Source organism: Stenella coeruleoalba, assembly GCF_951394435.1.
Source record: "Stenella coeruleoalba genome assembly, chromosome: 12".
NCBI lineage: Eukaryota > Metazoa > Chordata > Mammalia > Artiodactyla > Delphinidae > Stenella > Stenella coeruleoalba.
Genome location: NC_137158.1, coordinates 35,289,726 through 35,834,808, shown reverse-complemented (window position 1 = coordinate 35,834,808; position 545,083 = coordinate 35,289,726). Strand labels below are relative to the sequence as shown.

Here is a 545,083-nt window from a genome sequence, read left to right as displayed (position 1 = left end):
CAACTAGAGAAAATGCTTAATTACAGTTATTTAGGTGACAAATTGTAGTACTGGCATTGAAAGTGTAAGAGGATGCCTGGATTAACATTTGCAATATGTAAGAGGGTATGAAAACACATCAGTATCAATAAAGGTGTCTCATTATATGACTTTATATTAATTTGTCTTATTCTGAAAATTCCAAATTCAATCCTCACTATTACTTGCCTAAACATTTCTGAGAACAGTATTTTGTATGAGAAATAAAATCCTATTTGCTAAAGGAAGCTTACTTTATTTCATTTTGTGTAATTTATTTTATTTTAATAACTTGTCAAGTGTTTAGTCATTACAAAATAACATTGGGACTTCCCTGGTGGTCCAGTAGTTAAGACTTCGCCTTTCAATGTAGGGGGTGAGGGTTCAATCCCTGGTTGGGGAGCTAAGATCCCACATGCCTTGCAGCCAAAAAACCAAAACGTGAAACAGGCAATATTGTAACAAATTCATAAAGGCTTAAAAAAATATAACATTGATTTGACTACCACCTTACTTCAAATTTGTGGTAGTATATGAAACATGCAATTATTTCTAATTTATTAAAGAAAACTTAATTATAACCTATTTGTTTAAAAGATCTCTTTAAAGTTCTCACTTATCATTCATATTGTTTAAAAATAATTAAACTTGAAAAAAGCACCTCTTAAATAGTGTTGTATTAGTTTCTTATGGCTGCTGTAACAAATGACTTCAAACTGTGATGCTGAAAACAACAGATGTTTATTCTCTTGCAATTCTGGGGGTCAAAAACCTGAAATCATAATGTTGACAGGGCCTGATTCCCTTCAAAGACTCTAGGAGAGGTTCCATTCATTGCTGCTTCCGTTTTCTGGTCTTGTAGCTGTATCGCTCCGATCTCTTTGTGCTTACACTGCCTCCTCCTTCTCTGTGCATCTATCTTAGACCCTGTGTCTCTTATAGGACACTTGGCATTGAACTTAGGGCTCACCAGATAATCAAGGGTGATTTCTCCATCTTTGTCAATACTCCTTTTTTCCAGTAAGTTAACATTCATAGGTTCCAGGGATTAGGAAATGGATATCTTTTGGGGGGCTATCATTCAGCCCACTACAGCTGGCTTATTTTATCATCGTATAATCACTATTATATTTCCTACTAGGAACAACACCGTTTTTGAAAGCAGATTCTAATAAGACATGACAGATTAAGTGACTATGATGTATATTTGAAGACTGTATAATAATGCCACATGTTTTAATATTGAGGATGAATGCAATATGAAGTATGTTACTGGGTTACATTAAATTCCTTGAATGCTGTTTTATTTTTACAGAATATTGCTTGATAAAATAAAATCATTTTGTTGTCTTTAATGTTTATGAGGTACATTGAAATACTTCGTCTTTACTGATATTAAAATGACTGTTAAAAAATGACTGTTTATTTCAATTTTGCTAAGAGGGCATATAGTTATTTTGCCTTCTGTGAGTCAGGCACAGTGTTGAGAAAGAAAATAAAAGCTCTTCAAGTGTTTAGATCTCTAGTAAATTAAACATAATAGAACACAACAATGTAATTAAAATATGATACTATATTGCAAAGTTATTATATATATAGCAAGTATATATATAATATATATGTAACAAAATAGAAGACAGAAAATTATAATTAAGCCTGATTTAGTGGGAATAGTAGGTAAAGTTTTAAGGAGTATGCGGTTTCTGAAAAAGGTTTTCACAAGATAAATAACAGTTTGACAAACATCTAGGAAGAAAGAAATGGTGAAAGTAATGGAGTCATAATGATATCCGGTTGTATTACAGTAAATGAGGTTGTATTACAGTAAAAGGTATACATATATACCCTCTTTTTTGGATTTCCTTCCCATTTAGGTCACCACAGAGCATTGAGTAGAGTTCCCTGCGCTATACAGTAGGTTCTCATTAGTTATCTATTTTATACATTGTATCAATAGTGTATATATGACAATCCCAATCTCCCAATTCATCCCACCTCCCCTTTCCCCCCTTGGTGTCCATACGTTTGTTCTCTATGCCTGTGTCTCTATTTCCGCTTTGCAAATGAGATCATCTATACCATTTTTCTAGATTCCACATATATATGTTAATATACGATATTTATTTTTCTTTCTGACTTACTTCACTCTGTATGACAGTCTCTAGGTCCATCCATGTCTCTACAAATGACCCAATTTTGTTCCTCTTTATGGCTGAGTAATATTCCATTGTATATATGGACCACATCTTCTTTACCCATTCCTCTGTTGATGGACATTTAGGTTGCTTCCATGTCCTAGCTATTGTAAATAGTGCTGCAATGAACATTGGGGTGTATGTGTCTTTTTGAATTATGGTTTTCTCTGGGTATATGCCCAGTAGTGGGATTGCTGGGTCATACAGTATTTCTATTTTTAGGTTTTTAAGGAACCTCCATACTGTTCTCCATAGTGGCTGTATCAATTTACATTCCCACCAACAGTGCAGGAGGGTTCCCTTTTCTCCACACCCTCTCCAGCCTTTATTGTTTGTAGATTTTTTAGTGATGGTCGTTCTGACTGGTGTGAGGTTATTGGATAAACAAATTCAGGATACAAACATTAGAGTACTATTAAGCAGTGCAAAGGAATAATAAAGTCAACAATATACATGAATCTCAAAGGCAGTATACTAAGTGACAAAGATCCAGATACTAAAGGCTATGTACTGTAGATGCTCCATTGTAGGAAATTGTAGAAAACACTAAAACTATAGTGACAGAAAGCAGGTCAGTGGTTAATTTTAAGATGAAATCAAAGATATAATATGAAGAGCAATAATTATAAAACTATAAGGTATGTTTAATACATCCCCATAGATATGTTCTAAAGAAGTCAATGACTCCTTTCAAACTTTATCCAGAATTGTGGAACTCATTAGCTGAAATTCCTGCTGTGGGTAAGTTTGACAATACAGTCTTCACTCTGCTCTGACTTTCATATTCAAAGACTAAACCATGGCAGTAAATGAGAAGCATTGTTCCCCACTACCTTTTTTTTTTTTTGTGGCACGCAGGCCTCTCACTGCTGTGGCCTCTCCCGTTGCGGAGCACAGGCTCCGGACACGCAGGCTCAGCGGCCATGGCTCATGGGCCCAGCCGCTCCGCAGCATGTGGGATCTTCCCGGACCGGGGCACGAACCTGTGTCCCCTGCATCAGCAGGCGGACTCTCAACAACTGTGCCACCAGGGAAGCCCCCCACTACTTATTTTATCAAAGAAGAATGAGTAGTCAGAAGAGTCAAATATTTGTATGCCTTGAGGTAGACATTGATGGCATGAATTTAAGAAACATAAATTCTTAGTTCTCTGTCAATAATGGAATGGACCTACCATCCATTTAGCTATTCAGTGATTTAGGTTATCAGATCATCATTTTCAATAAAACTACTTAATTCTTTTTTTAATAGATCTTTATTGGAGTATAATTGTTTCACAATACTGTGTGAGTTTCTGTTGTACAACACAGTGAATCAGCCATATGCATACATAAATCCTCATATCCCCTCCCTCTTGAGCCTCCCTCCCATCCTCCCTATCCCATCCCTCTAGGTCATTGCAAAGCACCGAGCTGATCTCCATGTGTGATGCAGCTGCTTCCCACTAGCTATCTATTTTACATTTGGTAGTGTATATATGTCACTGCCACTCTCTCACTTCATCCCAGCTTGCCCTTCCCCCCCCATATCCTCAAGTCCATTCTCTACATCTGCATCTTTATTCTTGTCCTGCCCCTAGGTTCTTCAGAAACTTTTTTTTTTTTAGATTCCATATATATGTGTTAGCATATGGTATTTGTTTTTCTTTTTCTGACTTGCTTCACTCTGTATGACAGACTCTAGGTCCATCCACCTCACTACAAATAACTCAATTTCGTTTCTTTTTATGGCTGAGTAATATTCCATTATATATATGTGCCACATCTTCTTTATCCATTCATCTGTCGTTGGACACTTAGGTTGCTTCCATGTCCAGCACTATTGTAAATAGTGCTGCAATGAACATTGTGGTACATGTGTCTTTTTGAATTATGGTTTTCTCTGGGTATATGCCCAGTAGTGGGATTGCTGGGTCATATGATAGTTCTATTTTTAGTTTTTTAAGGAACCTCCATACTGTTTTCCATAGTGGTTTTATCAATTTACATTCCCACCAACGATGCAAGAGGGTTTCCTTTTCACCACACCCTTTCCAGCATTTATTGTTTCCAGATTTTTTGGTAATGGTCATTTTGACTGGTGTGAGGTGATACCTCATTGCAGTTTTGATTTGCATTTCATGATGTTGAGCATCTTTTCATGTGCCTCTTGGCCATCTGTATATCTTCCTTGGTGAAATGTCTATTTACGTCTTCTGCCCATTTTTTAACTGGGTAAACTACAGCAAGATCTTTTTTGACCCACCTCCTAGAGTGATGGAAATAAACCCAAAAATAAACAAATGGGGCTTAATTAAACTTAAAAGCTTTTGCACAGCAAAGGAAACCATAAACAAGACAAAAAGACAATCATCAGAATGGGAGAAAATATTTGTAAATGAAACCACAAGGATTAATCTCTAAAATATACAAACAGCTCATGGAGCTCAATATCAAAAAAATGACTTAATTCTTATCATCATAATATTTTTCTGGGGCTTCCCTGGTGGCACAGTGGTTGAGAGTCTGCCTGCCGATGCAGGGGACACAGGTTCGTGCCCCGGTCTGGGAGGATCCCACATGCTGCGGAGCGGCTGGGCCCGTAAGCCATGGCCGCCGAGCCTGCGTGTCCGGAGCCTGTGCTCCGCAGCGGGAGGGGCCACAACAGTGAGAGGCCCGCGTACTGCAAAAAAAAAATTTCTGGCAATCACTATCTTTTCTCTACCCCAATTGTTTTTCATTATTCCTGGATACATTTCAGAGTGATATGTATTCCAAATGTAGTCTTGGGTGTTTGGGTAGCTAGCTGCTTAAAGGTATGACATTAGATTAAATGGTTAATTGTATTCTTTGTTACTTTCATTATGTAATTAAGCTATTCACTCTATCTACATATTATCAATACTTAAAATGTTCTGATACACCAGCTCCTGCCTCTCTGAGGAAGCTGTGAGTCTCAAGTACTTGTTTAAATCTGTAGAATATACTGGTTTGGGAGAATGAATTGCAATGAAACTTTCTATTTATTACATCACATATTATCTATAACCATTTTAGAAACACCAATCTCAACTGGGGTTTTACCTCCTCAAAAACTACCATCCTGATGCAATAACAATCTTTCTCTTGCAACACACCTGATCATTTAGGAAATATCTGGCTGCAAGAATAGAAGAGCCTGGAGTCTAAGCGTCTTATATAATAAAGCAGTGGTTTCTGTCCCCAGAACAGCACATCAGCATTATCAGAGAACTTATAAAGATGCAAATTTTCTAGCTTCTCCATAAACATACTAACTCAGATATTTAAGGATTGGACCTCAAGATATTTCTGAGAATCTGTAATCAAAATATTATTTTTTATTCCAGTTTTATTGAGATGTAATTGACATACAGCATTGTATAAGCTTAAGGTGTACAACGTAATGATTTGACTTATATATATCGTGAAATAATCACCACGGTAAGTTTAGTGAACATCCATCATCTCATACAGATATAAAATTTTTAAAAAAGAAAAAAATGTTTTTCCTTGTTATGAGAACTTTTAGAATTTACTCTGAACAACTTTCATATACAACACACAGCAATATTAATTGTATTAATCATGTTTTACATTATATCCTAGTACTTACTTACCGTACAACTGTAAGTTTGTACGTTTTGAACACCTTCTTCCTCCAATTTGCCCTCCCATCTCACCTCTGGTAACCACAAATCTGATCTCTTTTTCTATAACTTTGTTTGTTTGCTTCTGAAGTATAATTGACTTACGACACTATGTTAGTTCCAGATGCATAACATAGTGATTCAATATTTCTGTGACAAAATGATGACCACGACAAGTTGAGTTACAATCTGTCACCATGCTAAGATCTTATAATACTATTTACATTTTCCCCAGACTACATTTCTTCCCAGTTACTCATTTATTTCATAACTGGAAGTCTGTACCTCTTAATGTCCCTCATCTATTTCGCTTAGCCTTGAGCGCCCTCCCCTCTTGAGCGCACAGACCTGTTTGTTGTCTGTATCTATAACTTTGTTTCTGTTTGGTTATATTTCTTCATTTGTTTCATTTTTAATAAGAATGATAATAATAATGAAAGGGAAACCATATGGTATTTTTCTCTGTCTCTGGGAGGCTCTCCAAGATCAGCAAGTGGGTCTGACTCAGGCTCCTTTCAAATTACTGCTTCTGCCCCGCTGGGTCCTGGTGCTAATAGTCTAGAGGGAGGACTCCACAATGGTGTTTGCTAGTACCAGTGTCCACATGGTAGAACAAGCTCCCCAAAATGCCTGCTGCCAGTGTCTGCATCCCCTGGGTGAGCTCCCGTTGCCTCCTGCCTCTCGCGGAGACTCTCTGGGATCAGCAGGTGGGTCTGACCCAGGCTCCTTTCAAATTATTGCCTCTGTCCTGTGTCCTGGAGCGTGTGAGATTTTGTGTGAGCCCATTAAGAGTAGAGTGTCTATTTCCCACAGCCCTCTGGGTCTCCTGAAAGTAAGGCCTCACTGGCCTTCAAAGCTATATTTCTTGGGGTTTATCTTCCCAGTGTAGGACCCCCGAGCTGGGGAGCCTGATGTAGGGCTTGGTCTCCTTGTTCCCTTGGGGAGAATCTCTGCAATTGTAATTATCCTCTCCTTTTTGGGTCACCAGCCTGGGGGTATGTGTCTTGACTGTACTATGTCTTTGCCCCTCCCACCCATATCATTGTGGTTCTTTCTTTATATCTTTAGTTTAGAAGTTCTTTTCTGCTAGTTTGTAGGCCATTCTCATTGATAGTTGCTCTGTAAGTAGTTATAATTTTGGTGTGCTCATGGGAGGAGGTGCGGTTAGGGTCTTCCTAGTCTGCCATTCTGGCCACTTCCCTACATGCATTTTTCAACAACAAAACTTGGGTAGGAGAGTTAGAAGGAGCCCCTTAAGATATCAGCAATCAGTTACCAGCATACTAAAGTATAGGTCCTCCAGGTATCTCAAAATATATTATTCAAATAGAACAAACGAATACATGGGGCAGAACCTAGTTTGTGAAATGGTAATTTAGATTTTGTGTACATTGCTTGGCAAAAAGTTTGAATGGAGGTTTGGAAAACAAATTTTAATTTGAAAATGACCTTTTGATTAAGTAAATAAGCTGATATTTTGATACAAAACCAGTTTGCATTTTTAAAAAATTTCTTTAGGAAACTATTGTTTTTGCTGCTGTGGTGGTTGTTTTGTTTCATAGCCCTCTCTTCCTGCTCCCCAAAAGAAAAATCCTGAAACAAATAATTGTCAAGTACTTGACACAAATGATTTTAGGCCCCAGTTTTAACATTTAAATCACACGTGTGGCTTCAATTTCCAATTCTTTCATTATTCTTCAACTCAAACTGGAGGATAGTTTATTAATTCCATCTGAATAGTCCCCTGACACTATGGGATGGATTTTTGTAACTGGTAGAGTTTAAGGTTGATATTGTAGCACCTATCAATCAAAAATAGCAAACCTTTTCTAATATATAGGGAAATTTCTTCTTGGGAGTTAAAGAGGATGAGCAGTTGTTTTCTACTGGAAGCACCTTTATTGTCTATCCACCTTTTTTCCCATCAGTTTCTCAGTTAATGCAGAACAATTATTTTTTTTCCAATATCTTTTTTAACACATTGTATCTACAAGTGTCATTTTTAAGAGGCTCTCTCCAGTGTGTAGGAACATCTAGCTGTTTTATCTGTAAAGCCATCAATTTTTTTCTAGGTATTTTCTGCTTTTTTTCTGAGTTACTTTCTTATTTTTCAATGACGAGCTGGCAATGTGGAAATGGGGCTATTTACTATTCTTGTTTTTGCTATTATATTAAATCCCCTGCTTCTGGCTAAAGGCCATTCACCAAAAATGAGGCGAGAACTAAGGTTTCATTTGTTTCAGGACCTACTCTTGAATGCTTTCTAAAGATTTTATGAAGACTCTTCCTTATATCTGGGAGAGAGAGAACTTCAGGTATTGCATGATCCTATTTTAATTGATCTCTTCCTTTCCAGCCTTGAGTTAAATTCCACAAAAGTCTCTACTGTTGATTTATCTTTGGGAATACCAGGTTTCAAAAAGAGAAATGGGCACACATATTTAATGATATCACCTTTCTTATGTTGTTTTGGTATTTTCTATTTTTATCAATTTCATCTTTAGTGTTAGGAGGTATGATTTATTAATCTAGGACTGGCTACATAATTGGTGGGCTCAGTGCAAAATAAAAATTTGAGGCCCCTTGTTCAAAATTAAGAGCTGCAGTATGAGATCAGCCCCGCTCAGACTTGAATATATATGATAAATTGGCATAAATTTTATAATGCCTAGCAGGCAGCCATTTATTGTGAACTGCTGGACTGACATATATTATTTTTTAAACATCAATTCTTATGATTAAATACAGAAGCAAATCAAGATATTTGTTTTTTTTCAGCAACTTACCATATTGAATCATCAATCCTATATAGATTCAGCTATTAGAGCACTAAAAGAATGTACTCATATCTGTTTTCCATCAAAGATGTAGTTATAGAAATATCGCCTATTAACATATGGAGTTTTCTAGTCTTTAGACGACAGTATTGGAAGAGTTTCATTCTATGTTTTTCTGCTCTTTGTTTTGGTAGAAAAGACATATGATTAACATGAAAACCCTAACATCATGTAACAGCATTTATATATTTCCTCAGTAAAGATAACCTCTCTTTATCTTAACTTTATATCATCTTCATTTTGGATCATGCTAAATACTGTTCTCTAGTTACCATCTGCTCACCAACAAAACAAAATTTGATGACCCATAAGTTATTCTGTCAGAGCTTTCTTTTATCATTATATAGTTTCTCCTTCAGGGATAACTTCCATTAACATAGTTTTTTCAACTATTTCTCCATGAATATGAATGTCAAGATGTAATTTGTACTTTTAATTCAAATGTCATTCTGTCATTTAAAACTCACTATTTTCAATACTGAATGTATTATCTTCTTACACAAAGTGGTTCTCTATCCACATTGTCTGATTATGCTACTCACAAAATTCCTCAAAAACGTACATTGATTTATATGGATACAATTAGAGTCACACATAAACCACACAATTAACATTAGCCCACTTTCACTGAAAGATGAAAAATATTTAATTTAGGAATGGCCTAAGACAAGATATTTCTATTTATTGTTTCTGCATAGTTTAATTCAGATATATTTATTTATAATGGAAGGATAACTTGATATTGCATCAATTTGATTTGAACTGAATTTGGTTGCTTTTACCCTTTGAAGTGTCTGTGCATGTGTGTGTGGTGTGTGTTTACCCTTAGGTAACTTAGAAATGTAAATTATATGTATATGAATTGATATATAAATATTTTTTGGACTGGGTTATAAAAACAACTTTTCTGAATTTCCATTATAGTCTTCATTGTGTGAAGTAAAAAGCATTTCTTAAAACAATGTTAAATTCAATCTCTGAGTAGCATTAAAAAATATGTGTTTAAGACAATCAAAGTTACATTTCTCTCTTTTTAACAATGTGTATGAATCTCTAAATTGATTTATTCATGTTTTGAGACACCTATCTACTCAAACTTCTGATAGTTTTTCTTCAGAAAGTGACATTTATGCTTGGAGAATGTTATTCAAGCAATTTAGATTATTTAAGAAGAAAGCAATATTTTAAATATTGTTTTAAAATTATATTTCAAGTATAATTTCTAATATTTCATTCTACCTTCTTACCCTATAATTTCCATGCCATTATTATATTTTTACATATTTAAAAGATAAAAGGATTAAGAGCTTAGGAAAGTTGTTTATATTTAAGACTTTGAAGGAAAGAATAAAAATCTACATGTATACTACCTTACCTTTGGGATAAACTGTATTACTTTTATCCATAATGTTTATTGCATTGAAAAATAAATTCAGATATTTACAAGGAATTTAAATATAATAATATTGACAGTAGTTATTTTTTGGCTTTTCAATGACATATTATTTAAATATAAACCATTTCAAAACAAAATATTAGCATTTTAGTTAAATATCTTATTATGCTATTTGGCTAAGTATTATTTTCTTCTCTAGAAAAGTCTGTGCAATTATGTAGAAATGTTATTAATTGAACTGTCAGGTTCTCAGGTTTAATTGGAAGGAAGATCATATTACAGTTCTAGATCCTTAGTTTGATATCCATCTGCTACTTTTCAAGAATGTGATATCAAACATATTAATTACATTTTCCAAAACCGTTTGGAACATTCTAAAATATTTATTTAGAATATTTAATTAAAGGTGTTAACTCATTCTCTCCATATATAGATATTCAACAACTACAATGTACTATGTTAAATATGTATTAATTTAAATGCTTGGTTTGCAAAAATGGATCACTTTTAAAATGGAAGAACTCGGAGGGAGAGATAACATGTTTTCTAAATAGGGAACAATACATGGGCATCGCTGATTATATTGTTTATTAGTTAATGTAACTGATTTTTCTAGAGACTAGGAAATAATTCCATGAGGAACTGAATTTTGAACTCTTGAAGGAAAAGGGTGTTTTCTTTATGCTTTAGTATAGCTATATATGTGAAGGCACAGGTTTTTAGATAGAGGGGAAATATTTGCAAAGAAATACAAATACAAAACTGTGCATTATGCTTGGCAAAATATAAAGTGCTATTTAATATGAAGTGTTTCATTCACAATTCAGAAATCAAAAAAGTTTGGGAAAAAAAAGTTTGGGAAACAGCTGTATTGATTTTGTTTGGTGAAAAATGAGATCCTACCTCAACTGACATATTCATTTATAATCTTTATCTACACCACTAAATATTCATAAGATTTTGATACAGTGATTTTAATATACTTGACTGTGATGGTGGCCCAAACCTCTCTGGAAATTATATAATAAAAGCATATGTTAATACATTGTATTATGTTTCCAAAATCTGAAAATTGCTGAATTTTTAAATATATTTGGGCCCAAGATTTTTGAAATTGGAATTATAAGTTTCTGACATATCATACAAATATAATACTAAATATGTACTAAGAAAAATTGTGGTGCGTAAACAGCAATTGCACTTATGCTATAGAAGTAGAATACAGTAGAAATGTAATAATCTTAAAAAATTTATAACAGTAGTGCTTATTTTGTTAAGATGGTCAAAGCTTGGGAGAAATAACAATTAGTCTATACAACACTGTGACATGTGATGAGTGTTTGGGAATTTGAGAAAATCAAAAGTATATTTTAAATTGTAATGACTGAGTAAACAGAAAACCCACAGCCCTGATTTTTGGCAAGACCGTTGGTGAAGGAGATTACCCTGTAATATTTCTTCTGTCCAGAAACCTTCAGTCCTTTGAGACACAGGCACACAGTAGTGCCTGCATAAGACTGAGGTTTAATAAGGCAAATGCCCCTCGTTCCCACCATTAGGTACCTCTGGGAGGACGTGGTGGTCTCTATAGCCATGTCTAATAGAAGGGCAACACAAAAGGAAGACCCATTCCAGGACTTCACCAGAGTATCCTGTCTGAACTATTCATTCCTGAGCCTGGCTCTGTCTGTTACAGGTAAGCAAATGTTTACATCCCATATCTCATAAGGGGCTTACCTCTCCATATATTAATGACTGATTGGTTGTACTGCCACCTCAGCTTGTTGATAGGTTCAAGCAAAGTTGTGAATGTGCTGTTTGCATGGTGCTTTGTTATGGTGGTAAAACTGTGACACTCATTCCAGCTCTTTGTACATCTACATAGAAACGTGCAATCCAATCATATCTAGTTGTTAGGACTAATTTTTGGTGAGTGCGTTTCTATAAGTTGCTTTTTGATAGCGTGAAGCGGAAATCATATAATTTTTCCCCTCACTTATTTTGTTTGATTTTCTGTAGACTCTTTTAACACACACACTAATTTGGTTCTTCAGTTTTAGGCAATCTCATCAATTTAAAAACATTTCCTCCCCTTTGTCTTGTTTGTAGGTTTCTTCTTTGATTCCTCATAAAAGGTTTGGGAGAACTTGAAGATATTTGCTGTTTCATGTGTGTTTCCTCTGACTCCGTCTCCCTCTCTTTGTCCTCTGTCCCTGTGTCCCTGCCTCTCTGTTTCTCTCTCTCTTTGTCTCTGTCCCTCTCCAGTACCTCTCTCTCTCTCTCTCGACCAGGTGAGGACACTATGGGAAGTGATCCTCCAAAAACCATGAAGAGTGACCTCACCAGACACCAGATCTGCTGATGCCTTGACCTTGGACTTCCCAGTCTCCAGAACTGTGAGACATACATTTCTGTTATTTAAGTCATCCGATTTATATTATTTTTGTTATAGCAGCCCAAACTAAGACAATTGGTATATTTTGAATTGTAGCTTGCTCTGTATCAACTTTGTGTTTGCAGTAATCATGGTGTTGAAAAAGTAAAGAGAAAGAAAAACATTCAGAAGATATTTTGGAGGATAATTAAGAAGACTTTTCTTTGACTTTGGGTTATCTCATATACTTAGTTTACAACTCATGAATATAGTGAATGTTGAACCCATTTCTTAGTTCTGCACTTATTATGCTTATATTTCCACTGTCTCCGGATGCAGCAACTTCTTTCTCCAAATAAGAGGTTACAAGGCTGAGCTAAGAACACTATTCTGAAGCCCTACCCTGCCCCTGTAAAGTTGGAGTGAATAAAGTTAGTATTGTTGTTTTTCACGTTCTTATGAAATATTCTAGTGCCTGGGTACATTTCTCAAATTCCAAGGAATCTGGGTCAATATTCTATAGCAGTTTGTGAGATTTTCTGCTTATATCAACATTTTTAATTTCTGAAATTCACCTGTAGGCTTTAGAGTCAAGAAAAATCTTCTTCTTCCCTTCATTTTTACATGTTGATAGATTTTAATTTAACCAGTCTGTGAGGTTGTCATACTTCCTCTAAGATCTCCTTCAATTCTTCATGCCAGTTTGTCAGTTGTTTATTCCAAACTGCTACACTTGGCTTGCAATCTTTAAAATATTACTTGCATGTAGAGTTCTATTTTAACTTTCCATCGTCATTCTTCAGGAAAGCTCTAAATGAAATATTGACACTTTCTATATTCATTTAAAATATTATGTGCTCCTTACGCAGTTCTTCACATTTTTGCATGAAATAATTTCAAACATAGGGATATCTAATTTTATAGATAATTCTTATCAGTTTGAGCTTTCCTTGACAAGCTATTAATCTTTGAAATATTTTGCCCAATGCCATGATGTACTGTCAGAGAAGAAGCGGGATTCAGTGCTTCCAAATTCATTTGGGCAGAAATAGAACATCATTGTAGACATTTATCATTTTTCACACACTCCAAATTTTGGTCATGAAGTGCAACTGGATCTTCTGTTGGGTCATCACAATTAGCACTTAAACAATATAAGTGTGACTAGATAATTAATTAATGCTCTTGTTTTATCTTTATAATATTTGTACCTGTCAAAAACTTTACCAACTTCAGTACTTAAAAAATCTCCTATGAAAATTTGAGACAGCTGATGAGGAGTTAAGTATGTGATTGGGATATTATTGATAGTTTAAATATGTAAGTCATTATTGTTCATTTAGCTTGTTTGCTTTAAATAAAACAGTCATCATTTAAAAATGTACTCATTAATTTATAAAAAGTAAGTTACATGTTTATAGGAACATTTCAATTTTCTTACTTCTATATTACTTGCACCTGGTAGTGTTTTATATACAGAGGGGGCTTGATAGATATTGACGAAGTAAAATTTGAATAAACGATTGCATTTGGTTCATATTATTTGAAAGATTATTTAAGTTGTAGGTCTTAAAAAAAGCAATAAATTGTTTTCTCGTATTGAATACAGTTATTATATTGGCACATTTGAATACTAATATTAAAATAGACTAGTTTTTGTTTTGAAGTAGTCTGAAACTGTAAACTGCTAGGAGAAAACATAGAGGATAAGTTTCACGACATTGTTCTTGGAAATGATTTCTTGTATATGACACCAAAACACAAGCAACAGAAGTAAAAATAGACAAGGGGACTACATCAAACTAAAATGCTTCTGCTCAGCAAAAGAAACAATAGTGTGAAAAGGCAATCTATGGACTAGAAGAAAATATTTGCAAACCATATATCCAGTAAGGGGTTAGTATCCCAAATATATAAGAAACTCATACAACTCAATAACAAAAAACAACCTAATTTAAAAAAAAGAAGTATAATTGATATGCTAAGAAAGAAAACAGAACCATATAAAATGATCAATTAAAACCAAATGGCAAAAAGGAGTGGAATGCAAAAATAGGAACACAGAACAAAGGCAACAAACAGAAAACAGTAACAAATTTGGTAGATATGAATCCAAATATATCAATAATCAATTTAAACATTATGATCTGAAGACAGTAATTAAAAGATATTGTCAAGATGGATCAAAAAACATGACCTAACTATATATTGTCTACAACAAAACATAAAGAAATATATAGATTAAGAGCAAAATGGTAGATAGAGCTATACCAAGCTGACACTAATCAAAAGCACTGGAGTAACTATAGTAATTTCAGACAGATCAGATTTCACAGCAAGGAAAATGATCAGGGATAGAGGGGGCTTAACATAATTAATAAGGATTTATTTTTCAAAAAAAGCATTACAATCCTTACTGTGCATGCTCTTAACAACAGATCATCTGTATCACACTTAGCCTATAGTTAACAATACTATATGATTGTTATATATGTGTACTTAAAAATTTGTTAAGAGTGTAGATCTCATATTTAGTGTTCTTACTACAATAAAAAAGAAATACTTTCTTTAGAAAAAATTTATAATACTGGCATTAGTTTTGTAATACATGCATGTAAATATGCATACATAAATTAAAACAATATCTGTCAGTGTTGCCTACTGGTTATTTAAAATTTGAAGTTCGGTAGGAAAAAATGGTACTACTTTTGTTGCTTATGTACTTTGATGAAATAATAGTTGTAAAGTATTAAAAATTATCTTTTTCCTCAAACATGAAAACCCAAAGAATCAATATTATATGAAATGGAAAAGCAAAATTATGAAAGTTTCTGAAAAATGTTCTTATTTCCTAATATAGAGACGAGTTTTGAGCTTGTCTTAACTGAATGTTCTGCTCAACACATTGTCATTCCAATCTTTAGAAGTAATATCTCTCCTCATAAATTTTAGCTATAATAATCACACTGTACTTAGTCCAAGATTGTGGCTGTGGAGTTATTTTCCTTCATTTTCTAGATCTATATTATAACTACAAGTTCCACTTTTTGCTGAAATAATCTCATGTGATTTTCCCTATTTTCCTACTAGTGATATAATATGGAACTTTAAGTTGGAATATGTACTAACAGTGAGTCACTATTTGCTCACTCCCTGTAGAATCAGTCTTACTGAGTACCAGAATGATGATATAAAGAATGGTGAAGATCCTAGAGTGTATTCCCAAAATATTGTTGGCTAAGAGAGTAGCCATCTTCCTAAATTCTTAGGTGAATATTGAACCACTTGGGGTGAGCATATTACTAAGAAGGTCTCTCTATCACAAAAGCTATTCATCAGTGATGACGTTTTAGGTAATATGATAATGTACCATTTGAAGATATGTCCAGTGCAACTTTTAGAATGCTTTTAATGGCTTCCTTGATGTTTCTTTTCTAATAAGTCAATATTAAACTTTTTTCACAAGTTAATTGTAACTTATGACCTGGACAATTTTAGCTGAACTTTCCCTGTGAATTTTCTTTGTGTTTGGTTATAAGAAAAAAACAAAGGATGCTTTGATCTTCCAGGCTCATTACACAGAAGAATCTGTGCTATATGTCACTCCAATTTCTCTCTCTTTCTCTCTCTTTTTAGAGCCTTAATGCCTTTATTTAGGCACGATTTTTTGCAGTGATATGGTTTGAAATCATTTACAAAAAGATAAAAAATCATGTAACGTGAAAGACAAATTTAGATGAAGTTTAAAGTTACCTTTAATTTTAAGTTTTAATTAGCATTTAGTAAGGACAGAGCATGATGATTTATATCAAAGGATATAATTAGTCATCTACATTGTTTTAATGTCAAAGCCAAAACATATTCCGAAATTAATAATTTATGAGAAAGATAAGTTATTATGGAGTATAAGAGGAGAGGAAGAGAGGGAAAATGAATATTTACTGCATATTCATGAAATGTCTTACTTAATTGTGCCAACTTCTATCAGACACTGATTTTGAATTTTTGCAAATATGGGAAATCAGAAAATGAGAGTTTTTATTATTTGCTCAGGCATTCAGCTAGTTATTCCAAAGTCTGATTCTTAATCCCTGATTTTTTTCTCCAGTTTAGTTCTTTAGTTTTATAAATATAATAAAAAATGCAGTAAAGAATAGCATGTTGGAAATGGCTTCCTTGAGCTGGCATGCATTTTAGATAGATAAATTTAACTTCTCCATCTTTTTCCTTTGAAACCCAGGACAAATTATTTCTCTATCTTATCTGTAAAATGAGGTTGAATGTGGCAATAATAACACACAGCAATGCTACTGGGAGAAAATACATGATCCATTTAAATCACTTAGCATATCTCCTGACTATTAATGTTAGATATTAATATTCTTATTGTTGCAATTTATTATTATATAATTATTATTGTTACTAGAATTAATGTTTGACAAACTGCATAAAAATGATAAGTAGAAAGAAGTTCTGGAATATAGCTCCAGTGCTTTGAATCACTTTTTCTCAGCTTCATTTATTATTTCATGCATTCGCTTCTTCCTTGCTTTATGCAATTGGAAAGTATATATTAAAAACCAATTTTGTGTCAGGCAGTATGCTACAAATTTGAAGAAGCAGAAGAAATTTGAGATTTTCTTCATTCAAAGGTTTTATTTTCAACTGAAAGATAAATAAGAAAAAATAATACTACTTTGGGGAAATATGTAATAACAGATTAATTTTTAAATAGTAAGAGGGGAGCTCAGAGCAAAGCCTTTACTTCAGGGTAAAGGGTTTGGGGAAAGTCTCTCAGAAGTGACCAATTTGGAATTGGGTTAACATGTGAGTAGGCAAGCACTGAATGGAACAATGATGGTAAGGGTGGTCTAAATAGAAGCATCAGAGTACTCAAATTCTCCCAAATGAGAGAAAGCATGAGACGTGCTGAGAAAGGCAAGTTGAGTGTGGCAGGATGTGTATGAAACAAGTGGGAGGTGAGGCTGTGAAGCTAAACTGGAGTCACTTAATGGTCAGAACATTGATTAAAAAGTGCTCTTGGAAGTGTGCCTACAGAAGGGGAGAGAAAGTAGCAAGCACTGGCAATCGAGCTGCAGGGCAATCTCAGTGAAGGCTCAGCCAACTTCACTGGGAGTACGGAGTTAAGATAGCCCTTTAAAATTATCGTGAGTTAAGGAGGCAGACTGTGCCTTTATATCCCCCATATTGATTAGTCATTAGATGCAGGCTACCCTGGAAGCAGTTGTGATCATGATCATTTTCTTTAGCAGAGAACTGACAGTTGAGGGCTGTCTTCTGGAAGCTCTCTGAGCAGCTGGCTAAATAAACCCTTTATTCCTGAAGGGAAATATAGGTGGAGCATCACAGTGTCACTACAATCATCCTAAGAAGTTACCGTCATTACTGAAAAATTTTAATCAGTACAGTGAGTGTATTTGTGTCTTGCACTCTCTTCCTGTTGTGTTCTGAATTTAATGGAGGAGTGTGAAGCTTGCTTGCTGCAGGGAACATTCAGACTGCACTTAATGGTTATCCATCCTTCACTATATATTAATCTGCCTACTCATAACTATCTATACTACTAAATTATACTAACCACCTATACTACTGCTTAACTGTAACTACCGATACTACTACAAAAGGCCTATACCACTGTGTTCATTTCTTGCCTCGGTTCCCACAATTGCCCCTGAACCATCCCTCTTGCCTCTCTAAAATCTCTTCCCCACCTGGCAGCCAGCTTAGAGCTGTTCCACCATGGATGACACAATGCAGTGCCCTTGCTTGAAGTCTTCCAATGGTTCCCCAATCTACTTAGAATAAAATCCAAAATCACAGTCCCACCTCTGTATTTGTTGAAGTAATCACCCCTAAAGTCTGCTTTTGAGCCAACTTATTGCTTTTTTTTTTTTTTCTGGCCATACCTTGTGGCATGCAGGACCTTAGTTCCCCGACCAGGGATCAAACTCGTCGCCCCCTGCATTGGGACTGTGAAGTCTTAACCACTGGACCGCCAGGGAAGTCCCTGAGCCAATTTATATATTTTCTAATAGTGATGTGTGCATTGAACAGGATATTCAGGAAATGTGGGTCATGTGAGTGGGTCAATTTGTCTTTGATGATGAAAATATACTTGAGTAGGTGAATCCATAGATCCCAATTCTTTTTAGGGTTGGCTTGAGAAACAATGTTTCAAAAGCTGTAGTAATATAATGTCCAGAAGTTTATAACTCTTTAATGATATATTTGTTAATTTTATATAAAAATGAGGAAGACATATTCCATCAATACTTATTAGCATATTAAAAGATACATTTTATGAATATTCTAGTATCTTACAAAAGTATAAAGCAAGCTCATATTCACATAGCATGCCACTATTTACAGTTTAGAAAAAAACAAATATTCACTTTAACATAAATTTTATTTAGAACGCTTTTTAAGTGACCTAAAATTTTTATACATAATTAGTGTTTAATATCTTTCTGAAACTGTGCTAAATGCTATGCTAAATGCATAAAATCATTTTCCTCAGAGCAAACCTAGGAGTTAAGTACTAAACTTATTCAGAATTCAGATTTCTCAGCTAATAAGTTACAAAGACAGTACTGAAATAATATCTGTGACTGCCAAGCTCATGCTCTTTTTCTTTATGTAGGTAATTGGACATTATAGCTCATATTTCAGAAATTCAAAGCGTGGCTCATTGTATTGATCTTCTGCTAAACACTAGTCTTATTCCAATGTTTGCTTCAAACACAGAAATTTCAGTAGTAGTCCTTATTGCTTCTTCTATATTCTATTTGTATAAACTTTTAGATTTTTTTATAAATTAAAGACAAGTTTATGGAATTATTAAAACAGTAATACAAATGTGAAGCTTACAATGTTGAAGTGTAAGAAAGAATTAGATGCTATTTCATGTTACTGCTTCACTTATGTATATTGAGGATATAGGCTTGACTATGTCTACTGATGTGAGAATGTGGAATTTTGTCATTATCTATGAATATAGTCAAGAATTTCTATTGAAATGACTTTCATTAAAAATTAACATTTTCAGGGTAGTCTTCATTTAAATCAAATACTATTTGTTTTTAGGAATATTTTTGTATGTAATTAGTTTCAAAATTAGTTATCTTCAAGAACAACAGCATCTTATATTTTGTAGTAGAATCGTAAAAGCACTTGTTTCAGTTCAAATTTATGATACAGTAGTTTCATGAGGATTTGTTTTAGACAATAAAACTGGTATTTCATACTCCCAGTATTATTTTTTAATAAACTGATGAAAACCAAGTATTATTTCTACATAAAAGGACCTAGAATTAGGATGAAAAAAATGAGGTATTTGTTCAACACCTTGACTTATAAAACATATTCACCTTCTTATATTCTTTTTAATTAATCCAACAACTGGATAAGGTACACAGAAAATGGTTTACCTTCTTTTGTACATAAAAACATTCAAGTTCAGAGGAATTAATAGAAATCAAAGGGTTTAAGAAATTTAAGACACAATCAATTTTTAAACAATTTAATGAATAAATCTGAAGGTCACAGCTTGATTCATCAGCCTTTAGAATTAGTTAAATGTATGTTTGAGTCCTGCTTCTGCCAATTACTTTGTGATCTTGAGCAAGTATTTGAACTTCTTGAACTTCAAGTTCAAGAAAATGAGGATGATTTGTATTGACAATTCCTATAAAGAGTACAGATAACATATCTTTCTTGGAATAATGCTTCACATACAGTTGGTATGTGCTGATAATAAGGTCACAAAACTCCTAAGTGAGGGAAAGGAGGGCAGAGACTCAGGGAGAATTCAAGCCCAAAGATCTTCCTACTAAGCATTTTTGAAGATATCTAATTCTCAAACTAATTTCTCTCCTTATAGAAGCATTGGTGTAGATTTAGACATGTATGTTTCAATTAACAAAATACAGGACTACTCATAGGAAGTACATAACATGCAATATTTGTAATGTAGTAAAAGAACTTGTTATCTGAGGGTATCTTGAGAACTTTAACATCTTTGTGTAAGTTCTAATTTTTTTTTTTAATGTCAAGTATCTCAGTGTCTCTCCAGAAGAATTCTTCCATACAAATTGGCTGAGGTTCTTGTACATGTAAACATATTCTAGTTACACAGGTTTGTGGAGTGGTAATAAAATATGCATGACAATTTTTATCTCATGCTTCTACAGGAAAGAACACTAACTGACATATATATTCCAGCTTCTCAAAGTGAATTGTTTTTCATCACACCTTACTTTACTCTAGTGTAGCCCATCTCACTGTCATTTATATACACATATGAGTAGTAGTGACAGTGAAAACCTAAAAAAAACCCAAAAAACAAAAATCAAAAACCCTGCTTTCGGCATAAATTAGACCTGAATTGAAATTTTTGCAAATTATTTTTTCCCAACTTTTAAGCATGAGTTTTCCACTTCTAGTTTTTCTTATATTCATATTACAAGTCAGCAACAATTTCACTGTCATATTTACTGTAATATAAAAAATTAAAATTGCTCCTACCTTCTTAAGGCGTTCAAATCTTTAGTGACAGATTCTTGTGTGAATTACCCTGCAAGTCAGTTCTCTAATACTTCTCTCTTTTGGTTGTTTCAGGATATTGAGCGCTGCCAAGAAAGAAAGCATTTTCTTCTAAATTTTTTAATGTTTTCATATTAATTATTCTGTATTTCCTAGATACAGTATCCCCAAAAGACGCCCATAACATTTACTTTATACATCTTAATTGTTATTTATAAAAGAAAAATTATGAAGTTAGATTCTGAAAAATGTAATATTTTAACTACTTAAATAATTTCCCTCTAGCCTGCAATTCCATGTTTACAATTGGTGTTTCTTTCAAATTTGTCAGCTATTAGAATGTAGGACTTCTTAGTTTATTAGTAATACAAATGTTATGACTGAATTAGAAAAGCTCTTCTAATCACTGAAAGGTCTTTGAAAGCTCCAAAGTAATTATATATTGTAATTATCAGAAAGTAAATTTCCCCAATCAATCCTATAGTCAAGAAGCATTTACTGGTTCTGAGCCTGCAGCTATGTGTGGATAAGATTAGCTGCTAATTATAGGGAGGGAAAATAAAGGTGAAATAAGTTTTTCATTTTAACTTGTATATGATATTTTTAATAAGGTTGTTTTCTGCCCTTATGAAAGCATTTCTAAAAGTCTAGAGGACGGAATGTGATTGCCCTTTAAGAAGCAATGACAAGGAAGATAAAGGACTATATTTCAAATGTTATATAAAATAAATAAATATGCTGAATAGTTATGCTCTAATTAGTAGTTTAGTTTTATTATGCTAACTCATTTATTCAGTGGATTGAATTAAGAAGATGCATAGACTGACAAATAAACAAATGCTAGTATTTAATGACCTAATAATTACTGCCATATTGTCTGTAAGAATGGCTTGTATAATCTGTTTGTTTTGTTTTAAATTATACACTTTTATAAATTCCATTATTAGGAAATCGTTGATCTAGACCATTTTTCCTAAACTATCTTCTACTGAACATCAATTCTACTAATAAAGTATGACATGTAATAGAAACATCAGATATATTTTGAAAATCCTTAGCTAAATGAAATTATGATGTTTATTAACTGAAGTCTTTATCATGTCTTTTTCTACATACTTTAACTCTTTATTTGGGGGTTGCATGATGCAGAATTTCCCAAACTTAGTTAACCAGAGAACCAGAGCTCCTTGGAACATATTTTGGGATATACTAACCTAGATTTCATTCACTTACAGCCTTTTTTTTTTTTTAAACATCTTTATTGGAGTATATTTGCTTTACAATAGTGTGTTAGTTTCTGCTTTATAACAAAGTGAATCAGCTATACATATACATATATCCCCATATCTCCTCCCTCTTGCGTCTCCCTCCCACCCTCCCTATCCCACCCCTCTAGGTGGTCACAAAGTACTGAGCTGATCCCCCTGTGCTATGCGGCTGCTTTCCACTAGCTATCTATTTTACATTTGGAGTATATATAAGTCCATGTCACTCTCTCACTTCGTCCCAGTTTACCCTTCCCCCTCCCTGTGTCGTCAAGTCCATGCTCTACATCTGCGTCTTTATTCCTGTCCTGTCCCTAGTTTCTTCATAACCTTCTTTTTTTTGATTCCATATATATGTGTTAGCATACGGTATTTGTATTTCTCTTTCTGACTTACTTCACTCTGTTGACAGACTCTAGGTCCATCCACCTCACTACAAATAACTCAATTTCATTTCTTTTTATGGCGAGTAACATTCCATTTTATATATGTGCCACATCTTCTTTATCCATTCATCACTTACAGCCTTTATTGATCAAGTAATCAATCCATGTGATAGTAGTTTCCTCAAATTTCCACCTAGTTAAATTCTTTATACTTTGTAATGGCATTTAAAAATTCTAGGTTATGTCTTTACAGCAATATTTCTCAAATGTGTCATCTTTTAACTACTACAAATCACCATGTTTTTAAAAATATCATGTTATCACTGATCTTATCTAATAATATTTAATTATTATTTTAATTTATTATAATAATTGTATCACATGAATAAAATGGTTGTTGTTTTGTAAACTTCAACAAAGTTATCTATTCAAGTTGATTTACAAAGACCATGAGGTATGGTCGAATTCCACTGTCAGTTTCATCTCCTAAATGTCTTTTCTAAATGTAATTACAAGTCACTGAAAATGCCATTCAGTATTGGAATGAATGTGTCAGATATTTACATATATTCAACAAACAGAACCAGAAATGATAGTGTGTTTTCTTTCCGAAAACTGTTTCCTTTCTCCAGCAGACAAAAAAAAATTGAAATTAAATTTCTTCCAAAAGCTGGAATGTTGAGAACTTTTAACTTGGCAGACAGAATTAGTATTTCCAACCCACTCCTCTTGCCCTGGCTTCTGAAATGTATTTCTTCACAATCTCTGGCAGCCTTTGGAGTGATTTTAAAATATACTTAATACTTCATCAGTTTCTTTTACCAATAAGAGAAGACACGTTGAGAAAGAATAAAACTGTTGGCTATCAATCTGTTTGGACCCCAGTTCAGTCTTTTGAAGATATTATCTTGCTGTCTTATCAACATTAAGAAATCCTGATATCTCAGGCCTGAGAGTTCAGGCAAATACAGATAATGAATGTATCATTGAGCTTTGCCACTCGAGAAACACTTGAACATCATAGAACTGGTTTTCAGTGGCATTACTCATGTCAGGAAGAGATCTTTTCATCTCACTTCTCAATTTCAAATCTCCCATTGAATTTCTCAGAATATTTAGTGAGAAAAAAGTAGTTAGTAGCAGAGAAGTATACACATAACTCAAATTTATGCTCAGAGTGCTGGAACTATGTCCTCAGTGACCAAGAATTGAATTCAGTCACAACATTCTTTATTTTTTTCAACACTGATGAAGAAAGAGGAAGTACATCAGTGATGGCCATTTATTTCTGAGAATAAAACTAGGTATTATTGGAATTCAGATACGATTTCTTTTTCTCATATACAAATGACTTTCTTTATTGTAGACAGAGAGCTGAAACATTATCAGAACTGACACCAGTGCATTTTCTAGTCTATATTATGACCTATAGCATAATCATCACCCAAACCAAAAACATGTACTTTTCTGGTGCATGAATTATTAGGGCAAAATTAAAAGTTGCCTTCCTATTGTCCCATATATGTGTGAATAGTAATACAGTGAGCGTTGATTCAATTCAGCACATTAAATACTTTCTTGAAATGTACAGCAGGGTATGTCAATACATGAGATCATAACTGTTCTGATACTTTTAGCACCAGTGACATATAATGTGGAATAGTCCCTCCATATGGAAGTGTGGATAGAACACATTCCCTCTTATCTACACATTCCCTCTTATCTAAGAGTATAATGATTGCCTCTAAATTTATTGTGATTTTACAATTTTATGTCTAATGTGATATCTTCCTGTTTTTATTGTGAGGACTCCATCAACGTTGAAAGAAACATTTATGTTTTTTCGTTCTCTTCTAAGTCTTTATCTACAAAACTTTTCTATTTCATACTTTCAAACATTAGGTTGAGGTTTTCGTGTTAAAGACTCTATTGGTTTCCCAGAAAAAATCAGTATTGTTCTGGAAAATAAATTGAAAGCTTTTATGGTTTCAGGCTACTATGTGTCAATAACATCTAGAATTGGAGTTCTTTTCATTTTGAAATAATGTGGCATCTTTCTAGATTATATTTGTGTTACTATTTAATATCTAAGTGTTTTCTCAGTCCATGGATCACTTTTCGGACACTCATCGTTTTTATGAATTGAATCTCTCCAAAAGCAGAATAATTGTGTCTATCACCCTCTTTGTTCCCTACCCCCACCCCAGATCCATTACCAGCTTTTCCCTGTCCTGCTTTCTGCCTCTATGGAATGCATCACCTGAGCCATTCTGTTAGGAGGAGGATACTGGTTGAGTTTAGCAAGTAGAAGGCAGCAGGCAGAGATTAAACAGTAAGAGATTAAAGAGCAGAAGAGAGAAAGAGATCAGCATATTCCTTCTTGCTTTCCTTGCAGAAGCTGAGTTCCTCTATACCTCAGATCCAGACTGATGTACATTTTTCTATACTCGCATTGCCCCACTAATACTATGTCCCTATTCTTCTGGAACTTTGTTCCCACTTCCTGACATTGCTAATACTCGAATATTTTATCTTCCTTTATTTGATCTTTTTGGATGCCCATACTTTTATAAGTGATTCTTTACTAGCACTTCTTTAATTAATAATCTGAATGAAATTTCTTCTTGCTAGGACCTAGATTCAAACAGTAGTTCAGCAAATTTAAATATAAATGATAAACTATAAGTGATAATAAGGATAATATACACATTGCATAAATAATAAAATAAAATAAAATGGATAAAATAAGATGCTAATAAGATCTTGTGGTGCATGTGCAGCTTACAAAACATTTACTAGAAAGTAGTGGGATGCTTAAAATTTGTTTTTTAATTAAGAAAAAATCATTGATCATTAATTTTGTATTTAAAGTTCAATTTTAATTAAACAATTTTATTGCTTTATTTTTCACAAAGAACCAATTAAAAAGACAAGTGTAGTCTACAAAATACTTAATAAGAAAAATTCTTTGAAGCTTTAAAATCTTGAGAAAAAAATAACATCTAAATTAACTGGTAACTTTGAGAATAAATACAGGTCTAATTTTAGTTACATAGAAACATGTAAACAAGTAACTTTCAAAGAAGTAAATAAATAAATGAGAAAAAGGCAATGCAACAAAACTCAACTTATTACTTCCAGTTTCAAGTCCAACAGGTAAGGAGCTTAGAATTGGACACTCTGTCCTCACAAGTATAAGGCTTAACATCTGAAAAATCAACATCTCTTTGTAAATACATAAGAGCAGTGATGTCACAACAAACTGCTGGTCCCGAGATTAGAGAGAAAGACAGGCAGATACAGAAAATCACAACTTACTATAGCAGAAATCCCCAAGCATAGATCTTGGGAACCAGTGCCATTGTAGGAAAACCTGAACTGTAACTAAGGAATTGCTGGAAACTCAGTATGGGAAAATATGTGAGTTTAAAACTCCAGGGGAGAAATACAAATGTATGATATCACGTATATGTGGAATCTAAAAAACGGTACACATGAAATTTATTTACAAAACAAAAATAGAGTAACAGATGTAGAAAACAAACTTATGGTTACCAGGGGGAAAGTGCTGAGGGGGATAAATTGGGAGATTGTGATTGACATATATACATTGCTATGTATAAAATAGATAACTAATAAGAACCAGCTGTTTAAAAATAAATTAAATTAAATTTTTAAAAAAGAGTGGATATATGCATATGTATAACTGATTCCCTTTACTGTACAGCAGACATTAACACAATATTGTAAATCAACTATATGCCAAAAAAAACTAATAAACAAAACACTCCAGGGGAACCAGTCATAGGGAACCCCTACACTTTTGTGAGTTTTATCTCCTGGAGTTCTACAAGGTTCTCACAGTGAGTATCAGATAAAAATCCTGTGGGGTTTCTGGCAGAAGGGGAAAAGTAACCATTTTGCAATATATGAGAGCATTCTGTTCTTAATAAATCCTGCTCTCCAGAGTAAATGTTTATCAAAGCCTAACCTGTTGGAATTTTAACAGAGCCTAACTGACCTGGGGGGAAAGAAATACCCAGTTTCATCCCACTCTAGCCTTCCCTGGAAGCAAAGGAAAACACCCAACTCCAGACACCTCCAGCCATCCTGTCCTACCTAAAGCAGGAAAAAAACCCTGAGTGGCATTTGTGAAGTTCACAACCTAGGGGCATAGGCTTACTAAAAGATTGAGACCTAAAAATAGGTCTATATACTCTTCCGCTCACTCCACACTTTACCACCACATTACAAAAAGCCTGTTTACAGCAGTGTTTTTACCAAGTACACCATGCCCGGCTATCAAGAAAAAATTACAAGACATACCAAAAAGTGAAAAACACAGTTAGAAGAAACAGAGCAAACCAAGCATCAGAAGCAGACTCATATAAGGAAGTGATGTTGGAATTATCAGACTGGGAATTTGAAAAAAAGTATGATTAGTATGCGAAGAGCTCTAATGGAAGAAGTAGACAGCATGCAAGAACAGATGGGTAATGTAAGTAGAGAGATGGAAATTCTAAGAAAGAATTAGAAAGAAATGTTGGTGATTAAAACCACTGTTACAGAAATAAAGAATGCTTTTGATGGGCTTACTCGCACACTGGACATGGATGAGGAAAAATATCCATGAGATTGAGGACATGTTAATGGAAACTTCCAAAATAGGACACAAAGAGAAAAAAAGGATGTAAAAAATGAAATAGAATATACAAGAACTGTGGAACAAGTACAGCTGTATTACATACATGTAACGAGAATACCAGGAGGAGAAGAAAGGGAGAAAGAAAAAGAAGCAATATTGAAGCAATAATGATGGAGAATTTCCCCAAATTAATACTGGACACCAAACATAGAAGAGTCTCAGATAACACCAGGAAGGATAAATACCAAAAGAAAATCTACACCAAGGCATGTCATATTCAAAGTGCAAAAGATCAAAGATGAGGAAACAATCTTGGAGAAGACCAAGGAAAAGTAGTTTATTTATAAAGGAGAAAAGAGAAGAATTATATTCGACTTCAGAAATCATGCGAGCAAGAAGAGAGTGGAGTGAAATTTTTAAAGTGTTGAGAGAAAAAAATCCTACCAAGCTTGAATTTTATGTATTGTGAAATTATCCTTCAAAATTGTGGATTAAATAAATATTTTCTAAGACAAACAAAAATTGAGGGAATGTGTGGTCAATAAACCTATCTAGAATGAAATTTTAAAAGAAGTTCTTTAGAAAGAAGGAAAATGATAAGGCCAAAAATTCAGATCTATATAAAGAGAGGAAGGAGACTAGAGAAGGAGTAAGAGAAGGTAAAATAAAAACTTTAGTTTTTCTTATTCTTAATTGATGTAACAGATAAAATCTGTTCAAAATAATAATAACGAAAATGCATTTGATGATTATAGTTATGTGTAAGTGAAATGAATGATGGAAACCTTACAATGAGTGAGAGGGAAGAATTAGGAATATTTTGTTATTATAAGTACTTGAGCTACCTGTGAAGTGAACTTAAATTAGTTTTATATTGCAAATTCTAAGGCAAACTCTAAGGTTAGAAAAAAGAGGTATAATTGAAATGCTAAAAAAGAAGAGAAAACAGAATCATATAAAATGATCAATTAAAATCAAAAATGGCAAAAAAAAGAGTGCAATGCAAAAATAGGAACAAAGAACAATGGCAGCAAATAGAAACAGTAACAAAAATGGTAGATATGAACCCAAATATATCAATAATCAACTTAAACATCATGATATGAAGACACTAACTAAAAGATATTGTCAGGATGGATCAAAAACATGACCTAACTATATATTGTCTATAAGAAAATCAATATAAATGTAAAGAAAAATATAGATTAAGAGCTAAAGGGTAGATAAAGATATATTAAACTAACACTAATCAAAAGGACTGGAATAATCATAGTAATTTCAGACAGAGCAGATTTCAGAGCAAGGAAAATTATCAGGGATAGAGGTGGCATGGCATAATTAATAAGTGGTCATTTCTCCTAAAAGACATTACAATCCTTACTGTGCTCTTAACAACTGTGCTTCAAAATATATGAGACAAAACAGATAGAATTGCAAGGAGAAATAGATGAATCGACTATTATGGTTGGAAACTTCATCAACTCTCTATTAGAAACGGACAGGTCCAGCAGGCAGAAAACCAGTAAGAGCATAGTTAAATTCAACAGCACCATTCATCAAATAGATATGATTTACATCTTCAGACTACTTTGTTCAGATTTCCCCCCAAAATTTGATAACTGAGGTGAAATAGATCAATTCCATGAAAGACACATCTGCCAAATCTCATTCAAGAATAAATAGACAATCTGAATTGACCTATGTTTATTAAAGAAATTGAATCCAGAACGAATAATCTCCAGCAGAATACATATTCTTCCCAAGCTCACATAGATCATATATCAAGATAGACCACATTTTCGGCCAAACAACATGCCTTAACAAAGTGAAAAGGGTAGATAGCATACAATGCCAGCTCTTAGACCACAATGGAGTTAAATAAGAAATTAAAAACTAAAAGATAACTAGGAAATCCCCAAATAGTAGAATACTAAACAACACACTTCTAAATAACATATAGGTCAAAGAGGAAATCTCAAGAACTCTCAAATTTTTAAAGTATTTTAACTATATGGAAATGAAAATACAACATATCAACATTTGTGGGTTTCCCCCAAAACAGTGCTTAGAAAGACATTTATAACATTGAATGCATATATTAGAAAAGAAGAAAGAACTAAAAATCAATAATCTAAGCTTCCACTTTAGGAAACTTGAAAAAAAAGAGCAAATTAAATCCAAACTAAGTAGAAGAAAAAAATAATAATTAAAGCAAAACTCAATGAAATGGAAAACAAGAAATCAATAGAGTGAACAAATAAAACCAAAAGCTAGTTATTTGAAAAGATCAATGAAACTTATAATCCCTAGCCTGGCCAACTAAGAAAAAAAGAGAGAAGACATGCATTACTAATATCATAAATGAAAGAGGAAATGTCACCACAGATCCCAGGGACATTAAGAGGATAATAATGGAATATTATGAACAACTCTATACTCCAAAATTTGATAACCTAGATGAAATAGACCAATTTCTTGAAAGACATCTGCTAAAACAAACACAGGAAGAAATAGACAATCTAAATTGATGTACATTTATTAAAGAAAGTGAATCAATAATTAATAATCTCAAAAACTGAGAGCACCTGGCCCAGATGCATCCACTGGTGAATTCTGTATTTAAGGAAGAATTTGTTATTCTAATTCTCTACAATCTCTTTCAGAAAATAGAAGCCGAGGAAATACTTCTTCACTTATTCTGTGAGGCCAGCATTATCATAATACCAAAACCAGACAAAGACTACAAGAATACTACAGACCAATATCTTTTACGGGCATAGATCTAAAAGCCCTTAACAAAATGTTAGCAAATCAAATCCAGCAATGTATAAAAAAATAATACACCACAACCAAGTGGGATTTATATTTGATATGCAAGGCTGGTTCAACATGAAAAATAAATTAATATAACACATCACATCAATAGACTAAAGAAAAAACATTGTTGTATCAATAGATGAGACAAAAATCAACACCCATTCATGATAAAAACTTCCAGAAAATTAAGAATAGAGGGAAACTTGCTCGACCAATATGAAACATTCACAAAACAATGTAAAGTAAATATTATGCTTATTGATGAGAAACTAGAAGCATTCCTATTAAGATTAGGAAGAGGGCAAGGATATCATCTCTCATCACTGCTTTGCAACATTATACTGCAGGTCCTAGCTAATGCTATAAAGCAAGATAAGTAAATAAAAAGGGAAAAGGGATGCATATGGGAAGAAAGGAATAAAACTGTTTTTGTTTGCAGATTGAATGTGATTATCTATGTAGAACGTGAAAAAGTCCTCAATAAAACTCCTAAACTAATTAGTGATATAGAAAACTTGCAAGATACAAGGTTAATATACAAAAATCAGTTACTTTCCTATATACCATCAGGGAGTAAGCAGAATTTGAAATGAAAAATCAAAATACCATTTACATTAGCACCCAAATAAATGAAACATTTAGGTATAAATCTAACAAAATATATGTTCAAGATCTATATGAGGAAAGCTACAGAACTGATGGCTAAATAAATGGAGGGATATTCCATGTTCCTACATTAAAAAACATTCCATGTTCATACATATAACATACACGTTATATGTATGAACATCACACATTGTCAAGTTGTCATTTCTTCTTAACATGATCTATAGAATCAATGCAATCCCACTCATGATCCGGGCAATTTATTTCACAGATATGAGAAACTGATACTAAAGTTTATATGGAGAGACAAAAGACCCAGACTAACTAACACAATACTGAAGGAGAACCAAGTTGGAGGGCTGACAATACCTGACTTCAAGACTTACTTAAGCTGAAGTAATCAAGACATTGTGATATTGGTGAAAGAGTAGACAAATTAACCAATGGAACAGAATAGAGAACCCAAGGGGCCAGTGGGTATATGGGGACCCCTGGACTTTCTGCTCCTTTACTATGAACCTAAAACTGCTCTAAAAAGTAGTCTATTTAAAACAAATCAAGTTATTAAGAAAAATGGAATTGTTTCCTGGGTACCAATTTTTTTAACCAGCATATCTTAACCATTAAACCATTTACTTAAAAACAAACAAAAATTTAGTGTTTATATTTCTAAAGATAATCTTTAATTTTTGTTCAATATATATATCTTCTTTTTAAATAAATCAATGTGCAGTTACATGTAAGTGGCATGTTCAGTGTTATCCATTACTTTGCAATGAGAGCACACGCCAGTTACGTATTGTAGTGAATTGGACTATACATCCCCAAAAAGACATGTCTAAATCTTAACACTTTATGTGAGCGTAATTTTAATAGGATGATTCATGCTTCTAAGACCTTATTAGTATTAGGAAGCTAAAAGAGTGAGTCTTAGGAATTACATTTCAAATTCCACAAGTTCTAGAAAGTTATCATTTGTTCATCATCTTCCTGTGTAGTTTCAGCTGATCACTCCTTAACAACACACTTCTCTAAATTACAGCATTGTATTCCAAATTCCTAGAGAAGAAACTTGTGAACATTTTGTTTCTTTCAAGTAAGAATCTTTGGGGCTTTGACAGCAATAGATATCAACAATATGAGTAAGATTTTAGTAACTTTCCAGGCTCTTAATTCCTTCAAATGCATTATGAAATTTATAAGCAGGGATAATATGGCAGATTTTTGCTTCAAGAAGCCTTTCAATCTACTTCTGTTGATATATATGAATGCTCTCTGAAAGGCTGATCTTACATTTTATTAAAATTTCTGGGAGTTAAAAAAAATGTAGAATTGACATAAAAAAGTCAATGTCTGCAAGGAGACTTGATTATGTCCCTTACATATATGCTCTTAAAGACTGAGAAAATGGTCTCCAGAATACCTCATCTGAAAATTAAACTTCTGTTAAACAAAGGAGATTGTTCCTGAGGAAATAGCCAGCCTGGTGGACTGGGTAAAAGCCTTTTAGCACTGATACAGCATGGAAATGTATGACTATTTATACAGGTGCAGATGTGTGTATAAAAAGTGATAGTCTATTTGGGTAGGAAACAAGAGCAAAAGTATTATATCAACAAAGCAAAGAAATAAGATGTTATGACTTCTGATACCCTTAGATTTTTTTAAAATACAAAGTTATTTTGCTGTAATATAGATGTCAATATATCCCTAAATCTTTTTAAAAATGTAAAAGAACTCATTTTGATCCATTAGCTATCACATTTTTTCTTACTTTTAGTCCCAAAGCAGATATATCAATAATTATCATATACCAATGTCCAACCTCTACATAGAAGTCTTCCTTTTAGCGCTCCTCATAGAAAGGCAGGGAGAAATTGTAAGAGCTGGAGCCTAAGATAGGAAAGGAGTTAGTCTCAATTGCTGACATCAATGCGCATTCAGAAATATGAATTGCCCTTAGCTCCTGTGAATGGCTACTTGCCATTCCTTAGAGACTGCTACTATAAGACTGCCTATTTCTCCCACTTATTTCCTCTAACATCAATTAGGCTTGATAAAGCAGAAAAAGCCGAATGTCACATTTGGTGTGTTTCTGGATGACTGCATTGATTTTTGGCTCGTGGATAAATTCAATTACATGCAACATTCAGAGGTTTCTGTAATTGTAATTTTGTTGGAACTCCTCACTCAATAACTTCTCAATTTCCTAATCTCCTGTAAGGTCAAAGGTAGCAGAGTGTAGAATAATTTTTTTTAAAGCAGTACATGAGTAAAATTCAATATCTAATAATAAGTAAAGCAAATGTTATTATACACTCAGCATTTGGCTTTTAAAATTCATATAAATTGCAAAGTGCCATCTGCTCGATTTCTGTGGCTCCGTGGTACCTGGAACACTGGACACTTGATTTAGAAAATAAAAGCTGTAATTTCTACCTCAGTGCTCTGGATTTACCAATACCAAAATTTGAAAGAGTTAATTATGAAATCTTGAAGCTTTAGTTTACATTATAAAGTTTGTATAAATATATCACAAACACAAACACCACCAAAAAAAGAATGTGAATAAGGGTAATGTTCCAGGACAAGATATAGGAAGGAGGGTATGAGAGAAGGAGGGGGAGAGAGAAAGAAAGAGATATTACCAGGACATTTGTATAAAGACGTTGATGAGTGAAGTTGTTTCTCTGTCAGACTTTCTTACCACTTACGTTCATATATAGTCACTTGACCTATTACCATGTATTTCTTTTTTTTTTTTACATCTTTATTGGAATATAATTGCTTTACAATGGTGTGTTAGTTTCTGCTTTATAACAAAGTGAATCAGTTATACATATACATATGTTCCCATATCTCTTCCCTCTTGCATCTCCCTCCCTCCCACCCTCCCTATCCCACCACTCCAGGCAGTCACAAAGCACCGAGCTTATCTCCCTGTGCTACGCAGCTGCTTCCCACTAGCTATCTACCTTACGTTTGGTAGTGTATATATGTCCATGCCTCTCTCTCGCTTTGTCACAGCTTACCCTTCCCCCTCCCCATATACTCAAGTCCATTCTCTAGTAGATCTGTGTCTTTATTCCTGTCTTACCCCTAGGTTCTTCATGACATTTTTTCCCTTAAATCCCATATATATGTGTTAGCATATGGTATTTGTTTTTCTCTTTCTGGCTTACTTCACTCTGTATGACAGACTCTAGGTCTATCCACCTCATTACAAATAGCTTAATTTCGTTTCTTTTTATGGCTGAGTAATATTCCATTGTATATATGTGCCACATCTTCTTTATCCATTCATCCGATGATGGACACTTAGGTTGTTTCCATCTCCAGGCTACTGTAAATAGAGCTGGAATGAATATTTTGGTACATGACTCTTTTTGAATTATGGTTTTCTCAGGGTATATGCCCAGTAGTGGGATTGCTGGGTCATATGGTAGTTCTATTTGTACTTTTTTAAGGAACCTCCATACTGTTCTCCACAGTGGCTGTATCAATTTACATTCCCACCAACAGTGCAAGAGGGTTCCCTTTTCTCCACACCCTCTCCAGCATTTATTGTTTCTAGATTTTTTGATGATGGCCATTCTGATGCGTATGAGATGATATCTCATTGTACTTTTGATTTGTATTTCTCTAATGATTAATGAAGTTGAGCATTCTTTCATGTGTTTGTTGGCAGTCCGTATATCTTCTTTGGAGAAATGTCTATTTAGGTCTTCTGCCAGTTTTTGGACTGGGTTGTTTATTTTTTTGTTATTGAGCTGCATGAGATGCTTATAAATTTTGGAGATTAATCCTTTGTCAGTTGCTTCATTTGCAAATATTTTCTCCCATTCTGAGGGTTGTCTTTTGGTTTTGTTTATGGTTTCCTTTGCTGTGCAAAAGCTTTGAAGTTTCATTAGGTCCCATTTATTTTTCTTTTTATTTCCATTTCTCTAGGAGGTGGGTCAAAAAGGATCTTGCTGTGATTTATGTCATAGAGTGTTCTGCCTATGTTTTCCTCTAAGAGTTTGATAGTTTCTGGCCTTACATTTAGGTCTTTAATCCATTTTGAGCTTACTTTTGTGTATGTTGTTTGGGAGTGATCTAATCTCACACTTTTACATGTACCTGTAAAGTTTTCCCAGCACCACTTATTGAAGAGGCTGTCCTTTCTCCACTGTACATTCCTGCCTCCTTTATCAAAGATAAGGTACCATATGTGCGTGGGTTTATCTCTGGGCTTTTTATCCTGTTCCATTGATCTTTCTGTTTTTGTGCCAGTACCATACTGTCTTGATTACTGCAGCTTTGTAGTATAGTCTGAAGTCAGGGAGCCTAATTCCTCCCGCTCCATTTTTTGTTCTAAAGATTGCTTTGGCTATTCGCGGTCTTTTGTGTTTCCATACAAATTGTGAAATTTTTTGTTCTAGTTCTGTGAAAAATGCCAGTGGTAGTTTGATAGGGATTGCATTGAATCTGTAGATTGCTTTGGGTAGCAGAGTCATTTTCACAATGTTGATTCTTCCAATCCAGGAACATGGTATATCTCTCCATCTATTTGTATCATCTTTAATTTCTTTCATCAGTGTCTTATAATTTTCTGCATACAGGTCTTTTGTCTCCTTAGGTAAGTTTATTCCTAGATACTTTATTGTTTTTGTTGCAATGGTAAATGGGAGTGTTTTCTTGATTTCACTTTCAGATTTTTCATCATTAGTGTATAGAAATGCCAGAGATTTCTGTGCATTAATTTTGTATCCTGCTACTTTACCAAATTCATTGATTAGCTCTAGTAGTTTTCTGGTAGCATCTTTAGGATTCTCTATGTATAGTATCATGTCATCTGCAAACAGTGACAGCTTTACTTCTTCTTTTGTGATTTAGATTCCTTTTATTTCCTTTTCTTCTCTGATTGCTGTGGTTAAAACTGCCAAAACTATGTTGAATAAGAGTGGTGAGAGTGGACAACCTTGTCTTTTTCCTGATCTTAGTGGAAATGCTTCCAGTTTTTCACCATTGAGGATGAGGTCGGCTATGGGTTTGTCATATATGACCTTTATTATGTTGAGGAAAGTTCCCTCTCTGCCTGCATTCTGGAGGGTTTTTATCATAAATGGATGTTGAATTTTGTCAAAAGCTTTATCTGCACCTATTGAGATGGTCATATGGTTTTTCTTCTTCAGTTTGTTAATATGGTGTATCACGTTGATTGATTTGCCTATACTGAAGAATCCTTGCATTCCTGGAATAAACCACATTTGATCATGGTGTATGATCCTTTTAATGTGCTGTTGGATTCTGTTTGCTAGTATTTTGTTGAGGGTTTTTGCATCTATGTTCATCAGTGATATTGGCCTGTAGTTTTCTTTCTTTGTGACATCCTTGTCTGGTTTTGGTATCAGGGTGATGGTGGCCTCGTAGAATGAGTTTGGGAGTGTTCCTCCCTCTGCTATATTTTTGAAGAGTTTGAGAAGGATAGGTGTTATCTCTTCTCTAAATGTTTGATAGAATTTGTCTGTGAAGCCATCTGGCCCTGGGCTTTTGTTTGTTGGAAGATTTTTAATCACAGTTTCAATTTCAGTGCTTGTGATTGGTCTGTTCATATTTTCTATTTCTTCCTGATTCAGTCTTAGCAGGTTGTGCATTTCTAAGAATTTGTCCATTTCTTCCAGGTTGCCCATTTTATTGGCATAGAGTTGCTTGTAGTAATCTCTCATGATCTTTTGTATTTCTGCAGTGTCAGTTGTTACTTCCCCTTTTTCATTTCTAATTCTATTGATTTGAGTCTTCTCCCTTCTTTTCTTGATGAGTCTGGCTAATGGTTTATCTATTTTGTTTATCTTCTCAAAGAACCAGCTTTTAGTTTTATTGATCTTTGTTACCGTTTCTTTCATTTCTTTTTCATTTATTTCTGATCTGACTTTTATGATTTCTTTCCTTCTGCTGACTTTGGGGTCTTTTTGTTCTTCTTCCTCTAATTACTTTAGGTGCAAGGTTAGGTTGTTTATTCGAGATGTTTCCTGTTTCTTAAGGTAGGATTGTATTGCTATAAACTTCCCTCTTAGAACTGCCTTTGCTGCATCCCTTAGATTTTGAGTCATCATGTCTCCATTGTCATTTGTTTCTAGGTATTTTTTAATTTCCTCTTTCATTTCTTCAGTGATCACTTCGTTATTAAGTAGTGTATGTTTAGCCTCCATATGTTTGTATTTTTTACAGATCTTTTCCTGTAATTGATATCTAGTCTCATAGCGTTTTGGTCGGAAAAGATACTTGAAACAATTTCAATTTTCTTAAATTTACCAAGGCTTGACTTGTGACCCAAGATATGATCTATCCTGGAGACTGTTTCATGAGCACTTGAGAAAAATGTGTATTCTGTTGTTTTTGGATGGAATATCCTATAAATATCAATTAAGTCCATCTTGTTTAATGTATCATTTAAAGCTTGTGTTTCCTTATTTATTTTCATTTTGGATGATCTGTCCATTGGCGAAAGTGGGGTGTTAAAGTGCCCTACTATGAATGTGTTACTGTCGATTTCCCCTTTTATGGCTGTTAGTATTTGCCTTATGTTTTGAGGTGCTCCTATGTTGGGTGCATAAATATTTACAATTGTTATATCATCTTCTTGTATCAATCCCTTGATCATTATGTAGTGTCCTTCCTTTTCTCTTGTAATGGTCTTTATTTTAAAGTCTATTTTGTCTGATATGAGAATTGCTACTTCAGCTTTCTTTTGGTTTCCATTTGCATGAAATATCTTTTTCTATCCCCTTACTTTCAGTCTGTATGTGTCTCTAGGTCTGATGTGGGTCTCTTGTAGACAGCAAGTATATGGGTCTTGTTTTTGTATCCATTCAGCCAATCTGTGTCTTTCGGTGGGAGCATATAGTTCATTTACATTTAAGGTAATTATCGACATGTATGTTCCTATTCCCATTTTCTTAATTGTTTTGCATTCTTTATTGTAGGTCTTTTCCTTCTCTTGTGCTTCTTGCCTAAAGAAGTTCCTTTAGCAGTTGTTGCAGTTGTTTGGTGGTGCTGAACTCTCTCAGCTTTTGCTTGTCTGTAAAGGTTTTAATTTCTCCATCAAATCTGAATGAGATCCTTGCTGGGTAGAGTAATGTTGTTTGCAGGTTCTTCTCCTTCATCACTTTAAATATGTCCTGCCAGTCCCTTCTGGCTTACGGAGTTTCTGCTGAATGTTCAGCTCTTAATCTTACGGGGATTCCCTTGTGTGTTATTTTTCCCTTGCTGCTTTTAATATGTTTTCTTTGTATTTAATTTTTGACAGTTTGATTAATATGTGCCTTGGTGTATTTCTCCTTGGATTTATCCTTTATGGGACTCTCTGTGCTTACTGGACTTGATTAACTATTTCCTTTCCCATATTAGGGAAGTTTTCAACTACAATCTCTTCAAATATCTTCTGAGTCCCTTTCTTTTTATCTTCCTCTTCTGGAACCCCTATAATTCGAATGTTGGTGCATTTAATGTTGTCCCAGAGGTCTCTGAGACTGTCCTCAGTTCTTTTCATTCTTTTTTCTTTATTCTGCTCTGCAGTAATTATTTCCACTATTTTATCTTCCAGGTCACTTATCCATTCTTCTGCCTCAGTTATTCTGCTATTGATCCCATCTAGAGTATTTTTAATATCATTTATTGTGTTGTTCATTGTTGTTTGTTTGCTCTTTAGTTCTTCTAAGTCCTTGTTAAATGTTTTTTGCATTTTGTCCATTCTATTTCCAAGATTTTGGATATCTTTACTATCATTATTCTGAATTCTTTTTCAGGTAGACTGCCTATTTCCTCTTCATTTGTTAGGTCTGGTGGGTTTTTATCTTGCTCCTTCATCTGCTGTGTGTTTTTCTGTCTTCTCATTTTGCTTATCTTACTGTGTTTGGGGTCTCCTTTTTCCAGGCTGCAGGCTCATAGTTCCCGTTATTTTTGGTATCTGTCCCCAGTGGCTAAGGTTGGTTCAGTGGGTTGTGTAGGCTACCTGGTGGAGGGGACTAGTGCCTGTGTTCTCAGGGATGAGGCTGGATCTTGTCTTTCTGGTGAGCAGGTCCACATCTGGTTGTGTGTTTTGGGGTGTCTGTGGCCTTATTATGATTTTAGGTAGCCTCTCTGCTAATGGGTGGGGTTGTGTTCCTGTCTTGCTCGTTGTTTGGCATAGGATGTCCAGTACTGTAGCTTGCTGGTGTTGAGTGAAGCTGGGTGCTGGTGTTGAGATGGAGATCTCTGGGAGATTTTCGCCGTTTGATATTATGTGGAGCTGGGAGGTCTATTGTGGACCAGTGTCCTGAAGTTGGCTCTCCCACCTCAGAGGCACAGCACTGACTCCTGGCTGCAGCACCAAGAGCCTTTCAGCCACACAGCTCAGAATAAAAGGGAGAACTAGTAGAAAGAAAGAAAGAAAGAAAGAAAGAAAGAAAGAAAGAAAGAAAGAAAGAAAGAAAGAAAGAACGGAGGGAGGGAGGGAGGAAGGAGGGAAGGAGGGAAGGAAGGAAAAAAAGAAAGAAGATAAAGTAAAATAAAATAAAGTAAGATAAAATATAATAAAGTTATTAAAATAAAAAAATAATTATTAAGAGAAAAAAAGAAAAATGAAAAAAACTAAAATAAAACAGACGGATAGAACCCTAGGACAAATGGTGGAAGCAAAGCTATACAGAGAAAATCTCACACAGAAACATACACACACACACAAAAAGAGAAAAAGGGGAAAAAAATCATAAGTCTTGCTCTCAAAGTCCACCTCCTTAATTTGGGATGATTGGTTGTCTATTCATGTATTCCACAGATGCAGGGTACATCAAGTTGATTGTGGAGCTTTAATCCGCTGCTTCTGAGGCTGCTGAGAGAGATTTCCCTTTCTGTTCCTTGTTCTCATAGCTCCTAGGGGCTCAGCTTTGGATTGGGCCCCGCCTCTGTGTGTAGGTCGCCGGAGGGCGTCTGTTGTTCGCTCAGACAGGACGGGGTTAAAGGAGCCGCCGATTCTGAGGCTCTGGCTCACTCAGGCCGGGGCGGGGGGGGGGGGGGGGGGGAGGGGGGCACGTAGTGCGGGGCGAGCCTGCGGCGGCAGAGGCCTGCATGATGTTGCAGCAGCCTGAGGCGTGCCGTGCGTTCTCCCGGAGGAGTTGACCCTGGATCCCGGGACCCTGGCAGTGGCGGGCTGCACAGGCTCCCCGGAAGGGGGGCGTGGATAGTGACCTGTGCTCGCACACAGGCTTCTTGGTGGCGGCAGCAGCAGCCTTAGCGTCTCATGTCCGTCTCTGGGGTCCGTGCTTTTAGCCGCCGCTCGCGCCCGTCTCTGGAGCTCTCTTAAGCAGAGCTCTTAATCCCCTCTCCTCGCGCACCAGGAAACATAGAGGTAAGAAAAAGTCTCTTGCCTCTTCGGCAGGTCCAGACTTTTCCCCGGACTCCCTCCCGGCTAGCCGTGGCGCACTAACCCCCTGCAGGCTGTGTTCAAACCGCCAACCTCAGTCCTCTCCCTGCGCTCCGACCGAAGCCCGAGCCTCAGCTCCCAGCCCCGCCCGCCCCGGCGGCTGAGCAGACAAGCCTCTCGGGTTGGTGCGTGCCGGTCGGCGCCGATCCTCTGTGCGGGAATCTCTCCGCTTTTCCCTCCGCACCCCTGTTGCTGCGCTCTCCTTCGCAGCTCCGAAGCTTTCCCCCTCCGCCACCCGCAGTCTCCACCCGCGAAGGGGCTTCCTAGTGTGTGGAAACTTTTCCTCCTTCACAGCTCCCTCCCACTGGTGCAGGTCCCGTCCCTATCCTTTTGTCTCTGTTTATTCTTTTTTCTTTTGCCCTACCCAGGTACGTGGGGGGGGGGGTTTCTTGCCTTTTGGGAGGTCTGAGGTCTTCTGCCAGTGTTCAGTAGGTGTTCTGTAGGAGTTGTTCCACGTGTAGATGTATTTCTGGTGTATCTGTGGGGAGAAAGGTGATCTCCGCGTCTTACTCTTACGCCATCTTCCCGGAAACCTCTAACGTGATTCCCATGTATTTCTGATTATTGACTCAGACCGGCAATTGGCAATTGCCACATGATGTCACATCCACACATGCACACACACACACGAATTTTATAAAGTACTACAAAAATATAATTTATTTTACTACATTAAGAGTGGTATATTAAACTGTTGATGTTCCATCCTTTGTTTCCAGTGTCATACCATGTGTCAGTGATGTTGTACACTGATTCTTGAGCTCAGCTCTGAACTTCCACTTCCCAATGATCTCATGGCTTATAGTTTTCTTGTTTCTTTCTTTTTTTTTTTTTTTGCCACCACTCCCCTTGCTTTTTGTTATGTATGGAATAGTGCAAAGAATGCTAACCAGTAGTGAGATCCAGAATTTGAATGCTAGCTCAGCTACTTTGAAATTCTGTTACTTTGGGCAAGTCACTTCCCTCATTGAACCTCAAGACACTCATCTGTGGTAGTTATCACACAGGGTTCTTGTGAAAATTAAATAATGAAGTGAATAAATGAATATACGCTTGGAGAAGGTCTGGCCAGAGTGAATGGTCTCTAGAGCATAAGACAATTATCTTAAATGACAATAACAGGACAGAAAAGCATGTATAAAACTTATAATTAAATTTACTCTTAAAATAGGTATTTTAGTAAGCCCTGAAAAGGAACTGATAAAATTGTAAATACCAGTTATTTCTAGGTTGGTAGGGATGCTTATTCATTTTATTTTTTATATGTATCTGTTTTTACAAACTTCTAATAAGTATGTTTTGATAGAAGAAAAAATAAGTATCATAAATCACTAGGGTAAATGAGAAAGAACTCCTCGTACTCTGGGAAAGGAATGAAAAGAGAGTAAGAAAGAAGGTTGAAGGGAAAAGTTTGAAAATAGAGTAAAGCAAAGATTCAATTACTTGCTGTCACTTAACTTCTAACTTCTCTTTTCTCTCTGAAGTAGAAGATAAAATGGCCCACTGAGATCTAAAATGAAACATTTCTCCTATAGGGGAACTTAAAGATATGCTGAGATGAGAAAAAAAAAAAAAATCAAGCAGCTGTTGATGAGGTCAGAAATTGAGATAGAGAATTCAGACTCACTATATTTAAGAAAAAACATAGATGGTAGATTGATATTGATATTGATACATAGATATGGCTAGAAAGCACAGATGTATATAGGGAAGGAAATTTCCTATCATTGAAGGGCAAAAAAAAAAAGAGGAAACAGTGAGGAAATGAAGGGAAAGCATGGTGATGCCAGGTAAACACCAAATCAATGGAAATGACAAGCAAAGAAAATATGAATACAGGGATGCTCATCTAGATCAAATACAGCACTGAAAACTAAGGGCAAAAGCAGATGCAAGGAATAAAGGATGCTGGTGGTCATTGGAAGTAACCCATTCTAACAATTAGAATTTTGAAAAAGAAAAAATGACTGAGATGAGTAAGCACAATCAAGACAGCATTTTCATAAGACCTTGTTTCAGATCTATGAGAATCAAAAACAAAGGAGTCGATGTAAAAGGATTGAAGGTGGAAAAGAATATGACTTTCAGCTACCTAAGGAATAAGAAATTTCTCCATGTGGGGGGAAAGAGGGATTAAAAGGCTACATTCCTTAAAGAAGAGACAGAGATTTTTGAGAACATATAACACTCAGCTGAGTAGTGACCCAGGTTCAGGGACCAAAAGTATGAACAGGTGATACAGCTTTTTAAAATGATTTGCTGTAGAAATAAGGCTGATAGACTGAACATGTAATTAGAAGATATTATGTTGATATGTTTTAGAGGATGTGGAAAATATCAAGGGGATTTAGGATAATTATTCAGCTACACTTGTAATTAGTCTCCTAATGGAAAATTTATTCACTTATTAAGATAGTTGAAATTATGTTTTAAAGATAGTGTGGAAAAGGTAATAGCACAAGCCTACGGCATACCAATGAGAATGCTTGCTATGAAAGACATGATATTTGAAGCTGGGGTGGTCAAGGAACTGAGAGAACAGAGTGTTGATATTTTATGCAGATTTTAAAATCACCAAAAATGATTATAGGAGTCAAGGTAGAAAGAAAAGGAGTACCATTGTTATGGAGATGTTTCTACTGTACAGACAATCTCTGACTAATTTTGGTTCGACTTAAGATTTTCCAACTTTATAATGGTGCAAAAATGACATGCATTCTCTAGAAACTGTACTTCCAATTGTGAATTTTGATTTTTTTCTTGGGCTATCAATATGCAATACAATACTCTTGTGATGCTGGGCAAAGGCAGTGAGCCGAAGCTCCCAGTCAGCTAGGGGATCACGAGGGTAAACAACCAGTACACTTACAACCATTTTGGTCCCATATAACCATTCTGTTTTTCACTTTCAGTACAATATTCAATAAGTTACATGAGATAGTCAACACTTTATTATAAAATAGGCTTTGTGTTAGATGATTTTTCTCAACTGTAGGCTAATGTAAGTGTTCTGAGCATGTTTAAGATAGACCAGGCTAAGCTATGATGTTCAGTACGTAAAATTATGAAACGCATTTTTGACTTACACTATTTTCAACTTATGATGGGTTTATCAGGACAACCACATCATAAGTCAAGGAAGATCTGTACTTGGTTTGGATACTTTTTTCCGTACAAAAAATATACTCACTTCTAATCTGTGCTTTTCATACTTTCTTAATATCTTTATCTTAAGAACTTGTTTGCAGTTTGTTCTTAACCAAATTTATCTGTTAAAATCGAGGTTGCACCAGCTCAGTATGAAATTCCTAATTGTCATTGGCTGATGTTATGAAGCAACATTTACAGATTTCTGAGTTAAAAAGTCTAGCTATGTAGTATAGTCTGAAGTCAGGGAGCCTGATTCTTCCAACTCCATTTTTCTTTCTCAAGATTGCTTTAGCTATTCGGGGTCCTTTGTGTTTCAATACAAATTGTAAAATTTTTTGTTCTAATTCTGTGAAAAATGCCGTTGGTAATTTGATAGGGATTGCATTGAATCTGTAGATACCTTTGGGTAGTATAATTAGGATTCTTCCAATCCAAGAACATTGTATATCCCTCTATCTGTTTGGGTTGTCTTAAAATGGTACAGATGAGCCTATTTGCAAAGCAGAAATAGAGACACAGACGTAGAGAGCAAATGTGTGGACACCAAGGTGGGGAAAGGGGAAGTGGGATGAATTGGGAGATTGGGATTGACATATATATACTATTATGTATAAAATAGATGACTAATGAGAGCTTACTGTATAACACAGGGAACTCTACTCAGTGCTCTGTGGTGACTTAAATGGGAAGGGAATCCATAAAAGAGGGGATATATGTATACGTATAGCTGATTCACTTTGTTGTACAGTAGAAACTAACACAACATTGTAGAGCAACTATACTCCAATAAAAATTAAAAAAAAAAGTCTAGCTAGATGGTGCTCTGTAAATGATGAGAATCACATACAGGCGCACTTTTCTGTCTAGCAATTCCTATGATGCCTTCTGATGTGATTGGTGTATTGATATCCTGCAGAGAAGGTATGTTGCTTAGTTAATTGAATAGCAGTTGATGAGGGAATGTTTATGCTGGGTCATATTTTACAATAGCTTATTCCAAGGACGTCCCATTGTGCACTTTGAAGATACCAATGTCTGTAACGAAGATGCTAAATCTTTCTAAGAGTTCTAAGTGTGCTTCAGACAGGCGTTCTCAAACTTTATGGATGTGGGGTCCTTTAATACTATTAAAAATTATTGAGGAACCTAGAAAGAGTTTGGTTATATGTGTTGTAACTATTAATTTTTCCTGTATTAGAAATTAAATCTAAGAACAGCTTTTAAAATAATTACTGTCCTTTATTTTTATTGAGGTATAATTGACTTATATAGTAGTTTAAAGTGTACAACATAATATTAGATATTTGTATATATTGTGAAATGATCACCATAGTATGCCTAGTTAACAGATTTAAATCTTTATGTACTAATTTTAAAATTATTGCAAAAATCTGCAATAAGCTGTCATAAATATTTTATGAAAAATAATATTTTCAAAAAAATTAATAGAAAAGTCACATTGCTTTAGAGTTTTGCAATACCTTTTAGAGTGTTGCTTAAAGAGGAAAGCTGAATTTTTATTTTTGCCTCTGCATTCAGTCTGATGCAATATGATGTCTTGTTTGAAATACATAGAAGAATTCCACCCTCACACAGGTAATTGTAACTATCATATGTAGTCTGTGGAAGACTCCCCATACATTCACAAGAGAATAAAAAGGAGTAAAGAAAATAATATCTTAATACTATTATAAAAATATTTTTGACCTTCTGGACTTTGAATGTAAATCTCTATACTGTCCTATGTCTAGGGGTTTCACACGCAATACTCAATAAAGTCATGGAGTACAGGAAACAGTTCAGCTGAGGAGGGTATAATCAGGCAGAGAAAGAGAAAATTTAGAGAGGATAGAGTTGGGAAGTATCAGTAGGAAGAAGGAAGCTTTAGTTCGGAAACGCATGGGCTGTAGCTGAGAGAGTTGAGTGTTGTCGACGCGGATGTGTAAGAATCAGAAAGGACCAGCACCTACTAAAGTTATTTACAAATGGCCTCAAAATGAAGATGATGGGGTAAACTCTTTAAGGCATAGTCAGAATACATGACCAAGAAGTTAGCTTTATCCATCTAAAGCTGAAAACTGCAAACTGATTCTACTTGCTCTACAAAGGAATTATTGCGTATCATATACAATGAAGAATAAAGACTATCGGGCTTCCCTGGTGGCGCGGTGGTTGAGAGTCCGCCTGCCGATGCAGGGGACACGGGTTCGTGCCCCGGTCTGGGAAGATCCCACGTGCCGCGGAGCGGCTGGGCCGGTGAGCCATGGCCGCTGAGCCTGCGCGTCCGGATCCTGTGCTCTGCAACGGGAGAGGCCACAACAGTGAGAGGCTTGCGTACCGGAAAAAAAAAAAAAAAGAATAAAGACTATCATAGTTTAATATAGGATAAAGGCAACATAAGGAAGCCTCCAAAGGCTGCATATCCTAGAGTTAGAAACACTGGGACACAGGAAAACTACTTCTTGGAGAATGTTCGGTGAGTGTTACTCCTTCCTCTCACTATGGAAACAAACCAAATCAAAATTTGAAATGAGAAAATAGAGCTCTCAACTTTATTTCTTCTCATTGTTCTTACTGTCACCTAAGTATTATGCTAAAAACTTCCTATTTAATATCAGCACCATAGCCTGCACACCTTCCATCCCTCTTCCAGTCAATCGTCCTTGTGATACTAAAGTTAACATGATAAGATGTTAATCTAATCAAGGCTGTACTGCTTAAAGTGCTTCTCTGACTTATCTCTGATTCCATGATAAATATCAAACTTCTCAGTCTATCATTCTTACCAAGCTCACTTAATACAAGCTCACCTTCACATTTCCCAGAGATATTTTTCTAATTGATTTGTTCAGAATTTGCTCAGTCAGTCTGTCTGTCTGTCTGTCTGTCTCTCTCTCTCTCACACACACACACACACACAGTTGAGACCTCTGGATGCTCATATGTATCTCTGGTACTAGCTACCCTACCCACAAACTGATCAGCTCTTGTTCTACCTCGCAAAAACAAAGAGTAACCAAAGGATCCTCCCAGAGTAAATCAGGAAATGGAAACAGCAATGACAAAGTCTTCCCATGATGATGATAGAAGGAAATGTCTTTTTACATCAACAAAATTGCTTCTAGATAACAAGAGCAGAAAATGAAATGCATGCAAGACTGCTCCACAGGTCATGTGACCAATCAAGTTTCCTTGTTTTAGATGAATGAGCTCTGTTGATGAAACTTTCCTGATAGGACTTTTTGAGGCAGAACACAGCAAGGCCGGTTCTTAGTGTGCAATAGACACTTCCATATACCCAGTGCCAAATTAACCACTTAGGAAAATCAAGAAATGAGCGTACCTACCCTTGGTCCTGGTGATGGAAAATGTAGAGAAAAGGGCAAAAGTCATTTACTTGTTTGATCAATTGTTTATTTTTTTAACAATCTGATCATGAGGAATGTTTAAATCTTCTGGTCCAGCATGTAAATGGGGCATATTGTTGGGACAAGTAAGGTTCCCATGAGTTCCAGGCAAATTTCTGCAATACATCAGGGAAGGTCAGAGCTGCAAAGACTACAAACCCAATTTAAAATAAGTGAGTAAAACATAAGTTCACAGAGAAGATTGTATTAGCATATCTCTATTCTATCTATATTTATATCTATATCATACCTCTATTTATAGCTATGTCTTCATCTACATCTGTATATGCATATATGTTTATATAAATTTATATAGGTGTCAAGTAACTTGCTTAAGGTCATAGTTATTAAGTGACAGAACAATACAGAATTCAGGTTTGTCCTCCCTTTTCGTAATTTTCTAACCTTTTTGAAAGACTGTGATTACTGCTTATTCAAAATATGTAGTATACCATCTATATGTGATTATATTAGAAAGTTGCCAAATGATATATTTACAAATATACATAAATATTATGCATTCCATATGAACAATGAGTTGATGCATAAGAAAATCTTATATAAATTGGAAGAAATAATGGAAATATCTGATATAGGGACTAAGGCATCTAGTTATATAATACATAAAAGTAATTTTTTGTGTCTTCTATACTATAATAGCATTGTCCCTGGAAATGGTTGTGTAAGTTTGCGTATCAGCAGTTTAGTTCTGAAAGTGAAGACTGGCGTTGACATTAATGACATATGATTAATGACAGAGGGAGTTGTGGGACTGTTAATTCCAGTTATGACAAAAGTTAAACTTGGTTCCGTTGATGATTCATTTTGCCCAATCAACGCTTAATAACAGGTGGATACATTAAGAGCAATAAGTAGTCTCAGTCTCATATTGCTGATTGCTGTGATATTTTAAAGATTCAAATCAATAATTAAGATAATTAAGTCATTCAATGTCAACTTTCTATGCAGACATTTAAAACTATTTAAATAAATAGCTGGCATATATCCATATGACATTTGGGTTATTCTGAGATGTTTTGCTCTATACATGATTAGATACAAAAGAGGCCTAATGATATATCTACAAGTATATCAAAGTATAAGAATTTGCAGTAGGACTTCTTAAAGTTAACTTCTAAAGAGGTAGAATAAGGCATTTCTTAAGCTGGATGCACAAAACTCGAACATTTCCATTTTCATGAAACATGTTTTGTCATTTCACTCCATTGTCCATCACCATTCAGAGAACTGCAGACAGCTGATAGGACACCCCATGGTGTACTTGATGCATCTGTTCATCCACCAAACTTATGGTAAATATGCAAAATGAGAGGTTTGCCTTAGGTCATGAAACCAAAGGCAAAATTCAGTCATGGCAGTTAAAAAAAAAAAAGCATACTTTTCTTTTGGCTTAATTTGTACTGAAGTTATTTTCTTGCCTTTATAAAATTATCTGACTTAAATCTGAATGACATCTCAAACAACTGTGTCAAATCCTGTTTTACATTTAACAGTAATTTAATTGAAATGAAAAGAATTCAATAAGTTGAATCTATATAGTAAAAATTTTGTAAGAATAATATTTGTATGTTTTTTTAGTGGGTAACAATGTAAGGCACTCTGTGATTTTATATATATATATATATATATATATTTTTTTTTAGGTGGGGGTAGGGGGATTCACACTATGTTCTGGATAATGGTAACTTAAATCAATCCACCACAAGTGGTCCATCTGGTGTCTCCTTGTAACAGAACACCTCAATATTGCTCTTATAACAATCAGTCCTTAGTAGAGAATAATCTATAAGTTGAAACATGGAATTATGCATGTTAAATTATCAAAAACCTTTACAATATACCGATGTGATTAAAGTTAAAAGTGCATATATATAAAGCAAATACTTAAATTGTCTTGCAATATAATCAGAAAAAGCACACTGTCATGCTTTAATATATAGTCTTATACCTATTGAAGTCTATATGATAAAAATAACCTTGACTTCTAACTTCTATCCCCATTTATTAATATTTTTCTTATTCATTCATTCCTTCAACAAGTATTATGAAACACTAATTATGAATGTTATTTAAAAATATTATGTTGACCGCCTGACGATGCAGGGGACACGGGTTCGTGCCCCGGTCCGGGAAGATCCCACATGCCGCAGAGCGGCTGGGCCCGTGAGCCATGGCCGCTGAGCCTGCGCGTCCGGAGCCTGTGCTCCGCAACGGGAGAGGCCACAACAGTGAGAGCCCCGTGGACCGCAAAAACAAAAAACAAAACAGAAAAATATTAAGAATACTACAAAAAATGAGATAGTATTTGCCCTCAAGTTTCTAATGGGAGAGACAGATAAGTAAATACGCAATTAAAGTGCAATATTATAAGAGCTGTTATGGGCCTTAGGTCAAGAGGATGAAGCAGCCCACAGAAACGGCATATAATCTCTCCTTAAATATCTAGGAAAACTTTATAGTGAAAGTGACCTCTAATATGAAACTAAAAGAATAAGTAAAAGTTCATCAAAGAGCATGCTACATAGAAGGAATTGAATGTGTAAACTTCCAGAGGAGATGATGAGTATGGCATCTTCAAAGAACCACAACCTTCTGAATATGAAGAGGGCAGATTACAAAGCGTGGTGGTATGAGAACGATGCTATGATGGTGGAAACGAGAGAAGTCTAGTAGCTGTGGAATCAATTTAAGTAAGAGAGAATCACTACCTGACCAAAACAGTGACAATAAGAATAAGAAGAAATGAATGGATGTTAAGCATAATAGGCTACTGATTTTCTAGGATATTGAATGGAGTTTTGCATATAATAATTTGATATAAATCATAAACAGTCATCCAATCAATAATATACTGAAAAATGTATGTGGATGTTTGGTAAGCAGTGAGTAGTCTCTTAGGAATGAATTCTGGAACACAGGAAAGGTTTGGGGAAACAATTACATATGACTGTGGGAGAGGAATGATTTTACATTCCTTCTTTTAACATTTTTCTTATTTTTGAGTAGCCAGTGCTCAGTGTTTCATGGAGGTGTATGACAGCTAAATCAGAGATAAGGAAGAGTCACTTACTGACATTTGTACATACCATCTGTGATTCTCAGTCAGAAAATGGAAACGGCTCATGACAGACAGAAAAGTTTTAGGCAAAATATAATGAATAAGAGGTAATTTCCAACTCTCTGTCATGGCAGTAAGAAATTGTTATAACTTTGTGGATGAAGGAAAGCCATTGTTATAGACTGAATGTTTGTGTTCCCTCCAAATTTATATGTTGAAACCTAATCCTTAATGTAGTGGCAGTTGGAGGTGGGGGCTTTGGGAGGTGATTAGAGCATAAGGGTGGAGCCCCCATGAATTGTATTAGTACCCTTATAAAAGAAACCCAGAGAGATCCCTTGTCCCTTCCACCATATGAGGACACAGCTGTTTTTGAGCCAGGAAGTGGGCTCTCATCAGACACTAAATTGGTTGGTGCCTTGATCTTGTACTTTCCAACCTCCAGACTGTGAGAAAAAAATTTCCAGTTTATAAGCCACCCAGTCTATGGTATTTTGTTACAGCAGCCTATGGGTTAAGATAGTCATTATAACTATCTTAAGGAGAACATAAATTTTTGTGTATCTATGTGTGCATGTTTGGGAGAGGGGTGGCTTACAAGGGGAGGAAACATGTAGTCAGCTTCATGATTCATGTTTCAGGGAGGTAGCAGGGTAGGTATGTTTGTTAATCTGTACCCAGAAAAGATATATGCTCAATTTCCTGATAAAAACCTGAAAAAACAAGCAGACCCAGAGGAAAGAAATAGCTGTGTGACATATTTAGAAAAGGAGACTTAGCCTCACAGAAGTTTACAAGACCTAGGATGGCACAGGAAAAGAATAATTGTAGTGCTTCTACAGTAACAAAGAAGCAAAGAAGTAGTGGAAGGGCCTTTGAAACCGGTATAGCGTTTAAACTTTAAATTTTAAATCCAAAATACAGATGAACCTAAGAGAAAGGGAAGGGATGCAGAGTAAATAGATTGATGTCTCTTCTATAAAGGGAACGTTTCTTCTCAAAATAAAAACTAAGAAAATTAGTATATACTTGCATATATGCAGTTAAATTTATACCGTTAACTTTATATAGTATATATGGTTATAATTCTTTTATATGGAGATATAATTTGCACAACGTAAAATATAATGACCTTAATTAATTCATTGAATTTTGAAAATTGCATAAATCCTTGTAACCTGTACACCAAACAGGGTAAAGAACAAATCTATCATCCCAGAAAATTCATTATCGTACCTTCCCATTCAAGTCCCCACCCCGTCCCAAAACAAACCATGGATTTGTTTTGCTTTCAGTGTATTTCATATGATGTTCTGGCTTCTTTTACTACACATAATGTTTTTGAGATTCATTATATTATTGTGTTTATCTGTAATGTCTTTTTTAAATTGTTGAGTAGCATTCTATTGTATAAATATACCAAAATTTCCTTACTGATTTGTTGATGATTATTGGAATTATTTTTAATATTTTGGCTAGCATGAACAAGGTTACTATAAATAATCTTTTTCCGTTTTTATTTTTAGAGACACATGTTTTCCTTCTATTGGGTAAACACCTAATAGTTTATTTAAATGTTGAATCATACAATAGGAGAATGATTAATTTTGAAAGAAATGTCAAATGGTTATCCATAACTGTACCATTTAAAATTATAAATGTATGAATGTTCTGAGTGCTCCATGTCCTCAAAGACATTTTGTATTGTTAGCTTTTTTTTTTTTTAGGACCTTCTCCACCTATACTTTCCCACTTTATAAGTGTTTTTTTTAAAACAGATTTATTGTGGTCTATTTTGTTCTTTTAAAATACTTTATTGGGCTTCCCTGGTGGCGCAGTGGTTGAGAATCTGCCTGCTAATGCAGGGGACACGGGTTCGAGCCCTGGTCTGGGAGGATCCCACGTGCCACGGAGCAACTAGGCCCGTGAGCCACAGCTACTGAGCCTGCGCGTCTGGAGCCTGTGCGCCGCAACAAGAGAGGCCGCGATAGTGAGAGGCCCGCGTACCGCGATGAAGAGTGGCCCCCGCTTGCCACAACTAGAGAAAGCCCTCGCACAGAAACGAAGACCTAATACAGCAAAAACAAAATAAATTAATTAATAAACTCCTACCCCTAATATCTTCTTTAAAAAAACAAAACAAAAAAACACTTTATTGAAGCATGATCAACACCCAAGATACTGCACAGAGTGTAAATTTTCGTACATTTTGATATATTTATAACTTGTGAAACCATCACTAGAATCAAGATAATGAACATACCCATCCACCCAAAGTTTCCTTGTGCCCCTTTGTAATCTCTCATTATTCCTATCCCTTCCTGCCCATTTCAAAGCTATCAGTTATCTATTTCATGGCACTATAAATAAGTTTATATTTTCTAGAGTTTTATGTAAATCGAATCATACAATTTATGGTCCTTTTTGCCTGACTTCTTTCCACCAACACACTATTTTTGAGAGTTATCTGTGTTGTTATGGATATCAAAAGTTCATTCATTTTTGTTGATGAATAGTATTCCACTGTGTGGATATACTACTTTTAATCTATTCATTTGTGGACATTTTAACTTTTTTCTAATTTTTGACTTTTGCAAAAGTACTATAGGCATTTGTGGAAAATTATTTTAAGGACATTTGCTTTCTTCTATCTTTAGCCTATACACATATACTATATGTATGTTTACCATTTAAAAAAACTATTCCAAAGTAGTTGTACCATTTTACATTCCTACCAGCAGTGTGTTAAAGATCAAATTGCTCCACATCGTCTCTAATATTTGGTATGGTCCATCTATTTAATTTTAGTCATTATAATAAGTGTGCAACATTATCTCATTGTGATTTTAATTTGCATTTTCCTAATAACTAGTGATGGTGAGCATATTTTCTCTAAATTTTATTATTAGTTTGAATATACTTTATAGATTCATTAAGATTTTCTGTTTTCAAAGTCATGTAGTCTATGAAAAGAGGTTGCTTTGCTTTTTAAAAAAATAATTTTGATATCTAATTCACATTAAAGAAATTCACCCATTTAAACTGCACAGTTCAGTTTTTTTGTATATTCACACAAATGTCTGACCATCACCACAATATAATTTTAGAACATTTTTATCACCCCCAAAAGAAGCTCTGTACCCATTAAGGAGTTACTCTCGATTCCCTCCTGCCTACCCCTACAAAAAGCACTAGGCAAGAAGTAAATTAATTTCTGTATCTGTAGACTTTTCTATTCTGAACAGTTCATACAAATGGATTAATACAATATGTGGCCATTTGTGGGTGGCTTTTTTTCTGTTTAGCATAAGGCTACAAATTTTCATCAGTATTCATTATTATTTGTCAAATAATATTTCATGTGTTCATAAATCACATGTTGCTTATCTACTCATTAGTTGATGAATATTTGGTTTCCTTACACCTTTTGGCTATTATGGATAATGCCGCTAAAAACATTCGTGTATAAGTGATCCTTTTAATTTTATTTGTGGAAGAGTTTTGGATGGATTTGTATTAATTATTCTTTAAATGTTTGATAGAATTTACCAGTGAGCCATCTGAGTCTGGGCTTCTTTTTTTTTTCAGTTGGACAGTGTAAGAGTAAAGATTTCAAGTAGTCTTGGGCTCAGATCTTCATTTGGGTACGTCATACTATGTGGCCTAGTACTTAGTTTTCCCACTGGTGAAATGTTAATGATGATATTTCTCATTGGTATGGTATGCATGAAATTAATATGAAAAAGAATAAATAACATAGTGGTGGTGGCTGGCATGTATTCAATAAGCATCTAATACATTATAGATATTATTATTACATATTTTACTTAATCAAGAAACAAACTGTTAAGGAATTTTTTTAAGTATGGAAATTTATACAACACAATGCCATATTTAAATGGATTTCCTTGGCCTAGGGATATAAAGAAGGCTTATTTAGCAGGTAAATTTGCAGGTGAAGGGGATATTAGAACACATTTTATATATTGGAATACATTTCAGCAAGCGTATACATGATCTCATTTAAAAGTTATGCAAGATTATAATTTCAGGAAATTTGAGTTTCAAGAAAAGATGCATGTTTCCTTTCTTACTGACTTTTTATCAGAATTTTTCTAGTTCCTACATTAGAGTAGCCCTGGGCTGAACAGAAATCAATAAATAGGTACTCATAACTATTTTCTAAAATTCTATCTGCAGTACTTAAAACTACTATATGAAAAATGCATCTTAGAAAAAAACAGCAGGTGTACATATTAATCTAAATTATTGAAGCTAGTTTTTTCAAGTTCATTTATTTGCCACTGTTTATTGCATTTAATTTATTTAAGCATGCATTATTACTTTATGTTTTATATCCTACCAAAGGGCAAAAAGTGTCTATAGGGAGATTTTCTGGGAGCCTGATATATGAGGAAGTAGCATTAAGAACCATAAACACTTTAGCTCATTCAACTGTGTATGTGACATGACTCGCAATAGTATTGGAACAAAATCAATGTCTGTATTCTCATCTTGTTTGGTGCGATTTTCTTTAACACAAGTTTGCTTTTTGTTCCATATTTCAAAAATCCTAAAGCATAAACAAATACTGGTCTTTAAATTCACCTGTGCAACTACTGAGTTCGTATTTACCATATAAATATATTTTTCTTTGTTCAGTATTATTTAAATGAAATACTTCCAAAAAGATAAATAATGATCTACTCAAATTATGCAGTTGAAATTATTCAGTGTTCACTTTAATTAATTAAACCATTTTACCAATAGGAGACTGACATCTAAATATTTAAAAAACTGAAACCAAAATTAAATGATACAGTAAATTGTTATAGTGGATAGAAAACTTTGTGTGCAGACAAGTTGCCCTGAGGTCAGTGAATAAGGATCTGAATCTCATACTTAGAATATATTTAAATGATTTATTGGACTCACCACTCTGAACCATTACTGATTGCAAATATTTGATAATTTTGAATTAAAACACTATCAAAATTTAACTCCTGCTCCCTCAACTTTAGGTATCCTGACTTTGGGACACTTTACAAACTGTAACTTGACTAATACATACTGGAATTTTTGAATACATACTTTTAACTTTAAATATCTATTTTCTAATCAAGTATTATATTTGTGTATATTTATTTTAATATCAAGTCTATTTAAAATGACCTTTTCTGCTGCATCATTATAATGTAAAATAGTTACATCTTGCCACTTAAATGCAAAATTGTTTAGCCTTTATTTTTTTTAGAGTACAGAACATTGATTTTAAATGGCAGATAGATAAATTATTTACCTTCACAAAAGTGGAAAAATAGAGTTTGATGATTTTTTCCTATCCATAAATAATTTCAATAATGACTAAGTAATTTCCCCTTATAATATACAAAAACAAACAAACCCAGATTAGTTTTAAATACCTGTTTAGTTGCACAATGTTGCACAATTTAAAAGTTTAGGTATTGTTTGTAGATATAGGCACCAACTTGAAATAATAAGGTAAAATATTCAAAACCTTAAATCTTTCATAAACAATATAATGCATAAAATTATGTAATTTAAACCAGATATTTGTGAAAATGAAATAAATATAGGATATTTATTTTGAATGCTAGTACTCTCAATTTTTCTGTTCAAATGCCCAACTTTACCAAGCTTTCTCACATAAAGATAGAGAGTTCATCGTGAATTCCCTTGTCTATGTAATTGTCTGCATATCTTCTTCCTACATGATTTCATCTTTTCTCTTACTCCACCCTGTCTCTGTAAACCTCATTCCTCTATCCATATTCAAGATGCAACCTCTTTTACTTTGCAAACCTTGCACTCATCACTTAATCTTTTAATAATGTAATTTAAGAACAGTTTAGAGTTTACAAAGAAATATCTGATTATTTCTTTTATTATTTTCATGGATGTTTCCCGTGAGAGGCCCTGAAAAGCACCTTCCACTGTAACCCTTGCATGAACTTAACCCCCAACTTTCTTCCAGCTTTCTTGTTAAACAAAAATTGCCTAACAAAATGGCTCCTAAGCCCCAAGAAAAATTTCCTCTTCTGAGAACTGTTTTTGCCCAGCTGTTCATGAAACCAGCTGGATTTTTGTTGCTAAGTCTCTGTCAAAACGTGTCTTTCCTTCCCCAAGGTAGAACACCCCTTGACAAAGACACTTACTTCCCTTGATCAAACTTTAGTTAAGCTCCTCTAAGCCTTCTTTTCAACTAACCTTCAACCTTGGGCTTTGGTGTCCATCTTTGTGGGGTCTGCATTCTATGGTGTTAGCAAGAATTCTACTAAGTCAGTTTAGAAAGAATCCCCCAGCACAGACATCTGATAACCCTCAGTAATTGATCACCCTGTCCTACTTTCAGTAAGAATCCTGTTAAGTCAGTTTAGCAAGAAATATCCCTTCTCTTGATGTCTCTTCTTCAGAATTTTCCATCCACTGATTCTCATCCCTCCAACTGCTCCTTCACTATAAATCCCCACTTGTTCCGGTTGTATTTGAAATTGAGCCAGTTCTATATTGAGGTTTCTTTCCAGTAACTGTAAGTGTTCCTAAATAAAATCTACTTTTACCACTTTAACTTCTATTGAGTTTTAGTTTTTCTTTAACAGCCCCAGAGTTATTCTCATGTTGCATTTTTTAGATTAGAAGTTTATGCTTAACAGTGCTCTGGTTAATATTCTTTTACACTTATGACAGGGTTACTATTGCTCTAAAAATGTTGTCACTCCATTTTCACTGGCTCTTGTATATAACATTCAAAATACCATTCATTATCCCTTGTTACAAAGGTATAGAACAACTACTCTGTAACAAGTTCTGACATTTTCTTAACCTCATTTAGCAATGGACTTTATTTATATATATCATTTGAAAATAAAATTATAAGTGATTTAAATAATGTAAATTTTATATCAAGAGAATACAATGATTCTCTGTGTAAGATAATAGTTTAAAGCTCCTAGGAACACTCTTTTCAATGTGCAAGCATGTACTTTGAGAATTGTATAATGATCTTCAGCAGGAATACAATTTACATAAAAATTAAAATGGTGGACAAGTTCATAAAACTTCTGAATATCTTTTCTTGCTTTTAAGAGTATGGGGAAGGTGAAGGAAATTAAAGTGTAAGAGCAGTTTCCTATTTATTACTTCAGACAGAGAAAAACAATTATTTCTCAGATTTATCAGTGAAATGAATTGAGGAATTAATAAATAAATGATAAACTGTAAAAGATAATACTGAGTTTATTAATTCTATTTTATAAAATAACTGGACTTTACATGTGGTTTCCTTGATTTTAAACCCATCAGATTGCTTTATTGAAAGAACAAAATTACTCATTACACATTGAGACATTAAAAAGAATAAACAAGCAGGGTTATGAAAATTACATGTCTTATATGTTTGCATGTGCTAATCCATAATCTTTTGTCATATCTATTGGAAATGGAAGTAATTTTTCATTATTAAGAAAAATATAAATCTCTATTTATTCCAGCAACACACTGATGAATGTCATCAATCTTAATGGCCCATTGAAGACCACTTACCCTTGTAAATCAATTTTTAGTGCAATTTAAGTATAAAATCAATTCCCCAAAGTACTTATGCTTTGTACATATAAATATAAACTGAGTTCATTTATCATAAAGGACTAAGAATTCAGAGAACTTAAAAGATTATTTTTAAATTTAAAATCATGGAGTTAAACGTTTGTATACTTCCTAAAGTTTCTACAAATGTAAGGCCACCTTAAAAACTGAAGGTTTTATATAAAAATCTATTTAAATGAATACATTTATAATTATATGTTCTGGATTTGGCTAGTTTACTATTTTCATAGGTTGTTCACTAAGGTCAGTTTTTTTGTTGTTCATTTTCCCAAAACCAGCTTATAGTCTCACTTCATCTTTACCTCCAAGCACCCGGTTTGCTTTCTAAAGTAATAGGTATTTAGTAAATATTAAATAAGTAACTGAATAAAGAATCTACCAAAAATTGATAAATTTCATGAATTTACTTTATCAACAAACATGTATTGTACACTTGCCAAATATTAAGTACTATCCTAGGCAACAGGGATTCAATATAAATATAATTTATTTTAAAAATGATACAAATTTAATGGGAATGGTAGGCATAATAATAAATGCATATAACCCAATCTTGTGATTGTGGTGGTAAATGAGAGGTTATTGCTGGATATTAGAAGGGAGGTATGCAATATAACTTGGCATGCAGGTAGCAGGAAGGCTTATCTTTTTACTTTTTTTTTTTTTTGTGGTACGCGGGCCTCTCACTGTTGTGGCCTCTCCCGTTGCAGGGCACAGGCTCCGGATGCGCAGGCTCAGCGGCCATGGCTCACGGGCCCAGCCGCTCCGCGGCATGTGGGATCTTCCCGGACCGGGGCACGAACCCGTGTCCCCTGCATCCGCAGGCGGACTCTCAACCACTGCGCCACCAGGGAAGCCCAGGAAGGCTTATCTTAAGTGGTAAAACAAAAGCCAAATCTCAGAAAAATCTCAGTTTAGACTCCTTTTCACAAAGAAATGAAAACAGAAACATCCTATTTTGTAATGCTTGAAACTCTAAGTCTGCATCATTTCATGGAAGAAAAAGAATATTAGGCACTGATATACCTATGGTATATGCTCTTCATGCTTTAAATTAGAACTGAAACATACAGAATTCCCATTTGTGAAAGAATGGTGAATGTGTCACCATTGCCTACATACAGTGTTATTTATTTTATGGAGAATACCAAGAATGAGATTCAGCACAATAAGGGAAGTGGGATGGGGAAAATGGGGCTTATTTCTACACAGACCATACTGTATAATCCTAGAGCTGGGTGATGCCATGTAAAGCTTACTGAACGCAATATCGGGAGCTCTTTCCTGCTGCTGTGACCATGGATGCAATACTAGTTTTTCTGGTATGCCACTGCATTTTTAGGAAGATGAGAATGCTGAACTAAATGATATGCCCTGGGCAAATTATGTTAACACTTTTGCTTCATATTGTCATCTGAAAAATGGGGATAATTGTAATACCTGCCTCTTAATGTTTTTGTGAGAACTGAGATAGTATTATATAGTATACTTAGTAAAGTGCTAAGCATCTAATAATTTCTCAATAAAACTATTATCATTGACAATTCAAAATTTATGGTACCTATTAATATCCAAAGAACATAAAAATATCTTTCGGTTTCAAATTCTATGTTTGTTAAAATTTTGTTCTGGTGACAACTTTTACTAATAATCTTGGAGGGATTCAGATTGCACGCCCCTGAGAAATTATTTCCTCTGTCAGCATAGTCTGTTCTATCTATGGACTGACTACTATACTTCGGTGATTTTAAGAGTACATTGTGAGAACTGACTCACTATGAAAGAATAAAGGCCATACCTACTTCCACACAAAATGCTCTAAAATGAAAGTAAAATAAATAGTAGCAGCACTGTTAATAAGAAAAGTACCATGCATAGAGCATAAATGTTAGGGAATTATTTTAAAAAGCAGTTGGAATTGAATGTAATCGCTAGAGAAGTAGACTAGAAAAAAATCAGACTTCAAAACATTAGAACAGGGGCTTCCCTTGTGGCGCAGTGGTTGAGAATCTGCCTGCTAATGCAGGGGACGCAGGTTCGAGCCCTGGTCTGGGAGGATCCCACATGACGCAGAGCAACTGAGCCCCTGAGCCACAACTACTGAGCCTGCACGTCTGGAGCCTGTGCTCTGCAACAAGAGAGGCCCCCATAGTGAAAAGGCCCACGCACCGCGACGAAGAGTGGCCCCCGCTTGCCGCAACTAGAGAAAGCCCTTGCACAGAAACGAAGACGCAACACGGCCAAAAATAAATAAATAAATAAATAAAAGATTACTATTAATAATAAAAAAATTACAACAGGACCTCTGTTTAGTTAAGATGTGTGGTCCAAGATCGGAGTCAACTGATACAAGGCCTAAGAAAAGTCCTGGGAAATTGTAAGCACAGATTATTTCTGGCAAAATATTCAGAGATGAAAGATCTCTTCTAGTCTTCTGAAGTTCAGTCAGCTCCAGGATTTCCTTATTGGATAAAACAAGTTCAAGAGTGTGGGAGGCAAAGCTATGTCCCAGGTCCCTAGGAAACTGGGTTGTATGGGGACCACTCTTTAAACAAGCTATTGTACTTCTAATTCAGCCACATAGGGGTTTGGCTCCACCATCAAAATCCTAGCCAGCATGTTAAGTAAAGAAAAGAAAACAGAAATAGTGGAGAAAAAAATTAAATTAGTATTCACAGCTAACAATAATGTAATATTAAAAAATTGAAAGAAAAAAAGTGAATTAGAATTATAATGTTCGTTAGATTTGCTAGACATGCCGTTTAAAAAAGAAAATCAATTGAACTTTACATTTTATTTTTATTCATTTATGTATTCATTCATTAAGACAACATATTACTGCTGGAGAAATGTTACTTAATAAAAAGAGAGAAAGGAAAGAAGAAAGAAAGGAAGGAAGAAAGGGAGGGAGGAATGGAGAAAGCCTCTGATTTCTTGAAGCCAATTTTCTAATGAAGAAAACCAACATTAAACAAATCTCACCTTAATAGTTTAACTTCATAGTATATGAACCTCTGAACCCCTTTATCAAGGAAAAGTGAAAGATAAAGCAGCAGATATAAAATAAGCTGCTACTTTTCCTGAAATATGTGATATTGTTTTTACTTCCTTTAGGATTTTATTATCCATTCAACACATTTATTGCTCTCGAATCTCCTTCATTTCTACTGACCCAATATTGTTATTTTTAGTTATTGCTATTTAATTATTTATAGACAAATAACAATATGCTAGAAATATAGCTGAAGCCTAGGATCAAATCTTCTTACTTTTCATGTTTGAAATCCTAACTAATAACCAGGAGAAAATGTCAAAACAAAAACTTTTCTATGAAATAGTAAACAGCAAAACTCCACAGACTCCAAATTACATCTCACTGTGGACTAAAGCAACTGAGAATATCAGAACATGCCTGAGAAGCCTCAGTGTTGTGGTCCAATGTCAGAGAATTCTGGAGGAAGTGAAGCAGGTCAGATAACGGCAGAGATCTGCTGGACATACCCACTCCCAGAACTGTAGGGTCCACCCTGAGTGCGAGACACTGCAGATAGGACTAAGATCAATCTTGCCTGCTTCAATAGAAAAAGCAGATAGATAAAGCAAGAAAGTATTTGCTGGAGTAGGGTATGGAGCACAAGAGTGACAAATCTCAAAAAAAGCAGCACCTGCCACAAAGGAGGGGCACACTTAGAAAGCAGGAACTCTGTACTGATATAGCAATTTCAGGTGAAGGGACTTTTGGAGCTCAGAGTTGGCTGTAGAAACACTCCTGGAGTGATTATGTTTGAGAGGCAAAAGAGATTAAAAAACAACAGCAACAAAAACTGCCCATCATGTTAGAAATAAAAGGCAGAGTTCTGGAGCAGAGAACCTATAAAATTTTCCTGTCCCTTCTCTCCATTCACCAGGAAAGTTCTATTCATTTTTGCCTAGCTCTATTAAGATATAAGTGACAAATAGCATTTTGTAAGTTAAGGTGTACAACATGATGGTTTGATGTATGTATATACTGTGGAGTGATTACACATCCATCACCTCACGTAGTTACCATTATTTGGAAGAGTGTGAAAACAGTTAAGAGCTACTCTCTTAGCAAATTTCAAGTAAACAATACAGTACTGTTCACTCTAATCACCATGCTATATATTAGATCCCCAGAACGTATTCATCTTATAACTGAAAGTGTATACACTTTGACCAGTATCTCCCCATTTCCTTCAGCTCCCACCCCCTGATATCCACCAATCTACTCTCTATTTCTATGAGTTTGACTTTCTTAGATTCCTCGTTTAAATGAGGTCATACAGTATTTGTTTTTTTCTGTCTCACTTATTTAACTTAGCATAATGCCCTCAAGGTTTATCCATGTTGTCACAAATGGTAGGTTTCCCTCCTTTTTTATGGCTGAATAATGTTCCATTGGATATGTAAGTAGACACCGTATTGTTTTTATCCATTCATCTGTCAACAGACAGTTTGTTTCTATGTCTTGGCTACTGTGAATAATGCAACCATGAACATGGGGGTGCAGATCTCTTTAAGAAAAACTAAAAGATGACATTTCCATCAACAGACTGGCCATTAACATTGAATATAGGTAATTTTAGATGTGAGAAAATTATTTTGGTGAGGATAAGTGTGACAAAAGAGAAAGTAATTGATATAATGTCTGACAATTTAGGAAATAGCCCAACTAAATGAAAACAGGAGAAGATGGAGAAAAGTTGGAAAGAACAATAAGCCTGTTGATTCCTGTTCTGCAAAAACTGGATATCAGAGATGTTATTTAAATGGAAAAATCAATCGAAGTATGTGTATTTAAGGAATACAAATGAATACTATTAAAACAATCCTATGGACAAAATCAAGTTGTGGATAAGGGAAATTCATAGAGAAAGCAGAGGATACAAGCTTATTATTATTTACTGTAGAAAAATCAATAAATAGTGTCTAAAGAAGGAGAGGCCTAAGTATATTGTATTGAGTATATTGTATGTGAGGCCAAGGAAACCACTGGGCATGTAAGGTCTTTCTTAGACTATCAGAAAAGTATAAATCAGGTAAAAAGTAGGGAATTTAAAATACCTTAAAACCTCAGAGAACAAACAAAAACTGGAAAACCCAGAAGCCTAGTGAGCTACTTAAGTAAATGAAGTCAACTATATTCACCTGGTTGGTGTGTGATTCATAACTGACTGTTCTATCAATACCTCTCAAATCTATCTGGGTCTTAATTTTTGTTCAATTGCTGTAATTGAAAAAATACACAATATATGTGTAAATGATAATTCTTTAAACTACAAATGTTCAAATTATCAATAAACATTAGTTGAAGTGATATCTGAAATGAGACATTTAATTAGTTGGAATTCACAGACCTGCTTTGAATGTGGAGACTATATGCAGACACTGTGTAGATCTGATCTAGAGATAGGAAAGGGTGTTGTCATGAATATTTTAGTTCTATATAAAGGCAGTATAAATTGCTTTAAGTTGTAAGCCACTCATAAGCTGGACTATTTTCCACAAAGTACAAAATCATAGGGAAACTCAGAGATTACTTAGAAAAAAAAATTTACTTATACTATAAATATACTGGTTCACCTCATTTAACTTTGCCTTTATGCTATAAAGAATATTGTGAGGGCCATTGTATTTTGATAATTTTTCCAATTTTCAAATTATTTTTTAATGAAATTTATTTTATTTAAAATGAATAATAACACTGCCAGTAAAATTAAATATGCATAAAATAAGTATACTTTTATAAATGTAAATAATTACTGTGGGGTGGGGAATGGGATGAATTGGGAGATTGGGATTGACATATATACACTAATATGTACAAAATAGATTAAAAAAATTACTGTGGGGGACAAAAGATAAAGCAATTAAAAAGTGTAAGAATACTTCATTGGTAACTGCATAAATAATGAAGAGTGGGAATATTAATAATCCCTTTGCCTCATTAGGGATTTTTAATACCATTTAATTTTCAAGAGGAATTATACAGTGTATTATGATTAATATATTCAATATTTAAGAGAGCATTTACATTGGACTTTAAACTTCCTTCAAGTATTATGGGTCAATATACAGTTTGTTGAACTAAAAGAGGTGTCAAATATGCTTACTTCTCTAGAGTAAAAAAATGGAACTGAAAAGTCAAAATGTGTGTAATGAATAATTTTATTCACATTTGGCTTTAGTTACCATAGATGTAAATATAAAGGTTTTAGACTTAACCCACTCTGTAAGGTATGCAGTTTTGTTTTTGTTTAAATAAATGTCTCTGTTTAATAGGTATCTTATTCTTATTGGACTCAACTAGAGGAGAGATGGTTTTCATAAAATGTTTAATTCTTGCTTACTTTTTTAAATTGTTAGTTTCCTTCCACTGTTACATTTTCCCGTAACATTTTACTGTTTAAATGATTTATCAGATAATAAATTATTTATCAGATAATTTATCAGTTTAATGATTTATCAGATAATCAGATATCATTTCCACTTCATAATATTAGCTAGAGTATATTCACTTCTCAACTTTTGTTCCTGTATTTTGGTATCATCCTTATTCAATCTGTTGAGTGTTGGTTATTTCTGCATTTCACCTGCTTACTCTCTCACCATCTGGTGCTCTCCCTTCTCACTCCCTACCTCTCATTCTGCCACTCTTTTCCCTTTGTGTAGATGATGTCCACCCAATTTTCACCTGCTTCTCCTCCAGTTGTATTCTGTTCCTCCTGTGTTCTGCACCTCTTCTTCTCTATCTGTTTTGTGCCTTGAGCCATAACCAAATTATATCAATACATTCTCAAATCCATTAATCTTCCCACATTCCCAGGGTGATGATGGTTTTGGGAATGACATAAGGGAGGAACTTTTCTGATAATTTAAATAAACATGAGTAAATTTAAAAAACTTATTAGGAAACGAGTTCATTATCAATTTCAATAATTACTTTCAAAACAGGGTTTGAATTAAAAGAGTACTAAAGAATTTCAAAAGATATAATTAGGCCTTTGTTTAATTCATAGCACAGACTTCACTGTGTATATTACAATGTTTTCTTTTGATTTAATTTTTTTTAGCTGCTTTGGGTCTTTGTTGTGGTGCACAGGCTTCTCATTGCAGTGGCTTCTCTTGTTGTGGAGCATGGTCTCTAGGCATGCGGGCTTTGGTAGTTGCAGCACACCGGCTCAGTAGTTGCGGCTTGTGGGCTCTAGAGCGCAGGCTCAGTAGTTGTGGTGCATGGGCTTAGTTGCTCCGTGGCATGTGAGATCTTCCTGGACCAGGGATCAAACCGTGTCCCCTGCATTGGCAGGCAGACTCTTAACCACTGCACCACCAAGGAAGTCCCTATTACAAGTGTTTTAATCACTTTCTCTGGGTATTAAACACTGCAAATAATACAATATTCATACTTTGGTAATATTGCCATTTTTCCTTATTTATTGTGTGAAACCATAGGCTCATTAAAGTTCTACCTTTACACAGTTATAGAATAGAGTTGTCAATCAAGGCCATCCTGTCTCTGAACTATCCCTATTTTTTGTCCTTAAAGATTTTAGGAATACCACCACTATATTTTTGTGTGTGAATAATTAGTCACATAATGTTTATAATATTATTAGCATATATCTTAGGATATCATGTTATTTCATGTTAGTAATATGTATTTTAGAAACTTGTTCTGGAATATAAACAAACTTAAGAGTTGCTTTTACCTTACAATCCTCGATAAGATAATCACAAATGTTAAAAATATTTATAAGGTAATTTTTAAATTGAAGTATAGTTGCATTACAATAGTATATTAGTTTCAGGTGTACAGCATAGTGATTTAATATTTTTTATAGATTATATTCCATTTAAAGTTATTATAATATATTGGCTATAATCCCTATGCTGTACATTATATCCCTGTAACTTGTTTATTTTACATTTAGTAGTTTGTACCTCTTAATCCCCTTCACCTATCTGCCCCTACCTCCTCCCCTTTTCCCTCTGGTAACCAAGGTTTGTTCTCTGATTACTACTGCAAAAGAGTTTGCAGACCAGGTGGTAGGGAATGGGAAACCAGGCAGAACCCAGGGGACACCCTGAGCCCAGGGACCAAAGCTTAGAGTCTGAGTAAACCAGGTAGCTGGAGTTTACAGGACAGAGCACCATAAAGGAGAAAGCAAACAATAAGAGAATTCTGGAGGTCTTCAGAGGGTCCCCTTAAGTATTGAGTTTAATACTGATCAGAAAACATAAGTGCAGAATCTAGTGAGGAGCCTGCCAAGAATCTCTGAAAGGATTAGAAGTAACAATACCTGGTGGTCACATAGGACCAGAAATTTTTATTCATAAAAAATAGAAATACAAAAGAGTATAAGATAGATTCTTAACATTAATAAAATATCAATTTTAACCATAAAATAGTAACAGTTTGTCATAAAATGTCAGAAGTGAAATTTTAATATAATATTGTACATAAAAGCAGCAAGGAATATTCAAAAGACTAGGTTTAAATCAAGCATTGAAGGTTCAAGAACTACTGTTTCTGATTTATTTCAAATATCTGGGTTTTATCAAGGTGGCCTTAGTCCATGTGATTCCTCGATATGTAACTACTAGAATAGTGTTTTTTTGGTGAGATGGGGAAAGAGAGATGGTACTATGATCTGTTCTCCTTTTCCAATGTTCAACATGCACCTTCATGTAGATAGGGAAATATCTATATCTGAAGGCCTCATGGGATCTCACTGAAAGGCGTTTTTTTTTTTTTTTTTTTTTTTGCGGTACGCGGGCCTCTCACTGCTGTGGCCTCTCCCGTTGCAGGGCACAGGCTCCGGACGCGCAGGCTCAGCGGCCATGGCTCATGGGCCTAGCCGCTCCGCGGCATGTGGGATCTTCCCGGACCGGGGCACGAACCTGTGTCCCCTGCATCGGCAGGCGAACTCTCAACCACTGCGCCACCAGGGAAGCCCTGCAAGGCCTTTTTAAATGATAAGTCTAGCAAGGTGATAAACAAAACATTTTTTTCATTTTACGTCAAATGAAAGATATAAAAGGCATCTATACAGAGAACAATGAAATATTATAGACATAAGTTATGAATGGTCTAAATTATTCGATATATTTGTATGCATTCATGTACTGAAAGACTTAATACTATAAAAATGTCAATTTCCTCCAAATTTATGCATAGACTAAATGCTATTACAATAAAAATGACAGCATGTTTTTAGTGGAAATAAGACAGCTGACTTTGAAATATATATGGAAATGCAGTTGTCAAGACTAGCTAATAATCTGAAGAAGAGATGGAGGTGCAGGAACATAAGTAAGATAGCAAAACTTAATATAAAACACAAGTATTAAGACACATAAAGAAGTGTGTACCAGAGTGTAATTTATCTTCAAGTAGAAATCTCAGTTATTTAGAAAATTTGTCTGTGTTAAATAATCCTACTGCTTTATAGTGCTTGATACATGCTGTGTTACAGTTCTCCTTTCCTAATGGTCTTTGATATTCGAGACAATCCTGTGACTTTTTTTTTTCTGTGTTGTTAATCATCAATTTTACCTACAGCACAGGATTTCTGTAACTGATGCAGTTTTTGCTGCATGTGCTAGACAAAATAGTACTTTGAAAATAAATAAAACAAAAATGGACATTTAAAGAATAATATTTTATATCTTTTCTCATACTTAAATACAATAGCAAAATGTTGGCTCTACTTCATCTAAGTATTGATATTTTAAAAAGCTTAATAATTACCGTGGCTCGATTTGATGAACTCTACTTCCCCTCCTCTAGTATATTAAGAGATGGTATTGTTCACTTAAAGCTTATTAAACTATGGCTCATGTTATTTCTTCCTCTCCTGGAATGTCAGCCCACATACATTATTCACATGAAGCAAAACGAACTTTAAATAGGGAGATTATACTGGAGGGAAATGAGAAAGCCATCATTCTCAATTTTACCCCATACTGTTATTAAAGGTTACATAGGCAGTGATCTTTCTTTTTCCCACTATTTTTTAGCTCTACTTCCTTTCTTTTTTCTTTCTATCTTATTCCTTTTCATCTCTCATAACATCCACACAATTCTGATTGTTTTCTTTATTGTCTGAAGAAACTGGTTGAGTTATTTTAAATGATATATAATCTTCACGTTGTGAGCTAGACATTTAAGTTACTTAAGATGAATAAGACATTATATGCCATTTTACTTCCTTCTGTTCTTTGTCTAGAATGTGGTGGAGGTGAGCTAAAGTCATTAAATGTGAAAATATTTGCCTGAAGCATTTGAACACCAAGTTTCAGGCTACTGTAAATTAAATTATTAAACAATGACAATTACAAAGAAAATGCTGACAGACCTTTTACTGAAGAGTAAACTATGCAATTTACACACAGTGTTTCCTGACAATCACATGCTTATTTATCAGCAAAATGTTTCCATAACAGCACTTCCATATTAGATGACTGATGCATGCTGAAACACCACAGGGAACATATAAAAGCTTTCTACTTATTTAAACATAAGTTTATAATTTTTGAGGAGATACTTAACTGAAACTTACAAAGCAAAATATTCTATTTTATTTTAAATTTTGTCCATGAAAATAAAAAGTGGAAGTACAATCTAGAATTTTTATAAATTATCAGTGTAATAATTGGTGTTACTAGTAATCACTACATTTATTTGTCCTTGATTGTCTTTAATATATTTCATGGCTAGGAATATTACGAAAATTTAGAAGAAAAAAACAAGAAGTTTCAAAAGTCAACCATTGATATAGCCATCTCGAAACTTTCTATACATACTATAAAGGCAGTGAGTTTTAGTGGAAAGAACAAAGGTTTGGCTATATAACAGGTCTATTTATTCCATTCATTTGTTGTGCAAATAGAGGTAAGTTACTTAACAATCTTAAAATTAGTTCATTATTAGCTTGCAGAGAAAATAAAAGCTAACCTGTAGATTTTTTTACTAAGAGAATGAAATAATAGTGAATACAAATTCATCTACAATTACTCTTACCCTCCTCCCTATTCCATCACTATTTTTTCACAGTTCTCCATTCTGAATTTATTGCAGATAACTATTAGCTTTCTGATTTAAGTCCTTTCACTTCAAGATTTTCAAGTATTGCCTCTATGAAAAAAATATTTTTAGACCTGATCCAGCTGATGAAATCCTGAGACAAATCTCTGGTTATAGAATGGCATCTTTCCTTGGATATCTCATTATTACCTCAATTTTCTAAATATTTCCTAAATTAACTTGAAAATTTATGTCCATGAAAAAGCCTGAACACATACATTTATAGGAAGCAGGCTTTTTCTGAATCAACCAAAGATGGAAGCAACATCATGAAGCTATACTGGTATAAATAAATGATCAAGTGAATAAATAAGTGTATATATATATATATATATATATATATGCAGGGGGGGGGAGAGAGAGAGAGAGAGAGAGAGAGAGAGAGAGAGAGAGAGAGAGAGAAATCTCCTGAGTACAGTATGGAAGGAAGGGGTGGTAATAAATTAATTTTACAGTGCAGAAACCTCACAAACACTAATAATTCCACTGATCAAGGTTAATAACAATAGTGGTAAGTCATGTTCATAGTTTGTACCCTTGATATGAGGTGATGAAAGGCACTTTACCTTGGTGGTAAAGACATAACCCAAGTCTGATTATGAGAAAAAATATTAGATAAATTACAATAGAGGGATATTCTGCAAAATACCTGACCAGTATTCCACAAAACTACCAAGGTCATCAAAACAAGGAAAGTCTGAGAAATTGCACCACAGCCAAGAAGAGACTGAGGAGACATAACGACTAAAAATAATGTAGTGTCCTGGATGGGATACTGCAACAGAAATCTGGCATTAGGTTTAAAAAAATAAGGACTTTAGTTAATAATAATATGAAAAATACAGTTCCTGAAATAGGTATGATCAAAAGAAAATATTGACAAAATTCTCCAAAATTAGGGCAAATATCACTCAGTTGAAACCATGAAAAGATAACATTCATAGATAATACATTCCAGGAATTACATCATATACCTAATAACAGTTTTTGAAAACAAAATAAAGCAAAGTGGAAGTTGAAAAATACATCAACAAGGAAATGACGGATGAGAATAAATCAGAAGATCCCAAGTCTTCATATATAATAGTGTCCCCAAGTGTCCATAAAAAAGTATAAAAAAAGAAAGACAAATAGACACAATTTAATGAAGTTTCAAAAAACCACTGGATAAAAACCACCATCAACAAAATCACATAATTTTGATAAAGAAAAAGTAAACGATTATCCCTAAAGAAAGCAGTCATACTGGCATCAGACTTCATATCCCCAACACTAAAAAACTAGAGGCAATTCAGAAACACCTCAAAATGCTGTGAAAAATAAAAACAATAAAATGCAAAGTCAAGTGGACTTTAGAATAACTAATTTAATATATAATATTAATAATATTAAGTATTATAAATATTAGCATTAATAATATTATAATAGGGTCCATATAAGCAATAAAATGTTGCTGAGAAAAAAAATTATAAAAATAATTAAATTCGTAGTTTAAGGTTTTTATCAATAATTTATCACAAGTAGTGCTACAGATTGATAAGAGAGTTGGCATATGGTTGCTACTTCTCAGGAAGTTTTTAATTCTCTCTTTTTTGGCTCAAGATTGAGGCAAATGTATTTGCATTTATCTGGAGGTCTAGAGGGATGAGGATAGAGCAATTCCTATTTACCTTTATCCTGAGGATATCGCTTTTTTTCAGTCCAATTTTCTAGGGAAGGCTGCTTCTTGACTGCACTGTGGACCCTGGACCTATTTTACTTTACTCCATGCAGCCCTCAACATTCAAGCTTAAGTTCACCTGTATCAATAAAGACCTTTGGGATAAAAGTGGCTTCAGTAATTATTTGTCTTGCTGCTGTGGGCTCCTGCATTTGTTAGTTTGACTTGGTAGGACTTTCTAATTTTTCCAGTTATTTGATATATTTGAGGATTTAAAAAAATATATTTTACTCAGTATTTTTACTTGCTTTTTTGTGGATGGATTGGTTCAAATAACCTAATTTCCAAAAATTAATCTACCCATGTAAAACAGTTTTTTTCCAACTATTATAATTGAAAAATTATTTGGAGAGTTAGAGATGAATGTGTCCTGCACATTGACACCTAGCCTACTTCACCTCCCTCCATCCCATCTCCATTTTTACATTTATATAATCTGCTCTTATAGGAACTTAGGAACCAACTAAAATTATATTCAAATGGTTCAAATAGTGTTTTTAGAAGTACACTTAAGCTATCAAGTGTTATCCTGATTTTGACAAGAAACCAAAAAAAGGGCATTTATAATTATAAATGTAAAAGCAGTGATATAAATAAATTTAGAGGTAGTACAGAAGGAAGTTGAGAGAGTTTTTATCAAACGGGTAAGATTTATTTCAATGATTTCCAACATAAGTTTCTCTTCTTAGATTGAAGAGGATGTAAGCAGTTCAAAGAGAGAGGTGAACTTTAAGTAAAAATTAAGGATAATGGAAGAGAGTTGGCAAGGAGGCATAAAAAATTTATAGGCAACATTTAGGGCCAAGTTAGAATGTAGAGAAGGCAGTTGTAGTGAACCCAATACATAGATTTCTGGGGTGTTTTTGTTTTTGTTTTCTTTTCCAGTGGCTTGAGAAAAGTGCTGGGAATTTATACAGGTTAGATTATTTGTGGCTGTGGTGATTTTGCAGAGCATATGTAATGAAAAAAAACAAGATAGAAAGCCATTTCAGGTAAGGAGAGGGTAAGTAATGTGATGGCACTTGTAATTATGGCTCAGTAGTGAAGAAAATTAGGCCAGAATAGAGGTTATAAATATGAACACATTGCCATGATTTGGGGACTGAAGAGTTGAAAAGTTTTTATACTATGCTTATTGAGTAAGAAAATGAAGGAGCACACAATATACACTTATTAAATATTTGTTGATTGACTTATGAGACAAAGACCCATATCATTAATTGAATTAGTGAGTTTTGATTATCAAAGTTTTAACTAACTTTTATTTTTTGTTTCCCTAAATTTAGATTGCAAACAGTTCATGGTCACTGTTAACTTTTAAGGCAAAGTACTTTCACCCTGTATTTCATTTGATTATCAGCATTTTGGAATTGGTTAGTTAAACATGAAGAAAAATAATCTCACTGATCACATTACTAATTATTTTTCATGTTGTGAAACATATATTAGACCTGAGTTTGTAATCAATTATTGAGAGCATGATTTTGCCCTGTGATTTTTCTTGTATTTGCTTCAAGGGTGGATAAAAGGGATGAATTGGTATTCTTAAGTGGGAAACTCCTTCTAGCATGATTTATTTCTAAAATTTTGAACATCCTCTAGACTAATTTTGTCATTATATCACATTAGTACTAATTGAAGAGATTCAGATTTAAAGTCTTGTTGTTTCTAGATGAAGCATAATTTAAATTCCAAGAAATGCAGGCTGTCATTGCTTCTTATGTTAAATCAAATTGCTAGAAAATCATGCTGCTATATCTTAAAGAAACTGGAATTTTACAACCAAAAACTTTCTCTGAAACTTGAAGGAGTAATCACGATCATAATGCTGCTATTAAGAGCCTGGTTGCCTTAGATACACTGCACTAGAACACATAGAGAAATAATTGCATAATTTTAGTTTTTGCTCCCCAAGAGCCTTCACAGCTAAGCCCAACTTTAGTTCTATATGCTGGACATATATAGAGAAAAAAATATCATTAAAGCAAAATATAATTGCAGCAAGCTATTTAAAAACACACATATATGTATACAATTCACTGTAGCCTCCTACAACAGCACTTCTGTTTCTTTCTTTCCTTCCCTAATTGTCATGCTTCCACGAACTCTGAAACACTCTTCTCAAAAACGTTTACTTAGTTCTTAAGGAACTCTGAGAGCTGAATCAATGCTGTATTTACAAATTAGTTTGCTTTGGGGAGTTATCGGGGGATTTGACTATTTTTATATTTCACTTACTACCTTATAGCAGTTCCCTTCAGAAGTAATTAGATGGGGCCACAAGCCAGGAATAACAACAGACATCATGGACAAGTGGATAGTGGAATATTCAGAGATACCTCTGAAGTCAACTCAATATAAATATGACAAGATAATACATCTTCTAAAAATAAAGATAATGGCTTTCTATACCTTTCTCTTGTTATTCCAGCTTGAATTATTATCGAAAGGACAATTTTCTGCTGTGTTAAAGGAATGTTTAACTAAACAGAGACTTTTAACTAATAATGAATATGATATATATATCTATATATCACTTTTCCAGAAATATTATCTACAGCAGCAGCAAACTTTTATGATCATTTAGACCATTATCTCCAAAAGTCAGTAAGATATGTTTATGTGGGGTATATGATAGGGAAGTTTAAAAGTAATATTTTATCTAAATTCAGTGTAACATATAATTACTTTCTAAATCACACATGAATGACCCTATTAATCTAGATTAAAAGACTTTTACATAATACAGTTCCTTCCCAGAAAACAAAACAGCATGAAAACTCTGCATATAAACTATGCAAATACTAATATAAAATCAAAGTTAATCTGAACGAATCATAATTCTGTCATTATAACACCATTTCTAAAAATAAATTTGTAACATCAGCATCATTTGATTAAAGTTTATTTTAAATTTGTGTTCCATAAGAGCTCTGTAAACCCATGATATTTTAGGTTAGCATTAATAATTTTCTTTGAGAAAGAAGTCTAAAATGGCCTTTAGTTCTTTTTGAGAGTTGAAAATGTTTTGTTTTATGTTTTAGGATTTGAATTACAAGAACTCATCTTTCTATTATTCTCCCTATTAACCTGACAGAAAATAAAATTTCTAAGAAACCCTTTAGCTAGGCCTGCAAAGAAACCAACATTTAAAGATGATTCTAATCTTACTTTTGGTCTATAAATTTTAAGTGTTCTGGATGAAATCGTATTTTAAATACTCTTTGAGATATTTGCCCATGTTGACTGTACGTATTTTGTTCTTCAAAATATCTCTTGGATGTGGATGTGTTTTTTCTGTTTTGGCTACCACCATCTAAATTTGATAACCACTCCTTACCTGGATTTTAATAATGTTCCCCCTTTTTTAATATCCCTAATTCCCATTGCTACTACTTGCCAGACTTAAACACTGTTAACCAATTAGGAAACTGATCACATTTTCTCTATTGTGACTTCTTACTATATCCTTTAGAATTACTTCTATTTCTAGACAACTAAAGCACCCTTGGACAGCTTAAACTATGTTGCTCCAATGTATGAAATTTGTCATTCTATATTATTTCTCTCACAGAATATGTTTTATAGGAGTGCGTTACCAAAAATTTGATTCTTGGTTCAGTCCCATCTTCATATAAAATTAGCTAAATCTTATACCCATAGCAACCTTATTTTGCCTTTAGAGGCTTTTATTTTCTTTCTTTTTAATTTAAAATACAACATAAAAAGGTACTAAAAATTATTTTAACCCAGCTCTTTTTATATTCCCTTTCTCTAGTTGAAGCAATTTTGTGTTAAATATTTTTAGCATGTCAGACAATTACAGAGCAAACAGAAGCACATTACCTATGACAGGGAATTTGGGAAAGGGAGCCCCGTGTTCTTGGCTGGACTAGTGTTTTTATCTCACTGAGCTGGGAGCGGGGTGGGAAGCCATGATTCTTGGTTCAAATATCACAGACTCTAACAGGTCTTAACAAATTTTAGTAGTTTATCTTGAATAAATTTTTTTTTATTTGCTGTATGTCCTCAGGACCATTTCCAGAGACTATTTTTAGTTTTGTAATTTTCACCAGGGTGTGGGTCCATAGAGCTCCTCACACACTCACAGAGAAAGTAGAATTTCTAGACATTTATTTTTATTGTATTGTAGCAAAGAATTGGTTCATGATATACAAAAAAAAAATAACCACCAATACTTTGGGACACATTGAGTGACAGAGTTGTTGAATCCTTAAATAGCTCTTTTAAATTTTGTCTGCAGGCATAATTATTTTGAAATGTGTGACTAAATTGGCTATACCAATCAAAGTAAAGGTCAATTGAATCAAATAGACTTCTTTGACTGCTTTTTTTTTTTAAGGCTGTTCAGACAAAATTCCTGAAAAAGTCTGCTTATAAAGCAATGTGATTATATTAAATTATTTTCCAACTTTTAAATGAAGGAAGGAGAAAGAACTGGACATGACAGATAATCTGGTTTTTAATTGTGGTTTTGTTTTTAACTAAATATATGATCTTCGGGGGAAACAATTACATATTTGTTCATTTTATTCATTTGTAAAATGAGAGGGTGCACAACTCTTAGAGGCCAGTTTTGGGTTCTCCTTATGTGAGTACTATTTACTATGCTAAATGCAGACACCATCTCCTCCTGGTTGATTGTACGTCCCTTGTATGCAGTCCTATTCTGTGAATACTTCTCAAGTAGTACTTACTCTATTACATCAAAATTATTTGTTCACTTGACACTTTCTTCTGTAAACTCCAATCTTGTGAAAAGTGGGATTATGTTTTGTGAAAATCTAAAAGAATATTTTTATATAAGAAACATTCGATTAATTCAACGATGTAAAAACAAATTAAAACTTAACTAAATAGAAATTTTACCAAATATATTCACATTTTCTGAAGTCTACTTCTTATAATAATTTAACATATTTTAGAAATACTTTCATCTATGATATGTCTTTTTAAGTTTTTCAAAAACTGAATAACTTTAATCTTTGCTTTTCTCTTTTACTCTCTTTCAAGTTTTCCTAAGACAAGCAACTAATATCTAATAAAAGCTAACAGCTTTTCTAGTAAGAATTACCATTCAAGCATGCTGTGTATAGAGGCTATATTTTCCCAACTTTCAGGTAAATAGTTAGAAAGGACAAATACACAAAGTTACAAGAAATAGGCCATAAGTTTATTCAGCTAAAACCTCAAGCAAAATTTCATTAGTAGGTCACTATTTTGTAGGATCACAATTGAAGAAGAGTTTGAACTTTGCAGCTCAGGAAACTAAATGCAAATAGTAATCTCTAAGTTGTTCAGACACTCTTATCAGTTTTCACCGACCATACCTAAAAGAAGGTGATATAGTATTAAAAAGTTCATCTTATTAAATTATATAGTGTACAATAAATGAAGAAACAAAATGTACTGGCATGGATAGTAATTTGTAGCACACTGTTTTTCAAAATGTCTAGGCAAAGTTATTCTATTCATGCTTTGATACAAAAGGGTATCTATCTTCCTCTGTGTTGAATTAGATGAACAACTATTTCCCAGCCATGTGTTGTCCTTTCCCACATTATTGTATCTCACAAATTTATGTGAGACGGAGCAGCAGCCATATACTGAGAGAGATGCCCTTAATCCATCTATTTATTTGCATAAAATGACACACCAGCCCTCCCCTGTTAATTGTCAAAACATTTATCTTTCCCTGGTTAATAATGAAAACGATCTCCTCCTCAGGTTCTTCATAGAAATTTTAGACACCTAATACTCCAGTGACCAATTCTTATTATAAGTTTAAGAATCATATTACTGGAATATTTTTTGAAAGATAGTTTAAATTATATCTCACATGCTTATAACTACAGGATTGAAAAAGAAAGCTATGAATTACTTTCTTCCTTTGTGGGATGGATTTGATGGAACTGTACTTGGAAGTTCTATAGTAACTAACTTTGTGACAACTAGTTGAATAAACCATATTGTTTTTAAAGTACATGTGTTACCATGAACATGATACTTTATTTACAAGGTACTGGAAGAAATTGTTCAGTTCTAGTACGAAACAACTTACTTCTGCGCACTTGTTTTTGTTCATCTTATTAACTGAGAATCTTATATCTGATTATGCTTGACTCTGTCTTTGGGAAATCTGCTAAATTGGTGGCCCACTTCTAACTATTATTCATGAGTTTGGGTATTTCATATGACTTTTATTTCTTCTTCTGAAGTTCCTCAGATATTTATTATTTAATATATATTAATGCATTCATTTTACAAGTAATAATTAGGTTGAATTGTATTGAAATGATAATATTGCTTCAAATAGTTTGAGAATTTCCATTCCCTAAAATGCAAATTATGCTCAGAGGTTTACTTGTAAGACAGTAAAAGCAAAAGGAGGAAATTTCTGGTGGGAGTTTAAATTTGACTCTCCCACACATTCTCACTGATAACCAAGTTGCTGTGGAGAAGGAAGAAAATTTCAACTCTTCAATGAGCTTCATGAGAAGGCACATTGGCTGTAGTCAGACCTGCATAATTGGGTGTTTGGCTCTACCAATGGCTCTACCAACCACTAGTTGTGAAGTGGTCAGCAAGTTACATAACTTGTCTGTATCTCAGTTTTTAATTCTATAAAATTAGAATAATAGGGCTTCCCTGGTGGCGCAGTGGTTGAGAGTCCGCCTGCCAATGCAGGGGACACGGGTTCGTGCCCCGGTCCGGGAAGATCCCATATGCCATGGAGCGGCTGGGCCCGTGAGCCATGGCTGCTGAGCCTGCGCGTCCAGAGCCTGTGCTCCGCAACGGGAGAGGCCACAACAGTGAGCGGCCCGCGTATTGAAAAAAAAAAAAAAAAAAAATTAGAATAACAGCAAGACCAAGACCTTCCTTATAAGGTTTTTATGAGGATTAAATGTGCTTAATACACACACATACACACACACTCAAAATGTTGAATAGTGCTTGGTGTGAGGTAAGTGGTCAACATGGGTTAGCTTTTAATATTGTTGTTTAAAAGATGTATAATTAATTAGAGAACCATGTACTTTGGCAGCATACAAGTGCCCGCTGAACTGGTGGTACAAAACATATACAAAATTGATGCCCTAAGCTAGGAATATTCTGAATATATGACATAATATTTAAAATTTGACCTAAGTAAAAAAGGGGTAAAAACAAATATTTTCCTGCCATCTTACATTTGCAAATTTATAACAGGTACACTATATACTAATTAATTTTAAAATTAGTAAAAATATGAAATAATTTTTAATATTGGGAGTTGGAGCCTTATCTTTTAGCTTGCTTCCTGTTTTTTATGTTTCTATAAGTTATACAAGTGAATCCTTAATGAATAGATCAAGTCTGATTATTAATTTTGTTTCAGTGATCTCTGAATAAGAGGCAACATACTATGTCATTACATAAAGTATATGAAATGATATTTTTGTTATATTTCATGTTAAAATAGTTATTAAATCAGCTTGTTTTGAGTTTATGATAATGTCTTTTCCTTCCAAGTGTTGATTAGAAAAATTTTATAATGGTTGCATTAGCAGCTAGTAAAAGTCACAGTGACTGTTTATAGCCACATGATTTGGCTCTCAGCATGTTAATGATACCTTAAAGAAATGCAAACCAATTTAAATATAATACAGAAACTACTTATCATAAAAACCAGTAGTGAAAACTCCATGAAGTTTAATCCTCTACTAATTTTATGTGTTTTATGCTGGAGCTTTTAAGAGACTTGATTAGATTCAGGAGGGGAAAAGTCTTATTGAAATAAAGATGATTCACACTGAATAATTTCTTTTCCTCCAAATAAGCCATGGTAATTGAAAATTGTGACTTTAGGGGTTAAGTTTAACTATCTCTAAAATTATCTTTTAATTTTTGACTATTCAAATGAGCTCTGATTTTCCATTCATCTGTTGATGTTACTTTCATGTCCTGGCTACTGTAAATAGAGCTGCAATGAACATTGTGGTAAATGACTTTTTTTGAATTATGGTTTTGTCAGGGCATATGCCCAGTAGTGGGATTGCTGCATCGTATAGTAGTTCTATTTCTAGTTTTTTAAGGAAAGAAGATGTGGCACATATATACAATGGAATATTACTTAGCCATAAAATGAAATGAAACTGAGTTATTTGTAGTGAGGTGGATGGACCTAGAGACTGTCATATAGAGTGAAGTAAGTCAGAAGGAGAAAAATAAATACCATATGCTAATATGGAATCTTAAAAGAGAAAAAAAAAAGGTTCTGAAGAACCTAGGGGCAGGACAGGAATAAAGATACAGATGTAGAGAATGGACTTGAGGACATGGGGAGGGGGAAGGGTAAGCTGGGATGAAGTGAGAGAGTGGCACGGACTTATATATACTACCAAATGTAAAATAGATAGCTAGTGGGAAGCAGCCGCATAGCACAGGGAGATCAGCTTGGTGCTTTGTGACCACCTAGAGGGGTGGCATAGGGAGGGTGGGAGTGAGACGCAAGAGGGAGGAGATATGGGGATATATGTATATGTATAGCTGATTCACTTTGTTATACAGCAGAAACTAATATACCATTGTAAAGCAATTATACTCCAATAAAGATGTTAAAAAAAATGAGCTCTGATTTGAAACAGTCATCCTTTTAAAGGACTTTGACAAACACTGCTGGATGCCATGTATCCACATCCCCAGTTCAATTATTTGTGCCCACAATTTGGCTGTCAGAATGAAGTGCAGGTTCAGACGAGTCTCTCTGAGACCATTCTGAGTAGGACAAGAAGTTATTATCAGATATCTTTGTGTCTGATTTGCACATGTAACATCTTCAGACTCTGAAAGGAGGTGTGACTATTCCAAATATCTGAAAATTAAGCCAACACTGTCAATCTCCTTTTCCAGATCAAAATATCTTCATTAGATGTTTAAGTGTTGAATAGGAGATCAAAGAGATGCCAGCTCGTGGAACGGTTAAAGCTGGACGTGCATTCCAAGGCACTGCTGCTTTTGCTGAGAGAGCTGTGCTCTACTCTGGAGGCTCCCCTCCATGAGCAAGCTGACAGCTGGCTCAGTTCTGCTTGGTCACATAGCTGCCCAGGAGCCCAGCTGCCTGTTTCTGGGGATGTGGTCAGCGTGAGGACTGATGAGATTCCAGTTAATCAACTTTCACACAGACCAGTAAGTTTGATTCCTCAGCTCCTAAGCAAAATCCTGCCAAGTCCACTTTATGTAAGTCCTAAGCTATGAACTTAAAAGCTGCTGCAGCTGTTTTCTCAGGCAAAGGGTTCTAGTGTTGAGGCCTTACACGTAGAACACTTTGCCATTCACTTTCAAACTCTAGAGAACATATGAGAGGTGGAATTGGCAAAAGGCTAGTGTGGTGTGTTATTTCCAATAAATCAAGAGACTTCTCATCACAGGCAAAAGGTATCAGGAAGAGAACAGCTCAAGTTGCCTGAAATGAGATGGCTGTCTCCTTATTTAACCTCTGTGTCAGATGAAAGTCAACTGATTCTCTAGATATAAGAATCCTCTCTTCACAGGTGGTCTACACTCCAAGGCCGAGTGGTGCATATTTGCATAGATGGCCATGGATGGGGCAATGTGCTGATAATAACTGAAGAGCTCATGGAGAAAACAGTTTCCTTGGAAGCGTATCATGTCTATGTCAAAGCATGTATCTCCCCAAATGATAATCTCTGCTTGATCTATATTTTAGGCACTATGCACAAAAAGCTTAATTAAAACATAATTAAACAATTTTCCTCTTTTCCACTCCCAACACCATCCCCATGGCTTTTTCACTTATCAGCTCTCACTATATTAGCAAAATATAACTGCCCTTATAGACTCCAATGTGTTGCCTCTCCGATCCATCTTCCATATTCTTGCCAGAGTAATCTTTCTAAGACATTCATTTGCATAATGAACTCCCGTCCTGCTTAAAACAATTTGATGGTTCACTATTTCCCTTAGGTTTTCCTAAATATGGCCTTCAATCTATCCACAACTGATTCCACCCTATTTTCCCAGTTTAATTTTAATCACTTACACCTAATCTCCAAAACTGTCTAGTCAGGTGAAAAAAAAAATTAAATAAACAAAATAAAACTTATTAGTTTTCCATTCTCTTCTCTTTCCATTCTTTTTCTCTCATTCATGTTCATTCACTCTTGTTTATGATGCTTTGAGTGAAATTTCCTTCTCCTAATCCTCTTTTCTGCCATTTAAATATCTAGTCAGGATATAAGACTCAATTTCCTAAAAGCCTGAGTTAGTTTCTTCTTCATTTATGCAACTTTGCTGCAATTATTATATTTAACATCTAATAATTGTCTTATACTCAGTTTGAGAGATTCCTGGTTTTAGTATGGCAGGTGATTTCCAATTGAAATTTGTATATTTTTTATATCATGTTGTAAGGCTAGATATTTTTAAAATTTTCATATTAACTGGCTTTTTGTGACATTCCGCTGGCAGGAGAAGAAGGTCTCTACCTCATTATTACCTCATTAAGATAAAGGTCCAGGATCCCCACTTGGCTCCCATTGACACCAGAGCAGGGAGCTCCTCTTTATGTCTGGGTGGAGGTAACAGGTCTGGCTAACCACATGGTCTCTCCACTGATGCCATGAGGGGACTGAACTCCTTACTAACGGGCCAGGGTACAATTCCTGAATTTCCTCCTCTGACACTATCACAGCAGACATAGGGAGGGCAGCCTCTTATTTCTGGGTTTGGGTGGAATTCAGGATCACAGCATGGTCTTTATTGAAGCCATTTTAGGGGATAGTTTCATTAATGGTCATTGGGGATGAAAGGTCCAGCTTCCAAATTGGCCTTTTCTGATACTACCTTGACAAATGTGTTGAGAGACCTCAACACAGCCTTGCTATTTTGGGACTCTAGGCCTCCTACATAGCCTTTTATGGAGTGAGGGGGCACGTGACCACAGTTTTTTTCCATAGTTTTTGGCTGAAATAGAATAGTTGTGTGTGAAAGTTTTCTGTCTTGCCAGCCACCCTTTTCCTGTTCCTTTGGCTAGTGAGACCAGACTTTGGGGAGGGGGTTGCCTACTTTTTGGTTTATTTTGTTTTCCCTTTAAACATTTTAAAGATGTTGTTCAACTTTCTTACAGCTTTCACGGTTGCTTATGAGAATTCAATCATTTGTTTCATCACTACCCTTGTTTGCAGTGAGTTGTTTTTTTTTCTAATCCAACTTTAACAATTTTATTTATCTTTGGCTTTCAATAGTTTGGTTATGATGTATCTCATAGATGTGATATGACCCTTCCAATTTGGGGTCATTTGGCATTCTTTAACACATCCTGGGAGTCAGTTTATCTTTTTTCACTTTTTTTTTTTCTTCTTTTCTCTTTATCTGATTGACTTATTTTCACTGATCTGTCTTCAAATTCACTTATTCATTCCTATGTTATCTCTATTCAGCTATTGAGATTATCTTGTGATTATCTTATTTCAATTATTTTAATTTTCACTTCTAGAATTTCTATTTTTTTGGTAATTTTTATATTTTCTTTAGAATTCCAACATATACAAACATACATAAAATATTATATTTATGAATATATGCATATAATTTCATTACATTCTTACTTTGTTTAACTTAACTGAAGGTAATTGTAAGAGCCTCTTTAAAATACTTTTTTGTTTGTTTGCTGAAGTCAACATTGGGTTCATAGCAGAATCACTCTTGGTTGAGTTTAAAAATTTTTGTTTGAGAATATGTTTTATTTTCTTTGTTCTTCATGGGTTGGTTAACTTGGAATTGTTTCTTGGATATTATGAATGCTAAATTGTGGAGATTCCAGATTCTGTTCTTTTTCTTCTGGTAAGTGTTGACTTTTATCAGGCAATTATCCTAACTGAAAACTGTTTTTCTCGGGCAGCACCTTCATTAACAGTTAGAGCTTCTCTCTTTATCATAGCTTGAGTGTACTTCACACATTAAGCTATCAGTCAGAAATGAGGGTAGGCAGAACATGGGGATCTCATTTCTGGTTCTTTCCTTTATGGACTTTCCCCATTCCCTTTAGTGGCCAATGTTTTCCAACTTCAGTTTCTTGTTTCCTTGTCCAGAAAGATAGTTTTTCTACTATTGGCATCAACATTAATTGCATATAGGCAAGGCTAAAGGCTGCAAAAATGGGAACTTACTTCATACAGCTCTCCCCCTCACATCCTTTGAGTGTGTACTCCTTACCAGAACTTGTCAGTTCATGTTCGCTCTCCTGCAACTTCAGGCACTTGCTTTGTATTCGGATTATATGATTGTTTTATGAGGGTAGTCACCCAATAGGATATTAATCCCTCATTGCCAGAAGTCAAAAATCAGCAATCCAATTTTTAATGAAGTACTAAACATTATGCATTTGTCTCTCATTCTTAAACCTATCCTTTTATATTCTGCTTAGAAATACTGGGGCTGAGACTCTGAAAACCACATTTCTCTTTACCTGTTGATCCTCTGGGTTCAACTAATTGAGGGCAGTAGACGGAGACTGGAGGGTGTGAGTAGGAGAAAAGGAGCTTGATTCTTCTTTTGTGATGTTATTATTGTTTGAGTAATGCATATGACAGTTGATTCTATTCATACTAGTATCTACTTTCCTTTGGCATTCATAGAACCAACTTCATCATGTCCCTTCAGAGATTCCTGCGCCAGTTGGTTAGAAACCCTTTCTCAGATTTCGGCATCCTAGCAACATCTGACACTGACACATTCTAAAAGTTGTTGAGATACTGGCACAATATCATTCTCAGAGTTTGGAATCCCAGATCCCGGGAACTTTATTCTAAGATTTTAAGTTCTAACAACTCCAGTCTTCCTCCTCCTCTTGGTTTCCTACAATCCCAGAGGCAGTAGCTGCTTCTGCAGGTATTATTTTGGCATTTACCTATTCACTACTTATTTTCTATTTTTTAATTGTTTTTTTATATTCACTACTTTTTGATTGTTTATTTCTTCATTGACAGCTTAACAGATGTGTTATATTCAATTCTCTATTTTCAAGGAATGTTTCTCAGATACTTCTGAGATGTTTGATAACTTGTGCTCATCTGGATTATTCAGCATTATGCCATTAATATAGAGTACCATTGTGATATTTTATGTGAGGCATCATGATCTTTTCGACTAGAATGTCAGAGAGCAAAAAGTTGGCATGGAACTGAAACAAAATAAAACAAGTGTATTATTGGCTATATCAAGTAAAAAATTACTTTGTGGTAGTTATTGAAAGTTGTTATATAGAAATAACACCCACAAAAAACACAGTGTTTTCCAGATAAGTAATCTTCTATAAATTGCCATGGACTCTGTTTCTTTGCTCCAGTAAAGATATCACACAGGGAAAAACAGCTTCAGTTGCATTAAGTTTTTAATAGCCTACGAAATCTCTAAAATTCCATCCAATTGTGCCCTACGCCATACAGGCATTATATAATCATCATATTTCTGAAAATTTTCAATCTTTTTTGTTTTTTTAATCTATAAACCAATGGTAAATTAATAAGGAATATGACTTGTTCAAATATCCTTACATACATGCTAATGACAGACCTTCTGACCAACATAGTGATGGTATTTGCCAGCAGGAGAATCCTTTACCATGGAATAACTTTGACCAGATGCATCTGGCTTGGCTAGGCTTGCATATAATAATAATAATATTAATAATAATAATAAAACTAACAGGAATTTATGGATTTGTGGGTTATAGTTTCCTGAAAAATTTATGGATTTGTGGGTTATAGTTTCCTGCATACGTGATAAAATTGCATGCATCACTTCATGATATTATAAGGTAAACCTGGGTGGGAGTGCATCCTAATGCAGTAAGAAAGCGCCTCTGAAGTGATGTTGACAATCTTGAATTAATCTCTGCTTCACCTGTGCCTTGAGATGAATTTCATCCTTGGAATTCTTCATAAAGCTTTATATTGTATAAGATTCTTGTGAATCTGATTTAATGAATGGACCCTTTGTAGTACCTCAAAAATCAGTATCAGTTATGAAGCAGAGCTCTGTGTGATAATATGAAATATCAAGATATAATGATATAAGGAAGTCATCAAAATTTGAAACACCAGGGATTATATGTCCCCCTCTCATCTGAAATAGGATGAATGTAAATTTTATGTAATTGAGTGTCATGAAGTTCCAGCTATCTCATAACATTTAAAGTTACATAGACAGATCAACCTAAGACAATTTAGGAGACAAATTACTTTGTGGTTTATAGCATTTGTTTTGGTGGAATCTTTAAATTATGTTTATAGGCTATCATTATAATTAAATAATAATAATAAAAAGTTCTTAATATATGGTAATGCTTAGACACTATGTGAGACAAAGAAAACACTTCACAGTTTTCTCTGTTCACCTGTGTTTAACTACTAGAGCTAATCTTAATATACAAAAGGTTTCTGGATAACAGTTTATTTTTTCCTTACCTATCACAATATGCCTACAATTTCTGCCAATTTTCCTCCTAAAGATTAAAAACCCTAAAGGCCTCAACACCTTTTGTGTGTCTACTCAATGTCTCAGTATCTATAATAAATAATCAACAATAAATTGTATATGTTGCAGCACAGGAAGAATAGGTACATCCTTTTCCTTTAAGAACACCTTCAGGGCTTCCCTAGTGGCGCAGTGGTTGAGAGTCCGCCTACCGATGCAGGGGACACGGGTTCGTGCCCCGGTCTGGGAAGATCCCACATACCGTGGAGCGGCTGGGCCCGTGAGCCATGGCCGCTGAGCCTGCGTGTCTGGAGCCTGTGCTCTGCAACAGGAGAGGCCACGACAGTGAGAGGCCCGCGTACCACCAAAAAAAAAAAAAAAAAAACCACCTTCATTAATCAGCTGAAATTTAGTATTTTATATCTGTTAAGCTACTAGTCTGGGGTTATTTAATATAAAATATAAAATTACATTTAACTTTAGGACAAAAGAGCATACATAGTGATATATTCTCCCCTATGTCTTATGTATTATAATTACTATATAACTTACTCTGTTAATATAGTAAATATTGCAATTTAGCTCTTCTTTATATCTCCAAAACACTCTTATGCATGTGTGTAACAAAAAGAATAAGGATCAAAATAAAAGATGATGGAGGTTAAACTATATCTCTTAAATAGATATACGAAAAGATTGAAACACCAAATGTTTGAGGCTGTAATATCCAATTAGAGATCCAAATGGAGAGCTGGAATTTCTATACTTTCCCTCTATTACTCAGAACCATGCAGGAGAAAGGATGGTCCTATACATAGAACTGCTATGGAAGTCAATCTCCTCACATCACCCCAGAAGGCTTACTGGTGGGTGAACTCCAGCTGCCAGTTATGTGAAAAATTACTCATCAGTCATTTATAAAACGTAAAATTAGTTTGCTTAAAAAAAAAAAGACATATTAATTCGCATCAACCAATTTTCTATGGCTTCATTTTACTTTGAAAATACATTGAAGGGAGAAGGTGAAATTATTTTATCTTCTATAATAAAAAATAATCTGATCCTAGTGCCAATCTAAATATCAGTACTGGTGTCAAATAGAATCTTCTTTGCATTCTCCATAAATATCATTAAATATGAGAATTGGGGGATGATAATGATGAATGAAATGTTATTACAATAAGAAGACAACTACAGATGAGTAAATGCTGGTATTTTTAAAACCCTAATGGAATTGGCTTTTTATATTCTTTCTGTGTAAGTGAGATCATTATTAAACAAGCAGAACATGCACAGCTTTTATTGTTTAGATGTCTGAGCCAGGTTTAAATATCATTTAGAAATGCTTACAACTTACGGCATTGATAGATGAAAAAGAAAATTGACGTTTCAAGTTGACCTCTTTTATCTAAACCAGGGTTGTCTTAGATAACTACCTAAATTAGTCATCATTAAAGAGTCACAAGCGTTAAAAAATTTGACTTTAAGTTGTCTTATATTTAGAAACTTTGTTTTGTAAGAAAAGGTAATATTCACTAAAATATAGAAAAGTGTTTTTATATATTGTTTCCAATTTTTTTTAGATGTGATTCAAATTTATTCATAAAGCTTCTTTAGATAATATGCTCTATCTAATCACTAATAATAGAAAAGAAAACCTCTCTGGCAGCTTGTATTCATCATTGCTGAAAATCTATAGGAAATATTTAGCAGTGGAATGCTTTTGCGTTTCCCACTATTTCTGAGATGAAATCTACCAAAGCAGAGATTATGGCTGTAATAAGAAAGACCCTATATTTTCATAATATACATACAATTTAGTTTATCAGATTGAACTAAGGGTTTATCCTCAGCTAGACTGGATTCACTTTTGCAAAAATAAAAACAAAGAAACAAATACATATTTCTACTTTAGTCTCTTTCATGTTTAGGCATTTGTTATAGTCGTCAATTCATTTAATTTTGTCAAGTCAATAATTTTCTTTATAATACTGTAACATCTATTACATTTTAAAAAGTTTTGCTTGATATTGAGAAAGATAAGGAGCGGATAGTAGATAAACATATTTATTGAGCATCAACTATGTGCCAGTATCTGCTAGGCATTTAAGATAAGTTATTAAATATATGTAGGACATAACCTCTATTCAAGGTGCTATGGGAGAATTAAAAATATAGTTTGTGGAAAATTAAACACTTTATCTTAAATGAACTTGTCTCAATACATTAAGATAAACCTCACAAAGTTCATAAGAAACATAATCAGCAACCAATCCCTAAAATTATAGTTCATGTATATGTGGAAATGAATGTATGGACATATATATGGAAATGGCAGGTACCAGTGGAGTGCACCAGCTCCTTCCAATAACTAACAAACGCAAAAACGAAACCATTCCTATTATATAATTCTATTTGTTGGCAAATATAGCCTGGCTTAAACAGAAAATGCGTGGCTTTACAAAGGGACTAAATTGTTAAGTTTTTCCAATTTCTAAAAAGGTATTTATTTGTGATTTTGTTAAAATAGGGAGGAAAGAACAAACCTAAACAAATGATTTCATTTGGAATTCTTGATTTTTGCCTCATGTTATACAAGAACTGCATTGTCCAGTATGATAGCCACTGACTACATGTGGCTATTTAAAACTTCAAATTAATTTAAATTAAATATAATTTAAAACTTATCAGAAACAATAGTCACATTTCAAGTGCTCAGCGGTCACATGTGGCAGGTGGCTATCATTTGGGAAAGGTTCAGATCTAGAAAGTTTTTGTCATTGCAGAAAGTCCTATGGGACAGTGCCATTCTTGAATACTTTAGTCTGATATTCTAAAGTTTAAATATAATAGGTAAAACTGGCAAAAGTTTAAAAATGAATTTGAATCTATTAGTATATTGTACATAGTAGTCATTCACTGCTTGATTTATACTTGTATTTATGTTCGTGTTACACTCAGATTTCCCAGATTTGCACACCTGCAGTCATATCAGAGCTACATAAAATTGCTTATTATCTGTTTTCATACATTACAACAGATTCCATACTCATTTACATCCTAACTCATTCTGTAGTGACTCCTAATTTTTTAGTAAGCTTCCTGCATATTTACTTGATTATTTTCTTTTCTGAACTGCTGCTTTATTGTTTCACAGTGTGAAGTTAAATAGCTCTTTCCAAGTACTTTTTACTTATTTGTTTATTTTGGTTTGGGCTTCTACAGATTTCTGTTCTGAGCTCATGGCTTTCTCAGCAGGCCTAATACTGTGAAATTCTTTAAGTTATTTCTTTGAAAAGACTTCACAGAGACATTTCTTTCTTGGAAGCCTGGGTTAATGGTTGCAACAGAGAAGAAGGAACAGTTCATTGAGAGTCAGAGGCCTAGGCTAAATTCCATGTTAAACCAGTTACTACATGAAGGAAGCTGGGCAAGGTGATCTACTTTTCTGGTCTTATTTTACTTATACCTAATTTGGGCATATTTAATATACTATGTTCTCAAAGATCTGTTGGGTGAATAAAGTTATACAATGCATGCCTATGAATAGTTTGGGTATTTGAAAGTTCTCTAAAATATCAGTTGTTTTCATCTACATTTCTTATGCATGTTGGTACCTCTAACTCTATATTTATTTTAGATCTTCAAAAATAACTCATTTTATCTCTCTGTCTAAATAGAAAATAAGAGATATGACAGAAACATGCTCAGGCACTAAGTTTCCAAAATTTTTAATATTTTTTCATATTTCATAAATGTATCTTTTTTATGAATGATTATTCAACTAACAACCTATTTGGTGCTGTTAATGGACTAGTTAGACAATTTGATCAAATGAGTTAAATTAGCTATATATGCAGATAGTTTACCAGTTGTCTTTAACACAATTTCTAAAGACTTAACTTCCAGTTATTTCCTTTATGAAGTCCTATTAATGAAAGAAAATATTGGTTACATGATATAGCAAGTATTTCCTAGTATTGGAAATACTTTTGTTAGCCAAAAATTTCAGAAAAAAAGACTTGATGGAGATAAACAGGTGTTTATTTGGTGATTGTTAGGACTGCAGCCCAGGAAACACAGATTCTAGAAGCACCTGAATAATGTTCCCTTCAGACTACGAAATGGAGTAATCTTATAAAGGCAAAACCTCAAGGCCACAGTTAGTTACATGAGTTATTTGTCAAAAATTATGATTGGAGCTGGCAAGAAGTAAGGGTACTTGTTAAGAAAGGATTGGTTGAGGTCCGAAATGGTTACATAGTTGCAAGGGGGACTTTGAGACCACAAGGTTGCAGCTAGCAGATGTTCTTATAAAAAAATGGCTCACGGTGTTCTTGTGAGGTGGTGGTTTGGTACAGTTCAGAAAGTTCAAGTTCTCATTGGTGCAGGAAGTTGTCTGAGACCAGATCTTCAATGGCTGCCCAACTCCACTTTGGATGCCTGAATTTACGATTATTCCATTATGAGTTTATAACTATAGACTGTTTTAAAAATTATAATATGAATAATTATAATACTTCGGCATATCTACCATTCTTAGACTACAAGGGCCATACTCTTTAAGTGGACTGAATTTTGCTGAGGAATGGTAGTTGACTAGTGTGTTCGCTTTGAGGCTGGTGGACAGGAGTAGATTCTTGCGGTAAGCACTATACATCTAGACTTTGGTTTAAACAAGTGGCCAAAAAATATTATTTAACCGGTAGGGAAAACTAAGAGAAGCAGCTAGTACATAAAATCTTGTGTACATCATAGGTTCATGGCATTTTAACTTCGAAAACCCTAGTAGCTACCAAGTAGAGAGCTTAGTTCAGATCTGCAGTTCAGGGAATGTGTTCAGAGAAATCTGGAATAATTAGACATCTTCAACATGTAAATTATATTAATAGTCTACTTTATAGCAGTGAGGTTATGGGAGAGGAAGGAATAAGGAAGTGACGTTTACCAGAAGCTAGGTGAATTCTCCTCCCTGCAGAAGCACAGTGCCTGAGGGATGTTTGAGTTTAGAAACTCACAGTAGCAAGTAAAGTCCTTGTGACTGTAGCTCATGGTGGCTTATGGTCATGGTATGACAAAACTAAACCCACCAGGAAGCCTGCTTCACTCTACTTCACTGAAGATGTCATTCAGAACAGTAAAAGAAAGCAGCTAGGCTTTACCAAAGTATTTTCATAAGTTAATGTGGAGGATCTTCAGCTGGTTTTAAGTTCTAAGAATCACCTTTTATATATGTAAGGTGGGAAACAAATCTGTTAATGAGCATGGTGTATTATAACATTTTAAAGAAGCTGTAGGATTACAGTAGAATATCTGCAGCAGAAGTAGAGCATAGGAAGTGCCCCCCCATTCATATGTTTCTGTTTATTGACATTATTCTTTGTTCTTATTTCTATCTTCTACTCGTTTTCGACCTTTTATGGTTTTAACTGAGAATTTTATATGATTGCATTTTCTCTCCTTTCTTAGCATATCATTTATACTTCTAAAAAAAATTTTAGTGATGCCTTACAGTTTGCAATATACTGTATATTTAAAAGAAAGCCAAGTCCATTCTCAAATAACACTACACCCCTTCCCTCTAATACCAAGTACCACATAATAAAATAATTCTAATTTCTCCTTCCTGTTCCTTGTATCATTGCTGTCATTTATTCCATTTATTCATAAGCACACATAATTGCATACATCATTGTTGCTATTTTGAATAAATGATTCTCTTATATCAATTAAGACAAATAAAAGTTTTTTAAAAAATTTTATCTCTACTTATTCTTTCTCTTGTACTCTTTCCTTTTTTTATATAGGTTCAAGTTTCTAATGTATATCATTTTCCTTCTCCTTTAAAATCTTATTTAACATTTATTGCAAGGCAGATCTACTGGCAACAAATTCTCTGAAATTTTGAGAAAGCATTTATTTCTCCTTCACTTTTGTAAGATAATTTATTTCACTGAATAAAAATTTGAGGTAGATGGGCTTTTTTCTCTTAAATGATTATTTTAATAATTAAATAATTTAATTATTTCACACTACTCATTTCTTGTTGCATTGTTTCTGAGGTGAAGTTGGATGTAATTTTTATCTTTGCTTACCTATAGGTAATAATAAGCTTAGGCTTAGGTTTTGTTGGGGGGGGGAGTGGGAGAGGGGAATGGGGAGGATTTTATATTGCATTGTGTTCCTGAACTTGAATCCCTTATTTGGTGTTTGACGTTCATTTGGAAAATTTTCACTTACTATTGTTTCAAATATTACTTCTGCTCCTTTCTCTCTTACTTTTCCGTCTGATATTCCCATTATGTGCCTGTTACACTTTTTGCAGAGGTCCCACAATCCTTGTATATTCTTTTTTTTTTTTTTCAGTCTTTTTTATCCTTGTTTTTAAATTTTGGCAGTTTCTATTGAATATACTTCAGCTCAAAGATTCTTTCTTCAGGTAATCCAGTCTACTAATTAGCCCATAGAAGGCACTTTTCACTTCTGTTACAGTGTTTTTGATCTGCAGCATTCCTTTTGGTAGTTCTCAGAGTTTCCATCTCTTTGCTTAAATCTGTTCTTGCATACTGTCTATGAGTATCGATTAGAGTTCCTAGCATATTAATAATAGCTGTTTTAAAATCTCAGGCTGGTAACTCCAACATCCCTGCCATGTCTTGTTGTGATGGCTGCTCTGTCTTTGCAAACTGTTGTTTTTTTTCTGTTTTGTTTTATTTTTTTCACCTTTACAAGTATGCCTTGTGATGTTTGTTGAAAGCTGTACTGGGTACAGCTGGGTACTGGGTAAAAGGAAACTCTGTAAATAGGCTTTAGTAATGTGGTCATAAGGTGAAGAGGGAGGGGAAGCATTCTTTAATCCTCAGATTAGTTCTCAGTCTTTCAGTGATCCTGTGCCTCTGGACTGTGAACTTCACAAGTGTTTCTCAGTTTTTTGCCACCTCCCCTCAAGTGGGACAGGATGACTGGAGTGGGCTGTAGTTAGGTAATTCCCTCCTCTCAGTGGCATAGTGTTATTTGACAGTGGACTTGGATGTGTCTTAAATGTATATTGTAAACTCTAAGGCATCACTAAGAAAGTGAAAAACTAAGTATAAATGATATACTAAGAAAGGAGAGAAAATTGAATCATATAAAATTCTCAATTTAATTGAGAAAAAAGATAGAATATGAGTGAAAGATGAAAATAGGAACAAAGAATAAGAGCAAAATTTAAAAGAGTAATAAAAATGGTTGATATTAGTCAAACTATATTAATAATCATCTAAATATCAGTGGTCTAAATATACCAATTAAAAGACAGATTGTCAGAGCGGATCAAAAAACAAGACCCAAATATATGTTGTCTATAATAAGCCTACTTTAAATATAAAAATACATATAAGCTATAGGTAAAATAATGGAGGAAGTCATACCATGCTAACACAAATCAAAAGAAAGCAGGAATAGCTATATTAATTTCAGGTAGAGAAGACTTCAGAGTGAGAAAAGTTTTCAAGGATAAAGTGGGGCATTCCATAATGATAAAGGAGTCAATTCTTCAAGAAGACATAAAAATCCTTATGTGTATGTGACTAACAACTGAGGATCAAAATATTAGAGGCAAAACTAATATAATGGCAAGAAGAAATAGATGAATCTACTAGTATAGTTGAAGACTCCAGTATCCACTATCAGTAATGGACAGATCTAGCAGGTAAAAAAATCAGTTAAGAACATAGTTGAATTCAACAACACCATCAGTCAACTGCATATAATTGCCACCTAGAGATTACTTCACTCAGCAACACAAAGAGACAATGAGTCCTGAGAAAAAGCACTTTAGTTTAACGATTACATAAAGATCACAGTCACCACAAAGAGTTCTAAATAAGAATATAAGAATTTTCCAAATATTTTGCTTAAAATTTGTACTTGGACCAGAGTTTCTGGACCATTTGGAGTCCTAGCGACAGCTCCTCCTCCTCTTATTATATCATGGACATATATAATTGCCAAACATGCCCAGTAGAAGTTTGGATTACCTCTGTTGGGTGAAGTATATCTGGAGATTTCCTTTAAATTCCTCTAGATCACTGAACAAAATTGTGAGAACTGAGAACACCTGCTTCAACACAACAACTATTGGGCCTGAGAATGAGACCACCTGGGCCAACATAATTTAACTGTTGGCTCCAGGAAATTCTTATCCAGAAGATGAGACACAAAAAACAATAATAACTTTACTTATGGAGAGTCTTTCAAACAAGTTTATCCATGCAAAAATTTGCGCAGCTGGGCAAACAGCTCTTTTATCAGATTACTCATCAAGACCCACATTTTGCCATTCCTAATTATTATATAAACTTTACCCATTCCTAAACCCCTGCTTGAAAGGTTTCTCTTAGTCATGCCCAGATCTCAAAATCTAATGAACACCCTTTCCTAACTCACTTCATTTGAGAACTACTAAGAGTGTTAAGGTGCGTTTTTCACTTCCTGCAGTAATTTTTATAAACTGAACTTTACTGACAGAGGTTTGCCTAATGTCTCTATGTCTCAGTTGACAGGCTTGATGGTATATTACAGAAACCAAAACAATCAAACATAAAAATCTACCTGAAAGTTGGAAAATCACATACAGATACTTTATTTTCCCCCCAAAATAGTATAATTTTAATTTAGAATGCCACAATATAGTTACAGAATATGAATAACTATAGCAAAGCAAATACTTATAGTATATGTGTATGCCCAAAGTTAAAACTAAAATTTAAAATGTTAACATATCCGGATAGTTTCATGATCAGAAAGTTTAAACAACATTTTTCCCAAGTAGGGTATAGAACATTACATATTCATAATGCTGATATGTTTAACAATTTTATTTAGCTTTCTTTGTTGCCATAATTTGTGTGGGGAAATATTATTCCTTATTCCTGATTACTAAAAATGCATAGTCATTTGAGTGCAAACCAAAATGTTAATAATGGAAATAAAAGTGAAAGAGTAGACTTTGAATTATTAGTTATTACCCTGTATCTGGGAAAATTTTATACTGTCCTATTTGTAAAATTAAATATTGAGAGATGTAGTTAGCATTTAAAATAAATGTACATATATACCTATGTATGCATAGAGAAATATTTGTAATTTTGTATATGTGTCCATATGTTGGCATACATATTTTCAATATTTTTCTATCTCAAGCTATGCTTTTTTTTTATATTTGGATATATTAATCCTAAAATGTACAAACTAGCATGAGTATATTTTTATGGTCCAATATGTTATCAAAAAATAAGTGACAAGACAATAAGTGATAAGAAAATTAATTATGCCATAAGATTTTATTTTGTAATATATGCTGATATGACATAGAACTTTCTTTCTGGTATACCACAAAGGCTTAAAGGACCTTGAATGTGAAAAACAAACTGGAAAGTAAATCCTGTCATGTTTAGTTTCACAGCCATATAAAAATGTAATCAAATGTCAGCATTACAGCTTGTACACTAACAATACCCAGTCCCAATAACGTGTTTGCAGTGCTACATTAAATTATTGGATACTGATTTTTATCAGACTTGATTTTTTCCCTTGAGAGATTTGATAGAATCATCAGACTCAATCCTTTTATGAGCCCTAACTCTATTTTCTATCTTATTTCAAAATTTCTACTGATATTATATCTGGCTGTGAAATGTATAAAACCAAGAAAGGGCCAATAATTGGGATATTTTAAGAAGTCTGTTTCGTATAACTGTATTTTCTTCTTTAATAGTAATAAAATACATCACGAGAAAACCCATGATCTGTCCTGGAGAGAACACATTAAAAAAAAAACAAACATTTGTTTGTAACAGAGGCAATTCATTAAGAAAAATACTATAAAAACTTTCAAATAATAAAAATCAGATTTTTCATGTACTAAAAAATCAGAGATATTTTGTTTATATTGTCTCTACTTTGGAAAATTAATATTCAATGTACTTCACAAGCATGAAGATTTATAAATCAAATTATAAACAATTAAATTATAATATCAATAAGAATTAAAATTTTAGAATCCCAGGTCATAATGTTTGCATTTGTTGTATGTTATCTACTCCACATTAACTCTAATTTTAATTTTTCCATAGTAGGCTATTGATAAATACTTGATTAAATTATTAAATTTCACATGTAAAACAAAAGAATAAGAATAGGAAATATTTACTATTTAAAAATAAATCAGTGGCATTCATATTTGCAAACAAAAGAGAAAAATCATACAATTATTTAACTAAGTAGAACAATACTCTGACAAAATGTAGAATCATATCTTGATAAAATCTATTATAATAATTTAGCTTTAAGGGTTTTTTTCCTCCTATTTTCTATATATTCTCTCATTAATTATCAGTAATGCCATTTTGTGTCTTACTTCTTTTTCACAGAGTATAATCTATAAAAAAATTGAGTGATTATGTTGTACACCTAAAACTAATATAATATTGTAAATCAACTGTACTTTAATAAAAATATATATTCTTATTATCCTGACTTATTTCACTTAGCATATCTATTTTCTCTCAAAGACCAGAGAAAAGGCAATATTGTCTCTTCCACAGTAACTGTCTTCCCATTGGTTTGAATCAATTTCTGTCTTCTCTCTGTTCTCTTCACATTTGTCATATGCTTTATTGTATCATTTATTTTTCTGTTTTTACTGCATTTGCTTTTTGTACTTTCCTAATTTCTCTGATAGAATTGAAGTCTCTTGAAGGCAGTTTTTGTTAGGGAAGAGTGTGTGTGTGTGTGTGTGTGTGTGTGTGTGTGTGTGTGTGTGTGTGTGTGTGTGTGTGTGTGTGTGTGTGTGTAGAGCTTCATGAACAGTGTGATTGTTACAACAAAATGAACCTTGCAAAGGTGCATTTACACTTCCAATTTCAACACTCCCACCTTTGTGCTCCCCTTGTCATATATTTTACTTCTCTATAAACTATTACTCCGTATTTCATTTTTATTATTTTAAGTTTAAACAATTAATACTTTTGAAATGGTTTTAATTATAACTACTTAGAAAAGTGCTTTATATTTAGTGACCACTCTTTCTGGAATTTTCCATTCCTTCTTGCAGAGCCAAGCTTCTGTCTTAAATTAATTTTCCTGCAACTCAAATAACTTTTTTGGTAGTGTAGTGAATGTCTGGAAATAAATTTTTGTTTTCACTATTCGTTTTTCAAAGACCAAATTTATTACACTTTCATATTTGAAACATTTTTTTTTCCTAAATAGAGAATTCTAAGTTGATGATTTCCTTTTTCCAGCACATTGAAGGTGTCACTTTCTTGTCTTCTGGTCTTCACTGTGTCTTATGAGAAATCAACCATCTATTGCATTGTTACCTACATGTTTATGTGTCCTCTTTAACTGCCTGCTTTCAAGATGTCTTTGTTTTCTTTGTTTTTCAGTAATTTTACTTTAATATTCTTAAGTATTTTTGTGTGTTTCCTCTTTTTTGGAATATACTGAACTTCTTAGATTTGTTGGTTGATAGTTTCCATTAATATTGGAAAACCTTGGCCATTATCTCTTCAAATATATTTCTTTACTATTATATCTTTTTCCTTCTTAAACTCCCATTTCATGTATGTTACATCATTTGATATTATCCCACAGGTCTCAGAATGTTCTCTTCCATTTTCTTCTTCACATTATCCTCTTGTTTATGTTTTTATAATTCTCTTGTCCTGGTTTCAAGACCAGTAAATGTTTTCATGCTGTCTACAGTCTGCTGTTAAGCCCGTAAGAATTCTTTGTCTCTGATATCATAGTTTTTATTTCTAGAATTCATATCTGGTTCTATATCTTTGCTGAAATTCCCTACATGTTTATATAACTTGTTCACCTTTTCCACTATATTCTTTAACATGTTTATTATAGCCAGAGATAATTTATGTAACACATTTGTTACATTTATTTTATAGTCCTTTTCTGAAAATTAAAGTATCTGGTTAATCTCTTTGGATCTGTTGACTTTTTTCCTCTCTTGACAATAAATCATATTTTCTTGTCTTTTTCACATGTCTGGTGATTTTTTATTGAAATTATATACAGAATTCTAATGAAAGTATTATTTATGTCTGGAAAAGGGTATACCTCTTCTTATGTCACGTCTTCATTTGGGGCAGTTGAGTCAAGGAAGTCTCTAGGGGAATGCTTCTTGGAATTGTTGTGCTTCATTTACATTCAGATCACCACAGGATGAAATTATTTGATGCCAGGGTTACACATTTTCTTTAGCAGTGACTGAGATCTGAATGATGGGAGGATTTGACTCATTTTCTCCACCATCCATCAGGCATCAAGTCGCCAGAGATATCTTTCTCAGGTCTCGTCCACTTCTCCCATGGTATTATAGAAAGGATGACTGCCAGGTACTTGTTATAAGGTCTTAGTACCTGTGGAGTTTCCCTCAGTAATCTTCCCTGATAGCATTGCACCTGAGTCTAAGTCTCTCCCCTCTCCTGTGTCTTTATAAGTAGCGTACACTTGCTGCCTGGTTTCAGTGTATGGCCCAGACTGCCTGTGAATTTAGTTTCAGTTCTCTCTGCCTTCAGACTTGAGTAGGTCACATATGCCTGTGCCTCAAGATGGGTTGCTCAGCCCTCCTGCCTTCTCTGAATGTTAAATACAGAAGGTTGCACTTCATCTGTCACAAATAAACATTGCTAATCCCTGATATATAGTATGACTGCACTGAAAATTTCTATTTGCTTAATATAAGCAAACCTGTGGCTCTGTGTCATTTTTCTTTATAAGTATAAAGTTCATGTTGATATTTGTCACTATAGTGATCTCACAGTGAAAAGGGGTATAATCATTGACAATTACTTTTGGAATTTCTTGAGAGATTGCTTACATATTCCCTAGCCATCTTACTTTATTCTACCTAATAAAACTTCAATAGCAGATAATTTTAAAGTCCTATTTATTGTGTCACACATAATAAGGAAAAAATAAATAAGAAAATGTCAAATTGATTAAAGGACATTGCCTTTAAATATTTAAATAAAATAGAATTGGTAGTTTCAGTTTAAGAAGTTCTATTTTAAAGTTACATAACAATTTAATATTAATATGTTACTAAGTACAATCTACTGGTTTAGTGAGACATGTAGTCCAATCTTACGTTTGATTTCTGTTGGAGAATAATATGAAAACTCAATTTGTATAGATATAGTGTCATAAAGTAAGAAACATTAAATGTTTTTTATTATTATTCATGTGTCCGTGAATTAAACTATTCCAATAGAATTAGTTATTTCACCTTAGATGCCTCTTCCATAAGTTGTTGAAACTGAAAGCTGTGGTTTTCATCATTTTGAGCATTTAAATTTTTTGTTTGTCTGAGTTAGGTAATTCAAGAGCATTTCCATTTAAAACAATTTTTTCTTATGCATAGTGAATTAGCTTGTGTGATAAATAAGATGTTGAAATCTTTTCAGTGTTCTGATCACTTATGTGATTTGGATGTATTACTTAACATCTATAAACCCCATTTCTTACTTGGAAATTTTAAAAATAATTATGCTACTACCTTAGGATTGCTATGAGAATTAAATGAAATAAAGGATATGAAATTATGTAGCTTAATACCTGGACATAATAACCATACAACACGTTAGTATTACCTTTAGTATTATAACTATTATATATCATAAATATGGTAGGCACTACAAATATATGCAGAAATTATTATAGTAATAAAACAACATCTTAGCTCTTATCAATAGACCATATGCTTCAAGGTAGAAGTTTTCTCTGCATGCTGAACACTTACAAATGTGGGCATGAAATGATTTATCATGCACCATATGCTACATGATCTCTAATGAGACTTCCTGGCATTTGAGGATATATGTTCCATTTCCTAAAAACAGATATAGCAGAAACTGAAATTTATGCTCATGGAATACCATTATATATTAAGCATATTATTAGAAATGATGGCACAAAAGAAAGAAGATGAGTTTAGAGTGAAACATGAGTTTGAATTCCCCCCCGCCCCCGCTTTCTTGAGAACTAAATTAAGTGACATATATAAAATGCTTAAGTAATTTTGAGGTATGTAGTGGGTAATCAGTAAGTGGTGCATCCTTTTTCTTTGTTGTATACATATTGCATCATCCCTTGTTAGAGGGCAATCTTTGAAAACAAAGGGACCTTATCTTGTAGACCATAGGACCTCTTCTAATACTTTTCATAGAGTAAATGTTCAATATTATTTTGAAATTCAGATCACTGATAAATAATTTTTCAATAGATTAATCTTCTTATTTAACTATGTGGATGCTCAGAAGAGGTGTCTAATGAAATAAAATTATTTTAGATAGGGATGTTTGTGTGAGGTAGGCTGACAAGTCCTGTAGGCAATCTGAATTTCAGTGGTCCTTTTGTAATATTGTATTGGTCACTGTGCTATTGGGTGGATTTCTCACTAACTCTCATTATTACTTTGAAAGCTTGAGTCATTGATTTTGATTCGGCTATGACTGCTTCCTAGTCAAATCTTCCTCAAGTGTTGTCCATTATTCTCTCTTTTTATATCTTTTCTTCCTTCCTGTTTCTTCTTGCCATCCAAGATAGTCTCTAGAAAAGCTGAGATTGAGTGTTCAGATTAACACTTCTTTAAGTCACAGATAAAGAGTCACAGATAGAGAAACTTAGTCACTTAGTCACTTAGTTTATCCCAGGCAAATATATAAAATCTTGAGGCCAAAGTCACACCTAAAAATGTTAATTTACATCTCTTTATATTCTGGACATTTATTTCCCAGAGAGACCTCATGAAGAACAGTGGTTTGTCCAGAGCAAGAATCTACTACTAATGGGGTTTAAAACCATTCCTTCTCAACACTGTCTAACCAGAAAACTGGAGAATAAACTATGAGAAAATATATTTTGTTTAGGAATCTTAAGCCTTAGGTACTTCCAGTTATTGGCATTGTGGTGTTGCTGTGGTCTGATAGCTATAACTAGATATGATTATCAAGACAGAAAAGTACTAGGAATGCAGTATCTGCCATTAGGAAAATACTAAAAATGATTAAGTCTGAGGTTCATTATTTTGTGAGAAAACGAATACAATTCACGTAATAAAGTTTATTTATCATTATTCAGGAGACATGTAAAACACCCAGATAAGCAGTCATCAATAGTGGGTCTCTTTATACCATCACTGCCTTGATCTTTAATTTTTTCTATATGTAGATGTCATTAACATTCACTACTACAAGCAGCAATTCGGAAATACTCCTATATAATTATCAATTAGAACGTCTTGATCACCCACCAAAAAAAAGGACATCTTATTTCTTAGTAGTCTTGGTATTCTCTCTTAAAAATGGCTTGTATTTAATAAACTATAATGGAAAATAATTGAAAAAAGAATATAGATATATACATATATATGTCTAACTGAATCACTTTGCTGTACACCCAAATCTAACACAATATTGTAAATCAACTATACTTCAATAAAAAATGACATGTATTGCAAAATCTTCCTTTTACTCTAAAAATAAATAAATACATAAAATATATTCCTTTTTTGCCCTCACAAAACATTTAGAATTTAGTGTTAAGCATCTTGGTTTTGTTTTCAGATAAACCCATCTATTATATTGAAATTAATATTAATTAATTGCTTCACATGTTATTCCTATAAATAAAATTCATAACAGGACATATTCCATAGATACGTGATATATTTTTCTTAAACATAACAGGATGTATTCCATAGATACGTGATAAAATGTTTTTTCTTAAACATTGCCATATTCTTGGGAGTTATCTAAACACTAGAATTATTTTTGTCTGAAACAGGATTAAGTAAGGTATCTACAATATATGTAGCTCTGAAAATCCATTTAGACTCCAGATAAACATTTTGTTATATGAACATAAATGGAAAATGGAAAATCTGGGAATATAATGTAGAATTTCACATCTGTATATTTCTGGATTTTAGTCATAATGTGTGATTTTTCTCCTCCTTACTTTTTCCCATTAGCCCACACTTATATTTAAGTCACAGCATGCAGTTGGGCTAGAAAATTATGAAATCATTGCAAACACAGCATGACTCCTCTAAAGAAAATATTTGTGCAAATTGGAGTAATGCACTGTTTTACCCAACAAGACATGATATGGCTCTTTCTATTTTAGAAATGCATAATCAGGTGTTGCCATTCAATTTTAAAGTTCCTGTTGACTAAGAGGCAAGCCATTAATGTATTTCTTTATAGGAGTCACAGTTTGCTTTGATTTCGTTTGTTTCAACTGACATTTTAGAGGTCAACTACATGACTTATTTCATTGCTGACTTACACAGTAAATGTCTCACTTCTACTTACCAAATAGCAATTTAATTCACTTTCTTTTCTTTATTTTGGTTAACAAACATTCAAATCAGACCAGTAAAACAACAACAAAAATCATTAAAATTATCATTAAAAGTAGTTGTGACAGTAGCAGCAAGCTCTAAATGGGATTTATAGATGTCAATTTAGAAATTTTATTATTTAAAGTGTAGTGTTAGCAAACATTTTTGTTATAAAGAAATAACATTTCAGTGGGTAAATAAATTGCAGCAGATAACTTTTTATCCCATTCTTATCCCTACTTAGCTCCCAAATCCTATCATAACCAAAACCCAAAACACAGAAAACATTTTTAAGTATTTTTTAATGCTGTAGCCATTTTTCCCTAGACTTATTTTATACCGTTGGTTATACTGATTATGCAATTGTGATAGTCCATTACATTGGTTACCATCAATGAACCAGAGACATTCACTAGTCATGCTCTTGTGTAGCCTCTTCTAGAATCTGTGATGGGCCAGAGACTTGCTTTAGCCAAACTGAAAGTGACAGATTGTACAGTGTGCCAATACTGGGCCAGAGCCTTAAGAAGGCCAAGCAGCTTCTCTGATTCTTCATGTTCAAAGTTTAGCTATTGTTTTGGAACTTCCAAATGAAAAGACCAGATGGAGAGATTACATTCAGACAGAGATGCCTCAAAACTACTTGGAGTGAGAGAGAAATCCAACCGCTTGAGTGTCCCAGATGAACCAAGATTGCAGACAACTTGCCAGTTAAATGTAGCTGTTCACATAACCATTGGCAAGACATGCAAAAAAACCAGAAAACAAAAAAACAAACTACCAGGTAAGCCCAGTACAGATTAAAGAGTTCTTAGAAATTAAATCTTTGTTTTGTCAAGCTGGGGGCTGGATTATTACAGAGGGAACACTAATTGAAGTAGAAATTGCTAACAAAAAGTAGAGTCCTTTTGCAACAAACCCATGCCATAACTTTGGGATCAGGCACTTAACAAAGATCTGAAGAGGAGATTGTTAGTGAAAGGCTGGAATAGCAGTAGCAAAATTGCTTTGAGAGGCCGGAGGAAAAAGAGCCCAAGTTATATGCTGTTAGTAAATTAATGATATTATCCTCTGTGGTAACATGGACAACAGGATATTTAATTAACTGGTGGACCTGGCTAATTGGATTTCCAAGCAGACTGTGAAAGTACCAAATAGTTTCCTTTAGCTGCCTCTAAATTAAGTATGATTAAGTATGAGAGGAGAGAGATGAGCTTGAGAAGGAAATGTTGCGTTTTCAAACAGAGTATAAAAGAAATATAAAGTAGCCAGGACTTTCTCTGTTGGAAAATAAAATTATTTCTCATCCATGTTGTTTCCCAGAAAAAAATATTCTCAAATAAAAATGGCCTCAGAATAAGGATCAAATTTAGGACACTGACAGTAAAACACAGTGTCATAGTTAAGGTCATAAAAACATTTGTTAAGATCTCAAAAAGGTTTAAGTGGTGCTTCACAGGTCCTCTAAGTGAGAGAAAATCGCTTCAGAGCATCTTCAGAGTATCTTCGGAACATGTCCAGTAATCTCAGAACACTATAACAGAACTTCTAAGAACTACTCTGGTGTTGGCCCATAGTACCCTGACTGACAGACTGAAGTTGAAAGGGGCCTATTCACAAAGATTTGTGACAATGTTTCTCTCTCTCCACCTCCCCATAATGAGTCAGTTTCTATCTAATACATAGGAAGCCCATAATGTTTTAAAAGTAATTGTGCCACTTAGACTAAAAACAATGGATCCATTTCAAAATCAAAAGAAACCATTGCACTTGAAAACAACATGCATATCCTATTCAAACTGCTGAAAACCAAACATGAAAAGAAAATCCTGAAAGAAGCCGGAGGAGAGAGGAGAATATGCCTTACCTACATTAGAAAAAAATATAAGAATTAGAGCCAACTTTTGTCAAAAACCATACAAACAAGAAAAGCAAAGGGAAATGTTTAAAGAAAAAAACCTATAAATCTGGAATTATATATACAGCAAAATTATCTTCCAAAGTGAGGGAGAAATAAAGACTTTATTCGAAAAACTGAAACATAGAGAATTCATCACAGCATACCTGCCCCTCAAGACATTTTGAATAAAGGAAAATAACATAGATCAGAACTCAATATATATTTTAAAAAAGGAAGAAAAAAGAAGAAAAGCACAAGATAAGTAATAAAATGAAGGGATAATAAACTCCTTTCTTTTTCTTATTCTTATTTGATAAAATATATAAATGTTCACAGTAATGATAGAAACAATATATTACATGGTTATAGAAGATAGATAAGTTCAATGAATGTCACAGATTTTATAAAGGCCAGAAGGGAGAAATTGGGAATACTCTGTTATAAGGTACCTGAACTACCCTTGAAGTAGTACATATAGTGTTTCTTGAATAGAGACACGGATTGGCTGTACATGCATATTAATAATACTAGGGCAACTAAAATACTGTAAGGCAACTTACAGTACTAAAAATATTTTTAAAGAAATATAAATGATATGCTAAGGCAGGAGAGAAAACAGAATCTTTTAAATGCTCAATTCAATAAGAGAGGGGAGAATAAGAAAGGAAGAAAAAAACCGAAGAAATAAAATGTTAAGTACAATGGATAGAATCAGTTACAAACATTGTACATTTTAATCCAGCTAATTCAGTGTTCACTTAAATGGGAATGGTCTAAATACACCATTATAGACAGAAATTGTCAGTGGATTAAAAAAGAAAAGCAAGACCTAACTATAAGCTGTCTACCAAAACAAACAGAAGCCAAACAAACAAGTTCACTTTATACAAATACATGCTACATTTTGAGCCAGAATTTGACATTTTTTAAAATTTGACTTTAGAGTATTTTATTAATTTTCTGGTAACTAGTTATTATTTTCTCATCTTTAACAAAGAAAGCTATGCAGAGGTGCACTAATGAAATTCAGGTAATATATGTGAATAATCCTTAACCTCTTGACCAACAAATTAACTGTTTTTAAAACGCAAATTAACATTGTTTAATTCTGCAGAGATGTGTGTTCACAGCTCTTACCTCTGGATGTCAAGCATAAATTTATTAAACGATTGAACTTCTTCAGAATATTTGACTCAATTCTCCACATCAAAACAATGAAATTAAACTGCTTGTTTTTTTAATGTTATTTCCATCATTTTTCCCGTATAAGCAAAGCTGTAATAAACATTTTTGTGTTTAAATATTTGAGAATAATACTGTTTCATTCTGTTTGTTTTCCCCCCACAACTTATTTCTTTTCTTCCTTCCTCTCTCCTCCCTCCCTCCCTCCCTTCCTTCGTTTCTTTGATTCTATATCTGGTGAGACATCATTGCCATACATTAATTCTTTAGACACAGGTACATTTATTTCTTTGAGCGTATTTAAAATCACTATTTTAATGTTTTTGTCTACTTAGTTCAATATCTGTGCCCTCTCAGGGATAGTTTCTATTAATTTTGTTTTTCTCTGTGTATTCGTGTACTGTCCTTTGTATGTCTCATAACTTTTTGCCAAAACTGTTTATTTTAGATAATGTAAGGTGGTAGCTCTGGAAATCATATTTCCCCTACTTAGAACTTGTTGTTGTTGCTATTGTTGTTTGTATTTTGTTTACTGATTTTCCTGGACGGATTCTGTATTTCCTGATGTGTGAGTCACTGAAGTCTGCATTCAGTTAGCTAAATGGAGTCAGAAGATTGGTTAGTTTCTCTTAAATGCCTTAAACAATAAGTTTTCTGCCCTTTGCCAAGTGCTGTGTGTGTGTGTGTGTATGTGTGTGTGTTGGGGCATGCATTCGGTGCTCAGGCACTTCACAAATCTGTTAAGCCTTCACTTCCTGTGCAGGACCTCAAGTTAGACAGCAATGAGAGATTGGTACCCTCTCAGGTCTCTTGACCATGTGTGTAGCTTGGCATATATATTCAGCCTTCTAAATTCCCAGGAATATGTTTTCAGAATTCCCTACGCACATTTCATTCTCCAAATGTTTCTGGCCAAGATCTTGTTTTAACAAATGATATTGTTACTGAAAGTGGGGGTCCAGCTGCTCGAGGCTCAGAAGCTAATAAAGAAGCAAAGTTGGTGGAAAGGAAAGGTTGCTTTATTTTGGAGGCTAGCAACCTAGGGGAGGGAGTGTGGACTCCTGTTCAAAGGCTGACTCCTCCCACTGACGGTCAGAGGGCAAGAGCATTTATAGACCTTTTGTAGAAGGAGGGAGGGGGGCTACATGCCGAAACAGCACAGTCAGCTCTGACACGCATCTTGAAATTGGTCATGCAGTGGTCTGATCAGCGTCATGTTGATTATTTTTAATACAGTTAGTCTTTAGTTGCAGGGTCAGTTTGTTCCCATTTCTTTTTTCTTTTTTTTTTTTTTTTTGCGGTATGCGGGCCTCTAACTGTTGTGGCCTCTCCCGTTGAGGAGCACAGGCTCCGGATGCGCAGGCTCAGCGGCCATGGGTCACGGGCCCAGCCGCTCTGCGGCATGTGGGATCTTCCCGGACCGGGGCACGAACCCGCGTCCCCTGCATCAGCAGGCAGACTCTCAACCACTGCGCCACCAGGGAAGCCCTGTTCCCATTTCTTTGAAGACAGTTCTCAGAACTGTGGCAGCTTATGTCATGGCTCCAGTCTGGTCATCTTGTAGTTAACTTCTTCCACCTGGTGGGGGTTTCAGTATCTATAAGACAGCTCACAGGATATGGCTCAGAATGTTATCTATAGCCCTTGAGGAGGCAGTAAATGTCCTTTACTTTGCTTAATGACTAAACTATTATTAATTGGTCTCTTTTGACTGTTTACCTTTGTTTCTACATTTTCTCACTTCTCTGATTAAACTTATTGTTTGGCTAAAGTTTTTCCACAGACACTATGGTCTGAAAGTTATCAAATGTTTTCCATATAATTTAACATACCAAATAATCCTACTTACTTTAATATTTCTTCTGAGATGCCTAGGGGCCCTTTGGAATACTCAAAGTTAGCTAGAGAAATAAACTTACAATCTGTTATAAAAAGCAGCTTGATATTCCAGAAAAATTTTGTTCTCTTAACAGGGAGAAAGAAAACCAAACTCCAGTCTTGTACCAGCTTACTATTAATAACAAAGCTCATTTACCTAATTAAATCCAATCTAATCATAATCACTCCTGACAACATCCAAAATTTTTTCTCAAAGTTTCCTTTTTTCACAAACATTTTATCCACTTTTTGTATTCACATGATTTATCCCTTATTTTTCCCCATCCAGAAACAACCAGCTCTAGAAAAAAATTATCATTTTTCTTCAATAAAAGTATCTCCACTTTTTATACCTTTTCTCGCTGACAACACATATCCTACTTGTTTTACATACTAAAATGCTTCTCTTATCATTTTTAGTAGCTTTAATTACATATCACAATTTTTAACCCTTAAACACCCTAACAAAACCAAGAAACAAATAATTGAACTGTTCAGCATTTACTGATTGGCACACTTAAGAACATATTTTATAACCTCTGAAAGCTTACATTTTTTTCATAGCATAATTTCTCTTTAATATGGCACAAGTTGTGTGTTTAATAAACCCAAACATATTCTGAACTTCTACTAAGTAACCCAAGGCTGAAGTCTCAGGCACAGTGGGCTATGTTTGTATTTCAAGGACATGATAAGAATTAACTTCAAGCCTTCTCTTAGGCATATATTTGCTCTCTCAGGGTCAGAATTCTGAAAACAGTATTTTATCAAGCTAGCTTTTCTAACTGCATATGTAAAAAGATCCAGTTTTGGAGTTTCAAAAGCGTTTCATCTTAACCAACTTTCTCTGGAGTCTGAAGAATACTTTTGTTATACCTTGTTAAAAAAATTATCTTTTTTTTCGAGTCATAATTTCATCGCTAAAATTTTTCTAATGAATTGAACCTGAATGTCCCATTTTACAAAATACAACAAAAATAGCAGTCACACAAATGGAATATACATTCACACACCAGAAGACAGAACTGTCACAAATTTGCCAAGAGGATGACTCAATGGAGTCCCAAACACTTCCCTAACACAGTCACTGACGTCAGACACACGTCATGACCAATTGGCAAAAATGCTCAATAGTACTTCATGTTCACAAACAGTCCTCAACGTCAGAGCCACATCAGAACCAACTGGCAAAAATGTTCAATAGCACTTCATGCTCACATACGGTCCTTAATATGAGACACACGTCAGAACCAATTGGCAAAAATGTCCAATAGCACTTTGTGTTCACAAACGGTCCTCAACATCAGACCCACGTCAGAACCAATTGGCAAAATGCCCAAATAGCACTTCATGCTCAAAAGAGAAGTTTGCCCTTGTGCCCACCTGCGGACTTTCTCAGTCTTGTAGCTCGTTAGCTCATCCAGATGCATGTTTCCGTTCCACCAAGGAAAAGCGTAAGTTGGCAGCTAGTAGTAGGAGCAGGGGAGAAACAGGGAGGATCCCCGAAACAAATGGTTTCGGCAGCTGCTAGGAACGTCTCCCAAAATCCCCCTCTTGGGGCCAGCTAACCACAAGCACCCGGCTCATCGCAACCACCCCAGGCCATAGCCACGGCCCGCGGCTCTACTCTGGAAAACCCCGGGAGAGCTAGATGTCGCGAGAACGCAGCAGCCTCGCGAGAACGCAGCAGCCTCGCGAGAACGCAGCAGCCTCACGTTGGACGTCAAAAAAACCATTACCGAACGTGGGAATCCGACTGCTCGCTGCTCAGAAGCCAGTAAAGAGGCAAGGTTGGTGGAAAGTTTGTTTTATTTTGGAGGCTAGCAACCTGGGGGTGAGGGGAGGGTGGACTTCTGTTCAAAAGCTGACTCCTCCCGCTGACAATCACTGGGCAAGAGATTTTATAGACCTTTCATAAAAGGAGGGAGGGGGCTACATGCAGAAACAGCATGGTCAGCTCTGACATTTTGAAATTAGTCATGCAGTAGTCTTATCAGCGTCATGTTGATTGTTTTCAGTACAATTAGTCTTTAGTTCCAGGGTCGGTTTGTTCCCATTTCTTTGAAGCCAGAATTGTGGCAGCTTACGTCATGGCTCCAGTTTGGTCATCATGTAGTTAACTTTTTTCACCTGGTGGGGGTTTCAGTCTCTGTAAGACAGCTCACAGGCTATGGCTCAGAATGTTATCTATAGCCCTTGAGGAGGCAATAAAGTCCTTGACCTGGCTTAATGACTAAACTATTATTATTTGGTCTCTTTTGACTGTTTTTCTTTGTTTCTGCATTGTCTTGCTTCTCTCATTAAACTTGTTTGGCTAAAGTTTCCCCCCAGACAGAAGGCAGGCTGAGGACTCCGCGAGGGGGGTGGGGAGGGGGAAGGACCGTAGGGTCCTGCTCCATTTCAATATCACAGCCTCCGTCAACTGTGATGAAAAATAGTTGCCATGGATTATTTTTGATAAGTACTCTGAAAATTTGGTTTTTCCAATGGAGTTGAATTCCACTGGAAATCAATACAATGAAAACATCTTGGAAATGGGCTTTCCCAAAAAGCTGTGAAACAGATCTCTGTAGCGATAATGCTCTGGGGTTTCATGATTTGAAGGATTAAATCCCAGATGGCATCCTCCAAGGCATGCAAGCCTCCTAGTTTTAAAGACTACCACAGAGATATAGATATGGGGATGGGAGTAGGTCTGGTTGTAATGCCACAAATCCTGCTGCTCCAAGTTCAGCATTTTTCTAAAGTAAAATCTTCAGATTACTGAAAGCCTTTGGTTAACTCTGTAGCCTTGAAAATATTGATTTTGACCATTTTTCCAGTGTTTTTGTTATTTTCCTAAAGGAGTAGATTTATGGTGATCCTTACTCTGCTACTCTGGAAGTCCTGCCCAGACTGCTTCATGCTAAGAATAGTTTTCTAGAAGTAATATCATTTGGTATCTTTATGTAGTAACATATCTTTATGTAGTTTGCTTAATTTATTTTCAAAAAGTCTATAACAATATTCCCACCAGAAGAGTATGGAAGTAACTGGCTTGCACCACACAGACAGATTGGAGTAATACTTTATAATGTTTGCCAATATGACAGACCATAAATGAAACTACTTATTTTTTGTTTTTGCTTTTCTTTTTAACTCATAATGTAACACACACACACACACACACACACACACACACACACACAGAGCTTGCTTAGATAATGTAGACATTTAGGTTGTTCATGTCTATAATGAGTTTCTAAGACCATTTCCAGAGAGCAGAAGGACTTGACCAATCAGAAAGGGTGCTCTGCCTCCAAGAATGATGTGAAACCCAGAAGTACCCATCCCTGCAAGATGATCTTTGCGAATCACAGAAAATCAGCCTGACCAAATAATTCAGTCCCATCTAATTTATTTTTGCCTTTATGTGTATCCACACTTAAGGATTTTTTGGTAGTGTCTTGCATGTTTCTATCCTATTTTCTCTTATTTTAAGCTTTTTATTGATTGTCATGGTTTTTATTAAACAGTTTTTAACAAGATCCAATAGATGAATTTATAACAAGGGTATGAAGGGGAACTTGGATAGAGGTAGGCTGTTGGAGAGGGAAAAAATGATGAAAGCTGCAATAAAAACGTTAATAAATAGTTTTCCAAATGAAGTTTCTGTTAATTTTAGGACACCTAAAATTTTCTGGGAAACATATATTTAATTTTTTCATACAGATAAGACATAAATGGACATATAACATTTTCAGTTATATTTCTGGACCTTTTATCAACTTCCTGTGTGATTCTGAGACAGCCTGTATTAGCTCCTCTATATCAGTGGTTTCAGTTGCAAAATTAGAAGTGAATAGCTTGACTCATCATTTATTATATGAATAAATAAAGGTGATTGGACACTTTGAAAATATTGGTTATATAAAAACTAGAGTTTCTGCTCCATAGGTGAAAAGTAGGCCTTTATAACCATTAACCAACATGAAATTTTGATAGGGGAGCAATATATATGTTTACAACTTGTGTTTAGTTGTAACCCTTTTTATATGACATCATTTTGAGTTCACTTTTTAAAAATCTTAAGCTTTTACCTCTCAAAGTTTTTTTTTTAACATCTTTATTGGAGCATAATTGCTTTACAATGGTGTGTTAGTTTCTGCTGTATAACAAAGTGAATCAGCTGTATGCATACGTATATCCCCATATCCCCTCCCTCTTGCATCTCCCTCCCACCCTCCTTATCCCACCCCTCTAGGTGGTCGCAAAGCACCGAGCTGATCTCCCTGTGCCATGCAGCTGCTTCCCACTAGCTATCTATTTTACATTTGGTAGTATATATATGTCACCGCTATTATCTCACTTCATCCCAGCTTACCCTTCCCCGTCCCTGTGTCCTCAAGTCCATTCTCTATGTCTTTATTCGTGTCCTGCCCCTCAATTCATCAGAACCTTTTTTTTTTTTAGATACCATATATATGTGTTAGCATAAGGTATTTGTTTTTCTCTTTCTGTCTTACTTCACTTTTTATGACAGATTCTAGGTCCATCCACCTCACTACGAATACTCAATTTTGTTTCTTTTATGGCTGAGTAATATTCCATTGTATATATGTGCCACATACTCTTTATCCATTAATCTGTCAGTGGACACTTAGGTTGCTTCCACGTCCTGGCTATTGTAAATAGTGCTGCAATGAATATTGGGGTGCATGTGTCTTTTTGAATTACGGTTTTCTCTGGGTATATGCCCAGTAGTGGGATTGCTGGGTCATATGGTGGTTCTATTTTTAGTTTTTTAAGGAACTTCCATACTGTTCTCCATAGTGGCTGTATCAATTTACATTCCCACCAACAATGCAAGAGGGTTCCCTTTACTCCACACCCTCTCCAGCATTTATTGTTTGTAGACTTTTTGATGATGGCCGTTTTGACTAGTGTGAGGTGATACCTCATTGTAGTTTTGATTTACATTTCTCTAATGATTAGTGATGTTGAGCATCTTTTCATGTGTTTGTTGGCAATCAGTATATCTTCTTTGGAGAAATGTCTATTTAGGTCTTCTGCCCATTTTTGGATTGGGTTGTTTGTTTTTTTGATATTGAGCTGCATGAGCTGCTTCTATATTTTGGAGATTAATGCTTTGTCAGTTGCTTCGTTTGCAAATATTTTCTCCCACTCTGAGGGTTGTCTTTTCTTTTTTTATGGTTTCCTTTGCTGTGCTAAAGCTGTTAAGTTTCATTAGGTCCCATTTGTTTATTTTTGTTTTTATTTCCATTTCTCTAGGAGGTGGGTCAAAAATGATCTTGGTGTGATCTGTGTCATAGTGTGTTCTGCCTATGTTTTCCTCTAAGAGTTTTATAGTGTCTGGCCTTACATTTAGGTCTTTAATCCATTTTGAGTTAATTTTTGTGTATGGTGTTAGGGAATGTTCTAATTTCATTCTTTTACATGTAGCTGTCCAGTTTTCCCAGTACCACTTATTGAAGAGGCTCTCTTTTATTCATTGTGTACTCTTGCCTCCTTTATCAAAAATAAGGTGACCATATGTGCGTGGGTTTATTTCTGGGCTTTCTATCCTGTTCTATTTATTTATATTTCTGTTTTTGTGCCAGTACCATACTGTCTTGATTACTGTAGCTTTGTATATGGTGTGAAGTCTGGGAGCCTGATTCCTCCAGCTCTGTTTTTCTTTCTCAAGATTGTTTTGGCCATTCAGGGCCTTTTGTGTTTCCATACAAATTGTGCAATTTTTTGTTCTAGTCCTGTGGAAAATGCCTTTGGTAGTTTGAGTGGGATTGCACTGAATCTGTAGATTGCTTTGGGTAGTATAGTCATTTTCACAATGTTGATTTTCCATTCCAAGAGCATGGTATCTCTCCATCTGTTTGTATCATGGTCTTTTGTCTCTTTAGGTAGGTTTATTCCTAGGTATTTTATTCTTTTTGTTGCAATGGTAAATGGGAACGTTACCTTAATTTCTCTTTCAGATTTTCATCATTAGTGTATAGAAATACAAGATTTCTGTGCATTAATTTTGTATCCTGTTACTCTACCAAATTCATTGATTAGCTTTAGTAGTTTTCTGTTAGTATCTTTAGGATTCTCTATGTATAGTATCATGTAATCTGCAAACAGTAACAGCTTTACTTCTTTCCTGATTTGTATTTCTTTGATTTCTTTTTCTTCTCTGATAGCTGTGGCTAAAACTTCCAAAACTATGTTGAATAATAGTGGTGAGAGTGGGCAACATTGTCTTGTTCCTGATCTTAGTGGAAATGGTTTCAGTTTTTCACCATTGAAAATGATGTTGGCTGGGGGTTTGTCATATATGGCCTTTATTATGGTGAGGTAAATTCCCTCTGTGCCTATTTTCTGGAGAGCTTTTATGATAAATAGGTGTTGAATTTTGTCAGAAGCTTTTTCTGCGTCTATTGAGATGATCATATGGTTTTTCTCCTTCAGTTTGTTAATATGGTGTATCACATTGATTGATTTGCATATATTGAAGAATCCTTGCATTCCTGGAATAAACCCCACTTGATCATGGTGTATGATCCTTTTAAAGTGCTGTTGGATTCTGTTTGCTAGTATTTGGTTGAGGATTTTTGCATCTATGTTCATCAGAGATATTGGCCTGTAGTTTTCATTTTTTGTGACATCTTTGTCTGGTTTTGGTATCAGAGTGACGGTGACCTCGTAAAATGAGTTAGGGAGTGTTCCTCCTTCTGCTATATTGGAAGAGTTTGAGAAGGATAGGTATTATCTCTTCTCTAAATGTTTGATAGAATTCGCCTGTGAAGCCACCTGGTCCTGGGCTTTTGTTTGTTGGAAGATTTTTAATCATAGTTTCAATTTCAGTGCTTCTGATTCATCTGTATATATTTTCTATTTCTTCCTGGTTCAGTCTTGGAAGGTTGTGCTTTTCTAAGAATTTCTCCATTTCTTCCAGGTTGTCCATTTTATTGGCATATAGTTACTTGTAGTAATCTCTCAGGATCCTTCGTATTTCTGCAGTATCAGTTGTTACTTCTTTTTCATTTCTAATTCTGTTGATATGAGTCTTCTCCCTTTTTTTCTTTTTTTTTTTTTTGGCGGTATGCAGGCCTCTCACTGTCGTGGCCTCTCCCGTTGTGGAGCACAGGCTCCGGATGTGCAGACTCAGTGGCCATGGCTCACGGGCCTAGTCGCTCCGCAGCATGTGGGATCTTCCCAGACCGGGGCACGAACCCATGTCCCCTGCATCGGCAGGCGGACTCTCAACCACTGCGCCACCAGGGAAGCCCACTCCTTTTTTTTTCTTGATGAGTCTGGCTAATGGTTTATCAATTTTGTCTGTCTTCTCAAAGAACCAGTTTTTATTTTTATTGATGTTTGCCATTATGTCCTTCATTTCTTTTTCACTTGTTTCTGATCTGATCTTTATGATTTCTTTCCTTCTGCTAACTTTGGGGTTTTTTTTGTTCTTCTTTCTCTAATTGCTTTAGGTGTAAGGTTAGATTGTTTATTTGAAATTTTTCTTGTTTCTTGAGGTAAGATTGTATTCTCTAAATTTCCCTCTTAGAACTGCTTTTGCTGCATGCCATAGGTTTTGGGTTGTCGTTGTTTCATTGTCATTTTTTTCTAGGTATTCTTTGATTTCCTCTGATTTCTTCAGTGATCTCTTGATTATTTAGTAGTGTATTGTTTAGCCACCACTTGTTTCTGCTTTTTACATTTTGTTTCCTGTAATTGATATCTAGTCTCATACCGTTGTGGTCGGAAGATACTTGATACAATTTCAATGTTTTAAAATTTACTGGGGCTTGATTTGTGACCCAAGATATGATCTATCCTGGAGCATGTTCCATGAGCACTTGAGAAGAAAGTGTATTCTGTTGCTTTTGGATGGAATGTCCTATAAATATCAGTTAAGTCCATCTTGTTTAATTTGTCATTTAAAGCTTGTGTTTCCTTATTTATTTTCGTTTTGGATGATCTGTCCATCGGTGGAAGTGGGGTGTTAAAGTCCCCTACTGTTACTGTGTTACTGTTGATTTCCCCTTTTATGGCTGTTAGCACTTGCCTTATGTATTGATATGCTCCTATGTTGGGTGCATAAATATTTACAATTGTTATATCTTCTTCTTGGATTGATCCCTTGATCATTATGTAGTGTTCTTCTTTGTCTCTTGCAATAGTCTTTATATAAAAGTTCATTTTGTCTGATAATGAGAATTGCTTCTCCAGCTTTCTTTTGATTTCCATTTACATGGAATATCTTTTTCCATCCCCTCATTTTCAGTCTATATGTGTCCCTGGGTCTGAAGTAGGTCTCTTGTAGACGCATATGTATAGTTCTTGTTCTTGTATCCATTCAGCCAGTCTATGTCTTTTGGTTGGAGCATTTAATCCGTTTACATTTAAGGTAATTATCAGTATGTATATTCGTATTACCATTTTCTTAATTGTTTTGGGTTTGTTTTTGTAGGTCTTTTCCTTCTCTTGTGTTCCTGCCTAGAGAAGTTCCTTTAGCATTTGTTGTAAAGCTAGTTTAGTGGTGCTGAATTCTCTTAACTTTTGCTTGTCTGTAAAGGTTTTAATTTCTCCATGGACTCTGAATGAGATCCTTGTTGGGTAGAGTAATCTTGGTTGTAGATTTTTCCCTTTCATCACTTTAAATATGTCCTGCCACTCCCTTCTGGCTTTCAGAATTTCTGCTGAAAGATCAGCTGTTAACCTTATGGGGATTCCCTTGTATTTTTTTTTTTCCCTTGTTGTTTTTAATATTTTTTCTTTGTATTTAATTTTTCATAGTTTCATTAATATGTGTCTTGGCATGTTTCTCTTTGGGTTTATCCTTATGGTACTCTCTGTGCTTCCTGGACTTGATTATTTCCTTTCCGACGTTAGGGAAGTTTTTGACTATAATGTCTTCAAATATTTTCACAGTCCCTTTCTTTTTCTCTTCTTCTTCTGGGACCCTTATAAGTCGAATATTGGTGCATTTAATGTTGTCCCAGAGGTCTCTGAGACTGTCCTCAATTCTTTTCATTCTTTTTTCTTTATTCTGCTCCCTGGCAGTTATTTCCACTATTTTATCTTCCAGGTCACTTATTCGTTCTTTTGCCTCAGTTATTGTTATTGATTTCTTCTAGAATATTTTTAATTTCATTGATTGTGTTATTCATCACTGTTTCTTTGCTCTTTAATCTTCTAGATCCTTGTTAAATGTTTCTTGCATTTTCTCCATTCTGTTTCCAAGATTTTGGATCATCTTCACTATCATTACTCTGAATTCTTTTGCAGGTAGTTTGCCAATTTCATCTTCATTTATTTGGTCTTGTAGATGTTTACCTACCTTGCTCCTTTGTCTGTAACATATTTTTTTGTCTTTTTTTTTTTTTTTTTTTTGATGGTTGGTGCTGTATTCCTGGCTTACTGATTGTTTGGCTGAGATGTCCAGCACTGGAGTTTTCAGGCAGTTAGATAGAGCTGGGTCTTAGTGCTGAGATGAGGACCTCCATGAGGCCTTACTCTGATTGATATTCCCTGGAGTCTGACATTCTCTGTTAGTCCTGCAGTTTGGACTCGGAGCTCCCACCACAGGAGCTGGGTCTGACCTCCGGCCTGGGAACCAAGATCTTGCAAGCTTTGTCGTGTAGTAAAAAAAAAAAAAAAAAAGGAAAAAACAAAGAAAAAGAGCAGTACCATATCAAGGAATAAAAAATGAAATAAAAATAGAGAGATAAAAAATATATTAGGAAAATAAAACTAGAATTGGAACAACTGCAATAAGGTAAAATAAAACCATAGCCAAGAACAAAAAAGGGGGGTAGGCAACAAGTCAAAAGGAGAGATCACTAACAAAGTGTAAAGAATAACATAAAATTAGAAAAATAAAATATTTATTAGGAAAAGTAAAAATATAAAAGAATCAACAACAATGAATCAACATGTAAAACAGAACCCCAATCTAAAAGAAGAAAAAAGAAAAGAAAAAAAAAACACAAGCCTTGGCTATGGGGGCGGAGTTTAGGCGGGGGGTGGAACTTAGGCAGGTGCGGGCTTTAGGGTGGGTTGAGACCTAGAGAGGTGGGGTGGTGACGTTTGAACATGGGGCAGGTCCTCTGCTTAGGATCTCTGCCACACATGGAAAGAGGGTCTCTGGAGAGTGGAGTTCTGGAGTTTGTAGGTAGGGCCCTCAGTGAGGGTGTGTGGGTAGGGTTTAGGCCCAGCGTGTTGGAGGAGGTCTCTGAATGTAGAGATAGTGCCCTGGGTGGGGTTTAGGGGCGGGGCTTGGGCTCTGCATGGCAGAAGGGAGGCTAGGAAGGCAGAGGATTAGGCCCAGGAGCCCCACAGGCTTCCCAGTGCCTAAGTGGACAGGGAAATCACTGGCCCCATTCCATTCCGTTCCTTCACGCCCCTCCCCTACCATCTCCCCCACGGTCTCCCCTGTCGCCGTGGGTGGGTCCCATTGGGTTTCGGAACTCCTTCCTTACCCCAGCCATCCCTCAGGGGTGCTGGTCCCGGCGGTCCGGTCTTTACTTTTGCTCCCCCTTTCCTCCCTCCCACTCCCTCAGGACCCGGGTGGCTGGAGGACACCTAGGTGGGCAGAGGATCAGGTCCAGGATCTCAGCAGGTTCCTGGGAGCCCAGGTGGGCAAGGGAAGCCTGGCCAATCTCCCTTTTGATCCTCTGCCTTCCCAGTGGTTCCCCAGTTTCCCCCTCCAGGCTTGGGATCCCTTCCCCTCCCCAAGAGACTCCTCAGGGGCACCAGTCCCGTCCTGCCTCCACTTCTCCTCCCCCTTCACTCCCCCCACCCCCACATCCTACTGGGTCACTGGGGGCTCCTTCCATCCCCTTAGGTGTTCATGGTCCCCCACCGGTGCCTGGTAGGTGCCCTAGTTGTGATTAGACGCGAATTTTGTGTCCTCCTAGTATGCCATCTTGACTCCACCCCCTCCCCAAGTTTTTTGAAGCATAATTTCCTGAGTCCATTTTTTTGCTGCTTTTGAAGAGATTTGGGGGCAATGTATAAAGTAACTTGCTTTTGTCAACATGCTGTAATTAGTCACTTATTTTTAGAGCTGAATGTTAATGAGTCACTTCATATTCTTAATTAAAAATGTTTCAGAATGGCATTGAGCTATAGAAAGAATGGACAAATTAAGCCTATTTTACACAATGGTTCATTTACCCTTTTGTATACATAATATATCTTTTAAATGTTGAAATTAAGCAATAAGGTTAATGCTATAATATAGAAAACTAAACCTACTACTCAAGTACTTATTTTTTTTCAGGACCAACATCACTTTAAGATAAAACTTTTACTCGATGGTCTTTTTTTTTCTGCGGTACAGGGGCCTCTCACTGTTGCGGCCTCTCCCGTTGCGGAGCACAGGCTCCAGATGCGCAAGCTCAGCGGTCATGGCCCACGGGCCCAGCTGCTCCATGGCGTGTGGGATCCTCCCAGACCAGGGCATGAACCCCTGTCCCCTGCATCGGCAGGCGGACTCTCAACCACTGTGCCACCAGGGAAGCCCCTCGATGGTATTTTTAAAAATTGTAGTTAAATAGATCTCAATTATCATTCTCTTTTCATCTCTCATCTACTCTTTTTTTTTTTGTTTGTTTGTTTTGGCGGAACGCGGACCTCTCACTGCTGCGGCCTCTCCCGTCGCGGAGCACAGGCTCCGGACGCGCAGGCCCAGCGGCCATGGCTCACGGGCCCAGCTGCTCCACGGCATGTGGGATCCTCCCGGACCGGGGCACGAATCTGTGTTCCCCGCATCGGCAGGTGGACTCTCAACCACTGCGCCACCAGGGAAGCCCCTCATCTACTCTTTTATTCACCTAGCTACTTAATATTTCTCACTCATCCTACTCAATCTTATGTCACTAAGCAACTTATTTATTACCATTTATTATTTATTTACTGTGCAGTCTAAAATTTAGTATTTTATATCCATTCTAATTCATTTACCAATACACTTTAGTTTTCTACTTATTTTTTTCTTTTCATTTTAAATAAATTATTACTCTTTAAAATTCTATGCAAAAAAATAACAATTTCAGTGATCTTATTTTGGAAAATTTTTAGAAGATGAGCAGTGGTTGGGATCTAAGTTACAGGAAAGACTTAGGAAGAAGCTGTGGTATTACTTCTCAAGCTTTAGGATAAATTTTTGTTGTTTCTAAAATTTTTCTCAGAATGTCAGAAAAGCACATTTATTTTATTATTGATGTCTTAGTTATTATTTTCCTGAAAGCTGAGTTATAATTGGAAGCCCAGTATTTTCAATTATATTTCTGCATGCACCTATTAAAAATATCTGTAATTATCGTGTGTCTAAAATAAAAGACAACACACTGGCAAATGCATTAGTCTTGGTGGTGTGTGTGTTGGTCAGGGGAGCATAGCTGCCAAGGATTACTCAATGTATAGGGGTATGATATTGTTGAGTTTTTTTAATGTTTCTTCTTAAAAATTAATTTTGGGATAATTTTAGATTTACAGAAAAGTTGCAAAGATGGTACAGAGTTTATGTATGCCCTTCACCCAGTTTCTCCTAATGTTAACATCTTACATAACCATGGTACCTGTTTCAAAACTAATAAATTAACATTGGTATGCTGCCATTAACTACTGTACAAACTTTATTTAGATTTCAACAGCTTTTCCGCTAATGTCTGCCTCTTGGTCTGTTTAGACTGCTATAAAGAATACCATAGACAGAGTGGTTTTTAAGAAACAGAAATTTATTTGTCATAGTTCTGGAGGATAGAGAGTCTAAGATCAAGGCTGTGGCAGATTTGGAGTCTAGTAAGGCCTGCTTCCTGGTTAATAAATAGTCATTTTCTCATTATAACCTCATATGGTAGAAGGGAGGAGACCTCTCTGGGATTGTTTATTCTCTTGCGTTTTGATTTGATGACTATCTTTAATGCTATGTTTGGATTTCTTTTTCTTTTATGTGTGTGTATCTACTATAGATTTTTGGTTTGTAGTTATCATGAGGTGTACATATGACAACATATATATATATATTTGTATATATATATATGATTATTTCAAGTTGATGATCTCTTAAGTTTGGAGTTTGAACATGCTCTAACAACCATGCATTTTTACTTCCACTCCCCACATTTAACGTTTTTGACATCCTATTTTATATCATTTTGTTTTGTGTATCCCTTAAATATTTATTGTGGATGTAGATGATTTTACTATTTTTATACTTTAATATTCCTACTAACTTTGTAAGTGGTTAATCAACTACCTTTACTGTATGTTTGCCTTTACCAATGAGATTTTTCCTTTCATAATTTGCGTAGTTCTGGTTGTAGTCTTTCCTTTTCTACTTAGAAAAGCCCCTTTAACATATCCTGTAAACCAGTTTACTGGTGCTGAACTCTTTTAGCTTTGGCTTGTGTGTAAACTCTATCTTACCTTCAAATCTGAATTATAGCCTTGCCAGGTAGTGTATTCTTGGTTATAGGTTTTTTCCTTTCATTACTTTGAATATATCATACCACTCCCTTTTACTGAGTATTTTCTACTGAAAAGTCAGCTGATCATCTTTAGAGAGTTCCTTTGTATGTAACTAGTTGCTTTTCTCTTGCTGCTTTTAAGAATCTCTCTTTATCTTTAATATTTGCCACTTTAATTATAATGTGTCCTGGTGTGGACTTCTTTGGGCTCATTCCTCTTTGGAACTCCCTGTGCATCCTTGATCTGAATGTCTGTTTCCTTTTCCAAGTTAAGAGGTTTCCAGCTATTAATTCTTCAAATAACTTCTCTGCCTCTTTCTTTCTTTTCTCCTTCTGGGACCCCTATAATTCAAATGTTAGTACACTTGACATTGTTCCAGAGGTCTCTTAAACTATCCTGATTTTTTAAAATTAGTTTTTTTTTTCTGTTCAGCTTGGATGATTTCTACTACTCTGTCTTCCAGTTCACTGATCCATTCCTCTGTATCATCTAATCTACTACTGATTTCCTCTAGTGTATTTTTGTTGTTGTTGTTGCTTTTGCGGTACGTGGGCCTCTCACTGTTGTGGCCTCTCCCATTGTGGAGCCTGTGCTCCGGATGCACAGGCTCAGCGGCCATGGCTCACAGACCCAGCCGCTCCGCGGCATGTGGGATCTTCCCGGACCCAGGCATGAACCCGCGTCCCTTGCATCGGCAGGTGGACTCTCAACCACTGCGCCACCAGGGAAGCCCTCTAGTGTATTTTTTATTTCAGTTATTGTGTTCTTCAGATCTGTTTGGTTTTTCTACTCTTTTCTAACTCTTTGTTAAACTTCTCACTGTGTTCATCCATTCTTGTACTAGGTTCATTGAGTATCATTATGATCATTACCTTGAACTCTTTATCAGATAGACTGCTTATCTCCACCTCACTTATTTCTTCCTCTGGGGCTGTATCTTGTTCCTCCTTTGGAATGTATTCTTCTGTCTCCTCATTTTGCTCAATTCTGTGTTTACATCTATGTATTACACAGTTTAGTTCCCAATCTTGGAAAAGTGGCCTTAAGTAGGAGACATCCAGCAGCACACTCTCTTCTGGTCACCAGAGCTATATGATGTAAGCATGCCCCCTATGTGAACTGCATGGGTCCTTCTTTTGTGGTGGGGTTGACTAATAAGCAGGGCAGGCCCCCAAACTGGTTGGCTGCCAAGTCTTGATTTGTATGGTGGCACCAGCCCACTAGTGGGTGTGGCCAGGTCTCTGCATGGCTGGCTTCTTAGCCCTGTGTTCCCAGGGTTAGTGCCAGCCCACAGGTGGGCAAGTAGCCCTCCAGAGCTGATAGGCTAGAGGGAGAACTCAAAATGGTTCTTACCAGCACTAGTGATCTCATAGAATGAGTGCCTAACACAAGCTGCTGCCAATATCTATGTCCCCAGGAGGAGTCCCAGTTGCCTCCTGGCTCTTTATGAAGCTCTGCAAAATCAGTAATTGGGTCTGACCAGTGCTCCTTTCGATTTACTGCCTCTGCACTGGGATCCAGAGCATGTGAGGTTTTGAAAGCACCCTTTAAAAACAGTCTGTTTCCTACAGCTCTTCAGCTCTCCCATATGCAAGCATCACTGACTTTCAAAGCAAGATGTTGGGGTCTCATTTTACCATGGCAAGATCTATGGACTGAGGAGCTTTATGTAGGGCTTGGACTCCTTGCTCCTTAGGGAGAACTTCTGCAGTTGTGATTATTCTCTTGTATGTACGTTGCCTACCTGGGTGTGTGGGTCTTGACTATACCTACTCTCTGCCCCTTTTATCCTTTTCATTGTGGTTCCTTCTTCATGTTTTTAGTTGTGGAAAATCTTTTCTGCTAGTCTTCAGGTTGTTGTCATACAGAGTTGCTCTGTAAATATTTGTTCTTTTGGTGTGCCTTTGATTTTTTCCCTTATATCACAGATATTATGAGGTTTTTATTGGGTGGGGGGTTAATCTGTCTGGGTCTATTGTAAAACATTATAAACATGAGTTTTGGGTAAGTATTTGTCATTTTGTATAAATTTGTGTTTGTAATATGAATTTGTTCCTTTTATATATGCCTGCTCCCCCTGACAAAAATATGTTCCAAGTTCAGTTACTTCTACCTTGGAAGCATTTCTCATATCTTTTCTCTCTTCTGTATGACTACTCTCATTAGTTTTTAGTTCCATCTCTCATCATTTCTAACCTGCCTCATTATTTTAGAAGCCCCTTGAAGATGGATTGTTTATTGCTCTGTGAGTATGTTTCACTCCTGCCTTCAAAGACAGTATCCCAGACACAGATAAGACTCACAGCTGCTCTGTCCACCTCCCAGTCTCCTCAACAGCTTGAAATGAAAAGTGTCACTAAAATCTTTTAACAAGAATATCTCATAACAGTTGAAAAAGTCACCACGGCAGGATCCAACAGAATAGTCCCAGACTGTATGAATCTCAAAAATACTAATTCAGGAAGTGAATTTCACAACCTGCTCCACTTGCATGCTTTGTAGTCTGATCAGGTTGAATTTCTGATGTAGCCTCTCAACTGAAAATGTCTTAGCAAGGGTATGGCCTAGCAAGGGTACGGCGTGTGTTTCTGGGATGTCATGAAATTCATGTTGCATTTCCTTTTTACTGAAGGCACTCTCAAGATTTTCTATTTTTTATATTGAAGTATAATTGACTTAAATATTATATAATTTTCAGGTGTACAGCATAGTGATTTGATATTTTTATACTTTACAATTTTATCAGCATGATAAGTCTAGTTACTATCATCATATAAAGTTACTACGTTTTATTGACTGTGTTCCCTATGCTATACATTACATCCACATGAATTATTTATTTTATCATTGGAAATATGTACCTGTTAATCTGCCTCACATATTTCACTTATCCTCCCAAACCCCTCCCCTCTGGCAGCTACCGGTTTGTTCTCTGTATCTATGCCTCTGTTTCTGTTTTGTTAAGTGTGTTTGTCCTGTTTTTTTGATTACACATGCAAGTGAAATCATACAGAATTTGTCTTTCTCAATTTTACTTATTTCACTTAGCATAATACTCTCCAGGTTTATCTATGTTGTTGCAAATGGCAAGATTTCATTATTTTTTACAGCTGAGTAATACTCCTTTAATATATGTATACCACATCTTTACCCATTCATCTATTGATGGACATTGAAGTTGCTACCATATCTTGGGTATTGTAAATAATGTTGCATTGAACATAGGGGGTCATATATATTCTCTAATTAGTATTTTTGTTTTCTTCAAATACATACCAGAAAAGGAATTGCAGGATTGTGTGGAACTTATACTTTTAATTTTTTGAGTAGTTTCCATACTGTTTTCCATAGCAGCTGTACCAAGTTACAGTCTCATCAACAGTGCACGAGGATCCCCTTTTCTCCACATCCTTGCCAACACTTGTTATTTGTTGTCTTTTTGATAACAGCATTTCTGACATGTGTGAGGTGATATCTCGTTGTTTTGATTTGCATTTCCCTAATGATTAGTGATATTGAGCATCTTTTCATGTGTCCATTGGCCATCTCTGTGTCTTCTTTGGAGAAATGTCTATATAGGTCCTTGCCCAGTATTTAATTGAATTACTTATTTTTTTGATACTGAGTTGTATGACTTCTTTGTACATTTTGGATATTAATCCCTTGTTAGACATATCTATTGCAAATAGTATTGCCCATTTAGTAGGTTGTCTTTTCATTTATGATGATGGTTTTCTTCACTGTGCAAAAGATTTTTAGTCTGATAGTCATATTTGTTTATTTTTGCTTTTGTGGCCTTTGCATAAGGGGGAAGATCCAAAACAGGGTTGCTAACACTGATGTCAAAGAGCATACTGCCTATGTTTTCATCTAGGAATTTTATGGTTTCAAGTCTGACATTTATATCCATTTTGATTTTATTTTTACTTATGTTACAAGAAAATGGTCTAGTTTTAATTTTTTACATGTAGCTGTCCAGTTTCCCCAACATTTATTTATTGAAGGAACTGTTTTCCCCTCATTGTATATTCTTGGCTCCTTTGTCATAGTTTAATTAACCACATAAACAAGATTTTTTAATCTGGGCTGTCTATCTATTTAATTGGTCTATGTGTCTGTTTTTGTGCCAGTACCATAATGACTACTGTAGCTTTGTAGTATATTTTAAAAATCAGAGCTTTGTTCTTCTTTCTCAAAATTACTGTGGTTATTCAGGGTCTTTGAGGTGCCATACAAATTGTAGGATTATATGTTCTTTTTCTTTAAAAAATGCCATTGGTATTTAGATAGGGATTGCATAGAATCTGTACATTGTTTTGGGTAGTTTGGACACTTCAAAATTATTCTTCCAATTCATGAGCACAGTATATATTTCCACTTATTTGTGGTGTCTTCAATTTATTTCATCAATGTCTTTTACAGTTTTCAGAGTACAGATTTTTCTTCCTTGGTTAAATTTATTCCTAGGTATCTTACTCTTTATGATGCAATTTTAAATGGTATTGTCTCCTTAATTTATATTTTTGTTAGTTCTTCAACAAACTAACAAAAATATAAATTAGTTTGTAAAGAAATCAGTTTGTAAAGAAATTAGTTTGTAAAGAAATTAGTTTGTAAAGAAATGAAACACATATCTGTATATTGATTTTGTATCCTGCAACTGTACTGAATTCATTTATTAGTTCTAATAGTTTTTTGGTGGAGTCCTTAGGATTCTCTCTCTATAGTATCATATCATCTGCAAATAGTGACAGCTTCACTGCTTCCCTTTCAATTTGGATGCTTTTTTATTTTTTGTCTGATGGCTTTGGCTAAGAATTCCAATACTATATTGAATACAAGTTGTAAGAGTGGGCATCCTTGTCTTGTTCTTGATTTTAGAGGAAAAGATCTCAGCTTTTTACCATTTAGTATGATGTTAACCATGGGTTTGTTGTATATGGCCTTTATCATATTGAGATACATTCTTTCTATATCCACTTCGTTAAGAATTTTTATCATAAAGGAAGTGTTGAATTTTGTCAAGTGATTTTTCTGCATGTATTGAGATGATAATGTGGTCTTTATCCTTTGTTTTGTTAATGTGTTGTATCACTGTGATTGATTTGCAGGTACTGAACCCTCCTTACATTCCTCAAATAAATCTTATTTGATCATGGTGAATAGTCATTTTCAATGTATTGTTGAACTTGGTTTGTTAATGTTTTGTTGAGGATTTTTGCATTTACATTCATCAGGGATATTGACTGGTAATTTTCTTTTTTTCTAGTGTATTTGTCTGCTTTTTGTATCAGGATAATGCTGGCCTCGTAGAATAAGTTTGGAAGTGTTCTTTCTGTTTCATTTTTTTGGGAATAGTTTGAGAAGAATAGGTATTAACTCTTTAAAATTTTTGGTGGAATCCCCCTGTGAAGCCATGTGGTCCCGTACTTTTGTTTGTTGGAATTTTTATTACTGATTCAATTTCATTGCTGGTAATCAGTCTGTTCAGATTTTCTGTTTCTTCCTGATTCAGTCTTGAAAGATGATATGTTGCTCTGGATTTATCTATTTCCTTTAGGTTGTCTAATATGTTGGCATATAATTGTTCCTAGTTGTCTCATGATTGAATCTCTGGGGTATCTTTTGTAACTTCTCCCCTATCACTTCTGATTTTACTTTGGAGGGCCCATTTTCTTTTTTTCTTGATGAGTCTGGTTAATGGTTTATCAATTTTGTTTATCTTTTCAAAGAACTATCTCTCAATTACATTGATTATTTCTATATTTTTTTTGTTTTTTTAGTTTCTGTTTTATTTATTTCTGCTCGATCTTTATTTCCATTTTCCACTAACACTGTGTTTTGTTTGTTCTTCTTTTCATATGTTCTTTAGGTGTAAGGTTTGATTATTTGTTTGATATTTTTCTTTTTTCTTGATGTAGCCCTGTATCAGTATAAACTTCCCTCTTAGAACTGCTTTTTTTGAGCCTCATGGATTTTGGAATGTTTTGTCTCCATTTTCATTTGCCTCAAGCTGTTTTTAAATTTCCTCTTTAATTTTATTGTTCACCCATTGGTGGTTTAGTAGTATGTTGCTTAGCTTTCTCATGTTTGTGGTTTTCCATTTTCTTTCTGTAATTGATTTCTCGCTTTGTACTGTTGTGATCAAAAGAGATGCTTGATATGACTTCAGTCTTCTGAAATTTATTGAGACATTTAGGAGCCTAACATGTGAGCTATCCTGGAGAATGTTTCATGTGCAATTGAAAAGAATGTATATTCTGCATTTTTTGGATGAAATGTTCTATATATATCTATTAAGTTCATTTGGGCTAATGTATCATTTAAGGCCAATGTTTTCATTGATTTTCTGTCTGCATGATCTTTCCTTTGATGCAAGGGAGGAATTAAAGTCTCCTCCTATTATTGTATTAATGTCAATTTCTCCCTTTATGTCTGTTAATATTTGCTTTATGTATTTATGCGCTTCTGGGCTGTGTGAATAAATATTTATGAATGTAATATACTCTTCTTGTATTGACCCCTTTATCATTATGTAATGCCATTTTTGTCACTTGTTACAGTCTTTGTTTTCAAGTATATTTTGTCTGATATTAGTATTATTTCCCCAGCTTTCTTTTTGATTCCATTTGCATGAAATATCTTTTTCCATCCTTTCACTTTTAGTCTGTGTCCGTCTTTAGATCTGATGTCTTTTGTAAGCTGCATATACATTGGTCTTATTTTTTATCCCTTCATCCACCCTATGTGTTTTGATTACATTACGTATATTCATTCACATGTAAAGTGGTTATTGATTAGTGAGTACTGATTGCCATCTTGTTCATTGTTTTCAGGTTGGTTTTGTTGTTTTCTTTTCCTGTCTTCTTCTTTTAGTCTCTTCCCCTGTAATTTGCTGCTTTTCTTTAGTGTTAGGTTTGGATTTGTTTCTCTTTATTTTTTATCTGTTATAGATTTTTAGTTTGTGGTTACCATGAAATTCATATTCCATATATATAGCAGTTTATTTTAAGCTGTTAGTTGCTTAAGTTTGTATTCTAAAAGCAGTACATTTTCCCACCCTGATGTTTTATATTTTTGATGCCATATTTTACATCTTTCCACTTTGTATATCCATTAACTACTTATTGCAGTTAGAGTTGATTTTATGACTTTTGTCTTCTAACCTCCATACTAGATTTTTAAGTAGTTTATTCACTGTCTTTCCTATATATTCACCTTTACCAGTGATATTTTTTCTTTCATTTATTTTTAGTTCTGGTCCTTTCTTTTCTGCTTAAGGAAGATTCTTTAACATTTCTTTTAAGACCTTTTTAGTGGTGATGAATAGTGTTTGCTTGTCTGGGACACTCTTTATCTCTTCTTCAATTCTGATTGACAACCTTGCTGGGTAAAGTATTCTTGGTTTAAGTTTTTTTCTTCCAGCACTTTAAATATTTCATGCCACTCCCTTCTGGCCTGCAAAGTTTCTGCTGAAAAAATCAGCTAATAGCCCAATGGTGGTTCACTTATAGGTGACTCATTGTTTTTCTTTTTCTGCCTTTAAAATTCTCTGTTTATCTTTATCTTTTGCCATTTTAATAATGATATGTCTTAATGTGGTGCTCCTTCTGTTCATCCTGTTGACTCTCTGTGCGTCCTCAACCTGGATATCTATTTCTTTCCCCAAGTTAGGAAAATTATCCACCATTATTTATTCAAATAACTGTCTGCCCTTTTCTCTGTCTCTTCTCCTTCTGGACCCCTATAATGTGAATGTTAGTATCCTAAGTTGTCCAAGAAGTCTCTTAAACTATTCTCAGTTTTTTAGTTCTTTTTTCTGTTTGCTGTTCTGATTGGGTGATTTCCACTATTCTGTCTTCTAAATAGCCTGTGCATTCTTTTGTATCATCTACTCCACTGTTGATTACTTCTAGTGTTCTTTTCATTTCAATTGTTGTATTCCTCAGCTTTAGTTGATTCTTATATTTTCTAATTCTCTGTTGAAGGAATAATAATGACAAGAACATAAATAAATTTAATAAAGAGAGACACAATAAATAATGTATGCAGTTATTTGTAGCAACATTTCTTATAAAAATGACTAGAGACACCTGAATTGTCCTTCAAAAGAAAAATGAATAAACATATTATGATATATTCGTACAGTAGAAGGTGATTCAGCTATAAAAAATGAAGAATAAACTGCAGATAGATGCAACATGTTTAAATGTCAAAAACACTATGTTGATAAAAAGAAACCAGTTATAAAAGGGTACATTATATATGATACCATTTATATGACAGTCAAGAATTGTCAAAATTGATCCATGGAGGTAAAAATACAGAATTGTCACCTATGGAAGGTTAAAATAACTTTAAGAGGGCACAATGGAAAGTTTGAACTAACGGAAATATACTATACTTTGATAGAAGTGTTTTTTATATATATATATATATATATATATATATATACACACACATATATATGTATGTATATATGTATATATGTTTATGTAAAAATATATATATAAATTTCTTGAACTGCACATTTAAATTGTGGAATTTCAATGTATGTAAATTTTACGAAAATTTCGCTTGAATTCATTTATCATCTCTAATTATTTTCTAATTACATATGAAAAAACCACCATCATAGCATTTGTTTTCCAAGAATATGTCCTTTAACAAACAAATTTAGGGTGTTAATGAAAAGATGGAACACAGACTAGCATCCAGTGATAAAAAAAATATGGACAGTGTAAAAGCCTAAGGAAAATATTTCTCTTCTAAAAAGTTTAAAAATAACTCCTGAGTAGAGACCCCACTATTTTATAAACTATGGGAATTCCCAAGACAAAAGCTACATGGTTAATAATCAGTTAATCACTATTTAATTTTTCTTGTTCCTGGCTACAATTGTGCTATGAATATAATATATATAATTTTAGACTGCCTGTTTTCAGGTGGATATAAGATTTGTATTTGATTTTTAAAGAATTAAAATTAATTTCACTTTATTTTCTATCCTAAAATTACAATTACATTAAAACATTATCTTTTAATTATATTAACACAGTACTTTAGTAGAATAATGTTTTTCTAAAATTTGATTTATAGTTTTATTATATAATATTTTTCTTGGAAGGAAATATGTAAGTTTATAAAGCAAGTACAGTTCATGCTTTTATGAAGTACAAAAACATTTAATCATGTGCAATTTTACCAGGACATTTTCCTGTTTTTCTTGTAGAAGTTGATAAGCTGATTATAAAATTTATTTGTAAAGGTAAAGAACCAAGCTATAAAAATATTTCAGTTTAAAAATTATGCACTCTTCCTTAGTGTGGCTTATATTGTCTTTATTTTCTATGCTCTTTTCCCCTCTTTTTAAAAAAGAACTGTCATTTAAAATTAAGACCGAGAGTGGTAATTTGCTTCACAGGCTTTTAGCACTTATAACCCTATATTAGGAGCTAAAATGATGTTTTTTAAGACTGTAAGCATGCAAAATCTTGGTGTACATTGCAGATAAAATGTGTTATTTGGGTGCACATTGGATATATTTATTCTTAAATAAACACATCTATTTTTTTAACATCTTTATTGAAGTATAATTGCTTTACAATGGTGTGTTAGTTTCTGCTTTATAACAAAGTGAATCAGTTATACATATACATATGTCCCCATATCTCTTGCCTCTTGCGTCTCCCTCTCTCCCACCCTCCCTATCCCACCCCTCTAGGTGGTCACAAACCACTGAACTGATCTCCCTGTGCTATGGGGCTGCTTCCCACTAGCTATCTATTTTACGTTTGGTAGTGTATATATGTCCATGCCACTCTCTCACTTCGTCACAGCTTACCCTTCCCCCTCCCCATATCCTCAGGTCCATTCTCTAGTAGGTCTGAGTCTTTATTTCCGTCTTGCCCCTAGGTTCTTCATGACCATTTTTTTGTTTGTTTTTTAGATTCCATGTATATGTGTTAGCATACGGTATTTGTTTTTCTCTTTCTGACTGACTTCATTCTGTATGACAGACTCTAGATTGTCTGTCATACAGATGGAGATTGGAGATGGGAGATTTTTAAAAAAGTAGATGGGAGATTTTTTAAAAAGTAGAGTCAAATAGTTCATATGAAGTTATAAATAGTTCATATTAACTTCATATGTGTGTATATATATATATATGTGTGTGTGTGTATATATATATATATATATATATATATATATATATAAAACCACTTTAACCTATTAGACTCTGGCTTTATATTTAAATAGAGGTCATGCTAACTTTTGTAATTAGCAAATAGCAATTATCTCAAATATCTTCATAAAACCTTTATAATTTTGTATCTAAATTTTAATTTTATAAAAAAGAAAATAATAAATGTTATCCCATGGTAAAACATCTCATGTTTTTTCAATAATGTATTTAAAGTATACTTCCTACCTTTTATTTTTTTAATCAAAATATTGCCCTTTTCTCAGAACACAGTGAAAATCTAAATATTTTTAAGTAGATCATTGAAATATCTTTTTCAGGACTCAAATATGACTAGTATTGTTAACAGTCATAATAAAACCAGGCCACAATCAAGTTTCTAAGCATGCACCTTTACGTATAGTCAGGCTTTTCTATTGGAGAGCTTCCTTAAAATTTCCAGTTGTTTCAGAATATTATCCCATCATGATAACATAAAAATCTGTAATCTCTTTGCACAAAGATTCTTTTTTTAAAAAAAATTTTATTTTATATTGGAGTACAGTTGATTTACAATATTGTGTTCATCTCATGTGTACAGCAAAGTGATTCAGTTATACATATACATATATCTATTCTTTTTCAAATTCTTTTCCCATTTAGGTTATTACAAAATATTGAGTAGAGTTCCCTGTGCTATACAGTAGTGCACCAAGATGCTTTTGATTTCAGTGTGGTGTATGTTATAATTTTAGTTAATATTATATATTATTAATTCAATATTATTATTATTCACTATTTTTTCAATGTGAAGAAGACAGGAGGAGTTGTTGAAAGGAATACTTTTTATTTCTATATTTTATATTCAAAAGGAAAATTCAGATTGTCACTTGTAATGCAAGATATGTCAAGCAGTGGTAATATTATAATTACTACGTAAAATCTATTTATACCAGAATCTCAAGAACAAAGAGAGTGCTTTCATCTTGAAGTTACAGGTTGACTCCAAACTCATGAGTGCTTTTTGTTATTCTGCAGGGGGCAGCAAAATCTAGACAAAACAAATATTGAAGGATTACTGACAGGAACCATTCAGCAGCGAGCGTGTACTAGGAGCAAGGGGTAGAATGTACCTGAATTGCTGCAAAATTATCATCATGCTAATTAAAATTCTTTACATTAGCAACAGGGGTTGCTGGTATTCCCCTTTATCTAATCTCTTCTTTTATATACACACCTACTGAAGCTGAACAAAACCAGTGAGATAAAATTAAGACACAGATTGTTTTTCCTCCCTTTGGGCTGGAAAAATCCTGTTTACAAGGAAAATTATATGGTACATAAGTATTTATGAAAAACAAGAGAGTCAAAAATCATTGGGTTTTTGTGTAAACTCCCAAAAATAACATGAAGTAGAATAATTGATAATTTATGAACAGTTCTACAATGTCATAATATAAAACCTATTTTGAAAATAGAGCAGTTTCTGCCATTTGCTATTGATAATTAATTTTAGGTTGTGCCAGGTGAGAGAAACTGAAGATTTAATTAACTAATATTGTAAATTAATTCAAGTTTCCTATCCATCATAAAACGCTTTCATTTTAGTATACTGTCAAAAAGTGATCTATTTGCTTCACACTCACAAAAATTTTGTTGGGAAGAAATTAAGAAAGCAAAGGGATGCATTATTTTCATTAGGAATGTATTATTTTCATTAGGATTCTAGATGGAAGATTTAATCTGATCAGAGGTATAAGGGGAATGAATTAAACAGCAACATTTTTCATTTAATGAGACATCTATATCAACCCATAAAATCATGTGATTTTTAAGACTGCAGAATTCATTATCTTTCAGAATTAAATTGGAGTATTTTATAAAAATCTTACAAAAGAAGGCCTTGGATTGTATCCTTATTTATTTATTTATTTATGGCTGCCTTGGGTCTTTGTTGCTGCACATAGGCTTTCTCTAGTTGTGGGGTGAGCGGGGGCTACTCTTCGTTGCAGTGCTCAGGCTTCTCATTGTCATGGCTTCTCCTTGTGGAGCACAGGCTCTAGGCGTGCAGGCTTCAGTAGTTGTGGCATGTGGGCTCAGTAGTTGTGCTTTGTGGGCTCTAGAGCTCAGGCTCAGTAGTTGTGGCACACTTAGTTACTCCACGGCATGTGGGATGTTCCTGGGCCAGGGCTCAAACCCGTGTCCCTTGTATTGGCAGGCAGATTCTTAACACTGCACCACCAGGGAAGCTGTGGATTGTATCCTTATCTCATGTTCTTTGGCTTTACTTTCCAGCTATTGATTTTGTCCTAGGTATAATCTAACAAATAATGTGTGTTAATATCAGACATTGATCACAGTATTTCTTAAGTATGTAATAAACTATGTAGATGTAAATTAAAGAAACACAACAATTTGTGACCAATAGAAGATGTAATCTTAGGATGTTAAAAGGAAAATGAAATGAGATTGTATTAAAATGGCAAAATCTCAAATAATACTAAATAAAAATTTAAATTGTACTTATTTTTTTCTTCTATTTGAAAGCTCATGTTATTATCTTAGTGTCTCTTTCTAAATTTTCAGTACTAATTCATTTTCTTTCTATTTGTTATTCCATATTCAAAATCTTTCTTATTGGGACCTTGTATGAGGAATTTTACCCAGTGTACAGTGTATGATTAAATCCCAAATGCTTATTTTCTAACATTACAAGAAAATGAAAGATTGAGAGATGGATACTATTTTTAAGCTGAGAAAGTGGATTGATTTAGGTTGATTCTCCTACTGTTTAAGATATTTTTCAGGCACAGTGTTAATTCTCATTCTATTAGTTCATCACCATTTCAGTATGATTTATTAATATTACTAATAGTCTTTTCCTTAATATGACAGACCATATTATAGAGACCACACAAAGAAAGCTGTCCTTTATTTCTAAAATACTGTGCACCATTTTGTAAAAATTATATTTTAAGGGAAGGAAAACCTCCTATCATCAAAGGAAATAGAATTTTCCCAGGTTATATCAATATATTTCTATGTATAGGAGTGATTGTAATGGGCCTAAAAAGACTAAAACCATCTGATGTATTTTAACAACGAGTGAACATGGAAGCGGCTCTGTTAAATTATGAAAAATGAATTGACTTTGATATATTTACAGTCCTTCTATTCCTAATATATGTTTAATTTTATTTTATATTATTGCAAATTTGCTTTTCAGGGCCTATTGGTTTATTTAAGTCAGCAATTTATAAACCGTATTTTCTTGGTAATCTATTTCAGCAATCAGATGCTGCTTGCTAATAGCAATAATGCTTCACTGAACTCTTGTCAAATGAGAAAAATAAGGTCATTGTAGGAACTTTTTCATAAAGCCAAATGCCAGATGTCCTTCACTCCCCAGACACTATCTAATCTTCAGAGATGAGGACATGTAGATAAATTGTTGTAATGGAATTGTCTTAAGGAAGTACTCTCTCTGACCTCGCTGTCCTAACTTAGGAGTCAAACAGATTTGTATACTGAGTGATACATGTTTTGATTTGAAATTATATTCTTTCTGTGTTCTTGGTTTTAAAAGTATGTTTTGTTAATTATATGGAAAAATGTTCATATATGAGTGCGTGTGCGTGTGCATTTCTGTGTTTGCTTTTTAGAATTCTTACTAAGCAAGATACATAGTTCACAAGTTTATACTGGTCTCCATTTGACATAGAATTGTATACAACTCATGGTAATGGAATTTAGAACAAAATCTTCATAGAGTTCCCCTGATGTTTACTTCTCCAACTCCCAGAAAAGTATTAGTTTAAAAATAATACCAATTCCTTCTCCCTCAATCTTTCCAAAGATTTTAGAATGATTTCTGTGTGGCAAAATGGATGCCACTTGTTTTCATCTTTACTTACGAAATAAATATTCACGTCTGACTTCCAGACTGGTGTCATTTCTGCTACAAAGCACTTAAGAACCAATTATTCAGAAAGTCATAAAACTCAATATCTCACCTAAAAATCTCAAGGAGAGGCTTAGATAATTCTCAGTCTCATATTCGGAAAGAACACATTACTTAGAATATAAAATATACATTCAGCAATTTGCCATTTGTTTATGAAAGTGCTACTAAAACACCTTTTTTTTTTTTCCCCTCTCTTTCGGTACGCAGGCCTGTCACTGTTGTGGCCTCTCCCGTTGCGGAGCACAGGCTCCGGAGGTGCAGGCTCAGCGGCCATGGCTCACGGGCCCAGCCGCTCCGCGGCATGTGGGATCTTCCCGAACTGGGGCACGAACGCGTGTCCCCTGCATCGGCAGGTGGACTCTCAACCACTGCGCCACCAGGGAAGCCCCTAGTACTTGATTTTTATATCTAAATCTAGAAAATTCTATTTTTCTTATATGTGCATTCTCTTCACTATGGGTATATATGATCTGTATACATGGTTACATAAAATAAGACCACATCAAAATTTTGGGATTAAATTTGTTGTCAGTGTTTTTTTCTTTTTAAACATTCAGCTAAGTTTATCAGTTTCTCTACAGAGTTTCCTGTGAATTCTTGGAATCATTAGTTTAAAATATCTACATTATATGTACTGCCCCTTGAGCTGTCAATTTTGATAGACGACACTTTCTCAAAGGGGGTTCCTATGGGTAGTAATGGTGTGAGAAGAGAAACTTCTATGAGAGGCCTTCAGTGATCATGGGTAAGGTTCAAAGGTTGACAAGTCAGGTAAATGTCACTTATTCTATTTTGAGATCTTTTTCCATCACTGGAATAATTTAGGTTTCTTTATTTTGTGGTCCCCAGAGATCTGTGAAACTCCATTTGAATTAGGTGCTGTCAAAATCATTAAATCTGTCAAAAATTCAAATGCCTTGCAATTCAATATCAAATTTTACTTGTCATTTGAAAAAATACTGAAGACAGCTTTCCCCAAATGGGGGTGGAAATGTCAAAAACTTCTTAGCTTTAACATTTTGAATAGTAGATTAATGAGTGGCAGTCAGTAAACTTATATCAGGTCATCTTTCCTCCATGAAGTGTCATCTAGAAATAAAACTAATCTGCTTCACTCTGAGATTACTTTTGTAAATATTTGCATCTGAGAAAGGATCTACCCTTTGAGTGGGGGACTGAGAACATATTCCTGTTGGACAACTTTGTAGCCACAAAGGAAAAATTATAAGCTGAAAAGAGGAACAGGTGATCATTTATGTAAGAATGCAAGTTGATATTTTAGGAGACTCCAAATAGTATCATTCTAAAAATTTTCTGTAATGGAGATCTAAAAGTATGACAGGAAATTGAAACTTCTAATCTTAGATTCAGAAATCCCACTCCTGTCTTTCAACCTCTCCTACTCCTATTCTCCCGCATACCTTTCTTTCCACCCAGTCAAAAATAGACACACACTTAACTCCAGCCTTATCAACTTTTCCCTCCTAGGTTGTGAGGTCTGACTAGTAAAACACTCACAGTTTTATTTTCTTATCTCAGCTGTGATTCAGGGCTATTGCACATTTCATGTCCTTCCCCCAAGCACATCTCTTTCATTCTTCAGTAGTGCTTATCTGACTGTTTCCTTCTGGATTCAACCTCAGAGTTGGTTTGAAACCTCTTGGCAGACCAGAAGTCTGTGAACTCTTTGCCACTGTGCACCATAACATAAAGGTAGTAATCGAAAGCATTTAGAAACTTCTATAGCAAATTGGCAGAGTAATTTTATGTCAAAATTAAATGTACTATAGAATTGATAGCTTGCATTTTAATCTAATTTTTTAATGATTCACTTTTCATTTTATTTTGTGTAAGTATTAGTTTGCCCACATTATATAGTTTTTCAAAATAAGTAACTGGTTCTTCACCATAGATAGTTCTGAAACTCCATCCTTGTTCATCTCCAGCACTCTGACTCTCAAATAATGACATTGGATGCTTTTGTTTGTTTTGTTTTGTTCTTACTTCACAATAAAATAGAGACCTGAATGTTAAAACTACAATGAAGTATATTAGTAACCTCGGTTGGATTGCACTTTTTCCTGGACTTGAAAGCCTTGAGCCAAATTTGTAAATAAAATTTCTGGTCTTACCATTCTAATTAAAGAAAAGTCTGGTTCAAATTATATGCCTCAGGGCCAGAGAAGAAGGCGGCAAAGCAAATTGAGGTTGAGAGAAACCACAGTTGCTCATAATGTATAGGGTGGAACTGGCTCAAAGCAACTGTCCCAGACCTTCTTGAATTGGTGCAGTGATTCTAGGCTTTTCTTTTGAAAACTCTACCCACCAGTATATGAAGATTAATAGCATGTCCATGTACCCAGTCTAAAACAAGAGGTTTTTTAGCTGCCCTTTATTTCTCCTTTCCATCCCCGATCACAAATAGGTCTCCTGATCCAATCCACTTTTTAATTATTTATTTCACTGATGTATGCACTTTTTCCAACTTAAGTCCAGACTCTCATCATTTCTCACTTAGAGCATTTCCATATGCCCAACTCATCTCATTACTATTACCTTGCACATTTTCTGGGTCAAAGAATCAGAATGCAAATGTCTTTGCCCTGATTCTGTAGCATTAAGGAGCTTACTATAATCACTGATTTCTGTTTGACGTCCAAGATGATTGTATCGAAGGTTGTAAAAGTCAGAACAAGACACCCTGCATATTTTTGGAAGCTTTTAAATGGAGTTTGGTGTCAACATGGCATCAAGCCTTATACCCTAATAATGTGACATCAGTGACAGCTTTAAATCTCATACTAAATGATAAGTTGAGAGGTACCAAGTGCTTTGCGAACCTCTATTTTGCATTGCTGAGGAAAGCAGAATTCAGTGACAGTTTCAGCTCTGTAATCATCCATAGAAACCAGTTTGACTATAGAAAGGGATTCAGTGTCTCTTTCTCTCTAAGAATTGTGTAAGCGAAATGCAAAGGAGTCCTAGGATTTCTTATTCCAGTATAAATTTGGAAGATCCTATGTGCAATTATTATTATGCTTAATGACTCTTAATAATAGATTATCTTATTTTAAATTATCATCTGCTGTTTATCCACACAATAAGAGCCGAAGAGTCCTTCTAAAGAAAGACAAACTATTTTCATATTCTACTAACCTATAATCATCAAGGATCAAAGACTAAAATGACAATGTGGGTGGAGAAGTCGGATGGGAATTTTATTCAGGACATGTAAACCAGTGGTTCGTTCTAGCTAGAGGATATCCTTAGCATTCTCCAAGAGTATGTGCTATGGTGGATTGAATACTGAAAAATACGAAACTATTATTTATGTAGTGTTTATTGGTTTTAAGCCAGAAAGCCTGACAAATTTTCTGACAACATGACAGATATTTTTACTCTAGACTCTTGTGAAAAATGTAGATACCCTAGATCCTGACTTTTCTATTTATGTAAAACTATTTCCAAATTTTTACTTCAAATTTCATTTTCTTCTACTGTTCACCTTTTGGGAAATGGATTAAAGTAAGGGATTAGACAGAATTTCTGAGCTTTTATTGACTAATTTCATTGATACCATGTAGCCAAAACAGTGGCCTGGGATAAAATAAAAGGAGCTTTTTCTGGTCCTGTTATTTTAACTCATATATTATCATATTGTTCTGAATTAAATTATGTACTTTGGCTTAATTTTAAGTATGGAAACATCTTAATACCTTAGACCAAAGAGTGTCTTAAATAGAGTATTTCAATACAGTGTGTAGAATTCCACAATGAAAAGCAGAAAATTGCTAAAGAAACTTTGAAGTAGATGCCTTAAAAAATGACATTTTATACAATAATAATAGCAAACATTTATTGAGTATTATATGCTGACATTATCACATGTGCTTTACGTTCAGTAACATATTTAATCCTCACACCAACCATGAATGATAGGTACAGTTTTATTCCTTATTTTATAGATAAGGACGTTGACACAGTAAGAGAATAAATTATTTCCCAAGGTCTCACAAATGGAAGAAAGCATTATGAAAGGGAACCAAGCTTATTTTGGATTTTTATGTTCTAGTATTCTTCTTCTAATGATCACAATTAGTATCCTATTTTGTGAATATTTACACATCTAAAAAACTACTTTGTTGTTTAACATGGCCTCATTAATTCAAGATTTCCTTATTAAGAGTAAGGAAATGCCTTTACATGATCTGATTAAAACTGTAAGTAAGCCAAACAAGTTCTCTGCTCTTATTAAGTTTGCAGACATATCACAAAGTCAATCCAGTTACAGATTCAGGCTTAAATCAATTCTTTCATGAAATCAATGAACGAGGAGGATTTGGAAAATCAGAATGACGTGTGTCATGGTCCCAAAGTATGCAGAGCATCTGGGGGAGAATAACTTCCTGAGGATAAATGGCCTGGGAAAGTTGACATTGTTTAAAAAAATATTTAATTAATTAATTTATTTATGGCTGTGTCGGGTCTCAGTTGCAGCACACGGGATCTTCGCTGAGGCATGTGGGATGTTGGGGCTCAGGCTTCTCTCTAGTTGTGGCATGCGGGTTTTCTCTCTCTAGTTGTGGTGTGCAGGCTCCAGGGAGAGTGGGCTCTGTAATTTGTGGCATGCAGGCTCTTTCGTTGAGGTGCATGAGCTCAATAGTTGTGGCGCGTGGGCTTAGTTGCCCTGTGGCATGGGGGATCTTAATTCCCCGACCAGGGTTTAAACCCGTGTCCCCTGCATTGGAAGACAGATTCTATACCACTGGGCCACCAGGGAAGTCCCAAAGTTGACATTTTTGAACAGCAGTTAAGCAAACAAATGAGAGGTATAGTGGATTTAAATGGAATGATCTCTATAACACAATTTCAGATGTTTTGACTTTCTTGTCTTGTAGAGATATTGTTAGGCACTGGTAGACTTTGAACACAAGCCTTGCAGCAAATGTTTAGGCGCCAGCTCTTATTTGGCCTGGGAAGCAGTGTGCTGTCTCATCTCATTTAGCATAGGCTTCATTTCCTTTAGCTGGAGATTTCCTCCTGTGGGTACCCACTTGGTACCTCACCATCTTTCCTAAAGAGACCTATTTGTTTTTTCTCACAGAAACCTTTTCTCCCCACTCCTGTTCTCTTACTAAGTTAACGGTATGTCTCAAACTTTAAATATTTAGTGAGCTAGCTACTTCCTTTTGTTAGCTTTCATATCATACAAGTAAACCTTTTAACTTTAGTTAATTTAACTTTTATAATTGTAATTCAGAAGCCCCGAACCTAAATGGTAGAGGAAAAGTTTTTCCTCCCTGACAAGCCCCACACAGCCAAACCAATATAGATCAACTCCCAGAGGCAAATATGTCTGCATATGTATGATTTTATGTGGTACAGCAATGTGGTGTCCATGAGCCCTGCCCAAGATGTTAATTTTCGCTAGGGCTGGAATCCTCATATAGTATTTTATTGGTCTGGGTAAAGCCTGAGCATTAGTACATTTTTCAAAGTTTCCCAGTTAAAACTAATGTTAAGTAGAGTAGAGAATGGGAGTCCTAAAAAATGCCACCTGAAGTTTATCTGTCCTGGAGACTTTAATATCAAGTAATGAGGCTTGGGGCTTCAGAGGTCTTACAATGTGCAGTCTTGGCTCACCTGGACTGAGTGATATTGGTGACAGAGGAAAGACAATAATCTGCCTGGCACCTTGTCAAGTGATAATGATATAACTATGCTTAAATTACAGTCACTGCTCTCATGAAGCTCACAGTCTACTTGGGAATAGTAGTTTTACATATGACAAAGTCAAAATTTGTGAGAAGGGGTATGATAGAGATGTATACAACGTACCAGAGTAATAAATGATTCTGTTACTCTGTCAGGATGGATGAGGTGCATACAGGAAGGAACAGTTGACCGAGGCCTTGAAAAAAAATAGAAACTTGACAGGTAATAAAGGAGAGAAGAGAGTAAAAGTTTCCAGGAAGAAAGGATAGCATGTGCAATAGAGAGACATAAATAAAGTATATTTAGATGACTATGGATTTAGTGTGGATGAAGCATAAAGTGGAATATGGAATAGTGACAGGTGATCAAGTTGGCAAAGCTGACTGAAGCCAGAATGTGGGATTTGGATTCTACTGTAGTAGTTAAACCAGAGTAAGGCAACAATATCTTCTTCCTAGAAGAATCAACATAGAAAAATTTTTATAAAGCTTCCATGCTTTTTAATATTTATTTGAAATGTCAGCAACTTAAAAAAATCCACACGTTTTAATCTTCTTGAATGTGAAATATATTGAATTTACATATATCAAATGTTATTTAATAAAGCAATTTCATTTGAACTTATGGCTCACATTTGTTTCAAGACTTTCAGAAAATTTAAATTATATAGATTGTGTTAAACATTGTAAGATTGGTTATAAATTAATTCTTAGTTTAATAGATAATAGGAATTATCAAAGATGAAAAAATACAACTCTGGCATTGCATAGGGATTCTAATGAATGTTTATCACATTAATTTAATTCAGTGATAATTGTTTACTCTTAAACTTGCTGAATTAATGGAAGAGGCTAAAGGTTACAAAGAAATAATTGAGAAAATGTTAAAGTGAAAATAAAAATGCTTTTTCTCATCATGCATCTGGGAACAAGTTTTCAGCATTTTAAGATGAGGTTTACTAAATTCTGTCAATTTTCACTAGAGTAATACATTGGTGATGACCTTTCGATGCATAAAATACAATTTCTGTATAAATATCTGCTCTGTGCATAAGTGGCTATATGTACATAATAATTAAAAAACCATAAATAACCATATATCAAAAAAAACTACACAATTATTTGAGAGCATCTACAGCCTTGACTTAAAAAGAAACTGAATTGTTAGTTATTTTGCCTTTTCCAGCTGGTAAATTTGAAGTGGTATATACTTCAAAGTGGTAAAGTTAAATTGATAAGGTGAAAGCAGTAATGGTAAATTGAAGGGGGAAGTATTATGTACTGTGGTAGAAGTATCTCACACAAAAGAGGAAAAGACTGTCTCTATTAAGGAACACTTATATGTAGCCCAAGTCTTAGCTCTTGATAGTAAGGAAAGTATCTTCATAATTGTTCTATACACACACCGACACAAATATGAACTTCATCTAGGGGCCTGGTGGTATTTCTCAAATCACATTTTAAAAATGTGAACACTGAAAGATATATATATATATATGTATATGTATATATATATATATATATATATATATATATAAAATTTATTTATTTTTTCTGTATGTGGGCCTCTCACTGTTGTAGCCTCCCCCATTGTGGAGCACAGGCTCCGGACACGCAGGCTCAGCGGCCATGGCTCATGGGCCCAGCTGCTTCGCGGCATGTGGGATCCTCCCAGACCGGGGCACGAACCTGTGTCCCCTGCATCGGCAGGCGGACTCTCAACCACTGCGCCACCAGGGAAGCCAGAAAGATATATTTTAAACAAATCCATGTGGAACCACTTTAGTAATTTTCCCCAAATCATGGAATTCCAGTGTGGGCATTTCTATGATTATCTCTTTTACATTCAAAAAAAGGAAGGGAGGAAGGAAAGAAGGGAGAGAGGAAGGAAGGGAGGGAGGGAGGAAGGGAGGGAGGGAGGAAGAAAAGAGATACATTAGGTTTTTCTCTGCAAAATTCACTCAGCCTGTACTACTTCACTAACCAAAATAGTATTATGTAACAACAGGGAATTCCCTGGCAGTCCAGTTGTTAGGACTCTGTGCGTTCACTGCCAGAGGCATGGGTTCAGTCCCTGGTTGGGGAATTAAGATCCAGCAAGCTGTGCGGGGTGGCCAAAAAAAAAAAAGCATTGTGTAACCACGTTATAGTGTATAAAAAGTTTAAGAAAATTTTCAAAAGGTTTTTTATCTATGATTATCGTAAGATGAATAACTATGCTAGGTGACCATTGAGAGTGGAAATGAGACAGATTGTTCATGTTAGGAAAACTTTGAAATCAAGAGTGAGACTCTGGGATACAACTTGGGTGGAATATTCAACATTACCAAACAGACCATGTTAAGGAGAATATTTCAGACCTAGCACAAAGAACACACACACACAGACACACACACACACACAGCTAAATTGCAGGATGATACTGTGTACTAGGATCAGAGTTTCTTGCTAAATGAGGAAATGATTATCACTATGTTAGATGAAACATCTAGCCCAAGTACTAGCTCTTTAGAGGACAGAAAGGCAAGAGTCGGTAAGCAAAAGTTCTATATTTATTAAATATACATCATAAATAACCATATATACACTTGGATATGTGGAGAAAAAGATTGATATGAGTTGAAATTTAGAACTCTGAACTTCTCTATTATATTAAAAGGAAAGATAGTAATATCTTTCTAGTAGTATATTCTATTTGAAAGAAGACAAGAGAAGCATATCCATTACCACCTATTTCATGTCAATTATTAGCGTATATGTGATCTAATATTCAGCTCAGATGTTTAGAAAAGGACAGATTGGGGGAACAAAACCAAAAATTAAGAAAACTGAGTTCAGTTTTGTACCCATTAGCAAATAATTTTACGTGGAATCTAATGTAAACATAATAGGCTAAAAACAGAGCCAATTCAGAAAAACAACAGTATATTTGGAGACATGGTAAAAGTGTCAGAAAGAAGACAAAAAAAAGCAAGAAAGGTATTTGGAATGCCTGGCTTGAAAAAGGTACTAAGCATTATATTCGCTAAATTGTATTATATAAGTGAATGGAGATGGTGATGTTTCATGCCATTACTTGGTGAAAGGAATCAAATAGCTCAAATGGGTTTTGAAAAATCTGTTCAAACCCTTTGCCGAAAGGCAGATGGGGAGATGAATGTGTAAGGTGCTTTTTTTTTTTTTTGGTTCTTGAATGTTTCCAAAACCTATCTTAATAGCTTATTCCAGTATTTTGTCCTTTTTGTGTTATCTTTTCTTTATATCTACTCAAAAGTCATCCCTATGGAGCAGTAAGCATCAGTATGTTGCAGACACTATGTTAGACACAAACAAAAACAGAAAAAAAGAATAAATAATCTGGCACAACCCTATATTTATAATCTAGTATATTTGTAAATGATGTTTTTACATTTGGAGAAACTAGTACGTAAACCTAATATATATGTGTTTTAGCCTGGTACAGCATAGAAATTCCAAGAACTTACTTATTACTAAGAAGTGAATTTTCCAAATAAAATATTTTATATTTGACAAAATGCATGAGTATTTTATAAGATACATTCTTCACATAGAAGATATAGGATTTTTACTGGATTTTTTTAATATAGATATGTGATTATTTGCCTTTAAATCATATATTGAAAAATTGAAATCTGTAAATAAGACATTTTAGACCACCTAATATATATATATATTTTTTGCGGTACACGGGCCTCTCACTGTTGTGGCCTCTCCCGTTGCGGAGCACAGGGACGCGTAGGCTCAGCGGCTATGGCTCACGGACCCAGCCGCTCTGCGGCATGTGGGATCCTCCCGGACCGGGGCACGAACCTGTGTCCCCTGCATCAGCAGGCGGACTCTCAACCACTGAGCCACCAGGGAAGCCCGACCATCTAATGTTTTTAATATATTGTCTCAAATATCAACTTGCCACTTTTTCTAGAGTATATCATATGTTGTGATACTATATCTGATTTTATATGTAGATTTTATATCTATATATACATAGACTTTATATATGTATATATATATATATATCATATCTAATCATGCATTTAATAAAGCCATGGTAAAAATTGAATTATTCATACTTTCCTAATTTAGTCAACAATTATTTCTAATACTGACTATGTGCCAGGTACTGGATGATCAATGGCTCATGAGACAAAATTACCTGTTTTCCAAATTCATCTTAACTCAGAAGTGTTATAATTTCTCTCTATGAAATAATTGGAAATTTATCTGGCATTGAATTCTGCTGGATAGAAAAATTTCCAGAAATATCCCAGATTCCAAATTTTAAAATATTAGAATTATTGATGATTTGATTTCAGCATTTATACTTTTAAATTTTAGGAAAGAAAAAAAATGCTACTTTAACGCCAATACAAAAATAAAATTTTGAGTTGTTATAAAGGAAATACTCCAACAAAAATATTCCTATATAGTAGTATGTTAAAGCGAATACACATACACAGTCACACATAACTACCTCACAAACAAAAACATTACATTGCTCAGTGTGTGTGTCTGTATATGTGTGTGTAAAACAGAAGGGGGTATGAATTCATTTGAGGATCACTTTTCTATAATATATATATTTTATGAAAACATGGATTTTATAACACACGTAGGCTAGGGATGTGATTTTTCTTCCATCTCTGGAATTCCCTTCCTGCATCTTTCCTCATGGCACGACTGTTTTCATTATTTTTCTCTCTACTCAGATGTTACCTCCTCAGAGAGTCCTTCTTTAAACTAGTGTGCCTATTCATCGACACAGCTTTGTTTCTCTTCATACCACTTACATCCACCTGAATGATGTTTAATTTGTTTTTACTCAATCTTCTCCTCAGTTAAACTGTAAGCTCAATGTAGACAGAGGCTGTCTTTTTATAAAATGTAATGCTAAGAGCCTCACGGGTGGTAGACTCTCAAGTAATGTTAGGTGATGTGTCAAATATTATATTAAATAAGGTATTACTCTGAAAAGAATATACAAGCCAGTATATTGATTTGATTCCAAGACATATTTATCTGGAATGCAAGACACTCCTTTGTTTTTTTATTAGCTATCTATTTAAGCTTTATAAAATTAGTTTCTCAGCCCTAGCTTTGTCATATTGAACAGAAGGATTTAGGTGTATAATTGTGTGCACTCTTTAATAGAATCTCTCTCTAAAATGAATGGGATGTATAAAACCTAGAAAACTGAAAACCTGAATTCTAATCCCAGATTTGCCATTTTCTAAACCCAGTTCTTCCAAGTGTAAAATGAGAATAATTAGACCTACTCAATTGGATTATAAAAGCACATAACTGCAGTGCCTAACTTCTGTATATTCTCTACATATGTTTTTTTTTAAATTTTAAGGTACTTTCCAGCCCCAATATTTAATAACTTAATTAAATAATTCTAGCACTAATGTAAGGATGAGGAAGCTGGGCATTATCAATCCAAGCCATCTTGGAAGCTTTAATCCCTTCTGTTTGGAGACTGTACAATATTCAAGATGCCACAGGACAGATTATAATTGCAAATAATGAAAGTACCATACAAAGATGTACTTCAGGGCAATACTCATTACAACTTCTTAAAATCAAACTTGTTAGTGATGTGCATCTTTGGAGACAACTAATACAGGAAAAATCTGATCCTGTCTTTTAATGCTGAACTTAACTTGGAATGACTAGAAAAAGACAACATTGGATTATATTGGCTGGTAACACGTGGCTTCTGAGCTGTCATTGAGTTAGCAGTGAGGTGCAGTGACAGGTGTACTGGAGCTGTAAGCAGTATCAAATATATCCAGGATATTATGCAATAATAAAGAGGTAGAAAGGTCTTCTCTCTGAATGTAATATTCGCTTCTGCCTAAAATCAGGAAATATACACATGTGGATTTCAGCATACTGACAATGACATGACAGAAGTTGGTTAAATTTGTGCTAAGGCAGCCCCTGGCATGACTCTAAATTTAGTCATCTCTGACTGCAAGACACTGATGAGGAAGCTCTCAACTTAGTTTGCACAGCAATCTAAATATTATCCCAAGGCAACTTCTAAATAGACTTTCAAACCAAGGTTCACCAACATGAACTTTCCTGTTCAACGTCCCTGTTGTCATCAACTTGTAAATGTTGTAACATGGTTAAAATTAATTGGAAGTTCATGTGTGCCTACTTCTAAAACAAAAACACATACACATTCTTATTTTAACAGTGCATTCCATATTGGCATTAAGGATAAAATTCAAATAAATGTAAGGGAATTAACTTTAGTGATAGGTTCCAAAGGAATAATATGCGTAGGGTATCATCCTTTTTTGCACACCACAAGCGTATCTCCTATCTTGTATCCATCAGTTCAATTAAGTGTTCAGCTTTCCTTGCTATTCAATATAAAATATTCCTTTGAGTAAAGTGTGGTAGTTGATAATGTTGTTGACAACTATTTTTGTTTCTCTTCACTTCTGGGCACATGGTTACACCCTCTTGCCCCTTAACATGACATGTGGCCCTATAACTTACTTTAGTGATGAAATGTGAGCAAAAGTAATGTGTTTCATTTCTGGGTTAAATCTTTTAAGAACCAGAGTGCCATTCACCACACACTTTTTTTGTCCTTTTTTAAAAATACTTTGTGTTGCTATAGATTAGTTTATATTTTATAGAAATTAGTATAAGTGAAATATTATGGTATATACTCTTGTCTGGCTTCTTTTATTCTATGTATTTTGATATTCATCCATTTTGTTAAATATCTCAATGTTACTTTTTTTATTTTGATAGTATCCCATAGTATAGATATACCACCATACATTTGCCCATTCATCTGTTTATTGATGTTGACATTGGGTAGTTTCCAATTTTGCCTATTAAAAATAAATGTTTATGTACAAGACTTTGCATGGACATGTGCTTTTATTTGTCTTGGGTAAATACCCAAGAAACTATCAATTTATTTTCCAAAGTGGTTGTGCTATTTTACATTGCAGCCAGCAGTGTGTGAGAATTTTAGTTCTTCCACATCCTCACCAATAGTCACTCTAATAAGTGTTTTTAATTTTCATTTCCCTAATGATAAGTGAAGTTGAGCACATGTCCATGTGCTTATTTGTCATCTGCATATCTCCTCTGGTGAAGTGTCTGTCCGAATTTTCCCCCTATTTTTTATGTTGATTGATTTCTTACAATCAAATTTGTTATTTCCTTGTATATTGTGGGTACAATTTCTTTATTTGATACAAGATTTGCAAATATTACATTCTAGTCTGTAACTTGTCTTTTTAGTCTCATAATTGTGAGTTTTTAAGAGCAGGAATTTTTAAAAAAATTTTGTAGATGTCCAATTTATCAATTTCTTCTTTTATGGATCATGTTTTTGGTGGTGTGTCTATGAAATTTTCCCTTAGCCCAAAGTAACAAAGATTTTAACCTATTTTTCCCAGATATTTTACCTAGGGTATGATCCTTTTGAGTTCATTTTTGTTTACATTCCAAGATATGCATCAAAAATTGATTTTTTGCATACATATATCCAGTTGTTCTAGAATAATTTGTTGAATAGACTATCCTTTCTCCAATGTTATTCCTTTGAACCTATATTAAGAATTAGTTGCTTTTATATGTGTGTGTATTTCTTGACTCTGTTTCATTGATCTGTTTGTGTATCTTTATGAAAATATCACATAGTCTTGATTACTGTAGCTTTATTATATGTTTTAAAGACATTAATCCTGCAGTTTTATTTCTATTTTCAGGGTTGTTTTTATAGTCTCAGCCTTTTGCATTTTCATATGAATTTTAGAATCAGCTTATCAATTTCTACAAGAAATTCTGCTAGGATTCTGAATGGGACTGTATTAAATGTACAGTTCAATGTGGGAAGAACTGACATCTTAAATATATTGAGTTATCCTACTCATTAACTTGGCAAGTCTCTTCATTTATTTTTATTTATTATTTTGATATTATTTTAAAATTTATTATTGAAGTTTCATTTGTGGACTTTTTTATATTTTCAAAATCTCTGCTTTACTTTTAGAACATAAAAAAGTAAACTTATAATGACTATTTTAGAGAACTTTCCCTCTAATTCTAACCACTGTGTCATTTCTGGGTTGCTTTCAGTTGACTGATTTTTCCCCTTATTATTGACCATATTTCCCTGCCTCATTACATGCCTGATAATCTTTGATTTTATGCCAGACATTGTAAATTTTGGTTCATTGTATGTTGGCTTTTTATATTCTTATAAATATTCTGGACATTTGTTCTGGGATTGATTCAGTTAAGTTGCTTAGAAATAACTTGTTCCTTTCAGGTCTTGACTTCAGGTAGTTGCAGAGCAGTGTCCAGGCAGCTAGTTTTTTTTTCCATTACTGAAATATGGCCTTCCTGTGTTTTCAACCCATTACCTCATGAATTATGAATTTTTCCAGTCTTACTGATGGGAACACACACTATTCTGGTCCCTGTGTGAGCACCAGGCATTGTTCTCTCTAATCCTTTTGGCTAGTTCTTTACCCAGTCTCAGGTAATTTTCTCATATGTATACAGTGGTAGTCTGCTGACTATTTGGGATGGCCTTCTGTAGATCTCTGAAATTTTCTCTTTGTGCAGCCTTCTGCTCTGAGGTAATCTGTGCTGTGAAATCTAGCTCCTTAGGTCTCCTGGAACTTTTAGCTCGAGCTCAACTCTTAGAATCTGCCAGGTTCCTCTTTGCATTTTATGAGAATACTCTTTCTAAATTGTAAAAATGATACTGTCATTTCCCCACTTGAAATTTACTTTATATGGCTTGGCATGACTTATAAGAGTCATGATAAGGTTCTTGCCTACTCCTTCAATCTTATACGGTTATAATCTGACACAGAGCAAAGAAATCTAAACTCTGTTCATAAAATCTTCTGGGTGGATTTTTTTTTTCTTTTTGCGGTACGCAGGCCTCTCACTGTTGTGGCCTCTCCCGTTGCGGAGCACAGGCTCCGGACACGGAGGCTCAGCGGCCATGGCTCAAGGGCCCAGCTGCTCCACGGCATGTGGGATCTTCCTGGACCAGGGCACGAATCCATGTCCCCTGCATCGGCAGGCGGACTCTCAACCCCTGTGCCACCAGGGAAGCCTTCCTGTGTGGATTTTTATTATCTTTTTAATTTTTATATGTTTTCATGCTTACAGAAAAGTTACAAAAAATATAGAGGTGTCCCATATTCCCTTTACCAAACTTTCTGTAATGTTAACATCTTACGTAACCATAGAACATAATCAGTACCAGGAAATGAGCATTGGCACAATGCTATTAACTAAGCTCCTGACTTTATTCAGATTTGCCAGGTTTTTCATTAAACATTTGCCTGTTACAAGATCCTAAATTGCATCTAGCTCTTATTCCTCCTTAGTTTTATCCTTTTTTTGATAGTTGCCAGATCTTTACTTTACTTTCATGACCTTGGCACTTTTGAAAAGTAAACTGGAGGAAGTTGAGACACCATCCCCCAATTAGTGACATTAATCAAGAGATCAAAGTATTTACAGCTTTGCTTATTTGTCATTGTACTAGTCACTTCTTGAGTACTTCATAAAGCATCAATTCTATCTTCAAGAAGCAAGAAAATACTTACAACATAGCACTCAGTACCATTTACTTCAGAAGGAAAAATCACGACATTCAAATAGTTCATCTGATAGATTTCCAAATTGGATCAATGTTATTAATTTTCTGCTGTCAAAATAGAAAGTATCACAGGAATGTTTCTCTCTACCCATTAACCCTTTTAATAAAAGCTGGAAAAACAAGATGGAACATAAACGGAGTGTAGCTAGTTATTAGTAAGACTTTTTATAAGGTTGTTTACAGAATTAGTTTCATTGTGGTTATTTACAACAGAAATAAAGACTTGTATAAAAATCTATCCCTTTTTAATATCAGAGTTAAAACTTTACATATCTAACCCAGCCCTTTTGTTGTAACTTTAACTAAATATTTATTTGAGGGAAGTAACTGTAGAAACTTAGGCCAAATTGATGGTTCCTTGGCATATCGCTGGGTAATTGTGGATCTCAAAAGGAGATCTGTTTCTTAAAGAAGGTAAAATTTTCAGTAGTCTATGTCTCTTTGAAAGTGGATCTTAAGTGGCCTCCCATCTTCCTGATTCACTCCAAAGCCAGGGTCTAAACTCTGTATTTCAGAGTGAGGAAAAGGCGCGAGCCCTGTCAGAACCAGGAGAAGGTAATATATCCAATCAAGACATGGCTCATAGTGGACCCCCACATTCCCATTATTTTTGATATTTTTCTACTAAAATGGGACTTGGGGATGGGGCATTATTCTTCTAATCACTAAGTGTGGGAACTGGGATTGGTAGGGCTGAAGAGATTAAGGATGCATTAATTTAAATAGTGTTCTTACCAAAGTAGGGATAAAGAGGGATATTGGTAGACATCTATCAATGAAGTAATTTTTCCTTAAAATTTTTATCCCTTCTGTTTTTTAATTGTCTTATAAAACTAGAGAATGGGGTCAGTAAGTTGGCATTTGTATAATGAATTCTCTCAGAACAAGATATATAAAGTTATACATGAAATATTTTATATCATACAAATATATTCAATGTAAATCCTTATCAATACCTAGGATGGACTGTGCACTAGTTACTGGAATTATAAGAGTAAAGCATCATGGAATCACTCTCACTGTTCATAGTTTAATAGTGAAGAAATAATTGAAACTTTCTAGTTGTATAAATGTATCTTTTCTTTTCTTACCACTGAAAACAAGACTTTATTGCCCAAATTTTATATATTTTATTTTATTATACATTTTATTTATTTATTCATTTTTATTATTTTTATTTAAAAATTTTTTTATTGGAGTATAGTTGATTTATGATGTTGTGTTTGTTTCAGGGGTACAGCAAAGTGAATCAGTTATACCTATACATATATCTACTCTTTTATTTTTTAGATTCTTTTCCCATATAGGCCATTACAGAGTATTAAGTAGAGTTCCCTGTGCTATACAGCAGGTTCTTATTAGTTACCTATTTTATATATAGTAATGTGTATATGTCAGTCCCAATCCCCCAATTTATCCTCCCCTCTCCCCCTATCCCCTGTTAACCATAAGTTTGTTTTCTATATCCATGAGTCTATTTCTGTTTTGTAAATAAGTTCAAAACTACAATGAGTTATCACCTCACACCGGTCAGAATGGCCATCATCAAAAAAATCTACAAATAATAAATTCTGGAGAGGGTATGGAAAAAAGGGAACCCACCTACACTGTTGGTGAGAATGTAAATTGATACAGCCACTATGGAGAACAGTATGGAGGTTCCTTAAAAAGCTAAAAATAGAACTACCATATGACCCAGCAATCCCATTCCTGGTCATATACCTGGAGAAAATCATAATTCAAAAAGGTACATGCACCTCAGTGTTCATTGCAGCACTATATACAATAGCCAGAACATGGAAGCAACCTAAATGTCCATCAACAGAGGAATGGATAAAGAAGATGTGGTACATATATGCAATGGAATATTACTCAGACATAAAATAAAACAAAATAATGCCATTTGCAGCAACATGGATGGACCTAGAAATCGTCATATTGAATAAAGTAAGTCAGACACAGAAAGACACATATCATATGATATGTGGAATTTTAAAAAAAAGGGTACAAATTTTATATATTTTAAATGTCTTCTTAAGAAGTTTAATAAGAATAAAATTAACGTTCAGGGGCTTCCCTGGTGGCACAGTGGTTGAGAGTCCGCCTGCCGATGCAGGGGACACAGGTTCGTGCCCTGGTCCCGGAAGGTCCCACATGCCGTGGAGTGGCTGGGCCTGTGAGCCATGGTCGCTGAGCCTACGCATCCGGAGCCTGTGCTCCGCAATGGGAGAGGCCACAACAGTGAGAGGCCCGCGTACCGCAAAAAAAAAAAAATTCCATTCAGCAATATACCTCTAATGCTGAAGGAAATCAGTTATTAAAGTTACGTATTCATATATGCAACATTAAAATGATTATTTTTCAAAGTTTTAGAACAAATAATACCCACTAAAATCCAAGATTAAGCAGAGTATAAATTACTTATCTCTTCAGTTCATTTAGACACTCAGGCTATTATTTATGACCATCAAGTGGTTTTGTATAATACTTTAGTTATGTATAAAGTAACAGAGTAGGAAGCTTGAGCCTTTCTTATTTTAAAATAAGTGTTATATAGTCAATCAGTTTTTGCTGTAATTTCACAATGAGCCACAAATAAAACTCATTAAAATTTTTTTATTAGATTTTTGTCTGAATTTTCAAGTTCATGTACATATTAAAATATAGTATCACAATACACTTTTCATTTCTGAATGGGCTTTTAAGCTAGTGAGAAAAAATAACTATTAACTCTCATTCGTGATATAATTGGAGATCAGTTATTAACAGAGCTGTTAAGCATTAGATATATGTAACTGTCTTTAAATTTATTCCTTTTTCTAGACTCATTCAAAGGTTTATTATAGAATTTAACTGATTTATCTCTCCCTACTGAGTTTGTCTATTTTTCCCTGACTAATTTTTCAAGATTTTCTCCAATCTTATCCTTAATTCTCACTAAATACCCAGATATTTGAATTATTACCATTTTTTTGAAAAGAATAAGACTCACAATTTTATTTGTGTTAGGCTCTGCAGGTATAAATCAGAGAGGTCTAGGCCAACTTTTTTGCAAAGTACCTAGGGCAATAAATGTATGTGTGCACTTAATGAAAACTTTTTCAGATGATGATGGTGACTTCTGCATGCATAAATACACATAAAATGTAAGTATTTCATAATTTATTTTATGAGGTATTTTATATGAGTGGCTTTTGTTTTTTTGGTTTTAAAATGGTGAGTTCATAACTAAGGCATATAATAACACAGCTGACACTGAATTCCTAAAGTATTTACTCTGCAGTGAAAGCAGCATTTTTACAACAAACCTGCTTGTGAGCGCAGGACACACTGTTGGTTCTACCTTCTGTTCCTAGTGAGAAAAAAAAATGTGATCTTTTGTGGGTTTTTTGCATGACACAGTAGGAAACATGATAGATGGTTCATTTAGTTATGAAACATACTCTTAGAATTTCAGATTTCTGGATCTTGTCAAAGACCTCAGTAATTATTTCTACTTTCCCCCAAAACTGTCAAAACAATTTTAAAAAAATTCATTTAATCTGTATTAACAGTCTTCAGATTTCATTTTATTCAATAGTAGGATAGATCTAGTGACAGATTATATTGTTACATTTTAAGTATTTTATCTCTTCTTTCCTCTTCATGTCTGCTTCTCTTTCATTCCTCATCTTTGTTAATAACACTGCCATTCTTTCTGTAACTAGAGTAAAAACCTTAAAGTCAGGTTTTGACCCCTCACTCACCCTCTAGCCTTTATACAATCGAGTGCTAATTTCTGACAATTCTACTTCTGTACTCTCTTCCAATTTCAACTTCTTACTTCTATCACTACTGCCACACTTCGTCTTCTATACATTTTACCCGGATTGTTCACAATGTCTTAAATAATTTTTATGATTCAAAACTATACTCTCATATGCTGTAGACTGATTTTTCTTCTTAAATTACATTTCTGATCAAGCAATCCTCCTTTTCAAGAATGTAGAATTGCTCTCTACATACTGTGAAATAAAATGCACAGTTTTCAGCTTTTCATTGGAGATAATCAAGATTCTAATTCCAGCCCGTCATTCATTGTTTCTGCTTTTTAAAATTACATTTTCTGGATGTTTTATTGTAATCAAAATACTTGTTAAAGAAATTCGAGGGTATAAAAAGTATAAAAAAGAAAATAACCTTGATTTACAATTTTGCGATAAAGATATACCATAATTCATACTATGTACTTACTAGTACTTTTTGTCTGAACGGTGTAAAATATATCACCATGTAAAGGCACAATTTTTCTGTTCTTTCATTCACATTATATTGTTTTCTTAGAAAGCTTAATTGTAATTGAAGAATATTATAGTCTGTACTGATCATAAATTATCATAAAATAGAAATAGTTAAATGTTTCTTCTTATTCTTACTTTGAAAATCACATTTTCTGAAAATTATATTTTATGTTCAGATTTATTACCATAAGAAAAAAAATAGTTTAGTTACTCTACATTGAATTTTTAGTACTCATGCACCTGACTTCTTATTTCTTGTGTTACTGATCTTGATTTAGTTCTTCAGAGTCGTTTTCGCAGCAATGATCAATACACAGTTTTCAAACAATTCTTTACAGAAAAGCATATATGTTTTTTGTTTTCTAAACTCTTGAATATTTATTTTTATTTTCTGTATAGTTAAACAAAGTCATATTTGTACATAAAAAAAATCTTGGTGTTAAAAAATTGAACCTTAAAATGTTTATTGGCTAAGCTCATTGTGTTTTGTTATTTGTAGATAGGAGTCTAAAGTCCTGCATGATTTCTGAACTGTGTAACATTTTACATCTGTTTGCTTGCTGGCTTTTGTTTGCCTTATTTTTCTTTTTGTTTTCTGATTGCCTAAAAATTTGATAAAGTGTTTGGTCATGTATCACTTTTACTTGAACTTACATGAATCACTAAGAATTTTCAATTTCCTTTCTCTCCTCTCGTTTTTCCTTTTTTCTTCTACCGACTGAGAGATGTCTCACCTTTTCCTCTAAAAAAATAACTGATATGTACTTGAAGTTTAATATGTGAAAGATACCCTAAGTCTGAAATGCATTTATATATAACATGGAAAACAATTTGCTTGCTCACTTTCTATTGCCTGTTATTATAACGAATAACTAGATGCACATAACATAGTACTGTGTTCAGGAAAACTCTCCATAAATATTTATGTAATTTTAACTCCTTTTTATTTGAATAGACTCAGCGTTGTTGTTGTTGTTTTTCAAAATACTAGAGACTTTAAAAGCATTTTTGTACATGTAAATGATTTCCAATTATTAAATGAGAAAATACCTTGGAACTTTCTACATAAAGAAAATGAGGAATACTCCCTTAACTAACCAATATTTTAAAATAATTCCCATAGCAAACTTCCTTAATACAGAGTATGATGAACGGATGTAGAGAGTTTCCACACTAAGAAATTGGTCCATTAATTCTAAAGCTAACTCTGTTACTACTATTACCATGCTGCTATTTAGTCACTCAACATTTCAGAGTTCTCGTCCTTAAAAATGAGAATTGAAGATGTTACAAAGGTGTTCTTGTTCCAACAATTTCAGTTACATTAAAGAATTTCAAACGTTAACATTTAACCAAGCAGTTTCTTTGACTTTTTAAAATTGATTTTAAATTCCTACTACTTTCACTCTTATGTTTTCTGCTATCTGCTATTAAGACATACCATATTTTTTCCTAAGAAAATTAGCCCATTTGGCTCTTCTTTCATTCATCTCACATATGCTGGACATCTGTGAAAAAGAATTGTTTTTAAGTTTGTGTTCTAGAATTGGCTCCATTCACTAAGTAATTAGTTATTCTTCTTGACTTTAACTTAACTTGCAATATTATAAAATGGAAAATGGTATTGGCTAAGATATTTTAGTACACTGAATAAGGGAAAAACAGAGTAAAAGCTCTTAGATTGGGGAAATCATATATTTCTGCAATTTGAATTTGTCTATTTGGTTCTTTGCTCCTGCAAAAATTTACTATAGATTTGGGTTTCATTGGGTCCCTATTTTGACATTTGACTGTTTTATCCAGGTGGTGAAATATTAAGCAAACACTAAATATTTCTCTGTCACTCTATTTTTGTCAAACAAAAGATAGCTACCCTCTCTGTCTTAGTTAAATTTGGTTATGTTCCTTTCTGTAAATACTGCTAAGCCCGATCTAGTTAAGACAACATTGTCATACACTGCAATCACCCATGAGATATTTATGAAGGTTTTATAATAGGAATCGTTTTATGCAATATTTAGATGTAAATTACTCTTTTTTTCTGGCAAGCCAGAATCTTACTGAAAATTGAGTAAGAACTTGTCCCACAACTTTATATCAAGACATTTTATCAATAGAAAATAATGGATACTAAATATATAAAAATTAAGATGTAAACAATAATCATTCGATATCCTTGGTTGACTTGTAAAACAAAACTTTGTCACATAATACTTGGAAAAACCGGGCAAACAGGGTCTCCTTGAGGGACACAAAACTTGGTCAGATCTGCTTATTTTGATTTCCTAATTAAAACTGGTATAAAAATAACACTGACAGTGCTCGCCATTTTTCTATGTGCTTGCATTAAAATCTGCTCTACTTTACACTCATAATGAATCGAAATCTCTGCTGTAGAGAGCGTTCAGCTGGACTCCAGGAAAGGAATTACTGTTAGATATCTGCAAGTCTAACGACTGACGAACCTGACATTCTTCTCTGAACCGCTTTTAGATCTGAGTTGATGGCTCTGCTACTGGGGCAGACACCTCAGGGCATAGATGGCACTTTCTCTCCGAATTTTCTACAATTAGGAGCAAGGTGCAGATCTGTCATTTACAGAAGAGAAAGATTTCCCTATCCTTCCACTTCAGGCTACAGCACTCTCTTTGTAAATTATCAACAGATTATATTCTCATATCTACACTTTTATTATTATGCAGTTCTTTTCATGATATAGTTAATCTCTGATTATACTTTTTGGGAAGGTTGGCCCAAAATGCTTTTTTAAAAAAAGGTTTTTAATGTCATTTCATTACATAATGTGATTCACATGGAATATTTAAGAGCCTAAGATGTAATTCATATACCACACAATTCCTTTAATGTACAAAATTGAGTTTTAATATATTCACAAGTCTGTGCAACTATCACCACAGTCTGAATTTAGAATATTTATTTTGCTCTAGAAGAAAACCCATGTACATTAATGGTCACTTCTTATTCTGCCTGCTCCTCTAGGGCTGAGAAACCACTAGTCTGCTTTCTGTCTCTACAGTTTTGCCTATTCTGGACATCTAATATAAATGGAATCATTCAATATGAAATCTAGTCTTTTGTGACTAGGTTCTTTCATTTAAATAATGTATTCAAGGGATGTCTATTGACACGATCATATGATTTTTATTCTTTAGCCTGTTGATTTTATGGAGTACATGAATTGGTTTTCAAGTGTTGAAGTAGCCTTGCATATGTATTCTATTAGTCATGGTATATAATTGTTATACATTCTTGGAATAAGTTTGCTAACACTATGTTGAGGATTTTTGCATCTATGTTCATGAGAGATATCGATCTGTGGTTTTCCTTTCTCATCATGCCTTTGTTTGGTTTGGGTATTCAGGTGATACTGGCCTCATAGAATGAGTTAGGAAGTTTTCTCTCTGCTTCTATTTTCTGAAAGAGATTGTAGAAAATCAACATAATTTCTAACCCAAGTGTTTGGTAGAATTCATCAACGAACCCATCTGGGCCTAGCGCTTTCTGTTTTATAAAGTAATTAATTATTGATTCAATTTCCTTAATAGGTATAGGCCTATTCAGATAATCTACTTCTTGTGTGAATTTTGGTAGTGTGTCTTTCAAGGAATTGGTCCATTTCATCTAGCTGATCAAATTTTGGGGCATAAATTTCTTCCTAATATTTGGTATTATCCTTTTAATATCCATGAGATTGATAGTAATGGTCCCTCTTTTTTTTTCTGATATTGCTAATTTGTGTCTTTCCTCTTGTTCTCTTAGTTAAACTGGCTTAATGATTTTACTGATCTTTTCAAAGAACCAGCTTTTGGATTCATTGAATTTCTCTACTGATTTTCTGTCTTTAGTTTCCTTGATCTGCTCTAGTTGTTATTATTTATTTTCTTCCTTTTACTTTAGATTTAATTTGTTCTTCTTTTTCTAGTATCCTAAGTGGAAGCTATTTATTTTTATGTCTTCTTCTATTCTAATACATGAATTCAGTGATTGATATAAATTTTCCTTTAACCACTGCTTTTGCTACATCTGGCAGATTTTGATAAGTTGTATTTTCATCTTTATTTAGTTCAAACTTTTTTATTTATCTTTAAACTTCTTTGATTCCATTATACTCTGTATGTATGTATGATTGATACATCTGTATGTATGATTTTTATTCTTGTAAATTTGTTAAGGTGTGTGTTATGGCCCAGGATGTGGTGTCTCAGTGAATATTCTGTGTGAGTTTGAGAAGAATGTGTATTCTGCTGCTGTAGCATGAAGTAGTCTCCAGTATTAATTATGTTGTGTTGACTGATGTTGCTATTCAGTTCAAATATGTCCTTAGTAATTTTCCTCCTGTTAGATTTGGAAATCAGTGATAGAGAGATGTTGACATCTTCAAGGATAATAGTAGATTTGTCTGTTCTTCCTCAGAGTTCTATTAGTTTTTGCCTCATGTATTTTGATGCTCTATTCTTAGGTGCATACGTATCAAGAATTGATTTGTGTTCTTGGAGAATGGATCTTTTTATTATTGTGCATGACCTTTCAATAATATTTTTGTTTTATTTTCTTACTGGCTACTCTAGGGCTTACATTTGTACATTTTAAATGTGTCAGGTTTATACAGACATAGCTCCAGTGAAATAATAGAAACTTTACTCCTATATACCCACACCCCCCACACACCCCCTGGCATTTTTGTGCTGTTACTGTTATACATATTATTATTATTTTTTAGGTTACAAACCCAGTGACACATTGTTCAAATTATTACTTTATGTGAACATCGTTTTAAAAAGCTGAAAGCAGAAAAATGTGAAAGATAGCTTTGCTAGGTATGAGACTGTAGAGTTTTTATTTTTATTTCCAGCACTTTGAATATGTCATCCCACCATCTTCTGGCCTTTATTGTTTCTGAGAAGTAACTGTTAAGTTTAGTGAGGTTCCTTTGTATGTGAGGAGTCATTTTTCTCTTGCCGCTTTTAAGATTTTTCAATAATTGACTTTTCAACATTTTGACTATGTTATGTCTGTGTGTGTATCTTTTTGAATTCCTCTTATTTGGGTTTGTTGGGTTTCATGAACATATAGACTAATGTTTATCATCAAGTTTGGTAAGTTTTCAGCAACTAATTTTTTTGAGTAATTTTTTTCTGTGCCTTTCTTTCCTGTCCTTCTGATGCACCTATTATGCATAAGGTGGTGTGCTTAATGGTGTCCCACATTTCTCTAAGACTCTCTTCACTTTATTATTTTTTTCTCTCTGGTCTTCAGATTGCATAATCTCCATTCATCTTTTCAAGTTCACTGATTCTGTCTTGTGAAATCTGTAGAGTCTCTCTAGTGATTTAAAAAAATAAATTTATTTGTTTATTTTTGGCTGTGTTGGGTCTTAGTTGCTGCACGTGGGCTTTCTCTAGTTGTGGTGAGCAGGGGGCTACCCTTCACTGCGGTGCGCAGGCTTCTCATTGCAGTGGTTTCTTTTATTGTAGAGCACGGGCTCCAGTAGTTGTGGCATGCGGGCTCTAGAGTGCAGACTCAGTAGTTGTGGTGCATGGTCTTAGTTGCTCTGCAGCATGTGGTATCTTCCTGGACCAGGGCTTGAACCCATGTCCCCTGCGTTGGCAGGCAGATTCTTAACCACTGAGCCACCAGGAAGTCCCTCTGTAGTGATTTTTTCAATTTATTTATTGTAACTTCCAACTCCAGAATTTCAATTTTGTTAATTTTTAAAGACTTCAATATCTTTATGTTCTATATTTGATGAGACACTGTCATCAGACCATTTTTACTTAAGAATGGTTTTCTTTCATCAAAAATATTTATAATAGGTGTTTTGAGTTCTCTGTCAGATAAGACCTATATCTTGGCCCCCTCAAAAGCAGTTTCTGTTGTCTATTATTGTCCTGTGTATGATGACACTTTTATGTTTGTGTGTCGTAAAATTTTTTTGTAGAAAACTGGACATTTTAGAAAATGTATTTTTGCTGCTGTGAATGCTGATCCTTTCCTCCATGTAGTTGCTGTTGTTATTTGCTTCATTGATTATTTATTCAGTGACTTAGATGAATGGTTTTTGTGAAGTATATTTCCCCTGCAATGTGTAGCTTTTGATGTTCTTCTACCAATTCTTCTCACCTTTGTTTTTATCTCTTAGCTTAGCTGCCTAGTGGTCATCTCTGTATCATCATATTCCACTTATTGGTCAAAGATTGTGCTTATGCTCATTTAGCCTGTTATATTTTTACTTTTATAGTTGGATGTGTATGTACTTGGAGTTTGATGTCATACTTAGAGGGTTTACTTTTCTTTTTTTTTTGCCCCACGCTACTTTTTTTTTTTGTAGCTTTGAGATTCTTTCTCTGATGAGTCCTTAGTGGGTGAAACCTTGTGCATGCACACTGTCTTCCAGACTGCCAGGAATAACTAAATATGATTTTTAAACCTGGCATCCTTGGAGTCACCCCTAAGTCAAAATAGCCTATTGTTCACTCAGTGTGTGGCAGTGGTTATTTTCAAGTCCCTTGTACCATGAGGCTCCAGGCCTACATAGATTAGTCTGTGTGTAGGTTGAGAAGAATTAAGGAGAGCCTTCCTTGAAGTTCCCAGCAAAACTTCAGAGGTTTCATTGCTGAATGGCATCCTATACTTTTTCCTTAAGCAGTTCCTATGAAAGCTGTGAAAATTACTTTCAGACCACACAGGTCCCAATGACACCTTTGTCACAAATCAGTAGGATTAATAATGCTGATGGACACATGAATGTCAAATATTTTGTTGTTGTAATAACTTTATACCTACAATAAAGTACCATCCTTTCCTCACAGTAGCTAACATTTTCAAAAAGAACAAGCATTTTATTACTATGAAGGGTAAAAAGAACTTAATGTTATAATAAAATAGAATCTTAAACTGTATAAACATAATCTTATGGAAAACTAATTGCACTGCCAATATCTCTTTCATTTCCCTTTGGAGGGGGGAAATGTTATCATAGCATAGCCCAGAGGCTAGACACTGTGAACCACTAATCTAGTCTAACTACCCACGTAAGATATACATTTTATTTCTACTAAATAACTCTGGCAACTGCTTCTCAGTTCGTGTTAAATTATTTATTCATAAAAGCAAATCTTACTGAGTACCAGATACCGTTAAAGGTTCTTGGGATACTTAAATTATAAAACACAAAAAGTCTTCAATTACTTGGAGGTTCCATTCCAGTGGCAATAAAAAAGAAAACAAAATATATAAGTAAATTATACAGTGAATTAAAAAGTGGTAGCTGCTATGAAAATATAGATCTGGGTAAGAGGGCTTGGGAGAGTTGAAGCAGGGTGAGGGAAAGCATGTTCAATTTTATATTGAAAGGTCATTTTTATTTTGAAAGGTGTGTGTATATACACACACTCATACATAAACACACCCATACTTATGTGTATGTGTATTCACATGCTAATGTTTATAGGTATATATATACATACATGTTCATATATACATATCAGTCTATCTCCTAAACTTTTTAAAATATGTGTCTATCTACTTGTGTGTGTATGTAAATATATGTGTGTGTGTATATATATGTATGTATAAGTATTTACACACACACACACACACACACACACACACACACACACACACCCTCTATCTCCTAAACTTAAAAGTATTTTCATTGGGACTGATCATCTCTTACTTTAAGGTAATTTATTTTTCTCTTCTTCTGTATGTTCGTCTTTGTGCCATCTCTTTTCTCTCTTTTATTTATTTATCTATTTATCCATTATTTATTTGTTTTAGTGCTGAAACATATATAAATTACTCTGGTCCACCACTTTCATTTCAGCTGCCTCAGCTCCTTGGAGTTCTGTTTTCCGTTTTCTTTTCTTTCAGATTTGACCTCTCACTTCTCCCTTATTAGTTGGCAGGCCATTGCTTTTATTTCCCTGCTTTTCTATATCAGTGAGCATTTAAGAGATGAGCAATGTCTAGAATTGTAAATCTTACACTTCTTTTTGCTAGCTTTCAGTAGGCCATGAATTTTAGATGAGCTTTCCTTCTTGCACTTAACATATAACTTTTGAACACAAACTTCATCAGCCCCTTCTGATGTCTGCCTGCTCTCCCTCCAAACTGCCTTTCTTACTGAGTATAGGTATTGTGTTGACGTAAACCTCACAATTCTATAATATCTGGGTAGTATCGTGTAAACAATTTGTATTAACACTTTAAAAATCCTATCTTTTTCTTATCCTTATTATTCAGTCAATGTTTACATATATAGATATTTATATTGAATAGTACTTTTCTTTTAGTAAGTATATTTAAGCTTTTCTTTTCTTTTTTTTTTTTGCGGTACGCGGGCCTCTCACTGTTGTGGCCTCTCCCGTTGCGGAGCACAGGCTCCGGACGCGTAGGCTCAGCGGCCATGGCTCACGGGCCCAGCCGCTCTGCGGCATGTGGGATCTTCCCGGACCAGGGCACGAACCCGCGTCCCCTGCATGGGCAGGCGGACTCTCAACCACTGTGCCACCAGGGAAGCCCTAGATGGTTCTTTATAAAATGAATTTCTGTGTAATTGTTTTTAAAGAAGGAAAATTACATATAACAAATGTAACTTTTCTCAAATGTCTTAATTTTATTTTTATGACAGAACCATTTGGACTTGAATATCAGCATGTTGTGAATTGTTATTCTAACTACTGGCAATTAAGTGAAATGCAGTTCAATTAAATGTAATTAATTTAAATGTACCTATTATTGTTATGAATATAAACAAGAGAAAGCAAATGCATTTATTTCCAAAGAGAAAGGTAAATAAAATACTTTACAAATTCTTTTGACTAGTTTTGCATGAAAGAATGGGTTTAGACTACTTGGCTAAATACAGTGAAATTCTACTTTAATCTTACCCAGATCCATCCAACTATTATTTGAAGATTCCATGAAGGCTGTTAAATACTAGGTAGGTTAATAAATCCTGGTCTTTAAACATCTGGCATTTAAATTACAAAATGAAACGGCATGTTGTGGTTAATCAAAATCAATTGATGTTGTTGAAGAAATCACACCTATCTGTAAGTTTCCTGGTAAATGTAAACCTGAAAATAACTAAAACCAACAGTTTTTAAACCGCAGCATTATTTTCAGAGGTATAACTATTTTCCTTCAGCTCTAAAATATCACAGATCCTGTAAGTTAAATTAGATAGCAGTTAGATTTGATAATATTATACATTTTTGGAATGCATTTAAATGACTGGGTCATAAATTTTATTCATTTAGCAAATCCAACAGGAATTTAGAGAATGTTCTCCATTCCCAATTTCAGAATGAAATGCTCAACAATTTCAGCATTTAATTCACATTATGCCTTTCAAGTGAAAACATGTCACATGTACACACACATATGCACACACACAAACTAATTTAGCAGTAGCAGGATTTCTACCCAATAGATGTTGATGACCTTCCTCAGGTTTAGACATTTATCACTAATGTGTTCATCCCCGATCTGTGTCTATTCAGTGTTCTTTAAAATTACCAATTGTCTTCCTGAAGTAGTACATATAGATAAGCAGGTTCAAAATGGCCATTTAATTTTAATTTTTCCAAATAATCACTGTCAGCGTTTTCAGGCTGCTATGACAAATTATCAAAGAACGGGGTGGCTTATAAACAACAGAAATTCATTTCTCACAGTTTTGGAGGCTGGAAGTCTGAGATTAGGGTGCCAGTATCGTTGGGTTCTTGTGAGCACCCCCTTTCTGGTTCATACACAGCCTTCTTCCAAGTGTCCTCACAATACAAGAGGGGAAGACTGAGCCCTGGGTCTCTTTTACAAGAGCACGAATCTCATTCTTGAGGGCTCCACCCTCATGACCTAATCAATTCTCAAAGGCCCCACCTCCAAATACTATCACTTTGGAGATTAGGTTTCAATATATGAATCTGGGGGGGAACAGAAGCATTTAGTTTATAGCAACCACTCTACTACTACTAAAAAACCAAAAACAAAAACAGAAAAACATATTGCACATTTACTGTACTCCAGAAACTTCTCAGAGAGCTTCACATTTAATCTTTAATGCTTTGCAGAGGTCACTGTTATCTCTGTTTACAGGACACCAGACCTTAAACATCAGTCAGCTAACTTGCCAAAGGCTACAAAACCTCTAAACTGAGCTGACATTCAAACCCAGAACTCTAACCCTCCTACTTATGATCCTGCTTTTCCAGCAGAAGTTTCTCAGCTTCTGAGAAGGGCACACAAATGTTGAAGAAAACCATAGTTCAAAAGAGAAAATAAGGATGTCAATATCATTTCTTTCAACATCGCAACCATCTTGATTCCACATATACATGTTTACCATTTTAAGAAATCATTTGAAACCATAAGCATAATTAACTTTTAAATAACATATTGAATATAATTTAAATTCCCATGGTGTTTTACTGTCTTTTAGGAAGAAATCTACAAAAGTTTGCCTTGAGGGTATATTTTGACAGGAGAGTATTAAAAGATAATGTGAAGCTAGACAGTTTCTACAGCAAGATGCTCCACCTGTAGATAAGTTCCAAGAAGATAATTGTTTTAAGAGAGCACATTGAGATCTTTGGGTAGGCTGTGAGGACATTTAAATGTAACAAACACATACCATGCACTGTACAAATATAAACCTCATTTGCATTTTTCATACCAAAAGAGAGCTATTTGAGAGAAATATATAGAAAGTATTAAGTTGCACAAAAGAACATTTCTTATAAAAGTGCCATTCATTCAACAGAAGGATCTCAGTTTTAAGATGACGTCTTTCCTCCAAAAGTATATTAAACCTCCTCCCAGTTATTATGTTGGGATAGAGGCAAAGTTTTCACCAAGTCTTATTTGATATTGCAGACTGATTCCAGAGCCACTAAGCCATGATAATAACAGAAAGAACAGGCTAATCTCTTTATTGCTTTTTTTTTCTTCTTTTAACTTGGAGAAAGAATTAGAGAAAATGAGGAAGTTCTTATTCCCAGAATCTTACAACTGCCTTTTCCCTGCAGATATGATTGGCACAGTCAGTAGAGACAGTGGTGAGTCACAAAATATGACTCAAGCTCACAGCTGCAGATGGTTCTGTAGTTTAGAGCAGCACTCCTCCTCCAGTGATGGTTAGCAAATAACATAAGAGAAAGCAAAAGAGTAAAGAGAAGGCAGGTAATCGAAGCCAGACTTCAAATTGAATAAAATACCTGTATCTTATTAATCAGTGAGCTAAATGAAACTATAAGATACACTCAAATCCCAACTCAGATAAAGCTAGCCTCTAACAAAATGTCAAGGACATCTCAGTCAACTTTGTAAATCAGTTTTAGTAATGATGTTTTATTTGGTTATCAATTTTTTTAAACCAAAAGCTCCATTCAAACCAAAAGTAGAATTCTAAAGACTATATATATATATATATATATATATATATATATATATATTAGTGCTAGGAAATTATATGTGTGTATATATATATATATATATATATACATATTAGTGTTAGGAAAACTGAGAGAAACTAGAAATAGCTTTAGCGAGTTCTTAAGCTCCAATTAAAATAGTTTTAGATTTAAAAAAAAGGGAATTTAGGGGCTATATTGGCATAGTTTCTTCTGTTTTAAAATTATGCATATTACGCAAGTAATTAAACAAGCATCATCTCTTTGTAAGGTAAATGTTGTGAACAAGTGGCTTGGTTATTTATTTCTATTTTTTTAAACAAAATATAGGGCTTAAGTGTTTTAAAAAGATGTTGAGGGCTTCCCTGGTGGCGCAGTGGTTGAGAGTCCACCTGCCGATGCAGGGGACGTGGGTTCGTGCTCCGGTCCGGGAAGATCCCACATGCCGCGGAGCGGCTGGGCCCGTGAACCATGGCTGCTGAGCCTGTGCGTCCGGAGCCTGTGCCCTGCAATGGGAGAGGCCACAGCAGTGAGACGCCTGCGTACAGAAAAAAAAAAAAAAAAAAAAAAGTCGACTGTCTCCCTGTCAGCAAGTCCTTTTCTATTTCCGTGGTTTGCTTTCTAATTAGTATATTAAATGTGCTCTACATTTTCTGCAGAAGACAGAGAGTATAATGGATACTGTGATAATGTAATGGATAGAGAAAAAACATCGAGTCAGATAGAACTGGGCTTGAATTTGAACTGTATTTCTTAATATGTGAATATAGGTAAAGTTCTAAACCACCTTGAGCCTCAAATTCCTAAATCTGTATGATAGGATTAATATTACCTGTGTTAAAAAACGTTTACAGGATTTGAAATTCTGTTTATAATGCATTAGGATATCGTTGATGTTCTAAGCCTGCACTCTTTAATATGGTTTACACAGCCCCATGTGACTATTAAGCAAATGAAATGTGACTATTGCAACTGATGTAATGGATTTCTAATTTTATTTAATTAATTGATTAGTTTAAATTTAATTGATGTAGTTGACTAATATTAATGTAAGTTGATTGATTTTAAAATGAAATTTTAATTAATATAAATTAATATAAGTAGGCTTAATATAAATTTAAATTTAAAAACGGATCATTATTATTTCCAAATATAGTCAATATAAATTTTTTGATGAAATGAATGATAAAGTATCTGATGGAAAATTTAGGTATGCTTGGAACAACTAGGATATGTGAATCTAATTTTTCATTTTTAAATTTTATTAAATCAAAGATCAAGAATTGTTGATAAAAATATATTGCCTGACTTGATATTTACTGCAAGTATATGTGTAATACACACTGGATTTCAAAAACTTGGTACAAAAAATGATTATAAGATATTTCATTCATAAAGTTGTGTATTGATTACATTTGAGATGAAAATTATATATATATTAGTTAAAACTAAATAGCTTAATTTAACATGTTTCTTTTTACTTTTTTAATGTGACTAATAGAAAATCTAAAATCCTATATGTGTTTTGCATATATTTCTATATAGTGCTAACAAAGGTCTAATTTTGGGAGAAGAAAAGACACTTGTTTTTTATTTACCAGTCAGTGGGTTTTGGCTTTGGCTTCATATTACGGTTATCTGGAGAGCTTAAAAAAAAATCTCCTGTGCCTGGACTCCACCCTAGAATAAAACAAGTACATCTAAGATTGAGAACTACTGTTCTAGATTTAAAAGGCAAAAAAAACCAAAACAAAAAAAACCGCACAAAAAACAAAACAAAAACAAAGGACAAAGCCAGATCAAAGAATCTCATATGAGAAACAAACTTCTTACTTTAGAATATATAGTAAATCTGCACCAAAGAGGAGTTAACTATTCATCCCCCTTCCCTTTCCTCAGTCTTTTCTTATTTCATGTTTTACACTGTGAAGAGGCTTATATGGTATTTAGAATCATGAACACTTAAAGGTACAAAGCACTTTGAGGTCAATCAGGACAATCTTTCAGTCATTTGCAGACTACGTTCAACAACCTTACGGAATTATTCAGCCAGGCGGTGCTGAGCACTTCTGACAATGATGAGAGGAAGTGGTGGCTCATTTAATGTAGCCACATGAGATCACATGATCTCCTCCACAAATTGTATCCTCTTTCAGTTTCCATTTCTCAGTGAATGGCACCAACCTCCATCTAGTTAGAAAAGCTAAAAAGTAGGAATCGTACTTGTTACCCCCATGTTCTTCACCACACATTCCACTGAGACTCTCAATTCCTTCCACTTCCCTTTCTCTACCTCATCATCCTAGTCAAGGCTACCATGCTTTCCGACCCGGGATACTATATAAACCTCCTACAGTCACTCTATATCCACTGACACATACTTGTGATCAATCCTTCACACTTTGGCTGACTTTTCCAAAATGCACAAAAATGTGTCTCCAATGCTTAAAACTTTTAATCGTTGCCCACTTCTTATAAGATAAGCTCCTGTGGAGAATTCACAAGACTTGCATCATCTGGACCTGTCCTGTTTCATCTGGCACCTCATGCAGGGTCCCTCCCTCCACTCTAGCCTCTTACAGTCTCTCAGACCTCCCAGGTCCCTTTTCATCCAGGGAATTTCAAGTGGAATTTGACCCATTAAATGCATCTTTGATGAGGATAAGAATGATTTTTTAGATTTTATAGCAAGGACGCTAATCAAACCCTTTCAGGAGGTTTGGATTAGCATTTGATTTAGTCAGCCTCTGGCTGTCTTCAGAACAGCTGGGCCAAGGTAAACTGCTGTGGCTTTGTCCTGACACCTCCCCAGAGCTTGCCACAGGATGGTCTCCCTCTCTTCTTCCCTCATCCATTAGGCCGCAGTGTCTATCAGGGAGACCATCAATACCTTTAATCTCCCAAGTGTGCTCTTCCATAGCATTTTGTATTTCCTTCAGAGCATTTGTCCCAACTACGATCATTTATGATATTTCTCAATTAGTCATCTTCTTCCTCATCAGACAACGTGTTCCATAAAGCCAAGGATTGTGTATCTATTTACTCACTAATGTTTTGAAAAACATGACACCTAGTAGCTTATAAGCATCTGTTTAGTTAATGAGTTATGTTAATACATTAAATAATATAAATTAATATAAGATGTAAATTTATAATCCTCACTTTCTAGGAATTATGGGGAATTCCTAACCACATGTGATTAAACAATTTTTCTTATTTTTAATCATGTTGTCTTTTGATCATTCTCATTCCTGGATCTTATTCTATTCTTGGCAAGAAAAAAATATATATTTATCATATATTACTTATAAATGTATTTATTATAATAAAATTATATATTTATCATTTATTATAATACATATTATATATATATCAATATATGACTTTACTTTTAGAGCAGGTTTAGCTTCACAACAAAATTAAGAGGAAGAGACAGATATTTCCTATATACACTCTGCCCCCCACAAATGTATAGTCTCCCCATTATCAACATCCCCCAGCAGCATGGTGATTTTGTCACAATTGATGAGCCTACATTATTACCGAAAATCTATACTTTACATTAGGATTCACTCTTGGTTTTGTACATTCTATGGGTTTGGCTAACTATATAAAGACATAGCCATCATTATAATATCATACAGAGTATGATATTTTTCACTGGCCTAAAAAATCCTCTATGTTCTGCCTATTCATCCCTCTTCCCCGACAACCACTGATCTTTTTACTGTCTCCACAGTTTTGCCTTTTCCAGAATATTATATAGTTGGAATCATACAGTAAGTATATAGCCTTTTCAGATTGAGTTCTTTCATTTAGTAATATGCATCTAAGTTTCTTCCATGTCTTTTTAGAACTTAAAGCTCATTTCTTTTTAGTGCTAAATAATATCCCAAGCCTGCATGTGTGTACCACAATTCATTCATCTACTGAAGGACATCTTGGTTACTTCAAAATTTTGGCAGTTAAGAATAAAGCTACTATAAACATTGGTGAGCAGGTTTTTATGTGTACATGTTTTCAAACCCTTTGGGTAAATACCAAGGAGCTAGATTGCTGGGCTGTATGTAAGATTATGTTTACTTTTGTAAGAAACTGCCAAACTGTATCCCAAACATAGTTGTACCATTTCGTATTCATATTCTTGCCAGAATTTGGCACTGACAGTTCAAGTTCAGATTTTGACCTTCTAATAGCTGTGTAGTGGTATCTCATTGTTGTTTTAATTTTCATTTCCCTGATGACATATGATGTGGAACGTTTTATATGATTATTTTCTATTTGTGTATCTTTAGTGAGGTGTCTGTTAGGGTCTTTAGCCCATTATTTAGACAATTGTTTGTTTTCTTATTGCTGGATATTAGGATTTCTTTGTATGTTTTGGATAACTGTCCTTATTAGATGTGTCTTTTGCAAACATTTTTTCCTAGTCTGTAGCTTGTCTCTTCATTTTCTTGATATTGTATTTCACAGAGCAGATTTTTAAAATTTTAATGAAGTCCAGCTTATCAGTGATGTCTTTCATAGATTGTGCCTTTGGTATTATATCAAAAAAGTCATGGCCATACCCAGGGTCATCTAGGTTTTCTTCTGTGTTATCTTCTAGGAGTTTTATAGTTTATAGTTTTATGTCTTATGTTTAGGTCTGTGATCCATTTTGAGTTAATTTTTGTGACGTGTATAAGGTCTGTGTCTAGATTCTTTTTTTCCTTTTGCATGTGGATGTCAAGTTGTTTCAGCACAATTTATTGAAAAGACTTTGTTCCATTTTATCACCTTTGCTCCTTTGTCAAAGATTAGTTGACCATATTTATGTAGGTCTATTTCTGGGTTCTTTATTCTGTTCCATTGATCTAGTTGTCTGTTCTTTTGCCAATAACACACTGTCTTGATTACTGTAACTTTATAGTAAGTCTTGGAGTTGGGTAGTGTTAGTCCTCCAAATTTGTTCTTCTCCTACAAGTTTGTGTTGGTTAGCATGATTTTAATCAAGATTTACTATACATCTTAGAGAAGCTTCAACTTTTGTCTATCATGTAGACCTGGACCATAAGAAAACTTTATTTTACACCAGAATGAGCTGAAAAAGAATTTCACCAGTTTTTAATGTCACATAAAATGGCACATCTCCCTATGTACAAGATGCCCCTACAATGCACCATCTGCTCTGTGAATTCTGTGCTCATGGTCAGTTGCCTCTGTCTTTCTAGTCTTTTACTTAAAACTATGTTATTTCATATTGTGAGAACTATTGAAAAAGGATATCTTCATTGGATAGAATGTTATAACATTAACTATATAAACGCAGTAAATGTTCTCTGTGAGAACAGATCAGTATCTAAGAAATTGGCATCCAATGACATGGGTCTAATTAACAAAGCCTTATTATTTTTTCACAGTTTGACTGAGTCTCTTTAATTTAGATGTTTAGCTCATTTATTTTCATTTGTTCTCTTAAAATAGTAAATGTTATTAAATATCATTCTGTTTACCAAGTTTTGTTGTCATTTTTTTGATTGAAGTATAATTGACATATAACATTACATTAGTTTCATGTGTACAATATAATGATTCAATATTTGTATGTAGTGCAAAATGATCACCACATTAAGTCTAGTTAACATCTGTCCCCATACATAGTTACAAGTTTTTTTCTTGTAGTGAGGACTATTAAGATCTGTTATCTTGGCAAATTTCAAATATGCAATGCATTATTTCTAACTACAGTCACCACGCTGTACATTATATACCCATGACTAATTTATCTGATAACTGGAAGTTTGTACCTTTTGACTCCCTTAACCTGTTTGTCCACCTCCCACTCCCTGCCTCTGGCAGCTACTGATCTAGTCTCTGTATCTATAAGGTTGGTTGTTTTTTGTTGTTGTTGCTGTTGTTTTGTTTTTTAGATTCCACATATAAGTAATATATATTTGTCTTTCTCTGCCTGACTTATTTCACTTAGCATGCTGCCCTCAAGGTCCATCCATGTTGGTCATAAATGGGAAGATTTCATTCTTTTTTATGGCTGAATACTAGTCCAATGTGTGTGTGTGTGTGTGTGTGTGTGTGTGTGTGTGTGTGTGAATATTATTTATCCATTCATCCATCAGTGAACACTTGTTTCCAGATTTTGGCTATTGTAAATAATGCTACAATGAACAGAGGGGTGCAGATACCATTTTGAGTTATTGTTTTCATTTTCTTCATTTAAATACATAGAAATGGAATTGCTAGATCATATGCTAGTTATATTTTTAACTTTTGGGGGAATATTCATACTTTTTCCGTAGTGGCCACACCAATTTACATTCCCACCAACAGTGCACAAGGGTTCCCTTTTCTCCACGTCCTTAACAACACTTGTTATATCTTGTCTTTTTGATAATAGCCATTCTAACAGGTGTGAGATGATATCTCACTGTGGTTTTGATTTGCATTTCCTTGAATATAAATGATGATGCATACCTGTTGGCCATCTGTATGTCTTCTTTGGAAAAATGTTCTGATCTTCTGCCCATTTTTTAATCAAATTATTTGATGAATTTTTTGCTATTGAGTTTGCTATTTGCTATTTTTATGTTTGCTATTGAATATTTAGTATGTTTGTTATTGAGTATTGTTATTTGATGAATTTTTGCTACGAGTTATTTAGCATTCTTTATTATTTAGTTATATTAACTATTTATATTTCATGTACATAAAAGGTAAATATTTTAATAGTCTCCAACTGAATCTTTTAACAATATGAACACATATACATACAAACATAAATACACACATGCACTGCTATATATAGTATAGTTTTGTCTTAAAGTTTATTTGGTCACATGTAAATACAGTTATACTATCATCTTTTGATTAGTATTTGCCTAGCGCATATTTTTCACATATCCACTTTGAAGTTTATGCCCTTCTATTTTTGCTGTTTTCAGTTTTTAAAAACGTAGCTACATATTTTTCTTTTACTGTTATATAAGCTTCATCTTTTAACTGACAGTACAGTTTATTCATATTTTAGTGACTAATGAGACACATATTCATTTCTGAAATCACATTTTGAACTTGATTTTCATCTATTTTCTATGAATATTATTGCCATTTCTTATTCTGTTATACTTTATACACTCCTTTCTAAGCTAATCTTATACAGTTATATAATCTTATACAGTTATTTATCTTTAACAGAATAATTTAGGATGGCTATATATTATAGATAAAATTAACCATTTTGCAACTAAGCCGACATAGCAGCTTTTCTTTTAGGGTTAGAAAAAGATCATCATTGTTTATCAAGACATCAGATTAAAAAGTTAGACAAAAGTTTGAGGTTTTGATGGAATTTAATTATTTTTATGCCCTATTCTCGCACAAATTGGAGGGAAACTTGCACAAAGTTTACAGAAATTACCTATGATAAGATCATTCTTAACCTTATGCTAATTAAGTAGAATTGAAATAATTGTTTCTCTTTTGGTTTACATTTTTCATTTTGCTATGTTTTGTTCTGATGCATGCCTATGGGCCATATTTGAATTCGGGAAAGCTAAGTATTCATATAGTGTTTGTCTGCTTTTTTACACTATGATCCATGTTCTATCTCTGATTCTCTTATGGTTCTTTCTCCAAGCATATATTCATTAAAGGTTATGTGTAAGGCATGAATCCTTTATCTTGGTATCCTGCTGTTTTCTCTTTATACTCAGTTCTCAAGTACCAATTATTGCACCTAAAATCCAATCAAGTTATACTAACCTGATGACTTTCACATATTTGTATTTAATGAGCTCTCACAAGCACTCTCATTCAGTGTTACCTACAGACATGCTTCCAAGCAATATGCTATCAAAGCCTAAACATCAAATCAACTGATTTTACTCCCAGATTCACATTCTAAATTTATGATATTCTCTAGATTGTTTCAGCATTTTTTCTATTCTTTTAGACTATATAATTTTTAGTAATTTTTGCTTTTCTTTGTCTTTCTATGCCTCCTCTAAAACTCATAATTTACTTTTAGAAAGTTTCTATATACCATCTCTTTATCTCCATAAACAGTACCAGAGCTTCTTCATTTTCACATGAATTATTTCAGCATCACCTAACTGCCTTTTTTTGTTTTGTTAAATAAGCAAAGGTGGTTTTAAAATTCTTCAGTAATTTGAATTACAGATTTTACCACTTTTACCTACTTCTCCTGTATTTTTCTTTCTTTTTTGTCAAGTTAGTCTTTTTGTCAAAAATATACTTTATTGCTTTTTATCAATATTCAAATTTAACTATCATTATTTTATAGTAACGTACATGTAGCACTATATGCATAGTACTATTATAAATTTAACAGTTTAAATACTCATTTAACAACATATAAACATACGCTAAAAATACCTTGTGTTTAAAACACTGAATTATTCCACGTACAATAAAACTACCTCTATTCTATGGTGTATCTTATTTTTGTAGAAATAATTTTCCCTTATCTGTCTTCACTAAAACTTATACATGTTTCTGTTCTTGCGCTCATCATTTTTTATAATGGCCAACTGTTTATGTGTCTGCATTGCACAAGACAGTTATTGCCTCTAGGGCAGAGACCATGCCTTATTCATCTTTATTTCCCTAGCGTCTAATACAGTGCTCAGGAGATAGTGTTTGTTGGGTAATTGCTTGTGAATTGAATTGAAATCAGTTTATAAGTGTTTCTCAAAATTAAAAAGCCAATAACACATGACTCTCAAGTGATTCTAGTAATTGGAACTGAATATGTTATATATTTTTCCTTAGATTATCATCTATTATAACATAAATATTGACTTCTGCAATATTCTAACAGGTGTTTTGATAGTACCTGTTATTGCAATGTTAAATCGTAACAATCACATATTTTACACAGTTTTGCAAAACCAAAACCAAGGGAGACATTAAAATGACTACTTATTACCACAGTAGATTAAGTATTCGGCATAATGTTGCATTAAATTTCTAATTGTTTTTGATAAAACGAATATGAGTTCTGTTTATTCTGAGATTTTCTTAGGAAATACTATGCCTAGTATATTATCTTATTAACGTCTACAACTCAAAGAGAGAGTTTAAGATGGGATAAGCACTCAACTCAAGTAATCAGGGTTGATTAATAAGAACATGTTTATGCCTGATAATTTAGTAGATTTTAACAAATTCATATAATTAATAAAGATAGTAATTTTAAAAATTGTTTCTAAAGGCTGATAAAAGACATTATTGATGAAAGGCATTCTGCAACTCAAATAAGTTTTAATAAAATATAAACTTTTCTAAATGAAATAAAATACAAACGGGTTTGGTCAGATATTAAGTGTACCTGATTAAGGGTATTAGTTCAAAATGTTGAATACATTTCTGAGATTTCTCTCTTAGGTATTCTTTAATAAAGTCTTAAGGTATAACAAAGTTAGCAGAATAGTTTGCTTTCCTCAACGTCCCTATGATGGCAGGGAAAAGCCATTTCATTCCTATTATTTCTAAAAAATGATGAGGAGAAACTATTTAAAATATAGTCCAATTGATTAAAAATTATACTCCACTGACAGTAGCTGCCTCCAAGCATGTTTCTATCTTACTGCTTCCATTTGTACCTGTCTTTGAATCTATTATTCACCATTTCCCTCTTCAGCTTCAGGATATGCATCTAAGAACAGATGTAGAAATACAGTAATTGAGACAGAGTTACACTAGTGTTAGGAATGTCAAATTGTAAAATCGTAGGGAAGAGAGTGAATACAGTTTGTTTTGGTCCATGAAATGATCCCCCTGAAGTTGAAACATGAAATCTGCGTACTCAGACACTATGGACCTCACTGGGTAACACCCTGGCTCTTTCTAGCTGAGTTCAGATGAATGAGGACTTTATTATTTGGGCATGGGACTTCTGTGTTTAGAGTTAAGCATACAAAGTAGATGAGTCAAAGATAGTTTCTGTGTTTATTGGTCATATTTATTTTTTCTCTCTTGAAATATGTAATACATGTTTTAACATCAAAGAATATTTTCCATTAGCAGTCTAGCTAGTATGTTTGCCCAAGTTTTATTTTCAGTGGATCTATTTATTTGTATATTACATGCTGTTTCCCAAACAATTTCTACTACCCTTAATCTTACATTTACTTTGCAATATCTATGTCAATAAGTGAATTATAATTTGCATTCCTGAGCATTTTAGGATTATACAATAAAAGTAAGTCTCAAGATGCCTTTGGTGAGTATGAGGTTTGACTGATGTAGCCCAAAGAGGCAGAGAAGGCAATTACTCTTCCTCCCAAGTTCCAAGATGAGTTTTGTGACCAAGGAAATATTCTGCACAAGGGGTCATATCTTTTCTATTACCATCACTTGAGATATCTACCCCAGGTGTTGATGATGTGCTTTGGTGGTACAAGATGAGAAGAACAGGGTATTTCTTTAGACTTCCTGAATATCACATGTGACCACAGGTCAAAAGGGAAGAAACCAGTTTCTAACAGTGAGGTCAAAGCAGAACTAGCCATTGCCGAGGAGTAGGGAGTCCAAACATATGAGGAGAGGGAATACATGCTGATAATCTGGGTGGTGAAGTTCAACTGCTACATTTCAGGGCATTGCAGGGATAATAATCATGTGTACACCAGACTGTGAGGAAGGAAAACTTCTGATATTTGTATGATATGAGAATATTATAACTTTTCTATAATTACAAGATTTGTAACTAATATAGACTATACACACATATATGATATAGTGGAGAAGAAAACCAGTGTACCATAAATGTTTAATCAAAAATAAATTATTTGAAAATAATAATTATATTATCTTTAAATTTATGCATTAGATCAATTATAATCCCCAAGGAACTTCACAATTATTGTTCTTCAAATTGTGTTTTGTACTATGGGAGAAGTATCCATTCACAATTTTTTGTTTACCATGATGGAAAAGTGCTCATTTTACGCTTTCTGAAAATGCAAACTAAATTATGCTAAAGGAGATTATAAAATTGTGTCATCTACATGTAAATTGGTTTTGGAGCCTGAGGGAGGGATGAGTTTTGTATATATTATGTTAAGCTTCTATCACAGTATCTATTAGATTAGATTTTATTAAGTACAATAAAAACTTTCTTTGTTGTTGTTGAAGAAACTCTATTGAACTGAAGTAGATAATTAATTACTGAAACTCTTTAGTTCCTTCACAATACAGTTATAAAAATAGTAAAAGTGTACTGTCTTTGGAACATTAAAATATACACCCTTCTCAACTAATGAAGATTTTAACCTTCTAACTGCTGCATAAAGGAAGGTTTTAAAATTCAATTATACCTTAAAATACTTTCAAACCTGAAACTAATAATGACACAAGATTGTTTTTACTGCTCTTTTGTCTAATTAGAACATTGCCATTGATGGTTTCTTGAAAAGGTCTCAATTTTAGAAGTCTTTAAAACCCTAACTAAAAACTTTTGCAAATAGGAGTAACTCAAAACTTCCTTGAAATTAAAAGGAAAATATATTTGCTTGAGGGTATAATTTAGAAGCTGCAGCGGGAGGTGGTGGTGGTAAGAAGCCAGAGGTAGTGGGGTGACAGGAAAGTGGAGACCCTCAAAAATCTATAGTAGGAGCCGTGTGGTTGACAGGGTCTTGGTACTCCAGCTGGGTGTCAAGCCTGAACTTCTGACGTGGGAGAACTGAGTTCAGGACATTGGACAACCAGAGACAATCACGGCTCCATGCAATATCAGTCGGCGATAGCTCTCCCAGAGATCTCCATGTGAACGCTAAGACCCAGCTCCACTCAACAACCAGCAAGCTACAGTGCTGGACACCCTGTGCCAAACAACCAGCAAGACAGGAACATGACCCCACCCGTTAGTAGAGAGGCTGCCTAAAATCATAATAAGTTCACAGACACCCTAAAACATACCACTGGATGCAGTCCTGCCCACCAGAAGGACAAGATCCAGCCTCATCCACCAGAACACAGGCACTAGTCCCCTCCACCAGGAAGCCTACACAACCCACTGAACCAACCTTACCCACTGGGGGCAGAAACAAAAACAGTGGGAGCTACGAACTGGCAGCCTGCGAAAAGGTGACCCCGAACACAGTAAGTTAAACAAAATGGGAAGACAGAGAAACACACAGCAGATGAAGGAGCAAGGTAAAAACCCACCAGACCAAACAAATGAAGAGGAAATAGGCATTCAGAGTAAGATGATCTAAAATCTTGGAAATAGACTGAAGAAAATACAAGAAATGTTTAACAAGGACCTAGAAGAACTAAAGAGCAAACAATGATGAACAACACAATAAATGAAATTAAAAATTCTCTAGAAGGAATCAATAGCAGAATAACTGAGGCAGAAGAACGGATAAGTGACCTGGAAGATAAAATAGTGGAAATAACTACCACAGAGCAGAATAAAGACAAAAGAATGAAAAGAATTGAGGACAGTCTCAGAGATCTCTGGGACAACATTAAACACACTAACATTCAAATTATAGGGGTCCCAGAAGAAGAAGAGAAAAAGAAAGGGACTAGGAAAACATTCAAAGAGATTATAGTTGAAAACTTCCCTAACATGGGAAAGGAAATAGTCAGTCAAGTCCAGGAAATGCAGAGAGTCCCATACAGGAGAAATCCAAGTAGAAACACACCAAGACACATATTAATCAAACTATCAAAAATTAAATACAAAGAAAACATATTAAAAGCAGCAAGGGAAAAGCAACAATTAATATACAGGAGAATCCCCATAAGGTTAACAGCTGATCTTTCAGCAGAAACTCTGCAAGCCAGAAGGGAGTAGCAGGACATTTTTAAGTGAGGAAAGGGAAAAACCTACAACCAAGATTACTCTATCCAGCAAGGATCTCATTCAGGTTTGACGGAGAAATAAAAACCTTTACACACAAGAAAAGCTAAGAGAATTCAGCACCACCAAACCAGCTTTACAAACAAATGCTAAAGGAACTTCTCTAGGCAGGAAACACAAGAGAAGGAAGAGACCTACAGTAACAAATGAAAAACAATTAAGAAAATGGTCATAGGAACATACATATTAATAATTACCTTAAATGTAAATGGATTAAATGCTCCACAAACAAAAGACATAGACTGGCTGAATGGATACAAAACAAGACCTGTATATGCTGTCTACAAGAAACCCACTTCAGACCTAGGGACACATACAGACTGAAAGTGAGAGGAAGGAAAAAGTTATTCCATGCAAATGGAAACCAAAAGAAAGCTGGAGTAGCAATTCTCATTATCAGACAAAATAGACTTTAATATAAAGACTATTACAAGAGACAAAGAAGGACACTACATAGTGATCAAGGGATCAATCCATGGAAAAGATATAACAATTGTAAATATTTATACACCCAACATAGGAGAACCTCAATACATAAGGCAAATGCTAACAGCCGTAAAAGGGGAAATCGACAGTAACACAATAATAGGAGGGGATTTTAACACCCCACTTTCACCAATGGACAGATCATCCAAAATGAAAATAAGGAAAAACAAGTTTTAAATGACACATTAAACAAGATGGACTTAATGGATATTTATAGGATATCCATCCAAAACAACAGAATACACTTTCTTCTTAAGTGCTGATGGAACATTCTCCAGGATCATATCTTGGATCACAAATCAAGCCTTGGTAAATTAAAAAAAATAGAAATCATATAAAGTATCTTTTCTGACCAGAATGCTATAAGACTAGATATCAATTATAGGAAAAAATCTATAAAAAATAAAAACACATGGAGGCTAAACAATACACTACAAAATAACCAAGAGATCACTGAAGAACTCAAAGAGGAAATCAAAAAATACCTAGAAAAAAATGACAATGAAAAACACGATGACTGAAAACCTATGGGATGCAGCAAAAGCAGGTCTAAGAGCGAATTTTATGGCAATACAAACCTACCCAAGAAACAAGAAAAATCTCAAATAAACAACCTAACCTTACACCTAAAGCAGTTAGAGAAAGACGAACAAAGAAAACCCCAAAGTTAGCTGAATCATAAATATCAGATCAGAAATAAATGAAAAAGAAATGAAGGAAATGATGGTGAAGATCAATAAAATTAAAGCTGGTTCTTTGAAAAGATAAACAAAATTGATAAAATATTAGCCAGACTCATCAAGAAAAAATAGAGAGTCAAATCAATAGACTTAGAAATTAAAAAGAAGTAACAACTGACACTGCAGAAATACAAAGGATCATGAGAGGTTACTACAAACAACTATATGCCAATATAATGGACAACCTGGAAGAAACAGACAAATTCTTAGAAAAGCACAACCTTCCAAGACTGAAGCAGGAAGAAATAGAAAATATAAACAGACCAATCATAAGCACTGAAATAGAAACTGATTAAAAATCTTCAACAAACAAAAGCCCAGGACCAGGTGGTTTCACAGGTGAATTCTATCAAACATTTAGAGAAGAGCTAACACCTATCCTTCTGAAATTCTTCCAAAATATAGCAGAGGGAGGAACACTCCCAAACTCATTCTACGAGGCCACCATCACCCTGATACCAAAACCAAAGATGTCACAAACAGAGAAAACCAGAGGCCAATATCACTGATGAACATAGATGCAAAAATCCTCAACAAAACACTAGCAAACAGAATCCAACAGCACATTAAAAGGATCATACACCATGATAAAGTGTTTATCCCAGGATTGTAAAGATTCTTTAATACATGCAAATTAATCAATGTGATACACCATATTAACAAATTGAAGAAGAAAAACCATATGATCCTCTCAATAGACGCAGAAAAAGCTTTTGACAAAATTCAGCATGCATTTATGCTAAAAACTCTCCAGAAAGTAGACATAGAGGGAACTTACCTCAAAATAGTAAAGGTCATATATGACAAACACACAGCCAACATCATTCTCAATGGTGAAAAACTGAAGCCATTTCTACTAAGATCAGGAACAAGACAAGGCGTGCCCAGTCTCACCACTATTATTCAACATAGTTTTGGAAGTTTTAGCCACAGCAATTCGAGAAGAAAAAGACATAAAAGGAATCCAAATCGGAAAAGAAGAACTAAAACAGTCACTGTTTGCAGATGACATGATACTTTACATACAGAATCCTAAAGATGCCACCAGAAAACTACTAGAGCTAATCAATGAATTTGGTAAAGTAGCAGGATACAAAATTAGTGCACAGAAATCTCTTGCATTCCTATGCACTAATGATGAGAAATCTGAAAGAGAAATTAAGGAAACACTCCCATTTACCATTGCAACAAAAAGAATAAAATACCTAGGAATAAACCTACCTAAGGAGACAAAAGACCTTTACGCATTAAACTATAAGACAGTGATGAAAGAAATTAAAGATGATACAAACAGATGAAGAGATATACAATGTTCTTGGAGTAGAAGAATCAACATTGTAAAAATGACTATACTACCCAAAGCAATCTGCAGCTTCAGTGTAATCCCTATCAAACTACCAATGGCATTTTCCACAGAACTAGAAAAAATTGCACAGTTTGTATGGAGACACAAAAGACCCCAAATAGCCAAAGCAATCTTGAGAAAGAATAATGGAGCTGGAAGAATCAGGCTCCCAGACTTCAGACTATACCAGAAAGTTACAGTAATCAAGAGAGTATGGTACTGGCACAAAAACAGAAATATAGATCAATGGAACAGTACAGAAAATCCAGAGATAAACCCATGCACATATGGTCACCTTATTTTGGTAAAGAGGCAGGAATATACAGTGGAGAAAAGACATCCTCTTCAATAAGTGGTGCTGGGAAAACTGGACAGCTATATGTAAAAGAATGAAATTAGAACACTCCTTAACACTGTATACAAAAATAAACTCAAAATGGATTAAAGACTGAAATGGACGGCCAGACACTATAAAACTCTTAGAGGAAAGCATAGGCAGAACAGTCTATGAGATAAATCACAGCAAGATCCTTTTTGACCCACCTCCTAAAGAAATGGAAATAAAAACAAAAATCAACAAATGGGAGCTAATGAAAGTTAAAGGCTTTTGCACAGCAAAGGAAACTATAAGGAAGATGAAAAGACAACCCTCAGAATGGGAGAAAATATTTGCAAATGAAGCAACTGGCAAAGGATTAATCTCCAGAATATACAAGCAGCTCATGCAGCTGAATAACAAAAATCAAACAACCCAGTCCAAAAATGGGCAGAAGACCTAAATAGACACTTCTCCAAAGAAGATATACAGATTGCCAAGAAACACATGAAAGGATGCTCAACATCACTAATCATTAGAGAAATGCAAATCAAAACTACAATGAGGTATCACCTCAGACTGGTCTGAATGGTCATCATCAAAAAGTCTACAAACAGTAAATGCTGGAGAGGGTGTAGAGAAAAGGGAACCCTCTTGCACTGTTGGTGGGAATATAAATTGATACAGCCACTATGAAGAACAGTTGGAGGTTCCTTAAAAACTAAAAATAGAACTACCATTCCACCCAGCAATCCCACTACTGGGCATATACCCTGAGAAAATCATAATTCAAAAAGTCATGTACCACAGTGTTCATTGCAGCTCTGTACAAGAGCCAGGACATGGAAGCAATCCAAGTGTCCATCGACAGATTAATGGATAAAGATGTGGCACATACATACAATGGAATATTACTCAGCCATAAAAAGAAATGAAACTGAGCTATTTGTAGTGAGGTGGAGGGACCTAGAGTCTGTCATACAGAGTGAAGTAAGTCAGAAAGAGAAAAACAAATACCGTATGCTAACACATATATATGGAATCTAAAAAAAACCAGTGGTTTTGAAGTACCTAGGGGCAAGACAGGAATAAAGATGCAGACTTAGAGAATGGACTTGAGGACACATGGAGGGGGAAGGGTAAGCTGGGACGAAGTGAGAGAGTAGCATTGACATATATACACTACCAAATGTAAAATAGATAGCTAGTGGGAAGCAGCCGTGTAGCACAGGGAGATCAGCTCGGTGCTTTGTGACCACCTAGGGGGTGGGATAGGAAGGGTGGGAGTGAGATGCAAGAGGGAGGGGATGTGAGGATATATGTATACGTATAGCTGATTCACTTTTTTATATAGCAGAAACTATCACTGCATTGTAAAGCAATTATACTCCAGTAAAGATGTTAAAAAAAAAAGTCACCAAGGTGACATTGTATTAAAACAAATAAAATAAATAATGCAAAAAATAAAAAGTATATTTTAGCTAAAGTATTTTAAATATACTATTGTTGAACTGTGAAGATAATACATTCTCCAAATATTTGTCATTGGACCAAGTCTGAGGGTAGAAATATTTACATTTTAGAATACTATCAAATTGATAACATGAATATAGTTTCTAAAATCAATTTATCTTATTTTTAACCCTTTGTTAAGAGTGATAAAGGCAATATATGGTGGTTATGCACCCACCCAATTAGAACCTCTGCTATACATATTTTATTTGTGAGTGGATAGGTAAATTGTTAATTAAAAATTTAAATGTATAACTATAAAAACTTGGAGATTATTTAGTTCAACATTTTCCTATTTATAAATTAGGAGACTAAGGCTAAAATCTGGTAAAAAAAAAAGTACATAGTGTTATGCAGTAAGTTAGTGACAAGGCTGGGTTTACAACTTTGAACTTATAACAACACGGTAAACCATACATTGCTGCTGAAATAGCTAGCTGTCCACCTAAATTTCTGCTTGCCTTTTGCAGTACAGAGATGCTATGGAGAACCAACTACTTAGTCAGTCTAACCATCCAGATGTGGCCATTTGACTAGTTCTAGGAGGGCACTTAAAGTGAAAATAATCTGTGTTATTTCCTGTTCAAAGCTTTTAAAAACTCGATATGCTTTTAAGACTCGCCTTGCACCAGCTGGACACACAGAATGATCCCCTAATGGATGACAAAATCCCAACTCAAAAGACTGGGTCTCTCAATAACCATTTGGAGGAAAACTGCCTTGTAACTTATAGCTTCAACCTTGTTATCCTAGTGAGAAAAAAGCTTTTATTGTTAAGCCACTGAAATCTCGAGACATTTGCTAATGCAGTTTGCTAACCTAATACAATACTTTTTCACATGTGAAATAAGATGTTTAAATAGAATTAACTCACTAGCTTTAATTTCTTTAATTTTTAACTTATTCATATATTGTTCTTATAAAAGAGGAATAGAATTTGGATCAATTAACAACTTATAAATAAACAACTCTTTATTTTTTCCTTAGTTATCTTTGTATCATGCCTTAAATTTTATAAGGTGATATAAGCATACAAATTTATTCTTTAATATATATTAGAAAAAATATTGTTTCAATGGAATTTCTATTTTGATTATTTTGTTAGTGAGTATTTTTGTCTTAAAAGTTTTTTTTTTTTTACTGATATACAGTTTTTTACTGATATAAAGTTATTTTTGTACTGGTATACATATATATGTATTTGTATACCATTTGGGGCTTGTTGTTTATTATATAAGTACTCTATGGGAGATAGTGCACACATATCAATAGATTCTAAGTTTCTTTTTTTTTTTTTTTTTACCATAAACAACGCTAAATGAAGGACTTTCAAAATGAGGGACAGTCTGTTCTATTCTGATAGTGGTATTCTAAGGACAAGAATCATCCGCCTAAAAAAACATAATCAACCTACTTACCAGGTGGTGTAGTTACTAGTATGTTTATAGGGAGATTATTCCTGCTTTCCTGCCCTCTTCCTCCACCTTATTAGTTCCAGGAAATTCTAGGAAATGTATGAAGAAATGGATCACAGGCCAGCTATTTTAACTTCTCCCACCCTTTTCTGGGACTTCAGTCAATACCATCTTGCTATATGTTACTCAGGTATCTTTTTTATAATTTTCTTGCATATTCTACAATATCTCATATAAAAGAGAAAGCCAACAAATACCTCAGTTGACCAAGATTTGAACTTTTCAAAGGGGAATACACATTCCATCTACAAATTTTGTTACTTGTGATCATGTCTCTTCACATATTACTTGATATTCTTTTTTTCTGTTTGATCTCCGATTTTCATTTATCATTTAGAGTTATTTGGAAGTGTTTTTTTTTTTTGCGGTACGCTGACCTCTCACTGTTGTAGCCTCTCCCGTTGTGGAGCACAGGCTCTGGACGCGCAGGCTTAGCAGCCCTGGCTCACGGGCCCAGCCGCTCTGTGGCATGTGGGATCTTCTCAAACTGGGGCACGAACCCGTGTCCCCTGCATCGGCAGGCAGACTCTCAACCACTGTGCCACCACGGAAGCCCTGTTTCTTTTGTTTTTTTTTGATGGAAGTTTTTATATGTGTTAATGATGACATTCAAGTTTATATAATTTTAATACCAAGTTCACTTATTGGTTTCCATGGATTTTATATCAATTGGAGTCTTTTCTTAGTTTTCCGAAATAGTTTCTCACTTTGGGACTCATCATTTACATAAATTTTGTTTTTATTTAATTTTATCAGTAAACCTGCACAGGCTTTGCTATACTTTGTTATGCTGTGTCAGAGGTATTGAGGTAATAAATGACACACAGTATCATTCTCTTTATCACCCCATCAGAAAAAAAAAGTGTTTTCCCTGTACCATACACTCCTGATGTCCTTTGTTCTTAATAAGGGTTATTATTTAGTACATTCTAGATTTTATTTGGTTTGTGAATGTAACCACATCCAGATATCATAGTACAAGATTTTACAGACACTTTTAGGTGTAAGATGTACCACAGTTAGAGAACAATAAAAAAGACCACATTGTTCAGTTACATACTACCCAGTGGTAGTTGACACAACTTGTTTGTTTGTCTTGATTCTCTAGCACACTCAGCCACTGGCTTTTATTTTTTTTAATTAAAAAAATTTTTTACATTTTATTTTTTTATACAGCAGGTTCTTATTAGTTGTATGTTTTATACATATTAGTGTATATATGTCAATCCCAATCTCCCAATTCATCCCACACACACACACACACACACACACACACACACACACACACACACACACACTTTCCCCCTTGGCATCCACACGTTTGTTCTCTACATCTGTGTCTCTATTACTGCTCTGAAAACCGGTTCATCTGTACCATTTTTCTAGGTTCCACATATATGCGTTAATATATAATACTTGTTTTTCTCTTTCTGACTTACTTCACTGTCTATGACAGTCTGTAGATCCATCCACGTCTCTACAAATGACCCAATTTCATTCCTTTTTATGGTTAATATTCCATTGTATATATATACCGCATGTTCTTTATCCATTCATCTGTAGATGGGCATTGAGGTTGCTCCCATAACCTGGCTATTGTACATAGTGCTGCAGTGAACCTTGGGGTGCATGTGTCTTTTTGAATTTTGGTTTTCTCTGGGTATATGCCCAGTAGTGGGATTGCTGGGTCATATGGTAATTCTATTTTTAGTTTTTTAAGGAACCTCCATACTGTTCTCCATAGTGGCTGTATCAATTTACATTCCCACCAACAGTGCAAGAGGGTTCCCTTTTCTACACACCCTCTCCAGCATTTGTTGTTTGTAGATTTTCTGATGATGCCCATTCTAACTGGTGTGAGGTGATACCTCATTGTAGTTTTGATTTCTCTAATAATTAGTGATGTTGAGCAGCTTTTCATGTGCTTCTTGGCCATCTGTAAGTCTTCCTTGGAGAAATGTCTATTTAGGTCTTCTGCCCATTTTTGGATTGGGTTGTTTGTTTTTTAATATTGAGCTGCATGAGCTGTTTATGTATTTTGGAGATTAATCCTTTGTCAGTTGGTTCATTTGCAAATATTGTCTCCCATTCTGAGGGTTGTTTTTTCCTCTTGTTTGTAGTTTCCTTTGCTTTACGAAAGCTTTTAAGTTTCATTTGGTTCCATTTGTTTATTTTTGTTTTTATTTCCATTACTCTAGGAGGTGGATCAAAAAAGATCTTGCTGTGATTTTTGTCAAAGAGTGTTCTTCCTATGCTTTCCTCTAAGAGTTTTATAGTGTCTGGTCTTACATTTAGGTCTCTAATCCATTTTGAGTTTACTTTTGTGTATGGTGTTAGGGAGTGTTTTAAGTTCATTCTTTTACATGTAGCTGTCCAGTTTTCCCAGCACCACTTATTGAACAGACTGTCTTTTCTCCATTGTATGTCCTTGCCTCCTTTGTCATAGGTTAGTTGACCATAGGTGCGTGGGTTTAACTCTGGGCTTTCTATCCTGTTCCATTGATCTGTATTTCTGTTTTGTGCCAGTACCATATTGTCTTGATTACTGTAGCTTTGTAGTATAGTCTGAAGTCAGGGAGTCTGATTCCTCCAGCTCCGTTTTTTTCCCTCAAGACTGCTTTGGCTATTCGGGGTCTTTTGTGTCTCCATACAAATTTTAAGATTTTTTGTTCTAGTTCTGTAAAACATGCCATTGGTAGTTTGATTAGGGATTGCATTGAATCTGTAGATTGCTTTGGGTAGTGTAGTCATTTTCACAATATTGATTCTTCTAATCCAAGAACATGGTATATCTCTCCATCTGTTTGTGTCATCTTTGATTTCTTTCATCAGTGTCTTATAGTTTTCTGAGTACAGGTCTTTTACCTCCTTAGGTAGGTTTATTCCTAGGTATTTTATACTTTTTGTTGCAATGGTGAATGGGATTGTTTACTTAATTTTCTGATCTTTCATTGTTAGTGTATAGGAATGCAAGAGATTTCTGTGTATTAATTTTGTATCCTGCAACTTTACCAAATTCATTCTTTAGTAGTTTTCTGGTGGCATCTTTAGGATTTTCTATGCATAGTATCATGTCCTCTGCGAACAGTGACAGTTTGACTTCTTCTTCTCCAATTTGTATTGCCTTTATTTCTTTTTCTTCTCTGATTGCCATGGTAGGACTTCCAAGTCTATGTTGAATAATAGTGGCGAGAGTGGACATCCTTGTCTTGTTCCTGATCTTAGAGGAAATGCTTTAAGGTTTTCACCATTGAGAATTATATTTGCTGTGGGTATGTCTTATATGGTCTTTATGTTGTTGAGGTAGGTTCCCTCTATGCCCACTTAGACACTGGCCTTTAATAACAGATTCCATAGTGATTAGATATCCAGTAGTCTCCTTGCAAAGGATAAAAACCTATAAAAGCAATCTTTTGGGGAAGGTGTTACATCACAGTCATTATTCAATGGGCAATTTAATTGGATCTCTGCTGTATCTCCAGCTGTACCACTCTCCTGGAATTGAGTTTCATCAAATATCCTTATTTGGGTTAACAATAATGATGATTATTTGAGTCCTGTTGATGAGCCTACAGAAATGTTAATTCCACCTAGTTCAATACAGTAAATTCAGATCCAAATATTCCCAAAGAAATTTGCTATGGTAGGGACAGTGCTGATCAATCCAACACATTTGCCACTGAGCACTGCTGATGTTCATGCTCTTTAGGAAAATGTTTTACTTTCAAAACTGTCATGTGCTCCGTGATGGCCAATTGGGCATATTCAACCTAAAATACAGCTCTTTTTAGGTAAACCATACATTTCCCATAAATGTCCTTTGCTTGCACCTGGAGTGGAGTTGTCTGTAATTCCATGCCACCAAGTCACACTTAAATTCATGTAACTTGATGCTATCTGTTTTCAATTTATTCTTTTCTTAAATGAAACCCATCCAGTCCACATTTGACACATTTTTCCTTAAAAGGTTGGTAGAGTTCACCAGTGGAATGGATGCCAGTGTCTTCTCTCATTTTTCCTTGATTAACTAGGCTAGAGGTTAATCGATTTTATTTATGTTTTAGTTCCATTAACTTTATTGTTTTCTTGCTTTTAATTTTATTTATATCTGCTCTCATTTTTATTATTACTGTTTTTTCTACTTTCTTTCGACTTAAATTGCTCTTCTATTTCTAGTTTCTTAAAGGAATAAATTGTTCTTCTATTTCTAGTTTCTTAAAGTGAAACTTAGGTTATTAATTTTGAATTATTCTTCTTTTATATTATTTGATATTACAGATTACCCTCTATAAACTGCTTCTACTATCTTGCAGACATTTTGCTAAGTTTTATTTTAATTTTCATGTAGTTCAAAATATTTAAAAATTTCTCTTGCAACTTCTTTGACTCATGTTTTGTTATTTAGACTTGTGTTGTCTCCAAATATTTGTGTATTTTCTAGCTATCTTTCTGGTATTAATTTCTAATTTAATTGCATTGTGGTCTGCAAACATATTTTATATGTTTCCTATTCTTGTAATTTGTAAACGTTTATCTTACAGCCCACAATGTGGTTTACCTTGATGAATGTTCCATGTGAGCTTCAAGAGAATGTGCATTCTGCTTTCATTGGAAGTATTTTATATATACACTACATAAAATACATATACATATATATGTATATATATATATATATATATATATATATATGTACACATATGTTAGATGAAGTCACCTGATATGTTTTTATGTCATTTTGGTGAATTGACTGCTTTGTCATTATGTAGAGCCCCTCTCTATCCATGATAATTGTATTAGCCCTGTTGCCTTAATTAAAGGCAGAAACAGTGTGAACTCATGTTTATTTTAATATATATTCAGATCAACTGATGCAGAATACAGATATATACACATGATTTAGTCAACACACAGTTTCCTTGTGCAAGTTGTTAACATGTCTTGGAAGCAGTGACAGCCCAGTAGCAACAAGCACACCTAGTACCCAGATCTTGGTTTCCAGTACCATTTTCTATTAAAGGAATCAGAGATCCTTGGAGAAACGGTTGATTTTAGCGCTAAGGAAAGAATTATACAGACAATCCTGGAGCATCTTATAGTTCGAATATGTAAAGGAGCTTAACAACAGTAATTCAAAAGGCATACCAAAGTTGACGCTAAAGCCAACCTGAGCATATAATGATGAAAGCAGACACAATTTGAGCAGCAAAAATGAATAACAGCAGTGTTGGATTTTAACCTGAAGAGTAAAATAAATATCCATGAGTTCATAATGAGAGATACTAATGATTGGAAAAAACAAATGAGGGAGAAGAGACGAATCTTTCATGAAAAATTCCAAATAACATATGTATATATGTTTACTCTTCCAGAATGCTTCTTCCTCCAGGCTGGTTCCCCTCCCCTCAAATATATGCTGGACTTTATGACTTGCTTTTGAAGAATAGATAGACTCTAACAAACTTTTTCTTTTAGGAGCAGAGAGTAAATAATTTAAGCTTGGCAGTCCATATATCTCTGTAGGAACTACTCTGCTGTTATAAAAGTATGTGAAAGCAGCCATATTGTATAATGCATACAGGAATAGACATGATAATGTTCTAATAAAACTTTATTTTCGAAAACAGATAAAAGGCCTGATTTGGCCAGTGGGCCATTGTTCTACAACCATAGTACTAGAACATGAAAAAGGAAAAAAAAACAACTTTATAGTGGAGAAGCCTGTCAAATGCTACTTTAACCAAGTGATGAAGGTTAACACCAATGGTGATAAGGATGTAGATGTTACACACCCCTAAAAGGGTGCAATGAGAAGGGCACTTCACCTTTGTGGTGTTCATCCCCAAAACACATAACGCCAGTCTAATAACAATAAAAATCAGACAAGTCCAAACTGAGGCACATTTTATAAAATACCTGACTTTTACTGTTCAAAACTGTCAAGGTCACACATAACAAAACCCCAGAAACACACCTCTTTAAGTTCTCTGTCAAAATAGCTCTTTATATGCCAACTTGAATAAAATAATATCTAATTATGAGGATTGTCATTTATAATGAAAAGTGTTTGAATCACCATGGGATCTTAAAAAGATTTTAAAAAGATAAAATAGAGTCTCTTTTCCCCCACTTGGGGTGGGGGAGACCCAAGGCCTTTTGCAATCTTATGGGCCAAACAGCCTCAGGTTTGTTTGCAAAGCTTTTTGTGATTACGTTGTGCATGCTCTACGTGGTCCAAAGTTGAAACTTGAAGATAGCGTAATGCTATGATCTAAATGCTGTGTCCCTTAAAAATCCCTATGTTGAAACCTAACTCCCAAGATGAGGGTATTAGAAGGTCGAGTCTTTAAGAGGTAATTAGGCAATGAGGATGGAGCTCTCATGAATGGGATTAGTGACCTTATAGAAGCTGACCTATTTTTAGTTTTCTGAGGAGCCTCCACACTGTTTTCCATAGTGGCTGTACCAACTTACATTCCCACCAACAGTGTAGGAGGTTCCCTTTTCTCCACACCCTCTCCAGCATTTGTTATTTGTAGACTTTTTAATGATGGCCATTGTGACCAGTGTGAGGGAAACAGATTCATAGACATAGAGAACAGACTTGTGGTTGCCAAGGGGGAGTGGGGAGGGAGAGGGATGGACTGGGAGTTTGGGGTTGGTAGATGCAAACTATTACATTTAGAATGGATATACAAAAAGGTCCTCATGTCTAGCACAGGGAATATTCAATATCCTGTGATAAACCATAATGGAAAAGAATATTTGAAAAAGAATGTATACATCTGTATAACTGAGTCACTTTTCTGTACTGCAGAGATTGGCACAGCACTGTAAATCAACTATACTTCAATTAAAAAAAAAGACTGCCCTAGAAAACTCCCTTGCCCCTTCCACCATGTGAGGACACAGCAGATCATCGCCGGCTGTGAACCAGGAAGTGGGCTCTCACCAGACACCAAATCTGCCTGCACCTCGATCTTGGACTTGCAGTGGGATTTGGACTTGATGATCTTCAAAAGTAAGTTTATGTACTACAATGCTGATATAATAATTCCTTAGAGGAAGAATCACAGGATTTAAGAACTTAGTCTCCCATAACACCACGAGAGAGTGGCTCACATATCAGCTAAATTCAAGGTCCGACCCAGTCTGTGAAATGTTTGCCAACCACATGGGCGGGAGTAACTAGGAATATCCCTTGTACTGTGAGACATAAATTATTATTTATTACTGACAGTGTCACTAAACAAGAACCCCAGAGACAGGTGAGACTGTTTGGATGTGGGCAAAACCACACTGCTCACTTAGGGATACTGCTGGCCTCTATTCACAAAGTCACCAGAAAGAGGTATGGATTTGAATGGGGCTTTGAGCAGAAACAGGCATTAAATCCTTCATAAAGGTTTGTGGCCAAGAATTCCCATTGGGATCTTATGACCTGACTTTCCAGCTGATTTTAAAAGTGTCTTCGACTGAAAAGCATAGCACGAGACTTTGGCAGAAATTGAATAATGCTACTCAGCAGAGACCATTGGGGTTTTAGATTCAAAAGCTGCCTGATGCAGCCATTCATTATAGTCCTTTGAAAGATACTTGCTAGCTTTTTATTGAATATTTGTAGAAAATGCCCCCACCATGGAAGTACATAAAATAATCCTGAGACAGGTAATACCTAGAGTGTTTTGGGTAATGTAAGGGAAACATTCAAGTACACAAGAAACTGATCAGCAAACCTCATTGATAAAATGGAAATGTCATATTCAAGATCATGAAAGAGAAGGTCAGGGGGAATTTGCCACATACATAAACAGATTGCCTGAAGTGTTATGACAGAGCCCTCTGAGGGTCTGCCTGCTCATTGCTCTGTTTCTGAATCCTATGATCATCTCCCAGCTACCACCAAACAAGCTGCTTGATTCTCTGTTGGGAGCTCCCAGATGGAGCTTTGCCTTGCTTTCTTGAAATTGGCTTTGATATATCCTACAGTTCATCAAACTCTGGTAAAAGAAAGCAAGTTCAGTTTGCACAGTGGGTGGAACTGTGGCCTACTTATTTAGAGATGGAGGAGGTATTATTTTGTAGTCCTAAGCAGAGTGGCTGAGGAGTGGTATGGTGGCCGTATAAGCACTGTTGACTCTCCTTTGATGCTTCTGAGGAGCCACACACAGACTGAGTCGTGCCTGAGGCTAGAGTATCCCCAAGTAACTGTTATATGGAGTACACAGTAGCTTTTTGTGCATGTGGTCTACTCAAGGTATGGTGTTGTGTGCACGTGAATACTCAAAGTGTACTCGAGCCAGCGTTATACAATGTCAACAGTACATGTAGGGGATTAACCCAGGTGCCATTGTGCCAACATTTTAGACCTGTTCTCAGATTACTATATCAAACAAAACTTACATTCTGGATACAAATTATCAAATTAAATAGACTTGCTTACTCATTAGGGCCACTCCCTAATTTTTATTATTTTTTATTAAGCAAGTAATTTTTATATTAAGCAAACAGATAAGTAATTTTTATATTAAGCAAACAGATATTTATCAGTCCCTATTATATGCCTGGCCTTGTACAAGAAGTTGGAGTGATAAAGCCCTTGCAGCAGAAGCACAGGAAGAAGTTCTTCCTGCACCCTCATGGTGATCACCAAGCTCTAGCTTGATCATTAGATCTTTTCTAAGGTATTGGCCATAGTTGACAGTAAGCTTGGGAGATTAATAAAATACAAGAGGACTGAATGTGTCACCTGAGTTGATACTTTATCACAACTGTCAACCTTGCCTGAAGAGAGCTGCAAGCTCACCCAGGAGGAACTGTTGGATATTTTGATCATTCTAAAATTTAATGTGGTTACAGAGTTGATTTACAGCTGCAGTGGGAATGTTCTCTTTTTTTCTCTGGGGACGTCTGGATATCTGATTTTTCACTCTTGGCCGAGATGAGTACAGAGGGATTTATGATACGCGGTTTAGAGTCTGAAGCCTCTATTGATCCCCAATGTTAGCTTCTTTACTGTTGATTTGCATCTGGGCTAGTGGGTTTGAAAACCGTGTCTGTTACTTAAAGGGCCACTGAGAGCTTTTTCTGGCTGTTCTCTTCAAGTCAAGATTCCCGCCACAGATCTAAGTAGTTCAAACCAGAGACTCAGTGTGGTTCAGGAACGCAAAATATGGACCCATGTGGAGCTTGTGCTGTGGGATGTCTCTCGAACCTCAGATTATTGCTTGTGGTCTCTCTCTCATTCACTTCACTGTATCCTTCACCTTTAAATGAAAAGACTTACATGAATGTACTCTGTGGAGTCTGGTGAGGGCTTTCAAATATCCAAACTTGGAAAACAATACAAATGTCCCTGTAGGTTAGTGCTAGAAGCTCAAGTTATCAGAGTGAATTTATAAGAAGGATGCCACTGGATAGTGTGGCCTCATTCTTATTTTCTAATGACATGGACACCATGGCTAAAAAGGTTAACATGTCTGTCTTGTGGTAGAGATAAAACAAGTAAATTACCAATACAGTCTCTCCCTATCCTACAGGGGATATTATGTAATGATACTTGGAAATTGATGTCACTAAAAACTTGTGCATGATACCTGGGGTACAAAACCAAACCCCATTTGGTTTATGTCCATAAACCAAATGGGGTACAGAATTTTATGAATAATCTCCTCTACTTACATCCCCTATCACTGAAGATGGGTGGTAAGTAAAGAGATTTCTGTTGGGAAGTAATGTAAGTGATACTATAAGTTAAATAATATATGGTGTGTTAAAAATTACCTTACTTGATGTGATTAAACGTATGTAGCTAGTGATTCCCAGCATTAGAAAAGATTTCAGGGGGCCAGTTTGAAGCCCCCAACTGATTTGACAGCTAGGGAAAAAATAGGGCAGGAAAAAAACACATGAAATAGGTCTTAGAAAATCTAAACACATAATTACATCTCCTCATCAATACATGTATAAAAGTTCAAATAGCTATTGATATTGGAATAAAAGAATAAGAGAACATCCAAAGTTCTGTGAAAGATGGCTATGGTTGCAATGAATACGTTATGTAGAGCTAATTACCATTCTCTGTTGGATGGCTCAAGTCCAAGCCATCATCAGGGGCTTAGTAGGTTATTATTTAATAGGAAATATCATAGAATATCTTGTAAGATAAGATGAAATACCTTTTCATAACTTGTGTGAAAAGATACCTGAGAAATATGTGGCGAGGAAAACTTGATTGAGGTCAGCTGTGGGGAAGGGCCTGTGACTCACCTCTCCACTGCTGGGAGATGCTGGAGGGAATGAACGACCTGAATGAAAACCATCCTTGTTAACATTTCAACAACCCTAAGAAGATCACTTTTTAAACATGTTACCGGTATTTAATAGTGGAAAATTCCAGGAGCCCCTATCTACAAATTATATGTAGCATGATATACCTGGTTTCTCCTGATTGCTCATTAGAAACAAAAACAAGAACAAACCTGGACTTCCTGGATTTTATGTAGCAGGGCTAAACTGGATGATGAGGGGTGGGCACATAAACTATATAATTAGTGGGATCTCAAGTGGAGTCAAATTAAATGGCTTGATTCATGTCAGTGTTTTCTCATACATTGCTCAAATCTCTCCTGTTAATTTGAAACAAAAAAGAGATCCAATACAGGAGAAATATAAATTTTGGGAAATTGCGTTTGGCAGTTTCTTGATCCTTAAGGAAAATAATGTTTCATATGTTTCTGGGGCTTGCCTTATCATTTGAATCTGTCATAAACATTGGTGCTGGGTAAGATTTATGATTTATACTGAGTCTGCTTTGATAATTCAACCATTTGAGTTAACACAAAACTGATATCCTAAGACATATACCTTAATCTAACTCAAGGAAAAATTTAAAACTATATAAATATATACAACTCAATTGGAAGCATAATATTGGGAAAATGAATTAGTAGCTTAAAATATACCCACCAACATATATACAAATTCACAAAAAAGAGTCAGTTTCTTTTACATCCATGTTTTAAGAAAATTTCACGGAAGCGTTACACATATCTCAAAAAATTGAAAATAAGAAACGTTCTCAGGACTTCCCTCGTGGCTCAGTGGTTAAGAATCCGCCTGCCAAAGCAGGGGACACGGATTCGAGCCCTGGTCCGGGAAGATCCCACGTGCCATGGAGCAACTAAGCCCGTGCGCCACAACTACTGGGCCCGCGCGCCAGAACTACTGAAGCCCGTGCGCCTAGAGCCTGTGCTCCACAACAAGAGAAGCCACTGCCATGAGAAGCGGGTGCACTGCAATGAGAAGCCTGCGCACTGCAACATAAAGTAGCCCCCATTCTCTACAACTAGAGAAAAGCCCGTGCACAGCAACAAAGACACAATGCAGCCAAAAATAAATACATTTATTTTAAAGAATGTTCTCAAATAAGCACAATAAAAATTGTAAGATAATTTCTATCAATGTAAAATTAAAACCCTGCAAATATTAGCAAACTCATTCAGTCAGTCACACACACACACACATCTCATGCATCATTGGCCAGTGAAGTTCTAATCGTGAAATAAGTTGGTTTCACATTAGAAAATATACTAATGCAAGATAGCATGTTAATAAGTTAAAAGAGAAAGTTACACAATCAAATTAATAGATGCATCACAGGTCTTAAAGGCCTTTAATACATTAAACATTCATTTTATGAAAATAAATCTTAGAAGATTAGGGATGGAAATTCATCTATAAAAATAAAACAGATGAAAAAATTAAAGAAAAGAAAGAGGGGAGAGAAAAAAGACACAGCCAACAAATAGTTGTAAAAGATTGAAAGTTTACCTGTAAGATTGGGAATGAGTCATAGATATCCACAGTTGCCACTTCTCTTTAAATTATGCAGTTTTTCTAATTAGTACAGTAAAGTAAGAAAAAATTAAAAGTTATATGGTTAGGAAATAAAGAAAGAAGACTGCTATGATCTATAGATAATAGGATTGTATATGATGGAAATTCAAAATAATCTACTGAATAACTATTAGCATTCTAAAAAGGGAACATTTTACCAAGTTTGAAACCACTTATATAGCATTCAAATATCAACTTTCTTAGAATAAATTTAGGAGAATGGTGCAAAACTTGATTGACATAAATAAACCTAATAAACATTTATCAATAAAATAATTATAAATTATATGCATAATTTATATAATTTATAGATATTTAATCTGTATAAATATCTATAAATTATAATTATTTCATGAGTGTAATATAGTTAAAAATTGCATTACATTTTGGAAAAAAAAAAGTCCAATGCCCAAACCTTGCCACAGCAATTCCATGGTTGATTCTGTTCTAGAGAGCCATTGTACATATGAAAAAGTTGCAATTAAACTCATTCTGTGAAGGACTAACTGTAGAAATAAAACATGATAGAAAAGCTATTTTTCAGTAATATAATGAGCCCATAAATGATCTCTAAGATGAGATATTGTACAACAGAGAAAGTAAATATTGTAGGTGTGCACATTCATGTATGGATAAATCCTGGAAATATAATTTTATAAAGGTAATTGCAGAACATGATGCTACACTGGATGCAAATTATTTAATGTATAAAGACATACTAAATGGTAGTATATTTTTGTATGGATTAAAACATATATAATACCATTATAAATATCCATAGGATGGCTGTACACTAATTTCAAATAATGATTGTCTCTTGGGAGGTGAGAGAAAATTAGAAGTGATGGGTAGCAGGGTTTTAGTTATATTTGTATTATTTAATTACTTAAAGATAATAGGAGAAAGAAATAAAGCAAGTGTGTTCAAATCATTTTAGTGAAGACTATATTTTGCATGTCATATTTTGATTTTTCATTTTTTCAAGTAGTTTATAATAAAAAGAGAAAAAAATTCTGATTTTGTGATTGGAAATTAAAAACATCTTAAATTTGTTTTTATGGAGAAATAGGTTAAAAAATACTAATATATTTCTTAGCCTTTGGGAATTTTCTTTACTGGAATTTTATGGTGTTTTTCACTCTTTTTGAAAGTTAGGCTTTATTATTTTAGCTCAGAATAACTTACAAATCCTCAAGATGGAAGTGACCAAAAATCATCATATATGTATAGTGTATATTTCTATTTTATGATGAATAGAGTCAAAGATAATGAATCCCTCATTGTTTTCTCTGAGCCCTGTGATGGAACAATGAGAGAACTGAGTGACTGAAGCCAAATATTTAAGGAAATGATTGTATTTTTTTTTTTCTTAAGGTCCCTTCCTATAAACATTTTCTGTCATTGAGCCATGTGGATGGGCTAGAATGAATCTAAGAGAAAAAAAAATGGCCACAAATTCTTAACGTTAGCTTGTACTATATTTTTGACAAACTTATTTTTTATATATTAAATAAGTATTACCTTTTCTGAGCAGAAGCATACAGCAAAGAAAGTAGATATTGCTGAATTATCAAACAGCTCCATCAACCAAAATGTTTTTCTTCTCATTGCTGAGATTTCTTTCAGCTCGTCAAGTTCCTGCCCTTCCTGGAACTTTGTTGTGTCCTTCATCCTTTCATACTCTTTGCTATTCCAATAGAGTTTCCATTATATGCTTACTTAATTATAGTTTCTGTTCTTTGTGACTCCTTTCTGAGTTTCTGTAACCAAAAGAATCTGTCTACTGATAAATTCTGTGTGCTTACAATAGCATCTAGCACGTACTTAGTTCCCCAAAAACATTTGTTGAATGGACGGGTTGAATAAATCTAAGTAGTATACCATCAGCATAATGAATACATTAATGAATGAGTATAGTTATAAACAATGGACATTCATGTACCCACCAAATAAATACTTTCTGGAAGTAAATAGCTGCTGTCATAGACAAACTTACATGAAATGAAGAATGCAAGCACTGGAGATTAAGCTGGCTACTTCAGGGAGCAATGATAATTTAAAGTGTGGGAATAAAGCTGTAATTTCAAAGTTCATCAAAATATAGAATGATATGCAAGATCTTTCTTGGTCTCCAGAAGACAGTGATTTGCTCTTTGTAGCTGAGTGGTGAAAACTAAGCTCAGAAATTTAATATGTGTGATACTGAATTTTAACATTAGTTGAATGCATGGCTTTGCCATGTCTTTTATGTGTCAGTAAATATATTGATTAGAAAAAAAATGTGTCCAGCAGTTAGAATAAGCACATCTGGAAAAATTGAAGACACTGGAAAATATCTGACTGAAATGTTCAATATCTTTATTTGTTTGTTTTTTTCAGTATCTTTAAAGCATTTTCCTCTGTGCCTCAGTTTCCTAAGAAAGATTTTCCTTTACTGTTACTGATTGCCAGTCAGAATGCAAACTCAACCTAGCCAGGTGGTATAATATGAAACTAACATAAGGAAGAGAGGGATTATACTCAAATAGAATGCAAAGATTTACTAATTTATATAAATGGAAATTCAGGGAATAGTTGACTTTCACTCATGCCAGGAAATACTAGGATTTTATAACAACAACAACAACAATCACTTGTATATGACTTTTCTACATATGGAGTGGTAGTTGGAAAATCTGCAAATGAAGTGATTTTCCTGATATCAGCAAGGATAAGGGAAGCTCAGAGTCATGAAACTGAATCATCAGATATAAAGTATAGGAATGTTTATCAAAATAAACATCCAAGTGGCATAAAAGTTTAATGTAATAGTCTAATCCAGTGCTTCTCATTTGCTTAATAGGCAACTGAATTACCTGCGTATAATGTTAAAATGCAGATTCAGATTGAGCAGGTTGGGGGTGTGGTCTGAGATTCTGAATTTCTGTGAGCTCTCAGGTGCTGACCATCTGCTTATCCATGGGACAAAAGGTTTTAGTATCAGGGGTCTTGCCCAAAGAGATCTCTCCCTGAAGTTAATGAATCATAAGTTTCTGAGAAACTGAATGATAATACACCAAAGCTCTGCTTCATTTATATAATAAAACCTTTTTAAAAACCCTGTCTTTTAGTGAACCATATCTGCTGTCCTTCTCCGTGCCTGTGTTAAAATGCAGTTTCGTATTCAGTGGCCCTGACCTCATCCAATTTCCAGAACTAATTAGCTTATAGAGAGATAGCATCTTGAATGAAAGAAAGGCAGATTCCCTGTTATAATCCCCCAAATTCATAACATACATTCTTCAGGTCTCCTTTAATTGTATCCATGGTCAGTTACTATGGAAAGGGAAATCTCCAACTTTTCAGAGATGACTAGATGCTTGTTTATGTGAAGTTTAATCTCTAAGGATTTAATAGAAGCTTGGCACTTAGGTGCAGCTTTCAATATTATGAATATCAATGTGATTACATACATAGATATATAAAATCAAGTAGCTTTCACTAAGTTAAAACAGTACTGTGACTTTACCATTTTCTCTCAAAGGTAGTCCAACTTCAGTTATGCTGGTACAAAAAACCTGAATAGCATAAAGTATCAAAGACCCTAAATGTCTTGTTAAGATCCATGTATAACTGATGGCAATAGATATATTCCACCAAAATACAGTTTGTCACACCAGTGAGGGATCTGGGAGTCCAAACATCTAAGGATAAAATGTTGCTTACGGACTGGAGAAAAAGTTGCTTTACTTTTAGCACTTTACCACTAGGAATGAGAACTAGTCCTTGGTGGGCCACACAGCTATTCTTCTTTCCACCATTGTATATTACTTTATAGCTATTCCCTGTAACCAGTTGATGCACACACACAGCACACACACACGCACACACACACACACACACACTGGAAAGTCTGAATCAGATATACAAGAGGCCACAAATAATATGCAGATACCAAAGGGAAGCAGATCATCATGATATTAACACTCAGTATTGGCACAGAAAGACCATAGAGAAGGAAACCCCCCCCCACCTTCCCCTATGTCAGTACTGTAGGCGATGAATATAATTTTCAGATTCACCCAGAAAGAGATATAGATTGACGTTAGCACCTCTACTGATTCTTTTTTTTTTTTTTAATAAATTTGTTTATTTTATTTATTTATTTTTGGCTGTGTTGGGTCTTCCTTGCTGCGCTCGGGCTTTCTCTAGTTGCGGTGCGCGGGGGCTACTCTTTGTTGCGGTGCGCGGGCTTCTCATTGTGGTGGCTTCTCATTGTGGTGGCTTCTTTTGTTGCAGAGCACAGGCTCTAGGAGTGCAGGCTTCAGTAGTTGTGGCTTGCGGGCTCTAGAGCACAGGCTCAGTAGTTGTGGCGCATGGGCTTAGTTGCTCCACGGCATGTGGGATCTTCCTGGAACAGGGCTTGAACCCTTGTCGCCTGCATTGGCAGGTGGATTCTTAACCACTGCACCACCAGGGAAGTGCCACCTCTACTGATTCTTGATCAGTTCCAATACTCTGGCTAGATAGGCAAGGGTTATTAAGAAGCAAAATTGGAAGATGCTTAAATAGGAGATTTGGGGAAGCTTCTGTTGAAGAACCTCTCTAATTATCCCAAATCCAGAGGATATTGTTTCTTATGTGAGTGTCACAGAAGTCTTCTATGGACGAAAGTCTTCTTAATAACCAGAATGCCACAATGATCAATTCTGTAGATAGCAAGCATCCAGCCTCCAAGGGTGTCCAGTGATTATTTTTTGGGCTCATGAACAAAGCCCTCAATGTGTCAAGGGTAGAAACTATGCATGAATTCAATAATGTGAATCTAAGCTGATACCACTGCTGCTGACTGCGCAATTTGCTTGTGAAGGCATCTCTGTCTTAATATCCAATATGATACCTCACCAGGAAGAGACTAGCCATTTATCCATTAGCATAATATTGATAATAAACTCTTATTTAGGCAGAACACTTACATTTGCAACTCACAACTACATATGCACAAAATAGAAATTTATCACCTGATATTGAGAATTCCATGGATAAACCTAATTTCCAGTATATCTGACTCCAGGTGCTCATGCTATGTCTTCACATATTTGTATATTTTCATATAATAGTTCTTTGTTTCATTCTCGGGCCTCTCCTCTTCAGGTAGCCCTAAAAATAGTCAGTGACAGCTTAACATAGTACCTAAAGTTGAAGCTCACTGAGAAGTTCTGAGATTCTTTTTGCTGTGGCGTTGATTTCTCTGGCTGGATTTCCATGCTTGTGTTATGTCTCTCTACCCCTGAGTAAAACTCTATCCAGGGCAATGTGATTCCTTGATGGGAATGCCCAAGAGGTTTCATCATTGTGACAGTGAAAACTAATTGGTAGTTCTGATTAAACCACTGTAGCTGGGGAGGGGCAGTTCTAAAATGAAAAAATGATGAGAAAAAAAGAAAGCATGAAATAACAGATGCACATTAGAAATAGAGGAAGCACTGATTTCTCCATACTGTACAGAAACTTACTTTTTTATTTTGATTTGCATTCTCAACCCGCTCTTCCTCAAAACATTATTTCAAGCTTACCACATGTCTTAGGTTATGTCCTCATATCTTATATAACAATGCTTTTGAGTTAGAAACCCAGTTAAGTGAAAATAATTTAAATATGTCAAAGAAGAAGACATAGATATCTTCCATGACTATTATGATCTGATTTTCCAAGGATGCATAAAATTCAAATAAGTAGAAAAGTAGAAAGCATGATAGTCCAAGACAAAAGAATTTTATTAGGAAAGAACTTGATTAAGTTAGAGAATAGAAAACAGTCTGGAATTAATTGAGCCTACTCATTAGTCTTAACAAACACATTCATATTTCAAAATCTTTCTAAATTGATGTCTAAAAATTCACTTATTCAACTTCATTTTATGAATTCTAAATTTACTTTTCAATTACAATCTAAGTTGCTCTGTAATATGGTATATTCACTGTATTTTGCATGTAGGGCATGACTATAAATTAATTTGAATATATACCTGTATATATGTTACATATGTACATATATATATAACTATCTAACCATGAGATAAATAAACATTAACTGAACACAGTTGTGTCAGTTGTGTAGAAGAAGTTCAACCTGAAAGTTGTAGGTTTATCGGTAAATTATTAGTATAAATTATTGATACTACAATCAAATTTTCTTCCCTTATTCTTTATTTTTTATAAAAGCAAACCTTCATTGCTTTTGCCTGCATATTTATATCTTTTCAGTATTGTTGAATAATTATATGCTACATTTTATGTTTTCAATATATCTGGTGAGACTATGAAAGATTTTTATACATGTTTCTCAACTTTATGTTTTTGAGATCTTATTCTTTATGCATTATATTGTTTTGAATCTTAATTAATAAAATGAAGTCTCTATTTTATAGGAACTATATGTAAAAAAGTAAATTGTTCTTAAAAGCCCAGTTTTTCTATCCCTTTTAAAAAAAAATCAGGGCTGTGCGATATTTTTGTCTTCCAGGGAGAGGAGGCTCTTTATATTTTTGATGAAATTAGAAATTAAATTTTTCCACATCAATATGAGATCCTATTGAAAGCTCTGTTAAAGGCTAATTAATTGCCTGTTTATCTAACAGTTTTAATCTATGGCAACTGCAATCATTATAGGAAATTTGATTATTTTTTTTCGACACTAAGAAACAAAGGTGATAAGGAAGCATCTGTAAGTATTATACGATTTTTTAAGTCCTTCACTTGTTTAGTGAATTATTTCTGAGTGTCTATTTTTAACTTTATAGTTTAGAACCTACTATTAGCAATTGTGAACTAAATTGGGTCAATACTTGATGAAATAAAAACTCCTTGATGTTTCTATACTATTCCTTAGAAGAGTACCTGAATCAAAGTAGGCACTCAGTAAACATCCATTGGAAGTCTGATTGAATAATGGTGACAGCTCTCTCTTCATCTGTACTGTTTAAATCCCCAGTGAACCCCAGCTCTCATGTGCAACTCTCAGTATATCTTAAATGAAGCCCCCACTTTTTTTTTTTAATAATCTCAGCTTTGGTTTGTTTATTTATTTATTTATTTATGGCTGTGTTGGATCTTTGTTGCTGCATGTGGGCTTTCTCTAGTTGCGGCAAGCGGGGGCCACTCTTCATTGTGGCGCGCAGGCTTCTCACTGCGGTGGCTTCTCTTGTTGCGGAGCACGGGCTCTAGGTGTGCGGGCTTCAGTAGTTGTGGTTCACAGGCTCTAGAGCACAGGCTCAGTAGTTGTGGCGCACAGGCTTAGTTACTCCACGGCATGTGGGATCTTCTCTGACCAGGGCTCGAACCTCTGTCCCCTGCATTGGCAGGCGAATTCTTAACCACTGTGCCACCAGGGAAGCCCAGACCCCACTTTTTTTTTTTTTTTTTTTTTTGCGGTACGTGGGCCTCTCACTGTTGTGGCCTCTTCCGTTGCGGAGCATAGGCTCTGGACGTGCAGGCTCAGCGGCCATGGCTCACGGGCCCAGCCGCTCCGCGGCACGTGGGATCTTCCCGGACCGGGGCACAAACCCGTGTTCCCTGCATTGGCAGGCGGACTCCCAACCACTGTGCCACCAGGGAAGCCCCAGCCCCCACTTTTTGATTGGGTTGTTTGTTTTTTTGATATTGAGCTACATGAGCTGTTTGTATATTTTGGAGATTAATTGGCTGAAAACCTAAACAGACATTTCTCTAAAGAAGACATACAGATAGATGGTCAACAAACACATGAAAAGACGCTCAACCTCACTAATTATTAGAGAAATGCAGATCAAAACTACAATGAGGTATCACCTCAAACCGATCAGAATGTCCATCAGCAAAAAAAATCTACAGATAATAAATGCTGGAGAGGGTGTGGAGAAAAGGGAATCCTCTTGCACTGTTGGTGGGAGTGTAAATTGATACAGCCACTATGGAGAATAGTATGGAGGTTCCTTAAAATAAAATAACATATGACCCAGCAATCCCACTGCTGGGCATATATACTCTGAGAAAACCATAATTCAAAAAGACACATGCACCCCATTGTTCATTGCAGCACTATGTACAATAGCCAGGACATCGGATCAACCTAAATGTCCATTGATGAATGAATGGATAAAGAAGATGTGATACATATATACAATGGAATATTACTCAGCCATTAAAGGAATGAAATTGGGTCATTTGTAGAGATGTGGATGGACCTAGAGACTGTCATACAAAGTGAAGTAAATTAGAAAGAGAAAAACAAATATGGTATGTTAACGCATATATGTGGAATGTAGAAAAATGGTACAGATGAACCTATTTGCAAAGCAGAAATAGAGACACAGACATAGAGAACAAATTTACGGATACCAAGGGGGGAAAGGGTTGGTGGTGGGATGAATTGGGAGATTGGGATTGACATATATACACTACTATGTATGAAATAAATAACTAAAGAGGACCTGCTGTATAGCACAGGTAACTCTGCTCAGTGCTCTGTGGGAAGGAAAATCCAAATGGGAAGGAAATCCAAAAAAGAGGGGATATATTTATACATATAGTTGATTCACTTCGCTGTACAGCAGAAACTAATGCAACATTGTAAAGCAACTGTACACCAATTTTAAAAAAAAAGAAGCCCCAAGAGAAATAATTGATGAATCAGTGTTGTGTGCCAAACTTCGCCGTCTTGATTAATCCAGAGGGAAGATGAAAATTACCTACCTGCTGGCAGCATCTTCTCAGATGATTCTCTATTACTAATTGTTCTTGCTTTGAAGGACTATGGCTTCTCCTGCTTTGTCATTTGCTTGCCAAAGTACATCATCATTTCTTTACTTGGCTTATAGTTTAAAAAATAACTATCCCTTGTAAGGGAAGAGGAAGGTGGTACTCTTATTGGCTTATTTCCCTTTAAGACCTAGTTAAATTAGTGAATTGTTCATTTGATTGATTCAACCACTTTGTTCTACTTAGTTAAATTAAACCATTCACCTAATTTAGCAAAGTTATGTTGCTTAGTACAGAATTAGCTTTAAATCATAATAAACTCTGAACCCTAACAGATCAGTGCGATTTTTTTTTTTTTTTTTTTTTTTTTTTTTTTGCTGTGTTGGGTCTTTGTTGCTGTGCGCGAGCTTTCTCTAGTTGTGGCGAGCGGGGGCTACTCTTCGTTGTGGTGCACGGGCTTCTCATTGTGGTGGCTTCTCTTGTTGCGGAACACGGGCTCTAGGTGTGCGGACTTCAGTAGTTGTGACACACAGGCTCAGTACTTGTGGCACACGGGCTCTAGAGCGCAGGCTCAGTAGTTGTGGTACATGGGCTTAGTGGGATCTTCCCGGACCAGGGCATGAACCCTTGTCCCCTGCATTGGCAGGTGGATTCTTAACCACTGTACCACCAGAGAAGCCCCCAGATCAGTGTGATTCTTATAGTGTATTGATTACAAGTATGGGCACTGTGGCAGGCAGAATTATGGCTCCACAGAGATATCCATGTCCTGATTCCCAGAACCTGTGAATACGTTAGGTTACATGGCCAAGGGGAATTACTGTACAGTTGCAGACGGAATTAAGGTTGCTAATTAACTGGTTTTAAAATACGGAGGTTAGCCTGGATTATTCAGGTGGGCCCAATGTAAGAACAAGGGTTTTTAAGAGTGGAAGAGGAAGGCAGAAGAGTCAAAGGAAGAAGTGTAAATGGCAGAAGCAAGGCCAGAGAGAGGCAGTGCTGCTGGCTTTGAAGATGAAGAAGGTAGTCAATGAGCCAAGGAGTGCAGCAGCCCTTAGAAGCTGGAAGGAACGAGAAAACCAATTCTTAGATTTTCCAGAAGGGAAGACAGCTCAGCTAGACTTCTGAACTGTAAGATAATAAATTTGTGTCTATTAAAAATTAATAATAATAACTATCCTTGTTTCCATAGTCTTAAATGTCTTTAGCTGAGAGAGAATCTCTTTTTAGTAAAATTTAGTGCCTAAATGAAGAAGTAAGTTGGATTATTTACTGTTTACTTCCATTTGATGATCGGGACTGAGTTTCATTTCTCTTAAGGTTTGGATCATTACAATTTAGATCAAGTTGGATGGAAAGCAAAAAACCCTCTTCTTGTAACTTCATATGTCCTAGAGAACACGTGCCCAAAGGAAGAAACAAATGTGGAGCAACAAATGTTGGATATATCATTAAACTTGTTTCCTGGGGTGGCAGTTCCTAAAATATGGTTTGGAGACCTCTGGGGTTCTCTGAGGTTTTTGAGAGGATCAGCAAGGTTAAACTTTTTCAAATAACCCTAAAATGTTATTTGCCTTTCCACTTTCGTTCTCTCAAGAGCATGGAGTTGAATTTTCCAGAGGCTATAAGGAGTATGAATTCACATAGATGGCATATAGAAATAGAATTCTAGTTGTCTTCTATTTAGCTAGACATTAAAGAAATCTGCAAAAACATAAAAATGTTTTTTTCCCTCACAATTATTTTTCTGGTACATATTGCCACTTTTCATTAAAAATGTTATTTTTGTTAAAACATAATAGGTTATTATTGTTATTTCAAATAAATTAGTAATATAATAGTTTGAAAGTTCTCAGTTTTAACTTCTTAACCAGTGACTATCAATGGATATACCGTCTTTCCTTTATCTTCCACTAAGAAGTAATATTACTACTGAGGAAATGGAAGTCATGAAAGTTTAGGTTAAGCTAAATTGAAATAGAAAATTTTACAGCTTCCGTATTATATTTATGGGCCATTTTAAGAATTCAGCATTTCTGCTAGTCACTTTGTACTTGAAACATACTAATTTGTATTGCTCATCATTGCATTTTGCTTTAGCTTCACCTGTTTATATTCTGTGGAAAGGTCATGCATATTATGACATCTTAAATGTGAGCTATTTCTCTAGTGAGTAGTTAGTGTGTGGAATGATCATGTTAATGAAATAAGCAATTTTGGATCTACTCTTAGAGAATAAAGTATACCTAAGTGCCACATGCGATTTATCAGCCATAAATTGAACCTGAATATTTAGAGAAGACAGTTTGCTTATGAGATAATAAAGGTTTCTGCTAAATGAGTTTCGCTGGCATTAATATACATATATTTTAAAACCTTGTGAGATTTTAAGGAAAGATATTCTATCAGATTATTTCATAATCACCCAGGTTTTTCTTAACTCCCCTTGGGGCTATAGGATATGATTTTACAGGTACTGTACCTCCCAACGCTTAATGTAGAATTCACAAAGATTCCCAGGTGAAGAGCACTCAGTGTAGCAATTCACTGTGCAACCTACATATCACATATAATCGCTTTGACTTTCCTTCCTACATTATTGCTAGGTTTAGTGAGAGGTAGCCTCTCATTATGTGTGTGTGTGTGTGTGTATAATTACATATAATGTTATATATTATACATATAAATATATGTAGGTATATGTATATAAATATTGTTAAATATTACATAAACACATACATATTACTCTGTACTGGCTTTTGGCAAAGAGTCTAATGTTTCACCATTCTCAGCTCTCCAATATTGAGAATTTTACTAGTAGTATTTGTTCAGTATTTCAATTGGTATTTCTCCCAAGGAAGAAAAACAGTCCTGCTATTCCTTGAAAATGTACCATTATTTTTCACAATTGGAGACACTTGTGTCATAGCCATCTTGAAGAATGCATTCCAAGTCTCCCACAGAGCCATGCACACAGTATTAATGTATCTAACACTAAAGCTGGAGCTGTGCAGTTGACCCCTTAGGATTTAAGCCTGTGACTGCTTTCACTGTGATTATCATGGTGAGATCAAGGTCCCATGAAATAATTTCTTCCCGCTTCAAATTGTTCTATCACTCAAACATATACACAGGAAGGAAAAGCAAAGAGACTCACAAAACCCCAGACACCCTATTCTGGACTGGTTCGAAGCATTAAGTTGTTCATGAATTGATATCACAATAGCTTTTGTTAAGTAGAAGCACATTCTTTCTTAGTAGTTAAAACATTACTGAAGCTTTTAATAAAATAGTTTTATAAGCACAGTGGGCTGTAAGGAGCTTGCTTGGGAATGATTTTGTTTCATCTTGTTACTTCACTTAAAGAATTGTATTTATTTATTTAAAACCTCAGCACGTCATGAGATTGATTGAACACTGAAGGGACCGAATTCAGCTTAGATGTTTCTCAACATTTCAGTCTGTTGTGCACAGTGAGTTGGAAACATGTAAAGGATTATTTGAATTTATTCCTAGGAACTTGTGAACATGGTCTGTTTCACAAATAAACAACCTTTCCTAAGAAGTCATAATGACAGATGAGCCTATGAAGATGGAAATTATTGAAAAACTGTTTGCTCCGTGATATGTAGGTCAGAGAGACCAGATTTTCTTTTTATCCATATGTATGGAGGTGGAGGTATATGTGATAATCCTTGGCTTATTTTACAAACTGTAATTATTTCACAGAGCAATGTACCAAAACCAAAATTAATTCTATTTTACTGATTAAAAAGGTTCTTTGAGAATAGGAGTGTAATTTACAAATTGATATTAGAAATATTAAAATCACATTAATAATACTATTATTTGTAATAAAATGGACAAAATTAGCAATATAAAACTATTGGAAAATACTTCACAGGTTAATTTGGTCATTATATGCTTATTAAGGAAAAGAAGTAAACATTGATTTAATGGCAAGACACTATATTATCATTATACATTTTAAAATAGAACACATGAAGCAGTGCTGCAAATTTACTTTTCACAGTTTTTATTTTGCAAAATTTCAAACTATAGCAAAGTTTAAAGAGCAGTACAATGATTATATCTTTGCCTAGCTTTAGCTTTATTCGCTGTTAATATCTTTCCGCACCTCTCTCTCTCCCTTTTCCTCTCCCCTCAACTCTCTCTCTTCCATTTAACTGAGAGTTATGTCATCTGTGTTCTTACCTCCTCTCTTTTTTGTGCAACTTCTACCTAGCTCTCTGCTAGGCTCTGGACCTGGCCAGAGGGATCTGGCAATGCATTTGCACATGTACACATAGTTTGAAATTCACTGTATTCTTCTCCTAATTATATTGTAGGAGAAGACTATACATTGCTTATTTGTTCTTAATCTGTGCTAGATTTTGTATTGAATGTTCATCATTATCCTTTAGGAAACTGGCTGAAATATTCTGTCTCTCTTCCTCTCAGTCAAATCATTTACCTTAGCCGTAAAGATTGTTCGACCTGCAACAAAATAATCCGTCTCAGGGCCTCTTACACCTGTCTGATTCTATTTATAATCAAATTTCTGGTTTTCTCAATTCTCTTTCAATTATTCTGTCTCATTCTGGCTTTACCTCAGCTACGTCATAGAAACAACTCATTGCCATTTCTGCATGAGTTACCTTCCATATTGCGTATTTTTTCCCTTGATTTCTCAGCAACACTCAATACTTTCAATGGTACTATCACTGTGAAAATGTTTTTTTTTTTTTTTCCTTTTTTTGTCTTTGGTGAACTGTCTTTTAATGTAATGCCTACCTTTCTGCCTATACCTTCTGGGTCTCCTTTGTTGCCTTATTATTTTCCATCCAGCCTTTAAACATTTTGCTAATTATGTTTTATCCTAAATTCTCTTCTCTTTTCATGCCATGCATTCTTTAAGAAATGACAATTGCCTAAAACTATGATTACCACTTTCCTAGGAATTACTCACAGTTAATATCCAGGATGAAACCCACCATTCCCAGATCCCTCTGGATATCTCAGAAGTACTTCTTTAGTTGTTCTAAACCAACCTTATTACTGTATCCTACCCGCCTTTAAATTAATTTTTTTCCAGTTTTCCCTATTGAGTACATAATCATCGTTATCTATCAAGCCCAAAGCATCCAAAGTATCTGTGATACCATTTGTTTTTCTCACAGCATTATGCAGTTGTTCACCTGCTAGGTGTTTACATCCTAGGTATCTTTCAAATTTATGTTTTCCTTTTTACCCCTCTACTCTATTCCAAGTGATCATAATCTCTTTTCTGGACTCTTACACTGCTGTCATATCTGTTCTCCTCATATGCAGTTTTGCATTCTTCTAATTTATTCTATACATTGCTATTCGAATAACTTTTTTGTTACCTAAATCTGATTATGTCATCCCCTCACAAGATGATAACAAATGGAAAGCTGACCTTTTGGCTTTGGCTAAAGATGATACTCAACTATGACCTCAAATCCCCTGCATTGCTTGACTTCTCTCTAACTCTTTAACCCCATCTCGCATTATATCACCTTTTCTGTTTCTCAAGTCCAGTTTCTAGAATTTTCCGTATTTGATGATGGAAACCATGGGGGGAAAAACAACAACATTGTACATCTATATTTATTATATATCAACTCTTCCACAGTAGAATCTGGTAGAGTAAGGTGAATCTTTTCCAGACTATAGAGTAAAGGAGAGAATATATATATGCTCAATATGAATAGTTATTTCCAAAGTATAACTTATAGAGTGGGCAGATATTATACCTACCTGACTGTGTAACATATTTGACCTATGGTTCTCTAAGTCTGTTAGTATAGTGACTGTGGATCCCACTTGAGCTCTGTAAGTAGTATGTTGTTCCCATCTGTAACTATGAGGTTCCAAAGGCTAGAGTGCACAAAATAGTAGTATATCTCAGTGCATTCCAGAGGTTTTATAGTGAATGCCTTTATTTTACAAAGTTGTAGTAGTAGGAATAGCAGAAGGGAAAACTGTGTGACCATCAGTGTTTCTTTTGTGTTTTCCCAGCAAATTAAGGAATGACCCACATTCAATATTTAATTCCAATATCTATTATTCTAAAGAATTAATAACACCATTACACAATGAATTTATTCTCCTATATTTAAGTTTCAACTCAATACTAATTACCCCAATAGCAGGTCTAAATATAAAACCTATCGCCTTAAAGGAATTAGAGACCCTCTTCCTGTTTTCAATTTGCTCTAGAAACATGATAATATAATTCACCTAAAATTTCCATAATATTACTACTGGTTAAAATATTGGGTTGGCCAAAAAAGTTCATTTGGGTTTTTCTGCACAATGTTGCAGAAACCTGAATGAATTTTGTGGCCAGCCCAATATATCATACCTTTTGGACGACTGGTAAAAAGTTGTGGAACAACCTGGAAGTAAGTTGCACAGCAAACAGGGAATCTGGAGAGATTTTATTTAACAGCTGGGGCAGGATGCGTGCTATGGGTCATCTAAAGCTTGTTATGGAAATGACTTTTGGTAACTCTACTTTCCTTCTATAGGTTGGGCAGTTGGAAGAGATCAGTTTTGTAATCTATCTATTATGTTTTAGCAGGGAAGCAACAAAATAATTGACACTCCACAGACATGTTTGGTTCTCAAAGCTGTTTCATAAGCTTCAATCATAAACTGTACTCACATCAGCTTTAAATGACACAACGTGCTTATCCAAAAGGCAGACCTGGAAAGCAGCCTGTGATAAGTGATTCCTGTCACAACACAGCTCTGCTTCAGTAGATGTGTGTAGGGTAGATGACAGCAAGATGCCCAACAGCTGCTGGCTGCTGAACTAACATGAGATGACACAGGCAGGGGTGGCAGGCAGAATACATTCTTTTAAGGATATTCTGAAATGAACCATGGCTTCAGATAGGTGGAAAAGCTAGGGAATAAAAAGATCAACTTAAAACTGAAATAGTTCTTAAAAATCATAGAAAGCGTGACTAGACTAAATGTCAGTAAGGTCTGTAAAATTCAGATAGCATTTGTTTGCAGAGAAAGGTTTTCAGTCATTCGTTTTTTCAAGCATGTCCACATACATACATGACTTTTGTTTTGAATGAAGAAAATTGTCAATTTTAAGAGATTTTTGGTTTCATTATTTTAGGTATGTTTACTCTCTGTTGAAGCAAAGTAAATAACACTGAGTTAAATTTGTTTTAGACAAAAATATCCAGTATTCTTGCAAACCATCCTAGAACACTAATCATTTTGTACCTCTTCTGATTAATCTTGTCAGTAATAAGACTGTTTTCTTTACCTGACAGTTACAGTTTATCTTTTCAGTAAATGCATTTTCTCTTTTGGAAAGTTGACAAGGAGCACATCCACGTCCCTTGTAGCTAATGGCTGTTATCACTTTAGGTTTACAGATGATAGATTTTCTTCTAAATAACCTCCAGGGTGATCTTCATTGTCAGTGTTGTCATCCCTTGAATTTGGATATAGTTGATGGAGTTATGCCAGTGCAGCAATGAAACTTCCCCATGACCAAGATTTTGCCATATTTTATACTGATAATATTATCAAATAAATATATTATGCTCTTTTCTACCAAGTTAATCATGAAAGCTATAGAAATATAAAAACACACAAAAGAATAATAAAAATAAATCTAAAATTAATTTCATCCATGATATTGAACGAAATAGGTGCTTTCAGCATCAAAAAATAAAAATCTGACCAATCACTTAAATGTTACATTTACAGTAATATCTCTTAGCTGAATTATTTTTTCATTTAAGTGAAAATGAATGTAGAGGAGAGTGCATTCTAATTTAATGTTTCAATTTTAATACAAACTACTTGAGAAACCATGGTGATATGTCTAGTTTTTATTACTTTGTCAAAATATTTCCTTAGCCCAACTTCTTGAATATATCCATTATACATGACAAAACATCACCTCTTTTTAATAGTAATCTCTAAACCTTCAGGTTGACAAATATTTATTCATGGAAATCTTATAGTATAGTGTGTGAATTCCCAGATAAGAGCATAAATCTGTAGTATAACAAATACAGTGGTTCACATAAGATATAAGAAAAGTAAAGCTACTGAATGTTACCGATAGCGTTCAAGTCTTCATGGTAACATTATTAAGAAATAACCTCAACTTTGTGAGAGCGATTTAATCTGAAATACTCTAGATTAAATATATTTTTCAAAAAGCATCCTGAATACTCTATTTGAAATGATCACACTCTTTTCTGTGGCAGGCAGTCCAGGATAGTGGTAATATTGCCTTATTCACTGATCATCTTGACTACGTAACTTCAAAACGTCTTCCACGCTGGAATGTATCAACCATGACATATAATATGATCAGAGTCAAATCTTTGTAGTAGTGGTATTACTGACCTCAGTCTGTTTTAACACAATGAAAAATATTTCATGTTATTATGTGCATCTGGATTTTAGTCAAGTTTCAGTTTGTTGAAGAGTGGAAAGTAGAAATTGATACGCAGTTTCAACAAACATCCCAAGTTATACATTTGTAAAGAAAATTTAAAATTTAAGTGAAAGTATGTTTGTTTCATATCACATTTAATAATTCTGTATTACAGGTATATATTTCATATATCCTCATCACTTTAGATGTATTATTACTTTTAATTTGTAAATCTGCATGTGAAAGCACAGGTTTAGAAATAAATCTTAAACCAGAATGGAAGACATCAGTATGGATGTACCTAGGTTTACAATATCTACAGGTCATTCCCATAACACAAAAGAAAATGCTCAGTATGGAGACTATATCAATTAACTATCAACTTGTTTAATATTCCAATTTAAGGAACTGTAGGTCTTTGAACATATGTAAAAACCTAAAATTTTAAGTCTTTGTATAACTTTGAAATCAGGTCACGATTTGTAAGGGTTCATAAATGCAAAAGGCGTTCGACCCTTCATAGTGGAAAACTTTTATTTTATATGGATGAAAAAATGTATAACACGAATAGTACTTTACAGTGGAAGAATATGAACTTATGGATAAAATCAGTTTATGTGAGACAATTATTCAAAATGTAAACTATTTTTTCACAAATATCCAAAAATATAATTATGAAGTGTAAAGGTGCCATTGCTCAGAATAATTATAATTCCAATGAGTCTCTCTTTATGAATAATATAACTACCTATTTTTGCTAATCTAATTAGGAATGTGTAGCACACTGTCCTTTGACAGGTCCATTTGTGGGTTTAATTCCTGAGTCTAACTTTCATATAATCTAGTATATTTTTATGACCTATCTTAAGGAAACATAAGCTACAACATGCACAGTTCTAAAGGACAATTGGGAACTTATACAGCAAGCTTCTGAGATGTTCAAACACTGACAGGCACCATTTAACTCTCTATGAAACTATTGTCCTTCAATGTGTAGAGTACAGATGACTGCAGATATGACTCAACCGTTCAGGCAGATGAAGAAAAATCATACAACAAAAAGATCTTGTAGGGCTTCCCTGGTGGCGCAGTGGTTGAGAGTCCACCTGCCGATGCAGAGGACACGGGTTCATGCCCTGGTCCGGGAAGATCCCACATGCCGCGGAGCGGCTAGGCCCGTGAGCCATGGCTGCTGGGCCTGCGTGTCCGGAGCCTGTGCTCCGCAACGGGAGAGGCCGCAACAGTGAGAGGCCCGCGTACCGCAAAAAAAAAACAAAAATCTTGTAGTATTTGTTCCAAGCTGACCATATCCAAGGTGGAGTCCATGCACCCTGATTTGTTCCAGGCTCCTGTGCCCCTTTCCCCCTGTTCTGGCCCTAGCTGGGATTTTCAGAAACATTTAATTATTTACTCAGAATCATCCTTTTGCAGCAGCTAATGGAAGCCTGAACTGATGCCAGGCTTGTAGTTACCACCAATAGTGACTTTCTGGAGTTTCCATTATAAGATGGCAATGGGAAAGGGAAGGTGGAGAAAAGTAATAATATTTATTCTAAAAAGCATATTCATATTAGAGATGAAAGTCACATTTATTAAGTTAAAATATTCCAATTAGTATTATTTGGGGGAGGCTGTTGATAGATTCATCATGGGTTCCAAAATGAGAAGTTACATTCCACTTACGTTTTCCTATATTCAGACTTTTGTTTATGTATTTTGAGAAAATATTAGATTCCCCAAACATGAAATTTAATAAGTACTCATATGCAAATAGAAGAGAAAGTATCTTAATGAAGAATACAGAGAGAGTCTTTGTGTCTATTCCTGCATTTGTGTTGGCCAACTTCAGAACAAAACTTCAGAAGGCATGGCTGCTCACAAGTGTTTTTTGTGTGTGTATTTGTGTGTTTACGTGTGTGTGTGTTGCTTTTTAGTTCTTAAGCTGTGAAATAATAGGGTTGGATTCTAGAAATTCTAAAGTCCCCCTGCATTCTAAACTTTCATATATCTGATAGAACTTTGAAAGCAAAACTTTTGCTAAATGCTTATAAAATACTTTGATGTTTTACTTCTAACGGCTGTTTTGGTTAACTGCTTAGTGGAGCTCTGAATGTACTTCTCTGTGTGTGCATATATGTTTATTTTGTAATCATTACAAATAAAATCTTTTTTTTTAACTTCATGGTTTCAGAATTCCTTATGAAGCTAACAGTAATCAAAATTATGATTTGGCAGTTTCTTAAAAAGTTAATTTTTTCATTCCTACTTGCATGAAATATCCAGGAAAGGCAAATCTACAGAGACATAAAGCATGGGGCTTGTGGTGGGAATGCAGAGTGCCTTTTTTTAGTTCTATTTTATTTATTTAACATCTTTATTGGAGTATAATTGCTTTACAATGTTGTGTTAGTTTCTGCTGTATAACAAAGTGAATCAGTTATATGTGTACATATATCCCCATATCCCCTCCCTCTTGTGTCTCCCTCCCACACTCACAAAGCACCGAGCTGATCTCCCTGTGCTATATGGTGGCTTCCCATTAGTTATCTATTTTACATTTGGTAGTGTATATATGTCCATACCACTCTCTCACTTCGTCCCAGTTTACCGTTCCCCCTCCCTGTGTCCTCTAGTCCATTCTCTACGTCTGCATCTTTATTCCTGTCTTACCCCTAGGTCCTTCAGAACCTTTTTTTTTTTTTTTTAGATTCCATATATATGAGTGACTTACTTCACTCTGTATGACAGACTCTAGGTCCATCCACCTCACTACAAATAACTCACTTTCGTTTCTTTTTATGGCTGAGTAATATTCCATTGTATGTATGTGCCACATCTTCTTTATCCATTCATCTGTTGATGGACACTTAGGTTGCTTCCATGTCCTGGCTATTGTAAATAGAGCTGCAGTGAACATTGTGGTACATGACTCTTTTTGAATTATGGTTTTCTCAGGGTATATGCCCAGTAGTGGGATTGCTGGGTCATATGGTAGTTCTATTTTTACTTTTTTAAGGACCCTCCATACTGTTCTCCATAGTGGCTGTATCAATTTACATTCCCACCAACAGTGCAAGAGGGTTCCCTTTTCTCCACACCCTCTCCCGCATTTATTGTTTGTAGATTTTTTGATGATACCCATTCTGACCAGTGTGAGTTGATACCTCATTGTAGTTTTGAACAAATAAAATTTAATTTCACAAAATGAATTCAGATATTTAGGAAAGTTTTGACATCCCATACAATATTTTAGCATCCAGTTTAGCCCCTTTCTTCAACTGAAAACTGAGAGACACAACAATGGTATATTACTCTAAGAAGGAATTCATTGTCTTTCTCTATAAACAGATAAAGACTTAGTATGACCAATATGGCAGTGCAAATACAACATAGGCTTAGGAGAGTTGGACTTTTGTAAAAGTTTTAATTCAGCAGAGATTCTTTGCTACTATGTAGCTGCCATCAAATTGAGGGGGCTCAATAGAGGTTAACAAAATCATATAGTCATACTGAGAAGGAGTGATTTTAATATGTTTTATTTACCTTATAAAGACACACTGCAACCCTCCTCCATTGATCTAAGATTTCTTTGAATGATTTGATGATGTGGCTCCAGGGTCAATTGCTTGCCTGTTATCTTCCCAGAGTTATTGCTTTGGTCATCTGGCATTGTGATTGTGATTGTTGCCTTTTTGAATGTTGAAGTGCTGCCATTTATTTCCTCCTGGAAAGTAATTGCATTTATATTTGATTTTTTTGACATGTGAAAAAAATGGAACAAAACAGCAGGATAATGAGCATCCAATTCTAAGTTAATCGTGGCACTGTTCATAATTTGTATACATGAATTCTGTTTCAGAATGTAATTTGATCTGAGCTGAGCTTCTCTAAATCTAAACGAGGTGTCTCACACACAAAAAATCACCTTATTTTTATTCATTGTAAATGCGCCAATTTTTGAAGGCCTTTGGGAAAGTGTACAGAAATAACAATATAAATTGAAATAAATTCAGGAGGTAAATTTTTAAATTATCTTATAAAATAAAATATGTAGAATCATTTCTTAGTACGGTTTGGAACATGGACAAAGGTTAAGCTTATCATAAAATTAATAAGCAAACTGTTGCACCAAAGCAGATGGGCTGGATATAAGCACTAGAATGCATACTAGATTCTACCAGTTCTATGTTCCTCACCACATTACCTGCACTGCTAAAAAGATATAGATCTTCATTTATTATTTGTGCATCTCTAATACCCACAGCACTTTTCTGGTCCATTATTGTCAATTACATGTTTTTGTATATTTAAGTAAATTAATAAATCTGGTCAAATGATATCAGATTAGCTATAAGAAAAATTCTCATTTTGTATCAGTTCATCTCATAAACTGCTTGGTTATAAGAAGTCTCACACATAAATATTAATAAGCCCCTTCCTGTTTTACCAATAATTTGTGAGGCAGTGTGATATCACGGAGGAAGCATATGATACCAAAATACCTGGGCTGAAAACCTCAATGCTGCTCATACTAGCTGCTTCATCTTGGATAGATTACTTAATTTTTCAGAACCTCAACTTCCTTGTCTGTAAACTGGGGTTGAGATTGTTAGGTGAATTTGGAATGTGTAAAGTACCTGGACTAAGTAAAATGCTTAGTACACTCTAAATTGCTTAAAATGCTACTTACTGTTGTTGTTACACACAAAGTAAACTAAATAGAATGAAAGAGTAGAAGAATGTTCAAATAAAATCACATTTCATATAATTTAAATTTTGAAAAAGTATTGATACATTGCATTAACCTGTACATTTAATAAATAGATGACTGATAACAGGATGAGGCAATAAGATATCCTTAACTCTTATAGTCCATTTTAGAAAATCTTGGAAATTATAAAAATTGTAATGATACTATAATAATATAATCACCATTTATAAATTGATATATATATATAAATGTATATAAATTTGACTACTGTTAACATTTTAGGGAACATTTTAGAAGCTCTTTTTCTGTTTAAATATCAATCTGTCACTTATCCAGATATCTGACAGAATTAAATGATATTGTACATGCATGTTTATTTCAGATAATATTATGATAGAAATGTTTTGCAAACATGAACTTCAATAACTGCTTCATTGTATGGATAAATGCATAAAAATGGAGTAATTCCACTATGTGTCACATTTAGTATTTTGAAGTTATTTGCTAAAGCAGACAATGCTGCAATAGATAAGTTAGTATAAAATTATTTGTATTTATCTAGACTATTTCTTTAAGATAAATTACTAAGGATACTATTTGTGTTTTAAAGTGCACAAACAGGGCTTCCCTGGTGGCGCAGTGGTTGAGAGTCCGCCTGCCGTTGCAGGGGACACGGGTTCTTGCCCTGGTCCGGGAAGATCTCACGTGCCGCGGAGCGGCTGGGCCCGTGAGCCATGGCCGCTGAGCCTGCGCGTCCGGAGCCTGTGCTCCGCAACGGGAGAGGCCACAACAGTGAGAGGCCCGCGTACCGCAAAAAAAAAATAAATAAAGTGCACAAACAATAGAAAGCTTTTCATATATAGATTCCCTTTAGAAAGGTGGAACCATTTTATACCAACGTCAATTATCTTGCTGATACAGCACATCTTTATAAATGCCATTGTTTTCGTCATTTGTTTCAAAAGCCTTTCATATTTTGATGTGAATTTTATTTATACTTCTTTGTTAGATAGTGAAGTTGTGTCTATTGGTCATTTACATTTATTAGTTTGTGAATTTCATTTTCTTTTCTCTTGCCCAATTTTGTATTTAACTATAAGAGCTCCTTATAGATAAAGAAACAAACCTTATAAAGATATAAGTCTTGTCACACATGCATCCATAAGTACCTTTAGCAAAATTGAATGCAGAAAAATATATGAAAGATTATTAATTCAGATTCACCATGACTCTAACGAAGCTTAAGATTTAGTGGTCCTCTCTTACGTGGAGCCTGCTAAGCTCTTAAGATAGACACTAGCAATATGTTCATATGGTTATGTGATTTTGGAAAATTTGCAAATATAAGACTTTTATGTGTTGATTCACCTCTGCTTCTCTAGGGCACATTTCCTCACCTGTTGGGGGACACTGTAGAAGGTATGGCATTTTTTGGATCTGGCTAAGGAAAAGTTACACAGTGGAATACATTTAGTTTGGCTTTATTAGAATATGCTTATGTTGTTCACTATCTATTTTGTTTATTCTTGTTATTTTATTTGTTTTCATAATTGTATATTCTTTTTAAAAAATTGCATGCCCAGATATATAAAACTTGACACCCATAAAACTTGTATCCATCACAGATGATATTACTATAGGTGATTGATAGATTACCTGAAAGGTAATTTTCAACAGGGAACAAACTAAGCCAAAGGCAACATGCCAAGATGTGAAGGGCACTCATTTTTAAATGTTTGAACTGCAGGTCTCCACTGAGGTCTATATAACGATCTCAGTAATTCCAGCTCTCTCCCTTATCCGAGATCAACTAGGCCAGTTTGGAGTAAAAGTGAAACAGCATTATATGTTCCTCCCCTACTCAGGAACAGGACAAAGAGTAGGTTTATCCTTGTCCTACTACTGTTTATGTGTCTTTGATATCAGAGAAGACTCCAATATGCTATAACACCAGTAATACCCCCACTCCCAACATTCTACTACTGTCCCAAAGACCTTGTCCTTACTTAGCCAAGCATAGTTTCTCTCCAGAAAAGCTAGAGAGCAGCTCTTTTTGTAGTAGGCATACACAACAGTGGTAGTAGGGTGGAGTTAAAGTAGGAGGAAAGCTTACATTGCACGTTGTGTTCAAGTTCATCTTTTTTGGCGTGTGACTCATTCCCTGTGCCATATATAGACTGTGCTTGGAGCATAGTCTCATTCTCTTGCAGTCATGGAAATAATGAAGACAACATCAAAGAGAAATATGAACATTTCATAGAAATGTAAGAATAGGGAAGAAAGGCTAACACCTGGAGTTAGGATAAAATTTGGGGGAAAAGAAAGAGAAAAGTAATAGAAGAAAAAGGCTATTTAGCTATAGGTAGCAATGTGTGGATGGATGACCAATTGATGTATTATGCAATTCTTACATTATTTTACATTCCAGTTTTACATTATATAATATTTAAAGAGCATACTTTTCAACTAAAAAATGAGACTGCCAGAAGATTGGCAACAGTTAGTTTATATTAAACACTAAGAAAGTAAAAGGCATGTGCATAATCAATAGTATTAATAACAGATAAGGATTGATATTTGATTTAGAAATGTATTACTACTGAATATGAAGATTGGAGGTAATCAGAAAATGAGAAAAAAAGCTGTGCTATTGTTGAACTCAGCATATTTGACTTTATTTGTGGTATAGTGATATCTAATGTTCAGAAGATCATCTAAGAAAGTTACTGAGTGTACTAATGAGTATTATCTGGCATAAACCACAGAAAATTTTATGGCATTATAGTAGGGCATTTATTCAGAATATAAACTTCTACACCAAATAATAATTATATATATTTTTCAGAGGATTAATACAAAAGCAAAGATTTGATACTGTAACAGATATAATGAATGAAACCATTTGTTGATTATTTCTCAATTGTTTTAGCTATAATTCTGAAGAAAATCCATGTAGGACAGAAAACAATTATTACTGGATTTGTAATTTTCTTCAATGTAAATATTTCTATTAGTGAATATATTGTAGAATACACAGGATTTGTCCAGAAGGTGATAAGACTGATGTGGATAACATAGTTACTTTACAAAAACTGACTCTTGGAAAAAAATAATTTGAAGGGCTATGGATAAGAAAATGCCACAAGTATGCATGAAAATATTTCATATTGCAACTGATGATCCTCCAACAAATTCTAAGGATTTCTCTAATCCTTGTGAGCATTCTTTAAGCATTGTAGTCAGTGAAGCTACAGTATTGATCTTTGTATGACCAATGTTTTAATAACCATTTAAAACTTTAGAACTATTTTTTAAAAATTTATGTTTATCCAATATTAATTTGAAAATACTGTCAACTCATCATAATAAAACATATGTTATAGAATGCAAGAAATATTTAGTTTTGAAGCTAGCTCATCTAAAATATACAGATTTCAATACAGTTTTGTCATGCTTTTAATTAAGTAAATGTTTAAAGAAAAAATACAGTAACAAATATTTAGTACGTAAATCTAATGGCTTATAAAACAAGTGAATGACTGAAGATTCTTTGAGGAAAACCAAAGCAATAATCAATTTCTTTTAATTTTGGATAAATTAAATTAGAAACTTAGAAAGTATTTTGGTCTTTTCATTGTTCCAGATGGTATATGTAATTTAAATAATTATGGTGTATATGTGACCTAAACTCTAGTAAATATATAAAAATAAAATGATAAAGAAAGCATATCATATTGATAAAGTATTGATTTATAAGAAATCCAAAACTTATGATATTCTCTTAAACCTATCATGGCTCTAATAAAAGTATTACAGAATATTTTCAGTAATACATATGAGACATGTTTGTGAGTAAATCTGTACCTATTAGGACATGTTTTATTTTGCCAAGAAAGACTGACAAACAATGTAGGTCAGAATCGTTTATATTTGTACCATTTTCTTTATTCTAATTATATTCTCCAAAATGTACTGAGTCTCTTTCTATTTGTGTTAACATCATTGTCCAACCAAATGAAACATACAGTGCAGTAGGCTGCAATGAATGGTATAAAGTTCTTTGATAATGCATTCTTCTGAACAAAGAAAAGAAAACTACAGATAATTTATTTTCCTGTCAATTGTGAAATCACAGAGTAATGAAAACAGAATAAGGAACCAAATGTATTAGTCCAGTGACAAAGCTTGAAATGAAAAGAGAAAATGGTTAGAAATTAACCTGTACTTGGAGTCCTAAGGCCTTATAACTCCCTTCTCATGACATACATTAAAAATAATTCTAAGTTGCACTTGATATATGGGATATACAGGTACAATTCTTATCATTTTTGATAATAATTTAATTTGCCTTAGTTAATTATTTCTAGCTGATAAATATGAGCAGAGGCAAAATTCTTAATACTGATCCGTTTAGAATATTTTATTATTACATTAATCTTTGAAAAAAATCTGATTGCTATGAATGTGTTTACAGGGCAGATAAGATCTAGAACTCAAATTTTATTTTCAACAAAAATGCTATATATTCATTGAATAGATCCAATAATTGTAATTTTATATATATAGGTAGAGATAGAAATTTTTATTTCTCAAAATTGTTCCAGAGACTCTGAAAGATGAGTCATTTTAAAAACAGGGAGAAATATGTATATTATGTTGTGCTAACATATGTAAAAAAAATTACCTATGAAACACATTAATTTTCACAAAACACTTTAATATTGATCTTTTTATGACTCACAGCAGATAATTATGGTATATTTAAAGTAGTAAGGAATTGAGTTGTTTTCCGTATAATTACTCATAGGAATGCTAGTATACATATATGCATATTGAGACTTGTACCATTTATCTCTACTACTTCAGTGTACAATTATGTTAGTTGAAATTTTGACTTTTTTGTGTAGAAAGATTAAATACTACCAAAGTTAAAATATATCCAAAAGAACCCTCTTTTATAAATATATGATCTATGTTAGAAAACTCAATGTGTTGTTAAATAAGCCTTATTTTATTTTTTAAATTGTTTCACTAAACTTTTACATTGATATTTATTCATTGTGAAGTATCTACAATTATATGGCAAAATATGAAATTAAAACACTAAAGTCCATCTACAAGAAAGCAAACAAAAAATCTCCAATTCATTCCCATCCCCAGAAGTAATACTACACATATTATTCTGACAATTATATTGTACCTTGAGTTCTAGTAGAGATCTTTACTGTCCATATAGTTCATTCTTTCTAATGCCTACTTCCATTTCCATAGATTAGATTATTATATTTGTTTATATTATAAATAATGCAATACATAATATGATTTTTGTAAATAATTATATAATAATTCTTTTAAAAAATTTATTTGTTCATATAAGGAATGTTCCAATGAACCATTTTATAAAAACTTATATTTTGATGATCATTTTTGTAAGGTACAATCCTAGAATTAGAAATGCTGGCTCAATGATTATGCACATTATATTTTTTGATTGATATATCTAGGTTGCTCTTTAAGCACAATATTAATGTTCATTCTCAACAACAAGATATGGGAGTACTTATTTCACCACACCCTTGCTTTTGAAAAGTTAGATAGGTGAATGACATCTCATTTTTGTTTTAATTTACTTTTTTCTGAATAATAGCATGCTTGAATATCAGAACATATTTCCATTTTTTAAAGTTAAATATGTTTTATTTGGCTGTCTTTCTTAATCATTAATAATGACTCTGAAACAAATGGCATTCATACTGTCAAGCAAGAAAAAAATCTTTTTCTTGAGAAGAAGAGGGCAAAATGATTCAATTATTTTCAGTAAAAGTAGTGTGAATCAATGCCGGCTGGTCAGAAGGGCACTACTTCAACCCAGAAGCAATCTGTTCTGAATGTAGATAAAGTGTCTTTGTGTTTGGGTAATTAGTTCAATGCAGATAACTTCTATGTGTCCTAGAAGAGGCTTTCAACTAATAACTTTATAAACAGATCTGACAGACTTATTTTTGCCCTGGGCAAGGTCATTTTAAGTCATGGCAGCCGTAAGAGAAAAGGAAAAACATCTTAAGTCCACTCAAGTGATGAGTATAGTGTGACTTTATGTTATAACATGAGACTTAGCTTAAGCTCTAAAGTGGGTATCCACATTATAAAGGCGGTAAAATACACATTTAAAAGCCCTGGATTAAGGCATTCTAATGTAATAGATAAATATCAGACCAATATTAATACATGCTCAAATTATAGAGGCACTTGAGAAATTTATCTCTCCACAGTGAAAAGTAAAATCAACTTTGTGCATTACAAAATATTAATGACATTTGAAATTCAGCTTATTTTTCAATTTGATCAGAAGCCAGATAATGGAATATTTTCACATGATAAATAATCAACTTTCCTAGTTAATTTGGAAATCAATACCTATAATAGGAATTACTAGGGCTTCATTAACCTCAGATTCAACAATGTCATTTGATAATTATTTTCTGACTATAGGAGGTTCATATAAAATGTTAGAAAATTTTTCTAGTAGTTGAGACATCTGAGACACTAAATTCATTTTAAAACTATAAATTCCAAGTAATCTTGTTTGATCTTATCAAAAAACAGAGGCAGGAAAGGTTACCTTAATTTACCCTAAAGGATAATATGTATTCCTGAACCCAGATCTTATTTGTGTGTATGAAAACATCCTTGTATTTTCCTCACATTACATTACAAATGACATTTATTTAAAGAGTATACTGCAACCATCATTTATATATTTAAGAATGTGAATTCACATACTAGTAAGTGCCTCTCGTGCATCCAGATAAACACAAAATCTTTGTTTTTCTGGATGGAATGGCCAGTTTGGTGAACCCTTCATGGTCAGAGTCTTCTCTGATACAGTTTTTGTTGAAAGCATTTAACAGCACAGTATTGCTACAACTATTACTCTTTTAATAAATGACAAATAGAGGGGATTGGTGAGGATGGTGGAGTAGGGGGATGTTGGACTCACCTTCCCTCACAAACACATCAAAAATACATCTACATGTGGAACAATTCTCACTGAAAACAAACTGGAAACTGGCAGAAAGATTCCATTACAACCAAGGCTGTAAGAAAGATCCGCATGGAATCAGGTAGGAAGAAAAGAGAAGGGATCAGGTCGGACCTGTGCCATGGGGAGGGGACTCAGAGGAAGAGGGAAAATATAGGGGTGGAGATCCGCCCTCAGGAGTGAGCAGTTAGAGCCACATATTGGATGCCCGGGTCCTGCAGTCCAACAAAGGGAAAATCAGCCCCCTTGGCTGGTTGGAGTGTCTCTGGGGCTAATAGGAGGGCTGGACTCTGCTTGTGAGGAGTGTGTGGGTGCTGGCTGGCTCCCGAGGCAGGGTGGAAAGGATGGATTGGGAACTCATGAGGAGCTGCCCACTTGCTGACCCAGCAAGTTTTAAGTGACCCAGCCTGAGCCAACTGAACACTCTAGCCCCACTTGCTTCACATCATAGCCCACTGCCAGAGCAAGGGCTACCTTGAACAGGGAGAGAGCTTGGTCCAGGGATGCAGAGGTGACCCTGACTGACCTGGGGCAGCATCTCAGTGTGGCAGGGGTGGCCATTGCTGCCGCTTTCACAGGGAGCACATCAAGGGGTGATCCCCAATCTCAGAGAGTAGCCAGACAGCACCAGCCCATGCCCCAGTACACACTAAGAGCCCAGGAGGGCCCCACCTGCACTGTGGCACAGCTCCACAACAGGGAGGTGGGGGGTGGGCTAGGCCTGGGGGAGTTATCACCTGTGAGGGACAAAGGAGACTAGGATGTAGGGGGGGCAGCCCTTGCTGGCACTTGCACAGGCTACACATTGGAGGCAGCCCATACCTCTGTCTTCAACTGGCCTGCCACAGCCATGTTACCCTGTCATGAGTCAAGAACTCCAGTCTTTGGAGCAAGGGTACCAGTGTTGGGAGGGGGAGAGCACACACTTAAAGGGAACAGAGCCAGCTCAGACCAGACCCTCAGGTCTTCAGCTCCATCACCTTGGGATCCAACACCATCCCTAATAGGAAGGTAATGGCCACTGAGCAAAGGGGAAGCCCCACCTCCTGCCTGGCTCTGGCCCTGGCCACTCCATCTCCAACCCCACTTCCTACCAAAGTGATAACTGCCAGCACACCCTGAGGAAAGACATGGCTTCTATTCATATCACATCCAGCAATCCCACCAAAGAGAACAGGCACATGCAGACTGTATAAGGATGCTCTCACATAAGGAACCCCTTCAAGATTCAATAGGTAGGTGTTTGACCTAAATTCATAGAGACAGAAAAAGTTAAGCAAAATTAAAAAACAGAACTGTTCTCAATTGAAAGAGTAAGAGAAAAAAAACTCCAGAAAAAATAATGAAAGAGAAATAAACAACTTAACATATAAATAATTTAAAGCATTACTAATAAGAATGCTAGATGAATTAGGGAAGAGAACAGATGAACACAGTGAAAATTTTACCAAGGAACTAGGAAATATAAAAGTCAGTCTAAACTGAAGAATATATTGACAATAACTAATGAAAAACATACTAGGAGGAGCAGACTTCAAAAAGTCTACAAATAACAAATGTTGGCAAGGATGTGGAGAAATGGGAACCCTTGTGTACTGTTGGTGGGAATGTAAATTGATGTAGCCACTGTGGAAAACACTATGGAAGTTCTTCAGAACACTAAAAGTAGAACTACCATATGATCCATCAACTCTACTCCTGGATATATATCAGAAGGAAACAAAAACATTAATTTGAAAAGCACCCCAATGTTCACAGCAGCATTATTTATAATTGCCAAGATATGGAAGCAACCCAACTGCCCATCAACAGATGAATGGATATATATATACACACACACACACACACACACACACACACACACACACACACACACATATATTCAGCCATAAAAAGCAATAAAATTCTGCCATTTTCAGCAAAATGGGTAGACCTAGAAATTTTATGCTTAGTAAAATAAGGCAGGGAAAGACAAATGCTGTATAATATCACTCATATGTGGAATCTAAAAATAAACAAATGTATATAACAAAACAGAAACAAACTCTCAGATATAGAAAACAAACTAGCAGATACCAGTGTGGAGAGGGAAAGGGAGGGGCCAGATAAGGTTATGGGATTAAGATGTACAAAGTACTATGTATAAATAGATAAGCAACAAGGAAGATATATTATACAGCACAGGGAAATATAGCCATTATTTTGTAGTAACTTTACATGAAGTATAATCTCTAAAAATATTGAATCACTATGCTGTAATCTGAAACTAATATAACAATATAAAACAACTATACTTCAATAAAATAGGAAATGTATAAAAATAATAAATTACAGATACTGTTGATAAATTTAGAAAAGTAAATTTTTGTATTTAAACCAATATGCATTTAAATCACTGCAGTATAGACAACTCTACAGACTGCAAGAGCACCTATTCTGAGAGACTGATGAGTAATGAATATGTTTATCTGTTTTAATTTAAACAATAGCTTTAAGTGAACAAGACATTTAAAGTTTTGAAAATATCATACCACCTATATTTTACCATTATTTTTTAAAAGTTACTGCAAAAATATAAAGACATTTCCCTGTTGTTTTTATAATCAAGATTCTTTTTATATCTATTATTTGTCAAGTTCTGTGCTCACATACTATGGAAGAAAAGCACCACAGTCAAAATACAAGATATGTATTTGGAGGTACTTCAAAAAATAGTTTTCAGTAGATTATTTTTTAATCTGTCAAAACTACACTAACAATGTAAACCAATTCAAAAGTATTCAGTAAATTGTCCCTTTCCAGCTTCTTAGCTACAGATCCCAAAAACCTTTTCCAGTAATAGTGTCAAAAGATTTTTGTGTATCCTTCTACCAGCAAATGTGCTTGTCTATATATCCTAGCTTTTTTTACTCAGGGTATCATACTATTCACATTGCTCTGTGTTCCCAGTGGTAAAACTTATAGTTTTACTATGTAGTGTTTCTTCTTCGCGCGCGCGTGTGTGTGCGCACGCATGCACGCACGTGCTGCGTGCACATGTGTGCACATGTACCCATGTGTACACACCTGTGTGCGTTCTTTCTGATATTTGGAAGACTGTTTCAAGTAAGTATACTAGTTATCTTCAAAAGTCTAATATTTTACTATTCACCTTACATTAAACAATCTGATATAGAGGCTCATCTTTTCTCCACTTGCATATTCTGATTTATGTTACTTTATTTTTATTTCTATATCATCCTTAAATGCTATAATTCTGTAACCATTATTCTGATTATTTTAACCTTAGTTCTATTTTGTATGACTTTTAAAACTTACCATCAATTTTTTACTACAACTGCACTGATTTTCTATCACTTGGCTAAAACGTCAATGTCTACATCCTGCTTATTAGTAATATTTTCCTAGAAATCTTGTATATTTGAAAATATTTGTTGCTTACTTTATAAGTGAGGAACAGTTTAGCAAAATATATACTAATGGATCATGCCAAAGATTCCCAAAGACTTGGTAGATAATATTTCATTATTTTCTCACATTAAATCCAGCTTTAAAGAGGTCAGGGACCATTTCAATATTTTCCCATTATCAATGACTCTTCTTTCTTATTGCCTTTTATTTTTCTTCGTAAATACATATCCCAGTAACTCTACTAAACATAAGTCTCAATATAACCAATTAATAATGATTTTTTTTAATCTCCTGGGAAGTGATGTGCTCTTTTAATCTCTAAATTCAAGTTTTGCTTACTGAGAAAAAGTTTATTTTAAACAGTGTTTTAAATATTTTTCTATTCCAGGTATTGTTGTTTCTCACAACACTATTACCTGTATAGTTCATTTCCTTTAAGAGTTTTATATCTTGTCATTTACTAATAATTATTTTTAAATTTTGCTTAGTTTTCTCAAGACTCTCTTCTATTCCTGGATATAATTTCTGAACAGTATCTCTTTTCTATTATTTTTTCTAATATAGGCTTTGTTTCCATGGGTGGTCGTATTTTTCTTTTACATGTTTTCGAGACTCAGTTTTTCATTCTTTTATCTTCCTTAGCTCATGTTTCAAAATCATGAATGTTTTAAGTAATATTTTACTTCTTTTGCTCTTGATTTCAAAATACCAACTTTATTCACCTGGATCCATGGAAATGTTCTTTTTTTTTTTTTTTTTTACAATTCTCATGTTCTCTAAAGCAAATTTTCCCGTTTTTATAGACTTTCTGTTGTGCTCCTTTACATTTTTTTCACTTTGGTCTTTTAGTTTTATGAGTCCTTTTTAAATTAATACTCATATTTTGAAGTAGGTTTTTTTTTTTTTTTTCTTGAACGTGCTCCATGTAGAAGGAGAACGTGGCTGAGGTCACAGAGGAATTCTCTGGGCTTTCAAAGTTTCACTTAATCCATATATAACACTTTATGATACAGAGTTTTCTAAAGAAGAGTAATTGTTGGGGGATAGGAGTCTCCTTTTACTTTGCTTAATTTGATAGTTAAGGCTGGGTTACTACCACCAGCTAAATTTCTTCTTAAAAAGGTACCGCTTCTGCAAACTTACTTGTTTGGCCCTTTCTATCCTTGCATTCTGTGATATAAATGACATTCTGAGAGGATTCCACAGCTAACCCATGTTTTCAACAAGAGATTCTTGATGCAGTCTCTCAGGATGTGCCCCTTGATTTGTAAAATTCTGTGCTTGCCAATGTTACCTATGATCTATAGCTTCCAGCTTCTTGTTTCACTCTGGTCAATATTTTCTGCTTTTATCAGATAATCTTCATTTATTTATAGATTTCATTTATAGTTTCATTTAAAAGTGTTTTCTGATTTCATGAAATATAGTTTCTGTTTCTTGAACCTCTTACTTTTGGTTGGATTCAGAAAAAAAGAAGGAAACAAAGGTTTGCCTTCCTGGAAAGAGTGCATTTTCACCTAGAATACATAGGAACATAGGGACATGGTTGAAAACAATGGGATTGCATCTGTTTATCTTAAAATATGGATGCTAAAACAATGAAGCTATTTTGGAGAAAGCCACTCTATCCATTTGATAAAAAAAAATGTTTAGAGTGATGTCAATCTAAAATTGATGATGTAGTGATGGTGGGTTAAGAATGGGATTTGATATTAAAAAGCAGATAAAGGCATAAACGAAAATAGTTTGAAGCTTAGTGCCTTTACTGGCGCCTAAGAATAGTTTAGTAAGGATAGAATGTGAGCTAAAAAAGTGAGTTCCTGAACTATGAATGGAATAAATATTCAAAGAGAAGGGGGAACAATAAGCAGCCCATTTAGTTAACAGAGGAAGATCTCTTTGCTCACATAAGAGACAAGATATCCAGTATGCATTTGATATTTTCCTTCAGTGTTATGAAAACTTTTTCCAATTAATTTTTTTTCATTTAATATAAAATATGACAAACTGGCTAATCTAATAAGCTGTATTTATAATTCCAAGTGATCTGCCTAGTTTGACCTTTTAGTCTTAAAAAATTAAAAACCCAGACTGATTCTAATTGTTGTACTTAAGCCCACTTAATAAGACACTTGGTGATAGAGTCCAAATAAAAGAAAAAATGAGACAAATTAAAATTTTTCTCTCATTCTTGCACTGAATTCCTTAACTTCATCTAAGTGAATGATATGACACCAGATTCTTGAAAATGATATAGCTAGATATTTTGAAACTCCTGAAATATTTCTTTATCTCTTTATTATGTTTTATTAATTGCAAAATGAACAGCTTTTTAGTTACATGAAATTTAATTGAATTTTTATAGTTCCTGAGGTACTTGTGGATTTCATCTGTTTAGTATAAGTCACCTTGGGGAGGGAGGGAACTCTCAGTAAAAAAGGATCTTTTAAAAACCTTCATCTTCTACAGAGAAATGAGAAGCATAGGCATCTGACCTTGCTTACCCTAAGGAGCCTATTCAGTGTTCATGGAAATATCCTGTGCAATGTTGATGGAAATATAATCATCCATGGAGTCAACACTATTGGGGTTAAAAGTTCTGCCATTAACTATTTGGGTGACACTGAGAGAGTCGGTCTACCTGTTTGAACCTTGTTAAGCAACATGACTAAAATAGGATTATAATATATACATCATCAACTAAAGTTTTCCAATTTCTTGACTCCTTGGTATAACACATCTTTGAGAACTTGTTCTATTTTGGGCAAAGTTTTAAGTTCTGTGGGTACAGCTGTGAGCACAAACACCATAACTAAAACTCTGCTTTCAAGACTTACTTACTTGTGAGAGAACAGCAATAAAGTAATCAAATAAATAATTATCAGAGAATGGTATGTGATAAAAAGACAATAAAACTAGGTCATAGGAGATATTGACTGAGGGTAGATCTTTTTTTTTTTTTTTTTTTTTGCGGTACGCGGGCCTCTTACTGTTGTGGCCTCTCCTGTTGCGGAGCGCAGGCTCAGCGGCCATGGCTCACGGGCCCAGCCGCTCCGCGGCATGTGGGATCTTCCCGGACCGGGGCACGAACCCGTGTCCCCTGCATCGGCAGGCAGACTCTCAACCACTGTGCCACCAGGGAAGCCCAGAGGGTTGATCTTTGATGTCCTAGTCAAGGAGAACTCTATGATGAATGGCACTTGAGCTGAGACCTAAATGATAACTGGAGTGAACCACGTGAAATCCTGAAGAACTCAGAAATATCCAGAAAAATAAAGTTGTTCAGGGAGAGTAGGAGAAGTGCAAAATGTGTAGTGGCAAGGGGTATAGAATTATAATTTTTGATGGATTTTAATGAGATCAGTGTGGCTGGACAAATTAATGAATGTGAGAGTATAGATTAAGATAAGGCTTGAGGGGAGGGTATGGGTCAAGTCATGCAGCGTGGCCTCGTAAAAGTTTGGGATTTTATTTTGATTACAATAAACACTTTTTTTTGTTTTGATAAGATCACTCTTGTTCTTATATGGAAAGGAAAGAATGGACACAAAGCAAATATTTGTAATATATTTTCTGTTGTAATTTTGAGTTGATATATGATAATTTATAACAACCACCTGGCATTTGCAGACCTACCTACCTCTAACTTCTTTATCCTTTAATCCATCCATTTTGGACTGTAATATTGAAAAGTGATAGGGCTTCATGAGGAAGAAACTAAAGACTAAAAATATATATTCGTCAACTATTGCTGCATAACAAAAATAAACAAACTCTCATTTGAATACCCTGATAACATATATTTCTTACAGGTCTGTGGATAGGTTGGAGAGGTTCTACTGACTCAGCTGGTTAAAAATCTCTAAGGGACAGATGGAACTGGGTCAGCTGCTAAGTCTCTAATATCAGTAGGCTAGCAAGGACATGTGCTACTCATGGCAATGGCACAGGTGCAAGAGTGTAGGCTCTAAATTGGCATATTGTCACTTTCACATACATTTAATAGGCAACAGCAAGTCAAATATCCATGCCTGGAGTCAAGAGACAAAGGAATACACTCTGCCTTTCAAAGGAGAAAATGCAAAGTTACATGGCAAAGAGAGTGGACACAAGGAGAGGGGAGAATTGTGGACAATACTCCAATCCATCAGGGATAGAAAGGCTCTATTTTCCAGAGTAGCCCAAGAACTTTAAAAAAAAAGAAAGGAAAAAGGAAAAGCCCTGAAGAGTTATTCTTTCCTTACAACCTACCTTTCTCACTCAGGACCCTCAGGTTCAAACTTCACGTATGTAATGTTGTTTGCTATCACGTATTCAAACATTAGTGAATAAACTTTGTGTTCATCATTTTGTACCTCCCAGAAATCTATACTACACACTCATTGTTTAAAGCATTTTAACTACTCTGTTTGTAATTAAACCCAACATAATTTTCCACATCACAGTTTAAGCTTAAAATACTCAACTTTCTGTAGCTTCCTGCACTGGTATTACACCATGCCATTTTATACCTTTACACATTTGTTTATGTCATTTCCTCTACTATAAAATTTCTTCCAAAAAGTAGATATTCGGTACACATTATGGAATTAAAGTATTAAAGAGGTAACATAAGGAATAAAATGTCATTTCATATACTAAACGAAAACAACCTTGAATTATAGCACAAAATCGGTATCACCAACTTTAGCACACTGAGCAATATTTGAAACAGTTTCAGTAAAACAAACCCATGTTACTTTAGTTTTGTTCCACCAAAAAATAATTCTGACAAGTGAAGAACTGGGAGAGAACTCTAGCAAATGTGATATAAAACATAATTTAAATCTTCTTTCAAAGCGGTAAAAATGTAAATGTAAAAAGTGTAATTCTCTAATTATAACGGAAAAACATATGACATAAAAGAGCCAAATCAGATGAATTACAACTAAGAGCAACTTAAAGAACAAATAGGAGGATGACAGACTTATGAATGCTGCATATTGCTCTACCAAGATCACCATAAAAGGATTATTTGTATCTAATTTTTATTTGGATTTATAATTATCAATAAGACAAAAGAGTAAGTAATTATATAAACTTATTTAAATAAGTCTAAAGCCTCCATCATCTGGTGACAATGATAGCATAAACTACTATAGCTCTATCTATGTGTAAAGTATACACAAAATATTTTATAATATCAAGATATCCAAACTAAATACCTTATTCAATATCTGATTATCAAGGGAGGTAAAAATTAAGAAAAAGATTTCTGTGCTATGGGAAACTAAAATTAGCCTGGGCTGGTTTGTTAAAGTCAGAAATGTACATGCTTTGGACACCTAGACAAGCCATGCAATATATTGATTAATAATGATTTTTTTTTTTTTTTGTAACCGTGGATCCAAGGAAAATTTCAGGGAAGTTTATACTAGGTTGTCTGCATGTTTTATTGATAACATTGATATTTATGATTTGAACCTAGTTTTAATGAAATCCACAGAGCTCTATCATTGGGGCGAGTCGTGTAGCAAGAATGTGCCCATCTGACCAGCAGGGTATAAGAAGTCCTGACTGAGAATCCATGTTGAGCCTCCTGGTCCCAAGGTGTTCCATGCATACATCCTTGGTTCCCGATTCAAGAGAGAAATTGTGTCCTTTATTGCCCAGTAGAGAGGGGATGAATGGAACCTGTGCCAGTTCTTTTGGATTATTTGTTGTGGGGCAACTTTTGGCAATGAGGAGTATCCTTACTATAATGCTTTGCATTAAACTGTAAAACTGCATAAACTGCAGCTTCAGAGGCCTTTCCATTTAAAGTCCTGTTAATTTTCTTTAGGAGTCAAATTTGTTTGACTGCCACCCTAGTGCAATTACAAGTGTTATTACAGTAAAGAAAATAAACTTGATTAGTGAAGTCAAAAATATGTCTCTCCAGCAGGCAAATTTCTTTAGTGATGGGAATCTGGGCACTTACATTTTAAGCAGGTATTTCTTTTGTTCCACATTGGTTGTGCAAATTATCTTGCACGTCATGAACTAGATTTCTGAATGTACTTGGAGGGACTCTGGATGTATTTCTTGGCCATTAAAAGTGTAGTAAAACTGAAATTATTGCAAAGATGTGACTACTTTGTTAAATAATGCAAGTGTAATAAACAAAGTTAAAGTCAATTCACCCCTACAAATGAATTTTGCTACTCTTCCAGCATGAGATTAAATACACCCTTTTCATAAATTATGTCATTTTTCCATATGTTTAAAATGTATTATTTCATAATTTGAAATGAACTTTAAAAAAATTTTCCCAAACATATGGATGGATTAATGGACAAACCTCACCATTCCTCCTCTACTTTTTATCTAAGACAGGTCTTCATATTTTCTGAATAGTTCTAATTTTAAAATTATATATATGTACTTAAGATCTGCATGCTTTTTGTACCATTTTGTAACACATTTAGTTGTTGCTTCATTTGCCTATATTCTTGAGATTTTTCAAATGTAACATTAAAACTATTGAATATATCTTTGTAGTCTAAGTCAGCTAGCTTAGACATCTGATTATGGGAATTAGGACACAGTTACGTTTATAATCCAAACACTAAACCAAAATTTAAAAATCATAGGGACTTCCCTGCCTTCCAGTGCAGGGGGTGCAGGTTCGATCCCTGGTCAGGGAGCTAAGATCCCACATGCCTCATGGCCAAAAAACCTAAACATAAAACAGAAGCAATATTGTAACAAATTCAGTAAAGACTTTAAATTGGTCCACATAAAAGAAATTTTAAAAAAGTCATACATGGTTTATTGCACTGTTAAAGAGGGATCATTTGATAACCTACTCTTTTGGAAATTTTCTATTAAAACAATTAGCATCTATCTATTTATTACTTAATCTAAAATAGCCCTTTAAAGGATGCCTGCTAACAGGAGCATAATGTTTGTCTGCTTCTCACTTTACCAGCAGCATATCCCCCATCAAAAATAAAAAGTAAAAAATCCATCACTTTATAAACAAATTGTTTCCTTTTATGTACATGATCGTCTCAAGTAATTGTGAATGTTAAGAAAAAGTGCATTTTTCAGAGAAAAAATGTATAAAGAAATCTCAGGAGATTTAAGTTCTGTTTCCTGCTTGAGCTGTCTGCTAGGTGGTTAAAGGCAATGAGTTTTCAAAATGTGGTACTATGGAGGTGATCGAATTACATTTTAAGATAAGTATATATATATTTTTTCCTCAAATCTTACATTTGAATTGTGAACTCGTGTGTGTATATATATATATATATATATATATATATTTTTTTTTTTTTTTTTTTTGTGCGGTACGCGGGCCTCTCACTGTTGTGGCCTCTGCTGTTGCGGAGCGCAGGCTCAGCGGACGTGGCTCACGGGCCCAGCCGCTCCGCAGCATGTGGGATCTTCCCGGACCGGGGCACGAACCCGTGTCCCCTGCATCATCAGGCGGACTCTCAACCACTGTGCCCCCAGGGAAGCCCCCCCATTTAGGTTTTTACATAATATTGAGCAGAGTTACCTGTGCTTACAGGTCCCTATGTAGGTCCTTGTTGGTTATCCATTCTAAATAAAGCAGTGTGTACATGTCAATCTCAAATTCCCTAACTATCCTTTCCTCCCACCCTTTCCCCCTGGTAAGAAAGCTTACAGTTTTTTCCCAAGCACACAGAGATCATAGGTCATAGAGCTAGGAGTAGAACTCTGCTCTTTGTGTTTTTTTTTTTTTCTTATCTGCTATAACAATCCTTTACATAAAAATGTGGAGTAGCAAAAGGCAAATTAACCTAAAAGCCAGATACTTTAACAGTGTGAGGTGAATGTGTCCCTGACAAAAACTACATCTAATACAGTATAAAAGTTGGCAGTTCTGCTATAGAAATCGAGCTATCTCAAAAAGCATGAAGCAGATGATCTCAGTAAAACAGCAATTTCTATCCTATAGTTAGTTTGCTCGATGTACCCTAAGAATAGAGTATAAAATATATTTTCTAAAACACTTCTCTCATTTTAGTGGACAGCAGGTTCTTAGTGTTAATGCTGTATTTTGCTTTCTGTTGCATGCTGACAGATCTAGTCCTCACCAGAGCAGCATTTCCCATCAAAGATATTTAGAAAGTGTTTTTACTATGAGGAAACTTGAGTCTTAAGTTACTGACCTTTGTCCTGAAGCAGAATCAAAAGTGTTTCCATACTACTATCTCCTTGACTCATCTCAATTATAACAAAACAAAATAAATCTTTAAGACAGAACTGCACTTAGGATAGCTGATTTACTATTGTTCTGAGCTAACAAAAGTCTTCTTCTTCCTAGTGCATTTCAGATGTGATAATAACAAAATAAATCTCTTAGAAGCAAACAAATCTCTTTGGGAGCTAGAGAAAGCTCTTAAAAGAGTCATTTTGAGATACCCAATTTCTTCTCTTCCACATTTGGATGCTCAGATATGTTTTGGAGAGAAAGACACTTAAAAGACTGCGTGTCAGACACCTTGTCTCCTTTTTGGGACACATTGTGAAAAACAAACCACTTAAATGTGCTGCCTAGTAGCTCATTTTATTTCTATCTATTGCTCTCATTTCTTCCAAGGTGTCAAATGTGTTCTAATGGACTCATACTTAGGCTAACATTTATATATAATGAAAGGAAATGACTTTGAAAAAAACATAATAGTGTTTATCCCATAGAGCTCAAGAGAAACAGACAAACGTGTTTCTTTCCACACTGCTTTCTCATTTTTTTCTGAATTTGTACTTTACCAGTCATCGCCTCCACTACGTGATATTACCGCTGTCCTGTAGAAAACTTAATCATATTAGGGTGGAAACCAAACTCCGCATTCTCCACCCCACTCCTAAGGCTCTTTTCAAATGCTGCCTTGTCCTAGCTAACAAATGGCAGTGAGTTCCCTGAGTCTCTCTGCTACTCCCCGTACGGCATATCCCCACAGAGCACTCAAGAAACTCGCTGTTCGGAACCGCCCCCAGGCACAGACCAAAGCTCCAATAAAAGCTCCCGTTGGCCCTAGCCGAAGAGCCAGAAAAAGGGTGGCTTAACAACAGAAAACCTTAACGGCAGTACTTACCCTGCTCCAGCGAAACGCCTGCGGAAAAACTGTATCCGCCCCCCCCCCTCCCGCTTCCTGTGACTTCGGAAGGGCCTGGAAGCAGGAGGCAGGGGGGTGTCAATTGGACCTAGCAGGGAGCTGGTTTTCCACGCCTGAGACAGAGAGGCCGGTGGCGGGTAGCACTCTGATTTCACCTCAGGGCAGTGTTAGTAGGGTTCACAAATTGAGCTTTCTCCGCTGCTGGGCAGCACGGAGACTGAATGACTTAGGGCAAAGAGGGGCCAGTTACCACTCTGCTCCACCCACAGCATCCACAGTCATTACCAGCGTTAAGGAACTGTGCCTCCATATCCACCTGGCATCCACAAGGCAGAACAAAGTCAAAGTCGGGGGCAGAGTTGGTTGACACTCTCAGCTTCTCCCTTACTCACCCCTAGTGTCCACAGGACCTTGCTGGGAATTGAGGCAGAAGGAAGTGGTACAACATTTACAGTACTGAAAGTAATGAAGGCAAATTCTATATCCAGTGAAAGGAATCAGGAACGAAGGAGAAATACAGACAAGTTTAGATGAAAGAAAACAGAATATGTTTCTAGCAAAACTATTCTTGAAGGCTGGTTAAAGGAATTCTCCAAATAGGCTTGGAACTTCAGAAAAGGAAAGAACAACAAAATAGGGTAAGAAATGAAAGAACAATAAAACAACTATTTTACATCTTATGGGTTTATTATATCATATTTGATGATTGAGGCTAAAATTATAATACCGTCTGACATTATTTATGCTCAATGTATGTTGAGGAAATAAGACAATTATATTGAAAAAATAGGGAGAGTCAAGGTGGCTCTATGGAAGTAAATGCAGATCTAATCATGTGACCCCCTCCATAAACGCTTTCTGTGGTTAAAACTGCACTTCTGATAACACTGAAATTCTTAATAAACCTGAGGGGACTCATATACTCTGGTGACACTACATCCTTTGTCTTCACCTTAAACCACTTTCATCCTCCCTTCGTGCGCTCCTCCTGCTCTGACTTTCTCACATGTGTTTCAGTTTCTGAGATGCCTTTCATTTAACTTACTACTACTCACCCTTTAAGCTGTAAGTCAGAAGTCACCTCCATAGGGAGGACTTCTCTGACTCCATCCCAACCTGAATCAGATACTTGTTTGTATTCTTTCACTACGCCATTCCAATTCCGTTCATAGCGTGCAATAATGGTGGCCATTATGAGTGTGGAAAAGTATTTTTTATATCTCTCCTCACTCAACTCTTTGCTCCATAGGGGCAGAGGCCGTACTTTTATTATTATTATTGAAGTATAGTTGATTTACAACGTTGTGTTAGTCTCAGTGTATAGCAAAGTGATTCATATATATATACATATACGTATGTGTATATACATATATATGTGTGTATATATATATTCTTTTTCAGATTCTTTTCCATTATACATTATTACAAGGTATTGAATATAGTTCCCTGTGCTATACAGTAGTTCCTTGTTGTTTATCTATTTTATATATAGTAGTGTGTGTCTGTTAATCCCAAACTCCTAATTTATCCCCCTCACAGCCCCCCAGCCTTTCCGCTTTGGTAACCATAAGCTTGTTTTCTATCTTGTGAGTCTGTTTCTTAGCATATAAGTTATATCATATGATATTTATGTTTCTTGAGGCTATACTCTTTTCATCACTATCTTCTCACTGCCAGCACAGGGCAGAGCCTGGGCCAGTGGAGAAATTCAATAAGGATTTGTTCATCTGATGAATGAAGTAAAGGTGACTGTTCTCAGAAATTTGTTTTAAATACATTTAACATTATAGGCACAATATCTGATATTTAAGCATTTATTAAGGGCTTATAAAATGTTTTAAACCTGGATGAAACATATATTAATTCAAAAATATATATTGCAGCATTTAAAAAAAATGACTGGCTTGACCTATTCAAAAATACCAAGATCATGAATGTCAAACAAAGGCCGAGGTATTATTTCAGAATAAAGGAAACTTTACTTTCATGGTGACTAATTGAAATGTATGATTCTGAGTTGAATCATGGACCAGACGTTTAAAAAGCTATTAAGAATATTGTTGAGACGATCAACAACATTTGACTATAAACCAAGGATTAGTCAATAAGAGAATTTTCAATAGAAGTGGATATGATATCAAATTAATCTCAAGTTATTTAGAGGAAACAAGGAAATAAATTATTTGTGTATAAATGGGGAGAAGTAGAGTGTGAATAAGAAAGTGAGCAAGTGAGAAAGCTACAAAAAACCAATGTCTGGTACTCTGGAATTTTACATTCACATACAGTCCTTAAAAATTCTTCTCAAAGTTATAGTCTCGCTAGCAAAGAGATCAATTAATACTAGAAACTCAAAAATAATCAGAAAATGAATAGCACATAAAAGATAAGCATTTGAATTGACTTTAATTTATGATCAGTGAACCCATGAATAGAATATGAATCAAGTTAAGTTTCATTACATGTTTACAGATATGGAGTATTTTTTTTTCATTTGTGGCACTAGATATGACAACAATGTAAAAAACCTAGAAAATATTTAAATATTGTGGCTGGGAAGACCTTACCCTCAAGACACAGAGTCAGAATGCCTGACAGGCTTAATCAAAACAATTTATAAAAGGAGAAAAATGAAACTAACAAAACAGAGTATCCAAGAACTGCGAGATAATATAAAAGGGTTTAACATCTGTATAATTTGGAATGCCAAAGGAGAAGATAGAGAGAACACGACAAAGAAATATTTGATGAAATATCAGCCATCTTTTTTCTCCCAAAATTAATGACAGACGCTTATAGATTTAAGAAACTTGAAAAATATCAAGTAGGATAAATATCAAAAACACACCAACACACCCACACAGTCATAGCATACTGAAACTGCTTTATTTTTTAGTTTATTTTTTTTAACATCTTTATTGGGGTATAATTGCTTTACAATGGTGTGTTAGTTTCTGCTTTATAAGAAAGTGAATCAGTTATACATATACATATGTTCCCATATCTCTTCCCTCCCTATCCCACCCCTCCAGGCAGTCACAAAGCACCGAGCTGATCTCCCTGTGCTATGTGGCTGCTTCCCATTAGCTATCTACCTTATGTTTGGTAGTGTATATATGTCCATGCCTCTCTCTCACTTTGTCACAGCTCACCTTTCCCCCTCCCCATATCCTCAAGTCCATTCTCTAGTAGGTCTGTGGCTTTATTCCTGTCTTACCCCTAGGTTCTTCATGACATTTTTTTTTTCTTAAATTCCATATATATGTGTTAGCATACGGTATTTGTCTTTCTCTTTCTGACTTACTTCACTCTGTATGACAGACTCTAGGTCCATCCACCTCACTACAAATAACTCAGTTTCGTTTCTTTTTATGGCTGAGTAATAAAGCAGTAAATAAAGCAGTAAACTGCTTTAAAGGAAAGAAAAAGTCTTCATTGCAGCCACACACACACAAACACACACAATTTTTTTTTGTAAAGGGAACAAAAGGAAGAATCAAAACAGACTTCTTATCAGAAAGTATGCAAGCCAGAACAGAATGGAATGATGTGCTTTACATGCTGAGAGAAAAAACAAAACTGTGAAACCAGTATTCTATAACCAATGCAAATATATTTCAAAATTGAGGGGAAAATAAAGACCCTTTTAAGTAATCAAACATTAAAGAGAATTCCTTGGCAACAGACCTGTAGTTCAATAAATATTAGAGAAACTCTTCAGGCAGAAGGAATACGTTACTAGATAAAAACATGTATCCCTTCTTTCTACACACAAAAATTAAAGTGCTGAAAATAAAATCAAGGTAAATGACAAAATCATTTTTTTCTTATCTTTGAAGCTAAATGTTAACTGTCTAAAAAAAAAAGGTAGTAGCAATATATTGTGTTTATAACATATATAAAAATTAAATGCCTAACAAAGAAGTGAAGAGGGGAAATGGAGGTAGACCTCTGTAAGCTCCTTAGTCAACAGAAAAGCACAGGAAATAATAATTGAGTTTGGTAAGGTTGTAGGAAAAAATCAATATGTAAAACTTAATTTTATATCTATGCACTAGCAATGAAAATATGGATATTGAACTTTTTAAAAATAACATTTACAGGAGCACCAAAAAAAGGAGTTGTAGGTATAAAGGTTTGGTATTGATTTTGTTACCTTACAATTCCCCAAAGGCAGGTGAAACCATGCTTAAGTCTCTCCTGGGAATATAAATATAGATATAGATATGTGTGTATATATCTATATGAATCTATATATATGCCATATATAAGCCATATGTATACATATAATATATATACACATATATGTATGTATATTTGCTTTTAACATAAGGTAAAGAATGACTTTTTTCTGAGTTTTTGCTTGAGGGTATAGAAAATTAAACTTTAATTGCTGAAAATAAATAACATATTAGGTAATGAAGGATTTAAATGTATCAGGTGTTTCAGAAAAGCCTTAATAATCTGAAGTTTCACATTTTCATTTATATAACTTGTGTGTTCTAAGACTTTTGAGGTTCCCTTATTCCCATCCTGAACTCTAAAAGCAGCATGTGCATCTTTTTGAGCTATCAAATGTATAATCTTGGAATGGTATTTGAAGTACAAAATGCATTTAATGAACGAAAATGATTCAAGAAGAGCGTATTGTACTTACAACACTTAAACTTTATACTACGGGCATCTAAAGAAAGGTGGGTGTGATGTTGTGAAGAAAAGCAATTCCAGTCTCAGTAGGTTATCACAGTGTTTTTTCAGAAGTTTCTAACTGAAGGCATGCTTCATTTGCCTTGGCTATAAAAAAACGTACATTTGCTCATGATTATGTCTGTAAATGCCCTCATAAAATGTTCTCTAGCAAACATGCCTGCACACTTGCATATGTGCACACACATGCACATAGACACAAACATCTTACGGTTTACTAAGAAATTTTCTCATGTATATTACTTCTTATTTCTTGTATGGTTTTTCAGAGATCTTTAAGAAAATAGAAAATTTAAATATTAATATAAATTAATTTAAAGGTATTGAAACATAGTCATACATTCAGATTTATTAAATTTAATTTAATAATGGGAGAATGTCAGAGAGAATTTTCTGAACTATGTATCCCATACCTTTTTATTTCAAGCAATTCAATGTTTTTTAAAAAGTATTTTGCTTTGTTTAGATTTTCTTGAAAACATTGATACACACACAAAAGAACGGATAATGTATATCCAGTATGTTCAGTGTTTCATTTATCTTGTCACTTTTTAGTTCCTTGTTCAATTCTTACTGAGGAATAAGGGGTGTTTCATAATATGCTCATATATTTCCAAGATAGTTGTACAGGATTAGAATTATTATTATAGAAAAGTAAAGGATTGAGTTGGGAATTGAATATTACTAGTGCTTCCAGAACAAAGTTCATCCAGTCAGTTGCTGGTGTAGTCATGTTCTCTGCTTCTCTCTAGACGGGAGAATAGAGCTCACTGGACACTGAAGTAATCTCCACCCTGAAACCCATTCTCCTTTGCATGACAGGTTATTTGCAATTTCTGAGACTCTCTCCATAACAAATTCTACTTTTAGGAATCATACCCACATTAAGATGTGACTACTTACTTCAATAACTAGAAATTATCATAGGTTTTATTGCCAAAGAGACATAACGCCCAGACCTTAGATCTGTTGCTTACTAAGCTTGTAACCTCGGACAAATTACCTAGTCCTGTCAGCCTCAGATTCTTAAGGTGTAAAAATACAAAGCCACTGAATATGGAGTAACAAATAACTAAGAGTAGTGTTCTTGGTCCATAGTAATACCTAGTCAGTGATAAATCTTGTGATTATTGTTACAGAGGAAACTGTATTTGGGAGAGAGAGAGAGAGGCCCTTGTTAGAACATGTTTCATGTGTGTGCTGCAAAAAGTTATAGTTTACAGATTGTTATTAATACATTCAAAATGCAGAGGTGTCCAAAAAAATTCCTAAATCCTTAATAACTATAGGCAAGGAGCATTAGTCACATCTATGCATTACATGTTATCATAATATGTCTGGAAAGAGAGAGATGGAGAATTCAAAGCTACAACACATTCAATTAATAATAGTTAGAGCAGGGCTTCCCTGGTGGCGCAGTGGTTGGGAGTCCGCCTGCCGATGCAGGGGACATGGGTTCGTGCCCCATTCCAGGAAGATCCCACATGCCGCGGAGCGGCTGGGCCCGTGAGCCATGGATGCTGGGCCTGCGCGTCCGGAGCCTGTGCTCCACGACAGGAGAGGCCACAACAGTGAGAGGCCCGCGTACCGCCAAAAAAAAAAAAAAAAAATAGAGCTTTAGTTCCAAATACTCATGTTTGTCTTATTTGAGCTTACCCTGCAAACAGAGCTAGATGGGGGAAGTTTTGTTCTCCTCAAGAACTTTCAAAATTACCAAGGCAAGAGGGAGAGGATGATGCACATCACACAGGACGAAGTGTCAAAAGTGAGTTTTTCACATTGAAATCTAAGACAAGGATGGTCTACATCAACTTACTTATTTATTCGATAACTTGAGTATCTGCTGTGGTACTGGCACCATGCTTGCCAGACTTTGTAGAGTGCTGACCAAAACAGAAGAAGTCTCTGCCCTCATGGAATGCACATGGATCTGCAGAGATACAATATTTTGTTGTAATTATTTCATTTATGTATTTCTTTAGTGACTGCTGCTCTAAGCAATAAAGGAATAAATGTAAGTTCATAAAATCACAACGATTATGAACAAAATTAAGCAGGGAGATGTTTTGGGTGATCAAGATTAGCTTTAGTTTGGACAGCCGGGTAAGCTCTGTCAAAAAAGGAGACATTGGGTCTAAGAACTGCATGAGGTGGAGTTGTTTTTAGTGACCTAAAGGTAGAACACTGAGGATAAAACACTTTCCATTATTCTGAAATCTAGGCTCATTCTATTCGAAATTCTAAAAATCACGGTCAGTGGAGAAGAGGCCCTTTCACATGGGTAATACCTCAGATCAAATCCTAACCTACCAAGGATATCTGAACACGATATAGGAAGCTAAAATTAGTGGTTCAAGCAAAAAGAAATGAGATCTAGAAAGGTGATGAAATAAACTAAAGGAAAACGAGATTATAAACACCAGAGACTTGATCATATTCTGAATGTAAAAATGAAAGGGAAAGTAGAATAGAACCCTCAATATCTGAGGCCTTTGGTTTATGTGTTAATACATGTATTAATTCACATATGAATGTTTTCATTGATTCATTCAATTAACATGTGTGGCATTCATGGCAATAGTAAATTGAGTGAAAGAAAACAAAATTCTGAATATGTCTTCAGAGTTGCACAATCCAATAAAGTAGCTACTAGCAACATGTGGCTACTAACATTAGAATAAAACTAAATTAAAAATTCAGCTTCTCAGTCTTTTTAGCCACATTTCAACAGCTCAATATCCAAATGAGGCTAGTGGACACCATACATGCTGAACAATACGAGTATAGAATATTTTCATGTCCAGGGCAAGTACTATAGGACAGTGCTGCTATAGTTTAAGGGTCAACAAGATTTACCAGTGATAATATTTTAAAGTTTTTTGAAATTCAGAAGGAAGGCAGTGGCTATTGATAAATAATATAAAATAACAATTACAATAAGATATCTAAAATGAGAGTATTGAATTTATAGCAGGACAGTTAAGAACAAAACTACAGATTACTCAAAGCAAAGAAAATGTCAGAAATCACGATGGAGATAGGAAAAAGGAGATAGGAGAAAATATGAGATAATCTTTTGTCATAGAAAACAAAAGAAAATAGTTTCCTAAAGGATTAGGCAACCTAAAAAATAAACAACTAAATTAAAAAAAAACCTAATAGTTATTGAAGACTAAAGATTAAGAAAAGATGACTAAATTTGTGGATTAGTAACTGCAATATATTTGAGTGTGCATTCACAGTACTTTTCTTAAGCTAGAAGAGTTGGAGATGAGAAGAACTTGGAGGTGACTCTAAAGTACGGATTTTAATAATAATATATTTTTAATTATTTTGGGCCACAGTTTGCGATAGGAAATGAAATGATTTGGCATACATAATGGAGCATGGTTCACATAATATATTCAATGGGAGAATAAAATGTTATGCCTAAGCAGAGGTTAATTGTCACCTTCATACATCTGTATCTACTAGACACACATATTACACACACGCGCATACACACACACACACACACACACACACACACACATTTGATATGAAAATAAGAAAATAGGATGTCTTGGAGCCCCTAATGCACCTGTAGGATATGATGAGAAATAATAAAATGTCACTACCCATAGTCTTAAAGTATCTTTGTGAACAACACAACTCTCAAAAGGAAATTCAGCATCAGTCCAAGGAATATATAATATAAAATAGTGGAAATGCCAGTTTAGGTATTGCTTAGAAATGATGCTGCTACACCAACTAACAAGCAGGACCTCCTCGGGATTATTGACGTTTATCGTGGAAAAGAGTGGCTGTACCCAGGCTATGCATTCTTAGAAAGTTGCCTTACAGGAGCCATTCGTTATCAGCAAGTGAGGCTGACTTTAAAACTGTAAAATTAGTTGTATGCAACCTGTCTGGGCAGGGCTATTTTTTCCTACCCTTTAGGGTGATTCTCACTGAAGTGCAATTGCATTGAAGTTTACCTTACCCTCTCCTCTTGCTGCTGATAGTGTCGGTGGTGGTCTTCTGTTGACCCCTGAGAAAGAGATGGAGGGGCATACTAGCTTCAGACCCATTATTCTAGCATTCATGAGGACAGTCTGTTCCCAGGAAATACTGTATTACTAGCCTCTGTCAGACCATACCAACATAACTATGATGGGGATGCTTGGTATTTCTTACTGGAGGATTGTGTAGATCTCAAGCATGTGTACTGTGTGAGAGGAAGAAAAGTCATAACTCTCTTTAGTTTAGGGGCTGCCTTATATCATGTACAGCAGAGGTTACCAAATTATAACCATCTAGTTGAAAACAGAAGGTGCTCTGTGGAATCCAACTACCTCTCAAGATCTCTCTGCCTCATCCAGACCTTCAAGTCCTCTTTCCTTCTGCCCATAATCTTCTCTTAATATTTTTCAGTCAGTTGCATCTACCCCTACCCTCTGGATATTATAATTCTCTCCAATGAAGGTATATAATTTGTCTCTTGGTTCTTTGAGTATCATGGCCTAGAGCAGAACTTCATCATTTAGTTAATGGGGTTTGCCTCTGTTTCAACTGGCAGACTTCGTCAGGGGAAGATGGGCTACAGTCCAGTGAAGGTGCACTTGGGACTTTCAACTTTAGTTCAGTCTTCCCTCCAGAGAGAGCCATGCCTGCGTTCTTTCTAGATCACATAAGAAGCAAACAAAACACAGCTCTCCAAGACAAGCCTATTTTTTCTTTGTCATAACAGTACGCCTTTTACACTAAATGTTAAGAAATATTGACCCATTTTTTATTTTCTTTCTTATAATACAAAAGGAACTATTTTAACTACAAATGGCTTTCGTTTTGGTGTCTAAGGTGATGACAATACCATAGATTATTTGAAGCATCCTCTTTCTCTGATGCAAGTGGGGGCAGCAACATTGGAGATATGGTTTAGGCAAAATCTGATATTAAAGCAAACACTCATGGCACACTGCATAGACAGCCAATAAAAAGAGCAAATGTATTAAATATTCATATAGCAAATTTATTTTATTTTATTTTATTTTTGCGGTACATGGGCCTCTCACTGTTGCGGCTTCTCCCATTGTGGAGCACAGGCTCTGGATGCGCAGGCTCAGCGGCCATGGCTCACGGGCCCAGCCGCTCTGTGGCATGTGGGATCCCCCCGGACTGGGGCATGAACCCGTGTCCCCTGCATCGGCAGGCAGATTCTCAACCACTGGGCCACCAGGGAAGCCCTCAAATTTATATTTTTATTCAATTTAATCTTTATATCATAAACTTTACAGTTACTTGTAATGGTACAGAAACTGATTTTCAGAACTTTTCTATACATCATTTCCTTGGCTACCCTGTGGCAAATTGAATTATGAATATATCAAATGAAATTGGAAATCACATTTTTTGAATGGAAAACACTCCGTTAGCTGAAGTATGCCTTTGTAAAAGCCTATTCGTTGACTTTAATATCCATTGTATCCTTCTTCTTTACTGATAGAACACAAGAATTTTAGCTAAACACATGGCTGCCCCAAATAAAGACTACCATTTCTCAGCTTTTCTTGCAACTACTTGTAGTCAAGTGCATAAGTTGTAGGAGTTGTGAGCGGAAGTTTCACACACCATTTGTGAGAAATGCCCTTGTATAGGAGGTGCATACTTTTCTTGGTCCAACCTTATTCCTCCTGGACAGAATGTGTGTGTGATGGGTTGAACTAGAATTACCATCTCCTATTACGAGGAGCACTCTGTCTACTGCAAGGCAGCTAGAAGTAAGATAGCTCCATCTGGACTGTGTGGCTGTACTACCAATGATGGGTTTTCCAGAATGTGATAAAAATTATAAAATTTTGTTCCTGGAGAAATGTAATCCATTTTATGATACTTTTTAAAAGATAAAATGTGAATTGTGATCACCATGTAACATATTTGCCTTCCTGTCTTTATTCGTAAGTTAAATGGTTAAACAGATAGTTTTTGGATAAGTGTGTTCTTTCTCTAACAACCAGTCGCTCAGTAAGTACATGGTTTTATTGTTTATGGTATATAGAACTTGCTAAGCAATTTAAGAGCAAGATGTACAAATTATTTTGGCTTTTCAGGAAGATTGTTCGGTCTTGGAAGAGCAGCTTCACTAGCTGTGTAACCTGAAGCTGATTAAGACACCTCTCTGAGCCTCAGTTTCCTCAGTAGTAGAATGAAGATAATAATATTACTTACTTCACAAAGCTACTGTGAAAGTTAAATAGGATATAAGTTAAAAAGCTATTAATATTATGCCAGGCATCAAGATCTTTTTTAAAACTGTCAGTTATTATCATTATAGATAATGGAAATGATCAGTAAATAGGATGTGACTACATGTGAAATGTATCACACATGTTTTACGTCATAGCTCACACATTTGCTTCATGTAAACTGTAAAACAGAATAAAAAATGGATACTTCTGTTTGGTGTGCCAAAATGACTCTAAAGGTAAATCCTGTATTAAGGAAGATTCTAGGAGCACTATGGGGTTATACAGCAAAATACAACATAGCGCCAGTGAGATGAGTGCTTCTGAAAAATTATTTTCACTCCAAATTCTTGCAGACCCATCTTAAAATCTAATGGGTCAGGACTAATTTAGTGATTCTAGTATAATTTAGTAAGACTAGGTTTTCTCTTTTTTTTCCCCTAGAATTACACTCTACACACAGTAAAATATTTGCCATAGGTAACGTATTACCTGGAATTTATGTAACAATTGTTATATGTTACATGTTAACATGATCTAAACTTCATAATATATAATTAATTGGATGATTCGAAAACAAACTTAGTTTACTACATTAGTAATATCTGAAAGTTTACTCCACATTCGATTCTTAAGAAAAATTAAGTTTGTCAAGTCATGGAGTTTGTGTGCATGTTGACTAATCCCAGGCAATCGTGGCTACCGACAGTACAACATATGCAACTTAAGGACGCAATTTTCCAAAAATGACAACAAAATGGAACTCCTGCTGAACACTTTTTAAGTGGGGTACCTATCTTCAGATGTTCTTAGTTTGCATAATGGCTTCCTAGTTGAAATAACATAGCAAGTAACAGCAAAGACTCACTAGCAATGCTTGACTTATTCCAATTGCTTGTGAATTAAAAGCAGCTGTGGACCACAGGAGGTTGGTCTATTCTTAAACACCATGTTAGTAACATGGATAAAGATATTATCTCTTCTTTGGTGCAGAATGTTAATAACCAGGAAAAAAGAAGCAAAGGGCTTATAAATGTTATGGAACATTTCCAGTGAGGCAGTTATATTTTAGGGATTTTAAAAAATTTTTAATCATTTGATTTCATCTTATTAGTAACCTTTTTCAAACCACTTTTTAAGTCACTGTAATTTTATCACACAAATCTGAGCTTTTTTTCCAATTACAGAAGATTCAAACTGTATTTATATAATTATGTAACAATAGGGAATATTTATGTACTACTTTGTCTTCTTATATGGTCAATATTTTCAGAAGTCAGGTCTTAAAAATATGTTTTATCATTTCAAAAAGTAATAACACAATTGTCTGTGTTATGATTGTATTCTTGTTAACATTTTTGAAGATGTTTTTCTATTTTTGGCAGGTGTGTGCATACAGATATTATTAATAAAATTCACTGTTCGGTGAAACTGTAGCATTGCTTACAAATCAGATGTTGTTCTGTTTCTAGAATGTAACACAGAAATAGAGGACTGGCATTTTGAAAATTGAAACAAGAGAACATTTATCAAGGGATTAATAGTGGTAGCTAGTTTTATGATTCAATAATTCCTGTTCCTAGACAAAACGTACAATTTCCCATCTGTTAACTTTTTTCCTCTTCAGTTGTTAAACATGTGTCCATGAAAAATGTGACTTATCTGCTGGAACTTTTTTTCTGATTTGGAATATGAAAAATTTAGTATTCCTGGAAGGGGAAGTGGCCATTGTAATCAAAAAAGAGTCTGGTGGCTGTTCACTGGCTTTATGTTCAGTTTTAAAAAAAAATTTTAATTAAAAAAAAATTACCCATCAGGAAGCTATATCAACAACTGACACAAAGAATCTTCCCATTTGGGTGGCGATGGACTATGTGAATTCATCTTAGCAGTTCTGAAGTTGTTCAAGGTTTAATAGATAATATGCATATATAGTGGGTGGGCCAAAATGTTTCTTTTTTTTTTTCCGTAAGATGGCTCTAGTAGCACTTAGTTGTCTTTAACTTATTTCAAAGCAATTTTGTTAGATTTTATGTGACAGCTGTCATATCAGCATGCATTAAAAAAAACTTATCAAAATTGGTGAATTTTGTGTAGCCATTTTAATATTGAAGATGGAAGAAAAAAACGACATTTTCGGCATATTATGCTTTATTATTTCAAGAAAGATTAAAAACGCAAAAAAAGATTTGTGCAGTGGAAAAGGTGCTGTGACTGATCGAATGTGTCAAAAGTGGTTTGTGAAGTTTTGTGCTGGAGATTTTTTGCTGGACGATGCTCCACTGTCGGGTAGACCAGTTGAAGTTGATAGCAATCAAATCGAGACATTAGTTGAGAACAATCAACATTATACCATGAGGGAGATAGCCGACATACTCAAAATATCCTAATCAAGCGGTGAAAATCATTTGTACCAGCTTGGTTATGTGAATAGCTTTGATGTTTAGGTTCCACATAAGTTAAGCAAAAAAAACCTTCTTGACCGTATTTCCACATGCAATTCTCTACTTAAATGTAATGAAAACGTTCTGTTTTTAAAACAAATTGTGACAGGCAATGAAAAGTGGATACTGCACAATAATGTGGAATGGAAGAGATCGTGGGGCAAGCAAAATGAACCACCACCAACCACACCAAAGGCTGGTCTTCATCCAAAGAAGGTGATGTTGTGTATATGGTGAGATTGGAAAGGAGTCCTCTATTATGAACTCCTTCCAGAAAACCAAACGACTAAATCCAACAAGAACTGCTCCCAATTAGACCAACTGAAAGCAGCACTCGACGAAAAGCGTCCAGAATTAGTCAACAGAAAACGCATAACCTTCCATCAGGATAACTAACGCATGACCACATGTTTCTTTGATGACCAGGCAAAAACCGTTACCGCGTGTGTGGGAAGTTCTGATTCATCGTCGTATTCACCAGACATTGCACCTTTGGATTTCCATTTATTTCGGTCTTTATAAAATTCTCTTAATGGAAAAAATTTCAATTGCCTGGAAGACTGTAAAAGGCTCCTGGAACAGTTCTTTGCTCAAAAAGATAAAAAGTTTTGGGAAGATGGAATTATGAAGTTGCCTGAAAAATGGCAGAAGGTAGTGGAACAAAAGGATGAATACGTTCTTCAGTAAAGTTCTTGGTGAAAATGAAAAATGTGTCTTCTATTTTTACGTAAAAACTGAAGGTACTTTTTGGCCAATCCAATACATAAAGACATATGTATGTGTAGGTGTATACATGCATATATATATATATATATATATATATATATATATATAGTGTATGTTTGTGTATGCATATGACTAATACTAAGCAAGAAAAGTACATTAGTTTTGTGCATCATAATTTCATTTCCTGGAATGCATGGGTCAGAACATGGAAGGCAGAATTTTTTTAGCTAAAAATTGGAACCATTTGAAAGAATGGTCACTATACTGTTTACATATTTTACTTCTAAAATCTCTTCCTTGTCACCCACCCTCTGATTTCAATATCTCCTCAATGCTAACATGCCCTAAATACATATCTCTCTTCTTTAGTTCTGTCTCATATTTCAAACTGTATACTGAATATTTAAAATCTATAAACTTATTATCACTCAAATAAAAATATCTACTCTATATTTCCCCTCTAATTTCCCCTCCTTTCCTCTTTCAACGAATGATCACTGTTCTACCAGTTGCCCGGGCTCAAAGTTTGACAATCATGTTTTATGTTTTTGATGGAAGTATAACACATACACACATACTTCTACAACTTGATTAATTAACCCAAAGTGAAAAGAGCATGTAATTATCACTCAGGTCAATAAACAGAAAGCAGAGAGATTAAAGGAAGTCCCTGACAGCCAAAGAACCCGGGAGTCAAATCACTAATACATAACTGCCCTCATGTTGAGAGGTATTTACTCTGCTTGGAAAGCTTGGCTCCTAAATCTGAGAACAGCCAATAAAACCTGGAGAAGACTTCACAGTTTAAACTGAGATTCACAGTTTGAGGGTTACTGAGAGGGACCCCAGTGAGATGTGGCCTGGGTCATTTGACAAACTGAGAGCACCCTTTCCAGGACAAAGTTTCACACGGGTGAGAAACCACTGAGAACAGAATTTAAGTTGGTCAGGACAAAGATGTTAGAGGCAAGGAAATAGAACATTCAGATATAAACTGGGGAGTAGAGCTGAGAAGGTAAATATTGTAAATTAAAAGGTCAGATATTTGAAGACTCCCTGATAAGAACAGAAGAGGGAGTCCTCATTTTCTGCATAAGGTAAATAACACTACTTTAGAAAATGAAACATGCCAGAAAGACAAGCACACACGACAGGTGAATATTTTAGTTCTGCCATTCAATAGGAAATGAAATGAATTTAGGAAAATGATAGAAAAATGAAAGGACAGTGTCAGTTATTGAACTATGGCCTCTTAGCTCCACATCCACCTTCTTATACTTTGCTTTATGATGCTAGAGCAGGGAGTCTGCAAACTACCTGTTTCCACTGTCATTTGCCTCCTTGTCATGCTTGGCTAATAGAAGCTACTGCGCTTCCAGAGTTCTGGGAGGCTGAAGGAGAGAGAAGAGATATGTACTTATCTCCCTTTTCTGTTTTTAATTCCAGTCTCTGTCAGTACGACTCTGGTAATGCTTAACCGTGACAACTAAAGTTTATTGAAGTAGCAGCTGTTGATCCTAGTTTGCAGATTTTTCAACCATCACAAAACTAGGTTTATTGCACCCCCTCAGAGATTTTAGCATCAGGCTATTGGTACTTCTTTCTCAGAGGTCTGTGCCCCAGTCCCATGGGGGTCTCTTATATGAACTCAGAAACTGACACCAGCCAAGCAGTCAGCCTCCTCAGAGATCTGAGCTTCAACTTTGCAGGGACCCTTTCTACCTTCAAATCTTTAACAATTCCAATCTCTCCTTTTTGTTCTCTGAGATCTCAGGTGGTAACTACTTCCTCCTCTATTATAATGCAACACTCTCTTTTCATAAAATTTTAGTTCTTGAGTACCTAGTTAACACATTTATATTAAATTGTTTATTAAAAAGAACTGGTTTGCTTCTACTGGAGCCAGACAGATGAAAATTGAAGAAATAAGAATTAGGGGAACTCAGATATTAAGATATAAAATAAAGGGGACACTTGAATGAAATGCTGAAAGAAAGTAGACAAGAATTAGAAATAACAGAAAATATTCCAAAAATAAAGACAAAACTAGAAGAAAAATAACAGCTAATTAAAACCATGGAGAATGCCTTAATAAAAACCAATGTAGATGGAAGGAAATTTGTAAAGATACACAACAAGAAAAATAAACTGGACTGGTAAGATGGAAAATTGAACATGAGTGAGGCAGGTGTCTCCAAAAAAAAACAACAAAAAACCCAAAACAAAACAAAAAAACAAACAACAGAACAGATGGATATGCAAAATTATTAAAAGGAAACTTTCTAAACATAAAAGAAAACTTGAAACTGCATGTTGAGTGCCACACTAGATTCCTGGATAATTTGAATAGATTGACCAATATTGAGACATAATCTAGTAAAATTATTGGGATTTATGAAAGATAAAAGGAAGCTCCAAAGCCAAGTGGGGAGACAAAAACCAGGACACTGGAGGAAACTGAATCCTCTGGCGCCTACAACTATAACAAACATTGCATACAGTCCCACTCCCAGCCAGATTAATAGATATCTTCCAGTAAAGGTCGATTTATCTTAGTTTCAATGATCGAATGCAACATGTCCAACTTTCACCGAAAACTACAAGCCAAAGAGCAGAGGAAAAAAAAACATTCACAAGAGACAAAGCAGTTATTAGAACTAGACTCAAATATGACAAATGTTGTAATTAAAAGAAATTTAAAATAACTGATTATTATGTTAAGAGTTCTAATGGAAAAACTAGCAACATGCAAGACCAGATGGGTAATGTCATCAGATCATCAGAGAGATGGAAACTATAAGAAAGAATGAAAATTAAAAGTTAGAAATATAAGAAACAAATTAAAAAAAAAAAACACCTTTGGCATCTTGACACAGACTTGGCACATCCTATAAAAGAATCAGTGAATTTAAAGATAGAAAGAGTAGAAACCTCTCAAACTGAAGAATAAACCATACATGCAAGAAGGCATTGGAATAAAGTCTAAAATTTTGAAAGAAAACCCCCTGCAAACCTAGAAATCTATATGCAGTGAAATTACCCTTAAAAAGTGAACGGAAATAAAGATTTTGTTGTTGTTTTTTTTGGGGGCGCAGGAGCTGGGGGAATTCATTGCCAGCAGACATGTTCTGCAAGGAATGCTACAAGAAGTTCTTCCATCAGAAAGAAAGTAATAGAGGTCAGAAATTTGGATTTGCATAAAGAAGAGTGTCAGACCAAGAATAAAGCTGATGGTCTTAACTGATCTAAAAGATAAATGTTTATTTTAAGGAGTAATAGTAACAATGTATTGGGTGATTATAGAGCACGTAAAAATAAAATGATTGACAGTAATGTCACCAGGAACAGCAGAAAGGAAATGAGAATATTATTTGGTACCTGTGCTACACACAGTGATATATTATTATTTAAAAGGAACTGAGATTATTTAGAAATGTATCTTGTAACTCTAGAGCAATTACAACACAGTCTGTAAAAAAGTATACTAATAATGTGCCAAGAGGGAAGAAAAATGAAATCGTAAAATGTTTAATTAAAACCAGAGAGGGGAGGGCTTCCCTGGTGGCGCAGTGGTTGAGAGTCCGCCTGCCGATGCAGGGGACATGGGTTCGTGCCCTGGTCTGGGAAGATCCCACATGATGCGGAGCGGCTGGGCCCGTGAGCCGTGGCCGCTGAGCCTGTGCGTCCGGAGCCTGTGCTCCGCAACGGGAGAGGCCACAACAGTGAGAGGCCCGCGTACGATAAAAAAAAAAAAAAAAAAAAAAACCAGAGAGGGGAAAAAAAAATGGCGGGGGTATAGGGATAAAATCAAAGAATAAACGCACAATAGAAGACAGTTACAAAGATGGTACATTTTAATTCAAATATGTCAATGATTACTTTACATGTGAATGATCTAAACAAACCAGTTAAAAGACATAGAATGTCAGATTAGATTTAAAGGTAAGACCTCTAATTATATGAAGTCTACACAAAACCAATTTTAACTATAAAAGCTAAAATAGGGTAAACGTAAAAGGATTGAGTAAGACATGTCATTAATCAGAAGAAAGCTAAAGCATACTAATTTCAGGCAAAGCAGACTTCAGATAGGAAAATTACCAGTGATAAAGAGGGTCATTACATAATTAAACATAAATCAATTCTCCAAGAAGCCATACCAATTTTAAATTTGCATCTAACAAGAAAGTGACAAAATAGAGGAAGCAGAGACTGACAGAACTAAAAAGAAAAATAAATCTACTATCATAGTTGGAGCCTATAATATTCCTCTGTCAGTAACTGCTAAATCAAGTTGGTAGAAAAGAACTCTAAGGAAATATTTCACACAAAAATCAGAAGAGTGGTTACCAGTGGAGAAGGAAGTAGTTGAATCCACACAGGGCACCTAGGGTGTTGGTCATACTGACAGTGTTCTCTCTCTTAGATTAGAGAGCATAAATACAAGGTTCTGTCTTCTTTCTCTTTAAACTGTATATCTCTGTTATATGCAGCAATTAGATAGTTGTTCTATTTTCCAATAAAAATGGTTTACCAAATGGTGTTAGCTAAAATTTCTGTAATCAAACACATCTAAGTTTTTATTAATTTGACAACCTAATCGATAAGCCAGAGTGGGAAATAAGAGTCTGTAACTTCGAATAAATAGAATCACAGTGGGCAAGAATTAAGACTGTGGATTATCCATTTGGGTTTATAAATAACAATGTCAAAATTACTTTCCCTTTTCTTTTACATTCTTTGATATGATTTAGTTTTACCCTTCCACTTGATTGGGGGATAAAAGTGCCTGGCAGACAATTAATTGGAAAGTTCAATTCTTATTCCATTGAGCCCAGAGTCTTTTAGTATTTATGCAGTTTAATGCATTTCCTGAAACTTTATAAATGTCTGAAGCACTTTATAAAGCTCAATTAGTGTCATAGTTATAAATCATTGCTAACTACTAAAACTATTATTTGATGTGTTCTTTGGTAAATTTTCTTCAAAGTTATATCCATTTAAACTTTCAGCTAATCATATGTAAAAGAGGTAAGGTTTAGACTTAACTGGGAATGCTGCGTGGAGTTTGAAAAAATGTCTGATTTTTTATTACTTTTTAAAATTTATTAATGTCAGTGTTGTGAGAAAAGATGCTCAAAGTGCTGTATAAGATCAGAAATATTCTTGGTTTATTCAGTTTAAAAAAGAAATCCCTTAATTCGGATTAGATTTACATGTATAGGAATTGGAAGAGTCCAACATATAAATCAGAAAAATTGTGAAACTTCACTAAAATATTTCCAGAAATTCAGATACTTTACCCTTAGTAAACTTTTTTCTGTAAAGGGCCACATAGTAAGTATTTTATGTGTTACAGGCCCTGTGGTCTTTGTCCCAACTACTCATCTCTGCCCTTATAGCTTGAAAGTGGCCATAGACAACACAAGAACCAGCGGGTGTGGTTGCTTTCCAATAAAACTTTACTCACAGGAGCAGGGGGTCACCTTTCAGACTTTAGTTTGCCAAACTCTGCTCTAGACTTTAATTAATTATCAGTTCAATCTTTCACAGAATTATAAAGAGGATGAAGTTTAGTTATGTTTCCCAAGTATTCTTTCTCTCTCTCTTGTTTTTAGATTTCTTCCTCCAAATCATTTTTCTTGATTCCTTAAACTCTTCTGCTTTAGGCCATATTAAGTCTCCCCTGATTTCCTACTTCCTTAGCCTCCAATTTGCTGTCCCTGACTTCAGGTCTATCCCCATCTAGCCATTCTTCTGATTTTAGCCACAGGAATATTTTCAAAATGCAAGGTTCATCATGCATGTCTACACCTTAATACACTTGAACGGTGTCACAATGCTCTTGTAACGATGTTTTTCTGTTTAAAATAATAATTTTTCCAAATGCAAAACTCATGTAATCCCATAATATTAATATAAAACTTAATTATTTAAACTTTATTTGTCAAAGGTTCAAAATTAAAGGCCCAATGAATTATTAATATATAATGAATGAAATTTTACTAATAATGAAATTCCTTTATATAATACTATTGATACATAAAATATTTTCATTTCTCAACAAAATATCTATATTTTCTCATTAAATAATACACAGAAGCCTTGCTTATAAAATACTCCATCTATTAACTCTGTCCTCAGCATACTATATATCCTGAGATCATTCCATGTTATTACCATTGATGATTTATGATATTCTCAGAATATGATAATTAATTCAAGGTAATTTTAGGGAGAGTAGAGATTAAAGAAATTTTTTAGGAAAATTTGTCAACTATCCCTTTACATAATTTTCATGTAGTTCAGTTGTCCTGTTTAGGAAATAAATTGTGACACAGCACAAATAAATCCTAATTCTATCATTTCTCCCCTCTATTTTCCCTCCTTACTGTCTGGGAAACAGATGCTTTATGAATGAAACACAACAGAAAATGTATAGAAGTTACATATCAATTTAAAAATATATCTTGAAAATACAATTATTTTTTCATAGAATGAATGTGGAGATTTGACCACATCAAATATTTTAGTGTACTCACAAGATGCCACAGAGCATACTCATATAAGGCTTTTACTTAAAGGCAAAAGACACAGTGAAGGTAAAGAATCAGAGTGCAGGCAAGCAGAAGTCCGAGAATATCTTGTACTCCGATATCCCCGGGATATTTATGTATTATTTAGAAGCTCTGCAGGTCCTTATACACACATGGACTCACTTATCTCCGGATTTAACCAGATATCTATGTGAGGAATCTTGCTTCAGGAGAGTTCAAGGCAGAATTTCCCAGCAGGTGTGGTTTTGGCCCTATGGATCATCAAGAGAGCTTTGGGCATCATAAATGCACTTCCTAAATTCCACTGCCCTTATCTTGGCCAAGACTCAAAGATAGTCATCTGGGATCGCAAGAGATAAAGATCATCTTCTCAGTCTAGCTGTATATGAACCATATCCTACACAGTGATATAAAGGTTGCATATTTTATTATTTTATTTCATTCCTTGGTTATTAAAACCTGTATGGGTTTCCCTACATTAAATTTAATAATTTATTAAAAGCAAGGTTCCCTAAGCCATTAGAGACTTGTTTTGCAAAAGAAGATTTTGGAATTTTTTTCTTCTTCTAAAAAATAGAAGTGCCTCCATTTTAACTAGTTAGCATGACATAAAGTCACTTTAAGACCTGGCCTCTGCTTATCTCTTTTCCCTTAGAAACTCTCCTCTCCTTTCCTCAACCTTCTATTGTCCAATCCATCATATGCAAACTTTTTTCTATCATCAGTCTCCTTACTGAATATTTCCTATACCTTCAGCCTTGATTTAGGATGACCAACCTGGTTAACCAGGACATTCCCAGTTTTAGCTCTGAAAATTCTGTGTTCTGGGGAATTTGTTCATTTAGGAAAGTTCTTCTATCCTGGTCATTCTCCCTAGAGAGAAACCTGGCTTCTCTTCCATCATAAGTAAACTCCACTCTGTCATTGTTCCCTTCACTGAACAGCTCCTATACCTCCCATCCTTGGGTAAAATCCGGGTTCCTCCCAAAGCACTGAAAGGGCTAATTCTAACCCAAGTAAACTACTTAGGTAGGAATGATGTCCTTCATTCTCACAGAAGACAGACCCAGATCATATATTTTTTTTACTCTTACTAATAACCTTTCTCCTTTGAGGTTCATGCTCTTAGTTTGTACTCACCCCCTACACTCATCATCCCAGATATTTCCAAATATTTCATCTCTTTGTGCATTATGCAGTGAACATAAGCCTTAATTTGCCTAGGAATGACTGTGTTCATATCAGTTATCTTCACATAACTATTTGCAAAATTGTTCACTCTCAAAAGTATTGTTTGAATAATTTTATTGTAAACCTTGGCATCTGTCTCAGGTTTTATTTATTTTTACTGTTTGCCCAATTTCTGCATTTATCCCACATTTTGTTAATTTGCATACTGTTAATTTGCATATGATATCTTTGGGATATAGTTTTTTCTCTCATTTTAATGCATATGTGCCTTCACTTCACTTTAGTCACTCACTTTTACTGTCATATCAAAAACCACTTACATCTCACTGCCTGACCACAATTTCATATCCCTTTAAAGCACTTACTCATTATAACAATCACGTTTACTATCAATAGCTTTAATCTTTTAAAAAATATTTGTCATCCCCTTCACTTCTTTATTTTTTTTCCAGACAGCTTATAAAATAGTTAATTACTAATTTCACCATCCTCTTGTTAAGTGTTGTAGCTCCAGTGTGTTTATTATACTACAATTAGGACGCTACTAAAAGTACTCTTTTTTTGCTCACTAGAGTCTGAGCACCTAAATGTAGAGCCCATGAATCCCTAATATATTCCATATATGGGTAATGTGCCTGGAACATGCCAGGCCCACAGTACTATTTCCTGATAGACATATGAGAGTAACTGATCTTTAGACACTTTCTAATTAAGATGTTATTCTTTTCACTGCACTTAGACATGGGTGTTAGTTCTATGTCTACAAAACTAACTGAATTTATTGCATTTCCAGGAAAACAGACTCTTCAGAAAAAGAAAATTCTTAATAATTTTTCAGAAATTGCTCCATCTTATGGAACAATCTTTTTCTATCTGTAAAATATATATATATAACAGAATATTTCTATCAAACATGTAATAACATGATTTTTGAGTAATTGTTAAGTGCTTTCCTTTGTAATTACCTTGAATTAATGGCACTCTTATTCCACTATTACTGTACATTGCTTGATCATGTATATTCATGAATTGCACAAAAGCATTTGTGGACATTTTTGAAGATGTACAAATGAAAATTGTGCTTCTCAATTTTATTTTATGAATATATGTTTTTACATGTATAGCACATATGCATTTGATAATTTGCCACCGCTTCAACATATAAAGAAGAACAAATTAAATAATCTAAAACATGAATTTTCTCTTCAGGTAATAGGGAGATACCAAAGTATGGGTGGGGTAGGGCTTCCAAAGCCCCTACATTTATTCCATTGCCACTTCAAGTAAAATCTGGGTCACTGAAAAGGGAATTGGTATGCTCACGTCATGAATATTTTGAAATATCCCCTCTCAAAATATTTGCTTCATAAATGGAAATTCTTATTTTTCTTGAAGGCATATAGAATTCACCTCCTATAACTAATTTAAAAATTGTTCCTAGGGAGCTCACATGATTTCCTTTATAATTTGGAAATAAAGAGTTATCTAAAAATAAACACTCTGTCCAAGTACCTACCAAAATACTGTTTTTTAATCTCTAATTTTGTCATCATATTTAAGAAAATGTGGTATACTATACATACAATGGAATATTATTCAGCCTTTAACAAGAAGGAAATCCTACCATTTGAAATATCATGGATGAACCTGGAGGATATTATACTAAGTGAAATAAGTCAGACACAGAAGGACAAATATTACATGATACCACTTACATGAAAAATCTAAAACAGTAAAAGTCACAGAAGCAGAGAGTGGAATGGGGATTTCTAGGACCTGGGGGAGTGGGAAATGGAGACATATTAGTCAAAGTGAACAAAGTTTCAGTTTTGCAAGATGAGTAAGTCCTAGAGATCTACTGTACAGCACAGTGCTTGTAGTTAACAATACAGTGTTGTATATTTAAAAAGGCACAAAATAATAATAAATAAAAGAGAGTGGAAGGAATGTTTTGGAGGGAGTGGATATGTTTATGGCATAGCTTGTAGTGATGAATACTTACCTCCAACTTATTAGGTTGTACACATTAAATATGCACAGCTTTTTATTTATCAATTATACCTCAATGAAATGTTTTTTTAAAGGTACATTGTGTTTTGTTTCGATCTAAAGGATTATGACTCTTTATAAATGATGTATCCAAGACGTGTCTATATCAAAAAAAAAGAGAAAGAAAATTTGATCTTCACTTGATGAAGATATGTCAGAAGTTGTTTAATTTTAGAAAAAATTGAGTTTGCCCGAGAAAAAAATATATTGCTTCATGTGACAAACTGGAGTTTAACTCTGATGATCCCACAAGTAATTTTGAAGTAATCTTGTCACAATATTGCATTAATTTGGAAGTATAATGTATGTTGGATGCTAGGGACTGCTTAGAAAGCAGAGCAATGTGTTGCTAGCTAACAAGATGTGGATTCTATTTTTTTAATTGAAAGAATATTTGATCTGAATATCATTATTAGAATTTCTACTGAGAAAAGCAATAAAATTCTACTGTAAGCCATTATATCAAGAATATAATTATAAGACACTCGAATCATATTTTCCTCAAAGTGTCCTTTATAATTGGCTTAATTTGGGATGAATACTTTAGAGCCAAATTTAGGAATGTAAAATATATAGAAATGTCCAATATTGCTTACACATTTCTTGAATTTTTTGAAAAGACTTTATTAATTTTAGCATATATGTCCAGTTCTACACAATCTGTAATATTGAATTAAATTGGGAGAAATAATTATTCAATATTTTATAACAAGTAATTCATATCTGTCCATTTTATATAGATACCAAGGTAATTGATTCATTTTATTTATAAATAATGATTCGTGAATTAGCCCAAAATGAACGTGCCTGTTTTACCATCAACAATCTCAATACAGAACCTTTCAAACAATCTTAAAGCCCTTCTCATGTCCCTTCCCAGTTACTACCGACTTCTTTCTCCTAAATGTAGCTACTACTTTCCTTCTTTTAACATAGATTTATTTTTTGTTTTTAAATTTGATATAAATGTAATCATACCATATATGTTCTTTCGTGTCTGGGTACTTTTTACATAGTGTTATGTTTGTGATATTCATCATGCTCTTCAAGAGTCTAATCATTTTGATAATTATATATCATGATATTGTTAAAATATGCCAAAGTTTATTAATCACTGTTACTATTGCTGGACATACAGTTTTCTCTAGTTTGGGGCTATTATGATTAAAGTTGCTATATACATCTTGGTGCATGTTTTTAATCTTCATGTATGGACATATTTATTGGATATATACATACTAGTGACATTTTTGAGCACAGAATATGTATATCTTCAATTTATTGTTAAACAGTTTCCCACAGTAATTATACCAATTCACAATTGCCCCAGAAGAGCATGAGAATCTAGGTGCTGCACATCCTTGCCAGTACCTGGTACTGTCAGCCTTTCAAGCTTTGACCATTGTGAGAAGTGTGTAGTGGTATGTCACTATGGTTGTAACTGGCACTTTCCTGATGAGTAATGATGCTTGAGTCTCTTCCTCAGTATCTATTTGGCGTTTCAATTTTTGTTGCTGTGATATGCCAGTTCAAGTCTTTAGGTCATTTGTCTATGAGTGTGAAAATTTTCAGTGCTCTGTGAGAGTCCGTTACATAATTTGGACACAACACTTTTGCTCTTTGTATGTATTGCACATATCTTTCCCACTCTGTGGCTTGCCTTTTCAGTATCATAATTGTTTTTGATAAAGAAAGCTTTTAATTTTTAATGTAGTCAAATGTATCAGTATTTTCCCATTGTTTCTATTACTTAAAATTATGTTAGATCTTCTAACTTGTTATAAGGAAAATCAGAATAGTCCATTTCATGTTAAGTATTATATTTTTTTAAGATACAAAATTCATATTCCTAAATTTCTTTTTAAGATCTAACAGAATTTCTGAAAGAGATAGGGAAGAAACAAATGTATGACTGTTTAGCCTCTACAGATTTGATACTTTAAATATATGTACACAAATTTCAAAGTTTGGTTTTTGTTTTTATTTTTTTTAATATTTATAATTGAAAATGACCATATCCTTATAACAAAAAAATTTTAAAAATCTACCAAAAATTAAAGTGAGATTCAATAGTTCAGGGTATTATGAGATAGATGTGTTTTGATGTGAAATTTGTGAAAAATTTCTTGAAATTGCTTTGACGAATTCTAAGTAATAAATCCTTAGTTTTGATCTAGGTTTTGTTATTTTAAGTATTTACTGTGTTTTCAAGCTTAATGGAAGTCTCAGGGTGCCCGTATGTTATACTAAATTTGGAATAACATATAAAAATTATAGAGTACAGAATAATTGGGCTAGTAAATATCTTCCCAGACAAATATATTTAAGTAGGCCTTTCCTCCTTTCATTCCTGAAAATGACTATGACATTGTTCATTGCATTTAATGGCTTGAGCTGATCAATTTCGAAGAATATCTAAAACCCTGATTATTGTTTGATTATCACTTGCTTTTTGACATTTTAAATTTATATGATAATGAGATTTGAAGTTCTATTTATTTGTTTTCTACTTGTGTGTACTGGGGATTTGTTGCCTATCAGAAAGAGGGAAGCACCTTTATACTGAAAATAAATTGTTCCTTTAATATAACTAGTATTATGAGGACTTGAATAGGCTCTGCAGAGTATTACTCCAGCTTTGTTCCTCAAAGTAGGGATAGCAGTTTTGAGCAGTAAGCACTCACTGAATTCACTGTGGAAAGAAATAAATTAAATATAGCTATACCCTTTTATTCACATAAGTCTGTATCATATTCTTACACTGTAAAGAATATTACAGTATGAAAATCTCTTGAGAAATTTATCTAATTCTTGTATCTTCAGAAGAAAGTGATGCTTCATCCAGATAAAGTAGGATGAGCAGTCACTCCTAGGAAATAATTTAATTTAGCTGTGTCATGGGTTACAATATGAAAGTAATGTTTTTTTAAATCTCACCAAATGGAAACTTGTTTTATTAGTGGAGTTTCACATCCGAGTTATTCAATACCAGAAAACATTACTGAATCTTTTTGAACAATTACTTTATTGAGTGCTTCTTCCCTGTTAGCCTCTTAGAAAAGCAGTATATTTGAAGTTACTATACACACATGAATTTATAACCATTTACATTTATAATATTAGTGTTATAACTATAAAAAGATATAATGTATTATCCCTGCCCTAAAGAAGTAGGCTTTTATTAATTGGTATTTAGAATTTTTTGCATACTTAAAGGTCAATGTATTGAGCAACTCTCTCTATATATGCTAATCTCCTGATTCACAAAATAGATACAAGAGCTGGAACACTCAGTACATATTGAGAAGAGGATTTGACATCTGGGATGAAGCTGTGGTTAAAGACCTCAGGAAAAAAATATCTGTGAAGTATATTCTGCAAGGAGGAAGGATGTCTGGTAGCTGCATAGAGAGATGATGTTTTACTGAAGCTACAACACGAAGTGATAGTGTTAGATTCCAGTCAATACTTCAGATACCTTTCTACTTTTGAAAGCCTTTCTTTCTGTTTTTGTTGTTGTTGTGAATGTTTTCTCCCAGAAGAATGGGACTATCTTGACATAATTTGATTTCAGTAATCATTTCACAATGTATACAAATATCAAAACATCACAGTTTGTATCATAAATATATCTTAAATATATGCAATTTATATTTTCTATACCCTAATAAAGCTGTGAAAAAATTAATACTTTTTTTTTTTTTTTTTTTTTGCGGTACGCGGGCCTCTCACTGTTGTGGCCTCTCCCATTGCTGCTGAGCACAGGCTCCGGACGCGCAGGCTCAGTGGCCATGGCTCACGGGCCTAGCCGCTCCGCGGCATGTGGGATCTTCCCAGACCGGGGCACGAACGCGTGTCCCGTGCATCAGCAGGCGGACTCTCAACCACTGCACCACCAGGGAAGCCCAATACCTTTTTTTTTTTAAAAGGGAAATACCACAGATTCTGAAGAGAGAACTCTTCTGATTTAGGCCAATGGATAACAAACCGAATTTTACAGTGACAGACAAGCCTATGCTGGATTTCTTAGTCTTTCCTATTGGCAGATAATTGTAATTCAGAGCATATCTCAAAGACAAGGTATATAAAATGAGCATGTGAGGTTACTTCAAATGAGCATTTCTAAAAACAAAACAAAACAAAACAAAAAACTTACATGTAAAAACAAACCTAACTTCAGATAAAAAGATTATTTTTTTTAGGCTCTCTGTTAAAATTCACAGGAGTAAACTCCCCTCTGCAATTTCAAATATTATCTTGAAAGAAGAATGTATAAAGGAAATGGCCTCTTTTGTGAAGTTAGTGTGCTAATGATATTTTCTGCTTAGACATATGCAGTTACTCTTTTCCTTTAAATTTAAGTATTTAAACCATTATGGGAGATTAAACAGAAAAATATGTTGTCAAACTCAGATCACTTTTATAATTTACTTCACTTATCACTTAACTTATACACATTTGTCTATATAGTTAGCATGCTGTGTTTCTATTTTCTCTTAGAATCTATGATATTTAATATTATTATTTATTAGAAACCCACAATTTTTAATAAGATGTTACAATATTGAAATATAAGTGTACTAATGAGAAAATGATTTCATCAGTACTAAGGTAGATTTTATATAATTTTTAGAAACGCTGAAATAAAATATTCTAAATAAAAATGTTCCTAAAATTTTCCTTGGAAATGTATTTCTTCTGGTAGGCTTTGGAAAGAATAACCTTAAATCATAAGGGTTTGTTACATGATATTTTTTAAGAAAGCAAATTATGTGTTTTTGCAATAGAATCCATTAAGCAAATATATGAAATATATAGATAGCTGTATTTACATGTTTGTATATCAAAACCATTCTATAAATTAGGAGTATCATTCATTAAGTTTGGAAAGAGAAGAAAGAGATTTAGGAGAAATATTCAAAGTTTGGGTATGAGCATAGCCTATAGCAGCAGCCTATAAGACATCCCAAAAAAGCTGTCCAATATGGACTTGCATGGGTTGCAAATGCCAGAAAATAAAAATTCAGAATGGGATATTTATCTTGAAAATCAATCAGAACATAATATGTTATTAAAGATAAAGTTATGGATGAGATTGACCATGAAACCTGTTTAGATTAATGGAAGATTAAATTCTAGGGCAGATTCTTGGAAAATACACAATTATAATGAACAGGTATAGAAAGGGAATTCTCAAAAAATACTGGAAAGTGGTATGAAAAAATTGAGAGACAAACAAGATTCAAAAAGAAAAAAGTGTCCAACAGTATCAAATAGACCTGAGAGTTTAAATAGCATAATAGCATAGGGCTTCCCAGGTGGCGCAGTTGTTGAGAGTCCGCCTGCCGATGCAGGGCACATGGGTTCGTGCCCCGGTCCGGGAAGATCCCACATGCTGCGAAGCGGCTGGGCCCGTGAGCCATGGCCGCTGAGCCTGCGCATCCGGAGCCTGTGCTCCGCAACGGGAGAGGCCACAGCAGTGAGAGGCCCGCGTACCGCAAAAAAAAAAAAAAAAAAAAGCATAATAGCATAGAAGTACCCATTGGATTTAGTTAAAAGGAAGAGAGCGGTAATCTTGGTGAGAGATATTTCTCTGGAAATTATCCACATTACAGAGTGTTGAGGCAGCCATGAATCATAGACATGGGTTGAAAGCTAAATCATTTAGAGAGTTGTCTATGAGTTTTGGAAAGGGGCAGTGCAGTACTGGAGAGGGCCATGCAGTCAAGTGAAATTTTCCTTGTTGATGGGAAAGATATAAGTTTGTATAAATGAACAATACCGTGAATAAAGTTTAAAAATAAGTAAAATGGGAAAAATCAATTAATCATGGTGTCAGAGAAGGAAAGGGTGTACAAAGTATAGAGGGAAGGAATAGGTGTAGGGACTAGGAAAATTATCTGTTCTATTGTAGTAAGAAGCAATGAGGAAAGGATGAATTCAGATTCAAAATTTTTAGGTTTAGTATCAAGGTGTCGAGTAATTTCCCATCTGATTGTGTCTATGTGCTGTGAGGAGGAGATGCAATCTTTTCAAAATGACAGGATCTTGGTATGAATAGGATTGAGATGATTGGAAAAGTTTGAAATAGACACTGTGTAAAAGAGGGTGGTTATGTAGGAAAACAGAGAAATGGCTGCTTTGAGACAGAAATGACAAGATACGAGACACTTATTTTCTGTAATAATGCTTTGCAACCTGACTGCAACTATAAAGAAGGCAGAGGACATGAGGTAATTCTTGATTAGGTTGTAGCAGCTGGTTATGACTAAAACGCGTTTTTAAACACACTTGTTTTGATGATGCATCCATTAGGAGGCACTTGCAGTGTTTACTGTTCTCAGCCCAGTTTTATGAGACATGGCTACATTTACACTTACTGAGAGAACAGGCCTAACTGATTCCTTAGGTTTCTCTGGGCTGCAGCACTTACCTATGAACAGTTAATCTGTAACAGTGGAGTAGATTTTTATATTGTCTGGAGAAAAACTTTTTTAAACAGGCTGATATGATTAGCTGTGCCAATCATATCTTTTTATCCTCTGAAAATCTAAACCAGTGATATGGCATGAAGACGATAGTTGTGTTCACAGTAGTAGCAGAACAATGTCCAATGAAGGACAGGAATACGCCAATTTATATACTATTTTCTTTTTAAATAAGGAAATAGATCAACTAAGGAAAAACAAACAAACAAAAAATTACCCGAGACAATATGTGGGTTTACAGGAGAGGTAAAAACAGAGACAGTTGGAAATGGAAACAAGTAAAGATAGGTGATCAATAAATCTCTGCTGCTGGGGTTCCAAAGAGAAAACCCTCTCCCTAAAGTCACTTCAGATCATTAACAATCTCCTGGGACCAATATCTAGAAGATGCCTTCTTTCTGTGAGGCTGGTTGTATAGTCTGAATTCTGGCTAGGTGCCTGAGATTTCTGTTTGCTTTATTCCTAGGTCTTTATTATAAAATCCCATTACTAGGACCAACTGCATAAGTCTCTATTTTTTTTAAAACTAAAAGAACAAAAGGCTATCCGTCCTTCCTTCCTCAACAAACTGAATCAAAAAACCATCAGAGTACTTCCCATTTCCGCTGGGGGTCGACCTGGGGTATGGATTATAAGGAACAATGCTCCTAATATTACAAGAAAAGTCAGACAAACAGGAAGTTCATCACATTTCTTGTTCCATTCGAATATTGAGGTCATAGGGCAACTGGCCAAAAACTGATGAATTAATTGCCTGCAGACATGAGCCCTGGATTTGTTGGGGAAAAATAATTAAAAACAAAGTCTCCTTCAAACCTAGAAAACCTCTCCACAAAGGTAGAAAGGAAGAAAACAATTTTATTATTGAATAAGCATTATGCCAGAATGTGATGTGCACAACAGGCAATCCACTAAGAGACTGCAAAATAGAAAGAAACCTCACTGTTTCATAAAGCCAAGCAGATACAACCCATTATGTAGATGTCTTCAAAATAATCAGTAGCTCTAGAATGGGAACAGGGCTTGGTAGTCAGGCTGGAAATATTTTAAAACCAAAATCAAGATGTCTCAGCATGATTCCCTTAAAACTATGAAAAGAGGTCTGCATCCTATTTCGTTAAACATAAAGACACTTCAATGAACTAAAACTACTAATCTCATCTTTCTGGTGGATGTCTTCAATAGAAAAGGCTAGAGCCCACCCTCTCAATTTACTTTTAAGGTAGTCTAAAATAGGTAGATGGATGATTGTTCTCTAACTAAAGTTAGACATCTAGCTACACTCACCAAAGTCTTCAAAAAGATTATATTGCATTGAAATCTAGGGGAGAATATAAAATCAGTGAACCTTGAAATAAAAAGAAGCATTAAAAAAAGATAAATAATAACCAACTAGTCTGCAAGTAAGAGAACATGAAACACTATCATACGTGGTACATCCTAATTCAGTTGGTAGTTGACTGTCTATGCTAGCTAATTAGCTTTAGTCAAAGGAAAAATAAGCATCTCATGCCTTTATGACAGGGAGTAGTTTTGAAACTTGAATGAGGCACCCTCTGAGTTTAGGATCCAACCCTCCTGCAGTAAAGCTGGGAGATAGGGGTGCTGTCGTCCTTGATGATAACATTTCAAAGACATTGTTATCAAGTCCTTGAGAAAGGCATTCCTGGATCTTAAATATGGCAAGAGGCTTATTGGGCTTTTAAAAAGATTTACATGCATTTTTAAGGGATAAAGAAAAAACTTACAAGTTTGTAAAATACATGCTCTAAGAAAAAGGAGGGGGGGTCACTCTCTTATTTGCAACAGGGAGAATTAGCTATTATTTTTTTTTAATTGCAGTATAGTTGATTTACAATATTATGTTACCATCAGGTGTACAGCAAATTGATCCCCATATGTACATATATATATATATATATATATATATATAGATTACTTTCCATTATAGGTTATTACACAATACTGAATACAGCTCCCTGTGCTATGCAGTAAATCATTCTTGCTTATCTATTTTATGTGTAGCAGTTTGTATCTGTTAATCCCATCTCCTAATTTATCCCTCCCGCCTCCCTTTCCATTTAAGTTTGTTTTCTGTCTCTGAGTCTATGTCTGTTTTGTATATAGATTCATTTGTATTATTTTTTAGATTCCACATATAAGTGATATCATAAAATAATATCTTTCTCTGACTTGCTTCACTTAGTGTGATATTCTCTAGGTCCACCCATGTTGCTGCAAATGACAATATTTCATTTTTTATGGCTGAGTAATATTTCAATTTATATATACACCTCGTCTTCTTAAACCAATCATCTACTGATAGGCAGTTGGGTTGTTTCCCTGTCTTGGCTATTGTAAATTGTGCTGCTGTGAACATTGGGGTGCGTGTATCTTTTTGAATTAGAACTTTAGTTTTTTCCGGATATCTGTCCAGGAGTGGGATTGCTGGGTCATATGGTAGCTCTACTTTTAGTTTTTTTAAGGAACCACCATATTGTTCTCCATAGTGTCTGTACCAATTTACATTCTCACCAACAGTGTAGGAGGGTTCCCTTTTCTCTACACCCTCTCCAGCGTTTATTTTTTGTAGACTTTTTGATGATAGCCATTCTGACTGGTGTGAGACGATACCCACCTTAAGCTCTTAGTTTTAATTTGTTTTGATCTTACATTTTCCTGGGCAAGACACAGCTGGATTTGACTAAAATTGGGGAATCGGTGGAGGTCAAGTGTTCATGGGTAAGAGAGGGTAAAGCCTCTGAGTTTCTCAAATATAGGAGGAGTCTCCATGTTTTTACAGGCTTTTCTTTCTTGGACCCCACTGATCACTCACAGAAAGATGAGTTTTGAGGAAGTTCCCCTCATGGTGCAGGTCAGAGGAGAGGAAAAGCAGCCACTGGAGGAGGGACACAAGACTCCCCCGGGATTCCCTCCCCCTATAAAACAAAACCCTTAATCTGTGGGGAGAATAACAACAGACACTGTTGGCTTCAGGATGATGCCCCAGATCCATTACAGCTAGGGAAAGGAAGAGGAAAACAAAACAAAACCCTCTCCTGAGGAAGGAGCAAGAAAAGTACAGAGTTCAGAACTTCAGCCAGAAGAGGGGCAGGAGCATAAAGAAGGCCACAGTTAAGATCCAGAAACACGGTACATGCTCAAAACTCAAGTTTAATTAGGATAAGAGAGTGTCCATCTTCACCAGGTGACTAATGAGAAATAGGCAGTGCTAGAGCCAGACCCCTGCAGGTCTTAGCGCTAAGGCAAGATCTAAAGCTGAAGGTAGAGTAGACATTGGAAAAAACAAAACAAAATCATCTGGTAAATCAGCCTCTACGTTAAACACAAGGAATCCCTACAGGAATTTAAGCCTGAAGTGTGCTGAAGATAACTATAGCAATATCAAATCTCAAATCCAATTCAACTATGATTTAGATTAACTCAGCCCCTGAATTTAAGTCCTAGGTGAAAGATAGACATATCTATTTCAAGGCATGAAATATATTTACTGCAGTCTCTACTGTCGTATGCAATAAAGAAAAAATTGACTTTCAATAAAAAAATCATACATATACAAAGGACAAGTAAAAGGACACATTCCTAAGAGACAAATAAATCACCAAAACCAATTCAGATATGAAACAGACATTGTAATAATCAGATAGGAATTTAAAATATCTTTTATTTATATGTTAAAGCTTATAATGGAAAAGGTGGACCACATGGCAAAACCAATTAAATTATTTCAGGAGAGACACAGAAGGTATAATAAAGAGTCAAACAGAAATTAGAGAAATGAAAAATTCAGTGACAGAAAACAAATACCATCAACGGACTCATCAGTAGACTGACACAGCTGAGAATCAGTGAGCATGAAAAGAGGTCAATAGAGATTATCCACACTGAAAAACAAAGAGAAAAAACAATAAATAAATAGAACAGAACATCCTAAAATAGTGGGGCAATATCAGACCACCTGACTTAAGTGTAATTCAAATTTCAGAAGAAGAAAACAGAAAGAGGGGGCTGAAGAAATATCTGTAGAAACAATGACTGAAAATGTTCCCACATTAGTGACAGACAGCTGGCTCAGGATGCTCAGAGAATACTGAATAGGACAAATGCAAAAAAATAAACAAACTGGTAGCTAGATAGATAAAATCCATACCTATTATATTCAAACAGCTAAAATTTAAAAAGTATAAGATTACTCTAAAGTTTGATTTTCCTGTTGATCTTTCCTTTGCTCTTTAAAATTATACTTCCTTTTAGATACAATGGAAGCATTTGTGCTAAATACTGTGAAGAATGGTAGCTATGGATGTTATTTCTTGAGAATAATTGTGCTAATTTTGAAAATGATTGCCAAAGTATTTTGAACACAAACCCAAGTAATGTACTGCATATTTAGTTTTGAATGATGTGAGAGTGAAAGGTTAGATGGCAGTACAATAAGCGTATATATAGAACTTTAGAAGAACTGATGCCTAGGCAAGTCCAGTGGCAATTCTGAACGCAATTTTGGTTTTCTGGCTGAGGATGACTTCTAGGTTGGCACTGTCTTCTCCACTCAACAGAATAAACAGAGGAAACAATTTAGAGAGGGGAAATATTAATTGGTGAGTTGTAATTAGGATCAGAACTCTTTGCCACTTTGATCATGCAGTGGCATATTTTAACTAGACTTGATGGGATTAACTAATAATAATTACTCTTTCTTGCTACTTGTTTATCAGGTAAATCAAATCCTACTTTGAGGCTAGCTGGTATCCAAAAGTCTTTATTAAATATTAGAAATTCAAATACAGTCTATCTTCCTTTTTGGAAGCTTCATTAAAATGCTCCCATGAGGAAATCCTTAGGCTCCTATTAACAGATATGGAAGATTTCAATCTAATACAAATTCCATTTCTATAAATTTCAGATACCTAAGTTGTTCTTTATAACCATGCACTAATAAAATACAAATATTTGTCATGTTGTTACTGTCTGAGGAAGTGTGCATTCTGTAAAAGAAGAGAATCTAAACTAAAGATACATTTTATGCTAAAGTAAACAATTGCTCATCCTTTATGGCTCTTTCCTCATTTCATTGCATTGAAATTTAAAATTCAAGTGATTGAAAGAAATCACTTATCAGCTAATTCAATTCCTTCATTATATAGGAGGGAATATATCTAGGAAAAATAAGTAACTGGTCTGTGGGTAAGCTGGTAGTCAACAACTAGCTATGATGACATGTCTCTGTGTGTGTGTGTGTGTGTGTGTGTGTGTGTGTGTGTGTGTGTGTGTATGTAGCAAATCTGTGGTTAAAACAAACAAACAACAAACAAAACCTGAGTTTGTAGTTTATTGTTTCTGTGTCCTGGCAATGTGACTTAAACTTTCTGGTCTTTGATTTCTTTTCATTTAGATGTAAAATATAGGGAGGGTATTAGTAGTGATAGAAATAAAGGCAGAGTGCTATGTAAAAACAATACACATGAAAGCAAAATAATGACTTTACGTTCCTATTTTACTTTGAATGAAAATTTCTAGTGTATTATTTCACAGACAGATCAGTTAAACTGTTTTCTTCAAAGTACATGGCAGATATAGAAAGACTGATACATAGATAGATGATAGAGATTAGTAAATTTCATGATTGTAAAGGGCAGAGATCAAGGGGTAACATTTTGAAGTGGGTATCACAGTGTTTGTTTGTTTTTTAAATAAATTTATTTATTTACTTTTGGCTGTGTTGGGTCTTCGTTTCTGTGAGAGGGCTTTCTCTAGTTGCAGCGAGCGGGGGCCACTTTTCATCGCAGTGCACAGGCCTCTCACTATGGACTGCCTCTCTTGTTGTGGAGCACAGGCTCCAGACACGCAGGCTCAGTAGTTGTGGCTCATGGGCCCAGTTGCTCCGCGGCATGTGGGATCTTCCCAGACCAGGGCTCTAACCCATGTCCCCTGCATTGGCAGGCAGATTCTCAACCACTGCACCACCAGGGAAGCCCCACAGTGTTTTAATACATAGCACTAAATCCATTTTGAAACAAAGTGCATAATCCAGGACAATTTACCTTTTATATATGAATTTGTATACAAATTGCCTTGGGCTTAAATTCCATTCTTGTGCGTATAATGGTAGCAGCATAGTTACAATTCATGCACCAAAGATCCAATCATGTGATTTGCTCAGCTCTGCTCCCAGTTGCTCTAAATTCTGTTTAGTGCCATCCCAGAAATCTGTTCCCTCTGTCAGTGCATCTTTTAATAATTAAGAGACCTCTAAGAAAGAAAAAAGTAACTATTAGTGTTGAAGCATTTTTGGTTATGTTAGTTTACCTGTTTTCCCTTTAATTTCTTTTGGTCTTGGTGCTTTCTTATTTTTAAAATTCCTAAACTATTATTTTGAGATTGTCTTATAACATTAGATTTTTTGAAGTTATTTTTCTTAAACATCAAGTAATTGTTATATAAGGCAATTAGATAAAATAGCAATATTTAAGAAATCTTCCTAATTATTAGCTTATAGTAATGTATAATTCCTAGCCCTCAAGACTAGTCACGTTTTAAAATATGTAATAGTCTATCTTTTGCAAATTCAAAATATCCTAGAATAATGCCACAAAACAGTGTCACATATAATTATTTCTCTCATTTTATTTAATTGTGCTGAACAAAAGTAATAGTTACCATTTAAAATGGGAAAACAATCTATATTTAAGATATGTCATGTTTTGTCTTTCATGTATTTCAATAATTTGCATATTTCTTACTAAAGAGTAACATCTACTTATTGTAAAATATCTAAAAATTACCCAACCCTCCAGTTTTTTATTTAAAACAAAAATTAAAGTATGAGAAAAATGCAAAACATCCACAAATGAACATACAGAAATGAATGTTGTGAACATTTTTGTGTTTCTTCCCAGTAATGTGTGTATATTCATGCATATGCACTCTTATGTATATACATACATATGTAATGTATTTTTGGATACAATACACCAAATAGTGTATTCTGTGATGCTTTATTTAGCTAGTATCCTATAAGTAACATTCTTTGTATAATTAGCGTGTTCTTAAAAACATTATTTTAATGATGATATAATATTCTATCACATAAATAAAACATTTTAATCTATTTTTTGCTATTTGATTATTTTAAGACCTTTTCTTATTGAGAAAATAATATTTCTAATATTTATGAAATCTCATTACACAGTTATACATTAAGAATATTAGTATGTACATATATCCACATATATTATTTACATGTGCTTCATTTGCATCTTAATTATGTTGATAATATCTTATATCCATAAAATACTTAATGTCTTCATGTTTTAAATATCCAGTGCTCAGACATGCTATTTGCTATCATTTCAGAGATTTCTTATTGCCATAGCAGTATCTCTCCTTCATTTGAACAATTAGACCTTGGGGAAGTTCTCTTTTATAGAATAAGTGGTATTCCTTCCCAGAATCGCCAGGAACTGGAATCTTCTCTGATTTGCTTAGGACTCCTGGAGCTACTTCAGAGGCTTTAGCTTCTTCATGCATCAGGATTTCTTTTTTAATGAAATTCTTTTTAAAAATTAATTAATTAGTTAATTAAGTAATTAATTTATATTGACATAGTTGATTTACAATATTATATTAGTTTCAGGTGTACAACAGTAATTCAGTATTTTTATAGATTATACTCCATTTAAAGTTGTTGCAGAATGGCATCTGGACTTAATTAAAGAGAATGCATGGTTCTGTAAACCCTGGGGTTCTCAGTCACATAAAACTACCTTGTGGGTTAGCAAACTTCTTTCCTGGCATCTGTGTGATGAAGCTCTAGTTTTATCAAGAATTATTTAAAATTTCTGTATGTATAAGAAATCTATTCTTCCATGATAAAATATGTCACCTCCAAAAAGCTATGCTATATTACAGTACACTTAATTACATTTTCTTATTAAGTCATCAATTCTTAAATCCTACTCATCATTCTTCTGGGCAAAAGCCTGGTATGAAGAAGACCAGGCAGAGGACCACAGACAGTCTGTGCAGTGAAAAAGGGAGTGAATTGTGGACTATTTACTTGAAATAATTGTTATTTTTTACTTTAATTATAGTAACTTATGGAATTATCTGTGTCAATCTGAGGAAGAAATGAGCCCTTACAAATCCTGTGCCATGATTGATACACTCCTTGTCTTCTCATGGTCGTCTTTGAACAATACAATCTGTATTTGTCTAATAACAAACTCAGTTCAATGTCCTTTTTGTTTCAAGACTACAGAATGCTTCTTAAAGAATAGAACATTGCACTAGAAAACCGGGGTTGAAGTCCTGGCACTTTTATATGTGTGTGAGGCCACTTATTACAAGTTACTTGACCTCTTGAAGGCATAGAATATTTGACTATGACAAGTTTCTTAAAAGTGATTGTATCTAGATATTGAATAGACTTGTTGGGAGGCCAAGATTTAATAATGAGGACATATTTTATAAAAAATAGATTTCTACACAAAAATAAAATATTATTAATACACATGACCCTGACTCAAAGTAGCTATACAACATTGAATGGATTTTACTTCATCAGTCTCTGATTTTTCTATTGGAAAAAAAAGGCAGACTTAGAATAAAAAATCTCTAAGACTGTCCAATGGCATATCTGAAATACTACGTTTCATTCTAAAGGTAGTCAAAAGAATGGGGGCCTACTGGGTTTAACATTCATCTCAGTCATATGTGAAATGTCTGAACTTACACGAACGGATTAAATTATTTCTTTGAATGAATCTCACCAATAATATTCGGCTTAAATTATTTGTAGACTCTCCTTTTAGCATTATTATGTGTGGATGTTGAGCATTCTGTAATCTAAAAGAATATATTTGCATAGGCAGCCTATTTATAGCTATGATATGCTAGTTAACATTTTATGCAACTGATAATATTTTTATATACCATAAAATAGAATTTTGTTCAGTGGACATTGAAACATAAAATTTATATAAATATTGATGCTAGATAGTTATTTGATGATTTGTATATGCGATGTTGGATTTCTTCTCCTAAGTATGTGATTGTTTGGGTGAAGCTCCTGAGAAATGTTTTATTACTAGAATTCAAGGGACCTTTGGGGAGCGTATGTAAATTAATGAAGAGTAGAAATGTCTCTGAGGAAATTTTAATAAACTTTAATAGCTGCTAACAGCAAAAAGTATCTTTCATATTCATTAAATATCCCTAGGAAGGAATTCATTTTCTTTTTATTCCCATCCATTCATCTTTGCATATCTATAAAATGGAGATCTTGCTGATGTACTATGTGATCCTCAGTGCTTGGATAGAGATGAATCAATATTCATGTCTATTTTGAAGTTATACTTTTTAGATGTTGCATTTTAATTCAAGTTTAGTCATATGCTATTTTGTACAGAAATATCAAGTATACTCTGATTCTTTGCTTTCACTGCCCAAAATATATTTAAACACCCTAATTCAACTTATTTATATTAAGGGAACTGTGGAAATAACCCTGAGGGTACAGAAAGAAATGCTTATAGATAGCAGCATGAAAAAAGAAAAGAGTTTATGTGTTTTGCTTATTTTATTAAATAGTTACTAGGTCACTCAGCTAACAAAATACAAAATCACTATGAAATATTACCTTCAAACCTTAATTATTTTGAAGAGAGTATTACCCATTAAATGTTCCATAGCCTTTTTTATATTATGTGATTTCTATTTTTTAATTTATTTTGGTAGAAGTTGTTAATTTCATTCTAGTATTTACCTTATATCAATATATCAATACTTCTGTTTTTATTCTTCTTTATTTCTATCCTTTTTTAATATAATCTTTTATCTGGTTTATATATTTTCAATGGTATACTTTGAATCCCAGTTATTATTTACACCACCTCCTACCAGTGATTTCATTCCATTTCCAATTTTTCTATCCCTTGTATTTAATTGCAGATTTCTAATTTGTCAGAACAGAAAACACATAGTATTCCGCTACCTATAACTCCATCCTTGTTTTAGTTCTTCATTTTGCTATTAAATAGATGAAATTCTCACCATCTATCTTTTTGCCAAAACTGCAGTCATCTCTTGGTTGGATGAAGCCTTTCCTCTAGTAGAGGGTTTGGCAAACTACACACCTTTTTGTTGCTGTTGTTATCTTAGCCCACAAGCTAAGATTTTTTTTTTTTTTTTTTTTTGCATTTTAATGAATGGAAGAAGAAGAAAAAGGAAGATGATGGGGAGAAGGAGAATCACTAAGACTAAGAAGAGGCGATGAAGGAGGTGGAGGGGGGAGACCTTAGATGGCCAACACAGTCAAACATTTTCATTATCTGACCCTTGCAGAAAAAGTTTGCTGACCCTTGCTCTAGTAGATTGCTCAGAAAGGACACATGTGTTCAGTATTCATGAATGTTTAAAAGGGTGTTTCTAACCTTTTTACTTGAAGGATAATGTGGATAGATATAATACCCTTGGTTTGCCTTAAGTGTGTAAAACATGATATGTCACTTTTGCCTTGGCTGTATTTCCTTTTTGTGAGAAGTCTGATGCTATTCTAATTCTCTTGTTTTTGTAAGTGATTTCCTCTGTTTTGCCTCTGAGCTCTGAATATTTTTTGTCTTTATGTTTAAAATGTATTAACTTTTATAGACTATATCTCAGTATTGATTGTTCTAGGTCACTTATTCTTGGTAGTTGGTTAGCCTATCAATGTGGAAATCAGGCATCCTTTACTTCCAAAAGGTTTCTGAGATTTCAGAATTTCTCTCTAACCCATTTTATTTCTTTATCTCATTCTTTTCCCCTCATGGTTGTTTTCCTGTTCTTTTCCAATGTATTTTATTACATTTTTATTTTAATCTATTCTACTTTGTTCACCTTGTAGTTTAATCTTAATATCTCACATGATTTTGTTTTTACTTCAATTTCTTTCCTGAGTTCAATCAGCTCTTGTCTTATTTCTTCTTTTTTTAAATCTATATTTGTTGTTACCTTTTGTATTTCTGATTCAAAGTTTTAATTCTTTTAATCCCCCGGTTAGAGTGTTTTGTTGTACACTTCTTCAGCTTCACATTTGTTTATTTGGTGAGACTCCTCCTCAGCTGAAGTGTACTTTCTGTTTATATAGTAGTTTTGTATGAATGTGATCTAATTTTTTCTATTTCTACTCATTTTGAAGATGAGGTTCTGAGTTTGAAAATGCCCTCTTCTGTCTTCATTCATATATATATATAATTATTATTTTTTAATTGAGCTGTGTAGTGTGTTGGCATTGGAAGGGAGGAGAACGGTTGGAATGTCTTTCTATCTTTTCTTTCTCCAGGATCCTTAATGTTCCTCTCTTGCTTTCCCCCCCCCCATCTTTAATGCTACCTTTCAAAAGAGTTCCTCCCCTTCTCTGTATACATAATCTCCCCCAGAAACTATGCTGCTCTGAGAAACCACGCTGCTCTGAAGGTGCAGCTTCCAGTCCCACTCTTCTCACTTCAAGCCTCATCACTGCACCCTGTGCTGTGGTCCATCAAGTTCTATCAGTGTGCTGGCAGACCTGGAGCCTTTTTTCTTCCTGCAAGTCATTTTTGACCATGCTTCATCGAAGTCCTCCAGGTCTTCTAAATTCTATCATGATTTCTTGAGCTTCCCTTCTACTCTCCACTTCTTGTATACAGTAGTGAGCAGGCAGCCAGGACTAAATTTGTAAAATCAGTGACAATTCAGATTAGACTCAAATTATGCCACTGTCCTCAAACAACAAAGTAAAATACTCTTAACAAGATTACAAGTAATGTTTTTGCTTACGAAATCAACGGATTTTAACTTCATCTATTTGTCCTCTCTACCATGATTAAGTCCTCCTTCCTTCTTAAAATGCTATATTTCCTAGGCTTCTATTAATTCACATTTTCCCATTTTCCCCCTATATTTCAGGTGGCTCCTCCCCAGGCTCCTGAATATGTTGTCTTCTAATAATGATTTAAATGTAGGAATCCTCAGTGTTCTATCTTAGGTTTTCTTCTTTCTCTACCTACCACAGGGAGATCTCATCTACTCTCATGGATTCAGATATCTGATTAACCTAGTGACTCATAAATATAGATCACTAGCCTATCTCTGTATTCTGAGTACCAGATCTGTTAATAAAATGATCCGCTGGATATCAGCAAGGCTAAACTCAACATCTTCCCTTATCTAACCAATCCTATTTTTCCCCTGAATTACATTTATCCTTCCTCTTGCCCAGCCTAGAAACCTGAGTATTAGACCTTCTTCCTCTGCAATTAATCATCAAATTATAGATTTGACCTGCTACATATTTATCATGTGTAACAATTTCTCCATATCACCAAATTATCAAACCTTGTTTAATCAGATCCCCTGGGCTTTACATATAAAAAATTCCCACAACTCCAAGATATGGAACTCAGGATTCTAGGTTATGTATAAAAATGGGATATATATTTACACATAAGACATTTGGGCATAAGACAGCATAAGAGAGTGTGAATAACAAGAGAACATGTGCTGCTTAATGCTATAAGAAGACTGAATTTGCCCACATCTAACTCCTGCCCATTCATGGCTTTATGACTCTAAAACATCTGGATGATTTGGCTTCATAAGCATGTGGGAATTCACCTCAGTTTAGCCAGTAAACAGGATAGCCTGCTCCCCAGAAAGAATACAAAGATACAGCTGGAAAGAGCAGGCACTGGTCTTCTTTTCGCCCTTTGTCTCCATAAAACCCTCCCTGAGGGTTAAAGTATCTCCGTTTTCTGAGGTTTCAAGCCTATTTCATCCCACTCCTGCCTTGTCATATTTCAATACTAATTTATTCATTCAACAAATGTGGAGAAGCTATGATGTGCTAGGAACTGTTTTAGGAGCTAGAGATATAGTAGGAAAAGCAGCAAATACCTAAATTATGGAACTTATACCTAGTGGGCAAGACAAAGAAAATGATACATAAAATATATAAGGGACAGGACAGGAATAAAGATGCAGACGTAGAGAATGGACTTGAGGACATGGGGAGGGGGAAGGGTAAGCTGGGACGAAGTGAGAGAGTGGCATGGACATATATATACACTACCAAATGTAAAATAGATAGCTAGTGGGAATCAGCTGCATAGCACAGGGAGATCAACTCAGTGCTTTCTGACCACCTAGAGGGGTGGGATAGGGAGGGTGGGCGAGAGACACAAGAGGGAGGAGTTATGGGGATATATGTACACATATAGTTGATTCACTTTGTTATAAAGCAGAAACTAACACACTAACACACCGTTGTAAAGCAATTATACTCCAATAAAGATGTTTAAAAAAATAAATAAAATAAAATATATAGCATGTTAATGGGTGATATGTGATAGGAAATTAAATAAACTAAGGAAAAAAATTATGAAAAGGTAGAGTGGAGATTTTAGAGAGCCAAGAAAACCTCGATGAAAGCATGAATTTTAAACAAAGATGAGAATACAGTGAGGGAAATGCCATGTGGTAAAAGGAGAGTATTCAAGGGAGATAGTGCCCCAGCTATAAAAGCTCTGAGGAGAGATTGTGGATGGCATTTTCAAGGACTAATAGAATAGAATCAGGCTTGAATAGTATGAGATAATGTCAAATAAGCCACAGGGAACCAGACAAGGTAGGACCAAATAAATTATTATTAATATTTTTATTTTACTTCAAGTAAGCTGGGAACACATTGAAAGATTTTGAGGAGAGGGTGTGGTATAATCTGACTTTTGGTTTCACAGGATCACTCTGCCTGCTATGCTGATATTAAACTGTAGGACACAAGGGCAAAAACAAACAGATGGGCTAAGAACTAGTTCAAGAATTAATGTGAGAAAATATAGTATCTTGGACTGGAGTTGTGGCCAGAGGATTGATAGAAAGGGGTCACATTCTGGGTTTAAACAAACAAAAATTTTGAAGCACTGGGTGTAATGTATGAGAAAAGAGTAAAGTCAAGGAAAACACCAAGATTATAAATTATTGGAATTTCCAGTAATTATGAGAGAAAGAGCATAGCATAAACCTTAGTGGAGGGGTTTGTGGGGTTCAGTTTTGGACATATTAAATTGAGATGCCTACAATACAGCCAGTGAAACTTTCAAACAGGGAGTTGAAAATATAGGTCTAGAGCCTGGGGCAGAATTTTTTTTTTGGGGGGGGGACGAATTTCTGTTTGAAAATATAAATTGAAGAGATATCAGCATATCGATAGTGATTAAAGCCATGAAACTGAATGAGATTACTAGGCTGAGTGTAGACAGAGAGAAAAGGTCCATGTCAGAAATTTGAAGCTTGGTAACATTTCAAGACCAGAAATTGAGGAAGTCCCAAGCCAAAGAGGATGAGAAGAAGTAGCCAGAAATATTGAAGTAAAATCAGGAGAGGAAAACAGCATCAAACTGAGAATTCAGAGTCTCTTTAGGAAATTCCCAGCCTGGGTACAGGATTTGTTTTTCCTATGGCTCATTTTGCACAGGCAGGAAAGAGAAGGCAATAGGACAAGAAAAATTAATGTAAGTGTTCCTTTACTAACACATCTGCTTGAAGACCTTGTCTCTCTATATTATTGCTCTGAACTCTTTACTGTTTCAGGAGTTGGACTTTAAATCCTATTCTAGAGAATTGATTTCATACTGGTAATTTTTCTGTTCTCTCTCAGCTCCATACTTACCTTTCTCCAATCTGTATGTCTAAGGATGGCAGTCTGCAAACTTTTCCCAGATCCCTCGCTTATGGTTTTGATATTAATTTCTGCTTTTCAGAGGTACTTCAAAATCAGAAGAGGTCCAGGCAGATCAGAGATGCTGGCAGCTGCTGACTCTTTCTGATGTGGCAGCAGGAATGACTTCAGACTCCAGCAACCCAGCAGGAACACTCTTTTTTCAGTGGTTTCAGTGACAGGAAAGGCAGCCTCTGTTCAGAAGTTCCCCAATCAACATTAACAGCATAGTGGCAGGTGTAGGCTAACCCCAGGGACATGAGGAGCTTCTGATCTCTGGGTATTACACTGTCTTAGTTTTTTCTCCTTCTACTCTTCCATCAAATTTGTGACCTATTGTCTTATGGACTCCAGGACTCAGTTCTTATATCTATTCTTGAACTTCAGGATTTGTCACTTTATCTTTTGTTTTTTCCTGTTAGTTCCAGGACTCAGTTCTTATATCTATTTTTGAATTTTAGGATTTGTCACTTTATCTTTTATTGCCTTGCCCTGTTAGTTTGTTTTTGTTTCATTTATAAGATCAAGTAACGTAGAGAATGTACTTGTTACATCCATCTATGTATTGTTAGAACTTACCACAGAACCTGGTCTGTGTTCAGTAAATAAGTGCTCAAAGGATAAATAAATGGATGAAATGTTGCAATGTAAAAATATTTATTACCTTAAAATAGTGCATTTTTGATGCTATTTTCATATACATGCTCACACACAGATGTACATACACACTAATTTATTTTCCAGATGATGGTACTTTCTAAACCAATTCACACATATCTTATGTAATAACTAGTCAGTTGAAGACTTTTCATTATAATGACCCCATAGAAAGATGAGTTCTATGTTCCCCCTCCTTGAATCTGGATAGGCTTATAACTGCATCAGCCAATGGAAAAGAGCAGAAAGAATGCTGTGTACCTGCTGAGCCAGGCAGCTTCCTCCTTGCTACCTAGAATACTGTAGAGGTCTGAGGCATAATGTAAGATATTTTACTAACCTGAAGCTGCCATGCTATGAGGAACCTCAAGTCACATGGAAAGCCCATAAGTACATACTCCTGTGGACAGCCCTGGTTATCCCAGTATTTCAGTCATCCCAGCCCAGAGGCTAGACTTGTGACAGAAGAGATATTCCTGTTGTGGAATCACTCCACAAAGCAGGCAGGTCCCAGCGTTGCCTCTAGGCATGGATGTGGGGGAGTGAGCTGTGGTGGAGTGGCCACCATCAGGGATCTGGGCTGTTTCTCATGTGCTGCTTGAGTGAGGGCCAACAATGGCTGCCGCCACCCCATCCAGGCTCTTCCCCAGGACCAGGTCGCCTTTGTGTTCCAAGGTGAGTCTTTTCCCTGGTCATGGCCACCCCAGATCCAGTGCTGTGCTGTAAGTTGGATCTGTTCTGGATTTTTTTATTGCGATTTCATATGAATTTTAGAATTACATGTTCTGTTTCTGTAAAAAATGCCATTAGGATTTATAAGGATTTTATAAGGATTAATTTGAATGTGTAAAATGGACAGTATGGACCTTTAAAAAATATTGTGTTCCAACATCCATGAACATGAAATGTCTTTCGTTTGTTTGTGTCTTGTTTCATTTCTTTCATCAATGTTTTATAGTTTCAGCTACAAGTCCTTCACTTCCTTATTTAAAATTATTCCTAAGTATTTTATTCTTTGTGATGCTATTGAATGTGGGATTATTTTCATAATTTCCTTTTCAGATAGTTCACTATTAGTGTAGAGAAACAAAGCTGGGTTTTGTATGTTGATTTTGTATCCTGCAACTTTTTAATTAATTAATTAGTTTTAATAGTTTTAATGTCACCTGCAAACAGGGACAATTTTACTTCTTCCTTTCCTATGTGAATACCTTTCAATTTTTTTCTTTGCCTAATTACTCTGGCTAGGACTACTAGTACTCTGTTGAATAGAAATGACAAGAGTGGGCATCCTTGTCTTGTTTCTGAGTTTATATGGACAAGCTTTCAATTTTTCCCTATTGATATAATAGGGAAAACACAACGTTCATATATGGTCTTTATTATGTTGAGGTATTTTCTTCTATTCCTAGTTTGTTAAGATTTTTCATCATATAAGGGTTTTGAATGTTATTAAATGCTTTCTTTCTGAATTTGTTGTGATGATTATATGCTTTTATCCTTCATTCTGTCAGTGGGGTGTATCATATTGATTTGCAGATGTTGAAAAATCTTTGCATCCTAGAGATAAATCCCACTTTGTCATGGTGTTTTGTTGCTGTTGTTGAATTCAGTTTACTAGTATTTGTTGAGAATTTTTGCATCTATGTTCACCACGAGTATTGGCCTGTAGGTTTCTTTTCTTGTAGTGTTTTTGTCTGGCTTAGTAATTGGGTAATGCTGGCCTCACAAAATATATTTGGAAGTGTTCTCTCCTCTTCAGTTTTCTTTGGAAAAAACTGAGAAGGATTGGCATTAATTCTTCTTTAAATGTTGGGTAGAATTTTCCAGTGAAGTCCCCTGCTCCTGGGGTTTTGTTTGTTAGGAGCTTTATGATTACGGATTCAATCTCCTTACTAGTTATGGGTCTATTCATTCTATTTCTTCCTTGTTCAGTCTTGGTAAATTGTATGTTTTTAGTAATTTATCTATTTGTTCAAGGTTATTTAATTTGTTGGCATGTAATTGCTCAAAATATTTTCTTAAGATATTTTTTAATTTCTATGGCAGCATTTGTAATGTTTCCATTTTCATTCTGATTTTAGTTATTTGAGTCTTCTTTCTTTCTTCTTAGTCCTTATAGCTAAAAGTTTTCACTTTTATCTTTTCAAAAAACTAGCTATTAGTTTTATTGACTTTTTTCCTATTTTTAAATTTTCTATTTTGTTTATTTCTGCTCTAACATATACTATTTCCTTCCTTTTGCTAAGAAGGATTTAGATCATTTTTCTTTTTCTATTTCTTTGAGGTATAAAGTTATATGAAATTTTTGTTCTGTATTATCATAGGTGTTTATTAACATTAACTTCCCTCTTAGTACTGCTTTTCCTGCATTGCATAACTTTTGGTGTGTTGTGTTTTTAGTTGTGTTTGAACCAAGATATTTTCCAATTTTTCTTTTGAATTCTTCTTTTACTCTGGTTGATCAGAAGTGTGTTTTTTGCTTTTCAAATGGACCTAACAGTCATATATAGGACATCCCACCCAATGGTGGTAGAATGCACATTTTTCTCCCGCATACATAGACCATTATCTAGGACACATTGCATTAGGTTACAAAACAAGTCTTAACAAATTTAAGACTGAATTTATAAGAAGACTGAAATCAAGTATCTTTCTGACCACAATGGACTGAAACTAGAAATCAATAACAGAGGGAAAATTGGAAAATTATCAACTAATTTTAAATGAGTAAGAACACACTAAAATATACATTATAAGATGTATCACTTTGACATTACATTTCTAGGGAGGCGAAATTTTTCCACCAGACATTTTTCTAAAGATTATTTAAAATTTATCTCATCCCTCTTATTTTTCTTCACTGTGTAAAATAAGCTATATGGAAACAAAACCAACCTCACTGAGACAATTTATTACCTTGGATTTCCTAAAAATCCTCTTTGGATACAAGTTATGCATTTTTTTTTTTTTTTTTTTTTTTTTGCACTCCTGGTTTTACTCCTATCTTAATGGAAAGTTCTTCATAACTCCTTTGATTGGGACTTTCTCGTCTTCATCACATCTAAATACTGGAGTATTTCAAGGTGCAGAATTTGGAGCTTTTCAAAGTGCAATTTGAATACAAGGAATCCATGAGCCTCACAAATTGTAAAATTTGAAGAATATAGTTCCTAAAAAAGAATGCATCTTGTAAAAAGTAATTCACATACCCGTCGTCCATCAATCACCATCCACTAAGTCCCCTCTTTTTGCAAATAGAAGAAACATTTATTACATTGTGTTTTATAAACAAACTGTTTACATTTGCTTTAAAATTGTTGTTTTTCATTATCCAATAGATATAATTTTCTATATGTGAAAATTTCTTGCTTACCTTGGTTTGTTATGAAATGGAGAATATTTTTTCCCATTAAAATTAATGAAAAATATAAAGCACTTTTTTTCATTTAACATCTTTTGATCTAGCATCAACATTTTTGGGAGTGAATTAAAGTAATTAAGTAAGGAATAAGTGTACTGAATGGAAGTATGTCTATGCATTAAATGCATAGGTATTCGTGGAAAGTTGGAAACTTGAGCCAAAATGTAGAGGTGGTAAAATATAAGCTCTATTTGGTCTTAGTGACTGCATTAACATATGTATAGCACAGGGGTTCTGTAATATAATGACAAACATTAGATAATATTACTGCTACAATCTGTACCTGTCAGAATCCTACTGGCCAAGATAAGAAATGTGAATTTTATTTTATAATCAATTGGGTTGTATCATAAGGTTGGAAAATAAAAAAAGATGTTTTAAAAAGTTTACAATGCTATCAAAATTTAGCAGATATTGAGTTTGAGTTAGAACTGACAATATTTTATCATTTTTAATTTAAAATATTTTTCTCTTTCCTACTTTTATAGTATTTATTGTTTTTTACAAATTATTTAATTACATGTAATTTTTTCAACTAATTTGTTTTGTTTTAGAAATGTTTTGCCTTTTCTTTACCATTGTCCTCAATTTTAGTCTTCTAAACAAAATAGAAAATCTAAAACTTCAAAGGAAGAACTTTTCCTCAAATGTAATTAAATAGTTTTATTTTCAGCAGGGGCTCAAGTTAAATGTTCTTCCACACAATTGACAAAGCAAGAATGGTGCCTACTTCTCATTCCTTCAAAGAATCTGCTAAATTACCCTTAGCGTCTCTTTGTTTAACTACATTCCCGTGTATCCTATAGAGTTTATTTTCAAGGAACATTTGACAAGAAGTATTCTTTAATGTTTTGCTTGCTGCTCTTTTAGTAGTGTCAATCTTGAACTCTCACTGCCCTACAAATTGTATTTCTTTAGGCAAAATGACTTTTTCAACTATTTCTCTTTCACAATGGAATAATTCAGGTAAGCCAAGACAGCATATAGAATGATACACCAGGCAGTGATAATTTGGCTATATAGTTGCATATATTTTCAGAGAAATATATAAACAGATAAGACTAAAAGAATATTTGGAAATATTTGGCAACTAAGATATGACATTGAGGCTACATTTCTAGGAAAACATAATAAAATTGATGACTTGCATTTTTATTAAAAAATAGTATATTTTAGAAACGTCACAATTTATACTAGTTATATCTTGAAAAAATTTTAATATTATAATAAGCTTAAAAAGCAGTATTTCAGGAAAATGCCAGCATACCACCAAACAGCTTAAAAAGGTTTGCAGTATATAAAGAGAGCAAGATTAGTAGGCAGTCAGAAAGCTTAATTCAAACATCTTTTATATTGTATGTTAAATCAGAGGGCCAGACAAATGATTATTCTCAAAATCAGGATGCAAACTTAGACTTTTTTGTTCTTTGTAGTGATTTTTCTGAGGGAAGGCCATGGATTAGACATCAGTAGTTGGATTTTTATTTTTTTGTCTGTTGTTTGATTCAGCAAACAAAAAGTGAATTAGACACCCTTAAAGTATAGCGTTGGGCAAATACTGCTCCCGTTAAAAATTGATAACAGTAATAACATTCAGTTTATGACTCTGTCTTTGTCTGATAATACAAGATATGCAATATTTAACAATATAGTAATTGTGTAAATTAATGATAGTTATATAACAAGCAAGTCTCAGTGACTCAAACAAACAAAAAAGTTCTCACTTATATCACAGGCTGTTGCAGTTCAAGAAGCACTCCTAGACGACTCTCACTTAATAGAGGTTTTGGGGCTCTGGTTTTTTTTTTCCATGTTATTCCACTCTATGGGAATCCATTGCTGTCAGCCACAAGTGTGAAAAATTGAGCAGAATCTTTTTTTTTTTTTTTTTTTTTTGTGGTACGCGGGCCTCTCACTGTTGTGGCCTCTCCCGTTGCGGAGCACAGGCTCCAGACTGAGCAGAATCTTTTAATGTTAGTCTTTCAGAGGATGTACATCATGATCACACTTAAATGCAAGAAGACTAAGAAATGTAGTTTTCCTGTATACTCATAGGAAAAATAGTCATTTGGGGAAAGCACTGTCAATTCTACAGGGTATGTTCCATTGTTAATGCTATTCAGGCATTTTGTGGCAGGGAGTATGTGAGCTCATATCATGTATGTCTTGTACACTTTTTTTTTTTTTTTTTTTTGCGGTACGCGGGCCTCTCACTGTTGTGGCCTATCCCGTTGCGCAGCACAGGCTCCGGACGCGCAGGCTCAGCGGCCATGGCTCACAGGCCCAGCCGCTCCGCGGCATGTGGGATCTTCCCGGACCGGGGCTCGAACCCGTTTCCCATGCATCGGGGGGACACTGCGCCGCCAGGGAAGCCCCTGTCCTGTACACTTTTAATGTTTATTTATTTACATATAAACCAAAATATCTGCTTATGTGGCCTCTTATGGGCCAATGATATCAGGTTAGATGGGGACCTCTACCAGGAACATAGGAAAGAGAACCCAAGCTCAGGCTCTATAAAAGAAAAAGTAAGACCCAACTGAAGATGTAGTTCAAGAGGCAGAACTGGTTTAGGAACAGATAAAGAGATAGTAATATTCCACAAAAGACCCCCAGTAAAGACAGTCTTAATGAGAGGATTTCATGGAGTTCTGAAAAATTATAAGCCACCTTGAAAAAAAACATTGCAAACTAAAAATAATTAGGCAAAGGGCTATGTAAAAGCTGAAAATTATGCCAAATGTTAATCTGGAAAAGTTCTTCTGTTTGGAAATAGTATAAGGGAACAGAGTAAAACACCCTAATAATAAGTGGCATTATAACCCATGCTTGAGAGTTTTTTACAGAAATCTCTAATTACTATTGTATGCAAGAAATCCAGGGAAAACGGGAAATGCATATAAAATACAGAAACACAAATACGCAAAGGGACCAAGATTGAACAGCATCACACTCTGCAGCTCCTTGCAGACATATTATATGTAGTCTAGTATGGAAATAGTCTTTGGAAGTTTTTTGTTTGTTTTTTAAAAACAGTAACAGTGATAACAGGTAGTGAAGGATAAGGAGAAAACATCCTTGATTTGTCCGGAAATATTCAATATTTAAACAATCATCTAGCCACATTCTGGCAATTTTTGGAAAATTGGGTGGATATATGAATTATTTGGTGAGCTGATATTTTTTATTCTATGTCTGTGTCTTAAAGAAATGTTTAAGGAGATAAGGAATTTTGTCTAGGTAGATATTTCACATCTACACTTTAAAAGGGACTCTTCTGCTCCAAGTTCATATCAGAGATAGACGAAATATTAAAAGAAAAATTAGGTTTACACCTACTTAAATAAAGACAAATAAAAAAAGCCTCAGACCAGACAAGATAGAAGCAAAAAAATTAGAAGTAGTCATGGCAGCCAGAATACTTGCTCTCTGGGTAAATTAGGACTAAAAAATGGTTATTCAGATGGATGGCATGTGTCAGTCTTGCTGGCCAAATGCAGATAATTTGTTGAGGTTTGTTTATCCATGAAATGAACTCAGACCAGAAGAAAATATAACCTAATTGAAGCTTCCTACCTGGTGAAAAGAATGGAACCAAGCACAGGGTTGTGGAAGAGAGCTGGTCTAAGTGACTGTAAAGTGTCAGATCACATAAAGGGTGCATCCTTAATCCACCAGTGTAAGACCTGATTCTGCTTTTGGAAACTGGGCTGTCCAGATGGAAGTTACTGTAAAATAACTAGTGATGGAGAGATGACTAGAGAAGAGAAAACAGAAAACAATGAAAATAAATCAACTAGTCAATACTTGGAAGTCTTTGAGGAAATCTGATGCAAGCATTACAGTAAAAAAATATTGGGAGATGGATTCATTAAAAAAATAATGGCAAAGTAATTTGAAATTTTCAAAGAAATAAAGAGAGAATGCCAGTTCTAAAATGAAGAAAACTTATGAAACAATAACAAGCAGATAAAAAATAAGAGAAGGTGATATGAAAAAGAGCCTATGTGAAACCCTCTAAGTAATAGAACATTTATGATCATTGGAAAAAAATATGCTGTGAAAAGGATAAACTACAAACTTGACATGGGCAAAGACAATTGGGAATTCAGCAATTTAAGTCAAAGGAAATGTTGAATGAAAAATATGAAAGCTACAAGGTTGAAGAACCTGACTGTTTACAATACAATAAAGAAAATGTGCTGATAATCAGCAGTACAGTAGAACTGAGGATACAATGGAGTAATAGGAACAAATCATATAAGGGAAATAGTTGCACCATAGATTTATATACCTACGTGCACTGCAAGTCAATAATGAGGGTCAAGTAAATACATTTTTCAGAAATATGCAGTAATATGTTTTATTATTATTTGCTGAAACTACTACCAGAGTATAAAGTTCAGAATTTTTAAAAAAATGAACCTGATAATAAAAATATTTTTTGTAGAAATACTTTAGAATTAAGCTTCTATAAAATACAAAGTATTTTGGAAGGTGGAGCACATACTTATTAGGTAAAATATGGTAAAGTTCTTTTCTTGTTTAGAAAGAGAGTTGAGATGCTGAATAATTGATATTAACTAGAACAAAATTTAGTTAAATATGTCCACTAATAATATGAGTGCATTTGATACAAAGTAAAAATCAATAGAGCTTGAATTAGCACATAAAATGATAATATAAAAATAAGAGAAACAAATAAAAATATTTTTCTATAGATACTATACTCTGAAGACTCAGAAAATTCTACTCTGACTCACAGTCATAAGTGTAAGGAGCTATCTACCCTGAAGATCCCCATTGCTTTCTCAGGAAGCCACTCCAAGTGATAATTCCTGGTTAGAACACCTAGTATACTGGAAAAGGAAGAGGTCAGGGAGATAATGGACACAGTAATTTCCTAGATGCCTCCTGAGACTAACTGCATAGAGGCTGAAAATTTAACTGATGAGAAGAGGAAATAAATATTTTAAACCAGCCTCTACAATCTGCATGCACTTAGGATCAGCTCAGAATAAGACTGTTCTAGTCTCAAAAGGTGGAATCTTATATTACTGATTGGAAATATATTTTCTTTTCTAATATACAAGATTTTAATGCTCTAAATTTCCCCAAAAGCACTGCTTCATTCTTTCACTCTTTTCCTTTTAGGACTCTAAAACACATGTGAGAGACACTATGATAAAATTTACCATATCAACCACTTTAAGTGCACAGTTCGGTAATAGTAAACATACTCATAATGTTGCATAACCTCCACCACCCCATCCATCTCCATAGAATTTTTCATCTTGTAAAACTGAAACTTTACTCTCATTAAACAATAACTCCCCCTTCCTTCCCACACCAGCCCTTGACAATTACCATTCTACCTTCTGTCTCTATGATTTTGACTCCTTTAAGTACCTCATATAAGTGAAATCATACAGTATTTGTCTTTTTGTGACTCAATTTCACTTGGCATAATGTTCTCAAGATGCATCCATGTTGTAGCACATTAGAATTTCGTTTCCTTTTAAGACTGTTTTCCATCGCATGTATATATTACATTGTGCTTATCAATTCACTGGGGTTGCTTCCAAATTTTAGTTATTGTGAATAATGCTGATATTAACACCAGTGTATAAATATCTCCTCCAGACTCTACTTTCAATTATTTTGTACACAGAAGTAGAATTGCTGGATTATATGGTAATGACTGTATTCAATTTTTTGAGGGACCTCCCTACTGTTTCCCACAGCAGCTATGCCATTTTACATTCCTGCCAACAATGCACAGGGTTCCAATTTTCATATCCTTACCAATACTTGTTATTGATATGTTTTGATTTTAGTAATTTATCTTCTCTCTTTTTTCTTAGTCCATAGAGCTAAATCTTTGTCAATTGTCTTGATCTTTCATAGAGCCAACTTTTGGTTTCACTGTTTTTCTCTATCATTCATCTATTCTCTATTTCAGTTATCTCTGCTCTAATCTTTATTATATGCTTCCTTCTGCTAGCAGTAGCTTTAGTTTGCTCTTCTTTTTCAACTTCCTTAAATTGAAAAGTTATGTTGTTGATTTGAGACCTTTTTTATCTTCTTAATATAAGCATTTATAGCTATAAATTTCCCCCTTAACACCATTTTTGCTGTATCACAGACATTTTGGTATGCTCTGGTTTCGTTTTCATTCATCTCTATGTGTTCTCTAATTCGTCAGGGTGTGACTTCTTCCTTGACACATTGGTTGTTTAAGAGTTAGTTCTTTAATTTCTACAGATTTGTGAAATTTCCAGTTTTACTCCTGTTACTGATTTCTAACTTCATCCTGTTGTGGTCAGAAAATATACTTTGTATAATATCTATCTTTTTAAATCTATTGAGACTTAATTATGACCTATCATATAATCTATCCTGAAAAATACCCAGTGTGCACTTGAGAAAAATATAAATGCTGTTGTTTGGGGGTAAAGTGTTTTTTATATTTCTGTTAGATAATTTATTGTGTTATTTAAGTTCTCTGTTTTTTAATTTATCTTCTGTTTGTTCCATTCATTATTGAAAGTAGGATATTGAAATCTCCAACTATTATTTAGAACTGTCTGTTTCTCCCTGTAGTTCTCTCAGTTTTCACTTCACATATTTTGATCATCTCTCATTAGCTGCATAAATGCTAATAATTATTATATCTTCCTGCTGTATGGAAGGATTTTACTGCCTATCCCTAGTGGTAGCAGACCTAGTCTTTTAGGGCAGAAACCTAGGCTCAAAAACATTTCATGTCTTTTCAAAAGTGGCAGATGGCTGTGGCTTCTACTCCTTTCCCCACAAGTAGTGTATCTTTGGGCTATGAGGACAGGAGAGTTTCATCCCCTAGTCTTTTTTTTTTTTTATAATTTTAGAATTAATTAAAAATTTTTCATTGAGGTAATATTGGTTTATGATATTATGTAAATTTCATGCATACATTATATTTCTACTCTGTATACCCTACTACAGTGTGTTCATCACTAAAAATTGTTTCCATCTGTCACCATACAGTTCAACCCCTTTACCCATTTCACCCTTTCCCCACTCCTTCCCCTCTGGTAAACTTAGCCTGTCCGCTGTAGCCACATGCTTGTTTTTATTTGGCTCGGTTTGTTCATTTATTTTGATTGTTAAATTGTTGGTTTTTAATATTCCACGCATGAGTGAAACAATACATTATTTGTTTTACTTCTTCTGACTTATTCTACTTAGCATAATACCTTCAAGGTCCATTTGTGTTGTTGCAAATGGGCAAGATTTCATCCTTTTCTATGACAGAGAAGTAGTCCATTGTGGACTATTATATATATACACCACATCTTCTTTATTTATTCATCTGTTGATCGACACTTAAGTGGTTTTCAAATCTTGGCTATTGTTAATAATGCTGTGATGAACATAAGAGTGCATATATTTTTTGAATTAGTGTTTTCCTTTCTTTGGATAAATACCAAAATTGGGATAGATGGATCGTATTGTAGTTCTATTCTTAATTTTTTGAGGAACCTCCACACTGTTTTCCATAGTGGCTGCACCAATTTACATTCCCAGCAACAGTGCATGAGGGTTCCCTTTTCTCTACATCCTCACCCACACTCGTTATTTCTTGCCTTTTTGATAATAGCCATTCTAATAGGAGAGGTGATATCTCATTGTGGTGTTGATTTGTATTTCCCTAATAATTACAGTGTTGAACAGATTTTCATGTGCCTGTGGGCCATCTGTATGTCTTCTTTGGAAAAATATCTATTCAGGTTATCTGCCCATTTTTTAATCAGGCATTTGTTGTTGTTGTTGTTAAGTTGTATGAGTTCTTTATATATTTTGGATATTGACCCCTTATTGAATATCTCATTTGTGAGTATCTTTTTCCATTCAGTAGGTTGTCTTTCTGTTTTGTTGATGGTTTCCTTTGCTGTGCAGAAGCTTTTTAGTTTGAAGTCGTCCTGTTTATTTGAGATAGTGTGAAATAGTGGTCTAGTTTCATTTTTTGGCATTGGCTGCCCTGTTTTCCCAGCACCATTTACTGATGAGACTATCCTTTCACCACTATATGTTCTTTGCTCCTTTGTTGTAAAATTAATTGTCCATATATGCATGGGTTTATTTTTGGGCTCTCAATTCTGTTCCACTGATGTATGTATTTTTTTCTGCCAATACTGTGCTGTTTTGATTATTATGGATTTGTAACTTTGAAATCAAGGAGTGTGATACCTCCAGCTTAGTTCTTTTTTCTCAGGATGGCTTTGGCCATTTGGGATCTTTTGTGGTTCCATACAAATTTTGAATCTTTTTGTTTTATTTCTGTGAAAAATGTCCTTGGGATTCTGATAGGAATTGCACTGAATCTGTAAATTACTCTAGGTAATATGGACTTTTTAACAATGTTAATTCTTCCAATTCCATGAGCACAGAATGTCCTTCCATTTTATTTATGTCTTCTTCAGTTTATTTCAACAATGTCTTATAGTTTTCAGTGTACAAGTCTTTTACCTCAGTTAAATTTTCTCCTTGGTATTTTATTCTTTTTGCTGTGATTGTAAATGGGACTGTTTTCTTAATTTCTTTTTCCACCAGCTCATTATTATAGAAATATAAGTATAGAAATGCAGTAGATTTTTTGTCATACTCCTCTTCTTGATTCAGATAGAATTTTCTTTATTTTTCTTGCCTGACCCCTATCTTTCTTGAATGTACTTGATGGAGACCTACTGGAAAAAGCTTGAAACTGAGTGCAAATTTTTCTTGAAAAAATTTCCCAGTTATTCAAAATTGGCATGCTTTCCATAATCAGCCCTAAAGTATTCATTAAAAACTTTGCTTATTTATTCTTACATGCTTACGTGGTGGTCACCACTTCCATCCGTCCCTGTCCAAAGTAGACGTTTGTGTATCCTATTTCTCCTTGAAGTAACTTGTTAACCTTCAGAATCCATGGTTGCCTCATAACCTGAGCTTTGTGATGAGCTCGAGACATTTTTTAGATCATCAGGCATTTACTTGCTGTTTGATTGGAAACAAGATTCTTATGTGGCTTTCCACACCTTAAGGAAAAGCAGAACTACTTTTTTTTCTCTTATTAAATGAATAACAAATGTGATTGACTACATTAATGGAAACAAGATTTTTAAGCTATAAGATGAATAAAGTAGTCATGAATAAGAAGGACCTGGAAGTTATAATTTGTTATCCCACTTTGGGTGTTTTAGGGTTAAGGAACACTCAGTGCAAAGTAGACATGACTTTCTCTAAACTTTTCTGTTTCTCTTTTAGAGATGCTAAAGGCATACTCAGGAAGCAGAGACAAAAAGGACTTTCTCCTCCCACAGCTTCAGGGAGAATCAATTTCAATAAGGAATGGAAAATGTACCATTGGATTTGATTTAAAGCAGAGCCTGAGGGGGCTAACTTCAAGCCTAGTTTGAAGCCTCAAGAGATAAGGATTTATAGGGGGTCCAGGCAAGTTATGAAATCCATGCTATGAGAAAGTAAGCAGATTATTTTTCAGTTTCAGTCAGTGTCATACTGATATCTGTCCAGTGCTCTACAGAAGCTCAGCAGGAAGTTAGACAGTACATATGCATGAGACATATCCTAAGTTTGAAAAGGATCAAAGTTTTTATCAATTTGCTTTGAAAGATGATCCAAAAGTTGCTTTAACTTAATGGGATTAATAAAATGAGTCAGTACCTAGAGGTAGGGGTAGGAAGATGTCAAATATTTCTTCCTGGCTTTTCTGTTACTATAACCCTTCTTAAATTTATACACACACACACACATACAAACACACATGCACACACACACTCACATGCTTATTATAATGGTATTGAATTAGAAACACATTTGCTAAGTTAACAACTTTAGGTATCTATAGAGACAATTGTCTGGCTTCCTCATATACTCAACGCGCATGCCAGTACAAGAACCTATGCCCACACAGCTTCAATACACTAAATCTCTTATTCTAGTTAGTGTTCTAAAATGCTGATGGAATTGTCAAGGTAGAGGGGTTAGTCCTTCCCATTACGCTCTTTGTGAGTCATATAAAATGTTAGGATAGAAAGGAGTCTAAGTAGAGTAGCTACTCTGCTGAACTAAGTATGGTAGGCCAGTGAAGAACTTTTAAGAAACACATTTATACTTTGTCTTTAAAAAGTGACCAAGAAAAGGTGATTCTAGAGATGAAAATGAGAAATCAGTAAGTAGAAGAAACAATAAAAATCACTTTGCAAGAATTCTAGGATAGTTGAAGACCAGCTGTGTCCTAAATATAGTGACTTCTGTACACATATAGAGAACTGTGTGTTCTATATATGTTTTTGAAGTATTGAAATTTTAATCTATCCTGCTTTTGTTGTGGTGGTATCTGAAGCAGACTCAAAGAAAGGCATAAAGGGCCCAAATCAGCAGCAGAAACAGTGAGTTTAGCATCTCAGTTGAAACCACCTTTTCCCCACAAGAATATATATATAAGCATTCAACAAGTAAGTTGTTAGTTAGTGGTGAATTAAGAATGTGTTTCAGTTTCTGAGTAAACTCAGTGTGAGAGAATAAATGATAATACACCAGCAAACCTGAGAAGAGGTTGAGAAGCTGATCAATAATAACACCCAGAGTCTCAAAAATACGAAGATGTAGGAGGAATAGAGATTTTAGAGATTTCTTTAGATTTTTGGAAGTAATGTATTATAATGCCTTAGATGCATCAAGATGGTAACAGGTAAATTAACAGGTAAATCTCCCTTAGAAGGAACAAGAAGGTGAAATTTGTTTTGTTTAATTTTCCCTATGATGGCATACAATTTGAAAATGTGTGTGTGTGTGTGTGTGTGTGTGTGTGTGTGTGTGTGTGTGTGTGTTTGCTGTTGGGATCAAATGGAAAAGTTAAAACCATGTTGGAACAAAATAACTAAATGCTTTGCAGTCCCTCTGGGCTATCTGTGACTTTACTACCTTGACTCTGGCTACATACATACTAAAGATATGGAACTTATTGTTTCGCTGCACCCAGATGCCATTGGCAATGTGAAACAGCACAGCTCATGTTCTGTGAGAAGTACATAAGACACAGTACGCCCAGCATTCACCAGTTTTAGGATAGAGGTAGACAAAGTATGCAGCAAGGCTTACTAAAACAGAGTTTATCATAACTGATAAATAAAGAATCACCTTCAATTACATTGAGAAATAGTTCAAATTAATGCATCAACCTTCATGTTTTTGCATCTGGTGTTTTTAAGACTTAGATTCTTCACCAAGAGTTAAAAAGAGGGCTTCCCTGGTGGCGCAGTGGTTGAGAGTCCGCCTGCCGATGCAGGGGACACGGATTCGTGCCCCGGTCTGGGAAGATCCCACTTGCCACGGAGCAGCTAGGCCCGTGAGCCATGGCCACTGAGCCTGCGTGTCCGGAGCCTGTGCTCCGCAACGGGAGAGGCCACAACAGTGAGAGGCCCATGTACCGCAAAAAAAAAAAAAGAGTTAAAAAAAAAGAGTTAAAAAAACCCCTGCAAATTTGGATTCCCATCATTTCTACAGAAAAGCCAATGGTGCTGCAGCTGTTGCAATGCTGCTCAAAATGGGAAATAGAATACTACGGCAGTGAAGAGGAAGCTTAACTACTGCATTACATGGTAGCCAGAGAGTTCACTGATTTTGGCATGGTTCCTAAGCTTATGAAGCTTTGCTTTTGGTGGTACCCTTGCATAACCTGGCTGAAAAAACAATTTTACGCATTCTAGCTGAAGCACACATATATAATGCTGTTGTTCTTCAGTATTAAAGCTTATTCAGCATGCATGACGATGAAATAGGTGTTAATGAGGATGCTTAGAAGTCCACTGTCATTTGGAACTAGACGGAAAAAGCAGATACAAGAGAGCTTTGGTCCACACGGGAAAAACTGTTTATGAGAAACAAAGTGGGAAGACTCTAATTCCAGTATGGAAGGCATAGAGGTATAAAAAGTAGAAGCAAAGAAAGAACCAGTCATCTGCAAAACTTCTCTGGAAGGAGTGGAAGAGGAAGTAAGTTTGCTACTCAGAGGCTTCAAACAGAGACCATTAGACTTCTAACCTTATATACGGCTTTTCCTTATATGTAATATCATATTATTTCTATAACATTAAAGGTATTAGATCTCCCCTGAATTACAAAAATGCTCAGAAGCCATGGATTAAAATCATGCATATTAGTCTAATAATAGATTAGACTGTGCATATTATCTAATATCATATAGATCTGTGCAGGAGATATCACATGGGTATTAATGCACAGTGTTCAAATATAAAATGTACATTATTTTATTTCAATTTTTTTAATCTTTTTATTTTATATTGTTTTATAGCTTTTGCATTTTTAAAGGGAGATTTTAATAAGATTCTTAGAATTATTTTAAATAATGGAGATATTGCAAATAACTATAGATATTACTATAATGTTACTTTACAGATGGTAAAATAAATTATTTTGCAGTAACAGAAGTACTAAGGTACCATACCTTTAGTTAAAAAAGCATTTACCAAGGCCACATGTGATGCATCTCGTATGTCTAATAAACCAACCCAGGTTTTAGAAATAAAAGGCATGTTTTCTTCCTTGGAATTCAGTCTTTCTCTCACATATTCATTTTTCCAATAGCAAGAAAATATCAAAATAAGAATTTATGTATTTATGTAAGTATGTGTTTATTTATTTATGTTGACATGATTTCTTCAAATGGCTCCACAATCCTAAATTTGCTTTATTTTCTTTATCTTTAATTTCATAATAGGTTTGAAAAGGGAAACAGATCCATGGGTAGAAGAACCAAAAAACATGTCATTCTACTTAAGTTTATACATTAATAGGAAAAAATAAGCTGTTGCTGTTACTGGTTTTCTTCAGTGAGAGAGAAAGCGAGTACAATAACACCAAAGCATCTCACATAATGCCATATATCTAGTCATACTGGTTAAATGGTGTTTGGATTACACTGGATAAAACATGAATGTGTCATACTTGTATCCTTTCCTTTCTCATTTCTTCCTACAGATTCATTTCTTCAAGAACTCAAAGAGCTTGCTCAAAACCTCAATAGATTTTATTAAATTTTATATGTGTCAACAATGTATAACATATCATGTCACTAGTCTTAGAGTATTTGGAGCCATGGATGGCACAACTAGTATAGTTTGAGATTTTTCCTGGACAGATGTGACACTAGTAAGTAGTAATGTGGCACTATCACGCTTATTTTAAGATGTATGAGTTGAATGACTAGTGTTAAATTTTTTTCTGCATTATAATTGAATATATTTTAATTAGATATACTTTACATAGAATTTAGAGGTTAATTTATTTAAATAGGTTTATTCTTTAAATATAATAGCATTTTAAAACGTCAAATGTGGTTTGAAAAGCAGCTTAGAGGTTTTGAGCTCAACATTTACAATTTTTCTCTGAAAGAATTATATGTCATTAAGCAGGGTTTCAGGGCAAACTGTTATTATCATTGAAAGAAAAAGACATAAAATACACAGTGGTCATACAACTCAGGGTGTTAAAAATGAGGGTAATGCTACATTACTTGACTAGATGTATTTAAACAAACGGTATTCTCTATAAAACCTTATGTTTAAGGCTTTACTGGGAAATCTGTTAAGGATGAAAACATAACCGTTAGCTGTTTACCTGATGCTGTAGTGTTAGCAATTTGATTTGATTAGTATTAGAAGTTATCCAAAAGATAACTGGATCTTTTTTTCTTTTATGGGGCTATCTAAAGATAGCTAGTATAGGCATGGGCCATCCATGAGTAGAGCCCTAAAATTTAAGCTTCATTAGCTTTTTAATAAATCTACCTTTAGCTGTCTTCATTTCCTCATCTAAATACTCTTTATAATCCACAGCAATCCATCTTTGTATCAGCTCACTGGACTGAATTGCTTATTATCAAACTTACTAGCAACTGATTTTTACCAAAACCATTGGTCGGTCATATCTTTGGCCTCAGCTTTACCTCTCAGAATCTTTAATATGGCTCATCTCTCTTTCCTGGTATAAATATCATCTTAACTTCACTTTTGTGTCTCCACAAAGTAACTAAATGATGGTAAATAGTATTATGGAGTACTTAAGAAGAATTATGTTTATTTCTTAAAAAGTTGAACAGGTGTTATACTATGGAGCTAATTTATCGAACTATAGAAAAAACAACAAAAGAAAGAATGTAATTAATAAAATTTATCTGCATGAATTTATACATACTTATCAAAATAAGTTTTGAATTAAAATGTTAAAAATATTTACTGTTGATTGGCAGATTTCCATTTTTCCCCTTATTTATTCTCACTGATTTTATTTTATAATAAGCATGTATCATTTAAAAACTGAGAATAGGACTATGACGGTTGATTTTATGTGTCAGTTATACTGGGCCACAGAGTGCCCAGTCATTTGGTCAACTATTATTTTGTGATAAGTCTGTGAGGGTGTTTCTGGATGAGATGAACATTTGAACCCATAGACAGAGTAAAGGAGGTTGCCCTCCCTAATGTGGGTGGGCCTTATCTAATCAACTGAAAACCTGAATTGAACAAAAATGTTGTTCATTTTTGAACAAACTAAGAGGGAACTCCTGCTGCCTGACTGCACTGAGCTGCCTGACTACATTTGTGAGGGCATTGCTCTCTCCCTGCCTTCAGATTCCCACCGTGAAACACTGGCTCTTCTTGGGTCTTGAGCCTGCCAGCTTTCAGACCAGAATTACACCATTAGCTCTACTGGTACTCAGGCCTTCAGACCCAGAGAAACTATAATCGATACAAAGACCTTTTCATTTTGAAGACAGTGAAATTAAATAAAGACAATAATAGCAAGTTAACAAAATAAAAATAATTAAAAGCATTTATTATAGTTTTGATTTTTCTTCATTTAAAATTCAGTTACTATTTTATTAAAGATGTAAAACTTTACATACTATTTTGAAATCCATTCTTTAAAAATCTCCTCAATGTTAGTCCTCTTTCTTCTATCATGAATTTGTAGCCCTTCCAGAGCCCTTTGAGGCCATACTTCTGTAAGTATGAGGCCACTCTTTTTCATGTATTTTAATCTGAGTAATTTATTTAAGTTATGTACTACAAAACTTGATTTTATACATATTATAATTTTGAAATCTATAATTTTAAATATAAATCAAGTTTTTCATTTTAGTTGCTATTTTTTACTTCTATCATATGAATACACTTTTTTTTTGGTGATAGCAGTTTGGATTATTTTTCAGGTAAAGGATAACTGCTTAATCAGAAGCTATGCTGATATTTAGTTTGCCATTTCAATTCTTATAGAAGTACTTATGCCAGTGTACATTTCTTCCATCTATGCATGAGAGTTACTGTTTCTACATAGCTCCCATCAACTAATAGTTTCAGATCTTATTTATGCTAATATTAAAATAAATGAATTATTATTTCTTTTCATTTTATATTTTTATTTATATTATGTTCCTTCACAGTAAGTTGAAATTCTTACTATATCTGCCTTTACTACCATGGTAAACAGCAGCACAGGATATTTCAACATGAAAGACAGGATTTTGCTAAAAAATGAATATAGTATCTCGGCTCCAGGTATTTACCCAGCCAAATGGAGACTAATCAAACCCATAAATCCGGCCAGACAAAAAATTGAAACTGGAAAGCAGTTACTTTGAGTAACATAGAAAAACCAAATAGGGTATGGTATCTAGAACACTGACGCTATCTCCTTTTTTTATTCTGCATCCCTTTACTGCACCCTTTAACCCTTCTTTTGTAATGCTACCAGTACTCCCCAAATAATGCCATCCATCTCAAACCTTCATGCCAATGTACAGAATATTGTAGCTGCCTACGAAACCTCAAATCTTGAAGACTCAACCCAAGCTTACTGCCTCATTAAAGTCTTCCTTGAGTATACTAAAGGACTTCCATTATGCATTCTTCATTCTCTTTCATAACATTTATCATATGGTAGTCAATCATAAATTCCCTTGTTTTCACTTTTCTAGAATACTTTGAGCTCTTAACTCTTTAACAGCAGGGGCTGTTTATTCAATTCTATATCATATCTATTAAGTATGTTTCTTTGAATAAATAGCAGTAGGAAAGTAAAATCTAAAATCTGGGAGATGAGAGTTGAAAAATGGGTACTTGTAGGTAAGACTGAAGTAGAATTTGAGACTAAGACAGAAGTTACTTGTCTTTGCAAAATTTCTGATAATTCTGAATTAATGAGATAATAACCAAATGTAATAAATAGTCAAATTTCAAAATCATATATTTACATTTTAATTAAACTGAATTATCTTAAAATGTGATCAAATGCATGAAGGTTTTCTCTCTTAAATCTATGGAGCAATCTTTATTACATAGAAGTCTGTTCATGTAGTAATATTGGACTTCTTAATGTATTGCAGTGACTGGCTTTGAACTTTATTCAACATCTGTGCTCATGGTTATGCATAAAATTATTTGGAATTCACTTAAAAATAAATCCCTAAAGTATATATAAATACTCTAACGTTGGAAATCCTACAATCAGTCTCTAACTTTAATATCTCTGACATGTATTTTAAGGTATGCTATGGATTGAATTGTGACCCCATATATATATATATATATATATATATATATATATATATATATATATGTTATATATATATTTGGAGGGTAGAACTTGCAAATAATGGAACTGGATATTTAGCTGAGATTTCTAAGCAAAGTGTTGAAGGAGTGGATGATTCCTTCTGACTGCATATAGTAAAAGGTAAGAGGAGAGAAACGAATTGAAAAAGGAATCGTTAAACAAAAAGGAACCAGAACTTAAAGACTGGGAAAATTCTTAGCCTGTCCACATTTCAGAAGATGAGAAAATGTGTTCTGAAGAGAACACCAAGGATGTTGCTAGACTATCACTCAATAAAGAGCCTACAGGTTTATACAAGCAAAAACACTGACAGTTTGAACTGAAGGGGATTCACATGCGATAAAATGAAGAAAGGCTGTTGTAGTGCTTGGATCTGCAGGACAGGACCTTAGAGCTATTCAGATGCAAATAGTGGCTGTAATGGCAATCAGAGCTAAGATAAGGTAGTATGCATTATTTAGAAATATAATGTAATTTATTACCTCCTATCTCTATTTCAACAACATATGTTGATAGAAGTTTATTAGCTTTCTATTGCTGCTGTAATAAATTACCACAAACTCGATGGGTTTAAACAACACAATTTATTCTCTTAAATTCTGGAGGCCAGAAGTCTAAATGGGTTTCACTGGACCAAAAGCAAGATGTTAACAGGGCTGCATTCTTTCTGGAGTCTTTAAGGAAGAATCTGTCTCCTTGCTTTTTCCAGACTCTAGTGGCCCCACTGGTATTCCCTGGCATGGGGCTCCTTCCTCCATCCTCAAAGCCAGAGGCATAGCATCATCTCTCTCTGACTATGCTCTGTTTCCGTTATATGGACTTCTTCTCTACTACATTTAAATCTTCCTCTGTTTCCCTCTTTTAAGAACACTTATGATTACATTCTCAGCCCAATCAGATAATATTCCCATTATCTTAATAATATCTGTAAAGTACCTTCCCCAAATTCTGTGGATTACGACCTGTGTATCTTTGGGGGCCTTTATTAAGCCTGCTACAAAAGGTTATAATATTTGCAGGGAACTGAAATGTGGGTTGGAAAGCAAAAATATATAACACAATAATTACTACTGCTCCCCCAAATCATATAAACTAATTTGAAATAGATAAAATACTAGAAACAAATAACCAAGAAACAACCTACAAGAGATCACATTCTCACTTGCAGTGAATGTGTACTGACCTACTTACTTTGGTCTATTTAAGGTCATTACATATATTCCTCAGAAATATATGTAAGGCTTAGTGTAGGATGGTGAAATGTTTTACTGCTGACTATCTAAACAGTACTAACTGTATAGCCTTAACTCTATTAAAATCTGTAAACTTAAATAACTAAAATAATAGGCTGGCACTGAAATATTTAAAAAGTTACTAAGATGACTTTCAGTGCTCACTGTACTTTTGTATTACCCCATAATATCAATATATTTACTGACAACACAAAATTAATAATTAATTGTCAAGTCAAAGTCAAAACCTTGTAATGTTCTGTGACTATTTAAAGTGATTCACTGTAGCCAATTAAAGTCTGGTAAATATTTATCTATTTCTTTTGAACAGATAAAATTGTATATTTGTTCTGATAAAAATTTATTCAAATTATCTTTTGGACATCCATGTACAGAAAGAATAAATCCATTATGTTAGAGCCCTGCATTTCATTAAAAACAACTTTACATTAATGTGACAAAATAAGAAGTGTCATAAACTGAATACTAACCATCTTTAGTACAAAGAAGTACTGTAAATGGATTTATTTTAGTTTATTATGTTACTCATCTTTGTTTTTCCTCTTTCTATGGCTTAAACTTAACTGTTATCTTCAGGGCTTTTGACACCATTGTGAAAATTGCTATCTTTAGCTTTTAAGTAATGCAGTTTATTAAAATGAATATACATATGTTTTCACAAGGCAAAGAAACTCATGGGATTGCTTAATGAAAAAATATGATTTATGACGTGACCACATTTTCCCCTAAATTCAAAATAGCTAGATGTTATCACTATTAATTTATTTGTATAATCAAACTTTTGGCATATGTGATGCCAACTTACTAATGCATGGCCAGTTCTTTAAACTATAATTATTATTTTATTTTTTTTAACATCTTTATTGGGGTATAATTGCTTTACAATGGTGTGTTAGTTTCTGCTTTATAACAAAGTGAATCAGTTATACATACACATATGTTCCCATATCTCTTCCCTGTTGCGTCTCCCTCCCTCCCACACTCCCTATCCCACCCCTCCAGGCGGTCACAAAGCACCGAGCTGATATCCCTGTGCTATGCAGCTGCTTCCCACTAGCTATCTACCTTACGTTTGTTAGTGTATATATGTCCATGCCTCTCTCTCGCTTTGTCACAGCTCACCCTTCCCCCTCCCCATATCCTCAAGTCCGTTCTCCAGTAGGTCTGTGTCTTTATTCCTGTCTTACCCCTAGGTTCTTCATGACATTTTATTTTTCTTAAATTCCATATATATGTGTTAGCATACGGTATTTGTCTTTCTCTTTCTGACTTACTTCACTCTGTATGACAGACTCTAGGTCTATCCACCTCATTACAAATAGCTCAATTTCGTTTCTTTTTATGGCTGAGTAATATTCCATTGTATATATGTGCCACATCTTCTTTATCTATTCATCCGATGATGGACACTTAGGTTGTTTCCATCTCCGGGCTATTGTAAATAGAGCTGCAATGAACATTTTGGTACATGACTCTTTTTGAATTATGGTTTTCTCAGTAAACTATAATTATTAACAAAAAGGAAACACTTGCAGGGAATTGTCAAACTTCTAATCAGATAAATAACAAAAAACAAAAGGACTGTAAAACATGGGAACAAGTAAACTGAATGTAATAAGCCTTCCTTCCCATCATACCCATCTTCAAAACACTTGCCAATTTTAACCCAGGAGAACAAATGTGAACAGAGAATTTGTTGAGATCTCTGTGGAGAGAACTGGTAGGGGCTTGTATCACCTCACACCAGTTAGAATGGGCATCATCAGAAAATCTACAAACAACAAATGCTGGAGAGGGTGTGTAGAAAAGGGAACCCTCTTGCACTTCTGGTGGGAATGCAAATTGATAGCCACTATGGAGAACAGTATGGAGGTTCCTTAAAAAACAAAAAATAGAATTACCATATGACCCAGCAATCCCAGTACTGGGCATATACCCAGAGAAAACCATACTTCAAAAGGACACATGCACCCCAATGTTCATTGCAGTGCTATTTACAATAGCCAGGTCATGGAAGCAACCTAAATGCCCATCGACAGATTAATGGATAAAGAAGATGTGGTACATATATACAGTGGAATATTACTCAGTCATAAAAAAGAACAAAATCAGGTCATTTGTAGAGACATGGATGGATCTAGAGACTGTCATACAGAGTGAAGTAAGTCAGAAAGACAAAAACAAGTATCGTATATTAATGCATATATGTGGAACCTAGAAAAATGGTACAGATCAACCAGTTTGCAGGGCAGAAATAGAGACACAGATGTAGAGAACAAATGTGTGGACATCAAGGGGGGAAAGTGTTGAGGGTGGTGGTGGTGGTGGGATGAATTGGGAGATTGGGACTGACATATATACAGTAATATGTATAAAGTAGCTAACTAATAAGAACCTGCTGTATAAAAAAATAAAATAAAATTGAAAAAAAGAAAGAACTGATGGGGCTCCCTTCCATGTGGGCTAAGGTATTCATGTAGAAGAGCCATAGCACCCAGAAGCAAGAGCTGGTGTCCCAGGAAGAGGTGATATTTAGGGACCACTAGTCACTCAGAGGAAGATTAAGTAGCACCTTGATAGTCCTTTTGGACTTTGATGTCCAAAAGATCTGATTGGTGCTGAATGTGTGGCCTGAGTCTTTCCTGCCCTAATGTTGGAATTGCGGAGGGAATCAGGTGTGAAGTATGACCAAAAGTTAAAAAAAAAAAATTCTTCCAATGCAGAAAAGATCTTAACCTCAAGTATACCTCCCCTCCCGTCTTAATAAGTCTAAATTAACCCTTAGCTAAATTGTGACCCCAGGCTTAATGTTTATGCTTCCATAACCACAATGAACACAACTTTAATTTTCCTAGACCTTCTATAAATTGAACACTGAACAGTGTTCGGAACAAAACTGAACTCTGGCTTTCCCCAGTCTATCCCATTAATACTTTAAGCAACTGGTTTCTTGAGGAACGCTCACCTTGACCTTTTTCATATTACAACATTTTAAATAAAGCTTGAATTAATGGTTTTGGTTGATGTATGTATATATATGGTTTTGGTTGATGTATGTGTGTGTATATATATATATACACACACACACACACACACACACACAATGGAATATCCCTCAACCATAAAAAAGAATGAAATCTTGTCATGTGCAACAACATGGAAGGACCTAGAGAGTATTAAGCTAAGTGAAATAAGTCAGAGAAAGACAAATACTGTATGATTTCACTTACATGTAGAATCTAAACAACAAAACAAATGAACACACATAACAAAAAAGAGACAGTCATAGATAGGACAAATAAGTGGTTGCCAGAGGGGAAGGGCATGGGGTGAGGATAGAAACAGGTGTGGAGGTTAAGAGGTATAAGCTTCCAGTTACAAAATAAATGTCACAGGTATGAACTGTATGGTGTTGGGAATATAGTTGACAATTATTTAATGTCTTTGGATAGTGACAGAAGGTAACTAGACTTATCATGGTGATCATTCAGAAAAGTATAGAAAAATCTAATGACTGTACTGTGTACCAGGAACTAACATAGTGTTGTAGGTCAAGCTTGTTTCAAAAACAGAGTCAAAGAAAAAAGATTAGATTTGTAGTTACTAGAGGTGGGAGGTGGGGGAAGGGGTATTGGATGATGGTGGTCAAAAGGTGGAAACTTTCAGTTATAAAATAAGTGCTAAGGCTGTGATGTAAAACGTGATAAATAAAATGTAACTACAGTACCTTACATATGAAAGTTGCTAAGAGAGTAAATCCTGAGTTCTCATCATAAGGAAAAAAATTGTTTCTATTTCTTTAATGCCGTATCTATATGAGATGATGGGTGTTCACTACACTTAGTATGGTAATCATTTCATGATGTATATGAGTTAAATTCTATACACCTTAAACTTACACAATGTTGTATGTCAATTATATCTCATTAAAATCAGAAGAGAAAAATCAATGAAATAGGACATTTTAAATTAATCTCAAAAAGCAAAAAAAAAAAAGGAAGAGAGAATTAGAAGAAAAGGGGATAGCAATGTGGCCAATAAATCTAAGAAATCTCACTTGTGAAAAATAAGGTTTTTAAAAGGAAATAATGGACAGACTGAAGGTGAGGAAAAAAATAAATACTGGATGAAATATTCCTGAGGAGAGGACAGATTTGTGTTTGGGAAATTAAATTTATACAGTCATAAGCTGTATTTTTAAGAACAAATATTTTATTTAGGCATTTTCTGGTTAAAATTCTTTATTTCTAAGGAAAAAAAATCCTTATAAGCCTTATGCAAGAAGAAAATCTTTTTGTACAATAAAAAAAAGATATGATTGCACTTCTCATCTTCAATCCATGCAAGCTAGATGAAAATATAGTAGAATCTACACACTATTAAGAACAATGTCTGCAACCCCAGAATCCTGTATCCAGTTAAGATATCATATGTCTATCAGAGTAAATGAAAGATAAATGTGATCATCAAAAAGACAAAGAATATCTGACCCAAGTAATTCATCTGAAGGAAATACTAAAAAAAAAAAAAAAGACTAATAAATAAATCGCAGCAAAAACACAGAGATGAACGAAGAGAAGTAAGAGTTCACTTAGTTCCAAATGGAGAAGAGACACTTAGCAGGGACTGAGTTAAAAATATTTTCAAGACTTGAGAGAATGAAAGGAAAGGACAATGTAGTAAGTAATACAGATTTATGAATTCTTCAGGGACTCTTTCAAGACCAGCTTGTTACCTCAATCATGATTTATCTCCATGTAACTAAGGGAAGTTTAGTCCCTCAATTTGAAATTACCCTAGACTCTTATATGCCTGACAGTCTAGTCCAAACTGCCCCTAACACTAACCCCACCTTTCGGTACCTTCTTTTCTGCCTCAGTCTTGACCACTTAGATCCTTGGATAACTGACTGTTGACTTTGTGTTTCTGGGGTTTTTTTTGTTTTGTTTTCGGGAGGAAAACTGACCACCATTCATGAGATCTAGCAATATTGCCTCAACCAAATAATCACACAATGATCTAATATTTATATTTATTCCAAAATTTGAGTTATTCAGGCTTAAATACTACAGTAAGTCCAGTTTGAGCTTCTCCAAATTCAATTTTCTTTTCAATTTCTTCTCATCAAATGTTTAAAAGAATCTTAGAATCCATTGTGTCACACCTGATCACCTGTGTTCTTGAATGGCATAAGTGGTTGGTAGTCAATTAGCCCATTGTTTGACAAAATCCTTAGTGAAGCCCTATGCATTGCAAAAGGTGCTAAAAGACAGGACTTACATTAAGTGATGCCCTGAACCAAATACATGCTGGAGAACATAGTACCCTATATATTTTATGAGACCATCATTCTTTAGACAAGCATTAAAATAAGTAAAGAACACAGGGTACATTCAACCTGTCATGTTTTGAATCAGAAAGAAACACCTACAGAGTGATGCCTAAGCCAGAAGCTGGGAAAAAGAACACTGTTAGAACTGGTAAAACTCCTCAGATGATTAGGGATTCAATTTTCTACAAAGAAAAACACATTGGAATTCAGTCTGCTTCTTTCCTCAAGAGTTCATTTGTAAAATTTCTTTTTGATGCATAGTAACATTAATCTCCTATAGAGAAAAAAATGCTTGTAGCATAATTTGAACACTAAACTATTAGTGTCGGTAGGAACATGTCTTTCTGTCTTCCATACTTTTTTTTTCCTTTGGTGTCACAAATATAAGCCATCTGGTATGCCAGATGCTTGCTTTTCTCTTTACTCATGCAGAAAGTATAGGTGGAAGGCCTCCAAAATTCCAGACACTATTATCCATTTTGCTTATCATCATCATTATTATCAACTTCCCAGCATTTTAATAAATGATGCCTTTTCTCTGGTTTGAAGTCAGTAAGATTTATAGAGATTATTTACTTTTTTTCCCCTACAAGATGTCAGCTAAATTTTAGTTGGCCAGAAATCTGGAATATGGTTTATTATGGCTCTGCTGTAGGCTTTGCTCTGCTTCATAAAGCTCCAACTTTATGAAATATGTTCCATTTTAAACTAAGTGTAGACTTAAATTTTGTTGTAGTATTTATCCACCTGTCTCTTCATCAGGGTTTACTTCCTTAAAACAATTTGAACTTAATTATATGTACTTTTGAGTACCTGCCAAAGTAGACAGAATTTTTCCTAATCCAGTTCATTATATCCAAATCTTTTGATCAAAAAAACAAGTGTGTGTGTGTGTGTGTGTGTGTGTGCATGTCCTTTCATGTGTGTGGATGTGTGTGCATACATTCAAGAGGAAAACATTTCCACACGTGATGAGCATATCATAATTAAGCAGGAAAACCTAGCATAGCAATTCCAGAGGGAGACTCTAGGAAATCATAATATTTAGTGTTATCAGTACAGTGCTGGTATTGGGAATTAAAATAGCCCCAAGCTAGACAATTCACTTGCAGTAGAACAGTTTGTTGCAAGAGCTAGTTAGCAAACTATCTAGAAAGAAGCATTTTAGTAATGGAGTAGCTATTTTTGTGCAGTGGTTAACTTAGGAAATCCCCTTTTCAATCATTAAAGCCACATAAATACAACAGCACAGTAGTGAGTACTCACAGATTTTCAGATGGAGTTAGAATTCAGGGCAGTAGGGTCACGCCTAATATGAGAAATATGATTGATCAATGCCTGTGTCATAGAGTGATATGAAGACTAAATGAGATAATATAAAAAGACTGCCCTCCACAGAAAGCAGATCAACAAGTGCTTGTTGAGTTTAAAATAAATCTTTTGAAGTTGTTCTTTCAAAGATTTATAATATATCTAAGTTGAAAAATGCAAATAGCTATAGCATTAGAAATATGATTACTTAAGTTTGCAATACTTTTGATAGGGACAAAGTAAAGGGGCAAAGTAGGTAATTAAAGAGTTAATCCCACTAGGGGATTGTAAGTAAAGAAAAAGATATGGGAGACCCCTGTAAGTTAATGATCACTCAAGAAAGCAGAGGGCTTCCCTGGTGGCGCAGTGGTTGAGAGTCCGCCTGCCGATGCAGGGGACACGGGTTCGTGCCCCGGTCCGGGAGGATCCCACATGCCGCGGAGCAGCTGGGCCCGTGAGCCGTGGCCGCTGAGCCTGCGCGTCCGGAGCCTGTGCTCCACAACAGAAGAGGCCACAACAGTGAGAGGCCCGCGTACCGGAAAAAAAAAAAAAAAAAATTTGCTTAACCACAAAACCAAGCAGGCTTGCTTAGCAACAAAACCATGCAACAGAAGCATGAGACATGCCCCAAAACAATAAAACCATTATGGCCTGAGACCCACATCCTGCCCAGTGAGCTCAGTAAATTAATGACCCCTAGGACATGCTCTCTGAACACATAAAAAACAATAAATTATGTAAAGGTGACATTTCAAAGTGAACTACCCTCATTGTACTGAGACCTGGAAGACCCTCATTGTACTGAGACTGAGACCTGTGCCATGACAGTCCTGTATTGACCATGTAGGGACAAGAAAACTCCTCCACCGGACATAGAGGAAGAACTGATGATTGAAGCGTGATGTCTACTCAAGAATGAGGAAGAAGGTGGTCTTTTTCCCCTCCCCACTTTTCCTTTGATTATAAAACTGTAGCCTACTAAGTTGTTAAGCCTCACAAGCATCCTCTTCTAATAAATCACTTTTTTTAAACATCTTTATTGGAGTATAATTGCTTTACAATAGTGTGTTAGTTTCTGCTTTATAACAACGTGAATCAGCTATACATATACATATATCCCCATATCCCCTCCTCTTGCGTCTCCCTCCCTCCCACCCACCCTATCCCACCCCTCTAGGTGGTCACAGAGCACTGAGCTGATCTCCCTGTGCTATGCGGCTGCTTCCCACTAGCTGTCGGTTTTACAAATAAATCACCTCTTATCTATCACTACTTCTTACTGAATTCTTTCTGCGCTGAGACATAAAGAACTGCAGCTCTTCAGAGCCCCCCAAAATGCCACCTAGCAGTTTCATTTTAAGGACTAACCTCTGAAATGTTGTAGATGTAAATAGAGAATAATGCAAAATATTACCACGAAAATTAGGAACAGTCAAAACAAAATGGATCCAGAAGGAAATGGTAAAATATGAGAACTAAGAAAATGACAATTTTAATCACAATGAGGAAAATCTGTGGCTCTACTTGTCTGTAATGGCTGCAAAATGGGTGGTTTTTAGGTGATGAAGAGAGAGTGGTGCTGCTGGTGGATGCTACACAACCCCAAATGGAATTGTACTGTGCTTCGCATTCTGAGGTCACTATGGATAACCCTGTAACCTTATTAAAAAGTGTTTGTATGCTCTACAACCACAGTTTTAGGACAAATCAACCATTATGCCTGCCTTCCAAGTATATTGCTGCCCCTCCATGGGGAGTATGGAGTTGCCAGGGCTTATTAGGCAGGTTTCGCCAGTATATTAGTTGGAAGAAAGGCTTTTAATCAACCCAGTCACACATGCTACTTATAAATACATACCTACTGTAATTTACTAAATATGTAGGTTCATATGCAAATACATACATAAAACTTAAGCATTAGTAAATGCTATCTTTTTCATTCTTCAGTGCTTATTATTTTTTAATATTTTGTGTTCTTAGATATTTCTGAATTAAAATAAACTTCTAAAATTGTTAAAGAGACATAACTTAGTATTTCAAAGTAAATGTTCCTATTTGTATTATTACTCTGATGCCATACAACCCTTGAATATATATTTTGCATGTGCCTGTGTGGTTTTGTCTGTGTATGACTACATGTAAACACATACGTGCATGTATATTGAGTTGACAGCTACAGAAAAAAATGTAGTTCTTAATTTCAATCATTTTTATACTTCTGTTTGGAGGATCTGTATTGTACTGTTTTACTACAACTGCAGAGTTTTTATTTTAGCCATATACTACTCTGAAATGCAGGTGTGTAAAATTCAAATATTTGGTTACTTGGTCCACTAATAGTTTTAAAAAGGCAAATTCAGATTTTAAGTATACATATATCCACCTTCCCTAAAGAAATATATCCTAAGGCTTTATGTGTCAATTGACTTCCTTATTACAAATGTTAACTGTTCTGTCGTTTTAAAACATAACTATATATTAATATTTTGTACATAAAATATAATATTCTACTTCAAGTATTAAAGAAAAATATTTTTGACACGTCATAATAGGTATGAGTTAGGGGTTGAAATATTTTATAATCAGCAAATGAGAGCATGTTTCTAATAGAAGCTGGTTGAAGAGCAGAGAGAGACAGTTGAAGTAAAAGTGTATTTAACAGTAAAGATAATATTGTATTTCAATGAGAGATCAAAAACATAAAAATAATTTGCAGGGAATTTAATTTTTGAAATAATTTAAAGAGTATTCTTTAACATAGAATACTTAGATTTTTAGGGGGAAAGGAAGCAAAGGAGATGTTAAAAATAATAAGGGAGGAATAAAATATTGTAGAATAGCAGAAAAATAGTTTTAAAAATATGTTCATACTAAACCTAGAATATCTGAAGGCTTCAAACCTTACCTGACTTCAATATTTAATGGAAAACAACAATTATCTAAACTGTGTGGTATTGACATGAAACTATTTAAATGGATCAATGGAATAAAATAGACTGCAGAAATGGACCATCACTTTATAATTGATTGATTTCCCACATAATCATCAAAATAATCCAATGTAGAAAGAAAAATTTTCAACAGTTGGTGTTAGACCTAGATAACCATATTTAAATAAATGAATCTCAGCCCCTATCTCACATGACACAAAAAATTAATTTTAAAATATCATAGGTTAAAACATAATAACTAAAAATACAAAAATCTTCCAGAAGGATATACATGGGGATTATCTTCTCAACTATGTGCATAGGGAAAAATTTCTTAAGACACAGAAAGAAATAATCATAAAAGAAAATAAGATGATAAATTAGACTTTAATAAACTTAAAAGCTTCTCATTAAAAGACAATATGAAAAATATTAAAAAGAGTGTACTGTCTACCATGAAAATCATTTGAAGTAGTTCTAACCCCCAATTTACATAATTGGTTAATATTAAAGGCTATAAACATTGGTTCTTCCCTGTAGTCGAGGATAGAAAATAAGTGACTGATCATATCGAAAGTAGAAAAATACAAAATCTTTATCTCAGTGTTTAACTGTATTAAATCTTCATTTCAAATAGTTATATTTAAACTACATACAAGACATATTCCATTAGGAACCTGTCAGAATCCAGACAACAGATATTAAGATTTTTTAATAGCATCAATGTTTTTATCTTTATTTCCTAAAATCTTCAATCAGACTTGGGAATTCATTGTTAGAACATTCTTCTTGATTTTGATCTAAATAATACCTATCCGGGCTTCCCTGGTGGCGCAGTGGTTGAGAGTCCGCCTGCCGATGCAGGGGACACGGGTTCGTGCCCCGGTTCAGGAAGATCCCACATGCCACGAAGCGGCTGGGCCCGTGAGCCATGGCCGCCGAGCCTGCGCGTCCGGAGCCTGTGCTCCACAACGGGAGAGGCCACAACAGTAAGAGGCCCGTGTACCGCTAAAAAAAAAAAAAAAAAAAATTAAATAATACCGATCCACTGTAGTTTATAAATGTTTAACTTTTATACTTGGTACTCAGAATAGAATGTGCTTGTACCTCTCCTGTGTTTTCTGTCAGAAATACATTAACCTTTCTTTGAAACTGTCAGGCAGACCTATAATGATACAGGTTATTTATTTATAATTTACATGACAAGCTCTATTGGAGAAAATAATAGGTAAATAAACAGTTCATGATATACAGGCTACGTTTGATAGAAGGTTTTCTATTTTCAAGAATTATTAATTTAGAGGTGCCCATTTATGATAAAATATCAAATTAACTTATTTAAATAACTTACCTTTGAATTCAAAACAATTAGAAGGAAGAAAGGGAAGAAACCATACAATGGGTATGTCACATCTGTTTTTATTTTTATTTTTTTTACAAGAATCAATACAAAATCTTTTAGTATAGTGAAGCGATTACAGCTTAGACACTGAAGTGGACTGCTACAGGTCTCCCTATACCTGTTATATCACCCAAAGGCAAGTCATTTAGCCTCCCTGTCTCAGTTTCTAGTCTGTAAAACATGAAAATAATACTATCTACCTTATATATTTCTTGTCAGGATTAAATGGATTAACATAGGTGAAGTTTTCAGAACAGTCCCTGGAATAAAATAAGTGCTAAATGATTTTTGGTTTTCCTTTAGTAAGGAAAAATATACATTTAGAGAGCCAAACATTTATCTAAGACATTTTAGCAACTTAGATCTAATTATTAAAAAAGATGAAATATGTCACAAGATTTATTATTTGCACAATTTAATAATTTTTACATAAAAATAATGTAGTAATACTTAAATACCCAAAACAGTATGTTCAAATAAATTAAAAAAACTAACCAAATGACACCTCATAAAATGAGGAATATGCAAAGTTCAAACAGTCTCATAAGTATAGTAGCATAAATATACTGGGCATCATCTTAATTTTAATTTGGGAAATTAATTTTGTCATACAGATAAATAATTTTGTGGTAATCTTTCCCAAGTTCACTCAAACACACACAAGATAATTTTAGTGAAAAATGTCCAAACAATATTTCTTACAGAGCCTTTCCATCTAGATTTATGAAATTGAGGCCAAAAATAGTAGTTATATTTCATATTTGAAACAAAAATATATATGGAGACAAGATAATCACTCTAGGCATGGATATTGATGGAAAACTGTAGAGCTCTTTCACAATGGGAGACATTATGTGATTTTCCCTCTGAAATTCATTACAACAGACATCGAAGAGTTGAGGTATGGTAAATCAATGAATAATATTTAAAGGGAAGTAGACTTCAATTCAAGAGGAGACAGGCAATATTAACATGATAGCTACTTCGGGAAATACTTTACTAATTTTTGTAATTGTTCAATTTTAGATAGCAAGATCACTAGCCAGAAAGTTTTGGAGGATTTTATATACTTAGTGGACAGTAGGTACTACTAGTATCCTTTAATGCAATGTGTTCTATAAATTTGACTGAACAATTTATGTGATTATATTGTTAACACAGTGACAAAGATTATGTGTTATTTTAGGGAATACGCCTTAGTATGCTTAATGCCAAATATAATGTGTTATTCCTCTTCTTATTACAAATTAGATGAAATAAACTGCAAGATATATGGAGGCTACTTCTGTTAAATTAAAATTTAATAAAGTTTTACTTCTATGTACCTGTGCAAATGCATCACAAAGGTCATCCAGGTACAGAGTATTTAATCCCTACCAAATATAAGAAGAATAAGTTTACTAGTACATATCAGTATTCTGGTCCTTCTATAACCAAGAATACAGAGCTGTTTCTCTTAATCATTCTTTCACTTTTTTTTTGGTGAGGAGAGTCGCTAATCTGTTCCCTTGCTTTTCTCTGATGCTCCACCCCACATGTGATGCCCTTTTTTGAAGCCCTTTTTAATTGTTATTGAACAATCAATCCCCTTACAAAAATAAAGGAACATAATAAATAGAACTTTGCTTTAACCAACTAATTAGGCTTTTATAGAACATAAAATGGTCTTGCCACACGTGATCATCATAAATACACATTTTATACAAGAGAAGCCAGGAGTCAGAAAACTAATCAGATAGAGATGATTAATTGATTGATGATAGATTTTTTTACTGTAGCATGAAAAAATAATTTAAAGCAATGTTAATGCTTAATGTATAAAAGTTATGTTTAGAAACATCTTGTAAAAAGTTAAAAGGCAAGGCAAAAACTGGGAGAAATATAAGCAGTGAAAATAGTACATAAAATTGTAGTATTCACAACCACTGTAACAAACCAATAAGTAAAAGAATACAAATAGCCAATAGAAAATCAGGCAACAGGACAGGCATTTCACAGATGATAAAATAGTACTGCTGATAATCCTTTTAGGGTGGGTTCATGGATATTAATTTTATTTAGTTCATATTTACATGTAGGTTACATGTATATCAATGCATGATCAAAATTAAAACTACATTTGGGGGCTTTCCTGGTGGTGCAGTGGTTGAGAGTCCGCCTGCCGATGCAGGGGACACGGGTTCGTGCCCTGGTCCGGGAAGATCCCACATGCCGCGGAGCGGCTGGGCCCGTGAGCCATGGCTGCTGAGCCTGCACGTCTGGAGCCTGTGCTCCGCAACGGGAGAGGCCATGGCAGTGAGAGGCCTACGTACCAGAAAAAAAAAAAAAAAATACATTTGCTGACTTATTCAATAACTAATGGTATTATACATATAAATAGCATGATTTATACTCTTATGTAAGTTTCTAAAGAAAACTATTTGAAGTATACAATTCTTGGTATAAGATTTAAAAGAAGATAAGCAGGCTGACTAAATATTAGCTCTACTAACATGGGAAAATTATATTTATTCCACCCCAAGACTAATGAAAGTTTCTTTCATTTTAGCCAAAATGAGATAATTAAAAATGCTAATAATTGAAGAATTAATTTAAATTGATTGAATACCAGAAAAGAGAGAACATCACATTGATCAAATATTAAGTGTATTTTTTCTAAATCAGTGACTGTGGATAATTGTAAAATATCCTATCAGGGATAATAGCAGTGCAGATTTTTGCAAGACCCTGTCATAATCTGGGAGGCAAAGGAGAATGGCCCTGGGGAGTGAAGCTGCAGATTTCAGTCGTGAACATGCTGAGTTTGATGTTCCTGCCTTATATCTGAGGAGTTGGGTCTAATGTGTTGTTGAATATTCCATTCCGAAGTCCAGGAGAAGCTAGGATGCAAAGGTAGGTTTTGGAAGAGTTAGAAAATGTATAAAAATTGAAGCCACAGAAGTCAGTGAGATAGCCCTGGAGGAGATTTGTAACATTAGGAGAGATGAAGACTTAAGAGAGACATTTAAGGAATACAAATTGCAGTTTGGGAAAGGGAAAAGGGTTTTTAAAAGGATGTCTCTGCAAGAATGGCTAGAAATCTAAGAGAAAAAGTAGGTGTAGGTTTTGTGTGTGTGTGTGTGTCACTTAAGGCATAGGAAGAATATTAAACATGGCCAGTGTAGTAAACTGTAAGATGCTGCAAAGCAGCCATAAAACGAAGGAGGGAGGGTTGGAAGATTACCATATGGTGTCTGGGGTGTGGAGGGGTGGGTGGTTAGTTATCTAGGGAGGGACACTATTTATTTATTAACACTAGAGCAACCCGAATATTTTTAAATACCTATGAAAAAATCCAGAAGAGAAGAAGTAGGTAAAGATGAGAGTGTGTGGTTAAAGAAATCCCTAGAAAGACAGAAGAGCATAGACGCTGGGCAGAGGAAATTAGATTTTGGTTGCAGGAGAAACCATTATCCATTTACATTTTCTTTTACTTTTCTTTTCTTCCCTCCTTCCCTTCCTTCCTCTCTCTCCCTCACTCCCTCTTCCTTCCTTCCTTCCTTCCTTCCTTCCCTCCCCCCTTCCTTCCTTCCTTCCTTCCTTCCATCTTTCTTTTTTTTCTTTCTTCTTTTGTCTTTAAGAGGAATTTGATCCAGTTCCTATCTAATGCATTTTATTTTCTCTCTGAACTAAGAAGAAAGATCATCTGAGAGTGAGAGGATTAGACAGCATTTAATGGGATTGGAAAAGTGTTTGGAATAGAAAATCAACCACAATTGGGGGCTTAAAAGGATTTTCAGGTGGTGGTGAAGTCTGGTTTGATACTATGGTCCTCAAAATATAATGAGAAAAGGCTGGCTCCGAGTCCATAGCCTGCATGTATGTGAACAGTGAGTAGTAAGAACTAAATTAAAGCACAGATAATTTCCTTATTTCATTGGAATATGGTCCTGCATTAAACTTTACTGTTACTTTTTTTATTATCTGCCAAATATTCACAATATTCAAATGGCATTACCATCTGAACGTGGCAAAAAAAAAAAATTTAAATAGAAGCTATTTCTACCAGCAGGTAAATCTGTAAATGTTGTAAGGTTCCTTTTTACTTTTTTATAACTCAATTCTCCCCTTAACAGCTCATGCCATTCCCGAATCATTATAGTATAGTTGTTATATTTGTTTACTTATTACTCACTTAAAATTAACTGTAAATAAAGATATTCTCAGAGGTATCATCTGGGAAAGATATCTCAGAATAGATCAAAATTTATCTTCTTAAACATTTTCTTATATTCTTAAACATTTTGGTATTCATGGGCCTTCCAGCTATTCAACAGTCTTTGTTGTAGATTCTATTTACATACTCCATGTTTTTCCCGAATACTTTAGTATTAGCAGGTTTTGTGATCTTAGCATCTGTTCAGTTAAAAAAAAAAAAAACACACAACTTGTGTTACAACTTGCTGTACCTATTCGTCAGAACTACAGTATGTAAAAAGGAATTTGCATAATTAGAAACAAATCAGCTGTTTTATTAAACTACTGGAATGTGAAATTTCGATAATACAAAAAACATCTTGCTATATAAATACTTTCAGGAAACAAAATATTTACTTCCTCTAACTTCAAGCGATGATTGGAATGAAGAATAACAAACAAAGCTTCTAACTGAATTTTCTATTTATAGTCTGCAAGTTTAAATTTTAAATCCCCAGTAGATAGAATTACAGTAGAAAAGTTAAAAAGAAGAGAACTAATCTTCAAAATTTGCCCCTAGGAAATATCTGACATTTTATATATATACATATGAAGCTTACTTCTTGCAAATAAGAAGCAATTTAACAACATACAAACACACTGTTACACAAATTTCATATCATTTTAATTCACATCTGTTATAAAATTTAGTCGTTGAGAAGATCAGCTTTTGTACTGGATTGTCAGTTAAGGTTGAAGATTTTCCATTGCTGAGATTTTTCACAATGAAAAACACAGTGTGAATATCTTGCAGCAAAGTCTATCACCAGCTTAGTGTTCTGCTTTCCTACTTATGATCTGCTAACCCTTAGTGAGCACACATACTGAGCAGTGAAACCAATAACTGAATTTGCTTTTAATTACCTGTCTTTTTTATTTATTCTTCTAAGAGAGATCGAGTCTGGAAGCTCCCTTTAGGTCTTTTCTGTAATCATTAAGCATTTGAAGGAGCATTTGGTTTATATTAAAAGTTCAAGGGCATAACTCTTTCTCTTCATCTTTTGAAGTAAAATAATTCATTCTTGTTCAGGTGTTATATGAGACACCATTTCATTGAAGAGGCACAGAAAATTAATGAGTTTGAAGTCAGTTGAGCTATTATTTTCAAAAAGTAAAAGCAATGAACTAGATATACATTGTTTATTTTCCGCTCTAAAGGTATAATTCTACTACATATTGGTCTGTAAAGAAATAAAACCACATTGCCATGACCCTCAGGTCAACAAACATTCAAACCACCAAAATATTTAAGTTGCAGAGCCTGCTTGAACCCAGAATTCAAAGGTAGAAACTAGAGAAAACTAACACCTCAGATTTGCAAAGAACTGGAATGAAAATTATAAACTTTAAATCTAAAGAATTTAATTTTTGGTAAAAACATAGAGGAGGAAAGAACATTTTCAGAAGTCACTTTTAAAGACATTATTTAGGTGGATCATATCCAGTGAGAATATTATCCTAGAAAAAGGGAATATTTGGTTTGTCCAGATCAAGATGAAATCTTTATTAAGTGAACTTAACTAAGACTAGTAATTCCCTAAAAATTTGCTTTTTATCAAAATAGATTTTTTAACTGAGGAAAAACCCACAACAGTATATCTCACGTTAGGTCTTCAGAGGCATAGTGAGTTTTAAGTTTCTAACACTGATTAAGCATGATTAATTTTACTCATCCTTTAAACTATTCTACTGATATTCAGAATATATTTAATGCTTTCTATCTGAATAAAGTTTAAAAATTCCCTAAATGCATAACTCTTCAATGTTATTATACTTAGTTTGTGTGCCTGTGCGTATGTGGTTTTCCAAATTCTTCTCAAATTCTTTGCTGTAGTTTTCAAGAGGTTCTGGAAACAATTTTGTGGTTTAAAATGGTTTCCATAATATTTTTTTTGTTTAAATTTTAATGATAATTAAAGAAATTTCGTAAAAGTGATAATTTCTGATTAAAAATGTTTTGGTTTGTTTTTCTTTAAAATGGGTCTTATATTACATTTTTGTTTATTTTGTTAGTTAAGTTTTTCAGAGCACTTTTATTTATTTATTTTTTTTATTTTGTATTGTTTTGGCTGCATTGGGTCTTTGTTGCTGTGAGTGGGCTTTCTCTAGTTGCGGCGAGCAGGGACTACTCTTCATTGCAGTGCGTGAGCTTCTCATTGTGGTGGCTTCTCTTGTTGCGGAGCACGGGCTTTAGGCACACGGGCTTCAGTAGTTGTGGCTCGTGGGCTCTAGAGTGCAGGCTCAGTAGATGTGGCATACAGGCTTAGTTGTTCCGTGGCATGTGGGATCTTCCCAGACCAGGGCTCGAACCTGTGTCCCCTGCCTTGGCAGGTGGATTCTTTACCACTGCATCACCAGGGAAGTCCAAGAGCACTTTTAAGTTTACAAAAAATTGAGTGGAAAGTACGAAGAGTTCATATACACCCCAGAACACCACCCCTCCCCCAGTTTCCCATATTATTAACATGGGTTCATCAATGTGGAACATTTGTTACAATAGAGGAACCAATATTACAGCTGTCACAATAGAGGAGCCAGTATTACATTATATATACATTATTACTAACTAGTGGTCATAGTTTTCATTAGGGTTCACTCAGTGTTGTACATTCTGAAGGTTTGGATAAATGTATAAGGACAGATCTACCATTTGAATATCATGCAGAATAGTTTTACTGTCCAAAAAATTCCCTGCATTTCCTCCTTCCCCCAAACCCTTGGCAATCACTGATTTTTTTTAGTGAAGCAATAAATTCCGGGTTTGTTTTTTTAAATAAATTTATTTATTTTATAATAATCCACGTAATCCACAAACAACCTGCATTAGTACAAATTTGAGTGTGTTAAAATTCAGATTCTTAGGTGCCAGCCTAGACATGCTGAATCATTATATGAGGAGTTGAGAAATGAGTAATTTAACTGTCACTCTAGATGACTGTTAAAACATTCTAAAGTTTGAGTATCACTGCTGTAGATGAAGTGAAGAATTCCTTAGTTTTCATTGTTCATTTTAGAAAATCCAACAATAATTTCAAATACCAAGATCCCAAGACATAAAGAAAAAAAATGCAGTCATCCAGCCAAGCAGGCACTCAGATAGCTATTCAACCATTCATTCATTCATTCATTCAAGAAATTGACATTGACCTTTTACCATGTGCTTTGACTTTTTACACATTACACTAGAAGCTGAAGATAGAGGTTCAGCCTCTGTGGAGATTACTCTAATTTGACAAAAACCAAGAAAACAAACCAAATCATTTTGAAAATATTTTGGTGAAGAAATGTAGAGAGATTATAGTCCTTCATTATTAAGTGCCCATTCCTCTAATATTTCAGTGCTTTTTGTGCCAGGTTCTGGGGAATTTAGAGGCGTCTACCTTGAGGCTATGTTTTCCAAAGTACTTTAACTATACCTACTACTATCATCTTGCTACTGAGGTCTACATTTGTATAATTAGTGCATTATTATAATAATAAAAAGTATTAAAATAGTTAATGTGTTTCATGATGCATACCTTTCCTTGACTTGATATAGCTGTTTTGATAATAATTTTCTATTACCTTATTACATTTAAGGTCAATGTTAGTCTAAACAGATGAGAGTCATAACAATGAAGGTGGCTAATGTCAGTGGTAGTACTTAGAGCAACGATTTTGAGTGTGGCAATTTCAGTTGTAATAGTTTAACCTACACTTCGGTGTAAGTGGTAAAAACAAAGGAAAACAGAGAACCAAAATGGTACTATATGAGCAAATTGAAAATAAAAAAGAACTGTAAACAAGTGTTCAAAATGAATACTTAGAAAAATAAACATCAAACTCTATTTTAACAATCACACCTCACTGCATCCATGGCAATACACTCCTCTAGGTTATCCAGCAGCTTGAAGTTCAGCATTAAACACAGAATAGAACAAGTGCAAAAGAATGCTCTGTAAATCTATTAGGAGTCAAACCTAGGCGCTGCTGTGTGGGCAATCTTCAAAGAATAGTGTCTTCAAAAATAAATTGGGGCAATGTAGCATTGCTGCTTTTATTTATAGATGAAACTCTTCTCAACTATGTTCTCTGAGCTCTTTGCCTTATCCTGAACTTGTTTCACTTTCTTTTCCCTGGTGAAGTTCTGTATAATTTGGCTTTTTGAGAGTTTTCCTTTCTCTTTCCACTGAGCTGCCGAATTTAATGTAGCACTCACTGAGTTGCAGAGTGATGAGGTCTCACATCAGGGAGCATAGCATATCTCTGGGTAGCTGGGATGGCAAACCTTAGCATAAAATGGTAGGTCATACTTTCCATCCTGATATGTAAATATTGTCACCATCAATCCTAACTTAACATCGCCTTACATTCTTCCAGGAATCTTGGTTTTTGTTTTGTGTTTTTATTTTTCATCTACCTTCATTTTAAAACATCTTATTATGCCATGTCTTAATAAGTAGTGGTCTTGGTCATTTTATGTTGGTTACATTTTATGTTAAGGTAGATTTTTTCCTTATTATGTCTTAAATAACAGTAAATATTTTGAGAAACAAAAAGGTGTGTTCATCAGGCAGTATCTATTTAGCAGGGTGGTAAAAATTTAGGATTATTTGGTGTCTCCAATTAATCAATCCCCAGTAGTAACTTCAATCTTTTTTCACAGACTTGGAGCTTTGGGCACTTTATCAAGTGGAGCTCTCATGGTCCCAATTCTATTCCTCACTATTTTTTCTCAACTTATCAGTCAGACTTGATAGTTCCTCCAGGTGCTCTTGTAAGTCCAACAGATTGCCATCATCACTGTCATTTATTGACTGCCAGATAATTACTTTGCAGAGCATGGTGTAAACTGCTTCTCTGGAAAATCCAGCAACATTCCACTATGTGCTACTAAGCTACAGCTCTCTCTTCCCCCCCCCCCCCCACTCCCCCGCCTCTCTTTATCTCTCTTTCTTTTTCTCTCTCTCTGACAGACCCAGTATTCTTTTATTTTTTTCATGGGTCATGTAACCAAGACGTGGGACAAAGTTTCTTTTTTTGATTGAAAGCTGTGTCGAAGGACATAAAAATTTGAAACTTAAGAAACTAAAAATTTTGCTAGTTTTATAAAGTTGACCAAGAGTACTACACTGTCTATCTTTAAATTAGTAAAATGTGGGCAAAGTAACAGGGAGAGTATTCAAATCTCTGTAATTGTTCTGATTTGGGCGTGAACTTACTAGACTTATTTTTCATATTGTGACTTTGTATGTTTTCTAAGTCAATGACACCTGTTCCCTCTAGGGACCACACAAATAACAAGTTGTTTTGTTGCTTGGCAAGATTTACGTCCTTCTGTTAGTTAACAATGTCAAGCAGACTTTGATTTCAAAAGCTATATTGGTTCTGTGTTTCTGAAGTTCACTTGGAAAAATGTTTTGTTTATACTTGATTGTTATAATTATTACCATAGTAGCAATACAGATGTACCTATGCTATCCTTAATTCCTCTCTTATTTGGAGTACTTAAGTAAAAAATGAATAAAATTAAACCCCCAAAAGCTCCAGAAACTTTTGCAGAAAAACAACAGGGAGAGTCAGCAAGTCAGTGGACTTCACAAAGAAATCTTACCTAAGCAGATGTGAATATTGCAAAGGAATGTTAAATAATTTTGTGTATGTGTGTGACATGACAAATTAACAGATAGACTACGTCAATTTGGATTGAACACTGAATATATCTAAAACTTTCAAATCAAATTAGACCTTGACACCTTATTGAGGAAAATAAGTTACCTTGGAATGTTTAAAATCCATAGCTAGATTGTTAAGAGTCGGGCAATCTATAATTGTCATGTGTTGACCATGTTTTCATGTAACTTCAAGTTTTATGAGTACAAAAGTTATCATTTAGTTTCTATTTCAAATTTCAGTGTGGTTCTAAAATATTTGGTAATTTCACAAAGAGAATATAATACATTTTATATAGTAATAGATAATTTATTTTAATCCTATTCATTTTTATAAATCTATCATTTCACCCGCACTTGAATTCTATAATTCAATATTGTTCTGGTTTTTACCTACAATCTTAATGTTTCCTCTTTATTTCCCTCACTTTCTCCTCCTCCAGTTTCTGTTCTCATCCCTGACTTAAACACTTATGCAAATTTGGTCAAGGGTAGCAAATGTGGTTGGGACTCCATATCTCCTTGGTACCTGGGGTATCCACACATACCTGTAGCTTTACTCTGCAAACACCTGCAACACTCTGCCTGAGGACCATCTCCTGACACAGGGGTATTTTCCAGCAGCAGCATGAGACATGTCAAGAGTTGCCAGACAATTAATGTTCTTGGAAGCAGCCCTCAATCAATGACAGGCAGGTGTGGTGGATACACAGCCCAGCTTCCTTATCCCTTGGGAAGATAGGGGCAGGGGGTAACAAATCTGAGGCACCTTATAGTCTACATAGTCTATCCCAGTTGGACACATAGGTGATATGTTCATTAACCCATTCTATATAGACTTCTTTCCCTTTCCTCTTCTATCTCACTTCTTCACTTCCCTCCCCGGGCTTCATGGAATTACTTCCCAAATAAACTATTTGCACTCAAATATATTTATTCAGCTTCTGCTTCTCGGGTTACCCAACCTAAAATAGTCGAGTTATTTAACTTCTTCAAGGTTCAGTTTACTTTCCATAAAAAAAAGTGGATAAAATATTGAACTACAGGGTTTTTGTGAGCACAATGAAATAAATTATGTGAAGCATTTTATATGACAAATATGTTGAGCTCAAGAAATTCTTTCTTTTTTCCCCAACATAAATAATATCTGTTTATTGTAAATTATCTACGTATCAATTCTGCATTACTCTTGTTAAGGTATTATTTTCATTGTTCTCCCTTGCTGCAATGTTCTCAGAAAGCATAGGCTGGTAGTTGATGGGCCAAATATGGCCTACAGACATGGTCAATTTGGTTCTCACAGTAAGTATCAGCCCAGCATTATAAGATGCTAATTGCTGCCAACATTTAAGATAAAAAAAATTATGTTTGAAAGCCCATATTCTTGGCTTTTCTTGAAAGAAAACAATGACAGAAGATTGAGAAAATTAAACATGGATTCCTACTTGGAAAGAGGCATCTGGTATTAATAGAGAACTACCCACTTTGGATGGAGTATGTGCTCTGCTGTTATCTCCTTCACAGGAGATTGCCTGTCAATCGCTATTCATAGTAACATGAGCATTGTTGTTCTCCTTCAGACAAGTTAGGAATAAAGTGAAATGTTTCCTGTAATTATGTCTATATCCAAAAAGGGAAAAGGAAGAAAAACAGATTGCCAATGTTATTGTTTAAACAAATGTGTCACATTTGTTAATTTATGGAAATGAAGGTGAAGTCTATGTATCTAATTTGCAAACTACATCCCACCTCCTTCCAGTATGCCTGCAGGTTTATAAACCAAAGTCTGAAAGGGGAAATTCCAGAATCTGCAGTCTTGTATTAAGGGACTGAACATTTTGAAATTTGTAGGTCTTCTTAATCTCCTACTCCTAAACAGCCTTTCTACAATTAGAAAAGTCAACTTGCACATTTCTTTTTTCTAAGGATCTTTCTCAGAAGTGATGGAAGAGGTTATTTACATATATTCACCTAGGTCACATTCTTTTTTTAAAAATTATGGTTAACCAATCCATAATTGGTACTGGAACATTGAGCCTTATGGTGCTTTCTCTTTTACGTACTTGTGTTCACTGTGTTAGTTAACATTAGTTAACATTAGTTAAGAGTTTAAAACGCTATAAAAATGAGAACCCCAAAGCACAGTGGCTTAAAGATGCTAAAAATCTATTTCTTTCTTGCACTTGTCTCAGGGTAAGTAGTCTGGACAGGCTGGACATCTCTACTCTACAGAGTCACTCAATGATGCAGGTTCCTTCCACCTTGGACCTTTACAATTTTCTAGGGTTTTGGTCCTCATCTTCATGGTCATACCAGAGTTTACAGCACCTTAGTTACAGAAAGAGAAAAGAATATGGAGGAGCCCATACCTAGCAATAGGCTAAAATTGATAATGACATATTTCACTTCTGTTTACTCATTGACAAGTTAGTAATATGGCTGCACTTACCCTGAAAGAAAGGCTTAAAGAGTACTTTCAACATAGGTGTCCGTATGGCCACCTGTAGTTCTATACTGGTGAGAAAAAGTACAATGATTTTGAAAGAAACGTAGTGCTCTCTACCACTGACACACTATTTCTTATACCAAGCATGTTCTTCCTGTTCTTCTCTTTCTCTAACCCCAACCTATTTTTCATGATCCAATTTGAACAATATCTTAAATCTTCCCCAGTGAGACTTGCTTGTATTTTTTTAACCTCAGATTGTGAGTATTGGCTCCATTATCTGATGAACAAATGTGTTGAGAACTTACAATGTGCTCAAATATGCTGTATTCCTGAAAACAATAGAAAAGCCAGAGATACAGCTCTTAATATCAGGAGATCACATTTTGATCTACATATTTTAAGTTGATATGATTTAAAATTATCTATTCATGGGCCCATGACTTATTTCAACAAATAAAGTGCTTTGTTTTTAAAGAACATAAAATACCACCTACTGTATTTATTTTACCCTCATCTTGCACAAGGTATTACAGTATACCTAAATATGTTTTGATTTACACATGAATTAGAATAACTTTTCCCTCAATTCTACTGTACACCTTAAACTGCTTTAAATTACACAGTAAAATTTTAGATAAAATATTTGAAAGTACATTTGGATTTTAAAAGTTTTGATATATGAGTTGTTAAATTGTATGTCAAAGGCATGTTTTATTTGGTGGTAGTTTAATCTGGGAATCATATTATGAAATATTTCACGCGGTTACTCTGAGACTGATGATTTTGTGATTTTTTAATACATTAACTTGATTTTCTTCTTACTTTTGTGTTTTTAAAAGGAACATTTGCTTTCATTGCAGCAAAGACAGCAATATTCACTTACTTTTAAACACTTAACAAAATGCTGTCAAAAACAGTTATCAAAATTTTAGACATTTATGTCTGGTAAAATAGTTGGTAAGTGTTTCCTAAAGCTGTAGCAAAGTTTTCAGGTATGTCATACTGTTCCTTAAATTTTCAAGGATATAAAGAATGTCCGTGTGTAATAAACACAAACAAATTTATTTTTATAATTTGAGAAAATTGATTATAATAATAAACTATGATTTAACAAGAAAAATAAGTCAAAAATAAATGTGAAATGTTTGTGTTAGGAATTCTGGGTAGCTGTAGACAATGTTGGTATTATATAAACACCTTCCAAAATTTCCTCCTCAAGTGATTAAAAAAAAAATAACCTCACATTAATGGAAATTCTATGTAAAATCACACCATAAATACTATTTAAAGACAGAGAATGCTGAAGCCAAAATAGTTGTGTGTTAAAAGGGATATAATTGGGCAAAGTTAAACAAAAAAGACTCATGTAAATTACAACAATATCACAAAATCAACAAAAAGAAACTAAAGGCATTAGCAAACTATTTTAGAAAATCATGAAACAAAGTTGTATACTTACCAACTGAAGAAATTGATCCTATCAGACATATCATTTTATCCAAAATATTCTAACAGCTCATACAACTCAACATCAAAAAAACAAACAACCTGATTGAAAAATGGGCAGGGGCTTCCCTGGTGGCGCAGTGGTTGGGAGTCCGCCTGCGATTCAGGGGACACGGGTTCGTGCCCCAGTCCAGGAGGATCCCACATGCTGCAGAGTGGCTGGGCCCGTAAGCCATGGCCGCTGAGCCTGCGCGTCCGGAGCCTGTGCTCCACAAGGGGAGAGGCCACAGCAGCGAGAGGCCCGCGTACCGCAAAAAAAAAAAAAAAAGAAAAATGGGCAGAAGACCTAAATAGACATTGCTCCAAAGAGGACATTCAGATGGCCAACAGGCGCATGAAAAGATACACAACATCACTAAAAATCAGGGAAATGTAAATCAAAATCACAATGAGATATCACCTCACATCTGTCAGAATGGCTGTCATCAAAAAGAACACATATAACAAATGTTGGTGAGGATGTGGAAAAAAGGGAACCCTCATACACTGTTGGTGGGAATGTAAATTGATGCAGCAACTGTGGAAAACAGTATGGAGATTTCTAAAAGCAAACTGAAAATAGAACTACCATATGACCCAGCAATTCCACTCCTGGATATATATCTAGAAACAACAAAAACACTAATGTGAACAGATACATGCATCCCAATGCTCATAGCAGCATGATTTACAGTTGCCAAGACACGGAAACAATCTAATTGTCCATCAATAGATGAATGAATAAAGACAACGTGGCACATATACAAAATGGGATACTAGTCAGCCATAAAAAAGAGGAAATTTTGCCACTTGCAACAACATGGATGGACTTGGAGGTTATTATACTAAGTGAAATAAGTCAGGAGGAAAAAGACAAATATTGTATGACATCACTTATATGAGAATCTAAAAAATAGAACAAACTAGTGAATATAACAAAAAAGAAATAGACACGGATATAGAGAATAATCTAGTGGTTGCCAGTGTGGAGAAGAAAGGGGGGAGGGGAAATATGTGGGTAGGGGATTAAGAGGTACAAACTATTAGGTATAAAGTAAGCTATAGGATACATTGTACAACACAGGGAATATAGTCAATATTTTATACTAATTATAAATGGTGTATAACCTTTAAAAATTGTGAATCACTATATTATATACCTGTAACATATAATACTGTACAGCAATTATGCTTCAATTAAAAATATTGGTGCAAAAAAATTGATCCTATAAATTTTATAAAAATATAAAAGATCCATGAAACAAAAGAAAACTTAATGCTCCAAAAAATTTATATATATAGTCAAAAAAAGCATTTGAGATATGAAAAACTGCCTAATCAGAAATTAAAACTAAAAGTAGAAGTGGACAAAAAAAGAAAGAGATGGAAGAAAAGACAAAGTTATCTCATAAATGAATATTCTATTACAGGTAAACCAATGGAGAGTAAATTTAAATAAAAATTAAATAAAGCATATTATAAAAAGGCAGAAAAAAACAAGAGAAAAAATGACATCAAGAAGTAAAAATGACTAGAGGTAAATTAATGAACATGGAGGATAGTGAAAGAAGGAACATCACTTGTATTATTGGAGCTGCTGAAAGGTCTCACTGGTTGACTGAAAAAATTATTCCAGAATAATGGACTATGTGACATATTTTAGTAAACCTATTAAATATCAAATATAAAGATTTAATCCTCAAGGTCTCCAGACAAAAGATCAAATAACTGATAAAGGTAAAATAATAAGCCTAAGCCTCAGTCTTTTTATAACATATAAATACAAAGTAGACAACAATATGACGTATAAAGCAAAACAACAATGTAGCAGCATTTTTAATCAATAGAAGAAAGTATGTACAGAGAATTTTATATATATAAATGGACTCAATAGTGAAGGAGAGAACATTGCTACTGATACTATAGTCTTTGTAGGTTGTATGCTTCTAAAAATTTATCCATGCCAACAAATTGGACAAACTAGAAGAAACTGATAAGTTTTTAGAATCATACAACCTACCAAGACTAAAATCATGAAGAAAATCTGAACAGACCAATAATAAGTAAGGAGAATAAATAAGTAATGAAAAAAAAAATCCCAACACAGAAAAGCTCAGTACTGGATGGCTTCACAGCTGAATTCTACCAAACAAAACCTTTTTTTTTTTTAGTCAAAAAAATACTCATGGGAGTATGTTATTTAGATTTTGCTCTTTAAGAAACCACCTCAAAGCAACACTTGTTTGCCTCACAGTTCTATGGTTCAACAATTTAAATGAGGTTCAGCTGGAGGTTCTTATATATAGTTTGGCTGGGCACAGTTTTGTGTTTGTAGTCACTTTCTGATAAACAGGTAGCTGCTGCCCTGGTTGGTAGTGAATTCCTGAAACTGGACAGTTTGTGTCTTTTCCACATGGTTTCTAATTTTCCAGCATGTTAGCCTTGATCACATGGTAGCAGTAGAGTTTAAAGAGAGGGTATAAAATCATACAAAGTCTCTTTGATCCCTAACTCAGAGCTGGCACATTGTCAGTGATGCCACATCACGTCTGCAAAAGCAAATCATAAGACCAACCCAACTTCTGGGTGTGGAGGTGTAGCATCCACCTCTTGATGGAAGGATCTATGAAGTCACATTGAAAATGGCATGAACATAGGAAGAAGAAGAATTTATGGCTACCTTTTCATTCTATCATATAGTGCACTAAATCAAATATTGTTAGAACATGCTCAATATTTTTAGTATTATTTCTACAAATCCATTCATTTATTCAAAATATATTTAATGAGTATGACATTCTAAACACTATTCTTGCCATAAAGCAATTGTAAACAAGCCACCAACAATTATCTGCAAAGCTATAAACAATAAAGAAAAATTCAGACAAGTCTGTCTAAAGAAAATTTTGAATATTCACGGTACGCAGCTTCTGATGCTTTCTCAGAGATCCCTGCCTCCTCTTATTCATCCCCTTGTATAATCCTCTCCCTGTCAGTGTGAGTTGGTCCTAGTGACGTGCTTCAAAGGAACAGAATATGACAAAAGGGATGAAATATCACCTTTGAGGTTAGGTTACAAAAAGACTCTGACTTCTACTTGCTCATGATCTCTTGCTTTCTCACTTGCCCACTCAAATGGAAGCCAACTGCCATGTAGTGAGACGCCCTCTGGAGAGAGCCACATGGCATGGAACCAGTCCTGGCTTCCGGTCAACAGCCAGTGAGAAATAGAGGCCCTCAATCCAACAACCTGGGGAGAACTGAATCTTGCTAACAACCTCACAAAAGAGCTTGAAAGTGGGTTCTCTCTGAGTTATTCTTGAAAATAAGACTGCAGCCCTAGCTATCAACTTGATTTCAACCTTGTATAATACCCTGAGTCAGTGGCCCCAACTAAGCTGTGTCCAAATCCCTGACCCATGGAAACTGATAGCTTTTTTTGTCTTATAGATGAGGCAATTTAATACACAAAATTGGATAAATTAATACATCTATAAGTTATGAGACATCGTAAAAAATGTAAGATGAAAGACACCATAGACACATTTTTTAAAAACAGTTTATCACCAGAATTAAATGTTTGCAATACATGTAACAAAAAAAGTGTTAGCATGTATAATAACTAGTTTTTGAATACTGATGATTAATTCTTAAGGGATAATTAACAAAAGATGAAGATATTGACAAAGAAAAATATAAGAAGATATTCACACTAAGAATAATCCATAAAAAGATAAAACAAAGTGCTAGAGAACTGGAAGCTCACACCATTCATTGCTCAGGAGACTATAAATAGTTACATCCTTTAGGAAGGCAATTTAGATGTAGGTATCTGAATGTAAAATCTGTATCATCTGTGATTTGTAATGCTTATTCTAAAACTATAAACTACAAAATATTGAGAAAGTATATATATATATATATATATATATATATAAATGTATGCTCAGTGCAGAATTACTTACATAAGAAAAATATAGGCAGCAGCTTAATTGTCCATCAATTGAGAAATGGTTTTAAACGAGTAAGGGCATATTTATACAGTGGAATATTGTGTCACTATGAAATAGTGAGTTATAATGTGTGTAGGTTATTATGTGAAAACAGTCAGTTCCACATCTGTAATTCAAGGTAGTATGTGATGATGGGTCATAAGAGGTACAAAACTGCTACAGAGTAAAAGCCTTCATTGTTGATTGAAATACATTTTTTTCTTGGTCATTTAGATAACATTGCATCTATAAAAATTTTCCTCTGCCTTGTGAAACTCTTCATTATCTCCCTGGAGCAATACGATAGAAATTTTAGGATGAACAGTATTTCGTAAAACAATATTCTTATGTCTTAATATGTATTTCTAAATATATTTTAAATACCTTATTGAAAGCAACTCACATAACATAGGAACACTTTTTAAATAACCTTCTGATGAGATAAATTTCCTGTTATTTTAAAGGCAGTGACATTGAAAACCCTTGTAGAAAACAAAGGGTTTTTCATTTTGACAAAAGTAATTCTCTTCATTTATAATGGAAGAGAATCACCATTTTCTCAAAAGAATTAGAAAGATTTCCCACAAAGCTGGTGAACTGTCTAGTTTCATTTACTTCTTAGTTGAATAACATAGAAAATGGGAAATTAATGTCTTATCTATGAATGTTAACAAAATCGGTTACTAAATAGTTACTGCAATCACCTAATATTGATTTTATCCATATGGAAATAATAAAATGGAGCTTTAAAGTAATTATATGTGTAATTCATTCTCATCTTACTTCAGTTCAAATGAGTGATTGGAATTAGTCTTACAGCAGGTAATACAAAAATAATTTCTGTCAATGAAACAGATTTTGTGATTTTTTTCTTCAGCAACAGACTCACTACTTTAATTACACTTTGCTAACACAAATTAAATTAATTTTAATAAATTAATTTTCTAGTGCAAATTAAATTAATTTAGAAACTAATTTTAATACTCCAAATACTTGTCAACTGACAGGAGAAAATTGAAGGTCAAAAGTTCATATGGTGTGGCCTTAAGCTGGAATCATTTTTAGTTTTCTCACATAATACTGAAAGTGTATGAATCATGTGGAGGAAAATAGAGTCAACTTCACCATGTAATTATCTTATAAGATGCACCTTCTTAAAACAATATGCAAATATGCTTTTTCCCGGTCAAGTAACTTACTGGAGAGAATGACTGGCAGATTTAGGGAGGAATGAGAAGGCCAGTGTGGCTGTACCAGGTGGCTGAGTGTAGGAAATGGGAGAGATGCATTCGGAGAGGTTAACAGGGGATCCAGATCATAAATCACTTTAAGGATCTCAGACTTTTCCTTTGAGTAAGATGGGAAGACATTGGAAAGTTTTACACAGAAGAGTGACACAATCTGGCTTATAATGGGATCTCTCTGGAGATTTTTCTGTGAAAAACTTTGGAGCAAGAGTAGAAGAAGGAAGACCATTTAAGAAGTGTGAGATCATAGGGAAAAAATATATATATATAATTATGTATATATATGTATATATATTATATTTGTGTATATCCATATATATATATATATATATATATATATATATATATATATATTGCACTCAGTTTCCAGCACAAAGCTTCTAAAATGCTTGTAATTTTCTAAGTTATAGGAGCACTAGGAGAATCTTTTGTTCTAATGAGGTGCCTCTGGATGGCTCCTGGATGAGGGTCGGTCACCAGAAAGAGCAGGCTATAATCAGAGGGGAAGAGGGGCTGGAAATAGAATTGATAATTGATCATGCCTACATGAGAAGCTTCTATAAAATCCCAGAACTATGGTTTCTGAGAACTTCCAGGTTGGCGAACATATCCATAACAGGAGGCTGATGCACTTCAACTCCACAGGGATAGAAGCTCTTGCACTGGGACACTCCCAGACATTGCCATATGTATCTCTTCATCTGGTTGCTCATCTGTATCCTTTGTCAAATCCTCTAATAAACTGATAAACTTCAGTGTTTCACTGAGTTCTGAGCTGCCCTAACAAATTAATCTAACCTGAGGAGGGAGGGGTCTTAAGAACCTCACAACTATAGCCAGCTGATCAGAAGCACAGGTGATAACCTGGGCTTGTGACCGGGGTATAAAGTAGGGGTTGGGGGGCAGTCTGTGAGACTGAGTCCTTAGCTGTGAGACCTGATACTATCTCTGGGTAGATAGTATCAGAATTGAGTTAAATTGTAGACACCCAGCTGATGTCAGAGACTTGCTTGCTATTGTGAGGGAAAATCCACCCACATTTGGTGACCAGAAGCATCAGAAGTGAAGTGTTCTGTGTGAGAATAAAGATTACAGGATACAGAAACACAGTAGGGAGGAACTGGGTTTTTCTCCTATACAGAAAAAGTAAAACTGAGTTTTTCCATTAAAGAGGTTATTATAGTAATTCAGGCACAAACATAAATGGTGGGTTAGGTGTAGGTGGTAACAGATTGAAGTTGGAGAGAGAGTAGCGTTCTGTATAGATTTTCTAAGTATGTTATCCAGATTGCTGACAGATTGAGTATGGCATTGTTCTTGTTATTGGACTCCCACTTGCTTGGTGTACTTGAAAGCAGAAAATATTAGGAACCACAGGTGGTAAGGACATTAACAGACAGACAGTGAAAGCAGCAGTAAGTGAGTCTTAACAATGAGTAATAGGGATGCACATAAAATTCTGCCGGTATACAGTGCAAGAACCTAGTCAGCTTTTCAAGATGAACTTAAAGGAACGAAATTCATTGTTATTACACCCACTCAACGAAGAGTGGAATATTTACCAATATGATAAATTTAGGGATTAGTCAGTGAGGTAAGGAAAAAGCTACTAAAATGGGAGTATGCTGGGAATGTATTACAAAGTCAAGAGCTCCATGAATTTGTAAGAGAATGACAAAAACAGGAAAGAGGCAAAGATCCTGGGAAAATGACATTAATAATCTACAGCTCTTTGATTTTTTGAAACTGAACAGGTTGGATCCCTGAAATAAAGGCTGAGGACAGACGGGGTAGGTAAGGACAAGTAGCTGTTTTATGATTGTATGAGGAAAGCGTAGACAGAGATTCAGGTACTGCAGAAGTTTTCCAACATACATGAGATAAAAGTAGATATTAAACCTCTGAAAAAGTAAGTAAAGGGAATATAGAAAGAGTTGCTCTTACATTACTTACAAACAAACAAACTTGAAGTTATATATGGAAAGTAGCAAAATCACTTGTTTATTCACTTCTAAATTGAAAAAAAAATATTGTTGGAAAATCTATACATTTAGAAACTCTGGACCTGAATTCAAAAAAACAGTCCTCATTAAATGTTTGCTGCTATTTTCACTTTTTCTTTTTCTTTTTTTTTGCGGTACGCGGGCCTCTCACTGTTGTGGCTTCTCCCGTTGCGGAGCACAGGCTCCGGACGCGCAGGCTCAGCGGCCATGGCTCACGGGCCTGGCCGCTCGGCGGCATGTGGGATCTTCCCGGACCGGGGCACGGGCGGACTCTAAACCACTGCGCCACCAGGGAAGCCCGATGTTGCTTTCTTTATATACCATTTTATACATAATTATGGTGGGTTTATTATTGTAAAATGGGAGGTGAGACAGTGGTAGAGTGAATGAAATTAGATGGTTCGTATTACAGATATGAGAATTTAGGATTTCAGGGAAAAGGGCTGAATGATGTACTATAGGTATAATGGAAATACAAAGACCCCAGGATATAAAATGTGCAGACCATAGTGGCAAAATCTGTGTCCTTGTCATATGCTAGGGTTCTGGCAAGTATTTAGCTGTTAGGATTGCTCAAAACATATAATGCTACCTGCTTATAAAAACATATAATGCTAACCCAAACATTGCAGACTGTTTCATCTTCTAAAACTGAGTAAGCTTCTTAAAGAATACATAAGAACTAGTAACATATCCAGATGTAGAAGAAACTAGGCAGACGTTTTTCTGTAGAAGAAACTAGGCAGACTTTTTTCTAAGGTACCATGCCAGTTATATTCCAAAGAAACATATTGGTATAAAATATGGCATTATTAAAATAATTGATTTAGTGATTAAAAATGCTTTAGAATATAGTGTGTTTTAAAGTTGTAAAAGCAAAGCTATTTTCCTGAAGATATTTCAATAATAAAAATTTCATGTAGATAACATAAAAGTAGAAAACCTAAACATCACTAAGCAAAACTGGTGTTTGATTAAAAACTGGCCATTACTTAAGAGTAACAATTTTACCTTTACTATCAATATCCAAGACTAGCATAAACACACTTCCTTCTACCTTTATGATCCATTGTTAGGTTAAATAAAGTATATGGCCTCTTAATCAGAACGGCAGGTTCTCACAAAGAGTACAGTAACAGGGTTCTTATTTGTTTTCCCAAAAAACAAAAATGAGAAAAATTTTATAAATAATAATTTATAGCTGTGGAAAATGTTATACATATTTGGTAAATTGTTATAAACAGTGGAAAACTGTTATAAACAATAGTTTTATGTGTAATGCAAATTGTATTCATCAATTAATGAAGTATCAAATTTGGTTTTGTTAACAGTTATGGACGAGGATTAGTGCTGGGTAAGTTATCAAATCGAGATTAAGAAATTGCTCTTGTAGTTGGATTAACTGGTTTTCGATGGACATAAATGTCAGAGAAATGATTATGAATGCCTATTACTGGCAAGGTATTACTAGATATCATCTAAATATTTATCACATATGTAAAATATGTGATATGTTTAAAGAACTGACTAAGGATGAAAAATCATTAGAGAATCAGTTTGATTGATAATTTGTTCAGGACAACCAAACTTGTTGAGGTTTACTAATTTATTCTTCTTTTGTAAATTGAGAAATTGAATAAAATCCATTGGCTCAAAGAAAGATGGACCAGTAGGAAAAAGGGAGTTTGTCTATTTTATAGACATAATTCTACTGAAGGGTCTCTGCTCTATGACTCTGCTGAAAGAGAAGAGTTGAGGAATAAGTCTGTGTAAGTGCAATAAAGAATGATGTCTGCTGATGCTTCACTGGCTAAGATCAAACTGTGACAATCCACTGAAGTCATGTTATGAAAGAGGTGATCAGTAATCATTACCTGTAAAGGAAGTAAATTCGGTAATTTCTTTTACCTTGTATCAGTAGAAGAAAGGGGGAAAAGTCTCAGGCCTATCATAGGCAATTCATTTAAATTTTCTTTTTAATTATGAAAGCAACATATTCTAGAATTACTACACATAAAAAACAAAAATAATAGAAAACTCATTTTCCAGGTGGCAGACAATGTTGGAATATATCTTTCAGTTATGTTTGGGTGATTGGGTTTCTTGAGTCCATCCGTCTGCCTATGTATGTATGCATGTATGTATGTATGTATCTACCTATCATCTATCTATATCTAGCTAGCTAGCTATTAATCATCTATCATCTTCATATATCCACCCTACCTCAGTTATATTTAACTGATTAGCCTGACAAATCATTTTTACACAGAATTATAAATCATCAATAACTATTGCATTGATTGGATGGTAGCCATCACATGGATTTTTCTCACAATATTACAAAATGGGACAGTTTCATATTTTTGTTATGTATTAAAAGTAACAACAAACCCTTATATAATTCTTACTATATGCAATACTTCGTTTTAATTATTTTGCTTAAGTATTTTGTTCCTAACAAACAACAATGAATGAGGCATTAATATCATCCCCATTTCGCATCTGCAAAAACTGTGACATAGAGGCCAAATGATTAACCTTCTAGTAAATTGTGGTAGATAGAATAATGGTTCCCCCAAAATGCTCACATCCTAATTCTTGGAATCTGTGCATATATTATGTTAAATGGCAAAAGGAACTTTCCAAGTGTGAATAAGGTCTAGGGACCTTGAGATTAGAGATGATTCTGGATGATCCTGGTGGTTTCAGTCTACTCACAGGAGCCTTTTCTTCTGTCGTAAATAGAAGAAGGGAGATTAAAGAGATTCAAAGCATGAGAAGGACCATTGCTGGCTTTGAAGACGGAAGAATGGGGAGCATGAGCCATGAAATACAGCTTTTAGGAGTTGAGAATGACCCATCTCCTTTCCTCTACATTCTAAGCAAATAACTCAAGTTGGGACTTTTTGCTCCCTTTTCAGTATTCCACAGTGTGATTTCTGCGTTACGTTACTTAACATGAAGATTAATGCATTATTCCATTTTTTCCTTTTTCCTTTACCTTTTCCTTATGCTATCCACATGCATTTCCATGTCAATATGTTTTTGTTTCATTGGCATATATTATTTAACTAGAGCAACTATTTCTCTTCCACATATTTCATTGGGGATGCCACACATATTTTAAAGGTAGCCTTCAATTTGTATCATATTTTTTCAGAGAAACAAAGACATTGCAGTGAGTAAAGTTTGCTTCAACTATTAATTTAAATTTTTAGTCAAAAATTCTTTGCAATGAAAACGGGAATTAAGCTAAAGTAACATACAGAATTGTATTTTCCAATGAAACTCATAGGAACTAGAGACTGTATTCACTTTTAAGCTTTACAAATAATTTTAAGGATATAAATAATTGCAAGACAAGCAAACCTGGGAGAAGCTGAAGTTTGCCAGCACTTGCCACATTAGAATATAAATTGGACAAGATCTGAGGTCTCTGAGTGATGTATGACAGCACAAGTTTTATATGGAAAGAAACTATTTCACTTATGAACTGTCTCCACTATTTATTCCAATAGTTACATAATTTTCATGATGTTTTCCAAGGACAATTAATAACCCATGGATTTTAGGTCTGTTGACCATAAGTAATTTCAGAGATACTAAGAATTATAATAACTCTTGCTAGCAAATACCATCATTATATTTTGCAAGAGGTCTGTCTTTGGTATGTTTATAAGGAGATTCAACCAGGTCACCATCTTTCTTCGTTCCCTGGGTTTATCACCTTTGTAAAGACAGAGAACAAGACTGCTCCTAACTATTTTCTTCCCATAAACATTGTGCATATATCTTAAGATTTACTAATTTATTTTCCTTAAAACCAATCACATTTGGCACTTAAAATGTCCAGCTTTAAAATGCTGTTGAAGAAACTTTGTTAAAAACATTAGAATTCACAAATTAATTTGCAGTTTAATCAAGTGTTCACAAGTGCCAATTTCTTACATTCTGCTTTTTCCTTTCTTTTTCTTTAGTTAGCTTTTCTCCTCCCCATATATCCCTGAACTCTGAGTTGCTCCCAAGCCTGAGCAAGCACTAAAATGAAGAACAACCCCCATGTACACACACACACACACACACACACACACACACACACACACACACACACACACACACAAATATTACTCAGCCATATCTAAAAAAGAATGAAATCTTGCTATTTGCAAAAACATGGACAGACTTAGTGGGTGTTAAAGAACTAACTAAGGATGAAAAATCATCATTAGAGAATAAGTTTGGTTGATAATTTGTTCATGACAACCAAACTTGTTGAGGTTTACTAATTTATTCTTCTTTTGCTAGGTGAAGTAAGTCAGAGAGAGAAAGACAAACACTGTATTATTTCACTCATACATGTAATTCAAAAAACAAAACCAATGAACAAACATAAAATAGCAACAGAGTTATAAATACAGAGAATAAACATGTGGCTGGGGTGGGGAAATGAGATAAATAGGTGAGGTAGATTATGATGTACAAAAACTCCATTACAAAATAAATGAATCACAAGTATGGAACGTACAAGGAAGTAAATGTAGCTGATAATAGTGTAATATCTTTGTATGGTGACAGAAGGTAACTAGATTTATCATGTTGATCATTTTGAAATGTATAGAAATATCTGAATCACTGTGTTGTGCACCAGGAACTAACACAGTGCACCCCCTGCATTGGAAGCCTTAACCAATGGAATGCCAGGGAAGTCCCACTAACATGTACTTTATTAAGCAAAATACTAACTTTGTCGCCTAGAGTGCCAACTTACTCATCTTCTCTGAGTCTCACAAAATAAGTGGATGTATATTTGAGAGAAGCTGTTTATATTTGTATATCCTGTGATCAAGATAGATCTCAATGTAACTAAAATAAAATTGCAATCAGCTGAATTACTCGATAATGGAGTAATTCTAGTAAGTCAAGTTTTAGGAACTCTAGTCTTACAATTTCAAGATTAGAGGTAAATTTTTGATTATATACTGGTTTAGGAGTGAACTATATTATTGTGGTTCTCAGGAACAAATCCCAGTGGATATATTATGAGTTGATTGTATTTCAATTCTGTTTTTCTTTGTCAATGGATCTATTTCTTTCAGCATATTATTGTAACAAATAAAAATATAAAATATTAATTGTTCAGTTTTACTTCCTCTAGGAAAAGACATTTGATTCTACATTTATTCTTAAGAAAGCCAGTCATGAAATACCTTAAGTGAAAAGTTACATGGCCATATTGAATGTTAAAAAGCAAAAGAAAAGCCAAATAAAAAATAAACACATTTATATGAAAAAGATGTAAGATTGTCAAAAATTATTTGAAGAAAGTGACTATTTAAAGAACTTGCTTTTGATGATGATACTGCCACATTTCTTAGACTATTAAGAACAATGGTGGTAATCTTCTAGCTTTGGTTTCCTGACCCGTTTAATAGCATTAAATAGGGGTTTCCAGTAAGCTCTGATGTATTATTGGCGTCACTTAATAAAGAATAACTTTCTCTCGCAAATCCTTTCCCAGTAGAATTTCTTTCACATAGATTTTGATCTGTTTGCATCCCACTGACTCTTTGGTAACTTTAAAAAAAAGTTCTCATTGCCCTTCTTTGACTGTCCTGGTATTAAAACCAGATTACTCTTTAGAAAGATAAATTGCTAGGTCTTGAAGACCACTGTAATTCTCTGCCTCCTAGAGATTACTAGTTTTCTTTCCTTGATGGCTACCACCATGATATCAAACTTGTGATAAAAGTAGAAAAAGGTATAGAACTAAAGATAAAGACATGCTTTATTCTTTCCAGACAAGAATCTTGTCTTTTGAGTAAATTACAGTAATCAAATTAAGACTGTAAATGATATATTTTTCATAAGTGAGTTATATATTTTGGGGGCTTCCCTGGTGGTGCAGTGGTTAAGAATCCACCTGCCAATACAGGGGACATGGGTTCGAGCCCTGGTATGGGAAGATCCTACATGCCGCAGAGCAACTAAGCCCGTGAGCCACAACTACTGAGCCTGTGTTCTAGAGCCTGCAAGCCACAACTACTGAGCCCGTGTGCCACAACTACTGAAGCCCGTGCGCCTAAAGCCCATGCTCCGCAACAAGAGAAGCCACTGCAGTGAGAAGCCTGCACACTGCAACGAAGAGTAGCCCCCGCTCACTGCAACTAGAGGAAGCCCGCATGCAGCAATGAAGATCCAAAGCAGCCAAAAATAAATTAATTAAATTAATTAATTAATTTAAAAAAACAATGAGTTATATATTTTAAAATTGATGCCTAATATACAAAGTATTTATTTTCAGTGAACATTAATAAAATGCACTAATCTTTTGTTGCAACTTCCTGGTGACTCTGTAAACATTAAATGAGAAAGTGTAAAATATATTCAAAATACTGAGATCAAAAGTGATGATAGTGTACTGTTAGAATTATGATACTGAAAAGTTTGTTCTTCCCTAACAGAAAAGTTTTGGTCAGTTGCTGAATTTTAAAGTTTGAACCTTCAGTTTTATTTTCAAGACTTTTCTTCTACACATAAATAAAGCATAAAAACTATTTGCATACAGTACCAATTTCTTGTTTAGTTTACATGTGAATAATAGCAAACATGGTAAAGATATGTTTCAGAAATTTAAGTATCATTTTTTGATTAAATTTGATTTTAGGTTGATTTTAAATAATGAATTCAATGGAAAAAATCCTTTGTATACAGAGCCATCATTTTCAAGCCTATCCACTTTTTTTTTCCTTGATTTGCTATTTATTTAACCCATGGTTTCTAGAAGACTCTTTTTTTCTTTTTTTTAAAAAATTAATTCATTTATTTATTTATTTTTGGCTGCATTGGGTCTTCGTTGCTGAACGCAGGCTTTCTCTAGTTGCAGCAAGCGGGGGCTACTCCTCGTTGTGGTGCGTGGGCTTCTCATTGCAGTGGCTTCTCTTTTTGCAGAGCACCGGCTCTAGGTGCGTGGGCTTCATCAGTTGTGGATTGCGGGCTTAGTTGCTCTGGGGCATGTGGGATCTTCCCAGACCAGGGCTCAAGCCTATGTCCCCTGCATTGGCAGGCGATTCCTAACCACCGTGCCACCAGGGAAGTCCCGTAGAAGACTCTTTTTTCTTTATTGAAGTATATATACTTTTTTCTTTATTGAATATTATACTACTTTCAGGTGTACAATATATTGATTCAATATTTTTATAGATTATACTCCATTTAAAGTTATTACAAAACAATGGCTATATTTCCCTGTGTTGTATAATATATCCTTGCTGCTTATCTATTCTATATATAACTCAATAATAATGTTGTGTTAAATATACAATTGATCTAAATATCTATAATCTAACTTTCTCTCCTGTCTTAAGATTTTCTTTTATATATAAATTCTTACACATGTGTGGCATTTCAATTACAAAATGCAATATTTATACCCAACTATATATTAAGATTGCTTAACAAATAATATACCCTTATCTTTCATATTAAAGCATAATGGTCAGTAGGAACCTATGTCAGTTCGACCTTGTATTATAAAATGAGAGACTTGGAAACCAACACTAAGTGAGACTTAGATCTTCATTTATATCCCCAATTTATTATGACATTTGGTTTATGATCAAGATTTGCTTTGTAGGGAAGCCTAAGACAATCGTACTGTATTTCTAATGAATTTATTTTGTAATTATCTTAGTCTGATTCATAAAGCAGCTTCTATATGGTGTAATACTGGTGTAACTGGATGACTTGTAAGAAAATCTATAATAATAATAATATCAATGATCAAACATATTGGGCGAGTGAGCATAAACCTCCACAAGATAGTCTTCCTATGGAAGCTAATTGGCCAGGGGAGTAACTAGACTTAGTTAACGATCAATTAATTGTTACAGGTTGGAGAATTAGAAAAAGTCTGTTGTGCGTGTACTCATGCCTCTGGATGGAAGAAAATGCGAAATTGAGTGTGTAAATTTTTGCAAAATTAAAATATTGTGTTTGTGTCCATGCACCTCTTACCTAAGGGCATAGAACATTATGGTAGTTACACCAAAACAGTGGCTCATCAGCCACAGGAGCACCTTGAATTTGGATTTGTTTTCAATGACCACAGAGTACAATGCTATCTATAGGTTATTTCACAATGTACATTTATTAATGTCTCATCAGAGGCAAGTCAGTCTGGATAGATCAATGCAAATACATCAATAAATCTGAAAATATCTTCTTCAATATCAATAAGTAGGAAACTATTACCTTCTTCAGGGGGAAAAAATAACCAAAACATTTTGAAAGCCAGTATTTCTTTTAGCTTTTCATTTTGTTTCCATCTGGAGTCAGATACTAAATAGCCCATCTTAGGTCAATGCATGCTTTTTCCTATCTTTGTTTCCTGACATGTAGTCTAACTACCTGCTGAGTTTGTTTTATCCATTTTTCTAAAGCTGTGTTGTATATGCAGGTCATTTGCCATTCCTTCCCTTCCTCCTGAAATAATTTTGTCTTAGTTGGCCAAAATGGGGCAATAAACTTTTTATTCAGTAAATGTTTCTTTTTTAAAAGTAAATTCAGCTTGATCTTGGACTCTAGACAAATGTCAATGTTGGTGCTCCAAAAGTGTTGTAGTCTGAATTAGAGAAACATGTAGGTTGATGCAAACTCCCCAAAGAACAGAGTATACAGAGCGGCAACATGAAGTAGGAAAAAAATGGAGTGAATGGCAGAAAATAAAGAAGGGAAAAATTTCAGTTATGTTGGCGCCAAAGGAAGAAGAAAAACATGTAAAATAGGAAGGGAAAAAAGAGGGGAAAGAGGAGAGAGAAAAAGGGAGGTTAGAAGATAGATTAATTAATATCTTCAAAATAGGAAAGTAAGTACAGTAGTAGAAACTATTTCCTTTTCCTGAACATAGATACAATCATATGCAGTAACAGTCCTTTTGTAGGAGAATCCTAATAAATAGAAGGAGATGAAAAGAGAAGAAAAACATATACATATCACAGGAAGGCATACATCTAGGTATGTGGATTCTGAGGCTCCAGGGAAAGAAGAATGAAATATTTAAACATTTAGGCTTTAGGGAATTCTTAGCTATATCAGGTCACTCTTCTTTGCAAGAGAACATCTTAGGTTTCCTGAGAGAAGCAAACAGCCCAGTAAACTTTGGGAAGTTTTCAGTCTCCTTGGGCATGGAGATTATGAGTTTTAAAAAGAAAGGTGAAAATGTCTGCCAGTAATTTCTGAGCAGGAACTTGACTCTGAGGAAGAAGAAAATCCAAACCCTTAGATGAGGGCGGTAATCACTGATCACGTTCACTTCTGAGTGACTATTAGTAAATTCCATGTGGCCTCTGGTAAAACTTAAAACTGAGAGATCATTACAGAGGTCAACGGTGCTAACAGAACCGTCTTCTGTGTATGGTCCTAGTAGTCACCACATGTGAGAGGCACAGTAAATCACGTGTGAGGGCCATTATTTACACAAAACACATGCTAAGTAACAGGAATCACACTGTAATTAAAAAGAGCCAAAACAATATCAGTAACAGAGAACAGACTTGAAACCTGGTAATAAATAGCAGCAGGTAGATGTCAAATTGCCTTAGCCTTCAATTTTGTTCCTAGAGGAAGTCAGTGTAGTTACTGAATGACAGCAATGTAGACTACAGAGGGGTAAGAGGTTCTGAATGCTAGGAACAGTGAGTACAAAGTCCTAAAAAGCCCCCCACGCACACATTTAACATCTGTAAAATTAGAGCGCATTGTTCTTGACACCTGCCTTAAAGTTGTTTTAGGTCAGATAGCAGTCGTGGAATTTCCACTGCCTGTTCCTGCAAGCACTTGATTGTTTGTCCTGCTGCCATAAGAGTATAATTGCAACTTCTTGTTATAAAAGTCGAGATTATTAAAGAAACACTTCAGGGAAAGAATATGAATTCTACTTGTTGTCTGAAAACCTTTTATTAAACCTTCCAGTAAGATCAAGTAAGCAACAGCATCAAAATATACAGGGAGGATGACAGTGCCTTAGAAAATATCTCAAGAGAAAAGCACTGTTACAGGAAATGGTGTATCATCAGTGCTGCATAGCAAATTATGGCCTGTGCATAGACATATATATCAATGTCTCTAAATCAAAAAATGATCCCTAAGAGTCAAGTTTAATGTGCAAAAGTATTAAGAATATATTAGCAAATATATTTTGTTTATATTATCCTTTTTATATGTGTAAAATTAACAAAATCTCAGTATAATTCTAAGAATTCCTTCAGTGACTTTAAATTTCTAAAGTATAAGAAATAATAGGTTGACAGTATTTTTTCTTTTATACTGGTTCATGAAATAGGGCAGGTGTTACAATCCATGATATCTTAGATTTGATGGAAAAAAGTGTTTAAAGTACTAGATGAATAATGTGGAAGACCCATCATGATTGTTGAAATAACCAAGGATATCTGAAGAAATGAAAAGTCACTCTTTATTAGCTGAAGTGAAGCAAAGAAGACAACCTCCACAGAAACTGCTTCAAAGTGATTAAGCAGAGAAAGATTTTTATAGTGTTTTGAGAAAACAGAGGTACTGTGAAGATATGTAGCAAAAATTCACAATAAACATAACAACAAAAAATACACACAAAATTTCAAGTTCTCAGGCATACAGGATTATAAGTAAACAGGACATCTGTTGACAAGAGGGGAAAACAAAAGGAAAAGTTGGGTATGGGCACTTGTAGTTCCCTTGAGAATTGTATGAGTAGTTATTTTTCAGCAACATTTCTTGAGCCCAAATGGAATTTTCCACCTGAGGTGAAGGAAGCCTGGGGGAAAATGTTAGGTGAACAGAAATACTTATGATAGTTCTGGAAAATACAGTCTTTCAGGGTAGACACTAACTCACATGATAGAAGAGATGGTGCATATTTTTTTTACTTAACCATTGTATACTTAGTGCTTAGGAGACTATCGGAAACATAGTATAAATTCAATAAATACATATATTTATTTATTTTTAGTGGGGGAGGAAATTTAAGTGTAATACCTAAAACTGCAATTAAGGTTTTGTTATATTGTACTAATAAAATCTCCTGAAGAGTCAACATAGTTTCTCTCTTTGTTGGAAAATTTGCTCTTAGAGGTTTTTTGTTTTTTTTTTTTTAATTTCTTTTATTGTGATAAAAACACTTAACATGAGATCTACCCTATAAACAAAATTTAAGGACATAATAATACAGTATTGTTAACTACAGGCACAATATAGCACAGAAGATCTCTAGAAATTATTCATCTTGCGTAACAGAAACTTTATGCCCATTGACTAGCAATTCTCCATTTCCGCATCTCTTGAACCCCTGGCAACCACCATTCCACCCCCTGATTCTATGAATTTAATTATTTTAGGTACTTCATGTACATGGAATCATGCAGTTCTTATCCTTCTGTGACTGGCTTATTTCACTTAGCATCAAACCTCAAGGTTTGCCCAAATTGTCACATATTGCAGAATTTCCTTCTTTTTTTTTAAGAGTGAATAATATTCTATTGTATGTGTATTTCATACTTTATCTATTCATAGTCACTCAAAGTTAAGGTTGTTTTGACATCTTGGCTATTGTGAATAGTGCTTCAATGAACATGAGAGTGCTAATATCTTTTCAAGATCCTGATTTCAATTTTTTTGGATAAATAGAAGTAGGATTGCTGGATCATACAGTAATATTATTTTTTTTGAAGAACTTCTATACTATGTTTTCCATAGTGGCTGTACCATTTTATATTCATACCAACAATGGTTCCAATTTCTCCACATCCTTGTCAACGCTTCTCTCTCTGTTTTTTAGATAATAACGATCATAACAGGTATGAAGTGATATCACATTATGATTTTGATTGCATTTCTCAGATGATTAATGAGGTTAAGTATGCCAAGTTCCCTTAGCATTCTAAGACAGTCAAGACAAAATCCAGCTCCAGAAAAGATGTGGCACTGAATGTATGATGCAACTCTTTCCCTCCCCAGGGAGAAGATGGGAGCTTGGGTTTATTCATCTACTTGCTTGTGTTGAGTGGGGGGAGTGGGTATGGTGAGTTCCACCCCAAAGCTCTGTTCTTACTAGCACTCCGATGTCTAGATTATGCTGAGTCCTGTCAGCACTTTGAGATTAACAAGGTAGAAATCAGTCCTTTGAGTAGCCCATGGAAAAGTTGGAGTGTTGGAAGTGTTGAGGCTTAGGATGGACCACCTTAAAATATGCCATGCCACAACAGCATACTGAATGTTTTGAGTTGAAGTTGCTTGAGAAGCAGCCAATGCAAGAAAGAAACTCTGACTCTCCTCTGTTCCCCTGAAAGCAGGAAATACATCTCTTACATGAAAGGTGCGCCCCCTTCATCTGGAAGTAGAAGGACACCCTTAACACCAGAGATAGGGAATTCAGAGCCAAGAAGCCTGTTCAAACAACCCTTGTTACTTCTTTAATTTACTACCCCAAGCCCAAACTCTGTTTCGATTCTTCACTAATTAAGCATCCAAAGTCTAAGTTGCTTTGTCTTCTCAATTCCTCATAAATTTATTGTTTCTTTGTCTAAAAAGTATAAAAACTGCCTGCTTTGGCCACTTCTTAGGTCCCATTTCTATGAGCCTTCCATACACATGGATCAAAATCTGTTTCTTTTTCTCCTGTTAATCTGTTTTGTGTCAATTTTACTATTAGTTCAGCCACATGAACTCAAGAGGGGTAAAGGGGGAAGTTTCCTTCTCCCCTCACCACAAAAGAAACACAGACAAACTCTTTCCCTCCCCAGGGAGGAAAGTAAAACTTCTGTGTTCCAGAGAAATGTCCAGCTTTACTGATATCTCCAAATTGCCCTACAAAATGCCCAATTAACTCCCACTCCAGTATTCCATGAATCTCCTGTTCTCTTCAGTCTGTTTCTAACTCAATTCTGTTCCTCCGTTGCTGTGCCAATTCTTGCATCTTGCTGTGCTATTTTAATTTTCATATTACCAGATTGGCCCTATTGGTATCTGTAGGGCTAGTCCCTTCTTATTTTTCATTTTCATTGTCGTTTTGGCTATTCTTGACACTTTTTTCTTCCATATAAATTTTGTGATCAACTTGTGCAGTCCCCAAAAGAAAAAAAAGAACAAAACCAAAAAACAAAACACTGCTGGGGTTCAGAATTTCATTAAATGCAACTTCTATGAGGTATCTAAAATGCTCACTCAGAAAAGTAGGAGGTAGAATGGTGGTTTCCAGGCACTGGAGGAGAAAGAAATGAAGTGCTGTTTAATAGGTATAATGTTTCATTTATGCTAGATAAATAAGTTCTAGAGATCTGCTGTGCAGCATGAAGCCTACAGTTAACAACACTGCACACTTAAAAATTTGCTGAGAGGGTAGATCTCATGTCAAGTGTTCTTACCATGATAAAAAAAAAGAAATATAAAAAAAAACTTGACAAGCAAAAAGGGAGTTCCTTGGTGGCCTAGTGGTTAGGATTCTGGGCTTTCACTGCCGTGACCTGGGTTCAATCCCTGGTCGGGGAACTGAGATTCTGCAAGCCGTGCAGCACAGCCAAAAACAAACAAAAAACCCCCCACACACAAAAGTTGTTTTTATATGTATTATATATTACACACACACACGTATATGCACTCTATTTTTAAAGAATACTTATATTCATTCTGGAAAACGTCCTAAGTGATCTGACATATTCACCTGCATTCAAGGACATTGTTTTGACAGAATTAAGTTGAATTTTCTCCTTAATGTCTCTTGTATATCTAATATGACTATCTTTGATCTTTCTCTTCTCTTTACTGGCATTTATTTCTTTGTTCTCTTTTTTTTTGATTTTTGTAAAAAATGCATTGACTTTCATTTTCATTTAATTTTTGACTATGCCTTATACTACATCTTTGTTGTCATATTTCTGATGTCTCTTTGTGGTTTTCTTTTTATCTAAATATTCTATTCCATTCAGCTTTTAATCTTTTAAACCTATTCTACCAACACTGTCTTTTTTAATCTTCTTTTGGTGTTCCTTTTTGTACGGCTCTTGATCATTTGGCTAACTTTCCCACTTTATCAAAAATGACTCACCATCCTGCTTTGTTTTATGATTAAGAATCTTAGATGAAAATTATTTTATAATAACTGGAAGAAAGTTGTCAGTGGTATAAAACATTTTAGTGACATGCTAATTCATTAGTTTAATGTCAGATTCAATTTAATTATGAGGTGTTCTCTTGTGTTGATTGAATTTATTTCACATGAATAACAAGCCTACTTCATCCACGTACTGCCTTCCATAGAAGAAATAAGGATTCCCCAGAAGCACAAAACAGGTGGAGAGCAATCCAGTTAATAGTTGTCTGTAGTGTGAAAAAAAGGGAAGGAATTATTTTCCCTGTTCACATGAAACTTACTTTTTATTTCTTTTATAGTCTTGTACATATATATTTAACACTGTCAATAGCTTTAATGGCAATATTTTCAAAAATGATTCATAAATGTATGGAACAATATTGCTAAATTACAGTAATTGAATGTAATATTAAATCAAAAATCATTTGAGATATATAAACCTCAAACATTGCTAGAAGCAGAGAGAGCTAAATAAGCCACAAAATGTTAAAATAAACATTGTGAAAAAGTGTAACTGCAGGTTACCGTTCTTGGCATTAAGTGCTTTGAAACTCAGGACTAAAAACTAGAATATCAAACAAGTAGGCATATTTTTTCTTAAATTATATATATATACCTTTAATGTGTGTATAGAGGTTTATGTATAATTATACATATATCAGTTACTTTTTTTATTAACCACTGTACTAGATATTATTAACATACAGTAGTATAATACCTGATTTTTACTTCATTTTGTTTGTTTGTTTTTGGTATTGCCTTCACATTTAAAGCTTATTCAAACCTTGGCTGAAAACTTCCTACAAGTAAAAGTCTATGCTGTATTTTGATATCTAAAGATGAATAAAGCAGAGTGATTTTCCTCCTAGGGTGTGGGTAATCTGAAGGGGAAGACAGGCATAGAATCATAATGCAAATTGTGAACATTGCTATTTGGAACAGGGAGAAATAAAATGTTCTGGGAAAATAGGCTACGGGAGAATCAATTTATATTGATAAGACTACGAATTTATTGAAGACTGAACAATTATACAGATATAATTTATGATGGCCCATTGAAAAAATTATAAAAGAAATTACCTTTTCCTGAGAGAGAGTCTCTCACGGGCTGATTTATGTTCCCCCTGTATTCATATGTTGAAGCTCCTCTAACCCCTGGCTCCTCAGAATGTGATTGTATTTGGAGGTAGGTCCTTTAAAGAGGTAACTGAATTAAAATAGTTTTGTTATTGTGGGTCGTAATCCTATATGACTGGTGCACTTATAAGACGAGATTAGGATATAGAGAGATACCAGATACCTGCACACATAGAGAGATGGCCATGTGAGGACACAGTGAGAAGGTGGCCTTCTCTGCAAGTCAAGGAGAGAAGCTTCAGGAGAAATCAAACCTACTAACACCTTGATGTCAGACTTCTAGCCTCCAGAACTGGGAGAAAATGAATTTCTGCAGTTTAAGCCACCCAGTCTGTAATATTTTCTTATGGCTGCCCTAGCAAACTAATATGAGGCCTTAATCTTTTAAAAAATAATTGTCAGGAATTCCCTGGCAGTCCAGTGGTTAGGATTCCGCACTTCCGCTGCAAGGGGCACGGGTTCGATCCCTGGCTGGGGAACTGAGATCCCGCATGCTTTGCAGCATGGCCCCCCCCAAAATTGTCAGCTTTACATCTTATGTTTTAACTTTTGCTTTTATGTACTTTATTTATATGTTCTTGATAAAGAGTTGTTGGTAAGTACAATAAAGTATTTTAATATTAAATAATTTATTTTTAACATATTACTGCTATCATCATAACCAAGTTTCTTTCCCCCCAAATATAAATTCATATCCCTTTTGGGGAGAGTGATTTCCAACAAAATCTGAGAGGTATCACCAGACATATTTTGGTTTAAAATTTTTCCTGTGTTCAGAAGCATGAATATTATAAAGATTTTTGTTTCAAGTTCAACAAAACCTACTTATACTGTTCTAAATTGGTTCAGTGTTTCTGGTTTAATCAGTGCCTAAGACAAGGACTAGATGTCTTCCTTGTGCTTATTAAGCTTCTGTTTAGAGGTGAATAATGGTATATTCTTGAGGATGGATACCTCAAGACATTTATTTATATAACATCCACAGAACCTAGCACAGGGTTTTGCATGGTAGATATGCACACTGAATTAAATATGAATGTGTACATGCAGTGTATATGTGTGTGGTTGTGTGTGTGTTGTGTGCTACATTGTCATTTTTCTTTACTTTCATTTAACAATTTATTACCAAAAGACTCAAGCACAAGTTGGTAGATTAACCTGCATTTCATTAATTGTCTCACTGAGATATGCAAGCATGGCTGGAAGATGTCTTGGCAGGACTGTTGTAGAATTGACATGTTTGAGATTCAGATTTCTATTTTAATAGCTAAACTTTATTGAGCTTATACTATATCCTAAGACTGTAAAGAGTGCCTTATATATGTTAATTCATAAAATCTTCTTCCTTACTGTAATACTGTAATTTGTAAAATATATTTCTCATACACTGTTTTTGGTCTTCTTCCTCACTTCCTGGCTCTTAGATCCCAAATCATTGGAATTTCCTGAGCAATAAGAGTAATGGGAGCATCTTTTGTCATAATATTTGGTATCTTGTCCTCAGTTCCTGAAAATGCTTCAGAGTCATAAAGGTGAAATAGGTGTCTTGTGATTCATGACAAGCCCCTTTCTACCAGAACTGGGTTTATGTTAAAAAAAAAAAAAAAAAGGTGACTTTTAGAAAGCATCTAAGGGTGGAGCCTGTTACCATAAATTAGATGGTTGGAACATTCAGTCCCACCCCACCCAGAGATAGCATCCCATTCCACAGGCTCAGTACCCAAACACTGCCCTCCACTTCATATGCCAGTCACAAGCCCAAGTTGTTACCTGTGCTTCTGATGCACTAGCTACAAGTTCAAGTTTCTAAAAATCTCTCCAACTCAGGATATCAGTTTAAGTCCAGGCTGCTACCTGTACTTCCACCAACTGCCTATAAATCAGACGTTCCCACAGTCCCCTCCTTGGGTTTGATTAATTTGCTAGAGAGGCTCACAGAACTCAAGAAACTCATTTACTCCCTAGATTACCAGTTTATTACAAAACATATTAAAAGGGGCTTCCCTGGTGGCGCAGTGGTTGAGAGTCCGCCTGTCGATGCAGGGGACACGGGTTTGTGCCCCGGTCCGGGAAGATCCCACATGCCGCGGAGCGGCTAGGCCCGTGAGCCATGGCCGCTGAGCCTGTGTGTCCGGAGCCCGTGCTCCGCAACGGGAGAGGCCACAACAGTGAGAGGCCCGCGTACCACAAAAAAAAAAAACAAAAAAGCAAAAAACCCCACAACATATTAAAGGGTAGGAATCAACAGGCACATGTAAAAAACATAGGGTGAGGTCCCAAACAGGGAAGCTTCTGCTCTCATGGTGCTTCGGGCCCAGCCCAGCATGGTAGCACTTGGAAGTGTTTTGGTTTCGCCAACCTGGAAGCCCTCTGAACCCTTCCGTTTGGATTTTTATGGAGGCTTCATTACAGAGGCATGATTGATGAACTCACTGGCCATTGGTGATTCATTCAACCTATAGCCCCTCTCCCAAACAGTATGATTCTTTCGAGTGTAGCTGTCTAGTTTCCCCAAAATCATTTAAGAAGAGGTTGTATTTTCTGCATTGTATATTCCTGCCTCCTTTGTCACAGATTAATTGATCACCTAAGTATTGGTTCATTTCTGGACTCTCTATTTACTTCCAGTGAGTGGATAAAACAACTTTGGTGCATCCACGCAGTGGAATGCTATTCAGTGATAAACGTAAATGAACTATCAACTTACACATACTTGGATGACTGTTAAATGCATCTTGCTAAGTGAAATAAGTCAGTCTGTAAAGGCTACATTCTTAATAATAACATTTACACATTCTGCAAAAGGTAAAACTACTGAGACTGATCAATGGTCATTGCAGGTTTGAAGAAAGGGGAAAGTTACATAGGTAAAGCACAGGGAATTTTTTATGGCAGTGAAACTATTCTGTATGACATATAAATGGCAGTGCAAATGGTAAAGTGCATTTTTTCATGTTGGATGCATTTTTTTTACATGTTAAATGGTGGATACATGACATTATACATTTTTCCAAACCCTTAGAACCATACAGAACACAGTGAACCCTAATGTGTGGTATGGGAATTTTAAAAAATCAATTAAGGGATCAGGGAATGCCAGTATGCACAGGAAACTATAAAAATATTAATGTTTTAAAAAGTGTGAAAAAGACTCCTTGCTTGGAGTGGGAGAATGGTGCTGCCCTAAGTCACTCTGGATATTACTGTAGACTGTAAGACTAAAGACAGAAGGCATGCAGGAGAAGCACTGTATTTTATGTGATAAAGTAGTTTCCCATGGGGATATGGGTTAACAATTCTGAAACCACTATACATGTATATTAGAAATGAGCAACTAAGTAAATGGATGTTGGATTGTGGGAGAAAGCTTTCTAACTGTTTGGAGTAGTAGGTTACAGACAAGCAAGGAGAGAATAGAACCATCCAGGAGGTGATAGAGTAGAGTTGGAGACATCAGTATGAGCTCATATTTAACTAAATATAGATACAGGTAGTTAAAGATAGAAATATTTATAAATACTTGTATATACACTGGTTAGAAAACACATATGTTTCCTTGCCCTCTCAGATAAAATGGTCTGAAAACAATGATACTCCAGTAGCAAGCAACATACCTAGTGCCCATATGTTGGTTTCCAGTAACACTCTCCAATATGAGAACAAGGGATTCTTGGAAAAATCAGTGATTCTAGGATTGTGGAAATATACAAGATGGGCCTATACATCTTACAGTTCTGGAAAGTAAGAAAGGGCCAAAAGAGACAACAGCGACCAAAAAGAAACACACTACAATGATATGAATACATTAATAGGACTTAGGAACCAACTGAAAGAGCTCTCAGTGGTCAAAGTCTGAATAATCTAAGCAAAAAATAAGTAGTTTGTATTGGATTATAGCCCAGCTTAGTTGACCCTTGAACAATGAGGGGGTTTGCAACCTCCCCCTACCCCATGCAGTCGAAAATCTGCATAAAACTTTACAGCTGGCCCTCCTTATACTGGGTTCAGCATCAACTGATTCAACCAACCATGGATTGCGTAGTACTGTAATACGTATTTATTGAAAAAAATCCACATATAAATGGACTCGTGCAGTTCAAACCTGTGTTGTTCAAGGGTCAACTGTAATTTATTCTCCACACTCAAGGAAGCTGATTGTAATGCCCCATTCAAGTGTGGACTGCACACAGTGAATTCCTTCAAAGCGAAGATTATGGAAAGGGAGGGAAAAAAAGTAATGTAACAGTAGAAAAACATGAGAAACACTACCTCAGCCAGATGATCAACAGTATCATCAACAGTGATAAGTTGTTTTGACTTCACGTATCTTTTTTATTATGTTCCATAGTAGAGGTAAGATGTAATAACTGGTGAAAGTAGGTGTGAGGTAAATGGTAATTTTCTTACTATTTTTTATAATTTTTCTTTAAATCTAAAACAGATTATATTAAAATAATAATAATGGGGCTTCCCTGGTGGCGCAGTGGTTGAGAGTCCACCTGCCGATGCAGGGGACACAGGTTCGTGCCCCGGTCCAGGAGGATCCCACATGCCGCAGAGCGGCTGGGCCTGCGAGCCATGGCCTCTGAGCCTGCGCGTCAGGAGCCTGTGCTCCACAACGGGAGAGGCCACAACAGTGAGAGGCCCGCGTACCGCAAATAATAGTAATAATAATAATTGTAGATTTAAAACCTAAATGTTTACCTCTTTATATTCTATTTCCTGCAGAATATGTAATTTTGTTCCCTGCAAACTGAGGGAGTGTATTAGATCCATTTCTGGACCCATTTCTACTCCTCCATAGTCCATACCAAGTTGTTTAATTCCCTCTTCCTGTTTTTCACAAACCTCTTTGCCTTGCAAAATCCAATGTTTAGAAGCCAATGCAATGGCCTAGGTGAGAGATGATGGTAGTTGTGGTGGAGGAACTAAGGTATTTCGAGCTTTATTAATTTAAGTGATTTTTATATTAAAGACATTTTAATTGTTAATCATTACTAAATCTTTAAAGACTCAACAGACATACATATTAAACAAATTAGAAACACTTTACTGCTATAGATACAAGTGAAAATGTGACAGAGAGAATTAAAAAAGAAAACTGATTCATATATTTTAGGAACATAAAATATTTTTATAAAATTTAGTAATTTCATAAACTATCCAAAACAAATTCTATTTCCAAAATACAAGTTAACAAAATGTCCTAAAGTAGACACACACTCTTCTGATGTAGATGATATATACTTCCTTTATAGTGCCCATTTCAGTAGTGTTTATAATTAATTGACAGTAAAAATAGTACCTTTGTATAAAAATATTTGAAGTATAATATGAAATTGTCCATTGTCTGTCAAATGCAAGAAATTTATCTATTAATATATCCCATAAACTTGAGATCCATTGTTCTTTTCTCAAATTTAGGTCAAATACACTGCTATAATTATTAAGAAAATATCTCAAATAATAAGATCATTCAGAAACAAAGGCAGTAGAATAAGAGCATTTTAACATTCAGGGCTTAGTATAAAACAAAGACTAAGAGCATCTTCAGTTTTTCAAAGCCTGTACACTCATAAAATTATATCACCTAAATGTCTTTTTTTTTCTGTTAATGTGAAATGGGTTAATCTTTTCTTGATAATTTACAATATTTCTTTTTCTCTTAGGCTCTTCTCTTTGACAAAGAAAGTAATGACAGGTAAGAAATTTCAAAGTAAGTATGTGAACACATAAACTTTTTTTTGTAATTATTTTTTTCTTTCACAAACTACTGTCCTAATGGGAAACTTTTATGACTTTTTTAATTAATATTTTAAAATTAGTATCTTAGAATTATATGATTTCTCCCATTGCAAGTAAGGCTTCCCTTATATATGAACCAAGAAATTTTATTACATTTTAGCTTTATATTAAATAATAGCACTGCAGGAATGTACCTGGTATTGATTTGAAGTTTGAGTGTTAGGAATGATGTGAGTGATAAGAGCATTATTGTAGGTTGCATTTTTTGAGAAGAGTTGGTAAAACAATATTAAGTCCTTCCTATATTGTTAAAGGAAAAAAAAGTATTCTTTTACTTCCATGTATATATACATATGTGTGTGTGTGTGTGTGTGTATTTCTTCTTTAACTGGAAAGTATGGTAGCTATGCTGGAGAAGAAAATGTAACTACCTTTACCCTTTACATTCTGCTTTATGCCTCTTTGCCTCCTCCACCAAACAGCAAATTGTGAACTGAGGACCTTTTGTTCCACTAAACACCTGGTATACTGCTAGGTTGTGAGTAATTTTGAAAGATATTTAATTTCAGTCTTTTAGGATTTAATTTAATGAAAACCACCAAAGTCAATAAATCCCATGCTGGGAATCAACTCTAAAAATATTTTATTGTGTAAGGGGAAAAAAAATCTCTAAAGTGCAAGACTTTCTTTTAAGCATCTTAGACATTTCTTAGATTGAGTTTATCATTAATAAGTACTCTGGTGTGCTAGCACTTTTATTTTATTCAGACCTATTTGAAACATGAATATTCATTAACATGAATTTAAAGAAGTATGGTCAATAATTTTTCTTTTTGGTTTGGTTTACAGTATTTTTAGCTTCAGGTCATGGTGTAGATATGTTGTTCAAATTGAGTTCACTGAACTATGAAGTGTGGGTGTCTATTCGAGAACTGTTAGAAAAAGCTTTATGCAGAAATGACTGTAGGAGCAATCTGTTCATGTCCAAAACAGCAACCCTGTTACTTGCCCTGTGGTTCTAAGTATGAGGCATATGGACTCCATTTCTATGTATATCTGAGGCTGTAAATCAAATCAAAATAAAAGTTCTTCTTCCTCCTGTTTATCATCGTAACAGTAAAAACAAAAGTGTGTAATTTTCTTTTATTTTTTAAGCACGATGTTCATTTGACATTCCATTTCATATATTATAGTCAAAAGGGGTCATTATTAATGTTTAAATAAATGTCTTCATATGATATAACATTTGAAATTCTTTTTAAAATGAAGTTTAAAAATTGATAGTTTAGTAATTTTTGTATAAGTAGACTGAGTAATTTCCAATGGTATTCATTTGATGAAAATGATATGTGTTTTGTAATAATATTTTAAAGGCCTTAAACCTTCAAATATTTTCTCATATTTAACAACAAAAAAAAAAACAATAGCTGTAAAACACTAAATATTCAACATTTACATCTTGTCTACAAACTACATTCATCTCTAATTTACCAAATTGTGAACACTGACTTCTGGTAATTTAAACATATGGAAAACTTGATAATTTTTTTTCAAATTCTGTACAACAGATGGAGAGGATTTGCTTTAATTTAGGCACTCCTCACATTGGGCATCTAATAAAACCCCATGTTTGATGTTATCATTTAACAGAAGAGAAGTTGATAGGCTACAGAAAATACTTTTAAACTTCCAATTACTTTCATTCTCCTATTGATGGTGATGCCAGGGTGTCTGGCAGGAACAGTGTGGGCTGCAGTGGGAAAGAAGGCCCAGAAAGGCTATGTTTGAAGTTTCACTTTTAACGGCTCCCTTTACAATTTATCTGAAGTTATGAATTTCTTTCTCTTTTTGATGGCCATTTTCTAATTCCCTGATGTTCTTTCATTCTCTTTTCACTTCTCATTTCTTATGTATTCTGTGTTTTCTTTCTCTTAACATCATCCACCTAGAATGTAAGCATTATTTCCCGACTCTCTAAAAAATTTCCTCAACACTTTTACTACTCTCACTGGCCTTGTTATTTCCTATCATAACCCATCTTAGTATTGATTTACTTCTAAATTTGAATTTTAACATTGAAGCTTTGCCAGAGAAATGTTTTACCTGGGGATATATTTACTAGGTTCTTGATATATGTCATACAGTAATGATGTTACTTTATGCAGTTGGTACCACAAATATTTTAGGAGCTTCCATTACATAAAAACCATTTAACAAACACAGTGCTATGACCTGGATGATTTACTTGACCAACAGGTAAAATCATAAATCCTGCATATGAAATTAAAATAAATATCTGGCTGACTATAAAAAAAAATCTATTCAGTGACACTGATTTATTTAATAAGAACCACATTCATACCACGAATATCACATTTTGGTAAATTGTACCACTCTTCCTCTCATTTGCTCTGTCAAAATCTCTTTGTCGTTCCAAATAACTATCTCATTTTGCCTCAACCACCTTATCTAAACCACCTATATAACTGCCCTTGCAACATCCATTATACTGCCAACTTTTCTCCATCTCATCTGTTACCACACCAATCCAAGCTGCCATCATCTACAGAGATGTGTACAAAACCCTTCTAATTGATCTTTCCTCTTATAATGTGCTGTGCCACAATGTACCCTCCAAATATCAGGCAGAATTATTTCTCTAAATCAAATAAATTTTAAGAAGGTGCTTAACTCCCAGTTTTCTTCTCAAATATCATCACATAGAGTTGCTTTCTTTGACCATCCAATATAAAAAAAAAAATTGGTGCACAACTTTTATTTTCTAATAAATTTATTTATGAGTCAAGAGCACATTGTTTCTCAGTCTTAACACACCCAGTTCCCAGTGTGTTAAAAGTTAAAAAAGTAAACAAATACCATGCAACCTAGCTATTGTAGCCTTGGACATTCCTCCCAGAGAAATGAAAACTTATGTTCACACAAAAACTTATGCACGGATGTCCATAGCAGCCTTATTTATAATGTCCCAGATAGAAGACAACCCAAATACCCTTCAACAGGTAAATGGTTAAACAATGTGTGCTTCATTCATACTATGGAATACTCTGTAGCAAGAAAAGGGTACAATTATTAATACACACAACAACATAGATGAATCTCAAAGACATTACATTAAATGAAAAAAACTCAGTCTCAAAGATTACATACAACTTCTGATTTCAGCTCTGACATCTAAAGAGCCTGGAAATTATCACTGTCATACTTATAAGAAAAAAGCTGAGCAAACTGAAAATCAGCATTTTTTCTTAGAACCATCAGAGAATTGAGGTTGCAGGACTACTGCTGCCCCCAAATCTGGAGAGACAGGATAATCCAAGAGTCACAGCCAAGATCTGCTTAATTGGAGCAGAGCCACTGGAGCCATACACTGGTTTGAGCACAGATGTGGTAAGTGTGATAAATTGCTGGAGACTAAGTGTGGATTAGCTTGAAGGTGGGAAACTCCTGAAGTTATATTCTTGGGTGAAGGTGTGGGGGAGGGGCACACTTTCATGAGTTTTACCCTCAGGCACTCCACCAGATTCTTATAATAAAAAGCCAAGGATGGAGGAAGGGGAGAAGTAGTCATTGTGAAATATACCCAGAGCATTTTCTATAAAAGGACTATTCTCCAGGGAAAAAGATTTTATCACAGCTTTATGTCACATGGGGGAAAGGCATCTATCCTACTCTAGCCCTTTCTAGTCTTCTAATCTTCTCTAAAGGGGAAAAACTAAGAAACATCTGTTGAGATTGAATCATTAGATTATAGAACACTTCGTTACTCTCACACCTATGACCACACCTGAAAGAGCAGCAAGATGCAGACTCAGTCTACAGAGGAGTTATTAGGGAAACCCAAAGACAACTATGATATAAAAACAAGGACACAAGAAAAATTTTATACATATAAATTTTTCAGTCTCTATTTTATTTATTTCTCCTCTGATCTTTATTATTTCCTTCCTTCTGCTGACTTTATGCTTTGGTTGTTCTTTTTCTAATTCTTTTAGATGGTAAGTTAGGTTGTTTATTGGATATTTTTCTTGTTTCTTGGGAAGGCCTGTATCACTATAAACTTCCCCTTTAGAACAGCTTTTGCTGCATCCCATGGATTTTGGAAAGTTGTGTTTCCATTTTCTTCTGTCCTGAGATATTTTCTGATCTCCTCTTTGATTTCTCATTGACCCATTGTGTTTTTTAGTAGCAGGTTGTTTAGACTTCACATGTTTGAGCTCTTCCCATTTTTCTTATTTTGATTTCTAGTTTCATACCACTGTGGTTGGAATAAATGCTTGATATAATTTTTGTATCCTCTTAAATTTGTTGAGGTTTGTTTTGTAGCCTAGTGTCTATCCTGGAGAACATTCTATGTGCACTTGAAAAGAATGTGTAATCTGCTGTTTTGGGATGTAATGTCCTGTAGATATCTACTAAGCCCAACTGGTCTATTGTGTCATTTAAGACCACTGTTGCCTTATTTTATTACTAAACACATATATTAGTCAATAAACCAGTAACAGGTTCTCTGACTTTTGAAATAGGAATAGGAGGGATCTTAAACTTTTTTACAATGATAATCCTTTTACCACTACCACCCCCTTTTGGATAAAATTAGCTGTAAAAACTGCAGCATCCTTTTTTGAATATCTTAAGTATTAGAGTATGTACTTCATTTTTATGAGGAGGCAGCAGACCATGACATTCAAGAATGGTGGATAGGGCTTCCCTGGTGGCGCAGTGGTTGAGAGTCTGCTGCTGATGCAGGGGACACGGGTTCGTGCCCCGGTCTGGGAAGATCCCACATGCCGCAGAGCGGCTGGGCCCGTGAGCCATGGCCACTGAGCCTGTGCGTCCGGAGCCTGTGCTCCGCAACGGGAGAGGCCACAGCAGTGAGAGGCCCACGTACCACCAAAAAAAAAAAAAAAAAAAAAGAATGGTGGATAATCAGGCTTAAGAAATTATGGAGATAGTTACTAAAAACAAATGAGCAAACAAAAAATTTCAAAATATTAAAATAAAATAATTTTAATGCACACATAGCATTTAAGTATGATTCTTTTGAACTTTAGTGTTATTTTGATATAAAAATATCACTCATGTCATTAGCCATATAGGTAATATTTTAGAATCTTCTTCAAACTCTTTGTAAATAGAGTTGTCCCTCAGTATCTTCAGGAGATTGGATCCAGGAGCCCTTACGGATAACAAAATCTGGATACAGGGCCAAATTTACAGCTTATTGAATTTTCAGAGGCTATATGTAAACAGCCATTATTCTTTTATGGTTCATTTATTGGGATCCCTGAGTCTTACAGAAATGACTCAGTGGTAGCCAGATATAAATTAAATACTTTTATAATCTGGCCTCAAGTTACCAATTGCTGTCATCCCTTCTAAACTTAGTGTTCCAGCCACACTGAATACATTTTCTTTTATGCTCCCAGATATTTGAAAGGTTTTCAAATTTTGTGGAATAATATTCTCTTTTGTTCATGTCATGTGTATAGGAGAGATGATGGTCCCATTGTTACTCAGGCATTACTGGAAATTGGTAACATGTTGTATATGATATGAATTATTTTAATTATGTTTGATTCTTTTCTTTTAACTGTAACACTATCAAGTGCCTGTGGCAAAGAAATCTTATTTATCTTCTTAACCCAGGCCCAGAAGATTTCCTGGTACATAAAACAGTCCAAATGTTGAATCAATTAATAGGTGAGATGCAAAGTCACCAAAAATCTGACTTTTATCTTTATAGTTGGGCAGCATTAATCTCTATAATATGCCAATCATTTATTTTTAGGGCGGCTGTAGAGTACTCTACTATTAAGTAATAAGGTAAATGTCCTGCAGTTTTCCAATTGAAAAATGCTCTGTAATTGAGCTGCTTTTGCCAATGCCATATATTTTCTTATTTCATTACATGATATCTGTAGAGAAAAGAAACTATACTCATTTTACTCTGTGTCTTGGTTTTATAAGGTAAAGTAGGACAAGATGGTAATATTCCCTAATCTAAAGACAGGGTAATCTTGAGTAAATGGATCCTGATTCAACAAAATGGACTCAAATTTTATATGTGACCTCAAACAATATTCTACATTCTTATGTGAAATCATTTTTCACCAAAAGAGTAAAGTTAGAAAAGAGAAGAAATAATCTATTTTTTACTATGAAATTCTTATCCAGAGAATGTGGGGAAGATAATCATTTGACAATCTTGAAAACTTTCTACCATAAATGGGTGATTTGTAGGTCCAAGAGTTACCCATCTTCTGCTTTTTTTTTTAATTAAAATTACACAAAACTATTTAAATAGTAGCATTTTTATCATTTAGTGACTTTAACATAGTGGAGAGGCAGTTAGTAGATTTCATGGACCCAAAGTTCTCAAAAACATTTTATAGATTTTAATTTCTACCTATGTCTAGAATTCTTTTTTTTTTTTATTTTTGCATGAGTGAATTCAAATGCTCAACTGGATAGTTGAAAGGAATATTCTTTCTCCATTCAGTTGTCTTTGTTACTTTGTCAAAAATCAGCTGACTATATTTGCATGGGTCTATGTCTGGGCTCTCTATTCTGTTTTTCTTTCATTATTCCATCTATTTTTCTGCCAATATCACAGTATTTATGACTGTAGATTTATAGTAACTCTTGAAGACAGGTTGTGTCAGTCTTCTGACTTTGTTTTTTTCTTCAGTGTTGTACTGGATCTTTTGCCTTTCTGTATAAATTCTGGAATCAGATTGGTGATATCACCAAATACCTTGCTGGGATTTTCCTTGAGACTATGTTGAATTATAGGTCAAGTTGGGAAGAACTGACATCTTGGAAAAATTGAGTCTTCCTCAATACATGCATGGAATGCTCTCCATGAATGAGGAGTATCTCTTCATTTATTTAGGTCTTCAGTTCCTTTCATCAGTTTTATATTTCTCCTTATATAGGTCTTGTACATATATTTCATTTGCTATATTTATACCTAAATATTTTAAGTTTTGGTGCTAATGTAAATGGTACTGTGTTTTTAATTTCCAAATATTCACTACTGATTTACAGTAAACCAATTCATTTTTTTTAACATCTTTATTGGAGTATAATTCCTTTACAATGTTGTGTTAGTCTCTGCTGTATAACAAACTGAATCAGCTATATGTATACATAATCCCCAAATCCCCTCTCTCTTGAGCCTCCCTCCCACCCTCCCTATCTCACCCCTCTAGGTGGTCACAAAGCACCGAGCTGATCTCCCTGTGCTATGCGGCTGCTTCCCACTAGCTATCTATTTTACATTTGGTAGTGTATATATATCCATGACACTCTCTCACTTCGTCCCAGCCTACCCTTACCCCTCCCTGTGTCATCAAGTCCATTCTCTACATCTGCACCTTTAATCCTGTCTTGCCCCAGGTTCTTCAGAACCATTATTATTATTTTTTTTTAGATTCCATATATATGTGTTAGCATACGGTATTTGTTTTTCTCTTTCTGACTTACTTCACTCTGTATGACAGACTCTAGTTCCATCCACCTCACTACAAATAACTCAATTTCATTTCTTTTTATTGCTGGCTAATATTCCTGTATATGTTTGCCACATCTCCTTTATCCATTCATCTGTCGATGGACAATTAGGTTGCTTCCATGTCCTACCTATAGTAAATAGTGCTGCAGTGAACATTGTGGTACATGATTCTTTTTGAATTATGGTTTTCTCACAGTATATACCCAGTAGTGGGATTGGGGGGTCATATGGTAGTACTATTTTTACTTTTTTAAGGACCCTCCATACTGTTCTCCATAGTGGCTGTATCAATTTACGTTCCCACCAACAGTGCAAGAGGGTTCCCTTTTATCCACACCCTCTTCAGCATTTATTGTTTGCAGATTTTTTGATGATGGCCATTCTGACCGGTGTGAGGTGATACCTCACTGTGGTTTTGATTTGCATTTTTCTAATGATTAGTGATGTTGAGCATCCCTTCATGTGTTTGTTGGCAATCTGTATATCTTCTTTGAAGAAATGTCTACCTAGGTCTTCTGCCCATTTTTGGATTGGGTTGTTTGTTTTTTTGATATTGAGCTACATGAGCTGCTTGGATATTTTGGAGATTAATCCTTTGTCAGTTGTTTTGTTTGCAAATATTTTCTCCCATTCTGACGGTTAACTTTTCATCTCGTTTATGGTTTCCTTTATGTGCAAAAGTTTTTAAGTTTCATTAGGTCCCTTTTGTTTTTATTTCCATTACTCAAGGACGTGGGTCAAAAAGAATCTTGCTGTGATTTAGGTCATAGAGTGTTCTGCCTATGCTTTCCTCTAAGAGTTTTAGAGTGTCTGGCCTTACACTTAGGTCATTAATCCATTTTAAGTTTATTTTTGTGTATGGTGTTAGGGAGTGTTCTAATTTCATTCTTTTACATGTAGCTGTTCAGTTTTCCCAGAAACACTTATTAAAGAGGCTGTGTTTTCTCCATTGTATATTCTTGCTTCCTTTGTCAAAGATAAGGTGACCATATGTGTGTGGTTTACCTCTGGCCTTTCTATCCTGTTCCATTGAACTATATTTCTGTTTTTGTGCCAGTACCATACTGTCTTGATTACTGTAGCTTTGTAGTATAGTCTGAAGTCAGGGAGCCTGATTCCTCCAGCTCCATTTTTTTTTCTCAAGATTGCTTTGGGTATTTGGGGTCTTTTGTATGTCCATAGAAATTGTAAAATTTTTTGTTCTAGTTCTGTGCAAAATGCCATTGGTAGTTTGATAGGGATTCCATCGAATCTGTAGATTGCTTTGGGTAGTAGAGTCATTTTCACAATGTTGATTCTCCCAATCCAAGAACATGGTATATCTCTCCATCTGTTTTTATCGTCTTTAATTTCTTTCATCAGTGTCTTATAGTTTTCTGCATAAGGTCTTTTGTCTCCTTAGGTAGGTTTATTCCTAGGTATTTTATTCTTTTTGTTGCAATGGTAAATGGGAGTGTTTCCTTAATTTCTCTTTCAGATTTTTCGTCGTTAGTGTATAGGAATGCAAATGATTTCTGTGCATTAATTTTGTATCCTGCTACTTCACCAAATTCATTGATTAGCTCTAGTAGTTTTCTGATAGCATCTTTAGGATTCTCTATGTACAGTATCATGTCATCTGCAAACAGTAACAGTTTTACTTCTTTTCCAATTTGGATTCCTTTTATTTTCTTTTCTTCTCTGATTGCTGTGGTTAAAACTTCCAAAACTATTTTGAGTAATAGCAGAGAGAGTGGGCAATATTGTCTTGTTCCTGATCTTAGTGGAAATGGTTTCAGGTTTTCACCATCGAGAATGATGGTAGCTGTGGGTTTGTCATATATGACCTTTATTATGTTGAGGTAGGTTCCCTCTATACCCTCTTTCTGGACAATTTTTATCATAAATGGGTGTCGAATTTTGTCAAATGCTTTTTCTGCATCTATTGAGATGATTATATGGTTTTTATCCTTCAGTTTGTTAATATGGTGTATCACATTGATTGATTTGTGTATATGGAAGAATCCTTGCATTCCTGAGATAAACCCCACTTGATCATGGTGTATGATCCTTTTAATGTTCTGTTGGGTTCTGTTTGCTAGTATTTTGTTGAGGATTTTTGCATCTATGTTCATCAGTGATATTGCCCTGCAGTTTTCTTTTTTTGTGACGTCTTTGTCTTGTTTTGGTATCATGGTGATGGTGGCCTTGTAGAATGAGTTTGGGAGTGTTCCTCCCTCTGCTATATTTTACTTACTGTAATTTCTGGATTCTCTCTTCCTTTTTTACTCTATTGCTATTTTTACTCTGTTCTAAATGATTTTATTTGGTAAATACACTCAGCATAATTACCTTTTTCCTCTTCTTGGAGATGAGCAGTCTGCAAGATGCTTGCATTCCACTGGTCCTTCAGGAGAAGGCCTTCTAGGACAACCTAGGACTGAGTCTGTGCATGATTCTGAGATTCAGCTAGGAAACTTATCTGGCCAACAGATATAACATGGTTCACTTTAGCTTTTAGAATTAATAAAGATGCTGTTTTGGTTCTATATCTGCTATAACCCTTGTTTTATTTCTCAACTTGTTCAGAATCCAAGTGGGAAAGAAAATGCTATTTGAGGGGCCCTAAGATACTTCAGTATCTATTTAGTTATTTTTTTTTTCCTTTTATCCCGTTCTCTCTTGATCTTATTCCACTAGGGCTATCATCCTCATCAACCCATTAACTCTGCTCTTGTCAAAGTCGCTAATGCATACAGTACAAAGTCCATGTTTCATTCTAACACTTAACCTTACTCACTGTCAGTAAACCTTGTGTTTTCTCTTTATATTAAGCCTACATCCAAAAAGTAGAAAGGTTTGCTGACTCCTCTTTCAAAATGCACTCAAACTTTGACTCATTCTCATCACCTCTACCCCTATATATGTCTTACTTCCAAGGAATAGCTATCCCTCAATTACTGAACTTCTGTGATTGCATCATTAGTGGTCTACTCTTGCTCCATCAGAGGCTATTCTCCACACAACAGGCTAGACTAAGCCTTCAGAACTATAATTCAAATCGTGCCACTGCCCTCCTCTTGGCTTCCACTGGATTGCCTTTATACTCAGAATGTCACCAAAGACCTTGCCATGATCTGTAAGTTGCCCTGGCAAGCTTTGCCATCTCGCCCAAGGCTTACTCTCCGACTACTCTCATATGGTCTTGACATTTTTTCACTGCTTTCCAGCCACACTGGCCACCTTTATGTTTCTTGATTGGCAATGCAGGCACTCATCTCAGGGTCTTTGCAAAGGAGAATACTCCTCCACCCTGAAGTTTATTCTTTCACTTCACTCAAGGTCTTCTCAGATGTGACCTCCAAAGACATCTCTCTCTTTCTCCCTCTCTCTCTCCATTTATCTATTAATCAATCAATCAATCAGTACCTCCCACTAAAATATAAGATCTGTGCAGGTAAGTACTTTGTGTTTATTCCTTTCTATATACCCAAGCTCTAAAATTGTGACTGGCACATAGTAGATGCATAATTAAATACTTCTTGAATACGTAAATCAACAGAATCTCCAATCATGTGAACCCATTAAGAAAGTAAAGGGAAATGATAATGCATAAAAACTGAAAAAGGGCCAATTGATAAAGAACAGATTATAGAACTAGCCTTAAAGTTTTAGAGGTTCAAAATATTATAACATATATACACAGAATATCAGGAGATTTTCTGGTTTATTCACAATGATTTCAATCCCATAACATTTCTACCCTTGCTTTCTGTTATAAAGGAAAATGCTACACCCTAAGCTCAGTCCCAAAAGGTTGCCACCACTATCTGTATTGATACAGCTTATCAACAACTGAAGAGAGAACCCTGGATACATGTATTCCAAACCTGTGCTCCCTTCTACGTTTGACCAACACTTCTTTGCATCTTATATAAACTCATATAATTATTAGATATTCCAGTTGAGAATATTTGGTGTATGAGCTATTCAGATAAGCACAAACATCAGAGTAGGGTTGGGTTGATAATATCGTTATATGGTAATGATGCAATGGTAAAACAACAACAGAATAACAACAAAAGTAATGAGATATATGGAAGATACTGAAAAAACGATCATAGTCTGCTTTGTGACCACCGTAATATTGCTAATAAACAAGAGTAGAGGATTTTTCTCTTCTTCAATTGGATGGCAATAGTGCTGTTAGGAGTGGGTGCGAGTGGACAGTACCTGAGGCCAAACCTGTCTAAATATGTAGTACAGAAAGGGCAGAAAAATACCTGGAATTAAAGGTGTGGAGGAAGTTTTCACAACATAGCAGACTGGCCGGTGGTAAACTTTATATGGTAAACCCACCTGACAGACAAGAGGACCACAAATAGAGGACATACATGGCTCTTTGCTTTCTAAAGTATTTTAAAAAGATTTAGATAGAGGATGAGCTTAAAAACACACATTTGTGAGTAACTCTATTAAATCTCAATATTAGTTTATCTGAAAAAACTTGCCTTAAATAACATTGGGTCTTAAGTTAGTAAACTGGCATACTTGCATATAAATATATATATATATTTAAATTTTTTCTTTAATTCTCCGTGTGTTTTTGGTAAGATTTCCTCACTCATCAGATATTCCTGAGATTTCTACAAATATATGTTAGTCTTCATCCAGCTTTATACTATTCCTCAAAATGTATGCTCTGTATATGCACCTATAGTATTATTTAAGATATTCTATTCTGCTATAAAAAATAAGAAACGTAAATACACTAGGATGATAGATAAAGCTAAGTATAGAAGCAAGAAGTTTGAGAGATGTGCTGGACATAAATAATGTAAGTAGAGTATATATGTATATAATTATGTAAGTAGAGTAAATGTGTACTGAACATAGGTAGAAAAGGATAAAGGACTAAGAAGTAGGAAACGTTCGTGATACACTTAATGGGACGCATGGAGAACAGGTTGATAATGACACAGGAAAACACATTAGTCACATAAGACACTCAATACTTACGTTGTCCATTTGCAAACCCCCATTCTGGCCGTATCATTTCTGCCCCAAATGCCCTAACATGACAAAATCCATAACTGATCAGCAGATATTTTTTGCCACTGTGTCTGACTCATATAGAAAGTGTGTATTGGCTCCAGGCACTTTCTATCTGCTAAACCCTTTTTTTTTCAACCTCACCATCAGAGGATACTGCTGAAGTATGAGAGAGAGACAGGATACATGAATATGGCTGGTGAAACAAGGACCTGGGTAGGAAGCCACTTCTACCACATGTGCAACCTGTTCTCAGTGTGTTACCTTATCCTTTCTCCTCTCTCCTTTAGATTTTTGCTACAACTTTTAAGTTCATTCAGTAAACCTTGTGATTAATGCATCTTAATTTGCTCAGTGAGCCTTTTCTGTTCCATGACCTCTGGGATAGCCTGGTTGGGAGCAGATGTGGAGGCTACCATTGCATCAGTGTAATTTTTCACATGACAGACCCCCTCATATGATGATCAACTGCAATGCCTCCTATCATTTGTCATCATAGCATAATAGATTTGTTACTGCAATTTCGATGATACCTTCCACAGAGCAAAAATATAAGAAAACTAATGTTAATAGAGTGAAATTGATCATTTAAATCACCTAGTAAATTGACCCAAGGAAGTATTTTTCAATGTAAAAATGAAATGTCTTTATTTGACATGTATCTATTTTCTTTCCAGTTAAATAACATTCATAATATAGCATATCGTTATTTAATAGTTTGATTCAAGATCTAGAAAAACTAATAAATGTAGCAGAAGGATAGATTAGAGCATACTGTGAGAGAAAGGCAATCACACATGGCCCAAGGTCCTGACTACAGTAACTGAAGCTAGCAACCAAGAACAGCTTTTTAAAATACACAGAGTGGAAAAGCTTTTGTTCTGTATTGCTCTTTGCAAAAAGGACTAGGGATGACAAAAAATTATAAATGTGCATGAGTGTGTGTTACAATCACATCAATAAATTATAGCAAAGATTTAGACTAACATTACCCCAAACTACTTGTTACTATTTAGCTAAACAAGGTTGAGGGGAGATTGGGAGGATGAATGGTAATAGTTATGAGGGTAGAAATGTCAATTTCATAATAACAAGGAAAGAAGAACACTTTAGATTATGATATTCAGATGATTTAAGACACATAAAAACAGATGAATGTTTCTTAACTGAGGGCCAGGATTAAAAAGAAAAAATGAATAAAGAGAACAAGAAAGCACAAAAATGGAATGAAGTGAGGGGAGGATGGAGGGATGGGGGAAGGAGGAGGATTCAAGTTTCAGGGCTCTTCCATCACATGTGCACTCTGAGAAAGGGAGAGGGAGAGAGGGAAGGAAGATGGAAGGGAGAAAGGAAGGAAGTGGAATGCTGCAGATGCTTGCAGTGACTGCTTTTGACTCTAAAAGCCTGCAGAGAACTGTGGATACATCTTTATTCTTGCCTGAGTGATTAATGAAAGTCTAACTTGACTTCCTAGTTGATGAGGCTTAAAACTATAAATCGTACTTCAATTTCTTTTTTTAGCTCAGGCAATAAGATACAGATAGTGTCAAAAACTATGGTATTTTGAATATTTAAAGGACTGATTTTTTGGTTAGATTATCCAGGCCCCCTGCTTCTTTCCCTCCTGCTTCCTGATGTCTGCCTTTAGGCCATTTCACTGCTCATTAACACCTCCATCTCTGTGGTAAGGGGCTAGGGAAGAAGATTAAACCAAATTCCTTCTGTGCCTTGAATAAGACCAGAAGTCTGGAAGACCAGAAGTTATTAGTAGAAAATTAAATTTAGGGAATAAATATGAAGTTCAGTTATCCTGACTTGTTCTTTCTCTATTTCTTTGAGCAACTGAGAATTTCTTGCATTGATATTTTATTCAATTTTCTACATATTTTCTCAGAAATCAATCATCTTAGCAGGGAGACTGAGCATAGGTTAGCAAGTTAAACCAACCTGGATTGCTTCCACTGCTTCATTCCCATCAAGTATGAGGTTTGCGACCTTGGCAAGGTATGTGAGCATTCTGAATCTGTTTTCTCTATAAAATGCATACCTGAACATACTGTGACGAATTAGGTGGCATTTTAACAGCTCACTAAAAGGGCTGAAACATATTAGGGCTCAAAACATGTTAGAAACTACCTACCTCTCTCCTTCCTCCTTTGTCTAAGGAAAAAAAAGAAATTTAACATTTTACTTGCCTTTACTTTATTACCTTTTTTAAAAAAATTTAAGGATGAAACTATTTTTAGGACTCCTAGTACTCTACACTGATACAGTACCTTGAGCAACAACGTGGCATAATCCGCCCAAAAGTCTTCTTAAATAAACTCTCCATTTCAAGGTTCTGTATTATGGGTTAAGGTTGTTTTACACAAGAGTAAAACATTTAAAAATGTAAAAGGAAGCTTTCTTTCCAAAAACTATGACAAAAATGTGTTTTATGTCAAAGAGAACAAAATGGTTTATACACCATATATACAATGTATAGTGTAAATATTCTATTAAAAAAATTGAAATTCTGATGCATATTTTATGAGTGTGTTAATAGATATTTTAATTTTGTTAAGTTGTAGTTTTATTCTTTAGTGTTTTAATTTAACAACATTATTAAAAATATTGATCACAAATCAAATTTTAATTTGTCATATATAATTTCCTGGGCATTTAATTTTGGTTTCTTGCTGTCATAACAAATTACCATATATTCAACAGCTTAAGATGACAGAAATTATTATATAACAATGCTGTAAGTCAGAAGTCCTATACCAATTTCACTCTAAAATTAGGGTTTAATCACTGCTGCATTTCTTTCTGGAGACTCGGGAAATCAGTTTCCTCATTCATTCAGGGCACTGGTGGAATGCGGTTTCTTGCGGTTGTAGGACTGAGATTGTTATTAACCTTGCTGGCTGTCACCTACAGATTGACCGTCAAATACTTAAGCTTTAGGGTGACACTCTTACATAAGTTCTTTCTATGTGCGTTGCTATGGTTATATATTTCTAAAAAAATAATTTGTCATAACATTTTCTAATTTTAAATGAAAGTTCACCTTTTTACAGAATTTGTATTCATAATTTATAAACTTTTTAATAATGAATACCTAAAAGTTGTGTTAAAAATTAGGCAACTTCAGAAATAAGGTAAATAACCTCAAAGTTTTCCTCACTAAATGAGGATGCACCCCTGCCATAATGCATCTGAATTTCCATTGCTCTCTTTGTTGAGAACATTTTTATCAAAAATTATAGATTAACTTATCTCCTAAGACTATAATAATGTTTTTAAACAATGCTATATATGAGCTAACATAAAGTATGGTTCTCCTGATAAACTCTATAGGAATATGCATAATAACTTAAAAATAACCAATGACTTACCTATAAATTTAATAACATAGCAATCCATTAGAAGTTTAAAAAAAGTGAATTTGTGTGTTTGTGCATACTTTCTTCTGGTTAGTGAGCTAAATTAACAGTGATTTCTAGTTTATATACCTGAAGCATATCTTTCTTTTCTGGGTAGAATTACCTTCTTCATTTCCCTTTTAATACACATATAAGGACAATAATCCAAAGTATTTTAGAAGAAGGGTAAATTTTTCCCTGATTATGTTCTCCCTCAGTCTGGTATAGCTCTTTCTATCAGGTCTCCCCATTTTGGATTTTTCTTTTTATTTTTGGGGGGGAGTTGGGGAAACGGGTGGTTGATTGTAAACCTTTCCAAGTATTTCATCTTATTTATTAAATAATACTGAATTAGAATAAGCACACATTATTCTGGATAAAGAACATAACCACACCTTTTATTGTTTGTTTATTTTTTCCTTCTCGTTCTTGTTGTTTTGTTTTTAAGTGTTTAAATCCGTCATCTCTGGAGGTGATCTAATCATCTGGGATTAAGAATGAGAGTTAATTCCGGGGTAGCAGATATTGTGACTGGTTTATCGCTCAGCACCTTTGAGAGGGTCTCTTACTGAGAATTAACTGTCTTATGAACTAGAACAACTGGTTATTTAAAGCTGTCATTTTGGACTCAGGCCTGTTTAGGTACAAAGTTCGTACACTGAATGTAAGACAGCTTTAAGATAGCTCTTCCTCATAGACCGTGCTCCCCTCCACTCCCCATAGCAGTGGACAGATGAAAAGATCTAGTCTCACCTGTTGTGCTTCAGACCTGACTTTCGTGAGGGAGAGGAGAAGTGGAAGGAAGCGGTGATTCATCCCCAAGCACACTACAACATCCACTGAGGAAATAAAGCTGGTCCCACATCCCTCAGCCTGTCCTTTCCCCAAGACCGGGGCTTTGGTGGTCAGCTCTATATCCATAACGGCTCAAATTTATCTCTTCACATCATGAGGTTACAGGGAATTACAATTTAACAAAAATTGCTCCGGATAGTTTGAGAATTCCTCATGTGAATGTGACTTTAGGAGTAAGCAGCTCAGCCCAATTCTGAAAATACGCTGTCTGAGGGCTCTACATGTCTTACCAAAAGCATCTCTTAATAAATCTAGCAATTTTGCACAGGATTTTATAATTTTCAAGGACACATTATGGACAGTATCGAGCATCTCTTTGACATATTAAGCAGAAGTAATGTAGGGAGTATTTGTAAAAATACCAGAATTAAAGGGGACATTTGGGTAAGTCATTTGTCTCTACATTAAGCAGAGTAGCACACCACATGCGTGCACATATGAATACACACATACATACAAATGTACATTTAGTTTGACATTTACTGTGTTAAAAGAAATGGATTTCACCTATGGGAAATCATTAAGCAGAGTTCACATATGATATGACTAATTTTTGTTCCATTTTATTGTAATTTAAATATATTAAACGTCTTTAGATTTTCTCACATGCCATTCTGAAGTTCTCGGTTGACTCAAGTAATGCAGCTCCTTTCTTTAATTACAACTTAAAAATCAACCCAGATTTCTCCAAACACTATGTAATATATTACATTTTTCTTTTTGTAGCTCATGAGCTCAATCAATCATAATTTTATAATGAAGTCAAGGGTCATTTTTATATCCAGTTTTGAAGGTTAACATGAATTTTAGTATTGTTAAGAAAAGTTAGAACAAATTGTATAAACCTATATTCATATCAAAAACTAGTAGGCAGTATTTTGGTTTTCTTTGCTTAAATCTTGATTATGATGAAAGATAAGGCTGGATTCATGCAAAATATAAAAATAACTTTTTCCCATCAAATGTCTATGTTTTATAAAATATTGTCACAGTAGAAACATGCTCTATATCAACTTTTTAAAAAAATAAATGTGCCTAATTATAATATGCCATGGTGACTGACATGCATTATGTTCAATATTCAGAAAGGCAGTATTATTCCAATAAAAAATTATACAGTGCTACCCACCATGACCTTGCAGAATATACTAATAATAGTTTTCTCTTCCGAAATATTTCTACAAGTGACAATTCTTATGTCCTGTGGCATTTTAAGAAAAGCTGTCCAATCAGCCATAAATATATAAGTCTACCTATAAAGGTTTACTATCCAAATGGCAATTTCATTTTCAATTTTCCTTGGTAAATAGATATTGAATATTTGAAGGAGGTTGTTTCAAAAGTCTAGAAGATGAAAATGACATTCCTTTTAGAGCTCCTTTTACTCTGGTGGACAACTGAAATGTCATTCAAAAAGTTACTTGATGTTGCGGTAGCCTCCAAGTACGTTACCAAGCACATTATTCCAGAGATGGGGTCAAGACCAAATTAAGATGCAGAGATCATATGGCTTATTACATTACATAAAATACAGCAAGGAACAAAAGGGAAGATAAGTCGTTGGCTAAAACGTAGGACAGGGTGAAAGGGGATAGAAAGAACACTCTAACTTAATCCTGTGTTAACCAATCTTATATATTCTCTCTCTCTCTCTCTCTCTCTCTCTCTCTGCCACATCAGATTTCCCTTCTGATCATATGTGTACAAGACCAGAGTTATGGATGAAGCAGACAGAAGACACACACAGCAGACACATACTCACTCCATCAGAGTGACTCAGGGCCAACTATCCCTTGCCACAGTTGTATCTCCCCAGATAACTTGATGATAGTCACGCTTCTTATCTGTTTCTGGGGAATAACACATGGGACCAGAATGAGATCATACCAGTTGTCACCAGTAGAGGGAGGTGCAATTTAGGGATGATATAGCTACTAATCTGGAATTAATAAAATGTATACCTTAAGATGAGGTCTTTCCAACCCTATCTGTAGGTAACATTCTTGTTTGCTCTATCCTTTTAACCATATATTCCATTTTTTCTATCTTTAATGAGTAAATCATAAGTTTCTGATTTATTCTCTGAATTTCATATATCTTATGAATTCTGCCTACATATCACAAGCTATTAGATCATCTAATATGTATAATTAGCATTTTTAGGAGTATAATACCACTTTTTGTTTTATTTGTTTTGTTTGTGTCCTCTACAGAATTGAATGTTTTTCAATAATACTGCAAAGACTGATTATGAAAAAAAAATTTGGTCTTCAAAATGTTAATATCTTGCCAATTAATTCAAACAGGCATTCACAACAAAAACGACCATGCAACAGCTTAGATTCAATCTGACCTATACCGAACAGTATCATCCAGGTAGTAGTTGTTGAAGTGGCATAAAATGAGTGCTGTTAAGTATTTCATTACCATGTTAAAAATGTGTGGAGTGCATGAGGTGCCAGATTTTGTTTGGGTCGCATTTTGTTCTGTGTCATAGTTTGATTAAGGGGTCCCAGAGAAGTGTACTTCGGGCTTCACTCAACTTCTTAAATAATGACTTTCTTGCTAAGTTAAATGAGCCTCAATACAATAATCAGATTGATTTCCTACAGACTTCTCTAATGGAATACCAGAAAAATATATGTTATGTTATTGAAGTTAAAAAAAAAAAGACATCCAAAAGTTTTTAAGTTTGCTTTGGTGCTAGTAAGTAACTACTTCAACTCCAACCATTTTGACAGGTGACAAACTAAATTCTTGACTCATGACCATGACCCAAACTTTGCTCTGTACTAGTCTGCTCAGAATTCCCACTGCTCAGGTGTTATGACCACTCTGATGACTAGCCATTTCCCTTGCTTTTAATTTCTGGCTTACAGTGTGTCACTGTTATCCCAGCTAAGTAGTTTAATCTTCTAGAAAAGTTGGTTATCCCTCAAATGATATTACCTAGGTGTTCCTAGGGAATGCCCTCTCTTGTTTTTGTTTTTTCCTCAACCCCATATTCTTTTCCCTGACCATTCTCATAATGTAATTAACTTATATACTACAGTCGTGTAAAAAGAAATTAGGGAAAATTAGATTTAGTCCATATACAGAAATTTATTAGTTTGGCTAAGTTTGACATTTTCCATGATATTAACTCCATAGAAATATTTTTTCCTTCAAAAATTGCTGTTTCTGAATATAGAAATAAACGTGTAAATGATGAAAATTGGAAATTATTGCTGAGATGATCATCGCTGACTCTAAAGTACTCCCCAAATTCCAATCACTGGCAGCTGACAACATGCTCCTCAGCATATCTCAGGCAACTATCAAAGAGAAAAGCAAGAGAATATTTCTCTTTCTAATTATTCTTCCAGCATTTTCTCATTTTTCTTTCTGGATTTGACCAACATGGAAGGTGATAACCTTACTGTGGTAAAGTGGTAACAGTTATCTAAGGGGTAATCATCTGAATATGTTGGTTGAAAAGCTTGAAATATTTCATGATGAAAAATATATTTCAGGATTGACATTAGATAGAAAACACCAACAGGTATAATCTTATATTATCCATTCTTCTGTGTTTAATTTTGATACTGAAATCAGTTGATGGTATAAACTACCAAAGCTTTTAATTCATCTGCTTTCTTCATTCATTTAAATAATCTTGTCACTTCAGAACATATTTAAAATCCTAGTAAAATCACTTCTGCTAGTAACTACATATTTTTTCATGTTGTAATGAAAACAGTATTTGAGGAAATTAGCAACCATCAGAAATAGTATAAGCACGAAAAATAAACACAGTCATTTTTAAAAGATGGCATTAATATAAATAGAATGTTTTATGTGAATGCAGAGTGATTATATTTGAAGAATTACATATGAAGACGTGGTAATACATATTCTCCTTGGTATACTAGTATCATTAGGTAAATATATTAATCAGTAGATCCCAAGCCAATTGTGAATATTTTCTTTTCTATCCTGAAAGTTTAAGAAATTGTAAATTTAAGGTGAGATGAGGATCAAATGAGTGCATTTATGATTCACTGTATATCACTCTTTTTATTCTAATCTTTAAGCTACATTCCCGGGGTTGCAGTTTAAAATAAAAATTCCTTGAAAGTCCTGGTCAATAACAAGGGAGTTGCATTTTTTCTTTTATTTTTTGGTATTATTTGTTTGTTTATTTTGAGCAGTTGTCTTCCTACTGCTTAGGGTCTGACAAGGCTTCAGTCAAGGTGTTGGCTCAGTTCCCTTCTATAGCCTGGGGTACTCCTCCAAGTTTATGTGGCTATTGGGAGGCTTATTCCTAATTCTAGGCTCTGACCTCCTCCTTTTTATCTACTGTTTGATTTACTTACTTTAATTTAGTTTTACTTTTTCTATTGAAGTATAGTTGATTTATAAAGTTATATTAGTTTAGGTGTACAACATAGTGATTGAGTATTTTTATAGATTATACTCCATATACGGTTATTATAAAATATTGGCTATATGTCCTGTGCTGTTTATTACATTCTTGTATCTTATTTATTTTATACCTAGTATTACGTATCTCTTAATCCCCTTCTCCTATCCTCCCCCTCTCTCTCCCCCTCTCCTCACTGGTAACCACTAGTTTGTTCTCTGTATATATCAGTCTATTTTGATTTTGTAATATTAATTCATTTGCTTTATTTTTAGATTCCATATACAAGTGAAAACATGCAGTATTTGTCTTTATCTGTCTGACTTTTTTTTCACTAAGCAAAATACCCTCCAAGTTCATCCACGTTGTTGCAAAATCTCATTCTTTTTATGGTTGAGTACTATTCCATTACAGTTCCTTGCCACATGGTGGCTTACTTCTTCAAACCAGCAAGAGGAGTCACTATGGAAAGATCCTATGTTTTAATCTATCTTCCTTGAACTGTAAGACTGGAAAAAAAAAAAAAATCCCTCCTCCACTTAGACCTTTTAGGCTTATATTAAATCTCTCACCCTGCAGTTTCTGTATCACCAGTTGTTTCCAGGTAAAAAGCTGTAGATCATCAGCTGCTTCTCGTAAGTCATCCCCACCTTGTGATCTCTGCCCCTCTAGTCCTTGTTGGCTCCAATTTCTGATGCCACAACATAGATTAAAAAAAAAAATCATTATCCCAATTTTGAAGTTGTTTCTTCCAGAAATATTGGTCTTCCACAAATGTTTTTATCCTACAATAAATCAGAAGCCTTTCATTCTGTATCTTAAAAAATTAGACAATTACTTTCAGTTTTTACATCGTTTTTCCTATTCTTTCTGCCGTTTTAGTGCCTCACATTTCTCTCTTGATTCTGAGCCCATTTTCCCCTGACAGTACTTTTATGTTATTTTTTCTTTGGGTTTCTTTTATTTACTGTATGCCACTTGCTTTCTATCATTTCCTCCCATTTTAGTGTCTGCTCTCCTTTTAAGAATAATGTGGAAAAGGCTGTTTGCAGTAAACTGGAAACCTAGCACTCTATACTGCATATGTTGCCTCAAAAATCTCTCACAGAAATTCTGCATATCTCCGATCTTATGTATATCTGTCCCACCATCTATTGCTGCATAACAAACTATCCCCAAATTTACTAGCTTAAAATTTAAAACAATGATCATTTTATTCTACTAGCTTAGAACAATGATCATTTTATTCTGTCTCATCAGGTTGTGGGTCATGAATTCAGGCATTCCACGTGCTGTCAATAGATGTCACCGAGTTGTCTTTCAGCGGGCCAAGGGGCTGGTCAGGAGGATGCGAGATGTTTCGTGCCTCGGCAGAGGACCTCCAAGAAGCCTCTCCAGTGTTGTAATCAGACTTCTTACATGATGGCTCAGAGATCCCTGAGACAGTGAGGCCTGGGTGGAAACTAGAAAGAGTCTTATGTCCTTGCTTCAAATGTCCGAGAATGTCACTGCTGATGCATTTGGTTGGTCAAATCATTAAGGCCAGCCCAGATTCAAGGGAGGGGAACAGTCTAGCTATGGATGGAGTAGTCAGCAATGTGTGGCCATCCTTAGTCTATCACTATCACTCCTCAGGTTTTACTGTCTGCCTCTGCCCCCATCCCTTTTAGGGAGAGCAGGTTTTAAAGATGGGCTTATAAAGTAGCTCACGGTGAAGTCCATTATTATATTAGTTTATTTTGTGCTTAATTATCACTACTTTAGCTGACTCTCTCTGCAGCTATAAAGCCCAATGTTGCTTTCTCTCTTTCACACACTGAGCCATAAAGGACATTTTTCAGGGTTAGGAGTCCTAATCAGAGTTTGAAATTATGTGTCCTAGTCATGCTAGTTATGAAGCTATTTGACTCAGCTTTAAATCCATACTTTTACACTCCACTTTTTGGCGCTGGGGTGGGGACTCTATAGTCTATAATTCTTTGTCATGTGGATAGAGTCCTCTTAGGCTCTTTCAGTACAGGCCCTGGAGGGAGAAAGAGGGGACTTGCTGATTTCAGTTTGCCGGTTGTCCCTATCACAGTCACTTCATCAGTGCTGCTTCACCCTGGCTGCAGCAATGGTTTCCAATTTCCAGCACAATTTTGCTCTTTCCAGACCATCCTCCTCACCCCGCCTTCCCAGCCCCATACCACAACCACCCCCAGGGAGTTAATAACAATAGGATCACTACCAGCTCTGCAAGAGCTCTCCTCTGAACAAATAAGATGCCAGCACCAACAGATGATGCCATCTCCTTAGAAGGTCTCAGCCGTGGCTCTGTGGCACCCTTATTTTCAGCTCCTGAAGTCATGAGTTGTTCTGAGGTCTGAACGGTTGTCTACAAGACGACTCCTGGTTTACTGCCGTAGTGGCTGGCGCTCCCTTTCACGTGTCTGATTCTCAGATATATGTGGATTCTACTCTTGGCCTCCAGGTTCTGAAAACGCCAACGTTTTCCCCCATCTCTGAAGGCAATACCCATTTTCTCATTTATTACTCCTACTTGCTTCATTATGTCCTGTTTTGTTTAAGTTCTCCAATATCTGTTTAATGAATTTCTTACATTGAATTCTCTCTGTTGAAGTAGCTAGGGTAGCTTCTGTTTTTCTAACTGAACTCTCACTAATGCATCATACCCATCCTCCTTCAGTCTTCATTTCCTTATTGATTGCCTTAGGAAAATACAAGGTGAAATTTGGAGACTCATTTGAATGGATAGGAATTAGCATTGTATCGCCCTCAAATACTTCATCTCCTCCTCAACTTAATCTCATTACCTACCTCTCCTACCAAATATGCCATTCATTCCATATCCAGGGGTTATGATTGGTTCACTGTACCTCCTACAGCATCTCTCAAATGCTAATTCCCACCATTCAAGTGAGTTCCCATTGTATTATAATGATTTCATCGTCCATATATCCGCCAAATTTTCCAGTTTCCTCCTTTCATCTTCTCATTGATGGCTTCTCTTGTATGGCCTTCATGGCTTTGTGCTGCCAAACTTCCTTGATGGTCTTCTTACTAAAACTGTTCCTATTGTTCACTGCTGAGAATTGTGTGTATTGGATCACCATAATATTTGTGTGTGAGTATCCCTGTTCTAATCTAGAGTAAAAAGAGGAGTGGGTAAAGCTAACAACAATTTTTCATTTTTCAGTGGTACTAAAATACAAGGAGCACAGATAGAGAAATAGTGAGAAACAACTGCAGGGGAAATTTACCTGGGTACTGTGAGAGGAAAATAGGGGAAAAATGGAGATTCTATATGAAACTTAAAGGGCTATTAATGGCAGCGCATAAAAAAGCTGCTTGTGAATTTTATTACTTGGGCAAAGAGAAAGCCTGACAAAAAAAGTCTTCTAGTTGCTATTTTCTAAAACACAGCTATTCAGGACAGCGGTGGTTTTCTAATCGCCTATATGAATGTAAGTTATGGATGTATTACAGAGGCCCAGTTTTAGCACCACTTATAAATCCTTCTGGATATAACATTTAAGATGTAATCATTAAATTGTCCTTGTAAGTCTACCAGGATTGCATGCACAGTATAACTGTGTTGACCTGGCAATGAAAATAGAGTATGTCAAACTACGGAACTTCTTATCCAAATCCCTTAGCACTTTTCCCACTAAATCCTACTTCTTAATATAGAATACGGAGGCACAGCCCATTTTATAGCATATTCAAGGTGAAAGAAAGAATAAAAGTACTATTCAGGTACATTCCAGTTTTAAATTTCATTAGACAAATACCTTTAGTATGGGTTTGTTTCAATATCTCAACTCACTTATCCAATTCACTATGCAGTGATATGAAAATAGAAAAAAAAAAGAAGTTAATATCATCTACTGAGCTGGCTTCCCCCACAAGAGACCAGCTTTCTTACTAATTCAGTCATCTTCCTCTTACTAGATAAATTTGTGCAGCCACTCAGTCTTTTATGCTAATTGAAAAAATGCTGATTTTGTGCACTGATGGACTACAAAACCTCACTGGAGATTTTCTGTGATCATACGTACATCTGATCATTTTAAATAGAGCTCAGGGACTAGATAACAGAGAGACTATTCATCTCTGTTTCGAAGGTCTGTACCCAGCATAAAGAGGTATTTCTAATTCTACTTGTTACTTATTCTGAGAAAAGGAATATAAGTATTTTATCCGAGTTCTAATAAGGAAAATTCACTGAAATAATGCAATCTAAAATCTGTATGTAAATTTTGGATATCATAATTAGAATGGGCAGAAATTATACATGAATAAAATTAATGGGCCTTAAAGTTATCCTATTTTTATTTAAACTGGATGCCAAAATTAACATTTAAGAATGTGCAATTCATGCCTTCATATTTCACCAAACTGTGGGTATAAATGATGCTAACATTACATTAACATCAATAGCAGATTTTCTTGTCTTCACATCTGTGGTTCAGCCTGCAGATTCTTGTCTTCTTTGCCACTTAAAGGAGCCTCACTGTCACTAATAAAGGACATAAACAGTTTTCTGATGCTCTTAAAGCAGATAATACTTAAAGAGTTTCTTCCCAAAATATAAGCATGGGTTGGGAATAACTGTCTTTCTCAAACATTTTATTTCCTTGTTCCCTGAAGCATTACTGTTCTCACTGAACAACGAGTATATGGCTGGCTCTACATTTTAGATGCTAGGAATTTAATGTTCAATAAGAACATAAAGGAAGGACTCTGCTCTCATGAACTATGCATCTTCAAAAGATAATGAGAGATGACTAATAAATACGGAAACACAAATGGAAAAGGAAGGAAATTATAAATGAGATAAGAAAATGAACAGGTGTATGTAGTAGAGAATGACAGGGGTAGATGCTTCTGTATATAGAAGGATCAGGGAAGGCTTTCCTGAGAAAATGATCTGACCTGAAACCTAAGGATGAAGGGGAGCTAGCCACAAAAACAAAAACAAAACAACCAAAAAGGGCTTCCCTGGTGGCGCAGTGGTTGAGAGTCCACCTGCCGATGCAGGGGACACAGGTTTGTGCCCCGGTCCGGGAAGATCCCACATGCCGCGGAGCGGCTGGGCCCGTGAGCCATGGCCGCTGGGCCTGTGCATCTGGAGCCTGTGCTCCGCAACGGGAGAGGCCACAACAGTGAGAGGCCCGCGTACCAAAAAAAAAAAAAAAACAACCAAAAAAAAAACCTAGAAAAAAAATGATGAAGGTAGAAGGCACAGCTAATGCAAATCTCTTGAAGAGTGAATAAGTGGGTTGAGTTAAAACAAATAAAAAGCATAAAGGAGATTAGTGAACTGCAACCAGAACCTCAGAATCACTTAAGGACATAACCATGGTTCCCTGCCACAGTGTTCTTTCTCTAAGTCTACCAAAAACAGGCTTCTGCTTTCTTAACCCCTTTTAAAAATAGAATCTTACATGACGTATAAGTATCTGTCATGGTCCCATTAGAAAATAGAAACCCATGCAGATAATTCAAGAGAGTATACTTACAGTAAAAGAACAACTTTCAGACATGTGGGAAAAGTTAAGTCACCCAATAAGGGATGTTGAAGCAAAACCAGACTAGCAATAGCTAAAAGTTGTTATTACCCCTAAGACTAAAGAAATAAATGTGGGAAATTATGCTTTTGGAATCCAGGGAGAGATGGAACCATTGACTAGTGGTCAATAGAAAATAAAATTAGTCCAAAAGAGATTCAGCCACTGTGTAAACATGGCCCAGAGCAGAGAGAAAGAGGAGAACTATCCCAACCTCTCATTGTCTCTCTCCTTCCTGTCTCCTATCAGTGTCTCCCACTGGCTGAACACAGTAGCATACACAGGAACATACACAGCATACACAGACTCTTAGGAGCCCAAGAAATGCAATGTCTTGGGGTAAGCCTCTGTGGCACAGAACAGGAATGGAAGAACTGAGAATGCTTCTGAGGTGTGGGAGGTGTTAATTTTGAAAAGAGCAAGCATAGCGTGCAGACAGACACTTGTGGGTAAGAGTTCTCATTCATTAATTCAGTTTTGTTTCAGGTTCCTGCTGTGACAGAATGCATGGTTGATCATTCCACTAGGTCCCAGAGAACTACAGGAAGTAAGGTGGTGGGATCAAAATAAGAAGAAAATAGTGAGTGGAGAGTTCTGTCAAACTAGTATATAAGTAGACCAGTAGTATTAATCTTGCGCAAGAGGTTTCTGGTCCAGTTGTGGGAGAAAAACATACGAAAAGAGATGCTCCTTTTCTGCTCTTGCTTCTCTCCCATCTTTACATGGGACAATCAATATCATGCTCTTTATTTGCAAGTGTTCAAACCAATGATGACCTAATGAATAAAATCAAGTCAGTGCAAAAGGTCTTAAAAGATGAAGAACTGATAAAATTGGGGAGGAGTTTTGACTTGCCAAAGGCAGTGATTTCCAAATCCTTCTCTTTCTAGACAACTAGGATAGATGGACTAAAATTTATGGAGTGAAGCTTTCATTGAACATGAAAAGAAAGCTTCATAAAATATGTGACATAAGTGTATTCAGAAATTGGACAAAAGTAGTACAGAACTGTGATCCTTGACAGAAGGAGAACAAATGAGACGAACCTCAATATGATATTATCTTTCTTTCTGGAAGAGTTTCTAGGCCAAAAAGCAAAGAAATAATTGATAAGCTGGACTTCATTAAAATTGAAAACATCTGCTCTGTGAAAGAAAATGTCAAGAAAATGAAGAGGCAAACCACAGACCAGGAGAATGTATTTGTGAAAGACACAGCTGATAAAGGACTGTTATAAAAATATGCAAAGAACTCTAAAATTCAGTAATAAGAAAATAAACAACACCATTAAAAAAATGGGCCAGTGACCTAACCAAAGAAGATATACAGTTGACAAAAATCATATGAAATGTCATCAACGAAATGCAAATTAAAACAACGAGATACTACTACACACCTGTTAGAATGGCCAAAATCAGGAACACTGACAACACCAAATACTGGCAAGGATGTGGAGCAACAGGAACTCTTATTCATTGCTGGTGGGAATGCAAAATGGTAATGTCACTTTGGAAGGCAATTTGATGGTGTTTTTTAATACTGAACATACTCTTGCCATATGATTCAGTGAGTATGCTCCTTTATATTTACCTAATGGAGTGGAAAATTTATGGCCACACAAAAACCTGCACACAAATGTTTATTGCAGGCTTATTTATAATTGCCAAAACTTGGAGGAAACCAAGATGTCCTAAAGAATGTGAATGGATAAATAAACTGTGGTACATTGTCAATGGAATATTATTTAGTGCTAAACAGAAATGAGCTATCAAGACATGAAAAGACATGGAAGAAACATAAATGTATATTACTAAATGAAGAAAGTCAATCTGAAAAGGCTATATACTGTATGATTTCAACTCTAATGTATTTTGGAAAAGGGAAAAATATGGAGACAGTAAAAAGAAAATCAGTGGTTGTTGGGGATTGGTTGGGGAAGGGGGTGAATAGGTGAGCACAGAGCATTTTTAGGGCACTAAAACTATTTTGTATGATACTGTAATGGTGAATACATGTCATTATAAATCTGTCCAAACCCACAGAATAAACATCACCAAGAGTGGACCATAATATACACTATAAATCTGAGTGAATATGATGTATCTGTATAGGCTTATAAATTGTAACAAATGTACCACTCTGGTGAGGGGTATTGATAATTGGGGAGATTATGTATGTGTGGGGACAGAAAGTATAGGGGAAATCTGTCTACCTCCTTCTCAATTTTGCTGAACCTTAAACTACTCTAAAAATTGTCCATAAAGAATAAAAAATCTAATAGTGTATTTGCCCTGCTATGTTTCAGACTTGTTTGGAAACTGTGATCCCTTTTTTCTTTATGATTTATCTCTTCTGGAATGGGATTGTCTACCCTATGCCTGTCCAACTATTATATTTTGGAAGCACATAATTTATTGTCTGGTTTCACAGGTTCACAGCTCAGGATGAATCATAACTCAAGTCTTACCCAGACCTGATTTAGGTGATATTTCAGACGAGATTTTGGATTAAGACTTGATAGAATGAGACCAGAATTTGGTGACTTTGGGGATAGGGTAAACTTACTTTGGATTTGAGAAGGATGTGAGTTTGGGGAGTTAGAGGGTAAAATGTTATGGTTTGAACTGTGTCCCCCTCCCCAATAATTCATATGTTTAAGTCCTAACCCACAGTACCTCAGAATGTGACTGCTTTTGGAGATAGAGTCTTTACTTGAGTGATTAATGAGTCAATTAGGTGGACCATAATTTAATATGACTGTTGTCTTTATAAGAAAATTTGAATACAGGCACAAACAAAGGGGAAACAACATGAAGACACAAGGAGAAGACAACCATCTACAAGCTAAAGAGAGAGGTCTGGAAGGATCCTTCCCACATAATCCTCAGTAGGAACCAATTATGCTGGCACCTAGATCTCAGACTTCTGGCTTCTAGAACTGTGAGAAAATTAACATCCACTGTTTAAGACATCCAGTCTGTGGTACTCTGTAATGGTAGCCCTAAAAGATTAATATATGCCTCCAAAGTTTTAATCAAGAAGCCTATTAAGAATTACATGGCTGTCACCGAAGAAACAAAGAATGAGATTTGCAAGAGACACAAATTGTAATGTTTTAATCTTCATGCTTTTCTTCCTTACTTTTCTGACTCTTTGGTTAAGGTTTCTAAAATATCTGACGTATTTTATTGCTTAATTGTGAAGCTGATGATGTCTTTAGTTTTCATATTGCTTCCTCATTCACGTTGCCTCCTTCTGTTGAGTGCAATACTTGGCTATTGTTTGCTTTTGATTTGGCTGCACCCTGAATTTAACCACACTGTTGAGATTTTACTTCTTGAGGAGCAACTCAGCCTTTTGATATTAAAACCACTATCTTATCTGAGTAGCTGAAAGCAACCACAAAGAGATTTTTTATATGACAATCATTGCCATAAGCCAGACAGTCAAAATAACTGAAGTCCTTGTATCTAGTCTACAGGTTATTAGATTGGGAGTGGAATCAGTTCTATTGGTTTAAATTTAGCACTCTTGGTTCTTTTTTGGGAAATCAACAGCAAACTATAATCATGTTTCTTTTAATATCTGTATTGTATTATTCAAATGTGCATTCTCTAGAATCTTTATTGCTGCTCTGCAATCACTGTCCTCACAATGAGGCAACAAATTCACTTCCAAAGAAGGACAAGAAAATCTGACACTTATGAAGGTTGGAACAGTACTGTCAATAACTCCACATATGACCCTGAGATACCAGACAATGACACTGAACTACATTGATCATATTCTGTGATGGAAACCATTTACCATGCAGCTTAGTCTAAAGAACGACCAAAAATACATGGAGAATTTCAACCAACATACTAAACAATTTTGGAGCCAACCATATTTTTTGTCTGTGCTAAATAATTTGGGGATCAAATGAATGTACCTATTTCTGTGCTAAATAATACTTGTAAAGCAATAAAATATCTTAGCTCCATGCTCCAGGAAATATTTGTTCCTGGAAGACTGGACTATGAAAACGCGAAATTGGCTTATCTGCCCATATTAACATTTTGCTTATTAAGGCTTTTCCACCAATACAAAGACATTTTGTTATAAACTCTCCTCAATTCCAACCAGTCCTCTATCTTGGATAATCTGTTTTAGATCACTGAGCCTATGTCATAAAACCCTGTAAGCACTGAGTCTTAAATTCTGATAATGAGATAAAACTATTATTTTTTTGTGTTCTCCATGAAGATAGTAAGGCCAATAAATTCAGCTTTGCTTGATCCGCTGGTCAAGAGTTTGGGCCAATATTTTTTAGAGCAATGAAGAATTTTGAAGGATTATAAACAGGTTTGTTATATTCAGATCTGCATTAAAAATATTATCTGAATGAGATGTGTAGAGGCCAATGAATAGGTTTAAGCTACTAAACTTTTATGTTAATAACATTTAATTACTCAATTATTTTTCTTTCAGTTAAAACAATAGACTTTCTTACAGTTAAGAAAGTTTGAACAATAGATTTTACATAGTATTCTGGACTTGCTTCATACTTTATATTTTAGTATAAATTAATGAATACATTATATAACCAGATCAGCAGTAAGCTTTATGAATTTACAGTGTGATAATACCGAGACTTGGGTCTATTAGAATTGAGGGCTATATCCTAATTTCTAATAACTGCAAGCAAGAATTGCCTACCTGAAAGTCCCTGGTGAAATCAGCCTGTTTTCCATGTCTTAGCAACAATGTTAGGGTTAGTCAACCCAGTAATCCAGTTTTAAAGATAAAATATTGACATGAAAATAATCAGATTATGTAATGGGAAAATGCTCCTTCTTATTGCTTGCTGAAAGATTTAATATAATTCACTAGTCAAGAGTTCCCATTGGGGCTCCCCTGGTGGTGCAGTGGTTAAGAATCAGCCTGCCAAAGCAGGGGACACAGGTTCAAGCCCTGGGTCAGGAAGATCCCACATGCCGCGGAGCAGCTAAGCCCGTGCACCACAACTAGTGAGCCTGTGCTCTAGAGCCCACGAGCCACAACTACTGAAGCCTGCATGCCTAGAGCCCGTGCTCCGCAACAAGAGAATCCACCGCAATGAGAAGCCCGTGCACCGCAACGAAGAGTAGCCCCCACTCACCGCAACTAAAGAAAGCCTGCATGCAGCAACGAAGACCCAATGCAGCCAAAAATAAATAAATAAATAAATTAGTTAAAAACAAAAAAAGTTTCCATTAAGTTCAGACTCATTTCAATGTACATGAAACTTATATTGCGTTTAGGAGCACTCCAAGTCCATTCCTATACATTGAACTATGATCCTAACGCAGACCAGCTTGTACTCATGTTCAGAACTTGTGATTACTGGGAACATTTCTCCTAGAACTGTCCAGCCCCTAAGGCTACTGATCTGGTGCCAAACGGTACTGCTTTTCTCCATCTATTTTCAACTGATGTGCTGGAGTTGACCTTTGCTTTGTTCTGTAATTTTGCTCCTCTGTGGTTTCTTATAAGGAGTATGTCAGGATAATAAATCTTTCCTTGAATACAGTTCGTGAGTTAACTGTAATTTATAATAGAGTAGTTTACTTACGACAGCTTATTTTGGATACTCCCAAATGATTATATTAAAATTCTTTATCACTAAATGCAATTTTATTTATTTTAAAAAGTCATACGTAATCGCACATTATTTAAAGCTTTTGTGATTTATTTCCATGTGTGCACATGAGATTTTGAATTGAAAGCTATGGAAATGTGTAGATCATTATACAAATACTAGGTGTTTTGTCACCATTTTCACTACAATATGGATTTCCGTTCTTTAGATAAATTGAATTATATAATGTAAATCCTTCTGAAGAAATTTTCTCTTGAATCATGGTGACAGAGTGCATGTTTTTGAGTAGCTATAAATGAACCCATACTTCATTTCTATGTTACTATGCTACTCAGTTGATTTACAAAGGCTGCCTTCCCCTTGACCCTAAATCAACCTATTTCTAGCCCAACCTTAAGCCATTAAATTTTGATTCACATCCACTTCCAAGCTTAAAGGCTTTTGAAATGTTCAATTTCATTGAAAACTCTACTTTTAGTGTTTACTCGAAGATAATATGAAGCTAACCTTAGGGATGTCTATGGACTTTATATGAGGGATGTTTCTTCAACTTTTAAGAACAGCCTTAGAAAGATTAATTAAAACCTGAGTGATATGCATTTAGGGTATTTCTAATAGGCAAAAGTTATATCTGAACTCACCTAAAGCTTGAGATGTATCATTTGAGGGAAGATGGTAAACCTAATTTAGCTCACAGCACAGTTCTGATCTTCATTGTTGGAGATCACATACAACAAAGCTGCTGTAGAGTAGGCTCTGGTGTCTATAACGGGAGAAAATAACCTTTCTCCTAGATGGGCACATTCTAAAGTGTGTAATCTAATGGTCCTTCCATGTTTAGGCAGCAGTTTTAAACTCATCTGGGACCATCCCAACCTTGTGATTAATATTCTATGGATTGATGGGGTGGGGTGGTAGGAGAGGAAGATTGAGGGTCAGCAGAAGAAGATATAGTGGCCTTTGGTAAGACTGCTTTAGTAAATAGAAAACATGTTTATAAATTTTAGACATCATGAAGCAAATATATCTGGTTCCCCTCTACCTATGTATTTTTTTAAAAAGTAATGCAAAGCCATGCTACTTAATCTGACCAATGAAATGCCATTGTAAATTAGAAGCTTAAGAACGTGTGCTAAGTACCCATCCTCCTTCCCTGCGTTAAGAATCATGGAAGCATGTGTCAAGGCAGAGTCTGAGTCTGCATCTCTGCAATGTATATGGACTTTGAATAAGAGATCTGTTTGTGTTTTTTAGCCACAGAGATTTGTGGACATTTTATTGCTGCAGTCTAGTTTAGCCAATCCTTACTGACACAAATATTTGTTGAATTCTTTTCATTTAAATGATGACTTGTAAAACTATCTTAGAATGTTTACTTGATGGGACAGATCAATTGAGTGTTCCAAAGAGTAGAGGCTTGCCTCTGTTAGAGCTCTCCTTTCTTCATCTTTAAGTTTTTAGAAAGAGTTATATTAGTTTTCATCCTTTCCAGCTTTTCTTTTACTTCTTAGACAACTGAAATTCAGCTTGCACTATGACTTCCAAAATGGAACTTTCAGCTGCTTAATAGGATGCTTACTGACAGAAGTAATCAGCTTTTTATAAACCTCATCTTCTTCATATTTTCTCCAATTCTTGATTCTTCCTCTTTGGACTCCCTCTTCTTTGATTTCCAGGTCATAATTTACCTTTGGATCATCACCTAGCTCCCTGGACTCTCATTCTCAGTTCCTTGATGGTTTTCTTCCTGTTGTCAATGTTCTAAATACTAATATTTCTCAGGGTTTCATCCTTAGTGACTTTCTGACATCAAACATCACTTTTAGGCAATCTTACCCACTCCTTGGTCTTCAACATTTCCTAAGGACTCTTACTTCAGCTTTCACATTTCCTATGAGCCTCAGATTAGAATCTCTCACCACCTAAAGCTTATCCTTTATGTTCTGAGACAATTTACTTTCATCACACCTACCCTTTCCTCCTATTATTCGTACATTCACCGACACCCAAAATTTGGGTATAATTTTGTATTTCATCTTCCGTCCACTGTTCCCCAGTTGTTTCCTATTTCCTCCTATCCCACAGTTCACAAAAAAATGTCATTTCTACTTGCTTAATAGGTCTTGAATCTGTTACCTCCTATGATCATCACTGTTGAATTTATGTAGAAATTTATCAATTACAGGCATACCTTGGAGAGACAGCAAGTTTGGTTCCAAACCACCCCAGTAAAGTGAATATCATAATAAAGCAAGCCACACATTTTGTTTTGGTTTCCCAGAGCATATACAAATTACGCTGTAGGCTATTAAGTGTGCAATAGCATTATGTCTTAAAAATGTACATACCTTCATTAAAAAATAATTTATTGCTAAAAAATGCTAATCATCATCTGAGACTTCAGTGAGTCATAATCTTTTTGCTGGTGGACGGTCTTGTCTTCATGCTGATGGTTGCTGACTAATCAGGATGATGATTGCTCAAGGTTGGGGAGGCTGTGACAGTTTCTTAACGTAAGACAACAATGAAGTTTGCCACATTGATTGACTTGACTCTTCCTTTCAGGAACGATTTCTCTGTAGCATTCACATTTGCCCTCAGTAGAACTTCTTTCAAAACTGGAGTCAAACCTCTCAAACCCTACTGCTGCTTTATCTACTAGGTTCATGTAATATTCTAAATCCTTTACTGTTATTTCAACAATCTTCACAGCACCTTCACCAGGAGTGGACTCCATCTCAAGAAACCAATTTCTTCTCTCATCCATAAGAAGCAGCTCCTCATCTGTTCATGTTTTATCATGAGATGTCAGCAATTCACTCACATCTTCAGACTCCACTTCGAATTCTAGTGCTTTTACTATTTCTACCACATCTGAAGTCATTTCCTTTGCTGTCTTGAACACCTCAAAGTCATCCATGAGGCTTGAAATCAACTTCTTCCAAACTCTTGTTAATGTTGATATTTTGACCTCTTCCCATGAATCATGAACGTTCTTCATGTCATTTAGAATGGTGAAACCTTTTCAGAAGCTTTTCAATTTACTTTGCCCAGATCCATCAGAGGAATCACTATCTATAGCAGCTATGGCTTTACAAAATGTTATTTATTAAATAATAAAACTTGAAAGTCAAAATGACTCCTTGATCCGTGCTCTGCAGAATGGATGTTATATTAGAGGCATGAAAACAACATGAATCTTGTTGCACATGTCCATCAGAGCTCCTGGGGACTAGGTGTGTGGTCAATGAGCAGTAAATACTTTGAAAGGAGTCTTTTTTTCTAAGCAGTAGGTCTCAACAGGGGGCTCAAAATATTCAGTAAACCTTGTTGTAGACAGATGTTTTGTCATCCAAGCCTTGTTGTTCCATTTACGGAGCATAGGAAGAGTAGATTTAGCATAATTCTTGAGGACCCTATGATTTTCACTATGGTAACTGAGCATTGGCTTCAACTTAAAGTCACCAGCTGCATTAGCTCCTTACAGGAGCGTCAGCCTGTCCCTTGAATCTTTGAAGCCAGGCATTGACCTCTCTCCTCTAGTTATGAAAGTCCTTGTTGACATCTTTCAGAACAAGGCTATTTCATCTACATTGAAAATCTGTTGTTTACTGTAGCCACTTTCATTTTATAGGTAATTTTTTTAAAAATAAATTTATTTATTTATTTTTGGCTGCGTTGGGTCTTCATTGCTGCATGCGGGCTTTCTCTAGTTGCGGCAAGCAGGGGCTACTCTTCATTGCGGTGTGCGGGCTCCTCCTTGCGGTGGCTTCTCTTGCTGCGGAGCATGGGCTCTAGGCACATGGGCTTCAGTAGTTGTGGCACTCAGGCTCAGTAGTTGTGGCTCGCGGGCTCTAGAATGCAGGCTCAGTAGTTGTGGTGCATGGGCTTTGTTGCTTCGCAGCATGTGGGATCTTCCTGAACCAGGGCTCAAACCCATGTCCCTTGCATTGGCAGGTGGATTCTTAACCACTGTGCCACCCGGAAGTCCCCACCTTCATTTATTATTGTAGCTAGATCTTCTGGATAACTTGCTGTAGCTTCTACATCAGCACTTGCTGCTGCTTCTTGCACTTTTATGTTATGAAGATGGCTTCTTTCCTTACACCTTATGAACCATCCTCTGATAGCTTCAAATTTTTCTTCTACAGCTTCCTCACCTTTCTCAGTTTTCACAGGATTGAAGAGAGGGGCTTGCTCTGGGTTTAGGTTTTGCCTTAATGGAATGTTGTGGCTGGTTTGATCTTTTATCCAGAATACTCACAGTTTCTCCATATCAGCAGTAAGCCTTTTTCACTTTATCATTTGTTTGTTCACTGGAGTAACGCTTTTAATTACCTTCATGAACTTTTCCTTTTCATTCACAACTTGGCTAAATGTTTGCTGCAAGAGGCCAAGCTTTCGGCCTATTTGGGTTTTCGACATGCCTTTCTCAATAAGCTCAATTATTTCTAGCTTTTGATTTAAAGAGAGATATGTAACTCTGACTTTCCCTTGAACACTTAGAGGCCACTCTAGGATTATAAATTGGCCTAATTTCAACATTATTGTGTCTCAGGGAATAGGGAGGCCCAAGGAGAAGGATGCAGGAATGGCTGGTTGGTTGAGCAGTCAGAACACACACAACATGTATTGACTAAGTTTGTGCACTGTCTTATATGGGCACAGTTTGTTGCCCCCTAAAACAATTACAATAGTAACAACAAAGATCACTGATCAGAGATCACCATAACAAATATTATAACAATGAAAATGTTTGAAATATTGCAAAAATTACCAAAATGTGACAAAGTGAGCAAATGCTGTTGGAAAAATGATACCTATAGATTTGTTGGACACAGAGCTGCCATAAACCATAAACCTTCAACTTATAAAAAGAGCTGTATCCCCAAAGGGCAATAAAATTAAGCACAATAAAACGAAGTGTGCCTGCATTTTGGAATACTGTACTCACCTCCACACTGGATTTAGTACTTCAAGTTCCATCATTCTTCACCTTCATCCATGAGCTCAAATAATTTTAGAATTAAAACTAGATCATCTCTTTCTTAGTTACGCTATTTCCATGACTCCCCCATCAAATTCTTAAACTTTTTCTTGAATCCATATCTTACAGAGACATACAAACAAAATACATAAAGAAATACATTTGGGACTTCCCTGGTGGTGCAATGTTTAAGAATCTGCCTACCAATGCAGGGGACACAGGTTTGAGCCCTGCTCCAGGAAGATCCCACATGATGCGGAGCAACTAAGCCCATGCACCACAGCTACTGAGCCTGCGCTCTGGAGCCCGCGAGCCACAACTACTGAGCCTGAGTGCCACAACTACTGAAGCCCGCACGCCTAGAGCCCGTGCTCTGCAACAACAGAAGCCACCACACTGAGAAGCCCGTGCACCTCAATGAAGAGTAGCCCCCGCTCGCAGCAATTAGAGAAAGCCCGTGTGCAGCAACAAAGACCTGAAGCAGCCAAAAATAAACAAATTAATTAACTTTAAAAAAGAAGTACATTTATCTGCTGATGGGTATACAGTCTTTTTCTCTGTCTTCTGGCTCCAACTCCATTCCTACTATACACCAGAAATGACCCTCTTGGAATCCTCAGGCTCCCTGGAATCAAATGTTGGAACCAACACTAAAAACCACACTAATGCTAAACACCACCACCACCACTTCGTAAAGCACAAATTAGATGGCACCTGTTACTTTTCTTGATCCAGTTTTACTTTATTTTTATAGCTTGTCTTTACTACATAGTACATATAGCATTTATTTTTAGTTTCATTTGTTATTTTGTCACCCTGAAGTGCTCTTCTTCCTGGTCTTTCTGATTTACTCTTGCTAAAGTTAGTTAAAATTAATTGCAAGCTTTTCTCTTGATGCTCAACTAGAGGTTGTTGTATGTACAGCCCCTTTCCTCATTATTCTTTCCATGTAGCTATTTTTAAAATAGATTGATCAAAATCTTAGCTCGATATCACAGGCTGCAGTATTCAAAGCCTTCCCTGAAAAAATTTTTTTTTCTGGTTTGACCTTTATTTTATTTATTTATTTATTTTAACATCTTTATTGGTGTATAATTGCTTTACAATGGTGTGTTAGTTTCTGCTTTATAAGAAAGTGAGTCAGCTATACATATACATATATCCCCATATCTCCTCCCTCTTGCGTCTCCCTCCCACCCTCCCTATCCCACCCCTCTAGGTGGTCACAAAGCACCAAGCTGATCTCCCTGTGCTATGCGGCTGCTTCCCACTAGCTATCTATTTTACATTTGGTGCTATATATAAGTCCATGCCACTCTTTCACTTCCTCCCAGCTTACCCTTCCCCCTCCCTGTGTCCTCAAGTCCATTCTCCACGTCTGCATCTTTATTCCTGTCCTGCCCCTAGGTTCTTCAGAACCTTTTTTTTTTTTTACATTCCATATATATGTGTTTGAAGTTGGTTCTAAAGGGAGAAAAAAGAGTGCCTCTTCACATTCTTTAAGATTAAAAACTCTTGAGCTGTTAGTGTTCCATAATTTTCTGAGAAACATTATGCAATAAAACAAAATAAATTGACATATAGAGTAATGAATGATGGAAAGAGCACTGTCGAAGCACTAGAGTACTTGGTTTAGTGGTAACTGAGGTTTAGTGTCATCCTTGCCTTTCCCAAGCATTGAGTGTTCAGTCTTAACTCCCATTATGTAAACTGCCCCATTGTTTCTAAAATAAAACCCTTTTATGTATTAGCTAATTTGAATTGGATTTATGTCACTTACATTTAAGCATTTTTCACTTCTACACACAAAACCACAAAAAATTTGGTAATATAGTTCAGAAAGTTAAGAATTTCCCTAGATTTTACTTAAGGATCCCAACTTAAGCAAATCTCTGCTAGACAAAGTTCTTCCATCTTTTCTCTGTGTCTTCATAGTTCTTCATTCAGAAGACATTTATAGTTCAATCATGCTTCTTTAACTTGGTTTATGGTTTGTCACCACCCACCCCTTAACTCTCACCCTTTACTGGAAAAAAATTGTGTTCTATTCATTTCTCTAATTCTCTTTCTTTTATGATTATTATTTAATGTTTGAATGTAGAAGACAGTAGAAAAAATTTAACTTATGTGATACTCTGAAGATTACTGCAGATTTTTGAAAGGTAAATAGAACATTAGAGGTCAAGTAATTTTGTGTCCTAATATATAAATATATATTCTTGAGAGCCCTTGATAGCTGACCACCCACCTCTGTTTAAATATGTTACTGATTCATGAGATAGCTTGTTCTACCAATGGATAACTCAACTGGTGTAAACTGACATACAATGGCAAGGCCAATTTTTAATTTCCATAATCACAGAAAGTACTTTTTGAAGTTACTATATTTGTCAGGTAGGGCTGCCATAACAAAATACCACAGACTAGGTGGCTTAAACAATAGAAATTTATTTTCTCACAGTTTTGGAAGCTGGGAGTCCAAGATCAAGGTCTTGGCAGGGTTGGTTTCTCCTGAGGCCTGTTTCCCTGGCTTGCAGATGGCCTCCTTCGTTCTGTGTCCTTGTATGTTTTTTTGCTGGGCATGTACACACCTAGTGTCTTTTTGTCTTCTTAGAAGGACACTAGTCACACTGCATTAGGGCCCCATCCTTATAACCTCATTTAACCTTAATTACCTCCTGAAAGGCCCTATTCTGTCAAACTTGGGGCTAGGACTTCAACATATAAATTTGGTGTGGTACTTATCTTTAGATTTCTTTCTGCTCACATAATCAAGAAGCCATATTGAAATTTTAATTTTAATCAATGATCCTGAAAAACTTCCACTTGGCTTATAAATATTAACTTGCTCTTTTTAATTCAATTACTGGCAGTGAACCATTTCATGCTCTGTATAATTTACAAATATCTTGATTAATAAGAACTAATGACAAAATTATTATTTCCCTTACTACTTTTGTCATATTTCCTTCACTCATCTTTAGGGAGCATGATCCACTTCCTACTAAAAGATACTAATTTTATGAAAAATAAGCAAGGTAATGTAGGAGAGTAGTTTCTCTGAAGAATCACTACAATTTTATTAACAAAAATCTAGCCAGTGCACAAAGCACAACAGCTTAAATTTCCACTGAAATAATTCTGGTTATAAATTAGAGTGTTTGATATCAAATATGCATGTTTCATCTTATTCTGAATGACAGTGACCATATGCAGCTTTTCAACCATGTAAATTGTATTAGATATGAATACACTAGCATAGCCAATTTAATGACATATGGTAAGGATCATATTTCTTTCACTTTTTACTTGAATTTTTATCATAACTAACTTTAATTTCATAATAATCTAAGAGATTATCTGAATATATCAGTAATGATCTCTTGACATTCATTCTACAGTGATTAAGTTGATGCTTTTTGTATATATATTTTGGAAGTTCTTAGTAGGATGAACATAAGGAATTTAGGGTTAACTATTTTAATTTAATTGAGAAGGTGATTATAATGCCTCACTGCTTATAATACTTACCTTGCCCCTCCACATTAGTAGCCACTGCTACTTCTTTATACCTTAGTAAGCAGCAGTAATTTTTACTTGAGTGCTGTCTGTACAAAGACAGAAAATTATGGATAGAATAACTTTTCTCCCCAAATTTACTGAAGACTACCTATTGAACCGTCTAAGAGTCTGAAACAGGCAAAGGGATCAAAACAGTAGTTTAGATAGAAAAGAACAGTCATACAGAAAAAGGGAAATATAAATTGTCTAAATTTTTTTAAATGATATATATTTATTAGATGAAAATTTCAGGAAAGCAGTACCCTTTGTGGTTCATGTGATTACTTATTGCTGTATAGTATCTTTTTTATAATGACTTTTTACTTTTTATGTAAGAAGAATTTTTTTTCTTTTTACTATTTAGGTAAAGTTGAATATTATAAATGGGGTTTATAGCAGTATATAGAATGAGACTTTTCTTTTTAAAGTACAGATTAGAAGGTTGGGTATTAAGCCTAATTAAACTATAATACAAAGCTACAGTAATCAAAACAGAATGGTACTGGCACAAAAACAGACACATAGATCAGTGGAACAGAATAGAGAGCCCAGAAATAAACCCACACACATGATCAATTAATCTACAATAAAGAAGGAAAGTATATACAATGGAGAAAAAGACAATCTCTTCAATAAATGGGGCTGGGAAAACTGGGCAGCTAATTGTAAAAGAATGAAACTCTAACACCATATACAAAAATAAACTCAAAATGGATTTAAACCTAAGTGGAAGACCAGAAATCATAAAACTCCTAGAGGAAAATATAGGCAGAATAAACTGTAACAATATTTTTTTGGATCTGTCCCCAAAAGCAAAGGAAATAAAAGCAAATATAAACAAATGGGACCTAATTAAATTTAAAAGCTTTTGCACAGCAAAGGAAACCATTGATGAAACAAAAAGACAACCTACCGAAAGGGAGAAAAATATTTGCAAATGATATGACTGATAAGATGTTAATATCCAAAATGTATCAACTGCTCATGGAACTCAACATCAAACAAACAAACAACCTGATTAAAAAAGGCACAGAAGACATGAATAGACATTTTTCCAAAGAGGACATGTAGGTGGTCAACAGGCACATAAAAAGATGCTCAACATTAAGGAAATGCAAATCAAAACCACAATGAGATATCACCTCACACCTGTCAGAATGGTTATCATCAAAAAGACCACAAAAAACAAATATTGGTGAGGATGTGGAGGCACAATATAGGGGTAGGGGATTAAGAGGTACAAACTATTATGTATAAAATAAACTAAAAGGATCAATTGTACAGCATGGGATATAGCCAATATTTTATAATAACTAAAATTGGAGTAGAACCTTTAAAAATTGTGAATTACAATATTGTACCCCTGTAACTTATGGAATATTGTACTTCAACTATACTTCAATTAAAAAAGAAAATAAAAAATAGATAAGCCACAAGGATATACTGTATAGCACCGGAATTACAGCCATTATCTTGTAATAACCCATAAAGGTGTATAATCTGCAAAAATACTGAATCACTAAGTTGTACATCTGAAACTAATATGATATGGTAAATCAACTATATCTCAGTAAATAATGAAATCATGAAAAAATGTACAAAGTTTATGTTACATGATTAATTATAAAACTCATTTTTCATACAAAAATTCTATTAAAATAGGGACAGCCCTCAGCAACATATAATAATTAACACCCTGAGGTATTCTTTAGCAATAAGGAATCTCTGTCCTGTCACAATCTGTTTCATAATCTTGGCAATCTCAACCTCTCAGAGTTAGAGACAGGTTTTGTGAAGGAACTCTCTACTCTTGAGACTGGAAGGAAGACAAGTGGATGAGAATAAAAGGCTTCAGTTCGCTACACCTCTCAGGTACTTACTTCTCTGGAGGAGGTGATGTTCACCTCTGGTCGAGACCATGAGGACTGTGGTGGAGCCAGAAACGTCTTTCTGAGGATTTTACCTCTCAGGTCTCCCTATGAAGAAATTAAAATACCTTCAAACGTGAAAGAAATATGTATATTTTGGGAGATCCCCTACCTGCTTTAGATCAAATAGAAACATTCCCTGTTACAATAAAGTAGTCAAGAATTTCTTTCCAAATTTTTTAGATATTTTCCAGATGTGTTATCCAATAAGCCCACATTGTACATATTTAACAGTATGACTTTAAGATTTTTGAATAATCTTCATTATTATATATATATATATATATATATATATATATATATCCTGTGGCTTTAAAAAGTTTGGAAATTGTTATAGCAGAGAACGAGCATTGTTTTGGTTGTTTTATTAAGGGAAGCCTCCAAGCTATTTCTGAAAATTATCTCCACATGTGTAGAGAAACTAGGTTAACTGAAAGAAGGAAAAAATAAAGATTCATAAGAAAATCTTTACTATGGAACTATTACTGTGAAATATACTAACAAAAAAAATCAAACGTAAATTAACTCATCTATCTTTTCTAATGTATAGTTATGTTAGGTCCATTTGATCACATAAACCTATTTTTTTTTTCTGAATAGAAATCTAATGCAATATTACATTCAAATATGCTTTCCTTTCTGAGAACAAATATCATATATTAACGCATATATGTGGAATCTAGAAAAATGGTACAGATGAACCGGTTTGCAAGGCAGAAATGGAGACACAGATGTAGGGAACAAACGTATGGACGCCAAGGGGGGAAAGCTGAGGTGGTGGGGGTGGGATAAATTGGGAGATTGGGATTGACATATATACACTAATATGTATAAAATAGATAACTAATAACAACCCACTGTATAAAAATAAATGAATAAAATAAAATTCAAAAAAAATGCTTTCCTTTCTTGATAATTTTTAATAAACATAAAATAGAAATGAATCCATTGTTTGTGTAGTATAAATATTTTTATGTACGTGCTCATGTTATGTGCTGATCAAAGGCCCATCACATTTAAGTACATGTTCTAGAAAAGCAAATTTCCTTTATGTATAAGAAATATGCAGTGAAAGCATAGAGTCCTAACACAACATTGTTAATCAACTATACACAATATAAAATAAAAATTAAAAAAAGAAATATGCATGCTGTATTTTAAAATTAAATGAATAAAGCAAAAATTAAAATGGATATGATGAGTGACTGTTTTTAAGCATGTTTTCTACAAATTTGCAGATATATAATTTCTATCAGTTTCCCTGTTCTTAAGTTTTAAGCTCATTGATGTTCATCCCTAATGTAGACATTTGTTACTCTTGTATGAAAATTCATACAGTGACTATTTTTCTATCTTAAATTCCATTTAGATTAAAGAAAATACATTACCTTAAGTGAATTTAAGCACAATATCGATTTATTTTTTTACTATGTGATAATCTGAACTCATCCTGTGACATTTACTTTAAAATAAATGGAAGAAAAACTCAGATAAGTAGTTTGCCTTTAAGATACTATGGTATATAACTTCTGAATATGTTTACACCTGATAGCTTAAGAGCATTAGTAAGTTTTGGAAAGCATCTAAAACTTTACATTTAAATATTGTATATATGCATACAATATGTGTGTTATATATATATAAAATATGTATACTAATGTCTACTTTTCAATAAAGCCTGCAAAAACAAGACTCGTGAAGAAGAAACAAAAATAAGTTTTTCAAAATATTTTTCATTAATCTTAGTATCATTAAAAAGGTTTTTGTTTGGTAAAGATTTTTTTTTTTTAATAAATTTATTTGTTTATTTTTGGCTGCGTTGGATCTTTGTTGCTGTGCGCGGGCTTTCTCTAGTTGTGGTGAGTGGGGGCTACTCTTCGTTGCGGTGCGCAGGCTTCTCATTGCGGTGGCTTCTCCTGTTGTGGAGCACAGGCTCTAGAGCACAGCTCAGTAGTTGTGGCTCGCAGGCTTAGTGGCTCCGCGGCATGTGGGATTCTCCCGGACCAGGGCTTGAACCCGCATCCCCTGAATTGGCAGGCGGATTCTAACCACTGAGCCACCAGGGAAGCCCAAGACTTGTTCTTTCCTAACTTTTTTCTTTGAATTTCCTGGGATGATCTGGACCCTGAAATATGATTCTAAATGGGATTCTAATAATAAAATTAATTTTTATTATCATAAAATAGCAATAGAATATTTATCTAAGTTAACTGATATGTTCAAACTTGTCTTTAAGTACCTACACAAATCCAAGCCAATAATAACTGTTCTAAATAAAATTAGCTTTTCTTAATAAAAAGGCTAGAATTAATGGAAGAGTGAAAAAAGCTTTTGTATTTTTGAAATGCATTATTTATCCTTGGTTCAAACATTGCTTTCTGTAAACAGAATCTCTTGAGAGTCAATAATAGAATGAATAATAGTCATTAGTATCAGCCTGCATTTATATGTGCTGACACATTTTTCATGTCACTGGTAATCTGCTAGTATTTTGCAACACAATGAAAACCTATTTGGTTAGAAAATTACAGAAGCATAGAAAAGTAGATTATCATCTTTCTGGGCAGCCTTTATTTATAAGGCAATTCCCTTAGCAGTATTTCTCATTTGATTAGTTTAATGGAGGAGTAGAAGTATAAATATTTAAGTACATTATGAAAACAAGATGGTAGGTAATTATTGGTAAGGCTTTTATTTTTATGATTAACTTCTCCTAAAAGGGAATCATTAACAGAATAATTTTTGAAGGATACAGAGACTCAGGTTAATAGCATGCGGTACTTTCTGCTCTAACAAGAGAAAGCAAATCAAGAGTGTTGCTGTATAAAGAAAAGATACATTTGAAGTCAGTCAAGCTATCTTCCTTTATTAACTGGGAAACTCTGAGAGGAAGGACACAGTGTCTAGTGTATGAAATATGAGCGATTTTGAAACACTGTGGAAATCAGAAACATAGGCATTTTCAAAGGAAGATTAATTAATATTCAAATAACTTACATAGTTGTAACAAACCAGAACTGTTACTGTAGTTGGTATGTATCATCTAATTTGCTCTTCACAATAATCCTATGAACATCTTTGGTCTGTTGGAAGAACTGTGTGAGAAAAGTCTCAGAAAGGTTACAGTTACAGGGAGTTTTCTGAAAGCTAGCCCAGTGTTTTTTTCACTCATGCCAGGAGTAGAACTTCCACACCTTCCACAGAAAGGTGCCAATAGTTTTACTTGGGTACAACTCTAAGAAAAAAAGTTGTAAATGTGAACAGAAGGCAGAATACCTTTTAGCAAATCAGAAGGAACTGGGCTAGGTACCCAGAAATGTCAGGCTTGTTCCCTTAGCCATTTTGGTATATTTTCTACAGACATGGTTCATAGAAACAAAACACTTTTATTGTTTTAAAGATCAGGAAAATGAGATAGCTGTCTTCCTATACCAGTGGAAAAGTACTTTTTAGTCTTTTATTGCATTCGTTTTGCAAAACTCTATAATGTGTTGTATAATTACTCTTTCTTATACAAGTGGGAAAAATAGATAATGTAGATGAAATGTCCAGGCTTTATATTTCATGTAAGTAGTTACAAGTCATCTCAGCAGCTGCAGGATTGGGGGAAAAATAAATAATTGTAACTTTCTGAATTTAGTTTTGACTTTTGTCAAACCTTCAAAAATTCTTTGAAGATCTGGATTTCTCTGATTTTTTTTTTTTTTTTTCCTGCTGTACGCGGGCCTCTCACTGTTGTGGCCTCTCCCGTTGCGGAGCACAGGCTCCGGATGCGCAGGCTCAGCGGCCATGGCTCATGGGCCCAGCCGCTCCGCGGCATGTGGGATCTTCCTGGACTGGGGCACGAACCCGTGTTCCCCGCATCAGCAGGCGGACTCTCAACCACTGCGCCACCAGGGAAGCCCTCTCTGATTTTTGAATTGAATATTTCCACTAATAATTGGCTTTATGGGTGTAGCCAAGATGTAGCTCTCGTTTTGTGGAGCAGGCTCACAACACTGAATACAGGAAGAAAAGCTTCTTAAATGAAGGAATGAGACAATAATGGACATTTGATCTGCTAGTACCTAGAGCAAACAATGAACTGACTAAGCTCTTAAGGAACTTCCAACAAAGCTGCATTAGGGGCATTTGTTCCTACTTTAAAGCATACCTATTTCGAGTGGGAGAGAAAAGAGGAAGACATAATTTGTCAGAGAGCAAGCCCAAAGTAAGGTGAAGCTTTGAAACTACTGGATGGGGAAGACCTTCAAACACAACTAAACATTAATCAAAAAACAATTGAGTATTGATGCATTTCTGTGAGCTTATCTATAAGTCAAACAATGTTACAAAAACTGGAAAAATAAAGATTGTGGGGAAGATGCACAGTAGAAACCAAAAATTCTGGCTTTTAATTTTTACTCAAAAGCACTCTTAAAATAAATTTTCAGTAAAGGAGAATTGTCACAAAGCAGCAAAGTCACAGAAATCTCAAACTACTAAATTCTCATTATATACAGTTTCATAAATTTGTAATATTATTAAGTATGGCAAAACACCACATGGCTTGACAAATGGCTTTTGACATTTATTTAAACATTTAAAAATGTGTTCCTAATATAATATGTCAAGGTGACCACTGTTTATTCAAATTGTGCCATGGAACAATATTTCCCATAATTAAATTATATAGCTGATTAGCATTAGCACAGGTGAGAGGTAATAGAGAAATTTTTGTGACCTGGCCATATTTATGATTCATCTTTTATTTTTAATACAAAATTTCCATGTTTTAAAATGTAATTTAGGGTCATCTTTTATTTTGTTGAATAGGTATTTCCATATGTCCATGTAACAAGATGATCAGAATTCAACAATGATGTAAAATATCATCATTAGAGTAATATGTGAATATGCTGGAATGGAATATACATACAGTATTTTCATATTGCTTTTAAAATGAGTTAAAATGGAACTTTCGTCTCTTTTAATGTTACTGTCACAGTTAAAAGGCAGATATATTTACTTCCATGATAATGCACATATGTAAATATGTGAGAAATGAGTCTAAAATTATGAGTCTAAAATCTTTCTTCATATGTATTTCACAGTCATTTTTTCTTGCCCCTCTCCTTTCTTACTTTTACATTTCATGTAGTTAAGTCTTCTCGGTGCCTTATTTCTTATTTAAATTTGAGCCACCTGTTCTCATATTTGTGACTTTTTCTTTCAGTTTTTTAAAAGTAATGGTATTACACGATATTTTACATACATACATACAATACAGATACATATATATGTATGTATTCTTGGGAAACCACCACTCAACCTAAGAACTAGAATATTACCAACATTGCTGAAACTATCTGTGTGCCTCTCTAATTTCATCCTCCATTCTTCTTCCCACATCTAGTCATAAACACTATCCTGTGTTTTTAATAATTATTCACTTTCATTTATTAAAATATAATTTACCATATTTGTATATGACCAAAACATATAGATTGTGTTGCTGTTTTGAATTTATATAAATGGAATCATGTTGTACACATAATTAGAGACAGCTTTTTCACTCAATATCATGCATATAAGATTGACCCATGTCACTATCTATGCGTTTCTGGTTCATTCATTTTCACCAATATGTAACAGTTCACTTTGTGAATAAATCCAGTTTTATATTTCTACTTTTTTCACATTGGCTATTTAGTTGTTTTCTGTAGTGGATTGAATAGTGTCTCCTCAAAATTCATGTCCACCTGGAACCTCAGAATGTGACCTTATTTGCAAATAGGTTTTTGCAGATGTAACTAATTAAGGATCCTGAGAGAAAATTATCCTGGATTAGGGTGGACCCTGAATCCAAAGACTATCATCCTTATAAGAGGAGAGGGTGCAGAGACAAGAGAAAAAAAGCCAAGTAAATACAGAGGGAGAGAGTTATGCTGTTATAAACCAAGGAATGCCAGGAATGCCTGGAAGGTGCAGAGGATTAGAATCTTTGGAGGAACCTGGCCCTGCCCACACCATAATTTCAGACTTCTGACCTCTGGAACTGAGATGGAAGAAATATCTCTTGTTTTAAGCCCTCATCATATCCTCTATGTCTCTTTATCTCTATTTTGTATCACAACTTTTGAGTCTCTGGTCCTCATCCTGGTAGCACCTTCAGGCGTGTCTTAGATATTTCTAATTCTTTCTTCAGAGGTGTTTCATATGTTAGTGAACCCATTCACTGAGCTGTAAATTTCAATAGTTTCACAGATTGTTTATTTTCCTTCCATGCATTTTTATACTATTCCTTTCCTGACAATTTTTCTTATTCTATTCCACTTTTCTTTTCTTATTCTTATTCCACTTTGAGCTGCAAATCAGAATTAATTTTGCAATAGAAATAACTTTATGAATGACTGTTCATATTCTATGGAGATAGAATAGCTATATAAATTATTTGACCTCCATTTACTAACTATAAATGTTTATCACTTTATTAATTGATATATATAATTAATATATATTATTTATAAAAGTGTACCACATAGGTAAATTAAATAACATTTAAAACAAGCCCAAACTTTTAGCAACCTCTAGAAACTTTGTTTTTTTGCTTTGACAACATTACCTCTTTAAATATAAAAGCGGTAATAATAATATTTCCTTCAGCCTATTAATTATTAATAGGTAATGGCAATTATTTGGAAATAGCATAAGAATTCTGATTTTACTGAAGTTCAGTTCTATTTAGCAAAGTACACATAGAACATACTCTTTTCAACTTGTCAGTACATATTAATGTGCACTTTTGATTTTATGGTGCATAGCAGACATACAACTTTTATCAAAACAGCTATTGTTTTTCAGAGATCTAAAGCATAAGTACTGAGAGGACTATTTGTATCATTGAGGTGAATGCTAAATGGATTTAGATATATTTGTTATTAATATTATTTCTGTTACTAAATATTTTATGTTTGAACTGTTCTCCCAAATGACAAATAGGAAAATATGTATATATAGTTTCCCTTTTTAAAATTTCATCTTAATTGTTGTTATATAGAAGTGGATGACACTAGTGATGGGTTAAAAAGAAAGAACTCCTGTTTCCAAGGTAACCAATCTAAATTAATAGCAGCCATAGAGAGCTTCATGTTCAGAATATAATGTAAAAGGTTCAATCTGCAGTTCAGAAAAGAAAGCCAAAATTGTTATATTTTAAGATTGGTTTGGAAACATTTTTACATTTCAAAAGTTTAGGCCTAGAATTTTAATTTCAATTAGGCAGTAATATTTCTTTCTCAAAACAAAAACTAAAACAAATTTTTTCTGATAAAGTTTCAGATAGAGGCAGAAATGCCACTGGTTTTCCTCAATAATTCCATGATCTACATAACAGAATATGAAATAAACTATAACAATTCTCCAATGAAATATTCTGATGGAGAACTAACCCTAATCATTGTCCTCAAAGTCCATGTAAACTTCTCTTACTCTCATGCAGGTATTTATTCATTCCTTCATTTATTCTATCTATCCATCTATCCATTCATCCACCTATTACACATGCCTGTCTTCTGTTGTCCTTCTACATTTTAAGAAACACAGGTAGTAAAAAGATGGACCTGAGGTTTGCTCACGTGTGTACTCATTCCAGAGTCTGAACTCTTAGCCTCTATGCTATAATGTCTCACAGAAGAGAGTGCAGAAGAGTGAAAGAAAGAATTTACAGAGAAGGCATAAGTGATCCAGTAGACGTAATTTATTAAAGCATTGTTGCAGAGGAAGGCTTTAAAATTTCTGAGCTAGGTAGTATTAACACAAAAGTAAAGGAAAGTTCAGATACATGAAAACAGTGGGCAATTAATGAATGCTGTAGATTGAAATTCTAGTAGTTTCCAAGGGTAATGATGGTCAAAACTAAGTTTACAATTGTAGAGTTTACATTTAATAAATTGCTCTGTGTGGGACATCCCTGGCGGTCCAGTGGGTAAGACTTTGTGCTCCCAATCAGGTGACACAGGTTCAGTCCCTGTTTGGCGAACTAAGACCCCACATGCCACATGGCACAGCCTTAAAAAAAAAAAAAATTGCTCTGTGTGTGTGTGTGTATGTGCGTAACTCAGAGACTTAGTTAATTTTGCACACAAAAGTTCACTCATATAGTGATGGAAGTGTTTTCACAAAAACCTTTTAATATCAAATATCCAAGTCAGTAAGAGCGAGGAACTGATGAAAATAGAGTGCATTAATTTGGATGGAACACATTGAACACATGTTCGTTGAACTTTTCCATTAGTTTCTGCTACTACCTATTTGTAGGGAATGAGAGTGAGAAGGGATGAATATTAAATAATTAATGCCTTGATCAGGTATAACTAGCTAGATACAGTCCTGTCCTGAAATCCACATGAATGTCACAAAGTGGACCACTTCGGCTGGGTTAATAGGTGATATCAAGAGAAATATTGATAAGAGAAACAAAGTACTTAGATCCTAAGCCTAAAGAGGACAAGAGAGTTCTTCCTGTATATTAAACCATGGTTAGCAAAACTTTGGAGACAGGAGAATATTTTTTCCTGTATATCATGTTATGAAGAGTTGAGCTTCTCCCTGAAAGGTTATTGATTTATGAGGAAATAAAAGAAATTTTTAATCTAGAGGCCAAATCCTCCTTAGAGTACTGACAGCAGAATCCATTGTATAAGACTGTCCTAAAATAAGATCCAAAGACTTCTGAATTCTCATGACTGGAGTACATGTGAAGCACATTTATACCAAATTTCTCTCTATTGTAAATAGGATTAGGCAGGAAAGAAAAAATCATTATTTTAGTGTCATGGGGGTTTTATTCATCTTTATGTGCTTAGAGAGTGATAGGCATAAAATGATTATCTACTAAATTCCTGAGACAGTTAAATAATATTTAGAAATCATCATCTTGTTCAAATCCACATAACTATTCAAGCTATAAATCAATATACTCTGAACTATAAGAGATGCAAAGTAGTTTAAGACTTGATTTTTGCCTTCATGAGAATTAGGAAACCTTGTAAGTGCAGTGCTAAACTACAAATCTTACATTAGAACTTATGGTTCAATTTATGAAATTTTTATTCAATATTCTCAATTTTAAAAATTCCTGGCCCCTGGCTGATGGATTTCAACTTTGTGGCAAAGTTAGGTAGTTCATTCTATATTTTTAATATTTCTGACTGGCAGAGATTTCTTAGTAAAATTCTGTTAGAATCGGTCAATTCTTCAAGTTTCCTCTGGCAGTCTTCCTCTAAATATCATCCACTCTTTCATCTGCATTTTAAAGCTTTCTCTTTCTGTTTGTTCCTTATTTTCTACATACAGATATGCCTGAAACTATAGTTAAAGTACATTTCCCTCTAGGAATTTTTCTGTCTCACCTTTTCATAGCAAAAGTAGCCTAAATAGCTCTATGTTTTCTTAAGAGTATGAATGTGTTTTTACCCACACATGTAAGGCTCTGTGCTAACCACTAAAAGATGTGCAAAGAGAATTAAAAAGAATTTAGAGAAACAAGTTGAATATAAATACATTGATAATTAATAATACAAGGCAGTAAGATGGGTCAACTATATTATAGAAATCTATGTTATATATATTTAGAGGAGATAGACATAAGTTTGCATTAGTGAATCAGAAGGTTTTATATAAGCTATACAGCTTAAGCAGATTAATCTTAAAGGCAGAGTAGAAATTTAATGGAGAAGAAACGTACAACAAAACTGTATGTATGTGAGAGGGAAACAATTTGGTAGTGTGGAGCACTACAAGGGTTAGTTCAAGTTGAAAACTTAATAATAATGAAATAGAAGAGATATTATTTTGGAGATATATGTTATTTTTGAAATCATAAAAATGACTTTTGTATGCCTTACCCAAGTTTTTGGTCAGCTTTAAATTGGCTAGTTATCATATCCTAAACACAAAAGATCAATTTTAAAATAATCATGACAATTCTTATTCCTATTCCATCACATTTCATATTTTTCCCTTTTCTGACACTTACAGAGAACTATACATGTTATTTCTTTCTCCTACTGCATATATTACAGTGGTGAAGTAATTGAAATGAGTTCAGGTAGATACTACATACAATGTATTTCAATTATTAATTAATCAAATTTGATCCTATAATAATACAGAAGAATATTTGACAATGCAAATGTGTGACGAACCATAAACATCCAGCTGAAAATTTTGACTTCTAAAAATTTACTTTTAATATTTCTGAAATAATATAATTATGCAATGTAATTAAGATACAGATTTCATTTTAATTTCTAATGAAATATGTATGCAATGTTATTATGAATATCCTGTAACTATTTTAAAGCTAATTATACCATTTATTATTCAATGATATGTTAATTCTTAATAGACTAGATACTCAAATGGAAAAAACATTTTTTTTTCTTTTTTTTTTGCGGTACGTGGGCCTCTCACTGTTGTAGCCTCTCCCGTTGCGGAGCACAGGCTCCGGATGCGCAGGCTCAGCGGCCATGGCTCACGGGCCTAGCCGCTCCGCGACATATGGGATCTTCCCAGACCGGGGCACGAACCCGAGTCCCCTGCATTGGCAGGTGGACTCTCAACCACTGTGCCACCAGGGAAGCCTCAAATGGAAAAATATTTTTGATAAAAAAGACATTGTGAAAATTGCCAAAATTCAACATGAACATGGTTGCCTCTAGGGAATAGAGCTTTTGAGGGGGAGGGAAGGGAGATGACCAGTGAGTATCAAGCAAGATATATTTAAAATATGAGGGTTAATAATAATAAATTTTATTAACAAATATATTTTAAATCTATGAATGATGTATGAATCAATTCTACCAAATATTGGTTGATGTTAGGCATTTAAAATTTTTTTGTTGTTTCATAATAAAATAAATTTTATTTTATAAATAAAATTTTAAATAATTTTTAAAAATAAAAATTTTTAAATTTAAAAATAAATTTTGAAAAATTGACAACAATGTGTGCTGACAAGGATGTGAAAATGGAACTCTCATACATTACTGGCAGCAGTGTAAACTTTGAAGAATCATTTAGCTGGTTTCTATAACACTAATTGTACACTTACAATATGATTTAGCAACTCTACTCCTAGGTATTTTAAAAAAGGAAATAACAATGTATGTCCCCACAAAGTCTTGGACAGGAAAGTTCTTAACCTCCTAATTTATAAAAGCCCCAAACTAGAAACAACCCAAATTCCCATTAACAGGTGAATGAAAAAACAAATTATGACACATCCATTCAATGGAATCCTACTCAGCAATAAAAATAAACTACTAACATAGACAAACAGATGAATGAATTTCAAAAACATTATATTGAGAAAAAGGAGTTCCACTGTATGGAGGTAGGGGAGGAAGGCTCCGATTGATTGTTAGAGGCACAGTCATTCAATTGTGGGAACATTCTGGGTGATGAAAATATCCTACATCCTGTCTTGGTTGGTAGCTACATAGCCTATACAGTTACCAAATCTCACAAAAGTGAAAGAAAGTTCTGTGCATTTAATGTTATATAAATTATACCTCAATTAACGCCTATAAGAAAAAGCTTCTTTAAAAAAAAATTTTATTGAAATATAGTTGATTTACAATGTTGTGTTAGTTTCTTGTGTATAGCAAAGTGATTAAGTTATATATATATTATATATATTCTTTTTCATATTATTTTCCATTATGGTTTTTTATAGGATATTGAATATAGGTCCATGTGTGATACAACAGGAATTTGTTGTTTATAAAAAGCTTCTAAATGGAACTTTTTAATCAAGTTTCAAACAAAATATAAAATGTTCATTTCTGTATATTTAAGTAAGTTTTCAGATTAAACATATATCTTAAAATTGCTTGTAGAGCAATTTTTTCTAAAAATGCAAAATGTTAAATATTAAAAAATATCATATTTTGGTTATGATATATGCTTTAAACAAGACCAATAAACTCCAGTATAAAATTAAAAGGAAAATACTGAAATACAGAGCTCTGATTTTAATTTTTCACTTGTCTGTTATATTTGATATGTATAATAGTGAAATTATAACTTTGTTCTATCATTTTTCTCTTTACCAAAAAGTATTTAGTACTTCAGTCTACGATCAAAAAATGTTTGCCATTAAGTGGATTTCATTTACTGGAAATGTCACTACTGCTGAAAATATCAACTTTGATGTAATATAAATAATATTTGAATAAAAATGAATAAATCAAACACATATAAAAATGTGAACGGCTATAGTTGCCCAATTTAGCTGACTTCTAAAAGAAAGTCATCTTTGGTCAAAAAAAAAAAAAAATCAGCCCTCTAGGATTGAGATACTAGTGTATCATTTATTATTCATAAAGTAGATCCAAAATAAAAATTGTATTGAATTTTAGCATATAGAAAGTCAGGGAGACTACAGAAAGAGAAGCTTGACTTTCCAAGTAGGGGATTAAGACATAGAAGGATCCTAGGTGACCCTTGACTGATCTTTGGTCAAACATGATATTTATAAAATTTATGATTACTTCTTCTAACATGGAAAATAAATGGAATTAGCAAATTAAATCTGCTGCCTTTTGTTCTTATGTAAATCAAATTAAGATCCTTTCAAAGTACATAAATTGTATATACTGCAATGAGAAAATGAACATCATGTTTGCCATATTCTTCTGAGAAATCTTTTGATTTAAAAAATTGAGCTTACTTTCAGTTTCTCTTTCTCTTAATAGAAGAAGTGTCTCTTGAAATGTCTCAATGAAATAATAAAGATTTAATTGGATTTTACTACAGATCACCATTTTTTTCCCACAGAAGATAATAAATGCAGTCACAACACTTATCTCCCACAAAGTCATAAAGCTTGGCAGTAATTGTTCATCAAATCTCCTTCTATTTTACCGTCATCCTTCTCCCAGGAGAACAAGTTAGTCATGCAGTATCAGTAAGCCTTGGGCTTTCAATGGTGACTGTTAATAATAGTACTCAACGGTGCTTAGTTTGTGTTTGGTAATAAGCCCCTTACAAATATTAACTAATTTATTTTTCCAACGTTTCTAGGTGTAAACTATTATTATCACAGATGTTGCATGACCTACCCAAGGTCATCTGGTTAGTAAGTGATGGATCCAGGCTGATGGCTTCCAGGCTTCACATTCAGTCTCTATACCTACTCCACTGTGTGGTAGAAGGAAAGCAGTGCATGTAATAAGTGAATGTGACTGGACATTAACTTGATAAAGAGTTATGGAATAATAAAATAATTTTCATTATACACTGTTCTTACTGTTGTATACATTTAATCTCACGGTTTTAAAATATAATCAGGTAGGTTTGACCCAGAGCAGGAGTCATCACTGATTCAGATAAAGTTCTAAAATATATCCCCTGTTGTTTCAAACGCTCTCTCACTTTTTTACTATTTCTCTGGACACCCCATTATTGGGCTCACTTTCCCTCGCTCCACGCTATCCATTCTTGCTATTTGGGGTCCCTGTGGTTGAACGTGGTTAAGAAAGTTTTAACTTTTCTAGCATTGATGTTGATACTTATTTATGTTCAAGTTTTGAAGAACTTCCTTCAAGAAGCAGTCCTGGGCTTCCCTGGTGGCGCAGTGGTTGAGAGTCTGCCTGCCGATGCAGGGGACGCGGGTTCGTGCCCCGGTCCGGGAAGATCCCACATGCCACGGAGCAGCTGGGCCCGTGAGCCATGGCCGCTGAGCCTGCGCGTCCGGAGCCTGTGCTCCGCAACGGGAGAGGCCACAGCAGTGAGAGGCCTGCATACCGCAAAAAAAAAAAAAAAAAAAAAAAGAATCAGTCCTCTAGTTTATAAGCACCCAGAGGAAAAGTGCTATCATCTGGTTTTGAATGTTTTCTCTAGCACCTAGCATAGTACTTAGTACATAATAGGTCCTCAATAAATGATGTAATATGAATCTAGATATGACTGTATGAATCAATTAGTTATATAGTGTGCTCAGCTTAGACTGAATGTTTTAATCATAGTAACTGACTGATACCAATTAGCTGATTTTTTGTCATCTTAAAAATCAATGAACTATTTCCTCAAGAAATATTTGTTTGCAGTCATACTCATCTGCCAATTTTCTGCTATTCCACATGTCATGAAAAAATTTCCCAGAACTTACCCCCACTGTATTGATAAACTAATAACTAGGAAAACTGGGAATAAGGTTCATATTTAGAAATCATTTCATGCATTTTTTGTTAAAAACAGATTTATTGAGATATGCTTGATTATAACAAACTATGAATATTTAAAATGTACAGTTTGATAAATATTTATACATGCACACTTCATGAAAGGACTCCCACAATAAAGATTGTGCAAGGTTTTTTGACAGTTTATAAAAATGTTAATGGATACCTGTCACAATTCTGTATCCCACTGGACAGCACTGCTAAATATTCTACCGTTAGGCCGTGTACATGGACTCCTCCTCTTCCTTACCTGCATTAAAGTCATTTCCTATCTCTGACAAATGTGTGTGTGTGTGTGTGTGTGTGTGTGTGTGTGTGTGTGTGTGTATAAAATATTAAAAGGGGAGTAAGGCTAAATAGCACATACATCTATACCATACTTCAAAAGTTTGGTCAAGCATAAATTTTTCCTTTAAAATTGTTGTTAAATTTTAACCTAATAATATCACATTGGTTTGTAATCTATATTAACTAATTTAATTATTGAATTTTTTATCTGCTTGGCTGATATATGTAGAACCTCTAATGCTGGTAATTTTTTTTGTCCATTTTGGAATGTTTTAAAGTTTGGGTTTCAGAAAGAAATTCTCTCTCTTCACTGAGGGCCAATTAGGACACAATTTAACACCTCTTTTATTCAAAAGTAAAACATTTCAGAAAACTTTCTTCAAAAAATGATATGTATATGCCATCATATTCTGGCCCTTTCTTTACATTAAATCATTAGTCAGATGCAAAAAACCTCCACGGCACAATGAAAACAAGAGAAAATAATCACAGCATTTGACTAATTTCTATGCAACTTAAACAACTTTATTAGAACAATTTTCTTGATCTGTATGTCAAAAACAGTAAATAAAAGAATAATGAGTGTACTTTAAAAGATAGAGTATGGAATTTAACATGTATCTTTTATCTATTACTCCAATAACAAATTTTAATGTATTAGCTATTCCCTGAAGGGGAGATAAATTTAATGTGATTAAATCATAATGGGCAAAACTTTAAAAATATATTTTAAGCAGAAGCTGACTCTCCATAGAAAATTTCCAAATGCATTCGATGTAGCTATAACACAAAAAACATTCTACTTATGTATCTGTGTCCTGGCTTAAACTGCTTTTCACCTATCTTCTTTGCTGGCCTCCCTATTGTTATTGCCAACACAGAAAAATAAAACAGGAGTTTTAGTTTTGATGATTCTTCTGTTTCTTATTCTCAGCATATTATTCTAATCCTTTCTTTGTAATTTTATTATTATTTTCTGAAGCCAATTGTGATAGAAGACATAGCATTTTGGATTCAGGTAGGGAAAAGATTAATGGGAACAGAGAGAAAGCTTTCATGTGGATAATCTGAGAGGATGGGATTATGGGAAGAGGAAACAAAGACAGGGCAACTAAATGTGATTGTAACAGTCATATTTAAAATCATCCTGATTACTACAGTGTATTTGAACCAGAGCAAAGATTTGTATTTGTTCAACGTATTTATCAGAAATAGCTTTGAGGAAGTTTGTTTATCCAAGCTAGCATCTAAAAGTTTTGCTTCATTTAAATAGATTAGGATAATAAAAAAGAATTAAATTTAAGAGAGAAATTACACAGGGCTTTTAGAGAGTTGTATTTGAGCATAAACTGTGTATGAATTAAATAAGTAAGGGTCTTACTTTTAATATGGGAAGGACTCCAGAGGGTTTCTCTAGGTGTATGATGTCAAGCAACTCTGAACTAAACTAATTAGATGAAAATATTTTTCAAATGAATACTTTTACACCTTTATATGTAAATCAATTTTATTCTTACTGTATGAGTATGCCCTGCATTCATTACAGGTTACCTAAACCAAGATGAAACTGGAAAACATGTAGTTAGCTATGAATATGATAGAAGGGATTTACAAGGAGTTTAAATGAATGTGGGTTACTAATAAAGAGAAGTGATGCGGTTGTTTGATATTATGCTAACAACTGCAGCAAAAATGATAACAGAAATAAAAATACTAATTAATATTTATGAATTACTATGTGCCAAAAATTTCCTGTTTCATGTGCATTAACTCTTGTTTTTTCCAGTTTTATTGCGATATAACTAACATATAAAAATGTGTCTGTTTAAAGTGTACAACATAATTTCACATATGTATATATTGTGAAATGATTACCACAATAAGTTTAGTTAACATCCATCACCTCACATAGTTACAAATTGTGTGTGTGTAACGAGAATTTTTAAGATCTACTCTCTAAGCTTTCAAATATACATTATTGTAAACAGTAATCACCATATTGTACATTACATTCACAGAAATTATTCATCTTATAACTGGAAGTTCACACCTTTTACCACCTTTACCCATTTTCCCCACTTCCTACCCCCACCTCTGGCAACTACCAATTTTTTCTGTTTCTATGAGGGTTTTTTTTTTTTAAGAATTCCTATAGAAGTGAGATCTTACAGTATTTGTCTTTCTCTGTCTGATGTACTTCACTTAGCATAATGCTCTCAAGGTACATCCATATTATCACAATGGCAGGCTTTTCTTCTTCTTTTTAATGTAATATTCCATTGTACATATATATCTATACATTTTCTTTATCCATTCTTCTGTTGATGGACATTTAGTTTGTTTCTATGTCTTGGCTACTGTAAAAAATGCTGCAATGGACCTAGGAGTGCAAATATTTCTTCCACATAGTGATTTTGTTTCCTTTGGATGTATACCCAGCAGTAGAATTGCAAGATCATAGGGTAGGTACGTTTTAAAGTTTCTGAGGAATATTTATATTGTTTTCTGTAGTGGCTGCACCAATTTACATTCCCACCAACAGTGCACAGGGGTTCCCCTTTCTACATCCTTGCCAATACTTGTTATTTCTTGTCTTTTTGATAATAGCCATTCTAACAGGTGTGAGGTGATAGTTCATTGTGGTTTTAGTTTTCATTTCCCTGATGATTAGTGATGTTGAGCATCTTTCCACCTACTTGTAGGCCATCTGTGTGTTTTCTTTGGAAAAATGTCTGTTCAGCTCCCCTGCCCATTTTTTCATAATTTTTTTTTTTACTTTTGGGATGTATGAGTTCTTTATATTTTTGCATATTAACATTGATCAGATATATGATTTGCAACTATTTTCTCCCATTCTGTAGCTTGCCTTTGCATTTTGTTGATGGTTTCCATTGCTGTGTGAAACTCTTTTGCTTGATGTAGTCCCACTTATTTATTTTTGCTTTTGTTGCCTTGCTTTTGGTGTCAAATCCCCAAAATATATATATATTTTTTCAAAACCAGTTTCAAGGAGCTTACCCCCATATGTTTTCTTCTAGGAGTTTTATTGTTTCAGGTCTTACTGTCAAGTCTTTAATCCTTTTTGAGTCAGTTTTTGTGTATGATGTAAGATATGGGTCCAGTTTCCTTCTTTTGAATGTAACTGTCCAGTTTTCTCAACATAGTATTATTCAACATGGTATTCAAGTATTCAACATAGTGTTGAAGATACTGTCCTTTTCCCATTGTTCATTCTTAGCTATTTTAGAGGATACAGCTCTCTTTTTAATCCTCACAATAATCTAAAACATAGTGTTACTTTCACCCCCATATGAAAGATGAAGAAACACAGGTAGAGATGTTAATTAACTTGCTTAAGATCTTAACAATGGTTAGGAAATAATGGAGCAAGGTTTAAGCCCAAGAAGTCTGGCTCCAGAGTCTCACTCTTAATAACTATGATACCTCAGTCCCCATTCCTTAGATCCATAATTTCTTTATGAAGTTTTCTTGCTTTTTTTTTATTAAGCAGACTTTTCTGCTGTCTTGTTTTCTTTTATGAACAAATACTCCTTTCTCTTCCTCATATTCATGAAAGTCACAAAACCATACGGCTTTCAACATACTTTGTGGTAGTGTCTTCCAATGCAAGCTGTCACCTTCTCTCTATGATTAAATCCATCCCACCACTTCAGACTTGTACCTCAATACTTTCCTCTAAACATATGACACTCTAGTGTTTGGAACATTCTGGACTACTTTGTGTTCCAAACAGTGGGCAAATGTGACTACCCACTACTCAAAACCTGTGTTCATAATATTCTTCCAATCTATCATGTGTTTCATTTCTCTTTTACCAAAACATAACTTACTACTTAGCACAAATGCCATTCCCTCTGAATATTATTTTTTCTAAATAACTGTGTCAGATTTAGTTGTTTCTTTTCCTATTCCAGCCTATCATCTTGTCTATATCCTTATGATTGCACTTGTTTTATTTTCCTTTTATCACAATTTGATTTTTAAATCTCTAAGTCCATAAGGAATCAAATATCTTTGGAGTGTTAACTTTTTAGCCATCGAACAAATTTAACATAACTAATGACAAAATTGTACACTCACTCAGGCATAAGGTTGATTTTTGCATCACTGCTTATAATGGCAAAATTTGTAAAGTGTCCAGTCATCAAAAGGGGAATGGTTAATTTGATTAGTCTATAGTCATACTCTAGAATAATATCAGTTTTTAAATATAATGAATTAAATTTATGCATAGTGAAAACAGAAAATCCTACAACATTTATTATTAAAAAGAAATAAAACTAATAAAAGACAAGCACTCTGATCTGATTTTCCTGGTTTTTAAGACAAGACTAAAACAAAGAAATAATGTTTGTGTATATCTGGTATGCTAAACAGAATAAAACCTCTGAAAGATGATCACACGTTAATCCCTAGAATTTGCGGCTATGCTATTACCTTGCATAGCAAAAGAGAATTAAGGTTGCAGATGCAATTAAGGTTGCTCATCAGCTGAGTCTGAGATGGAGAGAGTATGCTGGAGAGAGAGTATGGAGAGTATCTAGGTGGGTCCAGTCTAATCATTTGACTCCTTAAAATTGTTAAAAGAAGAAACATCTTCATTTGGTTCTCTGAATACCAGACAGTAGTGTGAGAAAAACTAGATGCTCCAATGCCAGCTTTGAAGATGAAAGAAGGTGGCTACAACAGGGAATGCGGGCAGCTTCTAAAAAGTGGAAAAGGCAAGAAAAAGATTCTCCCCTAGAGCCTCCAGAAAGGTAAGCAGCCCTGCTGATATCTTGATTTTCTCTCAGTGGAACCCATGTCAGAATTCTGACACAGAGAACTGTAAAATATTACATCTGTGTTCCTTAAACCACTAAGATTATGGTAATTTGTTATAGCAGCAAAAGAAAACTAATATGCCTGGAAATAGAACATTGCCTGGAAGTACATACCAAACTGTTAATTGTTCTCCATGGGAAAAGCGTTAACAGAGGAAGCTATCACTTATTTATTATTTACATAATAAAGAGGAAAATAAATCAGAATAATAACAGAAAATATTAAAATGTGATATTAAAAGAGCAAATAAGGTCACTAAAACAATTTGGCTAATGTGCAAATAAAAATGGGGGAATGATGCAATGTTGTGTTAGTTCATACAAGATTTTTCCTTACAGCTTAGTATTTATTTTGTGCCACTGAAAGAGCTGCTGAATGCAGCAGTCCTTGGTGTTTTTCCTTTTGTCTGATAAGACCATCTAATTTTGCTTGAGAGTGCTCATTGCATGGTGCTTCCAGATTTTGTGCATTAGTGAATTCTTTCCCCATCTAATGATTTAGGATATGTGTATTTATTTTTCTTATTCTAGTGATAAACTTAAACATACTGAAGAAACCTATATTTTTGAATTCATCAACTTCCTTATCAGTTCTTTTTATCACATAAACCTTGAGAAAATTAAAATTAATCCCTTCCTCTCACACACGCACCCAAGCTGAATTCAAATTCTTGCTGGCAATTTCAGGATCTCAGGGAGGTCACAGCCTGGTCTTTTTGATCCTCACAACTATTCTGGCTGCTCCCCAAACACTGGGCACATTTTTGTTTACACCTCATGCCATTTGAGTCCACAAACTCTCTCAGGCATTCACCTGTTTTTCTTTTCAATCTTTCAAATGAAAAAGACATATCCTAGCTCTTTTTTTTTCCTGGAAAATTATTGTAAGATGGAAACAAAATTTGAACACAAAACAAAATTAAAAAAAAATAAACCCACAAAACAAGCAGTATATTCCATATAACCATTATACACTGAATGTTGACTCTTCTTCCATTTCTGGAGTTTGATTGCCTCCATATAATGCAAAGACTACAGAGGTAAGGGTCTTGTTTCCTTATTCCCATTGACTCTCACCCACACACAAGTCAAAGTACTGTCCCTGAAATTGAGTGTTTATCTGGAGGTTATTTTTTTTTTTTTTAAACGGAAGAAAGAAAATTAAGAGATCACAAGTTAAAAGTCTATAAAGCACCCTCACTGGAATGGGTTTCTTTAAACTCCTTGTTCAAAATGTCAACAACAAATTTAAGTGTTTATTCTTTATTGATCACACTGAAACATACTGCATCCTTTGAATCTGCAGAACAAGATCCTTATTTCAGGAACATTTAATTCTAACATAATACTGTTTAATTATAAAACATCCTGTTGACTTTTTGTCTAGTACTATATATATATATATATATTCTTTTTAGTTTATTAATTATTCTTAATGCACTTCTCCTAAGACTGCAAGTCATCTAAAAAGGATATTGGTGTCTTCCTTCCACTATTACCTATCTCCTTTTAATGTTTCCTTTAGAAATGATTTGTGAGATTTATAGTTTTAATATAGTAGAATATAAATATCTTTATCCTTTTCATGTCCTTTTATAATCTCCTCTTGAATGCGGGTAAGAGTTGTGACTTGCTTCTAACCAAGAGAATATGGTCAAGGTGATAGGATGCCAGTCTTATGATTATGTTGTATAAGACTGGTTAGACTCTGGCATCATGCAATTTTCTAATATTGCAAATATGATGGGGAAAACTGGCATCTCATTGTTGCCTTAAATATTATTTCTCCTATTCCTAATGATTTGAGAATTTCTTCATATACTTACTATCATTCAGATTTCCACTTGTGAGTGTTACTTATCCGTACAGTATTCTTTATCTGTATTTCTATTGTGTTTCTGAGTGATTTACATGAGTTTCTTGATTCATCTTTCTCTTAGTTTTTGTTGTATATACTAAAAATAGTATTTTACAAGTTGTTAATGGTCTGTTGACTTTATGTAGGTACTCTGTATAGAAATCCATAATTTTGATGAAATCAAATGAATATGTGTTTGCTTATTAATTTATTATTTATTTAAACTTGTGCTAGGGCCCTATTTGAAATTCTTCACACTACTAGGCCAAATATATTCTAAATAATTACACAGTAAATACTAATTACTAAATATGTTTAACTTTCACATTTAGATCTTTAATACATCTGAATTACACATCTACATATATTATAAAATTTTATATTGAAATTCAATTTTATTTTCTCTATATAAGAGTTTTCTCTAACACCAGCTACAAAATCTTACTTTGCTTATCTATTTAAAATCAAATATTCAAAAACACATTTCTTGGTCTCTGGGTTATCAATTCTATTTCATTGGTCATTTTTTTTTTTCATTCCTTGTTTGCTTCTATTACTATGGCTTCATCATACCTTTTCAAAACTGGTAGCACATAACACTTCCCTCATTTTTTTTTTTCTTTCTGAAAAAAAAAGTGACAACCTTTAATAGATCTTTATTATTCCAGTGAAATTTGAAAATAATCTTGTTAGTTCTGGTTATCTTAGTAAAGATTTATTTTTAAAAACAGATTCAAGTTTGGTCATAGCCATGTATAACTTTCCATGTTTTATGTTTTTCTCATATCAATATTAATATGTGGTTGTATGATTAGATATGAGATGGTATTTTATTATAGAATTTATTTGACTTTATTTATGAATTATAATTTACTAGCAACAATTTTTGATACTATTTTAAGCAATATCTTGTGGCTACTTTTCTCTATGTTGTCTTAGCCATCAATTTATTCACTTGTTTTATTGCTTCCCAGATTTCACATGCACACATAAAAATATTGTGAAAATAGTGACAGAGACTGGTTTAGGGCTTACTTGCAGGAGCTTTAAGTGTTTTAATGATCCTAGAATGGTTTGGATATTAAGTGTTTAAATTAAATTTATTATAACCTATAGATTAAAATCCATACCCTTACATGGTTTTGGCCTAGGTATTTTTATCAGGTTGCTCAATGTTGTCAGTAATGAGCATTCTACGATTGTTGATATACATTGTTTTATTGCTAAGCTTCATTTCTAGACAGTATCCATATTAGGAAGTTATTGAAGTGTACAGAAAAAGGCAGACAGCAACCTAGTTCCTAAGCATACCTTCCAGTCTTTGAAGAGGTCTGCTCTAGTTCTTCCATGGCTAGTCTACCCCTCAGCCTTTAAACTGGACCTGTTAGTAAGGTACATCAGAACTTCTTCCACCTATTTCCTATACCTTTTATTGCATTATAAAATACACACTGTATATTGTTCTGTACTAAATTCTCGGAGCCCCTGTGAATTGTACAAGTGCCATTGTTATTTATCAGTTATTGTTCAGCTTGTGATGTGAAATTGTGGCTTTCTCCTGTCTTCAAAGTATATGAAATACTCTAATGAGCTGTGCCCTTACACTTCCATCTTTCTTGGAAGTCAACAATCAAGTACCTATTTTGGCATTGCTGTGGATGGTTTCTTCCTCTAGAAGTATCTGCAGAAAAAGCCTTGTTTACCTTACCACATAGTAGAAACTGCCTGTGCATTGCTTTGCAGCTCTATGACTCTCTTTAATAAAAGTGCTCTTTGTCTTCTGTGATCTCTAATGAAATCCATTTTTTTCCTAAATATGAATAAAGTTATTTTAAGTGACTCTTGTAGAAAGAGTCAATTTCTCACTGGGATCTGGACTAAAACCCAATTCTCCAATTTTATACAACCATTAAAAATCTATATAATTATATTTCTGCTCAAAGAAGATAATGCACGATTCTTGTCTAAATGAAGTGGAATTCTCTTTAATACTGCGTGGATGTCTTGTATGGTAATTACATGTATTGCATATGAGAATTACAACATGACTATACAGAAAGAGACATTTCTAATAAATATGAAAAGCTTAGAGTAGCACGACAATATTTATAAGACAAATGTATACATGTTTACTGTTAGTAAAAGACTGTAATGACTATTTTTTATTTACTACATCAGTATAATTTCAGGAAACCATAAATAAATAAATAAATAAACTCAATGTTAATATAAACATTAAAATAGAGTGCATGTTAGAGCATAACACTAATAGATTGCACGAGTTGTGTATTTATCTGCTATGTTCAATTATAAATCTTTTATAGAAGTTTGCTCATTTAACTCTTAGTAGGTACCGTTGATACCTGCATTTTACAAATGAAGTAGCTGAGGCATTGAGAAAGAAATAGTTTGCCTGACACCATACATCTAGTAAGTGGTGGGAGTAATACTGGGATGCAGAGGATTTAACTCCAGTGCTCACATTTTTAATCGTCACATAACAGGTTCATTCACCATAAGGTGATTACCTTCAGGGTGTTTGGAATTTGGAGGCAAACTAAAATCTGATTCTTTTACACAAAGTGTTAAATGATTTATGTTTCCATAGATGTGGAAGATAAGCTTGTGTCACAACAAAAATGCAGGTCACAGCACTATCATTCCTTTGTCCCTGCTTATTTCTTGCTTTTCAGTGTTTCAACATTCAATGTCTCACATGATAGATACTTCCATTCTATCATGTGTATTCCAATTATCCTGTAGCTGGTCAGCGAAATAAAACTAATTTGAGAATACTCCACCTAATTAGCCATTTTTGTCCTGATGCATATACAGCAAGTGATGTTGCCATTGATTCTAAACTATAAATTTGGAAACCTGTGATTATCTCCCAAGCGTTTATATATATTTAATACATATGTAAAGGAACTCTCAGTAAACCATGTAATGTTGAGCTTATTTATCTCCCTGATGTACAAAGGGCTGCTCTAGTTATGAGAATCCCTAGGATGTTTGACTTGCCCCACTCCACTCACAGCCCCACACCAGTAATTCTTCTGCTCACTAGAAATCTCTCCTAAATATTTTCAAGAGTTCTTAAAAGTATTCACAGGCATCAAAGGTATAAGAAGTCTGCTTCAGCTAGACATATTGTTATTTATCTAACTGTTAGGAAATAAAGGAAAGTAAACAACAAGGCTGCATTTTAGCCGTAGAATCTCTCCTTGTCTTGCAGCTAAGCCATACTGTAGCACATTGTTATTTGAACAAGGAGGAGAGACAAGAGATCCATATCTCTGTTTCTAAATTAAATTAGCAATATTGGATAATATTTTTAAAGCATATTTTCCTATTGATTTGTTTAGAAAATTCTGATTCAACAGGACAAGGATAGATCCATGGACCATACATGCTTCCAAGATATATTTTACCTGCTGCTCTGTATTCAAATCACTGAATCCATTATCCTCTTTTGTAGACAGAGGATCAGCTGACTTTTAATCTCAAATTTATTTCCCAGGCTAAGGAAGCCAATCAAATATTTCTTTGTTAAATAGCTATAGTCAAATGATTATGTTCTTATACTGTGAAATGGGTTATTTTCTTCTTTATTTTCTCTGTTTATTGATGCCAGGAAATCCCTTTGGCTAGGCATCTTCATTTATTCAAGTTACCTTCAGTTTACTATACTCAGAATTACCTGTCTTAAAAATACTAATTTTCTAGAACACTGGGCTTGAAAAATAAGGCTATACTAAATAAATCTATGATTCTGTGAGTTGGAGAATGGAATTAGTTAAATTTGCCAAGAACATTTTTTTTTTAATTTATGGTCAGAAAAAATACTTTCTCTATAAAATAACAAGATCACTACCTTAGTTTTACTGTTCAGACCTTTCCAGTTGTGTCAGGGTAATTTTGGCTAACGAACCTAGTATGGGAAAGGCAATCTTTGACTTCCTACTGAGCTACATTTTGCAAACTTTTTAAAGAAAAAAAAAAAGGATAAATTATGAATGTTTTTTTCCCCAGCTCATAGTAGAGGGTCAAGCACATAGCAAGTACATGCCTTAAAAAGACTGAATGACTGACTAGCTAAATCAATGCATGAGGTGATTTTCCAGTCACTACAAGGAGGTTATCTGTTGTGAAAAGGAAATTGCACTCTGAAAAAAGTAAAGCTGCTAGGATAAAGCTCTCAGACATGGAATGACTGTTTTTTAAAGAAAAATAATGGCTCATTTACATGAAATACTTATTTATTTCCTAGAAGAGATTGTGTAATTTGCAACCATGTCACATCTACCTTTTAGATGCTTGAGTAATTTGTGCCGACTAGGTTTGTTATCGAGTGGTACTTGTGAATCAAGTTACTGGCTGCCCAAAATGATAAAAAGCATTATCATATAACTGAATGCTATATCAGAGTTTAATATTCACAATTGCAATCAATCTATTCTGAAAAGTCTAAGATAATTGTAAATGGGCAGTAATAGTTCTTAAGAAAACACAATCAAAAGTTCATTCATATGTTATTGCTGGAGGTTCAGTAATAAAAGTTTTTTTCATATTCTTAAGAAGTCCTTTGATCATAATTAACCTCTGACACTGCCTTCTTGCCCCCTTCAGTACGGTATCAAAGATACTTTGCCATATGGCCCCAATCTACACATCAATTATCATCTTCCAGTGCTCATCCCTCTTCTCAATCTCACCTCTCAGTATATACAAACATATAATATATCCTGGCATGTGAAAACCCTCACCACCTCCTGAATATACCTGTTGTTTTTATGCCTTTGTTTAGCATATTCTCCTTTTAAAAGCTGTAACTATCCACCTCTACTTGTTAAAAGACAATTCACCTTCACAAACCATCTCAAACACCACTGGTAGCCTTAATAAATCTGATGTTTTATTGAATCCAATTTTCTTCTTTATTTGACAACATTTTTTAAAATGGAACTGTTATGTAACTACTCATATTTTATTCACAATATATGATTTAAATGCCTTTATATTAAACAACTCTTCATACCTCAATGGCATAAAATCTTCATATTTAATCCCCCAGCATTTAATACAGTACTTGTATAAAGTAGGTTTTAAATATAAAACTGTGAATGAGTTTGAGAATCAAATAAAGTTAAATAAGGGACTGATTTTCTAAAAGAAAGAAAATAAGAATATGTCATGAAATATAAAAATGTCAATTAATATTCTATGGTTACTTAATCTCTTCAAATACAGAGCTATTTTAAACTGTGCAAAAATACCAAGACAGCAATCATGAAAAATGTGTTCCAATCTTTGGTCTACCAATAAGTAGCTATTTTCTCCAGGTCATTTGCCTCAATATTCAAATAAGAGATTACACTTGATGTCTCTGTTGTTCCTTTCATCACTCATATTTATGTGTCTGATTTGGGCTCTCTTTAAGACAAGTGAGAGATTCATTCAGCTTTCCTAGGTATTCCACATTGAATAATATTTCATTTATTATTCCTACATAGTGGATTACCCCAAAACTTAGACACTTTAAACAATTTTTATTTTACCCGATTTTATGGGTCAAAGATTCAGAAAGTGCTGGATTAGGCAATTCTCACTTGGGTCTCATGAGGCTAAGTCAGATGCTGCTTGGAGCTGTACTCACTTGAAGGCTCAGCTTGGTTGGCCATCCAATATGCTCCCTCAAATGCCCATCTGTCAGTTGGGAGTTCAGCAGGTCTGTTAACCCAAGTACCTAAGTATGATCTCTCTAGCATGAGAGTCTCAGAGTAGTAGAATTTCTGATATGCCAACTGAATATCTCCAAAGCAAGTAACCCATCTGATAAGGCAAAAGCTGCCTCACCTATTATGGGATAGACTTGGAAGTCTTGCAGCTTCATGTCTGCCATATTCTTTAGGTGACAAGCAAGTCACATGCTTGCCCAGGTTCAAGGGAAGGAAATTCGCCTCAAGGTCTTCATGGGGAAGTTTTCTAAAGAGCACATGGGATGGAAATATTATTACAATCCTTTTTTTGAAAATAAATTTGGTCACAGTTGGTAACTATTGAATTTGAATGTTATTAAACTAAAAATAAAATACTAAACTTAAAATTTGTCAATTTTTCACTTATCAAAATATAGTATGGAAAATTTTAGTGACGACTCCCATCACTTAAGGAAAAAAAATATTTCTAAGACACATAATATATGTCTCTGACAAGTTCCCAAGCACTGACCATACTTTAATAATAAATACCAAATGATGTGAGTCGAATGATTTTTACATTGAAGAGCAAGAGAAAGGCATATGCCAAAATATTTAAAGTTGTTAATCATAAATCACTTGATATAAGGAGGGGAGTGATAAAGTGCCACACAGTTTATCTCACTTATTAGTTTTGATCCAAGTTACTATATTGAAAAGAGGATGATAACTTATTTTGGGAAGAGACTGAATATTTCTCAGGGAGAAAAATGTCAACATAGTTACTCTTCTTATTATCACAAAACTCATATACTGATTAAAAAGAATAATTATTATATAAATCAACCTCATTTCCTCATTATTTTAGCCAGTATTATATATTTTTCAGTATTATTCCAAAGTACATTGTACTCATTTCTCCATTTTACTCTAATGTAATTTAGTCACTTCCTATTTTAAAGATTTACTTAGTAAAATGTATATACAAATAATTGCACATATTTAATGTATACATTTTGACGATTTGGGACATATTCATATACCCATGATACCATTACTACAACCATGGGACTAAACATATACATTACCTCGAAAACTTTTGTTACATCAAATCATCATGTTTGCTGTGGGGTTAATATCCTAAATATATAAGAATCTCCTATAGCTCAGTAGTAAAAAAGCAAATAACTGATTAAAACATTGTCTTTTCAGAAGAGATTCTAAAACATTTTATTGAAATTATTCACAAAAATTTTGAATGTTGACTGGATTTTCCCTTTTTTCTTTTATTTTTAAACTTCTTTATTCTCTCAGAATTATCAGTGATCTGAAATTATTGGTCATTGACCCAATTACATATATTAACTTATACTTTTTATAGTAAACCCAAACTGAAAACAACACAACTGTCAAAAACTGTCAAAACTCATTGAACTGTTTACATTAAATGCATTAATTTTATTGTATCTAAATTGTATTCCAGTAATGTTCAGTTTTAAAATCCTCTCTATGTCTTAATGGAAGTAGTATCACCGTCAAGGTAAGTAGATTTATTACATTAGAATTAAATATATAAAGATTAATAAATAGTAGTAAGAGTGAGGAATGGTGGAGTAGTAAAAATTTGAGAAACTAATTATAGAATAAATGAGATAATCATGTTCTCTTGAATTCATAAATAGGATACAAAATATTTTTTAAAATATCTAAATATTCTTACATCTACTTACCATAAAGTAACCAACACTGATATTTTTAGTGACCTTATTTTTTATACAATTTCATACATATATAATTTTGCATAAATATTACTCTATTGTAATACTATTTTAAAATCATGGGTACATTTGTTTCTTTATATGTAATTTTTTTACTTCCTTCCCTTTTCACCTACCAATAAACTAACATTAAGAGTCTGATGTGTGTTTTTACATAATTTGTTCAGATTTGTACAAACGTACACACATATACAAATTGATTCTGTGGTTGGTTATTAAGTTGAAAAAATTAGATTACATTACAAACATGTTTCTGCATCTTGCTTTTATCATTAATATTATGTTTGGAAAATCTTCTATGTCAGTTGATATATGTTAAATTCATTCATTTCTTTAGCTACAGACTATCATATGAAATGGAATGACAACATATAATCATTCCCCTATGATGAGCATTTTATACAGTCAAAGATTTTTTAACTTCTCTAAATTACTCTAAAAATGACATCCTCATATAAATATATTGATACTCATGCATTTATTACAATGGAATGGATCTTCAAGAATTGGACTGCTTAAGTATATGTATATTTTTATATTAACAATTATTTACAGATTAATCTGAAAAAAAAACTATAAGAATTAAAATGTCTCTATAAATGAAAATCTCTTTCCCTCCATTTACACAAGGAATATGTTGTATAACAATTTTTTTGTCAAACTAATACATGTAACTTAATATGCATTGTTTTGAAAATAAATTCGAACATCTTTTCCTATGTTAGTCATTTCAATTCGTTTGGCTTGAGGTATGTATTCCCATTTTGGCCCATTTTAATATTTGATTGTGTTTCTTTACTTAAAAAATTGTACAAGTGCTTCCAGTAGTATAAGTGTTAGCACTTTATAACATGCTTTGGAATATATTTACTAATCAATAAGGAAAAATATTAGTTTACTTTTTTTTTTACTTTGAAGTATAGTTAATTTACATTGTGTTAGTTTCTGCTGTACAGCAAAGTGATTCAGTTGTGTTTGTGTATATCTATATAAATTTTTCATATGGTTTACTTTTTTGACATGTTTTCTTAGGAAATTTCATTAACTGTTTGGCATTATTAGTATTATTTCTATATGAAAACATCAGGTATGAAAAAGGTAATATAGGAAAAGCTATCTGATGAATTATATTGATAATGTCACTTAATATTGAAAGTGTAGAAAAGCAGGTAAATTCATGTATTCCTGATGGTAGTTTTTAAAGCTGTAACATTTTTTAAAGTAACAAAGTAATAACTATTGAAGTAAAAATTATGTGTATCCATTGTTATAACTGCAGTTTTAAGAAACTGACATCAAAAGAATAAACAGTGTGTAATATATGGACAGCAATATTTTATACAGCATCTTTGCAACAAATATCTTGGAAAGAAAAACTGTATATATCCAACCAAGAAGAGACTAGGTTATGGTTTATCCATAAAGTGGACTATATGTGGTTAAAAAATGGGATGACTTATAGCTCTGAGACTTATCCTGGAAAAATACCCTGTTATATTTTACATGTGATAAAACATATTGAAAATTAGCCTATGTGCAATCATGGTGGTTCTTGTAAATTATACAAAGGACACTATGTTATATATTTATGTGCACAGACAGAAAATCATGAACAAAACTATGCACTAAACTGTTAGCTTTTCATAAGTCTTGAAAATAAAGTTGAATGGGTTGGCTGATCTGGTTACTTTTTATAACATACTCCTATACACTGTGGGGCATGTAACAATGGGTATGAAATGCCTTTGCAAATCTAAAAAATAACTTAAAGTTTTTCAAACTTAGATGCCTGAATTTAGTTATGATTTATTTGGAATCAATCTGATGACTGGTGCTTTCAGAATACTTAAAAGAACTTTCATAATTATCGTTTGTTTTTTGTTTGTTTATGCTGCAAGATTCCCTTCCATCTAAGCATTTTCTGTAGTCAAAGGAATTGAATTTTTGGAATAAGGGACCATTGATTAGACTCTTTCTAACAAGAATGCCTGCATTCTGGATCTGATCTTTGATGTATGTACCACAGAGTTCTATTATAATAGTTAAAAACTTTTCAATTTTGGAATTCAAATGTCATATTTAAAGGTAAATTATTACAATAATATTTTACACAATCAAAAACCTTTCTTATGTTGCTCATTTTGTCAGTAATATAAGAAGTGAGGAGAAGAAGAATAGAAAGAAGAGGATTGGAAGGAAGAAAAGGAGAGGAGAAAGGGTAACTAATATGATGTGGCTGGAAAATTGACTCTTGACTGAAGAGGTCACCATTTTGTAGGAATTGTGTAAGTTACACCAACAAATAGATCTCACTAGCATTTTAACAAGAAGACCTGATATAAAAAAATAGAGAGTGCTGTTTCATTTTCATTAGTCAAAAAACAGTTGGCAATGGAAGGACTACAGCCACTTACAATGTATTTGAATCATCTGAACCTCCACAATTTAGCTGATTCAGTAAACACACAAAGTTGTTAACTGACATCCTGTAGAAGAAATAATTCTTTGATTTTTAGCTTTTATATATTTGTATTATTGTCCAACTGTCCAACAGTTATAGGGAAGAATGTCTTCTGAGGTTAGGCTTCTGCAATGAGAAAATTTTGAGAAAAGTTTTGATGAAAGAAAAGTAAACTTTGTAGAAATACAAAGATGGGGAGTACTGAAATATTCCATTTTCCTGCAGCATGAGATTTAAAGCCAGCAGACCAGAGGTGCTAACTCTTCACTGTGAACATTCATCCCTCTCAACCTCCATGCTTACTGAACTTAATATCCTGCCTATGAAAACTGGAGTGTAGCATAAGAAACCTGCTAGCCTAGCAAATTTCTGAAAGTGTATAAAGTAAGAGGTAAAATGATGAGTGTTGAGCTGACAGGAAAAAGTTCAAGTTGGTTAGGAAAAATGAGACCAAAGATCTAAGTTTCTGTGACTCTTAAAGATGTGATTACTTAAAAATGGAGAATACAGAAATAGAAAAATCAGTATTAGGGCATTCTTGTTTTTTTGATTCATACTATTTCAAAATAGATTTCCACATATATGAAGCACATTTTAATCTCAAGTGATTAATATGTTTTATATATATATATATATATATATATATGGATGCCATACATTTTAGAGTATATTTGAGCATGTTTAACTGTGTATGTATATATATGTATCATTATAATGAACATTTTACTAGTTACTTAAACATATAGCGGACCCCTACCTATTCTTCATTTCCTTCAACTGAGATACTCAAATTTAAAAAAGCATTACCAATACTATGCTGTCTTAGTCTGCTTAGACTGCCATAACAACAGAGACTGACAGGGTGGCTTAAGAAACAAAAATTTATTTCTCACAGCTCTGGAACCTAGAATCTGGAACCAAGATCAAGGCATCAGCCAATTCTGTGTCTGGTGAGGAATCTCTTCCTAGTTTATAGAGACCCGCCTTCTTGCTATGTCCTCATATGCTGGAGAGAGAGCAAACTCTCTGCGTCTCTTCTTACAAGGGCACTAATCCCATCCTGAGGGATTCCCTTATAAACCTCATCTAACCCTAACTACCTCCCAAAGGCCCCATCGCCAATACCATAACATTGCTCAGGGCTTCAATATATTTGAATGCGTTTTATTTCTTTTTCTTGCCTAATTGCTCTGGCTAAAGCTGACATTCAGAAATGAAGGAGAGAGAAACAAATTCTGGGAGAGCTTATCGCCACTATACCTGCCTAATAAGAAACGCTAAAGATAGTTTTTCAACTCTCTTTAAACAGAAGGGCACTAAATAGCACCACATAAGCTCATGAAAGTATAAAAATCACTGGTTATGGTAAATATATAGACAAATACAGGATCCTCTTATATTGTGATAATGATGCATAAATTGCTTTTAAATCTGGTATAAAATTTAAAAATACAAAAATATAACAATAACTACAACAATAATTAGTTGATGGATATGCTGCATGAAAATATGTAAATTGTAACATCAGTAACATAAAGTGTGTGTAGGGGGGTAAATGTGTAGAGGTTTTGTATTCAAGCAAATTTCAATTGTTATTAGCTTAAAACAGACTGTCATAATTATAAGATGATTTATGTAAGCCTTATGGCAATCGTAAAGGAAACCTTATGATAGATATACAAAAGATAAAGAAAAAGGAATCAAAGTATAACACTACAAACAAATCACAAAGGGAGAAATCAAGAGAAGAAGAAAGCATCAAAAGAACTACCAAACAGACAGAAAACAATTAACATAATGCCAGTAGTAATTTGTTACCTATCAATACTTAATTTAAATGTAAATAAATTAAATTCCCCAATCCAGAAACATAAAGTAGCTGAACAGATTAAAAAAAAATAAGATCTAAACATATGCTATCTACAAGAGACTCGCTTTAGCTTTAAGTATACATATAGGTAAAAAAGTGAAGGTATGGAAAAATATATTACATGCAAATGATAACCAAAAGAGAGCAGAGGTGATTGTGTTTATATTAGAGAAAACACAGTTTAAGTCAAAAATGTTTACCAGAGCCAAAGAGATCATAATATAATTACAAAAGTGTTGATTTATTCAGGAAGACATAACAATTATAAATATATATTCACCCAACATCAGAACACCTAGACACATAAAGAAAGTATTAACAGAATTGAAGGGAGGAAAAGACAGCAATATAATAATAGTAAGAAACTTTGGCATTCCACTCTCAACAATGGATAGATCATTCAGACAGAAAATCAATAAGGAACACCAGACGAGCAACATTTAGACCAAATGGACCTAAGAAATACATACAGACCATTCCTCCCAACAGCAGCAGAATACACATAATTTTCAAACACAAAACATTCTCCCAGATAACATATTAGGGCACAGTACAGATGGATAACATATTAGGGCACAGTACAAATCTTAACAAATTCAAGAAGACTGAAATCATATAAAGTATGTTTTCTAAGCAAAATTATATGAAATTGGAATTGAATAACAGAAAAAAATCGGAAAATTCACAAATGTGTGGAATTAATATACTCTGAACCAATGGGTCAGAAAAATTCAAAAGGTAAACAAAAAAAATATTGAGACAAATGAAAATGAAAGCACAACACACCAAAAGTTATGAGAAGCAGCAAAAGCAGTATTGAGAAGAAAATTTATAGCAATAAATGCCTGCATTAAGAAAGAAGAAAGATCTCAAATAAGTAACCTAACTCTACACCTCAAGGAACTAGGCAAAAAGAACAAACTAAACCCAAAGTTAGCAGAAGGAAGAAAATAATAAACATTAGAACAGAAATAAGTGAAAGAGAGACTAGAAAAACAATATAAAAGATCAATGAAACTCTGAGTTGGCATTTGAAAGGATCAACAAAATTGACAAACCTTTGGCTAGAAAAATGTAGAAAAAATGAGAGAGGACTAAAAATTGCCAATGAAAGAGGAGACATTGCAGTTGGTGCCACAGAAACAAAAAGAATCATGAGAGACAGCTATAAATAATTATACACCAACAAACTGGATAACCTAGAAGAAATAAATTCCTAGAAACATACAAACTATGGAGACTGAATCATGAAATAGAAATAGAAAATGTAAATGGAGCCATAAGGAGATTGATCAGTAATCAAAAACCACCAAAGATAAAAAAGCCCAGTTCAGATAGCATTGTTGGTGAATTCTACCAAGCATTTAAAGAATTAGTGCCAATCCTTCTCAAACTCTTCCAAAAAAATTGAAGAGGGAACAATTCCAAATTCATTTTATAATTGCAAGAAAAGAAAATTGCAGGCCAATATCCCTGCTGAACATACATGCAAACATTCTCAACAAAATTCTAGCAAACTGAATTCAACATTAACAGGATCAGATACCATAATCAAGTGGTATTTAGCCCTGGGATACAAGTATAGTTCAATGTACACAAATCAATAAATATAATACAGTACTTTTACAGAATGGAAGACAAAAATCATGTGAACATCTCAACAGATGCAGAAAAAGTATTTGATAAAATTCACCACACTCTTATAATGTAAACGTTCAACGAAACAGGTGTAAAATCATGTACTTCAACACAGTAAAGGCCATATACAAGAAGTCCACTGCTAACATCATACTCAGTGCTGTAAACTTGAAAGTTTTTCCTCTAAGATCAGGAACAAGACAAGGATGTCTACTCTTACCACTGCTATTCAAATCATTTTATTATAACCTATATGGAGTTTGGAGGTTGACAATGTTCATCTTGATATTTATTGTAATACAGTCTGATGACAACTGAAGCTGGAATTGTCTGAACACTCTTCACTCACATGTCTGTAGTCTAGCCAGGGATGGGTGAAGAGCTGGGGGCATGAGGTATTTTTTTCCTCCATGTGTCTTTTTTAAGTGGCTACCATAGCCTTCCCACCAGGCAGTCTCAAAATAAGTTTCTTACATTGCAGCTGTTTTTCTCCAGGGCAAGTTCCAAGAGAGACAGGTGGAAGCTACCATTCCTCTTAAAAGCTAAGCTTGGAACTGCAGCAACTCCAGTTCTTTGAAAATTTATGGTGAAAGCCATCACAAACCAGCTCAGGTTCAAGGGGTTGGAAGAAAGTACTTCACTCTCAACTGAGAGATGGAAAGCAGATATTGAGAAGGCGGGCATCAGTGGTGACCATCTTGGAGATAAGCTACCAAAAGTATTAGACTAGCTGCCCTTTTAAATTGAGGAAATGAGAGTCAAAGGCATTTTTTAACTTGCCCAGGGTAAAAGTAAAACCCTAATAATCTAGCCCCAAAGCCCATCTTCCTAACCAGAATATTTTGCTATCTTTGTATAACAGAAACAGCACAGGAATCAGTTTCTGCAAATCAGTGGGATAACCTCTAGATTTTCTTTCAAAATAGAATTATGATCGTGATAGTAATTGACGATCATTTAAAATCCATTAATTCGGTTATTCAACTTTAAAACTGTATGTCCATTTCAAATCCACTTATTTAACTACAGAAACTTGGGAGCAGCAAGGATTATTTGTAATCTTTTTATTGGCCTATTGGGTGGCAGATATTCTACTTATCTCTCTAAATTTGTGCACAAATGTTATCTGTTCAATATTGTCAAGGAAAGGTCTTCTTAGATTAGATAAATATAAAATATCTAATTAAATTTCAGCTTTCTTAAGATCCATATATCTAACTATCCACTGGATATCTTCCTATAAGCTGCAGAGACCTCTCACTCAGTGTATCTTCCACTTGATCATCTGTTCACAATCTTTAATAAAAACACCAGTTCTTCAGTTGATAACACCAAGAGTTATCTTTTACCTCTCTCTTTCCTATCTCTACTTATCAACAAAACTATCACATAATTTTAATGAATCTAAAGTTTTTATATATCTTATAATCTAGCACCCCTCCTTGTTAAAGCATACCTTGGTGAATGCCTTTATCATATTTGTAAGAGTTACTGAAACAAACTCTATTCTATTCTTGCCCCATTTTAATCTGTTCACGTTACAGAGTGATCATTCAAAACAGAAAATTAGATCATCTCACTTCCCAGATTAGAAATACTTATTATCTCTTCCAAGTTTTGAAATTAAAGTAAAAGTTTCTTAGAAATTTGTAAAAATTTTAGTTGGCTGCTTAAAAACTTCATGTCTCAGCTGCACAGACTATACCCACTTCCAATATACATGCTGTTTGTATAAAAAATACTAGAAGTTCATACTGTGTTCTTTTTGAATGCTTCAACAATGATCTGATATGCCCCAAGTTAAACTGATCTTACTTTCCAATCCATGGCATCATATCATCACCTGTGTTTACAAGACCCTTTTATTTTATCTTAAAATTTATCTTTTTTCAGTTTCATTCTCTTTATCCTCCATGCTTAATTTCTTCCCATCTCAACACATTAGATAACCAGTTTTAGTGTATTTAATGTATGTGTGTCTAATCACTGCTACCAGATTTTATTTAAACATATGCATATTCTTGGAAAATAAAAAACTGTATTTTGTTATATTTGCCTATTTATTCCCTCAATATTTTACTTCTGAATTCTTTTCAGTTTACTACTTCTTAACATTATACTATTATGTTAAATGTATTTAATTTCAGATTATATTACATTACAGAAAAGACTGGAGTGATAACAATAAGGTATCCGTTGATAGACCTATATGATAAATTACTTGGGTTATAAATTAAATGTGCTGTAGAGTGGAATAGGTTGTCTAGAGGTTATATGCATACCAAATTTCAGTACTTCCAAATTGCTTTCCAGGATAGCTGTAACAGTTTATAAACCTTGTACAGTGTATGAAAGTTGTTTTTTTTCCCAAATCCTAGCAAGTGCTAATTCTTACAATCTGATGGATGTAAAGTGGTATAATTTGAATTTTTATTTCTCTGATTTCTAGTCAGGTTGAGGGTCTGGCTCTCTTCATATATTTAATGGCACTTTGGCTTCCTGTTTTGTATACTACCTCTTCAAATCATATGCTTAATTTATTTTTTTCTGTTGAATATACTGCCATTCTCTTGCTGATTTTTGTTAAATAGGAATTTAAAATTCAGTATTAGATGGATATTTGCAATTTCTAGTCAGATCAAAATTATATTTGCTCTTTTGGTTTAAAAATGCTAATGTTATCTACTAAGCTTAAAATGCATCAATGCAGTCAACAAGCTCAATATTTTCCTGAAGGCTCGAGTAATTTTACTTGGTGGACCTTGTATCTCTGCAAATGTTTAACACACTCTACTCGAGGCAGATAATTACTTTAGGTCTTGGTGTTGGCACAACTTCCCTTGTAGGCCTCTTCTGTTCTAACTTATTCTTTTGGCTTATATCTAACCCTATTTGGAGCACATCACTGACCCACTATTCCTCAGGCCATTCTTTGGATTGTGGAAGATGTGAAAGTACATAATTGTCTCTTTTGGGGTTCCAGATAGGGACTATACTCATTCTAAATCTTTCTGTAAGAGAAATTCTAATGTTCAGAATCTGGATTCCAGATGCCTGACATCATGTTTTATACTTTCTTGGCAACCTCTGGTATACATTTACTTATGAATTAATACTCCATATGTCTCAATGGATGTCCCTTTTATCACCTACAGTAAAAAAAACTTGCCTGAGATAAAAGAATTATCTTTCATTTCTTCTGCCCCAGCTTCTTCTTGCCCTCTTTGTGTTCGAATAACCTCCACTAAACTGAGTTCAGATGCATATATCTGTGTTCAGTTCTGAGTCAGTATCAATTGATTCTTTTTCTCCTTATTTTAAGTCATCTTTCCCTGCTCTTTTGCAAGCCTGGTGATGTTTTAAATTAGATTCCAGATGTTGTAGATTAACAATAGGAAAACACTCTAGCTGTTGTTTTATTTCAGAAAATTTCTAGTTGAATAAAGTTGCACATGTGATCTGATAATTCTGAGAATATGATGTTATGATTCAGGATATTGTCACCTTTGTTCTGCTTTTACAAACAATTTAGTAAGTTCAATAAGCAGGACTTGTTTGCTTTCCCTAGAAGTAGAGCAATTAAGATGCTTCCTCTTCCCGAGAGTATGAATATGCTGCATTACAAAGCTAGTCCACGTCAGAGGTAGAAAGAAATAGTGACACAGGTTATACCTGTTATAAAATGAAATGCTCTACTGGACAAAATAAAGCTAGAAAGCAGTGTAATGCAATGCAATGCGGCCAGATTAAGCAATATATATACATATTTTTTTTTCCCTCAGCACTTAGAGTGCATTAAAAAATTCAGATCAGTGATATTAGAAAACTATATTTTAAATACAATTGAGATTTAATCATTAGTTTGATAAAACACCATAGCTTATTTAATAAAATATTTCAAAGTCTTTGCATAATATTTTGTTAAATATTTATTTTTATAATATTAGAGTAAGCTCAAATTACTATCGTTTTTTTCCTGTAGATCATTTGAGAGAAACGTTCTATTTTTTAGCATCATGTTCATCCTTTTCTCAGTTTTCTACTTGGGGAAACATAAATATCTTCACTGAAAATAAAAATGTTGCCTTCAAATCTTCATTTGGATAGGCATAATATAATTAAAGTTTAGAAAGGAGAGCTCTTAATTTTACAATTCTGCTATTTCAAAAATATCAATGCAAATATTAATGAAAATTTTCATAAAACCTAAATTTATTTATTATGTCCTTATAAATTCAGATGCGATTTCCTATCAACATAATTATGTTAAGAAGATAGTCTTAACGTAACACGTGTACAGTTTGGCTGTTTAACTAAATGATCCTGTCATACAAAGTGATAGAATATCTGAGATGAGGAAATACTGCTCTATTATTTAAAAAATAAAAATATAAAACCAAATATGATTACAGAGTTCAAAAATGATAAAAAGACAGCAGATAACAGATTGAATTCTGTAGAAAATAAGTTTACTGATTGAAAGCATTAGCCCAAGAAATCCTTTCAGAACACAAGAATGAGTCATAGAAGAAAAAGATAAGTGAAAGGTTAGATGCAGGGGAATGTGTAGAAGAAATTCAATACAAGTGTAATGGAGATTCAAAAATGAGTGCTGAGCAGAAGAATAAGAAGCAACAACATAAAAATAATAATGAAAACTGAAACCAACATAATTCCCTGTCCCTATCCAAACCAATACTGGGACCAAACATATTTTCCCATCCTGTGACCAGGCATGCTTAGGAAAGCATGTCTTTGTATTGAATAATCTGATTACAGGCAACAGCAAGTATTTACTCCAGGACATGGTTGGACCTGGAAAATACGACTGTAAACCAATAAAATAGATTGTTTCTCAAGCCTAACAGCTTACTATTCAAGTCTCCCTTCAAAACCCTTAACTTAACACAAAACTACTACATCATAAACTCTGCCTAATCCCAACTAGCTCTCTACCTTTAAAGACCTAACTTGGAACAGTAGATGACTCAGGATATGCTTAATACTTGGAGATGAAGAGCAACAGGTAAAATTTATTTATGCATGTAATATGTTTTCTATCTTAATATTGAAATCCTGGAAATTATACTTTATATATTTAACATCCACTCAATAAAATTTTATTATCTACTCTACACACAATGTTGCAAGGCACTGGAAAAATAGAATACAAGTATCGCTATCAAGGAACTTAGAACTCTTAAAAGAAGTAACATTGCATTTCAATAAATATGCACATATAAAAGGATAATCTCAAGCATCTGGAGACCTTCCTCCCTCTCCTCAATAAAGTCTACTTCTAAGTCAGCTACTTACTAATGGATGGTACAGACTTACAACCAGGGACAAGGCTAAAAATCTTAGGCAACACAGCTATTAATTTATCTTCATAGAGTGTTTAAACCTTATGAGTTTATGGAATTTCTTATCTATATATGAAAACACAAGTCTTTTCTCCCAACCCCAGACTTTCTTCTTTGTTGGTATCAAACTAAAACTCATACATTTTTAAAGAAATGGCCCACTCCTCATTAACTCCCATGGTGTTTTGCTAGGGTAGGCAACTAGGCACATGGGTGCTGTGTGGATACCCTTGTAATCTGACACATGTCTAATTTAGGGCTTGCTCAATCGCTGTGTGACAAGAGCAAGTCAGTCTGCTGACTCTAAGGACTTATTCTAGCAATCTAAGGAAATCTCTCTATAATAGGACAGGGTAGCTATCACCTCTCAAGCAGCTTAACTTTCTAAGCTCACGTGTTTCTTTCAAATATCATAATCTATTTTGGAAGAGATACACACATTTTGAGTGTAAGTAAAGAATCATTTCTCTACAACTTCCTATTTTCTAATTTACTAAGTGGCATGCCAAGGGATTCAAAATTAATTCTATGATGATTCACCAATCAATGGTAGGATAATAAGTCCATCAAACGTTGTGTAAACTATAACAATATCCTAGATACATGTTATACCTCTGTATAAAAGAAGTAAATCATTTTTATTGCTCTGAAAGAAATTTTGACTTATTTAACAAAAAACATGACAGGAAAAAACAGTATTAGGCAACAACCTATCATTGTTAACAAGGGTGTACATACAAGATCTATAGGGGATCAGAGCAAAGAAAAACGAAAGTACAGGAGGAAGTAGAGTTGGATGCCAACCAAATGAAGAAAGAATTTTAGCTAGATGGAGGGAATTAAAGTTCTGTGCCACAGTAAGAAAATAAAATCACTACTAACTTAAACAAATGATATGCTGTCCAAACCAAGATTCACTGGAAAGTGAAAGCGGGTGCTAAGAAGTTATAATAATATATTATTTTAAATTTTTTTATTGTCCCCAAAACTGATTTTATTACGATGTTGAACTTATTTAAAAACTTATAGTATATTTAAAATTATTTTCAAAAATAAACTTCCTTTCAGAACACAAGAATGAGTCATAGAAGAAAAAGATAAGTAAAAGGTTAGAAACATTCATAGTGAAACATATGAATAACTGGTAAGTTTTAAAAGATTGAATATCGAATTCCCTGGGCCAGTGGTTAGGCTTTCACTGCGGAGGGCCAGAGTTCAATCTCTGGTCAGGGAACTAAGATCCCACAAGCCGCGTGGGGCAGCCAAAAAAAAAAAAAAAAAAAAGATTGAATATCAACAGTATTTTATGGGAAAATCAAATTCTTTAGAGGAACCTTGCAATATTCTTTATTTTGATTACATAAACATTAAAAATTAACACAAGCAGTAGTAATTACTATTGGTTTATGTTTACATACTTAATTAGGTTTGTGTGTCCTGAAAGCTTTATGACTGATATATTTCAGAGTATGGTATTATTTATTTAGTACAGAATTATGTTTTCATATAATAACTGGGGATATTATTCAAAATTGCATCTTATGGTTATAACTTTGACACCACTGACACAATTATAGATTTTTTTCTGAGGGCTGCAATAGGTTTTTTTAAATACATTTTTGGTGTACAGTTCTATGAATTTTAACACATGTATAGATACATGTAACCATACGGCAATCTGGGTACAGAACAGATCCATTACCCCAAAACACTACCTTGTGATATTCTTTCTTAAGTCACACCATCCTCCTAACTACTACCATCCTCCTACACTCTGAAGCAGCGACAGCACGGCAAGAAGAATGGAAAATGTTTATAGGAGGCCTTAGCTGGGATACTACAAAGAAAGATCTGAAGGACTACTACTCCAAATTTGGTGAAGTTGTAGACTGCACTCTGAAGTTAGATCTTATCACAGAGCGATCAAGGGGTTTTGGCTTTGTGCTATTTAAAGAGTCGGAGAGTGTAGATAAGGTCATGGATCAGAAAGAACATAAATTGAATGGGAAGGTGATTGATCCTAAGAGGGCCAAAGTCATGAAAACAAAAGAGCCTGTTAAAAAATTTTTGTTGGTGGCCTTTCTCCAGATACACCTGAAGAGAAAATAAGGGAGTATTTTGGTGGTTTTGGTGAGGTTGAATCCATAGAGCTCCCCATGGACAACAAGACCAATAAGAGGTGTGGATTCTGTTTTATTACCTTTAAGGAAGAAGAACCAGTGAAGAAGATAATGGAAAAGAAATACTACAATGTTGGTCTTAGTAAATGTGGAATAAAAGTAGCTATGTCGAAGGAACAGTGTCAGCAACAGCAACAGTGGGGATCTAGAGGAGGATTTCCGGGAAGAGCTCATGGAAGAGATGGTGACCAGCAGAGTGGTTATGGGAAAGCATCCAGGCAATGTGGTCATCAAAATAGCTACAAACCATACTAAATTATTCCATCTGCAACTTATCCCCAACAGGTGGTGAAACAGTATTTTCCAAATTGAAGATTCATTTGAAGGTGGCTCCTGCCACCTGCTAATAGCAGTTCAAACTAAATTTTTTGTGTCAAGTCCCCAAATGGAAGTATGACATTGGGTCCCTCTGAAGTTTAATTCTGAGTGCTCATTAAAAGAAATTTGCTTTCATTGTTTTATTTCTTAATTGCTCTGCTTCAGAATCAATTTGTATTTTATGCCTCCCCCCAGTCTCACGTTAAAAGCCCAGTGTGACAGTGTCATGTTGTAGTAGTGTCTTACTGGTTTTTTAATAAATCTTTTTGTATTTAAAAAAAAAAAAAGAGTAGGTAGGTAGGTAACTCCTACCATCCTGCTACCTACTCTCTCTTTGTCGTTACAGCTGTATCTTCTTGTAAATGTCACACAAATGGAATCAAACAGTATATGAACTTTTGAGATTAGCTTATCTCACTTGCATAATGCTTCTGTGATTCATCCATGGTGAAGAATGTTAAGGTTGTTTCTAGTTTTTTTGAATTATGACTTATGTGAATACTCATGTACAGGTTTTTTCTTGAAGATAAGTTTTTCTTTCTTTAGGTTAATAGAGAGTAGTGTGATTACTGCATCATATAGGTAACTATGTGTTTATCCGTATTAGAAACTGCCATACCCTATTCAGAGTAGCTGTATCATTTCGCATAACCAAGGGCAATACATGAGAGTTCCAGTTGTTCTACATCTTTGTTATCACTTGAGTTTATCGATAATTTTTATCTTAGCCATCCTAAAAGGTGTTATAGTGGCTCTCATTGTGGTTTTCATTTGCATTTCCCTCCTCACTAATAATGTTGAACAAATTTTATGTCCTTTTTTAACTTTTATGTATCTTCTTTGATAAAGTATCGGTTCAAATCTTGTACCCACTTTTGCTAATTGGGGTTTTTGTTTTATTTCTGTTGAGTATTGAGAGTTCTTTATATATTCCAGTTAAAATTCTTTTGTCAGATGTGAGATGGCAAATATTCTCTCCCAGTCTGTTGCTCCCTGTCACATTTAAGAATTCATTGTCTAACACCAGGCCACAAAGATTTGTGTCTTATTTTTTTCCCTCCAAAGTTTTGTAAGTTTACTTTTTACATTTATAATCTACTTTGACTTATAGTGTAAGGTGGGAGGTTTAGGTTGAGTTATTAGCTTATGGATTCCACTTGTTCCATCATCAATTGTTTAAAGGATATTCTTTATCCATTGAATTACCTTTACCTCTCTGTCAAAATATATTGGCCATATGTGTGTGGGTCTACCTTTTGATTCTCTTTTTTTGTTCCATTGATCTATGTATCTATCCTTTGCCAATAGCATACTCATAATAGTTTACAGTGCATTACAACTATATTTTATAAATCCTGAGTTTGTACATAAATTTTGCATGTATTCTTTAATATTCTACTAGGTATTAAATTATAGAAAACATCACATAAACCTGGCATTTAATCTGGGCTATTCTACTTAACAGAGAAACTACGACTTTGTATAAGTTATATAGAGTATATAATCTCCATTTCCTCATCTTTAACATTGTCATACATTATCCAAATTATAGGAGTGATGTAAGTGTTAAATGAGTTAGCTTTTTTAAAGTAAATAACAGTTAATATATGTTCCCAACAAGTGTTATTTCTTTTGCTCTTTATTCTACCCTAGCATTATGCATTTGCCTGATTTTATTGGATATTATTTCAATAAAAGTAACCCTTTAAAAATACATAAAGCATGGGAAAAGAAATAAACTAATATAAATATAATTAATATAATTTTCTGCATAACTGCAGAAAAAACAATATGAGGCTTTCAAAGAAGAATTACTATTTTCCACTTGTGACCTTGAGCTAGGGACAAAAACAAAAGAGAACATATCATGCAGCTCAGTACCCTTTAGATTTAGTGCACAGAGAACTAATCCATCTGTTTATGGTTCCTTTTTTTTGTCCCCTGATAACACTTAGTTAAAAGACACATGCTTCAACCTTCAAGATAAATTATCCTTTCAATTCTTAATGGTTGTAAGTGATAAAATCTAAGAGCAAATCAGTGCGTGCATTAAAACTGGTGACATCTATGCCTTTGACTTGTTGAATGATTATCAAGATATTTAAAGGTTAAATGGTTATTTATACATTTATACATGGATGGAGTTCATGAATACACTCATCGTTGTTCTCAACATTTGAGTGCCATATATGAATAAGTGGGTAGATGAGGCAGAATAATGGTTCAAATGAGAAATAAAAATTAATAAATGTACAAGGCTCAAAGAATTTGATGTCTACATTCAATGTAGTAGTCATCTTAACAAAAACAGAAAATTTGGAGAGGGGAAACTGATTTTATGAAAGGTATTTCCTCTATAAATAGCATTTTAGTGCACATCTGGGAGAAGTCCCAGAGGCAACCTCAATAAACATGCATTGGAACATTTTTCTAAGAAAGAACTCAAGCTGTGTTCTAGTAATTTAATTTTCTGCCCCTTATTTCAACACAACACTAAACATATTCACTTTAAGATTGCTATAACTGTTCTCAGAATCTATGGTTTGGGACTCTTTTAGGTTATATGATAATAATTCAGTGTTCATGAGATCACATTAGCTAGGATGGCTATAGACAAAATAAAAATTACTTTTTTCTGGGTTTTTTTTGGCAACTGTTCCCATACAGGCTGGGTTGAGTCTTCTATTCCCACCAATGAGGTCAACAAACAAACAGATAAGAAACATAGTGAGATGGTAAGATTTCAAGAAAATATTTCATAAGCTTTGTTTTAAGCCATATATAAATCTATTGCTAGGCATTTTTCTGAGTAAAAACATATGTGTGTGTGTGTGTGTGTGTGTATACACATATACATATACATATATATATCAGAGGATTGACCTAAAATCACTGCCAGAAAGAAAAATTCCACCTTAACTGTGAAAATTCTGAAAAGAAACGTGGTTTTTCAGAGGACTGAACATGGGGGAACAAATTAAAAGTGAGCACAGTTCTTGGGCTTAAGCTTTGCAAGTCATCATGGCTGGGCAAGAAAATGGTGCAAGAAAAAACATCTGTTTCCATATTAACTGGTAATGGAAATAAGAGACAAAGAATGAAGTTTAGGGTTTTACAGGAAAAGATGGCAAAAAAATAATGAAAATACCAGAGTTGGCACAACACCTCTTCCAAATAGCAAAAATAAGCACAAAAAGGAAAATTACAGTGAATGATTTAACATTCGTATCAGTTAGGGTTCTCTAGAGAAAAGAACCAATGAGATACCAATATTGATATTGATGATTGATAGACAGATAGATCAAGAGATTCATTATGAGAATTAGCTCACACAATTATGGAAGCTGACTTATGCTTTCTCCAAGCTAGAGAAGCAGAAAAGCAGGTACTATAATTCAGTCTGAGTATGAAGGCCTGAGAACCAGGGGAGCCACTGATGTAACTCCTAGTCCAAAGCCAAACACCTAAGAAACTGGAGGAACATTGGTGTACCTCCTAGAGTCCAAAGGCCCGAGAATCAGGAGGCCTGATATAAGAGAGCAGGAAAAGATGGATATCCCAGCTCAAGAAGAGATAGCGAGAATTTATCCTTCCTCCACCTTCTTGTTCTATTTGAGTCTTCAATAGATTGGATGATGATTCTCAATACTGTTAAGTATGAATCTTCTTTACTCAGTCTAGTAACTCTTTAGAAACATCTTCACAAACACACCCATAAATAATATTTCACCAGGTCTCTGGGCTTCTCTTAGCCAAGTCAAGTTGGCTCATAAAATTAACCATTAACAATATTAATTTAAAATCCTAAAGAAATGTTTATTCAACAACTCTAAGTTTATTCAACAACTTTAAGAAAGTAATACATCACGAACAACTGGCATTTATGCTAGTAACACAAGCTTGGTTTAATATCTGAAAATCTATTAAGCCAACATGCCATTAATGTATCTAAGGGGAAAAATCATATGATTATCTCTAAAGATGATGAAGTCTTTGACAAAATTAAATACTTGCTCCTCATAAAAATATAGCTAGGAAGATACAAATTGATACATATGTCCTTAACAAGATAAAAGCAAGAAAAAATAGTTATAAAACCAGTATTTTATTTAACAGGGAAAAAGAGGTATTACAACTAAAATCAGAAACAAAGATGCCAACTAAGACTTTAGTATTTAAAACTGTATTGGTAATACAGAAATCTAGAAAAATGGCACAGATGAACTTATTTGTAGGGCAGGAATAGAAAAGTAGACATAGAGAAAGGACATGAGGACACAGCGGGGGAAGGGGAGGGTGGGACAAACTAGGAGATTAGGTTTGACATAAATACACTATCATGTGTAAAATAGATAGCTAGTGGGAACCTGCTGTATAACACAGGGAGCTTAGTTCGTGCTCTGTGACAACCTAGATGGGTGGGATGGGGGGGTGGGAGGGAGGTCCAAAAGGAAGTTGATATAGGTATACAAAAAAATAAATAAATTTTAAAAACTGTATTGGAAATATCTGCCAATCCAATTAGAAACAATAAATAAATTAGTGTCTCAAATTGTAAAACAGGAAGTACAACTTTATTTGTACATAATAGGATAGTATTCTTGGAAAGCTCAAAGAATCAATAATACATTTGTCTCAAAAATAAAATAATTTACTAGAGTAGGAGAATAACATGAACATACAGAAATCAAAAGCCTTCTGACTCATAAACAACAACCAGTTCAAAGACATAATGGGAGAAAAAAAAACCCTATTAATTATAGCACACCAAAGATGAGAAAACTTAGAAATATATGTAAATATGCAAACTGTATATGAAGAAAACTTTAAAATACTTATGAAAGACACAAATTAGGCTTGAACAAACAAAACAAAATATATTATTCTTTAACAGAATGACTCAGCATCATAAAGGTGACTCCTCTCTAAGTAATTTTATGAATTTAACACAATCATGATAAACATGCCTACAAACTTTCATGGATCTAGACAAGCTGATTACAACTGTGTAATAATAACATATAATTAGAAACATGGGGGCAATACATACACAAGTTTAAACATTCTCTAAAGCCATGCTCCTCAAAGTAGTGTGGTGTTGGTGCATAAACATAGAAATAGACCAATGAAATAGAATAGAATGTCCAAAAACAGAGCTAGTTATTAAGGGACATTTGATATATTATAAATATTACATCTGACATTACTAGGGCATAAATTTACTTCTTAATAAATGGTGTTTAGGTAACTATTGTACAGTCAGTTGGGGAAGGATACAAAATATTAACTAGTTTAGAAAAGAGAGAAAGCAGAGTTAGAAATATTAGACAGAAGGAAGATTAGAATGAGCTCTTTCATGCTGCATTGTGACATTAAAAACCTATTTATACATATATACACAGTTTTATATTAACTATTTGTGTATATACATATACTCATATACACATAGATATGGGCACCTTGCTGCCATGCAAAACAACAAGAAAAAGCAGGGAAATGCACATAAAATAATGATAGCATGTCAATGAGACAATGAAACCAACTTGAAGGACCTCCCAATAGTCAAAGCATAGAAAATTTGAGCATCAAAAGAAAAAATAATTGCAACAACTTTTCTGAAAAAACAAGAATCTATAAATGTGTACTGATAGAAATGAATGGGAGAAAAGGGAAAGATCTCTCTTACCATTTAATGCTATAATGATTTCGTATGAGCAGATAATTGAAAGGACCCACAAGACTTTGGAGAGCATATTCACAAAGATCTTTATAAAGTCAAAGGATACAGAAAGAGTGTGCAGGCAAGAATCAATAGCCTGAGAGACTTCCAGGCACAGTTCCCCAGAATTATTCTTATTCACACATGATGTATTCATCTCTGGAGTATAAACCTTTATAACCTGTTTGAGGCATCTTGGTTTTAGAAGAGCTTCCCAAATGTTCCCAGTGGGACCTTTTATGCCCTTATATAGTTATACAGCCAAGCCAAGCCATGTAACATGTTACACCATGTGTAAGTGATCAATATGCAAACTGGCTTGGTGACACCTGGAAAGTTTCAAACTTTTAATAGCACATTATAAATCATTAGTTAGCACTCTCAATCTTCTCTTAGCCAGGAATCAGTTTGAAACTTCCAGGCATACCTGGAGATAAGCACTGAGCTGTCTTAGACCAGCTGAAAATAATTTATACAGAAAACTGATATAAAGAAGGAATGATAGAGTTAAAAATAACACCACTTAGCAACTATCATAATAATTGAATCAGACAAAATCATGAGTGGGAGCTAATCTAATGGGTAAAAGTTTAATGAGGAGCAGGATATTTACATATTCTCAAAGTAGTTCCCGCCAAAGTACTTTTTTTTTTTAACAAGGAGGAACTAGCAATTTTACAGTGGATGAACCTAGCTGATACCACCTTAGGCAAATCATCAAAGTTAACATCATCAGTAATGGAACAAGGTGACAGCATGTGCCCCCTTATCAGTCACTGAGAAGGACACAGCATCACTTCTATGATACTGCTGTCAAAAATGCATTATTTGAATGGAATCGTTAGCAAGTGTGAATCAAAATGAAACTGAGGGACAGCCTACAAAATAACCGGTCTGTAATTTTTAAAATAATGTCAAGCTCATGAAATCTAAAAAAAAGGCTAATGAATTCTTATAGAATAAAGGATACTTAAAGAAACACAGCAAACTAATATAGATTGTCTGAACTGGAATCAGCACTGGGAAAAAATAGCTAATAAGTACATTAATAGAAAAATCAATGAAATTTGAATATGTACAACTGAGTTAATAAAATTACTGTATCAGTGTTCTAATTAATGATTTTGATAATTGTACCATGGTTACAGATTCTTAGGAGATGTATTCTGAAACATTTAAGGGTAAAGGTATAGAATGTTAGCAGCACGATATTAAATCTCTATCTATATATCTATCTACCTATCTATCTGATACATCCATGACCCATGCTCACCTACATAACTGAATTAAAACATAGTACTATGTGTGCCCTCAAGTACTGATTTTCTGGCTCAAAATTAAGCAATACTGAAAATATTCAGAGGGTTAAATGAATGATATTTAGTATGACTTTTCAGTTTAATTACACAAGATAAAATAACAGTGCTAAGCACTGACGTTTTAAAGTCTTAATGAGTTACAGTAATAATAGTTTAGGTAGCCCTGACCATTTCATTACTTAAGTAACATTAGATGATGGGAATGCAGAGAAACGACCATGGTTCCCATCTTTTAAAGAGGACTGGAACATATAGGAAATCAGATTATTCAGTTTAGCCCAACTAATTGAAAAAATGTTCAACTGCTAACTGAATTGTTGTTGATAGTGTTGGCTAATTTTAGGGCTTTAAAAATGAAATATATTAATTACATAAAGATATATTTGCTATGAACTATTATTGATAAATCAATCCAAATTCCTTTTAAAGTGAACTATTTAAAATCTCATTTTATGAGAGGAAAATGAGTCTTAGAGGTTTTAGAGATCACCCCACTAGCCGTAAAAATATCAGGGAACAACATTTTGTCTGGTTCCAGTACCAATGCTTTTAATCACTGTTCTATACTTTTTTATTTCCAGTAAATCCTACAGTTCATAAAATGTGAAATGTTGTGAAAATGATGCTGTGACTGCTATGGACTTGGATGTTAAGAGACCTAGCAGCTCCCACTTTCTCTCTGGGGATCCTGCTGCTATGCTGCAAATAAACACAGCTACACTATTAAATGGAAGAGCACCAAGGTGTCAGACAGGCAAATAAAGTCTTCAAGGACCTTCCAGCCCAGCTCAGCAAAATGAAGAACACAGTCAAAAAAAAAAAAAAATTATTGGGCTTCCCTGGTGGCGCAGCGGTTGAGAGTTCGCCTGCCGATGCAGGGGACACGGATTCGTGCCCTGGTCCGGGAAGATCCTACATGCCGTGGAGCAGCCGCGCCCGTGAGCCATAGCCGCTGAGCCTGCGCGTCTGGAGCCTGTGCTCCGCAACGGGAGAGGCCACAACAGCGAGAGGCCCGCGTACAGCAAAAAAAGAGAAATTATTGCGTTTATCTAAAAGAACTAATCTATTTTACTAAACAAATTGAATCTGTACTCCCATTTTCCAATTTTCCAAAATAGGAATATTGGTCGAATTAGGTAATATAACAGCTTAAACGACAGGTTTATGGAAATTACATGCATGTGGGGAGAGAGTGAGAGCAAGAGCCAGACTTTCAAATCACAGTGCTAGTAAATAAGAATTTAGAGTAAGAAAAAATTGAAGAATGGATGATATCCCTTCTTATGCATAAATTCTAGTTAAGTCAACAATTTTTGGTCATGACATAGGTCTAAGAATAATTTTATCAAAGTCTATTTGAGATATAAGAAACAGAAGACTCTGAAGAAGATAGCATCAGAAAACTGTTTTCTGCTCACGCTTCATATGTCACACTTATCTCTAGGACAGAGATCTTAAGATGATTGTCCTTTCTCATCGTTTAACAATATGGGCTCACCCAAGACAGAGGGGCCAACTGAGGATAGAATATATCCCATCATCTCCATCCTTCTTATCTGTATATTTTTTGCCTCACAAAATTTTTTATGCCAGACAAACTATTTATCCTCAACCTAAATGAAAAACCAAACCAAACAAGACAAAAACAAAACTTCCATGCATTTGAATGTGGATTGAAAACTGATATTCTGAGAGAGAGAGAGGGAGAGGGGGAGAGAGAGAGAGAGAGAGAGAGAGAGAGAGAGAGAGAGAGAGTGTGTGTGTGTGTGTGTGTGTGTGTTTATGCCTATGTCTGGGATATTACTCATCTTATTTAGTAGTACCTTTTTTCTCCCTAAGGAGAGTGTTTTCTATTTTTATTTGCAAATTTGGGATGATAGCATAAACATCAATTTTTATTGAGAATTTAGGTAATTTTGTACATTCTGCAAATTTAATTAAAGCAATATTTCCAAGTAGTAACAGAGAGTATAATAACTTGGGATGATTTAAGTACCACTTGATAGCTCAAACTACTCATAAAAGAGTACTTTGGAATATTTACAAAAAATATATATCTTATAATATGTAATATTCAATAATATAACCTGAAAATTTTCAGCCCTTCTCAGTCTTTGAATAAGATCTGAGTAAACTGCATATGTTTAGAACTTTCAAAATGGCAAATGATGCTCAAAATTTCATTGGTTTTAAGTTTTTGTTTAAAAGTTGTGCCATAGGGCTTCCCTGGTGGCGCAGTGGTTGAGAGTCCGCCTGCTGATGCAGGGGACGCGGGTTCGTGCCCCGGTCCGGGAAGATCCCACATGCCGTGGAGCGGCTGGGTCTGTGAGCCATGGCCGCTGAGCGTGCGCGTGCTGAGCCTGCGCGTCCGGAGCCTGCGCGTCCGGAGCCTGTGCTCCACAACGGGAGAGGCCACAGCAGTGAGAGGCCCGCATACCGCAAAAAAAAAAAAAAAAAAAAAAAAAAAAAGTTGTGCCACATATTTAACCAATTGGAAAATGTTCAATAAATATAAAAATACTGTCAGCAAATAATGTGAATATAAGGATTTTCATGAAAAATACTATGTAATTAGACAATATAACTCAGCTATTGAGGAATATGATTAAAATATTAATTGTTTTTATCTAGTGACTGATTAGTCAGAAAACAAAAAGAGAAATATTTTGAAATCACAAGTCATTTTAGAGAAAAGATTCTGATAATTCATCTAATGAAAGTTACACTGAATTTTATTACAGAATTACCATGCTATCTGGAAGAAATGTGAATTGGCTTTGAATGGTCTGAATTTGGTATGTAAAAATGATGAAATGTGAAACCATATGAAGTGATTACCTCAAAATGAATTAAAACAAGACTCACATAGGAAGGAGGGAAATTATAGATTCCTTTTTTCCAGCTTTGGAATAATAATTTTTTCTCAATTGTATTGAGATATAATTGACATATAACATTGTGTAAGTTTAAGGTGTATAATGTGTTGATCTGATGCACATACATTGCAATATGATGACGACCTTAGCATTAGCTAGTACTTTCATCACCTCACATAATTATCATTTCATTTTTGTGGTGAGAACTTTTAAGATCTACTCTCTTAGCAACAGAAAAGTATAAATTCTAATAAAAGTTGGTTTATAAGATAAGTATAGGAACTGTGTTTATTGTTTTTAAAAGCAATAAAGGCTGGCATATTCATAAAAATCACATTCATCATAGTATAATTTTAAATCATGATTGTTCTAATTGAATTATGAGAATATCTGTAAAGCTATATCAACTTTATTATAAAGTTTTACTTATGTGATATTTTAAAAAATCTAAACTAATGACATGAAACATTTACTAAAGAATATTTTTATCCATTAATTACTTTAATACAAAAATTTAATACTTTAATTTAATATTAAATACAAACGTATTTAATATTAAATACTTTAATAAAGTAATTTGATTACTTTAATCAAATTGATTTATTAAGTACATATTTTAAAAATTTACATGTATGCATATACACACATACAGAAATGTACTACATATTGCAACATGTGCATTATTCTGTACTTAAAGCTTTAAACCAGTAATACATGTATGTATAGGTATGTATATATGATATTTTTTTCAAGTCATATTTTAACCTACTTACATTAAAAATATTGATGCTTAGCAGCTTTAGGTATTCGATAGCAGATATAGAATATATCCACTAACATAGAAAGTTTCATTGGATAGTGTTAATTTTGATTAACACTGGGCAAGCATTTTTTTTGCTGGGCAAGCATTTACACTGAGTAATTACTATGACAAAAAATACTTGAAGAATCATCTTTGTACAAGAATTTGTGCCCATGTATGAGCATTTCACCAGGGCACATACCAAAAGTAGAATTATAGATTTATAAAAGATTGATATTTGAAACTTTGAATAATAACTATCAGCAGGTTGCCTTTCGAAGAGGCTATACAACATATACAAAAGTATATGAGATCATCCATTTAACCATAACTCTTCTGATATTTGAGTTTTAAAATATTTTCACGTATTAAATCTGATGCTCACGTAGTCTACTTTGTAAAATGCTTTCCACACTTAGCTTCTGCAATCAATACTGTCCCTGATTCTCTTCCTGCTTATCTATATTCCCCTTGTTTTCTACAGTGCCCCTTTCTTCTGGATGTCTTTAAAATGGGATGTTTACCTCAAGATTTTATCCATGGTGCTATTGTTTTACTACTCTGCACTCTGCTCCGTGTCAATATCTTTAGGTATATAAAATCCTTTTTTTTCCCCCAAGTTTATACTGCTATCTCTAAATATCTCCTAATGGACAGTCCCAGACTAGAATGCATGCTCCACATTAATGAGGGGAAGATTGTCTTTTTTCTCATCTTTTTCCTCAAAGCCTATCACTGTATCTGGCACATTGTAGCCTCAAAATATACAGCATATGATGATTGACTAAATGAATAAACAGTGGAAGATAGAAAATTTAATAAGAATAATCTTAAAAATCTATACTTGTTCACTGGTTTATCAAAGTAGGTATTAATCTTCATCCTTTGCCATTATCCTGATTTGATCAATTTCATACTGTAATGATTTTCTTCCTATAGTAAGAAGGAAGAAAATCACTTTTTCCTTCTTCTCTTCTTCTCTCTCTTCTCATCACACCAAATCTCCTTGCAATTTTATTGCTCCTGTACTTTCTAGGCTTGTTTTGAACATATATTTTGGGTATATAATATTTAGGTCAGATAAATAAGAGTAGGGTGAAATTTGACTTTTAACTGAGGCTAATCAGATTTAACATTTTGCCACTGATGCATAACAAAGTTTGCAGTATTTCATATAGTATGCTCTTAAAAATTGAAAAATTCAAATTTATGTTATAAAAGACTTGTAGTAACAAAGGCAGGAATTCTCCCATTTGCTTTTCTATATTTGAATTTAAAAAGAATAAAATCTTCTAAGTAATAAGAGAAGTTTTTAAGACATCACTAAGATTAAAGATTTTATAATAGGAAGATTATACTGTATTATCAAGGGGGTCTCAATCTAGGTACATGACCCTTCAAAAACAGAGAGATGTGGCAGAAGTTAGTGAGATGCATAGAAGGCAAAATCAGAGTGATTCCAAGTGTGAGAACTCAGCACACAATAATGGGCCCTATGATGAAGGGGACATTGTTGAAAGAACAGACAGAGGCCTCAAGGAGCTAGGAGTGGCCCTCAGCTGACATTTAGTAAGGAAACAAGGACCTCAGCCCTACAACCACAAGGAGAAGATTATTCTGCTAACAATCTGAGTGGGTTTGGGATTGGGTTCAATCTCAAAGCTCCCAGGAAAACAAAAAAACAAGCCCTGCTAACATGTTGATTTTAGTTTCGCGAGACACATCCTAGACTTCTGACCTACAGAAATGAAGATAATAAATATGGAGTTTTTTAAGCCACTAAACTTGGTAACTTGTTATTGCAACAACAGAATGCTAACACCGTTACACAAGACCACACGCAGAATAAAGCAAGCATCTCTTTTCTTATCCAGTTCAAGAACTAGAAACAGAATGACTTGGAAGGACTAAATGACAGGCAGTATTCCAGACACATTTCTATTACAACCCACAGGATGGATTGATAAAGTATATCTCAGAGCTTCTGGACACAGATCTGCTTAAGTTTCAGAGCATTAGACCCAAGCATTGTTGGTGTTTATGCCAGGATTAGTTGAAACAACATTTTGTTCTAAAACTTTCTGGACTTTCTCCACAATTTTCAGTAATTGGTACACCAAGGAAGTCAGATAATAAAAACAACTACATATTAGCAGGGAACTTAGTGCATCACCAAGGAGGTAAAATCTGAAAATAAGCCTACTTAATGCTGGGAAAAAAACACTTTGAATGTGTGAACTCTCCTTTCAGAGTCTGATATTAAGAAACTGTTCTGTATGTTGATGTATTTGTTTATTAATTTTGTAAAAAAATCTTATCAAGTATGGAATAGTGCTCATGAGATAATTAAATATAAATATATGATCAGGAAAAGTCAGCTATAAGGTGCAAATAAGGAGCAATTCAAATAATGAAATGTGTGATTAATGAAATCATCTTTTATACGAGGACATTTATCAAAAGATCATAACGCATTTATGAGGAATGCAATTGCTCAATCAACAGAAAGAAATCAAGCACTTACTCCTCCCTACAAAGCACTATGAAGAAATCTTGAGGGCTTCAAATTTTATTGGAATTTTAATAAAAATGATTCCCTTATATTCCTTTGATTTATTTCCTGGTATAATATTATGAATTCTAATTTATTGTTCATTTACCTTTGGACTTACACTATACTTCATATATTCTGAAGTTTGTAAACCAATACATTGTTGTTATGCAATGTTTATAAACCCTGTATTCTCTAAGTTGGTCATGGTTTCCTTGCTTCTAATTATTTGTTAATAATCATCACCCAAACCTAGGAGACAATTGTATATAGGGTAATCTAAATAGGCAGAACACTTCTCTTCAAAGACTCATTTCATAGTTCACAATTCTTCCTGAACTCTTAAAGTAAATAGGAGCAAATACACAATATAACATAAAGCTACAGCTACAGGTCATTTTAACTTAGAACAACCTGTACATATTTTGAAAAATTAAAATCAATATGTGTATGTACCTTAAAACTTAAAGACACAATTATATGAATGAGAACACTATAAAAAAGGATGGAGTGATGAAATTTTCTGGAAATAAGAAACACTTTGTATATGTATAACTGATTCACTTTGTTATAAAGCAGAAACTAACACACCATTGTAAAGCAATTATACTCCAATAAAGATGTAAAAAAAAACAAAAAGAAAGAAACACTGGTTCACTATAAATTGGAGAGATCAGGTATCTGAATGCTACCTGATTAGAATAAGGGTTGGGCGGTAGAGTGTTATAATGATTAAGGCAATGTCTATCACTTGTAGCATGAGCATGTGAAACTACACAGACAGCAATTCACATGTACATTTACATGATGTGGTATGAATAAACAGGAACATTCAAAAGAAGAAAGCAAATTCAATGTAAGAGATAGGAGAAAAAAAAAAACAACCAGCAGAAAAAAATGAGAAAATTATTTCTGATTAGATGTAAAAATTCCTAAAGATAAACAAGTACTTGTTTGATTTCTATTTATCTTATTATAATGATTTAAACATAATTGAGTTACAATGACTAAATATACGCAACAATTAATAGTATGCTCGCATATGGCATTACACATTTATTACCTTAGATATGTTTGTGCCTATGGAGTACTCTTGTTTTAGCAAATTATAAAGATGATTTAATTTCCAGATTCCAAAGTTTAATATATATTATTTGTGACATACCTCTGCATAGGGAAACAATAAAAGAGGAGATAACTGATGATTCAAACATAGTTGTTATTATATATTGTATTCTCTAGATTTAGTAACTGTTGCCTAAGAAAATTAATTATTTTTATATAGGAGATATAACTTTGTTTTCTTCCCTAGAATAATAAAGTATGTAATCTTAGCAAAGCAAAGCATGGAGAGTAGAGGTAGAGATAGTCATGGTTGAAGCTGTGATCTAGGAAAACAGGAGATAATCTGAACAGGTATAAAGCAGGAGAGTCTTAACACACACTCTCAAGACAAGGAGACTATAGGCTAGGTATATGATCTGATAACGTAATATACATAATATATAATTTCTATTATTTGATTGGTGTATTAAGAATAAAGAAGCTGGATATCTGAAGAGAAAGTGAAAAGTGGCATACTTGCATAAATCTATGACTCCAAAAATTATTTTTTCTAGTCCCTTGGTAATTCAATACACCATGAAATTTGAGGTGAAATTCAGCAATGATAAGGAAAAACAAGAAAAAATAGGGAGATTTTATATGCTTTAGTTATAGTTATATTTTATAGGTATCTTTGAAACAGTATAAAGCATGTTTTAATATGAGAAATCAAATTGAAAACTGTTAAATTTACTTAATGGCAATTAAGTGGCAAAAGTAGTCCAACAACAACATATAAGTTCTATATAACACTAAGTTCTCAATTAACAGAGATGTGAAATGGTCTGTATGTGCGATATCCAGCTATTGTTGCATACTTGTTGAACCCCATATTAAACTAGTTAAAAAATGAAAGCATTATATTTAATAATTTTACAGAAAGAGAACCAGCTGCAGTTCTTTCATAAAGGTATATAATGGGTTTGTACCTCAGTACAGTTGGAAGACTTGATCATCATTTACTGATGATTACTATGGCCCTGAAGCAGTGCTTTATCAAAGATGGTTAATAGAGAGGATAACATTCCTCGCTGCTAGCAAGCTTTCTCAAAGAACCTTCATTGGTAGAGATGAGTAACATAGTGAATATTAGTCTATTGTTTTTATCCAAGAGGGCAGCAGAGACGAATGGCTTTGCCTCTAACCCTTCATTCAGGCATAACACAGAATCACTCCCTGAAGACTGTAGGCTTAAGTAGTCATCATCGAAATTTTCTTATCTTGGTTCAATGAACATTGGGCACAAGAGATTTTTGCAAAAGTGATAACCTTTTGGGTAATAGCACTACTAACAGATCTGTATTATTTTTTTCATTGTTTGTATCTGAGACTTTGCAAAATATGCACAAAACACATGGATACACCCATATACACACACACATGTTAAAAGCAGATGACATTATTCTCAGTGCAAAATTTTCATACTATTATACTTAATTTCTAAAAAGTAAGAGAGAAAAGGCCTTCCCAGAAGGAAGATGTCTTAGCTGTCTCAAAGTCAATACCTATACCTACTCTTCTTTTTCCCCCCTGGGCACAAAGAAACAACTTTACCTCTTTTTATCAAAAATAAACATGTTTATCTAGTCTTGACTCCATATCCATCCAACTTCAAAGAACTTTACATTTACTATCTCTCTCTTTATAAGAAGGGGATATTTATAGATGTAGGATTTCTGGAGAAAGGAATATAAATTTACAAATAATTTGAGTGTAATTATCAACTGCCTTCTAAAAGGTTGCTTCATTTTATGATCCCAAAAATAACCATGACAGTTTCCTTTTAGGCCATATCTTTAGTGTTAAAATAATTGACTTTTTTAAAATGTGTGATTATGTGGAAAATGTCAACTACTTGCCATTCTGTTACATTTATCTTACTACAATGGTTCAAACAATTGTTCATACTTTTCCTGTGAATTGCTTTTTTATATATATATTTTTTAACTTATTTATTTCAAAGAGTGCTTCAGGTAAGAGTCCTTACAATCAAATATATATATACACATATATATACACACATATATGCATATATGTATATATATATATGTACACACACACACACACACACACAATATTCTTTAAATTTACCAAAGAAGAATCCAATCTTGAATTTATTTCTATTAACCTCCAAACAATATTTTAAGATCTTGGAAATAAGAATTAACCCTTTGTGCCTTACTTTTCTCCTCTATAAAAGACTAAATGAATTAATATATTCAACCCACTTAGAATAAAGATTGGCAGAACAGAAGCACTTAATAAATGTTAATAATAAAATACTAAATATTTTATCATTACCTAAAAAGCAGTTAAATAATTTTTTTCTTCTTTGGCTCAGTTCTTTGAAAATATTTCTTTTTTTTATTTTAAGTTGGCACTGGCTCTTTTTCCCTAAAACAATATTTATTTTTTTTAATATGGACCAATTTATTAATATTTAATTTAATGGCATCTAGAATTTGAGACTTCAAAGACTTTATCATCACAACTATGTAACACAACTATGTAAGTGTTCCCTCATATTTTTCTGTTATATTAAAATTTGATTTATTTTCTAGTGAATATTTACACTTCTTTTTGTCTAGACTACATATTTATGAAAAATATATGAAATATGAGTCTACTTGCTTCTTTATATTGTTATCCAGGTGTCCCAAGACCTTTTAGATATTAAGACAAAGATTTTGATAGCATATTAATTGATAGAATTTTCTTTATTTTTTAGAAAAATGACATAATTGTAAAATGACTTTGTAGCAGATGCTTGAAATCCCAGTTGAATTTAATGCCAAATTAGAGCATTACAACTTGGATTTTGTTGTAACCAGTAAAATAGGCAATATCTGAAACATTAAGCCAATTTTTTCTATGTTTTCTAACTTAAAGTCCTCCCCTTAAACTGTGTGTAAGGAATTCCAAACTGCATGCCACAAGAAAGGATGTCAGTACACAGAATAGATGACAAATTATTTGAATATGATTTTTTACTTTGAAGATAAGCTTTTGAAAACTCATGGCAGAGACAACAGTTTGAAACCAAATGATTTTCTCAAAACCATAGTCATGGGAAACTTACCAAATCTACAGAACATAAAAGTGATGGGAGAGGGCTTCCCCTGTGGCACAGTGGTTGGGAATCCGCCTGCCAATGCAGGGGACACAGGTTCAAGCCCTGGTCTGGGAAGATTCCACATGCCGTGGAGCAACTGGGCCCATGCACCACAACTACTGAGCCTGTGCTCTGGAACCCATGAGCCACGACTACTGAGACCGCGTGCCACAACTACTGAAGCCCATGCGCCTAGAGCCGGTGCTCCACAACAAGAGAGGCCACCGCAATGAGAAGCCCATGCACCGCAACAAAGAGTGGCTCCCACTCGCTGCAACTAGAGAGGGCCCACATGCAGCAACAAAGACCCAATGCAGCCAAAAATAAAATAAATATATTTAAAAAAATAATTGGAGATGGAAAGTGTCAAAAAGCAAAGGAAAAGATAAAACATGAAAAAAGGGAATATAATTAATTTTAATAATTTTGATTTTTGATAATATTGTAGTTTTATTTTTAGCAATAAACATATAATTATTTATTTATGGTTAAATGGTTATGCACATACATATTATACATCTTAATATATAGAAGATATTTTGGAATTTTACACACTTATAAGTAAATCTCTGTCCATATCAATTATGATTCAATGTGTAAGGAAAAGAAATAGTAGTTTAGTTCTATATTCTTAATATATATTTATTAATCTTCCACCCTGACAAACATGTAACTATGTTTAAATTTTTAAAAATTAAGTTAAAACATTTTACCAGTTTTATGTCATTTTGTATTTCTTTGACTATTTGTGTTATTTAAATATTTTTCTTTTCTTTTTTACATTCTGTGAAAGTATTTTTAATAAAGTATAGTTGATCTACAATATTATATCATTTTCAGGTGTACAATATTCAATATTTTTATTGATTGTAATCCATTTAAAGTTATTATAAAATAATGGCTATATTTCTCTCTGCTGTACAATATATGCTTGTTGCTTATTTATTTTATACATAGTAGTTTGTGTCTATTAGTTTAGTACCTCACTCTCACTTCACTCCCTTCCATCTTACCACTGTTAATCACGAGTTTGATCTCTGTATCTGTGAGTCTGTTTCTGTTTTGTTACATATATTTGTTTGTTTTATTTTTAAGTTTCCACATATAAGTGATAACAGAGTATATATCTTTCTCTGTCTGAATTATTTCACTAAGAAAAATACTCTTCAGGTCTGTCTGTCCATGTTGTTGCAAATGGCAGAATTTCACTCTTTTCTATGGCTGAGTAATATTCCATTATATATTCAGGAATTAGGAGATTTTTTCTTTTAGATGCAAAAATGGACACACGTATTAAAATATTGTTTGATGTAATGAGAAGTTTGCATATAGCACTTCTGCTGCATGCCAAAATGCCATGGTGTCTGCAGGAAAAGTACTATTGTGATTTCTTTAGTTGGGAAAAGAACCAGCTGCCTTTCTCATGAAATATTATTTTTAATTTAAAGAATTACTGACAGAAGAAAACACTTATTATTCAGAATTGGGTATTATACAATAATTTTCTTCCAAATAAATGGTTACTTTAAGGAAAACAAATGATGATAGTAGGTTTTTGCCAAGGTAAAACTTGAGTTGAAAAATTTTGAAAAACTGCTACAATGAACTTAAGAGCTCTGGATACTTAAGGACTATACTGACAAAACTGATGGTAATGTTAATTAATGGTTTTTTTTTAATTATTTACCATAAAATATATCAACTTTGACAGATCTACATAACTGCAAGAACTAATATTTTCCAACTGACAAAAATACAATGTTACAAAATCACTCATGAGTAAAAGACCAATTCAAAGTGCAAAACAGACCAATGGATTATAATATAACAGATTATAAAATTGTCATTGATATGGCTTCTGATTTCATTTTGCAACTAACTTTTAAGGAAATATCGCTTATCAAATTATGCTGTAGTATACAAGAAGAATGTCACAAGCATCTGAAAACTAATAAATGTGCCTCCCTTTTCTAAGTGCATATTTGAGTGAGGCCAGGTTTTCTTCACACACAGAACAACATATTCCAACAGACTGAATACAGAAGCAGATTTGAGAATCCTGCTGTGTTCTAATAAACTAGGTATTAAAGAGATTTGAAGCATTATAAAAGATTGCCACCTTTCTCATTAATTTTTGTTTTGGAAAATTTAGGATTTTTATAAAAAATAAGATATTTCCATTTCCATTAATAATTTCTTTTGCTATTTTAAATGAATTATGAAACATTTGTTTTTTAAGTGTTATCTTCTAATATGATACATCTTGATAGATACGAGCCAAATAAAAAAAGCTATTTGTGGTCCACACCAATTATTGTATAAAAGTGTCCTGAGGGGCTTCCCTAGTGGTGCAGTGGCTGACAGTCCACCTGCCGATGCAGGGGACACGGGTTCGTGCCCCGGTCCGGGAAGATCCCACATGCCGCGGAGCGGCTGGGCCCGTGAGCCATGGCCGCTGAGCCTGCGCGTCCGGAGCCTGTGCTCCGCAACGGGAGAGGCCACAACAGTGAGAGGCCCGCGTACCGCAAAAAAAAAAAAAAAAAGTGTCCTGAGATCCAAAATATGACAAAAACCACCCAAATAAATAACTAAATTATGGTGAAGAGGAACCACATTATTCTGAATGGCCAGTTCACTGCAAAGTTGAAAAGATCTAGTACAAAACTACCTCAATACAAAACTTTGCTCTGCAGCTTACCTTGGACAGTTAGTTTAGTGACAGTAATAATGCCAACTCTCAAGTTGCTATAAGAGGAGTATGCCAGGTATATATATATGAGTGCTTTTTAAAAAGAAAACTAATTAGCTGTTACTGTTATGCATATTGTTTGCAACTGTTTTTCTGTTATTGGGTATGGTCTCTACTCATCCTGAATCACATGACTTGAGTTTGGTATGGGGGTTACATAAAAACTTTGAGAAAAGAGGAAGGAAATAACAGATTTGCCTATTAAAAGTGAGAACTACATATTTAAGTTAGTATATGAGTTCTGAAACTCTAAATGAAACTAAACACATTTCTTCCACTGACCCATTTTTAATCATTTAAAATTCTATAACTTTTTCCTCCAAATGCTATCTAAACTTTATCCCTGAGCTTGGGTATGAAATAACACCTTCTTGTCTTAATAAACAAAAACAATGGCATGTTAAAATTTGTCTCTAAAGTCACAGCATAACAGAACACTTTACAGGAAATAATAACTCTTTTATGGTTGTAGACTAAAAAAGAAAATTCTGAAGGTAATTCAAATAAAAGACTCTACTGGTTATCTAACTGCCAGCTTCAGATACTGCTATTAATTTGTAATTGCATGTCAGTTAGAAGGAATAAAACCAAAGAACAGAATTCTATCACGTGGATTTGTATGCTTCCCAATTCAGTGATGGTTTAGTTCAAGCTGGCAACTGTAACAAACAAGCCTCAAAACGTATAATCAATCAGAAATGATAAAAGTTTATTACTCACTCAAATGAAGTCCAAAGTTGGTGTTCTGTATCCGTGACTGTCCCTCGTGCAAGCAATCATTTGAGCACCCAACTCCCTTCATTTTGTAGTTCTGCCATTTCAAGAAGTGCCTTCTAAGTTTCCCATGCTGCTCTGCATGAAGATTGTGAAAAAAAAAATAAGAGTATAAAGATCACACATAGGAGAATCTTATGAAGTGGCATACATGATTTCTGCTTATACTCACTGCATCATCTAGAATTCCAACTTGTTCCTGCATTTTACTAAAATGAGGCTGAAAATCGGTATAGTTTGTGGGTCAATGATAAAGGGAAACAGGTTTGCTAATACAATGATTATACTTGTTCATTAACTAGATGAAAGAAGGAAGACACCCCATAATCATGGACCTGATAAGATTTTTCAACATTTTTATTTAGGTTGAAAAATTTGGTATCTACATGGGGATGAGGTCATATCCCTAGCATAAAAAAAATTAGTAGTAGCATAAAATTCTAATGTCTGTGTAGCAGTATTTCTATTTTGGATTGTTTAATAGCTGTCTCAGGCTAAAAGCTTACTCTTCTAAACCCATGAGAGTAATAGGCTGTGGGGGAATAAAAAGATGAGATTTAGTCCCGTTGGCCTCATTCAAATACTAAAAATGAACTGTTAACTCAACTTTGATTTATCAAGAACTCTTTTGGGTTTAAATCACTGTTTTTATAGATGAAAAGTTTATATAATATACTACAGGCTCACAGTTTAATGATATATGTATATAGATCAAAAAGAATGAATGAAATGGATCTCAAACGTAAGAAATGTACTAATGTAATTTTTGAATGTGCTATAGTACATTATTATTTACTCATTAACCATGGGTTACAGCCTCGTGTTATCTGAAAACTTGCTATGCAACATATATTCAGGAGCAGGTTATAGAAGAAAGCAAGGAATTACATTTAGCACACAAATATGGCATCTTGACTTCTTATTGAAAATTTTATTTTGGTAAATTTTTATGTCCTTTCTTATAAAGATGTCTCATTTTTTCAGCCACTCCTAACATTCAATATTGAACCATACCCCATATTTTATTTAACCAGTTTGTTTCCAATATTTTCATATTACAAAAATTCTACAATAAATGTTTATCTATCTAGTACCTACTTACCTTATTATTGGAGGCTGGGGATTACGCCATTCCTGAAGGTCAGCATAGTTCAACATGTTCCTGCTCCAGCAGCGTAAGAGACCCTTATTTTATTTCTTGTACAATTAAAGCATTTTCAGTCTGGTGAGTGTTGACAATGCTATTTCCTCAAAAAGTTCATAGATTCTGGTCTAGTTGTTGCATTTTGTTATATTCAACAGCACCCTAGTCAGAACTTTGCCCTAGAGGGAGACCTTCAAGATGGCGGAGGAGTAAGTCGCGGAGATCACCTTCCTCCCCACAAACACATAAGAAATACATCTCCATGTGGAACAACTCCTACAGAACACCTACTGAATGCTGGCAGAGGACCTCAGACCTCCCAAAAGGCAAGAAACTCCCCACGTACCTGGGTAGGGCAAAAGGAAAAACAGAGACAAAAGAACGGGGACGGGACCTGCACCAGTGGGAAGGAGCTGCGAAGGAGGAAAAGTTTCCACACAGTAGGAAGGCTCTTCGCGGGGGAGGCTGAGGGTGGGGGAGGGGGGAGCTTCGGAGCCGCGGAGGAGAGTGCAGCAACAGGGGTGCGGCGGCCAAGGCGGAGAGATTCCCACACAGAGGATCGGTGCCGACCGGCACTCACCAGCCCGAGAGGCTTGTCTGCTCACCCGCCGGGGTGGGCGGGGCTGGGAGCTGAGGCTCGGGCTTCGGAGGGTGGATCCCAGAGAGAGCACTGGGGCTGGCGGCAGCGTGAACACAGCCTGAAGGGGGCTAGTGCGCCACAGCTAGCCGGGAGGGAGTCCGGGAAAAAGTCTGGACCTGCCGAAGAGGTAAGAGACTTTTTCTTGCCTCTTTGTTTCCTGGTGCGCGAGGAGAGGGGATTAAGAGCTCCGCTTTAACGAGCTCCAGAGACAGGTGCGAGCCGCGGCTATCAGCGTGGACCCAGAGACGGGCATGAGACGCTAAGGCTGCTGCTGCCGCCACCAAGAAGCCTGTGTGCAAGCACAGGTCACTGTCCACACCTGCCCTCCCGGGAGCCTGTGCAGTCCGCCACTGCCAGGGTCCCGTGATCCAGGGACAACTTCCCCCGGAGAAGGCACGGTGCGCCTCAGGCTGGTGCAACGTCACGCCGGCCTCTGCCGCCACAGGCTCGCCCTCCTACCGTACCCCTCCCTCCCCCCAGCCTGAATGAGCCAGAGCCCCCGAATCAGCGGCTCCTTTAACCCCGTCCTGTCTGAAGGAAGAACAGACGCCCTCAGGTGACCTACATGCAGAGGCAGGGCGACATCCAAAGCTGAGCCCCCGGGAACTGTGAGAACAAAGGAAAGAAAGGGAAATCTCTCCCAGCAGCCTCAAGAGCAGCGGATTAAATCTCCACAATCAACTTGATGTACCCTGCATCTGTGGAATACCTGAATAGACAATGAATCATCCCAAAACTGAGGTGGTGGACTTTGGGAGCAACTGTAGACTTGCGGTTTGCTTCCTGCATCTAATTTGTTTCTGGCCTTATGTTTATCTTAGTTTAGTATTTAGAGTTTATTATTATTGGTAGATTTGTTTATTCATTTTGTTGCTTTCTTCCTTTTTTTATATATAGATATATTTTTTTTTCCTTTTTCTCTTTTTGTGAGTGTGTATGTTTGTGCTTCTTTGTGTGATTTTGTCTGTATAGCTTTGCTTTCACCATTTGTCCTAGGGTTCTGTCTGACCGTTTTTTTCTGTTGTGGGTTTTTTTTTTACTTTTTATAATTTTTAATAATTTTTTAAATTTTAATAACTTTATTCATTTTTCTTTCATTTTTTCTTCCTTTTGTTCTGAGCCGTGTGGCTGACACGGTCTTGGTGCTCTGGTCGGGTGTCAGGCCTGAGCCGCTGAGGTGGGAAGGCTGAGTTCAGGACACTGGTCCACCAGAGACCTCCCAGCTCCACATAATATCAAATGGCAAAAGCTTTCCCAGAGATCTGCATCTCAATGCTAAGACCCAGCTCCACTCAATGACCAGCAACCTACAGCGCTGGACACCCTATGCCAAACAACTAGCAAGACAGGAACACAACCCCACCCATTAGCAGAGAGGCTGCCTAAAATCATAATAAGGTCACAGACACCCCAAAGCACACCACCAGATGCGGTCCTGCCCACCAGAAAGACAAGATCCAGCCTCATCCACCAGAACACAGGCACCAGTCCCCTCCACCAGGAAGCCTACACAACCCACTGAACCAACCTTAGCCACTGGGGACAGACACCAAAAACAATGGGAACTACGAACCTGCAGCCTGTGCAGAGGAGACCCCAAACACAGTAAGATAAGCAAAATGAGAAGACAGAGAAACACACAGCAGATGAAGGAGCAAGGTAAAAACCCACCAGACCAAACAAATGAAGAGGAAATAGGCAGTCTACCTGAAAAAGAATTCATAATAATGATACTAAAGATGATCCAAAATCTTGGCAATAGAATGGAGAAAATATACGTTTAACAAGGAGCTAGAAGAATTAAGAGCAAACAATGATGAACAACACAATAAATGAAATTAAAAATTTTCTAGAAAGAATCAATAGTAAAATAACTGAGGCAGAAGAACAGATAAGTGACCTGTATGGTAAAATAGTGGTAATAACTACTGCAGAGCAGAATAAAGAAAAAAGAATGAAAATAATGGGGGACAGTCTCAGAGACATTTGGGAGAACATTAAGCACACCAACATTCGAATTATAGGGGTCCAAGAAGAAGAAGAGAAAAAGAGAGGGACTGAGAAAATATTTGAAAACTTCCCTAATGTGGGAAGGGAAATAGTCAATCAAGTCCAGGAAGCACAGAGAGTCCCATACAGGATAAATCCGAGGAGAAACACGCTAACACACATATTAATCAAACTACCAAAAATTAAATACAAACAAAAAATATTAAAAGCAGCAAGGCAAAACCAGCAAATAACATACAAGGGAATCCCCATAAGGTTAACAGCTGATCTTTCAGCAGAAACTCTGCAGGCCAGAAGAGAGTGGCAGGACATATTTAAAGTGATGAAAGGGAAAAACCTACAACCATGATTACTCTACCCAGCAAGGATCTCATTCAGATTCAACGGAGAAATTAAAACCTTTACAGACAAGCAAAAACTAAGAGAATTCAGCACCACCAAAACAGCTTTACAACAAATGCTAAAGGAAATTCTTTAGGCAGGAAACACAAGAGAAGGAAAAGACCTACAATAACAAACCCAAAACAATTAAGAAAATGGTAATAGGAGCATACATATTGATAACTACCTTAAATGTAAATGGATTCAATGCTCCAAACAAAAGACAGACATATTCTGGCTGAATGGATACAAAAACAAAACCTGTATATATGCTGTCTACAAGAGACCCACTTCAGACCTAGGGACACATACAGACTGAAAGTGAAAGGAAGGAAAAAGATATTCCATGCAAATGGAAATCGAAAGAAAGCTGGAGTAGCAATTCTCATTATCAGACAAAATAGACTTTAATATAAAGACGATTACAAGAGACAAAGAAGGACACTACATAGTGATCAAGGGATCAATCCATGAAAAAGATATAACAATTGTAAATATTTATGCACCCATCATAGGAGCACCTCAATACATAAGGCAAATGCTAACAGCCGTAAAAGGGGAAATGGACAGTAACACAATCATAGTAGGGGACTTTAACACCCCACATTCACCAATAGACAGATCATCCAAAGTGAAAATAAATAAGAAAACACAAGCTTTAAATGATACATTTAAAAGTTCTGGTTACAATTTTTTCCTTTTCCTTATATATTCTGCTATTTGAGTTTTAAGTTTATCTTGAAACTTAGAATATATTTTTGTGTGTGTGTTAATTAACATATTTAATTTCTAGGTGTTAGGTTTTTCAACTTCCAGCATTTTTTCCACCTAGATTTTTTTTAAGTCTTTATTGAATTTCTTGCAATATTTTTTCTGTTTTATGTTTTGGCCTCAAGGCATGTGGGATCTTAGCTCCCTGACCAGCTGAACCCCACCTCCAGTATTGGAAGGTGAAGTCTTAGCCACTGGACCATCAGGGAAGTCCCCTTTTTCACTTAGATTAATTTCATATCTGATATCATTATGACATGAATATTATCTGTAATTTTAAAACATTTTTTGTAATTTATGAAGATTTTCTTTGTAGTCTAAATAATGATCAGTGTTACATGCACGTTTCATGGGTGCATGAAAACATTTCTCATCCATTGTGAAATACCAGGAAGTTTAATATTTAAATTGGATCTAACTAATGTTCATCACACTTTATTTCCTTGAAAAATATACATATTAGTATGGAGAATTTATATACCTGATGCAGGCTTCTTGTTATGGTGGCTTCTCTTTGTTGTGGAGCATGGGCTGTAGGCGTGCAGGCTTCAGTAGTTGTGGCTTGTGGGCTCTAGAGCACAGGCTCAGTAGTTGTGGTGCACGGGATTAGTTGCTCCACGGCATGTGGGATCTTCCTGGACCAGAGCTCGAACCCGTGTCCCCTGCATTGGCAGGGGGATTCTTAACCACTGTGCCACCAGGAAGTCCCTGTGCAGCTTTTAACTTTGCTTTCATTCTTTGTAGGCATCTTTTTTTGCAACTCTGCCATCTCACAATCCTCTCTCTCACACACACACACAATTTTCAGAATATTCTGCTATTTCATCTTTACAACCTTATTTTATAAAGGAGATTGTTTGAATAATTTTTTAATTGATGGTAATATATTAAGTTACAGTTTTCATTTCCCCTATGCCACATTTACTTATATTCTTCCACTGCCATGATTTTTTCCTCTTCTTTTCTTTTATCTTGTAATACATATATTATTATAACTAATTCCTATTTTATTGCAAGGATATTAATGATTTCTGAACAAATTATTTTCTGGATATTCATATATGAATAGATAACTTCCAGAATGAAAGAATTTCTTCTTCTGACCTTCTCTTTAGTGTGGGCTCTTTTAAGTTTTCTGTCTTCGTGGTCAGCAGATATTACTCACAAAGACAAGTCACAATGGAGAACGTCTCTTCATTTTCACTCCTCTCCAGTCAGAAGCTTCTTGAAAAAATATACATATATATTTTTTATAAGATTCCCTATATAACCCTGCCTTTCCTCCTTCTCAAGAATTGATACCAAAATCTGATTCAGGAAATATAGCCATCTAGCCTGCATATATGTTTTCATGTTTCCAAAGAGGTAGTATTAGATTTTTTTTTTTTTTTTTTTTGCGGTACGCGGGCCTCTCACTGTTGTGGCCTCTCCTGTTGCGGAGCACAGGCTCCGGACGCGCAGGCTCAGCAGCCATGGCTCACGGGCCCAGCCGCTCCGCGGCATGTGGGATCTTGCCGGACCAGGTCGCGAACCTGTGTCCCCTGCCTCGGCAGGCGGACTCTCAACCACTGCACCACCAGGGAAGCCCTGTATTAGATTTTAGTTTCGGATTCTGCTATTAATTTAAAGAATAATGTTTTTGTTTGACTTAATTTATGTATTTAGCGATGAATATTCCCTCTGTCTTCCCACAGTCTTGAACTACACACATACTTGCAAAGATACATGAATGTACACATAAATACATGCATGCATTTGAAATACAGATATCTCCTAGTCTCACAGATGATGGCTCTTTTATTTTTCTATATACCTTGTTGCTTTTGGATAGTTTTTAGAGAAGAAGGAAACCATCATCTTTATTAATCAGTTGATTAAAACTAGAATAAAAGTTATACTTGTAATCTTTAATTTTAGTTTTTAAAAAAAGAAGGTTATATTATTATAATCTATAAGTCTGTCAAAAATGATTTTACCAAAGATCTATAAAGCACCAGAAAAAGTTATATAGGTAGTTTGAAAGAAAGCCTGCAGTTTGATGCTGCTGGTAATTAGGTTTTGTTGTCTGGGCCACATTTTTATTTGACTTCACACATTTTCATTTGAACACCAACTGTTACAAAGCATATGGACTTCCATAGCAATCCCATATGCTACATAATGGCTGGCTGCTATGTATTTAAGATTCAGACAATGATGAGATTTCATAACGATTGTGAAGTAGGAGAACTTTAAACTTTTTATCTAGTTTAATGTATATTTTAGAGACTCTAAAGTACAGAATTATGCTGTTTTATTATGTTAGGTTGTGTTCCTCCTTATGTGCTTTTGTAGTTTGAGTAGGAATGTTTATAAAATATTATAAAATGTAATACTCTAAATGAGAACTATTTTGTATTAAATGCAAATAATTGGAATGCCCAGCCGTATTTTCATTTATGAATAAGAAGATCATTTTTTGAGAATATCACCAAAGATAGAAGACCCCAGCCTCCATCCCTGCACAAAGATCAACAATTAGATAGTTATATTGAAAAGAAATAGCTCCAGCAATGCTCAGGAGTCCAATTAAGAAACTTCAGCAACACAGTGGAACAAAAAAACTGAGAATAATTGCACTAAAAGGAAAAGAAGAACAGCTTCATTTTGCCTGCATCATTTCTTTACTCAGGCCTGTACTGCTCAATGCCAAGAGGGAACTCCATGGCTCAAAAGAGTTCCCCAAGCCAGGAAAGTGAGAGTGGGGTGAGCAACAAACATCTGTAGCTTTTGGGGGCACTGCACAAAGAACTTGCTTCAACTTTTACTTCACCAAGAAACTGCAAAGCTGAGATATAATAAAGATGACTTGGAATAAGGAAGAAAAGAAGGGCAGGGTCAAATAGTATCAGCCATCAGCAGGAGTAACTGCAGTTCCCAATGGTCTCCTCTCACTGCCTAAGAAACCAAGGACCAGTATAGCCTTCGTGGAACTCTTGGAGATTTTAACACTGAGGTTGTCCCCAGTGAAATTTTGTGTTTGCAGACACTAGCCACCTCAGTTCCTCCTCACTCTCTCCCCTCACCTCATGCGGGAGCCCAGGATCCATACTGGCAACCAGCCCCAGCCTCTGTGGCTGCACAGTGAAAGATGCCATTCTAGACCCCTGTGGCTGACCTACACTGCTGTGCTTGCATTGGGGAGTAGCCTCTACAACTGTGCACTTCCTGTCATTTGCCTGGCTCCTGTTGCTGACCTTCACTGCTGTGTGCATACCAGTGACAAGACCTTGGAGCCAATATAGATCAATGGGACAGGATTGAAAGCACAGAGATAAACCCATGAACATGTGGTCACCTTATCTTTGATAAAGTAGGGAGGAATATACAATGGAGAAAACACAGCCCCTTCAATAAGTGGTGCTGGGACAGGGAGATCAGCTCAGTGCTTTGTGACCACCTAGGGGGTAGGATAGGGAGGGTGGGAAGGAGGGAGATGCAAGAGGGAAGAGATATGGGGACATATGTATATGTATAGCTGATTCATTTTGTTATAAAGCAGAAACTAACACACCATTGTAAAGCAATTATACTCCAATAAAGATGTTAAAAAAAAAAAGTGGTGCTTGGAAAACTGAACAGCTACATGTAAAAGAATGAAATTAGAACACTCCCTAACACCATACACAAAAATAAACTCAAAATGGATTAAAGACCTAAATGTAAGGCCAGACACTATAAAACTCTTAGAGGAAAACATAGGCAAAATACTCTATGGCATAAATCACAGCAAGATCCTTTTTGACCCACCTCCTAGAGAAATGGAAATAAAAACAAAAATAAACAAATGGGACCTATGAAACTTAAAAACTTTTGCACAGCAAAGGAAACCATAAACAAGACAAAAAGACAACCCTCAGAATGGGAGAAAATATTTGAAAATGAAGCAACTGACAAAGGATTAATCTCCAAAATTTACAAGCAGCTCATGCAACTGAATATCAAAAAAAAACCCAATCCAAAAATGGGCAGAAGACCTAAATAGACATTTCTCCAATGAAGATATACAGATTGCCAAGAAACACATGAAAGGATGCTCAACATCACTAATCATTAGAGAAATGCAAATCAAAACTACAATGAGGTATCTCCTCACACCAGTTAGAATGGCCATCATCCAAAAATCTACAAACAAAAAATGCTGGAGAGGGTGTTGAGAAAAGGGAACCCTCTTGCACTGTTGGTGGGAATGTAAATTGATAGAGCCACTATGGAGAACAGTATGGAGGTTCCTTAAAAAACTAAAAATAGAACTACCATACAACCTAGCAATCCCACTACTGGGCATATACTCTGAGAAAACCAAAATTCAAAATCATGTACCACAATGTTCATTGCAGCTCTATTTACAATAGCCAGGACATGGAAGCAACCTAAGTGTCCATCGACAGATCAACAGATAAAGAAGATGTGGCAGATATATATAATGGAATATTACTCAGCCATAAAAAGAAACGAAATTGAATTATCTGTAATGAGGTGGATGGACCTAGAGTCTGTCATACAGAGTGAAGTAAGTCAGAAAGAGAAAAAAAAATAACATATGCTAACACATATATATGGAATCTAAAAAGAAAAAAAATGGCTATGAAGAACCTAGGGGCAGGAAGGGAATAAAGATGCAGACCTATTAGAGAATGGACTTGAGGACATGGGGAGGGGGAAGGGTAAGCTGGGACAAAGTGAGAGAGAGGCATGGACATATATACACTACCAAATGTAAAACTGATAGCTAGTGGGAAGCAGCCACATAGCACAGGGAGATCAGCTCAGCTCGGTGCTTTGTGACCACCTAGAAGGGAGGGATAGGGAGGGTGGGAGGGAGGGAGATGCAAGAGGGAAGAGATATGGGGACATATGTATACGTATAGCTGATTCACTTTGTTATAAAGCAGAAACTAGCACACCATTGTAAAGCAATTATACTCCAATAAAGATGTTAAAATAAGTAAATTAATTAATTAAAAAAAAAAAAGATGTCCTACGATTCTCTTGCTTTTCACCCACCGGTATCTGTTTGTCAACTGTGGAATATCTATATAATGGAATGCTACTCAGCAATAAAAAGGAACAGACTACTGGCTCTTCTGCCCTGGCAGCCATTGAAGAGCAGCAGCCATAGCTCCCTGCTACCCCATGGCTGTGGGCCTCAACAAGGGCCACAAGGTGACCAAGAAGTGCGCAAGCCAAGGCACAGCCACTGACGTGGGCACCTCACCAAGTACACCAAGTTCGGAGGGACATGATCCGGGAGGTGTGTGGCTTCACCCTTATGCGCGGAGGGCCATGGAGCTGCTCAAGGTCTCCAAGGACAAGCGGGCCCTCAAGTTCACCAAGAAAAGGGTGGGGACACACATCCGTGCCAAGAGGAAGAGAGAGAAGCTGAGCAACGTCCTGGCCGCCATGAGGAATGCAGCAGCCAAGAAGGGGTGAGCCCTTCCCCGCTGTGCACAATAAAACTTTTTCAGAAAGAAAAAAAAGGAACAGACTACTGATAACAGTCTAAACAGATCTAAAAATCATTATGCTGAGTAAAATAAGCCAAGCAAACAATAGGACCCACGTATAATTCTATTTCTATCAAATTCTAGAAAATGCAAGCTAAAATGTAGTAATAAGTAATTCAGAGATTATCAGAGAGCTGTGCAGGAATTGAAAAAAGCACAAGGAAACTTTGGGGGGATGATAGAAATGTATCCGTATTGATCGTGGTGATAGTTTCACGTCTCTATATGAATGTCAAAATTGGTCAAATCATACAATTTAAACATGTGCAGTTTATTATACATCAATTAAAATTTAATAAAGTTATAATAAAATGAAGCCCAAAATAAACATTTTTCGAGAAAAAGTGTTGAAAAAAGGATTGTCAGTAAACCTGCACTGAAAGAAATGTTACTGAAAGTTATTCAATAAAATGAAAAGGACACACCGGATAGAAATTTTGATATACTAGAAGAAATGAACAGTAGCAGAAATGGTAAATACATGAGTAAATTTTTAAAAATTAAAAATAAAACAAATTTGGCTGTTTAAAGTCAAAACTATATCAATATATTGTCAGGTGTGTAACCAGTGTAGAAATTAGATGTATGTATCAAATAATCAATTCCATTGGTTACATTCAGAGTTGCCCTAAAATGTGGAAGGGGGACTGTCCTCTGTACCTCAAATGAACTAGGCATTTCCCTGGGAATTGCTGGGGAGGGACCAATTTGTGAGCAGTCAGCTGAGGGAGTAAGTGCCTGTGTCCTGAAGGGGAATCCCATCAATGCACCACAGCATCCACTATAATAATATTCTTCTTATTATTTTTTTTTGATTGTCAATTCAGGGTTATTTTTAAGTAAATTTGTTTCATTGTTTTTACATACATTATCTATATCGTATTGATCAGAGAAAATCAGTGTTCACAAAAAGAAATGTATACCATCCCTTATAACACTCACAGTGCACAAACTATGACTTGAAATATAACCAGTTAGGAGACACTATATGCTATATAATTTATCACTATAAATATGTATTCTGAAGATTAGGTACATGAAATATGAAACAATATGAGGATTTACACATTGATATAGTAGAAAGTATGTGACGCTACAGTATAGCCTACAAACAATAATAAATCAGAACTTTTACTTATTGCTGAATATCGTTTTGTGTGTCACGTATAATTTCATAGGTAGTTTTATAAAAATCCTCACCTCCCTGGCTCACAGCAACTTTTGAAACTCCCTTTGTTTTGCAAGCCTCCTCAAAGACTTAGAGGCAAGTGTAAGTATGTTTTACTGATTGATGTTTAGAAATCCTATGAAGTTTAGAATAAGATTTGCTAAGAAAGATACCTGGTTTAATTACGGAATAGGTACCACATATGAAAGCACTGGGAATGAAATATTGAATGTCTGTGTACTCTTGATAAGCACTTTCTTCGTCTGTCAAATGAGGAAGGAAGGATCATGCTTTATATTTTGCTAATGGATTTTCTCTCTGTTAAAAAACCCGAAGCTTGAAGTAGAGAAAAACTGCCTCATATCCCCATTTCTCTGATATCCATATCCATTTCTCTGTTACTTTATTCTTAAATTATAGATTTGAAATGTAGCCACATTATTTATGCTTTATGCTTGAGGTTACGTTGTGTGATTAAAGAACAAACTAGACGGGAAAACCAAGTATTTGTCCTTTCCCTTTATAAAGCTGCTATAAAGTTTCAGGAAAACAGCAGAGTTTAAAATTGTCAGTTTTAATATTTATATGGTAGTTTTTTGAAGATCATATAACAAATCAAAAGCTAGTAAATAATATTAGAGGAATTCAGTGTCACATCTCTAGATAAGGTTATACTTTATGTATTCTTTTAATTATTTTAAACAGGTATATTTAAAAGGCATAAAGACATTTTTAAAATAATTTTTTTAGTAAAATGTCATTATATTCTGTCATTCAACAGACAACCAATGTTTCATTTTTTTCTAGAAATATGATCTTTATATATACCCATATTATCTATGTATCTATCTGTCTGGGCATATTCTTTTCTCCTATTTAGCATTGACGAAGGCAAGCAAATGATTCCAAGACAATGAGACTCTGTTAGATATGGAAGTACATACCTACAGAAGAAGTATCTAAACCTTAGAAAGGACTAATTGCAGGCTTAGTGGTATGAGGCAACTGCTTTATTTTTATTAAAAATAATGTCAAAGTAATATATACCCAAGAGTTCGTGATCCAGATAAACAGACTCTCAATACACATTCCTCACCTCCAAGGCCATTCCTCTAAGGCAATTACCTTCAAATATTTCTAGTTTTATTCTTTTGATGTTTAAACTCTTAAGCTCTATGTAATGTCTATGGACAATATCTATTGACTCCATTAAAAAAAAATTACTGCATTTAAATTATCACGACCTTCTGGTTGTTTCTTATTCCTAAGCTTGATAGCTGTATTATTATTCTAGTTCTTCTCTTATAAGGAAAATCTTGAATTCTTTTTCCTTTTTTATTTCTGTATGACTTTCAGGCATTTATCTCTTTAAGGTTTTTAACTTTATATAAACTGTGTGTGTATACATATATATAAATTTATTGAAAATATGGGACATATTATTTTTCATTGTAATTTTATAATAAATTATTCTTTAAAAAAAACAAGTATCTCCAGAATTACATAAAAAGCCTTTTCCTCCGAAGTCAGTTTTCAGAAATAACCATAAAATGCTTGTGTAACACTTCTAAATATTTGATATGTGTACAAACACATGAATGTATGCATTATGATATGACTAATCAATGTTGTAGGGTTAGACTTTTAGCTTGTTTCTGCTGTTTTCCTGTTAAATTAACAAGAAACATCCTTTGAAACTACATATACTTTGCAAATATATTTTCAGGATAAAATTTTATGAGCAGATACGATTAGTCGAGTCATATATGTAATTTTAATTTTTACAGATATTTTCAAATTGCCTGCTAAAATGGGTGCTTCTCTTTATAACGTCACAACTTACTCTCTCATGTCTTATAATCAATTATTTATCTCTTCATCTATATGATAATCATGTTTCCTTATAATTTTCTGTCTGAATGATCTACCCATTGGTGCAAGTTCCCTGCTATTATTTACTGCTATCTATTTCTCCGTTTAGGTCTATATATGTGCTTTATATATTTAGATGTTCCTATATCGGGTGCATAAATATTTAGAAATGTTATATCATCCTGTTGGACTGACCCTTTTATCATTATGTAACAACCATCTTTATTTCCTATTACAGTTTTGTTTTATGTTTTTAATGTTTTAAATAATTTTTATTGGAGTACAGTTGATTTACAATGTTGTGTAAGTTTCAGATGTACAGCAAAGTGAATCAGTTATACATATACATATATCCACTATTTTTTTATAGTCTTTCTTTTAAAGTGTATTTTGTCTAAGTATAGTTACTCCATTTTCCTCTTGGTTTCCATTTGCATGGAATATCTTTTTTCATCCTTTCACTTTCAGCCTGTGTGTGTCTTTACAGTTGAAGTGATTCTCTTGTAGGCAGCATATACATAGGTCCTAGTTTTTTTTTATGCATTCAGTCACTCTATGTCTTTTGATTGGAGAATGTAGTCCATTTACATTTAAAGTAATCATTGAAAAGTATTTACTTATTGCCATGTTGTTCATTATTTTCCAGCTGTTTTTAAACTTCTCTCTTCCTTTCTTCTTCTCTTGCTCTCTTCATTGATATTTGATGAATTTCTTTAGTAGTATACTAAAGAAAAAGTGATATATATATTTCAATATATATATATAAGTGTATTTTAAGTTGATCATAACTAAAGTTTTATCCCATTCCAATGCTCAACATATTTGCTCATCACCCTCACATTCTATGTTTTCAATTTCAAATTTTATTGTACATTTTTATCTTATGTATTCCTTATTTAATTACTGTAATCATGTTATTTTACTACTTTTGTTTTTTAACCTTCAGATGAGCTTTATAAGTAATTAATCCACTACCTTTACTATATTTTACCTTTCCAGTGAGATTTTTTCTTTGATATGTTTTCTTTTTACTAATTAGCGCCCTTTCTTTTCAGCTTTAAGAAGTCCCTTTAACATTTCTTGTAAGGACAGTTTAATGGTGATGAACTCCTTTGCTTTTGCTTATCTGGAAAACTCTTCATTTCCCTTTCAATTCTGAATGATAACTTTCCTGGGTAGAGTATTCTGGGCTGGTAGGTTTTGTATTTTTTTTGTTTGTTTTTTTCTTCTCTCAACACTTTGACCAGCACAGTTGCCTTTAATATTTTCTCCTAGTCTTTAATTTTTGATATTTTAATTATAATGTGTCTTGGAATGGGTCTTTGAATTGTGAATTTTTATGACACATATTAAGATTTATTTTTATATTTAACAGCTACTCTTGTGCAATACATTTGTTGCAAATATTTTCAAGTATGTTTTATGTTTCTTTGCCATGCAGATTTTTAAAAACTTTTCTTTTGATATTTTCAGTCTTTCTTCCTAATCATTGTTTTGTGTCATTTAAGAAATGTTTTGCAAATTATTTTGTTTTAATCATCTGGGTTCTTCCATACTAATACAAGGTTTTTATTTATTTTATATATCAATTCCATCAGAATTTAAATATATTGTGTGCTTCCTTCTGGGATTATTTTCATACTTATATTCTCTAAATTGACTGCAGTGTTCTAAATGGTAGAATCTTTATGAAGAACCCCTCAAATGTTATTGGTGCTCTTTTATTTTATTTTTATCTACTTATCCTTTAGTGCTTCAGAGTTCATTGGGACTGTATTTTCCAGGGAAGAGTTTCTGTGAGATTTTCTTGTTTCTTATGAAGCAAATCTCTTTTGTTTATCTATCTTAAGTTTCTCTTCAACATGATTACTGTATTTCAACTTTCTTTTCTTGGCCTGCTGTTTCTTCCTTATACATATTTTCATTGTGAATCAAGTTTCCCTGCTATCTCTTATTATGAGTTTATTCAAATTCTTCTAATGACTTTGTTTTTTGTTTATGTTAACCAGTTTTGTTTTCTTGCATTCAAAGAACCCTAGCTGGTAGAGTTCTCCTAACTTTCACCAACTGCTGTTAAAATACTCCTATTAAACCTTAAGCTAGAAGTTTAGTTTGTATTTCCCTACCTATGAATGCATCCCCTAGGTCCACTGCTTTAACATACCTGTTTTAATGTGAGTTAGTGACTGGAGTGCATGCTTGCAAGTTTTTGTTTCTAGAAATGATCACCAGAGTCCATTAGATTGGAAATTTAAGTTTAGTTGTGCTAATTGCCTTACATTATTAGTTAAGAAAATTTAAGTCTGTAGGTCCAATCGCTTTCTCATGGGTCTTTCAGATAGAGTACATTTTAGCAGACCTAGCATTAAAAACTCACTTCTATGCCTCAAAACTCTTTCCTTCTAACTCTCATAGCCCAAGGTAGTATACAAGGGGAAAGAAGGAGAATCTTCTCTGAGCGTGAAGCAGTGTAGACACATTCATCTGCCCCCACCTATGACCCCCTTCTCACAATAGTTTCTATCAAGTTAGGTACTGGTAAATGCCCTTGTCTAAAAGTGGGATAATCAGTGGCTTGGAAGAATGCTTCTTTGCTTTGGAAAAAGAACCAGTGCAGGGGAGACACAGTGTAGTTAATTAGGGACCACCAGGGGACCAACAGAAGACTATATTTCTCTGTCCCCAGTTTTGTAATGTATAGTTTTTTTCCCCCCAAGAGTCAAATGAACAAGTTAAGTCTTAAATTATCCTGCATATGCTCACAAAAAGGGTTATGTGCTAGGTGTATGAAACCCAAGAAACATTGTGCAAAACACAAACCAGGATCTGAAAGAAGACAATGAGAAAAGGCCTCATTAAATGTTCCCATACATTCAGACTAAACCTTGCAAGAAACTAACAACCATAAATCCATGAAAAAGCCAGTGTTTGCATGACTGCGTAACAGCTGGAGCTAGCAATGTCTGGATTCATTACTCATGTTGGAAGGAATTAATGGAGGAGACTAGATTATATTTGATTTTGAGGTATTTTTAAACAAATTCCGTTCACATCTATTTTCAGTATATTAGTTTATAATATTTACTCAATAAAGCCATTGTGTGTGGGGGGGGGGTGGCAATTCTAAGAAAATCAGTTTTAACATCCTGAGCTGAAATTGAACCTTGGATAATCTTTAAATCAAACACGCTAATACTTAGCTATTTTCATCTCTTTTATGTATCATCACATGTGCATTGTATTACAATCCAGATCTCAAATGCATATTTTAGGGAAAAAATAAATAATACTACTTTTCTGTCTGAGGGAGTAGTTTATATCCAGCTAGAAGTTTGTTGTCTCATATAACAATACTTGTCAAACATTGAAAATATATACCCCTACGTAGTGCCTCCAGCTTTAGATGAGAATTGGTGTGTGAACTGGAAACTACATAGCTCTATCCTGGAAAACTTTCCCTAGGTTTCTCTATTTGTGAGACAGTAAAAGTAAACACTTAATGTTTATTGAGCAGGATTTATGAAGCTGTCAGAGAACTGACACATGGCAATAAAATGTATTGTGTCTGGAGTCTAGATAATCTGCAGCTGAATGAATTACACTAATTCTGGTGCTTGCATATTCATGCTATGGAAATAGTTCTTGTAACAGATTTCTTCATTGTCTGCAGGTGTCACAGCATGGCTAGAAGTAGAGTTAATTGCACTCCAGGACGTGTAGGAAATCACACGTCCATAGAGTTGGCTTGTTTTCTGGAAGACTATTCATGATTTGTGTAAGGAAGCCAAAATACCCATAATTAAATTATCAAAACTGCAACACTTAACTTTTGAAAAGACATTCAAAATAGAGATAGAAATTTCTCATTATTATGTTAATATCAAAATTTTATCTAAATCTGCATTCCAATTAAAATGTACACTTATGTTCCAAATTTAATGTCATTTGATAAAATGAAAGTGTTGGTTATATCACTACAGTCAAGCTACTTGCATAACTACTATACCTCCTAGCTAAATGAGATTACCTAGCTCTGTAAGCTTAATTAGAAGAGATGTTTTCCCTTATGGGGCATATTAAAAGCAAAGTTGTTTTATTTACTTCAGCAGAAGGTACATTAGGGGATCTGAAAGAAGAAGAAAATTAATCATAAAAAGGATGCACACACTATTTTCTTATTGTGACCCAGTATACACAGCTGCATTGCAGGATTTGGCTGGAAAAATGTGCCGATTCTCTGGATTTTGTGTTGGTTAATGATTAGGAATTGCCAATGTTTTTATTTTTTTTAGGTTTATAAAAAATTTCAGAATGATTACATATATTAATAGTCCTATTTTCATCCAAGCCCATTTTATTTCTTTGTTGGATCTCTTCTTTGCCTTACAGATATTTTTCTTTGGAAAATTCTGAATTTTCTCTTCAGGAACAGCAAATATTTTGAGGACTCTTCTGATAGATCAACATATTAGATATACGAAAACAAACACAATAAGATTTATTGTAATATTATTAGTATAATATGTAATAACACATATAAAAATTATGTATAGGCTTTTATAGACACCTAGAAAAATCAGTATCTTATGCCATCTTGGGAAATTATGCCATCAGGAAAAGGTGACACTAGGGCTGAATTTTGAAGAGAAAAAAGGCATTAACTGCTATGTTAGTGAAGAAATTATGTTTATTAAAGTGAAAGCGCTGTTAAAATGATGGAGATTTAAAGTGGCAAGTTATGGAAAAGTATAAATGTGCTGATATGGTGCTCATGAAGGAGGTATCTAGGGTTAAAGCAGGGGATAGTGTGGGAGAGAGACCAGAATAAATAATAAGCTATAAATCTCATGCTAATGCATTTGAAAAGGATGCAAACAGTGACTTTGAAGGATTTCTAGAGCGAAATCTGCAAATCTCTTAAATCTACAAATCTCTCTGACAACTGTGTGGAGGCTGAATAAAATAAAGAGAGGGGCATCAGTACTGAAGGCAAGTAAATGAATTAGGAGAAGAGAAGATATAACATCCTAAATGTTTGGGTTGCAACATCATAATGAACATCTATAGAGTTACTGTTTTAATTTCTGGTGACAACGCATTTTATATATGGTGGTGCAATATATGAATTAAAGTAATTAATACAGTTATTGATGTGACATTAATATGATAGCCCTAAAAACATATTGATAGCCCTAATAACATATTAATAGCCCTAATAACATTTCTCTTTTTTCCTAGTACACTCATGTGCAAAGTAGATAGCCATTATACCTAAATTTTTATTTAACCTCCCGAGATATAAAAGAAAGTATTGTTTTTCAAAGGAATTTAAATGTGTGAATTATGTGAATAAGAAAACATCTCTTGTAAAAACAGTTAACCATAAAGTAGAACTTCCTAGCACAGCCATAAATTTCAGTTTGAAATTTCAATTTTAAATAAGAATTTTTCAGGCAAAGGAAGTAATATAGAAAACTTGGAAAATAAATATGATCATATAATTATTGAAATTGCCTTCACTGATGTCTTCCTGAGAAGACGTCACTGAGGTTTCACATTTTGTTAGGATTGTGGACTCTGAGAGGATAACCTTTCAGATACCTATGATGCTAACTTTGTGTTTAATATATTGTTTACTATGCAATGTTGTTTATTTTAAAATGAAGTGATGTAGCAACACAAACTAATCATTAAAAATATACAGTAATATGTAATATAAATATAAAATGTGTAATGTATATAATACAAATATACTTGTTCATATTTAAATACATATTTAACATATATTAAATATGTATTTAAATACATTTACAATTTTCAAAATAAAAAGCAACCTCAGATGAATGTATTTTGTGTGCCATACAATAGAACTTATAGTAACACAGTTCTTAATTTTAGTTTGAATACAAGTTGCAAACATTTTCCTTGAGAAGAAATGTTAACCACTGAGTGTTACTGGAGAAGACGCCTGACTCTTACAAACTAGTGTTACAGGGAGATTCTATCTATATGACTATTACATAGCAAACATTTTAAATGGTAGTAAATAAATACATAAAGAAGACACACAAAAATATTTTGCCCATGTTCTTCCTCTCAAAGGTTGACTGGTTTCTGCAGTATCATACAGTATTGACTCTTTCTTCAACATAAACTCAAAGAAAAATATATTTAATGTATTTATAGTGATATGTCACTAAAACATAGATATCTATGACTAATTTTTAAATATTTCATTGAAGATTATTTTTCCTGAAATTGCATTCTTCCTTTTGGGTGCAGTTTATTCGATTGCTGAAACTCCACTGAATTATAAACCTTCAAAGACTTAGAGGCAATAAATTAAATATATTTAATTTTTGGAACAATATTCTTTTTTTTTTTTTTTTTTTTATTTGTTTGTGCTGGGTCCTAGGTGCTGCATGTGGGCTCCTTAGTTGTGGCATGAGAACTGTTAGTTGCTGCATGCATGTGGAATCCAGTTCCCTGGCCAAGGACTGAACCCAGGCCCCCCGCATTGGGAGCACAGAGTCCCAGCCACTGGACCACCAGGGAAGTCCCTGGAACAATATTCTTAATAACACTTTTATTTAGTATGATTTACTCTAAAATTCTAAACATGCAGAACAACAAGCTAAAAGATACATAGATAATTCATTAAGCATTATTAGAAAATTTAGAAGTTTATTTCATTTTATATTTATTGTCTGAAACATATTTTTTTAATTCTATATGTTTACTAAGCACCACTATTATGTGCCAGTAACTGTTCTAGACACCTGGGATACATCAGTGAAACACCTGATGGAAATGCCTACCTTCTTTGAAAATTTGATCATAAATTTGTACAAATCTCTTACACTTGTATAAGAGATGTGTGTAACTACTTAACTAGAATTTAAAGAGCATCTTATATATTTGTTATTCATCTGGCTTTTATAAGAGAGTATTTGTATTTCTTTAAAGCCCTGTGGTTGTTAAAAAGGTCATAATGCCATTACAACATCAATTTTACTTTGTAACTACAGAGCCATATATCTCCTTTGGACATTTTTAAATTTAATACAAGCACTTTAATTTTATCACATTATTTTTGTAATTAACTTTTATTGAGTTCAGTTTCATCATGTTACTTAAGTTTGTTTAATTAAAATATTTGTTTGACTCATTAAAACAAATTACAGATAAGTAATTAAAATGTTCATTTTATTCTGCCACAAATGTACCATAATTAATGCCTCAGTTATGGGTTGATCAATCTGTTGCTAGGGCCAGTACTACAAAGAAATTTGTTATGTTATTTTTGTATTAGTTTCAACTAAATATCAATTATTATATTTACTGTTTATACTTTTTTATATGAAAATATGTATTTTATTTCCAAGATGAAGTTTTTTGAATTTACTATTTTATATTCCATATCCTTATGTTGGTTTTACGTTTGATAAATGATGGCTAAAAAATTACATCAAACTGATCATTTAACAAATTAACAATTAACTGTTTTCAATAATTTTAGAAATTACAAGTGTATACAAATTACTTCATCTTTGCCATTTTCCACCTAGTTTCTTTCACAAGTTAATTCATCCCAACAGAGTTTTAAACTGTGTGTGCACATACATGCATGCAAGTCTGTGACATCGGTTTAATGCTAGTTTCTTAATGAAAATATTTTTCTATCAAGTGATAAAACTACTGTGAATTCAGAAGATTCCTAATATTTTCCTCCACTTTGTCAACTCAAATGGTCAGATGTATATCCCCATATTCCTTGGGAGAGTCAATCATACTTTTTTCTTGAAAATATTCTTCTTGGTTTCTAGAATATCATATATTCCTGAATTTTCTTCTTGGCAGTGGCCACTAATAGCATGCCTTGAAGAAAATCCAATAGCTTGGTGTGAAAAAGATTACAGAAATATAAAAATGTGTAACTGTGAGGCTCTGAGTATCTCCCTTTCTTATTATGAGTTACATTCTTAGGCACCAACGTGATTCTCTTTCTCATGCTATAAAATGCTATAAAATCCAGAGCTTCTGGTTCCTTAGCTCCTCTAACCTGGGACATTTCTCATTTCCTGCTAACTGTGCCCTGCCTGTCTGAATACACATGTGCCATTATAAGGAACTGGAGCATCACTGATGAGATTCTGCATCTACAAATCTACATCCTTATTTTATATTTCTTTTACACTGAGTGTTTGCTGGTTTAAGAGTAAACTGATATGAAAGCAACAGCAAATCAAGTCTGAATCACCATTGTTTCCAATAATTTATTCTGAATTGGCTCCCTTTGCTCTGGCTTAGTTTACAGCTCCTTCTCAGACTACTTTATTCAATCTTTTTCATGTACTCCAACTCTCACTGTTAGAGATACAGCAAGACATCCAAATAATTCCCGAATGATAGCAGCCAACTCAATGACTTTGAAGTCTAACCTCAACCTTGACCTTAAGATCTAGCATAATATAACCAATACCTTCTTTTTTTTTTTATGTTGAGTCTTCTTTTAATTAATTAATTTATTTTTTAATTTTTGGCTGTGTTGGGTCTTCGTTTCTGTGCGAGGGCTTTCTCTAGTTGTGGCAAGCGGGGGCCACTCTACATCACGGTGCGCGGGCCTCTCACTGTCGTGGCCTCTCCTGTTGCGGAGCACAGGCTCCAGAGGCGCAGGCTCAGTAGTTGTGACTCAGGGCCTAGCTGCTCGGCGGCATGTGGGATCTTCCCAGACCAGGGCTCGAACCCGTGTCCCCTGCATTAGCAGGCAGATTCTCAACCACTGCGCTAAAGACTTAGTGTCTGTAATACTCAATTTTGATTCCTTTCTCACTTCAATCCTCCTCCCTCAGTGTTCCAACTCAGTAAGCAATAATACCCGACACTAACTAGGGTCTTGGCTGAATCTCTCCTGAGAGCTGAAAGGCTCAGTACCAGAAACTTTTAGACTTTTTGGAAGAAAGTAAAATTTGTGCAGAAACTCACAGGAGCAAGAACGTGAGAGAACTGGAAATTGAAAGAATACTATGAAATGCGATCCTCATACTGGCACCTTAGTTAGGAAATGAGTGCAGAAAAGGGAAGACTAAAGAAATAACTCCGTGTTTTATCCAGAAAAATCTGTCAGGACCATATGGCGTGTAAGGTACAAACAATGGTGCTCCCTGGTCCCGATGACAATACGTGATGCATATTTAAGAGATTTTTTTCCATGTTTATTTTAGAATATAGCCGGGATCAGGTGAAGTGGGGACAAAATAGAAATAAGTGGCATTTGGCATATCCAGAATTCACAGATTTTGAATCTGTGATAACCTTCAGACAAATCTCCCTTAGCAGGAAAACAGCTTTCCTCTGTAAGAGCACCAGAGAAGCATTAGCCAAGAACTGAAGACATCATGCAGCTTGAAAGAAAAGTGCATGTTTTCAACAGAAATTTGTATCAGGAATATGCCCAAGCAATATAGTAGAAGAAGATGAGAGTGACTTACTTGTAAACACAAGTATGACTTCTGAAAGTCTCAGAAATACTGTTCATGGTCACTGAAGGAAGATGGATGTTCTGAATACACATGTGGAATAAATGAGCTAAAAGATGATGGTTTTTATTATCACAAACATAATATGTACATATATACTGATGAATCTTGAGAATTCCAAGTTACTGAAGTCCTGCAGTACCATTTGTTGTAGGGAATTAGAAATTGAATTAAGATAATTTGCTACAGAAAAACTTTCCAATTATTTAAGTTGGTTTAACTGATTAAATATACCAATAATTATTAATTTTGAATTTAGGGTTCTGTGCTCATGGCAGATTCATCTTAAAAATATTTTAAAATAAAAGTAAATGGATTTTAAATCAAAGATAACCAGTTAATGATGGTTAACTCATTTAATAATTAGTTGCAAATTAGCAGTTACTGCCTTTAAACATGGTCTCTCAAATCCCACTTTTCTGTTCTTTTATCGTTTGGGCACATGCTACAACTTTCTGTTACTTAAGTATATTCAACATTCCAGACTAGTTTAAATACTTAATCTTATATCTGACTCCAAGGTTTTTCATCCATAAATTCTGTTCAGTCAGTGAATTCGAAGTAGAAATCAAATTATGACCTTCTTTTTCCTCCCTACAGATTTCTTTTTACTGACTTCAGTTTTCCCTCTGTTGGTCACAGCTTCTCTGGCTAATAACTGATTAGCTGTTAACACAGCCCGCTCAGCCTGCTTTGCTGGGGGCTTTCTTGGTTTTAGCACTGCAAGTCTCACAACCTGGTAAAGCCTTCATTCTTGGGAAAACCGAGAAGTATTGGTCATCCTATACAGCTAATCTCTGGAGATGAGATGTGGCCGAGACAATGTGCTGCATGAACACTTTCCTTGGGGTTAGTTTGGCATGTGATCAGCTCTATTAGTTATTTACTTGACCCAGAGGACACTCACACATTTTTGCCTTCCAAATAAAATAAATGCTGTCTGCTTCAGCTCCTCTCTCCCTCCCACTCTCAGCTCTCTAAAATTTCCTTCCTATTCTATTTTTCTTATTTATTTAGACAGGATCAGAGACTGGCAAGCTACTCCAATGCAGAAAAGCAACCTGAGAATGGGAGAATGAAAGCTATTTGTGGCACCATCTACAATGTCTACTAGTGACCCTCTTTGGAACTTATTCCTTCAGCTGACTTTAGGGAATGATCAAGCACATTTTTCTCCCAAGAAAAGAAGAAGGAAAAAACAAAAACAATGGGAGTGGTGGATGGGTTAAATGGATGAAGGTGGTCAAAAGGTACAAACTTCCAGTTATAAAATAAGTAAATCCTAGGCATGTAATGTACATACAGCATGATGACTATAGTTAATAATGCTGTACTGTATATTTGAAAGTTGCTAAAAGAGTACATCTTGAAAGTTCTCATCACAAGAAAAAAAATGTGTAACCATGTGTGGTGATGAATGTTAATTAGACATATTGTGATGATCATTTTACAATACTCACATATATCGAATCATCATATCATATACCTGAAACTAATATAATTTATATGTCAATTATATCTCAGTTAAAAATAGTATATAAAATCATTACAACTTTGTTGCTATTTCCAAAGTTACTATTAGGAATTTAACTGTTGCTAATACTTCCATGAAAATCTGCTGCCATCACCAACACAGTTACTGACGATAATACTGTTGCCACCCCTAATACTATTGTTTCAGAAGGTCCTGTAAAGATAAACAGGAAGAAAGCTTTTGCTTTCTAGATGTCCCAACACTGATAAGAATAACTGAGCTAGAATTATTAATAAATTAGTGGAGGCTGAGTGTGGGCTGGTGAAAGAGTTTGGAACTCTTTGGTGGGTTCAAATATTGGTGATGGTGGTGGTATGAAGTCATTTGAAGATGCTTCTCTGGAGACCTCTTAAGCTCACAAAAAAGATTTTTGAAAATCCTGAGCAAGCATCACTTTGGTGCTGCCCTGGGGGATGAGACTAGTAGTCACTGTGAGAAAGGCATAAAGCCCCACATAGATCCTTCTCCCGTATCTTTCCTATTGAGCAAAAGGCTAAAAATATGGAAGAGAGGGGGTAAGGCTACATAAACGATCACCCTAGGGTGATAATAAACAACAAAGGTAGTTATAGAAAAGGAACAGGGAAAATAAAATGTAGAAATATGTACTGGACCCAAAACTACAGCTGTGTTAAGGAGAAGGACAAATGTCCAAGACCCAAGGATGCAGTACCCACCCAAGACTGAGGCTTAACCAGAACAACATAGGACTCCACTGCATCCTCACTCTCAACCGGGCTAACAAGCAAAGAGCAATAAGTAAAAGTGAAATACCGCATCAAGAGTTCAGAGCTGAACACAGGAGAGAACTTTAACAGAAAGTGGAGCAGGGACTGAGAAATATCCTCTGGCTAACCAGTCTCTACCTTAACACAAGGTATTATTAATTGAAAAATTTGAAGCTAGTTAAAGAGTAGTACTACAAATAGGTTGTTTTTGTTAACAGACACACATAAAATTGTATTAAATATTGAGAGATATGGAATCTAATGGCCACTATGAGTATGGCTTTAAATTCTTCTCATTTCATACACATTAAATTTAAATAATTAGGTATGCATTAAAATATACTTCTCTGAATGATTAGATGCAACATAATTTTAATACAAAGGAATTAAAATTTTCAAAGAACCAGCAAGGATTGATTTTATGCATTATTTAATTGTATAACATTTTTAAATATATATATAGTTTGATGGTACAGGATATTTCTTTTACTTTACTCTTAAAATACAATATTGAAAAAATAATGATAGTAACTTATAACAACTCCAAAAGTATGGAACATAGAGACCCACCTTCAAACATCCCATTATAATGTAAGTAAAGGGCTACTTTTCATCCAAATAAACAAGCATTTAACTTTTCCATAAGTATAATAACTTTCAGCCTTTCTATTATGGGGTCCTTAAAATATATTTAATTTATTCCTATATGTTTTTAACAATTTTAACCTTTAGTACTTTCTTCTTTCCACACATACCCATTATTATTAAAATATGTTCATTAGCAATTATGTGTAGGGGTATGGAAATAAATTTGGTATAAAACTATCAGCATGTTATCATACTTACAATCATAAGTATCTGCTAACAAACAAAGTACGTTATATCTCTAAAGGGCAACATCTTTGAAATGTTTTAGAAATGTTCAAAATGAAGACTGAGTTGGGATGAAAGAGGGAGGAGAAACCTAGGAAAGTATGATATAACAGAAAGCAGTTATTTCAAGGAGGAAGTACTCATCTGTGTTGATTGCTACTGATAATAAGATAAGGACGATAACTACCTACACAACGTAGAAATGTAGTCATTATTAACCAACCTAATAAGAACCATTTCAGTAGACAGTGTAGGTAGAAGCCAGATCACAATGGTTTGAGGAGAAGCTTAAAATGTATTAATGTGTGCAAGAATTGTGGAGAAATATTTCTGGTATTGTTCTGAAAGGGAAAATTAGGGTGATATTACTAGGGAACTTAGAATACATAAGATTTTTTTATGGTAATTTATGTTTTTCACTTTTATTAAACAAGAAAAAGTAGGCCAACCTACTATGCTGACGAGAAGAAGACAGCACATTGCGTTCCCGTTGAATTTGGGGATGTTGAGTGGGATCCAGAGAACAGGTGAGGCATTGATGGGAAGAGAGACATTTTCTCCATTTAAACAGGTAAAGATGGCTTTTGTTTGCTTGCTTGTTTGCAGATTTCGGGACATGATATTTTGAAAGTTCTGTTTCTTCAGTGTGTTATAAAAACAAGGTCAATCACTAAGAGTGAAAGAGTCGGAAGGAATGTAGGTATTTTTAAGAAGAGAGGAGAAAACGTGTAATTGCTATTTCAGGGAAGGTGTAGTGACTGTACCAAAAATAACAGGAAAAGGTAATGGAGTGTTGAGCATCAAATTAAGATTTCTTATGATAAATTCAGAGAGGTTCTAATTCATTCTACTGCATGGTTTTCCCCAGAAGAGGTCAGCAGACATGTAATGGTAAAAAAAATAGAAAAAGTAGAAGGGAAAAGAGAAGGAGAAGGCAGAGCTGTGCTCAGCATTTTGTCTGATTCTTCTATTTAATCTTCCCAACCTCATTAAGTAGATGCTTTTTTTTTTTTTTTTTTTGCGGTACGCGGGCCTCTCACTGTTGTGGCCTCTCCCGTTGCGGAGCACAGGCTCCGGACGCGGAGGCTCAGCGGCCATGGCTCATGGCTCACGGGCCCAGCCGCTCCACGGCATGTGGGATCTTCCCGGACCGGGGCACGAACCCGTGTCCCCCGCATCAGCAGGCGGACTCTCAACCACTGCGCCACCAGGGAAGCCCAAGATGCTTTTATTATTTCCATTTTTATTACAGATAAGGGAGGGATAGGTATATAGAGAGGTCAAAAAAATTGTCAACATTTTCATAGTTAATAAGTGCCCAAGACCGACGAACTCTGGACTAAAACAAGACCCTGAATTTTAACCACTGGGCATTACTGCATCTATAAAATCAATAATGTGCGCTGTGCAGTTGGAGAAAAACAGGTTTTTTTTTTTGGCCTGAAATTGTGGATTGGTAAGGAGTAATAGAGGATATAGAAGATAAATAAGTTTGTACAGGTTATACAAAGTCAAGCTAATTGAGTTCTGGGTTTTAACTTATAGAACTGCTAAAGGTTCCAGGGTTGAGATAAGGTAACACACAAACAGGAGTTTCAGGAAATTCAGTCAGAAAAAGAGAGAGTGGAGAGACCAGTTATCATAGTTTTGTGTTACTCTAGGAATTTGTACACAATAGCTGTTGGAAAAGAAAGAAATAAACAAATGTTACATAAAAGATGATAGATCGTCAAAAGGCTCAATGTAGGGATTTTTTTTGCCTAACCAAAGAATTAAATTTTTATTCATATCAATTTGCCTGATTTCTAAATTCATCATCTTCACCACCTTCCCCCATGTCGATCTACATAGTCCTCAATGAGCCAGACTCAATGTGAGTAAACTTAACAATGTAAAGGTAAATCCAATTAATTAAATGTAAATATGTTTCATATTTTAAGCAAATCCATAAATTTAAATACCTTATTTAAAGCACTGAAAGTGTACTGGTTAAAACACATTTATTCTCTAATTAATTTATATTAGTCTATGAATACATATGTGTGTATTTGGAATATAAATGGAATTTGGAATATATATGATAATGCCTGACAAAAAATACACAGACAATACATTTAATAATATCATGTATTAGTTTTAAAATCAGAAAATTCATTTTGAAACTATACAACTTTCTGAGACATTTATATCTCAAACATCATACATGAAAATGAAAACCTTCTCCATACAAGTAGTCTCTCACATTTGGTGAGTTCTGTGCATTTTCTGGCAGCACAGCCTTTCAGGGAACTGTGCCCACCGGCACCCTCACTGCATTCTCAGTGCTCCAGGGGGAACTCCAGATTTTATGTCATCTTGCTCCCTGTCCCATTTGATTGGTCCAGGGATTTGCATTTGATCTAGCCTGGACTAAAGAGTCGCTTCCTAAGAGTGATAAGTCCCTTGACAACAACTATAGCAACATCAAAACCCCAGGGAGAAAAAACAAAACCTGACTTAGAGAAATCCCAGCCAGGGACAGAGAGATCCTGGTGACATTCAATCTTTATTATAGTCCATTCTGGGTCCCACTACATATCTGTCCTTTACCTGGTTTGACTGCTGAACACTTTGAGGATTTTGTCAGTCAGTTGAGGGCCCATTTTCTGATGCTAGTCAGATTTCTGCCACTTGAAACACAAAATTATTATAAACACCTGGTCTGTATCAGGCAGTGTGCAAAGAGTTAATTGAAGATTTTGTAATGTTGGCTTGGGGAGAAATACTTTTAAAGAAATCAAGAATAAAATGCATTTACCCTTTAAAAATACATTCTGAGTGGGATGGTTAAAAATTTGACTTTTGGCCTACTTCAAAACACTCCAGGTTATAAAATATTAATGTCACAAAGTAAGCGTAGCTCATCTCTAATGAGTAGATGTCAATAGATTAGCATATTAAGTATGGGATGACAGCATGCTTGCAACAGACATCTGTAAAATTATTGCTTTTCATCTACATTAATTTCCTAAATGACTGTCATGCAAATAGCCCCAAACCAGAAATAAAGACGGCATTCCAGAATCATTAGTAAATTAGACCTTGGTTACCTGATGTAAAAATCAAAAAAGAGGGCTTCCCTGGTGGCGCAGTAGTTGAGAGTCCGCCTGCCGATGCAGGGGACACGGATTCGTGCCCCGGTCCGGGAAGATCCCACATGCCGCGGAGCGGCTGGGCTCGTGAGCCATGGCCGTTGAGCCTGTGCGTCCGGAGCCTGTGCTCTGCAACGGGAGACGCCACAGCAGTGAGAGGCCCGCGTACCAAAAAAAAAAAAAAAAAAAAAATCAAAAAAGAAATTGTGTTGGTGCACAACCTACAGTACTAGAATGTAATGAGGATGTTAAGTTAGGAGAAACCAAGGCACTTTTGTGTCCAAGGAGAATTTCAGAGAATGACTGCATACTGCTTTTAGTGGTTATTGTTGGCTATTTAAAAAGAGATTGATGTGTATCACTGTGTTGTAAAAGAATGTTTCACATGCTATGACACAGTAGTTACCTCCAAATTTCTGCCCATGGATATGAATCTGTATATTGAGATCGTTGCATTGTACTGAGTTTATACAGGCCCCATGGCTACTGCAACCATCTTGCTGAGAAGTTGATGTCAAAAAGGGGGAAAAATGAGTGAAAATATAGGAGACTGGGTAAATAAATACCTATGTGGCTCTGTTTCTATGTATCACATGTGCTTGTCAAATTTTTTAAAAAATAAAGTATATGTCGATTAAAAAGTTTATGAGACTTGCTTCACCTTAAACCAATGATATTGTTAAAGTGTAGCTGTGTTTACATACTCTATTAAAAGGAAATTCAATTCAGGTAGATATTTTATTATTGGGATGGTATTTAGTGTTTAATAAATTGTTTACTGAATTTAAAATTTTAAACATTAGTTTGAATGTGTGACCGGAGTTCAAAATATTAGATACAAGAACTCAGAATTGCTTACTATCTCAAATTCAGTCCTATGATGAACAGAATGCACAATGTATGACAATAATAATATTACAACAACCACTAGTCATAGCCTGGACACTGTGCTAAATTCTTTGAAAATATTATGTTATTTAATCTTCCAAAAATCACATGAAGGAAACATTATGGTTCTCCCATTTTATAGAGAAGAAATTCTTTATGAAGATTTAAGTAACTTTCCTGAGATGACAAGCAGTGTTGGGACTTTCCTTAGATCCAGCTCCAATGACCACACTCTTAACCACGCTACAATATTATTTAAAGCCAGGCACCTACTTAACCAGCTTCCTGTTCTTTCCCATCCCTATGTGCCCTGTGCACAGCACACCAAGTCTTCTAATTCCCTGACTCTGTATCTGTATATATGTAATACTGCCCTATTTTGACTCTTTCCCTCTACTCTCCCTCTACTCTCTATTTTTTAATACCCAATAAAATACCACTTTCTTCTTTCAGCCTTCCATGATTATTCAAAACCTCATTGACTTCTCCTAATGTTATCTTTTATAAAGGATCATTGAATTTTGCTCTCAATGAATGTTGCCTTGTTACTAATTGTGCCAGTCTTGACACTGCAACAGAACTGAACCACCAAACATTAATGTATCAACTATGTTTTTAGTCAGGGAAACATAAACACTTGAATGTTATGGGGAAAAGTATCACAGAGACGTGGCCTTATGCAAATATAGGAAGAGCTCAGGAAGTGAAGGCCTAAAAGAGTTGGGGAGGGGGGGAGGAGGGCACAGAGTTAGGGAAACTGACAAGTCATCAACTAGTCCTTCTGAAGCACTGGCTGGGGTGAAAAGACTGGGACATGATGGAAGCCAGCTACATAGAGCTGTCAACGTCAGACTGCAAAACGGGAGCTTGTGTAGTCTTGAATGGGAATGTGTCGCTTCTGTACAGTCTGCCGATGGACGTGGGGCTGCTGTTGTACAGCAGAGATGACCTACAACCAGAAGAAAAGCTGGACGTGGAGCAGAAAAGCAAAAGGACAGGCTAGAGCCCATCCCCCTACCTGTCATTGCTATCTGACGGCAACAGAGATTTAAGGTCACTATTTTAGTTCACCTTCCAAATCTCATACAAATTATTTTCTGGCCATCTTTACTCCAGTATAATACAGGAAAGGAGATTCTCGGATTTACTAAATTGACAACAGAATTTAGCACAACAAATTAAATAGTTATATCTCTGAGTCTTCACTCCACCTAAGAGTAATAGACATTTGCATTCACTATTTATACCCTTATTGATTGCCCACATACTTATTTGTCCTATGAGATGGAAACAAGCAATATTTTGGAAAACATATTATTGTGCAGCCTGTAATGTAAGTATACAGAAAAAAACAGTCCTTGATGCTTAACATATATAAGCTTAGGCAATGTGTATTTTTATGTCAAATATTCATAGAAAACTAAGTATCTAATAATAGTCTCCATTTAGTAGAAACAATGTTTTATTTATTTTCCTTTCTTTTTAAAATTAAGTCTGAGCACTAAAATAGTCATTTAAAACTGTGATGCAAATGTCAGTTGTGTTTCAGTACACGAACTGTCCCAAACAAATTGTTTATATAGGAAATAATTCTATTGTATTGAATCATCTCTCAATATTATGCTGTTGTCAAAAAGTGATGAAAAATATAAGCAATCAGACATGGTAAATTTGTTTTCATTAGAAAGGTTTTCAATTGTAATTCTGTTTTGCTTCCTAATCTTCTTACATGTAAGCTCTAGGAACTACGAGAAGATGAGAGACACACAGATTGCCTCTCTGCTTCTTATTTCCTTCCCCTGAGATTTTTCTGCTGCTTCCAAAGGCTTAAAATAATCTCTATGTAAACAAATCTATTCTTTTGTCTTTCTTAGCCTTATCTGTCAAGTCCATTTCAAGAGTATAGGTATGAAAAAATAATGATATGGATTGAAAACTTCACTAAAACTTATACCAGACTTGAATATTAATGCAGTAAGTGCTTGGCTTTATAGAGACAAATCACAGGAGAGGGTCATACTGATATTTCTTATACATAAGATAATAGATCTTATATTGGTTTCAGTAAAACAAACACACGAGACAAAACAGCACAGATTTTATGTAACATCTAATAAATTTATTCAGTGTTATAAAGTGCCTAATGGAATTTTCCCATATCTATTATGTTAAAAAACTTAGCAATATATATTTCATGCCCACAAATTATACTGGGACAAAAGTAAGCAAGACATTCAGAAATACCTTGACAGTATACTTATCATATCATCAGAGTATATAAGGCCTGGAAACCTGAATTGGGCACTATCCGGAACATTCAACTAGATAACAGAATAATCTTGCAGGTATAATTAACAGTTTCTAAAGTGTATACACACACACACACATATATATCTTATATACAGACCTACACACACTGCGCACACATACACACGCATATATACATATACATAGATATAAAACATTAAAATTGAGAAAAAAATGAGACCACAAAAATTAAATACCCTGTACATATAGGTGTTTACCAAAAAAAAAAAAAAAGCTCCTAAATGTAAATACATGCATTTTTATTATAACATTAGGTGATGAATTCAGAGAAGGAAATTTAGATATTTAATCCATACAGATTCATAAACTCCTATTTTCTCCTTTGTTCTTTAGATTTTTTTTTTGAATTTTGTTGTTTTTTTTAATAGAGCAAGTTCTTATTACTTATCTATTTTATGCATATTAGTGTATATATGTCAATCCCAGTCTCCCAAATCATCTCACCACCACCACCCCACTCCTGGCTTTCCCCCCTTGGTGTCCATATATTTGTTCCTTACATCTGTGTCTCTATTTCTTCCTTGTAAACTGGTTGATCTGCACCATTTTTCTAGATTCCACCTATATGCGTTAATATACTATATTTGTTTTTCTCTTTCTGACTTACTTCACTCTGTATGACAGTCTGTAGGTCCATCCATGTCTCTACAAATGACCCAATTTCATTCCTTTTATGGCTGAGTAATATTGCATTGTATATATAAGTAGCAGATATTCTTTATCCATTTGTCTGTCGATGAGCATTTAGGTTGCTTCCATGACCTGGCTATTGTAAATATTGCTGCAATGAATATTGGGGTGCATGTGCCTTTTTGAATTACGGTTTTCTCTGGGTATATGCCCAGTAGTGGGATTTCTGGGTCATATGGTAGTTCTATTTTTAGTTTTTTAAGGAACCTCCATACTGTTCTCCATAGTGGCTGTATCAATTTACATTCCCACCAACAGTGCAAGAGGGTTCTCTTTTCTCCACTCCTTCTCCAGCATTTAGTGTTTGTAGATGTTTTTGTGATGGCCATTCTGACTGGTGTGAGGTGATACCTCACTGTAGTTTTGATTTTCATTTCTCTAATAATTAGTGATGTGGAGCAGATTTTCATGTGCCTCTTGGCCATCTGTATATCTTCTTTGGAGAAATGTCTATTTTGGTTCTTCTGCCCATTTTTTTAAATTGAGTGGTTTGCTTTTTCAATATTGAGCTGAATAAGCTGTTAATATATTTTGGAGATTAATCCTTTGTCCGTTGATTCGTTTGCAAATATTTTATCCCATGCAAATATTTTATCCCATTCTGAGGGTTGTCTTTTCCTCTTGTTTATAGTTTCCTTTGCTGTGCAAAAGCTTTTAAGTTTCATTAGGTCCCATTTGTTTATTTTTGTTTTTATTTCCATTACTCTAGGAGTTGGGTCAAAACAGATCTTGCTGTGATTTATGTCAAAAAGTGTTCGTCCTATGTTTTCCTCTAAGAGTTTTAGAGTGTCCAGTCTTACATTTAGGTCTCTAATCCATTTCGAGTTTATTTTTGTGTTTGGTGTTAGGGAATGTTCTAATTTCATTCTTTTACATGTAGCTGTCCAGTTTTCCCAGAACCACTTATTGAACAGACTGTCTTTTCTCCATTGTATATCCTTGCCTCCTTTGTCATGGATTAGTTGACCATAGACACGTGGGTTTATCTTTGGGCTTTCTATCCTGTTATATTGATCTATATTTCTGTTTTTGTGCCAGTACCATATTGTCTTGATTACTGTAGCTTTGTAGTGTAGTCTGAAGTCAGGGAGTCTGATTCCTCCAGCTCCGTTTTTTTTCCCTCAAGACTGCTTTGGCTATTCAGGGTCTCTTGTTTCTCCATACAAATTTTAAGACTTTTTGTTCTAGTTCTGTAAAAAATGCCACTGGTAATTTTATAGGGATTACATTGAATCTGTAGATTGCTCTGGATAGTATAGTCATTTTCACAATATTGATTCTTCCCATCCAAGAACATGGTATATGTCTCCAACTTTTTGTGTCATCTTTCATTTCTTTCATCAGTGTCTTAGAGTTTTCTGAATACAGGTCTCACCTCCTTAGGTAGGTTTATTCCTAGGTATTTTATTCTTTTTGTTGCAATGCTGAATGGGATTGTTTCCTTAACTCCTCTTTCTGATATTTCGTTGTTAGTGTATAGGGATACAAGAGGTTTCTGTGTGTTGATATTGTATCCTGGTACTCTACCAAATTCATTGATTAGCTCTAGTTGTTTTCTGGTAGCATCTTTAGGATTTTCTATGTATAGTATCATGTCATCTGCAAACAGTGACAGTTTTACTTCTTCTTTTCCAATTTTTATTCTTTTTACTTCTTTTTCTCCTCTGACTGCTGTGGCTAGGATTTCCAAAACTATGTTGAATAGTAGTGGTGAGAGTGGACATCCTGTCTTATTCCTGATCTCAGAAGAAATGCTTTCAGTTTTCACCATTGAGAATGATGTTTGTTGTATATGGCCTTTATTATGTTGAGGTAGGTTGCCTCTATGCCCACTTTCTGAAGAGTTTTTATAATAAATGGGTGTTGAATTTTGTCAAAAGCTTTTTCTGCATCTACTGAAATGATCTTATGGTTTTATTCTTCAATTCATTAATATGGTGTATCACACTGATTGATTTGTGTATATTGAAGAATCGTTGCATGCCTAGGATAAATCCCACTTGATCATGGTGTATGATCCTTTTAATGTGTTGTTGGATTCTGTTTGCTAGTATTCTGTTGAGGATTTTTGCATCTATATTCATCAGTGATATTGATCTGTAATTTTCTTTTTTGGTAGTAGCTTTGTCTGATTTTGGTATCAGGGTGATGGTGGCCTCATAGAATGAGTTTGGGTGTGTTCACCCCTCTGCAATTTTTTGGAAGAATTTGGGAAGGATGGGTGTTAGCTCTTCTCTAAGTGTTTGATAAAATTCACTTGTGAAGCCATCTGGTCCTGGACTTTTGTTTGTTGGAAGATTTTTAATCATAGTTTCAATTTCTTTACTTGTGATTGGTGTGTTCATATTTTTTGCTTCTTCCTGGTTCAGTCTTGGAAGGTTATACCTTTCTAAGAATTTGTCCATTTTTTCCAGGTTGTCCATTTTATTGGCATAGAGTTGCTTGTAGTAGTCTCTTAGGATGCTTTGTATTTCCGTGGTGTCCACTGTAACTTCTCCTTTTTCATTTCTGATTTTATTGATTTGAGTCCTCTCCCTCTTTTTCTTGATGAGTCTGGCTAATGGTTTATCAATTTTGTTTATGTTCTCAAAGAACCAGCTTTTAGTTTTGTTGATCTTTGCTATTGTTTTCTTTGTTTCTATTTCATTTATTTCTGCTCTGATCTTTATGATTTCTTTCCTTCTACTAACTTTGGGTTTTGTTTGTTCTTTCTCTAGTTCCTTTTGGTGTAAGGTTAAGTTTTTTTATTTGAGATGTTTCTTGTTTCTTGAGGTAGGATTGTATTGCTATAAACTTCCCTCTTAGAACTGCTTTTGCTGCATCCCATAGGTTTTGGATCATCTTGTTTTCATTGTCATTTGTCTCTAGGCATTTTTTGATTTCCTCTTTGATTTTTTCAGTGATCTCTTGGTTATTTAGTAATGTATTGTTTAGCCTCCAGTGTTTGTGTTTTTTATGCTTTTTTCCCTGTAATTTATTTCTAATCTCATAGTGCTGTAGTTGGATAAGATGCTTGGTATGATTTCAATTTTCTTAAATTTACTGAGACTTGATTTGTGATCCAAGATGTGATCTATCCTGGAGAATGTTACATGTAATCTGCTGTTTGGGGATGGAATTTCCTATAAATATCAATTAAATCTATCTGGTCTACTGTGTCATTTAAACCTTGTGTTTCCTTGTTAATTTTCTGTCTGTATGACCTGCCCATTTGTGTAAGTGAGGTTTTAAAGTCCCCCACTATTATTGTGTTACTGTCAATTTCCTCTTTTATAACTGTTAGCATTTGCCTTATGTATTGAGGTGCTCCTATGTTGGGTGCATATATATTTATAATTGTTATGTCTTCTTCCTGGATTGATCTGTTGACCATTATATAGTGTCCTTCCTTGTCTCTTGTAACATTCTTTATTTTAAAGTCTGTTTTATCTGATACGAGTATTGCTACTCCAGCTTTCTTTTGATTTCCATTTGCATGGAATATCTTTTTCCATCCCTTCACTTTCAGTCTGTATGTGTCCCTAGGTCTGAAGCAGACCTCTTATAGACAGCATATATATGTGTCTTGCTTTTGTATCCATTCAGTGAGCCTTTGTCTTTTGGTTGGAGCATTTAATCCATTCACACTTAAGGTAATTATTGATATGTATGTTCCTATTGCCATTTTCTTAATTGTTTGGGGTTTGTTTTTGTAGGTCCTTTTCTTCTCTTGTTTTTTTCTGCTTAGAGAAGTTTTTTTTAGCATTGGTTGTAAAGCTGGTTTGGTGGTGCTGAATTCTTTTAACTTTTGCTTGTCTGTAAAGCTTTTGATTTCTCCATCAAATCTAAATGAGATCCTTGCTGGGTAGAGTAATCTTGGTTGTAGGTTCTTCCCTTTCATCACTTTAAAGATATCATGCTACTCCATTCTGGCCTGTAGAGTTTCTGCTGCAAAATTAGCTGTTAACCTTATGGGAGTTCCCTTGTATGTTATTTGTCGTTTTTCCCTTGTTGCTTTTAATAATTTTTCTTTGCCTTTAATTTTTGTCAAGTTGATTACTATGTATCTCAGCATGTTTCTCCTTGGGTTTATCCTGCCTGCGACTCTCTGCACTTCCTGGATTTTGGTGGCTATTTCCTTTCCCTTGTCAGGGAAGTTTTTGACTATTATCTCTTCAAATATTTTCTCGGGTCCTTTCTCTCTCTCTTCTCCTTCTTGGAACCCTATAATGCAAATGTTGGTGCATTTAATGTTGTCCCAGAGGTGTCTTAGGCTGTCTTCATTTCTTTTCACTCTTTTTTCTTTATTCTGTTCCACGCAGTGAATTCCACCATTCTGTCTTCCAGGTCACTTATCCGTTCGTCTGCCTCAGTTATTCTGCTATTCATTCCTTCTAGTGTATTTTTCATTTCACTTACTGCACTGTTCATCTCTGTTTGTTTGTCCTTTAATTTTTCTACGTCTTTGTGAAACATTTCTTACATCTTCTTGATCTTTGCCTCCATTCTGAGGTCCTGGATCATCTTCACTATCATTATTCTGAATTCTTTTTCTAGAAGATTGCCTATCTCCACTTCATTTAATTGTTTTTCTGGGGTTTTATCTTGTTCCTTCATCTGGTACATAGCCCTCTGCCTTTTCATGTTGTTTATCTTTCTGTGAGTGTGGTTTTCATTTCACAGGCTGCAGGATTGCAGTTCTTCATGCTTCTGCTATCTGCCCTCTGGTGGATGAGGTTATCTAAGAGGCTTGTGCAAGCTTCCTCATGGGAGGGACTGGTGGTGGGTAGAGCCAGGTGTTGCTCTGCTGGGCAGAGCTCAGTAAAATTTTAATCTGCATGTCTACTGATGGGTGGGGCTGAGTTCCCTCTATGTTGGTTATTTGGCCTGAGATGACCCATCACTGGAGGCTACAGGCTCTTTGGTGGGGTTAATGGCGGACTCCGGGAGGGCTCATGCCAAGGAGTACTTCCCAGAACTTCTTCTGCCAGTGTCCTTGTCCCCGCAGTGAGCCATAGCCACCCCTGCTTCTACAGGAGACCCTCCAACAGTAGCAGATAGGTCTGGCTCAGTCTCCTATGGGGTCACTATTCCTTCCCCTGGGTCCTGATGCACACACTACTTTGTGTGTGCCCTCCAAGAGTGGAGTCCCTGTTTCCCCCAATCCTGCTGAAGTTCTGCAATCAAATCCTGCTAGCCTTCAAAGTCTGATTCTCTAGGAATTCCTCCTCCCATTGCTGGACGCCCAGGTTGGGAAGCCTATTGTGGGGCTCAGAACCTTCACTGAAGTGGGTGGACTTCTGTGGTATAATTGTTCTCCAGTTTGTAAGTCACCTACCCAGCAGTTATGGGATTTGATTTTATTGTGATTGCACCCCTACTACTGTCTCATTGCAGCTTCTCCTTTGTCTTTGGATGTAGGGTATCTTTTTTGGTGAGTTCCAGTGTCTTCCTGTCAATGACTGTTCAGCAGTTAGTTGTGATTCTGGTGCTCTCGCTAGAGGGGGTATTGAAGGACATCTTATTTGCTTCCAAGTTTTGGTGATAGTGTTCTTAAGATTTTATACATTGCTATAGTATTCTAAGGGAATTTCTAACCAAGAATTTCAGACATTTAGAACTGCAATCAATGCAGGTGTAATTACAATTATGAATGTAAATGATTAGTCATTTAATGAGTGGAAAATAGTCCAATTTTTTTCCTTCATTTCTTTAAACTTAGGAGTGAATATATAGATTTTAGAGTAAATGAATGAATGAACAGACAAAGCCTGGATATAACTAGCGTTCTATGTGAGAAATCTATTTCCAAGTTCCATGCTAAAGGAAGCAAACAGAAATATGAACAATGTGAATACCTTTTCTCTTTAATTATTCCTATATTTTATTTATAAAATCAGCAGATTTTTATTTGTGAGCATGTTTTTCTTCATGAATATACAGCAAATGAATCCATGTAAAAATTTCACAGTGTTTGGGTGATAGAAATAATCATACTTTTAGTATTATATAAATAAAACACTCATGTGGCTTTTTTTTTTTAGTATTTATAGTGCAACCTGAGTTTCTCTATAGTCAACTATTCTTCCCCTCTTTAAATAAAGAATGATTATATAGATATACATGTATATGTACATATGTGTGTGTGTATACACACACACATACACACACACACATATATATATATTTTATATATATATATATATATATATATATATATAGCATATTTTACCCATTCACCTGTCAGTGGATATTTAGGCTGCTTGCTGCAATGGAATATTATTTACCCTTAAAACCAGAAGAAAATTCTGCCATTTGTGACAATATGAATGAACCTGAAGTGAAACAAGCCAGACTAAGAAAGATAAATATTACATGATCTCACATATATGTCGAATCTGAAAAACAAAACACACACACAAAAACACTAAACTCATAGTAACAGAAATGGTGGTTACCAGGGGCTGGGTCATGGGAAGATTAAAAAAAGAAAGAAAGAATAAAAGTAAAAAGATGGTTGCCAGGTCCTAGGGATAGGGAGTCATGGGGAGTTATTGTTCCATGAATACAGAGCTTCAGTTTTGCAAGATGAAAAGAGTTCTGGAGATGAATGGTAGTGATGTTTGCACAATTTAACTACACTTAATACCACTGATTTGTACACCTAAAAATGGTTAATATAGTAAATTTTAAGTTATGTACATTTTACCACAATAAAAAAAGGAATGGATGTTCTCCTGCCATCTATGAAATGTTCCCAAACTACAAGGAATCATTAATCTTAAAAAATTTATACCTTCATGTTTGTCTCACTATCATTATACATTTTATTTGTTTTTGCCTCCCCAAGGCCAAAGGAAAAGAATTGAAAAAAAAATTGAATATTCTTTATAACTGCAGACACTTTTGTAGTATTTTTTTGTGTTTGTGTTTAATAAAAAGAAATACAAATTACAGGGATCAAATATAAGAAATACAAATTTTGTGTTAATATTTGAGTTTTCCCAAAATAAACTTAATGGAGTCCATATCAAAATCTTTTGATATTTTAGTTCAACTTATTAAAATACATGAATTATATAATTAAGTTAGTTTATAGTTAGATAGTCATATTTATTTCTCTCTCAACTTAACTCCAGGAGACTTTAGTGATTAAGAAAGAAATTGCCGGGCTTCCCTGGTGGCGCAGTGGTTGAGAGTCTGCCTGCTAATGCAGGGGACACGGGTTCGAGCCCTGGTCTGGGAGGATCCCACGTGCCGCGGAGCGACTGGGCCCGTGAGCCACAAGTACTGAGCCTGCGCGTCTGGAGCCTGTGCTCCGCAATGGGAGAGGCCGCGATAGTGAGAGGCCTGCACACCGCGATGAAGAGTGGCCCCTGCTTGCCACAACTAGAGAAAGCCCTCACGCAGAAACGAAGACCCAACACAGCAAAAAGAAAAAAAAAGAAAAAAAAGAAAGAAATTGCCTGGCCTTCCTAAGTATAGGCAGAGGGCTTTCTACAAATAGTATCTTTACACATGTCAGTGCACTGCAGTTAGGATTTACAGATGTAGAAGACAAAAATATAGGGCATCCAGCTAAATTTTAATCTCATATAAAGTATAAATATTTTTTAGTATAGGTATGTTCCAAATATATGAATGGGGCATATTTATTTTAAAAAAATCATTGTTTAATTGACAGTAACATTTAATTGGGCATCCTACATTTAATCTGGCAACGCTGGCCCCAATCCTAACTTAAAACACTCTATTTTAATAGCTATTACTTTCATGGTCAGGCAGAATTGTAAGTGGTTCTCAGACATGGAAAACTACTGAAAGCTTCAAATAAGACCACCAGGCTGCTTTTGTTTTCCATTTGAAATATGCCAAGCAAAATACCTTTATAGGTGGCAATATATTACAGGAGCTCACAAATCTTCAAATATAATGTTTGAAATATGAGCACATCCTTTTATTGCACATTCTGATTTATTTGGCAAGTTTATTGATTACTAAATACAATTATGCACATCTGCTGGAAATTCAGCTAGTAAAAAGAGTTAAAACAAAACAAAGCACAGAAATTAATTTGTCCCTTTGTATTCTGGAAAGAAGCAAATTGGACCCACTCCTGCTTTTTCTCCTCAAACAAGTTAATTAAGTTCAATGTCTTTGTCTCCCAAGATATAAAATGGGAACGTCTTATGCATTTCCTATTCCTAGGTATTTGGAAGTGAAATTATGATGATAAATGTGGGAGCTAAATTTGAAGTAAAAACAGTGTCATGCATATAAGAAAAAATATCCAAATATGTCATGGATTTTGGTCACTGAAATGAAATAATCTGAATATTAATTGTTTAGTAAAGGAAAAATATCTTATTCCTCACTGTACATGTGAGGAATCTTTTCTCAAAGGTAAAGCACAGTGAGACATATAATTCGATTATTCCAGTTTTGCCTAACATTGTTTTTCTTGGAGGAATTTAAAAATGTTTATGGACATAATGATAATGTCACCATAACTGAGTTTGTGCTTCACATTAAACATTTAAAACAATATTATGGTAAAATTTTTTTTCCTGCTAAAATATGATACACAGACATTAATGTGAATCAAGAATTATCATATTGATACAATTTACATTTTTATAGATATAACTAGCTTAGTTTTAAAATGATACATATGACATTATGACAATAATTTTTGAAGCAATTTAAAATCTCATTTTGAGTTCACTGAAGTTATTGCATTCTCAGTCATTCACTGTTAATAGCTGTTAATAGTGTTTTACATTTATTTGGTTTTATATGCAGAGAAACAGAATGTGTGTATAAGACTGTGTCAAAGAGAAAGAGAGAGAATAAGAGTGATATTTTTAAGGAGTTAATAGAAATAAATAAAACCAGAAGAAAATGACTATGGTAATGAACTTGAATCAGTAAAACTCTGAATAAAGATAATTTAGTGGCCTCTTAAGGAACAATGGTGATAGAAATTAAAATTTAGCTGGTCCCACTAAAACATTATAATTATACCAGATTATCAGTCATAATCAGCATGTGCAGATGCCAACTACATTCTAGAGTAAACAGGACTAGTGTTATCATGAGACGAAACCAGATAATATAAAGGTCAAAGAGGTAGAGCTTCTTGAAAAATAAAGAGAAAAAAGTGACAACACCAGAGGAAAGACAGTGTTAGAATGTGCAGAATCTTTTTATTTTTCCAATTTTGGTTACAGCCTCTCACATAGGAATAAGTAGAATTTTTAAAATGACAGATGACAGATAGATGGTAGAGATAGATAGATCGATAGATAGATATGTGTGTGAGTGTGTAGTGAAGTCAATAAATATAGACCACAAGTAAATGATAATTACTACACACTAGAAAAATAACATTTTAGTCACTTTAAGAAAGCCATTTTTATTATAAAAAGTCAAAGTATTCACAGTTTAACTATTCCTCTTTCCATTGTTTAAGGTGAAAACTGATGTGTTCATTATTATTATTATTTATTTATTTTTATTTTTATTTTTTTTGCGGTACGCGGGCCTGCTCCCGTTGCAGAGCACAGGCTCTGGATGCGCAGGCTCAGCGGCCATGGCTCACGGGCCCAGCCGCTCTGCGGCATGTGGAATCCTCCCGGACCGGGGCACGAACCCGTGTCCCCTGCATCAGCAGGCAGACTCTCAACCACTGCGCCACCATGGAAGCCCCTTTTTTTAAATTTTTTTTTGATACTAAAACTACTTATGTATGGATCATACATATTTTCCAATGTTTTAATAAATTTCTATGTAATTAATAAGAGCATCATTTCTCATGACAGTAGGAATCAGTAAGAATCTGTTACTTTCAAATAAACTATTTTAAGTCACATAAGTATTTTTTCCCATAAGAAATTTGAACAATCTGGAACTGTTACACTATTGAATTCTTAAGCAATACTTTGATGTAGACTGAAGAAAGGCAAACTTCTGCTCTTGAACTACCACCAACTCCCAATTTATGGGTTTTAGCATGGTATTATGGTAGATGCTTCTACCTCTCTGATTTTGGGTGTTCTTAAAATATTATAAATTTATTTTTTAAATGGTTTATACATTTTACTCCCTTATTTTAGTTTTTATTTTTGCTTATCTGTCTCTTCCTGGGGATAAATAAAAATATACGAAAAACTGCACCAAATTTACTATAATGATTGATTTTCTAATTTCCTGATGTGATCTTTTGACAGATATAGAGAACACTCTAATAATTTGGTTTTAACAGAACATATACATAAGAGGTGGTATTTTTTTACGTAAAGTGGGCTCTAGAGAGTAAGGAAGAACACTATTAATTTTCTGTCTCTTTAGAAGCTTTCCTCTATGACTCACATTGAAATATCCTCTAATGTGTATAGAAAACTGTTTTACAATTTACAACATGTTCAGAAAATCCACTAAATATGAATAGCTAACAGCCACTGGGCCATGATCAATTTGAAGCCAAAAAAGGAAATGATGAAAACAATATAAAACCTTAACTTTTTGCCTCACTTCTACCTCTGGAGGTGGTAGAATAAGAACATCAACCGTTGCATAAAATATATAAACCAACTGCTTGAAGACACTGAGAACAACCATGACCAATGACATCAAGACCTTTGACGTCCAGAGAGAAGGGTGGCACACTGAGGTGAGGCCTAAATAAACTTCTAATTTTCCACCAGTTTATGTGAATAAAGGATTTCAAGATCTCTTTCTCCTTCTCTGTAGGAGACTGAGTTTTGGTTAAACTTCTACATTTTACTACAAATTTGACAAAAATGGAATATCACCTTGTTACTAGGCAAACTGCTTACGGTAAAAATGACTTCCAATTGGAAATTGCATCTTGACTTGGGATAGTTGAACCAATTATAAATAACTACTGGGAAGTCACACATTTGGGCTTCCAAAAGTGGAGTGTAACTTGTAACTAGGCTTTCCCCCTGCTGGGTGCATAAAGCTTTGCCCATGGAACTATTATAAGAGAGAATAGTCCCTAAAAGGGTGTCTCATGTAGTACCCACTCAAGAGGTCTCATTCTCTCACACCTAAGTCTTCATTTGGAGTCCACCTTAAAAGGTATGTTTGATGCAACTTCCCTGGTATTCTGGGTCTCCTGTACTGTATATAAAATAAAACCAGTACCAGGAGTGGTCTATTATAATGGTTTGAGTTTAATTGTCCACTTTAGACTAGGACCACTCAAACTAAGTGACAATTGCAGGACATTTGCCAATACCCACATCTGCTGATAGAGATCAAGTATAAAGTAGCACTGCGGGACATCTGAAAGTATCACTGGGTAGGGGAGACAGAGGTTGGATTTTGGAAATGGCGAAAGAGGCTTGAATTGAAGAACCAAGGAGAAATGAAACCTCAGAGAAGTGAGCCAAAATTTCTGTCTACAGTTTCCTCCCAATAATGTGTCGGCTCTTAAGCCTCCTATACACTGGTAGAGAGACAAAGAAACTAAGCAGAAAACAAATAGGGTGGTCTCATGTCACCTGAATTATTAAGTTGGAGAAGACTGAATCAAATCTTCTCTAATACATCTTGCTGCCAGAAAGAAAACACTCACTGGAGAAAAATATCATCTAGAGCTTTCACAGATTTTTCATATGCATTGTCTGTAATTCAATAAAAAATCAGCAGGTATGCCAACAATTGGTATTCCATGACTTAAAACTAGGGAAAGAAATAAAGAGCAAATAACGAAACATAAAAAAAGTGTGGCTACACACATTTTCCAGAAATTGCAGTTATGAACAGACACTTAAAATAACTATGATTAATAATTTCTATAAATTTCAGTATGGAAAATTGAAGATTAATAATTTTATTTAATCTACCAAGAGACAGATTACCCCCTGAATCTTTTCAAGGGAGAATTAAGTAGAAATGCTTAAACTACAAGTATTTAAAACTTAATTACATATTCAGCAGACAGGTTTGCAGCAAATTAATAACAACAGAAGAGAAGACTTAGACAACTGTCATATCCATCAGTTTAAAAATATCCAAATTGGGGCTTCCCTGGTGGCGCAGTGGTTGAGAGTCCGCCTGCCGATGCAGGGGACACAGGTTCGTGCCCCGGTCTGGGAAGAACCCACATACCGCAGAGCGGTTGGGCCTGTGAGCCATGGCCGCTGAGCCTGCGCGTCAGGAGCCTGTGCTCCGCAACGGGAGAGGCCACAACAGTGAGAGGCCCGCGTACCGCAAAAAAAAAAAAAAAAAAAAAAAAAAAAAAAAAAAATCCAAATTGAAGGACACAAAGAAATAAAGAAAAATATGAAAAGGCAAAAGTGAAATATTGTTACAATGAAATATTTACATATTATTGTGATCTCAGCAGCAAAAGGCACAGAGGTGATATTTGAAGAAATACTGACTTAGATTTCTCTACATCTGATGAGAGACACCAGGTCCTGGATTCAAGTTCAGTGGACCCCAAAGCAGCATAAAATGAAAGAAAACTACAAAATAGTCATACTATAATAAAATTCTTGAAACTTGAAAACAAAGTGAAAACCTTAAAAGCAGTGATTAAACACACACACATACAGTATTTCTAATGAAATAATCTTGTGACTGATGGTAGATTTTTCAACAGAAACAGTGTTAGAAATATAAAAGTCAAATTAGATCTTTGAAAGAAATAACTGCTGACTTGGAATTCTATACCCAGTGAAAAATGCCTTAAAAATAGGAGAGAAAAATGGAATTTCATCCAAAAAAAAAAGAGAGAATATAAATTATCACCAGACCAGAAAAATTATAGTAAAAGGAACACTAATGGATGCTCTCCAGACAAAAAGAAAATTAATCCATGTGCAAGGAAGGAAATGTAGGAATAAATGAAAACTATTGGAAAATATAGCTATGTGTGAAAATCTAAATGTATACTGCTAAAAAACAATAATAAGAAGGCTACATTGTGGTTTTAAATTTATGTAGAATTAAAATATTTGAAAATAATAGCAGAAAGGGTAAAAGGGAGGAAAATAAAAATGATTTTAGCCCTCACCTTGTTAATCTAGCTGTACACTTAAAATGTCTGAACTTTATTTTATACTTACCTTTTAAATATGTAAAACATGATTTTCCAAATAGATTTTGAATATCAACTATTTTAAGTGTGTCACATTCTCAGAGAGATGACATGAAAGTTCCTGTCATAAATGGAGCTCATATTTGGGAGAGGGAGTTAGATTGTTTTTTTAAATACATGAACAACAAACTTTTAGTTCCATATATACAGAAGCAAGTACTTTTATTGAAATAAAAAATAACATTTTATGGGAATACAGAGGAAAGATCAATTAATTCCAAAGGAGGATCAAGAAAAGTTCCAAGGGATATAATTTAAAGTTGTAAATGAAAGGATGGTTAGAATTTCAGTAAGTAGAAGGCATTGGTATGATTTGCTTAACAGAACATATTAAACTTAACAAATCATGTTAAACTATAAAACTGTTGGCTGCTTAAGCCAAGCAAAGTATGCTTAATTCTGTAACAAATACTGTTATCGTATAATCAATAACATTTCATTCAACAGTGGCAACTCTGACATTTCTAAAAGTGGAATTTTTTGTTTTCCAACTAAAATATAACCAGTTCTTGGATAACCTTTCCAACCCACAGCAGAACTTGGAGAAAAGAAAATCATTAGAGCAGTGCCACAGAGAATACAGAGGGAAAAGTTATTTCTGAAATAATAGGGGCAGGCATTTTTGAAAATCATTAGAAAGATAGCAGCTTTGCTCATGTACTGCATAGGGATTCAGTCTCTGTTAGCAAAAATAGTTTTATGTATAAAAATACCTTGAAAGAGAAGATAGTGGAAGTGTGAATACTGAGTATTTGCAGCTATAGAAGCTGAGAAGTCTCTGCAATCATTACAGAATCTCTGATATGTGTAAAGTGACAATTCTGCCACACAGCAGGGTGTGATACAGACAGCATTAGGCCTAAACACAGGTGGTAATGCAGCACCATGACTGAGGGGACAGAGCCATTTTTCCTAACCATGTTTGTTAAGTGTCTTATTATGAGGATAGCATAATATTTTAATTAGATTTTTTAATGATGCAAGAAAATTGCAGTTTATTCCAATGTGTAGGTTAAGAAAGTCTCAACAAATATTTGGCATAGTAAAAATTATTGATCTTGAAAAAAAGGAGAAAGGTCCATGTGTGAGATGATAAAGCTGGATGGAGACTGCAGTCAATGAGACCCAAGACCGGGTCCCATCCACAGGAAAACACTGTCCTGAATGCTTACAACAAGCAACCAGAAGCAACAGTGCAGCCAAGATACAACCAGATGCCTAAAGCTCAGTATTTAGTCGAGGGATAGCCAGTTACCAAAGGCAGGCTGATCCTATCTGTGGATCCCATGTAGTTTGGATAAAACACACTGGAGTTTAGTTATCACAGGATTGCGCCAACACAGAAAGTGATAAATCATTAGCCATCATGGAGGAATAAAAGGACCCCACTCTTTGCGTGTTGTGCAAAATAAACGAAAAAGAGAAGATGACTGTCCTTGAATAACTGCTGGCTCTAGAGCAAGACTTTTGCTGAAAGAAACTCCTATGGAGGGATATTCTAGGTTATTGAATGCCTGATAATAAGAGGATTAAGGTAAATCCATTTTTGTTTTAGGACTAGAATGTTTACATGGAGAGAGACCTGAGAATCAAGTATTGAGAGTTGAGGCTTGGGCAAAGCTCCTGCCTCTGAGGAATGGAATAAGACCAATGAAGTTAGGAACAAGATGGAATGCATTCTTTTTGAGGCTTGACTGCAGCAATTGTAGGTCTTGGGGGTGGTGTAATAATTAAAATAAATACAGAAAACTACCAACAGTCAATATATACACATATTTCAATAGAATAAACAACTTAATATTTATTTCCAGTCTATCTTTACCATACATACATTTAAAATATTCTAATATATGCATACTTTCTCCTTTACAGTTGTATAGAACAGATATAGCAAGTCCCCTTGGAACATTTCCCTCACAGCTGACAAGTGCCCTTTCACTTCTTCAGCTTCAGAAGAAATCACTGTCACATGCTTAGAGTCTATCTTGCCAGATAGTTCTTTTTCCTCAATAATACCAGTTGTTCTCCAAATTGACTATACTAATTCACTCTGCCATCAGGTTGTTACAGAAATTGTTTCACCATATACTTACATTTGATATTGTCAAATTTTAAATATTTTTCCAAATAGAAGAAATTCAAATAAAAATGTGATCCCAATCATTTTATATGTGGATTGCTTTGGTGCTTCTGATAAAACTCAAATAACTATGTAAATGCTGATCTATTTATGGCCTCTCTAATTTATTCCATTGATACATTTGTCATTCCTTATGCCAAAACCATGTTTTGTTGACTATAGCTTTATGGTAAGTGTTGAAATCAGGCAGTAAACTCATCCAACTTTGTTTCTTTTAAAATACTGTTTATCTCTTCTATTTCCTTTACATTCCACATAAAATTTAGGTTTAGCATATCAGTTCCTTAAAAAAGCCCCTTGAAATTTTGATTCAGAATACAATGAATCTGTAAACCAATTTCAGGAAAACTGATATCTTAACAATATTGAGCCTTCTGGTCTGTGATCATGATATTTCTTTCCATTTATTTGTTTAGATTTTACCCAGCTTTTCTCAGCAAAAATGTTTTGTACCTTTCAGTGTAGAAACTGTGAACATCCTGTTAAATTTATTTTTGGGTTAGGTGGTATTATAATATAATAATTCTACGTTGAATTGTTTATGAGAGTACATATAAATTTATAGTTTTAAATGTTTCCCTCCATCATAAAAGATTGCTAAATTACATATTAATTCTAATAATTATATAGGTTATTTAGGATTTTTGATATATATCATCATGTTACCTCTAAAACTAAGATAGTTTTTCTTCTTCACTTTCAATCTTTAACCAAAGCCCTATTTTCCTCCACAAAACACAACGTCCATATGTGACATAACTTGTGATCAACAATAAGAAGCTAGGAATAAATGATAAATGGGATGCTCCATGATCTCCACATTTGGAGAAAGATCCCAATGTAACACAGGACATTGCCATGGTCAGAGAGAGCTGTGCTAGCTAGACGGTGCAATGGCAGTTGAACAGAAAAAAAAATTGCCAAAGAAATATTAAGGCTCCACTTCGAGAAGAAAAAGATATCAAATAAAAAATGACGTCTCCCTTGAAAAAGGAACCAGCACAAATTAATACAAATTTCATGAAACAAAACACTTGAAAATCAAATGGTTTGTTTATTTAAGTGATATGCTGAAAATTGCCATACATATGTTGATAAGGACATTGTATTTAAAACCTAGTTAACCAAATGAGGTTATAGTTAATCTTGACAGGGAGGTTTTACATTAGAGGAAATGTAAATAAAGTCTGTTTTATATCATAAGTAATACACTTTTTGTGCAGTTTCCTCCTATTCAAAGTAAAAAGATGTGTTCTTTTATTATAACATTGTACTGCAAGGCTGGGTACCAGGAACAAGTGAAAAGGTGTTCAGAGCTAGGGTCCAAAAGGCAGAGAGAGATCTGCTGTGAAACTGGGGTTCATGAAGAAGATGTAATAACAAGTATCTAGTTTGAGAAAAGCAAGACTGAAGGGGTACAGTAATTTGAATACAACTCAATGTCTGTATGGGCTCCAGGTATCAATGCCTTCAGTAGTACAGGGTTCAAGGATCAGGCAAGGAGTTTGGCCAAAGGTCAACATTTGACATAGCTCTATATTTTTAACTATGAGATCAAATCATTGATGACATGACAGCAGAAAAGTGGACACTCTGGTCTCTACAAAATATATCAGTATCTGTATTTCTATGTAGCTGCCATAGTTTCACTAGGATTCAGGCACAGTGTTCAGGAAATATCTACACATAATCAGCAACAAGCTCATCATTATTCCTCACCCTCTTAACAGAAGAGTAGCGGAAGCAAAGCCTTTATCCTGTTGTGTTCCTGTTCTGCCAGGCTTGCAATGGAGCTTTCACATTTACTCAGCTATAATTCAGGATATTGATGACCTGACATGGAATGTTCTTATCTGTCATGTTGAAACCCTTGCTGATTTGATGTATCATTTAGGTTATGTCAGTTAATTTCACTCACAAGAGATTTGATGAGCAGAAGAGAGGCAGAGGTGATTCTCCATGAGCTACTGGCTGATAACTGCGTAAGCAAGGTTATAATTTTGCTTCAACAGAATTCACTGGCCATTGTACAGCGTCATGATGGGAGCGCATGCATTGCAACCCAAAATACAAAACTGAAGCAAACATGCTAAGATATAAGAAAAAAAGCCATGCAGAAAGAAGAGGACATACAAGTGCTATTAAATAAGGGCAGACAGAGGCCAAAGTTGATGTGCTTTGTGAACAGGGAAGAGATGGAAGATGGGACAGGATCCATTTCATGTACAGCCTTGCAGTTCATGGTAACAAGAAAAATTGCTACTTAATTTGTAATGAAAAGCCATTGATAAATTCAAAGAAAGAAAGAATGTGATTTGATGTACATATCACAAAACTGGCTGCTGATGAAAGACTCTGTAGGGGGCCGAGATGGGATACAAGATAGACAGTAAAGTGATGGAAATGAACAAGGATGATGATTCACATTAAGGTTGTAGTGAGGGAAATGCCAAGATATCACTAAGTCAGAATGCACTTTTACTTATATCTTTACATTTTCTAGTTTGGCGCGTGATTGCTATCTGCATCTCAGTTTCTTCAAACTTTGGTCATAAATATCTTAGGACTTCCTCATATTTGCATCCATTTAACTAAGAGATAAATAATTTAAAGTAGTTTGATTTTTAACACATTTCTCTAATGGAAATCCCAAACCCATTAACTGTGGTCAACCCAGACTTAGAAGCAATAGAATTTAGGCTCCGTTTCAACTTTGCATCATCACACACTCACAGTCAAACAGAAACAGCCCCAGAACACACTATAATCAGTGTAAATTTTTACACACCAACTCACCCTTCAGAAATACTTTGGATTATTTTTACCCACTGACTATTTTGGATCATTGATTTTACATTGATTTGTGACATCACTTGGGTGAAAGGGAAAAAAAAAACGATATTAAGCCTAGGTTTAAATTTGTATTTACATTAGAAAGAAAGTTAACTGAAAAGTTAGGAAAAATTGGTAAAAATTAAGAAGTGGTAGTTTTCTCACTGTCGGGGCAGGATTAGACCCACTGATTTCTTCTTGGGCTGTCTTCTAAAGATACATAAATTAAAAGGAGGAGGATTTTATAAACCCGTGTTTTTTTCTTCTGCTATCAAAATCCTGAAAAAAAAAGTTTTATCTGGTTTTTAAAATATGGACTTTCGTATGTTGAGTGCTGAGATCAGGGTTAGAGTTGGAGCAAACAAAGCAAACTGGTACCACAACTCACCCACTGCAGTATAACAATATGTGAAAGATGAAAAGGGTTTTTCCTAACAACACTATGACTTGAATGAAGGTTGAAAATAATAAATATTATGACCTCATATTTGGCAATTATGGGCAGATACTTTTTGGACTCTGGGAATTATTAATTATGTTGAAAATGTGTCATATCCTCCCTCCCTCTTTTAAAGTAGAAAGGAAAACACATCTTAAAATCTTAAATAGGTTACACGGTATTAGGATGACATATTGTAACAAGATTTACAGCCTCTCAAAAAAACAAAAGTATCAAAAGGAAATAGGAAGCTAATTAGGAAGCACTGTTCTGTGGCATTTTCTGAGCTGTGTCATACGGAAAAAGCTTGAAAGATGAAGTTAAATGATGTAGTGTGGCAAAGCAAGCAGTTAAATATCCTCACTCTCTCTCTGGGAGTTGCCCGCCAGTCAAGTTATTGACTGCAAATGAGAATAATGCATATTGCTAGCAAACATGACAGAAACATCCTGGTATATCATTCAGTAATGAGTATCATGAACTTGTCAAAACAGGAAAATGTTTTCTTGAGTCCAATAGGTCTTAATGACTGTAATCTATACAGTGAATTTCATACAATGTGGCTCTTGAAAATATAACATACTTGAATGATCTTTCTCCAGCTGTGTGGTATAAGGGTATGGATTAAATCAGTGTTGTAAAATCTTTAATAATATAATTATTCGTATCATCAGGATATATGTAGGAGTATAATTGTTATATAAGTACACTTTTCAAATAAGGATATCTTCTTTGTTGTTTCAGTGTTGTTTTTTTTTTTTGAGGTGTTTTTCAACATCTGATGATTCTCAGTGATTGTTTTCTCATAAATTAGGCATTAAAGGTGACAGAAAGTTCAGATGTGTGAACAATTTATAAACGGATGGACCTTTAAGTCCACTGTGCAGCATGAGACCAGGATGCTTTATGTGGAGTGCCCATCCCCAAATCCATCTTCACCAAAATCTGTATCTGTGGACTTTTTCTCTTGGACTGTTCAGTTTCCTAAAAAGGACTCTAAGTTTGGCCAGGTACGGTTAGAGGGTTTGAGGTATAGATTAGAAGGTTCATGAAGTAAGGCACCGCTTCTCACCTTCACCAGTGTTCAGTGGGCCCAGGACAGATTTCCTCTTATTCACTTTTCCAAAGAAGTAAATTTCTTTTTTCAACAGGAGTGGAGGAAGGCAGTCCTTTAGCTAGCTAGTGACAGGGTTATCAATTCTTTTCATACATTTTGACACAGCCCTCCTCTCAGCATCTCTGCCTTGCGCACATACTTTCAGAGAGGTGTGTTGGTCCCAAATCACTGAGCGTTTGGGGGGAATTTTGTGGTAAGAGTCTATAGGATTCCTGGAGTATTCTTCACCCTCTCCTGGCCACTCATTTAGGTGCTTCAGACGGAGATATAGGTAAACCCTATAGGTAAACCCTCATTATTTGTACATCTACTTTCTTTTGCAAACTTGGTTGGCATTTCTCATCTGTGGTCATCTCTGTTTCTTATATCTATCTTTATGGGTTTATTCTTTTTTATGTATATTCACTTCTGTTATATTCGAATTGTGAAAGAAGAAAGAGTAGAGATAAACATATGTATCCTATCAAAAAGTTTACTAAAATTCTCAGTTATAATATTTATTTTATTAAAAAATCCTCTAGACACTTTTTCTTTTTTTATAACTTAGCATATTATGTTAAAATATCAACTAACCATTTACATTTTCACACATATTGGTGCACAAAAATTCATCCAAAATGTATATGTTCAGTTTCTTCCTGAAATTTTGAAATATTTCTTCAGTGTGATGTTTTGAACTTGAGTGTTCACAACTCTAATATCTTTATTGAGATTTTATCTTATATCAACACAAATTGTCTAATGACTTCAAACCAATATTCACTTGAATTTTATTACTTCATTCTGCCCAGCAATTATGCCTTTTTTACCAGTTGATTTTACTGCAAGTTTATCTTTTATAAGTATTCTGTGGTAGTATGTGTTATTAAGAAAAATTGAAGGTATTTCACTTTTAATTCATAAGTTTAAATCTTTTATATTTATTTTTATAACAGATATACTTATTTCTAAGTTCAGTGTCTAATGTTTCTTATTTTTTATATTTCCTTGATATTTTCTTCTATTCTCATCTCTTCTGTTTTGTTGGTTTTCATGTCTTAAATGATCTGGTGGGTAAATATCCTTCTTTAAAAATTCTAGATAAAGTGCATTTATCAAGGAAATGACTATATTACAGTGATTAAATAATTACATTAGGAGTCAGATGAATGTTCCAGTATTTATATATTATTATCTCTGCAATCTTAATTAAGTCACTTATCTTTTTCTGATCCTTATTTCCCACTTCTATAAAATGAATATACTAATAGTTGGCTTAGGAGTGTCAAAGGATGAGACTACCACTTAATGTCTGAAATAAGAAGACAAAACTAAATTTATTGCTTATTAAGTGAGAGCTATGCCATTTAGGTATAATCTCTCTGAATCTAAGCAGAACAGAATACTTTTTAAATATAAATTTTAGGAACTGTAGGGTTTAGGGACTGGTGGACTTTCACAGGTATGGGTGAGAAGATATCATCTGTAGAAGCATGATCAACTAAGACTACTGTTAATTGGTTGGCACTCAGAGGTGTATCTGTGATTGGCTAACTGTGATAAGCAAGGAGGTGTAATTCAATCCCTTAGTGTGCAAAATCATGCTCAGTGAGGAAAGCTTTTGCTTATTAGATAAACAGGCTTAAAACTGGTTTGGATTGCTACTTACATCATGGTTACAAGGCAATCAATCTTTTTCTATAATCATAGGAAATTTTCTTTTTCAGGAATATGTGAACAAACTAAATCAAAGACTGAATTATAGAGGATTAAGTACAATGTACAGTTCATTTTAGTATTGAATACACTGTAGTTACTATTATCATTAATGTTATGGTTACTTTTCAATAAAAATATAGAAACTTAGCACAGCTTTCCCTATTATGTCTCTATATTGTGAAATTGTCCTATCAAAGAAGTATTCAGCTACAAGGAACCTTCTCAAAACTCCAAAGTTTATATCTGTGTTATTCTCTACTAATAGAAAACATAAAGTATTAACATTCCTGTACTTTCTGTCTATAGTGAGTGCTCTTTATTTTTAGTTTATCCACTCAACAGACATTTATTAAGTGCCAACAATATGACCATGTCTCTCTGTCTCTCTCTGCCTCTCTCTCTCTGTCTCTCTGTCTCTCTCTCTCTCTGTCTCTCTCTCTCTCTCTCTCTCTCTCTCTCTCACACACACACACACACACACACACACACACACACAGAAGGGTCGGGAGGGAGAGAGACAGAGAGAGAATGTGGGGCCCAAAATGCAAAACATATTTTAAGTGAAAATATTGCACAAGTAACTCATTTTTAATATTGTGATAAGTGCTAAAATGGAATATATGGTATTGTGAGTTTGGGGGAACAGTGTCATTGAGAAATGCCATTACGACTTGGACATGAAGTATGAGTAGGAGTTAACCAAGGAAGGGGTAGATTATTGGGAGAGAAGCAATCATTTCAGTAAGGGGAATGATGTGTGCAAAGTCAAGTTGCTGAAAGCCAGCCAGTGGGAGTACACAGTGAGAGGGAGAAAAACTGACAGAAGACAATTCTGGAATAATAAAAGTCTTGGATTATACCCTAAGAACAATCGTCTGACACTAAAATTAGCAGTGTGAGAAATGACTCAATGAAACTTAGACTCTTCAAACATGAGTAGGCACACACTTTTTCTGGTGGTTTCATGGAGATGGTGAGGTGCATAGCATTTAATATCTATTCTGAAAGCAGATTTATAGGATTTAGCGATCAACTTGATTTGGGAAATTTTTCTTAGAGAAAGTCCAGACTTCTGAGCAGAAATTTGGAAGAGTCTGCCTTATCTAGTAATTACAGCTGCTTGCAAGATGTGGTAGTCATTTCCAGTAAGACGTTTTCTGCATAAGAATAATCAAGCTGATCTACTGAAAAACTTTCACTAGTTTTCTTCCCATTTTTAACGGTAAATCACGATAATGGTTTTAACTGTTTCTTTAAAATGTCTTTTTGAGCCATCTGGGTTTGCTGTTGAGAAACCAATAATATCACTTGAAATATTTTAATCTATTTGTTTTTGTCTCCCTCTCTTCTTAAAAACATGTTGCCCTTGCATCAAAATACAATCTCAAAAACCAGAAATAAGCTTTCAGCCAGTCTTTTGCTCATTTAAAACTTGATTATCAATAAAAAAAGAAAAGGATGTAGGAATCAAATAATGTTGAAGTCACCAAACCAGACCATAAGGTAACACACACTATAAATCATTTTTTTTCAAAATCTCAGTGTGTGATCAATAGAACACAAAGTATGTTACTAATTTATAGAATTAGAATTTAATCAGAAAAGCATTAAATTATCATTTACACTTGGAGTTATCACAGCTAGAATTGATTTAAACTACTAGTTTTGACTTATTCAGGATGACCCCTTATATATTTATATATACACACATATATACACTTTATTTTTGATTGTTATTTATATATATTAACATAGGCCATCTATAGGACATCTATATATCTCTAGCTTTCACTGGTTCTTTCAATAATGAATGTGAAATTAGTCTTTGTGAAGCCTACAATAATCAGTCTGTTTGTTATGGGCATCAAGGAGATTTTTAATAATATAAGTATCCATTCCTGGAAATGGAACTGCTAACAGAATCAGGTTTATTCAGGATTTTCATTCAAGGTTTTTATCCTGACAATCATTCTTCTGTTTTCTTCAAATACCTTAAAAATCCCAACATATCCCTGGCTATAGTTTATTCAAGCAACCATTCTACAAACAAGGGACATGCCTCTCCAGCTGCAATACTGTTTATATTGCCCTTAATGATATCAAATTATTCCATTTTATTAATTGCATGCTAATATTTATTGTCTATTTCCTCAAAGGCAACTTGAGCCTTGGGAAAATTGACCCTTTTGAAATAAAAACCTGCATTAGGTCTTTATTTTGTTTTCTTTGTGCACAAATGTTGTCTGCCACTGTGAGTAAAACTACTTCACTAGGACATAAAATAAATAGAAGAAAGAGAAGCCACAAAGGAATAAACAGTACATGTTGCAGAATGTAGTCAAATCATAACAGCACCATAGAATATGATTGCTGTTTTGCTTGTTTACAGTGTGGTGTACTAGTGCCCTTTGATCCAGAGAGTACAGTACAATCTGCACCTGTAGCTCTCCTACATGCAGACCTTTCCATGGCCTTCTGAGAATCGAAAATGAACATACAATACCCTTAGCAGTTTACTGTTTTTCAGTATACTGGTACTGCTTTGTTTGTTTTTGAAGCAAAACATTTTAAAACAAATTGAGTTATAATGAAACAAAATAGAGGGAGAAAACAATACTTAATAGGCTATATTAGAAATGTATTGAGAGACAGAGTAAATAGATTATTCAAGAAAGGATAAAATTAATAAATGTCAGTAAACTTTATCATTTTATTTGTCCTACTAATGCATAGAAAAGCATGAGTTTTTTGATGCACATAAAAACAATTTGATATTAAAGATTCATGTGTAGTGGGAGATATCTAATTGTAAAGACAATTTATGGAACTAGCTTCTTTCTAAGTTATTGTTGAACTATATAGAATTAATGTCTCAGATGCTGAACTTCTTGACAGGTATATCTATATCATGAAATATTCCATGTGGGATCACTGTGAGCCATCCATGTTAGCAAAACTAAGAATTTTAGTTATAATGGACAGCATTCCTGGCCTACCTACAGTAGTCCCCCTTATCCATGGGTTTGCTTTCTGTGGTTTCAGTTACCTGTGGTCAATCAGGTCTGAAAATATATGGAAAATTCCAGAAATAAACAATTTATAAGTTTTAAATCACAGGCCATTCTGAGCAACATGATGAATCTCGCACCATCCCACTCTGTCCCTCCTAGGATGTGAAGCATCACTTTGTCCAGAGTATCCATGCTGTATATGCTACCCACCCCTTAGTCACTTAGTGGTTGTCTCAGTTATCAGAGCAACTTCGAGGTATCACAGTGCTTATATTCAAGTAACCCTTATTTTACTTAAAATGCCCCAAAGCAAATGAGTGGTGATGTTGGGAATTCAGATATCCTCTTACTGTGCTTAATTCATAAAGTAAACTGTATCATAGGTATGTATGTATAGGAAAAAACATAGTATATATAGGATTCAGTACTATCCTCAGTTTCAGGCATCCACTGTGGGTATTGGAATGTATTCCCTGCAGATAAAGTGGGGCTACTGTATTTTATATGAGTGCAGATTGCTCTCTGCAGCTAAATGTTTGACCTCATAGAGAGATAATTAGATGATAAATAGGTAGGTAAATAATTAGAAGATGTTTGTAAGAGAGCAAATCATAAAAAGAAAATGAAATGATAACAATGCAATAGTTATAATACTAAAATTACTTTTGCATGCTTTTTGTGTTCAGATATGTATGTATCTGATTTATATCCACTATAGCTAAGACGCTATATAAAAAGCATGGAATTTGGATAGATGGTAATTTACTCCCTCTCTTTATCTTCTTAACACTTTTTTTTTTTTTTTTTTTGGCCACACAGTGGGGCAATGCAGGATCTTAGTAGCAGGATCTTAGTTTTCTAACCAGGGATTGAACCCATGCCTCCTGCATTGGGAGTGCAGAGTCATTTTTTTTTTTTTTTTTTTTTTTTTTGGCTGCATTGGGTCCTTGTTGCTGCTTGTGGGCTTTCTCTAGCTGTGGCGAGTGGGTGTTACTCTTCGTCGCGGTGCACGGGTCTCTCGTTGCAATGGCTTCTCTTGTTGTGGAACACGGACTCTAGGCGCACGGGCTTCAGTAGTTGCGGCATGCAGGCTCAGTAGTTGCAGCATGCAGGCCCTAGAGCACACGGGCTTCAATAGGTGTGGCACGCAGGCTCAGTAGTTGTGGCTTGTGGGATCTAGAGCACAGGCTCAGTAGTTGTGGCGCACGGGTTTAGTTGTTTCGCAGTATGTGGGATCTTCCTGGACCAGGGATGGAACCTGTGTCCCCGGCATTGGCAGGCAGATTCTCAACCACTGTGCCACCAGGGAAGTCCCAAGAGTGCAGTCTTAACCACTGGACCACCAGGGAAGCCCCTCCTTAATATCTTTAATATCATTAATGTACACTGTAATCAACCTATCCCATGCCAGATGTAGTCTTTCTTTGAGCAACTAATAGCCTCATGATTTTGCTCCTGAAGGTTCTCCTTTTGCTCCCATCCAATCATTTAGGAACACTGTGATAGACAAAACATAAAGAAAGTTTAAGAGTACCTACTAATACAAAATTCTAAAATGAACCAATACCTAAATAGTGCTACTCATATTCCCAACCACCTCTTCCTAAATTAATGTGGAGTGAAATGTGTTGAAAGTCTCTACGTATATTCCATGTAATTATAAATTTACTTATATGTTAAGAAAAATCTAGATTTTTTTAAAGCAGGAAAATGAGAAGGATCACACAATGTATTATAGAATCTGTCTAATTGCAATTAAATGAAGAATCAATAAGAAATAAAACCATGTTCTTAGTTTACTATTAATGCATTTTTTTCTATAGTGAATTCTTCTAATGGAATTATAAAGGTTTTTTTTTTTCCCCATGTTGTTTCAAATTAATTGGTCATTAACTCAGGGCCTTATAAAAGAAAATTCACCTGACTTTACCACATAGCTTATTAAAAGATAGGCAACTTAAAAAAAATTAGCATGGAGTATATTCTGGGTAAAGTTAAGTGTATGGATTGAAAAATCTCAGCCGATGCTGTGGAAATGCACTGTGCTGCCATAATATGTTAGACATTATTACTTCTCATTTGATGTAGCCACACAAAAGGCATAAAGAAGACAAGTCCTCCTGGAGGCGTACAATCTTAGGAAGTAAGTTTAGCAAGTAAAGTAGTTGAAAAAGGAATTACTTCACATGAAACTTCTATTCCCATTCTCCCTTTATCTTAACCATCTGTTAAACCAGCAATTTGAATGTAGCTCTGCTTTAGAGGAATGACCAGTTAGCTAGAGACCTTGATACTATAGGTATTGGAAGTTTTGTATTTAGTGAAAAGGGTACCCTTGGGCTGCAGAAAAGCACTGGTGAGCAATTCTTCCGAAGGCAAGATTTTATGGTATTAAATTATTTTCTGTAACATTGAATGACTCAGAAATACACAATTGATCACTGTGGATATAACATTTCAGTTCCAGTGGAGACATTTGCTCCACATATGAAAACTGAATACAATTGCATACATTACACCTAGAGAAAAGAATATTGAAAATTGTTAGTGAGACCGGGAGTCAGTAAGAAATGAAAAACAAAGCAAAACAAAAAATTTCAAGGAGAAAGTGACACTTGAAGAGAAACCGGGACAGAAATTACCATGGTGTGTTTGTGGAAAAGTGAACAGACTGACCTGAGTGTGATGAAAGGATAATTTTGAGAAGTGGGAAATAAATTTGGAATGCCAAACAGAGTAATAGTTTGGGGGATCTTAGAACCAGGACAATGAGATTATGGGCAACTCCTGTCACCCCTCTCATTGTCAGGAGAAAGGATAAGTAATATATTTAAGGTAGCAATTCTTAGAGTCAGTCTCATATTAAAATAAACAGGTATTCCTTGAGGGTAAGATTCCTTGGTTTAATACCATTGGATATTCTTTTAGGTGAACTTGATTGGAGTTAGATGAATCATGTTTCAGCACAATTTTAACTGATAAGACAGGAAAATATTCTGTGGCTAAAACAGAACAGTAGAAGTTGTGCTCAAATAGAGATACAGATCAATCCACTCAGAAACACACAGAAGCATGTATACACACACAAAGGGACTTAGATATACAGGATGCTTTATATTAAAAGGGCTAACCAATTGCCAAATTGTATAATAAAAAATAGCTTTATATTATTTTCTTTCAGTATATATAATTGGTATAATGATATATACTGAATTGAATCAATAAGTGAAAGTATAATATATATAAAAATATATTATTGAAATAGATTATTTGCACAGCCTGTTCCTATAATGAGTCTGCGTACTATATTAGTAAGACTTTTCTGAGACAAGTAATCCTAATTGCACAGCTCATTTACTACCTTTGTGTATTTATTTTTGTCATTACTTAATATGGGAATTGCACTAGATAATATTGTCTCATTCCAGTATCAATATATTCAGGTATATAAATTTACCTGATTAAATATCATCTTGCATTATTTCCTTGTTTTGTATTTGTGAATTTTGCCTTCCGGATCGATTGTTTAGGTTTTTAGTATTAATGAACTATAACTTCTGGTCACTTTTCTTTGCCTAGAATATAGATGTGCTTGAGTTTCACACTTTTCTCCCGAAGGTTAATTATAGGCATCAATATTCTATCATCAATTAATTCAAAACTACCTACTGAGTCTCTCCTAGTTGCCTGACACTGTATCAAGTTCTGGAGCTCTGAAGAAATTGGCAAAGCCTATACTCTTGTGGAACATATTTTGTAGAAGGAGAAACAGACAAAAACCAGATGTGTACATGTTTTTACATGAGTCTGATATAAAGCTAATTTAGAAACCTGCGAATTGTGATATATGGTTTACAGGGAACAACAGAAGAATTTGATAAAAATTAAGGTGGTGGAGGAGCATCAAGATGGCGGAAAAGTAAGACGCAAAGATCACCTTCCTCCCCACAAATACATCTACATGTGGAACAACTCCTACAGAACACCTACCGAACGCCGGCAGAAGGCCTCAGACCTCCTAAAAGGCAAGAAACTCCCCAGGTACCTGGGTAGGGTAAAAGAAAAAAGAATAAACAGAGACAAAAAATAGGGACGGGCCCTGCACCAGTGGGAGGGAGCCGTGAAGGAGGGAAATTTTCCACACACTAGGAAGCCCCTTCGCGGACGGAGACCGTGGGTGGCGGAGGGCGAAGTTTCGGAGCCGCGGAAGCTTCGGGGCCGCGGAGGAGAGCACAGCAACAGGGGTGTGGAAGGCAAAGCGGAGGGATTCCCGCACAGAGGATCAGTGCCGGCCGGCACTCACCAGACCGAGAGGCTTGTCTGCTCACCCACCGGGGGGGGGGCGGGGTCTGGGAGCTGAGGCTCCGGCTTCGGTAGGAGCGCAGCAAGAGGACTGGGGTTGGCGGCATGAACACAGCCTGCAGGGGGTTACTGCGCCACAGCTAGCCGGGAGGGAGTCCGGGAAAAAGTCTGGAGCTGCCGAAGAGGTAAGACACTTTTTCTTGCCTCTTTGTTTCCTGGTGCGGGAGGAAAAGGGATTAAGAGCGCCACTTTAACGAGCTCCAGAGACAGGCGCGAGCCGCGGCTAAAAGCACGGGCCCCAGAGATGGGCATGAGACGCTAAGGCTGCTGCTGCTGCCACCAAGAAGCCTGTGTGCGAGCACAGGTCACTATCCACACCCCCCGTCCTGGGAGCCTGTGCAGCCCGCCACTGTCAGGGACAACTTCCCCGGGAGAACACACGGCGCGCCTCAGGCTGGTGCAATGTCATGCAGGCCTCTGCCGCCACAGGCTTGCCCCGCATCCGTACCCCTCCCTCCGCCCCGCCTGAGTGAGCCAGAGCCCCCGACTCAGCTGCTCCTTTAACCTCATCCTGTCTGAGGGAAGAACAGACGCCCTCAGGCGACCTACACGCAGAGGCGGGTCCAAATCCAAAGCTGAACCTCAGGAGCTGTGGGAACAATGAAGAGAAAGGGAAATCCCTCCCAGCAGCCTCAGGAGCAGCGGATTAAAGCTCCACAATCAACTTGATGTACCCTGCACCTGTGGAATACCTGAATAGGCAACGAATCATCCCAAATTGAGGAGGTGGACTTTGGGAGCAACGATATATATATTTTTTACCCTTTTTCTCTTTTTGTGAATGTGTATGTGTGTGCTTCTGTGTGTGATTTTGTCTGTATAGCTTTGCTTTTACCATTTGTCCTAGGGTTCTGTCTGTCCATTTTTTTTTAAATTCCTTAAAAAACTTTTTTTTTCTTAATAATTATTTTTTATTTTAATAACTTTATTTTATTTTATTTAACTTTTATTTTATTTTATCTTCTTCTTTCTTTCTTTCTTTTCCCTCTCCCTTTTATTCTGAGCTGTGTGGAGGACAGGATCTTGGTGCTCCAGCCAGGCATCAGGGCTGTGCCACTGAGGTAGGAGAGCCAAGTTCAGGACACTGGTCCACAAGAGACTTCCCAGCTCCACGTAATATCAAACGCTGAAAATCTCCCAGATATCTCCATCTCAACGCCAAGACCCAGCTCCACTCAACGACCAGCAAGCTACAGTGCTGGACACCCTACGCGAAACAACTAGCAAGACAGGAACACAACCCCAAACATTAGCAGAGAGGCTACCTAAAATCATAATAAGGCCACAGACACCCCAAAACACACCACCAGATGTGGACCTGCCCACCAGAAAGACAAGATCCAGCCTCATCCACCAGAACACAGGCACTAGTTCCCTCCACCACGAAGCCTACACAACCCACTGAACCAACCTTGCCCGCTGGAGACAGACACCAAAAACAATGGAAACTACGAACCTGCAGTCTGTGAAAAGGAGATGCCAAACACAGTAAGTTAAGCAAAATGAGAAGACAGAGAAACAACAGCAGATGAAGGAGCAAGGTAAAAACCCACCAGACCTAACAAATGAAGAGGAAATAGGCAGTCTACCTAAAAAAGAATTCAGAATAATGATAGTAAAGATGATCCAAAATCTTGGAAATAGTATGGAAGAAATACAAGAAACATTTAGCAAGGATCTAGAAGAACTAAAGAGCAAACAACAGAGATGAACAACACCATAAATGAAATTAAAAATTCTCTACAAGGGATCAATACAAGAATAACTGAGACAGAAGAATGGATTAGAGACCTGGAAGATAAAATAGTGGAAATAACAATTGCAGAGCAGAATAAAGAAAAAACAATGAAAAGAATTGAGGACAGTCTGAGAGACCTCTGGGACAACATTAAACACACCAACATTCGAATAATAGGGGTCCCAGAAGAAGAAGAGAAAAAGAAAGGGACTGAGAAAATATTTGAAGAGATTATAGGTGAAAACTTCCCTAATATGGGAAAGAAATAGTTAATCAACTCCAGGAAGCACAGAGTCCCATACAGGATAAATCCAAGGAGAAGCATGCCAAGACACGTATTAATCAAACTATCAAAAATTAAATACAAAGAAAAAATATTACAAGCAGCAAGGGAAAAACAACAAGTAACACATAAGGGAATCCCCATAAGGTTAAGAGCTGATCTTTCAGCAGAAACTCTGCAAGCCAGAAGGGAGTGGCAGGACATATTTAAAGTGATGAAAGAGAAAAACCTACAACCAAGATTACTCTGCCCAGCAAGGATCTCATTCAGATTTGATGGAGAAATTAAAAGCTTTATAGACAAGCAAAAGCTAAGAGAATTCAGCACCACCAAACCAGCTTTACAACAAATGCTAAAGGAACTTCTCTAGGCAGGAAACACAAGAGAAGGAAAAGACCTACAATAATAAACCCAAAACAATTAAGAAAATGGGAATAGGAACATACATATCGATAATTACCTAAAGTGTAAATGGATTAAGTGCTCCAACCAAAAGACATAGACTGGCTGAATGGATACAAAAACAAGACGCATATATATGCTGTCTACAAGAGACCCACTTCAGACCTAGGGACACTTACAGACTGAAAGTGAGGGCATGGAAAAAAGATATTCCATGCAAATTGAAATGAAAAGGAAGCTGGAGTAGCAAAGACAAATAGACTTTAAAACAAAGACTATTACAAGAGACAAAGAGGGACACTACATAATGATCAAGGGATCGATCCAAGAAGAAGATATAACAATTGTAAATATATATGCACCCAACATCGGAACACCTGAATACATAAGGCAAATTCTAACAGCCATAAAAGGGGAAATCAACAGTAACACAATCATAGTAGGGGACTTTAACACTCCACTTTCACCAATGGACAAATCATCCAAAATGAAAATAAATAAGGGAAAACAAGCTTTAAATGATACATTAAACAAGATGGACTTCATTGATATTTATAGGGCATTCCATCCAAAAACAACAGAATACAAATTCTTCTCAAGTGCTCATGGAACACTCTCCAGGATAGATCATATCTTAGGTCACAAATCAATCCTTCGTAAATTTCAGAAATTGAAATCATATCAAGTATCTTTTCCGGCCACAATGCTATGAGCCTGGATATCAACTACAGGAAAAAATCTGTAAGAAATACAAACACATGGAGGCTAAACAACATACCACTTAATAACCAAGAGATCACTGAAGAAATCAAAAAGGAAATCAAAAAATACCTAGAAATAAATGACAATGAAAAAACAATAACCCAAAACCTATGGGATGCAGCAAAAGCAGTTCTAAGAGGGAAGTTTATAGCTGTACAAGCCTTCCTTAAGAAACAAGAAACATCTCAAATAACCAACCTAACCTTACACCTAAAGCAATTAGAGGAAGAAGAACAAAAAGTCCCCAAAGTTAGCAGAAGGAAAGAAATCATAAAGATCAGATCAGAAATAAATGAAAAAGAAATGAAGGAAACGTTAGCAAAGATCAGTAAAACTAAAAGCTGGTTCTTTGAGAAGATAAACAAAATTGATAAATCATTAGCCAGATTTATCAAGAAAAGGAGAAGACTCAAATCAAGAGAATTATAAATGAAAAAGGAGAAGTAACAACTGACACTACAGAAGTACAAAGTATCATGAGAGATTATTACAAGCAACTCTATGCCAATAAAATGGACAATCTGGAAGAAATGGACAAATTCTTAGAAATGCACAACATTCTGAGACTGAACCAGGAAGAAATAGAAAATATGAACAGACCAATCACAAGCACTGAAATTGAAACTGTGATTAAAAATCTTCCAACAAACAAAAGCCCAGGACCAAATGGCTTCACAGGCGAATTCTATCAAACATTTAGAGAAGAGCTAACACCTATCCTTTTCAAACTCTTCCAAAATATAGCAGAGGGAGGAACACTCCCAAACTCATTCTACGAGGCCACCATCACCCTGATACCAAAACCAGACAAGGATGTCACAATGAAAGAAAACTACAGGCCAATATCACTGATGAACATAGATGCAAAAATCCTCAAAAATATACTAGCAAACAGAATACAACAGCACATTAAAAGGATCATACACTATGATGAAGTAGGGTTTATCCCTGGAATGCAAGGATTCTTCAATATATGCAAATCAATCAATGTGATACACCATATTAACAAATTGAAGGAGAAAAACCATATGATCATCTCAATAGATGCAGAGAAAGCTTTTGACAAAATTCAACACCAATTTATGATAAAATCCTTCCAGAAAGTAGGCATAGAGGGAACTTTCCTCAACATAATAAAGGCCATATATGACAAACCCACAGCCAACATGGTCCTCAATGGTGAAAAACTGAAAGCATTTCCACTAAGATCAGGAACAAGACAAGGTTACCCACTCACACCACTCTTATTCAATATAGTTTTGGAAGTTTTAGCTGCATCAATCAGAGAAGAAAAAGAAATAAAAAGAATCCAAATCAGAAAAGAAGAAGTAAAGCTGTCACTGTTTGCAGATGACAGGATAATACACATAGAGATTCCTAAAGATGCTACCAGAAAACCACTAGAGCTGATCAATGAATTTGGGAAAGTAGCAGGATACAAAATGAATGCACAGAAATCTCCTGCATTCCTATACACTAATGATGAAAAATCTGAAAGTGAAATTAAGAAAACACTCCCATTTACAATTGCAAGAAAAAGAATAAAATACCTAGGAATAAACCTACCTAGGGAGACAAAAGACCTGTATGCAGAAAAGTATAAGACACTGATGAAAGAAATTAAAGATGATACAAATAGATGGAGAGATATACCATGTTCTTGGATTAGAAAAATCAACATTGTGAAAATGACTCTACTACCCCAAGCAATCTACAGATTTAATGCAATCCCTATCAAACTACCACTGGCATTTTTCACAGAACTAGAACAAAAATTTCACATTTGTATGGAAACACAAGAGACCCCGAATAGCCAAAAGAATCTTGAGAAAGAAAAACGAAGCTGGAGGAATCAGGTTCCCTGACTTCAGACTATACTACAAAGCTACAGTAATAAAGACAGTATAGTACTGGCACAAAAAGAGAAATATAGATCAATGGAACAGGATAGAAACCCAGAGTAAAACCCACGCACCTATGGTTACCTTATTTTTGATAAAGGAGGCAAGAATATACAATGGAGAAAAGACAGCCTCTTCAATAAGTGGTGCTGTGAAAACTGGACAGTGACATGTAAAAGAATGAAATTAGAACACTCCCTAACACCATACACAAAAATAAACTCAAAATGGATTAAAGACCTAAATGTAAGGCCACACACCATCAAACTCTTAGAGGAAAACATAGGCAGAACACTCTATGACATAAGTCACAGCAAGATCCTATTTGATCCACCTCCTAGAGAAATGGAAATAAAAACAAAAATAAACAAATGGGACCTAATGAAACTTCAAAGCTTTTGCACAGCAAAGGAAACCATAAACAAGACGAAAAGACAACCCTCAGAATGCGAGAAAATATTTGCAAATGAAGCAACTGGCAAAGGATTAATCTCCAAATCATACAAGGAACTCATGCAGGTCAATATCAAAAAAACAAACAACCCAATCCAAAAATGGGCAGAAGACCTAAATAGACATTTCTCCAAAGAATATATTCAGATTGGCAACAAACACATGAAAGAATGCTCAACATCATTAATCATTAGAGAAATGCAAATCAAAACTACAATGAGATATCATCTCATACTGGTCAGAATGGCCATCATCAAAAAATCTAGAAACAATAAATGCTGGAGAGGGTGTGGAGAAAAGGGAACCCTCTTGCACTGTTGGTGGGAATGTAAATTGATAGAGCCACTATGGAGAACAGTATGGAGGTTCCTTAAAAAACTACAAATAGAACTACCATATGACCCAGCAATCCCACTATTGGCCATATACTGTGAGAAAACCATTATTTAAGAAAAGTCATGTACCAAAATGTTCATTTAGCTCTATTTACAATAGCCCGGAGATGGAAGCAACCTAAGTGTCCATCGACAGATGAATGGATAAAGAAGATGTGGCACATATATACAATGAAATATTACTCAGCCATAAAAAGGAACGAAACTGGGTTATTTGTAGTGAGGTGGATGGACCTAGAGACTGTCATACAGAGTGAAGTAAGTCATATAGAGAAAAACAAATACCATATGCTAACACATATATATGGAATCTAAAAAAAAAAAAAGGTCAGAAGAACCTAGGGGCAATACTGGAATAAAGATGCAGAACTACTAGAGTATGGACTTGAGGATACGGGGAGGGGGAAGGGTAAGCTGGGACAAAGTGAGAGAGTAGCATGGACATATATATACTACCAAATGTAAAATAGATAGCTAGTGGGAAGCAGCCCCATAGCACAGGGAGATCAGCTCAGTGCTTTGTGACCATCTAGAGGGGTGAGATAGGGAGGGTGGGAGGGAGGGAGTTGCAAGAGGGAAGAGATATGGGGCCATATGTATATGTATAACTGATTCACTTTGTTATAAAGTGGAAACTGACACACCATTATAGAGCAATTATACTCTAATAAAGATGTTAAAAAAATTAATTGTGTTGGTGTGTGAGGGAAGTCTACATACATAGGACAATTATGGAAGGTCTCTCTGAAGTGTGACAAGTAATAGGTGAGTAGCATCAATCATACTTGAAATGGAGAAAGAACTGGTATTATAAGGAAACTGAGGAGTTACAGATTTGAGAGTCAAGGAGACTTGTATATGATGAGCTTGGAAAGAGTATGATGTGTCTCAGTGTCCTCCATAGCTTTCATTTCTGTATTTTTCCAAAGATATCTTCATTTTCCATTTTCAAATTCACCCCTCTTCAAACTCCCCATGAAGGTTGAAAAGGTTTACCCCACCTTGACCTCTGAGGTAGGCCAAGAGTATCTTCAACCAAACATTAAACTGAATTATGTTGTTCACAGTGATTGGTTCAGGAAGTTTATGACCCAGTTCTGGCCAATGAGAGAGAAAGCATCACACAGTATCATGGGAAAAGAGAAAGAGACTCCCTTTTCCTTGCATGATGTTTACTGTTTGTAGCAAATAATATAGTATCAGATGGAGAGGGAGTGGGAGGAAACCTATTTTGAAGAACCATACTACCTTTGAGGAAAAAAATAATTTTTAAAATAAATATAATATAGCTTGGTATATTTTAAAGCTCCCAATTAACACTGATTAACTTTAAATCTTCTTATTTATACTGACCATATGAGAATTAATAAGTAGCATAGTAGAATAATCATTCTGGTAAATATTCATATAGTTAGTCAATTGCTTAGTCTGTCTTTAATACTGAGTCTGATATTTTTCTGAGGATGATGTAATTTTTAACCTGGAATCATGTTTAAAATTTTCATAAAATATTTTCGTCCTAATATTTTTTCTTTTAAATTGTCTTGTCATTTAAAATTGTGTATATAATGTATTTCCAATACACAAAAAGCAGAGAAAATAATATGACACAAATGGAGGGCTGATTATAGGTCATATGCTGATTTTCAGCTGTGCTGAGGGTTGGTGCCCCTAACTCCAGCATCGTTCAAGGTCTAATGGTATTTTGGATATTAATCCCTTATCAGATAGATGGTTTGCAAATATTTCCTCCCATTTTTTAGACTGCCTTTTCATTATGTTTGTTTCCTTTGCTGTGCAGAAGGTTTTAGTTTGATGTAGTCTCACTTGTTATTTTTGCTTTGAAGACTGTGCTTTCAGTGTCATATCCAAAAACGTCACTGACAAGACCAATGTCATTTTTTTTTCTTCCTTTCTTGGAAGGGAGTTTTACAGTTTCCGGTCCTGTGTTGAAGTTTTTAACTCACTTTGCATTTATTTTTGTGTATTGTGTAACAGTTCAATTTCATTCTTCTGCATGTAGCTGTCCAGTTTTCCCAACACGATTTATCAAAGAGATTTCCCTTTTCCGTTTGTATATTCTTGGCTTCTTCGTTATAAATTAATTGACCATACACATGTGGGTTTACTTCTGGGCTCTGCATTTTGCTCCGTTGGTCTATGAATCTATTTTTATGCCAGTGCCACATAGTTTTGATTGTTATACCTTTGCAGTATAGTTTGAAATCAAGAAGTATGATGCCTCCAGCTTTGTTCTTCCTCAAGAAAGGCTGTTCAACGTCTTTTGTGATTTTTTTTCTGTTTCTGTGAAAAATACCATCAGAATTTTGAAAGGGATTCCATTGACTCTGTAGATCACTTTGGTAGTATGGGCATTTTAACAATATTAATTCTTCCTATGAGCTCAGAATATCTTTTGATTTATTTCTTTTTATTTCAATTATTTTTAAAATAATAATTTCAATTATTTTTTAAAAGTGTCTTACGGGCTTCCCTGGTGGGGCAGTGGTTGGGAGTCCACCTGCCGATGCAGGGGACGCGGGTTCGTGCCCCGGTCCAGGAGGATCCCACATGATGCGGAGCGGCTGGGCCCCTGGGCCATGGCCGCTGGGCCTGTGCGTCCGGAGCCTGTGCTCCGAAGTGGGAGGGGCCACAGCGGTGAGAGGCCTGCGTACCACAAAAAAAAAAAAAAGTGTCTTACAGTTTTCAGGGTACAGATCTTTCACCTCCTTAGTTAAATTTATTCCTAAGTATTTATTTTATCTTATTTTATTTTTGATGCTATTGTAAATGGGATTGTTTTCTTAATGTCTTTTTCAGACAGTTGTTGTTAGTGTATAGAAATGCAACTAATTTTTGTATGTTAATTTTGTATCCTATAACTTTAATAAATATGTTTATTAGTTCTAATACCTTTTGGTGGAGTCGTTAGGATTTTCTCTACATAAGATTATGTCTTCTGAAATCAGAGACAATTTATATTCTTCCTTTACAATCTGGATGTCTTTCATTTATTTTTCATGCCTAATTGCTCTGTCTAGGACTCTAAGTACTATGTTGAATAGAAGTGGTAAGACTGGGTGCCCTTGTCTTGTTCCTAATCTTAGAGATAAAGCTTTCAGATTTTCATGTTTGAGTATGATATTAGTTGTGGGCTTGACATATATGGCCTTTATTATGAGTAGGTATACTCCTTCTATACCTCATTTGTTGAGAGTTTCTATCATGAAAAGATGTTGAATTTTGTCAAATATTTTTCTGTATCGAGATGATCATATAATTTTTATCCTTCATTCTGTTAATGTGGTATATCTCTTATGTGGTATATCACTTATATTGATTTGCATATGTTGAACCATCCTTGCACCCCAGGGATTAATCCCACTAGATTATTTTGTATGATCTTTTAAATGTACTATTGAATTTGGTTTGCTATATTTTGTTGAGAATTTTTCTAGGTATTTTTTTATTTCCTCTTTGATTTCTTCAGTGATCACTTCATTATTAAGTAGTGTATTGTTTAGCCTCCATGTGTTTGTGTTTTTTACAGAACTTTTCCTGTAATTGATATCTAGTCTCATGGCGTTGTGGTCAGAAAAGATACTTGATACAATTTCAATTTTCTTAAATTTACCAAGGCTTGATTTGTGACCCAAGATATGATCTATCCTTGAGAATGTTCCATGAGCACTGAGAAAAATGTGTATTCTGTTGTTTTTGGATGGAATGTCCTATAAATATCAATTAAGTCCATCTTGTTTAATGTATCATTTAAAGCTTGTGTTTCCTTATTTATTTTCATTTTGGATGATCTGTCCATGGGTGAAAGTGGGGTGTTAAAGTCCCCTACTATGAATGTGTTACTGTCGATTTCCCCTTTTATGGCTGTTAGTATTTCCCTTATGTATTGAGGTGCTCCTATGTTGGGTGCATAAATATTTACAATTGTTATATCTTCTTCTTGGATCGATCCCTTGATCATTATGTAGTGTCCTTCTTTGTCTCTTCTAATAGTCATTATTTTAAAGTCTATTTTGTCTGATATGAGAATTGCTACTCCAGCTTTCTTTTGGTTTCCATTTGCATGAAATACCTTTTTCCATCCCCTTACTTTCAGTCTGTATGTGTCTCTAGGTCTGAAGTGGGTCTCTTGTAGACAGCAAATATATGCGTCTTGTTTTTGTATCCATTCAGCCAATCTGTGTCTTTTGGTGGGAGCATTTAGTTCATTTACATTTAAGGTAATTATTGATATGTATGTTCCCATTCCCATTTTCTTAATTGTTTTGGGTTCATTATTGTAGGTCTTTTCCTTCTTTTGTGTTTCTTGCCTAGAGAAGTTCCTTTAGCAGTTGTTGTAGAGCTGGTTTGGTGGTGCTGAACTCTCTCAGCTTTTGCTTGTCTGTAAAGCTTTTAATTTCTCCATCAAATCTGAATGAGATCCTTACTGGGTAGAGTAATCTTGGTTGCAGGTTTTTCTGCTTCAACACTTTCAATATGTCCTGCCACTCCCTTCTGGCTTGCAGAGTTTCTGCTGAAAGATCAGCTCTTAACCTTATGGGGATTCCCTTGTATGTTATTTGTTGTTTTTCCCTTGCTGCTTTTAATATGCTTTCTTTGTATTTAATTTTTGACAGTTTGATTAATATGTGTCTTGGCATATTTCTCCTTGGATTTATCCTGTATGGGACTCTCTGTGCTTCCTGGACTTGATTAACTATTTCCTTTCCCATATTAGGGAAGTTTTCACCTATAATCTCTTCAAATATTTTCTCAGTCCCTTTCTTTTTCTCTTCTTCTTCTGGGACCCCTATAATTCAAATGTTGGTGCGTTAGTGTTGTCCCAGAGGAATTTTTGAAAATCAGTCCTTTAGATTATTTGCAATGACAATATAAAATAAACAGTTACAGAGGAAAGACTTCAATATTAAAGAAACAAGGTTCCCAACTCAAAACCATATAAAAATAGAAATTTATCTCACATGTGCATATATCTATGTATGTATGTGTGTGTGTATATATGTATATATGTGTGTGTGTGTGTTATTTATTTTTTTCAATCTGAAAGAAATGTGTCCAGAGCACTTGATATTATCTACTGAAAGTAATATCAGAAGAAGAAATAACAATTGTTTATAAACTAAAAAACCTAGCAGTTTTACTCAGCTTTCTATCTCTTTCAAACTTATAAATCTGGGGATCTGCTGGTACAAGTGAAGAGTACAGATAAAAACAAGAATGCCCTGTGTAAGAGAGGTTAATGAGTCACATAATTTTCTAGCAGTCTTGAGTAAAGGCATAGGAGTATGGAGCCTCGTTATGAATTTCATTTATCTATCATTTCTCCCAAGCCATGACCTTCCTTGCCTTCAGGGAAATTTGGAAAATTTGGAGAATGGCCTTTTGTGGAGAGGGACACACACAGTGCCCATTTAGAATAACAGTTTTGCCTCTCTTAAAGCCATTTGGCTTGATTTTAGAGAAAAAGAATCCTTAGTAGATTTTAATGAAAGTATCAATAAAGGGCCCATCATCTTCTGATGATAAATTATCACAAATTTTCTGATGTAGAAAGGAATCTCGGCAAAGAAGAGTAGATACACTTTATGTCTACTCCACTCTGTGGAATCTCTTCTGGTGTTAATCATAGATTGAGCCAATAATAAAATGTTTAGTTACATAGTGCAATGAACTATTTCTTGATGTAAAAGTCTGATTTAGAACTTTCTTTTGTTCGTGTATTAATTTATGCAAAGTCAGGACTAGTACAATAATTTTTGATGAGCCTAGGAAGCTTTCACTATAACATCACCCCTCTACCTCTACCCAAAACCCTGCTCTTTAGGAATCTCATTGACTTTTTGTCAGTTAACTTGGAAATAAAGAATTTTTACTGCCAATATCTAAATTTTCAGGCAATGAACAAGTCAACAGAATATATATTTCCCCAAAATTGTGACATTACCTATGAGACTATCAGAAAATTTTCTTACATGAACCCTCCTCACACATAACTGGTATCCAAAGAATTCTTCTTGAACAAATAAAGTAATTAGAAATATGTAGCACTGTATCTTTACAAAATATTTTATGGAGGATGTGAGTAATAAAGAAGGATTTCTAAAACGAGGCAGCAGGAGAAAGAATATTTCAGTCAATGTAGCAGGAAATGAAAATATCTGCAAAGTTTAGTTTAATATGATCATAAATGAGTTATTTTATACTGCTTTATATATTGTTTCTCAATATAAAAGTGCTCCTTAACAGCAGAGGGACATCTGTGCCTGGAGTTTGTCGCCCAGCCCCCAGCCCAGCCCAGGGATAGGAAGTGTGGATGCACAGAGGTCACAGGAACCTCTTCCTGGGAAGGATGGGCCAAGACTAAGGGGGTGGGTGGGGATGGCAAAGCGCCCAGGCCTTGCTCCTATCGTGATGATGCATGCGGTCACTGTCCATCACCCTGATGGTCTCCAGGAAGTCTTCCAAGTACTAGCTGTCCTCTTGAGGGATGAGGGGCCTCGGCCCCAGCAGCAGGAACTTGTGGTTGTCTGCATTGAGCTGCCGCTTGTGGACGGCGAACTCTGGACTGAGGCCCTTTGCGGTACTGGGGCCCCAGGGCGGCCAACTGCTGGGTCTCCTGGGAGGAAAGCCGGGTGTACTGCATCAGTGCAGAGGCCGTCAGCAGCTAGGGGTCCAGCGCTCTGAGCGCTCTCGTTGGTGGTCAGGGCACTTGGCGATGTCCATACGCAGGAGGCCAGGCAGGGTGCCACCTGTGCGTGCACTTACCTAGGAAGGTGCCCGCTTCAGCCTCGTGGGATCCTCTAATGTTCACTTTTGTGGGAGAATCAGTCATTTTTGTGATGGGACAGAAGTGGTGGTAGGTATTGAGACACCTTCCAATATTGCTCTGCCCTGAAGGTCCATGGTGGACTCCACATAAAGTATGTGGAAGACTTGGCAGAACAGGAGCCAGGATCACCAGGCAGCTGGCCTCCACAGGCCCCACTCCGCTCTCGGACACGAAGCCTTTCCTGAGGCCTCTGGAACTTTCCACAGACAGACTCGGGCTGAAGAAATGCCGGGGTCCTGGGCTCTTCAGTCCCACCAGGTGCAAGGCATCATACTGGAGGTGGGAGACAGAGACAGTGTCATGGATGGGACCTGAGATGGTGTTCTCCTTGTCCCTCCAGGCCAGCTGGACATTGTAGGTGGACAGGCTGGTCACAGCATCGTGCTTGGAGAGCTGGTGGGCTCTTTGCACCATCAGTGAAGTTCAGGATTTCCTTACTACTTGAGGCAGTCAGGTGTCCTGGTACATACTGTACGTTAACTGACCTCAGCGCTTCACTTCCTTCTCTGGGTACTGGCTCAGCAGTACGTGGGGCTTGGCGTGCTTGGCAGGGACAGCACCACTGTGTCCAGGTCTTTCTATCACATTCAGCTAGGCTTTCTTTTCTCCACTTTTTCACCTTTTAGGAATACTCATTTAAGTGGCAACACAATTCCAGGTTTCTTGATTTTCTTGCCCCCTCTTCCATGTCCCCGCAAGCAGCCACAGGTCAAAATTGAATGAGATGAGCATAAATTCTATTCATCAAATTAATACATTAACCATGTCTCAATTCAGTGTTTTATCTTAGTCATAGAGAGGAGGATTTGGGGCTTTATTATAAGGAGTGCCGTTTTTACAGATCTTATATACAAAAGGCAGTTGATAGCAGTTTGTATGTTTGGTAGTTTATAAAGTTAAAAACTCCACAGTTCAGGAGTTCTGTACCATTTTGTCTTTAATTTTATTTTAAGTATACAGATTTAATCTATTCATGGGCATAATAAAACTAACACACTGAGGCACACAAAAGATTTTTGGTAACAAATTTAAAAGACATTCTTAGATATCAATATTTACTATGATAGATTTTAAATTTTTTCCAGATGTTAAGGAATAATATGTAGAAAAGTTAAAAAAAACTGATGAATTAATATGTTGCTACTAAACCTGAACTACCAAGTGTCTAAAATCCATTGACAGAAATAGTATTATATTATACATTTTTATTTTACTTAACAGGATAATATGCATAATTTCCTTTTCCATTGAAGTCCCCCAACAATCAAGTCTAGAAAACTGAGAAAGGATGAGGCACTATTTAAATAAAATAACTCAGATAATTCAAAATTATATCAACATATTATAGTTCCTACTTAAGTTTTTTCCAACATTAATAGAAATAATTTTATCTCATGAAAAAAATTAATTATATTTCCAATTTTTTTCTCTGCTATGTAATTTAGATTCAAATTTTTAATGAAAATTATAAAACTTAAAGATTTTTTCATCTTTAAATAAGACATTACCCAATATTGACAATGAGGTTTAAAATAAAATGGTAAAAATTTTAAATTAAAACTATAATAAATGATTAACAAGCAGTACATATTTAGTGTTTGAATAGTTCTAAGAGTAGTTCATTATTACACATTTGTGAGTCATTTCAAATCCTCCAGATTCCAAAACATTTTTGTGGTTTTATTGACATCATTCACCAGGAATTTATAATATAATTTACTGTTTTTGTGTATTTCTGTAGTTTTTTCATTATACTCTGATTTTATAATATCAATGAAATTTTCCATCATGTTATATATATCTATGTCTATGCAGTATTTTATTTAAATGAACAAAATAATTATCATTTTAATGTTGAAGAACTACTTCAATTACTTTAAATAATTTTATAGAAATATGTAATTTCAAAACATTTTTCCAAGTCTACATTTTTGCTTTAGTAACCTCACTATAATTTAAATAATAAATATGTACTTTGATACTATATACATTTATGTAATAAAACTTTTCCTGACAAAATTTTTTTACTCTTTGAATATGTTAATAAAAAGTAAAAATATATCTGAACAGATGCTTATAAAAATAATTCTTAAGGCAGTCTATGAATAAAATATAAATTCAGAGTAGTTTCAATCATACTGTTATACTTTACTTTCAAAATTGGAATGTGGTATATTCATTAATTTGTCTTAGTGATGTAGAGAAGAACATAAAAATACTTTTCAGAGCATGTTTACATATACCATACTGGAAATCAGGGATCATAAACAATATGGAAATTCTCATGGCATTCTGTTTTTGCATTTAAACTCTCCACATGTGTTATTACTTTACAAACAGTCCTATTTCATCTAAATGTTTCACCCTATTTGTTTACTAACCATTTTAAATTGGTTATGGTTAATTTCTTTATTTCCATTTTACCTACTAAAAAAGCAAATAAATACGTACAAGAGTTCAAAGGTAATACATGATTTTGGAAACATTTTCCAAAGAAACCTGTTCTAAGGATCAAACCACTGAATGCTCAACATTGAACATAATGCAGATGGCTAAGCATAATGCAGCTTTTCAAATTTGGAATTCTTCAGTAGTACATGCAAAAGGTGTGTGTATGAGGAAGGGACCAAAAGTAATGAAAAGGCAAAATTTGATAACTGTCCAGAGAATTCAAATTCCTGTAGTCAGTTATTATTACTTTAATTTATTCCTGATATAAGCCTTGGGCCACATCTAGGACTATCAAGATCTCACATGCATGCTTAAGATTGGTTTAAAACCAATTTGCAATCCTGCTGGCATCTGTTAAAATGTTTCTGCCTAGAAGCCCTAAGGTCGGGGGAGTCATACTGGAGTATGTGTAGGATAGAGCTGATTTTCAGCTGGCCTGGGAAAATTCTATCCTTATCTCTGGGGATACTGGAGGTTGGCTTTGACCAAGATAAGCTCTGTGGGATTTATCATGTGTAGTTTAAAGTCTAAAGATCTCCTAGACACTCCTAGGGCTTGGTTTACTGATGGTTTTTACCTGGTGTAGCCTATGAGATATGGCAGTGTTTAACTACATTGCCAGACATGTGTAATCCCCCTTCCTTACTTCTGCCTTGAGTGCTCATGAGACCCAGATTCCTTGCACAGATCTTGATGCCTCAACTGATGTTGAAGCCTGGCCCATGTGCATTAAGGATTCTGGGGAGATTGTACCTGAATATATTTCAGACCTCCAAAACTTGCCTGTACTCTCTTTCTATTGCTGTGTCTTATTGATACTTTCACTTTAAATAAAGAGCATTATGTGAGTATGCTTTGGGAAGCCTCGTGAGTCCTTTGAAATATCGAAACTTGGGAAATCTGTGTAGTATTTAATTCAACTTTTCTTGCTCAGGACTAGGGTGAGGAAAGGCAAGAGCCTAGGACCCAAAATTTAAGGAGGCACTCACTTTCAAGAATCTGAGAATACCTCCTTTAATTCTGTACCTCATTTCTTATCCTCATCCAGGACCTTCTATCTTTATAGTCTCAAGTATCTTTCCAATTAAATACTTAGGATAACTCAGATTTAGACTTCTAGCAACGTGTCTTTATTGTCTTTCCTGCCTTTGTGTTATTACCAAGGTAATCTTTATGAATTTTCAACCACTTCTTCATTTAAATCTATTGATATCATATCTATTGATCCTCTCAACACCACTGCCATTAAAACAATTTTAAACACTGTTGAAATAAATAATGCTAAAATTTTAATGAGAAAAAAATTGTTTAGACCCTGCCTCGATGATTTTGTTAATTCTAGAATCCTTTATTTAATGGCTGAATAGTACCTAGATTCAGTACCTAGATTCAGAAATCCTGCCATTTGCAACAACATAGATTAACAACATAGGGCATTGTGGTTTTTGTTTCTGATCCAGAAGTTTGATGCTAATGATGGTAATATCTTGCAAAGTCAAAGCCTTCGGAACACTTGGGCAAACTATTCAGTGTAGAATTCTACATATTAGAGAGTAGTTTAAAGCCTTGAACTACAAATAATCCTCTTCAAGGTAAGAGCATTAGCATTAGGTCTATAGCACTTGTTAAAATATGCACGTAATATTTAGTTGATGATTACTGCGTATTAAAATAGAAAATATAATAAACTGTAAGAGTTTATAAAAAATGTCACATATGCAGAGTATTACAGACACTTCCAAGTGAAATATTCTTTGTAACCTCTGTTGATATCCTTCTTGAGTTAGTCTCTACAAGGATTTATAAACCTAAGAGATTCATTTTAATTGTGATGGCATTTTCCCACCATGAGCTAGTCCATTAAAATCACATTGAATGAGATTGCAGGTAAAGTGTTCAGCTGTTGGTTAATTCTCAAGCCAAGATAAAATCATTTAACTCCATGTGTCCTGCTATGATTTAAAGTAACTATCTCAAACACTAGTCAGTGAAATGTGAAACTGTTAAGTGCTTTCCTTAGAGGCTTGATATCTAGCATAGTAATATATTTTCAATTTAGAAGAACATTCAGAATAAAATTCTAGGAAAGTATTTCCATTTTTTATTTTTAGTAATCTATTTAATTAATTCTTAAAATAATTTAATATTACAGTTACTTCAACCTTTTTTCCCCTAGTAAGAAAGCAAGGATTTTTAAAATTATATCTTTATTTCCTAAATACTAATTTCCTATATAGCCCATCATTTGTCAATGACAAAGTATTTCACATTGATAGAGATTCATTTAAATATATCATGCTTGATACCAATATTCATGATACATAGAATGGTATTCTGATATCGAGATTAGATTCTTATCCATGAAGAGTTTTATATCCCCAAAGCACTCATAACACAGATATAAAGTCTAATTGCTAATTAATTGTATATTAATTTTATAAACATGTTGTTATACATTCAATCTTCATTTTTATTATAATGTTTACAGTGCACTGTTACATAAAACACAGAATAAGTATGGAACAATGACATGGGTTTTGGAAGCACTAGCTCATTTTCAAACTTCAATGTATATTTTCTTGGTAAACTTTGTCAAAAATTTTTCCTCCCTGAGCATCAGTTTCTTTATCTAAAATGAGAATACTCTTACCATACAGGAATATTTTAAGATTAGGCTTCCTATTTTGCAAACCATAAGATATTACAGCAACATAAGTGAAACTCATGGAATAAATTACATATTAAAGTAAACAAAAGGAAAAATTATCCTAATAGACAAAATTTATTGAATCCAGTTATATGTGGCTGATGAGCTACATTAATGTTTCAATCTTGATTCATAAACTAAATAAAATGTATATATGAATTTCCATCTTCCACCATGATTTTAGAGATCTGGAAGAAGTGTTGCTAGCACTCTTTCATAAAAAAAGAATAGAACAAACAATTTCATCAACAGATGAATATATATAGAGATCTAGATACTACTCAGCCATTAAATAAAGGAAATCCTGCCATTTGCAACAACATAGATGAACCTTGAGGATATTATGCTGAATGGAATAAGTCAGAGAAAGACAAACACTGCATAATCTCACTTATATATGGAATCTGAAAAAACAAATTCATAAAAACAGAGATCAAGATGGTGGCTGACAGAGGTATGGCTTAGGGTAGGATAATGTATGAAAGTGGTCAAAAGGTACAATGTCCAGGTATAAGATAAATAAGTTTGGGGGATGTAGTGTACAACATGATGACTGTAGGTAACAATACTGTACTGTATCTTTGAAAATTGCTAAGAGACTAGACTTTAAAAGTTCTCATCACAGGAATGAACAATTTTAAGTATGTGAAGTGATTGATGGTAACTAAACTTATTGTGGTAATCATTTCACTACATACGCATATATCAAACCATCTTGTTGTACACCTTAAACTTATGCAATGTTATAAGTCGACTGTACTTCAGTAAAATAGGATAAAGAAAATTCCAAATACTGATGAAAGAAAAAAAAATTCCTAGTTAAATGGAGAAAAAAAACCCTTATTTATGGACTTAAAGATTCAATATCACTAATATACTAGTCTTCCCCATTTGATGTATAGAGCCAATGGAATTCCAGTCAAATTCCCACTATATTTTTGGACCTTGAATAGCCTTAACAACTTTTCAAAAAGAAAAATAGGACTTCCCTGGTGGCCCAGTGGTTAAGAATCCACCTGCCAACGCTGGGGACATGGGTTTGAGCCCTGGTCCGAGAAGATCCCACATGCCACAGAGCAACTAAGCCCACGTGCCGCAACTACTGAGCTTGCACTCTAAAGCCTGTGAGCCACAACTACTGAGCCTGCCTGCTGTGACTACCGAAGCCCATGTGCCTAGAGCCCGTGCTCTGCAACAAGAGAAGCCACTGCAATGAGAAGCCCGCACACCGCAACAAAGAATAGGCCCTGCTCGCCACAACTAGAGAAAGCCCGTGCACACCAACAAAGACCCAATGCAGCCAAAACTGAATAAGTAAATTTATAAAAAGAAAAAGGAAAGAAAAATAAATATGAAAGACTCAGAGTACCCACTTTCAAATCTTATTATAAAGTTATGGTAATAAAGACTATACACAGGAAGAACTAAGGGATTTTTTTTCCTTTCTTTTTTTTCACAGTGAGAAGCTGGTGGGGATCCTGAAGGTAAAACTCATGGAATTTTGGTGGCCTGCCTAACACTGGGATCCCCAGAGGTCATAACTTTCAAGATACTCCACACTGAGCTGCCAGCAGTTCTTCAATTACAGTTTAAGTCT

General features: G+C 34.6%; 2 long non-coding RNA genes and 2 pseudogenes across 4 annotated transcripts; 3 read left to right on the top strand and 1 right to left on the bottom strand.

Moving 5' to 3' along the window:
- Positions 1–106,828: 106,828 nt before the first annotated feature.
- LOC307195331 lies at positions 106,829–372,045 on the top strand. The gene is made up of 5 exons (XR_013830805.1): positions 106,829–107,935; positions 190,436–190,639; positions 357,090–357,121; positions 360,436–360,573; positions 371,625–372,045. It is a non-coding gene; the product is annotated as an uncharacterized lncRNA (long non-coding RNA).
- A 27,331-nt stretch (positions 372,046–399,376) lies between these two features.
- Positions 399,377–465,064, bottom strand: LOC307195332. Its single transcript, XR_013830806.1, has 3 exons — positions 464,694–465,064; positions 463,538–463,669; positions 399,377–400,108 (listed from the first exon to the last, which is right to left on the bottom strand). It is a non-coding gene; the product is annotated as an uncharacterized lncRNA (long non-coding RNA).
- On the top strand, positions 419,290–442,751 carry LOC307195216 (heterogeneous nuclear ribonucleoprotein D0-like; annotated as a pseudogene). The gene is made up of 2 exons: positions 419,290–419,354; positions 441,824–442,751. The product of its transcript is annotated as a heterogeneous nuclear ribonucleoprotein D0-like (transcript).
- An 8,648-nt stretch (positions 465,065–473,712) lies between the features above and the next one.
- LOC307195448 (large ribosomal subunit protein eL36-like) lies at positions 473,713–474,073 on the top strand (annotated as a pseudogene). Its single transcript has one exon. The product of its transcript is annotated as a large ribosomal subunit protein eL36-like (transcript).
- Positions 474,074–545,083: the final 71,010 nt, after the last annotated feature.